General features: G+C 41.7%; 9 protein-coding genes and 5 long non-coding RNA genes across 76 annotated transcripts in view, besides 48 other annotated features; 8 read left to right on the plus strand and 6 right to left on the minus strand.

Moving 5' to 3' along the window:
- LINC02437 (long intergenic non-protein coding RNA 2437) overlaps positions 1-15,021 on the plus strand; it is a 16,433-nt gene extending 1,412 nt beyond the window's left edge. The window contains exon 2 of the long non-coding RNA XR_001741949.1: positions 13,742-15,021. This is a non-coding gene — a long non-coding RNA (long intergenic non-protein coding RNA 2437). The remainder of the gene's footprint in view (positions 1-13,741) is intronic.
- Positions 14,351-14,410: an enhancer, noted in NCBI's record as "active region_22245". NCBI's record gives its function as "activates an Ori minimal core promoter by ATAC-STARR-seq in GM12878 lymphoblastoid cells {active_cell/tissue: GM12878}" and the evidence as "EXISTENCE:reporter gene assay evidence [ECO:0000049][PMID:35858748]".
- Positions 26,982-27,562: an enhancer, noted in NCBI's record as "H3K4me1 hESC enhancer chr4:185938894-185939474 (GRCh37/hg19 assembly coordinates)". NCBI's record gives its function as "activates a minimal SCP1, AML or CMV promoter by ChIP-STARR-seq in naive H9 embryonic stem cells {active_cell/tissue: H9 hESC(naive)}" and the evidence as "EXISTENCE:reporter gene assay evidence [ECO:0000049][PMID:30033119]".
- Positions 27,563-28,141: an enhancer, noted in NCBI's record as "H3K4me1 hESC enhancer chr4:185939475-185940053 (GRCh37/hg19 assembly coordinates)". NCBI's record gives its function as "activates a minimal SCP1, AML or CMV promoter by ChIP-STARR-seq in naive and primed H9 embryonic stem cells {active_cell/tissue: H9 hESC(naive and primed)}" and the evidence as "EXISTENCE:reporter gene assay evidence [ECO:0000049][PMID:30033119]".
- On the plus strand, positions 27,732-30,195 carry HELT (helt bHLH transcription factor). 3 transcript variants are annotated; one of them, NM_001300781.2, is made up of 4 exons: positions 27,732-28,197; positions 28,629-28,733; positions 28,989-29,085; positions 29,515-30,195. In NM_001300781.2, exons 1-4 carry the CDS (start codon positions 28,171-28,173, stop codon positions 30,012-30,014), a joined length of 729 nt encoding a protein of 242 aa, NP_001287710.1. In that variant the 5' UTR covers positions 27,732-28,170; the 3' UTR covers positions 30,015-30,195. The 3 variants fall into 3 exon arrangements, with proteins under 3 accessions (NP_001287710.1, NP_001287711.1, XP_016863675.2); NM_001300782.2 differs by having other exon boundaries at positions 29,518-30,195; XM_017008186.2 differs by having other exon boundaries at positions 28,171-28,329; positions 28,593-28,733.
- Positions 28,142-28,721: an enhancer, noted in NCBI's record as "H3K4me1 hESC enhancer chr4:185940054-185940633 (GRCh37/hg19 assembly coordinates)". NCBI's record gives its function as "activates a minimal SCP1, AML or CMV promoter by ChIP-STARR-seq in primed H9 embryonic stem cells {active_cell/tissue: H9 hESC(primed)}" and the evidence as "EXISTENCE:reporter gene assay evidence [ECO:0000049][PMID:30033119]".
- Positions 29,436-30,363: an enhancer, noted in NCBI's record as "H3K27ac-H3K4me1 hESC enhancer chr4:185941348-185942275 (GRCh37/hg19 assembly coordinates)". NCBI's record gives its function as "activates a minimal SCP1, AML or CMV promoter by ChIP-STARR-seq in naive and primed H9 embryonic stem cells {active_cell/tissue: H9 hESC(naive and primed)}" and the evidence as "EXISTENCE:reporter gene assay evidence [ECO:0000049][PMID:30033119]".
- Positions 30,364-31,290: an enhancer, noted in NCBI's record as "H3K27ac-H3K4me1 hESC enhancer chr4:185942276-185943202 (GRCh37/hg19 assembly coordinates)". NCBI's record gives its function as "activates a minimal SCP1, AML or CMV promoter by ChIP-STARR-seq in primed H9 embryonic stem cells {active_cell/tissue: H9 hESC(primed)}" and the evidence as "EXISTENCE:reporter gene assay evidence [ECO:0000049][PMID:30033119]".
- On the plus strand, positions 61,119-116,490 carry LINC02436 (long intergenic non-protein coding RNA 2436). 10 transcript variants are annotated; one of them, NR_174104.1, is made up of 11 exons: positions 61,119-61,178; positions 71,699-72,058; positions 72,490-72,589; positions 73,688-73,806; positions 79,172-79,291; positions 80,810-80,962; positions 81,229-81,315; positions 95,026-95,235; positions 96,787-96,940; positions 105,724-105,863; positions 116,149-116,490. It is a non-coding gene; the product is annotated as a long intergenic non-protein coding RNA 2436 (long non-coding RNA). The 10 variants fall into 10 exon arrangements; NR_174107.1 differs by lacking the exons at positions 72,490-72,589; positions 73,688-73,806 and adding an exon at positions 64,221-64,583 and having other exon boundaries at positions 71,699-71,833; positions 79,172-79,272; NR_174106.1 differs by lacking the exons at positions 72,490-72,589; positions 73,688-73,806 and adding an exon at positions 64,221-64,479 and having other exon boundaries at positions 79,172-79,272.
- Positions 84,381-95,448, minus strand: LOC105377588 (uncharacterized). 2 transcript variants are annotated; one of them, XR_939565.3, is made up of 5 exons: positions 95,344-95,448; positions 92,497-92,668; positions 90,250-90,423; positions 87,245-88,415; positions 84,381-84,943 (listed from the first exon to the last, which is right to left on the minus strand). It is a non-coding gene; the product is annotated as an uncharacterized LOC105377588 (long non-coding RNA). The 2 variants fall into 2 exon arrangements; XR_002959837.1 differs by lacking the exons at positions 90,250-90,423; positions 92,497-92,668.
- Positions 118,722-119,360: an enhancer, noted in NCBI's record as "NANOG-H3K27ac-H3K4me1 hESC enhancer chr4:186030634-186031272 (GRCh37/hg19 assembly coordinates)". NCBI's record gives its function as "activates a minimal SCP1, AML or CMV promoter by ChIP-STARR-seq in naive and primed H9 embryonic stem cells {active_cell/tissue: H9 hESC(naive and primed)}" and the evidence as "EXISTENCE:reporter gene assay evidence [ECO:0000049][PMID:30033119]".
- Positions 125,217-125,511: an enhancer, noted in NCBI's record as "tiled region #4736; K562 Activating DNase matched - State 5:Enh". NCBI's record gives its function as "activates a minimal TATA promoter and a strong SV40 promoter by Sharpr-MPRA in K562 cells {active_cell/tissue: K562}" and the evidence as "EXISTENCE:reporter gene assay evidence [ECO:0000049][PMID:27701403]".
- Positions 132,159-132,218: an enhancer, noted in NCBI's record as "active region_22246". NCBI's record gives its function as "activates an Ori minimal core promoter by ATAC-STARR-seq in GM12878 lymphoblastoid cells {active_cell/tissue: GM12878}" and the evidence as "EXISTENCE:reporter gene assay evidence [ECO:0000049][PMID:35858748]".
- Positions 132,319-132,438: an enhancer, noted in NCBI's record as "active region_22247". NCBI's record gives its function as "activates an Ori minimal core promoter by ATAC-STARR-seq in GM12878 lymphoblastoid cells {active_cell/tissue: GM12878}" and the evidence as "EXISTENCE:reporter gene assay evidence [ECO:0000049][PMID:35858748]".
- Positions 137,878-137,977: a silencer, noted in NCBI's record as "silent region_15846". NCBI's record gives its function as "represses an Ori minimal core promoter by ATAC-STARR-seq in GM12878 lymphoblastoid cells {active_cell/tissue: GM12878}" and the evidence as "EXISTENCE:reporter gene assay evidence [ECO:0000049][PMID:35858748]".
- Positions 137,878-138,492: a biological region, named in NCBI's record as "H3K27ac-H3K4me1 hESC enhancer GRCh37_chr4:186049861-186050404".
- Positions 137,949-138,492: an enhancer, noted in NCBI's record as "H3K27ac-H3K4me1 hESC enhancer chr4:186049861-186050404 (GRCh37/hg19 assembly coordinates)". NCBI's record gives its function as "activates a minimal SCP1, AML or CMV promoter by ChIP-STARR-seq in naive H9 embryonic stem cells {active_cell/tissue: H9 hESC(naive)}" and the evidence as "EXISTENCE:reporter gene assay evidence [ECO:0000049][PMID:30033119]".
- Positions 152,280-152,579: a silencer, noted in NCBI's record as "silent region_15847". NCBI's record gives its function as "represses an Ori minimal core promoter by ATAC-STARR-seq in GM12878 lymphoblastoid cells {active_cell/tissue: GM12878}" and the evidence as "EXISTENCE:reporter gene assay evidence [ECO:0000049][PMID:35858748]".
- On the plus strand, positions 152,508-159,624 carry SLC25A4 (solute carrier family 25 member 4). The gene is made up of 4 exons (NM_001151.4): positions 152,508-152,725; positions 154,006-154,492; positions 155,001-155,141; positions 156,056-159,624. The coding sequence occupies exons 1-4, from the start codon at positions 152,615-152,617 to the stop codon at positions 156,211-156,213; spliced, it is 897 nt and encodes a 298-aa protein (NP_001142.2). The 5' UTR covers positions 152,508-152,614; the 3' UTR covers positions 156,214-159,624.
- On the minus strand, positions 168,907-219,490 carry CFAP97 (cilia and flagella associated protein 97). Of its 7 annotated transcripts, XM_047416016.1 has the most exons (7): positions 219,360-219,490; positions 218,567-218,631; positions 216,977-217,033; positions 199,385-200,454; positions 185,028-185,293; positions 173,271-173,421; positions 168,907-172,167 (listed from the first exon to the last, which is right to left on the minus strand). In XM_047416016.1, exons 4-7 carry the CDS (start codon positions 200,436-200,438, stop codon positions 172,040-172,042), a joined length of 1,599 nt encoding a protein of 532 aa, XP_047271972.1. In that variant the 5' UTR covers positions 200,439-200,454; positions 216,977-217,033; positions 218,567-218,631; positions 219,360-219,490; the 3' UTR covers positions 168,907-172,039. The 7 variants fall into 7 exon arrangements, with proteins under 7 accessions (XP_047271972.1, XP_047271971.1, NP_065878.1 ...); XM_047416015.1 differs by lacking the exon at positions 219,360-219,490 and having other exon boundaries at positions 216,977-218,626; NM_020827.3 differs by lacking the exons at positions 216,977-217,033; positions 218,567-218,631; positions 219,360-219,490 and adding an exon at positions 213,140-213,242.
- Positions 212,775-213,544: a silencer, noted in NCBI's record as "silent region_15848". NCBI's record gives its function as "represses an Ori minimal core promoter by ATAC-STARR-seq in GM12878 lymphoblastoid cells {active_cell/tissue: GM12878}" and the evidence as "EXISTENCE:reporter gene assay evidence [ECO:0000049][PMID:35858748]".
- Positions 213,154-213,325: a silencer, noted in NCBI's record as "fragment chr4:186125066-186125237 (GRCh37/hg19 assembly coordinates)". NCBI's record gives its function as "represses an EF-1alpha promoter that drives an FKBP-Casp9 reporter gene in an ReSE screen in K562 erythroleukemia cells {active_cell/tissue: K562}" and the evidence as "EXISTENCE:reporter gene assay evidence [ECO:0000049][PMID:32094911]".
- On the plus strand, positions 213,479-387,884 carry SNX25 (sorting nexin 25). Of its 11 annotated transcripts, NR_186775.1 has the most exons (22): positions 218,840-219,497; positions 256,536-256,620; positions 268,090-268,306; positions 273,680-273,740; positions 276,211-276,397; positions 297,254-297,324; positions 319,877-320,058; positions 329,975-330,106; positions 332,770-333,042; positions 341,837-341,955; positions 348,621-348,752; positions 351,218-351,358; positions 355,779-355,892; positions 360,687-360,851; positions 362,727-362,844; positions 366,913-366,979; positions 371,166-371,347; positions 371,853-371,953; positions 379,877-380,100; positions 380,200-380,307; positions 386,372-386,904; positions 387,081-387,884. NR_186775.1 is itself a non-coding variant. In NM_001378032.2 (20 exons), the coding sequence occupies exons 1-20, from the start codon at positions 219,069-219,071 to the stop codon at positions 372,705-372,707; spliced, it is 3,114 nt and encodes a 1,037-aa protein (NP_001364961.1). In that variant the 5' UTR covers positions 218,840-219,068; the 3' UTR covers positions 372,708-373,208. The 11 variants fall into 11 exon arrangements, 10 of the variants coding, with proteins under 10 accessions (NP_001304710.1, NP_001364961.1, NP_001410163.1 ...); NM_001378032.2 differs by lacking the exons at positions 379,877-380,100; positions 380,200-380,307; positions 386,372-386,904; positions 387,081-387,884 and adding exons at positions 292,046-292,144; positions 372,627-373,208 and having other exon boundaries at positions 273,680-273,852; positions 341,837-342,001; NM_001317781.2 differs by lacking the exons at positions 218,840-219,497; positions 379,877-380,100; positions 380,200-380,307; positions 386,372-386,904; positions 387,081-387,884 and adding exons at positions 213,479-213,709; positions 372,627-373,208 and having other exon boundaries at positions 273,680-273,852; positions 341,837-342,001.
- Positions 214,085-214,194: an enhancer, noted in NCBI's record as "active region_22248". NCBI's record gives its function as "activates an Ori minimal core promoter by ATAC-STARR-seq in GM12878 lymphoblastoid cells {active_cell/tissue: GM12878}" and the evidence as "EXISTENCE:reporter gene assay evidence [ECO:0000049][PMID:35858748]".
- Positions 214,305-214,394: an enhancer, noted in NCBI's record as "active region_22249". NCBI's record gives its function as "activates an Ori minimal core promoter by ATAC-STARR-seq in GM12878 lymphoblastoid cells {active_cell/tissue: GM12878}" and the evidence as "EXISTENCE:reporter gene assay evidence [ECO:0000049][PMID:35858748]".
- Positions 218,539-219,118: a silencer, noted in NCBI's record as "silent region_15849". NCBI's record gives its function as "represses an Ori minimal core promoter by ATAC-STARR-seq in GM12878 lymphoblastoid cells {active_cell/tissue: GM12878}" and the evidence as "EXISTENCE:reporter gene assay evidence [ECO:0000049][PMID:35858748]".
- Positions 219,229-219,388: a silencer, noted in NCBI's record as "silent region_15850". NCBI's record gives its function as "represses an Ori minimal core promoter by ATAC-STARR-seq in GM12878 lymphoblastoid cells {active_cell/tissue: GM12878}" and the evidence as "EXISTENCE:reporter gene assay evidence [ECO:0000049][PMID:35858748]".
- Positions 219,459-219,648: a silencer, noted in NCBI's record as "silent region_15851". NCBI's record gives its function as "represses an Ori minimal core promoter by ATAC-STARR-seq in GM12878 lymphoblastoid cells {active_cell/tissue: GM12878}" and the evidence as "EXISTENCE:reporter gene assay evidence [ECO:0000049][PMID:35858748]".
- Positions 223,122-223,441: an enhancer, noted in NCBI's record as "active region_22250". NCBI's record gives its function as "activates an Ori minimal core promoter by ATAC-STARR-seq in GM12878 lymphoblastoid cells {active_cell/tissue: GM12878}" and the evidence as "EXISTENCE:reporter gene assay evidence [ECO:0000049][PMID:35858748]".
- Positions 248,965-249,957: an enhancer, noted in NCBI's record as "NANOG-H3K27ac-H3K4me1 hESC enhancer chr4:186160877-186161869 (GRCh37/hg19 assembly coordinates)". NCBI's record gives its function as "activates a minimal SCP1, AML or CMV promoter by ChIP-STARR-seq in primed H9 embryonic stem cells {active_cell/tissue: H9 hESC(primed)}" and the evidence as "EXISTENCE:reporter gene assay evidence [ECO:0000049][PMID:30033119]".
- Positions 249,958-250,949: an enhancer, noted in NCBI's record as "H3K27ac-H3K4me1 hESC enhancer chr4:186161870-186162861 (GRCh37/hg19 assembly coordinates)". NCBI's record gives its function as "activates a minimal SCP1, AML or CMV promoter by ChIP-STARR-seq in primed H9 embryonic stem cells {active_cell/tissue: H9 hESC(primed)}" and the evidence as "EXISTENCE:reporter gene assay evidence [ECO:0000049][PMID:30033119]".
- Positions 275,120-275,621: an enhancer, noted in NCBI's record as "NANOG hESC enhancer chr4:186187032-186187533 (GRCh37/hg19 assembly coordinates)". NCBI's record gives its function as "activates a minimal SCP1, AML or CMV promoter by ChIP-STARR-seq in primed H9 embryonic stem cells {active_cell/tissue: H9 hESC(primed)}" and the evidence as "EXISTENCE:reporter gene assay evidence [ECO:0000049][PMID:30033119]".
- Positions 303,237-303,531: a silencer, noted in NCBI's record as "tiled region #940; K562 Repressive non-DNase unmatched - State 15:Elon". NCBI's record gives its function as "represses a minimal TATA promoter and a strong SV40 promoter by Sharpr-MPRA in K562 cells {active_cell/tissue: K562}" and the evidence as "EXISTENCE:reporter gene assay evidence [ECO:0000049][PMID:27701403]".
- Positions 311,370-311,870: an enhancer, noted in NCBI's record as "H3K27ac hESC enhancer chr4:186223282-186223782 (GRCh37/hg19 assembly coordinates)". NCBI's record gives its function as "activates a minimal SCP1, AML or CMV promoter by ChIP-STARR-seq in primed H9 embryonic stem cells {active_cell/tissue: H9 hESC(primed)}" and the evidence as "EXISTENCE:reporter gene assay evidence [ECO:0000049][PMID:30033119]".
- Positions 313,055-313,154: an enhancer, noted in NCBI's record as "active region_22251". NCBI's record gives its function as "activates an Ori minimal core promoter by ATAC-STARR-seq in GM12878 lymphoblastoid cells {active_cell/tissue: GM12878}" and the evidence as "EXISTENCE:reporter gene assay evidence [ECO:0000049][PMID:35858748]".
- Positions 314,043-314,232: an enhancer, noted in NCBI's record as "active region_22252". NCBI's record gives its function as "activates an Ori minimal core promoter by ATAC-STARR-seq in GM12878 lymphoblastoid cells {active_cell/tissue: GM12878}" and the evidence as "EXISTENCE:reporter gene assay evidence [ECO:0000049][PMID:35858748]".
- Positions 315,268-315,327: an enhancer, noted in NCBI's record as "active region_22253". NCBI's record gives its function as "activates an Ori minimal core promoter by ATAC-STARR-seq in GM12878 lymphoblastoid cells {active_cell/tissue: GM12878}" and the evidence as "EXISTENCE:reporter gene assay evidence [ECO:0000049][PMID:35858748]".
- Positions 315,413-315,913: an enhancer, noted in NCBI's record as "OCT4-NANOG-H3K27ac hESC enhancer chr4:186227325-186227825 (GRCh37/hg19 assembly coordinates)". NCBI's record gives its function as "activates a minimal SCP1, AML or CMV promoter by ChIP-STARR-seq in naive H9 embryonic stem cells {active_cell/tissue: H9 hESC(naive)}" and the evidence as "EXISTENCE:reporter gene assay evidence [ECO:0000049][PMID:30033119]".
- Positions 315,437-315,731: a silencer, noted in NCBI's record as "tiled region #683; K562 Repressive non-DNase unmatched - State 23:Low". NCBI's record gives its function as "represses a minimal TATA promoter and a strong SV40 promoter by Sharpr-MPRA in K562 cells {active_cell/tissue: K562}" and the evidence as "EXISTENCE:reporter gene assay evidence [ECO:0000049][PMID:27701403]".
- Positions 318,835-319,194: an enhancer, noted in NCBI's record as "active region_22254". NCBI's record gives its function as "activates an Ori minimal core promoter by ATAC-STARR-seq in GM12878 lymphoblastoid cells {active_cell/tissue: GM12878}" and the evidence as "EXISTENCE:reporter gene assay evidence [ECO:0000049][PMID:35858748]".
- Positions 319,784-319,833: an enhancer, noted in NCBI's record as "active region_22255". NCBI's record gives its function as "activates an Ori minimal core promoter by ATAC-STARR-seq in GM12878 lymphoblastoid cells {active_cell/tissue: GM12878}" and the evidence as "EXISTENCE:reporter gene assay evidence [ECO:0000049][PMID:35858748]".
- Positions 319,864-319,913: an enhancer, noted in NCBI's record as "active region_22256". NCBI's record gives its function as "activates an Ori minimal core promoter by ATAC-STARR-seq in GM12878 lymphoblastoid cells {active_cell/tissue: GM12878}" and the evidence as "EXISTENCE:reporter gene assay evidence [ECO:0000049][PMID:35858748]".
- Positions 327,836-328,501: an enhancer, noted in NCBI's record as "OCT4-NANOG-H3K27ac hESC enhancer chr4:186239748-186240413 (GRCh37/hg19 assembly coordinates)". NCBI's record gives its function as "activates a minimal SCP1, AML or CMV promoter by ChIP-STARR-seq in primed H9 embryonic stem cells {active_cell/tissue: H9 hESC(primed)}" and the evidence as "EXISTENCE:reporter gene assay evidence [ECO:0000049][PMID:30033119]".
- Positions 327,937-328,231: an enhancer, noted in NCBI's record as "tiled region #12245; K562 Activating DNase matched - State 5:Enh". NCBI's record gives its function as "activates a minimal TATA promoter and a strong SV40 promoter by Sharpr-MPRA in K562 cells {active_cell/tissue: K562}" and the evidence as "EXISTENCE:reporter gene assay evidence [ECO:0000049][PMID:27701403]".
- Positions 334,093-351,229, minus strand: LOC124900827 (uncharacterized). The gene is made up of 3 exons (XR_007058416.1): positions 351,153-351,229; positions 342,668-342,762; positions 334,093-334,181 (listed from the first exon to the last, which is right to left on the minus strand). It is a non-coding gene; the product is annotated as an uncharacterized LOC124900827 (long non-coding RNA).
- Positions 339,017-339,066: a silencer, noted in NCBI's record as "silent region_15852". NCBI's record gives its function as "represses an Ori minimal core promoter by ATAC-STARR-seq in GM12878 lymphoblastoid cells {active_cell/tissue: GM12878}" and the evidence as "EXISTENCE:reporter gene assay evidence [ECO:0000049][PMID:35858748]".
- Positions 339,077-339,276: a silencer, noted in NCBI's record as "silent region_15853". NCBI's record gives its function as "represses an Ori minimal core promoter by ATAC-STARR-seq in GM12878 lymphoblastoid cells {active_cell/tissue: GM12878}" and the evidence as "EXISTENCE:reporter gene assay evidence [ECO:0000049][PMID:35858748]".
- Positions 350,997-351,046: an enhancer, noted in NCBI's record as "active region_22257". NCBI's record gives its function as "activates an Ori minimal core promoter by ATAC-STARR-seq in GM12878 lymphoblastoid cells {active_cell/tissue: GM12878}" and the evidence as "EXISTENCE:reporter gene assay evidence [ECO:0000049][PMID:35858748]".
- Positions 351,427-351,546: an enhancer, noted in NCBI's record as "active region_22258". NCBI's record gives its function as "activates an Ori minimal core promoter by ATAC-STARR-seq in GM12878 lymphoblastoid cells {active_cell/tissue: GM12878}" and the evidence as "EXISTENCE:reporter gene assay evidence [ECO:0000049][PMID:35858748]".
- On the minus strand, positions 373,114-406,529 carry LRP2BP (LRP2 binding protein). 15 transcript variants are annotated; one of them, NM_001385602.1, is made up of 9 exons: positions 406,095-406,529; positions 387,323-387,449; positions 386,151-386,260; positions 384,855-384,968; positions 383,561-383,700; positions 383,377-383,482; positions 382,098-382,321; positions 379,882-380,056; positions 373,114-376,487 (listed from the first exon to the last, which is right to left on the minus strand). In NM_001385602.1, the coding sequence occupies exons 2-9, from the start codon at positions 387,426-387,428 to the stop codon at positions 376,422-376,424; spliced, it is 1,041 nt and encodes a 346-aa protein (NP_001372531.1). In that variant the 5' UTR covers positions 387,429-387,449; positions 406,095-406,529; the 3' UTR covers positions 373,114-376,421. The 15 variants fall into 15 exon arrangements, with proteins under 15 accessions (NP_001372531.1, NP_001372530.1, XP_024309903.1 ...); NM_001385601.1 differs by having other exon boundaries at positions 383,561-383,703; XM_024454135.2 differs by lacking the exon at positions 406,095-406,529 and adding an exon at positions 388,732-405,675 and having other exon boundaries at positions 383,561-383,703; positions 387,323-388,046.
- Positions 405,289-405,478: a silencer, noted in NCBI's record as "silent region_15854". NCBI's record gives its function as "represses an Ori minimal core promoter by ATAC-STARR-seq in GM12878 lymphoblastoid cells {active_cell/tissue: GM12878}" and the evidence as "EXISTENCE:reporter gene assay evidence [ECO:0000049][PMID:35858748]".
- Positions 405,599-405,668: an enhancer, noted in NCBI's record as "active region_22259". NCBI's record gives its function as "activates an Ori minimal core promoter by ATAC-STARR-seq in GM12878 lymphoblastoid cells {active_cell/tissue: GM12878}" and the evidence as "EXISTENCE:reporter gene assay evidence [ECO:0000049][PMID:35858748]".
- Positions 405,699-406,068: a silencer, noted in NCBI's record as "silent region_15855". NCBI's record gives its function as "represses an Ori minimal core promoter by ATAC-STARR-seq in GM12878 lymphoblastoid cells {active_cell/tissue: GM12878}" and the evidence as "EXISTENCE:reporter gene assay evidence [ECO:0000049][PMID:35858748]".
- On the plus strand, positions 406,083-409,965 carry ANKRD37 (ankyrin repeat domain 37). 2 transcript variants are annotated; one of them, NM_181726.4, is made up of 5 exons: positions 406,083-406,192; positions 406,392-406,544; positions 408,179-408,270; positions 408,812-409,015; positions 409,259-409,483. In NM_181726.4, coding segments are annotated over exons 1-5 (477 nt in total). In that variant the 5' UTR covers positions 406,083-406,165; the 3' UTR covers positions 409,260-409,483. The 2 variants fall into 2 exon arrangements, with proteins under 2 accessions (NP_859077.1, XP_016863665.1); XM_017008176.2 differs by having other exon boundaries at positions 408,812-409,965.
- UFSP2 (UFM1 specific peptidase 2) lies at positions 408,779-435,206 on the minus strand. Of its 3 annotated transcripts, none has more exons than NR_028085.2 (12): positions 435,108-435,206; positions 431,727-431,805; positions 427,854-428,012; positions 427,683-427,749; positions 424,952-425,109; positions 424,397-424,589; positions 422,968-423,114; positions 417,513-417,677; positions 417,178-417,302; positions 415,022-415,098; positions 412,736-412,860; positions 408,779-409,720 (listed from the first exon to the last, which is right to left on the minus strand). NR_028085.2 is itself a non-coding variant. In NM_018359.5 (12 exons), the coding sequence occupies exons 1-12, from the start codon at positions 435,108-435,110 to the stop codon at positions 409,634-409,636; spliced, it is 1,410 nt and encodes a 469-aa protein (NP_060829.2). In that variant the 5' UTR covers positions 435,111-435,206; the 3' UTR covers positions 408,779-409,633. The 3 variants fall into 3 exon arrangements, 1 of the variants encoding a protein (NP_060829.2); NR_144317.2 differs by having other exon boundaries at positions 415,022-415,201; positions 427,829-428,012; NM_018359.5 differs by having other exon boundaries at positions 427,829-428,012.
- CFAP96 (cilia and flagella associated protein 96) lies at positions 417,676-459,068 on the plus strand. Of its 11 annotated transcripts, none has more exons than XM_017008239.2 (8): positions 417,676-421,655; positions 438,573-438,753; positions 441,224-441,443; positions 445,288-445,425; positions 445,526-445,601; positions 449,782-449,961; positions 454,206-454,372; positions 458,838-459,068. In XM_017008239.2, exons 2-8 carry the CDS (start codon positions 438,654-438,656, stop codon positions 458,884-458,886), a joined length of 930 nt encoding a protein of 309 aa, XP_016863728.1. In that variant the 5' UTR covers positions 417,676-421,655; positions 438,573-438,653; the 3' UTR covers positions 458,887-459,068. The 11 variants fall into 11 exon arrangements, with proteins under 11 accessions (XP_016863728.1, XP_016863727.1, XP_016863729.1 ...); XM_017008238.2 differs by having other exon boundaries at positions 438,576-438,753; XM_017008240.2 differs by lacking the exon at positions 417,676-421,655 and adding an exon at positions 435,496-436,488.
- Positions 434,970-435,079: an enhancer, noted in NCBI's record as "active region_22260". NCBI's record gives its function as "activates an Ori minimal core promoter by ATAC-STARR-seq in GM12878 lymphoblastoid cells {active_cell/tissue: GM12878}" and the evidence as "EXISTENCE:reporter gene assay evidence [ECO:0000049][PMID:35858748]".
- Positions 435,150-435,509: an enhancer, noted in NCBI's record as "active region_22261". NCBI's record gives its function as "activates an Ori minimal core promoter by ATAC-STARR-seq in GM12878 lymphoblastoid cells {active_cell/tissue: GM12878}" and the evidence as "EXISTENCE:reporter gene assay evidence [ECO:0000049][PMID:35858748]".
- Positions 454,424-480,975, minus strand: CCDC110 (coiled-coil domain containing 110). Of its 8 annotated transcripts, XR_002959722.2 has the most exons (9): positions 480,916-480,975; positions 480,187-480,291; positions 472,236-472,291; positions 471,885-471,950; positions 470,291-470,401; positions 467,368-469,480; positions 465,561-465,642; positions 461,463-461,615; positions 454,424-454,784 (listed from the first exon to the last, which is right to left on the minus strand). XR_002959722.2 is itself a non-coding variant. In XM_006714172.3 (8 exons), the coding sequence occupies exons 1-7, from the start codon at positions 480,923-480,925 to the stop codon at positions 465,578-465,580; spliced, it is 2,526 nt and encodes an 841-aa protein (XP_006714235.1). In that variant the 5' UTR covers positions 480,926-480,975; the 3' UTR covers positions 454,424-454,784; positions 465,561-465,577. The 8 variants fall into 8 exon arrangements, 6 of the variants coding, with proteins under 6 accessions (XP_006714235.1, NP_689988.1, NP_001138883.1 ...); XR_427540.4 differs by lacking the exon at positions 465,561-465,642; XM_006714172.3 differs by lacking the exon at positions 461,463-461,615.
- Positions 466,397-466,691: a silencer, noted in NCBI's record as "tiled region #8879; HepG2 Repressive non-DNase unmatched - State 13:Ctcf". NCBI's record gives its function as "represses a minimal TATA promoter and a strong SV40 promoter by Sharpr-MPRA in HepG2 cells {active_cell/tissue: HepG2}" and the evidence as "EXISTENCE:reporter gene assay evidence [ECO:0000049][PMID:27701403]".
- Positions 480,560-481,189: a silencer, noted in NCBI's record as "silent region_15856". NCBI's record gives its function as "represses an Ori minimal core promoter by ATAC-STARR-seq in GM12878 lymphoblastoid cells {active_cell/tissue: GM12878}" and the evidence as "EXISTENCE:reporter gene assay evidence [ECO:0000049][PMID:35858748]".
- LOC105377590 (uncharacterized) lies at positions 480,673-481,505 on the plus strand. Its single transcript, NR_133944.1, has 2 exons — positions 480,673-481,002; positions 481,357-481,505. It is a non-coding gene; the product is annotated as an uncharacterized LOC105377590 (long non-coding RNA).
- The last annotated feature ends 6,082 nt before the right edge of the window (positions 481,506-487,587 follow it).

Below are 487,587 nucleotides of genomic sequence, written 5' to 3' on the forward strand. Positions count from 1 at the left end.
TGCATTTCTTTCTTCCAATGACATACTTGCAACTTAATCAATTGCCTTTTTATTTCCCCCAATCCACAGATTTGTTAAACTATTCTATCAGATGAATATTTTGCTTATGTTTTATGCAAAAGAGGACTCACAGAATCTGAAATGTGAAACACAGGAAACTGACGTTCAATGGGCAGGCTACACAGAGGCTGGTGCAAAGCCATCACCTCTAAATTAGAACTAAATTACTAAATTATAACTAAAACTATAAAATAGACTCAGGCTGTTGAAACCATTGAAAGCAGCACACGGCATTGTTAAAGTCATCAACTACTATATTTATTAAGTGTTTTTGGGTTTTGTTTTTCTTTTTGAGACAGGGTCTCACTCTGGCACAATCTTGGCTCACAGCAACCTCTGCCTCCCAGGTTCAAGTGACTCTCCCACCTCAGCCTCCTGAGTAGCTGGTACCACAGGCACACATCACCTGTGTGCCTGGCTAATTTTTGTATTTTTCCGTAGAGACAGGTTTCACCATGTTGGCCAGGCTGGTATCCAACTCCTGACCTCAAGTGATCTTGCCCACCTCAGCCTCCCAAAGTGCTGGGGTTACAGGTGTAAGCCACCACACCCAGACTATTAAGTGTTTTTATAAACGCTTAGATTTTAAGAAGTGCTCACATTTTGAACTCTAACAGAAAGCTTAGGGATAGACAGGCTTGGCGACAGTTTGGAGAAAGATTCAATGTGAACAGATAAAACCTTTCAAGGTGGCGATGACTGAAGGTATTACTACAAAAGACTGTAGGATGAGTGCCTCAAATGTAATATGCCTATACCATAATGACAAAAATGCGAAGAATAAAAGATAGTAAAATAGTGTTTTAAAAGTTAAAATAAGGATAGAGTAAGAAACAAACTAGGAAGTGACAGGAATGACTCTAACATGTACTAATATTTGGACTACTAATGGCTAGAAATCACCAGCGAAGGTTGATGGAGTATTTGAGAAGCTGGAAAAAGAATCTTATAACCACTATCCGAAGAAAAGTTTGTCAAGCAAACATTGATATTCTAACAGAAAAAGTTTTCATATGAAATCCTGAAACTGGGCTTTCTGATGGTAAAATATGCATTATTGGATTCTAAATATATTCATTCATAGAGGACTATATTACCCTCAACTGTTAGCCTTCAAGAAATCGAACCTTACTTAAATACTGCTAGATAACACCAACAAAACTGAAAACCAATTAACTCTTTCTAGAGCTCTGTTTGCTATTAAAGCGATTCAACATGAATGATAAATTTAGTAAGTCAGCAAATGCGGTAAATTCAATGAATTTATCATCAGGCAAATTTTATTTCTGCAACATTAAATCTTGGCAAATCGTTTCTTATTAAACTGACCTAACATCAACCAACATCCGCCACACCCTTTCACAAATGAAAGATACCTAATTATAGGGTAGTGTCGTTGGCAAAAGACAAATAAGTATATGTATGAATTGACCACAATTTATAAACAATGTGTCCCATTTCAGCGTGGAGCCATCCTGCATTAGTTTTCACTAGCGCTTCCTTAGTGTGGCAAGCCGAACTACCGGAGTGTTAACCCGGATGGTGCCGTGAACGAGGCCACACAGGAACTGGGTTTCACCCTTGGAAGAAACACACAGCCTTGGACATTCATCTCCTGCCTGTTAGTTTCTTAGGGCTGCTGTAGCATGTTACCACAAACTGGATCAGACTGCAGACATGTGTTCACTGACGGTGCTGGACACTGCAGGTCCAAAATGGAAGTGTGGCAGGGCCAGGCTCTCACCGCTCCCCGCCGTTCAGCTTCTGTGTGGCTGCAGCCCTTGGTGATCTCAGCTGGCGATGGCGAAACTCAGCCTCCGCCTTTGCTGTCACATGGTGTCCTCCATGTCCTCACGCCGTCTTCTTTGAGGACTCTGGTCATATCGGATGACGGGTCCACCCTGTTCCAGCATCACCTTGTCCTAACGAATCACATCTGCAGTGACTGTACTTTCAAGGTTAGTTCTTGGGGACAGGACGTCAACGTATCCTTCCGAAGGACACAATTCACCTATAACACATCCTTGCCTCGACTTCCCAGACACACACACTTAGTGACAGCACACAGGAATCCTCTCACGGACCTTGTCATTTCTCACTTTCTATTGTATTTGGAAACTATTTTTAAATGATAGATTGTACATGCCAACACTCTTGACTAATACAAAAGCAGTTTTGATTGAAGTCGGCTTTGGAATGTCTCTTACTGGAAAATATGGCTAAAATAGAGTATTTTATTTCTCTGCCCCTTTAAATCCTTTTTCTGCAGTGGTTTTACTTTCCTCAGCAAGCTTACAGTCCATATTCTCTAACAATTCCAATTTAGTATCATTTATGTCTTTTCAATAAAATTATTATAGATATCACCTAAATGCAACATAATTGTAAGGCTTATTAAGGCTTATTATGCAAACAAATTCGCAAAGAATAAAACCTCCTTTGTTGAGGGTCCCAGTTTGGAGATCAGAATATTTTTCTCTAGCCTGATTGAGATAAAAAGTAAGAGGCTGGGGAGAGTTAGGCAGGGGGTCTGTAGGAGGGCGTTGACCTCTGCAGAGAAGGCCAGTGTGACAGGGAAGCAAGAACGAGCTACAGCAGCATCCAGCCCTGTCCCTGTGGGTGCCACACCCCTGACACCAGGCACAGTGATTTTACAGTCATGGAGTTCTCTGAGAAAATATGTCCCTCCCACTTTTCTTCCTGGTAATTAAATGTCAGAAGAAGAAACTTGAAACCAAGACTAGAAAAGGAAATAGCCCAAGAGTTGGCACTGGGATACAAAAAGCCCACTAGCTGAGATGAACCCAGCAAGGGGGCACGCCAGGCCAGAGAGCTCCCATGACCCTGGTACCAGGCTCCCCCTCTGCCCCGCCACAGAGCTGGGCTGGGCTGGGGACTTCAGAGGACATTTTCACATAACAAGCCACGTGTCAAGAGGACATAGAAGGAAGAAAAATTCCAGATATGACACGAGAGAGAATTTTCTCCCCACAGAGAGACTGGAGAAGGGACACCTACATGGTGAAGAAAGGAGAAGGAAGAGAAAATATCTCTGAGAGGTGGGGCAGCCCCTCAGCAATCCTGACACGGAAGCTGTGTTTGCAACAGAGAAAGAGGCAACAACTAACAAGGAGTTTGGGAGGTCAAGATCATCCCAGCAAACATCTACTGGGCATTAGCAAGGTCCTGGGCACTGCTTTAGAAACTTGGGACATCCCTGTAGGAAGATGTGGCATCTGGTCCGCAGGGGCTGACTGTCAGACTTGAGAAAAGGTGACGGCACTGCAGGACGATTCCTGCCATGGAGTCGTGAAGGAAGGGCAGTGGGAGGCGCATGCCGAGCATCTCTGAGGTGCCTCCCCGAAGGCACATTGGAGCCACGTCCTTTGGAAGAGGAAGCATCTGCTAGAAGGACAAACGGAAGAGGGGTGCCCTCAGTAGAGAGTGTCGCAAGCAAGTCCGTGCTGTGGGAGCATAGATTGCAGGATTGAAGACACCACAGTGGGGACCTCAATGAAGGGCCGTGGCCCGAGGGGAAAGATACTAGGCTTTGTTCTACAGCCCACGGGGAGCTCAGGACAAGTTCTGCTGAAGAAAGCATGATCCGATCTGTGGGACGCAAAGTTCTGTTCGGATTTTTTTGAAGGCCAGCATAGATGGGGAGAGGATGGAAGCAGGAGGCTGGAAATTGGCCCACGGCCTCTCTGCATCTGAACCTAGGTTTTGGCAGCATGACTGGAGTGGGAAGAGGTGCTGCTTAGAGGGCAGGGGTGAATATATTTCAGAGAAAGTGTCAGCAGTGTTGGAAAGTGGGGGGCAGAAGGCCCCCGTGATAACGCTTTTCTCTCTGGGCAGTCGTCCGCAGTGCTGCAATCCACTGAGACGTGAAGCGCAGGACAGAAATCCTGGCGTGTCCTGAGGTGTGGAGAGGAAGAAGACGGATGCAGGCCCGAAATGCGGAGCATGACAGATCTGCCAAGGGCATAGCCAAGTGGGGGAGTGTGTCTGGAGGTCAGGAGGAAGCTCTCCAGAGAAAGAATGGGCGAGAGAACTTGGCACAAAGAGCAGGGGGATGACGGCTGAAAACCTGGTTGTGAGCAAAATCATTCAAGCTGAGTAGAAAGAGTAGACAAAGAACCTTGATAGCAAGGCCGGAATCCTGGGGATACAGCTTTAAAAGACGACAGAGGCAAAACCAAAAATTCACAAAAGAGGTTGAGAAGAGGCCAGAAATACCGTAAAGACCAGGGAAGTGGTGTCATGAAAACCAAGAGAGTAAGGAGTTCCAGCAAGGAGGGGCTCACCTGTACCAAGTGCCAAAAGAACTCAGAGGGCCACTGCATTTGACCACAAAGACGTACGGGACACTTCTACTGGTTTGGTGAAAATGGAAACCGAGGATTTCAGCAGGGGTTGTAAGCAGAAGAGAGGTGGACACAGTGAGTGGAGACAGAGAATGGAACCCTTCTTTTTTTTTTTTAAGACAGAGTCCTGCTGTGTTGCCAGGTTGGAGTGCAGTGGCACAATCTCGGCTCACTGCAACCTCCACCTCCCAGGTTCAAGTGATTCTCCTGCCTCAGACTCCTGAGTAGGTGAAACTACAGGCGCGCGCCACCATGCCTGGCTAATTTTTGTATTTTTAGTAGAGACGTGGTTTCACCATGTTGGCCAGTCTGGTCTCGAACTCCTGACCTCGTGATCCACCCATCTCGGCCTCCCAAAGTGCTGGGATTACAGGCGTGTGCCACCACGCCCGGCCTTTTTTTCCTTTTAATATTACTTTTAATTGACACATAATAATTATACATATTTATGGGGTACAGTGTGACAGTTTGATACATGTATATATGTGCAATGATCAAATAGCATAATTAGCAGATCCATCACCTCGAACACTTATCATTGTGTTGGGAACATTCAGAATCCATGGAGCTCATTCTTGCCAGGGGCTTGGCTAAGCAATCAGAGGGAAATAGAGCGCTAGAAAGAAAACCAGAGGCAAGAGAGGGAATTTTATTGTTGTCTGTTTCAGGACGTGAAAACGTTGAGTGTGTTTGTCTGCTAAGGGGAAGGGACCAATGAGGGATAGAGAAGATGACATGGAAAAAGACGCGTGACTAACGGAACCAATTCTTAGGAGCAGAAACTAAATGGGACCCAGAGCACAGGGGCAGGGCAGGAGGCAGTGGGAGGAGAAATTCACCTTAGAGACGGAAGGGGCCCTTATCAGAGCGATGGAAGAAGGTGAGAAGGAATATAACATAGACAGGTGAGTGGGTGGAGCAAGAGAGGAGAGTTCCTGACGGCGGTGATTATTTTCTTTGTGAAGTAAGTCACAAAGGCACCTTGTGAAAAGAGGGTGAGATCATCTGGAGACAGTACGGAGCAGTGTGGAGCGGCCGCTGTGGAGATGAAGAGTGTGTATGTGAACATTGCTAAGAAGTGGGCAGTGCAGGCCGGGCGCAGTGGCTCACACCTATAATCCCAGCACTTTGGGAGGCTGAGGTGGGTGGATCACCTGAGGTTGGGAGTTCGAGACCAGCCTGACCAATATGGTGAAACCCCGTCTCTACTAAAAATACAAAAATTAGCTGGGTGTGGTGACATGTATCTGTAATCCCAGCTACTCGAGAGGTTGTAGCAGGAGAATTGCTTGAACCTGAGAGGCAGAGGCTGCAGTGAGTGGAGATCACACCACAGCACTCTAGCCTGGGCAACAGAGTGAGACTCTGTCTCAAAAAAAAAAAAAAAAAAAAAAGGAGTGGGCAGTGCAGTTGGAGTCAAAGCACTGGGGCTCCCATTCACGCTGAAGTATGGTTCATCAGCATCATTCAGGTTCCTGGTATAAAGAAGGAAGATGTAAATCTGAATTTACTCCATGTTGCTGAGTAAGGTGGCTCACACCTGCAGTCCCAGCTACTTAGGAGGCCAAGGCAGGAGGACTGCTTGAACCCAGGAGTTCAAATCCAGCCTGGGCAACATAGTGAGATCCTATCTCAAAATACATAATAATAAATTAATTTACTCCATGCTTGGTGGTTTGCCAAAGAACAGAGGGCAATGGAGTGGAGGGAGCTGGTAAGAGAGTGTTGGAATTGCTGTTCTGTGGGGTCTGGGCTAGAAAGGACAAAAGTGAACATAGGAAGTGGTTCATCAGACTTGGAGGATGTGGGGGAGATGGGATGTGAAGTGGTGCTTTCTTCACAGCATTTGCCTTGGTTGTAACTAAGCCTTTAGTTAAGTCATCATTGGATCACTGTGCTCTGCCCCAGGTGCAGGTCTTTGTGAGAAGGGACCATGCCTGTGTGGTTCATCGCTGTATCGCAGTCCCTTGCACAGTCCCTCCTACACACCGGGTGCTCATTAATTTTTTGTTGAATATTTAATGAGAGAGCTGGAAGGTCTGGGAGAGACTGGATTATGGCAGAGAGGCATATGGACTCCCACAGGTGGAGTACTTCCAAGGGATGATAGATCCAAGCCATGGAGGGAAAGAGGCGAGATGCAGCAAGGTGACCTCAACAGAGCCATGTCGAGCTGGGGAGAGGAAGCACAGGCAGAAAGGAGAGAGGGAACAGCAGTCAAGGGGCTGGAGACCGTGGGGATGAGAGGCCAAAATTAACTGGCCTCAGGTTGCTAGCTAGAAATTTATCAAAAAAAGTATTAGTTTGGTGCAAAAGCAATTGTGTTTTTTTACATTATTATTATACTTTAAGTTCTAGGATACATATGCAGAAGGTGCAGGTTTGTTACATAGGTACACACGTGCCATGGTGGTTTGCTGCACCCATCAACCAGTCATCTACATTTGGTATTTATCCTAATGCTCTCCCTCCCCCAGCCTCCCACCTCTTGACAGGCCCCAGTGTGTGATGTTCCCCTCCCTGAGTCCATGTGTTCTCATTGTTCAACTCCCACTTATGAGTGAGAACATGCAGTGTTTGGTTTTCTCTTCCTGTGTTAGTTTGCTGAGAATGATGGTTTCTAGCTTCATCCATGTCCCTGCAAAGGACATGAACTCATCCTTTTTTATGGCTGCATAGTATTCCATGGTGTATATGTGCCACATTTTCTTTATCCAGTCTCTCATTGATGGGCATTTGGGTTGGTTCCAAGTTTTTGCTATTGTGAACAGTGCTGCAATAAACATATGTATGCATGTGTCTTTATAGTAGAATGATTTATAATCCCCAATGGCAAAAACCACAATTACTTTTGTACCAACCTAATACTTTAGTGCTGAAATTGAGGTACGCCATGGCTTGCAGGAGGCTGTACTTGCTACTTATATCTGGTTCTGGTAAGTAGAAGCAAGAACTAAGAGAGGTCATCCAGGCCAAAATAATAAGCAGAAAGAAAAATATTCTGCCCGTGGACACATCTCAATGTTAGGCAGAAATTAACTGAAAATCAGTTATGGTGCAACTGCTTCATTTTATCTTTTCAGAATTCCTTTTTCAAAATACTTTCCCTCCTGCATGAGTATTCTGAGTTGGGTCTGCCTTTGCTATTAACATCTGTATAATCAAGTTTATGGTCTAATTGGGCAATCACTGCAAACATTTCTGGGTAAAAAGCCATGCATTCTAGCATTATTTTAATAAGCCTCTGATCCAGTTAGTTCTAGTCATCCAGTGGTTTATTTTGTACTAAAGAACCAGCTTTTAGATTTGGCACTACCTTTTTCCATTTTCTAATTCAGTATTATCTGCTTTTATCTGTGTTTAATGTGTCCCCTCTTTTCTTGGTGTATTTTGTTGCACTCTTTTCTTTTCTTAATTTTTTGAGTTGGATACTAATTCACCTTTTTTCCATTATTCCTTTTTGGACTGATTTAAATACTTAAGACTAAAATCTCCCATGAGCTCTGCCTTATTTTTTACAGGTTTCATAATTGCTGTTTTCTAGAAATTTTACAATTTTTGATATCTATATCTTCTTTATATCAAGAGTATTTGGGCTGGGTGTGGTGGCTCACGCCTGTAATCCCAGCACTTTGGGAGGCCGAGGTGGGTGGATCACTGGAGGTCAGGAGTTCAAGACCAGCCTGGCCAACATGGCAAAACCCCCTCTCTACTAAAACCACAAAAATTAGCCGGGCGTGATGGCACGCCTGTAGTCCCAGCTACTTGGGAGGCTGAGACAGGAGAATCGCTTGAACCTGGGAGGTGGAGGTTGCAGTGAGCCAAGATCCCACCACTTCACTCCAGCCCCAGCATGGGTAACAGAGTGAGACTCCATCTAAAAAAAGAGAGTATTTGATAAAAATGGTTTTAAATTTTTTTAAATTGAAAATTCCAAACATAAACAAAAGTAGAGAAATAGGATATAGGATTTCCATATACCCATTACACAGCTCAATGATTATCAATATATGACAAATTTTGGTTCATCTTACTGCAAATCCCAGATATCTTATCATCTTATTACAAACATTTCAATATGAAAATAAAGATTTTTGAATTTCCTAGTGGAAGGGAGGTTTTTTTCTGGCGTTATTGTTAATGTCTGATGTTATTACGTGATCATCAGAAAATATTTCCTGTACTATTTATACTCTTGGAATATCTGTCATTCACAAATGTAACCTGGACATTTAAAAAGTTCATTTTCTGTTTCCAGGGTACAGTTTATTTAATATATATCAGTTAGATTTACCTTACTTAATGTTACAAACTAGAAGAAGTAGTCTACTAATGTAGTTTCTACCTTCTCCCTTTATCTCTTGTAATTTCTACTTTGTTAACCAAGTTGCTATGTTATTGATGCATAAACACCCATTACAATTATATATTCTTAATAATTACACCTATTTGCATTATAAAGTGCACTTATTTAATGTTTTTTTTGGCCTGAATTCCATCTTGTCTGATATTAACATTGAGACCTCTACTTTCTATTTGTATTTGCTTGTTATACTGTAGCTTGTATTTTGTTTCCAATTTTGATCATATCATTCTTCTGAACACTTTTATATATAAGCAATCGTATCAGTCAGGGTTTTTGGTTGCAAGCAACAGAATCCACTTTAGTGATTCTGTTAGAAATTTATTTAGAAAATAAGTTTACTAAAGGGTATTTGATAGCTCACAGTATTTCAAGGAGAGCCAAAGAATTTGTCCAGGGGGCTATGAAGCCAGGACAATATCCATTCACCCCACAGAACTTCTCTCAGGCATGGCCCATCACACCTGGGCACTGACCCTGCAGTTCACACCCCTAACACTGAGCAATGGAGGACTAGATGAGAACCTCTGCCACTGCTATTCTGAAAGCTGGATTTCTCTCCACCACAACACACCACTCCTTCCAGGAAGAGACTCCACACAGCTCTCCTTTCTTATACTGTCTTCTTCCAAATAAAAGTCTGACTGACAGAACCCAGGTCAATTCCTCTGCTCTAGCTTCTAGGGAGGCTGGACATTGAATTGTAGCTTCTAGGGAGGCTGGACATTGAATTGTAGCTTCTACCTTCAAGAGGAGAATTCATAATATGGGGATTTCTCCAAGACATAGAAGACCATGTTTGTCACGAATATGATAAATACCTCTACATTAGTCTTACTGTAGTTTCAGATATAGATACTTAGCTCCTAACTAAAAATAGTTCAAGAACCTATAACCAGATATTCCCCTGATATAATTTTGTAGGTAGTTGGGGTTTTTTAAAAAAATGTATTTGGATGCATGCAGGAGGTTGTCTAAAAATGTCCCTACCTTTACCAGAAAATAATCTGTGATCACAAGTTTTGCCTTTCTTGCTTCTTTTAGGATCATGTCTTCCTCCCCGTTTCTATGTCCTGAGCTCTCTTTTTTAAAATATTTTAATTTTTATGTTTTAGAAACAGGTCTTGCTATGTTGCCTGCTTGGTCTTGAGCTGCTGGCCTCAAGCAATACTCTGCCTTGTTCTCCCCACGTGCTGGGGTTACAGGTGTGAGCCAGAATGCCTGGCCCTATAGCCTAAACTCTTATTCTAAGCTTACAACTTCTTACCCAGGATACTAGAATCTTTTCCGATGGCTCCCACCTTTCTTCTCCTTTCTCCAAGCCATCCTACCGAACTCTCTGGCATTATGTTTTGTTTTTAGACAGAGTCTCACTCTGTCACCCAGCCTGGAGTGCAGTGGCATGATCTCGGCTCACTGAAACCTCCGCCTTCAGGGTTCAAACAATTCTCGTGCCTCAGCCTACTGAGTAGCTGGGATTATAGTCATGCACCACTGCACCTGGCTAATTATTGTATTTTTAGTAGAGTCAGGGTTTCACCATGTTGGCCAGGCTGGTCTCAAACTCCTGACTTCAGGTGATCCACCCGCCTCGGCCTCCCAAAGTGCTGGGATGACAGGTGTGAGCCACTGGACCCAGTCCTCTGGCATTATGTTTTTGCAGTCTGGGGTCAGAGTCCATGCTTTATGTAATCTTTTAGCTCTTCTTGATTTTGCAAAGGCATGCTGTGTGGCCATGTGATGCTGGGCAATGTTGGGTCAGGGAATGCAAATATGAGTAAGGCAAAGCCCAATATCAAGAGGCTCTCAATCTCGTGGAGAAGACAGACAACCAAATAGGAAAATACAACCTAATTTAAAGTGCTACAATTGTGGTACATAGAAAGGGTAGAAAGAGGCTGGGCACGGTGGCTCATGCCTGTCATCCCAGCACATTGGGAGGCTGAGGCCAGTGGATCACCTGAGATCAGGAGTTCGAGACCAGCCTGACCAACATGGAGAAACCCCATCTCTACTAAAAATACAAAATTAGCCGGGCATGGTGTGGCGCATGCCTGCAATCCCAGCTACTCGGGAGGCTGAGGCGGCAGAATCACTTGAACCCGGGAGGCAGAGGTTGCGGTGAGCCGAGATTGCACCATCACACTCCAGTCTGGGCAACAAGAGTGAAACACCATCTCAAAAAAAAATACCTAAGCCAGCCTGTTGGGCAGAGGTGGTCTAAGGGGACTCCTGGAAGAGGGCGCCTCTGAATAGGGTGTTGAAGGATGAATTGGATTTGCCCAGGAAAGAAGGGCATTATAAGCATGAGAAACTGCCTGTGCGGAGGCAGATAGGCACAGGGCGTTGAGTGCTTGGAGGGAAAACTACGAGTACTTTAACACTGCAGGCCGCCTGAAATAACACAGCAGGAGAGGACTGCTATCTCAGGGCAAGGCACGACACGAGAGGAGTCGGGATACTTTTCTTAAAGTCAATGGAAGCAACTGAAGGCTATTAAGCATTTTAGACAGATCACCCTAACACCAGTACGTAGTAGCTTTCTGGTGATGGGCAAAAAAATAAGGCGACTCTTGCAGAAACCCATGAGAAATTGTGGGGTGTCAGTGTGGTGTCTGCGGGGGTCGGAGTGAAGGGGTGTCAGGAAGGAATCAACAGAACTTAATGTCTATGGATTGTGGTCAGAGCAGAGCGGAAGTCAAGAACAACTCAAGCATTTCTGTCTGGAGTGTTTTGGTGAAGGAATTCTAAATCGAGGCTGTTGGAGAGGGAGTGCTGTTTAGGATGTCCCAAATTTGGGACATCCAGGTGGAATGGCCTGGCAGGAATCTGGATTTAGGAGACACAGGTGGAGGCTGAGGCTGTGGGGTGCTGCTTTTCAACCCTGGCTGCACACTGGAAACACCTGAAGCTCTGACAGCCTCTCATTCTGGGCCCCACCCCAGAGCGTCTAATGTCACGGGCCCGGGCCTAGAGGAAAGCTCCCCAGGGGACTGGAGTGGGCAGCCTGGGTTGAGACCCACTGGCATAAAGAGAGGGGTTTCAAGCCTGCGGGATGCCCCTCCCCACTCTAGGATTTACCAGCCAAGTGACCCTGGGGAGGTCATTAGCCTTATGGTCTTAGTTTCCTGCACTAAAAAATTAAGATTGTACCTCTTCAAAGAATTATGAATATTACGTAAGATAACGTGTGTGAAGTGCCTAAGCCCATTCCTGGCACATACTGCAAACCAGATATGTGTCGGGATTCACTCCCAGAGCAAGTCTGAGGAAGGACATACTCTCAGCCTGCAGTCCCAAAATGGAACCAGGCTTTCTGTTTAACAGAAAGGGAAATAAGGAATCTCCCAAACCTGTCATCCACAGGACACCTCTCTGTGTGCATACCGTCCGGCTGGCTCCGACCTTCACAGAGCAGCCTTTAGAATGTAGCACAGGACACGGAAGTGTCGCAATGCCTCAGCCCTGACAGCAATGATCCAACAGCCGTGGCTCGCACTGAGACACAATGCTGGGATGCAATGGAGCCATTCACTTGTGTAGCCCCTAAACCATGATTTAGAAAGCACCGTGTGTGCAAGGAAGGGCATCTATCAGTCCTTCCTTCATCCTTTCAACCAACATTGTTCGGTCCTCGCTCTCTGCCAGCCACCACACTAGGTTCTGAGGGGGACATAATAGGCAGGAAAGAAATGGTCTGTGCCTCCGATGGGGACAGACCCATGTCCTCGACACCTGTCTAGTCCATTCCCTTTTCAGCATCAAAGCAGCCCCCATTATTTCCACCTCCATCATTTCCCTCATGGGTTTTGGCAAGAGCCTCCTAATTCTTTCACCTGTCACCAGTAGCAAGCTCTTCCAATCCATTCTGGCATCAGATACAGATTACTTATCACGTAATCCCTCAAATAAATGTTAACTGTGACTATGTATGACAACAGAGGTACCTGATGCTATGGGACCATATCTTAGGGGGCTTCGATCAAATAGAGTGGCCAGAAAGGCTTCTCCGAAGAAGTGACAGAAAACTGAGAAGTCAGTGCAGACACAAGTGGAGACGGGTTGGGGAGACTCCTCAGGCCTCACAAGCCTCACCCGTCAGCTATTCCACGCTGCCAGGCCCTTCTTTGCACAGCTCCCTCCACTTGACGTACCTACAGCAAAAGCAAGTGGTGCTTAGAGCAGGTGCCCCTCCTCAGCCAAGACTCCCTTCAGCACCGTCCCTCTCGAGGTCACTTCTGACCACACCTGCTCCCCAGTCATCGCTCCCCCGTGTCTCCGCCGGGTCTATCACCAAACCTCTCACCCAGTGCAAGACCCCGAGGTGGCAGATTCACTCCCACTGGACGGCATGCTCCTCACAGGTGGGTCTGCTTACCCCTCTATCCAGTAGCGAATGCAACGCCAGACAGAGGTTTGTCTTCAGGGATGGACTTACACGATTGTGGAGGCTTGGCAAGCCCCAAATCTGCAGGGTAGGTGGGCAGGCCGGAGACCTAGGGCACGGCTGCTGTTGCAGCTTGAGTCCTAAGGAAGTGAGTGTGGAGGCAGAATACCCCTCCTCAGGGAACCTCAGTCTTTTTCTCTTCAAGCCCTCAACTGATTGGACAAGGCCCACCACATTCAGAGGATAACCTACTTAAAGTCTACTGATGTAAATGTTAATCTCATCTTAAAATACCTTCGCAGCAACACCTGTGCTGGTGTTCTACCAAACATCTGCGTACCATGGTGCAGCCAGGTTCACACAAAAAATTAAGCATCACCCCAAGTAAAAACAGCCTTTGGTGATGATGTGTGAAGTCTTGAGACCTGCTTATGATGTGTTTATCTTCTCCATTCTCTTCCTTTTCCTCCCTCCTTTGTCTGCTCTCTTTCATGCCTCTCCCTTTTCTTCCCATTTTCCCCCTTTCTTTCCTCCTGTGTGTGTCTCCCTCCCTGTGGTTTCTTCCAGGTGTGCCGGGGGTCCCGTCAGCTGCAGGACACGGGAGGGATGGAGTGAAGCAGAAAGGCCCCGCCGTGACCACACTCATCCCAGAAGAGCCTCTCTGTTGGCATGAAAGGAAATCACAAGGAAAGGGACTTTTCAAGGTCAGACTGCACCAGTGGAAAGTCAGCACCAGCCCCCAGGGCTCGAGGCAGCCTGTGCCCTTTCCACTAACTGTGCCAACTCTCACCAGGGGAAGGCTGACCAGGAACAAAGGCCCTTAGAGGAGAGCAGAACTCCTGCAGCCTGCACTTCCGAGAGATCCTGCTCCACGGAGCCCGGCTCTACTCCTGCAGGCAGAACCTGCCAGCCCGCAGATGCTGGGGGCTGAAGGATCCCGGCGACACCAAGCGTCAGGTCAGGCGTCAGAATCCAGCGCGTTTGCTCCTCGAGAACAGCGCGCCACCTGCTCCCAAGTGTGTGAGGGGCTGCAGTGCCGAGCTCCACTTCACAAGACTCACTCCTGCCCCGCCACCTCCTGAGCAGACGCAGTCAAGCCCGACCTACCTTTCAACAAACATGTATTAGCACTCCCTCCATGCCAGGCACTGTGCCAGGTGCGAGGGTACCATGACCAAGCCAAGGCCCCAGGCTCAGAGCACTCACACGCCAGTGGAGGGGGCAGCCCTGTGCGACCCAGCAGGGCACACCCCACCTCCAGCCTAGGCTCCACCCAGGCCTGATCTGGGTAGCCCGGCGGACGTACTGACTCCCTGTTCACCGATACCGTCATCCAACCTTCCTATTTATTTATACATTAAAACACTGCAGCCAGAGCGGCGAGGTGTCCCGCCAAGAAACGGCCAAATCCAGTTTCCTCCCCAGCCAGCCTCTCCTTAGAAGCGGCAGAACCGCTTCAACCACTAGAGGGCACCAGCCAACCCTCGATGGATCCAAATGTGCCCACGTCGTGAGGGAGCCTCAGCACCGGGTCGCGGCTCCCAGCTCCACCGTCATAGAACACGAATAGCTTTTGTCTTTTCTCAAAATGAGCCCTGCAGTTGAGGCAAGCTTTACATTGGCTGCACAGACTTTACTCTTTTTAAACATTTTTTGGGAGTCCATAGCAGATGTATATATTTATGGGGTATGAGATGTTTTGATATAAGCATACAACTCATAATAATCACGTCAGGGTAAATGGGGTATCCACCCCCTCAAGCATCTACTCTTTCTTCGTGTGACAAACAATCTAATTATACTCTTTCAGTTATTTTTAAGTGTACAATAAATTATCGTTGACTATAGTCACCCTGTCATGCTGTCAAATACTGCATCTTATTCATTCTAACTATACTTTCGTACCTATCAACCCTCCCCACCTCCCAACCCCCCATCCTACTGCCCTTCCCAGCCTCTGGTAACCGTCTATCTACTCTCTATGTCCACGAGATCTTTTTTTTTTTTTTTTTTGAGACAGAGTCTCCCTCTGTCACCCAGGCTGGAGTGCAGTGGCCCGATCTTGGCTCACTACAACCTCCGCCTCCCAGGTTCAAGCAGTTCTCCTGCCTCAGCCTCCTGAGTAGCTGGGATTACAGGCACCCGCCACCACGCATGGCTAATGTTTGTATTTTTAGTAGAGACGGGGTTTCACCATGTTGGGCAGGCTGGTCTCAACCTGCTAAGTTCAGGTGATCCGCCTGCCTCGGTCTCCCAAAGTGCTGGGATTACAGGCATGAGCCACCGCACCCATCCAATTGTTTTGATTTTTAGATCCCACAGAACATGCAAAGTTTGTCTTTCTGGGCCTGGCTTATTTCACTTAACGTAATGACATCCAGTTCCATCCATGTTGTTGCAAATGACAGGATCTCATTCTTTTTTTATGGCTGAATATTGCTCTATTGTGTATAAGAACCACATTTTCTTTCCTTTTTTCTTTTTTTGGACAGTCTCCCTCTGTTGCCTAGGCTGGAGTACAGTGGTGTGAACTCAGCTCACTGCAACCTCCACCTCCCAGGTTCAAGGGATTCTTGTGCCTCAGCCTCCCAAGTAGCTGGGATTACAGGCATGCACCACCAAGCCCAGCTAATTTTTGTATTTTTAGTAGAGACGGGGTTTCACCATGTTGACCAGGCTGGTCTCAAACTCCTGACCTCAGGTGATCCGCCCATCTCGGCCTCCCAAAGTGCTGGGATTACAGGTGTGAGCCACCACGCTCAGCCCAAGAACCACATTTTCTTTATCCATTCATGAACAGACTTTACACTTGAGCCTGTAAGTTAAGGGGTGAGGAAGTCAAGCTATCCTAATGCAGAGAAAAGAGACCAAAGATTGCCTTATTAATACGTTACCAGAAAAATGATATAAAAGATTTTTTAAAACCTTTGCTCATTATCCTAACTGCCAATGTCTAATGTCAATACACAACCACACATAACCTCACATTATTGACAAGCTGCTGTATAGCAATGGTATCAAATAAATGCAGGACCGTGGACCAGTGCATCCCAGTGTGCATCAGAATCACCTGAGGGGTTTTTCTTTCTTTTTTTTTTTTTTAAGAAACAGATTCACATCTACAGAGATTCTTTTTAAGTCTTAGGTCTGTGATGGGCTCTAGAAATGTGTGTTGTCAAAAGGCTTCTGGTGTGTAAAAGGGTATCAGAAATGGGGAGAACAGACTGAATTTGAATATTTGATGACTTTTTGGTGATTTGTACCTTTGGGCATGATAAGAAGGACAATAAATCTCCAAGGTCCCCAGGCATACTGAGACCATGCTCCCCTGCTTTACTACCCAGCAGCTACACTCGGTCTTTGGAAGGTGAGTGCAAGTCTCTTGGCTGAGAAGTCCTTCCTATGACTTCTAATCTCAGTGGGATTGAAGCGACAGCAAGGCCCAGCACACTGCTGGAAGGGACACTGGTTTTGGAGTCAGATCAGCCTCATCCGGTACCCTGCTCCACCACCTAACAGTTATGTGCCCTTGAGTCAAATGTCCTTGAGTTCCCCAAGCCTCAGTTTTCTTATGTAAAATAAACGAATTGCCCATCCCACCATTGGGAGGACTAAGTGAATGAGGAGCAGCTTAGTGCCCAGAGGAGTAAGAGCTGCGATCTGCACCTGACCATTGTCATGATTAACCTATGAGAAAGAAGAGCAGGATGGCACCACCACTGCCCCCTGCAGGGCACCAGTACCCTTGGCTGTCTCGGATCTATTACAACATATTCCACATTCAGCTCCAGCTGGCGGATGACCAGACGGAGTCTTGCTCTGTTGCCCAGGCTGGAGTGCAGTGGCCTGATCTTGGCTCACTGCAACCTCTGCCTGCCGGGTTCAAACAATTCTCCTGCCTCAGCCTCCCAAGTAGCTGGGACTACAGGTGCATGCCACCACGCCCGGCTAATTTTGTATTTTTAGTAGAGATGGGATTTCACCATGTTGGCCAGGCTGGTCTCAAACTCTTGACCTCAAGTGATCTGCCTGCCTCGGCCTCCCAAAGTTCTGGGATTAAGGTGTGAGCCACTGTTCCCGGCCAAAAGCATAGACTTTAATGATGACCTCCATGTTCAATCCAATGGGTCTTTAGAATCCTATAAACCTTTTCTGTACCTCTCCTTTCAGATGCTACTGACCATCTCCTCCTTCTTGAAGCCACCTGCACCTTTGCTCCTAGGCACCGTAGCAGCCTTCTGAGCTCTCCTTCTCTTTCCTTCCCTTTCCTTCCCATCCATCTTCCTGGTGGATGTCCTTCACCTACTCTCCTTGTCCATCAGGGTTCCCCAGGATTCTATCTTGGGCACCCTGACCTTCTCCTTTGAGCTCTTGCTTTTTGTTTTTGTTTTTATTGTTGTAGCTCTTATTGCTGTTGTTGTTTTGAGACAGGGTTCCACTCTGTTGCCCAGGCTGGAGTGCAGTGGTGCAGTCGCAGCTCACTGCAGCCTTGACCTTCCAGGCTCAAGTGATTCTTGCAATTCAGCCTTCAAGTGGCGGGACCACAGATGCACACTACCATGGCCAGTTAATTCTAAACTTTTTTGTAAAGATGGGATCTTGCTATGTTGCCCACGCTTGTCTCGAATGCCTGGGCTCAAGCGATCCTCCTGCCTTGGCCTCCCAAAGTGCTGGGATTACAGGCGTGAGCCACCACACCCCGCTCCTTTGAGCTCTTTTTAAGTGATTTCATCCACTATCATGCTCTGCCAGTCCTGCAGCTGACACTGTTATCCCTGACCTTCAGTTTTACATCTCAGCTGTCTTCCAGGCATCCATTAATGGGGTGTCCATTTGAACTTTAGAATCAATATATCCAAAATTAAATGAATCATCTTCTCCTACACTCCCTGTCCACATATACATACCCATCCCCTGAAAATGGCTTTGTCTTCCTCCTTATTGCCAATATTAGTCAACGGAGTCACCACCTAGTCCATTCCCAGACCGGAAATCCAGCAATCATCTTTCCTATTCTTCTCCCACCATGTTTAATCCTTCCCCCGGTTCTTCCGATTTTATCTCTCCAACATGCTCAGCCCATCCCTAACCCTGATTCAGAACCTCATGGTCTTTACCTGAACCACTGTGGCACAAAGAAGTTAAAATCCTTGGTGCCAAGTCCACCCCCCCAATCCCTGCCTGCTGACCTGACTCTTCATTCACTTTCTACCACACTCTCCCTCACGGTTCTAGTAAGACTGTGTGTGGTTTCCCAAGATCAAAGAGCTAATTCATGCCCCTGTGCCCTTCCTCATGCCAAACCCTGTCCTGAAATCACCCTTCCTGCCTGTCTTTGTGTGGTACCCTCTTACTGTAGGGGGTCGGATGGTTTCCCGCCTCCCCCCACTGCAAAGATGTGTCCACCTGGAACCTGAGAATGTGAGTTGATTTGGGAAAAGGGTCTTTACAGATGTAATTAAATTATGGATCTCAAGATGAGATCATCCTGGCTTCTCCAGGCAGTATAAATCCAATGGCAAGGACCTGATAGGAAAAGAGAACGCGGGCATGCAAAAGGGAGAAGGCAAGTGAGGATGGAGGTGGACTGGGAGTGATGCTGCTGCAAACTGGAGAGCCCCTGGAGCCCCAGAAGCTGGAGGAGACAAGGAGCAAAACCTCCCCTAAAGACCTCAGAGGAAGCATGGCTGTGCCACTGCCTCGATTTTTGACTTGTGGCCTCCAAAACTGTGAGGGGAAACACATCTGCATTGTTTTCAGTCTCCAGGTTTGTGGTGATTTGTTACAGCAGCTCTAGGAAACTAATACTTTAATTCTTCAGGCCTCAGTTCATGAAACATTTATGCCAGGAAGCCTTCACTGGATCTTTCCATCATCACCCACCTCTTGCCGGCTTGTACTAAGTTCCCTTCCTGTGTCTGTCTCACTCCATAAACTCCTGAAAAGCAGCGACTGCATTCTGCCCTCATGGTAATATGGGATCCAGCACTGTTCCAGGATTTAGCAGGTGCTCACCCAGATCAACGCATGAGCATCTCAGCCCCTGTGCCCCTCCTGGTCCAGGTGTGATGCCAGGTACTTCACAGACACCGCTGCACTGAGTCATCTCAGCAAGCCTAGGAGGTGGGTGCCATCATCGCTGCTTTACGGTTGCAGAAACAGGCTCAGCAACTTGCCTGAGACCATTCAGTGAGCAGAGTCAGGATGTATATCCAGATCTCTCCATCCCAGGTCCTGGCCAGCATGAGCACGACATGTTCAAAAGCCCAGCGGCAATTAGAAAAAGAGGAGATATGGGAGGAGGGTGGGGAAAGACTGGATCTGGATGAGCAGGCTAGCTGTGAGACAGAGTCATTGTGCATGCGTGTGTGCATGTGTGTGTGTGTGTGTGTGTGTGTAAACGGCAATGAGAGCCTTAGGTTAGTGCACTAAAGACAATCTAACTCATAATGCAGCATAAATATCTTACAGCAGCAGCAATTCTGAGACTGGGGAGCAAGGGTCTTGTGATGTAAGAGAGATGAGAAGGGACAAAGAAGGAGATGGGGAAGGGAGAAAGGAGAAGAGGAAGAGGAGAGGGAGAGCTCTGCTCAAGTTTTGAAACAAAACATGTTTTCCTTTCACCTCCCTCCTCCTCTTCCTCTTATCCATGCTCTGCCCTTTCTGGTGGCCTCAGTGTCTCAGGGCACAAATGCTGTCTCAGCTTCTACTATGGCACTTCCCCCAGCACAGGAGGCTAAATAAGGACCCCCCCATAAAGGCATCCAGGTCGTAATTCCTGAAACTGGTGAATGTCACCCTACATGGCAAAAAAAGGACTTTGTGGATATGAAGTTCAGGATCCTGAAATGGAGAGATTATCCTGGTGGGTCCTAAATGCAGACCGAAGCATTCTTCTAAGAGGGAGGTAGAAAGAGGTTTGAGGCACAGAAGACGAGAAGGCCGTGCCAGAGGCAGAGGATGGGGCGACACGGTCACAAGCCAATGCATGCCAACAGCCAGGACGCTGAAGACGCAAGAAATGAATTCTCCTCTCAGCCCCCAAAGGGAGGTGGCCCTGCTGACATCATGACTTCAGCCCAGGTCGCAGGTTCCAGACGCTTCAAACTTCCAGATGGCGAGGGAATACAGCTCTATTGTTTGAAGCCACCAAGTTTGGGGTCATCTGTTAGAGCAGCTGCAGGAAGCCAGATCTTCCAAACCTACCTTCATCCCAATCAAAACTTGTTTCCCAACGGCGTTCATCAGTTTGATGTCAGGGAGGACGCAATCTCATTATGTCAGTTCACCCTACTGGGCGCTCCTTCGTGCTCCCAGAGCCAACTCAGTTTTTAAAGGAGGGGATTTGTAACTCCTCAAATCTCAAATTGGTTAGATTCATGTAAAAAAATGAAGTGAACTGAAACTGTAAGCAGGGGGTGCAATCTGAGGCCGGTGGACAAACAAACGAGGCACATTGGCCTGCTTAGGTGTAGGGATCCCCCTCAAAGGCTATCTCCTTAGAATGGCTCTTCTGCCCACACGTGGGGATCTGTAAGTGCAGAAAGCTCCACGTTCGCTCCCAGTGACTCCAAGGCCACCCAGCCCAGTGCCTGGCGCACAGTAAACAGCGAATTCTGGAGGGGAATGAATGACAGCAGCAATCTCAGAGTGCCACAGAGGAGGGGCGGCATTCCCAGAGCAAGCAGTGGAGCAGCCCCCTGCTGGCACTGGCTGGTGGCGCGTCCAATGCCTGCAGCTTGACTCCTGCCCATAAAACAGAACCCCTTATTCATGTAACTGCAATCTACATTTCTCCTAAACTTGAACTTTGTCCCCAGATTCCCCACATCTGATGCAGTTTACAATAATTTATTTTCAGCAACATGTACCTCAGTTTTCTGTGAAAATGAGCCCCAGAAAGCAGATGAAATCTTTCTGTGAAGTGCTGACTTCACCTCCCTGAGAGCCATAAAAGAATGCCCCTTAACACAGTAAGCCAAAGCTCTGCAGGATGATGACTTCTGGATGGAAAATGCCCCTCAATACAGTAAGCCAAAGCTCTGCAGGGTGATGACTTCTGGATGGAAAATGCCCCTCAATACAGTAAGCCAAAGCTCTGCAGGGCGATGACTTCTGGATGGTTGCTCCAGTTAACATGGTGCAAGAAGCTGTAACTGTCAGCCCAAAGAAAAAGGCAATGGCCGAGAATAATCAGAGCCCATAATGAACACAGTTAATGGCACCCGCAACACGCTTTCTAAGTGATGTTAACATCAAAATATGGAAAGCAACACCTCCAGCTATCCTGCTGCCTTCCTCGAAGTATTCTTTCTCAATCCTTATATATATGCTCCCTCCACTTGCTGCTTTTCTTTTTTTAGAGACAGAGTCTCACTTTGTGCAGTGGTGCAATCACGGCTCATTGCAGCCTCTAATTCCTGGGCTCAACTGATCCCCTCACCTCAGCCTCCTGAGTAGCTAGGACTACAGGCATGCACCACCACCATGCCTGGCTAATTTTTAAATTTTTTATACAAACAGGGTCTCACTATGTTGCCCAGGCTGGTCTCAAGCTCCTGGGCTCAAGCCCTCCTCCTGCCTCAGCCTCCCAAAGAGCTAGGATTACAGGTGCAGGCCAATGTTTGGCCCTGAGTGCCTTTTAAAGTCCAAAAACAGGCCAGGCGTGGTGGCTCACACCTGTAATCCCAGCACTTTGGGAGGCTGAGTCGGGTGGATCACCTGAGGTCAGGAGTTTGAGACCAGCCTGGCCAACATGGTGAAACCCCGTCTCTACTAAAAATACAAAAATTAGCTAGGCATGATGGTTTGTGCCTGTAATCCCAGCTACTCAGGAAGCTGAGGCAGGAGAATCGCTTGAACTCAGGATGCAGAGGTTGCAGTGAGCCAAGATCATGCCAATGCACTCCAGCCTGGGCAACAATAATAAAACTCCGTCTCAAAAAAAAAAGTCCAAAAATAAATTGTAAAATATGACCAAGTGAAAGACTGCCTATAGAATTTGCTCCAAAATTGATGCCAAAATAATTTTTAAAGTCCCCATCCCAGTTTTTGTTCATTCAACAAAACTATATTGAGGCCAGGCAAGATGGTTCAGGACTATAATCCCAGCACTTTGAGAACCTGAGGTGGGAGGATTGCTTGAGGCCAGGAGTTTGAGATCAGACCCTCTCCATACAAAAAACAAAAAAAATAAAAATTAGCCAGCACAGTGGCATGCACTTATAGTCCTAGCTACTCAGGAGGCTGAGGCAGGAGGATTGCTTCAGCCCAAGGGTTCAAGACTGCAGTAAGCTATGATCTCACCACTGCACTCCAGCCTGGGCGATAGAGCAAGACCCCGTCTCTAAAACAAAAAACAACAAAACAACTATTCTGAGCATCTACTACTCTCAAAGTCTAGAGAGACATGAAAGAAATAGATTGTTGCATATAGGAGTAGGTGGAAGTCCTGGAAATATCCTATGGAAATATCACAGTTTGAACAAGGAGTGCTTCACAGGAAGACTTTTTCGTCCGTGCAGTTAATTGGTTCCAGTTAGGTCAACCTGAAAGTTCCCTTCACCTTTGCTCCCCACTGTCCTTCTGGGGCGGCCATTCCCACCTGGGATTTGCTCATCAGGTAGCCATGGTGCCTTCCAGCTTCAGCTACGGCAGTGCTTCTCAAACTCTGCGGTGCACACACCAACTGGGAGTGTCATTCAAATGCACGTTCTGATTCAGCGAGGTCAGGGGAGAGGCCTATGATTCTGCATTCCTAACGAGCTCCTGGGTGGTGAGATTCTGCTGTTCTGAGGACCACGTTTCCAGTAGCAAAGAATTAGAGCACTTAGTTTTTACTTAAAACAAACCCAACTTCTGGAGGCAGGAGATTCTAGTGGTGTGTGTGTATCGTTTCCAACACTTCTTCCAAAGGGTAGAGAAGGTGAAAGCGCATGAATCATTTGACAGGTTGTGGTGCTGACTGTGGCTTCCCTGCTGCTACGTCCACTGCCTGTTACTAAACCTAAAAAGAGCGCTGGAAAGCAGAGAACTAAGCTGCTTCAGAGACAAGAACGAAGGGGCTAAAAACGAAAGCCCTGGGAAATCACCTCGCATTGGATACAAGTTTCTCATGTCTCTGGGTTCCTTTCAGGTCTGGGGTTCAGATAGCAGCAGACATCTTCAATGTGTGTCCTTGTGGTTAGAGAGATTGAAGTGCTCCCCAGGACCCCTCTCACTGCCGCCTGACTGCACCAACAAGCATCTCCTGGCAGATTCTTCCTGGTGGCGTCACTATTGGGTTGAGAATACTACCGGTGACCAGAGAGAGCAGAGGAATTAGCGTGCTGAGCAAGGAAACTCCAGAGAAGCTGCCAGCCCAACAGGATAGCCAATGCCACCCATGGCTGCTGCGACGGACATTGGGAGTGACTGCTGTGTGGAGACTGCTGTACTGGGACCATCAGTATGAATACTTTCTTCTTTCTTCAAGCGCACATTTGTAATAGGCAGGACCAAGTCCCTTTCTACTTGGAATTGCCAGCTTGGGCTCATTGTGGGTGCTCAGCATGTGCCATTACCACTGGACTCATGAGAGGTAGAAAAAGGCGTAAAGGGGGCATAGACACGGCCAATGCCTCCTGACAATGATCATACAAGCCACGGGCAGCAGGTGTCCCACAGAAGGGCTGCCAGCCCTAATCACAGGAGTCTGACCAGATCCTCCTTGATAGTGACAGGAGGAAGCCAGCCCTCCTCCTCAGCCCTGGAGGAGTTCACACAGCAAATCAACAAATGCTAAATGGGAGACTTCCGGCAGCCGCTCACGCCTGCCATTGGGCATCCCAGTCTCCTCGTGGTTCCTCAGGGCCCTCGAGCGTGAAGTGGGGTGCTGGAGCCATGCTCTCATGGGCCTTTCCAGAAGGAGCAGCCTGAGATCCTGCTCACTTCATAACAGAGCCCAGGAGTTGGGCTCCCTCCAGGCCTCATCTTCCCAGCACCTCAGAAGTCAGTAGGGCCAGCCATGCTGGTGTTCTCCCGCTCTCAGCCAGGGCTCCTCACATTTGATGAAATCTCCAGTCCTGTTAATGTGTCTAGAAAGTCAACTTGTGTATTGGAGGCAGGGGTGGAGGGAGGGATTTGAAATTACCTGGAATTCTTTGTCTTAGTGCAATTTGTCTAAAGTTACTGTATTCTTTTCTTTCCATCCATCCCCTGCCCCCAAGCCCACAAATCCTCAATTTCTAAAAACTGGAAGCAAACACATAATAAGCCATCCTTCTGTGTTTGCAATCTGCTTGTCAAACTTATGGAGCCAAAGAAATAGTATTAAAAATAACGATAATAAACATGGTCGGCTTGTGATTGCTGTGTTCTCCAGTAGAGGTCTTTAGCTGCCAGGAGGCTGAACGCAGAGCAATATTTAATAAGCACTGTCTAATTTCCAGGCAGTCTTGCTTCCTAGCTTTCTTTTGATTTTGATGCTAATATTTGCGTCCCTTGAGAACGGCTATGATGCTGAGGGGTCCTGTGCTTAGAGTCCCTTTCAGCCTCACACACACACTGGGACTACACAGCTGGCCAGTAGCACTATGTGATGTCACCTGGGTGCCTGAAGGCCCCCATTCATTTGCCTGATTTTGGTCAATTAAACAAACTTCAGGAGGAATTACTGTGGCTTTTTCAGGGAGGCTAGAGCTTTCTCTGGGATGAGGGCAAAAAATGAAATGAGTGGAAAAATCATCTAACAGTGCAAACTCCACACTACCCTGTAAAACACAGAAGAGCCACCGTAGGAGAGATTTGCAGGCAAAGTAAAACCACTAACTGCACGATCCAGTCTTCTTTTAGGTGCCTCGTCTGTATTTACTTATTTCACTGGAGTGACCACCCGGTAACATAGTAGAAACATTATTTCCATTTTACAGATGAGGAAACTGAGGGACAGTAGATTCAGGACGATGCCTCGAGTCTCACCCAGCTGGTGGGCGGTAGGGCTGGGATCTGAACAGGCTGGCTGGCTCCGGCGAACCTCGGCTCTTCCCTACTCTGCTCTTATGTTGCGTGGAAACTAGGCCAGGATCAGGGAACTCCTGATCTTCACCCTGAGGAGAAGCAAAGAGAAGACAGCCCTGAGGCGCCCCACTCTGGGGCAGCGTGTGTGACCCAGGCCTTCGGACCGAGAAGGGAGAAAGGAAATACGTCCTTCCCTATCCTGAAGCGGAGGGCGTTCCAGGTTTCGCAGGTAGTGCTGCAGCCGCGCAAGGACCGGGCGAGGCTGCGCCCCTGAGCCCAAGTCTCCACTCACCGGCCTTCCCTTGCCCCCTCACCTGCACGCGGGTACTTTTAGCCCTGGGCAAGCCTTGAGCCAAGCGCCGAGACCAAACCCGGGAAATTAAACAGTGTGCATGGAATGAAATGTGGTCCGTGGAAGGTGCCTGCAGCTGGCGGTTAACACCGGCAGTAAGAGGATCAACGCCCGGGCCGCTGGCTTAAAAATGGGAGTGGGAGTGCGAAGTGTGCGCGCTCCTTTTTACCCATTCACGTTAGTTAATTTGGATGATAAGGGTTCGCGTTTAATCTCTTTGTGTGCGAGTGAATATCCTGAAATCGACAACCCCTGAGAGGGCACTCGCGGCTGGCAGAGCAACCTGGGAGGGTGCGGATCGTGTCCAATCTGGCGTGAAGCAGAAAGGAAACATCGTGAGGAGACTAGAGGCAGGACCGAGAGGGACACCCTAGGGGTGCGAGGTGCAGACCGAGCCCTCACATCTCCCAGGCCGCAGCAGGTGGGCCGATGGCTTCCCCGAGGCCTGGCACCCCAGGCCTGGCTCTGCGCCCTGAGGCTCCCAGGTCCCACCAGCTAGAAGAGCGCCGCCTACCCACCCCTGCCAAGGTCTAACGACCCCAAGGGGGGCGCTGGGCCCTGCCATCTCCCTGCAGAACAGAGAGAATTTAGGCAGGGTTAGGGGCAGGCAGAAAAGAAGAAAAATCTGAGAAGCGGTCTCAGCTGTTCCCAGATGGAAAAGATTAGAGAGGTGAGAGTTCGGTGGCTCTAGAAAGGGCCATAAAACAAAAATCATTTTTATCGTTTCAATCTGCAAGAAAGCTCACCCCCCACCCACACCCCACAAGCTCAGAGCCCCCAGAGTATAGGATCCGAGGCAGCAAGTGTGAGCGAGGCCCGTCCTGGGGGAGGTGGCCTCTGGCCGCGGGGCCAGGTTGCCCTCAGAGGCGCAGGCGGCCAAGAGAGTTCCCAGCCGCCGCCGCCCCCCTCCTTCCCCTTGGGCCCGTCCAGCAAATTTCCTCCCTCGTTTCTGTTCGTGCCTTCCCTCCCTCCTCCTCCCCCCGATATTTTCGCTTTCTAAAACCATAAAAAAGAGATCAACTTCCCAAACTTCACAGGGCCCTTTTCAGTGACAAATATTGATGCCCAAAGTGTCTGCGCTCTCCCGCCCCCAAACGTTAAGAAAAGACGCCAGCGAAAGGGAGACATAAAAAGTTAACAATGCTGTGAAAATATGTTTGCAGAAAATAGACAATCGTTGGATTAAACGTATTCAAGTATGAAATAATGCCTTTTTGTGTCAAAACTTGGGCGATGGGCGGGTACAAAAGTTCCCTGTGGCAGCTACTTGCTCCCTTTGTGAGCCGTGCGCTTTGGCGTCTCCACTTGGGCGCATTACTCAGAGCCCTCTAAGCGCGATTGTTTCTCCCTTTCTAATGACATTTACCGGATCAAAACATGCTGTTAATTCGATCAGAAGGCTTCACCCTCCCTGACAAAGCCACAATAATTTCTCCTGAAGTTTGTTAAATTGACCAAAATTAGGCAAATGAATAGGGGTCTGTAGGCGCCCCCTCTCGCAGGTGACGTTGCATAATGCTTGCCTGGGCCAGCTGCATTCCCCCTTTTCTTCTCGGCCCACTCTTCTCCGTGTTGCCCCCCAATCCTCCCACCCGCCCCTTCACACACAAACACACACACACGCCCGCCAGTCTCTCCTCCCCCACCCTCTGGCATTATTAAAATTTAGCCCAATGAAACTATTCATACTTTTCAATGGACATTTTCGTATAGGATAATAGGCTACAAATTGAGCCTCTTCCCCCCGCGAAGAGGGAGCAGGAGGGGTGGGGAGAAAAGAAAGCCAGCGACGTGGTCAGGGAGTAGGGGGGAGCGTCGCGTGCCAAACAGCGGCGGGAGGGGCGAGGCGAGGCGAGGCGGGAGCCTCGTGTGCCAGCCGCAGCCCCACACCTGCCGGGATGTCCGGACAAATAAAGCGGTGTAAACAAAAAGGGGGGAGAAGGACGTGTCACCAAGTCGTGTGAGAAAAGCCTGGGAACAAACGGGGCGCCTCCGTCTCCAAGAGCTCTCCCTTGAACCCGGCGGAACAGCCTATTAAAGGCTTACTTAATTACTTTAATGACTCTGGACAGGCTTTAAAACGCACTCGGCGCTGGGACGGCGGGCTTGCTGGGATTTGTAAACAGGCGATCATGTGAGACTCAGCGGTGGGACTAAAAGAGGCGACACTGTTTTGTGAGGGTCCTCGCCCCCCGGTGCCCGCGGCCGCTGCGCCCCTGCGCTCCGCGCCCGCGACTGCTGCAGGCGCTTGCTCGCCCGCCGGCCCCAGTTTACCGCCTCCTTTTCCCGCCCGAGCTGTTGCCATGCAAATGTTATTCCTGGGCCGATCACGTGTCCTTTGAAGGGCCACGTGGATTAACAAAGCTGATCTGCCCCCAGCTCGCCCCCCTCGGCTGCTAATTTTTTTTTTTTCTTAACTTCTTTAAAACTGATCTTGAATGCATACATCCTCCAAACGCAGCTCCCCTAATCCTATGGAATAATTCAACTCGTGAATGCATCTGGAGCCCTAGATGACCGCTTTATAAGGCAGCCCTCGGAGTTGGGAGGCTGCAGTCTACCTGGGACACTCGAGGAGGCACACGAGGCGGAAAAGTGGACGGGTGCCCCGCGCCACCGCCTCTCCCGAGGGCGCGTACTGACCAGGATGTCAGACAAGCTCAAGGAACGCAAAGTGAGTCGGCTGAGCCCAAATGGCACTTGCGCCCTGGTGGTGGAGGCATCTGACTCACCGACCCGCCACTTGGGTGGACCGATGGCAGGGAAGTGCCCGCACGGGACTTTGAGTGTGGAGGAATCTCGAGTGGTTTGGGAAGGGGGTGGGGTAGAGAGAGGAGGGTGCTCAACCAGGTAGAAGTCCTGCCTGGAGGCTGGCGGCCACCTCCCCAAAGGCCTGGGTAGGGTGGCTGGAAGGGGAGCGCGCCAGCGCGGGCGTCAGAAGGCAGAGCTCACCTGGCCCGAGCGTGGCGGGCCAGGAGTCCCTTCCTAGAGCGAATCTGAGCAGTGTGCGCGGCTGGAGAGGCGGCTTGCACCCAGCTGCTAGAGCCGCGCCTTTGACGACTTCCCGGGCAAAGCCATCCTAAACATACAACCCTCTCTTCGCAGAGAACCCCCGTTTCTCATAAAGTGATAGAAAAGCGGAGGAGGGACAGGATCAACCGCTGCTTGAACGAGCTGGGCAAGACAGTGCCCATGGCCTTGGCGAAGCAGGTAACGTTGGCGACCCGGAGCCGGGTGCCAGGCGTTGGGAGGCCTCTGCGGCCACTCTGCGGAGACGCCCGAGCCCGCGGACACAGAGGACCTCACTTGCGGGCCCCTCCCAGGCGGGGGGCCTGAGCGCAGGGCGAACCTCAGGAGGCTCTGGCGCAGATCCGCAGCCGCGTCCGCTCGCTGGTCCTCTCCAGCGCCACAGTGCCCGACCAGCAGGCGCTGGGCCGCTGCGAGGGGCCCTTCCTCCTTTTGCAGAGTTCCGGGAAGCTGGAGAAGGCGGAGATCCTCGAGATGACCGTTCAGTACCTGAGAGCACTGCACTCCGCTGATTTTCCCCGGGGAAGGGAAAAAGGTGGGCACAGGTTAGGGAATGGGACGCCTGGGCCAGGCGCCTGCGCCACCCAGAGACCCTGGGGCTGGGAGGGGAGTGACTGAGTGTTCCCGAGAGCTCTACTAGAGCTCCACTCTCCAGGAGGGCAGGGGTCCTGCGAAGGCGCCTCTCCCTGCTCGGCGACAGCAAGGCGGCGAGGGAGAACTGGTTCCCAGGGAGGCTGGTTCCACCTCCTTCTCCCGGGTGGGGTGGGTGGGGTCAGGCTCTCAGGGAAAGAGGGCGTTTGCGCGTGCCTCGCCAGTCTCTAAGACTGCGCAGAGGAGAGGGCGGGCCTCAAATGGGAACTTTGGCCAGAAAATGTGGTGGGAGGTGCCCTGCACCCGCTTTGGGCTCGCGTGGGGAAGGGGCACTCAGGGTGTGTCCGTCCTACGGGCTTTCTCGTTCCTCCAGCAGAACTTCTAGCGGAGTTTGCCAACTACTTCCACTATGGCTACCACGAGTGCATGAAGAACCTGGTGCATTACCTCACCACGGTGGAGCGGATGGAGACCAAGGACACGAAGTACGCGCGCATCCTCGCCTTCTTGCAGTCCAAGGCCCGCCTGGGCGCGGAGCCCGCCTTTCCGCCGCTGGGTTCGCTCCCGGAGCCGGATTTCTCCTATCAGCTGCACCCTGCGGGGCCCGAATTCGCTGGTCACAGCCCGGGCGAGGCCGCTGTGTTCCCGCAGGGCTCTGGTGCCGGGCCTTTCCCCTGGCCGCCTGGCGCGGCCCGCAGCCCCGCGCTGCCCTACCTGCCCAGCGCGCCAGTGCCGCTCGCTAGCCCAGCGCAGCAGCACAGCCCCTTCCTGACACCGGTGCAGGGCCTGGACCGGCATTACCTCAACCTGATCGGCCACGCGCACCCCAACGCCCTTAACCTGCACACGCCCCAGCACCCCCCGGTGCTCTGACGCCCACTCGCCCGCCAGATTTCTCCTCGCTTTGGGCGCTTTTAGGAGAAATGCTGTATATATTGTACACATAATGTGTAAATATTGTACCCCAAAAATCTGGGCTGGGGGAGGCAAAGAGCGAATGAGTCTTCTGAAGGATCTCCCCCTGGTAATAAACGTTTTCTGATAAAGACCCAAAGAGAGGGATTTATGTATTACCTTCTGCTCATCCACACCCGTCCCCTCCGCGGTGCCCAGGGCGCAAGGCTGACAGGGTTCAAGGTAACAGCCCTCAGTAACTTGGTGAGGGGCCCGCTGTGGAGTCTGAGGGAGGGGGACGTTAAATGGAGGTTCAGGCAGATATTCTAGGCATCGCTTAAGGGCGGGATTCGCGGCTTCCTGCACCCGCCCCATCTTGAGCATTAGCCTCAGAGAAACAGGGGAGGCGAAGAACACTGCCCTTGGCTCTCAGGAAAATGCAAATTGAAGGACCTGCCCCAAACTGACTTAGGCGGACCGTTGCCAGCTGCGACCCGGGCGCCCGTCCTACCCGGAGCCAAGTGCCCGACGCGCGCGCACCGCACGCCCGCGGGTCTGGAATGCGGCGAAACCCGGGCCAGCGGGGCGCGTGGCTGAGTTTACAGAATTAAAAATCCTCTAAAAAATACCGGAACCAAGTACAGTTCTGAGTTGCGGATTAGAAACAACATCGTTGATGACAACTGCTCAGCGCCAGAGGCTTCCGAGAAGCTGGCGTTGCCTTTTGCGCACAGAGCAGGCCAGCTTCGGGGGCGCTGGGCGTCTCGGCGAGAGGTCGGCACCTGCCGGGTTGGGAGACGCCCCTTCCCCACCCCTTAGGGGATTGTTCCCTACACGCCATCCTTTACCATTCGGACACTGGTGCAGGATGGAGACCCTGGGGTCTCCGTTTAAGTTCTCAGGCTTGGAGAGAAAAGTCCTCCTTATCCTTTCCCCAGTGAGATTTTTTTTTTTATCTCGCCCCACCCAGAACGTGGTGAGGAAAGTTTGGAATCCAGGAGAGACTTGGCTATTGGTCTTTTAAGGGATTGTGATTTTCACTTCCAGGACATCTGTGCCCTACCCACAGCGATGCATCTACAACGGCAAAAGCTAAAATCCTGTTTCTGTAAGACTCAAAGGGCAAAATAGGGCTCCCCGTTGTTTCATGTAAATAGGTAAAATAAACAATGTATCCAACTGGCTAAGTTTGTGTTTGTAGGTATTTAAATTTTTCTTTGAACTTTTGTGCCTCATTAACTTTAATGCCTTTTAAATAAATAATTCGAAATTAGGTAGCACGTTTTCCTCTTTGTTTCCAGAGGCCATTTCGCTGAACTGTGGTGATTTGTCTTCTCTCAGATCGGCTGGAGGACTGTAAATTAACTTATTCTATTTTCTCTGGACAGGGTTTAAGAAAGCTCTGACCTAGACTGTTTGCTGAGGTCATGGAATGGGATGACCTGCAATTTGTAAACCATCAAACTTCATTATGCAGAGACAGGCAAAAAAAAAAAAAAAAAAAAAAAAAAAAAAGCCCTCATTACATTGCCCGTAAAGTGAAACTTACACGTATATGTTTTGCCAGGAGAAAATCTTAAACTTTAGAAAAGGTCTTGCATGTGAGAGGTTCTTGAAATAACTTGTGTATAAAATGTGAGCTCTCTCCTTTCTATGAAGTGATGGAGCATGGAAGTGAGAGTGAGACCAGGCGGCCCTCCCGGATAACAAATATACATTGAGCAATATGGGATAAAAACAAATTATGCAGAAATGGGGAGAATGGGTGGTGCCTATTATGGGAACACATGTCTTACACCCATTTTCATCAGCGCTGGATACAGAATATGAAGAAGGCCTTTCAGAGTTTTCTTCTCTGAGCATTAAGCCAATCTGAATTCCCTTCGGCAGTGAAGCATTAAAGATATAATGTTACCCTGGAAATATAAATTATTAATATATTCAGCATTTTTGTCACTTCTCAACTGTTAACCAAATTAGACAAAACTTTCTTTTGCTAAGTAGATTTTCTCTTTGGGATTAGCTTTGGGAATGCACAGGGCCACCACAGTAAAAACTGCGGTCATTTACATATAATTTTGCAAACTTCCACTGGTCCATGACAGTCTTTGTACCTCAAATGTTGGTGTTCTTGATTTTTTTCTTTTCTCATTTAACTGTGGAGGATAAAACCCTGCTTTGGATTTACAGTGACTTTAGGATAAAAGTCTCCCTCCCCTTTCTCTCTTTGCCCCTTTCTCTCTCTCTCTCTCTCTCTCTCTCTCTCTCTCTCTCTCTCTCTCTCTCCCCCCCCCCTGTGTGTGTGTATGTGTGTATGTTTTGTGTCTTTTTCTGAAACCTTCACCCAAAGTCCCAATTCTCCAGGCTTGGCTAAAAGTCAATCTTGGAATAGTTTGACTTTGCAAAAGATTAAAAATGTCACTACAAAATGGAATGGATTCAAATCTGATTGTGACATGAATGTGTTCTTCTTGCACTGTCTCTGACAATACGTTACCTCCAGCTTCCCAGCTATAGCCCCCGCTCCTGTCTCCCTCTGTCTGAGTCTCTTATGCCCAATCCCTCCACTTTCTTTAAGTAAGTTGTATAGTAATGGTTTCCAAGAGAGGCCCAACCAAACCTAGAAATAACAAAAAACAGTGGGTTTGGCTGGAGGTAACCCATTGTGATGCCTCTGAAAGGGGCAACCTCTTGTTTCTTGGGCTTCATCCTTGAGTGGGCAAGAATAAAAATAATCATCCCCGTGAAATCAAAGGTTTTCTCCAGAAGCTCGAGGAACAAAGCTGATGGCTGGTGCTTGGGGTCGGTCCCTGTGGCCCAGCAGGGCTGGAACTAGTCGCTTCCAGGCACTCCAGCCGCCCTTGCCGAAAGGGCGGTAATACAGAGCTCACTTGTGCTTCCAAGCGTTGTTGAACAAAGACAGCCCCATGTGTCAGTGACAGCCCCTCCAGTCCGGGCTGCTGGATACCAGGAAAGGAAGGTGGAGGAGCTGCCATGGGAAGTGCCTGAGCCCATAGAGGCATGGACTTCTGGGAACCTGGTAGTGAGTGTCTGCATAGAGTAACAACAAGAAAAGAAAGGCCACATGGGCGTGAGGAAGAGTTCGATAAATACTTGGGGAATGGCTGAATGAACTGCCTAACAGTGCTGAGCTCTTGGAGTTCTGTATCAGGTCCTCCCTATCCTCAGTCGCCACCCTGTGTCATCAGAGACTAGCAAGTAATTGTACATCCACCCAGAAATCCATGGAGCACTCCACACACATTCTGAGGATTGTCAGAACGAGCAACGGTCTTGCCTTTGCCTGGACATTCTACCTTGTGGTCTGGCAGCAGCAGACCATGCCTGGCCTGCTTGGGTAAAGCAGCAAACTCTCCCTGCAGGTCCAGCTCAATGCAGAACACGATGTAGAATTTGGATTCGGAACTAGCTTGATGGATTTCTGCTCCTTTCACATAGAAAAGCTCCAGATTGGGCCAAGTCAGCTTCCACCCTCCTTTCTGCTCCATTTATTATGCAGAATGTAGCTTCTGGAGTCAGACAGCCTGGATTTGCACTCCAGCTCTGCTGTCTACTAGCTGTGTGTCTTTGGACAAGTTGTTCAGCCTCTCAGAGTCTCTTTCATCATCCATAACACAAAGCTATCAAAAGTGCATACTCCCTGGGGTTGCTATGAGGATTCAGTGAGTTGGGACATCAAAGCACTGCAGACAGTGCCTGGCCCATAGGGGATGCTCAGCATATGTTAGCTATTATAATAAGCTATTTTTAATCTACCTCTGCCTTCCAAAGAGTTAGATATTTAGGGCTAGTTCAAACTAAAAAACAAAATGCCCAGGCAAATCATGAAAAAAGTCTTTAATCCCAGGGCTTTTTAAACTCCCAAGGCGTGCTCTGGGACAGACAATTGTCTTCATTTAGGAGAAGTCAGGATAGGGGTTTCTAATTCATCCCATGATCAGCCTTGGACTTGTGCGCCCTGCTTCAAGCTGTGATTGGTCCTCAGAGCCCCTCTAGTAAATTTGGAAGGCTATCCCTTACAATCTTTTATATACAGAAATTTGGCCTCGTGTTGTTGTATGACAGCTCTTGCACCTGCAGCCACACACTCCCTACAGTGCAATGCTCTTCATCTACAAATCTTGGCCATTGCAAATTTTTTTTGGACCATGAGGGACACAAACTAATTCAATGTCCATTAAATGCAATTTTGGTAGCACCTCGATGTTCTTCTCAGCATCTCCCCCATTTTCTGTTTAAGTTTTCCATTCCATTTTTTCCTTTTCCTATCCTATTCATCACCTACTGCTCCACTCCTGAGTTCACAGTCAGCCTGAGGAGTCAGCCCCAGATGCAGGTTCCAGCCCTGCTGCAGCCCCCAGCTCCCTAGACTCTGTCCCCCAACTCCCCTCCCTTTCTTGCTCGGCCTTCAGTTCTCCTTCTCCCTGGTTTTCTGGGTGCTTGGCTCCTGAGGTCTGACTCCCCAACACCCACGGCCTGGTGAGAGAATTGATCCATGTACATGTGTGGCCGTGTATACTTACATGTGTGGTTGAGAGGGACTTTTATTTCCCACTGCTCCTGGCTCCATGTGGAGGGATATTACTAGAGTAACACTCAGCACCTCTCAGCATTCCTTTCATATTCCCCAGTGATCTGACTGGAGTGTTTGGAAGCAGGACCCAGGCATGCTCCACTCAGCCCCTTTGTCTTTGGTGTCAGCCTGCCCACAGAAAAAAAGCAAGCATGCCCAACTGGCTGGGTGGAAGATGTCTAGCTCTTCCTGTGCTTGTGATGGATAAGCTTAATTCTTTTATTTTCTTTTTTTTGTGGGGGGGACAGAGTCTCGCTCTGTTGCCCAGGCTGGAGTGCAGTGGCGTGATCTCGGCTCACTGCAAGCTCTGCCTCCCGGGTTCACACTATTCTCCTGCATCAGCCTCCCAAGTAGCTGGGATTACAGGTGCCCGCCACCATGCCCAGCTAATTTTTTATATTTTTTTAGTAGAGACAGGGTTTCACCGTGTTAGCCAGGATGGTCTCCATCTCCTAACCTCGTGATCCGCCCGACTCGGCCTCCTAAAGTGCTGGGATTAGAGGCGTGAGCCACCGTGCCCAGCCTGGATAAGCTTAATTCTAAGGTGAAATGTTGCAAGCCCACTGTCCCTGTAAACTGATGTCACATCCTCCTGTCAGTTGCAAAATAGACATTTTTATCTCCACCTGACACCTACATCTATATATCAAAGGGTTCTGGGAACAGTAGGAAGAAAAAACGGCTATTGGCTATCCTAAAAACCCAGAACCTGGGTGCTTATCAGTGTACAGCTAGGAATGGAGATATACATACATGCCTGTGTGCATGCGCGGTGCAGGCCCAGGAGTGCCACATACGTGTGTGCAGGGTGTATGCTTGTGTACACAAGGGTGTGCATGAAGGAAAAACTAGGGCCAGAGGAAAGAGCTCCCCAATGAATAGAATTGCTAGGTTAGAGCTCGATGGACCCAACTTACTTCTCACTCACATGGGAGATAAGAAACTATCATTATGAAAGTCTGGGTACTGGCACCAAAGCAGATATACAGACCAATGGAACAGAACAGAGACCTCAGAAATAACACCACACATCTACAACCATCTGATCTTCGACAAACCTGACAAAAACAAGCAATGGGGAAAGCATCTCCTATTCAATAAATGGTGCTGGGAAAACTGGCTAGCCATATGAAGAAAACAGAAACTGGATTCCTTCCTTACACCATATACAAAAATTATCTCAAGATGGATTAAAGACTTAACTGTAAAACCCAAAACCATAAAAACCCTAGAAGAAAACCTAGGCAATACCATTCAGGACATAGGCGTGGGCAAAGACTTCATGATGAAAGCACCAAAAGCAATGGCAACAAAAGCCAAAATTGACAAACAGGACCTAAATAAACTAAAGAGCTCAGGCACAGCAAAAGAAACTATCATCAGAGTGAACAGGCAACCTACAGAACGGCAGAAAATTTTTGCAATCTACCCATCTGACAAAGGTTTAATGTCCAGAATTTACAAGGAACTTGAACACATTTACATGAAAAAAAAAAACCCATCAAAAAGTGGGCAAGGGATATGAACAGACACTTCTCAAAAGAAGACATCTGTGCGGCCAACAGACATATGAAAAAAAATGCTCATGATCACTGATCATTACAGAAACGCAAATCAAAACCACAATGAGATACCATCTCATGCCAGTCAGAATGGCGATTATTAAAAAGTCAAGAAACAATAGATGCTGTGGAGAAATAGGAACACTTTTATACTGTTGCTGGGAATGTAAATTAGTTCAACCATTGTGGAAGACAGCGTGGCGATTCCTCAAGGATCTAGAACCAGAAATACCATTTTACCCAGCAATCCCATTATTGGGTATATACCCAAAGGAATAGAAGTCATTCAACTATGAAGACACATGCACACGTATGTTTATTGCAGCACTGTTTACAATAGCAAAGTCATGGAACCAACCCAAATACCCATCAATGACAACCTATGTAAAGAAAATGTGGTACATATACATCGTGGAATGCTATGTAGCCACAAAAAGGAATGAGATCATGTCCTTTGCAGGGACATGGATGAAGCTGGAAGCCATCACCCTCAGCAAAGTAACACAGGAACAGAAAACCAAACACTGCATGTTCTCACTCATAAGTGGGAGTTGAACAATAAGAACACATGGACACAGGGAGGGGAGCAACACATACCAGGGTCTGTTACGGGGTGGGGAACAAGGGGAGGGAACTGAAAGGATTGGTCAATAGGTGCAGCAAACCACCATGGCACACGTATACCTATGTAACAAACCTGCACATTCTGCACATGTATCCCAGAACTTAAAGTATAATAATAATAACAATAAAGAAAGTCTGCAAATCTGTGCGATTATGCTTTTTGACCATCTCCCTCTATAGTGAGTAGGACTGAAGCAAAACAGAAGAGTGGCAGCAAGCAGCGTTATGCTGAATAGGGGCATGGGAGATGGGAAGTTATTGAAATGCTAGTAAATGGGGATGGGAAATTGAATGGGGTAGGAACTCTGGGCTAGACTATAGAGAGAGTGAGAGGAAAAAGGACCCCATGAGAATTGGGAAAGTGAGCATTTTTGCTTCATTTACTATAATGTTTAGCTTAAAAGCAAGAGTCAATAAAATATATTAGTTAAAACTTTATAAATATAATGAAACTTTATCACTATGATATTTCTAGATGACCTGCAATGTTTGCAATGACACAAAAGCAAGACTTCCCTATAATGTTGTTAGTTATATTAGTAGAGGTTTTTCACAATAAAATTTTTGCATTTCCACCCGCTAGTACCAGGACTCCCTTTTTTACATAAACATGATTTTTGTTTTATATTTGTCAGAATATAAATTTGTGGTCTAGGCTGGGCGCAGTGGCTCATGCCTGTAATCCCAGCACTTTGGGAGGCTGAGGCAGGTGGATCACTTGAGGTCAGGAGTTTGAGACCAGCCTGGCCAAAATAGTGAAACCCCATCTCTACTAAAAGTACAAAAATTAGCCGGGCATGTTGGCATGCGCATGTAATTCCAGCTACTCGGGAGGCTGAGGCAGGAGAATCAATTGAACCCGGGAGGCAGAGGTTGCAGTGAGCCAAGATTGCACCACAGAACTCCAGCCTGGGAGACAGAGTGAGACTCCATCTCAAAAAAACAAAACAAAAAAAAAAAAACTGTGGTCTAGCCTTGTTGCTCTTTCTAAATACAACATAAAATGTGGTAAGTGAAGAAAAAATTCCTATAGAGGGTAGCCAGAAATAAACTGCCTGAGGTTTTAGGACTGGAAGTTGCACCCTGTCCCTGTACTTTTTGGATGTATTATATGCTCTATGCATAGCCATAACTGCAAACCAGATAGCCCTCGCAATACTGCGGGAGTATAGCAAAGCCAGTTCTGGGCACTTGGAGAAGCTGTTTTGGAAAAAAGTCAAATCGGAGAGTGTCATATGCAACCTTACATTCTGGCCACAAGCAATAAATCTGTGAAAGCTTGCAGAACCTGATTCCACAAACCCTTCCTACTCTGAGTTACAGTAAAGAGGTAGATGTGAATACAAGTGAATCCCATCTGAACTACATCACAGCTCGGTCAAAAAGACGAGAGCAGCGTGGATATTGTCGTATTAGAACCGAATGATAGTGACTCTGGCCTTGAACCCAGGCTGATGATGGCCCAAATATATGTGGTGAAGGAAGGCTACTGGGGAAGGCATTTCATTGCTCTGTCATTAATTTCAGAACAAAGAAATTGAATAAACAATTTCTCAGAATACAATTAAAAAATGAAAAGATAATTTCTAAAATGATGGAAACTAGGATCGTGTTATCTGTTTCCTTGATGTGAAAAGAACACTTATCAATGAGACAATACTTTCAAACCTTTTCATTTATGTATTAGAGAAAGAGACACCCAGAAAGGTGAACATGCTCACTGGATAAATGGAGTTTAGATAACAGTAATTTCCAAGAAGCATCAAATGATTTTTCTGTGAGAAGGACAGTCCTGTAGATAATAAGCAAGTGATGTGGGTAGAGAGAGCATTGATAAATGTACAGTACACTTGATGGTGGCTCTCTGGCATCAGGTGTTCACTGTGATTTGCAAGTTTCTTTCAAAAAAGATGTTTAATCAATTTTCCCATCTAACTTCTCGTCATGCTTTGACATGGTATGATAAACCTTGTCTTCACTAAGGAGGAAGTTGCAGAGCTTAAGAACTGATCTAATGCTTCTCAGAAGCTCTCTGTAGAGTCTTCCAGTCACCCTGGAGCTACAGAAGAGAAACTTATTGGACAAATAAACTCTTCCTCCCGAAATAAATATAAACATATCAAAATATAAATGTTTCTGCCCTTCTCGTCTCTCCTCTTTCTCTCTGCCTCCTACCCTGATTCCCAGCTTTTTTCCTGTTGGGCAGGATTCAGTTATCCTGAAGGTTTCTTTTGAGGCCCTTAATCTAGGCAAAATCATCCCATGTGATATAGGAAAATCACACGTTGGTCTCATTTCCTGATCTGCCTTCACCCCAGGGAGACTCACGCAACCTCTCTCCCTTGATCCACCTCATCCCAAGATCAGTCTCTCTCTCCTGAACTCCACGTCTTGTCAATTTTGCCACCTGCCTTGAATACTTTCGCTTCTCTCCATCCTCTCTGCCCTCACCACAGGCCAGGCTACCAATGTTCCTTTTCAGACCCCGTCCCCGCTTTCCACCAATTCTCCCAGCCTCCATTTTTGCTCCCTCTAATTCATTTTCAGCATAGCAGGAAGAGTGATTTTTTCCTGAAACTCACATCTTAAATTCCTCTGTCTAAAATTATTCGGTGGCTTCCTGTTGCTCTTAGGATGAAGTCCAAGTTCCTTGTGAGATCTTCCCGTGGAGGCCCCTGCATATTTATTTCTCAAGCCTTTTTGCTTGACATTACCCCAAATCAGCGTCCAGGCACACTGACTTCCTTCATTTCTCGGGTGGATGGAGCTCTCTTCCATGCCAGGCTCTTGGGAATGCTGTGTTTGAGAGGCAAAGAAAAGTCCCAAGTACCTTTTCCCTTAGGCGATTGGTCAGCACACCCAGCCCTGCTGACTCTTCTCCAGTGAAAGGTTGGTCCTTATCCTCACCAGGTGAAGGGAAAGGCGTAATTGTAGCGACATTGTCCCCATTCATATAAACCTGTTTCTGGAATGGCTTCAGAAACCCTAGGTATGAAATGCTGACAAAATTATATGGAATGCGTGTTCTATGTTTTCTCTGGACTTTCGTTAATTCTTGTAGTCAAACAATACCATTGCTAGAGGCATTAATTATATCATCACTGAGAGGCGTGGTGATTAAGAACATGGCCCTGGAGCTAGACTGCTGGGCTGGAGTCCAGGCTCAGCTGTTTTCTAGTTGTATGACCTCCAGTGCACGGCTTCACAGCTCTGGGCTTCAGTTTGCACCAGGTGAATGGGACAGTTGTGCCTATCCCACTGGTGGGTGGGAGGATTCAAGAAGTCAACAGAGCAGCGGCTGGATAATAGTTTCAACCCCATAGCTGTTAGCTATTAGAACTGAAATCTGGCCGAGTACCATGGCTCACGCCTGTAATCCCAGCAATTTGGGAGGCCGAGGTCGGCAGATCAACTGAGGTCAGGAGTTCGAGACCAGCCTGGCCAACACAACGAAACCCTGTCTCTACTAAAAATACAAAAATTAGCCATGCATGGTGGCGTGTGCCTGTAATCCCAGCTACTCAGGAGGCTGAGGCAGGGGAATCGCTTGAACCCAGGAGGTGGAGGTTGCAGTGACTCAAGATTGACCCAAAATTGTGCCACTGCACTCCAGCCTGGGTGACAGAGTGAAACTCTCCATCTCGGGGAAAAAAAAAAAAAAAGAACTGAAATCTGTGTGAGATTTTGATATGGATGAAAACTGTATCCTTTGAAACTGGTTACCTACTTCTACTTACAATATTGAATTTTTGAAAAAATTGTTTATGTTGTCAATTCACTGTCTTTTTTTTTTCCTTGAAGCAGTCTTAGTTTTAGCATTTCCCTCTTTTTTCTTTTGTTTTCCTGGGTCAGTGACTTTAAAGCATTTCCCTCTTTGCATCAGGGAAAATATTAAGAATGGAAGAAAGGAACCTGCATGGCAGTGTGCGCCTGTAATCCCAGCTGCTTGGGAGAACAAGGGGGGAGGATCACGCAAGCCCAGGAGTTCTAGACCAGCTTGGGCAATGTTCAGAGACCCCATCTCTAAAAAGTTTTTAAAAGGAAGGAAGACAGAGATCTTTTTTAGTGCTGGTATTACAGGCATGAGCCACCACGCCTGGCCCAGAGATCTTTGTTAGAACTTGCTAAGGATCAGGTACAAAGATGGCTCCAGAAGATCCCGGTATTAAGAGTGCAGAGCAGCCACTGGGGTGGAAAAGGGCAGAGGATTTGTCTTAAAGCTGCATTCACACAACAAACACACTGTTTGGAGTGGGCTTCGTGGAGCTGGTGGAAATCAAGAGGGGGCCACCTCACCCAAAAGAGCCTCTTTGACGCCTCCCAGTGCCTGTCACGGTGGTAGGTACTTTCACACGTAGTCACTCCATTCCATCCCCACAGTAACCTCTGCAGTAGGCATCATTACACACAGCCTGCAGCTGAGGGCCAACACAGCTTCTCCAAAGTCACATAACTATTCCATGGCAGCACCAGGATTGCAACTACAATATGTTTGCTTCCCAGTCTAGTGCGCTTTCTTCTATGCAGCAGCTGCGAAATCAACAACATTTTTATACTCTCTTAGAATAGCAAGGTCTAAGGCTAAGTTTAGAAATGCTCTTCTCTCCTGGTGTAAAGTTGTAGTCCTCCTTGACTTCAAAACTGAGCAGTTGAGTGTCCCAATGTAGTCTTTAAAATTCAGCTTAAAAAAAATCACATCCCTTTCCATTAACAAATTTCTTTTGTTGTTTTTTTTAGAGATTGGGGAGCACAGTGATGTAATCATAGCTCACTGCAGTCTCAACCTCTCGGGCTTAAGTGATCCTCCCAACTCAGTCTCCTGAATAGCTGGGACTCTGGGAACATGCCACCATGCCCAGCTAATTTTTTTGGTTTTGTAGAGATGGAGTCTTGCTCTGTGCCCCAGGCTGGTCTCAAACTCTTGGGCTCAAGAAATCCTCCTGCCTTGGCCTCCCAAAGTTCTGGGATTACAGGCATGAGCTACCACACCCAGCCAACATCCCTTTTAAACTGTTTACCAAAGCAACGCATGCTAACATAGAAAGGATAAAGCAGACACAAAAACACCTGTCCCACCATCCAGATATAAGCACTGTTAGCTTTTTTGACATGCTTCCTTACAGTTTTTTTATGCACACACTAATTTAAAAATACATCTTCAATAGCTAATACACTTATATGGGACAAAATGTTAAACATACAAAAGCGTATGTGGTGACAAATAAGTCTTCCTCTGGTGTCTGTCCCCAGCCATCCAGTGTCCATCCTAGGAAGCAGTCACTAGTATCAGTTTTTTGTGTATCCTTTAAAAGATAGTCCACACAGGCACATAAACTGAGTAATTTTTAAATTCTTGTTTTTTGAAAACAGTATATCATTTTATGAATAAATACAAACACATATCTAATTTTCCTTCTCCCCTGGATCTGACTCACCTTCCGTCTTACCGCTTTCCCGGCATTTCACACTCAGATTTGTCCAAGATGTTGACAGCCAGTCAAAATCACCTTGAGATAGTCCTTGCTGGTCAATCCAGCATGAGAGGAATCAAGTTGGTGAAGGCTTTTCCCCATAAACATCCCACCTGAGAGAGACAAGGGATCTGAAGTGACACAATGCTGCGTCTGTCCCCAGCAGGGCTGCACGTGTACCGGGGTGTGAGGTGTTGGATCACAGCTCTGTGTGCAGCATCCTTCCAGTAAACCAAGTCTTTCTACGTGGTAAGGGTCACTGGCCCATTCCACTCCCTGACAATTCTGTCGACTAGAATACCTGCAGTTGCCTGAACTTGCCGAGCTCTCCCCGGCCTTTGCGGAGACTCCTCCATCTCAAGTCATCCCACCACCACCCCAGCAGCCTCACCTCCCTTCTTTACCTGGCGAACTCCAGCTTCCTCTTTAGGGCGTAGTCTCCATCTCTTTTGGGAAGCTTCCTCTGATGCGCCACCTGCTCTCCTCCCGATCCCCATGAGACACTGCTATCTGTTTCTCTTCATAATCTGTGCACGACCCCTGCCATTCATTTAACAAATGCCTGTTAAGTGCCTGCGCGTGCCAGGACTGAGAGGACTGGAAGCAAGGCAAGCAATGTGCTGATAGCAGTTAGAGGCTATTCAGGAAGGCATTAAATACAGTAAGTAATTATTAAAGTGTGACAAGTCCAGAAGAGGAACTCTGGGGCATGGGCAGAGGGGATCCAGCTCAGAGGCTCTCAACTGGTTGAGGTGAGGCAGAGAAAGTTGCATTTCAGCTGATACCAGAAGAAAATGTAGGAATTAACCAGGTGAGATGGGAAAGAAAAGGAAGAAAGAGGTTTCAGGGAGACAGAACCTCTTTGTGAGGGCTCCAAGGCATGCAAGAAGCCCTTTTGAGGAGCTGGTGGTTGTCTAGTATGGCCTGTGAGTTGTTGGAAGACTGGATTAGATATGCCTTTCAATCTCTGGTTTCCATGTAGAGAAAGAACTAGAGAGGAGCAAGACTCGAGATAGGGACCAGTATTTGTAGCATTTACGTGGGATTCCTCTAGAAAGAGTTGAAGCCCAGTATGCACTTATTTCGGTTTCGTAATTCTGCACTATTTTTGACGGTTGACTCATCTCCGAGCTTTTTAATAGGGCACTAGATCATACTCATGTTTTCAACCCCAGAACTTAGCACAGAGTCTGGCACAGAATATGGGCTCAAGAACTGTCTATAAAAGACAAATGGAGCAATTCCTTATGGTAGCTTAAGCTCTAAGATGAGGCTCTTTTTTTTGTTGTTAAATTGAGTAGAGCAAGAATGCAACACAAAATGGAGTCTCTTACTATTTCTGATAAAATGTACATTTAAGGCCAGGCACAGTGGTTCACGCCTGTAATCCCAGCACTTTGGGAGGCCAAGGTGGGAGGATTGCTTGAGTCCAGGAGTTTGAGACCAGCCTGGGCAACATAGCAAGACTCTATCCTCAAAAAAGAAATATATATGTGTGTGTGTGTGTGTGTGTGTGTGTGTGTGTGTGTATAATTAAAGCAATAGCATCTTTATTACACAAACGCCAATTTCCAAACTTCAAAATAAATGACAAGTATTTTCCATAGTAGTGGCAGCAACTCAAAGATCCAACCACAGGTGAGGGGTTTCTGGTAGCCACTGAAATTGATCCTGAGGAAGAGTGTGCTTGACATGGAAATGATAACAATGACTTCAATAATAAAAATTATACATCTATAAGAATAGGGGCTGGGCGCGGTAGCTCACGCCTATAATCCCAGAACTTTGGGAGGCCGAGGTGGGCAGATCTCTTGAGGTCAGGAGTTCGAGACCAGCCTGGCCAACATGGTGAAATTCCATCTCTACTAAAAGTACAAAAATTAGCCAGGTGTGGTGGTGGCCATCTGGAATCCTAGCTACTCAGGAGGCTAAGGCAGGAGAATCACTTGAACCCAGGAGGTGGAAGTTGCAGTGAGCCAAGATTGTGCCACTGCACTCCAGCCTGGGCGACAGAGGGACTCTGTCTCAAAAAACAAAACAAAAACAAAAGAATAGGCCGGGCATGGTGGATCATGTCTGTAATCCCAACACTTTGGGAGGCTGACGTGGGAGGATCACTTGAAGACAGGAGTTCAAGACCAGCTTGGGCAACATAGCAAGATCCTGTCTCTATTTTTAAATGAATAAATAAATTAATAAAACAAAATAGGCCTGATGTAAACACGGCCAAATTGCACTGCTAAGTTATGGGGATAGGATTTTGAGTGTTAGAGAACAGAATAAAGAGAATGTAATGCTCATAAGAACTAAACACTTTAAAACATCTTTTTATTATAAAATAAAACAAAGATACAGGAAACCACACAAAGCAAATAGTGGCTTACTGATTTATCTTAAGGTGAACAGCCTTGTAACCACCACCCAGGTCAAGATAGAACTTTGCCCCTTCCCTGTGACCTCATCCCAACCACAACCTCTTTCTCCCCAGCTAGCTAACGATTATCCTGATTTTTATAGTAATCATTTCCATGGATGTTTTTAAAACATAGTTTTAACACCCAAATGCATCCCTGGAGAGTCCAGTTTTTGTCTCGCTCATTTGAAAGCATTTGGCATGTTTTTCAGATCTCTTCTAATCCACACATTTCCCTTCCATCTTCGTCATTTCCTTACAATCCATCTGTTGGATCAATATATTGGCTACTTGGCCTGGACAGTCACAGAGGGAGGATATTGCTGCTGGTGGAGCTGTAGTGAGCTCTGTATGTTCCTCCGTCTTCTCTATTCCTGCAGCTGGATCCAGAGGCTGGAGCAGACTCAGGTTCCATCCATTCGGCTAAACTAAGTGCTTTGTTTCTGAACAACTGGAATGAAGTATTAATAAGTCTTCCTTTCACTTTGGCCCCTTCAGAGTTGTTCCCAGCCTCACCTGTCTGCCTGCCTCCCGCGTTCCCGTTGCATCCTGTCCTGGGCCACCAGTCACAGACATGCTCTCCAGGCCCCCTCACACCCTTATTGGTTCTAACAGCTCGCAACGCTAATCGGTTCCTCTGACTTGGACAAGAGTGACTACCTCGTCTCACTTCCTTAGGCAGAGCTCTCTGGCTTATTGAGGTGGGAGTTTCCAGTCCAGTCTATTCACTCTGACACTTCACCTACAAAGTGAATAGACAGCGATTCTCTTTTTCACTCAAATACCTCAACCTCTTCCCCATTCGTTTCCCAAATATTACTTTCAGTCACATTGAAGGAAAAAAATTGACTTGAAAGTTTAAAACTGCTCCAATGACCTCATTTACAATTCTGACATGCAGCTTGAGATCACCTTTTAACTTCTGAATGCACTTTTGGCCCAGAGACATTTAAAATATCACAATTATTACCTATTACTGTCATTGTCGTATCCTATGATACAGCTGATCAGAAACGAAGTTTGATCCGGGTAGTGGATAGCTTTGAACTGCCATCCTAATAATTTAGATTTATGGAGCATTATTTTTGGAAGAATTAAAAGTGCCTTGTCAATACATTTTTCTGGAAGTGAAATAACAGATCCTAATTTTCAGACCAGACTGAGCCAGGCACTCAGTTCTGCCTACCATAGCACTGACACTCCATCGGCCTGGGCACCTCCCTCTCCTTCTCCCCCTTGCAGTCCATCACCAAAACCTTCAATCTTTCCACTTGTCTCCATATCCTGTGATACTCTCATAGTTCAAGCCACTATATCTCACCTTTGCCACAGCCACCTAACCGGACTCCCAGGCTACTTTTTTGGCTTCTCAGAATCTGTTTCCCACATAGCAGTCTGAGCGGCCTATTTAGGTGGAGTTTAGACAGTGTTTAACCTCTCATTGCTGCAGGTTAAACCCAAGCTCCTCCCCACAGCGACAGGACTGTGCTCCACTCTTGCCCTCCTCCCTACCCTCGTGGCTTTCTGCTTCCCACATTGCTGCCTCTGCACCTGCTACCTTGGTCTCCCCTGGTGCCTCAGAGCACTCCAGGCCTTATCAGCACAGGCCTTACAACTCCCGTCCCACTCCCCTCACCACGCTCACCAGCAGGTGTCAGCAAGGCTTTCCTGGACCACCTCCCCTTACCCACCCATCTATATCTGGCGGTAGAAACCTGTTGCTTTTTTCTCCTTCAAATTACTTACCATAATTAGTTTAAACTGTATCAAAACATGCATAATATAAAATCTGTCATTTTAATCACTTTCAAGTGAACTGTTCTGTGGCGTTACATTGCTGTGCAACTGAAACAGACCCAATAGTCCCATAAACAGTTTTTTTGTTTGTTTGTTTGGTTTGTTGGTCGGTTGTTTTTGATAAACATAGAAATAGACCCTTGTGGTCTTAAAGCTTAAAACTTACATTTGTTTTATCTGAGTTTTTTCCTCAGGAAAGGACTCCCAGGCCTCTCAAAAAGTATCAAAGAACTGAAACTCACCAGATCACTACATCCGGACAATGAGATCCAGGCCCCTCATTCACCATGATGGGTTCCTCACCCCTTCCAAGTTCCTGTTTTCCCATACATGGTTACATTTCTTCCCTGCTGTATAAAGCCCTAGTTTTAGCTGATCAGGGAGATGGATTTGAGACTGAGATCCCATCTCCTCAGCTGTAGCACCTAGTTAAAGCTTCCTCCTGGCAATACTCGCTGTCACAGTGGTTGGCTTTCTGTGCGGCGAGCAGCAGGACCTAGATCAAACCCCTGGCGTTTGGTAACACAACCATCACCTCCATTCATCTCCAGAACTTTTTCATCTTCTCTAACTGAAATTGTACCCATTAAACACTAACTCCCTATTCCTGCTTAGCCCAACCCCCTGGTAACCACCATTCTCTTCCTGTCTCCATGGATGAAACTACTCTAGGAACCTCATGTAAGAGGAAGCATATGGTAGCTGTTCATTTGAACTGGGTGCAGTGGCTCATGCCTGTAATCCCAGCACTTTGTGATGCCAAGACAGGTGGATCACTTGAGGTCAGGAGCTCGAGACCAGCCTGGCCAACATGGCGAAACCCCAGCTCTACAAAAAATACAATTACCTGAACATGATGGTGTGCACCTGTAGTCCTAGCTACTCAGGAGGTTGAAGTGGGAAGATTGCTTGAGCTTTGGAGGTGGAGGTTGCAGTGAGCCAAGATCATGCCACTGTACTCCAGCCTAGGCAACAGAGTGAGACTCTGTCTCAAAAACAAAACAAAACAAAAAAAGGTGCTCATTTGTAACTGGCTTATTTCATTTAGCATAATTTCTTTAAGATCATCCAGGTTGTAGTATCACAATTTCCTTCCTTTTCAAGGCTGAATAATATTCCATTGTATTTATATACCACATTTTATTTATCCATTTATCCATTAATGGACACTTAGGAGGTTTCCATCTTTTTGCTATTGTGAATAATGTTGTTATAAACATGGATATACAAATATCTGTTTTAATCTCTGCTTTTAATTCTTTTGTGTATATACCCAGAAGTGGAATTGCTGGGTCATACAATAATTCCATGTTTAATTTTTTGAGGAACCCCCATACTGTTTTCCGCAATGGCTGTGCCATTTTATATTCCCACCATCAATGCAGAGGGTTCCAGTTTCTCCATATCCTCACCAACACTTGTTATTTTCTGCTTTTTTTTTTTTTAAATAACAGCTATTCTAATGGGTGTGAAGTAGAGTCTCATTGTAGTTTTGACTTGTAGTTCTCTGAGGCAAATCAAACATTCCATTAATGTTAAACATCTTTTCATGTGCTTACAGGCCATTGGAATATTTTTGGAGAAATGTCTATTCAATTGACATTGAATTATTGTATGATCCAGCAATTCCACTTCTGGGTATATACACAAAATAATTAAAAGCAGAGATTCAAGTTCTTTGCCTATGCTTTTTTGTTGTTGGGTTGTAAGAGTTCTTCATATATTCTGAACATTAGCTCCTTATCAGATATATGATTTGCAAGTGTTGTCTTCTATTCCATGGGTTGGCTTTTCACTCTGTTGAGAGTGTACTTTGATGCATAAAAGTTTTTAATTTTGAAATCCAATTTATCTATTTTTTCTTCTATTGCTTGTTCTTTTGGTGTCATATTCAAAAGTAACTCATAATGTTAAGTTATATATTTATTTGAATGTTTTATTACATAAATGCCTGCCTTCATAGACTATAAGATACACAAAGACTGAAACCTCTGTTTTGGTCACCATCATAACCCCAGGACCTAGCCCGTGCCTGGTGACTAGTACGTGTTTCATCATATATATTCGTAATCTGATAAATGCATATCTTCTGATACTTTTAAATTGTGATGTTAAATGATACTTGATAACTTATACACTTATATGAAAAAATTTTGATTGACAAAGGTGATTTCTGTGTGATATTTAATTCTCACTGAAAATTCACACTAAATTAATTTAAATTAAGTTAATTTAAATCAAGCCATATATAAAGTTTCAAGAAGTGTTGGAGAAAAAATTTAAACACAACAGCAACTGTATCAATGGCATATTTTAAAAATATATTATTTTTTTCCAAATGTTTACAGACTAAAAAATGAAATGACTAGAAACACATCTTCCAGGTTTCAGTCATTTCATTTCAGATCTGATGTAACTTCATAATATGTTTCTTCATTCTTCTTTGGCAGGTATTCAAAAGTGGTATAGACCCGCTACTTAGATCAAACGAGGGGGACAGCTCCGGTGCCCTAAGTTAAGTGATAGCCCAGATCAAATGCTAACTCTCCCTTTCCTCTATGATTTCGTAAACCTTCAGGAGAAAGCTGACAAGTATTCATCTGCCTCGTAGATCAAACAAACCCACGAGGGATTCTCTTTCACTCTTCTGTGCTTCTGGGAATTAAAATAGAAGGGACTTGTATTGTCAGCTGCAAAACAGCAGGGGGAGCTCATGAGGTTTTTAAGGCAGCTATTACTCGCCACCCCACCACCTCCAAAAACATTGCATTAAGTATACACTTAACAGCACCAAGGAGAAATTCAAAGGGAAAAGGAAGTGCGAGTGAGCGCGTGCACACACACACAAACACACATGCACGCGCCTTCTAATGAGAGGTGAAAATGGACACAATCCATTTTATAATAAAGGACTGACAAACTAACACTTAATCCAGACCTCTGAAGCCACCTCTCAGACTATCCTTACTACCTTAACAGTCCAGCGTAGCCGTGGGTACCCAAGACCCCATCGCTGCTCTTGATTCTTGACCATCTTTCTCATGTGTCCAAACTAAATTCCTAGACAGCTGGCTTAAAACTATAGTGCTTAAGTTTTCCAAACGTGTTTTTAAATATTCAGTGAAATTCTTTTGGAGAACAACTTAAATAGTACTTTAAAAATTAGGTTATAAACCACAGAGTAGTTTTTAAAATACATGAACTATAGACCTTTGTCACTGAGGAGAAAGAATGAGGGGTCCAGGGTCTATATTGTGAGTTTTCGGGACAGGGTAAGAAGTCACTCCCTGTGAGGACAGAGTGGCCACAGAGGAACAGAAGAGTATTTCCTACTGGGGAGAAATCACAAGGGACACTGGTCTTGCTTGCCATGTTGTCCTTTGAGTCTTAACCCGGGACACAGGAATCAATGGTTAGCATTAATGAGTCATCAACAGCTCTCATTCTGAGGCCTAACAGAAAGCTAAGCTGTGAAGCCGTGGATAACCACACACAGGGACTCGGGCTGCTGATGGGCTTGCCAGGGCTAGGGTGGGATGTGAGGTCTTACCTTTGCTCCTCCTCTATCTACAAGTATGTCTGAATCACAGATGAGCGTCTGAGAACGCATCTTGAAACAGCTGTCACCTCTCCTAGAGGGGCTCATTTTTGGCATTGGGAAAACAGATTTTGGTGAGTGGCCGCAATGTCTTACAAATTCCCTGAAGTTCAGGGCCTTTTCTTGGTTTGTGATCAGTGTTTCCCAAAGAATACAGCTCTCTCCTCATGTCACTTCAGGATGACATGAGGATGACCTTTAAAATATTGTGAGTCCTACTTGTAATGGAACAATGAGACGTGGAATCGTGAAAGGAACTAGGATAAATATGTGACTATGTAGAAATAAGCTACTAGCTCTGTTTTATGCCATTGACTTTTCTATGTCTGAACACTTTTTCAAGGACTTTATAGAAAAGCAAATTGAAAAATAATAAAGTGTTTTCAATAAACTCCATCAAATGAATACATGCATAAATTATGCATAATTATAAATTATGATATTTAATTTTCCTTAAAAATTATCTATTTGTTCTCCCAAACTATATTATAATTTATTCGTTAGAAAAGCATATATTTTCAAAGAAAAACTGTAGTAAAGAAGGACAGTACAACATATTACCTTAAAAAAAACTCTTTAAACGATGTAAGCTTTCTTACCTCTTTAAAAGGAAGTACATATATTCCTGGAGGAGGCATCTGAAGTTCCTTTCATCTAGATCTTCAAATTCTTTTTTCTACTGCCTGATAGTGTTTGGAAACCAAATTTTTATTTATCTTAAGTAACTTTTGAAGAAAAAAAGAATAAAGGAAGCTTTACTTATTTTCTAAATACTGATTTAATTCAGTTTTAATAAGAGGAATCTGAGTATTAGGTTCCAATTTTTATGTGAATTACATAAAATATTAAAATTACCAGAAACTCCAAATTACAGTGATCTTGAAGAATTTAGAACAACCCAAGAAGTCAACATAGCTGTAGGATGTATTTCATATCAATATACTGGGCAAAAATTAGATATTATGTGTTCCTTTTTCTGTAATGTTGATCCAACTAAGTGTCACAATGAGTTAAGTAAAGCTAAGTCATGCCAGTTTGCTGGGACTTGATTTCCTCTTCAATAAAATGAGGGGTTTCAGTTAGATGATTCTTAGTTTTCTCCCAAGAGCTAACAATTAGAACTCTGGCCAGGTGCAGTGGCTCAAGCCTGTAATCCCAGCACTTTGGGAGGCAGAGGTGGGCAGATCACTTGAGCCCAGGAGTTCAAGACCAGCCTGGGCAACATGGAGAAACCCCATCTCTACAAAAACACAAAACTTAGCTGGGTGTGGTGGCTTGTGCCTGTAGTCCCAGCTATTTGGAAGGCTGAGGCAGGAGGGTCACTTGCGCCCAGGACGTTGAGCTGCAGTGAGCCATGATGGCACCACTGTGCTCCAGCCTGGGCGACAGAGTGAGATCTTGTCTCAAAAAAAGAAAGAAAGAAAGAAAGAAAAAGTACTCTGGCAACACAAGCATCCACCCCCAGTAGTTCTATTAAACTACATGAAACATAAAGGATCTACATGCTTAAGGGGCCTAGATTGCTCCCTAATTTTAGAACTAGATAGGTCATACCAGTATATAGCTAAGCCCTTCAAAGAATATGGTAGTGAGGGGAGAGCTGATGGAATTTGAAATGTCCCTTGGTGATAGAAACTCACTTGACAGCAACATAAACAAAGACTTAATAAAACAAGTAGTAAATTCACAGGAAGGAAGAGTAGCCCTAAAATTTACAAGTCTAGTAAGTCCCACACTTTCTGGGTTGATGGCTATCTCCTCCTGGCATATAGCTCAGTAACATATACAGTATCTGACAAAGATGGCCTCTGTTAGGCTCTTCTCATGTGCTAGAAGTCCTTATTATTGACCATACCAACCACCAGTAGAATAACAGACACAATGGTAATCCCAGCTATTCATTCCCGCACTGTTGGCTCTCGCCATACACAGGTAAGAGGGCTATGCAGAATGATTCTCCAGTGGTCAGGATTCGGATCCAAGGATGTGCTTGCCAAATTCCCTTGTCATTATGGAACTGAGGTTCAGAAAAGGACTCATAAGTTCAAAGTTGTTGTGGCCTCTGGAAGAGCACAGGGGTCTTTCCCCACTCACCCCCTCCCTTTGGGAGGGATAGGTCGGGACATTGCCTTTCACTCTGGCCCCCAAGGCATTTTATCATTCACTATAAGAGTGGATGAAATATTTATTCTGTTGAGTTAAAAGGTCTTGAAGTAAGTTATGTCTAACTGGGTGTTCACTGATGATGACAAATGTTGAGATGTTGGGTATGCTAAGAAATGATATGACAAATGGGAATACCCTAACCCTTTAGACCACCCGTTTTCAAGAGATTCTGAAGGACAGGTGGACAAGATGATGAAACACAGCAAGTAAACACTTCCAGCAAGAGGAAGGTTCAGCCCTAACTACAAAGCAGGGCTTGTGCAAGCCACACGGGGCTGATGGAATCTCCTTTCACCAAGTTCGGGCAGTGCGAACAGCGGAACCAAAGCGGGTCAGGAGAATGGTTCAGCCTGTTTTCCCCGAGCTCAGTCCCAGGCCTCAGGTCTATTCCAATGTAAGAGGCCAGAGCACAGGGGGCCATTTCTGAAGAACCAGAGAAAAGTGGGAACAGGACTGAAGAACCGTGACAGAGGCCGGACTGCAGAATTGCCGTGTGTGGTTGCCCACGCTGGCACCACACCAATGAACCAGGACTAAGGGATGCGTGGGGCTGGATGCTGCTGTTTATTATTAGATGCATATTTTGCTACTCCTGGTGTTTGCTGATATAATAATAGCTTTATAGAATGTCAAAGTCGATGGTAATCATCTTCTAAAAGTTCATTCGATATCCAATTGTTAGTTTATCTATGCCTGATTGTTTTCTTTCTGATTTTTGCCTTCTGGCTGAGGAAGCTACCAGGAGGTTAAGAGTAGGACCTCACTGATTGGTGCAGCATGATCCATCTAGGATCTACTATGATGGGAATTTGAAGAACCTTAGCATACTTTTTCACGCATGCCACATAACACTTACCTTTTGCAAATAGTAAAAGATGTTTTTATTTAACCACATTTTTGTCACTAATCTTTAGTTATTTGTTACTTTATCATTACTCATCATTACTTAAATATATGACCAGTGAGAATATGTAGAAAATACGTACAAGTGCAAAGAAAAAAGTCCTCAAATTTTGTCAAAATCAACCGTGAACCTTTTCATGTACCATTTTCACTCTGCCCTCTGTGTGTGTACACGTGTGCATGAATGTATAAAATGGATTGTATTTTCATCCTAGTAGGCCAACTATGGAGACAAGGAGAATGGAAATAAAGGTTTCTTAAGAACTATAGTGATCTTGGGAGTGACCTTGGGTGTGTGACCAGGCAGGATGCAAAGGGCTTCAGTAGCATCTGTAAAGTTTGATTTCTTAGGAAAAAAAGAGCTAGGCCAGGCGCAGTGGCTCGTGCCTGTAATTCCAGCACTTTGAGAGGCTGAGGTGGGCGGATCACTTGAGATCAGGAGTTCAAGACCATCCTGGCCAACATGGTGAAACCCCGTCTCTGCTAAAAATACAAAAATCATCCAGCTGTTTTGGTGCATGCCTGTAGCCCCAGCTACTCGGGAGGCTGAGGCAGGAGATTCGCTTGAACCTGGGAGGTGGAGGTTGCAGTGAGCTGAGATCATGCCACTGTACTCCAGCCTGGGGACAGAGCGAGACTCCATTTTAAAAAAAAAGAAAGAAAAGAGCTAAAGCAAATTTGGCAAAATGTTATCATCATGGAATCTAGGCAGAAGTGAATGAGCACCTGCTGTATCTTTCCATATATTTTCCTATGCATTTGAAATATTTTATAACTTCCAAAATAAGGAAAGACTAGGATTGCTGTTCTGACAGCACATGCTGCATTTATGGCACTTTGACCATTTCTGGGCTCTCTGTTTGCTGCATGCCGAGACCAGCTCGGTCTGGGAGACCATAAACCAGCAGCACTAGAGGAATTAAAGACACACACACAGAAATATAGAGGTGTGAAGTGGGAAATCAGAGGTCTCACAGCCTTCAGAGCTGAGAGACCTGAACAGAGATTTACCCACGTATTTATCAACAGCAAGACAGTCATTAGCATTGTTTCTATAGATATTCAATTAACTAAAAGTATCCCTTATGGGAAATGAAGGGATGGGCTGAATTAAAAGAATAGGTTGGGCTAGTTAACTGCAGCAGGAGCATGTCCTTAAGTTAGGCACAGATCGCTCATGCTATTGTTTGTGGCTTAAGAATGCCTTTAAGTGATTTTCCACCCTGGGCGGGCCAGGTGTTCCTTGCCCTCATTCCTGTAAACCCACAACCTTCCAGCTTGGGCATTAGGGGCCATTATGGACATGTTTCAGTGCTGCAGAGATTTTGTTTATGGCCAGTTTTGGGGCCAGTTTATGGCCAGATTTTGGGGGGCCCTGCTCCCAACATGTCCCGCTTCTCTGATTTGCAAATCAACAAAAGCAAAGGCAGCTTTGTCATGGTGAGCTACTTCTTGCAGGAGTCAGGATCCACATCTGCAGACTATACAAAGACAAACAACACAGATTAAAAGCACAATCATCATTGAAATCACAGAGCGTCCCAGTGTTTTTATCCATTTTCAGCTCCTTTAAGCACTCCAGGTCCTGGAATTAAGGTCAGGTGTGCCTGGGATGCTTTAAATATTTGTTCTTTTCATTTTAAATCCTTATGTTAAGCTCCTAGAGCGGCCCATATCATTTGAGGTTGAGGTGCCACTATACCACCATGCTTCCAGATAATAGGAACTTTTGCTGTACTTCTTATCATTTCTACCACCTGACCGTTTTGTTCAGATGATCTGAACATAGTGTGGCCGTGGCACGCAGACTGAGAGGTGCAATTCAAGCTAAACATCCCCTTAGGGGACCAATTAATAATGATTCCATAGGAATCTTGTGCAGCACCTCTGCCTGTTCTGCAATGCAATCTTCCTAAACAAGTACGTTCATTTTTTCTAACTGGGTCCAATCCTGTTTACAAATAGGTTTTCGAGGGCGGTATGCCTCAGTTACAGGATCAGATTTATTATGGTAAATACTGAGATCGGAAAGCATGTGTAACTGTGTCAGAGTGATTGCATCCAGGCATTATTGCCAGCCAAGATTGATACATATACCCAATAAGTATAATTGTTTGCTGTGTCAGCCCTTATTGAAGGAATACTCACGGCAGTGGTGATAACCGCTATCATGGCTACCATTACATTACTCATTGTGACTGGTTGTCCCGCTTTCCTCAGGTTTTCTTCCGCCATCTATGACAGCTTCTTGATCTGTCCCCAGGTGGGTGGCTGTGTTCAACGGGTGTTGCTCGTGACAGGTGGGGTCCTCCTCAGCATCGGTCTTGACATGGCTGCAACCAGGGGGTCCTCGGGATCCTCCTGGAGTCTCTTCCTTGGCATCTGGCTCATGACAAGGTTCCAGGTGTCTTGATGGTATCCAAATCAGCTGTTGATTTTGGCCTGGAGTAATACAAGCATAACCTCTACCCCAAGTTATCATTTTACCTATTTCCCAACTTTTTGTTATTGGCTCTCTCCACCAAATCAATTGTTCTGCTTCTGTCTTTGCAGCTGGTTTCTGTAGATGCTGTTCAGCTGCTGAGAACATCTGTCCTTTGGGCAGGCTCAAAAAATTAAAGTTAATAATGCTAGGTTCAGTTGCATCTGCGGTGTTCCATATTCTCTGTCTCCCCCCTTCTGCTTTTGCAACTGCTGTTTTAGGGAAAGATTCATTCTTTCCACTATGGCTTGTCCTTGAGAATTACATGGGATAAGAGTAATGTGTTTAATATTCCACATAGAGAAAAATGTACCTAGAGCTTGGCTAGCATAGCCTGGGGCATTATCTGTTTTAATAGAAGCTGGAATGCCCATCACCACAAAACACTGCAAAAGGTGACGTTTAACACAGGCGGAAGACTCTCCTGATTGGCATGTAGCCCAGACAAAGTGAGAAAAGGTGTCCACACATACATGTACATAAGCTAGTCTCCCAAACGAGGGAACATGTGTGACATCCATTTGCCAAAGAGAGTTAGGTTCCAGTCCTCGAGGGTTAACTCCTCCTGTAAAAGATGAAGAATGTACCATTTGGCAAGTTGGGCATCACTGGACAATAGCTTTAGCTTCTTTCCAGGTAATGCTGTATCTGCGTTTGAGACCAGAGGCTTTAACATGGGTTAAATTGTGGAAGTGTGAAAATTAGATATTGCATTAGCGCCTAGGCGATCAGCCATTTGATTCCCTTTAGTCAAAGGTCCTGGAAGAGGTGCATGAGCCCTAATGTGAGTGATGTAAAAAGGGTGCATTCTACTTCTAACTGCTGTTTGCAATTGGATAAATAAAGTCATCAGTTGTTCATCTGTATGAAATCGTAACTGAGCATTTTCAATTAACTGCGTGGAATGAACCACGTATGAAGAATCAGAAATCACATTAATAGGCATATCAAAAGCAGTCAATACCTCAATTACAGCTACAAGCTCTGCTTTTTGACCTGAAGTATAGGACGTCTAGAAAACTTTATTTTTTGATCCAAAATAAGAAGTTTTACCATTACTAGACCCATCTGTAAAAACATTCTCAGCACCTTCAATTGGCTTAAATTTAATTATTTTAGGGAGAATCCAATTAGTTAATTTCAAAAACTGAAACAGCTTCGTTTTAGGAAAATGATTATCGAGAACACCCACAAAGTCAGCTAAATGGGCTTACCAAGTAAGACTATTTATAAATTTTATAAAAGCTTGCTGTATTTGTGCCTTCGTGAGAGGGACAATAATTTTTCCAGGATCATATCCACGTAATTTAACAATCTCAGTTCTCCCAATTCCTATCATAGTAGCAATTTTATCTAAATAAGGAGTTAGAGTCCATGAATTAGCATGTGGAAGAGAAAGTCACTCTGCTAAGCCCCGTTCTTGGACAATAACACCAGTAGGTGAATGCTGATTTGAAAAAATTAGCAAATCTAGAGTCTTCTCTGGATCTATTCTATTTATTTGAGCCTCATGGACTTTCTTTTCAATCAGTTGTAACTCGACCTCAGTCTCCTTTGTTAATTGCCGAGGGCTAGTAAGACTAGGATTTCCTCTAAGGATAGAAAACAGATTACTCATGGCATAGGTAGGAATGCCTAGAGCAGGTCGTATCCAATTAATGTTCCCTAGTAATTTCTGAAAGTCATTTAATGTTTTTATTGATCCCTATGTATGGTTACTTTCTGTGGCACAATGGTAGTGTCATTTACTAAGGTCCCCAAATAGGATTAAGGAGTAGTAGTCTGAATTTTGTCAGAAGCTATAATTAAACCAGCATGAGAAATCGAATTTTGCAAGTGATCATAACATTGGAGTAATATTTCTCAAGTGGGAGCAGCACAAACTATATCATCCATATAGTGAAAAATGTAACACTGTGAAAACTTTTTACGAGTAGGTTCAATTGCTTGCCCCACATACATCTGGCAAATTGTGGGATTGTTTAACATGCCCTATGACAACACTTTCCAGTGATAACGCTTAGCAGGCTGCAGATTGTTTACTGCAGGAATTGTAAATGCAAACAGTTCACAGTCTTGCTCAGCTAAGAGGATAGTAAAGAAACAGTCTTTTAAATCTATGACTATTGAAGTCCAATTTTTTGGAATTATAGCAGGAGAAGGCAATCCTGGCTCTAATGCTCCCATAGGTTGGATAACTGAATTGATGGCTCTTAAGTCAATTAACATTCTCCGTTTACCTGATTTTTTCTTAATTATTGAAACTGGAGAATTCCAAGGGGAAAATGTTGGAGCTATGTGCCCATTTTCTTATTGTTCAGTAACTAATTTCTCTAAAGCCTCCAGTTTATCTTTCCTTAGTGGCCATTATTCTATCCAAATTGGCTTATCTGTTAACAATTTTCAAGGTATAGGTTCTGGAGGCTTAACAATGGCCGCCATCAAAAATTATTTTCTAATCTTTGGTGGGAACTTTGTCTTTCTGTTTAAAGTGGTTTTTTGAAAACTTGCAAATTTTTTTCTAGTCCTATACCAGGGACATACCCCATTTCATGCATCGTATGTTGATTATGAGGGCTATATAATTGTTCTGGAATTAGAACTTGTGCTCCCCATTGTTGTAATAAATCTCTTCCCCATAAATTTTTAGGTACAGAAGTTATAATTGGTTGAATAGTCCCAGGTTGTCCATCAGGCCCTTCACAATGCAAGATATAACTACTTTGATATACTTCAGCGGCTTTACCAACTCCAGCCACATTAAATTGAGCGGGTTGAATTGGCCACGCAGATGGCCAGTGCTGTAGAGAAATGATTGAAATGTCTGCTCCTGTATCTACCAAACCTTTAAATTTCTTTCCCTGAATAGTTATTTCACAGGTAGCACGTTTATCAGTAATTTGATTTACCCAATAAGCTGCTTTGCCTTGTTTATTTGTGCTTCCAAATCCTCCTGTTCGTTTAATTTCACTTTTTCTCATTCCCACATACGGCACAATCAGGAGCTGTGCTATACGCCCTCCTGGCTCTGCTTTCCAGGGAACAGAAGTAGATACAACAATTTGAATTTCCCCATTGGAATCTGAATCAATGACTCCTGTATGTATTTGTACCCCTTTTAAACCTATACTAGACCTTCCTAAAAGTAATTCTATCGTCCCCACTGGCAAGGGTTCGCAGACTCCTGTTGGGACCTTTTGCGGGGGTTCCCCAGGCAGAAGGCTCACAGCTTTTGTGCAGCATAAATCTACTGAAGCACTACTGGCTGTGGCGGGGGACAGACATTGTACGGGGGTGAGGGAATGGCCTGAGCTGGAAATGCCCGGTTTAGAACGGGGCCCGGGACGGGCCCCTCATGGCGTTTCCCGAAATAGGGTTCCCTTCTTTATCAAACTTAGAGTGACACTGATTAGCCCAATGTTTTCCTTTTTTTACATTTTGGACATATTTCAGGCTCAACAGTTTTCTTTTTTCCCCTATCTGGTGGCCTGACTCACTGATTTTTTCTACATTCTTTTTTAGTATGACCATGCTTCCCACAGTTAAAACAAGCTCCAGGAAATGGAGCATTTCCTTTATCTACTCTCAGTCCTGCCATTGCCTGTGCTAGCAGAGTAGCTTTATGCAGATTACCTCCGATGCCATCACAGGCATTGATATAATCAATTAAATGCACTTTCCCCCTGATAGGTCGCAGAGCAGCCTGGCAATCGGGATTAGCATTGTCGAAAGCTAATAACTGCAACACTATATCCTGAGCAGCCGAATCTGCAATCATCTTTTTAAGAGACTTCTGTAACCGAGCTATAAAATCAACGTATGGTTCTTTGGGTCGCTGTTTTATAGCACTAAAGGAAGGGTATTGTTCTCCACTTGAAGTGATTTTTTCCCAAGCTCTAATGCACACTCCTCTAAGCTGTTCTATGGCATCATCCCCCATGACCAGTTGTGCATGTAAACCAGCCCAGCCGCCAACCCCCAAAAGTTGGTGTGCAGTTATATTAATTTGAGGTTGGGCCTGGGCATTGCGAGCAGCCTGAATGGAAGCTTCATCTGCCCACCGAGTTTTAAACTGTAAGAACTGAGCAGGAGTTAGACAAGCTCGAGTAAGAGCGTCCCAGTCAGTAGGAATCATTCGACTGGAAACAGCAACATTCTTTAACAGTCCCATTACAAAAGGAGAACCTGGTCCATACTGATTTATAGCTTGTTTAAATTCTTTGAGTAATTTAAAAGGAAAAGGCTCAAAAGTAGCTATAATATTTCCCTGTTGATCTGGGGGGTGTATTCTAACAGGGAACTGCCAAGCCTCTAAATCACCCTCTTGTCTGGCTTGCTGAATTCCTGCCTGAATAGAACTAAGAGCGGTCGCTCGAGGCACTGCTCAAACTGTCACTGGGGCAACTACTTTTTGCCCAGCGTCCTCTGGAAAAGAAAGATCTGGAGGGTCTTTTTCTTCAAAATAATGAGGAGGGGGTGCAGAAGGGTAGGGATGAACCTTTCCTTCCTTTGCTGCTTTAGCTTTAGCTGGTAAATAAACACGCTCTGTAACCTCTTCTGTTACTTCGCTATATTCTGGTTCCTCCTCGTCCTCAGTGTGAAAAAGTTCCAAGGTGGAACGAACCAGACCCCATACCTGTCCCATTGTTACCCTGACACTTCCGAGCCCCCCTTCTTATTCACCATGGGGATTGCTTTAAGAGTACTCGGGTGTCCTCCAGCTACTTTTCCTTTCTAACCGTCGCTCTGGCAACCCTTCAACCTGGATTCGAGCCCCCAATGGATGGACACCACTTGCTGAGACCAGCTCGGTCAGGGAGGCCCTAACCCAGCGGCACTAGAGGAATTAAAGACACACACACATAAATATAGAGGTGTGAAGTGGGAAATCAGAGGTCTCACAGGCTTCAGAGCTGAGAGCCCCGAACAGAGATTTACCCACGTATTTATTAACAGCAAGACAGTCATTAGCATTCTTTCTATAGATATTAAATTAACTAAAAGTATCCCTTATGGGAAACAAAGGGATGGACCAAATTAAAGGAATAGGTTGGGCTAGTTATCTGCAGCAGGAGCAGGTCCTTAAGGCACAGATCACTCATGCTATTGTTTGTGGCTTACGAATGCCAGGTGTTCCTTGCCCTCATTCCCGTAAACCCACAACCTTCCAGTTTGGGCGTTAAGGCCATTATGAACATGTTACAGTGCTACAGAGATTTTGTTTATGGCCAGTTTTGGGGGCAATTTATGGCCAGAATTTGGGGGAGGGGGCTGCTGCCAACACTGCGGGCTCTCTCAGAATGCAGAGGCTTCTGCTTTTTCACGAAATTTCTCTTTGCAAGGCTCAAGAACATCCAATAGAGATTTCCCATCACAAAGACTGGGTAACCCTTTCCTGAAAAGAAAGGTAGAATCATTTCAACAACCCCTCTTCCTTCCTTAGTAACATAGAATGTTGATTGTCCTGAGTTCCAGAGCCTCAAAGAGCACCCAGCATAACTGTGGGAGAATAGTAAGCATTGGACACAAAATGGTAAGGAAAGTGCTTGAAGCGACATTTTCTTTTTCCCTTTACTATCCCGAGATGATTAATCTTTTGAAGGTTGAAAGTTTTTTGTGTTTGTTTGTTTGTTGTTGTTGTTGTTGTTGTTGACAGAGTCCTGCTCTGTCGCCAGGCTGGAGTGCAGTGGCGCAATCTCAGGTCACTGCAACCTCTGCCTCCCGGGTTGAAGCAATTCTCCTGTCTCAGCTCTCGAGTAGCTGGGATTACAGGTGCGTGCAACCAAGCCCAGCTAATTTTTGTATTTTTAGTAGAGACGGGGTTTCACCATGTTGGCCAGGCTGATCTTGAACTCCTGACCTCAGGTGATCCGCCCACCCCAGCCTCCCAAAGTGCGGGGATTACAGGTGTCAGCCACTGGGCCCAGCCTGAACATTTTTTTTAATGGTTTAGAGATGATGAGTGTAAATCCATGCCTTCTGGTGCCTGAAGGGCTTGTTTGAGCTGGAACGTCCTTGACTCGGGAAATATCACTGTGTTCAGAGCTCACCTCCCTGTGCATCACACAAAGCGTGCTCTTCCAGAGCTTCCTGAGCTGAGGTGCTTGTTAACAAGAGTATCTTGACTGAGGTCAAGACTAGTCACCTTTTTCAAATTCAGGTGATGGCACCAAATTCTTGGAGGGCTTTGGCAATTCGGCCTAGGTAATTTGTCCTTCGGGAAAATTGCTGAAATACACCAAAATATATAAAAATCCATTTTTTAAATTTCATCACATAAAAGGAAGTCTACAATGAGATTTTAAAATTAAATTGTGTAGTAGATTTCCATGTGGGTAGTGGAGCCCACTTTTTCAAACTTTCCTGTGGTACAATTTTCATTAACATCTTCCTTGGGTACTCAAGAGATTCACTGCTGCTAGAAAGTAACAACTGTAAGACTCCATGTAATATAGCAGGGTTTTATTTGATGGTCCAGAAGAAGAAAGGAAAAAAATTACAAACAAAATCTTCTTGAAATTCCAAAAGACTTGGCAGTCAGAAATGGAACATTCTATCAGAACTGTTGAAGGATACTGAACAGTTGATTCAAACAGTCTTTGTGAATTTTTCAATTAAAAACAGAAGTGAGGACTTGGGTTCCCATTAATTAAGTCTATTTATTAAGCCAGCACAAAGTGTCACTTCTTTTTCCATTCAAGGAAAAGCTGACCTTCTGGTACGGAAGAGCATGAGCAGTGAGTGAGCAGTGCCCATGCGTTGTGAGGCGGCCTCCATGGTATAAGGTGAGGCCCTGCCCCGACCTGGGGAGCACAGAGACTGGAGAATTAGACAGTGTTCCCATCCCTGGATCTATAGCATCAAGTGAGTGTGCAGCCTGAAAATGAGGGACAGGCAGCAACCTCCCAGCCAGTTTTTTTTTTTTTTTTTTTTTTTTTGAGACGGAGTCTCGCTCTGTCGCCCAGGCTGGAGTGCGGGGGCGCGATCTCGGCTCACTGCAAGCTCCGCCTCCCGGGTTCACGCCATTCTCCTGCCTCAGCCTCCCGAGTAGCTGGGACTACAGGCACCCGCCACCACGCCCAGCTAATTTTTTGTATTTTTCGTAGAGACGAGGTTTCACTGTGTTGGCGAGAATGGTCTCGATCTCTCGACCTCGTGATCCGCCCTCCTCGGCCTCCCAAAGTGCTGGGGTGACAGGCATGAGCCTGCGCGCCCGACCCCAGCCAGCTTTTAAAAGGAAGAAAAAAGCAACCCTCCTCCACTCCTCTCCAGCCCCCGTGAAGACCAGCATCTTTTCAGAAGACCAGGAAAAAACAGCCTCGGGCACTCAGTACGGATGGGCAGGTGCCGGGCCTGGTGCTGTCACTGAGGGGCAGCCCAGCAGGGTTAAAGGGGAGGTGGCCCAGCTCCTCCAGGACCCGGGAGACCTGACACAGGCACACTCAAGTGCGCCGGATAAAGAGGCTACAAAAACATGGCAGCCCCTAATGAGATATTTTTGCGCTTGGGCGAACGAAGGGCTGCTTCAGGAGGCTAGTGACGAAAAACCTGCCTGGCTTTTGTGCGGAGAAACGGCAGGCCCTTTCCATCCTTTTCTGGGGGGTAGGTTCTAAAAAGAAGGCCTTTCGGAGTCTTCACGAGAGATGTGGATTTTAAGGGCGACCTTAGGTCATACAGAACTAATCAAGCGAAAACAATAAGAAAATGAGCCTGACAGTCAGCAAGTATCTGAGGACTTTATCAAAAAGAATTAGAAATGGACAAATTCACTGGGAGCTGCAAAGGATCAAATCTGCAAGGTGGCATTGTGTGGCTGGGATTAGATTATTTATTCATTGTTAATTTATTTATTTATGTATGTGCAAATGACCTTGCTGCTGCAGATGCTAAGGCGCCTCTGAAAAGGCCGGGATTTTTAGATCCAGGCCTAGAATATGGGTCCATTTAACTCATTCTTTCCTTAAGGCGATCAGCACTGACTTTTATCTAAGGAGATAGAGGAGGAAAAACCATATGTGTTCAGGGAACGATGCAGGACTCAAGCAGTCCTAAGGACCCAAGTATTTCAGCTTCATTCGAGATTCTGGGGAAGACTCCATGCAGTTGAATGTCCAACAAATTAGCAAATGAATGCTTATGTCAATATGTGAAAAATCCTGGTTAGTTTAAACAGATAAAAAAGCCTCTGGGGAAACCCCAGAAAATGCAAGCTCTTTTTCTTTCTCTTTTTAGTTAATTTAATTTAATTTTTAAAAGAAGGTACAGCACTTCCGGAGTTCCATGGAAACCCACAAAAGTTACACAAAATAAAAAGGTCTAATGGATCCTTGATCTTGTACATGCTTGAAATCGTCTCAGTGCGACCACTGGAAGAAATAAGGAGATTGAATCAGCCATTCTCTGTATCGTGTTCACTATTGAATAGTGCCCTGCCCAAACTGAAAAGCAGAGAACCCATCTTCACCTCCTATACACGCCTAAGGAGTGAAAAACAAATAATTACTCTGTATGTATGACAACATAGTTTGTAGAGGGAACCTGAGGGTTAAATCAGTCATGATCTTATTTTCTCTAGGTTTAGGCAAATAATGATGAACAAAAATGGTCAGTCTGTGTTCCTGCTGACCCAGCACAGTGGGGACGCTGTGTAGGACATGACCTTTGGGGGAAAGGACACAAGAACTCAGCGTGGGGGATCCAGAAAAGAAGTCGCACGTATTGAAGCCAGTAACGCCAAGCCAGTGAATTCTCCTTGACGAGAAAGACCCACTTACTCTGCAGAAGAGATATATGACAGCTGACAATCCCTGGAGGAGAATCTTTCTACTAAATTGGTAAGGGATGCTAAGCAAATGATGTGGACTCAGGAAACAACGCATTTCATGATATACGGTTGCCTCTCAAGGTGAATTCGAGACCCCTCTTGAATTACAAAGAGGTAAGCTGTCTCCAAAAGGGGAGAAAATGAAAGAATGAAAAAAGAAAAAAAAAACAAGGGAAACTCCTTCAAATAGAACAGCAAGATCTCTCACATATTCAGTTGTTCTTGGTCCTTAAAATATTTAGCACCCAAGTGCTGATTAAGTTCTAAAGGTGAAAAGGGAAAACGTAGAGGACTTTTCTATACTGCTGAACATCATTCATTTATTCTCCACTATTTTGAAAGTGGGTATTTTGGCACTAAATACCAAACTACCTAAAGAGTAAAACCTTCAAAATAATTTATCTCCTCATAAATCAGCTTGGACTTACCTAAGAGTAAAGGGATAGTCAGTCTAAAATCAATAACAGTTATAAGCCAAACCTTCATAAAATTATGAATTCCTTAGGTGTGTTTTCAACTTTTAAATCCCATAATTAATTTTCCTGTGTTAGAGTTTTATTTTGTTTGTGGCACGTTGCAATGTAGTGATATATGCCTGCTTTGAATAGGAATTTTTAAATCACTTATTCCTAGTTAGGTTTTTATTTGTAATATGGATAGTGCTGCTTGAAGTAGTAACACTCCACGTTTAAGTTTTCCCCGTAATGGATAGATAAGCCTTCTTTCCCATGATTCCAAATAATGAGCATTTTATTTTAATACTGTGACAGAGTGAAGAAAAGGAGTAAACGTAAAGATCTACCCCAATGTATTTTACAAAAACATCTACTTGGAAATACCGTGGTTTATTATTCCTGGCGACACAACTTGGCATTTTTTTCCCCTTTCTGTTGTGCTTCATTTTATTGCGCTTCACAGATACTGAGTTTTTACTTTTTTTCTTTTCTAGTGTTTCTTTGTTATTTCTTCAGCCTTTATTTTAAGTTCCTACTCACTTGCAAATTTTTTTACAGAGTACGAATGAATGCCTGAAAGTCAAAGTATATGTACCCCGGAACAACTTGTCATTTAACAACAAAAACAAAACTTTGACATTCAGGCCTTCATTTGTACTCTGTAAAAAATCCGCAAATGAATATTTTCTGAAGGGAAGGAAAGAAGCACCTTTACCATTTTGTTATTCTCTTGTTATCTGTGAAGTTTGATTTATTGGAAACTACCAAGAAAGAAATTAGCAGAAATCATCACAGCAAGACTCTTTAAGGAATGGATGGAATTTAGAAAGGAATTAGCTGGAAAAAAATGCAAAATTTTTAAGTGCCAATTTTCCATTTAATTTTCACCAGCAATCCCCATTTCACGAATGCTGTTTCTGAGCTTGAAATGTCAAAATAATCAAAAATAAACATAGCTCACGTACTGAATTTTATCATTAAAATACTTTGTTTTCCATTGAGTGTTGGGACATCTTTTTGTTGATAACTGCTCATGCAGAACACGAGCAGATGTTCTGGTTTTGTGAGGGCATCATAGATAGGATGCTGCTCCTTAGTGGTGGGAGATTCAGAGCTGGCAAAGAAATTCAAAAGTTATCTTTTATAAGCCCGAACATCATACAAAGCAACTAAAGCAAAATGCATCCATATCTTACCATGCTCACCCTTTCCAAGTCATGCACAGGTGTTCATTCTCTCTTTTTATTATGATAGCAGTAAGCAACAGCAACATGTATTGATGCCTTAGAATATTCCAGGCATTGTGCAAAGCAATTATCATAGAATACTTCCTTTCAGACTCAGAATAACCTGTGAGATAGCTATGATTATTTCCATTTTCCACAAGAGGAAACTAGTCATCAACAAGGCTAAGTAACCCTTCCCAGGTCAGATAATAGTGAAGGGCAGAGCTGGGATTTGAACTTGTGCCAGTCTAATTGCAGAGCCCAAGCTCTTAGATACTATGTGCCTGCCTCTTTTAAGCACGGTTCACTTCTGCTTCTTGCTTTTAAATGCTTAAAAATGATTCGATTCTACATTGCACAATTTCTTCTAATGAATTCGACCTCAGCATTAACAGGCCATACAAGTGTACTTTCTGTAGGGTGGCTTGATTTGTCCCTGGAGATGTTGACAGGATTCTGTGAAGGTTTGGGTGGCTACTTCCTCCTTTCCTCTAGAAGCTCTGGCCCTTTCCTAATGGCAAGTCTGCTCACCAGCCCCCAGCTTCCTCTCTCATGGCTCCCATCATGCCCAGACCCACCATTTTCTTTTCTCTGCCTTTTTCTGCTTTATTAGATCTTCTCTCACCTAGTACTTAATACTGACTGCTAATAAGAATAACAAACATTTCTATATGTGCTCAGCACTGTTCTAAAGGATTTATATGTACTAAGTAGCTATAACCTCATAACAACCCTACTGCGGAGGTACAGTCATTGATCCTCATTTACACATATGGAACGGAGACACAGATTGAGTCACTTAACAAAGGTCACACAATTAGGAAATGGTACAGGTCATGATCTTAACCAATGTATTGTGTCGTGTGATGGCACCTTGAGTGATGTGCTTGTGTGCTTATTGTCTGCCTCCTATTTTTAGTGTGTAACAGGAGAGGAATTTCCATGTTGCTCACCAGTGGATCTACAGTCTTTAGAAGAATGCCTAGCATACAGTAGGTCCCAATAAATACATGTTGACTGACAGCTTCTCTCCCATCTTGGCTTATCAAGGGCATTTCCCTGATCCTTATTGAAACTGCGGTAACTCAATCCCATCTTTACATTCACAGGATGAAATGGTCATTCATAGAGTAGTGTAATCTTCAGGTCTTTTGCTCTCTTCAGGTTTGAAGTTTGGGGTGGTGAGGGAACTCAAAGGTCTCTGAGATGGAAGAAACCTTACAGATGTGCTTCTCCGCCCTGCTCAGTACCTTACAAAGGTCATCCCTCCCTGCAAACTTCATCCCCTGAGCTCCTGTGCCTCTGCGTTCGAGCTCGATTTGCCAGTGAGAGACAGCAGGAAATGGAGGCCGGGAAGTTCTAGCCCAGCTACTTCTTTGCCTTGGCACCACAATTCTGCCAGAGGCTGCTCCCTCTGGAACTACCAGTTCCTGCTGCGGGGGGGTCTCCCTTCCAGCTGTTGCTGACCACTCTCCTACAGCTCCCTTGGTCTCCTTGAACAGCACTGTTCCGCTTTGCTCCCTCAGGCCTGATGGTGGGGCCTTCCCACTGTTGCTTGTTCTTGGGTACTTCAGTATCCTTTGTAGGCTTCCTCAATCCTGCTCACATCTCTGTAAATAGCTCTTTCATTTGATACGCTTCAAAAATCCCAGCTGAAAATTCCTTCTTCCTGTTGGGTTGCTAATACAGAGACCACTTGGTCCAAATTCCCATCAAATGCAGCAATCTGCTCTGCAACATCCCCAGCCTCTATTTACCCACTTCCAGCATTCCAAGGCATCTATTCCATTCATAGACCGTCCTATTATTAGAATGTTATTCCTACTATTAAAATGTTATTCCTTTTTTGGAGGCAAAAATGTTATCCCTTTTTTGGAGGCAAAAAAGTTCTGCTTCCCATGAAATGCTATTTCTGTCATCTGAAGCACACAGAATAAGCCTCCTCTTTCCTCTACCTGACAGCCCTGTAAATATTGCAACACAGCTGTCATGACCTCCCCCAAATCTTCTCCTCTCCAGGCTCAATGCATTCCACTTATTTTCCACTTTACATTTCTCCATGCTCCCATTTAAGCACCTGAAAATGAGGGAGTAAAGAAATGGGAGAATGAATTTATAATAGTGGATAGGTGTGAGTGGTAGGATCAGGAAACCAGGAAGGAAGCGGAATCTCCAGATTTCTGGACTTATCCCTGAGGCTCACTTGTCAGCTTCCCACTATACCTCTTTTATTGTTATTACTGCTTAAACTCATATCACTTCATCATTCTCTTTTTTGCATTTTTTGTGTGAAAATAGAATAACATAAAAGTTACCATTTTAACCATTTTTACATGTACAGTTCAATGGTGTTAAATACATTCAAAATATTGTGCAACCATCACCATTATCCATTTCCAGACCTTTTACATCATCCCAAGCAGAAACTCTGTGCTCATTAAACAACAAATTTCCATCCGCTCCTCCCTCAGTCCCTGGTAATCTCTACTCTAGGTTCTGTCTCTAGGAGTTACCTATTCACATAAATAGAATCATGCAATATTTGTCCCTTTGTGTCTGGTTTATTTCATCTAGCATAATGAGTTCAGGGTTCATCCATGTTGCAGTATGTATCAGAATTTCTTTCATTTTTAAGGCTGAATAATATTCCGCTATAGTTATATACCACGTTTTGTTGATCTATTCATCTGTTGATACACACTTGGGTTGCTTTCATCTTTTTAACTATTGTGAATAATACTGCTATGAACAAATATCTGCTCAAGTCCTTGCTTTCAGTTCTTTTTGATATGTACCCAGAAGTGAAATTGCCAGATCATATGGTAATTCTATGTTTAACTTTTTTGAGAAACTGCCAATCTGTTTTCCACGGTGTCAGTACCATTTCTTATTCCTACCAGCAATGTGTGAGGGTTTCAGTCTTCTCATATCCTCAGCCAATACTTGTTTTTTTGTTTAGTTTTGCTTTTAATTGAGATAAGGTCTCACTCTCTCACCCAGGCTGGAGTGCACTGGTGCCATCCTGGCTCACTGCAGCCTCTACCTCCTGGGCTTAAGCGATTCTCCCACCTCAGCCTCCCAAATAGCTGGGATCACAGGTGCATGCATCCATGCCCAGCTAATTTTTTTAGTTTTGGTGGATACAGGGTTTCCCCATGTTTCCTAGGCTGGTCTCAAACTCCTGAGCTCAAGCGATCTGCCTACCTTGGCCTCCCAAAGTGCTGGAATTACAGGCGTGACCCACCAGGCCTGGCCCAACACTTGCTTTTTTTTAAAAAAATAGCCATCCTAACAGGTGTGACCATTCTCTTTAAAATTTTTTTAAAAAAGGTTTATTGGGGTAACTGACGTACAATGAAACAGCAATATTTAATGTGTATAATTTGATACGGTTTGACATATGTATATACCCATGAAACCGTCATCACAGTCAAGATTATTGCTACCATTTCTATTACCCCAGAAGTTTCCTCAAGCCCCTTCACAATCTCTCCCTCCTCCTCACCACTCCCTTTCCCAGGCAACTTCAACCAGTTATTAACCCCCTATGTACTTCAGTTCCCCTTACCTCACCTGCTCATTTCCTTCCATCTGTGAAGCTTGATCGCTTGGATCCAAGATGAGGGCAAAATGTATTAGCAGATACATTCAGTAACTTTTACACATACCAAGTTCCCTGCCCCCAGCAAGCCAGCCATAAGTACCAAGAACTTATGAAACTTAAGAGGAAGTTGAAAATTAAACTTGCAGTCACTGCTTATACCTCCCTCTTTTCCAGACACATACAAAGAAATCAGATTTAAATTACAGTTACCTTTGAGGTAAGAATTATTATTACGATTTCATAGACAAAGGAACTGAAGCTTGAAGAGGTTAGACAACTTGTTCAGAATCCTACAACTCAACACCAAAAGCACAAACCATAAAAGAAAACATTGATAAGCTGGACTAGATCAAAATTTAAAACTTTTGTGCTTAAAAGACACCAATGGGCTGGGTGCAGTGGCTCATGACTGTAATCGCCAACACTTTGGGAGGCCAAGACCGGTGGATCCCTCGAGCCCAGCAGTTCAAAACCAGCCTGGGCAACATGGTGAGATCCCCATCTCTACCCAAAATACAAAAATAGCTGGGTGTGGTGGTGCACACTTGTAGTCCCAGCTACTCCGGGGGCTGAGGTGGGAGAATTACCTGAGCCCAGAAGGTCAAGCCGTAGTGAGCTGTGATTGTGCCATTGCACTCCAGCCTGGTTGACACAGTGAGACCCTGTCTCAAAAAAAAAAAAGACACGATTGAGAACATAAAAAGACAAGTCACAGGCTGGGATAAGATGTGTGCAAATCATATATGTGATAAAAGACTTAAATCTAGAATATATAGAGAGCATTTACAATGACCAACACATAGAAAGTTCTTGCCAAATGACCAAATTTTTTATATGAGCAAAAGATTTGAATAGACATTTTCCCAAAGGTGAAATGTCAATGTCTAATATATGAAGAAAAGATGCTCAAAACTATTATTCATTAGGGAAATGCAAATTAAAACCAGAAGAAGATACCTCTAGACACCCACTAGGATGGCTATGATGAAAAAGACAGACAATAACAAGTGTTGTTAAGGAAACAGGGAAATTGAAACCCTTATGTATTGCTACTAGGATTGTAAAATGGTACAGACACTTTGGAATGCAGTTTGGCAGTTTCTTAAAAACTTAAACAAACGAATAATACAACCCAGCAATTCTATTTCTAAGAATCTATCAGAAAAATGAAAATCCATGTCCACACAAAGACATGTACACAAAAGTTTATAGCACTATTATTCATGCTAGTCAAAAACTGGAAACAGTCTAAATAGCTATCCACTGATGAATGAATATGCAAAATATGGTACATTCCTACAATGGAATACTATTCAGCAATGAAAAGGAATGGATTTCTTTACATGCTACAACATGGATGAACTTTAAAACCATTAAGCGCAAGAAGTTAGACACGAAATACATACTGCATAATTGATTCCATTTATAGGAAATATCTAGTAAAAACAAACTTACAGAAGCAGAAAGCAGATGGAAATGTTCTAAAACTGGTTTGTGGTGGCAGTTCCACAACTCAACAAATTTACTAAAATCACTTACAATGGGTGAATTTTATCATACGTAAATTATACTTCAATAAACCTCCTTGTAAAATCACACGACTATTAAACGGTAGCACAAGTTGTAAAGAAAGTTATCTTCAAAGACCTATGATTAGTAAACCTACTCAAAGACATAGGATGTAGAATATATAAGTTGGTGCTGGAGTTCCTCCACCTCCCTAAAAATTAACAAGAAGCTTATTTGGGGGATTGTATTAAACAATCATACTTTAGTTAATTCTTTCATTAAAGGCCATTAGTTATTTTATAGCCTTTTACTGTGTTTTAGATGTCTCACAGTTTTACGTCAGTCTATTATATTCCCTGAAGACTTTGTTAAATATATACAGTGGATGTATTTTTGTGATTTTAGTTTAAATTTGCTTTATATGAATTCTTACAGTTGAAAACATTCAAGTACGGAATAAACTATTACTGCGAATACGCTCATATGACACAAGAACAATCTCTGAGCTTCTTTGAGGATGTCCAGATGACTGCTGACTGCACTAATTGCATCAATCGTGTATCCATACAGGTTCTTTCTATAAAATAGTGGTCGCTAGTTATGAGGCGTTAAGCCTTCATGGATATAAACAGACTATTCCACCTAAGTGATCTGGCAGAAGCTTAGTTTTCTACCACAACATCCACCGTCCTCCCTCCCTCCCTTCCTAGCTGGTCAGAAAAGCTACTCAGAATAAAGACTACATTTCCCAGCCATCTTTGCAGCTAGGTTTATCCACCTGACTAAATTCCACCGGTAAGATAAAAGCAGAAGTGTTTTTTTGTTTGTTTGTTTGTTTGTTTGTGACGGAGTTTTGTTCTTATTGCCCAGGCTGGAGTGCGATGGCACAATCTCGGCTCACCGCAGCCCCTGCCTCCTGGGTTCAAGTGATTCTCCTGCCTCAGGCTCCCGAGTAGCTGAGTTTACAGGCGTGCGCCACCACGCCCAGCTAATTTTGTATTTTTAGTAGAGACGGGGTTTCTCCATGTGGGTCAGGCTGGTCTCGAACTCCCGACTTCAGGTGATCCGCCCGCCTCAGCCTCCCAAAGTGCTGGGATTACAGGCGTGAGCCACCGCGCCGAGCCTAAGCAGAAGTGTTTGCAAGTGCCCTGAGAATCGTGCTTAAAGGGAACAGACTCAGCTAGAAAGAAGCCCTTTCCACCATTCCACCTTTTCCCCTTCTTCAGGCCTGCCACAAGAATACGAAGGCCAGAGCTCCAGCAGCTGTTGGAGCCACGATGTGACCCTGAAGGCAGGAAACTCAGCTTTGGAAGGTAGAGAGCCTGGGTAATACCTGGAGCCGCCACATCAGCATGGGCTGCTGCCTCCATTCTTCTCTTATGGAACAGAAAAACATGCTTCTGTCCTGTTTAAGACATAGGGGCCAAGTTTCTTTTACTCACACAGAGCCTCATCCTAAGTGACACAAGGTCTAACAGAAAAAGATCCAATGGAATCCTTTCTCTAAGGAATGAGCGGAGAGAGGAGAGCAAGGCAATGAAGTTCTTTTTTTTTTTTTCCAGATGGAGTTTTCGCTCTTGTCGCCCAGGCTGGAGTGCAATGGCACAATCTCGGCTCACGGCAACCTCCATCTCCTGGGTTCAAGCAATTCTCCTGCCTCAGCCTTCCAGCCTCCCAAGTAGCTGGGATTACAGGCATGCACCACAACGTCTGGCTAATTTTTTTGTATTTAGTAGAGACAGGGTTTCACCATATTAGTCAGGCTGGTCTCGAACTCCTGATCTCAAGTGATCCACCCACCTTGGCCTCCCAAAGTGCTGGGATTATAGGCGTGAGCCACTGCACCTGGCCGGAAGTGAGGTTATACAGCAGCATGTCTGTGAGGCCTCAGCAGAGAGGTCCAGTCACACTCAGTAGCCATGGTTAACGACTACACCTGCTATGCTGGAAACCACCTCAATAACGAGATTCATAGAACTATACTTAATAACTGCTCCCTAGTGATACAGCAAAAGGTGAATACATACACATCAAATGTTCACGTCCCAAATCTGGTTTATTTCTTCCAACATAAAGATTGGAGAATTATTGTAAGGTGAAAGCTAAGTCCATCAAGGAGTCCCTGAAATGCTGATCTAATCAGAAGAAGCTTCTTAAAATTCTCAAACTCTGCAGTTTCTTAAAATTCTTAAAAATACAGTGCTTGTTGACCATATGTAAGATGAATATATTATCTAGATCCTCTGTCTTTTCTCTGAATTATGTACCACTCAGACTTAGACTCACCAAGACCTACATGTGCTAGGCCTCTCACGTGCTAGTTAATGAACATAATATAGTAGCTATCTTAATGCCATGTGCAGATAAATGTTTCATGATTTTTTTGTGTGAGAAAAATGTGAATTTTTTTTTTTTTTTTTTTAGGCAGGACCTTGCTCTGTCACCCAGGCTGTAGTGCAATGGTGTGATCTCAGCTTACTGCAGCCTCAACCTCCTGGGCTCAAGTGATCCTACCACAGCTTCCTGAGTAGCTGGGACTACAGGTGTGTGCCACCACACCTGGTTAATTTATTTTATTTTATTTTTGTAGAGATAGGGTCTCACTATGTTGCCCAGGCTGGTCTTCAACTCTTGGCCTCAAGTGATTCTCTTGCCTCAGCCTCCCAGAGGGCTGGGATTATAGGCATGAGCCACCACGTCCAGCCTAAATGTGATGAGTTTTAGACCTATGATAATGGTTTGCTGGTGGTAGTACAGGGCAGATAATGCATATGCCAGTATCTTCAGTGAGGAATTGCTGCAAAGCATAGGTGGGTTCACTGGTGGAATAGAGTGTGGATTGGTAGTTTGGGCTCTAGTGCAGATGTATTGCCAATTTTAGGCTTAGAGATCTAACAAACATACTTAGATTCACACAAACATTAATTCCTGCCCTCATATCATATGGCCGGCTCTCAAGATGATGCCGAAGAAAGACAAGAAGCATATGTGGTCAACATGGAAGTTTAATTTGGACCTTACTCATTCAATAGAAGATGGAACTTTTGATTCTGGAAATTTTGAACAGTTTCTAAAAGGTTAAAATCAATGGAAAAACTGAAAATCTCACAGATGTTGTTAACAGTGAATGCTTCAAAAATAAAATCACAGTTGTTTCTGAGAAACAATTTTCTAAAAGGTCCTTAAAATGCCTCACCAAGAAATACCTTAGGGAGAACAATCTTCGTGATTGGCCTTGAGTGGCTGCATCCTGCAAGGAGCCTCACTGACCTCACTGCCTCCCCATCAGTCACAGTGAAGATGGGTGAGCCTGAGGAGCAGGTAAAGCTTCCTTCCAGGGCTTTGCTTACCAATACAACAAATCGAGCATACACGAGAAAGAAACATCTAGAAATTGACTTTCAGTTTATTGGTGAATAAAAACATTGTACTCTTTAAAACATTAATTCCTGAAATTAATCTTCCTTAGAAGCCTCATCTTTCTTGAGTCTCAAATTTCTTCCCTGTTCCAGAAAGAAAGTGGACAATATGACCTCTGCGGTTCCCTTGCTGAGGATATGAATTCTCTTCTGGAAGTGACCAAAACATAAAAATATAAATTAAAATAGTGCATATACGGCTGGGCGCGGTGGCTCACGCCTGTAATCCCAGCACTTTGGGAGGCCGAGGTGGGCGGATCACGAGGTCGGGAGATCGAGACCATCCTGGCTAACACGGTGAAACCCCGTCTCTACTAAAAATACAAAAAATTAGCTGGGCGAGGTGGCGGGCACCTGTAATCCCAGCTACTCAAAAGGCTGAGGCAGGAGAATGGCGTGAACCCGGGAGGCGGAGCCTGCAGTGAGCCGAGATCGCGCCACTGTACTCCAACCTGGGCGACAGCGAGACTCCGTCTCAAAAAAAAAAAAAATAGTACATATACACTAAGTAAACACATTGTCTTCAGATTTGATGAAATGGAAATGTTCTGGGAAAAAACCGACATGCTTCAGGATGTACGTAGTAAGCAAACGATTTGGCTATTGAGACAAATGACCTTTCCCTTAAGATTTCAAGTCGCTAGTTATTTTAGACCTTGAAAGTTGAAAGTACTACGTTAAAACTAAAAATACATGTTACTGTGGAAATCAAAGGCGGACTTGGCATGTACGTAGTTGTCCAATCTTAATACTTTCAATAGACCTTCTTAGATACAGATACTTCGGCTATCTGCCCTGGCTGAGAGAGCCACACACCAAGCTTATCCTACTGGGTGGCTAAATGCAATCTGTGGGAAATAAAGTGGTTACAAAGTCCTTCTGCTTGTGGCTTGTCTAAACGTCCTCCCTACAGTTTAATGCACGGTATGTGGTCATCCTGGCTAGTAAGCCTAACCTGGCCAGATGGAAACAACCCAGTGTAGTTTAGAAATTAGAAAGTGTGACTGCAAGCCCCTGGGCTGATAGGCCGAAGGAGTGGTTTACTTTGAAATTCTGAGAGCCCAGAGTCCTCTCACAAGGTACATCGTAAGTTCCTAGACTCCTAAACCTCTCTGAAATCCATTTGGTTCATCAAGAACTAACTAGGCAGTCATGACAAAGGTTACATAGTAACAAGTGGAAAAGGCATACTGTGACTCACACCAAATAGGCTGTGATTTTCCTAGTAAGTAACATTGCTCCTTGCACACTAAATTATCCCATATGAATTTCTATGTCAATTTTTTTATTGCTGAAGTCATACAGGCAAATTCTGAAATGGGCGAATCTCTAGGAACAGAGACTAGATCACTGGTTGCCTGTGGCTGGGGTAGGAGATTGACTATAAAGTCTGGGGGAGGCGTTCTGGTTCTTGAGTTTGAAAGTGATGTACATTTATCAAATCCACATTCAACTGTGTACGTAAGAGGTGAATTTTATTGTATGTAAATTATACCTCCATACACCTGAGTTCAATTTTTTTTGAATCATACATCAAAAAACACAAACCAGATAATCATATTTGATCCAATTCTCTGGGTATTTTAAATACCCCACACGCATACAAAAACCCTGGCTAGAATCAGTATCTCAGCTGCTGACATAAGTATTAGACCAGAAGGACAGCAGACGAATGACACCTAACATTTGCAACCAGTGCTGCCATGAAGTCTCACTGAGATAAAACAACATTTTACCATCCACTGCATGGAATATGTTCAGCAGTGGGTAACATAAGAAATTAGGCCAGAACACTAGATCATAGTTATCTGGGACTCTAATGTGGAGTTAGTCCAGTCTCTAAAACTCTTAACATTTATTACCCTAAAATTCTGTCATGAGTTTCAGGATGCATTAATAAAATGCTTGTTTATTTCTTTAGGCACTTTGATGAATGCCTCAATAGCATTTTCTTAATTTTATTATGATCAATCACTAATAATTTTTTCTATGTATAATATTTCAAAACTTTTCAGTCTGCCTCAGTAGATTTTCCCCTAGGCTTTTCCATGCCAGCACTGCTAAACTTACACATCTGAACTTACTGACCAGCTAAATGTACTAACAGGTCTCAGTGTTCATGTGATATAACATGCTCTGAAAGAATTAGCGTAAGATTGTAGCATTTCATTCCTTACACTGAAAAGACAAATTTTATTGCAAAATCAAATATCTAAAATTATGTTCCTAGATAATATCTAAAATTCTTTTCCTACACTAAGAAATACATTTTACACCTTAACCCAGTATAGACACACACTCACACACACACACACACACAGAGAAAAAAGGTTTCATGAAAAAAATACCCTTACTATATGAGGTGCACTCCTACATTCTGTTCTATTTTGTTTTTTCTTAAATGCTGGTGATGACACATTAAATTGATTTTATGACCTACTAATGGATTCCATCCCACTATTCAATAAGCACTGTCTTAGGCCTTTGCATGTGTTAGTGTCTCTGCTTGGAATATCGTTTACTTTTTCTTCTCCTGGCCAACTCTTACCTGTCTGCCAAGATCCAGTTTAGGGTGTCTATCCGTCTCCTGCTCCCTGGATTAGTAGCCCTCTGTGTTCCAACAGCACCTCTTATACACCTGACACTCTATGTCAATCTCTTCACCAGTTTGTTGCCTCCTCTTAACTGTGAGACTCTAGGGGACAGTGATGGAGTTGCTCATCCATGTGCCCCCCTCTGCCTAGGAGAGAGTGCCCAACATAGAACAGACCTTCAAAGAATATCAGCTTAATGCGTAATTCATCTATTCCAGTTTTCATCTGGGTAGATTGAGATGTCCAAGATTACAAAGTTTGGCTATCTCCTGAGGGAACTCTTACACATTTCAGTAGCAGAGCCACCCAGAGGTGTCTAACTTTAAGTGCTTCTCTCCCCATTATGGTTTACAGCAGCAACTTTCAAATTTTTTAATCTAAGAATTCTTTTACACTCTTAAAATTAATCAGGACCCCAATCAGCATTGATTTATGTAGGAGATAATTATTTATATGTAATTATTTACTGAGAAATCCAGAGCACATACATTCATTCTAACTATCAATGTTTACCAATATAAAAACTGAGAAATATTTAAAACATAAGCAGTACGCAGCATACTTTTCAGTAGCCATCAGAGCAACGGTGTTATCACGCGTCACTTCTGCACACCCCACTCCATGCACATCAGAACGAGAGTGTGAATAACATCTTAGTAGTATTACAAATAGTTTTGACCCCACAGGCCCCTGAAAGGGTCTCAAGGACTCCAAAAAGTCCTCAGACCGTACTTTGAGAACCACTGATTCAGAGCATTTAAGTTATAGACACTGCTGCTCACGGGGGCTCGATAAAAAACCCTCTGCTTTTATCACCTGGGTCTGGAACTGAGAGAGAAGTATTATGTGGGTCAGCTTTATTATTGACAGAACTCTTGGATAATATGGCATGATTGTATGGTAACAATGATCTTCTGAATATTGTGCCCCAAATTTATCGCCTAGTCACAGTGCTAAAAACTGCAGCTCTCCCCCCAGAGGCAGGCTCCTGTAAAACTTTTGAGCCAGAAAGGCAGTCCAGAACGCAAGCGCCCTGTTGGCAGTGGCTCCCAGTGCAGAGAAAGGGGCTGGGCTATGCTCTCCCACAGTGCAAATCAGAAATGTCACTCTTCTACTCCTGGGAGGAAAAAATAAGGAGAGAGAAGAGAGAAGCCAAGAATGTTATGCTAGTGGGGCTCCCCTAACAAGGAAAAGAACATCAGGAATGGATAATACGAGCTAGGCACGATGGCTCACGCCTGTAATCCCAGCACTTTGGGAGAACGAGGTAGGGGGATCACTTGAGGTCAGGAGTTTGAGACCAGCCTGGCCAACGTGGTGAAACCCCATCTCTACTAGAAATACAAAAATTAGCTGGGCATGGTGGCGGGTGCCTTTAGTCCCAGCTACTCAAGAGGTTGTAGCAGGAGAATCACTTGAGCCCGGGAGGCAGAGGTTGCAGTGAGCCAAGATCATACCACTGCACTCCAGCCTGGGTGACAGAGTGAGACTCCACATCAAAAAAAAAAAAAAAAAAAAAAAAGAATGGCTAATCAGTATTATCCCATATGGCACTGAGCAGCAAGTTTGTTGTGTTACCTAAAATTACATATTTTAGCAGGGTACCAATTTTATGAAATTTTCCTATCACTAAAAAAACCTGTATAATTTGTGAACCTCTTTGTAAGAGTGAATACATGATACATTGAGGTATTATTTACACTCACAGAAATTGGTATCACATTTTAATATGCTAACATTCCCATATGTTAATGCCTGCTTGGACCACTGTTCACCTTTCTTCTCCTCGTTCATTCTTGCCTTCACCTGCAAGTGCTATGCCGACATGTTAAATAATTTTCTAAAAAATCTCAGATACTTGTCATCTATATTAGGAATAATGTGTCTTCTTAAAGTAACTCCAGGTTGAAGAACTTCTACTTATAGGCATCTATTCAACGAAGACGAATCCTGGAATGGGGATGGAAATGATGGCTCATGTCTTAGCAAACTACCAGTACGTCTACTAGAACCGGGTACTTCTTTCACCAATATGAGCACAGTCAGAACGAGGTTGTTTTTCCTAGTGAAGAGCACAAGAGCACATTCTCCCAAGTTTTCTGTTCCTCAAATACTACATACAAGATTAAGCAGCATTACATGTAAACAATATCCCTTGAGCATATACATTCATGACATAAAGAGACACTAAATTAAAGTGTCTGATGAGTATTGTCAAGTCTTTCTTGCCAAATAGAATGATTTTGTTGAATAGATACTCTTGGCCTAGAAATGTGTTAAACTATTCCTGAGTTTTCCCAGCTGTCTCACACTGACAGTGTTTCAGGTAGCAAGACTTATGTAATTTCCGTCCCAATAAATATATCTTAAAAGGAAGTGATGTCAGTGACATTAAATTACAGCACAGCTTGGGTGTCAATGCCACAGGAAAGAGGAGAGATGGGAAAATAAAGTGTTATCACTGAGCAAGGTTTTAAAACGTAAAATTTCCCATGTACTTTAGACAAACATAAATCTTTGGGCAACCAGAAAGAACTTAAAACATTCTGATCCAAAGGCCATAGTCCAAATCTTTTTATAGATTCCTCAGGAAAATAACTTAGGATAGATAAAAGTTGTCAGTGCTTTTTGTAAACAATAAAGTTACAGTGATTTTTAAATGAAGCGATGAGATGAAAATAAAAGACTAAAACTCTTTAGAATAATGATTTATGAGTAAACCAAGGCAAAGCTTCATTTCAATTTGGAATAAAAGTGATTATGAAGCTAAAATTCAAGAAACTGAACTCTAGGTTTCATATTACTTTTTAACATTTTCCTCTGCCAAATAAATAAAGGTCATTTCTTCCCTCTTCCCTTTCCTTTCCCCTTTTGAGGGGTGATCTTTATGAAATGAAATGTCCTCTAAAGCTTACATCCATTCTTTCCCGTCCTTTAACACAAAGAGTTTTACCAAATGTGGTTCACTCCGTTATTTTCTTCTGCCCAATCCCAATACCTGGGTGTGTTTGCTTAGATTTCAAGCTACTGCTAAATTTTTCAATTTCTGTCAGTGCTCCCACCCACTGGAAGTAGAAGTTTCTTAGCAGCAAAAATATTAATTAAATGAAGCAAAACCCCACTGTTTACTAACTGCATATATGATTTCCTACCCAAGTACAAATTTCAGAGTTAAGTGTCTTCACCAAATAAACTGAGAAACCCTAGACAGTGGGAAGACACAAGCATGCCTCATGTTGCCAAAGAAAATAAGAAAGACCTGACAAACTACTGGCTAAGCATTAGACAGACACATAGATAGAATCAATGTGCTTTTTCTCATGCAAAGAAAAAAATTAGATGCAAACTTTACATTTAAAACTGCATTGTTCCCCTTTAATCTGGCCACCATCCGAGTGGTGATCTGGATGTTAGAGAAGAGATGAATGGGAGACATTGGCAGGGATTGAAGCTTGGGGATGAATGTGGAAATGTAGAATGGATGTTTCTTTTTTTTGGCTTTGAGTTGACTGTTGTTTCTGTCTGTTTTTTAGAACTGATCCGAGAGGACAGGGAAGTCAGTGTGGGCGGCTCTAAGGAGCCTCCCTCTCTACAGCTGCGGCTCAGAGGATTACGGCGCTTCATCCACAAGGCAACATTGCACAAGTAGCTTTTGAACAAAAGTCATGGATACTATTAATGATATGGTAATCCTTAATCGAGCTACCTCCCAGTAGTGATTATACTGACATGGGAAGAATATCTAAGTCGTGGAGGCAGCCCACAACAACACTGTGTCATTGTTCACCCCGGGCTCGACCAGGACTAACTTTTACCAGCATCTCTAACGTCACCTTTCCCCTGATGCCTCCCCACAACCCCTGGCCCCAGCTCCCATTCCCGCCCCATCATAGCAAAAAAGTAGCAAAGAAAACCCTGATCCTAAATCTTTTTCTGGATTTTTTTTTGCAAGTTCCCACACACATTTAGTGTCGTCTCAAAATTCACGCTGTCAACTGTCTCTAGGAATCATTTCCATCTGAGAACAGACCACACAAAGGTTAGTTCGGTGGGTCTCAGTGAAGATGTTTTAATTGTCTGACAATAGATTCTTCCATCATTTGACTTGCAAATACTGTCCTCTTGCTCTCAGATAACATGTTCAGAATTAGACCATTTGTCAATAAATTTCCCAAAACTCCTTAATTATGATACTGAAATACAAGTGGTTTGCCATTTGACAAGACTCAATTACAATCCAGCAGGGAAAATCTTATGGCTCACTAAACTGTGGGACTCCCCGAAAGGCCAAACTTAATTTACTCATAGATGAGTCCCCTTAACATAAGGAAAGTGACCTTCATAAAGACAGAATATATCTATGATTTTTATGTAATTATATGTGTGGGATAAACATGTTCAAATGACTTGTGGTAAATGTACTAATGAAGCTAAAGAAACTATACCCTAACTACCACCCTGACCTAATTATTCTTTTTCCATAGCTCATTAATATTTTTAAATGATGCCATTTCTCTGCCATTCAAAACAAATCTAAACAAAACCAATAACTGATATAATTTTATGGATACCCTCCCATATTCATGAGACCACATAGATGATCTTTCTAAACCCTATAATACGCCATGCCAACACACAGTGAAATTGGGATGTGAAAAAAGTCTGCTTTTTCTAACAAATATCTCTGGAGGAGATCATTGTTCTAAATCAGCTTTTCATTATTCTTTGCTAAGAAAAAAAAACTGTTGGAAAATACACATATTTTTAGCAGAACTGCCATCTTTAACCAATGTGAGATGTATACATTTTATCCAATATATGACTATAAAGAACAAACAAAAAATTGTCTACATATAACATTATTAGAGGCCACAGCCATAAATAGGTTCATATTGAGCACTATGATAATTTATAAAATACTTTAGAGCCACAAAACTAATGTACTGACTTCTATGTTAAAATTAATAATTAATTGATTTTGTTTGAAGGCTGGATTTGGGCAAAATGATAAGGGCAGAAACTTTCCCTCTTCATTTTAGATACACTTTATATTTGGATATTTATGATAACCCATTATTGCTTTTCCAACTTAAAAGTAAGAGTAAGTGACAAAAACACATGAAGTGCTTGAAACGTCTGAATATCTTATCGTCTCTAAGTGGTTTTGTTTTCTGAATTTATTCATATGAAAGTGCCACTGTGGCAATTTCACAGTCCCAGCAAAGTACAGAGTAAAAGTTTTGAGATTCTGGTTTATGTAAAAATTGGCTACACAAATCAATACATCATGTCAAATAAAAGCATAGAAGCTTTAACCTCATCTCATTTATCTACATACATCTTCCACTGCCGAGGGGAAGCCCAGCTGATCATCACCTCACCTAAAAATTATTAAGCATAATTTTCTTTTTTTTTCTTTTTTTTTTTTTTTTTTTTTGACGGAGTCTCACTCTGTCTCCCAGGCTGGAGTGCAGTGGCGCCATCTCAGCTCACTGCAAGCTCCGCCTCCCGGGTTCACGCCGTTCTGCTGCCCTCAGCCTCCGGAGTAGCTGGAACTACAGGTGTGCGCCACCACGCCCGGCTAATTTTTTATATTTTTAGCATAATTTTCATAACCTGGAACGTATAATGAGAAAAGTATTGGCCTTAGAGCCAAGCAAGCCAGGCCTCGCCACAGAAATGTTTTGTCCTGGCCAAGCGCAGTGGCTCACGCTGTAATCCCAGCACTTTCGGAGGCCGAGGCAGGCAATCACCTGAGGTCAGCAGTTTGAGACCAGCCTGGCTAATACAAAAATTAGCCAGGCATGGTGGTGCGCGCCTGTAGTTCCAGTTACTCGGGAGGCTGAGGCAGGAGAATCACTTGAACCCAGGAGGCAGAGGTTGCAGTGAGCCGGGATCATGCCACTGCACTCCAGCCTGGGGAACAGAGCGAGACTCTGTCTCAAAAAAATAAAATAAAATAAAGAAATATTTCGTTCTGGATTCAATGTCTGTAGTTCAAAGATACACATCTATTTGCTTAAAGAAAGTAATAAATACTTAAAATTCATATTTAATCTAGATGAGCTATTTTATTATAATATTCTGGCTTTGGTGGATAATTGTCTAGCCTCCTGCAAACATTGGGCAAAATGATTCATAATCGACTTTCTTCAATTTACTAAACTTGTGAGGAAAATTCAAGTTTTCTATCACATTGTATAGACAGAGAAACTAAGGCACAGAGACCTTAGGAACTGATTTAGTTGGGATAAAAGACTGAATCAATTTCTTTCTTCCATCATGCTGCCTACTCTAATTTAAAAGATTTGCTGTCGAATTCAGGGCTGGCCCATAGGAATACACTGCAAACTACATTCGTAATTTTAAATTTGCTAACAGCACACTAAAAAAGATGCTTTTAAGTGGAATTAATTTTAATGACATATTTTATGTGGCCCAATATATCTAAAATATAATCACTTCAATATGTAATCAATATAAAAATCATTGAGAGGTTTTAATATATTTTTAATACCAAGTCTAAATTGAATTCAGACTTAAAAAAAAATAAGTAACCAGAAAACATGTGAGTTTCCTGTAAAATCTAAACCTTGCATTGCAAGCCACATTTCAAGTGTAACCTTACTTGTTGGCACAGTAATGGCTAGCAGAGGCACAATTGCTTGTCCTGACTGTCCAGAAGGCAAGGTGGTATTGAGTATGTGGGCTCTGGGCAGGTGCAGTCTGGGTTTGCACCCTGTCTCCGCCACTGCTAATTGGAGGACAATGGGCAAGTTACTTTCTGTGTCCCAGCTTTCTCATATGTGAAGCAGGGCTGTTGTAAGAATGAAATGAGTTAGTATTTAGTGCCTGACAAGTAGTAGGCATTAAATGTTAGCTATTGGTACTGCTATTGTCAGAGAATGCACAAGAGTACACAAGAGCTAATTATTATTTGTACCCTCCCCCCAGTGAAATTTGTAAGAAACTAGACATGCTAGGTCTATATAACAGGGTTTGTCATGTGTTAAATTGTGTCCCCAAATGACATGTCACAATCCTTATCCCCTGCACCTCAGAATATGCCTTCATTTGAAAATAGGGTAGTTGGAGATGTTACTAGTTAAGACAAGTCATACTGCAGTAAGTTGAGCCCTCAATCGGAGAAGACTGGTGTCTTTATGAGAGCAAGGAAATTTGGACACAGAGACAGAGACACGCAGTGTGCCATATGACAGCAGAGGCAAAGATGAGAGTGGAACAGCCGCAGAACAAGGCTCACAGGGATTACCAGTCACCCTGAGAAGCAAGGAAAGGGGAGGGAAGGATTCTTCGGAGCTCAGAGGGAGCGTGCCCCAGCTCACACCTTGATCTTGAACTTCCAGCCTCTGGAACTCTGAGAGAATACATTCCTGTCATTTTAAGCCACCCAGTTTGTGGTGCTTCATGATGGCAGCCCTAGGAAAGTAATACAGAGTTCTTCACCCAAAAGGAAGCACTCTGTCTCACCAACAGCCAAGGTCCTGGATGACTGACAACCTGAGATTGCAGACCTCCGAGAAATTGAAGTAGGCTCTATAAAGTCTGGGCAGCCCCGTCTTCCAAAGGCTGCTTCTCAAGTCCACACACACACTTTGGAAGGAGAATCCTGCTCTTGGACGTGGTATTCTTGGTGGGACAGCTACCTATAAAATGAATGAGGTAAGTCACAAACCCAGAGAAATAATTCCATTGGTTTCTTGGTGATTAAACTAATGCGAGCATGTCACAAAGTCTACCATTTGTTCTTAATGGACTTTATCATTTTTTGCCACAGTTTTTTCAAACATCTTATTATGGTCAAAAGATTAATTTTCGTTCAGTTTTTTATTTGTTTCTTTGTTTTAGAGACGGGGTCTCACTTGGTCACTCCAGCCAGAGTGCAGTAGCACCGTCATAGCTCACTGCAGCCTCAAACTGCTGGGCTCAAGTGATCCTCCTGCCTCAGCCTCCTGAGTTTAATTCAGATTTTTAAAAAGTTTTGGTATTTATGTGTATCCTTAAAAACTGGGGGACTAAAGGTGGGACTCACAAAGAAGTAAAATAAAAATAGTCTAAAGTGATATGTATTTTTATATTGTTAATACTCCTGGAACTGTTAACCATTCTATATACTGTTTTCTATAGTTCTTCATTCTCAATTTGACACTTATGTTTCTTTTCCATTTCCATTTATATATATATATATATATATATATATATATATATATATATATATATATGAAATGAAGTTCTCAATCATATATGCAGATTCTGTGACAAAATTACAAAAAAATTCTCTAAAAGAAACATTTATTTTCACAATTCAGGAATGCTTGACTGTAAACACAAGTACTCATAAATGTTTATTGTATTGATTTTAATTTGATGATTATAAAATAGACTCTAAAAATGAATTTATTACTTTAATGTTATGGCTTGTTAATTCTTCTTATTTACCAGGAAAACACATGCTTCTGTTACAGTATCTTCTTAGGTCATACTAAGTGGCTGCCTCAAATCTTCATTAATATTTATAAGAATATAAACTACTTCAAGCAGAACTTTTCACTTAGAGAGAACCTTGGAGATCTTTTGAGCTGAACTTTTCATTTTACAGATGAGAAAACTGGAGCAAGGGGATATTAAAGATTTGACGAAGGGCATGTCATTATTAAATGAGAAGCCAAGCTGTAACTCTTGTCATCCAAGTCTCCTAACACCCAGTTCAGGGGCCTTTACACCATACCACCAGGCAATAAATGCCATCCTTCTATCTGGCAGATACGATGGACAGTTAGCAATCCATCAGTGAACTCAAGCAGAATTGAGGAAGATGGTATTTACCATTAAATTAAATAACACATGTCAAGCCCTTAGCAGGACATGGGGCACATAATAAACGCTTGTTAAAGGGAACAATTATTTTTGTTGTTGTATGATTCAGAAATGCAATGTGAAATAGTGGAAACCCTTGTAGATTTTCAAATCAGATGGACCTAGGTTTAGCTGGCAGTGTACACTCACTGACTTATGTAACCTGCGCAACTCACTTAATCTTTCTATGTATCTGTTTTCTCACAGGCAAAAAAGGAATAATAATGAGATTGGGTATGTAAAATATCGATAAGTAGAGGCATTTGTTAATGTTAACAATGAAATTACAATCTGTCATTTTATGTGTTGAGTAAATAATATAAAGAATTCAAAGAGATGTGACCTGTCATTAACATTTATCTACCTGAAATTGAGGGGAATAGGCCAGGCTCATGTCACCTCTATGGTTAGTGCCCCGACCTCTCTCTTTCCACCCTGCCCCTTTCCTTTGGCACTGACACTTGGACCTCAGTGCCTCTACCCTGCTGCCTTCTGGAAGTTCAGGACACTCCCTTCATAACAACTTGCTTGTACTTCTCTTTGCCTACAGACCTCATATTTAAACAAACAAACAGGCCAAGTGCAGTGGCTCTTGCCTGTAATCCCAGCACTTTAGGAGGCCGAGGTGGGCAGATCACCTGAGGTCAGGAGTTCAAGACCAGACTGTGCAACACGGGGATACCCCGTCTCTACTAAAAATACAAAAAACTTAGCTGGGCGTCGTGGTGCATGCCTGTAATCCCAGCTACTCAGGAGGCTGAGGCAGGAGAATCGCTTGAACCTGAGAGGCAGAGGATGCAGTGAGCCGAGATCGTGCCACTGCACTCCAGCCTAGGGGACAGAGCAAGACTCTGTCTCAAAAAACAAACAAACAAAACCAAAGAAACAACCCCCGCCCCCCGCTTCATTTCATTCTCTCAGACACCTGATCTTCACCTCCTAAAATAAAGGCTAACACTTAGCTGAATAACTTATTCAACTAAGTTAGCATTCCCATGTTCTGTGGAATGCTAGCCTCTAAGATGCTCCATGAAAGAAGGTCAAATAAGCTTGGGAAATTATGGAATAATTGCACGGTAGGAGATGCCCACCTTTAGGTAAGGCCTACTGGTACCTCCTCAGCACTCCTGGTTCTCTTTCACTTCGAGGGCTTCCTACTGCCAGCACCTGCGACTCTGTCTGAGGGCATTCTCTGACTTGTAGCATGCTCTTACAATGCCCTTCAAGCCAAACCAGGTTGGTAACTTCCACCCTGCTATCAAGAACTAACAGAAAACATGGGTGGGTTTCATGGCTAAAGAGATAATCATGAGATCTGGAGGATGGTCCAGGAGGCATATGGGATGAAGATAGTTATATTCCGAAACTGCCATGGAAAAAAAAGTATCTTTAGGAAGAAGCAGCCCATCTTTCAGTGGCTTCAGCCCAAATCATCAGATGCCTGGGACTGCAACATGCCTTAAAGTACTCGAGGAATGAAATGGTCAATACTGATCAGAATTTTAAATACTTAAGCCTTGATCTACCCTATAAAATCCATGAAAAGATTTTAGAAAAGAGTAAAAACTTGGGTTCCCTGATAGAGAAATACAGATTGAGAGTATTTCAGAAGGCATTCTTGCTCTGCCTTTAACACAACCATTGGCAATAGGTGTGTATTGTACTGTCCAGGCAGAATCCTCTGGGAAGAAAGTAGAAAGATGTCTTGTAAATGGGAGTCCCTTGGGAGGCAAGTGAGGGGTAAAAGTCAGTGTGTGTGGGAGTGTTTAGTGCAATTGGGGACTAAACACCAGTCATCTCCAGGACTTGAATTTTGCCACTTAACTGCAATTTTCTTCCCAACTCTGCAAACACAGTTTACATGCCTCGTTTGTCACCTCAGTCACACATTACCCTCCCATGTCCACTATTCAGGTTCCGAGACATTAACTAGTTTCAAATGCATTGCCATAGTTCATCGTTTAAAAATTCTACCTTTTTGTTAACAATGTTTTTTCAAAAATCCTTTGTCACTTATAAAATATTAATAAGTGAGATACCAGCCAATAAAGAGAAAATTTAAATAATCCTAGCACTTTGAGGGGTACATTCTCTGTACTAAAAGCAAGAATAAAAAATGTACGAAGAAATGAGAAAATGTGGAAAAGAAGTGCTAAGAATCCAACGTGGCATGAATCGGGGGTCTCTGACATTTCCATCTTCATCAAGGGGATTCTGTCAAGTAGTAAGTCAAGCTCTTCATCAGTAATCTCCACACCAAACCTGAAACAAATAGCAGTTAGCATCAGTCACCTCCCAAGTTCACATTTGGGTCACCCATGCCCACAATACCCTAAGCATATGGCTGCCATTAAAGCTTTGTGACTGCTGCAGTCCTCAAGATCAAGAGCACCACGTGAATATCAGAGGTTAATCAGGGTTTTGATCGCTTCAGCTTTCTCAGAGAAAGATTCTACCACAGAATCCCTGCATTGGTGGAGCACAGAAATAGAAACACCGGCATGTTGAATTGTGTGTGATTGTCCTCTATAAAAAGTTATTCATTACACTAAAACACTGGTATTGCTTAAACAAGTTAACTCTGAAAAGCCTTTCAATTGGGCTGCTTAGCATGAAAGAAAAGGTAGAGAAAAAAATGCCTTTCGAAAAACAGCTTCCTAATACTCTTGCAAAGCATTTCATAATGGCTTTAAAGACATTTTGCATACAAATATTTTTAAAGTGGCAGTGTTTATTCATCAGCAAGAAAGTGTTTTCATCTCTCAAGAACAATCAAAACATAATCCGTGAATCACTGGCATAAATAAGAATGACTTAAGCAATAATAATGAACAAGGCGTTCATTCATCATTTTGCAAAGCTGATAAAACCCAGCTGACTTTTGGAAAAGAGGGGAATATATTTTCTTTTGACAACACAATGACAGAATAACATCAAAAAGTCTCTTTATCCATTTTCATTATTACTTCCTTAATAATTATAAAAAGGAAAAATATTTATATGATCTTCAGAGAAACCAGAGTATACTTTCTTAGTAATTATAAAACAACATATACACACCATCAACAACAATGCAACAAACAAAAATGGCTTTTTTTCCTAAGCTGCAAATAATTAAGTTATCATGTATTTGTATTTCAGAAGTACTTGAATTTAAATAGCATCTCAGGGACTTTGCAGTTGGGTATCCTTTTTTTCATTTGTATAAAATTAGAAAAAAAGGGTAATTTAATGTTATACCTGCACAGTGTTTATCTTACTCCCTTTTATTCTCTTTATCATTTCTTCACAATGAAGTTACCTGGACTAATGGAGAAATCCTTGGTATTTAGCATCAGAAATGAAAATTAATTCTCAGGTTTGATTTGGATTTAAACTCTTAAACTCAGTACTTTAAAAGGAAACAAACATTCTGTATAGGCATATTGGGGGAAAAAAGATGAAAAGTCAAGAAATCCGAATCTAGTTTATATCCACCATTCTACAGCTATGCAATCATGGAAAATCACTTAACTTTTACATTTCAGTTATAAAAGTGGTCTCAGTGGTCTGTGAGTGTTCTGTATCTTACTGAGTGGTTATGTGATAGTGAGATAATGATAACAAAAGTGCCTGGAAAAACATCACATAAATATTGTGTATTACTATTTTTGATGTCGAAAACAGGTTAAAAAAGGCCTCCCAAACATAATAGAAAAGACTGTTCAAACCTAACAGTAACACAAGCCCTTTTTCTCAAGAGCCCGTCTTGGTGAGTGGCATATGGTTTAGTGGAGATAGCATGGCCTTCGGGTTAACTGGACCAACGTTTGAATCCCAGCTCTGTCATTTAGTAGCTGTGTGTGGCCTTGGGCAATTTCCTTAATTCCCTGAGCCTCAATTTTCATTTGTATAACAAGAAAGGCTATTTTGAAAATCAATTAAGTAAATAAATATGCACATATTCTCTTTAATGTAAAATGTATTTTCTTAACAGTGAAACTACCTTCACTGTATTGGATAAAATGAGGCTTTCCCTAACCACCAAAATTAGTCTCCCACCTCAGTGTCCAATCTCTATCTTATCACACTGCTATTATTATCTTATCTCTCTTACCACTATCTGAAATTATTTTATTGGTTTACTGACTACTTGGTTATTGTCTGTCTTTTGTCTCCACTTCTCGTGTAAACTCCATGAAAACAGGTTTAGTGCAACTAGGGACTAAACACCAGTCATCTCCAGGACTTGACTTCATCATTTGCCTGTTCACCATTGTATCCCTAGAATCTGTAACAACAACCAGAAGGTACTCAATAAATATTTAATCAATGAACAAATGACTAACTCATTTCTACTGTAAGGGTATATGTACTTGAGAGAAGTTAAGTATATGTACTTGAGAGAAGAGGAATTTTTATTATGTGAAATAAGGCATATGTTAATTATCTTGATTAAGCCATTACACAATGTATACATATTTCAAAACATGTTGTATATGATAAATATATACAATTTTATGTCAACTTAAAAAAGAATAAAGAAATAATAATAACATCAAAAGGAGCTTTTATGTATTTATTTGTATATATTCCTGGGGTACAAGTGCAATTTTGCTACGTGGATATATTGCATTGTGGTGACGTCGGGGCCTTCAGTGCATCACTGGAACAACACACACTGTACCCACCAAGTAACCCCCCATCCTCCACCCTGCCTCCCACCCCCTCAGCCCCCACCCTCTGAGTCTCCACTGTCCATCATTCCACATGCTACATCCATGTGTACACATTTTTTTAGCTCCCACTTATTAGTGAAAACGTGTGGTATTTGTCTTTCTGTGTCTGAGTTGTTTCACTTAAGCTAATGGCCTCCAGGTTCATTCAGGTTGCTGCAAAAGACATGATTTCATTCTTTTTTTTAAGGCTGAATAATATTCCATTGTGTATATATACCATATTTTCTTTATCTAATCCTCTGTTGATGGACACTTAGGTTGATTTCATATCTTTATTATTGTGAATAGTGCTGCAATAAATATACCAGTAGAGAATGTGTGCTTTGAAGAGATTGAAAAAGGTTTGAAATAAGCACAGTAGAGAATGGAATACAGAGTTGACTAATAAAACATAGTGGGGATTGACAGGAAATACTAGGAATCCAGGTGAAGTTGGTGACAATGAATTTACAGTAATGTAAGTCTACTCAGTAGCATGATTTTCCCCAGCACCACTAAGCAGCCTGGGTGCAGGTGAAGACAAGATGAGCAGTTGCGCACATCTAGGTTTGAGAATTTGTCAGATAGATGTGAATAAAAGACAACAAAGCAAGGGAGTGTAGAATACTGACCAAAAAATGACTCATGGAAAAATAGAATCTAAACTGTGCTCCAGCTTAGAGAGGGAAGAGAGAACATGTGTGCAGGGATAGAACTGGGAAACAGCAGGAAGATCAGTGGACTAGAACAGATAGGAGATAATAGTCAGGAATGGCTCAATTCATGATTTCTTAGGTGTAGTTATTTTGGATATCACAGTTCATCTCAGACTTCCAAGAGAGTTTACATTCTTAGTATCCCCCAAAGACCTCCTTCACTTAGAAGGTGAATATAATAGCAAAAACTAAAATTTACTGAGAATTTCATATGTTCTTAGCACTATGCCAAGCATTTTACATGCATTGTCCCCATTTAACCCTACCAGTATCAATTATTATCATTCCTAACACTGTCCTAATAGTGTCACTGAGATCTCTGAGGTGACTGCGGGTGAAGAAAGTTAAAGGGAAATAGTCTGGAAATGGCACTAAAGAGCGAGGCAAATGAACAGCTTCCTCCTGAAAAAGGAAGTAATGTCCTGGGCAAAAAGCCAGTTTGTGATTAAACTGCATTTAGAAGGGTGGAGGATGGAGAAGAGTTTGTGCATCATGGGTTGGGCATTCTGGAGGGCACAGTTGGAGGATTTTACAAGGGGAAGCATCAGAGTTTGGAAGAGTGAACAAGAAACCCAGATGAACATTAGGGTAAGAGAATGCTGAAAGTGTATATAGGCTAGACAACTGGGGGGCGGAGGTTACATTACAGGTAGTATAACAAGGAAAATTAGTATGAGGCCAGATGGATTAAGATTCTAAAAGAAACCTCAAACATAATCATCTAGGCCATACTTTTAGCTCATTACTCACTGTCTCTCTAGGTATAGGTAGTTTAAGTTTTCAGCTGTAATGATAATAGCAAACATTTATTGACTGCCTACTACATGTCAGATACATTACCTGTATTTATATAATCCTTACAACAACACTATGAGGTGAATGTACTATATATTATCTCCGTTGTACAGTGAAACCTTATATAGTTATTACCTGGTAAAGCTTGAATTTGAACCTTGCCAACTGTCTCTGGAGCTCTCCAGATGACCATTTTATTATTCTCACTGCTCAAGCAGGGCTGCCATTTCTCTTCCTACAGTTCTCTTTACCATGTTGCACACTTTCTCTAGCAGAAAAAGGTCTCTCCACAATCCTTCCAGAGAAACTTAAATATTAATGTATAAGATTATGATGAAGTCAATACACTTAAAGCTAACCTTTAACACTATACTCTGTAAGTGGATTTTGAAATAAGGATAGTTCATCTCAGACTTTATCCAAGAGAGCTTACATTCTTAAGTATCCCAAAGACCTCCTTCACTTAGAAGGTCTTCTTAAGGCCTATATCTCAAAGACAGTATTGTAGGACAGATCCAGTGTGTTTAAGAAATTATCTGTCACACAATAAATTTTTTCTGCCCTCAGAGAGGAAACTAGCTTCTGATATTTCTCCCTAAGGACAAAAAAAATAAGTTACTGTCAGGCTTACTTTAAATTCCATAACAGAAAATATATGGGGTTTTTAAAATTAGTTCCATACATTTTTCTGTCTGTATATAGCAAATAAACAAGCAAAGTAGCTTTCATAGATATAAAATAAGTAGTAGGAATCCCATTATAGAAATCCCCCTTTTCTGTTATTTAAGTCTCAAAATATCAAAGCATAGTATTTGTGTATAGAATCCAAGAAGAAATAAAAAATAAATCATCTGGAAAAAAAAACCCACAGTTGGATTCTTTCTATCTTAATACTGATTTAGCAATCACACTTTGATTTTAGTAGGTGAAATTTCCAAGGAATCTAAAAGTCTAAAAGACTTAAGTAGAAAAGATGGGGCCTTACATGTAATAAAGCTCCTTTATTTACTCCTACAGGTAACTACAATGGAAAGGCTTACAATTGAAGTGCTTATGTATTAATGACTTTAGACCTCTTCACTAAAGACTTTGTAATTTTTACTAAATGACATATTCTTCAAAAACAAAAAATCTATATTGGCTAAATATATTTTTCTAATTATGTGTTTTAGAAATAATATTATGTCTACTGATATAAATCTGGGTTTGTTTCATTGCATTTTAGCATTGGTTCTTCAACCAAATCCCTAAACAGAATCATCTATTTTCCTCAGAAATCTGTGTTTAATTGGATACTTAAATTATTTTAGTATGCAATTAAATCATGTGTAATATTCAAAAAGTATTTCAGGATGATATTCTTATCCTCTTTTTAAAAAGTACAATGTTTAGAGCTTGTTTTTAAAGACTTTAATTTCTTACATCGACATCTTTTCCAGTAGATTACTTTATCTTTAAAATACAGAGCAGGATATATAGTGCAGGAAAAACAGTATTTTTCATCACTTCTGTTCTCTTTATTACTGTCAAAATCTTTAATACTATATTCCCTCAGAAAATATCTGGGTATTATTATAAAATAAGTTCTCAAGCTCTGGTAAAAATATCCTTAGCCTATACTTCAAAATGGAGAAATAATCCAGCCTTTAACTGATTTTCCAGGAATTTACTTTTCTAACATTAGACGTTAAAAGCACATTAAAAACAAACAAACAACAACAACAACAAAAACCTCTGATCAAACACAGGGTGATGATAAAAAACATTAATCCTGATCATATATGCCAGATCTCTTGGTATATGACATACTCATTACCCATCCTGAGTAATACATCTTGTCTTTTCTCCATCTTGTACTCCAAAGTCAGATCCATGGGCTTGAAAGGCTCCAGAAGGGCCAGGTGGGGCTGGGCCTGAGATATGAGAATTGCTAGTGTGATCCTGGTATTATGAACCACAAGTGGCCCACTGTCATCCCAAATCCCCAGAGGACCTCCCAACTGAGAGGTCTCTCTTTTGAACCATATCAGCTTGAGATCTCCCTTTCTCTTTTGCTCTCTTTCTCCTTCTTTCCCTACAACTGCCTTTCCTATATGGCACACTTATATTGTATCTCTCTCTTTCTCTCTCACTTTATATATAATATCTCTGTATCTACAGTATCTATCTCTCTATACATGGATGTGTTTTTTTTTATCAGACTATCCTCAAAGAAAAGGATATTTGTCATCATAGAACAGTCATTTATTTATATTAACCAAAATAAACATAAGTGAAGGGCTTTGAATAATAATTTCAATGACTTTTTTTAAAAAGAATTTCTTAACATGAGTAATAAAGTGAGAAGTCCTGGGTTTGAGTCCTTAGTTCTGCTACTTACTCGATGTGAGGCTTTAGAAAGTCTCGTAAGCTCTCACAGATTGTTTCTTCATTTTTAAAATGTGCAGGATAATCACAATTAGGTTACCAATCAACAAGATTATTTCTAGATTCAAGCTTGTTAATGAACACATAGACTACTCTATAAATTCTAAATTCTTAATGTCACACATTCATAGTATCAACAATACAATTGGGTAAAGTTTGCATTCACTTCGACGCTGCGACTGAAAAAGGTGAATGGTTCGTTTCCTCACACTCCCTTTGCATTCCTTGTTCCTCCAGACACAGTGAAACTCAGTTTCTGCAGAATTTGATTTCATTTGAGTTACTGGGGAACAAAGCAATTAGACAATGAATAATAGCTCAAGACAGGCTGAAGCTGAAGATTTCTGCAAAAGAATGAAGAGGAAACGTTTTGATCCTGAGCAGATGTTCTCCCTAGATTGCTTCACCTGAGGTTGATTGACTTTTGGAAACGAGATTTGTTCCCAGGTGGGTAAGCCTTGGGGCCATAGGTTTTTCAGGATTTTGAAGGTCACATGGAATGCGAGGGGGTTAGGGAAATTTCCCAAGCATTTATGGGACCTGGGGGAATCTCACGTTGAAGAAGGTGGTTACCACACGCAAGCAAGCCCTTTTCCTGTTGCAGGCGGTGGACAGCTCCCGTCTGAGCATGCAAGTCTGCAGGGAGCTGCAGATGGCGGAGGGGCGCCCCGAGGCCTCCGGGAGAGCAGCTTGGGGAGCGGCAGCAGGGCACGCCGGGAAAGGCGCGAGGCACTCTGGGAAGGCAACCTAGGAAGGGTGGGGCCCTGGGGCCTTTTGAGGAGCTAAGTGGCCAAGGAGAGGTGCGTTTAGTTATCTCAGAAGTCCGTTGCCCTCGTGGTGTCCATTCTGTAACTGTTCTCACAAGACAAGACAGCCTGAGTTGTTTACAGCCAGCAACTCTTCCTGTCTGAGAGCGGTGTCTCCCGTTGGGTTTCCCTAGTGCCTCACCTTGGTCCAGATGGCCGAAGGGGACCGTTTCCTGTGGCCTCTTCGCACTGTTCTAGGTGTTAACGATCCCCCCCGCCCCGCCCCTACTGACTTCCTCATCCTAGCCTTTTACTTCTTTTCTGCCTGGCCTCTGATTTTACAATATACTATGGGGAGAAATGTCTCTGAAGTTTTACTTCAGCCTGAAATGTATAAGACAAGCCCTCAAGAGTTTCCAAAATCATAAATACGTGTAAGTTTCTCCATCTTAAGCAATTCATCTTACGGTTGCATTAATTTGGGACAGGGCCCCAGCTCTGTGTGAGTGGATTGTTGATGACATCCTAGTAAATAGAATTCTATCTGACCTGACTGACATATGCAAACAAACTGGAACATAGCTTCTATGTGATTTTGTACACAACAAAAGATTTACATTTTTTTTTTTTTTTTTGAGACGGAGTTTCGCTCTTGTTGTCCAGGCTGGAGTGCAATGGTGTGATCTCTGCTCAACGAAACCTCGGCCTCCCGGGTTCAAGCAATTCTCCTGCCTCAGCCTCCTGAGTAGCTGGGATTGCAGGCATGCGCCACCACGCCCGGCTAATTTTGTATTTTTAGTAGAGACGGGGTTTCACCGTGTTGGTCAGGCTGGTCTCGAACTCCCGACCTCAGGTGATCTGCCCGCCTCGGCCTCCCAAAATTCTGGGATTACAGGCATGGGCCACCGTGCTCGGCCTACACTTTTTTTCTTTTTGGTATGGCTGCGACTGAGATCTTACAATGCCCTGGATAGCTTATTGGTCTGATTCCATATAACAGCTTTTCCTAAATGATAAGTGGAAGAATGTCCAAACTCCCAGGTGAAATTGTCATTACTATATGTTTCACATGTAACCTAGTCTAGTTACTTCAAACGTTACAGCAGTTGGGCCCATCTATGCAGGTTGACTATTGCAGTCCAGTTAGACAGCTTCCAAATTCCGCTGTTCTCTAAAGACCTGATTTAAAATATGCTGTTCATGTATTTCAATACGTATTTGTAAAATTTTATTGCTCTCCCTTTCCTCTTAGTGCTTTGTGAGTCTCTTGTTGGAAGGACTGTCTTTAAATTAAAGCAATTAGAGTTACTTTATAAGATTTACCCAAATATAAGAGCTGAAGAGAATAATTCAAATTGATCAGAAGAAAATACTCAATTACTGACAAATGTCAATTACATCAATAGGTAAGTTATGGATTATATCTAATATTCAGTTTTAGAGCTAATAAAGTATAATACACTTCTGTAATTATCACCTTTTAAAAATTCACCACTCATGTCAATTTAAGACAAACATTCTTTAAATGAAATTAAAACTCTTACTTTGGGATCACCATTTCACAGATACAGACATCCGGGTATAGATTACTTCAATGTTAAGTTTTACTCCAAATTATAAAATTTTCTTTTTTTAACCTATGTATTATGTTTCTTCTTTGCAATATGATTTATTTCTATACTTATTATTGATTTCTTTCTAATACACAATGGAAACAATATAATTTTTATTTTTAAAAGTTTCAAATAGGCCGGGTGCAGTGGCTCACGCCTGTAATCCTAGCACTTTGGGAGGCCAAGGCAGGCAGATCATGAGGTCAGGAGCTCGAGACCAGCCTGGCCAACATAGTGAAACCCTGTCTCTACTAAAAATACAAAAATTAGTTGGGCATGGTGGCGTGTGCCTGTAGTTCCAGCTACTTGGGAGGCTGAGGCAGGAGAATCGCTTGAACCCAGGAGGTGAAAGTTGCACTGAGCTGAGATCACACCACTGCACCCCAGCCTGGGCAACAGAGTGAGACTCCATCAAAAAAAAGAAAAAAAAGTTTCAAATAACACAAAAATGTGTAATATAAAACATAATCACCTTCCACAATAATTTCTCCTCCTTCTCCCACCAGAAATAACTACCTTTGACTGCTTGATGCTTTGCCCTCCATATTCTTTTCTACACATATACTAACCTATATTATAATTTTTAGAATAAAATTATATCTTAAAAATTACTCTGCCATTTTTTTTTTTTAGTAAATCATTCTTAGATATCTGTGCCAATATTTGTATACTTAAATCCTTTTAAAAGCCTACATGATATTCTATTGTATGGATGTACCATAATGTATTTGACCCACTCCCTACTAATGTATATATAGGTTGTGCCTACTCTTTTGTTACATGAGCTTCTTGAAGTGTGTGTGTGTGTGTGTGTGTGTATTTCCTTTACATTGGACCTCCTACCCTCTGGCAAAAGAAAAAAATTGGTGTTTTCTAGACCCAGGGCCACTTTCTTGCTTATTCTTTTTCATTTCGTCTGTTTTCTGTTTTCCAACTTCTAAGTCTTGTCCTTTCTTTCGGAATCTCCTCTTTTCATTCTCCTATTTTTTTCCCATTAAGCACAAAGGTCCCCTTCACACAATATCTCTGCCCTCTGGTACCAATATGCTCTCCCAATACTCTCCAACCCCAGTGGTGAAGAGAAAGAAGGACATAGTATTCAGTTTTTGATAAGAAACAAGAGGCCACTGCTGGCAGGGAGGCTTGTCAAGATCTCCCTCATTCCGAGCACTCCATTCCCACGTGAACAACAATGAACGGAGATTTCACCCGCCCACCCCACATTGTTCAAGTTGTCCTTTGCCCTTTTCGTCAAAACTTGGCACCCAGGAGACAGCAGAACATGTTCTGAATTCAACCCTGGGGAGCCACCAATCAATATCACTTGACTCTTCTTACCCATTAGTTGTTCTCTTTCTATGCCTGATGTCGAGTGATGCCTAAGCTATTCTTTGTCATGGCCCCTTCTTAGTTGGCCCAGCTAACCCCTATAGGGTGGGATGGCTATCTACATCCCCTAGGCAGAGCACCATGGATAGAGGAGAAAAGCGTGGACAAAGTACTCAGGTGTAGGCTCAAGGGATGTGGACAATTTAGCATGTTTTACCTCTTTATGATCTCTTTATGCATTATCTCTTTATGATCTGAGTTGCCAAATACCAAGAATATTAACTACCTACTTAACTCACAAAATACTATAAGAATATGGTAATTTGTAAAGCACTTTGAAAATAGGATTCCAAAGGAACAAAGTATATTATTTATATGTCTTTTCTCCCTTTTTAGTATACATATTTTATGACTTCCTTTTTTTATATTTACAACTCATTTGTGAAGCACAGACAATATATTCATAATTATTTCTAATGAGAAACTATTTTGGGGGAGTTTTTTCAGGGAATATGTTCAGAGAGGGAGAAAGACATGGCTATTGTCATTTTTTTCACCCTAGTTTTTAAAAATATTGCTTAAATTTCTTTTATATCTGAAACATTTATTGGAATGTTTTTATGATTATTGAGGCCTTAATTATAAGCAGCAACAATCAAATAAGCATAAAAACTTTATAAGAAGTCTAAATTCCTGTCTGATAGTAAGAAAATTAGATACTTAGATATCAGTGTATTAAAGATTTGATGCTAAGTGCCAATTACCTTTAATAATCAAATAGTGGATTGTGGGAGGATCAGAGCAGATACGAACGTGACAAACTTCTCAGGATAAAGGTGTTTTAATGTTTTTCAGGCTTAAAAATAAGAAACATTTTGGAAGCTTAAAGGAGACAAAATTTCAGAAAACTGTGGATTTCACTTCCTGTTATAGTTTATGATAAAAGAAAAGGCTGTAAAATTCTCTTTTAACTGTCATTTCTTAAAAGACTTGAAAGTCTTTTAACTACCTTTTAAATATTATTTTGCAATTAAAAAAAAAAAGAGCATTGACCTTTGTATAAGGGTTCCTTTTTCCCTTGGTTGAAAACAGCCCATTTCTAAGCACATATAACTATCACTTTCTTTCTAATTTACTCCTTCCTTCCGCAATGCAGTTGAATACCATATTAATGCATTCGAAAACTAAATTATTGTTTTGGTGCTTGATTTTTAAAGGAGGAGGAAAACACAGATTTGTCTTTTTATTAATAAGTGCATAACTTCTAATAGGTTATGCACAGTCTTTTAATTCGTCTCAGTCTGACTAGTCAAGATCATCTGGATTTTCAAATGCAACAATTAACTGTAAAAAGGAAAATCCAAAGAGTCAGAATTCAGTGTAATTATACACTAGTGGACACTATATTGCTGATTAAAGCAGTTATAACTTAATGATCTCTGAGCATTTGATGTTTGCTGTGCAAGTGACATCCACTCAGGGCATCAAGTAGAAGGAAGGGCCTTAGTGGAATGTGTGACTACTGATGTGAGACTGCCGAAGTCCCAAACTTGCAGCTTCAGTAAACTAAAGGAACTTCACATCTGCCAAGCTGGAAAATAACAATGCATTAAAGGTTTCAAAAGAGAGTTGGCATTAATTGTGTTAATCACTGGGATAAGATTCCAAATAATTACATGACTTTAATGAGGAGATCTGACATAAGTGGTAGCAAGATAAGTATTGATTACATGTGAAATGTTAGATCAAGCCTTAGCATAAAGTTTCAGGAAGTCACTCTCCAATATTCTTTAACAAAAGAAGGATCCCGTGAAACTCCAGCAGAGCATGTGATAAGCTGAATGTCCTGCTAACTGGTTAGATTATCTGAAGAAGTTCTGCTTCTGAATGTGTTTAAATTGGTTCAGTTTGGCTTGGCTACTCTGACCCTCATAAAGTTATCAAGCCTATCTAGGGGATGAGGAACTGGAGGCATGAACAGCCCCTGCCAAAATAAGTTCCAGACCTAATCTTTGTCCCCCATCCCCTCTCCTCAGCCCTCTACTCCCTCTACAACCTGCCAAAATCAACATTCGGTATATCTAAAATCAAATGTCTATGATTTGATTTGTACATGTCCTGAACAGATACAGAATACTAATGAAGAACACCAGCTTTGGAATTAGACCTACCTTGGAATCACAGCTTAGCCACCTCTTTGTGTGATATTCATCGAGGTATTTAATTTCTCTGAACTCACTGTCCTTATCTGAGTATCTGAATACGAAGACAAAAATATCTGCTTCACACAGTTTCCATGAGGATTAATTATTTTAGCACAGTGCCTGAAATGTAGCAGCCAAAGCAATGTAGTAGCCAATATTGTACTATTTGGTTGCTTTAATGGCTTAAAATTTTTTTTTTAATTTTATTATTATTATTATTTTGAGATGGAGTCTTACTCTTGTCGCCCAGGCTGGAGTGCAATGGTGCAATCTTGGCTCACTGCAACCTTCGCCTCCTGGGCTCAAGCTGTTCTCCTACCTCAGCCTCCCGAGTAGCTGGGACTACAGGCATGCGCCACCATGCCCAGCTAACTTTTGTGTTTTTAGTAGAGATAGGGTTTCACCATGTTGCCCAAGCTGGTCTTGAACTCCTGACCTCAGGTGATCCACCCACCTCAGCCTCTCAAAGTGCTGGGATTACATGCGTCAGCTACCACACCCAGCCAGCTTTAATGGTTTTTGTGTCTACTATGTAAAGAAAAAATAGAGTAGGAAGTAGAATTAATACCTATTTCTTGTAAAGCATCTGCCTTTCCCACCAAAGAAGGACTTGGTGGATGATCTGTGAGAAACTGTGTAATATTATTACTATTAACACCACTTAATTTTAGGAGAAAGGCTTTGTAAGTGGGCACTCCTCTAAAATTCATCAGTTTCCTGTTGGATAACGTTTGTAGAATTTTTGGATGGCAACGAAATAGCTGTAAATGTATTCGCAGTTCACAGCACCATTTTAAAATGTAGTTTTCTTCAGTTTCATCAAAATTAAATCTGCTTTTCAAAAGATACCACTAAGAGATTAAAAAAAGCAAGCTACAAACATACATATCTGGAAAAGGATATATCCAAAAAATATAAAGAACTCCTACAAATCAATGAGAAGAGAGACAACCCAGTTGAAAATAGACAAAGAATCTCATCAGATTCACAAAAGAAGATGTATGGTTGCCAGTAAACTCATAAAAAGTCACCAGGGAATGCAAATTAAAACCACAATAAGTAATTACTCTATACACCCATGAAAATGGCTAAAGTTAGAAAGCCTGAGGTGCTAGAGAGGCTGTGAAGCAATTGGATTCTCATACTTTACTGGCAGGAACGTAAAATGTTAGAACCACGATAGAAACAGTTTGGCAGTTTCTTATAAATTAAACACATGATTACCATCCAACCCAACAATTCCACTCCAAGCGAGTTACCCAAAATAAATGAAAACATGTCTACACAAACACATATATGGGAATGTTTATAGCAGTTTTGTCCAAAGTAGCCTAAAACTGTAAACAGCCCAAATGTTGAACAGATGAATATATAGACACATTGCGGCACATACATAGGAGATTAAATATTACCTAGCACTAACACACGGCTGGCACACTATGCATGAATCCCAAAAACATGCTGCCTGAAAGAAGCCAGACGGCAAATCATTCATATTGTATGATTCCATTTATACATGAAATTCTAAAAAGGGGAAATCTGCCAGGGGGCAGAGAGGAACTGACCACAAGGGAACAAGAGGGAACTTTCTGGGGTGCTGGAAATGTCCTTTTTCTTGATTGTGGTGGTGGTTACACAGATGTACACATTTTTTCAAAACTCATTAAACTGTACATTTTTTCTTTTCTTTCCTTTCCTTTCCTTTTTTTTTTTTTTTTTTTTTTTTTTTTGAGATAGAATCTCACTCTGTTGCCCAGGCTGGAGTGCAGGGGAGCAATCTTGGCTCACTGCAACCTTCACCTCTGGGTTCAAGCGATTCTCCCACCTCAGTCTCCCAAGTAGATGGGACTACAGCCACATGCCACCATGCCCAGCTACTTTTTGTATTTTTAGTAGAGAAGGGGTTTCACCATGTTGGCCAGGCTGGTCTCAAACTCCTGATATCAGGTAATCTGCCCACCTCATCCTCCCAAAGTCTGGGATTACAGGCATGAGCCACGGCGCCCAGCCTGAACTGTACACTTAAAATGGCTATATATAGATTGTATGTATATATGTGTAGTAAAGAATTTAAATTTACACCCAAAGAGTTCTGGCCTTTGCCCTCAGCTTCTGGGTGGTAACATCTAAGCCCTTGGATGTCATAGGAGATAGGAGCGTCTTTGTTTACCTGGGGGCCTTGGATTATGCTAGTAGTCTAACAATGTCATGTAAGGTGGGATCTAGCCATGCCAGATAGTATTTAGGGTGGGGATGATCCCATCAGAAAGATCAACAATGGGATGTAGGGTGGGGGTTTGAGTCACACAGTATCAGCTTGCCAGAGTCGGAGATCAGCCACACAGGCCATCAATCACACCTGCATAATGGAGGCCCATGAAAACATCCCTACTTGGCAATACTCCACGCATATTGTTACAGACACACACTGAGAAAATCACGTCTAAGACTCCATGGGGAGAGAACAACACAAGCTCTATGTTGGGTGTTTTTCCTGGATTCTGCTCTTTGTGCTTCTTCCCTTGGCTGATTTTAATCTGTAACCTTTCCCTGTAATAAACCATAACTGTGAGTATCACAGCTCTCAGTGAGCTCTGTGAGTCCCTCTAGTGAATAACTGAACTCAAGGGCGGTTTTGGGACCGGTCCCCCAAACCTGCGATTAGTGTCAGGAGAGCAGTGGGTCTTATAGAGGGCTGGGTTCCCTCTAACTTTGCGGTTACCTAAACCCCCAAGGAGATGTTTCTAAACTTTAGCAGTATGATATCTCAATAAAGATTATTTTTAACGTATGGTCATTTGTTTCTCATAGTACACAATAATATGTGTGTAGGTGTGTGTGTGCACGCATGTGTGTGTGAGTATACATATATACCCCCGATGGACCACTGTGCTTTTAATATTAGGAAAGAAAGAATCTCTCAAATAGGCAATTTTGAAGCCATCTTAATATTCTATACTCTAAAGTTTAAAGGTATAAATTGTTCTTTATAAACTTAGAAAAGGCTGGGCCTGGTGGCTCACACCTGTAATCCCAACACTTTGGGAGGCCAAGGCAGGTGGATCACTCCTGAGGTCAGGAGTTCGAGACCAGCCTGGTCAACATGGTAAAACCCTGTCTCTACTAAAAATACAACAAAATTAGCTGGGCATGGTGGCAGGCACCTATAATCCCAGCTACCCAGGAGGCTGAGGCAGGAGAATCGCTTGAATCTGGGAGGTGGAGGTTGCAGTGAGCCAAGATCGTGCCATTGCACTCCAGCCTGGGCAACAAGAGCGAAACTCCCATCAAAAGAAAAAAAAAAACTTTGAAAAAATTATGAAGGAATGGGCATCAACTAACTAGCAGATGTTATCTAGGCAAAGTGGGATGAGATAAGCAAAACAGGGCCTGCTATTTATCATTCTCTGTAGATATTTAAGTGGTACAATTAGGGGTCATTTTGGTCTTTTTTGTGTTTTTCAGGATTTCTCTAATTAATGAAAATATATACTGGGAAAATGTAGACGTTTTAAATGTTATTCCTCGAATTTCTCCTTTCGGATAAGAAAACTGTATAAACACAGAAGAGAAGGCAGTACTCTGAAGTTTTCAGCAAATTTAATTGCAAGAGTCCAGTCATCTTATTGTAGCTCCCTCTGCAGCCAATTGTGTGATTCCTTCCCTCCTTTTTGTTGTCTTTCCCTTTCTACAGACATTTATTGAGCACTTGCTAGGTTTCAGGCTCTCAGCTGTGTTGCTTTGGGAACAGAGTAGTTTAGCAGTAGCCCTGTTCTCTACCTAATAGATGCCAGCACCCTGCCCCCAGTGTGACAGCCAAAAATGTCTCCAAACATTGCCAAATGTGCCCTGTGGGCTAAATGTCCCCCAGGTGAGAACAACTGTTTTAAGAAAACAAATTTCTAGATCATCAGCTCATATACATATTCTTTCCTAAAATTAACCTGCGCCCATTATGTTAAAATTAACAAGATTTCATTAGGCTGGATCTCCTCTTCCTGTCTCTTCTTTTACAAGCAACCTTCTCCTACTTTACAAAAGGCCCCCTCTTTCCCATCCAGAATCTTACTGCAGTGCACTGCCTGGGAGTGTAAGAATCCTGGGCCCCAAACAGTGAAAACTTCTAACCCCCTAAGCTGACTCATTCAGGAATGCATTTCCAATTAATTTCACTTTTTGTTATAACTATTTATCAAAAGTAATACGTTTATGGTGTTGGATAACTGTATGTTAGTAAAATTTTGACGTTCAACACCTTTGGTCACGAGAAATAAAAAATAAAGTATCTATATACATACTCTTGTTGCAGAGAAGTACAATAGGGTGATCACAGCTTTTTGATTATGAAATATTTTATATTAGTATAAAATTCTGTAGAGGAGATAAAATGGAAAATGAGATTCAAGGAAAAAAGGAGTAATATAAAGCATCCAACTATGAAAGATGAGCTTGTTTCAGAATTTTTAAAAACAGATGATGGTGGTTATCGACCCCTATAATGTTTTGTATTCTATTAGATGTATGTAAAGATTGATATAACAATTTTATTTTAAAGTTTCTACAGTATGCCAAAAGTTACATCTCCTCGGTTATTTAAACTTTTGTTGAAATATATGTAAACTTAAAAGTTTGTGGGTGATGCACATGTTTTCAAAATGATTGTAGGGGTACATGAGTAAAAGGTTTAAAAGTTGCTCACAATAGCTGTAAACTATTAATTCATTTGGCAATCAGTGAAAAAAAAAAAAAAAAAAAATGCAATGCTCAATCTAAACCAAGGACACTCTGCCACCTGGTGGCTTAGAGATTTTCATAGTCACCCAGCAGGAATCAAAAGCTCTCTTACTCCAACCATGTATGATAATGATAATGAACTGATTAATAATATGTAGAATCAGAGATTATTTGATGATAAGAGATATTCATACAGAGAAGGAAATAAAATGATGAATTTTTAATATTATAATTTCAAATTCAGGAAATTACCATTTGTAGTTTTTTTACTGGCTGGGTTAATACCTAAAATCTCTCACCTAATTTCAGCCTAGGCTGCTCTTGAACTCCTGGGCTCAAACGATCCTCCCCTGTCGGCCTCCCAAAGTGCTGGGATTACAAGCTTGAACCACCATGCCCAGCCTCAGAAATTTTTTAAATGACAGCTCATACAGTTTTCTTTTATAAAGGTAAGTAAAACAAACAAAGAAAAATATTGATCATTTTGTAGTGAAGAGACAGAAAAAAATTTATTTCACTTAACGGCGCTGTAGAAAAGTGAAATGACCAAAGATTCCATTATTTATATAGTACTTCATTGAAAAATAACATATATGTAAATTCTTATTACCTGCTTTCAATAATTTACATGTATGTTATTTTTGAAATTCTATTGACCAATGATGTGTTATTTTAATTTGTTAATCTTTCTGTCAAACACACACACACACACACACACACACACACAAAAGAAAAGAAAAAGAAAAAGAAAAAGAAAAATGGACCTTGTCATGGTAAATCCAGGTGCTATAGTTCTAACTTCCTGAAAATTATTCAACAGTTCCCTCAAATTACACACACAAAAAATAGATTTTTTAAATGGTCCGATTTCTAGCATAAGTGAGTCAACTTATATGAGCATTTTTCTACTGTATTGTATAGACAAGTTGGCACAGGCAGAAGAAAAATATCTTCTCAAGATGCAGCTTCACAATCTTCAGAGTTATTGATAACATACAAACCAAACTACAGATGATTTCAGAACTCTCCATCACTTTAACAGAAGTGTCAACTAAAGTATATTTATATCATATCTCTATCAAAAATATTTCTAATTTAATAGACACTTAAATAATGATTGGTTTTGTAATTCCCTTGAGGAGGAAGTAACCAGTATAGAAACAAACAGAAAGTAGAACATTCACCTTCATCAAATACCTACTGGAAAGTGGTCAAGAATTAGAGAAAATTGTAATGAAACAAATTTGCCAATTTGACTTCAATTGTGGTTAAGGTAGAGATGGGGCTGATTCTTCTTTCATTACAAAACCTATTTTAAAATGTAACATTAAATAATATTACTTAATGTCTCTGGGTGAAGACAGCATGTTATAAAGTCAGGAATCCAGCCTCAGCTTTTTCCTCTTTTTTAATTGAAAACTTCACATTTTTAAATTCTTTGCTTTACCTTGATTAATTTTCCCATTCTTTGGACTTCTAAATGAAAACAAGAACTCTTCTAGAATTCGGAGGGTTTTTTGTTTATTTGCATTATTGGTGATACTTAAAAGAAAAAACTCAATATTTATTTAAATATCTTAATAAAGTGTGTGTGTGTGTGTGTGTGTGTGTGTGTGTGTGTGTGATAACTTTAGTCCAAAGCTGGGCTAATGTTGATATTAGCTGCTTTATGTTAATATCGGCATTAATGGCATTAAGAAAGTAAGTCCAACCAGGGAAGGTGTCATGTCTTTTTTTCTTTCTCCCTCCTTCTAAGTCCACTGCCATACTTTGAATTTAGTTGGTACTCAGTAAATAAATTAATTGAATAAAATGAATAAATAAGATTATGCCCAAACAAGCTGGGGAAATCATTAGATCTCAATTTGGTTCCCCTTGGTTAATATTAACATTATCCAACGTAACTTTACATACAGCTTCCTCTGAGTTGTTTTGGGTTTTTAGCTATTTTGATTAGTATTTGGTTTAGTCAGTTAAAAACGATAGTTTACAATTTAGCAAAAATAAAACTACTTTTTAGTGGTAGTAATATATAGGTCCAATTGAGAGCTTACATGCTAGTAGCCTATTGATGGCACCTGGCCTGCAGATGTGTTAAATATTAGCATTTTAAATAAGGAAATTTCATATAAAATCTGTATTTTTAGCTCTCTGTGAAAATCAGCAGATATGTGAATATCTGTAATCCCCAATAGCAGCCATTGGTAGGGCTGATGCCATTACTCTCTTCAGAAGAGGCAGAGTTGCCACAATCCCCACTACTCTTTATTATTTCCCCATAATTAAGGCCAAATGTTGGATGCAACTTACTAGTCACTTGGTAGTTGAGAAATATTTCCTAGTTACTATGTTTTTATCAAAAGAGATTAAATGAGACACATGGTTCTAGAAAAATGGAGGAAAGACTGTTTCTTTCAGGAAGCTAAGAATATTGCTGTGTGTTTAATCTTTGAACTACAGCCTGCTTCAATCATTTACATTACTTGCCTGGCTCATGCAGAAATTTGAAGTTGTGACCCTCTGGGATAGCTAACAAGAGGAGCTTGGTCATTTAATAGCACATAATTCCAGTTAAGCATGAATATGTGTGTGTAAACATGAGTATAACCAGGCCTTTAAGGCATAGTTCAGCTCTCAATGGGGGCTAACATTACAAAAACATACTTGCAAAAATATTTAAGCAAATTTTGAAGAGTAGTAAAGATGCCTAGCCCTGCCAGATTGTACAACACAAAGTGTCACACTGCACAGGACTAGACATTGCAGAAAGTCCAGAAATAGACTCCAGTGTATATAGAATTTAGTATATGATTAAGTTAGCATAGTCAAATGAAAAAAGTAAAATACAAAAAAGTACATATTACCATGTATCCATAGTGCATGTTGCCATATAGAGGAGATAATATTTTAAAGTTATTAGTGGATTCTTCTATTTACCTTTTCTGAGCACAAGCCTAGAGCACTTAAAGCATAGTCCTGTCCAGGGGAAAGAGCAGGGTCTGTTTCAGGCGGTAGATGCTGCTGTTTCTTACTCCACAGCCATCAACCTCCCACTTCCTCCAAGGCAGCAGATCCTGCTTCCCACAGCAGAGGCTGTGGAAACGCCTGGCACTCTCCTTCCCAGTGTTCCTTCCAACTCCGGGCATATGGCAAGGTTAGGGATGACATGAAATAGAGGAGTCTGCTGGGACAGCTTCTGGAAAGGTTTTCACTCTGATAAGAAGAGGAGAGACCTGAGGAGTTGTCTGTCCGCCCCGAAGGCGCCCCTTTCCCCTGCCTGCTGATGAGGCTGCCTGCTGAAGGGATGCCTGGAGCAGCTGCAGCTTCCCCCAGGCCTGGGGGCTGAGCCGGACCATGAGAAGCCAGCATGCTGAGGATGGTGGAGCACGGGGCAGCTGGAGGCTGGGTGCTTGGTGGCCTTTTGGAGTTGCCAAACCAACCCTGGAGCCTGGAGCCCCAGCACTGTTGTCATTTGAGATGATCAGTGTCTTCATTGTTTAAGACACTTTTAGTTGGATATTGTCACTTGCAGCCAAGAATCTTTAAACTTACACATTGTGGAAGGAATGCCTAAAGAAGGACTGAAGCAATTTTCTTTCAATCACCGATATCTGAAAATAGAGCTTTACTGAGAAAAAGGAAAAGATTCAGACTCCTTTATCTGCCCCTTGAGTATACAAGCACCTAAGCCTCGGGACTCATACATGTTGGATTCTCTCGCACAGTAAAGAAAATAACACTCTAGTCAGTGACAGGCCATGCTTTGTTTTGTTTTTAAATACATCCAGGAGGGATGGTGAAGAAAGTAAGTGCAAGCAACAGTAAGGGCAGAGAGAGAAGCTGCACCCTCCCAAAGCGCTCTGCCTGGGGCTCTGGGGAGGACAGCCTCGTGGGGCTCTGGGGAGGACAGCCTCGTGGGGCTCTGGGGAGGACTGCCTCGTGGGGCTCTGGGGAGGACTGCCTCGTGGGTGTCCCATTCCAACCCAGCACAGCCACGGTGAGACACGCTTTAGTTGTGCATTGTGATGAAGAGGAAGAAGCACCCACGCCTAGCTTTCCTGAGCTGCTCTTGGGTCCCTGTGCTGACTAGCCCTGGCTGGGAAGCTGACCAGGGGCAGTTGCTGTGGCCAGGGCAAACTGGCTCTGTGGAGGGCTGCAGAAAGACCACCTGAGTAGGGTTGAATGGAGGCTTCCCCAGACCCAGAAGGGTGGCAGGGCTGTCAGGAGTCTGGCTGAGGTCAGGGCAGCCAGGAAGACCCACCAGGAGCATTGTCCCCACACAAGACCCCGACCTCCACACTCAACTTCAGCACCAGGGGTCTTCAGGGTGTCCTTGATGGCTAGAGAGCATTGCCCAGGGGCCGGGGAAGCCAGGGAATAGCAGACAGACACCCAGTAGATGCGAGAATGTTGGCTTCCAGGCCATACAGCTGCACCGCGTCCCTGCCTCTCCTCATTGAGAGGAGCAGGGTGAAGGACAAGCTCTCTGGGAGATTGACCCTTTCCTCCAAGACAGGCCGAACCCCCCCTCCCCACTAAAGCACAGCTGAAACTACCAGGCAGACTGAGATTTAACCAAGATCAGACACTGAGTTGTTATTATTATTTATTTATTTATTTATTTATTTTTTGAGACGGAGTCTGGCTCTGTCTCCCAGGCTGGAGTGCAGTGGCTCGATCTTGGTTCACTGCAAGCTCCAACTCCTGGGTTCACGCCGTTCTCCTGCCTCAGCCTCCTGAGTAGCTGGGACTGCAGGCGCCCGCCCCCGTGCCTGGCTAATTTTTTGTATTTTTATAGAGACGGGGTTTCACCGTGTTAGCCAGACCCCGTGATCCGCCTGCCTCGGCCTCCCAAAGTGCTGGGATTACAGGTGTGAGCCACGAGTTATTATTATTTTTTAATTTTTTGCCGCTAGTCTGTGGGTGGGGGTGGCAGAGAGGTAAGGTGAGGATGGAGTTAGAAACAAGGCTAGATTAGTCACAGAAAAAGCATACATTTTATTACCACATTTAAGTTGTGAACAAAAGGTATACCTTTGTTCTACGTACTGTCCACTTTTTGCAATTGGCATAGCTTATCATGAGTGCATATTACTTTATCAATTAAAAAAAGCAGTAAAAGCATATGAAAGTAAATGTCATGAAAAGTACAAATAAATAGTGGGCAGATGACTAATAATTAAACTCTAAGAGAAATATTTTTAAAAACCCATGGGGGGCCAACCAAGAGATGTTGTAACTTGAAAACCACATCCAGCAGGTAAAATTAAATGAGGGGCAAAGAGAAGCACCATGATCCCATGAGGTCACTGAGGCGCAGGGAGGAACGCCTGGCTGCCAAGCAGTGCTCTGGACCATCGCCGTGGGTGTCAGTGAACCTCCCTGTAACATCTGGTTGAGGAGACAGGCAGTGGAGCCCCGGGGGCACACAGAAGGGCTCTGGCACCAGCCTGCTTTGGTTTGAATCTGCGCTGCCACTTACTAGCTCATGACTTTGTTAAGTTACTTAACCATTCTTTCACTCAATTTCGTCATATGTCACTTGAGAATAATAAAGTTAATTCATTCGTCATAGGGTTACCACAAGGATTAAATGTAAAGCCCTCAAAATTGCTCTTGGCCCACAAGAAGAATTTGGCTATTACCGTTACTTCTGGAATTGACTGAGAAAAGAAAAGATGCTGAGTTTCCCACCTTCTATGCTTAGAGAACCACCATCTCTTGTCTTGGGGCCAGCCATCTCCCCACAAAGGGGCCAGTCAGCAGAACGAGCATCAACACCTCCCCTCTCACCCAGTCTTATTGGGGTGGGGGTAGGGAGGGGCCAAGAAGATGGCCTGGGAAGCTGTGGCAGTCCAGCAGCAGGGCATCCAGACATCCCATTTCCTGGCTCCGCAGCAGCCTGGCCATGAGGCTCACTCGCAAGAGTAGGGAGAGGTCAGGGGGCATGGTTAGGGGAAGGAGGTGGCACCTGCAACTCCCGGCTCTGAGCAGTAGATGGTCTTGCGCATGCCTCCAGACCCCTCACCTGGGAGCTCCGGAAAGCAGAGAAAGTTGGGGGCACATAATCACCTTGTGCTGTAATGCATATGCTACATTACTGGAAAAACTCAAGTAAAATCTGTAAATGCGATATTAATACACCAGGCTGAAAATACACTCGGTCTTTGAGAGTTTACAGTTTAGAAACAATTATAATAGGGTATGGAGTGGGTGCTGTGAGAGAGTCAGGGAGGAGAGGAGGCATCTAGGTCAGATGGAAGAATGCAAGAAGGCTCTCTGAGGAGGCGACACTTAGACTGAACTTAAAGGATGAGTGTGAGTGAATGAGAAAAAAGGGAGGAGCATTTCAAGAACAGCACATGAAGGGAACTGGAGGCAAGAAACAGCACAGTGCATCTTAGAGCTTGTATGTGGTTTGGAGAGGCTGAGATGGAAGGTGGATGTGCGGGGGTGAAGGGAGACGAGGCTGGAGAGGAAGGCCATACCCAGAGAATGCAAGACCTGGCATGCATGCCAAAGGGTTCTAATCATATTTGCAGTTTCGAAGGGTCATACAGGCTGGGCACTGTGGCTCATGCCTGTAATCCCAGCACTTTGGGAGGCCGAGGCAGGTGGATCACCTGAGGTCAGGAGTTCAAGACCAGCCTGGCCAACATGGTGAAACCCGTCTCTACTAAAAATACAAAAATATCCAGCCTGGGCAACAGAGCGAGACTCTGTCTCAAAAAAAAAAAAACAAAAATAATTAGCTGGACCTGGTGGTGCACACCTGTAATCCCAGCTACTTGGGAGGCTGAGGCAGGAGAATCGCTTGAAGCCAGGAGATGGAGGATGCAGTGAGCCAAGATCACGCCACTGCACTCCAGCCTGGGTGACAGAGTGAGACTTTGTCTCAAAAAAATAAATAAATAGAAGGGTCATACATCCAGCAGTATTTGAGGGTCCAGCAATATGTAGGGGTGGGCAGACTGGAGGCAGAAAGGGCAGCTAAGAAGCTACTGCTGTAGTCCAGGCAAGACAAAACAGTGTCTGCTCAAGGTAGAGACGAGGGAGAAGACAGGAGAGATGATAAAGCAATAGATTCTGTACTACTTGGTGGCTTGTTAAGTGTGAGTTGAGGGAGAATGGGAGTCTAGGTTACTTTGTTTTCTGATTTGTACAGACACTAAGATACAGAAGGTAGAGGAAGTGGCACAGGTTTTGAATGTGGTGAATTTGAGATGAAGTTTATAGTAGATATATGTGGCTGAAACTCAAAAGAAATGTCTGAGGCTGGGCATGGTGGCTCACATCTGTAAACCTAGTGCTTTGGGAGGCCCAGGTGGGAGAATTGCTGGAGGCCAGGAGTTGGAGACCAGCCTGGGAAACATAGGGAGATCTCAACTCTACAAAAAACAAAAACATAAAAAATTAGCCAGGCATGGTGTGTGCACCTGTAGTTCCAGCTACTTGGGAGGCTGAGGTGGGAGGATTGCGTGATCGCAGGAGTTTGAGACTGCAGTGAGTTGTGTGATTGATTGTGCCACTGCACTGTAGCCTGGGTAACAGTGAGACCCTGTCTCAAAAAAAAAAAAAAAAAAAAAGGTGGGGGCGGGGAGAGATAGAGGGAGGTCTGAGCCAGATATGTGGGCATGAGAGTCATCCTCACAGAGGTGATGTTGGAGCCATGATGTGCCCGACAGCACGTCTAAGAACATATACATGAGAAGAGTAACTGGGCCATACAAGCATTTAAGATGTGAGAAACTAGACCCCATCAAGGAATCCGTGAAGGAGAAGCCAGAGAGAGAAGAAAACCAGGAGATTGTATCATAGAAGCCAAGAAGAAAAAAATGCGTGGTTTTAGGAAGGAGTGAGTGGACAGTAGAGTTTAATGTTGCAGAGAAGTCAAATAAACTAAGGACTGGAGGGTGGACATTGTCACTGGACACCTTGGAGAGAGCAAGTTCAAGGGCAAAGAAGCCAAGCCACTGGACTGAGCGGCAGTGAGAGAGTGGGAGGAGCAGCCTGCTCTTCAGAAAGAGCTTGCTAGGGGCTGGTGTGGTGGTTCACGCCTGTAATCCCAGCACTTTGGGAGGCAGAGGTGGGTGGATCACTTGAGGTCAGGAATTCGAGACCAGCCTGGCCAACATGGTCGAAACCCCGTCTCTACTAAAAATACAAAAATTAGCCAGGTGTGGTTGCGCACACTTGTAATATCAGCTACTAGGGAGGCTGAGGCAGGAGAATCATTTGAACCCACGAGACAGAGGTCTCAGCGAGCTGAGATCATGCCACTGCACTCCAGAAAGAGCTTGCCAGAAAGGTGGCATGTAGAAAGGAACCAGAAAAGGATGGACCCGTGAGGGTGAGCTGAGATGTAGAACTGAGAAAATGTTTATATGATGAAGTAAAAAGCCATGTTTGAGGAAAACAGATTTTAAGTGGAGAAGAGCAATGAACTGAGAATCAAGAAACTTGAGTTCTGGTCCAGGTTCTGCCAATAATTAACCATGAGATTTAGGAAAAAGTCACTTCGCCTCTCTGTGCCTCAGTTTCCTCCTCTGTCAAATGAAAGAGCTGACCTAGATCCAATTTTATTTAGCCAGAATGTTTTCTAATTCTGAGTCTCCTCAAAAGGAGGGAACTGAGTTATTTATTCTGAGAGGTAAAAGTATTAGCATTTTGTTGAAAACATCTTAAAGCTAAAAAGCTGTCACTTGAATTGGGCCATTCTTTTGCCTGCAGAACTCTGGCACATAAGTAAACACACATGATATAACTGCCAAAGTAAATTATGTTGAAATAACTTATAGTCTAAAATTGACAGATTGAAAGTAAATACTGGCAAAGTTTCCTTACTCCTTTGGGGGAGTCCATCAGAAATACTTGATAGTTAATTTGTCTCTGGGGAACACTTCTTAGTAGACCCTCAGTCATTCACCTCTGCCCTCTTGCTCATCCACTTTCACTTGGCTGGTTGACTTTTTACTGAATGTGCTTGAGCGGGTTTCCACTCTACATGTTGTGAGCAAGATTCACGTCAGCTTTTAGCTCTGGAAAGAGAGCAGTTGAGAAAACAGGGACCTGCTGTAGTATGAAATCCACCTGGTGACCACCACACTGAGAAACATGGAACCTCTGACCATCTACGTTACCAAAAGTTATACACAGAAAATAATTTCTGCCCAATGGAGAAGAACGTTTGGGTAATTTTGAAACTACAGCACCTGTTGAGGGACTGTGGAAAGCACTAGTCCTGTCTAACAGTGTCACTTTGCTGAGTATCCAATCAACAGCAATAGTTACAGGACAGTATTTAACAAATGTTACAATGTGCATTCCCTTAAACTAATTTACATAAATTTAAACATACTCCTCATTTGTGTGGATATTCTGCAACAAATTGAGATGCTTTTATAAATTGAGATACTTTTTGTTTGTTTTTGAGATGAGGTCTCACTCTGTTACCCAGGCTGGAGTCCAGTGGTGTGATCGTGGCTCACTGCAGCTTTGAACACCTGACTTCAAGTGATCTTCCCGTCTCAGCCTCCCGAGTAGCTTGGACTACAGGCACACCCCACCACACCTGGCTTGGGGTACTTTTTTGTCCAAAGGATATTATTTCTTTTCTTGCAACCCTACAGAACAAAGTGTCGTAATGATGTGATAATTTTTGCCTACATTTCAAAGAATTGCAATTATTTATTTGTACATATATTCACTAAGTTTCATATCAGTAACATAAGCTTATAAAGTCATACAGTAATATAAAATGTGAAGCAATCTATCATTTAATCAAAATTTCTAAAATTATTTTCACTGCATTTTAGAGTACTCTATGGGCAATGCACAATAAAACATTTGGGAGTCTATTCTCCTTCAAATCTTAACATACAAAATGTGTTTATGTTAGAAAAATTGCCAAAATGTGCTGCAACCTCACATTTAGATAGGAAAGGATTCCTATCTTCCAGTCATAAACAAAACCGAAAACATCAAGCAAAAGATCCTCCCCAAGCAGGTTTTAGCCATTATTTCACATAAACCAAGGTAAATACACTATATATCACGGGGCCTAGTCTCAGTTGAGGCTTGCAATTTCCTTTCCTCGTTCTATCTATTGGAAGAAAGAAAGATAATCCATCCATGTTGGACTATCCTGTCAAGCTAGCCTAAATCACTGCGGGCTGGAAATCTCCAGAGTTTTCTCCTCATGATTCAAAACCAGTACAGATACTAAGACAAGACTGAAAATCACCCTGACACGTAAATTAGAAAAGAAGAATAAAATTCTAAGAAAAGCAGCTGAGTGAGTTTTTGTCTCTCTTTTCACACTGAGCCTGCATACAATGAGGGGGCTGTCATGTCCTACTTGACCACTTAGGGCACTGCCTGGAGCCCTGGCCTGGGAGTCAGAAGCAGGAATCTCAAGGTCTAGCGCATAACTGACTAGCCATTTGCCCCTGGGTCCCTCTCTGGACTTCGGTTTCTCATATGCAATAAAATGAAGGGGTTTTATTCCATAACTGCTATGACCCTTAGCTCTCAATGGCACTGATTATCTCATTTTCTTTTTCACCAACTCAAGAAATAAGTGTCTTAAATTTGTCTCTAACTGACAACAGGGCCAGTGGTGGACTCGTAATCCATGTTTGTTGAGCTAACTAATTAGTTTGGGCCCTGAAAACAAGAGGGTCTTCTTTGGTAGCTATTTGACAAACTGTCACTTATGGGATCTTTCTCTTTCAGGAGGAGAAAATGTGTAATTGTAAGCAGCTGAACTAAAATATCTCTGTGACATTTTGCTGGTGACTCCAGCCCTGTGAGATCTGAGTGGCTCAGGAATCAAATTCTCCCACAAACCTGAGGAAGCCTTTTATTCTTAATGCCAACAGGATGCCCCATGCCCAGAATGTCAAATCTGAACACCAATGGAATGCATTTTATAAACAAATTGAAAAAGGACAATCTTTAACAGAATTGTTGTTCTCTAGGCAGATTAGTTGTGCTTCAAATACAAAATGAAATATTAGAGAACAAAATTATTTTTAAACAGCTAATACTAGTAGAAAATAAAAGGCTGAAAAGTGCTATAATGTGTAAAAGGACTAAAATTTACTTTTATTACTTATTTATATATGAGTTGGGCTCAATTTTACCATTAGTCAATCTTTATCCTTTGGCAAGTTTCTTTTCTGTCTTTGGGCTTCTCATCTAGTGTCAATGAAAAGAGTCACTCTGGGCTGGGCGCGGTGGCTCACGTCTGTAATCCCAGCACTTTGGGAGGACGAGGTGGGTGGATCACCTGAGGTCAGGAGTTCAAGACCTGCCTGACCAACATGGTGAAACCCTGTCTCTACTAAAGATACAAAATTTAGCTGGGCATGGTGGCAGGTGCCTGTAATCCCAGCTACTCAGGAGGCTGAGGCAGGAGAATAGCTTGAACCTGGGAGGCAGAGGTTGCAGTGAGCAGAGATCGCACCACTGCACTCCAGCCTGGGGGACAAGAGCGAGACTTTGTCTCAAAAAAAAAAAAAAAAAGAGTCACTCTGTAAACTATTTAAAGAGGTTTATTCTGAGCGAAATATGAGTGACCAAGGCCCAGGTGGTTGATTGACAGCTGGATTTTATACATGTTAGCGGGACAGAAATTACAGGCAGACATCAATCAATACATGTAAGATGTACATTGGTTTAGTCCAAATAGACGGCACAGCTCGAAGCAGGAGCTTCCAGGTCATAGGTGGATTCAAAGATTTTCTGATTGGCAATTGGTTAAAAAAAGTTAAATTATGATCTGAAGACCTGGAATCAATAGGAAGGAAGGTCTGGGTTAAGATAAGGTGTTATGGAGACAAAAGTTCTTATGCAGATGAAGCCTTCAGGTGGCAGGCTTCAGAGAGAATAGATGGTAAATGTTTCTCATCAGACTTAAAAAGGTGCCAGACTCAGTTCATCTCTCCTGGATCAGGAAAAGACCTGAAAAGGGAAGGGGATTCTTTACAGAATGCAGATTTTCCCTGTAAGAGACAGCTTTGCAGGGCCATTTAAAAATATGTCAATGAAATATATTTCAGAGTTAAATACTTCAGTGTGTTTGTGGGCTGCTATCTGTCCTGTGATGCTACACTAGAGTCAGGTTAGAATTTGGTATCTTTTTGCTACAGAGACTATTTTGTCAGTCTTAAGAGCTCTGTTTTAATGTTAATGCTGTCAGTTGTGCCCGGAATTCCAAAAGGAGGAGGGAACAATAAGGCAAGCATATCTAACCCCCCTTCCCATCATGACCGGAACTAGTTTTTCAGGTTGACTTTGGAATGCCCTTGGCTGAGAAGGGGACCCATTTAGTCAGTTGGGGAGCTTAGAATTTTATTTTTGGTTTACATCATCTAGAAAAAGTAAAGTATGAAGTTGGGGAAATAGGTCAAAATAAGTTCTAGAGTCACTTTTAGCTCCTACGATTCTATTAAAACTTATTTTCTAGTTATAGAGGTAACAGTTCATATCATAAAAAAGTATTTTAAGATAGACGACTCTCAAAGACATTATGCGAAGAGAAATAAGCCAGTCATAAATACTGCATGATTCCTTTCCTCTGAAGTATCTAAAGTAGTCAAAATTGTAGAAACAGAAAGTAGAAAGGAAGTTCCCAGAAAGGGGTGGGAGCAATTAGTGTTTAGTGGATGTAGTGTGTTGACAAAATACCAAACCCTGTAAAACATTTACAGAGGTTAATTCTGAGCCAGCACGAGTGGCCATGCCCAGGGAACAGTTTCAAGAGGTTCTGAGAAGGCATGCCCAAGATGGTCAGATTACAGCTTGGTTTTATACATTTTAGGGTGACGGAAGTTACAGACAAAGATACAAATTAATGCATGTAAGGTGTACATTGGTTCAACCTGGAAAGTGAGGACATCTCAAAGTGGAAGTGGAAGGTGGGTAAGGTGCTTACAGGTCATAGGCAGATTCAAAGATTTTCTGATTGGTAATTAGTTGAAAGAATTAAGCTTTGTCTAAAGACTTGAAGTCTAGAAAGAAATGCTTGAATTAAGATAAGGGGGATTGCAGAAGCCAAGGTTCTTATTACGTAGATGAAGCCTCCAGGTAGCAGCCTTCAGAGAGAATAGATGGCAAATGTGTCTTTTCAGACCGTAAAAGGTGTCAAGGCCAGGCCCCGTGGCTCATGCCTGTCATCCCAGCACTTGGTGAGGCTGAGGCAGGCAGATCACCTGAGGTCAGGAGTTTGAGACTAGCCTGGCCAACATGGTGAAACCCCATCCCTACTAAAAACGCACACATTAGCTGGGTGTGGTGGCACATGCCTGTAGTGCCAGCTACTTGGGAGGCTGAGGCAGGAGAATTGCTTGAACTCAGGAGGTGGAGGTTGCAGTGAGCCAAGATCATGCCACTGCACTCCAACCTGGGTGACAGGGCAAGAGTTTATCTCCAAAAAAAAAAAAAAAAAAAAACCACACACAAAAAAAACAGGTGTCAGACTCTTAGTTAATCTCTCCTAGATCCAGGAAAGGCCTGGCTGCATTGACAGAAATCCTCTACAGATGCAAATTTCCCCCACAGAAGACTTTGCAGGACCATTTCAAAATATGTCAAAGAAATATATTTTGGGGTAAAATAATTTTATTTTCCTCAAGGTCTACTGTCTGTCATATGATGCTATACCAGAGTCAGGTTGGAATTTTGTATCTTATTGCCACAAAGAGTCTGTTTTGTCAGGCTTAACATGTCTATTGTAATGTTAATGCTGGTCAGTTGTGCCAAAACTCCAAAGGGAAGGTGTAGGTGTGTCCTACCTCCCTTCCCATGATGGCTGGGAATTCAGTTTTTCAGGTTTTTCTGGAGTCCCATTTGCTCAGAGAGGGTCCATTCAATCACTTGGGGAAACTTAGAATTTTATTTTTGTTTTACAAAAGTTTCAGTTTTTCCAGATGAAAAAGTTCTGCAGATCTGTTGCACAACAGTGTGAATGCACCTAACACTGCTGAGCTGTACACTTAAAAAATGGTTAAGGTGGTAAAATTTATTTATTCTTTTATTTGTTTTTAGATGGAGTCTCAGGCTGGAGTGCAGTGGCACAGTCTCGGCTCACTGCAACCTCCGCCTCCCAGGTTCAAGCAATTCTCGTGTCTCAGCCTCCCGAGTAGCTGGGATTATAGGCACACACCACCATGCTAATTTTTTGTGTTTTTAGTAGAGACAGGTTTCTGCCATGTTGCCAGGATGGTCTTGAACTCCTGAGTTCAGGCAATCCGCCCACCTCGGCGTCCCAAAGTGCTAGGATTACAGGGGTGAGTCACCGCGCACAGGAAGGTGGTAAAATTTAATGTCAGAATTTTTTTACCACAATAAAAAAAAAACTTGTTGTAGTATGAGAATAAAGAAGAAATTTTAAACCACTCAAAAGTGAATACCTCAGAGAGAAAATCTCTATTAACCAATGGGAGCTTATCACTATTGATTTTTCAACAGTTAATGAGTGCCCTACCCTGTGGCGCTGTTTCCTGGCAGCAAATAATGAACGTGACAGGCATAGATCCAGCTTTCATTCGTAAGGAAATCAGCAGTTACTTTAAAAGGCAATAGGTTCGGCGGGCGCAGTGGCTCATGCCTGTACTCCCAGCACTTTGGGAGGCCAAGGTGAGTGGATCACAAGGTCAGGAGTTCGAGACCAGCCTGACCAACATGGTGAAACCCAATCTCTACTAAAAATACAAAAATTAGCCAGGCATGGTGGCACGTGCCTGTAATCCCAGCTACTCAGGCGGCTGAGACAGGAGAATTGCTTGAACCCGGGAGGCGGAGGTTGCAGTGCGCTGAGATCATGCCACTGCACTCCAGCCTGGGTGACAGAACAAGACTCTGTCCCCCCAAAAAAAAAAAAAAATAGGCAATAGGTTCTACTGTAAGGGGACACGCAGAGAGGAATAAAAGCATGGAGAAGGGGTGAGGAGATCCTGGTGGAGATGAGGAAAGCATTCCTGAGGAAATGAGGGCTAATCTGAGATTTGAAGGATGAGAAGAAGATGTCTTTTTTTTGTTTTTTTCGGCTAGTCAAGTGAAGCAGTGGGAGTGGAGAAGGAACAAAGAAATCCTTAACTGGTTGTGACTGCACTCGGACCACCTGAGAAGAAGATATGAAGACAAAAAGAAGGCACGGACTTTCTGTTCGGAACATGTGCAAAAGTCTAGGCAATATAAAGCACGCTGCTTAAGATGGGGGAATAGGACACCCACATATGCTGAGGCGGTGCCAGGACCAGGATAGCAGAGGGCTCTGGAACCCATGTCAGTGAGCCTGAACATCTTCCTGCGGGTAGGCTCCTTGACATGGGTTCCAGAGCCCTCTGCTACCCTGGAACCCATGTCAATGAGTCTGAACATCAGTAGGAGAGTCACTAGAGAGCCTGAGTGTAGAGTGGACAAGGTTAGATTCAATTTAAGAAGACCTCTCTGGCTTCAATGTGGAGGATGGATTGAAGGGGCTCACTGCTGGTTGAGGCTGTGACAGTGGGCTCGGTGAGACAAGCACGGGCATAGCCTGTTGTTAATAATGTTGTATTTATAGTTTTTGGCTTAAGACTTTTTACTTAATATTTCATATTTAGGGTTTTCCCATTTCATTAAAAATTCATTGTAATCATTTTTAATACCTGCTTGGCATTTCATTGTATGGATAATCCATGATTTATTTAACTACTCTTCTATTTTTAAAGGTTGTTTCTGTTTCTTAGTCTAGAATGAGTAGAATTAATATTTTGGTACAAGGATTCTTGTCCACATTTTATAAATATTTTCATAAATATTAAGATTATACTAATCTCTTGCATCAGATGGCAGAAGAGGTGGCGGCAATGTTACCAAAGGAGTGTGTGTGTGTGTGTGTGTGTGTGTGTGTGTGTGTATAAGCAGTATTGCTTTGTCCTACCTAAATTGCAGATCTGCCAAAGAAGGCATAATCTAATATATTCATCCCCTATGTTGCATGGGGCAGGGAAGGCTGTGGGTTTGCACTACATAGCACATTGTTCTATCCAGGCAAAAGGTCAAGCGCTGTAGAAGGCCAAAGCTAAAAATACAGTGTGGCACTGGGGAAAATGAAGGAGCTGTCCAGGGGAAATGAGTCATACTGAATCAGTACCTCTCCTCCTATACACAGCAGTAACCTCCTCAGCTAGGGAAAGCAGACTGGTTCTTACATGAAAGTGATTTCAGGTCAGGCCTGGTGGCTCATGCCTGTAATCCCAGCACTTTGAGAGGCTAAGGTGGGCAGATCACCTGAGGCCAGGAGTTCGAGACCAGCCTGGCCAGAATGGCAAAACCCCCATCTCTACTAAAAATACAAAAATTAGCCAGGTCTGGTGGCACACATCTGTAATCCTACCTACTCGGGAGGCTGAGGCAGGAGAATCGCTTGAATCTGGAAATTGGAGGTTTCAATGAGCTAACATTGCCACTGCACTGCAGCCTGGGTGACAAAGCCAGACTGTCTCAAAATTTTTTAAAAAAAGGAATTTTAACAATAATACCAATAATTTTGGTAACAACATGGAGTAATTTCATTCCTATAGCACTTTTGTTCCTAGAGGTCGACTGCTCATGGACCATCCGTGGACCAGGATACCCCTTGTCCGTTAGCATAGGGTCTCCGGGAAGACAGCACCACACACGGAAGGAATCGAAGGAGCTGAGCCTCCCTGAACATTTCTCACTGGGACTGGTAGGACTCAGTGGATTAGAAGAATGGCATTCCCAGTCTAGAGGGGCAGGCAGTAACCTGTGTGTGGGCATTGAGAGAATATGGTACATGATCCCTGTCATTGCTGTGACCCTGGAAGTTTCTCAGGAAATCCAAATAACTAATGCCAGTTGGACTGTTTATAAGGTTTCCTCTCTTCAGGAAATCATCAAAATATTCTTTCAGCTGCCAGGCCAACTTCTTCAGGACTGAAAGAAAATCTTTCTTTTCAACCACAGAGAGAGAGCAAACAGCCATTGCTAGTTGACAAAGTTTGGGGAGTGGGAGGTGGTTTTATTTTGTTTTTGTAAACAGGGTCTCCCTATGTCACCCAGGCTCGTCTCAAACACCTGGGCATTTGTGAGAGACCTCCCTTCCATGGTCTTCCCCAGCCCTATTTGTCAGGATTTTTAACACAAGTGACTCCAATTTTGAGTCCGTCAACTTTCACAGATAAAAATTATTAAGACTGATAAGCCCAAGTGTTGACAAGTGTGAGTGGGCTAAATTGTATTCCCTCAACATTCATATGTTGAAGTTCTAGCCCCCAGCACCTCAGAATGTAACTGTATTTGAATATAGAGTCTTTGAAGAGATAATTAAGGCCAGGCATGGTGACTCATGCCTGTAATCCCAGCACTTTGGGAGACTGAAGTAGGAGGATTGCTTGAGGCCAGGAGGTCAAGACCAGCCTGGGCAACATAGTGAGACCTTGTCTCTATAAATAAATACATTTGGATAGAGTTAATTAATGTGAAATAAAATATGGTTATTAGGGAGGGGTTCTAATCTAATCTGACTCGTGTTTTTTAAGAAGAAGAAATTAAGACACAATGCACACAGAAGGAAGACCATGTAAAGACACAAAAAGATGGACACCTGCAAGCCAAGGAGAGAGGCCGCAGAAGAAAACCAACTCCAGTGACACCTTGATCTTTGACTTGCAGCCACCAGAATTGTAGCAAATACATTTCTGCTGTTTAAGCTACCCAGCTAGTGATACTTCGTTTTGACAGCCCTAGCAAACTAATACAGCTAGAGATTTTATTAGTCCATTCTCATACTGCTATAAAGAAATACCTGAGACTGGGTGATTGACAAAGAAAAGAGGTTTAATTGGCTCACAGTTCCACAGGATGTACAGGAAGCGTGGCAGCTTCTGCTCGGCTTCTGGGAAGGCCTCAGGAAACTTACAATCATGGCAGAAGGCAGAGAGGCAGCAAGAGCATCTTACATGGCTGGATCAGGAGGAAGAGCGAGAGGAGGAAGAGGCTGCACACTTTTAAACAACCAAATCTCGTGAGAACTCACTATCGCGACAGCAGTTCCAAGGGGGATGGTACTAAACTGCCCCCATGATCCAATCACCTCCCACCGGGTCCTACCTCCAACATTGGGGATTACAATTTGACATGAGGTTTGGGCAGGGACACAGATCCAAACCATGTCAGAGACATACAATACGGGAATTTTTACACATTGCTGGTAAATAAATGGGCACATTCATTTTGGAGAGACACAAGCCCCAGTAGCCAAAAAATCCATTTGAGTTATCTATTCTAGAGAAAGTCATGCAAATGTGCCCCAAAAGACATACGGAAAGCTGTTCAGTGTAGCATTTTATCTCACTGTGAAAAAAATGAAACTAACCTCCCCTCAGTGGAAAATGGCTAAACTGTGGTTCATTCACACAATGGAATTCCACAAGACTGTTAAAATGACTAAATGTGCCTGCATCTATCAACACGGATAAATCTCAAAACCAACGCTCAGTGAAAAAAGAAAATTGCAAAAATATTTGTACAACGTGATATCATTTATATGTAGTTTTAAAACACAATTGTCTATATTGTTTATGCACATATACATATGTGTAAAAGCACAAATACACACATGAGCATAAGACGCATGTAAGATAATGGTTAAGAGCACAGACTGTGGAGCTCCCTCACCAGTTATATAACATTTGATAACTTTAATCCCGTGCCTCAGTTTCCTCATGTGTAAAATGGTTTTGATAATGAAAGTGCCTACCTTATTGGATCATGGGGAAGATTACATTAGAAAATGCATACAAAATGCTTAACTCAATACCTGGCTCATAGTAAATGTTCAATAAATATTATATTATACTATTGTTTAACAAACATCCACTCCAAAACTCATGGTGAAATTTGTCATTGTGATGGTATTGAGAAGTGGGAACTTTAAGAGGTAGTTAGGTTACTAAAGCTGTTATTGTGGGAATGGGTTCATTATCATGGGAATGGGTTTGCCAGCTCTTACAGTCTCTCTCTTTCTCTCTCTCTCTTTCTCTCACCCTTTCACCCTTCAGCCATGTTATGATGCTGCAAGAAGCCCATTGCCAGATGCTGGTGCCTTGACACTGGACTTCTCAGCCTCCAGAACTGTGAGCCAACAAATGTCTATTTGTTGTAAGAAATCTTACTAGATAAGGGCCGGGCGCGGTGGCTCACGCCTGTAATCCCAGCACTTTGGGAGGCCAAGGCGGGCGGATCACGAGGTCAGGAGATCGAGACCATCCTGGCTAACACGGTGAAACCCCGTCTCTACTAAAAATACAAAAAAATAGCCAGTCGTGGTGGCAGGCGCCTGTAGTCCCAGCTACTCGGGAGGCTGAGGCAGGAGAATGGGGTGAACCCGGGAGGCAGAGCTTGCAGTGAGCCGAGATCGCACCACTGCACTCCAGCCTGGGCAACAGAGCAAGACTCCGTCTCAAAAAAAAAACAAAAAACAAAACAAAACAAAAAACTTACTAGACAAATATTAGCTTATTAGTAAATAAATAATATGGTCAACTGTACAGGCAATCAAATATGAAAAAAGTAAAATAAAATTGAGTTACTACTTTTGGCAAAGCTTAATTTTGAAATAAGGGTACTTTGATAGGTAATATACTATGATAGGCAGCTTCTAAACGGCCGCAGTGATCCCATCTGTTGGTATTCATGCCCTTCCTTGTGTAATCCCCTTCCCTGGAATATGGGCCGGACGTAGTAACTTGCTCTGACAAATAGAATATGACAAATTGATGGAATATTACTTCCAAAATGAGGTTCTAAAAAGACTGGTGCTTCCTCCTCGGGCACTCTCTCTCATTCTGTTAATCTGAGGGAAGCCAGCTGCTATGCTGTGAGCTGCGCCGTGGAGAGGCCCACATGGCGAAGACCTGATAACATCTGGATGATAGCCAATGAGTGAGCTTGGAAGTAGATCCTCCCCCATGTGAACTGGGAGGTGATTACAGCCCTGGCAAGCAGCTGAACTTGCAGTCTCATGAGAGCTCCGGGCCAGAGACTCCCAGCCCAAATTCCTGACCTCCAGAAACCATGAGAAAATAAACGTTTATTGTTTTAGGCTGGCAAACTTCTAGGTAATTTTTTACGCAGCAATAGATAACCAATACACCCAACATAGGCCAGGGCGAAAGCTAACGCTGATGTGCATATGTACTGTTAGTAATAAGGTAAATTGGTGTAAGTTTCTGGAGAGCGGTTTTAAAAATATTCCTAAAGATAGTCACAATTATGTTTTGCCTGAAGGAAATAAATGAATAAATATTTAAGTATATCCATTAAAGTCTTAAACATAGTAAATATAATAGTGAATAACTGGTAATAATTTACCAGTTTGGGGGAATTGTTAAATTATAATATATCCATTTGATAAAATCTTAGGTGGATATTAAAATTCATGTCAAAAATCTAATTAATGATCTGTTGAAATGTTCATGACATAATGATAACAACATTAACAAAATAATAATAATTGAGGATGATCACAAATTTTGTTTTATTTATATTTAAAAATTTGTTAACCAACATAATAATAGTGTTGATCTGAGTGATGACATTATTAGGTGATTTACATTTTCTTGATTATATTTTTCTATAGGTTCCAATTTGTCTATAATAAATATATGTTTTTTAATCTGAAAAATCCTCAAATGTAAAACAATGGAATGTGGGCCAAGTATAATTCTTAAAATACATTTACTTTTTGCCTCTTTTTTTCTGGATCATGTTTTTCAAGTTCTCTCAAATTCCTAAATTCTTCTCTGAACTTTTCTTTCAGTCACTTCTTTACATCAAGTAGCTCTTCTTGTTCCTCTGTTCTTGGTTTTTTGTTTTGTTTTGTTTTGTTTTTTAGCATGGTCTATAGATAAAACTGAAGAGGGAAAAGACCAAATGTTTACTTACTTTAAAATCATATAAAAATCCCAAAAAGGTAATTTTTTGGCAAGAAGTAGGTTTGACCCTTTGCATAAAGTATTATTTTACTTTGGGAAATAAAGATTTAAATCACTTTGCATATAAATCTAAAATATACCTATGCATATCAGATTTTTTTAACCTGGAGTCCATGAACATCTAGGGGTTCACTTAATTTGAGGTATCCTCAAATTATGGTCTAGCTTTTTATTTCTTCTTTGTAATCCATCAGCCTTTGGTAAGGTCTTTTTGAACCCTCAGCTTTGTCTCAGCTGCGCCTTGGAGTCTCCCAGGAGGGCCCTTAGGCCACAGCTGGGGAAGCCTCCCATGGTGGGTGTGGAGGTAGCCGCAAGGGTCGATGAGAAGCCAAAGCTGAAGTGACTCTCAGGGGAACAGAGGGAGAACTTCTCAGCCTGGCTTCTCTGCCTCACCTGGGAGATTCTCTTTTTAGCGTTCACCTTGAAAATTCTGACTTTGTTTTATTAAGAAAGGTGATTTTTTTATGATGTACACATACTTTATAATGTCAAAGAATAAACATGTGTGGCTTGCCTCATCTGTTTAGTTTTTACCTGAAACCTCTGCATTTTTTGATGATTCATTGTGATCTTCTACTCCCAATTTTTTAAGAGTTGCATCTCTATTGAGAACACCTATTCCGTTCTCACCATACCATTAATGGAAATGATACATGTGGTTTCATATGTAATGTGGTTTAATATGTGTTTTATGACACTGACAAGTTCCTTGTCTAGCGATGGCAAATGTGAGCTATGTGGGCTGCCGATTTCTCCTCCTGGGTGCCTATCAGACAACACTATTCAACACAGCATTCTTCTTGTTGAGCCCAGATTCAGCCTCAGAAGTTTTCCCAAGTTCTACCAAACACTTGGCAATGGTATGCCGTATGAAATATATTTATTTATATATATGTATACAGATATATATACACACACATAATAGATTTGTCTGTTTTATTATGTTAAAAATGAAAAATTCTTTAGAACTCCTTTGTCAGACCATGTGTCCTGAGTTTGGATTTGAAAAAAATATTCTCATTGTATGCACACCACATATACTCTTGCATGCGTAATTATGGTGAAATACATCAACTGCTCATGCTTTGCTCTTAGTAGGAAATTACAGGGACAGGTCCTGGCCCTCTGGGCTGTGTGATTTCACAGGCTGATTCTCTGAGTCAGGCCCAGACAGAATATGTTTGGGCCTGACTTTGTCACCTTTGTAATTTTTGTTTTTTTTGTTTGTTTGTTTTGTTTTTTGAAACAGAGTCTCACTGTGTCACCAAGGCTGGAGTGCAGTGGCACGATCTCAGCTCACTGCAACCTCCGCTTCCTGGGTTTAAGCAATTCTCATGCCTCAGCCTCCCGAGTAGCTGGAATTATAGACATGTGCCACCACGCCTGGCTAATTTTTGTATTTTTGGTAGAGACAGGGTTTCACCATGTTGACCGAGCTGGTCTCACACTCTTGACCTCAGGTGACCTGCCTGCCTCAGCCTCCCAAAGTGCTGGGATTACAGGCGTGAGCCACCACGCCCGGCCTGTTATCCTTGTAATTAATAACTAATGTTCTTAGCTACTTTCCCCTTCCACTGAATCTCCCTCTTTCTTAATCAAGGCTTGGAGAGGTCTTTTTTAAAATTCTAGCCTCAATATCGTTCTTTCATCTACTGAGCTATTCCATGGTATGAGATCCAGGAACCTGTTTTCAATAAAAAGAACAATGGATTGGCTAAAATGTGAAATATGTTTCACTACAGATATATCTGTACTGTATATAGACTCCCATTGGCTTTTTCTTTTGCTAATAAAACATGTTCATTTTGATTGTTAGAATTTTATTATTTATCAGTGTGAAGGCAGAGGGGAAATAACCAATAAGTCACGCCTATAGCCGTGTCTGAGATAAAAGCCGTCTGTGAAAGACATTTAGCCCTATGAGTTCCAACAGAAGCTGCTGGACATTCAGAATCAGCCTGCAATTCCTTTTTTTGAAAAAGACATGCAGTGATTTACTCGTTAGGTCAAAAGCAGAAAGGTGTCTCCCTTGTTTGGGCTTCTCCGTTGAGGTTTATATGGATCTGCGAGGCTGCCATCAGTGTCCCCGCCTTCTGTTAAAAGGGTCAAACCCAGCAAGAATTCCGAGGGAACGGGTTCCTGTCCCCAAACTGCTGCATAGAACTCTTCAAACTTTATTGTGCTCTTGGCTTGGAGTTTCAGCCTATAAGAAATTAAGAATATAGGGAAAAGGAAAAGGGATTTGCAAACAGAACAGATTTGCAAATAGAACAGAGTTGTATTCCAGGAAACACAGTAACCAGATCCCTTCCCAAAACGTTTACCCTTTTTAGCTCAGATATTAAGTTTGTTGTTGTTGTTTTGTTTTTGCTTTTTTTTTGTTGTTTTTTGAAACAGGGTCCCACTCTGTCACCCAGGCTGGAGTACAGTGGCATGATCTCGGCTCACAGCAACCTTCACCTCCTGGGTTCAAGCGATTCTCCTACTTCAGCCTCTGGAGTAGCTGGAACTACGGCCCACACCAACACACCTGGCTAATTTTTGTATTTTTTTTTTTGTTTGTTTTTTTTTTTTTTTTGGTGGAGACAGGGTTTCACCATGTTGGCCAGGCTGGTCTCAAACTCCTGACCTCAAGTGATCCACCAGCCTCAGCCTCCGAAAGTGCTGGGATTATAGGCATGAGCCACCGCACCCAGCCAGATATTAAGTTTTAAAGTTTAAAAATGTGGTTTCGAATTTTACAGTTTTCTTCAAGTTGATGTGGAAGAAAATAAGGAATAAGTTAAAAAATAATAATGAAGACAGTGACTTTGAAACTAGGGCTATCAGTCTAAAAGTAACTTCTTCATAAACATACTCTGTGTTGTGGAAATTGGTCATACAAGCTGAGTCATTCTTATCCACCCAACCAAAATAGAGTGGAGGGCTGGGGGGAAAGAGCACTCAGGACATGTGACATTGCTCTTGAAATAAAATTCTCTGCAAGTCTAGTGGCTGAAACTGCCTATTGTAGCCTGAGACCAGTTTTATCTGTCGCCTCAGCAGCTACAACTCTAGGACTAATTTTGGCCACCACAGTCACCCACCAAATGGAGCTGGCCAGCCCCCAGAGCTTTGCTAAAACCAAAGAACTTTCTCCAGGACCACACAGAACATGCCCTTTTTTTTTTTCCATAAAATCCCCAACCTCCTTTACATTCTTTAGACATACCAAAAACCACTTAGTCTGCCTGTATGCCCTGAGTTGCAATTCTTTCTTCCCAAATAAAGCGTGAAATTTAGAGTTATCTCTAATTTTTTATTCTCACTTCCACAGTGTGTATGTGGGTGTATGTAGGGGCGGGGAAAAGGGAAAAAGGAAGGGAGAGAGAGACAGAAACAGATCATAATCTTGCTTGCCTGTATGGCAGGGCTGGATTTTGTGTTGTTTCATGGTAGAAATCAGATTGTAGCAATGAAAAGAAAGAACGACAGCAGGAAAGCATTCCTAATTCCTCAGGTACCTGTCCTGCCAGCTGAACCCTTCTTCAGAGATCTCCCAGCTTCACAGCCCTGACTCAGCGGGGCGTAAATGGCTTGTAGCAGCCACGGGGCCCCATGGAGATGATTGGCCTGAGCAGGAGTTGGGGATGCTGCTTGGGACTGATCTATCTTCTCAGGAATTTAGACAACACCGTGAAAAGCACATCTCTGCAAGAATTAAAGAGTCCGAAAATGAGATATGATGATTTAAAAAAAAAAGGAAAGGCCAGCACTGTCCACTTTGATGTGATTGTGTGTTGTTTCCCTCATATAAACAATATTACCAGCCAGGTGCAGTGGCTCACACCGTAATGCCAGCACTTTGGGAGGCCGAGGCCAGTGGATCACCTGAGGTCAGGATTTCAAGACCAGCCTGACCAACATGGTGAAACTCCATCTCTACTAAAAATACAAAAAAAAAAAAAAAAAATTAGCCTGGTGTGGTGGTGCATACCTATAATCCCAGCTACTCGGGAGACCGAGACAGGAGAATCACTTGAACCCAGGAAGCGGAGGTTGCAGTGAGCCGAGATTGCGCCACTGTACTTCAGACTGGGCAACAGAGCAAGACTCTGTCTCAAAACAAAAATAAAAATAAAAAACACAATATTGCCTTCACCCCTTTTCCATCTTCCCTTCATCCTCTCCTCCTGCCTCCAGTTTAATTACTTGGTAAGTTTGCTAAACATTTATTGAGAATAGAACACTCCCCAAACACTGGGGATTCACAGTCGATTAAGATATGGTCTGTGTGAGCAAGGCGTTTGGCCTAGCTGGAACAGCTAAGTACAGGATGATCAGTGCTTTGACGCAGGGTGTTGATACAGTTTGAATATGGCCCCCTCCAAATATCATGTTGAATTGTAATCCCCAGTGTTGGAGGTGGGGCCCGGTGGGAGATGATTGGGTCATGGGGGCGGATTTCTCTTGAGTGGTTTAGCAGATTCCCGTTGGCGCTGTGCTCGAGATGAGTGAGTTCTCATGAGATCTGGCCATTGAAAAGTGTGAGGCATCTCCCGGCACGCTCGCTGTCTCTTGGTCTCGTTCTCACCATGTGATGCGCCTGCTCCCCCTTTGCCTTCTGCCATGATTGGAAGTTTCCTGAGGCCTCCCTGGAAGCCTATATATATAATCTATATGTATAATATAGATTATACATGTATCATCATATCTGTCCTAATATCTTTTTATTCTCACTTAGCCTTTTTACAGTAACATTTTCTCATGTTATTACAAGCTTTTTTGGAAACAATATTTTCACTGGCTGTGTAATATTTGCTCATCTGAAAGTTTTACAATTTATTGTTTACTTAGCCATTGCCCTCATGTTGGCTATTAGGTTCTTTCCAATTTCTCTCAATGATGATCAACTCTCTCAGGAAGAATTTTATGCAATAAAATTTTCCCTGTATTTTGAACTATTTTCTTAAGATAACCTAGGCTGGGTGCAGTGGCTCACGCCTGTAATCCCAGAACTTTAGGAGGCCGAGGTGGGTGGATCATGAAGTCAAGTGGTCGAGACCATCCTGGTCAACATGGTGAAACCCCATCTCTACTAAAAATACAAAACTTAGCCAGGTGTGACAGCGCGCGCCTGTAGTCCCAGCTACTCCAGAGGCTGAGGCAGGAGAATTGCTTGAACCCAGGAAGTGGAGGCTGCAGTGAGCCGAGATCGCGCCACTGCACTCCAGCCTGGGCAACAGAGCAAGACTCCATCTCAAAACAAAACAAACAAACAAACAAAAAAACGATAACCTTACATTAGTGGAATAACCGGGACAAACAGAATGAATGAGGGTCTTGATAAAATTATCTTCCAAGTCATCTGCAAATTGTTACTCTCTCCAAAAAAAATTGCATTAAGAGTGCCAAGATATGAGTTTCTTATGGATGGAATGATTTGAGGCAAGTTACTTAACTTTCCTGAGCTTCAGCTTCCTCATCTGTAAAATGAAGATGCTGACCTCATCCAACTATGACCCTTTAAAGATGTAGCCTGTGGAATGTGGCACATGTTCTGGTAGACAGTCAGTGCTCAACCGAAATATAAGTGTCCTTCTCCCCTTCCCTTTCCTTCATCCACTGTTAAGTAAAAATGAAGCTCTGTTCAGCTTCAGGTTTCCTAGTAGCCACTCATCTAGATAATGATCAAAACATCTTAACCACAAGGCGTCTCAAGTGGTTACTGTACAAATATAGACAGAATCTCTTCTCTATAATTGGTTTATAGAACCCTACTAGATACTGTGTAATCACATTGAAAATACATGATTTGGTGCATCTGTTTACTGTGCTTCTGAACAGGGGTAATGTTTTATCTATTTTGTCCATTTTATCCTTGTGCAAGTTATTTACCATCTCTGTTCTCAGTTTCCTCATGACAAAAATAAGGTTACTACCAGTCCTACCTTCTTTTTATAGCTGAATATGAAAGTACTTCACTAACTACTGAGGTTTTGCTCGGAGACTAAATACATGCACGCTGAGCAGGTTATAGGTACCACTGGCCGCATGTCAGATACATATGAAAGAAAAAAGGAAAGACGGAATGAATCTTTACCCAGAGCCTGCATTTTACAGACATTAATTACACACAAGATCCTGAGAGGTACTTCATAGTTGCTCAGATTTTACATAGACTAGGAAACTGAAATTCAGCAAAGGGAAGTAGCTTCCTCAAGGTCTTAAGCGACTTAAGCTACCAAGCGGTAGAGGCATAATTGGCTAATGCTAAACAGTACCCTGAGGGACAGAAAGGATATTTATGTTTTATCAACTTCATCATTAGTAACACAATTGTGGGACTGAACAATGAAATGTTTTATGAACTTTCACTTTGCTGCTTAGAGAGAAAAATACAAGGTAAATGCGTCGGAGATGTACGCTATTAGTTCCACTCGAAGGATCACTTGAAAGGACCCTGCGTTGATCACTACCATATATCATCAGCAACTGGGGCAAACTATGATGCGTGTGTGGAGAGGGGATAGGGAGAGTGGGAGAGATCTCATCATCCTAAAGCCTTATTTGGTTTCAGGTTACAAAATATATAAACAAATTCCATTGGGAAGATAGCTTCATCGCTACAGTAAGCATGAGGTGTCATCTCTGCAGGCAGTAGGTGCCTGTAACCTTGTGTAGCTGCCATGGGCCTCCTACTAAGCGAGAGTCATGTCAGCTCTTGGGAAGGAGACACACAGAAGGAGAAGGATTCTTATATCACCCGGGGTATTGCTCCTGTCACAAAAGGATTCTTAGGACCACAGTGATAGCTCCACAAAGGTGCAGGCAAAAAAACTGGCTGAGACTGTAAACTCAAATAACTAATATTTCTATTATGTTTAACGAGATGAAAGTGTAGTTTTATAGGCCAAATTCAGTCAAGTATCATCATTTCCATATAGTTTAACGTGTGTGTGTTTGTGTGTGTGTGTGTGTGTGTGTGTGTAATTAAGACATACATCCAAAAGTTGTTTCTGGGAACTGATTCCAAAAGTGAGGCTTGGCAGGCTTTGGGTAAGCTATCACCTCTAAATTATCTTCATCACTTTTAAAATGGAACTATGACATACTGTGATGTATATTTAAAACTGTGCAAAAGAAAAATAATTCCAACAGAATCTCCTGTCTTCCAAGTCCTGCAGTCCTTTAAATTCTGCACCTAAAAATATGCCACGTATAACATGTAGAATAGCATTTGTGTATATTTTGATGGCTAAATGGATAATCCTTTATAGGACTATCTATATTACCCCAGGTATGGGAGGGGACATTAAATAAGGGACCAGGAGCCCTGTGCCTACTAGCTGTATGACCTTCTCTGGACTTCAGTTCACATCTGTGTAAAACAAAGATAACTTGCCTCATGGAGTAACTTGTGAGTATGACATGACACGTAATAAAGTAAGTGAGAGACCCTTACAATTATAAAGTGTTAAAAATGTGGATTACCACATTTTAATAAAGGGCAAGACTGCAGTTCACTGAAGAATCATATCTGTGGTTTGAAAGGAGCTGAAATAGTTGGCTTCCACTTCTTGCAAGGGTAGGAGAGCCATCCACAGACAGGCTTCTGTGTGGTGACAACGCAACACAAAGGACAACATGCCCGCGTGTGAAATCGGTTAATGTGGTCAGTGCAGACAGACCCATCTCAGCACTGCGGCCCTGGAAGATTATTTCACGGGTTTAAATCATTCCAATAGGCTTCATACAGGGATCAAATTGATTGGGTAATTATAAATGCCCATTTCATTATTCTGGTTGTGTAGAGAGATAATTTTGTTGTTATTGTTTTGGAGACAGGGTTTTGCTCTGTCGCCCAAGCTGGAGTGCCGTGGCACGAACACAGTTCATTGCAGTATCAAATTCCTGGCCTCCAGCAGTCCTCCCTCCTTGGCCTCCCAAAGGGCTGGAATTACAAGCGTCAGCCACTGCACCCAGCCTACAGAGGGAGTTTAAGCCCAGCTAGTTTGTATGGGTTTTGTCTCTTTGTATCTTCAGCACATTAAAGCAAAGTCACTTTGGTAAACAGCAAACACTCAGATGATCTGCTTGTGTACACTGCAGTGACTAAGATGTAGTTGCTGCCCTCCAAGGTCTAACACCTGGGTCTGAGTGGTGGTGTCCAAAAGACCATCAAGGTGGCTAAAGAGTAGAAAGGAGAGCTTTATTGGGATATCAGTTTGCAAAATGGGAAGAGATGGTCTCCAGCATGGACAGAAGGCGCTCTCTCTTTGAAGAGGGAAAGGGCAGGCTGGGTTTTATGCCTTACAGGGTCTGTATCACACAATAGAGTCAGAGATATTCAGCAAACTTGGGGTAAAAGCTATACATGTTTATAAGGGGTGCTGAGCACATACACAGTGCACATATGTTGGGAGCAGTCCCCCCAAAATCTGGCCATAAACTGGCCCCAAAACTGGCCATAAACAAAATCTCTGCAGCACTGTGGCATGTTCATGATGGCCATAAAGCCCAGGCTGGAAGGTTGTGGGTTTAGGGGAATGAGGGCAAGGAACACCTGGCCCGCCCAGGGCAGAAAACCGCTTAAAGGCATTCTTAAGCCACAAACAATAGCATGAGCGATCTCTGCCTTAAGGACATGCTCCTGCTACAGTTAATTAGCCCAACCTATTCCTTTAATTGGGCCCATCCCTTCTTTTCCCATAAGGGATACTTTTAGTTAATTTAATATCTATAGAAACAATGCTAATGACTGGCTTGCTGTTAATAAATACGTGGGTAAATCTCTGTTCGGGGCTCTCAGCTCTGAAGGCTGTGAGACCCCTGATTTCCCACTTCACACCTCTATATTTCTGTATGTGTGTCTTTAATTCCTCTAGCGCCGCTGGGTTAGGGTCTCCCCGACCGAGCTGGTCTTGGCAACATACATACATATAACATATATCGCATGTTCACTTTGTGGTGGTGTTTTACCATTAAAATGAGGTGGGGCCAGGCACGGTGGCTCACGCCTGTAATCCCAACACTTTGGGAGGCCGAGGTGGGCAGATCACCTGAGGTCAGGAGTTCGAGACCAGCCTGACCACCATGGCAAAGCCTCGTCTCTACTAAAAATACAAAAATTAGCTGGGCGTGGTGGCGGGTCCCTGTAATCCCAGCTACTCTGGAAGCTAAGGCAGGAGAATCGCTTGAACTCTGGAGGCGGAGGTTGCAGTGAGCCGAGATCGTGCCGCTGCACTCCAGCCTGGGCGACAGAGCAAGACTCCCTCTCAAAAAAAAAAAAAAATAATAATAAAATAAAAAATAGAATGTGAGCAGCAGGACGGAGGAAATAGGACACATTCTGTAGAAAATAGGGAGACACCCTACAGGCCTTCAAGCAGGAAAGTAACACTTCAAAGGAATGCAGACCGAGATGAAGGTCTATTTCCTCCCACCAGCACTGGTGCCAAGTCCAATGCCTGATTTTTTTTTTTTTTTTTTTTTTTTTTTTTTTTTTTTACAGAGTCTCACTCTGTCGCCCGGCTGGAGTGCAGGGGCACGATCTCGGCTCAGTGCAACCTTTACCTCCAGGATTCAAGCTATTCTCCTGCCTCAGCCTCCCAAGTAGCTGGGTCCACAGGCCCCCGCCACCACACCCGGCTAATTTTTTTTGTATTTTCAGTAGAGACAGGGTTTCACCATGTTGACCAGGCTGGTCTCGAACTCCTGACCTCGCAATTTGCAGTCTCCCAAAGTGCTGGAATTACAGGGGTGAACCACCGCGCCCAGCCGATTTTTTTTTTCTAATTTTAGATTCCGAGATACATGTGCAGGTTTGTTACCTGGGTATATCGCATGATGCTGAGGTTTGGGCTTTTATTGAACCCATTAACCAAATAGTGAACATGGTACCCGATAGGTCGTTTTTCAGCTGTTGGCCCCCTCCCCCGCTTGCCACTTTTGGCGCCCAAGTGCTCATTGTTCCCATCTGTGTGTCCACAGGTTCCCAATCTTCAGCTCAGACTTACAAGTGAGAACATGCAGGATCTGGTTTTCTGTTCCTGGTGCTAATTGGCTTAGGACATGGCCTCTAGCTGCATCCATGTTGCGGCTAAGGTCAAGATTTTGTTCCTTTTTATGGCTGAGTACCTGGTGATTTTTTAAAAGAAAAGTTTGCTGAACTGAACCAATTCACACTGAGGCCTGCACGGTGGGGCTTCTGGAAGCAGCACTCTTGCGGAGGCTGCGACCAGGACCCAGTTGGAGGCGCCTGGGTGTAGCGCCTAGGCAGGGAGAAGCCCCGGAGGACGAGGCCTCTGACCGGCCGCAGCACTCAGTTCCCGGCACCGCGGTGAGGACCGCGCCCGCGCCACGCGCGCCGAAAGGACTCCGCGAGCTCCTGCAGGTAACGGGCTCGGTGCAGTCCGGAGCCCAGACCAGGCAGTTGCTGAGTTATGTCCGGGCGAGATCGGTGTCCTTCAGGGTGGGAGGCTCAGAAACCCAGCGCGCGAGCCTCTGGGCAGTGGTAAGGGCGGGTTGGGAGTCGGGTTCGGCGAGTCCAAAGGAGGCTCCCGGGCTGCAGAGGCCCCGGCAGGCTGTCTCCGCCCCACGAGCCCCTTCTCCTGCGGTCTCCTGGACTGCGGCGACGAAGCGTCGGGGCTGGGGCTCCAGTCGCCTGGGGATGCGCTGCGCGCCCAGGGCGGCTTCGGGGCCCTGAGGCGGGACTGAGGGTGCGGGAGGGCGGAAGGGGGCGCGGACGCTCCGGAACTCACGGTCCGGGCTGAACCAGGGCTTGGAAGACCCTCGGGAAAGTACGGGCGTTCTGTGTCCGGGATGTGTGCTGCGGGTCGGACTGGGGGTTAGGTTGAGAAGGGGGCACTAAGATTTACTTTATTTTATTTTATTTTATTTTATTACTTATTTATTTATTGAGACAGAGTCTCTCTCTTGTCGCCCAGGCTGGAGTGCAGTGGCGCGATCTCCGCTCACTGCAAGCTCCGCCTCCCGGGTTCACGCCATTCTCCTGCCTCAGCCTCCTGAGTAGCTGGGACTACAGGCGCCCACCACCACGCCCGGCTAATTTTTTTGTATTTTTTGTAAAGATGGGGTCTCGCCATGTTGGCCAGGCTAGTCTCGAACTCCTGGGCTCAAGAGATCCTCCCGCCTCGGCCACCCAAAGTGCCAGGATTCCAGGCGTGAGCCCCGCGCCCTCCCCTTGCGGAGATTCGGCCTGGAAAGCTCCGCGGCTCTGGCCGGCACCGGTTTCCTTCCCGCCTCCCCGCACTCCCACCCCCGCTCCTAGTTCAGAGCGCTGGTGGCGTTACCCACAGCCGCGGAATCCCCTTTACTGTTCCCGGAGGAGCTGCGAGGTGGAACTGGCCGCGCGGTGGGGGCTTTCCCCGGCCCCGGGACGAGCACTCAGCGTCCCCTCCCCGCGACGCTCCCTCGGAATCCCGGGGAAGAGCGCAGCAGAGGCGGGGAGGAGGCGCGAGCGGAGGGGACCGACTTCCACCGCACCTGGGTGTCGCCAGCCCCGCCTGGCCCTCGGCGCCGGGACCCCGACGCACCCCGCGCATAGCGACTGGTGGCCTGGTGGGGGACTGCGCCTGCGAGGCCTTCTTCGCGCAGAGATATCGGGGTTCTCTGAACCCCAGAAATGGGCCTGGCAGGGGAAGGAAGCTGCAAGAAAGGAGTTAATCTGCAGGATGCTCAATTCTTTCTATGACAAATCGCTTCACTCCCCGCTCGGCAGGTCAGAGCTAGGGGTGACCGAGTTACGCCGCGGGCGCTGCCTGAGCAACGCTTTCTACCGCGGTCCTAGTGTCTCCGCTCCCTGGAAATAAATACTGAGCGCTGACTGCATACCTCTTTATGCGGCTCGCGGAGAACAGTTAAACAGGTCCCTGCACGAGGCCGTTCTAGTTAGTATGTCCCTATGACGCCTTTGTCTGCTACTCAGGTTGAATGTCCCGTTTGTATCTTAGTGGACTTGGCGGATGGTAGGCGCATGTTTAGCCTTAGTGGACACTACCAAATGGCTTTCCAAAGTACCATTTTATTTTTCTGCCAGCAATGTGGGAGAATTCCAGTTGTTCCGCGTTCTTACCAGCACTTGGCGTTCTGTCTGTTTTAATTTTAGCATTCTGGAGTGTGTAGTGGTATCTCACTGTTCTTGTTTAGGTTGATTCATGTGATATTGCTGTTAATGGGCCACTTTGGGGCTTATTGGCAATTCCTTCTCTCTCTCTCTCTCTTTCTCTCTTTTTTTCTTTCTTTCTTTCTTTTTTATTTATTTATTTTTTTGAGACGGTGTCTTGCTCTTTCGCCCAAGCTGGAGTGCAGTGGCGCGATCTCGGCTCACTGCAAGCTCCGCCTCTTGGGTTCGCGCCATTCTCCTGCCTCAGCCTCCCGAGTAGCTGGGACTACAGGCGCCCACCACCATGCCCGGCTAATTTTTTGTATTTTTAGTAGAGACGGGGTTTCACCGTGTTAGCCAGGATGGTCTCGATCTCCCGACCTCGTGATCCACCCGCCTCGGCCTTCCAAAGTGCTGGGATTACAGGCGTGAGCCACTGCGCCCCGCCCCTTTTCTTTCTTTTTTCACAGAGTCTCGCTGTGTCGCCGAGGATGGAGTGCAGTGGCGCGATCTCGGCTCACTGCAATCTCCGCCTCCTGGGTTCAAGTGATTCTCCTGCCTCCGCCTCCCGAGTAGCTGCGACTACAGGCGTCCACCACCACACCCAACTGATTTTTGTATTTTTAGTAGGAACAAGAGTTTCATCATGCTGGCCAGGTTGGTCGCGAACACCTGACCTCAGGTGATCCGCCTGCCTGGGCCTCCCAAAGTGCTGGGATTACAGGCGTGAGCCACTGCGCCTGTCCTTTATTGGCTATTTATTTATTTCTTTTATTTATTTTTGCGATGCAGTTTCGCTCTTTTTGCCCAGGCTGGAGTGCAATGACTCGATCTCGGCTCACTGCAACCTCCACCTCCCGGGCTCAAGCCATTCTTCTGCCTCAGCCTCCCGAGTAGCTGAGACTACAGGCCCACGCCACCATGCCCAGCTAATTTTGTATTTGTATTTTTAGTAGAGACGGAGTTTCACCATGTTGGCCAGGCTGGTCTCAAACTCCTGACCTCAGGTGATCCACCCACCTCGGCCTCCCAAGGTGCTGGGATTACAGGCATGAGCCACCGCGCCGGCCGGCAATTTCGTATGTTTCAACCTAATAATCTGCATTTGCCTGGTGAGTAATGATGGTGAACACCTTTCCAAATGCTTATTAACTATGGGTGTGATCTCTTTTGTGAAGCCTATGTTTCTGTTCAAGCCCGATCTATTTTTAGGTTAGGTTACTTGTGTTTTTCTTTTCTGATCATCTGTAGTGTAAACCAAAGAGTATCTGAGACAAGTCTCAATTTAGAAAGTTTATTTTGTCATGGTTAAGGCCACACCCAAGACACAGCCACAGGAGGTCCTGGCGACATGTACAAAGGTGGTCGAGGTACAGCTCGCTTTTATACATTTTAGGGAGACATAATACATCAACCAATACGTGTAAGGTTTATATTAGTTCTATCTGGAAGAGCAGGACAACTGGAAGGAGGAGAGCGGCTTCCAGGTCATAGGTAGATTTAAACATATTCTGATTGGTGACTGTTCATGGTGGCGGCTCATGCGTGTAATGCCAGCACATTGGGAGGCTGAGGCGGGTGGATCACTCGAGGCCAAGAGTGCCAGACCAGGCTAGCCAACATGGCGAAACCCTGCCTCTACTAAAAATACAAAAATTAGCTGGGTGTGGTGGCACACGCCTGTGGTCCCAGCTACTCGGGAGGCTGAAGCATGAGAATTGCTTAAACTGAGAGCCAGGGGCTGCAATGAGCAGAGATAGTGCCACTGCACTCCAGCCTGGGCTGCAGTACAGGCCCTGTCTCAAATAATAATAACAATAAATAAATAAACCTATTTTGATTGGCAATTGGTTGAAAGAGTTATTATCTATAGAAAGGAATGGTTATGATAAGGGGTTGTGGAGACCTAGGTTTTATCATGCAGATAAAGCCTCCAGGTAGCAGGCTTTAGAGGAAACAGACTAAATGTTTCTTATCAGACTTTAGGTTGATGTTAATGGTGGAGGGGTCGAAGCCCCACTTCTTGTCATGGCCTGAACCACTCTTTCAGGTTAAAAGTGCCCTGGCCAAAGAGGAAGGCCCCGAGGTTGGAGGAGGAGGGGTAGTTAAATTTTATTTTTGGTTTACAGTAGTTTGCCTTTTCACTCTGAATGGTGTATTATGAACTGAATTGTGTCCCCCTAAAATCCATCTATTGAAGCCCAAATCCCCAGTATCTCAGAAAATGACTATCTTTGGAGGCAATTAAGTTAAAATGGGTTGTTGGAGTGGGCCCTAATCCAATATGATTGGGGCCCTTATAAGAAGAGATTAGAACCCAGACACGCATGGAAGGCAGACCATGAAAATAGAGGGAAGGCAGCCATCTGCAAGTTAAGCAGAGAGGCCTCAGGGGAAACCAAATCTGCCAACATTTTGATCTTGGACTTCTAGCTTCCAGAACTGTGAGAAAATAAATATGGTGTTTAAGTCTCCCACTCTATGGTATTCTGTTATAATGGTCCCAGCCAACTGATGCGGAGTGTACTTGATAAATAAAAATTCAATGAAGTCGAATTCATCAATTTTTTCATGGTTAATTTTATAATTGTTTAAAAAAATTGTGTAAAATCCATTCTCAATTTAAAAAAAGGTTAAGAAAAGAGAATAAAAATCAATAGTTTTTAAAGGTATGGCCACACAAAGAAACAATGTATAGCTAAAAACTAATATCACATTTAATGAGGAAACATTAAAAATATTACAACTAAAGTGAGGACAAATACAGGCTATCAGTATCTCCACTACTATTTAAAATTATTCTGAGGATATTGGCTGATGCAATTACACAAAAGAAAAAACCAAGGAACACAAATTATAAAGAAGTAAAAATGGTCATTATTTACAGGTGATTTGATTTCTGAACTGGAAAACTCAAAGGAATCAATTGAAAAACTGTTGCAACAATAATGTCAGACTTCTTTAAGATGACTCAGTTCAAGTATTAAAAAAAAAGTCTTTCTGTATACAAACAACTCCTTTGGAGAAATAAATAGAAGAGGGTATACTATTTAAAATAGCACCATAAAAGAAAACATCTCTGAATAAAAGCAACAAGGATATCCGTTTTCTTTGGAAAGAAATATTGAATATTATAAAAATACAAATGCTCCTTAAATTAGTCTTGTAATTGAATGCAATCCCAATTAGAAATAATTTTTACATTAGACATGGTAGTACTGATATAACCACCATTTGACACCCATTAGGATGGCTACTATCAAAAAATAGAAAATAACGGGTTGGTAAAGATGGGGAGAAATTGGAATCCTTATGTGCTGTTGGTGAATGTGTAATGGTACAGCCACTATGGAACACAGTATGGGGGTTTCTCCAAAATTGAACATAGAATTATGTGATCCAGTAATTCCACTTCTGGGTATATAACCAAAAGAATTGAAAGCAAGATCTCGGCCGGGCGCGGTGGCTCACGCCTGTAATCCCAGCACTTTGGGAGGCCGAGGCAGGCAGATTACAATATCAGGAGATCGAGACCATCCTGGCTAACACGGTGAAATCCCGTCTCTACTAAAAATATTTTAAAAATTAGCCAGGTGTGGTGGCAGGCGCCCGTAGTCCCAGCTACTCGGGAGGCTGAGGCAGGAGAATGGCGTGAGCCCGGGAGGCGGAGCTTGCAGTGAGCAGAGATAGCGCCACTGCAGTCCGGCTTGGGCGAAAGAGCGAGACTCTTTGTCTCAAAAAAAAAAAAAAAAAAAAAAAAAATCTCAAAGAGATGTTCTTCACCCACGTGCATAGGCAGGATTATTCACAACAGCCAAAAGGTAGAAGCAACACTGTCAGTGGATGGATGTATGAATAAACAGAATGCAATACATACATACGATACTACATTCAACCTTAAAAGGGAAGGAAATTCCAACATATGCTGCAACATATAGAATGAACCTTAAGGACATTAGGCTAAGTGAAATATGCCAGGCCCCAAAATTACATACTGCATAATTCCTCTTATATGAGATACCTAGAGAAGTCAAATTCATGGAGACAGAAAATGGAATGGTGGTTGTCAGGGGTGGAGGGATAGGGGAATAAGGAATTATTTAATGGGTACAGAGTTTCAATTTTGCAAGATAAAAAGAGTTCTGAGGATTGTACAACAATCTGAATGTACTTAACACTGCTGTAATGTACACTTAAAAATTGTTAAAATGGGGCCAGGTGCGGTGGCTCATGCCTATAATCCCAGCACTTTGGAAGGCTGAGGTGGGCAGATCACTTGAGGTCAGGAATTCGAGATCAGCCTGGTCAACATAGTAAAGCCCTGTCTCTATTGAAAATACAAAAATTAGACAGGCATGATGGCACACACCTACAATCCCAGCTACTTGGGAGGCTGAGGCTGGAGAATTGCTTGAACCTGGGAGGCGGAGGTTGCAGTGAGCCGAGATCATGCCACTGCACTCCAACCTGGGCAACAGAGTGAGACTCCTTCTCAAAAAAAAAAAAAGTTAAAATGGTCAATTTCAGCCAGACATGGTTGCTCATCCCTGTAATCCCAGCACTTTGAGAGGCCAAGGCGGGAAGATTGTTGAGCCCAAGATTCAAAACCAGTCTAGGCAACATAGCAAGACCCCATCTCTACAAAAAATATAAATAAATAAAAATTAGCCAGGTATAGTGGAGCATGCCTGTGGTCCCAGCTACCGGAGAGGCTGAGGCTGGAGTATTGCTTGAGCCCAGTAGGTTGAGGCTGCAGTGAGCTGTGATCACACCACTGTACTCCAGCCTGGGCAGGAGTACAACAGCAAGGCCCTGTCTCAAAAAAAATTGAAAAAAAAAAAAAAAAAGGTCAGTTTAATATTATGTGTATTTTACCACAATTTTTAAAAGAAACACCCCCCCCTCCCCAAAAAGAGTTCATTCCTTTTTGTGTGTGTGTGTAGAGACAGGGGGCCTCACTGTGTTGCCCAGGCTGCTCTCCAACCCCTGGCCCCAAGCAATCCTCCTGTCTTGGCCTCTTAAAGGGCTGGGATTACAGGCATGAGCCACCCCACCCGGCCTATCTTTTTACTTTTGACCTATGTGTGTCTTCATAGTTCAAGTGCCTTTCTTGCAGCAGCATATACTTGGGTCTTGCTTCATTTTCCCCATTTGAAAATCTCTGCTTTGACTTAATTATTTCCCCTATTGTTTTAAGACTGCACTGTATGTCTTCTTAAGAGTAGAAAGGGTTTGGGTTTTTTTCCCTTAATTTTGTGTACTATTGACAGATCTTTGATAAAAATTAGAAACTTAGAATACTATTCTGAGAATAGCTATGTGTGACCTCCCTCTAGTGGCCACATTGAATAATGTTATGAAATGCAAGCATTTCTTCAGAGCTGAGCTTCTCCACGGCAAGCTATGCACATTGAACTATTAATTTGACTTCATTGTTGTCTGCAACTGTGTATAAACTGGTATCACAGTCCTGAGAGACACTCAGTGCCTAAATAAGCCAAGAGGGGGAAACTTGGCCTCCTTGGAACCTGGAAAAATAGTAGCCACCTAAAATAATTAATAACAATTACGGTGTCATTAGCCCTTTAACATGTAATTCAGAAACACATGTAGTAGTTGGCATATGATAGTTATGGTAAATAAGCAATGGAAACGATTAATTTCAAGGACATGTAGAAGGAGGACAAATAAAAAGTATAAAATAAAATGGCAGAAATAAAATTTTAAAATATGGGCAGTCATTCCTTTGCAACTTCTTTTGAATCTATTTCAAAATAAAAATTAAAGAATATCAGTGGTAATAATAAATGAAAAATGGATCCAAACTCTATAGTAAAATAATGAGAATTTTTCTGAGCACGTGACACATTCCTGTAATCCCAGCACTTTGAGAGGCTGAGGCGGGCAGATCACCTGAGGTCAGGGGTTCAAGACCAGCCTGGCCAACATGGTGAAACCCCATCTCTACTAAAACTACAAAAATTAGCCAGGTGTGGTCGCGGGTGCCTGTAATCCCAGCTACTCAGGAGGCTGAGGCTGAGGCAGGAGAATTGCTTGAATCTAGGAGGCAGAGGTTGAAGTGAGCCGAGATCACAGCACTGTACTACAGCCTGGGCGACAGAGCGAGACTCCATCTAAAAAAAAGGAAAAAGAAAACGTAGAGGTTTACAGGGGATATACTTATACAGAATGGTTGAAAGTAAAGAGTTAGAAAAATATAAACTAGGCAAATACAAACCGAAGGAAAACAAATAGCTCTATTAATTTGTGTGTGGGGTGGAAGACTTTAAGGCAAAAGGTATTACTACAGATAAAGAGGGCCACAACTTAATGATAAAAAGTTAAATTCACCAAAAAGATATAACAATTCAAATATTGTATGCTTTTATTTTTAATGAATTAATTAATTAATTTGAGATGGAATCTCACTCTGTAGCCCAGGTGGGAGTGCAGTGGCGCTATGTTGGCTCACTGCAACCTCCACCTCCCAGATGCAAGCAATTCTCCTGCCTCAGCCTCCCTGGTAGTTGGGACTACAGGCATGTACCACCACACCCAGCTGATTTTTGTATTTTTAGTAGAGACGAGGTTTTACCATGTTGGCCAGGCTGGTCTCGAACCCCTGACCTCAAGTGATCTGCCCGCCTTGGCCTCCCAAAGTGCTGGGATTACAGGAATGAGCCAATGTGCCTGGCCTATTTATTTATTTATTTTGAGACAAGGTCTCACTTTGTCACCCAGGCTGGAGTGCAGTGATGCGATCTTGGCTCACTGCAACCTCCGCCTCCTGGGTTCAAGCGATTCTCCTGCCTCAGCCTCCCGAGTAGCTGGGATTTAAAGGTGCCTGCCACCATGCCTGGCTAATTTTTGTATTTTTGGTAGAGATGGAGTTTCACCATGTTGGCCAGGCTGGTCTCAAACTGCTGACCTCAAGGGATCCACCTGCCACGGCCTCCCAAAGTGCTGGGATTACAGGCTCACCGCGCCTGGCCCTTGCATGCCTTTAAAAACAAAAGGCTTGAAATATATAAAGGAAAATTCAACAGACCTCAGGGAGAAATTGATAAATCTACCATTAAAATGACTATTGTTTTATATGGCAGGCAGACACATAACAGAAGATCACATTTCTGCTAGTATAACTGCTCTTCATTTATATGATGAAATTCCATATACCTACATTTCACAGTGCTGCACAAAAATGATGGCGGGTTCCAGGTGCTCCCTCATTGGAGAAATCTGAGAACCATTGACCTAGATATTAAAGTGCATTATTTTCCTATTCATTCCACAAGCGGTTACTGAAAGACTATTGTGTTGTGTTGAAGGCGTAAAGTTTACACATTAAAGGAGTCAGTTGCTGTACTTAGTTTAGCTATTTAATATAAATTCGTAGTTCATAAGCTTTTTTTTGTTGAGAGATGGGGTCTCCGTCTGTCACGCAGGAGTACAGTGGCGTGAACACGGCTCACTGCAGCCTCCATCTCCTGGGCTCAAGCGATTCTCCCGCCTCAGCCCCCACAAGTAGCCCAAGTAGCTGGGACTACAGGCGCACCATCATACCCGGATCATTTTTGTATTTTTGTTTTTAGAGATGGGGTTTTCCACACTGCCCAAGCCGGTCTCCAACTACTGAGCTCAGGCAATCCGCCCCCCTCAGCCTTCCAAAGTGCTGAGATTACAGGTGTGAGCCACCGCGCCCGGCTTCATAAGCCAATTTCACAAAGATTTATAGAGAAAACCACCCTGAAGTGCCCCCCCCAAATGCGCCTGGCGCACACACACACACACACACAGTTAAATCTCAGTCTCTTTCTTAAAGAAATGTGCTTGCTAGAACAAGGAACAGTAATGAGTTTCCAAAATTCTGATGTCTTCGGTTATATTGTTTTTCAAAAATAAGAAAAAAATACAGTAAGTACAAATATTGGTCCACAAACTCAGCTGGGCAAGGCAACTTAATTTCTATTCAGACTCCATTCTGTCAAGCGGTGGAAATAATCCGGGTCCCCGTTTCTCTCCACTGCTGTCCCATGGATGACTAAGAAGGCGAGGAGAGGGGCGCGTGGTCCGGGTCTTCATCTGGCCGTGCTGGCACCCGCGGCCTGGCCCGCATTCGCTTCCGGTCTTCAGTCTGTGCTCCATCAAGGGTGTTCTTTCAAGGTCACACTTTCCTTTCTTCCAACCCTGAGGCTCTTCAGGCCTGGCTTGCTGTCAGCGGACTGTGGTGGCCTTGAAAAGGAAACGTTATTCTGCTGCTCCTGCGCCACATTGGAGACATTAAGAGCAGGAAAAGCTGAACGGGGCTCTCTAGGGACCTTCACTCCAGCAGGCTGCCTTCATTTTGCGGACTATGGACACAAGCAAATCCCTCAGGTACCAGGGATCTGTTCTCCGTCTCCCTCATTGCACTTGGATCAACCCTGCAAGGCTGCCTCTGCCCTGTGTGCTGAAACACCGCCCGGCCGTTTCTTCCCCTGCATCTGTGCCTCCCTGGGCTGCGCAGAATACAGGCCCCTCCTTCCCAGGGATCCACACGAGCCTCACATTCTTTGCTTTCTCTCTAACTTTCTTCCTTTCTCTCCAGGTTTGGGAAAACTTCATATAATCTTTGTAAGAGTAGCTGAGCAGGAAGTTTTTTGTTTTTATGGAGATGGAGTTTTCGCTCTTGTTGCCCAGGCTGGAGTGCAGTGGCGTGATCTCCGCTCACCACAGCCTCCGCCTCCCGGGTTCAAGTGATTCTCCTGCCTCAGCCTCCCGAGTAGCTGGGATTACAGGCATGCGCCACCACGCCCGGCTAATTTTGTATTTTTAGTAGAGACGGGGTTGCTCCATGTTGGTCAGGCTGGTCTCGAACTCCTGACCTCAGGTGATCCGCCCGCCTCGGCCTCCCAAAATGCTGGGATTACAGGCGTGAGCCACCGTGCCCGGCTGTGTGCAGAAAGCTTTTTGTTTTCCCTCAAGTATTCTACGAAGTCCACTGGGCTTGAGTTTTTTCTCTTCCTTTGGAAATTCTAATGCCGAGAATAGACTCTTACTTCCTCTGCTTCCTGAATGTTTTCTTTTTCCTGTGGCAGTGACACAGAACGTCTAGCTGACTATGAGGAAAGGGTCATGAGGTAAAAGAACGCATATGGAAGAAAACCCTTATTCATTAAAATAGCAAAATATTGTTCTTCAGTAGTACAGATGATAAAAAATAGTCTCTGATAACATTTGTTGCCTACTGATTTTAATAATAGAAATAAAGCATGTTTTTAAAAATGATTGATAGGATATGTGAAACACAAAACACTAGTTCAAAATGTGTTTAGAAAATGGACCCAGTCAGCTCCAGGTGAGTAACGGTTTTATTCACAGAGGTTGCCCGTGGGCAAAACTGGAAGATGCCAGCCTGGAAGGTGTGTGGTTATGGTCGGAAGGCATTATTATGCAAGCATAAACATTAGCTTCGTTGTGTTGTATGATACTCAATGTGCTTGTTGGACTCTTCAACAAAGTAAAGAGAGGTGCTAAGATTGGAAGTGGGAAAAGAAAGGTTCTGAATCTGTCTGGGAAGTGCACGGGGTCCGCCTGTGTCTATCAGGGGTGTGCTACGGGGGTCCCCCAGGCCTCCCTGCCTCCAGCAACCAAGAGGCCAACCTGAATCAGTTTCCCCCGGAAGCAGAGTGCCTTCTAGGAGAAGTCCCTCTGTCTTTTCTATGATTCAAGGGCTCCTCTGCCCCCTCAAATCACCTCCTTTAAATAATAAGGCGCCAAATCCTTCTAACAAAACTTTTTGTTTCACGAACATTCATAAAACGTAAAAAGTACAAGTTCCGGTGGAGGCAACACACTGAAAGTCACTCTGCTGGAAGTACAACCAGAACCCCCTCTTGGGTCCTTGTCCTTGCCAGGCTGCGTTGGAATTGCCTGTAGGCACCACAGCTATGTCTGTTCCTGGCATGTAAGCTTCTCCACATAGCCTGGGCAACATAGCAAAACCAGGAGACCACAGCAAAACCTGCAAATTAAAAAATATATATATCCGGGCATGATGGTATGTGCCTGTAGCCTCAGCTACTCAGGAGGCTGAAGCAGGAGGATCCCTTGTGCCTAGGAGTGCATGGTTTCAGTGATCTGTGATTGTGCCACCGTGCTCCAGCCAGGGTGACAAAGCAAGATGCTGTCTCTAAAATAAATAAATAAATAAATGCACATATAAATATCTTGATCCTCTTCGCTTAATGCTGAAACTTACCATGTGAACAAACACTAGTAGTGTGTTCTAATTCCTAATACTTTAAATGTACACTTGCACACAGGCATTATGTTATCACCACCATTAGCACATCCTTTATTGTTTTTCTTTATTCCTTGTCACTCTTACTCTTTAGCAACTTCCATTCTCTATTCCCAGTTTGGTAAGAGACTAAGTCTATAAGAGCTTCCACTAAAATTCCAAAAGGCTAACTTTCCACCCTGCTCTCATTTCTACATGGCCCTGTTCCCACCAGCATCTAAGATCCCATCCACGATTGAAAGTAGAGTTTCTTCTCATCTCCTAGATGCCTTGTCCATTCTCCTGCTGGAAGAAAGCCACTAAGTACTGGGTTGGGCGGGTGGACACATGTTCTGCCGAGCGCCATTCTCTCCCCTGCCTGTGTAAGTGATACCAGGATCTTGTGACCACAGGCAGCTCATGCTCCCGAGGGCATGTAAGGCCTCTCTTTTCTGAGAAAGTCCGTGGAAGCAGAGGACAGTGTATGAGTTTCCATGGAAAACCTCTTGTCAAGGATTCCAGCTATGACTCCTTCTATAGAACAGGATAACTGGAGAGTAGCCAAGGAGAAATATATCTCCCATTTAGAAAATATCCAAAACTCTGATTGGTAAAATTAAGTGTAACAAAGATGATACTACTTCCTGAATTCATATATTAATTAATATTTAATTTAGTTTAAATGTCTATTTAAAATCTTCTGGTGATGTTTAAACAATTGAACAACTTGATAGTAAAAATAAATCCAGACACATAAGCAGATAAAACTTTATTTTTTAAGTGATTGTAGAATCATATATCAGCCTATTTTTAAAAAATGAAGATCAAATAAATATGTCATAGTGTGGATATTTCATAAATTAAAGCTATTATGAGAACTTAATATATGACAAACTAGACTTAGTAATATAAGACAAATAATGGAGAGAAGAAAATATCTACTTAAGAATTAGTATTGGGATACCCAAGCATGATATGGAGAAAAGTGAAATTAGACCCATACCTCCATACAATATAAAACGTAGTGTTAGACATTTTAAAAATAGCTACTCAAAGTAGAAGAAAAAAACTGATATATGTACTAGAGTAAATAGACTGCTATATCTATAAAAGAGATACATTTACATCAGAACATGAAATAGATCATCATCATACCATAGATCTGTTCATAACACTAATAGAATGATATAATAAATATCAAAAGGAAAACAACAAAATGAAAAACATTCAACACATATTTATTGTCCCAAATATATAAAGAATTGTTGTTAATATAAATACTCTGCTTTCACTCCAGCAGTAGTCAAGGAAGATTAAAAGTTTATACAAAAGGGAAACCTTGTCAAACTGTCAAATTAAATTGAATCATATGGAATATATACAGCTTCATAGTAATTAAGTAAATACAAACTAAAACTCATAAATAACTCACAAATAACCAACTCTCTATTTTTTTAAAGCCAGTGTTGGAGAAGAGTGTGAGAGAAAGCCCATCTATATAACTGGTGGGTTGGTATTTCTGAAGAGCAATTTGTCAATATGTAGCAAAAGCTACAAAACTTTAAAAATCTTAAATCTATCCATTCCATTTGGGAAATATATGAGAAGAAAAAACTTAGAGGAGAAAATGAAGTTTGTGTAAGTTTCAATGTAGCAGTATTAGTTTTCCTTCCTTCCTTCCTTCCTTCCTTCCTTCCTTCCTTTCTTTCTTTCTTTCTTTCTTTTTTTTTTTTTGAGTCAGAGTCTTTCTCTGTTGCCCAGGCTGAAGTGCAGTGGAGTGATCTCAGATCACCATGACCTCTGCCTCTCGGGGGTCTCGTGCCTGAGCCTCCTGAGCTGCTGGGATTCCAGGCATGAGCCATCACGCCAGGCTAATTTTTGTATTTTTAGTAGAGATGGGGTTTTGCCATGTTGGCCAGGCTGGTCTCGAACTCCTGACCTAGGTAATCTGCCAGCCTCAGCCTCCCAAAGGTATGAGCCACCACACCCGGCCTATTTTTCATCATAAAAATAAGACACAATTCTAATGCACAATTAAAAGGAAAATGGAGGTATAAAAGCAAGTGCTCTATATTACAGGATGGGATACAGTACACTATTATAATTAAAAAGGTTTACTGTGTGGATTATGCTGATCCATGGAAATCAGTAAGTGAAGTTTTGATAAAGTGGAGCAAGTGACGAATACACTGAACTGTAAGGTCTTTGGAGATGGGCCACGTCTACTTATATTCAATCCACAGGGCTACACCTAGTTCTTGGTACACAGTACATGCTCAGCAAGAGTCTGTTGAATGAACACATACATGGTTTATCTGTTTGTCTCTTCCGAGTTCTTGACTTCTGTCTGCTCTGACCTCTGGCAGCTTTCCACTAGTTTCTAGCTTTCATTCTGCTTACCTGGATTTCGGAACTCTAGCCTGCCCCACTCTTAGATAAACGCATGCCCTCTGTGGCCCTGGAACCTTAGTGACTTCTGCTATACCAAAGTCTCCACGCCCAGGGTGACACGCAGCTGCAGCTCCGTAAACCTCTAACATGATGTCAGCAAATATTAAAAAAAAAAAGTTTATAAAACAATGAATAAACTTTGTTAAAGGTACAAATGAAAATTAGCAAACATGGGAAGATAATTGAGTGAAGAGTTTAAAGTTAAAAACGAATTGCAGTCATTCTAGGGGAAGGAACAGTTGTATTTGAAAACCTGTATGGTTACATGAACTGCCTAAAAAACAAGCTAAGGAAAATTAAAGCTCAGATTTATATATTTTAAGAAATTAATTGCAATTAATTTCCTGGGATTAAATAGCATTTCCTCAACCCCAGCTGTCATTAAAAAGAGGCAAATACAGCCAAGGACTGGATCTCCGGAAGGCTGACAGCACTGACCCTCAAGAAGGCACCGGCTGACAGACAGAACATTCTGCCCTAATATGTGCTGAAATTCCGCTGAGAGCAGAGTGGTACATTGAACCCTTTAGGGGCTTACAAAAGAAGTGTCCTGTGTTTTAGAGTCACAGAGTTTTGCAGAAACAAGTATGAATTCACCTAGTGGCCCCCTGCACCAGGTCTTTCCTGTGGGCACTGAGTGCCAGACACATCAATATGTAATAGCAGAATGAATGACTGAACGAACGATTGAATGAAAAGAAATGAGAGGCAGCAGGTTGTCAGATTCTATGAGGCAATCACAGCATCAGGTGACCTTAGTATCTATTTGAGAGGACTGCCATTTATTCTCGGGAGCGCACGGCTCTAAAGAGGCCCATATCCAGGCAGTGAGCTCTGGTGGGGGGCGCCTTTAGATGCAAGAAGGAGGAAACAGCTCGAAATCCCTGGGCCTGAGCGCGGCCCGTGCAGGCCGGAGGGTCAAGAACTCTCCACCGGCGGCAGCGGCCCGGTGTCTGCCCCGGCTTCGCCCCGGCCTAAGGCTGCCTGTGCTATAAATACGCGGCCCACATGCCGCGGTGACACGGTGTTCCCTGGGCTCGGCGGGACAGATAACATGAATGTGCCCTTTAAACGTCCCAAGTTGCAGGGACAGCCCCCGGCCCAGCCTCGCTCCCGGAAGCGCCTTCGCCCCCGATGCCCTCTGCAGCTGGGAGGAGGGGGCGCCCCGCACCTGCCCAGCCAATGCGCGGCGCGAGCGCCGGCCGCGACCCGCCTCCTCTCGCGAGAGCCCGGCGGGGATATAAGGGGGAGCTGCGGGCCAGGCGGCGGCCCCCTAGCGTCGCGCAGGGTCGGGGACTGCGCGGCGGTGCCAGGCCGGGCGTGGGCGAGAGCACGAACGGGCTGCCTGCGGGCTGAGAGCGTCGAGCTGTCACCATGGGTGATCACGCTTGGAGCTTCCTAAAGGACTTCCTGGCCGGGGGCGTCGCCGCTGCCGTCTCCAAGACCGCGGTCGCCCCCATCGAGAGGGTCAAACTGCTGCTGCAGGTGAGGACCGCGCGGTGCAAGAGGCGGGCGCGGGCGCGGCGGGCCGGGCGGGGCGCGCGATGCGGCGCGAGCTGCAGGGCGCGGGGCGCCGCGGAAAATCTGCGCCAGGCCACAGGCCCGGGCGCCCGCCCGCCCGCCCGCCCGCCCGCGGGGGAAGAAGGTGCCCTCTGCGTAGAGACAGGTCCAGCGTCAGTCGCAGATTCCTGGTGTCGGGTGGCGCCCGGCGTTCGGGTGTCTATATATGGAAACCCACCCGGAGCCGGTTTACGTGTGCCAGATCCTGCGCCCGTGACAGCACGGGCGTGCACTCAGGCCCGGAGGCACCTAGTGATTGCCAGTATTTTTGGCACCGTCTTATGCGCACGCACCTTTACAATAAAAACATCAAAATAATCATCACCCAAGAATTCCCTTATCGTATCTCATGCACAATGCTGTATGTAGGCTGACGCCTTCATCTTTATGTAACCTCTGTGAGAGAGTTATTCTTCTCCATTTTACAGATGAAGCTGAGGTTTTGAAATATTAAGAAACAATTTTCGGAATAAACTCAGATCATCCTGTCTCCAAATCTTTTCCTCCCCTACCTGGTCGCTGAATGGTTTATCATCCTCTCGTGTTTTCCTCCACCTGCCCAAAAGGTCAGGGCCCCTCAATGAGGAAGAGCCCAATTTGGGAGTCAGAATTACTAACAACAAAACCCCCACAAATTGCTCACAACGGCAGCAAACCCTTAATAATTGATTACTTGGATTATCTGCTTGAAAACTTTGGAGGCCTAATGTTTAGTGGATTTATTCTCCTTCCTCTATTAGAGCATCTAGTAGAGATCCTCATCTCCAGGGTGATCAGAGTGACACTGAGAAATTGTCATTTTTTGGCCATCATGTCTATTAAATCCAAAGCCCTTTGAAGCAGGGAGTGTTACTCATTTCTGTCCCCCAGTAAGCCCCTCATACAGTTCTCAAACCTAGGGAAAGTGAAATAAATAAATGGCTATAGCTTTATATAATTCAATCACCTTTTCAGTTTATTTGGGGCAATACCTTTTCCCTCAAATACCCTAATAATTGAAGCAACATTGGATTATTTTGGCTTGTTATCCAGTAACTAACATGGATAACAGTATCCATTTACACGTCCTCAGTATCCATTTGATTTCCTCATCCTTTTTTTCTTCAAAAAAAAAATCTAGGAAGTGCAAACCTTTTTTTTTCTCCTGTCCTCTTCCCTTCTCTCTACCCTGCCTGTCCTCTGTCACCCACCCTCCCCTCCACCAGGTCCAGCATGCCAGCAAACAGATCAGTGCTGAGAAGCAGTACAAAGGGATCATTGATTGTGTGGTGAGAATCCCTAAGGAGCAGGGCTTCCTCTCCTTCTGGAGGGGTAACCTGGCCAACGTGATCCGTTACTTCCCCACCCAAGCTCTCAACTTCGCCTTCAAGGACAAGTACAAGCAGCTCTTCTTAGGGGGTGTGGATCGGCATAAGCAGTTCTGGCGCTACTTTGCTGGTAACCTGGCGTCCGGTGGGGCCGCTGGGGCCACCTCCCTTTGCTTTGTCTACCCGCTGGACTTTGCTAGGACCAGGTTGGCTGCTGATGTGGGCAAGGGCGCCGCCCAGCGTGAGTTCCATGGTCTGGGCGACTGTATCATCAAGATCTTCAAGTCTGATGGCCTGAGGGGGCTCTACCAGGGTTTCAACGTCTCTGTCCAAGGCATCATTATCTATAGAGCTGCCTACTTCGGAGTCTATGATACTGCCAAGGGTGAGAGAGGGGCATCGGGGAGAAGGAGGGTGGTGTGGAAAGAGGATCCTATGGGATCTATAACTCACAAAGGACCTGATATATATTGATCTTGTTTTTTCTAGTCTCTGGGATAATTGAGGCTTCTGAATGAGGAGGTGATGTGCATAAGTTAATAGCTGAAGCGTTCCTTGTGTCCTCTACTGAAATAAACTCTGGCCTTTAGTTATTCAGAGAGGAGGAGGGGGGAGCCTGTCTCCCTCTAGACACAGCCATAGCAGTTACTGAGTTTAACTTGAAGCCACTTCCAATGCCCTGTATACAAGCTGAGCACTGCCCCTCCGGGGTCCGGAGAGGGCAGCAGCCACCTTTGCTGTCTGCCTGGTCATATGTGAAGCACCTGCACAGGGGCAGGTTCCCCGCAAGGTCAGAGCATGGAGCTGGAGGTGCAGTGGCCTCTCTCCCTCCACCTGCTTTCTGCTGAGAACAGGCACTTCATAGCCGTTCGGCTTCTGGGCTCTGTCCACAGGGATGCTGCCTGACCCCAAGAACGTGCACATTTTTGTGAGCTGGATGATTGCCCAGAGTGTGACGGCAGTCGCAGGGCTGGTGTCCTACCCCTTTGACACTGTTCGTCGTAGAATGATGATGCAGTCCGGCCGGAAAGGGGGTAAGCTTGTGCTCTACTCATCTAAACTTGTTTGGTTTTGCCCGAGGAGAACATTTTACAGGGCTCCTTTCAGTCTTCCTTACTGGAAATTAATTTTCAAAATTATTTGATAAGGACTTAGGGAAGAAAGATGGTATTAATTCCCCCTAACGTTCTCAACTATCCTATTAGGGAAAAGTATTTTCCATTTTATTAGAGATGATAAGAACATGAATAGTAAGACATTTAGATGTGAATTTAACTAGGTATCCAGCATTATAGAGACCCTAGGCCCTCTTCCCTTAGAGCCTGGGTGCAAAAGCTAGGGAAAAGAAGTAGTTAGCTACTTCTTACAAAGAACTCTTGCTTCCCTCCTAGTTACAGGTGTTAGTGGGATGGGGTGTTTAGCTGGGTAGAGATGGCCTGAAGCAATCTGTTGTGCCAGAGAAAGTTTTGGCTTCTATAGGTTGAACCATACGAAATTGCCACTTTAAAAGTCAAAAACAGTCCAATGTTAGCAGTTTCGTATGTTTCAACGAATAGTTACAGCCTTTTATTTAGACTGCATAACCTCGTGCAGGATCATCTGAGGCTCGGCCTCAGTTCGGTCCTCCATAAAAAAAGGTAACCGCGTAGCATAATACTCCTGCTCCACTGCGCCCTTCTTGTTTCGCAGTTGGGCAGTCCATGAATTACTTGGTTAATTGCCCCAGTTCTTCACTGACCTTGAACTAATGGAGTAGGAATGACAGGAGACCCAGCCTGCCAGTGAAGCAAGGAAGGAGATGTCCAGTGGGATGTTGCATGGAGCTGGGACTCCATGCCCAGATGACCCTGATTTTATAAAACTGGTAACAGTGTGTACAGATATGTTTCAGGGGAAAAGTCTCTTTCCTCCAGCGTTACGGAGCCCTCACCAGCATTTGTTTCCACAGCCGATATTATGTACACGGGGACAGTTGACTGCTGGAGGAAGATTGCAAAAGACGAAGGAGCCAAGGCCTTCTTCAAAGGTGCCTGGTCCAATGTGCTGAGAGGCATGGGCGGTGCTTTTGTATTGGTGTTGTATGATGAGATCAAAAAATATGTCTAATGTAATTAAAACACAAGTTCACAGATTTACAGTGAACTTGATCTACAAGTTCACAGATCCATTGTGTGGTTTAATAGACTATTCCTAGGGGAAGTAAAAAGATCTGGGATAAAACCAGACTGAAAGGAATACCTCAGAAGAGATGCTTCATTGAGTGTTCATTAAACCACACATGTATTTTGTATTTATTTTACATTTAAATTCCCACAGCAAATAGAAAATAATTTATCATACTTGTACAATTAACTGAAGAATTGATAATAACTGAATGTGAAACATCAATAAAGACCACTTAATGCACGCTTTCTATTTTATTGAACTCTTATTAACTGTAAAATGCATTTTTAAAAGATCAAAAATGCATATTTTCTAGCATGATTCATGTATCAGTCAGCAGCCAAGCTTCTAAATGCCAGATATTATATTGAGAATGTATTATATGAGAACGTACAATGCTTAAAGTTCCGGTTTTCAAACTTAGGCAGGTCATATTCTATCTATCTTATCCAGCATTACTGTAGGCTAGAAAGTGATAATGGCTTTCATAATCCTGCCTTGTCTTAGGCACTTTCCTGCAGTCTTTAGAAATTCTAAGATTCTGCTAAAAGTTTTAAATCACAATCTGGAGAATTTTCTATGATTAGGAAGTGCTCTGTTTTCATCCCTTTAGATAACTGTGACACCTAGAATTTTATGTTAAGTAGAGAGTATTCATTGAAAATCAAGGCCAGGTGCAGTGGCTCACACCTGTCACCCCAGCACTTTGGGAGGCAGAGGTGGGCGTATCACTTCAGGCCAGGAGTTTGAGACCAGCCTGGCCAACCGAGCGAAACCCCATCTCTAATAAAAATACAAAAAATTAGCTGGGTGTGGTGGCGCACACCTGTAATCCCAACTACTCAGGAGGCTGAGGCATCAGAATCACTTGAACCCGAGAGGCAGAGGTTGCAGTGAGCTGAGATGGCATGCCACCACATCCATCCTAAGCGACAGGGCAAGACTCTGTCTCAAAAAAAAAAAAAAGAAAGAAAATCAGTTGTCTTAGTTTAAGCTACTATAACAAGGTACTGTAGACTGATGGCTTATAAGCAACAGAAACTTATTTCTCAGTTCTGTAGTCTGGAGGTCCAAGATCAAGGTGACACTGTGGTCAGGTTCTGATGAGGGCCCTCTTCTGGGTTATAAACTACGGACTTCTTGTATCCTTACATGGCAGAAAGAGCGACAGAGCTCTCTGTAGTCCCTTTTATAAGCTCACTAATCCCATTCATGAGGGCCCTACCCTCATGACCCAATTACCTCCCAAATGCCCCTCCTCCAAACACCACCACTTTGGGGGTTAAGATTTCAACAGATGAATTTTGAAGGGACACAAACATTCAGTCCATAGCATCACTTATCAAGCTAGTATTTAATACCTCTTAGGCCCCGTGGAAGGGAAAATAGATAGGAACCTGCCCTGAAAGATGCTTCAGTTGGGGAGAAAAGGTGAAATTCCATTGTTAGACAATTTGTTTAAGACAATACATCTTGCTTGAGAAGGAATAGAAGGGAAATGAAATGGGGGGAGGGAGTGGTAGGAGATGGAGGCTTTGAAAGAAAATAACCAGATTTAGAAACATGGGTATAGAAAGCATCCTCCAGTACTTCTGTAACAATTTATCAAGACCTACAGGAAGTCAGTTTTGGATTTGCTCCTCCGAGATTTGCGAGCCAGAGGAAAATACTTAGACTATCAGGTTGGAAAGTTCACACTTGGACCAGGAAAAGACCAAGCAGTTGCTATAGTCTCCTGGATTGTGACTAATCTGGAGGAAGCAAGTCCCTGTATCCTTGGCAAAGCTTGAAAGGCAGGCAAATGTCTTCTCTGTGTTTTCTGACAGGTGGTTGGGTGGTGGGGGTTGGTCTCTGTACCTCCTGTTCTTTACCTTGCTTACCAAGCCCTTCCACCGACTCACTCCTGCCTCCCCAGCTAAAAATTGGCTGTGTTGCTTTTACCACAGTTACCAAGGTCTGAGTTTTATAAAATCCAGGATCACATCTGACCTCACCTGGTAGATATCTAGGCCAATAAAGTCTAAAGGGCTAAAAAGAAGGTACCTCTCCATCCTGTCTCCTCGAGGCCAGGCAGCACATGTGCAGTTAAGAGGCCTCCTGGATCCATTGTCCTCCTGTTGCTTTTCGTTCTAAGTGATCCAAACTCTATTGCTGATAGGGAATAAAAGCAGGGCAGGCTAGTAGTGGGCAAGTGCTTTGATGGAGCGTATCTCCAAGCAGGGCCCAAGTTTAGGAGGAGGAAGACCTGATACAATGAATGAACAGTGCGTCCTCCCAACCCAACCAAGAAGTGTAATTGTGTTCCGTCTTTAACCCTGGCATGGAATGGGGAGGGAAGAGGCATGGACATTTATTACATAGTGCACATTATCTACATTCTCTGCATGTGACCCAGATGTCAGCCCTTCCGCTTCCTGCGAAGGTTACCTCTAATGCACGTTGCCCCAGGCCCTGCTGAGCTAGTTCCTCACCGCAGCTACTTAACTCACCATGAATTCCTAGAACCCTCAGCCTCTGAGAGTGCTGGGATCTGGCGGGAGAACAGGCAGTACTTCCCTCACTAACCTACCCGCACGCCATACCATCATTGTGCAAAGCTGCCTCATGCTGGAAGGTCTGGTTTACGTAAAAGTGACAAGTTGGAATTGAGCGTCCGACTCTCGGGTACCTGCCCCAGGCATTTCTCATCAGCCCCATTTCCCACACAGCTCTCTCCTAGGCGCAGCCCTCCTTCACCACCACCACCCCCACCCCAATCACCTTTAGGTATTTTCTCCCCTAAAGCCTCACCTGTTGGCATTTTACATCTTTTTAAGACCTTATTTTGTATTTTAAATGTATGAGAAAAATTATGGAGGATGATGCAAGATGAGTGAGTCCATAATGGTAATAATTGGACACTAAAAACAATGAAAACTTGTCTCAAGTATTTGTGTTGAAATCTCAATTAACTGGGCGACTGCTCCCGTTCCATTTTATTCTGTAAAATATGTGGCATCCTTTGTGTTGAGGCGGCATTTACTAAACACCCCCAAGGTGCAAGGCTGCAAGAGAATCGAGCGCCGCAAGGCGAGCTTATCTTCCACACCTGGTACAGTGCCCAGGACAGAGAAGGTGTTTAGCAAGTTTCTGCTGAATGGAAGAGTGAGCGAGAAGGGAAAGTGCATCTAAAAAGCACAGGGAACCTACAAAATATTTGGGAAAGGGTTTCATCAGTTCGGGTGAAATCTTGAACGTGCAAAGCACCATGGGGGTGGCTGGACAGGCTTGTTGGAGTCGTATAATGCAATGAATAAAAACTTACGGCTGCCTTAAATGCAAATGTCAAGCCCTTAAATAAAATTTAACAAAGTCTACCGTGTCACAAATTCTTTGCTTTTCTGCTCCTCCTCAATATCAGAGATTTTATCAATCCACAATAAAGTACAGTTGATCTCATTCACAGATTACATATCTGTAAACTGGCTTCACTGCCAAACTTCATTTGTAACCACTTTAAGGTCCTTGGACACACAGAATGATGACAAACTCAAGTTGCCTGACACACATCCCTAGCTGCAGTGGAACAAGGTGACACTTACCCCGCCTTTTCATTTCAGCCTCATCCTGTAAACAAGCATCCTGTTCACATGTTTACTTCGTGCTACAGAAATTCTGCTGTTTAAAAAGGCCCTCAAGCTTTGTGCAGTGGCCAAAATGCAGTTTATCCAAGGCACAATCATTGCCAATTAACATGGCCCCCAAGCAGAATGCTGTTCCTCAGCACAGGAGGGCTAAGACATGCCTTGTGGAAAACACATGTGTCAGATCAGCTGTCTTCAGGCCTGGGCCATGAGCTCAGTGTTAATGATCAGCAATATATATTAAATAAGGTGTCTTTAAGTATAAACACATAAAACAAGGTTATGTATGATTTTTGTGACCAGCAGCTCATGGGAACCTAACCTTGTATTTCCCCTTGGCAAAATGTTTCAGTGTTTGCCTCAACTTTGTAGTATATAACCTCCATGAATAATGGGAATCAGCTGTCTTACCATTTTTGAAGTCATAAACATTATAGAAAGACCAGCCTGGGCAACATAAGGAGACCTTGTCTCTACAAAAAATAAGAAATTAGGTGGGTGTGGTGATACACGCCTGTGGTCTTAGCTACTCAGGAGGCTGAGGAGGGAGGCTGCAGTGAGCTATGATCGTACCACTGATTTCCAGCCTGGGTTACAGGGTGAGATCTATCCCTAAACAACAACAACAAAATACCTATAACGTGTCTCACATAAAACATCTTGTGTGTAATTTTTGTGTGTTCTACATAGTCATGTTAATTTTCATAGCCCTTTGAAGATTAGATGAGTTTAGTTTTGCCATTTTTGCAGTCACTGATGAATCACACATATTGAATGACACCCATGTATGGCTTCCCATCAGCCTGAATGCCATAACCAATGCAAAAGCTTCATATGGTCCTTGCTCTCAGGGGCATTCTTTTATTAGGGAAGTAAAACAGACTAAAAATATGTGAGACGTGACTTAAGTAACAAACCACATAACATATAATCTTAAGTCAGTGTTTCATCAGCTTTTTCTAGCTAAAAGCTTATTTTAGTAATGCAAATGTGATGTGATGAAGGCATGGATTAGAATGATGGCAGTGAAAATAAGTAATGTGTTTTGAAGAACAGACAGGACATGATACAGACATGGAAGAAAAATGTTAATCAGGCCGGGTGCGATGGCTCACACCTGTAATCCCAGCACTTTGGGAGGCCGAGGCGGGTGGATCACAAGGTCAGGAGATCGAGACCATCCTGGCCAACATGGTGAAACCCCATCTCTACTAAAAATACAAAAATTAGCTGGGCATGGTGGCGGGCGCCTGCAGTCGCAGCAACTCAGGAGGCTGAGGCAGGAGAATCGCTTGAACCTGGGAGGCGGAGGTTGCAGTGAGCTGAGATCGCACCACTGCACTCCGGCCTGGAGACAGAACAAGACTCCATCTAAAGCAAAAAAAAAGTGTTAATCAGTGAGAATGCCAAGGTTTTATGCCTTCGTGTTTGAGGGAAAAATAACAATACGTTCACTGCAACTGAAGTCAAGAGGCAGCACTTGGGAAAAACAATTTTCATTCTTGATCCCTAATCCAAAAATCTGAAAACCAAAATGGTCTAAAATCCAAAACTTTTTGAGCATTGACATAGTGCCACAGGTAGAAAATTCCACATTTGACCTTGTGATGGGTCACAGTCAAAACTTTATTTCATGCACGCAATTATTAAAAATACTGTATTAATTACCTTCAGGCTATGTGTATACTGAGTATATGAAACATAAATTAATTCCATGTTTAGACTTGGGTCCCATCCCCAAGGCATCTCATTATGTATATGCACATATTCCAAAATCTGAAAATATTGAAAATCCACAACACTTCTGTCTCAAAAAAAAAAAAAAGAGGAAAGTTTATAGTGCTAAATGCCTTCATCGAGAAGTTAGATCTCAAATTAACAATCTAACTTTGCATCTAAAGGATCTAGGGGGAAAAAAAGAAAACAATCCCAAAGCTAGCAGAAGAAAATAATAACTAAAATTAGAGAAGCACTAAATAATAACTAAAATTAGAGAATGAAATTGAGACAAAAATCCATACAAAAGCCGGGTACAGTGGCTCCCACCTGTAATACCAGCACTTTGGGAGGCCAACACTGCAGATCACTTGAGGCCAGAAGTTTGAGACTAGCCTGGCCAACATGGCAAAACCCCATCTCTACTAAAATACAAAAACCATCCTGGCATGGTGGCGTGCACCTGTAGTCCCAGCTACTTGGGAGGCTGAGGAGGGAGGATTGCTTGAGCCTGGGAGGCAGAAGTTGCAGTGAGACGAGATCGCGCCATTGCACTCCAGCCTGGGGAACAGAGTGAGACCCTGTCTCAAAAAACAAAACAAAACCCATACAAAAGATCAGTGAAACCAAGAGTTCTTTGAAAAAAATAAACAAGATTAATAGACTGCTAGCTAGATTAACAAAGAAGAAAGATCCAAATAAGTATAATCAGAAATGACAAAGATGTTGTTACAACTCATCCCACGGAAATACAAAAGATCCTCAGAGAATACTATGAGTAACTATGCACACAAAATTTAAAATCTAGAGGAAATGGATAAATTCTTGGAAACATACAATCTCCCAAGATTGAATCAGGAAGAGGCTAAAACCTTGAATAGACCAATATCAAGCTCTGAAATAGAATCCGTTACCAAAAATAAAAATTCAAAAAAAGCCCTGCAAAAGATGGATTCACAGCCAAATTCTACCAGACATACAAAAAAGAACTAGTACTAATCCTGCTGAAACTATTCCAAAAAAAAAAAAAATCAAGGAGGAAGGGATCCTCCCCAACTCATTCTATGAAGCCAGCATCAGCCTGATACCAAAATCTGGCAGAGATACAACCGAAAAAGGAATCTTCAGGCCAATATCCCTGATAAGCACAGATGCAAACATTCTCAACAAAATACTAGCAAACTGAATCCAATAGCACGTCAAAAAGTTAATTCACCAGGATCAAGCAGGCTTTATTCCTAGGATGCAAGGCTGGTTCACCATATGTAAATCAATAAATGTGATTTACCACATAAACAGAATTAAAAGGAAAAACCACATGATCATCTCAATAGACACAGGAGAAGCTTTTGGTAAAATCCAACATCCCTTCGTGATTGAAAAAACCCTCAATAGACTAGGCATGGAAGGAACATACATCAAAATAATAAGAGCCCTCAATGATGAACCCACAGCTGACATCATACTGAACAAGCAAAAGCTGGAAGCATTCCCCTTGAGAACTGAAAGAAGACAAGGAGTGCCCTCACCACTCCTATTCAACAGAATATTAGAAGTCCTGGCCAGAGCAATAAAAGGCATCCAACAGGAAAATCAAACTATCTCTCTCTCTCTATTTTATTTTTATTTTATTTTTTAGACGTAGTCTTGCTCTGTTGCCCAGGCTGCTGGAGTGCAGTAGTGCTATCTTGGTTCATTGAAACCTCTGCCTCCCAGGTTCAACTGATTCTCCTGCCTCAGCCTCCCAAGTAGCTGGGACTACAGGCGCGTGCCACCATGCCCGGCTAATTTTTTGTATTTTTAGTAGAGACAGGGTTTCACTGTGTTAGCCAGGATGGTCTTGATCTCCTGAACTCGGGATCTGCCTGCCTCAGCCTCCCAAAGTGCTTGGATTACAGGCATGAGCCACCATGCCTGGCCAAACTATCTCTCTTTACTGACAATATGATTCTATACCTAGAAAACCCTAATGACTTTGCCAAAAGGCTACTAGAACTGATGAACAATTTTAATAAGATTTCAAGATACAAAATCAACGTACAAATATAAAAATCAGTAACATTTCTATACACCAGTAACATCCAGGCTGACAGGCAAATCAAGAACACAATCCCATTTATTATAGCCACAAAGAAAATGAAATACTTAGGAATACAGCTAACCAAAGAGGTGAAAGATCTCTAGAAGGAGAACTATGAAACACTGCTGAAGGAAATCAGACATGACAAAATTAAATGAAAAATGTTCCATGCTCATGGATTGAAAGATGTTAAAATGGCCATGCTGCCCAAAGGAACTTACAGACCCAACACTATTTCTATCAAACTACCAACATCATTCTTCATGGAATTAGAAAAGGAAACCGTTCTAAAATTCATATGGAACCAAAAAAGAGCGAATATTAATAGCCAAAGCAATTCTAAGTAAAAAGAACAAAGCTGGAGGCATCACACTGGCTATAGTAGCCAAAATAGTATGGTACTGGTACAAAAACAGAGTAGAATAGAATGGAACAGAAGAGAAAACTCAGAAATAAAGCTTCACACCTACAACCATCTCATCTTCGACAAGGCCATCACCAACAAGCAGTGGGAAAAGGATTCCCTATTAAGTAAATGGTGCTGGGATGACTGGCTGGCCATATGCAGAAGATTGAAACCAGACCCATACCTTTCACCATGTACAAAAATTAACTCAAGATGGATTCGATATTTAAATGTATGACCTCAAACTATAAAAATCCCAGAAGAGGCCAGGCGCAGTGGCTCACACCTGTAATCCCAGCACTTTGGAAGGCTGAGGCGGGTGGATCACTTGAGGTCAGGAATTCAAGACCAGCCTGGCCAACATGGAGAAACTCTACTGAAAATATAAAAATCAGCTGGGTGTGGTGGCTCCCTACTCAGGAGGCTGAGGCAGGAGAATCGCTTGAACCAGGGAGGCGGAGGTTGCAGTGAGCCACTGCACTCTAGCCTAGGTGACAGAGCCAGACCCTGTCTCAAGGGGGAAAAAAAAATCCTAGAGAAAAATCTAGCAAATACCCCTCTAAACATCAGCTTTGGCAATGAATTTTTGGCTAAGTCCTCAACAGCAACCGCAACAAAACAAAAATTGACATGTGTGACCTTACTATACTAAACAGCTTCTGCACAGCACAAGCAACTATCAACAGAGTAAACTTACAGAATGGGAGAAAATATTCACAAACTATGCTTCTGACAAAGGACTAATATCCAGAATCTATAAGAAGCTTAAATCAACAAGCAAAAAATAATCCCATTAAAAAATAGGCAAAATCAGCCGGGAGTGGTGGCTCAAGCCTGTAATACCAGCACTTTGGGAGGCCGAGGCGGGCAGATCATGAGGCCAGGAGATCGAGACCATCCTGGCCAACATGGTGAAACCCCACCTCTACTAAAAATATAAAAATTAGCTGGGAGTGGTGGCACACGCCTGTAGTCCCAGCTACTCAGGAGGCTGAGGCAGGAGAATCGCTTGAACCCGGAAGCGGAGGCTGCAGTGAGCCGAGATCACACCATTGCACTCCAGACTGGGCAACAGAGCAAAACTCTGTCTCAAAAAAAAAAAAAAGGCAAAATGGTCAGACACAGTGGCTCATACCTGTAATCCCATCACTTTGGGAGGCCAAGGCAGGCAGATCACTTGAGGTCAGGAGTTTGAGACCAGCCTGGCCAACATGGTGAAACCTCATCTCTAATAAAAATACAAAAATTAGCTGGGCATGGTGGTGCAGACCTGTATTCCCAGCTACTTGGGAGGCTGAGGCAGGTGAATCGCTTGAACCCGAGAGGCGGAGCTTGCAGTGAGCTGAGATCGCACCACGGCACTCCAGTGCAGAGCACTGGGCCACAGAGCAAGACTCTGTCTTAAAAAAAAAAATGGGCAAAGGAGATGAACAGACACTTCTCAAAAGACACATAAGTGGCCAAGAAACATGAAAAAATGTTCATTGTCACTATTAGAGAAATGCAAATCAAAACCACAATGAGATACTATCTCACAGCAGTCAGAATGGCTATTATAAAAAGTCAAGAAACAACAGATGCTGAAGAGGCTGTGGAGAAAAGGGAATGCTTATACCTGTTGACGGGAATGTAAATTAGTTCAGCCACTGCGGAAAGCAGTTTGGAGATTCCTCAAAAAACTTAGGACAGAGCTACCATTTGACCCAGCAATCCCATTACTGGGTATATACCCAACGGAAAATAGAGCCTTATTCCAAAAAGACACATGCAATTGTATGTTCATCTCCATGCTATTCACAATAGCAAAGACATGGAATCAACCTAGGTGCCCTTCAGTGGTGGACTGGATAAAGAAAATGTGGTACATGTGCACCAAGAAATATGACACAGCCATAAAAAGAATGAAATCATGTCCTTTGCAGCAACATGGATGGAGTTGGAGGCCATAATCCTAAGCAAATTAACACAGAGACGGAAAATAAAATACTGCATATTCTCATTTATAAGTAGAAGCTAAACACTGAGCATGCATGGACACGAACATGGGAACAGACACTGTGGACTACTAGATAGGGAAGAGAAGGAATGGGACGTGGCTGAAAAACTACCTGTTGGTACTATGCTCATTGCCTGGGTACAATATACCCATGTAACAAACCTGCATATGTACCCTCTATATCTAAAATAAAAGTTGAAAATTTTTTAAAAAGTGTTCTAATTATTACTCAAAATAATAAAATTAAAATCACAATGAGATATATTAAATATCCACTTGAATAGTTAAAACTTTGAAAAAAATGACTGAAAGTCCAGTTGCAGTGGCTCACATATGGAATCCCTTTGGGATCCCAAGTACTTTGGGAGGCCTCGGCGGGAGGATTGGTTGAGCCCCGGCGTTCGAGACCAGCCTGGGCAACACGGTGAAACCCCATCTCTACAAAAAAATACAATAATTAGCTGGACATGGTGGCGCATGCCTGTTGTCCCAGCTACTTGGGAGGCTGACATGGGAGGATCGCTTGAGCCAGGGAGGTCAAGGCTGCAGTGAGCCATGATCGTGCCACTGCACTTCAGCCTGGGTGACAGAGCAAGACCCAGGCTCAAAAAAAAAAAAAAAAAAGAAAAAGAAAAAGAAAAAAAGACTGACAATAATAAATATTAATGAGTCTCTAGAGCAACAGAAACTTACACACTTTCGTGGAAGAATGAGCTGTTACACTCACTGTGGACAACTCTGGCATTATCTGTTAAACACAAGCACACCTCTGAGCCAGCAACTCCACTGCTAGGTGCATGCCCAGCTAAAAAGTACACACAGATCAACCAAGGCACATTTACAAAAATCCTCACATTAGCATTATTTGTAATAGTCAAAACCTGGAAACCACCCACAATATCCATCAACCACATAATAGATAAAATAAATCATGGTATAGTCAAGTACCAGAATACTACATAAAAATCAACACGAACCAATTCTAGCTACATGCAACAATATCAAAGAATCTCACAAACATAAAGATGTTGAGCTAAAAAGTCATACACGAGAACATACTCCCATTTATATGAAACTCAAAAACAGGCAAAACTACACTCAAATGTTAAAAGAGAAGACCGTAGTTAATGGTAGAATTAGATTTTTCTAGTTTGTATAGGTAACTATGTGGGAAGCAGATATATTTGCTTAATGCTGCATATGTTCTTCATAAAACAGATTCTCAGAATCAAATCAAGAACAAAGCACCCTCCAAACTTTGGAGACTAGCTATAATTCCAAAATGTATGAAATAAATGTGATGTGTGGTTTTTTGGTGAAGACTCTCATTGTAATATATATCCTGTAAGAATTTAGCACCATAGTTTTTAATCATTTTTTGGTGACTCTTCAAATTCTTTTTTTTTGAGACAGAGTCTCGCTCTGTCACCCAAGCTGGAGTGCAGTGGTGTGATCTCAGCTCACTACAACCTCTGCCTCCTGGGTTCAAGCAATTCTGCTGCCTCAGCCTCCCAAGTAGCTGGGACTACAGGCACGCACCACCATGTGTGGCTAATTTCTATATTTTTAGTAGAGACAGGGTTTTACCATATTGGCCAGGCTGGTCTCGAACTGCTGACCTCGTGATCTGCCCGCCTCGGCCTCCCAAAGTGCTAGGATTACAGGAGTGAGCCACCGTACCCGGCCTCAAATTCTTTTACTATCTTATAATTGTGGATTAGAGCCATGTGAAAAAACCCTGTCTCATTATAGTAAAATAATGATGTTACCTCCTAAGTTTTATTTTGTAAAACAGTTAAACCTCACAAATGTCATCTAGGGCAAATAGTGCAACTTACCTGGATTTACCAACTAAATTTTGAAATGGAAGCACAGAATCTTAAGAGTCTATTATGGTGGCTCCAGAGATATCTGTAAATGAATTAAAAATCCATCACCAGAACTGAAAAATCAAATAAAATTTTCTGCCATAACACAATCCTATTTGCTCTAGCATTCTTGCTCTTTGCTGTTGAGAGCTCAGATACGCTACTGCAGGGGCTACTCGGGAATTTATTCCAATGGCGCTAGTTTTATTAAACCCTCATAAAAAATTCCTAAACTGATGTTTTGCAGCAAGCTTTAGTGTGTTTATTATATAGAATACATATGAAATGTTGACGTACATTTCATGTACATCAATGTACATGACATACATGACTCCTTTTAAAAAATATTTCCTGGCCGGGCGCGGTGGCTCACACCTGTAATCCCAACACTTTGGGAGGCTGAGGCGGGCGGATCACTTGAGGTCAGGAGTTCGAGACCAGCCTGGCCAACATGGCGAAACCCCATCGCTACTAGAAATACAAAAAATTAGCCGGGCATGATGGTGTGTGCCTGTAGTCCCAGCTACTCAGGAGGCTGAGGCAGGAGAATCGCTTGAACCTGGGAAGCGGAGGTTGCAGTGAGCCAAGATCGTGCCACTGCACTCCAGCCTGGGGGACAGAGCCAGACTCCATCTCAAAAATACAAACAACAACAACAACAACAAGCCCATTTCTTTAAGCTGTAAGAGTGTCCACTGTATTGTAGTACCATAATAATTTTACAGAAGCAATTAGATGATGTAGTTTAAAGAAATTCTGATTAAGAATATAATTTTAAGCAAACTCTTTTCCATGTAAATACTTTCAAAGACAGAAATAACTGACATCATCCTTCCAACTTTATTCCTACTAATTCTTGGTCTTGTAAGGCACGTAAAAATTATTCTAATTTTGAAAATTGGAACAAGACAGCCCATTTTAGAGATAAACATAGGATCAAAACTCAGTTATCTTTAATTCTTTTATTTCTTTCTTCATTATGCCAGGCTAGTTCTAAATGCCTAAAATACATTAAAATGGAACAGAAAATCTTAAAAGGATGTTAATTTTAAGTTTCTTACTAATCTTTCCTCATAGAAATAAAGAAGCCATAACTGTTAAGCACATTTTCTAAGATTGTATATAATCATTTATAGGTTAAGACTTTTTTGGCATTGAAGATAGTAAACTTTTTATGAATGTAATTATTAAAGTATAATCAACTCACATCTTTGGGTTTATATTGGTCTTAACATGTTTCATAGTTTGCAGTATTTGAAGAATCTGAAGATGACAGGCACAGCCGTCACTTACCCATGACCGTCACCTTCCTAAAGCTGTCTCGATATCTACTGTGGACACTCAGGTTAGCGGAGAGAAAACAACTGCATTACACTACATTTTTAAGCAAACCAAAGAACTTTATTTGGAGTAATAGCTAAGAAAACAGCTTTTTATGGAAACTGAAAAAGAGAGCAGAGGAAGTATAAGAGCTACCCCTTAAGAAATAACTTTAATAGTTAAAAAACTTTCGTAGAATCTTACTAAAAAGGAGGCAACATTAGTTTAAAAAATAACTGAACAAGAATCTGGCCTAATAACCAGACCTCGGATTAGCATACTTTCTAGTTATAGATGTAAATCTTCAAAGTACATATATTCAGTACAAGTCAAAAAAAAAATAAAATAAAATAGTGCCAGACCATCCTTTACTTTTTCATGTCCTTGAAATGAGAAGAGTAATGTACTTAAGTAATTCCTTCTTAAGAATGTCCCTTAAACTATAACAACTTCATAGCATCTTGACTTAGAATATACCACATTTTCCAAGTCCTATTTGTCTATTTATATTCATTATATATAAGTAACCATGACAACAGAATTGAAGTTCCGCTTAAAAGACTCTTGCCCTTTCCAACTTTTACTTTAAGTTGGATCCCTGTTATCAGTAATACTTAGATGAACCTCCCCTTTCAAAGTAGTAAAAACTAAAGCATTAAATTAGTACCTAAAATCAAAGTACAGTTGTTATTTATAAAACTATTGTGTTGTATCCTGACATGTGGCAACAAAGATAATATAAAATGTACTCAGAGACTAATGCCATTATGAACAGAAAAGACTATATATAAATATATAATCTTTATATATATATAAAAATCTTTTTTAAAAGATTTTTAAAATAAAATTTATAAAAAAGATTTTTTATATATATAAAAAGATTATATATATAAAACATATATATATATTTTTTTCTGGAACAACTTAAAAATCAATTTTAAAAAAACTGATTAATTCACTATTGGACAGATGTTCAAATGCTAAATTTAAAATTCAGCATTATCTTCTCTCTCTTGAAATATAGGTTATATAAACAGTAAAAGTACAGTAAGTTAAAAAACAAAAGAAAATAAAGCCTTGGTTTAGTATAGCTCAAGCTTATATACACAGCAGGTATAGTAACTTGTTCACCAGAACAGAGCATCGAATAACATTGAATGAAAATTATGGCCCCCAAAAGCAGAACCTCAAAGCCAGGTTGTGGCCAGGTGAATTATTTAACCTCACTGTGCCCATGTTCACAGGCCTGATCCTTAACAAAATCTATGAATACAAACTAAATCCAAGACATGTTGAATTGATGTTTTGTAAAATGCAGTAACACCTTACTGTTAAAGGTGCTAAGGAAAAAAGCATTCAGCATACATGCTACAGAGCCTGAGCACTGAAAAATGAAAATCTTATTGTGGCTACAGATCAAAAATTCATACTGAAAAAGATATTTGTCATTTAACATGGAACCTTTCCAATACATTTTAAGGGCATACTGAAAAGGCTAGTAGTGAAAAACGGCGGTAACAATGAGATAACATACTTTGTTATATAAAAGCCTAAGTTTCATAGAAAAAAAATTCTAATTTGAAAAGTCAACAACATTAAACCCTATCTGCCATTACCAATTCCATCAAGATTACTAGGTCTTTAAATGTGGGACTGGTAAAAATAATACTTCCAGGGTTCAATCAAATAAATCAAAGTAAACCAAAACAAGAAAATTAGCTAATACTTAAAGCAGCAGCCTCAACAAATGTGTGATTTATTTCCCTTTTTGTTCAAATTTTAGTTTTTTCAGGCCTTATAAATACTTGCTGGAATTTCTAAAGCATTTCTTTCTTACGCTAAGTCTTCTCTAATAACATAATAAATACTGAATTACCTAAAACACTGTCCGACACACCTCAGGATCTGCTTCTCGGCTCTTCATGCTGATAGTGCCATTTTACTGATTCAACAAATACTTGGTTTGCAACTGATGTGGTCCTTAAACTATTCACGAGTTAGAAGACTAGCTCTAAAACCTACCTCATTTCTAAGAGTCATAAATAGGACTTTACCTGAATGCATGAAAACACAAAAGGGAAGCTTCTAAGTTGAACTTTCTAATATTCATATTTGAAATGGTTTGGAATGATTGATCAAACTTTTAAGATCTAACTCAGTGCACTTATACAACAACTAGATACCTCTGGTGAATTACAAGAATTGCTCCAATAGAAGCGTCTCTCAATCTGCTCATCAAATCTAGATCAGCTCTACCAGTGAAAACAAATTTCAAGATTTGTTTCATAATAAGTGTTAAATCTCATACAATCGAGCTATGTCATGCCACATAAGTTCTAAAGCAAATGAAAAACAAAGCCAGCCAAATTTAGGAGCTGAGCTCATGGTATAACACTTATAAAGAAATGAAAATAACACAAATTGAAAACTATAGTGACCATCTTGGGTACGACATGCAATGATACTATCACTACTATTTTGACAGCATGACAACTGAATAATTAGAAGATACACATGCATACCACTATTTCTCTATTAAGAACACATACATCTCATATAAATACATCCTCAGGAAACACTTTTTACATTAAATCGTTTTTTGACAATAATTTTGCACTGAATAACAATACATTACAACTCACTGTTGTACACCTTCAATTGCTAAAACGGTATTCTAGATGTTTACACAGAGAATTATAGGAATATGCACGAGCACTTCAAGAAAAGTTGTGTGAACAATGTTTAAAGTAAAAAAGTGTTTTATAACCAAGCTGTACGGACATTAGGGGGTTTAGGTCTTCTTCGAGGGTGGCCACTGGAGGGGTCAACCGCTGATCGCTCACTCCTACAACTGAGACCACTCGTAGCACTGGATGTCCTGGAAGCTCCTGAAAATATAAAAAGAAGAAATATCTGAGAAACTTCTCCTCACTTGAAGTCCAGACTAGTTTTTCTTCCACATTCTATGTGTGTCTAATAGTCTAATGCTATGATTCTCGACTAGGATGCACTTCAGAATTCCCTGTGGAAGTTAAAAAATATAATAACAAACATATCCAGATGCCACACCAGGGGATTTTGATTCACTGGATTGGCGTGGAAAACAAACATTTTTAAAAGCTTCTCAAATAATTCACGTGAAAAAAATGACTTTGTATAACCATTTATATATCTAATCAACAAATAACTTACTACATTTAGGGACAATGCTAAGTATGAGTTACTAAAATAAGACCCTTTCTTAGTCACTATACCACGGAAGCAAGGTTTGGAGAAGGAATAAATGGAACTACTAGTCTTGAGAGTTGAAGACTCACGAGGGCGGGCGCTGGGAAGTTGTGGCATCGGGCGGTTTGGTATTCCCTTCTATTTATTATATGGTTTAGAATGCATACATGAAGTACAGCAGAGACTTCTGTAAAGGACACTGGCCTTTCTAGATGTTGCACACTCCAGCACTAAATGGTCACTCCATTCCTGTACTCTCTGGGGCACACAGCTGGCTAGGTCTGTAACTGATCACACAACAAGCCTTACTGCTTACTGTAAAGCGGTAAGGCTTGTTGTGTGATCAGCTTGCTAATTTTTGTTTTAGTTATCCAGTAAGTAAGAAAAAGCACATATAAGGGCTGGAGGCTATTAGCAATGATTCTTAACTACCTAAGGAGAATGTTTTAGCAGCTTTTAAACAGCACACCTATGTATTTCTTCCTTCAATAAACTTTGAAATTAACAGTCCTTCCTCAATTACCTAAGAACCTACTGATATTTTTGATTGTTTTATCTCCTGGTTTCCTTCCTGTCATTATATGCTGTAAATGAAACCTGAAATTAAGTGAACTAATACAAATAAAACAAAACATGACAGTGGGAAATAACAGAACGCATTCCAGAGTTGGCATTTAAAACTCTATCATAATAACATGTTACGTTTTTTTAAAAAAAGGATACAAGATACAAATAAGTATAAAATAATTTCCAAAATGCTTACTTAATGGGCTATATTGGCCAAGAGTGGATCTGGCCCGTCTTGACAATGGTGATGAGTTGAGATAGCCCATATTGCGATGATAGTCCATCAGTTGTTCTGAACGTTTCATACCAACTGTTGGTTTCACGGCCTCAAGCCTTTTCAATAAAGCCTTCAATAAAGACAATTAATTTGAAAGGCAAGGTTAAACAGCAATCATTTTTAACAAGGCAATACATTCTAGAGCCTGACATTCACTTTCTTTCTTTTTTTTTTTAAGAGACAAGATCTTACTCTGTCACTCAGGCTGGCCTGGAACTCCTGGGCTTAAAGGATCCTCCCATCTCAGCCTCTCAAGTAGCTGGTATTACAGGTGCCACCCACCACATCCCGCCAAAAGATCTTAAATCATTCTCGACATACCATGTGAAAAACATTTCAAATAATATAATTTCATAAAAATCCAAGGGTTTTTGCCTATCCCACAGCTAACCAAACCACTGTGATATAACAATTCATCCAGAGGTGTCCAATGGAGAGAATACAGTCATGGGTTCTTAGTTTCTGTTTCTGGTTGGGCCAGTAAAGCCCCTTCCTCATCTCTCTTTTCTGCATATCACTAGAGACAGAAACTAAAAACCATGGCTTCAGGCTGCTAAAAGCCTAAAACAGAACAACAACAACAAACAACAAAATAAGGTAGGTTAGACAAGCTTGCTAGAGGCCTAATTCTTTTGTGCCAGGTTAGTCTTAGGAAAGGTGCTGTAAGTTGAAATAAAATACACTAAACCTGATTTTCTCATAGACATGATGTAATAGGAGTTATAATGCTAAGAACCTAGTGTTAGACCCTAGGAATGAGCACACACATATGGAAGCTACTACAGATTCTCCACATGTACATTGCAGAGCAGTGCCTTTCACCCTGTTCCTTTGCAGTAGTGCCTCAAGGGCTTGTAGGCCACTGGGGAAAGGCCAGCAGGGAGGGCCCTCGGGTCTTCCACTGCTAGTTTCTACTAGCCCAGCTATGCTTTCTGTATTGTCTGTTTTATATACTAAAGATTCTGCATAACATTTAATTTGGAGAAAAAAGCTTTTGCTGTTAAGAAGTCTGAAAACCAATTAGTATAGAATATAAAGTTTTTAAAAAGATATGTAGCCTGGGCACAGTGGCTCACACCTGTAGTCCCAGCACTTTGGGGAGCCCGGGGCGGGTGGATGACCTGCTTGAGTTCAGGAGTTCCAGACCAGCCTGGACAACATGGCGAAACGCTATCTCCATTTTAATAATATTTTAATAAATTTTAAAAAAGGATATATATACCAATTGGCCAAGGCAACACAGTATCCAATAACATGGTAATTTTTTTTACAATTCAGTAACAGAGACTCATGCAGAATGTTATAAATTTTGTTTATAACTATTTCTTAAAAGGTGAAAGAGTTTATCCTGTTGGCTTTTCGTAGGCATTGTTGAGAAAGAAATACCGAGGTAGACCAAACAGCTTGGGGAATTGATCCATGATTGTGTTTTATTCTTTTCTTTACTCATTCAAACTTTCTCTGAAGGAAGCTGATCTTATTTGCAAAGGGAGTACTGACCTGCACTAAGTTTCACACTAAAAAATCAGACTCATGAATTCAGTCATAGGACAAGTTTTCTCTGTACAATCTTTTCTTCTTTCTTCCTTTTACTGTGGTAAAATGAAACCACATTTTAACCACTTCTAAGCATACAGTTCTGTGGCATTTTGTACACCCACACTGTTGTGAAACATCACCACCGACTCCCATAACTTTTCTTCCACTTGGTGTTTTATCAGTTTCACCCCCTGCCCTTCCATGCTGAGTTCCTGAGCAATTCCAAAGAAGGAACAGATGGTGGAAGAATAAGCCAAGATATCCAGGGGAAGGGCCACTTAGAAAAGGGAGAGGAGGAGGTTGTTATAGAAACAAAAGGAGGCTTGGAGGCAAACAGCAGAGGTGCAAAACACATGAAGAACCGGACAGAACCACTGAGAACATCTTTACTGCCTCCCTGCATGCTATTCCTTCTGCGTGAAGTGCCCCTTCCTAATTTTTGGCCTTCAAAAGCTAGAAAAGAGTCACCTACTCAAATTACCCAACTAGTATTAGTGGTTCCCTTTGCTGAGCTGAGTTTTTATTTCAACATGATTCCACCTGACTGTAAAGTCCACGGTCTTCCCATCATATCCTCTTTCTTGCATTGTGGACAGAGAAGCAGTGTGATGTAGGTGTCCAAACCTCCTGAAATCATATCTTCTCTACCTGCAGTTTGTAACTGTGCAGGAACTTCCTGGGGCCACATCTCCAGTGTATTCTACCAGCAGAGTGCATTTGCTGTTTTGTCTGATTATCCTATTAACTACACACTGAGCTGTGCAGGGTGGAAAGGACAAGACAGAAGACCTGGCATTTTCAGTTATCTTTCATTTTTGCTTTTTTGCTGGTAGACGTCTCAATGTCTATTAAACTCCTAGTGTCCTAAGTTTATTTATTTGGTTGGATGAGTATTTTTCTTTTACAAATTTTAAGAAAATTACAATACTTATTCATCACATATAAAACATACAGATGTGATCAAAATCAACAATAATGCAAAAAGTAAACCCATTCTGGAGTCTGATACATCAATTATCAAGTTTACATGCAGAAACTTAGGGAAATAAGAGAGAAATGATTCGGCTCATGTACCCAAATCACATGGAACAACACCATGTGTCCATCTGAGTGTTACATGAATATAACAAGCTAAACAAAAGCTAAAGGATTTGAGAAATAACTCTTGCCTATAGAAATAATATCAAAATACAAAGTGTTGATTACCCTAAATTTTAAGGTGTAAACCAACCTTGTCCAACCTGTGGCTTGCAGGCTGCATGCAGCTCAGGATGGCTTTGAATGCGGCCCAGCGCAAATTCATTAACTTTCTTAAAACATTATGAGATTTTTTTTTGGTGATTTTTTTTTTTAGCTCATCAGCTATGGTTAGCATATTTTATGTATGGCCCCAGACAATTTTTTTCCTTCCAGTGTGGCTGAGGGAAGCCAAAAGAATGGACACCCCTGGTGTAAGCCCCAAAATCAAAAGTGTATGCATTTTAATTTAGTCATCAATTTAGAACTCTTATGCAAAAGTTAAAAAACAACAGTTCAGGCTGGGTGCAGTGGCTTACATCTGTAGTCCCAGCACTTTGGGAGGCCAAGGCAGGAGGATCGTGTGAGCCCAGGAGTTCAAGACCACCCTAGGCAACATGGCGAGACCCCGTCTCTTACAAAAAATACAAAAATTAGCCGGGCGTGGTTGCATGTGCCTGTGGTCCCAGCTACCCAAGAGGCAGAGGAGAATGGCTTGAGTCCAGGAGGTCGAGGCTGCAAGTGAGTCATGATCACACCACTAGACTCCAGCCTGGGTGACAGAGGAAGACCTTATCTCAAACAAACAAACAAACAAAAAATTTCAAAATGCTGTAACGATTGTAATACAGTGATAATAAATATAAGCTATATGGTCAGAAAGATTTGGGCTTAACACTTGGCTCTGCCACTGATTGTGTCCTTGATCAAATTCCACGATAAGGATATTAATAACGAAATAACCTCAGAGTCAGTTTTTAGTAATTAAGTGATAGAATGCATCTAAAGTGCTTAAAATAGTGCCTAGTATCTAGCAAGAACTTATTCAGGCTGGGCGTGGTGGCTCACCCCATAATCCCAGCACTTTGCGAGGCTGAGGCAGGCAGATTACTTGAGGTAAGGAGTTCGAGACCAGCCTGGCCAACATGGTGAAACCCCATCTCTACTAAAAATACAAAAAAAAATTAGCCCAGTGTGGTGGCAGACGTCTGCAGTTCCAGCTACTCCGGAGGCTGAGGCATGAGAATCACTTGAACCTGGAAGGCGGAGGTTGCAGTGAACCGAGACTGTGCCACTGCACTCTAGCCTGGGTGACAGTGTAAGACTCCTTCTCAAAAAAAAAAAAAAAAAAAAAGAACTTATTAAAATTAGTGGTATTGTTAATATTGCTGTATTTTCTAGTTGTTTGACATGCAACAGTATTATCTTCCCAGCTAAGTTTTAAAGTACATGACAGTTAAGGGAGTATTTCATATGTATTTTATATTCCTTCCTTACATTGCTCATAACAAATACTAAACAAATATTTAATGGATTAAAAAACAATAAGAATGGTAATGTACGGTTTACAAAATCTTAGAACTGCCACTCAAATCAGATTCTAATAATGAATCCCAAAAGAGTTTGCCCACTTTTTTTTTTTCAGAAATTGCATTTTTTGGCTGGGTGCGGTGGCTCACACCTGCGATCCCAGCACTTCGGGAGGCTGAGGCAGGCAGATCACCTGAGGTCAGGAGTTTGAGACCAGCCTGGCCAACATGGTAAAACTCCATCTCTACTAAAAATACAAAAATTAGCTAGGCATGGTGACACACACCAGTAATCCCAGCTACTTGGGAGGCTGAGGCAGGGGAATCACTTGAACCTGGGAGGCAGAGGCAGAGTGCTGCATCACTGCACTCCAGCCTGGGAGACAGAAAGACTCTGTCTCAAAAAATAACAATAAAAGACCAGGCACGGTGGCTCACGCCTGTAATCCCAGCACTTTGGGAGGCTGAGGCGGGCAGATCACGAGGTCAGGAGTTCGAGACCAGCCTGGCCAACATGGCGAAACCCCATCTCTACTAAAAATACAAAAATTAGCTGGGCATTGTACAAAAATACAAAAATTAGTGGGCAACTGTAATCCCAGCTACTTGGGAGGCTGAGGCAGGAGAGTTGCTTGAACCCAGGAGCTGGAGGTTGTTGGAGCAAGCCGAGATCGTGCCACTGCACTCCAGCCTGGGCAACAAGAGCAAGACTCCGTTTCAAAAAAAAAAAAAAGGTGCAATTTTGGGTAATTATGTATATTAACGTAAACAACTTGAAGTTTTAATATAGGTATACATGCTGAAATAACACTTGAGCTACTTACACATCCATCATCTCACAGAGTTACCATTTTTATTTATGTGTGTGGTGAGAACACCTAAGATCTAGTCTCTTAGCAAATGTCAAGTACCCAAGGTACAAAGTTCCAGTCATGCAAGATGAGTAAGTTCTGGAGATCTAATGTACAGCATGTTGACTATAGTTAACAATACTGTGTTATATACCTATTGATACGGTCTGACTCTGTGTCCCCACCCAAATCTCATCTCGAATTGTAATCCCCACGTATGGAGGGAGGGACTTGGTGGAAGGTGATTGGATCATGGGGGTGGTTCCCCCATGCTGTTCTCGTGATAGTGAGGGAGTTCTCATGAGATCTGAGTTACTTAAAAGTGGCAGTTTCCCCTGTGTTCTCTCTCTATCCTGCCACCATGTAAGACATGCCTTGCTTCTGCTTCGCCTTCCAGCATGATTCTAAGTTTCCTGAGGCTTCTCCAGCCTTGCAGAACTGTAAGTCAATTAAAACTCTTTTGTTTATAAATTACCCAGTCTCAGGTAGTATCTTTACAGCAGTATGAAAATGGACTAATACACTTGTCCAAACATTTATTTTATATCCAGGAATTATTCTCTTTGGAAAAAAAATTAACCTAGCCCATCTTTTGATGTTTAAACAAATGTAAACAAATAAATGTCTTAATGATTTCTGCAGCCGTTAGCAGAGGAGAGTTGCTTTAGTGTTTCTAGAGCGATGAAGCAAAGACCTTGTAAGGACACTAAAAAGTAACAACTGTCCCCCACACAGGCAGAATCAAGACGACTGCTCTCTACATTTCAACAGTGGGAGTCACACTGAGTTATCATTAGCTTGCTTTCTTCAACGGAAGGAGATAACAGACCTTAACCAGACAAGAAGGAAACCCCAATGAAGTAAAGTATACATTATTTCAAGATCTTAGAACAAAAGTACTGTTAATCAACAGATTAATATTCATAGTAGGTATGAGACTTGCTATAAATCATTTTTGTGACAATTTATCACAATCTCCCTTTAATTATTCCACATAAGAGTTCTGAAGTTACTCCTACAGGCCAGGCACAGTGGCTCACACCTGTAATCCTTGCTCTTTGGGAAGCTGAGGCAGATGGATCACTTGAGGTCAGGAGTTTGAGACCAGCCTGGCTAACATGGCAATACCATCTCCACTAAAAATACAAAAATTAGCTGGGTGTGGTGGTGTAAGCCTGTAGTTCCAGTTACTTGGGAGGCCGAGGCAGGAGAATCACTTGAACCCAGGAGATGGAGGCTGCAAGGAGCCAAGATCACGTCACTGCACTCCAGCCTGGGTGACAGAGCGAGATAGTCTAAATAAATAAATAAAATAAAGTTACTCCTGTATACTAGCAGACAAAGCACAGAAGAGGATAATTTTATTTTTTACTTATTTATTGAGACGGAGTTTTGCTCTTGTTGCCCAGGCGAGTATCTTGCCTCACTGCAACCTCTGCTTCCCGGGTTCAAGTGAGTCTCCTGCCTCAGCCTCCTGAGTAGCTGGGATTACAGGAGCCCTGGGATTATAGGTGCCCACTACCACACCTGGCTAATTTTTTGTATTTTTAGTAGAGATGGGTTTCGCCATGTTAGCCAGGGTGGTCTCCAACTCCTGACCTCAGGTGATCCACCACGCCAGCCTATTTTTCATTGAATGTTTTTATGAACTGCCTTAGGCCAGGTGTGGTGGCTCTCGCCTGTAATCCTAGTACTTTGAGACGCCGAGGCTGGTGGATCACCTGAGGTCAGGAGTTTGAGACCAGCCTGGCCAACATGGTGAAACCCTGTCTCTACTAAAAATACAAAAATTAGCCAGGTGTGGTGGCACAGGCCTGTGATCCCAGCTACTCAGGGGGCTGAGGCAGGAGAATAGCTTGAACTCAGGAGGCAGAGGTTGCAGTGAGCCAAGACTGAGCCACTTACTCCAGCCTGGGCGACAAAGCAAGACTTTGTCTCAAAAAAAAAAAAAAAAAAAAAAAAAAAAAAGAACTGCCTTAAGTTTCTAAATTCATACATGCCTTTTATTTTTAAAACAAAATTCTAACACGAGAACTCCTAACTGGAAAAATTATGCTAACAGGTACAGAAATCATCATTACATTATTTATTTGTTTGTTTCAATTTTTCTACATGAAAAGATGGGCTATTGTCTATTTATTTTCATTTCTCTGAATTTAAAATTTGCTAATGAGCTAGGCGGGGTGTCACACGCTTGTAGTCCCAGCTACTCGGGAGGCTGAGCTGGGAGGATCACTTCAGCCCAGGAGTTCAGCCTGGGTAACACAGCAAGACCTCATCTCCAAAAGCCAACAAAAAAATCCCCCCAAAACAAGAACAACGAAATAACTAAGGACTATTTTATTTACACACATAATCTTAGAAAGTAAAAAAAGGAAAATAAGTTAACTCCATTTAGTTAACTTTAGGCTCCAACCCTGATACTACATTCCTCTAGGAATCTTACTTCCTCCATAACTTTGCTTGAATTACTTCTCTCCCCCAACATTCTTTCACACCTGAGGACACTGACACACATTTAAAAGAATGAAATAATCTCACTTCTTCTTAGAGGGTAAAGTGAAACCATCAACCAAGTATCTTTAACCACCTCTCCTTCTGCTAAGATTGTTCTTATGCTCATTCGGAAAAAAGTTCAAGTGAAAAGAAAGAGATATGGTTTAACAAGAATATTTCTTTCTTTTTTTGAGATAGGGTCTTGCTCTGTCACCCAGGCTGAACTGATCACTTGAACCCAGGAGGCAGAGGTGGAGTGATCACGGCTCTCTGCAGCCTTGACCTCCCAGGCCCATGCAATCCTCCTGCCTCAGCTTCCTGAGCAGCTGGGATTACAGCCATGCATCACCACACCTGGCTAATTTTTTATTTTTTGTAGAGATGGAATCTCACCATGTTGCTTGCCCATGCTTGTCTTGAACTTCTGGGCTCAGGCAACCCTCCTGCCCTGGCCTCCCAAAATGCTGGGATTACAGGCATAAGCCACTGTACCTGGCTAAAAATAATATTTCAGAATTCATGAGTTAAAAAATTACTCCCCTTTTTACAAGTAATAAAATTCTAATTTTATTTAAATTATAATGATAATTGAGGCTGTCTACTGATAAAGTTATCTACTGGATAAAAACACTCTATTGGATAAAATTTTCATTTCTCTGAATTTAAAATTTGCTAATAAGCTAGGCTAATAAGCTAGAATAATTTTTATTCCCTTAATTTTTGTTTGGATGCAATGTTTAATGAGAGGAAGGATAATATCTACCTATTGAAACAAATAATGATGATCTTGAACCTCATCAGGACAGATGAACAGTATGCTTTTAACTCTAGAGCACAGAAGTCAGTTTTATACAATCGTTGCCTTCCTTCTCTACCTTTTCTGCACAACACTACTTCTTTGTCTGGGATTATTTCCATCTAAATAGCCTCTGAATTGCTAACACACTGATGTAAGAGTTCTGGAACAGAAATGCTTTAGTTATCATGTCTGTTAGCCAGCTGAATTGTTCTCTGTCACTGGAGAGAGAGCAAATGAAAGGATATAAATCATCAAAAATATAAAGGAATGAATTCTGTTTTGCAGTATATCTGACACTGAAATAACTACAAAAGTGTGTCTCTGTGTGCTGAACATATGCATGTGTACTTTGAATATTAACAGTCTAGCAAACAGATTAAAAAGTCTATCAGCCTGGGTGCAGTGGCTCACACCTGTAATCCCAGCACTTTAGGAGGCTAAGGCAGAAGGATTGCCTGAGGTCAGGAGTCTGAGACCAGCCTGGGCAACAAAGTGAGATCCCATCTCTACAAAAAAAAAAAAAAAAAAAAAGCATTGGCTCACACTCAAAGAGCAAATGTGGCTCTTTTTAAGGTTGAGTATGAGAAGGCTTGCAGTATGGTTAAGACCATACTTCTGGTCAGGAAGGTAGTATTTAAGACTGTCAAACAGGCTCCAATATAAATAATTAGATTTATATTACAGGCATGAGTCACCAGGCCTGGACTAATAGGATTTTTTAAATAGAAAAATAATCAAAGTCAACGGGCACAGTGGCTCACGCCTGTAATCCCAGCACTTTGGGAGGCAGAGGAGGGAGGATCATGTGGTCAGGAGATCGAGACCATCCTGGCTAACACGGTGAAACCCCATCTCTACTAAAAATACAAAAAATTAGCCAGGCATGGTAGCAGGCGCCTGCAGTCCCAGCTACTCAGGAGGCTGAGGCAGGAGAATCGCTTGAACCTGGGAGGCAGAGGTTACAGTGAGCCGAGATCACGTCACTGCACTCCAGCCTGGTGACGAGCCAGACTCCGTCTCTTAAAAAAAAAAAAAAAAAAAAGTAAACCCAGGTTCCTTAAAAAGCTAAACACAAAATTACCATATGACCCAGGAATTCTACTCTATGTGGCCTTAAGGAACTAAAAGCAGGGACATGAACAGATAGTTGCCAATATTCACTTCAGTATTATTCACTATAGCTTAGGTCTACACCTACAATGGAATAGTATTCAGCCATAAAAAGGAATTAGGTTCTGATACATGCTACAACATAGATGAAACATGAAAACATTTTAAGTGAAATAAACCAGATACAAAAGGACAAATATTGTACAGTTCTACTCATATGAAATATTTAGAATAGCCGAATTCATAGAGACAGAAAGCAGACTAGATGCCCTTAGAGGATAGGGGTGGGGAAAGGAGAGTTGTTTAATAAGCACAGCATCTGTATGAAGTGATGAAAACGTTTTAGAAATAGATGGTAGTGACAGTTGTACAACACTGTGGATATGCTTAATGCCACTGAATTAGACACTTAAAAACTGTTAAAATGGCAAATTTTAAGTTATATATACATTACTACAACTTAATAATATACCAAAACCATTGAATGTGTACACGTTAAATGGGTAATGGTATGTGAATTATATCTCAATAAAGCTGGTTAAAAAAAAAGGTAACCCCAAAGCTAGGCAACCTGGATTTGCACCTGGGCTCTGACACCTGCTAGCCGTGTGACCTTGAGTAAGTCCCTGTGCCCCACTCAGTGTCTCTTTTACTCTTCTGTAACTACAATAACTATAAGATTGCTATCAGGACTTAATGCCTAACACTTGTAAAATAGTATGCACAATGTAATTTCTTATTAAATGCGATCGGCCCAGAGCCAGGTGTGAGAGTGAAAACAAAGGAAGTAATCCCATATGTTTTTGACATACGGGAATTTCAAATTTCCACGAAACATGAACAAATCTTGAATACTGCGAAGGTGATGTGTGGAAAGCTATCATCTATCTCAGCTCCCACCGACCTCATTTCACCTAGCTTAGTTATCTGTTCCTTGCCACATGCAGGGTAATCCTCTTGAAGGGTTCAAGACTACTATTTTTTATAAATAGTAATCCTAGCTTCCCAACTCTTGGGGTTAGTATGATAATAAAGAAATGTACAAAAGAGTTGTTACAAGTTTAGGTAAGTATATGGTTACACAGGAAAACACTGGTAATGACACATAAGGAGGGTTAATTTTGAAAATGGTCTTAATAATTTTAATAGCTTTCTAAATTATTTTAGCTCTGAGTTTACGTGTTCATTAAGGGTCTAATTCTAGTTTAAGAGACTACCCAGGTTTAAAATCTTGGCTCAGCAGCATACTCAGTAGCTCTGTGCTAAATATTTAACCTGTCTAACCCTCAGTTTTTTCATCGTGAGATGTGGATAAAAATAGTTATCTACTTCAGAGAATTGTTGTCAGGATTCAATAAGTTAATATTTGGAAGATACTCAGAACAATGCCTAGTGTTTAGTAAAAGCTCAGTAAATATCAGCAATTATTATGAACTAAATCTTATGAAGAAAATATGCTATAATAGTTTTAAATGTGAAGATTTTCAACAGTTCCCATATTTATTTTCTTATAATATCAAACTATATGATTTGTAACAATCAATGTTTCATACATTTAAGTAGCAGATTAGCAATTTGGCCTATTCGAGATATACTGATCCTTTAAAATAAGTGATGTACAATTTATTTTAGCTTTCCAGGACACAATAAAGTAAAAGAGATTTCACTAGTGACTGAATACTTCACAGAAGAAACACTTGGATACCATTTCCTGTTCTACTGTAGTGATTTAACTGATCTAGGCAAATAAATAATGGAGCTTTCAGTATTTTCCTTTAATGGTCTCCTTCTCTCTCTCTCTCTCTCTCTCTTTTTTCTTCTCTTTTCTTTTTTTGAGGTGGAGTCTGGTTCTGTTGCCCAGGCTGGAGTCCAGTGGTAGAATCTCGGCTCCCTGTAACCTCCGCCTCCCGGGTTCAGATGCTCCTCCCACCTCAGCTTTCCAAGTATCTGGGACCACGGGTGTGTGCCACCATGCCCACCATGCCCAGTTAATTTCTGCATTTTTGGTAGAGCTGGGGTTTTGCCAGATTGTGCAATCTGGTCTCAAACTCCTTGCCTCAAGCGATCTGCCCACCTCGGCCTCCCAGAGTGCTAGAATTATATGCGTGACCCACTGCATCTGGCCAGTGGTCTCTTAATATATAGTTTCCTGGATAAAAATACATATCGTATCCTCCGGACTTACAGCACATCATATGTTTCATACCACACATACCGCACCTGCTTTTATGTAATGAAGTTTGAATATTTGGCTGTATTTAGGTTTCCTGTAAGCTGGACATACAAATCAGTGCAAACACATTTTCTTTGATGACTAATTATTTCAGTTACTTACCAAGTTTTCTCTCTCAATCCTTTGTTGTTCCTTCTGTCTGTTGAGAGCACTGTGATATAACTTTGGGGGATGATCAGCCGATCTAGGAATTGTACTTTTGCTTCCCGGCTTTTCCGCCTGTCTTGACAGTTCTTTCAAAAGCCTCTGATTTTCCCGATCGATCTGTCTCACCTCTTCTCTTGTGAAAGAGTAGTTTTTCCCGGGTGCTACTGAAGGCTGATCAAAGTGATGTTTTTGTGGTCCTTTTTTATCTAATTGCAGAAAAGCTACAGAAAAGAACAAAAAAAAAAGAGAAAATGGCCAAAGTAAGTATGTGGTACATGCTTTTTTTTTTTTTCTCTTTTTAGACGGAGTTTCACTCTTGTTACCCAGACTGGAGTGCAATGGGACAATCTTAGCTCACTGCAACCTCCGCCTCCTGGGTTCAAGCGATTCTCCTGCCTCAGCCTCCAGACTAGCTGGGATTACAGGCATCCACCACCATGCCTGGCTAATTTTTGTATTTTTAGTAGGGACAGGGTTTCACCATGTTGCCCAGGCTGGTCTCGAACTCCTGACCTCAGGTGATCCACCCACCTCAGCCTCCCAAAGTGCTGGGATTGCAGGTGTGAGCCACTGTGCCTGGCCCGGTGGTACATGCTTTAACCCTTAAAAATATGTATTAAATTCAAGAAAAAGTATGTATGAAATAATACTAATGACATCTAGATTACAACTTTGTAGAAAAAAATTGGACGTAGCTTAGTATTTTATGCTCACCGGGTTCCTTGGGCATAAAAGCTACACACGAAACAATGAAAGTATCTTTAAAAATGTATATAGTACTGGTCTTTAGGCTAGTATAATTTACAGACAATGCCTTTGTTATATCAATTTTATCCTTCCCGACTGCAGTTTAATAGCTGGAAAGGTTAGAAACCTCAGAGTTGAGGGCACTAATACAATACTTAATTTAGGTACAGCTTTTCTTAGTTGGAGGGCATACTTCCAAAAAAATGTCCTCAGCAATGACTGAGGGAAACAATGGCAAAAAGTAACTCCGAATATTCCAAAACTCTCAACTTAACCAGAAAAGATGCTGGATTTATAAATCTTAATATTGCCATTAAAGCAAATACTTCTACTGTAAAAGTCAAACATTTTATTCCTGATTAAACAGAAAGGTGTTTTTAGCTAGCAACAATATTTTGCATACTATAATTTTTATCAACATGCTTATTTCTTAAATTTCCATATTATAATTATCAATAAGTGCAATTACTACTAAACATTTGTAGAAAACATCCAAAAGTATTAAACTTGCTGAATGTTTCAGGTTAAGTATGTACTAAAAAGGGACACACTGAGGCCAGGCGCGGTGGCTCAGCCTGTAATCCCAGCACTTTGGGAGGCTGAGGCAGGTGGATTGCCTGAGGTCAGGAGTTCGAGATCAGCCTGGACAACATGGTGAAACCCTATCCCTACTAAAATACAAAAAATTGGCCTGGCTTGGCGGTGTGCACCTGTAATCTCGGCTACTCAGCAGGCTGAGGCAGGAGAATTGCTTGAACCCAGGAGGCAGAGGTTGCAGTGAGCCGAGATTGCGCCATTGCACTCCAGCCTGAGCAACAGAGTAAGACTCTGTCTCCAAAAAAAAAAAAGGAATACACGATATCAGATTAAGTAACCATTATTTGTTTTTGTTTGACTATCCTTATGTTAATTTTTTAAACATGTTTAGCATTTTATGCTGGGACATTTTTAATCCCCTATTTAAAAATAAGTATGGGCCAGGCACAGTGGCTCACAGCTGTAATCCCAGCACTCTGGAAGGCAGGGATGGGTAGATCACCTGAGGTCAGGAGTTCAAGACCAGCCTGGCCAACATGGCAAAACCCCGTCTCTACTAAAAATACAAAAATTAGCTGGGCGTGGTGGCACACACCTGTAATTCCAGCTACTCAGGAGGCTGAGGCAGGAGAATCGCTTGAACCCAGCAGGCAGAGGTTGCAGTGAGCGGAGATCATGCCAGTGCACTCCAGCCTGGGCGACAGAGCAAGACTCCCATCTCAAAAATAAAACAAAATAAATAAATAAAAAATAAATAAAGTAAGTATGGTATAGAAAAGTTACATCACTTGGGCAAGGTCACAAAAATTGTAACTCTACTTCCCTACATTTAAACCAAAGACTATTAAAGGTTACAGAAAATTTTAAAAAATAATTAACAGTGGCTTCCTGGTAGGAAAATGAAGAAATTAATGATTGGTAATTTGCTGAAAAGTATGCCAAGTTAGTGACAAAACCTGAATGAGAAACATTTAGAGAAACAGACTTAGATGCATAAAACATGTGAAATTATCTTGCCTCCAAGAAATACGCATTTTGTAGAACAAGGCTTCTAGATTATAAGCCCTTTAAAATTCAATTCTAAAGGAAATTAATAGTAAGCTATTTTCCCCTAACGGTTTTTGTCTTTTTTTTTTTTTTTTTTTTTTTTTGAGACAGGGTCTTGCTCTGTCGCCCAGACTGGAGTGCAGTGGCGTGATCTTGGTTCACTGCAACCTCTGCCTCCCCAGTTCAAGCGATTGTCCTGCCTCAGCCTCCTGAGTAGCTGGGATTACAGGCGCCCACTACCACGCCCGGCTAATTTTTGTATTTTTCGTCGAGATGGGGGCTTCATCATGTTGGCCAGGTCTTGAACCCCTGACCTCAGGTGATCCACCTGCCTCGGCCTCCCAAAGTGCTGGGATTACAGACATGAGCCACTGCACCAGGCTGAAGGGTGGGTTTTGATCAAAGGGCAGCATGAAGCAAATTTTCTAGGATGATGGAAATGTTCTCTATTTTATATTAGTTACTACTGCTCTGCTAACACATCACCACAAGACTTAGTTGTGTGAAGCAGCAACCTGCAAAGACTCAAAGAGCAGGATCAAAGTGCCTAACCATGGCACAGGAAATGAGGTGCTCCTGGAACAGACTTAGCACAGGTGGACCAGCTTTGGGACCTGGTGGCCGGCAGAGCTGCAAGGGCCTGGAGAAGGCTGTTGATGAAGTCTGAGGGGATGAAATGGCAAAATGTCCAGCGACCCTGTGCTTGCGGTGTTAAGGGAAATAGAGAAACTAACGACCACACTGGTAGATCTGGCCCAGCAGACCCCCAAGCAGAACGCTCAGAGCACCAGTGGTTTATTTTACCCACAGTAAGAACGGACAAAGAGAGGGGCGCTAAAAAAATCATAAAAAGAACTGGCCAGTTTTCAAGCAAAATTTAGAAAGAATATAAAAGAGCCAAGACTTAACGGGGTTTAAAAGTAAAACTGCTCCTCATCCCTAGTCTTTCCCAGGAGATTCTCAAAGTACTCAAAGAGCCATGGCTGAGAAACCAACACCTGAGGAATCTCAGCTGCAGCTGGACCCGACTGACATCCTGGATCTCAAGTTAGGGGCATCTGTGGAAAGAGCGAATGCATTCTTGCATATGGGAAGAATGTTAATAAATCTGTGGCCGGAAGTTGGACTGAAGAGATTTTAAGATATAAAATCTTTAAATTAAAGATTATTATAATTTACATTATTTGACACTCCTCCCATTAAGAAGTAGAGGTTTATGCCCTTTTGCGTTAAATCTGGGAGGGTTTATGACCATTTCAACCAATAGAGCATGAAAGAAATGATGCTATGTGACTTTTGAGGCTAGGTCATAAAAGGCAATGAGGTTTCTGCCTTGTTTCCTGGAACACACGTGCTTAGAATCCTGAGCCACCATGTAAGAAGTCCAACTACCCTATGGCTGAGACGTGAGGAAGCCAGGCCACATGGAGAACCCCACATGGGCCCTTGGGTTCTGGCCTTCAGGCTGTACCAAGCCCAGGCACCTGATGTGAAAACACAGCACTGGGTTGACTGTAGTCCCGGCCACTGAGTCACCTCTACCTTTGGGTCTCTCTATTCCCTAAGTGTTGGGGTAATCTGTCATGCAGTAGTAGCTGATTAGTTCATCACTTTTAAAAAAGCATTGTGTGACAAAATACCTGTGGCCAAGAGCATCCCACAAGCAGATGCTAGTTTTTGTTGTTATTTGGTTTAAATTGATTATCAATGCTTCCATGGTGATGTGGCTTCCCAAATGTTATTTTCCAGTTCTATTTTGCCTTTATCATACATTTCAAATCAATGAATTTTATCTTTTTAGTGTATTTGACCCATTTACTAATGTGAAACACCCTTCTCTATCTCTTTTAGTGATGTTCACATCTTGAGTTCTATGTTGTATATTAATAGGATTGATAAGTTTTACTTTCTCCTTGTTAAAGGAGATATTGGCATGTATTTTTCTAGCCCTTATTTTCATTCTTCCTATACTATTTTAAATATCTTTTTAGGCTGAATGTTGTTTATTTTTTTCCCAATTCTGTTGGCATATACTGAGCACTCATATTTAGCATAACAGAAACCCTATCAGACAGGGCTAGTGTTTTATTTTTTTATTGTGGCAAAATACACGGAACACAAAATTTACCACGTTAACCATTTTTAAGTATACAGTTCAGTGGTACCGAATACATTCATATTGTGTAACCATCACCACCACCAGTTTCCAAAACTCCTTCCATTGTGTAAAACAAATTCTGTATCCATTAAACTCTGACTCCCCATTGCTCCCTTCCCTTCGCCTCTGGAAGCTTTGTCTCTATAATTTCGACCACTCCAAGCATCTCATATAATCATACAGCACTTATTTGTCTTTTTGAGATTGCCTTATTTCACTTAGCATAATGTCCTCACGGTTCACCCATGTAGCATTATGTCAGAATTTCCTTCATTTTTAAGCCTAAGTAATACTTCTGTATTTTTTTTAATATGCTCTGATAGTATCTTCTGGTAAGTTAAAACTACCCAACCACCCACTTGCATTCTTTGTACTTTTTTCCTGTAATCTTTAACTGAAGTTTTGTTACTGTTTTTTCTCATTCTTTTCTATTTTGGGAGATTGACTAAGTTAAAAACTTTTTTCTCTAAGATTTTCTCCAAAAGTTTGTAGCATTATGAATAGTCTAATCACCTATTCTAGTTCCATTCTCCTAAACCTCAGGACCCCTTAACACCCCCCCTAAAGACTGAGGACCCCAAAGAATGTGTATGTGGGTTACATCTACCAATAGTTACCATGCTAGAAATTGTTTTAAAGATATTAATTCCTCTAAAAATAATAAACCAATTATATGTGAACATAACATTTTTATTTTAAAAAGTCAGCGAGTGGCAGAGTTTGTTTTGCAAGTCGTTTAATGCCTGGCTTAAAACCTTGTCTCTGCAGACTTTTGTCTGCAGACAAAATACTCTAAAAATACAAAAATTAGCCAGGCATGGTGGCACACACCTGTAATCCCAGCTACTGGGGAGGCTGAGGCACGAGAATTGCTTGAACCAGGAAGGCGGAGGTTGCACTACTGCACTCCAGCATGGGCAACAGAGCGAGACTCCGTCTCAAAAAAAATAAAAATAAAAAAAAATTAATTAAATAAAAAGCAAATCAAGGCATAATCATACTTTTTTTTTTTTTTTTTTTTTTGAGACGGAGTTTTGCTCTTGTTGCCCAGGCTGGAATGCAATGGCGCGATCTTGGCTCACTGCAATCTCCGCTTCCCAGGTTCAAGCCATTCTCCTGCCTCAGCCTCCCGAGTAGCTGGGATTACAGGCATGTGCCACCACGCACGGCTAATTTTGTATTTTTAGTAGAGACAGGGTTTCTCCATGTTGGTCAGGCTGGTCTCGAACACCCGACCTCAGGTGATCCGCCCGCCTCGGCCTCCCAAAGTGCTGGGATTATAGGCATGAGCCACCACACCCAGCCGGCATAGTCTTAGTGAAAACAGTTTTGTCCTCAAAGATCCTAAAATCATCAAGCTTGCTCTTTTAAGAGTTTGAAGTATTACATTCTTCAGCTATGAGTCTGGTGCCTCTCTGTTGGTTTTTGCTTTTCTTAAATGTTTGGCAATACTTGGTAGTGTGTTGAGGGCATTGAGATTTCCTGCAGTTTGCCAGGAAGAAAGGATAAAATGTGCTGCCAGGCAGGACGTGCTGGTAGCTAATCTCAGTATGGGCATCTCCTTTCTTATGGAGCATAACAGGGTCTGTATCTTCCCTTGAACAAGGCACTTCACTTCAATCCCTCACACGTTGGTATCACTTTAGCAAAAAATTTAACCAGTTTCTTTGCTCATCAATGCTTCTTCAATCCCATTTCTTGTATTTATTTTTCTTCTCAAAATACATCCTGTAGTGATTATTTCATAGTTTATATAGTAGATTTTGAGGCCATGTATTTCTAAAATATTTTAAATTTTTGCTGTTTCAGATTCTTTTTAAAGTGACCTAATTTTACCTATACAAAATATGAAACATACCTTTAAATCTAGTGTGGTCAACGTCTTCAATGCTCTCCAAATCGGTGAGATTCATACCATAACTTGATGTCTAAACTTCTGTTTACTACTCCATTTTTTTAATGCCCTCTCTGCCTATTCAGGGATTTACAGGTCAAGATGAAGGATCTAATTCCAACCATTTTTTGACATTTACATAGCAAAGGCAGCTTTGCATGGAGGTGGAAAATTCCCCAAGTCAGCCACCCTTGAGCTAAAAGAGGTTGAATATTCAGAAATTCGACTAATCTTTCAAGATCCACTTCAAAGTCCTGTATCTAATACTGCCACTATGCAATGGTCTTCCCTTCTTCCACTATTTCTCACAGAACCCGAAGAACTCTGAAGTTAGAATGGACCCTAGCAACCTATATCAACAATCTCCTCCTACAAATAGAGTGCCTGAAGCTCAGAACAGTTGCTGTCTTGTTTGTGATCATGTCGGTAACACCCAGAAGCCTAAGTTTTATTCCACTTTCAAAACTGTCTTTACCTTGGTTCAACACTGTCTCGTCATTCCATGCCCTATACTGGTAGATTCAATTTTACATTCTTTTATCAATCTTTGTTTCATAGGCTTAATATTTTATAGTTCAAATTTCTATTTCATAAACAACAAACGGGCTGGGCGTGGTGGCTCATGCCTGTAATCCCAGCACTTTGGGAGGCTGACACGGGCGGATCATCTGAGGTCAGGAGTTCACGACCAGCCTGGCCAACATGGTGAAACCCCGTCTCTACTAAAAATACAAAAATTAGCTGGGCGTGGTGGTGCCCGCCTGTAATCCCAGCTACTCGGGAGGCTGAGGCAGGAGAGTCACTTGAACCCGGGAGGTGGAGGCTGCAGTAAGCTGAGATTGCGCCACTGCATTCTAGCCTGGGTGACAGAGCAAGACTCCGTCTCAAAAAAAAAAAAAGGTTCTTTTAAACCAATAAAATGTTGATGTGGTTGGCTATACAGGTATCCCTCATTATCTGAACTCTCACCTAATATGGCTGTTAACTTGCAAAATTTTTTACTTAGTATTCACTACCTTAAGCAGTAAACTGGTTTACCGAACCTCTGTACTGAAGTCCGTGAAAATGTTTAAACTGAAAGGATGCAGAGAGTATGCTGCATTCCTGCCTCAGCTGTGCTCTGATGGGCTCACATGTTGTCTTCACCATCATCCTCCCCATACTAAGTGGATTTATGTTCCAGGAAGTAGAAAAGGCAGTGAAGAAATTAGGTAAGCCAAAGCAGCCTAGAAAAGCTTATTTAGTGTAAGTTAGAAGTGATAAAGTGTATTGAGAGATGAATGCAGAAAAGGCACAAGCCTGGCTCTGCATTCATATCCACCTACCATGACCACAGTTGCAGTTATATGGTGGAAAATAAAGAAAACATAGGAAAATAATTTTGGATCTGAAATGCTTCACTGTGTAAATCGAGCATGAATGATAATTTTGAAAAATGATTGCAATACCTTATATAATAGACTGACAGTCCTAATTAGTGTTTAAAATGCTTTATTATTATGAAGAATCCTTGGTGGATTGTTATATTATGGACTCCAATAACAGATGTACCAACTGGCAAAATGCCATGTTTGTTCCTGCGCCTTAAAAAGCCCTGAGCGCCACCTACTGGCAAATCTCTTCTATCAGGGGTTCTTTACTATGCAGTACTATGAATAAAGCTTCCCTTCTACATTTTAGCTCAGCATCTGTGTTAAATGCTTTTTAACAGTATTTCAATTTAATTATAATTGGGGAACTGTTCAGGAGTTTGGGGTAGGATTATTTTTCTTATTTAAAAGTTAAAAATATTTAGGTTCTCTATATCTAATTAAGTTTCAGAAATGGGTTAGACAGGAAGAGTGAAGAATGCTTTATTTTCAATGGAACCAAATAGTTTACTCAGTGTCTTGATATTCAGACCATGGTCCCTAGATCTGCAGCACGGGTATCACCAGTAGGGGCTGATTAGAAATGCCGATTTAGCTCTTACCTTAGTTTTACTGAACCCAAATCTGCATTTTAACAGTATCCCTGGGTTAACCGTATGCATACTGAAGTTTGAGAAGCTCTCTTGGACAAAGTTGGCTGCCCAATTACTGTATATCTATTTTCCTCCTACTTCACAGATCCCTGACTTCCAGGGTGAGCCTGCTTGGCCCAGGATAATCCCATTTCCCCTACCAACGACTGGTTCGGGAATGGGAGCGTAACCAGTTCTGGGCAAGGAGACCTATGTGGATGTTGACTGGGCCAAATTTCTTTAAGAAGTTTCCTCCATTCCAAGAGTCAGAGAAGAGACACTGTCTCTTCCTCTGGACACTGTTGTGTCTGAAGGTGAACACTGAAAACGGCTGCAGACATCTCCTAGCAGCCTAAGAACGAAGCCAACACCAGGGCTGGAGGAACACAGTGCTAGAAAGTAGGTCCCTGATGAAGTTTTGAGCCACTCAATCAACCCTGAAGTCTAGCGTGTCTTTGGGTGACCTGTTATATGAGAAATATTGTTTCATTCGGAATTCCCTTCTTGTATTCAAAATCCTGGATAATCACTGATGACTCTGAACAAAAAGCCCAGAAATCAGACTATTTTCTATTAGATGGTTTTTAAAAACTTGACAATTCTAAGAGTTGAGTGTTTTCTTCCTGTAAGAAGCTTTTTATTGGCTGAAACAATACCTTCCTTTTGTATGCTCGTTTTTTAATCCTCTTTCCTAGGATACAGTGGGGTTTATAATTTGTGGGAACAAATAGTACTTACAAGATTTTAAAAAACGGAAGTGTCCCCTTAAAAATAAAAATTATGATTTAGTCAAACAAGCCCATATTTAAAAAATAAAGCCCACTAGACATATTGAACATTTTAATTTATCTTCTAGAACATTTCTCTTTTCAACCCATTTTTAACCTAATTTTATAAGAACAATACTTTTTAATGCCAAACAATAGGCTGCAACTTTTTAACACGTTTCCCATTTGCCCCAAGAAATGAGTGCTGGCAGTGAGCTGTACTTTTTTTTTTCTGAACAGGAAATGGGTTCAACACATACAAATCACAGTAAGAATTATGAACGAAGAGCAATGCAGCAATAGAAATTTGATGCACAAGAAAAAAGGCAAATATATCAAGATATATGTTATTACACAATATTAGTGAGCAATCTGCATTATCTCATGATATTTTATGATTTAATTTCAACCACCATCCAATTTTTGCATTACAAATATAATTTTAAAGAACAATTCTGTCACTTCAAGGAAAACAGTTGACAGTATTTATTACCAATAATAAAATTTGAGCTTTTTAGCAAAAAATAGTATTTTAGGTAAACTTGTATCTGCCACCATGAGTTTGACAGCTTCTCAAGAGCTTTCTGATGAGGCTGGTAGTGATATTAACAACTATGATTTCTATATAATGTATTCTGAAATTTGCCAACCTTTTTTTTTTTTTTTTTTTTTGAGACAGGGTCTTACTCTGTCTCCTAGGTTGGAATGGAGTGGCGTGATCTCAGTTCACTGCAACCTCCAACTCCCTGGCTCAAGAGATCCTCCTATCTCAACCTCCCCCCGCAGCTGGGACTACAGTAGCACACACCACCATGCCTAGCTAATTTTTGTATTTTTTGTAGAGACAGGGTTTCACCATGTTGCCCAGGCTGGTCTCAAACTCCTGGGCTCAAGTGATCTGCCTACGTCTGCCTCCCAAAGTGCTGGGATGACAGGCGTAGCCACTGTACCTGGCCTGCCAACATTTGTAAGCTCAGTGAAACAATATTTTCCAAATACCCAATATGTCACATTCCAAAACCAGGCATAGGTAAAATATACATTAAAAATCAATCAAGAAAGATCAATATGTTTTAACATAACAGACTTGAAATTCACGATTAAAAGTTAACTGAGATTAATTTCAGATTTCACATTGCAACTAACATCTAAGAAACTATTACTTGTGGGCCAGGCGAGGTGGTACACACCTGTAATCCCAGCACTTTGAGAGGCCGAAGCAGGTGGATCACCTGAGGTCAGGAGTTCCAGACCAGCCTGACCAACATGGTGAAACCCCGTCTCTACTAAAAATACAAAAATTAGCCAGGCGTGGTGGAGGGCGCCTGTAATCCCAGCTACTCAGGAGGCTGAGGTGGGAGAATTGCTTGAACCCGGGAGGCAGAGGTTGCAGTGAGCCAAGCTCGCGCCACTGCACTGCAGCCTGGGCAACAGAGTGAGACTCTGTCTCAAAAAACAACAACAACAGAAAAGAAAATACGACTTGTGGTATAAAAAAATCCACAAGTAACTGAAAAGGTTATTAAAATACTCCTTCATTTTTGAACATTTTGCATATGGCATATTTTCTATACATCCTTTAGCCAATGATATATAGATTATAATAGATTATAAGCAGAAGCTGATTTGAGAATCCAGCTACATTCTATTAAACCAGATGCTAGTGATTAGCAAAAATCACTAATTTTTTTGGATATACACCTTTTTCATGACATACATTACTTACATTATATGGCAACTACATAATGAGTTTATTACTACTATTAAACAAATCAATATTTTAAAAATGTGTAATTTCTAATATGGTAAATATTTACAGATATAAGCTATAACCTATATAAACAAAAGCTCTTCAGAATCCTCAATAACTTTTATGAATGTAAAAGTGTCCTAAGACCAAAATGTTTAAAAATCGTTGTGTTAGAGCACTTGAGGTTGGTGCTGGAAATCCAGAAGAGCAGGAGAGAGCTGCAGCCTGCTGTCTGTCAACCCAATAAATCATCCACCTAGCGAATCGTATGCTCTAGCTTAACTAATGAACACACAGACTGGAAAGTGGCCATAAGAATTATAAGAAAAAAGAATTACAAGAAAATTGTTACCCCAGATGGCTTGATTAAAAATTGGAGATTTTACCCAGGGGAGAATATTAATCAAATGTCTTAAAGATTATAATGCAGAAGGATGCACAGACTTATTCTATGTATTTCAGATGGCAAGTTTTAACAGGAATGGGCAACTGTTATAAAATGAAATTTCCATGAACATATGAAATATGTTTCCTAACCAGCACAGCTGTGCAACAGAAGCAGTTTCCTGACAGTCCCTTCAGTCTACAAATACTGTCTATTATGTGCCTGTATTTGGAAATTCCAACAAGAAATAAGATCCTGCCTTCATTCACTGCAATGGGACACACAAGCAAACTAACTAATTTCAGAGTCTAGTAAGTATCCCGATGGAGAGAAACAAGCTTTTGCGACACAGAGAGGCATGGGGAGTGTAAAGCTCCCAAAGATAGATGTCTAGAAAAAGGCTCTCCCTGGCAGAGACTTGAGAAACAGGGAGAAGCAGAGCCCTCTGCAAAGAAAAAGGGCCACAGCAATGCAAGTGCCTCACCAACGGGAAAAAACCCGGAGTGTCCTTACAACAGGAGCGGCAACAACAACAAAGTGTGACTGGAACTCAGTAATTCAACATCAGGTCGAAAAGGCCAGCAATATCCATACAACGTACAGCAATGGTTGTCACCAATCTCAACAGCATACTAGACCAAATGCATCAGAATCCCTGTGTGCAGAGCCTAGGCATCAGTATTTGTTTTAAGAGTTCTCTAGGTGATATTAATGCACTGCCTGGGATGAGAATTACTGATCTGGAGTCTGTTAGGCAATAACAAGGAATTCAGATATTATTACTATTATCATTTTTTTGAGACGGAGTCTCGCTCTGTCGCCAGGCTGGAGTGCAGTGGCGTGATCTCGGCTAACTGCAACCTCCACCTCCTGGGTTCAAGCAATTCTCCTGCCTCAGCCTCCTGAGTAGCTGGGACTATAGGCGCCTGCCACCACGCCCAGCTAATTTTTGTATTTTTAGTAGAGATGGGGTTTCACCACATTGGCCAGGATGGTTTTGATCTCTTGAGCTCGTGATCCGCCTGCCTCAGCCTCCCAAAGTGCTGGGACTACAGGCGTGAGCACCGTGCTCGGCCGCTATTATTATTATTTTAATAATAACATCCAGGGTTTCACTATGTTGCCTAGGTGGGACTCAAGGGACCCTCTAGCCTCAGCCTTCAAAGTAGCTGGGATTATAGGTATGTGCCACCACACCTGGCTTCATATATATATATACACATATATACATTTTTTTTTTTTGAGATGGGAGTCTCGCTCTGTCATCCAGGCTGGAGTGCAGTGGCACAATCTCAGCTCACTGCAAACTCCGCCTCCCAGGCTCAAGCAATTCTCATGCCTCAGCCTCCCGAGTACCTGAGAATACAGGCGTGTGCCACTACGCTCGGCTCATTTTTTGTATTATTTGCGGAGACGGGGTTTTGCCATGTTGGCCAGGCTGCTCTCAAACTCCTGACCTCAAGCGATCTGCCCACCTTGGCCTCCAAAGGTGCTAGGATTACAGGTGTGAGCCACTGCTCCTGGCCAGGTATTATTTTAATATAAGAGTAAGTCACTGAAGAGTGGAAACTAATAGGATTGATTTACTTTTTTTTTACTTTGCAAAAGATCACTTTAGTTCTTATGGGAGGAATTGAGGGCATGAATAGAAAACTCTTTAATGCTGAAAGTTCTGAGAGTCTGAATGAGCATTTATTAGGAAAGATTTATGGGGTGAAGACTTAGCCAATAAGAGTGTGATTTTTCAGAGACTCTAAACAATCAATAGGTACAATCAGAGAAAGGGAGAAAAATCAATAGGTACAATCAGAGAAAGGGGGAAAAAATACCTACAAAAGGGCCAGATGCAGTGGCGTGCACCCATAATCCCAGCCCTTCGGGACGCTGAGGTAGGAGGTTTGCTTGAGGCCAGGAGTTCGACGCAGCCCGCGCAGCATAGTGAAACCTCATCTCTACAAAAATAAAAAATATTAGCCAGGTGTGGTGGGGCATGACTGTGGTCCTAGGTACTCAGGAGGCTGAGGCAGGAGGATTACTTAAGCCCAGGAGGTCAAGGCTGCAGTGAGCTGTGGTCACGCCACTTCACTCCAGCCTGGATGACAGAGAAAGACCTTATCTCAAAAACAAAAAACAAAACCTACAAAAGTGGCAACATCAAGTGTGAACTGCTCCTAAATACACTGTCAATTTGACCATTTTCTACTAACAAGGTGTTTATGCCCTTACATTGCTACCATATGCAATTTATCTAGTTAAAGACTAACATTTCAAACAGGAAGACAGAGAATTCTATTTACAATTTAAAAACTTTATCATCAACGGACCTAAAACCCACCCAGTATTATTAGTTCTATTAACTAATCCAAAGATAAACTTTGAAGTTGCTTTTATTTGAACTGGAAAATTGTTACTTTCAAACTAAATATAAATAATAATAAACTGATAAGAAACAAAGCAAAAAGACTACTCTAATTCAAAAATACCTTATTATCTTAAAGCAACTTAATGTTTTTCATCAATTTGGTAATTATTTTTAAGTAATGCTCTTTAGCCTTTAACTTAAAAGTCTGAAGAGTCCTCTTTAGTTTACTCTGAGTTCTCTCATTTGCCAGCATTCTTGCCACTGTCCCTGATATGAGGACGCCACATCAGGTGTTAACCTGAGCACTGCTGCCTTTCTTAAAGAAGAAAGTGAAATATGTCCGTGTCTCTATCAAAAGTGGAAAAACATCTGGCTACCCTTCTCTCATTTATCTTATCCATCTGTTTCCTCTAGACATTCTGAGTTTTTAAGGCACTAAAATAAAATTTGTATTATACAAACACAAATTACTATACAAAATAATACAAACGATATTCTAGATATTTTTATGGTAAAATAGAGTATTTGGTAAAGTTACTAATAATATCAATCATTCCCAACAATAAAAAATATCTACTAGATCAATGCAAATTCATAGCATTTAATATTTATGCCCAATATATAATATTTAAACACACATTTTTAAGAAGAAAAGAAAATTACCTTTCAAGAGATGATTCAGATCCATTGTGTCATGTAAGACTTTCTGTTTATGTCTGTGGTCTAAACTGGAGTCTAACACTGAAGACGACTTTGAGGAGACATCAGGCTCATGTTTTTCTTTCCCTTTTTTGGCTGCTTTCAAATATTTTGAATTATTTTTCAAATCCTCAACATCTTCATATATTTCTTGGCTCACATTTTCTTGCTTTTTAATTTTCACTTTTTGATCATTTGCTATGCCCAGTTCAAAAGACTGAAGAGGGCTAATGTCTGGAGTTGATAAGGGACTTACGTCAGTCACAGTATCTTCAGACTCCTCAGGGTAGTGGCCACATTTTGGTGTAGTACTTGAAGGCTGTGTTTCTGTCGATTTTATTCCTGATTTATACTTGTGTTTTGGTGACAGGAGGGTTATACCAGATACATGTTTCTTAGATGACTTAGATGACGGAGACGAATCAGATAGATGGCTATCAGACCCTGCATCTAAACAATCTGTACCTGAACCTGAAGATGAGGAAGATAAAGAGGAGGAGGAAGAGGAGCTAACTTTGCAATACTTTTTCCTTATGCTTTTTTTAACGTTAGTAGATGGTTTAGCGGACTTGGACTTCACATGGTATTTCTTCCCATCATCACTGCTTTCCTCTCCATCTGTGTAGTAATCATCTTCACCTTCTTTTACAATTTTGGGAATTCTATTTGGAATGGACACGTGTATTTTAAGTCCTGTTGTAACATCACACAATTTTTTTGATCTTGAAGAGGCTGGCAATGAGAAAGAACTTACAGTTTGTGTAACATCATTCTCTACGGGGTGTTCTGGGGGAAATTTCACGTTTCTTTCATTTCCCTTCTCAGTAAGATAATTTTCTGTTGTTTGCATTCCAGTGTTCGAATTTACATTTTTTGTATCTTTATCTATTCTTTCCTTTGGGTCATCATTTTGCTTGTCAAAAACTGAGTTAGTTTCACATTTCTTTCCTTCTTCAAAGTCACTGTCAAAGAAAGAATGGTCCACTTCACCTTCTAATATATCTCCAAACTGATCCATGATGGCAAAAATATATCTGAAAAAAAAATGTAAACATCAGACTAAAGAGTGATTTCCAAATACTTTCCATTTGTATACAATAATTAAATAATTTTCCCAAACTGACAAGTGTGTTTAATATATAAAAAGAAACATTATAAAAACAACAACAAAAAAGGTAACTCAGTGAAGTGATGATGGGGTTCTATGAGTAACAAGTTCTACCAATTATCTGAAAAATAAAAAAGTCCCATAGTTAAGTTCACAAGAAAATAACAGATCATCAAGGTAGGGATGTCACAAACATGGATACCTAAGTGAACCTTAAGGATAATCTGCCTTCTATAAATTAAGTACAACAAAACAAAGAAAAAGGCCGGGCGCGGTGGCTCATGCCTGTAATCCCAGCACTTTGGGAGGCCGAGGCGAGTGGACCACGAGGTCAAGAGATCGAGACCATCCTGGCCAACATGGTGAAACCCCGTCTCTACTAAAAATACAAAAATTAGCTGGGCGTGATGGCACGTGCCTGTAGTCCCAGCTACTTGGGAAGCTGAAGCAGGAGAATTGCTTGAACCCAGGAGGTGGAGGTTACAGTGAGCCGAGATCACACCACCGCACTCCAGCCTGGCGACAGAGCAAGACTCCATCTCAACAACAACAAACAAAAACAAAAACAAAAACCCCAAAGATATACAAATTAAGTACAATTAGAGTTTAGAGTAAGAAAGGATAGAGTTAAAAAAAAACTCATAGTCACTTCCCTTGAGAATAATAGTCAAAAAATAAAAGAAAGGAAAACAAGAAACATCTCATAGGACCAGCTAAACCATCCAAACACACAATTCTAGTGGAAGTCATGCAGTGAGGATTGACTGACATTTCAGGACTTGCTGTCTTTGTCCCCTTTCTGCCCCTTTACTGCAGTTAGGAAGGAAGAAGCAGAGACAAGGAGATGATTCCTGTTAAGGTTCCCCATCCCTTCTTTAAGAGGAACAAAACTTCTAAGTCACACATACAGGCTGCACAGGTATGTCGAACTTCTGAATATGTAATCACAAACTGTGCCAAAACCACATATAGAAAATGAAAGGGGAAGAGTATATATGTCTCACTGTGTTAAAGGGGGTCTGATATATGAGAAATTCACAGCATACAGCCAATGGCTCTAAAATGGAAAAACCAAGGTATATTATTCAGACACATGGAGTTAAGTATTACAAAAAATGGATTAAAATGTTCAAAGTAGTTGCCTTTATCAGGGGGCAGGGGCCACTGATTTTTGTTTTTTTCCCTAGAGACCACGTTTTTGTTATAGACCTTAAATTACTAGTTGACCTGTAAATTTATGTATTACTATGATAAAAAATTGATTTAAAATATTTTAATACTCCATACAGTTAAATTAGAAACATCACTATAAAGTCATAGTCTTTAAAAAATGGTTTTTTTTATCTGTTTATTACAGTGGTCAAAGCAGCTGTGTTACATTATCTATTACTGATAAGCTTAAGATCAGACTTGACCTTTGACCTTCTTAAGATCAGAATTGACCTTCTTTTTTTTTTTTTTTTTTTTTTTTTGAGACGGAGTCTCGCTCTGTCACCCAGGCTGGAGTGCAGTGGTGCAATCTCGGCTCAGTGCAAGCTCCGCCTCCCGGGTTCACGCCATTCTCCTGCCTCAGCCTCCCGAGTAGCTGGGACTACAGGCGCCCGCCACCACGCCCGGCTAATTTTTTGTAGTTTTAGTAGAGACGGGGTTTCACCGTGTTATCCAGGATGGCCTGGATCTCCTGACCTTGTGATCCGCCCACCTCGGCCTCCCAAAGTGCTCAAATTACAGGCGTGAGCCACCGCGCCCCACCCAGAATTGACCTTCTAATACTATTCTCCACTAAAAAACCCCAGGACTCCTTCGCAGGCAGGGGACTGCATTTCTGGAGGCAAAGAGCCTGGATCAGCTTATTGTTGCCAGAAAGCACAATATTCACAAATATGCCTGGGGTGGCAGGAATGAAACAGAGGATCAGTTTAAAGGGGCTTCCACTGTCCAAGTTGGACAATTCAGCATTGAAAAAGAAAAAAGACAAACATACATAAAAATGAAAAAATAATTTCTATGAGAAGCCATGAGTACACATTGATAGTCAAAAGTGACAATAAAATAATTTCCAATAATAAAACAGCAAAAGGCCAGGCACGGTGGCTCATGCTGTAATCCCAGCACTTCGGGAGGCAAAGGCGGGTGGATCACAAGGTCAGGAGTTCGAGACTACTCTGGCCAATATAGTGAAACCCCATCTCTACTAGAAATACAAAAAATTAGCCAGGTGTGGTAGTGTGCGCCTGTAATCCCAGCTACTCAGGAGGCTGAGGCAGGAGAATGGCGTGAACCCAGGAGGTGGAGGCTGCAGTGCGCCGCGATCACGCCATTGTACCACTCCAGCCCAGACGACAATATGAGACTGTGTCTTAAAAACAAAACAAAAATAGCAAAAAATGCAATTATGTGCTCACTATATTCATATTATAATTAATTCTATTTTACATCAAATCAGGGAGTAAAAGATTATGTAATCTGTATCCTAAACCAGCCACAACACTCTGCAGCCTTTAGGCAGGAGAATTGCTGAAACCCAGGAGACAGAGGCTGCAGTGAGCTGAGATCGCACCACTGCACTCCAGCCTGGGCGACAGAGAGAGACTCCATCTGATAAATAAATAAATAAATAAATAAGGGAATTCTAACATTACTTGGAACATGGAAAAGCTTCTGTAGATAAATATTACGATTCTGTTAACATCATCACTTAGATCACGAGTCAGCAAACTACCTGTCCGTAAACGAAATCTTGTCTGCCATCTGTTTTTGTAAATAAAGTTTTATTGGAACACAGCCCCACTGATGGGTATATGTATTGTCTCCCCCAGCTTTCACACTACGACTGCAGAGCTAAGTAGCTGTGATTGAGACCCTATGGCCCACAGAGACTAAAATACTTAGCATCTGATCCCTTACTGAAAAGTTTGTAGGCCAGGCGCAGTGGCTCACGCCTGTAATCCCAACACTTTGGGAAGCCGAGGCGGGTGGATCACCTGAGGTCAGGAGTTCGAGACCAGCCCGGTCCACATGGCGAAACTCCTTCTCTACTAAAAATACAAAAATTAGCCGGGTGTGGCAGTGCGTGCCTGTAATCCCAGCCACTAGGGAGGCTGAGGCAGGAGGATCACTTGAATGCAGGAGGCAGAAGTTGCAGTGAGCTGAGATTGCACCATTGCACTCCAGCCTGGGCGACAAGAGTGAGACTCCATCTCAAAAAAAAGAAAAGTTTGTAGATCCTTGGTTGATAGATTTATTTAAATTTTTTAAAGAAACAGGTCCTCACTCCATCGCCCAGGCTGGAGTACAGTGACAGGATTCTAGCTCACTGCAGCCTCCAACTCCTGGGCTCAAGTGATCCTCCCACCTCAGCCTCCAGAGCAGCTGGGACTACAGGTGCATACCACTGTGCCCAGCTTGTAGACCCTTGATTTAGATGATGTATGAACATGAAAAATACAGAATACAAAACTTTTCTATACTGAATTAATAATACAATTTACAGTTAAAGCAAAACTAGGGGAGAGGAGGCCATAAGTTAAGAATTGACCTTTAAAAGAAAAATGACATACAACCCCATTATAGTTCCATTACTGTTACCATAATAGTGTTTGTGTAATAAATTAGGCACATAAGTGATGAGTGGGAGTCTGCTCAGTGGTTGAAACGAATCAATGGAGTCAGACACACCCAGACTCAAAATATGATTCTGCTACTTCCCAGTTGTGCGATCCTGGGCATGTACACAGGATGTTCACGACAGCACAGCATCTACTACTGTTTGCAGTAGCAATGCATGAGGAACAACTTTACTGTCTATTAAGAGGAAAATGAATAAATAAAATGTCGTGTAAGCACATATCTGCCAAAAAGGATACACTGAGATCTACAAAAATAACACTGAATAAAAAAGCAGAATTTAAAAAGCAACGAGGCTGGCACCATGGCTCATGACTGTAATCTCAGCAGTTAGGGAGGCCAAGGTGGGAGGACTGCTTGAGCCCAGGAGTTCCAGACCACATAATGAGACCCCGTTGCTACAAGAAATTAAAAAATAAAAATTAGCTGGGCATAGTGGTGTGCCTGGAGTCCCAGCTACTGAGGAGGCTGAGGTAGAAGGATCACCTGTGCACAGGAGGTTGATAATGCAATGAGTCATCATCACACCACTGCACTCCAGCCTGGGCTACAGGGCAAGACCTTGTCTCAAAATAAACAAATAAATAAGCAAGCAATGATACAATTACATAAAACTTAAAACATATACAAAACAATGCTATATTCTTCATGAGCACAAACATACAAGCCAAGTTATAGAACATGGATTGGAAGGATACACATTAAACATGAGTATAACTCATGAGGGGAGGGGAGAGGAGTAGTGTGCTCAGGGGAAGGAGAAATATAAAAACTCGGATAGAGGCCTGCGATCTTGAGTCATCACAAACGTAAAGACTATGGCTGATCATAATCTAATTTTGCCCACTTGAATGTAAAAGGAAAAACAAACTAAAATAGCCACTGAATGGTGAATAGGTCTTATAACACTGTCATTAAACTCCCAAAAATGTCACCTTTTTTTGTGAGATAATTCACCTTTGAAAACAAAATGTCAAGGAGTGGAATAAAAAGAACTGTGGATACCCCACAGTGTAATGGTGAGCACTCTGGACTCTAAAAAGAACTGTGGTTGTTGTTTTTTCCTTTCTTACTTTGTTGTGTGGTTAAGAATATCTTTGCAATTAAAAATTTTAAATTGTTTCTTCAAATTTCAAAAGTAAACGGTTTAATAGCATAGCCCAGAGCAATATTTTATAAACTACAGGTCACAATCCAGTTTAAAATCAATTCAGTAGCTCATGTCCATCATTAAACTGACGAAGTAGAACACAGTGTAATAATCAAGAGTGCATTATAGGCCAGGTGCAGTGGCTCACGCCTGTAATCCCAGCACTTTGGGAGGCCGAGGTGGGCAGATCACTTGAGGTAGGAGTTCAAGACCAGCCTGGCCAACATGATGAAACCCTGTCTCTACCAAAAATATAAAAAATTAGCTGGGTGTGGTGGCACGTGCCTATAATCCCAGCTACTCGGGAGGCTGAGGCAGGAGAATCACTTGAACCTGGCAGGCGGAGGTTGCAGTGAGCTGAGATCATGCTTCCAGCCTGGGGGACAGAAGGATAGTCCGTCTCAAAAAAAAAAAAAAAAGAGTGCATTACATATTATAAGAGTAAGTTTCATGAAACCATCATTTCTATTACTTAAATGCATTGAGTGTACTAGGCCTTGATGTAAAACCAGCTTCACATTCCTGAGAGTCTCAGGCAAGGGTTGGAAATGCCACTGATCTATGGAGATAAAAAGCTTTCATCAAAAGGTAATGTACTATGATACATAAAGATGGAATGAAAGGTTAAACTTTGGGTGGTATTAGACAGTGTCAAGTGTCATAGGTAATATGACAGAGTCTAGGAAAACTCTGCTAATAGATTAAGGCCTCACTACAATAAATCAGGAACCAGAGTTGAAGAAATGTAGTTTAAGGCCAAGCGCAGTGGGTTGCGCCTGTAATCCCAGCATTTTGGGAAGCTGAGGTGAATGGATTATTTGAGGTCAGGAGTTCAAAACCAGCCTGGCCAACGTGGTGAAACCTTATCTTTACAAAAATACAAAGATTAGCTGGGTGTGGTGGCAGGCGCCTGTAATCCCAGCTACTCAAGAAGCTGAGGCAGGAGAATTGCTTGAATCCAGGAGGCAGAGGTTGCAGTGAGCTGATATTTTGCCACTGCACTCCATCCTGGGCAATAGAGCGAGACTCCCTCTTAATTAAAAAAAAAAAAAAAAAAAAAGACATGTAGCTTAAATTACAAATATAAAAAATAAACATTTTCTTGAAATTTGAAGAAACTGAAATCACAAAATTATTTAGCTATAAGAGATGGATGATTACACTGAAGAAATGAAGAGATCTTAAACATAACAAAAGAGTAATTTTACTAACTCACAATCAAGTAATAAGTTTCTATTAATTCTTGGCCCAGAATTAATATTACACATATGTATATAAACTTATTAACAGCCACGTGACTATTACACTGAATGTCTCTGCTGGATTTTACTGGCGAATATATTAAAAGAAAAGTTGTTTTTGAATTTTTTTTTTTTTTTTGAGACAGAGTCTCTCTGAGTCTCCCAGGCTGGAGCGCAGTGGCGCGTGATCTCGGCTCACCGCAACCTCAGACTCCCTGCTTCAAGGGATTCTCCTGCCTCAGCCTCCCGAGTAGCTGGAATTACAGGCACGTGCCACCACACCCGGCTAATTTTTGTATTTTTAGTAGAGATGGGGTTTCACCGTGTTAGCCAGGATGGTCTTGATCTCCTGACCTCGGGATCCGCCCGCCTTGGCCTCCCAAAGTGCTGGGATTACAGGTGTGAGCCACCGCGAAAAGTTTAAATTTTCCTAGTCCACTTAACATCCAAATTATTCCAACTCCCATCCCTTAGAAAATTTTAAATCAAAAGCTAGAAATGATTAAGCTTAGTGAGGAAGGTATGCTGAAAGTCCAGGAGACAGGCCAAAAGCTAGGCCTCTTGCACCAGTTAGCCAAGTTGTGAAAGCAAAGGAAAAATTCTTGAAGGAAATTAAGACTGCTACTTCAGCGAACATGGGAATAAGAAAGCGAAAGAGCCTTACTGCTGATATGGAGAAAGTCTGAATGGTCTGGATACACCAAGCCAGCCACCACATTCCCCTAAGCCAAAGCCTAGTCCAAAGCAAGGCCCTCACTCACTTTCAATTCTATGAAGGCCGAGAGAGGTAAAGACGATGTAGAAATCTCAAGCTACCTGAGGCTGTCTCATAAGGTTTAAGAAAAGAAGCCTGCTCAGCCGGGTGTGGTGGCTCACGCCTATAATCCCAACACTTCCGGAGGCTGAAGTGGGCAGATCACTTGAAGTCAGGAGTTCAAGACCAGCCTGGCCAACACGGTGAAACCCTATCTCTACTAAAAATACAAAAACCAGCCAGGTGTGGTGGCAGGAGCCTGAAGTCCCAGCTACTTGGGAGGCTGAGGCACAAGAATCCTTTGAACTGGGAAGGCAGAAGCTGCAGTGAGCCAAGATTGCATCACTACACTCCAGCCTGGGTGACAGAGTGAGACTCTGTCTTAAAAAAAAAAAAAAGAAAGAAAGGAAGAAAAAGAAGCCTACTCTATCACATAAAAGTACAAGGTAAGCCAGGCATGGTGGCTCACGCCTGTAATCCCAGAACTTTGGGAGGCCGAGATGGGCAGATCACCTCAGGTCAGGAGTTCAAGACCAGCCTGACCAAAATGGTGAAACCCCATCTCTACTAAAAATACAAAATTAGCCGGGTGTGGTGGCGCATGCCTGTAATCCCAGCTACAGAGGAGGCTGAGGCAGGAGAATCACTTGAAGCCAGGAGATGGAGGTTGCAGTAAGCCGAGATCGCGTCATTGCACTCCAGCCTGGGCAACAAGAGCGAAACTCCATCTCAAAAAAAAGACAAAACAGTACAAGGTAAAACAGCAAGTGCTGATGGAGAAGCTGCAGAAGATCTAGCTAAGAGAATTGCTGAATGTGACTACAATAAACATCAGATTTCCAGTGCAGACGAAACAGCCTTCCATTGGAAAAGGATGCTAACCATCTAGGATTTTCATAGCTAGAGGGAGAAGTCAATACCTGGTCTCAACACTTCAAAGAACAGGCTGACTCTTATTAAGAGCTAATGGAGCTGGTGACTTTAAAATGAAGCCCGTGCTCATTTACCATTTCAAAAATATTAGGGCCCTTAGGCTGGGTACAGTGGCTCCCACCTGTAATTCCAGCACTTTGGGAGGCTGAGACGGGCGGATCACTTGAGGCCAGGAGATGGAGACCAGCCTGAGCAACAGGGCGAAACCCCATCTCTACAAAAAGAGAAAAATTAGCCAGGAGTAGTGGCATGTACCTGTTAATTCCAGCTACTGGGGAAGCTGAGGCTGGAGAATAGGTTGAACCCAGGAGGCAGGTTGCAGTGAGCCGCGATCCGGCCACTGCACTACAGCCTGGGTGACAGAGCAAGACTCCGTCTCAAAAAAGAAAAGAAAAATCTGGGTGCGGTGCCTCCCACCTATAATCCAAGCACTTTCGGAGGCCAAGGCAGGTGGATCACCTGAGGTCAGGAGTTCCAGACCAGCCTGGCCAACATGGTGAAACCCTGTCTCCACTAAAAATAACAAAAGTTAGCCAGGGGCTAATTTTTATATTAATAGTCTCAGCTACTCGGGAGGCTGAGGCATGAGAATCACTTGAACCCAGGAGGTGGAGGTTGCAGTGAGCCAAGATTGTGCCAGTGCATTTCAGCCTGGGTGAGGCAGCAAGACTCTGTCCAAAAAAAACAAAAAAGAAAAAATCTTAAGGGCCTTAAGAATTATGCTAAATCTACTCTGCCTGTGGTCTATATATAAAACAAAAAGCCCAAATGACAGCACACCTATTTACAGCCATAATTCACTTTATGTTTTAAGCCCACTGTTGAGATCGACTGCTCAGACAAAAAATTCAAAATATTACTGCTCATTGACAATGTACCTGGTCACCCAATAGCTCTAATGAAGATGTGCAAGATTAATGTTTTCACGCCTGCTAACAACATCCACTCTGCAGCCCATGGTTCAAGGAGTAAGTCAAATTTCAAGTCTTACTTTTCAAGAAATACATTTTGTAAGGCCATATTTGTCACAGATAATAATTCCTCTGACGGATCTGAGCAAAATAAATTGAAAACCTTCCCCATTAAGAACACTTATGATTCATAGGAGGAGGTCAAAATATCAACATCAACAAGAGTTTGGAAGAAGCTGATTCTAACCCTTATGGATAACTTTAAGGGATTTAAGACTTAACTGGGGAAGGAACTGCAGCTGTGGTAGAAATGGCACGGGAACTAGAATTAGAAGTGGAGCCTGGTATTTTAGAAGGCCAAGGCAGGAGGACCAGTTGAGCCCAGAAGTTTTAGACCAGCCTGGACAACATAGTGAGATCCCGTCTCTTAAAAGAAAAAACTAAACTACAAAATTAGCTGGGCACGGTGGCTCACGCCTATAATCCCAGCACTTTGGGAGGCTGTGGCAGGCAAATGACTTGAGGACAGTAGTTCGAGACCAGCCTGGCCAACAGGGTGAATCTCCGTCTCTACTAAAAATACAAAAATTAGCTAGGTGTGGTAGCACATGTCTGTAATCCCAGCTACTCGGGAGGCTGAGGCATGGGAATCACTTGAACCTGGGAGGTAGAGGTTGCAGCAGTGAACCGAGCTTGCGTCACGGCACTCCAGCGGGTGACAGAGTGAGATTCTGTCTCAAAAAAAAAAAAGCTGGGTTGCAGTGGCACGTGCCTGTAGAGGCTGTGAGGCAGGAGGATCACTTGGGCTGGGGAGGTTGAGGCTGCAATGACCTGGGATCATGCCAAAGCACTGCAGCCTGGGTGACAGAACAAGACCCTGTCAAAAAAAAGAAAAAATAAGTGGTGCCTCAAGATGTAACTGAATTGCTGCAATCTCACAATAAAACTTGAACAGATGAGGACTTGCTTCTTATGGATGAGCAAAGAAAGTAGTTTCTTGAGATGGAATTTACTCCTGAAGAAGCTGTAAATGTAGTTGAAATGACAACAAATGATTTAGAATATTCTGTATACTTAGCTAATAAAGCAGCGGCAGGGTTTGAGAAGACTGACTATGTTTTAAAGAAGTTCTACTGTGAGGCTCGGTGCTGTGGCTCACGCCTGTAATCCCAACACTTTGGGAGGCCGAGGTGGGTGGATCACTTCAGGTCAGAAGTTGAAGACCAGTCTGACCAACATGGTGAAACCTCATCTCTACTACAAATAAAAAAAAATTAGCTGGGCGTGGTGGCCCATGTCTGTAATCCCAGCTACTTGGGAGGCTGAGGCAGGAGAATCTCTTGAACCCAGGAAGCGGAGGTTGCAGTGAGCCCAGATCACACCACTGCACTCCAGCCCAGGCGACAGAGCAAGACTCCGCCTCAAAAAAAAAAAAAAAAAAGTTCTACTCTGGATAAAATGCTGTCAAGCAGCATCACAAGCTACAGAAATCTTTTGTGAAAAGAAGTCAATCAATAAAGCAAAGTTAATCATTGTCTTATTTTAAGAAATTGCCACAGCCATCCCAACCTTCAGCACTCAGCACCCTGATCAGTCAGCCGCCATCAACAGTGAGGCAAGACCCTCCACCAGCAAAAAAAAATTACAACTCCCTGAAGGCTCAGATGATTGACAGCATTTTTTAGCCATAAATTATTTTTTAGATAACGTATGTACATTTCTTAAGCATAATACCATTGTACCCTTAACAGACCACGGTATAGTGTAAACATAACTTTTATATGCACTGGGAAACCAAAAAATTCATGTGACTCGCTTTATTCCAAGATTTAATTTATTGTGGTGGTCTGCAAGCAACCAAAATATCTCCAAGGTATGCCTGTATTTACCGTCCCATAGTTTCAATCCCTAGAGGTCTAACCCTCCACCTGGTTTTATGATCTCTTCATGTCGTATCTCCACAGTTTATCATCTTTTAAACACCGTATAGAAACTTTCTGGCCTATCCACTTCTTTTCTAGGAAAGCCCTGTGTCATTGTAAAAATTAACATAAAATACGTATGCCTTTTCTCCTGTTAATCTGCCTTACAGCCCCAGCTGCAGACCCAGCTAAAGGAAAAAGGATTTTTGTTTTTCCCCCCATCCCCTACACTTGTCTCCTTGCCAGACTGGGAGCTCCTCGTCACTTCCTCATCTTTATAACCCCAGTACCCAAAGGAGAACCTGATGAATTTAGTCATTCAAAGAATGTTTATCCCACAAAGGAGTTTGGAGTTAGGAGATTTAAGATTGAGCCATGCTCTTTGCTACCCACGAGGGTAGAAAAATCGCCTTGTATGTGTGTGGCTGGGCATGGAGGCTCATGTGCGGTGGCTCATGTTACAGTCTCATGCCTGTAACTTTGGGAGGCCCAGGCAGGCAGACCACTTGAGCCCAGGAGCTTGAGACCAGCCTGGCCAACATGGCCAAACCCCACCTCTACAAAAAATACAAAAATTAGCCGGGCGTTGTAGCTCTCGCCTGTAGTCCCAGCTACTCCGGAGGCTGAGGTGGGAGAATCGCTGGAACCTGGGAGCTGAGGCTGCAGTGAGCCGAGATCAGGCCACTGCACTCCAGCCTAGGCAACAGAGTGAGATCCTATCTCAAAAAACAAACAAACAAAAAAAATCACCGGGTTTCAACCCAGTTTCCTTGATAGTTTCCTGCCATCTTCCCCCACCCCTCCGGAAGCACAAACCACAACTATGCCTTTATCTGCATTTCCATGATAAGGTCATGCAGTCCCCAAGAGCTGGAAGCCAGCTGCCTCCCTAAGTGGTCACAGTTCATGCGCCCTGGTGCATAGTCCGGTGCCTGTGAGACTTTTCAGGTTTAAATTTTAGTTAATAATATCCAACAGAGTTACTGTAAAGATTTCGACACTCATGTGACTTAATTTACAGGAAAATTTACCCAACAATCCCATCCACTGAGCAATTCTTTTGATAACATTTACTACGAGGTAAGTGATTCAATTTACCAGAGAATAAGAAAAATGACTTAATAAAGTAGTTAAGATTCTCTTTACAACAGACTAGGAAAGGATAAAATTAAAGGATAGTTCATCAGACCATAACAACCCTTTGGTGCTCAATCAAGACAGAGTTTTGCCAGGAGGGGCATGGCTCACGCCTGTAATCCCCGGACTTTGGGAGGCCAAGACAGGAGGATCGCTTGAGCCCAGGAGTTGGGAGGCTGCAGTGAGACATGATCGTGCCACTGCACTCCACCCTGGGCCACAGAGCGAGACCCTGTCTCAAAAAATAAAAATAAAAAAAAGAGACAGGTAAGTTTTTATCAAAGCTGCCTGAGAGTCACTGGGCACGCCCCACTTGCCAGGTCCTACAGACCAGCAATAACAAGACTAATGCTTTCACCAAACATCAGGAAAATACACAGAAAAGCACCGGGCACTTTTTAAACTGTCATCTTGTTACTGTGACAATACATTTCTGTAGTTAAACAGCACAGTAGGCCTCCAACAAGATGCCCAATTGGGTACATGAAAATCCCGGCCCAAATTAAACACCTGTTTCCAGGAACGCTAGGCTCTTGTCTACATCCCCTACCGTCCCCGGAAGGCAGATAACCCCTCGGGCCTCGTGGGTTAGGTTCGAGTCCCTACAAGTAGGAAGAAGTCGTCAGGGCCCGGCATGTGGTCGCGGCCCAATCTCAATTTAGGGCTGATCCTGACCCTCAAAGCCACCCGGAACGCGCGAGAGGGCGGGACCCGCCATTCTCACAGGGGACCGGGGTGGAACGGCGCCGCGACCCGCCGCCGCGGGCGCCCCTGTCGTGGGGGCGCGGTCTCCCACCGTCCGCGCAGGCTTCGTTAAACCCACCCCGAGTACTCGCCGCCGCCTGGGCTCCGGAGCGGGGAGACGGATGCGAACGGAAAGGAGCGTGGCGGGCGCCCCGCGAGCAGGGAGCCAGGAGCCGCTCGCGCGCCCCTCACCTGAGAGCCGCGGCCACCACAGCCCCACGCGCGGCGCTGGCGCACTCCCGCGGCCCTGAACGGGCTCCCGGCGCCGCGCGCCCGCGCTTCCGGAGGCGGAGAGAGCGGAAAGGGAAAGGAGGGGCGGCGTGGGGCCCGGCGCTTCGGGAGAGGCGGGGGCGCACGCCGGGCCTCGTGCGGCCCTCGCGGCGGGCGTCACAGAGCGCGGCGGGCAGGCGGCCAGGCCGGGGCTCCACGCGGGCGGAGTGGAGGCCGGGCCAGGGACGCGCACACTAGAAGAGCCGCGGAAGAAGGCGGTCCAGCCCGCGTGGTTGCCATGGCGCCCTAGAGGCGTTACTGCTGCTCCCGGCTGCCTAGGGCGGCGCGGGTAGGCCCCGTTGTTCTCGTGCGTTAATAGGGAAAGCTGCCTTGATTATCTTGTAATTCTCTACCAAACCAAGAATAAAAAAGAACGGCGGCTGTGTGTTTGTGATATTTTCTATCAGCAAATTTCAGTTCATACCACTAGTTAGTTCTGTGGACCAGAGGCTGGTTTCAGAATGGAAAGACCTTTGCCGAGTGGTAAACGAGGTGGGTAGTTAAAACAATCTAAGGTAAAAATGATCTCTGCAGAATATATTGAATACAATAACTTCTCGTTGAACTCTCAGGTATGGTAGGATGATGGCACCCCAAAAATGTGCACCTCCTAGTCCCCACAACACGTGAATATGTCACCTTATGTGGCAGACAGGATTTAGCTGATGTGATTAAGGATCAAAATGGGAAGATTAACCAGGATTATCCAGTGAACCCCATGGAATCACAAAGGTCCTTATAAGATGGAGACAAGAAGTTCAAAGTCAGTAGTGGGAGCTGTGAGCACAGAAGCTAGAGGTTGGAGTGATGTCAGAGGCAATGAGCCAAGGAGTGCAGGTAGAAGCTGCAAAAGGAGGAAACGGATTCTCTCCTGAAACCTCAGGAAGGAACTAGAGCCTGCAAATTTTGATTTTAGACTTAATACCTTAAGCACTGTAAGACAATACACCTGTGTTGTTTTAACTACTGAATTTGTAGTAATTTGTTATAGCAGCAATGGTATACAATCCAGTAGTTAATAAATATTGTTCACATCTAAGTGCAAAGAAGGGTAGGAAATATGGGTCTTACCCTGCCTGTCCCGGGGAGTTCCAGTAAGGATTGTCTATTTTCGTCCTTCACAATGCATTTTGTACTTGTTGGTCTTAATTACCAAAAGTATAATCAATTCTCTTTTTGTTGCCTAAAAGACAGCATTGGCTGGGCGCAGTGGCTCACCCCTGTAATCCCAGCACTTCGGGAGGCCGAGGCGGGTGGGGCCCCCTGAGAGGAGTTCAAGACCAGCCTGACTAATATGGTGAAACACTGTCTCTACTAAAAATACAAAAATTAGCTGGGCGTGGTGACGTGAGCCTGTAGTCCCAGCTACTCGGAAGGCTGAGACAGGAGAATCGCTTGAACTCCGGAGGTGGAGGTTGCAGCGAGCCGAGATCGTGCCACTGCACTCCAACCTAGGCAACAGAGTAAGACTGTGTCTCAAAAAAAAAAAAAGCAAGAATTTCACTTTCTTTTAAAGTGCTTAATAAAACTGTGTTGGCACCACTTTCCAGGGATAGTTGTTAAACTGTGGTTGGCCCGGCGCGGTGGCTCACGTTTGTAATTCCGCACTTTGAGAGGCTGAGGTGGGCGGATCACCTGAGGTCAGGAGTTCCAGACCAGCCTGGCCAACATGGTGAAACTCCGTCTCTACTAAAAATACAAAAATTAGCCAGGTGTGGTGGTGCACATCTGTAATCCCAGCTACTCAGGAGGCTGACGCAGAAGAATCGCTTGAACCCAGGAGGGAAATGTTGCAGTAAGCTGAGATCACGCCATTGTACTCCAGCCTGGGCGACAGAGCAAGCCCCTGTCTCTAAATAAATAAACAAACTGTGGTCAAAAGTTTATCTTACAAAGGACTTGAGTAGATATTTCTCCAAAGAAAATATACCAATGGCCAATAAACACATGAAAAGATACTCAACACCACTAATTAGGGAAATGCAAGTCAAAAACACAATGAGATACCGATGGCTTTAGTCAAAAAAATAGAAAATAAGGATTGGCAAGAATGTGGAAAGATCGAAACCCTTATGCATTGCTTGTGAGAATGTAGCATACTCAGCCACTGTGGAAAATAGTATGGCATGTTCTGAAAAACTTGAACATAGAATTATATGACCCAGCAATTTCCCTTCTGGACATACACTAAAAGGAAGTGAAAGCAGGGTCTCAAACAGATACTTATGCACCCATGTTCATAGCAGAATAGCCAAAAGGCGGAAAAAACTCAAGTGTTTGTTTATCAACAGACAGATGAAGCAGAATGTAGTAGATACATAAAATGGAATATTATTCAGCCCATGACTTGTGCGCCTCTGGTCCACATAACAACATTAAGATGGTCTGCAGGACAGACAGAATGGAAGATGTATGCCGGGCATGGTGGCTCACTCCTGTAATCCCAGCACTTTGGGAGGCCAAGGTGGACAGATCCTGAGGTCGGGGGGTTGAGACCAGCCCGATGAACCCCATCTCACTAAAAATACAAAAAATTAGCCAGGCATGCTGATGCATGCCTGTAATCCCAGCTACTCGGGAGGCTGAGGTAGGAGAATCTCTTGAACCGGGGAGGCGGAGGTTGCAGTGAGCCGAGATTGCGCCATTGCACTCCAGCCTGGGTAACAAGAGCGAAACTCTTGTCTCAAAAAAAAAAAAAAAAAAAAAAGAATGGAAGATGTACTAATCTTGGTTCAGAAAGACAGAACCAAAAGGATATAGATAGATATATGAGCAGGAATTTATTAGAGGAATTGGCTTACATGATTATGGAGGCTGAGAACTCTGATGATACACCCTTCGCCGGCTGGAGAGCCTGGAAAGCTGGTGGTGTGGCTCAGTCCAACTCTGAAGGCCTCAGAACCAGGGAATAGGATGGCATAACTCTGAGGCAGTAGGCCTGAGAACCCAGGAGGCTGCTAGTGTAACCTGGAGTCTCAACGCCAGAGCCTGGAGTTCTGATGTCCAAGGATGGGAGAAGAGTGTATCCCAGCTTCAGGGCACAGAGGAAACCACCTTTTTGTTCTTTCTGGGCCACAGCTGATTGGACGGTTGCCCACATCAAGGGTGGATCTTCCCTACTCAATCCACTGACCCAGGGGCAATCTTCTTGGGAAACACCCAGAAATAATCCTTTGTCAGTTTTCCAGGTAATCCCAATCCAGTCAAATTGACACCTAAATTTAACCAGTCACACTTTTTTTTTTTTTTTTTTTTTTTTTTGAGACGGAGTCTCGCTGTCGCCCAGGCTGGAGTGCAGTGGTGCGATCTCGGCTCACTGCAAGCTCTGCCTCCCAGGTTCACACCGTTCTCCTGCCTCAGCCTCCCGAGTAGCTGGGACTACAGGCGCACACCACCACACCTGGTTAATTTTTTGTATTTTTAGTAGAGACGGGGTTTTGCCATGTTGACCAGGCTGGTCTCAAACTCCTGAGCTCAGGTAATCCAGCCACCTCGGCTTCCCAAAGTGCTGGGATTACAAGCTTGAGCCACCACGCCTGGCCAACTATCCACTTTTAAGCATGGAATGCAGATCAGGATCAAGAATTTAACCTTTTTTTTTCTCTTCTGTAATATGAGATGAGTAAATCAGAGAATTCTTAGGAAGCATCATGGCATAGCGATTCAATGCACAAGCTCTGAAGCTGGACCACATGGAGTAACAACTAAATCCTAGTTCTGTTATTGATTAGCTTTGCAATGTTGAGCATGTCATCTTACCTCCTGTGCTTCAGTTCCCCGCTGTGTAGATGGAGATAATGGTATCCATCGGGGTTGCTGGGAAGATTAAATGAAGTATGTTTGGTCCTTAGAATAGTATCTGGCACACAGTAAGTGCTGTTAGTTACTATTATGGTGAGCTAGGGCTAAAATTGAAAAATTAATTTAAATTTATCATAAAGAATTCAGAATACAGTCCTCGGCATGTAAATGATCAAAAAACATAGATTTGGTTGTTGTTGATAACAAGCCACTGTGCTTTATTTGAATAATTTGGGTTGGTAGGGTACACTTTGAGGGGCTCCAATTGGGTGAAAATTAACAACTATTTTAGAGGCAAAAGGGCTTCTTCAAAATTAATCATACTGCTTTATTTATTTTATTTTATTTTTGAGACGAAGTCTCACTCTGTTGCCCAAGCTGGAGTGCAATGGCGCGATGTCGGCTCACTGCGACCTCCACCTCCGGGGTTCAAGTTTCACTATGTTGGCCAGGCTAGTCTTGAACTCCTAACTTCATGATCTGCCCGCCTCAGCCTCCGAAAGTGTAGGGATTACAGGCGTGAGCCACCGTGCCCGCCCCTATTTTCTTAAAAAAGGAGGAGAAAGGAAACTGGTAACTTATTTTGATCATCCCCTTGGCATGGCAAAGTCACATCTAGCATGAGGCACTCTTCATTTCTGACTTAGAAGGTTTAAGAAAGAATGAAATGAGGCCGGGCGCGGTGGCTTACACCTATAATCCCAGCACTTTGGGAGGCTGAGGCAGGCGGATCACGAGGTCAGGAGATTGAGACCATCCTGGCTAATATGGTGAAACCCCGTCTCTACTAAAAATACAAAAATTTGCTAGGTGTGGTGGTGCGTGCCTGTAATCCCAGCTACTCGGGAGGCTGAGCCAGGAGAATGGCTTGAACCCAGGAAGCAGAGATTGCAGTGAGCCGAGATCGCCCCACTGCACTCCAGCCTGGGCAACAGAGACTCCGTCTCAAAAAAAAAGAAAAAAAGAAAGAAAGAAAGAATGAAATGCCCATGAATACCAATTGATACTAAAAGCAAAAGCTACATCTGCTTCTTTATTAGTCTTAGCAGTAATTGCCAGTGTTTAAGTAGCATATTGGCATCTACTTAGCAAGCGTTATCTGTATATTACTGGCTGGGACTATGACAGAAGAAAAGGCAAATATATACTCTAAAAATTATTTGGACCACGTTCCTTTGCGTGGCTGATAGCATTTGAACTGAATAGTTGGTAAAAAACAAAAAACAAAACAAAACAAAACAAAAACCAGAAGTGGAGCCAAAGTGATTATGGGCAGCTGCGTGCACCCTGTTGCACCAGGCCGACTTCTTTGGACCTTTCCATAGCTAGGAATTGCAGGCTTCACTTACTCCACCGCACGTGTCTGATTCCTTCCCTAAGGCGGCAGGGTGGGAAAGGGAAGGTCGTTAGAAACTGTGACAGGGAGTCTCGGGAACGGTTGCCTATTTAAATAGCGAGTGAAAACCAGGCAGAAATGTTTGCCGGCTGTAAGCAAAGCGAAGAGGTTACTCGTCAGTGATGAGCGGAGAGGGAGAATTACGGGATCACCTGAGCTCAGGAATTACCAGCGCCGCTGACACCTGCAGCAAAATTTTCCATGAACAGACGGCATCCTGTAGAGGAGGAGGGGAGCGTGGGAAAGAGAGGTGTGCACCGCGCTGGGTCGCGCCCTCTCCCCGTGGGGCCCCGGCCCGGACCCCGCCCCCGCGCTGTGGGTGGGCGCCTCCCGGCTGTCACTCAGCGGCCGCGGTGGCTCCGGGCCCCGCCCGACACGCACTTCAGGGCGGCCCCGCCCCGCCCGCGTCAGGCTGGCCAGGCTTCAGTCACAACACGGTGGGGCTCCCTGGCTGCGCCCGGCCCGGCAGCTACGGGCCCAGCGCCTGGTGGCGGCGCTGAGGGGTCGCCGAGAGGGGCCCGGCGGCGTCTGCGGGGGCCGCTCCCTCGGTGGGCCGCGGGCGAGGCATGAGCGCGGGCTCCCCCTGCCTCCGGAGCGCCGGCGGGGGACCGGGGGGCAGGAGATGTGCCTGTCCTTAGCGGCCCAGGAAGCAGCATGCACCCCGATGCGACCGACAGTGGCGGCGCCGGCCCCAGCCCCGCGCGGGCCGCAGGCGCCGGCGGCCGTCCTGTCTCGGGCTTCAGGGGCGAGCGGCGGCCGGAGTCCCCGGGGGACGCGGAGGCAGCAGCAGCGGCGGCGCCGGGGGCCCCGGGCGGCCGGAGCTGGTGGAAGCCCGTGGCGGTGGCCGCACTCGCCGCCGTGGCCCTCTCCTTCCTGGGGCCCGGCAGCGGGGAGGCGGCGGGGGCCGCGGGGCTGAGCTCCGTCCTGTTCAGGCTCAGCCTGTACCTGAGCTGCGCGGCGGCCGCCTTCCTGCTGGGGATCCTGTTTGCCCTCGTCTGCCGGAGCCCGCGCGCCCAGCCGCCCGACTTCGCCGCCGCCTGGAGCCGGCTGGCCGCGACCTCAGCCGCCCGCCGCCCGCCGGGGGTAAGTACCCGACTCCTGGCCGCCCAGCTCCGCCGGCCCTCCCCGCTTCCGGTGCCAGCTCCCGCGCCCCGAGCTCCGGGGGGCCGCGGCATGCCCTTGTCGAAGCGGGAAGCCGGGAGCCAGGGGGCTGGGCTGCGGGCCCGGCCGTGGACGCGAGCGTTCCCCGGCGCCCGCGCGCGGCGGGCTCCGGGCTCCGGGCTCCGCGCTCCGCGGTGCTGGAGGAGATGCGCGTTATTTACTGGGCTCTGTAGTCACTCGACAACCATCCTCAGTCACAACCCTAAGGGTGTCCCCAGACCTTCGGTGTCGCTTGCCGTGGGAGGGGAAGAAGGGAATCACAGCGTTCGCTACGTGCAGGCTCTGCGCACGGTCCTGGCGATCCGCTTGGTTCTTCTGGCCGTTCTCGGTGGGAGGCAACTTTATGACCGTTTGCCGATGAGGAAACTTGCTTCGGTCCCTGGCCCAGCGCCTCACCCCCAAGCCCGCGTACCCTTCCCACCACCCTATCCTGCCTTCCACCATGCGGATACGTATTATAGTTGTGCAGTCCCCGCTGGCTTCTGTGATTTGGAAGGGGGATGCCAGAAATCACTGGTTTGCAACAAAAGGAAAGCCATCCTCAGCGCGCTGTGGGACACTAGGGCGGGGGTTAGGGAATGTAGGAAAGAACAGTGTTTTAAATGAGCGCTTCTCTTCTTCAGTGCCAAACCCACTGCCCCATCTTTCTTCCACATTCCTTCTCATAATCCTTTAAAGGGAACTTTATTCTATCCCAGCTTAACACTCACTGCTTGACTGAGTGATACCATCATTCTAATGAAATTGCCCAAGCGCTTTGGGGTAAGATAAATGGCAGTGGCTCAACTTCATAAGAATATTTGTTAATGATCATTTGTCCCCAGGGTTTGTATTTGCTTATCACATGACCTGCTCACTCCTTTATTTTAAAAGAAAGCACCACACTTCACCAAACTACTCTGAGTGTGTTAGTTCAGAATGCAGCGCTGAGATAATGGCGGAAGGCATTAGTAGGTAACAGACATTTCGCTCAGTAGGCTGATAAACAAGGCAGTATATTAAGGAGCAGGCAACTCCTGTTTTTAGAAGTGGTCTCAAAAATTAGTAAAGTTGGTTTCTCTTACAAAATCTCCACTTAGCCATCCGTTTTTCATATCTCATTTAGCAGGAGTTGCGGAGCAGATATGTCTCTCCTCTTTTTTTCTACCATGGCAAGTAAGGACCCTGAGATTTTACTAGTTTGTTTGTTGATCAATAAAATATGTCTTAGTTCTTGAGTACTGTAAGATGTTATAATTCATTCGGTAAATATTTATTGAGCATCTTGTGTGAGCCAGGTACTGTTTTGGAAGCTGAGTTTGAATCAACAGGACACATAAATATCCTGCTCTCTGGAGATCTTATGGGGGAGCAGGCAATAAATAAATACTGTGGGATAGTGATAAATGCTTTTGAAACAGTGATTAAGAGGTAAGAGATGAAGAGGGACTAGTAGGTGAGGGAAGGAAGTTTAGAGGGTTAGGTCAAGATCAAAGTCCTGGTATTGCAGACCATCTCCCAGGGCATTGAAAGCCTCCTGTTGTGGGTTAGCACTCTGTTTCCTGGAAAATGCATTCCCGCAAATCTCCCAGCTCACTGGCACCTCTGGGTAGGTAAAACGTGGATTATCATCTAGAAAGATTGTTTAGTAGAGGAGTTGGAGAAAATAGTATTTTAAAGGTGACAGAGAAAATGAAGCAGCATGTATAAATCTCTCATGAATACTACCCGAAGATTTCAGGTAATAGAAGAGGGGAAGTATAATCTAAGGAAAATGAATATTGGTAATTATTTTTGTCCTTGAATTCCTAAAATAGCCTTAAATAAGAAATTAAGTGCATTAGGGGCTGGGCACAGGTTTCACCATGTTGCCTAGGCTGGTCTTGAACTCCTGAGCTCAAATGATCCGCCCTCCTCAGCCTCGGAAAGTGTTAGGATTACAGGCGTGAGCCACTGTGCCTGGCCTAACCCTGCCTCTTAAAAAAAAAAAAATTTTTTTTTAAATTTTTTAAGTGCATTAGGAAATTACATTCTAAGTTATATATTGCTTAGAACTGAAATACATGTCATTCACATAAAATTCTATTTTCTTTGTAGTACTGGTACTGTTTACTCAAGCCTCTAGTGCTGTATTTCCAATAATTTGTGTGATGTGTGTGTGTGTGTGTGTGTGTGTGTGTTTTTTTTTTTTTTTGCTTTGAGACAGGGTCTGCTCTGTCGTGCAAGCCACCACGCCTGGCTAAGTTTTTGTAGAGACAGGGTCCTCAAGTGATCCTCCTGCCTCAGCCTCCCAAAGGGCTAGAATTATCGGCGTGAGCCACCGTGCCTGGCTGTGTGTGCTTTTTAAATGTTCTCTTCTTTATGAATGGAAGAGTGGGAAGCAGAAGCATGTGGTGTAGTATAAAATATCTACAGTCAGTGCTGTGGGAGCTGGACCACACAGGTCAGCTAACATATGTGGAGGGGGAGGCTGTTTAGCAGTGAACCAAATGGAGCTCCTTAGAATAACAGTGACTGCTACACAAATTTGGATTCAGCGTGAAGAAGAGAATCCTCATTTATCCTTATATATTTTGAGTTCTCCTAGTGTGAGCTAGACATGTCAGACACTGGGATCAGTCCTTCTAGCTGTATATCCTTCCTTCCCTTGTTTTTTCTTCTTGACTTCTTTTGGTAGAGGAAAAAAATGCATACACTGTTAAACATAGGCAACTAGAGAAACCTCACTGAAAAGGGAAAGGGTGTTTTTATGTCTAGAGGTTTTCAAATGCTTCTGAATACTTCATAGTGTAATAGTTATCAAGTGTAAACTGCCTGTGGTTAGGACCTATAATTGACACCTTTTGTTATCACTTACACCTAGCAGGAGCTCAAGAAGTGTTCGCTGATGATGGTGAAGAACGTTATGTCCATTTATGGTCACTAACTTAGTGCTTTTCCCTTCCAATTGAGCTTGTACCTGTTGAGCATCTCCTATGTACATGGATTTTGATTTACTTGGATGAGAATCACTGTTGATTAAAGTTGTAAAAATAATTTTCATCTCAGATAGAAACTTCATCCCAGACTTCCGTGGTATCTTCAGATAGCACAGAAGGTTTTGTGAAGGTCAGGAAGGTTGTTGCTGAAGTCTTGACAGATGATATCTGGATCCCAGTTTAGAAAAACTTGGACTCTTGTTACAGGTGAGCAGAGCGGAGCGGAACTGTGATGCTCTAGGGCCAGCCTGCTGTTGGGGTTGACAGTTGTGAGTCCAGCTTTGTTGTGTGGGTTGTCAGAGTGTGGTGTCCCGTGTCCAAGGTTGTCTTTCTATCTTCTGCCAGGCCAGTTAACTCACCTGGGTCTGAGCCTCAGATTTACTAGCCACAGTTACTTGACCCCAGCACTTGATCCAATCAAAACAACAGCAAGAGAAATAGGGCAAGAATGAATCCATAGTTTAGAAAAACTTACTATCATCATAAGATCAGCAATTCAAAGTACATCTTCTCACAGTGGAAAAGAGGACACCATTTCTTACGTTTTGATGGTAAGAAGGTAAAAGAGAATAACTTTGTCAGTTTTTCTGTTGTGTAGTCTAATACAGATTTTTCTCTTTTCTTTTTACCCTGTGGTTTACTAGATCCTTTTTTTTTTTTTTAGACAAGGTCTCGCTCTGTTGCTCAGACTGCAGTGCAGTGGCCTGACCGTGATGTAACCGAGTACCCCTACTTTCCTAAGAGATGGTTTAATTATTTCTCTCTCTCTTCTTTTTCCCCCAGTTCCCCACTTCCCCTTTAGAAATGCAAATATAGCCTGTTATCTCCCCTTTAGCAGACTCTCCCTGTAGGGCAAGTTCATCTACCCGCTAACATGCCCAGCCCTTAGAGACTTCTTATTTATGTCTCCTAAGTTAAAAAATAAATAGGCAGTTGCCAATGAGGATTGGAGGGCTGATACAAGAAGTCCACAGAAGTTGGGTGTCCTGGGCATGGTGACATACACCTTTAATCCCAGTGCCTTGGGAGACCAAAATGGGAGGATTATTTGAGGCCAGGAGTTGCAGATCAGCCTGGTCAACATAGAGAAACTCCATCTCTACCAAAAAAAAAAAAAAAAAAGAAAAAAAATATTAGCTGGGAGTGGTGGTGCACATCTGCAGTCCCAGCTACTTGGGAGGCTGAGGCAGGAGGATCGCTTGAGCCCAGGAGTCTGAGGCTGCAGTGAGCCATGATCACACCGCCATATTCCAGCCTGGGTTATAGAGTGAGACCCTGTACCTTAAAAAAATAAAAATAAAAAGTTGGGTGCTTAGTAGAATATCGGAAACTAAAGGCCACTGCCATGTGAAGAAAGCATTAATGAAAGACTTCAAAGTTTAGCCGGAAAGTAGTTTAACAAGTTCATCAAATTGGATTAATAAGCATTTACTGAATGTCTGCTACCTACCTCATATTTCTGACCTTGTGAGATAATTTTGTTGTCTAGTTAGTTGCTGAGTGCTAGTGTCAGACACAAAGCATGTGCTCAACAGATGGATTTTTATAAGAACAATTTTAAGTATCCAACTGATATTTTTAGGTCTGAAATTTCAAGCACAGTTTCCTAGAGAAGGGTCAGAGCTTTGCAATAGGTGGCATTAAGAACTAGAATAATGGGCCTGGCGCGGTGTCTCACGCCTGTAATCCCAGCACTTTGGGAGGCTGAGGCGGGTGGATCACGAGGTCAGGAGATCGAGACCATCCTGGCTAACACAGTGAAACCCCGTCTCTACTGAAAATACAAAAAATTAGCCGGGCGTGGTGCGGGCGCCTGTAGTCCCAGCTACTCGGGAGGCTGAGGCAGGAGAATGGCGTGAACCCGGGAGGCGGAGCTTGCAGTGAGCCGAGATCGTGCCACTGCACTCCAGCCTGGGCGACAGAGCGAGACTCCGTCTCAAAAAAAAAAAAATCTGGAATAAAGCTTTCTGTAAGCACATGGCACTGTTTTGGGTGTTGGGTAGGATTCCAAGATGCACAAGAGTACTCCCTTCCCTGCCCTCTCCGGCCCAGTAGATTAGACCCACAGGGAGGACTGGATGGCAGAGATGTTTTTAGAGACAGACAGTAAACACATTCACACAGCAATCTACTGCTCCAGTTCGCTTGGATCAGATGGCTAGGATTCCTAAATGAATTCTTTTACTAATACAAATGTTCTTTGAGTAAAACAAACTCATTTAGTTACTCAAGGGGAAAAGGAAAAGAAACAGGAATTAGGGAGACTATTTACAGCCTCTTTGTGGCTTTTTCCTTTATTATGCTAATGTGATAAACTAATCCTCAGTCATTTGATAATGGATAATGGCATATAATATATTTACTGTCTTTAGAATATTCTTTTGCGTTTTAACTGGGGGATTTCAGTCATGGTGGCCACTGAGAAAAATACTTTTGAGGAAGGTGGCATTTTGAAAACCTTAAATCCTATCTGTGGTATAAGCGTTGTTTTACTTTAAATTCTTTTTTTTTTTTTTTGATACAGGATCTGGCTCTTTCGCCCAGATTGGAGGGCAGTGGTGCCATCTTGGCTCACTGCAACCTTCTCCTCCTGGGCTCAAGCCATCCTCCCACCTCCCACCTCACCCTCCCGAGTAGCTGGGACTACAGGTGTGCACCACTACACCCAGCTAATTTTTGTATTTTTGGTAGAGACGGGGTTTTGCTATGTTGCCCAGGCTGGTCTCAGATTTCTGAGCTCAAGTGATCCACCCGTCTTGGCCTCCCAAAGTGCTGGGATTACAGGTGTGAGTCATCTTGCCTGACTTAAATTCATTATTTTTTAATTTAGTTTTTTCCATAGGTTGCACAATCATATGATTTTAAAAAAAGTGTACAGAAAGGTATACAGTGAAAAAACATCTTCCCTCTAGGCAGCCACTATTAACAGTTTCTGTTTATTCCAGATATATTTGACATACATATAGGCACATACACACATGTATTCAAAAGGAGAAGTTTTTGATACATATAATATTGGTATGTGAACAGTGATTACACATAAAGGAAAGTTTTTCTCTGTATAATCTGTCGTGATGGAACTATTAAGATCAGTCAGCATAAGATGAAGTTGTATATGAATAGTGATAACTTCAAAGTGTGAAGGTACAATGCATGATTAAACCTGGGACAAAAAACAATGCTAATCAAGTGTACCCAGGAAATGACAAAAGTGTGTATTTGGTTTTTTTTTTTTTTTTTTTTTTTGAGATGGAGTGTTGCTCTTGTTGCCCAGGCTGGAGTGCAGTGGCACAATCTCAGCTCACTGTAACTTCTGTTTCCTGGGTTCAAGCGATTCTCCTGCCTCAGCCTCCCGAGTCACTGGGATGATAGGCGCCCGCCACCACGCCCGGCTACTTTTTGTAATTTTTAGTAGAGATGGGGTTTCGCCATGTTAGCCAGGCTGATCTTGAACTCCTGACCTCAGATGATCCACCCGCCTTGGCCTCCCAAAGTGCTGGGATTACAGCTGTGAGCCACCTCGCCCGGCCGACAAAAGTGTGTATTTGAATTTAGCAAAATCATCTAAAGGAAGCAATATGTGTTCTTCTAAGTTTTAAAAACCAACAAAATGGGTCCAGAGTACATGTACCGTTTGAGATTTGACTTACCAGTGAGTATATGAGATGACTCATAGGAGCTAGGATTAGAAAGGTAGTGTTGGCCAGGTTGTGGAAATGCCGTGGAGTAGAACTGAATTTTAGTCTTCAGGCATGGTCACTGTTGGCATTTTCTGAGCCCAGGAGTGATAGCATCAGAGCTGGGCTTTGAAACGTTGAATGGATATGTGATTGGGGTGGACTTAAAAGGAGAAATACTGGCCGAGTGCAGTGGCTCACGCCTGTAATCCCAGCACTTTGGGAGGCCGAGCCAAGGTCGCACCACTGCACTCCAGCCTGGGTGATAGAGTGAGACTGTGTCTTGGGAAAAAAAAAAGAGAAATACTGTGTAGCTGCAATGATAAAAAGTGAGAGTTAATGAAGCTGTGTGAATGGAGACAACAGACAGTACATTCAAAAGTGAGTGAGACTTTTCTTTGATACAATTCTCATTATTTATCATTACAATAGGTTCAAGAATATTCTCAGGAGGGTCCTAACATTCCTTTTAAACAATAAATTCAACCCCAAACCAAAGGATCCCACAATATATAGCAGCAGATGTATCCTAGGAAAGTCTTCCAAGTTGAATGTTCTACTTGGCACCTTCTTAATTCTGGTCATTCCCAGGGGATTTATTTCTCACTCTTGAATCTTCAGCTGCTTTTGTTTTTGAAGCATACGATGTCACATTGGTAATGGTAATTGACTGTTGCCTTCCTAAAAATATCTTAGGCTTCGTTTCCCAACCATATCATTTTGGGGATAGGAAGTGCCCTAGATTCCTTAAAATGTAGGATTCTTTATAGTCAGAATGGTACACGTGGTTGTGCTAAAAAGGTGACGCAGCAAGTTTGGTGCCGAGCGTTCAGGACACAGAAAATGCACAGTGTCTGTGGAAGGCTGTTAGGACTGAAATAATTGCATACCACCTTGCCAGCATTTTTAACATTGCAACTGTACTTTTGAAGGAAAAAGATTGCAAACTCAGAACCTGTATTTTTATCCTTCACTGCTGTAGGTCACCTATGCCACCTAGGTTGCTTGGTTGAATGGGGATGACAGGTAGGTAGGCAGCCCTTCGCAGGGGCACTCCTGGATACCCTAAGGGCCGGGATTTAGGTCTAAGTCACACCCTGCTTTAGTCTAGGAGTGTGTGCTTCTATAGTTTTTTGAGGCGGAGTCTGGCTCTGTCACCCAGGCTGGAGTGCAGTGGCACAATCCTGGCTCACTGCAACCTCTGCCTCCCGGGTTCAAGTGATTCTCCTGCCTCAGCCTCCCAAGTAGCTGGGATTACAGGCGCCCGCCATCAAGCCTGGCTAATTTTTGTATTTTTAGTAGAGACGGGGTTTTGCCATGTTGGCCAGGCTGGTCTCGAACTCCTGACCTCAGGCGATCCGTGCCCCTTGGCCCCAGAAAGTTCTGGGATTACAGGCATGAGCCACCACTCCTGGCCTGCTTCTGTAGTTTTTGTAAGTATGGTGGAGCTTTCCAGAAATCCCAGCAGGTTTGCATGTATGTTGGTGGGCCTCTCAGCCCAGGTGCTGCTTTGGGAGAAGGCAGCTAGGTGTGTGAGGTATGCCTGCTTTGCCCCTGCAGCTAGCCAGCACTCAGCAGCCACTCTAGGCACTTGCCAGTCCTGGTATGTTTGTCAGCCCAGGGTTTCTAGGTATGAGTAGCCACAAGCTGGATGTAAAGAAAAATGAATATGGTAACTCCAAGTAAAATGCTTCTGAAGCAAAGAGGGGAGCAAGGAATTGTGCATCCTTAGGATAAGACACATAACTTGTTTATTAGGCTACTAGGATCTATTCAATAGACTTCCTATTTTAGTGTAGAATATACCTCTTGGAAAATTAGATAAATATTTTACAAATACTCATTGCTACAGTAACCTGAATTTCTGTAGTTCTCACCCACCTGTATATACGGGTGAGTTTACATAAATTAAACTAATTTTAAAGTTTTTTTTAATGAGGTTCTGATCTCATACAGAACCTCATCCTCTTGCAGTACTCCTACCTTCTTGCTCTGCCACCCCATCAGCATTTCTGGGAGCCCACAGACAGTGTCCCATGTATTTGGGGATAATCTCAACTTACATTCTTCCATTCCTGGTGCTTGCAAAGCACTGGAGAGAGGTCCCTGTGCTATGCCGCCACTGCCAGTCTGTGAGAAAGACGTTCCCTGTTGGGGTACTCCTGTCTCAGTCCTCCAGAGCTGAATGTCTGGAGGGCCTTGGTCCGTCTTTCGGGGTTTATCTAAGCCAAGGCCACATGTATGCTTTATAGAAGCTGGCAGGCTAGCCCTGTTTCTCTCACTTAGGCATGTTTTTAAAAAATGTTTTTGGGCTGGGTGCAGTGGCTCACACCTGTAATCTCAGAACTTTGGGAGGCTGAGGCAGGCGGATCACAAGGTCAGGAGATCAAGACCATCCTGACTAACATGGTGAAACCCTGTCTCTACTAAAAATACAAAAAATTAGCCAGGTGTGGTGGTGGGCGCCTGTAGTCCCAGCTACTCAGGAGGCTGAGGCAGGAGAATCGCTTGAACCCTGGAGGCGGAGGTTGCAGTGAGCCAAGATTGTGCCACTGCACTCCAGGCTGGGACGACAGAGCAAGACTCCATCTCAAAAAAACAAAAAAAGAAAAAAGAAAAAATGTTTTCTTCTTATGGAAGCTAAGGAACTTATGCCCCTCCTTGCATCTCCTGTGAAGGCAGCATCTTCTTTTTTCTTGTGGCTTCTCTCCATCTGGCTCAGACTGGCTGCTGGGATCAAGCCAGGACTTTCTCTAGTCCCCAACCTTGAGCTGCTACACATAAGCCACCTCCCACAAGGCCTCTTCCTCTTATGTAAATCAACTCATAAAAATATATACCCGAGGGCTGCTTGCAGGCTGCCAATTTGTTATACATGAAATTAACATCTTAACTGTTCCAGATATTTCCATGTGTTTTTCCTGAAGCAGAGTTGTTAATCTTTTTTTTTTTTTTCTGATTTTTTTCCATTTCACTGAACCTTTCTTTTTTTCTGAAACTGCAACCGCTAGATAGCTCAGAAAGTTGGATGTTTCCCAGATTTGCATTTGGGTCATTCTTGAGGTCTCATTCTTCATTCTGTTACTTTAGGGCAGTCTCAACTTTGGCCTCCTACAATAATCATCCCTGTCTATATTGAGGACTTAAGAGATTTATTCCTGAGGTTCAGATCTAGTTTTGGGCCTCAGACTTATTTATTCAACTGCTTAACTTGACATTTCCACCTGGCAGTCCCAGTGGTACCCGAAGCTTGAGTCTGTGACATCTTATGACCAGTGTCTGTCTCTGTTCCTCTTGTTTCTTTTTTTTTCTTTAAATTTTATTAGTATTATACTTTAAGTTTTAGGGTACTTGTGCACAATGTGCAGGTTTGTTACATATGTATACATGTGCCATGTTGGTGTGCTGCACCCATTAACTCGTCATTTAGCATTAGGTATATCTCCTAATGCTTGTTCCTCTTGTTTCTGTGTCAGTGAATAGCACCTCTGAAAGTCAGGTCCCACAACTGAGTCCCTTTTTTTTTTTTTTTTGAGATGGAGTCTCGCTCTGTCACCCAGGCTGGGGTGCAGTGTGCGATCGCGGCTTACTACAACCTCTGCCTGCCAGGTTCAAGCAATTCTCCTGCCTCAGCCTCCCAAGTAGCTGGGATAAGGGTGCCCACCACCACGCCTGGCTAAATTTTTGTATTTTTAGTAGAGACGGGGTTTCACCATGTTAGCCAGGATGGTCTCGATCTCCTGACCTTGTGATCCGCCCACCTCGGCCTCCCAAAGTGCTGGGATTACAGGCGTGAGCCACTGCGCCCGGCCTAACTGAGTCCTTCTTGACATCTTCTCCTTATACCCCATAGGCACTCCATCAAGTCCTGTCCTTTTACCTCTTTTGTTAATTTTATTTATTTATTTATTTTTGAGACAGGGTGTCACTCTGTTGCCTAGGCTGAAGTGCAGTGGCACAATCATGGCTCACCGCAGCATCAGCCTCCTGGGCTCTTGTGATCCTCCATGCCTCACTCCCCCGCCAATGGCTGGGACTACAGGTGGGTGCCACCACACCCAGCTAATTTTTTTTTTTTTTTCTGAGACAGGATCTGGCTCTGTTGCCCGGGCTGGAGTGCAGTGGCATGATCTTGGCTCACCGCAACCTCCACTTCCTGGGCTCAAGCCTTCCTCCCACTTCAGCCTCCCAAGTAGCTGGGTCTAAGGATGCATGCCACCGCACTCAACTAATTTTTGTATTTTTTGTAGAGACAGGGTTTCACCATGTTGCCCAGCCTGGTCTTGAACTCCTGAGCTCAAGCCATTAATCTGCTTTGGCCTCCCAAAGTGCTGGAATTACAGGTGTGAGCCACTGTGCCTGACCCGGGCTAATTAAAAAAGTTTTTTCTAGAGATGGAGTCTCTCTGTGTTGCCCACGCAGGTCTCAAACTCCTGGACTCAAGCCATCCTCCCACCGTGGCCTCCCAGAATGTTGGATTACAGGGGTGCCTGCCCTTATTTCTTGAGTATCTTGCATTCATCTACTTCTTTCAGTCTTTCCTGCTTGGTCTTAGCTACCGTCATGTCCCACCTAGATGACTGTAACAACCTTTCAATTGGTCTCTGCCTCCATGTTGGCTCCCTCTTCCATTGATTCTTTTGAAAATGCAAGCCTAATCAAATTCCTCTTCAGCAGCATGTTTGTTTAAAATCTTTCAGTAACTTCCTGCTCTTCCTAGCTCTCTAGCCTAATCTCCAGTCATAATTACCCTCACTCCTCATGCTCCACCCTCAGTCCTCATAGTGCCGGGCTTTTTCTGTCTGTAGGGACTTTATATATTGTTCTCCTGCCTTGAGCATGCTGCTGCCCCCTTTATCTAGTTAACTTCTCTTTCTTTATACCACAGTCATCAGTTTTGCAGGGAAGCTTTTCCTATCTTTCAACTTACATATTCTTATAGCACCATATACTTCTCCTTCACTGTAGATATATAGCACCATATACCCCTCCTTCACGGTAGGAATATAGCGCCATATACCCCTCCTTCATGGTAGATATATAGCACCATATATCCCTCGTTCACTGTAGGTATACAGCACCATATACCCCTCCTTCATGGTAGGTATATAGCGCCATATACCCCTCCTTCACGGTAGATATATAGCAGATATATAGCACCATATACCCCCCATTCACTGTAGGTATACAGCACCATATACCCCTCCTTCATGGTAGGTATTCAGCTCCATATAACCCTCCTTCATGGCAGGTATTCAGAGCCATATACCCCTCCTTCGCGGTAGGTATACAGCACCATATACCCCTCCTTCGCGGTAGGTATACAGCACCATATACTCCTCGTTCACTGTAGGTATACAGCACCATATAACCCTCCTTCATGGCAGGTATTCAGTGCCATATACCCCTCCCTCACGGTAGGTATACAGCGCCCTATACCCCTCCCTCTCGGTAGGTATTCAGCGCCCTATACCCCTCCCTCGCGGTAGGTATTCAGCACCCTATACCCCTCCCTCTCGGTAGGTTTACAGCGCCGTATACCCCTCCCTCGCGGTAGGTATACAGCGCCCTATATCCCCTTCGTGGTAGCTATACAGCGGCATATACCGCTCCTTCACTGTAGTTGTCACAGTTGTAATTTTATACTCATTTGGATGGCTCCTGGTGTTTCCTTTTCATTAGTTATTGAACTCCATATGAAGGCAGAAACTTCCCTCTGTGTCTTTAAGGCCTAGTTGGATGATTTAGTAGGTAAGAAGTACATATTTAAAAGAATGAATAACTGGGAATGAGTAAAGCATAGGCATGAAGAGAATGGATTTGGAGTTAGTCATTGGTCTGAATGTGAATCTTGGCTCTCCCCTAATAACTGTGACAGTGGGCAGCTTGCTTAAGGGAGAAGTCTCTTCATCTGAAAAAAGGATATAATAAATACTTTCAAAGGTTCTTTGGAACAATGTGATAGCATATGTAAAATAAATAATATAATGCTTTGGATATGGAAGATGTTAAGTGGTAGCTTTTACACTTACTTTTTACAAACCTTTTTATTATACAATAAAGAATGCAGATTCAGAAAATCCAACCAAATAGATGTATAGATGGATGAATGATTATGGAGAGAAAACCCTGTAACTTCCAGAAACCCCATACACCCCTTTGTATCTCCACCCCAATATCAGCACCTTCTCTCCCACCTTAGCAACCTCATCTTGACTTTATAGGAATCACTTCCTTGCATGTCATTATAGTTTTATCGCTCAAATGTGCATTAGTGAACATAATAGTTTAGTCTTGTCTCTTTAAAAAAAAAAGTTTCCCTTCTATCCTTTTATTTTCTTCAGCTTATCTACTGAAAAACTTAGAGGATTTGTCCTGTAGAGTGTCCTGTAGTCTGGATTTTGCTGATTGCACATCAGTGGTGCAGTTCAACATGCTCCTCTGTGTGCTCTGTGTCCTGCAAATTGACAGTGGGTCCAGAGGCCTGCTCAAACTCCTGTTTGATTCCTTTGGCAAAACTTTGGCTAGTGGTGTGCTCTTAGAAGTCACGGTGGCCGGGGGCGGCGGCTCACGCCTGTGATCCCAGCACTTTGGGAGGCCGAGAAGGGTAGGACCATCCTGCCTAACACGGTGAAACCCTGTCTCTACTAAAAAATACAAAAAATTAGCCGGGCGTGGTGGCGGGCACCTGTAGTCCCAGGTACTCAGGAGGCTGAGGCAGGAGAATGGCATGAACCTGGGAGGCAGAGCTTGCAGTGAGCCGAGATCGTGCCGAAAAAAAAAAAAAAGTCATGTTGTACCTGGTTCTCTTTCCTTTTGTGATATTAGTAGCTGTTGACACTCAATACCTAGATCCATTAATTTATTAGGAGTGACAAGATGGAGATATTTTGTCATTTTTCAGTTATTGACTTAAATACTTTTAGAAGAGTATTGTCTCTTGTCCCTCCTGTACTCTTCGGTTACATAAAGGTACAGTTCGGTAGAAAAGCTGGATGAAACCTTGATTCTTCACTTTACCAGTTTCCACAATGAGTTGGTTCCTTATCCTCTGAAGGTGACCAATTCCCCCATTGTGTGTTTTTAAAAAATATTATTATGAATTCTGGGCACAGTGGCTCACGCCTGTAATCCCAGCACTTTGGGAGGCTAGGCGGGTGGGTCACCTGAGGTTAGGAGTTCAAGACCAGCCTGGACAACATGGTGAAACCTGTCTCTACTAGAAATACAAAAAATTAGCTGGGCATGGTGGCGTATGCCTGTAATCCCAGCTACTCGGGAGGCGAGGCAGGAGAATTGCTTGAACCCAGGAAGCAGAGGTTGTAGTGAGCCGAGATTGCGCCATTGCACTCCAGCCTGGGCAACAAGAGCAAAACTCCATCTCAAAATATATATATATAAAAATATATAGATATAAATATATAAATATATAAAAATATATAGATATATAAAAATATATAAAAATATATAGATATATAAATATATATATAGATATATAAATATATAAATATATAGATATATAAATAGATATATAAATATATAGATATATAAATATATATACATATATATAAATATATATACATATATATAAATATATATAAGTGTATATAAATATATATAAATATATAAATATGTAAATATATAGATATATAAATTTATATAAGTATATATAGATATAAAAATATATATAAGTATATATAAAAATATATAAATAATTATGAATTCATGGGTTTGAACATATTTGATGGGTTTCAATAAGTTGTGATTAATATTTTTTTTGAAGCCTGTGTTATCCCATCTTTGGCCAGTGGGAGCCCTTTTTAGTTGACTCTTGCATCCTTTGGACATAACCCTTGTGGTCTTTGAGTGTTTTCTTGCTATGTGGTATAACAAAATGTTTCAGGCTCATTTTGAATGTCTTCTGCTTATATCTGGAATTAACCATTTCTCCAAGAGGAGCCCTGTTTGTTTTTTTAAAGTGGGAAATGGCATTTCAAGAAGTCATTCAGAGTGTCAGGGAGGCTTGTTGCTATTGGACTGGTCATTGTTTCTTGACTTCCTCTATGGAAGGATCTGAAAAAAATACATATGAGATCTATGTATTGCAAAACACAATCACCCAGTAGTTAGATTTTTATATTCTATGTCTTCTTTTTTTTTTTTTTTTTTGAGATGGAGTCTCGCTTTGTTGCCCAGGCTGGAGTGCAGTGGCGCCATCTCGGCTCACTGCAAGCTCCACCTCCCAGGTTCACACCATTCTCCTGCCTTAGCCTTCTGAGTAGCTGGAACTATAGGCGCCCACTACTCGGGCTAACGCCCAGCTAATTTTTGTATTTTTAGTAGAGATGGGGTTTCACCGTGTTAGCCAGTATGGTCTCGATCTCCTGACCTCGTGATCCGCCCACCTCGGCCTCCCAAAGTGCTGGGATTACAGGCGTGAGCCACCGCACCCGGCCAGTATATTCTCTCTTCTTAAAGGCCAGTGACACTTCCTTTGAACACTGCTTTGTAATCCTCTATGTCATTTGCTTAGCATGGCATATGTTGGCATTGTTAATGGGTTCAGGGAAATCATTCCTGTGGCCCCAGTTTGATTGATTTCACTGTAATCTATGGCTATGAATACAGTGGACAAATAGGTGTATTACAGGAGTTATGTAATGTGAACGTCGTGAAGTGAATCCCTTAGTAATGGGTAGAGCTAAACTTAACATTTCTTGCACCTGCTGTTTGCAGGTGTATTAACTGCATTACGTTACCCAGTTTAATTCTTACATCAATCATGGGAGGTAGGGACTGTTATTCTCATGTTGTGGATGGGAAAACTGAGGTTTAGTGAGGTTAAACCATGTGCTCAGGCTATAAAATCAGTGAAAAAACTAAGAATTAAACCCACGTCTCTCTTAATTAACTCTGGAGTCTACACACTTAAACACTTTATTACCCTTTTAATTATTAAAAATTAGTCTGGCCTGATTCAGATTTAAAACAACTTGGGAAGCTTTGGGATGATTCTAGGATCTGCTTAGGACTTAATGTCACTTCAGAGGTCTCAGAATGAACTTGAATGATGTCACAGCTGTCCCTTCTGTGCTCAGGAGGATCTTTACTAATCAAGTAAGGCACCTGGTTGTGACTGCAGACTCTCTCTCAATACAGCATTCCAGGCAGCCGCTGAAAATTCACCGAGTTGGCACATAGCGTGAAACCCATCAGGCATTTTGAGTGAGAACCTAGTAGAATGGCGGTGGTGCCTTTTGGATTCTGCGATCACTTTTTCTGCGGCTGTATTACTCTGTCATCACTGCATTATAACAGCCAGGCATATACTTTTTTAGTCTCTCTGGTAAAAATCAGTGTTTCCCAAACTGTGATTCATTAACACTTAGTTCTGGGAGATGCTTTTAGGTACACTGCAAAAACAAAGAAGAGGAAGCTTGGGAGGCTAGTTTGGTGGTCACATAAGTCTGAAAAAACTAAATTTTTTGTTGTTGTTTGTTTGAGACAGGGTCTCACTGTGTTGCCCAGGCTGGGGTGCAGTGGCACAATTATAGCTCACTGTAGCCTTGACCTCCTGGACTAAAGCAGTCCTCCCACCTCAACCTCCTGAGTAGATAGGATTACAGGCATGTGCCACCACGCCCTGCTAATTTTTAAACTTTTTGTAGAGACAAGGTCTCACTATGTTGCCCGGGCTGGTCTTGAACTCCTGGGCTCAAGTGATCCTCCTACCTTGGCCTCCCAAAGTGCTGGGATTACAGGCATGAGCCACCACACTGTGCCTTGGAAAAACTAATTCTTAAAGCTTTACAACATGTGTTATTAAATTAACATTGTAAGAAATCCTACTGTAAAGAAATCTGCTTAGCTTTTTAATCCAATGTTTTGTAAACATGACTGATTCCTGTATCCCCTTCCTTTTATTTTTAACAATAAGGAGATGTATTCTCTTAAGAAAGAATACACAGTCCAGAGAGAGGACAAGCTCAGGGCTAGGGCAGGCTCCATGTGGAGACCATTGAGCCTCCAGGACCATTTCTCTGTGTTTTTTAGCCCCGTGAGTCGGAAGAGCTTGCGGGCTGTTGACCAGGTGACTGTATCAGTTTTAGGCACCACAGCCACGCAGGATGATACCCAGAAGAAGAAAGTCCCTTTTTGGAGCAAGGAAAATGTGCTCAGAAATGCTTCTGGCAGTGTTCCCCTCACATCTTACTGGCCAGGTTTGGGCAGGTGCCCGTTTGTTACCCGTTGTTGGCATGGGGGACAGGATTTCTGTCATTGGCCTAGGCCAGTCATTTATCTTTCTTGTTTTGTTTCCCTTACCTCATTGTGTGGAGAACTAGGCCAGTCACTTAGAGAGGAGGGAGGTTGTGGGTTCACAACACTTGGCCTGTGTCAAGGTCTTCAAGACAGGGCTGCCTTACCTTTTTAGCCTTCACTTGTATTCCTCTTCTTCAAGCTGAACTACTTGCTGTTCCCGAGTTTACCATTGGGTGGGTGTGCATTCACCCGGGAAGGACTTTGCCTGCATTTTTGTATGTTCAGCTCTACTTGTTAAAGGTCCAGCTCAATTGCCCTTCCATCCAGGCAGCTTCATTATGTTCTTCGTTTCTGCTCAGTAAGCATGCATTTATTGTGGGCAGGAGAGGGAGAGATCTAGGTAATTCCAGGTTTCTGGCTTGGGGGTTAAATGTGTACAGGTGCCCTTTGTGCAGGTTTGGGACGGTGGGATTTAAGGATGTGGTACATGTTGGCCATGTAGATTTTGAGATGCCTGTGGATCTGTCCAGCTGGCGGCTAGGTCTGCAGGCGTGCAGTTTGCAGGAGAGATCAGGGTTAAGCAGGTCAATTTGTTGGTGGTCAGTGTACACGTGACAGTTAAGGCTACAGGGGAATGAGACTGCCGAGAGCAGTAGGATGGCTGAGAAGCAGCGAGTCCAAGCGCAGGCAAGGGAGGAGCAGCCCACCAAGGAGAGAAAGAGCATTTAGAGGCCGTGAGATGAAGAGAGAAGCTCAGAGAGTAAGAGGGAGCAGATGGCCAACAGTATCCAGTGGGGCAGAGAGGTGCAGAGGGAGGACCGAGGGTGTGCCCCGGACTTGGCAACTGGGAGGCCTTTGGAGGTCCATGCCAGTGTGGTTTGGGGGTGGGACTGGAGAGGTTTACAGTGTGTGGCCTGTGCTCTGTAGAAGCCTGGCTGAGAAGGCCAGAAGAGAAAGTGGTACCTAGAGGGGAGTGTGTGTTATGGGATTTTTGTTGTTGTCAGGGAGAGATATTTAAGCACATTTTTAGGTTAAGGGAAAGATGGAAAAGTAGAGAGGAAGGGCCTGAACATCTCAGAGATAGATTGTAATTGATGGAGACATGCCTGGGGGGCAGGATCAGAGCATAGGTGGGGGCATTCGACTTTAGTAGGAGATAAAAATGGGGGCACATGGAGAGAACTTCGTGGAGGTTGGCAGGGAATTAAGGTATTTCAAGCTGGATAGTCTCAAATATTTTGGTAAGCGGGAGACGAAATTAATTACTGATAGTGAGAACTATGATAACGTGTAGAGGATAATTTTTTTATTTTTATTTTATTTTTTTTAGACAGCATCTTGCTCTATAGCCCAGGCTAGAGTGCAGAGGAGGATTGTGGCTCATTGCAGCCTTTACCTCTTGACCTCAAGCAGTCCTCCTGCCTCAGCCTCCCAGAGTGCCAGGATTACAGGTGTGAGCCACTGTGCTGTGCCTGTACAGGGTAATTTTAAGAGAGGCGATAAAAGGTTTGGAAAAAACATCATTGGAGAGAATAAGAGCAGAACCGTTTATTGGGCCCTCATTGTGAACCAAGCATTTCACTAGGCACTTTACATTCTCATTGAACCTTCACAGTTATCCTATGAGAAAGCTACTGTTATCCCCATTGTATGGATCAGGAAGCAGGTTTAGAGAGATGGGGTGACTAGCTAAAGGTGACAGAGCTAGCTGGGATGGTGCCAGGCTTTCTTTGACAGGAGAGCCAGCCCTCTTGATCTCTGTGCTCTGCTGTCTCATAAGGGAGAAGCAGCATCGCAAAGGTACGTGGGCTGAGTGCTGAGGAGTTAAGGGCCAAGATGTGAAGTTGGAGGCCATGAAAGACTAGCAACGCCCGCGGTGTGGTTGTGGAATTTTTGTAGGTGGAACACTAACACTCCTGGAGTGAAGCAGTGGAGATCTCATCTGTGGGCGTGGTACGACAGAGGGCCAGGGCACAAGAATGTTTAATGAGAGCTGCCCACACCTCATCAAGCCAAGGGAGGAGCCGAGGCCGGGAGGAAGCTGAGAGCTTGGAGAGAAGGGAAGGGTCAGAGGCCTGCGAGGCCTCCTATCTGCTGGCATGCAAAAGCCTTCCATGTGGCCGTGAGAATGGGCGAGCGCCGTGGAGTGGAGATGAGGGTTGCTGGAGGTGAGGAGGTCCAGTTGCGGTGTGGGTGGAATCTGCCCCATGTTCTATGTCTGTTGTCTTTTTTCTCATTGACTGAAGGAATTGCCCCCAGAAGTTCTCTGGTAAAATGTTAAAGGAAGATTGCATTATCCATTATTAAATCAGAGGGAGTTGAGGAGGCTGAGGGTGGGTAGAATGGGTGTTGCCATCTGTTGATTTGCCCACGGCTGTCTCTGGGTGTGCCAGCGTCATTCAGGCCATTCTCTTGTGGCTGTGCTCAGGCACAGTTTTGCTGACTAAACGCTACAGAAGTCAGGTATTGGGAAGGAGAATTGTTTCTTCTTTAGAGGAGTAGGTTTTAACCATGTTAAATTTCCAAGAATGGGTTTATTTATCGCCTCTACATAGTGTAGACCATTCCAGGAAAATAAATGATTTTTGATTCAAGTACTATATTTATTTATTTATTTAGAGACAGGGTCTCACTCCTGTCACCCAGGCTGGAGTGCAGTGATGCAATCATGGCTCTCTGCAGCCTCGACTACCTGGGCTCAGGTGATCCTCCCACCTCAGCCTCCTGAGTAGCTGGGACTACAGGGACGTGCCACCATGCCTGGCCAATTTTTAAAATTTTTAGTAGAGATGAGGTTTCGCCATGTTGCCCAGGCTGGGCTTTGAATTCCTGGCTCAAGTCAAGGGCCCACCTTAGCCTCCCAAAATGCTGGGATTATTGGCATGAGCCACTGTGCCTGGCCTAAGCACTGTATTTAAAACTACCTCTCATACATTTAACTGATTTTCCTTGCCTTTTAAAGTGATTAATGGCTTGTTAATACCATTGTGGAATAAAATTCTGTAGAGAAAGAGTTCATACTGCCTCTTGTCTTTATGAACATACAAATGAAATATTATAATTATCATTTTAGTTAATCTAAAGTCCAAGAATGACTCTACATTCAAACAAACCTTTCTGATTTTCCTAATAATAACACACTTCTGTTTTTTTCAGGAATCATAATTTTTTTTTTTTTTTTCCTCAACAGAGTTTTGCTCTTGTTGCCCAGGCTGGAGTGCAATGGCACAATATCAGCTCACGCAACATCCGCCTCCCAGGTTCAAGCAATTCTCCTGCCTCAGCCTCCCGAGTAGCTGGGATTACAGGCATGAGCCAACACACCTGGCTAATTTTGTATTTTTTTTTTTTAATAGAGACAGGGTTTCTCCATGTTGGTCAGGCTGGTCTCGAACTCCCGACCTCAGGTGATCCACCTGCCTCGGCCTCCCAAAGTGCTGGGATTACAGGCGTGAGCCACTGCGCCTGGCCCAGGGATCATAATCTTTATCATCAGGACCAGTTCGCAGTGTTTCCTAAAGTGTAGTCTGAGGGTTCACAGAAATAATTTAGGAAATGTTGTTAAAAATACAATACTTACTCTAAAGACATATCCTAAATTTTGTGAATTAAGAATATAAGGGAATAGTGTCTAAAAATCTGCATTTGAACAAATTCCCCAAGTGATTCTTGAAGAAAACTGATTTAGAATGTTTTCAAGTTACAGATAGGGGCTTCCTGATGTCAACAAGGCCCAAGGAAACTAAGTCATGTCTAATATTAACATGTATATATCCACGTGCACCAGGCTGCATTGCTCAGTCCTCTCTACTTAGTGGAATGGCTGTCGCACAAAGGCCTGTCTTAATAACATGTTTCTTTTTTCCTTTTTTTTGTTTTTTTTTTTTTTGAGACAGTGTTTCGCTCTGTCGCCCAGGCTGGAGTGCAGTGGCATGATCTCGGCTCACTGCAAGCTCTGCTTCCTGGGTTCACGCCATTCTCCTGCCTCAGCCTCCCGAGTAGCCGGGACTACAGGCTCCCGCCACCACGCCCGGCTAATTTTTTTGTATTTTTAGTAGAGACGGGGTTTCACTGTGTTAGCCAGGATGGTCTTGATCTCCTGACATCGTGATCCACCCGCCTCGGCCTCCCAAAGTGCTGGGATTACAGGCATGAGCCACCATGCCTGGCCAATAACTTGTTTCTTTTAAGAGCAAAATTGGCCGGACGCGGTGGCTCACACCTGTAATCCCAGCACTTTGGGAGGGCGAAGCAGGCAGATCACTTGAAGTCAGGAGTTCAAGACCAGCCTGGCCAACACTGCGAAACCCCGTCTCTACTAAAAATACAAAAAATTAGCTGGGCTTGATGGTGGGCGCCTGTAGTCCCAGCTACTCGGGAGGCTGAGGCAGGAGAATGGCGTGAACCCAGGAGGTGGAGGTTGCAGTGAGCTAAGATGGCGCCACTGCACTCCAGCCTGGGCGACAGAGTGGGACTCCATCTTCAAAAAAAAAAAAAAAGCAGGATTTATTCTTTGAATGTCAACACATTTATTTTAGAATTTTAGATAGAAACAGAAGAAGCAATTTGTATGATCTAGATCTGGGCTGGAGTAAATAACTTTTACTCATCAATTAAAAGGGATATAAAAGTCTGTCTCTTTGAGTAGATTTAATTGCATTGTATTTTTGTCTTTATGCAGCTAGTCTTTTATGGCAGTAATTCATTCCATATCTTAATATGACACATTTATGCTATCTGGGCTGCTAGGTGTGGGGCCCAGCTTTTCACTTCAAAGGAATTATGGAAGTCGAGGTCCCAGTAAATCAAATTACCAATGTAATTTTTTTCTAAGTATTTTATCACCAGTTTTTATTTAAAAGCTAGTTAATGTGAAAAACACACTCACCCGTCTAAACCCAAAGAATGGACTCAGAGACATGAAGAACAGCAGAAGAGAGACTTTTAATGGTGGTCTTGCAAGATGGGGTGTCTGGTAGGCAGGCACACCTGGGACAGTTACAGCAGGTAATTTATCTCCTAGCACACAAGTCCCCTTGCCCAGTTCCTCATTGGTCTAGTACTACGGGGTTACAATCTTCCCGGACATCGCCTAAGTTTTATTATCCCCCTTATAAGGTTATACCCCATCCATCCCCTTCCCCGCTTAAGTTTCAATTTCCCAATAATGCAATTTTCTTCCCTTTTATGGGCCGACCCCTCCTCTGCATCCTGTTTGCTTATCATGACTTTCTAGGTGCATGAGCCGTGCAGTTTGTCATGTCCACAGGCCGGATACCAGTACTTAGATTTATCATGCTTCAAAAATGGACCATTTAAAATGTTTCCTCACAGTTAACAAATTAACTAAGATAATGGCATTATGGTATTCCAGGACAGTAATGGAGTACAAAACAGTGATTGATTTCATGACTAAAGATCTCTGTGAAAAAAGCAATTCAACGTGACTCATCCAGTTGTTGAGTTACAGGACAGCTTTAAAGCAGGGGCAGCTCTTCTGGTTCCTTCAGCATTTATGTTCAGTGCTATCAGCGAGAACTATTATGACATGAGAATTCTTTTTCCAATATACTTTAATATGTATGAACTTCAAAATTCTCTTAGATTGGTTGTATACTTGAGTAATTTATCTTCTGTGACCTGGGCTAGAAAGTGAAATGTAGAGAGCATGCCAGAATAGGAAGAATATTAGAATTCCTAAGCCCAGCCTTCCATGGTGGTATGGCTCATTAGCTACCCGATTATGAGTTTCCATCAAAAATAAATGAAGCCAAGGCTGGGTGTGGTAGCTCACACCTGTTATGCTAGCACTTTGGGAGGCTGAGGCGGGTGGATCACCTGAGGTCAGGAGTTCGAGACCTGCCTGGCCAACATGGTGAAACCCCGTCTCTACTAAAAATATAAAAATTAGCTGGGCATGGTGGCACATGCCTGTAGTCCCAGCTATTTGGGAGGCTGAGGCAGGAGAATCACTTGAAACCTGGAAGGCAGAGGTTGCAGTGAGCCAAGATGGCACCACTGCACTCCAGCCTGGGTGACAGAGTGAGACTTAGTCTAAAAAAAAAAAAAGAATAAATGAAGCCCTGTGAGTACAGAGAACATAATTTATTTACCGTTCCCTCTCCAGTACCCAGCTAAGTGCCAGGCACCCAGAGTGAGTCCTCAGTAAATGTTAGATGATTGAATAAACTGATGGAAACATGATTCATATCATAGAAACCTATGATTTCCCTTATGAACTCAAAATTACAATAGAAGCCAGTGATAAAATAGTTACAGAATTTTTTTATCATATAAACTTTTTTAGAAATGCAAAAATTATTGTCAGGGTTTTCAGTTACCTTTTTCTAAGCCAGTTTGCTTTTCTTCATTCTTTTTTTCTAGCTTCTATTCGTTCTCTACTTGCCAATTTAGTCAAACTGCTATCTGCCTGTGTATTTTCAAGTACATGTTCTGATTTCAATTTTCAAGTGTTTGTCTGATTTGAAATATACTTAAATTTCTCTTGTAATCAAATGGAGTGTGTTTTGTAAAGATCTTCAGATTTGAATCTTAGAAATTAGAGATAAAGCTCTTTTTTCTCCCCATGAATCTAATTCTTCCAATTGAATGGAAAAACAACTTAAGTGTTATTATTATTATTATTTTTAGATGGAGTGTGGCTCTGTTGCCCAGGCTGGAGTGCAGTGGCGCGATCTTGGCTCACTGTAAACTCTGCCTCCCGGGTTCACACCATTCTCCTGCCTCAGCCTCCCGAGTAGCTGGGACTACAGGCACCTGCCACCATGCCCTGCTGATTTGTTTGTATTTTTAGTAGAGACGGGGTTTCACCGTGTTAGCCAGGATGGTCTCGATCTCCTGACCTCGTGATCTGCCCGCCTCAGCTTCCCAAGGTGCTGGGTTTACAGGTGTGAGCCACCATGCCCAAAAACAACCTAAGTATTATTAACCGACCTCAAAATCTACTTCTATTGATCACTTAATGAAGATTTTGCCTTTGTGTTAATACTTATTTTTCTTTTAGAAAGCAGGTTATTCACCAGGAAACATTACGAAAGGAACCTGCTATGAAAGTAAAATATGACGGCATGAGAGGTCATAACATCAATCCCATGTAATATAACTATAATCATTTTTCGGAAAGGAAATTAACGTTGTTAAAAAGTTTAGGCTGGCCGGGCGCGGTGGCTCACGCCTGTAATCCCAGCACTTTGGGAGGCCGAGGCGGGCGGATCACGAGGTCAGGAGATCGAGACCATCCTGGCTAACACGGTGAAACCCCGTCTCTACTAAAAATACAAAAAATTAGCCGGGCGTGGTGGCGGGCGCCTGTAGTCCCAGCTACTCGGGAGGCTGAGGCAGGAGAATGGCGTGAACCCAGGAGGCGGAGCTTGCAGTGAGCCGAGATCGCGCCACTGCACTCCAGCCTGGGCGACAGAGCGAGACTCTGTCTCAAAAAAAAAAAAAAAAAAAAAGTTTAGGCTATGACTTTTGGAACCATAATAGTAACCTGTATCTCTGAACTGCTTTATAATTGTTAAAGCACTTTTATGTGCATATTATCCTTCTTCAAATGCATAATAATTCATTAATTTAAATAGTGCAGACATTATTATTTTACATTGACGTGACTCTCAGAGAGGTGGACATGTTCATCATAGCCCAGCAAGTTAATGGGGAATAATCAACTGCAGCTTCATTTATTCTGGGTTTTAACTGAATGCTTTTGCCACTCTAATGTGATGTAATATGCTTTTGTCATGGTAATAATAAGGGGATTATGCCCCAGCATGAAGCACATTTTAATTTCGTATTTGTTCAGAGAAAAGATCTAATGGTTTCATATCCCTTCATAGGATGTAGTCTCTCGGTCTATCTTAATAGAGAATTGTCTTTCATTATGGAAGTAGCAACAGAACCAGAATCATACATTTGATGCATGTAGGCATGGTTGGCCTTTGGCCTGGACACAAAACATACTTTGATACATGGTGTAATAAGCTACAGAAGCTTCTGATCTAATCTGCCATTCATCTTTCTCTATGTTCATGTGAGGTAAAATCAGGATACAGATGTAGGCTTTTGGAAGCTGTGTTGGTCTTACTAAGTACCCCTCGGGAATAGAAGGCCCTGACCTGTGCCTTCACACTGCCTCTCTTGTTCATTACTCAGTTCTTCTTCTGGAGGTGCCCTGCTCAGAGGACCTGGGCTTTCAAGGGACATGGTTTAGGGTTGGCCAAAGAGGCTGAAAAGGGATTTTTCCAGTTCACCTATGCATAATTCGTGCTTCAAGGCCAGAAAAGCTGAGAGTACCTCACCTCCCACCCCATTCTCTCCTTTGTTCCTTCGGTTTCTTCTCAGCCGATAGAAGACTCGCCTTTTGGCCAGTTGCAGTGGCTCACAACTATCATCCCAACATTTTGTGAAACCAAGGTGGGAGGATTGCTTGAGGACATGAGTTCAAGACCAGCCTGGGCAACATAGTGAGACCCCTGTGTCTACAAACAAAATAAAAATAAAAAATTAGCTGGGATTGGTGTACACACCCGTAGTCACAGCTGTTTGGGAGGCTGAGGTGGGAGGATTGCTTGAGCCCTGCGGAGACTGTCCTGCAGACCCTGGCTGAGCAAGGGATGAAAGGAATATGCAGATGCAGGTATTCTGCATGAGTGTGGCTAGGGGCCGAAGAGAGAGTGCAGTCCTGATAAACCAGAGCCGCTTGTCTATGTTCAGTACAGATGTACTGACAGAGGCCTGGAGTCAACACAATCTGTGGTAATTAACATTGTTGTCCCCCCTTGCAGGGAGCAGTCTGGTGTGCGGATGATCTAAGGTCGGTTTCCGGGCAACATAAGTAAATAAACTTATCTAGATAAACTCCTCTACATTCCCTTGCACCTACTTCTCACCCTCTGCCTCAGGGTAAGAGAATTAGCTGCCTTCAGCTTTATTCTCTCCCGAAGTTTTGCAAAACCTCCTGGCCTTCCAAGAAGGTTTGCATCTTTCCCTATAACTTTTTATAACTTTTCCCACCACCCTGACCAATCTCCTATAGTACCCAGGAGTTTGAGGCTGTAGTGAGCCATGACTGTGCCACTGCACTCCATCCAGCCTGGGCAACAGAGTGAGACCCTGACTGAAGAAAAAAAAGACTCCCCTGTGAAGCAAAAGAAAATTCTTGAGGCATTTAATCTTTTGAATCAAGTCAGAGTCCAAATCCACCTATATATTTTATAGACGCTTTTAGTATGATTTAGAACATTTTTGGTGGTACCAGTAGCATAACAGTGGCCACATTTTTTATTTAAATAGAAAAAAAAGATGGAGACAAACTAAATATAGAATAAGAGAATAAATTATGATATAAGCTATTCAAAACATTGTCTGAGTCTTTTATTATTATAAAAGATATTCATGATAAAATACTGAGTGTAAACAGCCAGATGCAAAGTTGTATGTATACCATGATCCCAATTTCTTTTAAAAAGTATACAGATGAAAAAGTTACCAATAATTTATTGTTGTCAGACATTGTTACAGTACTTGGTGTGTGTTAATTAATGCTCATATCAATTTTGTGAGGTAGGTACTATTGTTATCTATTTTACGTATGAGGAAAGTGAGGTATGGAAAAGTAACTTGCCCAAGGTTACATAGTAAGTGTTGGAATCACTGACAAGAAGGAAATGTACCAAAATGTTATTAGTGATCATCTGGATCATCATTATGAGTCAGTTTAATTCCTTACATCTATAATAGAGAATGTATTTCTGCTGTTTATGTAATTGGAAATAACAGTTTAAAAAGAAATTATAGCATTTTTGAAATTTAGGAAAACAGTAATATGAGAAAACTTGTAGGTTGAATTTTAAAGAATAGCTGCTCCTTCCTGTATCTAAAGTAGAAATTGTGCTTGACTAAGAGGGAAAAAAAGGCACAAATCCACTATTTTCTATTAATACACTCTCCCTAAATGATAACCTCTCAGTATCATGTTAACAATTTTCTGTTTTTTTTGATAAGGAAAGTAAGATATTCTTTAGTTCATGGTTCAGCACAATAAAAGCACAACTCAGGAAACTGTCAAACCAGGTTTTGTTTGGATACTTAAATGCTTTACGTCACAGCAAAACATCTCCAGGGAATGTGCGCTTTCCTCTCTGTAAAGCACATCCTCAAAGGCAAAAATACTTCAAGAATTATGTGCTCTGTTATGCTGTGTCTTACTGGTTGCTTAACTTTTCAACCCCTCCGTGCTTTTATTTCTGCCATTCCTGTGCCTTTAGAAAACCCCTCAATCAACCCACTTTGGATTTGTTGGAAGTTGGTAAACATTTTGAGTTGTATTTGTGATACTGTCTGGTGGGCGCTCTAAGAGCTTTGTGAGAGCAGCCATTACAGACTAGACGCCCACGGCTTGAACATGGCTCAAAGTTTAGCCCAAACAGTGGCAGCCTGCAGAGTTTGTAATAACGTTGAATTAGTTGGAGATATCGTCCAAAATTCATGACTTTTTTTTTTGGTGTTGTTGTTGGAAAAAAAAAAATCAGGCCGGGTATGGTTGGTTGCTCGTGCCTGTAATCCCAGCACTTTGGGAGGCCGAGGTGGGCGGATCACCTGAGGTCAGGAGTTCGAGACCAGCCTGGCCAACATGGAGAAACCCCGTCTCTACTATAAATACAAAAATTAGCCGGGCGTGGTGGCACGTACCTGTAGTCCCAGCTACCCAGGAGGCTGAGGCAGGAGAATCACTTGAACTCAGGAGGCGGAGGTTGCAGTGAGCCGAGATCACACCACTGCACTCCAGTCTGGGCTACAGAGCGAGACTCCATCTCAAAAAAAAAAAAAAAAAAAAAAATTTAGAGCACCTCTCAGCACAGTAGTTGCAATCCCCTTCACACATTTAGAGTCCTTGTCAGGCCCCTATCATCTTTTTTTAGATCCCTGATATTATTTATTTGATCCTCCTGAGGCATATTAGCCCACATAATAAGCAAGCTAGAGAGGGGAGTGGCTGGGTCAAGGACCTACCATTAGTAAATGGCAGAGTGGAGCCCGCCTGCCATGGGAGCCTGTGTTCTTTCTCTTAACACGGCTGCTTGGCTTCCAGGTGGGGAGTGACACTGTTGCTCATGTCATGATCTTTTGTCAGAATCTTAATCATATTAGGTGTAGGTGGCCTTTGAAGTTTCTTAGTCCCTTCTCATCCTTCTGAGGAGGGATATGCATATTTTCTTCATTTCTTTGGTTTTGAATAAATTAGTCTTTGAGGCTGAGGCAGAATATCGTTGTTTCGAAAGAGGTCCTGGTTTTGAGACTATCATAGTTTAAGAATGAGAGTATTAGTCATGAGATCCCAGTAGATTGTCAGATGCTGCATATACTTGGAGAGACTCAGCCATGGGACGGCTCCATGTGGTTAATGATGATTTTTGGGGAGTTTGTGTTTGCTTTTGTAAGATGAACCATTTCAGTAGCTTTATAGGATATTACACCTGTCACCCCTTGAACTCTGTACAACTGTTTTCCTTTTCAAAATAGCACCAAAAATACATCAAACTTTTAAATGTATGTAATGGAGGTGAGAGACACTTGTTTATTTGAGAAGACCAGGTAATAGGCATGAAGAAAATTGCACGTTACAGGTTGGCTGCCCTGGCTCCCAGTGAGCAGTGTCCTACTTAAAAACAGTGGACAATGAGGTGTGTATGTTGGCTGGATTCCAGGGAGTTCCTGATTGTTCAGTTGCTTCTGGTGTGAGTACTCAGGTTTCTCTGCCTGGCTTCTCTCTAGATGTTGTTTCCTCATAAGAGGGTCTGTAGTAGCCTTGACACAAAGACAGTTTGAGCGCATTACGGCTGGTACTCTGGAGTAAACAGAAAGCTGATATATATTCAGAAAAGGGTTTATTGATAAAACGTACATGCTTTTTCATGCTGAGGATCTGTCACATATATTAGAGAAAAGTTTTCTGCCAGGCGCGGTGGCTCACACCTGTAATCCCAGCACTTTGGGAGGCCAAGGCGGGCAGATCACTTGAGGTCAGGAGATCGAGACCATCCTGGCCAACACGGTGAAACTCCGTCTCTACTAAAAATGCAAAAAATTAGCCGGGCGTGGTGGTGGGCACCTGTAGTCCCAGCTACTCGGGAGGCTGAGGCAGGAGAATGGCTTGAACCCAGGACGCGGAGCTTGCAGTGAGCTGAGATCGCACCGCTGCACTCCAGCCTGGCAACAGAGTGAGACTCCGTCTCAAAAAGAAAAAAAATAAAAGCTTTCAAGTTTTGCTCTGTCTTTAGAAAAATACTCTGAAAATGTTCTTAAAATTTTCTCTCTCTGCAGAAAAACTCACTGGGTGATTAAAAATGATCTTGATACGTTGTTTTCAAATAGGTTTAAATCTTAAAATGAAGACAAAACTTTATTTTATTTTTGTTGTTGTTTTTTAAATCTTTTTTATGCTTTGCTTTCTTTTTTTTTGTTTCGGTTTTTTTTTGTGTGTGTTTTTCACTTATTTAAATAGAAAATAAGGTGTATTTTTTTTTTCTTTTTTTTTTTTTTTATTGATCATTCTTGGGTGTTTCTCGCAGAGGGGGATTTGGCAGGGTCACAGGACAATAGTGGAGGGAAGGTCAGCAGATAAGTGAACAAAGGTCTCTGGTTTTCCTAGGCAGAGGACCCTGCGGCCTTCCGCAGTGTTTGTGTCCCTGGGTACTTGAGATTAGGGAGTGGTGATGACTCTTAACGAGCATGCTTCCTTCAAGCATCTGTTTAACAAAGCACATCTTGCACCACCCTTAATCCATTCAACCCTGAGTGGACACAGCACATGTTTCAGAGAGCACAGGGTTGGGGGTAAGGTCATAGATCAACAGGATCCCAAGGCAGAAGAATTTTTCTTAGTACAGAACAAAATGAAAAGTCTCCCATGTCTACCTCTTTCTACACAGACATGGCAACCATCCGATTTCTCAGTCTTTTCCCCACCTTTCCCCCCTTTCTATTCCACAAAACCGCCATTGTCATCATGGCCCGTTCTCAATGAGCTGTTGAGTACACCTCCCAGATGGGGTGGTGGCCGGGCAGAGGGGCTCCTCACTTCCCAGTAGGGGCGGCCGGGCAGAGGCGCCTCTCACCTCCCGGACGGGGCGGCTGGCCGGGCGGGGGGCTGACCCCCCCACCTCCCTCCCGGATGGGGCGGCTGGCCGGGCAGAGGGGCTCCTCTCTTCCCAGTAGGGGCGGCCGGGCAGAGGCGCCCCTCACCTCCCGGATGGGGCGGCTGGCTGGGCGGGGGGCTGACCCCCCCACCTCCCTCCTGGACAGGGCGGCTGGCCGGGCAGAGGGGCTCCTCACTTCCCAGTAGGGGCGGCCGGGCAGAGGCGCCCCTCACCTCCCGGACGGAGCGGCTGGCTGGGCGGGGGGCTAACCCCCCCACCTCCCTTCCGGACGGGGCGGCTGCCGGGCGGGGGGCTGACCCCCACCTCCCTCCCAGACGGGGTGGCTGCCGGGCGGAGACGCTCCTCACTTCCCAGACGGAGTGGCTGCCGAGCGGAGGGGCTCCTCACTTCTCAGACGGGGCGGTTGCCAGGCAGAGGGTCTCCTCACTTCTCAGACGGGGCGGCCGGGCAGAGACGCTCCTCACATCCCAGACGGGGCGGCAGGGCAGAGGCGCTCCCCACATCTCAGACGATGGGCGGCCTGGCAGAGATGCTTCTCACTTCCTAGATGGGATGGCGGCCGGGCAGAGACGCTCCTCACTTTCCAGACTGGGCAGCCAGGCAGAGAGGCTCCTCACATCCCAGACGATGGGCGGCCAGGCAGAGACGCTCCTCACTTCCCAGACGGGGTGGCGGCCGGGCAGAGGCTGCAATCTCGGCACTTTGCGGGGCCAAGGCAGGCAGCTGGGAGGTGGAGGTTGTAGCGAGCCGAGATCACGCCACTGCACTCCAGCCTGGGCACCATTGAGCACTGAGTGAACGCGACTCCGTCTGCCATCCCAGCACCTCAGGAGGCCGAGGCTGGCGGATCACTCGCGGTTAGGAGCTGGAGACCAGCCCGGCCAACACAGCGAAACCCCGTCTCCACCAAAAAAATATGAAAACCAGTCAGGCGTGGCGGCGCGCGCCTGCAATCGCAGGCACTCGGCAGGCTGAGGCAGGAGAATCAGGCAGGGAGGTTGCAGTGAGCTGAGATGGCAGCAGTACAGTCCAGCTTTGGCTCGGCATCGGGGAGACCGTGGAAAGAGAGGGAGAGGGAGACTGTGGGGAGAGGGAGACCGTGGGGAGAGGGAGAGGGAGAGGAGGGAGAGGGAGAGGAGGGAGAGGGAGAGGAGGGAGAGGGAGAGGAGGGAGAGGGAGAGGAGGACAGGTGTATTTTTTTTTTTACAGGATAGCGGTCTGGTTCACCAAGAGCTTTTATGAGTTAATATTGTGATACGCATACTGAAAACTTAAAGCAAGAGTAGAGTACCCTGTCCTCGTTTCTGGACCAGGATACTGAAGATTATCAGTTATCCTTTGTGACAGTGGGCAAAGTACACGTATTTTTCTTTCATCTTTCCTAAAACAGGCATTTTAGGAAGATGATTGTCAGGAAGAGGTTGTCTTTACCTGAAGCCTATGCTAGCATAATAGAGTAAGTCTTTGGGGAAATCTGCCTTGTGAAGTTTCTTTTTTTCAAACCTATAAATAGGAGAATGAAGACAATTATTGTTTGGTTATCCTCAGAGCCACAGGAATTTATTCATGTTTTAAATTTGTTGAATTTTCATTAGCTTCTTTCTCTTTTTTTCTGAAATTTCATCTTGGGGAAAATGATTAGTGGATTCTACCCTTTTGACCTGAAAGAAATAAGAGTATGTAGTGGCTGCTCATTCAGACATGAGGAGATTCTGGCTTCAGAAATATTAAATCCGTAAAAAGGAATTTCCATGCAGAATGTGTACAGAAAACTTTTTCCTCTACTTTCATACCACAACAAACATAAACATAGAAGATTTTTGTGACCAAATGTGTGGGGTTTTTTTCCCCACACACCAAGCAAGCGGACACCAGCTGGGTGTCCTCTAATTGTTCCAGCATCGTCTACCTGGAGACAGTGTCAGAGCCCATAGATTAAGTGAAGCTCAGTCCCCAAGAGCCCTCAACCCCCCACCCCCAACGTCAGTCTGTAAGTCTGGGCTGCTGGAATTTCTTACCAACCAGCTTCAATTTGAGGTGCCCATGAGCCCCCTTTGGGTTCAGTTAATTTGCTGGAGCAGCTCACAGAACTCAGGGAAACGCTTACTTACATTTACTGGTTTATTGTAGAAGATATTGCAAAGGATGCAGATGAAGAAATGCTACGGTGAGGTATGGGGGAGGGGTGCGGAGCTTTCATGCCCTCCCTGGGCACCACCCTCCAGGAACCTCACATGTTCAGCTGTCCCGAAGCTCACTGAGCCCTGTCCTCTGGAGCTTTCCTTCCTCTAGAGTATAGGGTGGGATCTCTGATGGGAGGGTCCTAAGACCCACAGTCAGAGAGGCAGGGGCCCCTGAGAGTAGAAGGAGGGCAGAAAAAGGTCAGAGACTTGCCCCCGAGGCCCGACACACCCAACATTATAACAAAAGACTGTAACAAGGGCTGTGGGAGTTAGGAGCCAGGAACCCTGGATGAAAACCAATATATATCATAACACTGCACATAGTAACCCAGTTATTTTTGGCCCATGAGGTGTTTTTTTCTCTTTCCTGTTCTCCTGGCTTACAGATTCTCCATCAGGCTATGGGGATGGGATAGGAAAAAAGAACTGTTTTCTTTCTAGTAAGGGCCAGTGATTCCTAGCGGGTGGGATGTGGGAACTTCAGAACCAGATTGGAAAATCAGATTGAAAGAATAATAGGTAGGGGTTTTGCTTAAATAGAGCTAAAATAGAAAACATTATTCTCATAAACCCATCTCCCTTGCAATTTGATTTTTATTATGGTAAAATACTTATAAAATTTGCTGTCTGAACCATTTTTGAGTATACAGTTCAGTGATACTAAATGCATTTATAATGTTGTGCAACCATTGCCACCATCTATCTCCATAACTCTTTTCATCTTGTAAAGCTGAAACTCTGCTAGGCATGGTGACTCATGCTTGTAATCCCAGCACTTTGGGAGGCCTAGGTGGGAGGATCGCTTGAGGCCAGGAGTTCAAGACCAACCTGGGCAACATGGGGAAACTCCCATCTTTACAAAAAACTTAAAACATAGCGGGACACACACTTGTAGTTCTAGCTACTCAGGAGGCTGAGGGGGAAGGATTGCTTGAGCCGGGAGATTGAGGCTACAGTGAGCCAAGATTGCACCACTGTACTCCAGCCTGGGTGGCACAGTGAGACCCTATCAAAAAACAAAAAAACCCCCAAACTGAAACTCTATACCCATTAAACATTAACTCACCATTCTCCCCTTCCCCTAGCTCTTAGAGAAACCACCATTTTATCATTAAATAAATGAAAGGCCTTATTCAGATGTAGTCAGTAGTGACAAACATATGTTTGCATGTTACATGTAAGTATGAAGTAGTGAGATAAAAGAAATATACAGACACAGGGCAAGAGGTAGTAGATCTGTAACTAGGAAGATAAAAAATAAGAATAAAAAATTAAAAGTTTTGAAGGAAGTTATAAAGATAGACACATATCCAAAGAATATGCTTCAGATATGCATGTACTGTCAGTCATATTCATACCCAGCCCTTACAGGCAGTTTCCATTTTAAGAACTCAAATTCAGGAACAACTCCTTTCTTTCTTTTTTTTGAGACAGTGTCTTGCTATGTTGCCCAGGCTGGAGTGCAGTGGTGCAGTCCTGGGTCACCGCAGCCTGCATCTCCTGGGCTCAGTCAGACCTCCTTCCTCACCCTCCTGAGTAGCTGGGACTACAGGTGCCTGCCACCAAGCCCAGCTAATTTTTTAAATTTTAGATGGGGTTTCACCATGTTAGCCAGGCTGGCCTCAAACTCCTGACCCCAGGTGATCCACCCGCCTCTGCCTCCCGAAGTGCTGGGATTATAGGCGTGAGCCACCGCACCCGGCCAGGAACTTCTTCAATAAGTTTTTTGGCTTTGGTTTTATCATTTGATCAGTATTGTTCATTTAACTATTTGCCAAAGCATTGAGAAGTTGTGATTAAAATTATTTAGCAGTGTAGACCTCTGAAAGCATTTAACTCCATTAAATATTACCCCCAAAATTCGTAAGTTGTTTAAATATCTGCCTGATGTTTTAAAAGCAGTAGAATTTGAAAATTCCTCATTTCCTCAATTTTTTTTTCTGTGAACTAAATGAAAAATGTTAAATTTCAATAAAATCTAGACCATTTATTTAATTTCATAGAGAGCTACCCAGAAACTAGAAAATAGTTTTAAAAGGTCACATGATTTTCTTTTATGCATTAAATGTCTTTGTCTATATATGATTATGATTAAGATTTTTAAAAAATTCCTTTGGAAAATGTTGAATGCTATATATTAATTTGAGCATAAAGGAATATCTTTTCTTTCTTGGGTGCAACATGTACATCTTAAGGTTTTAAAAAAAAATTCCACTAAGAAATCTTGAATCTATGGCTTTTTTCCTCTTTTTTTATAAGGTCACCAGGAGACTTTTGTTTGTTTTTAATAACAGTAAGCACGAACAGGGATGACATCCTTGGCACTTGATCATAGATACCATGAGACTAATCAAGGACTGGAAATTCTCCACTCCCAGTTGGGTGGCCTGGGGCTGTGGGATTGATTGCATCTGTGCTGGTCTGGCCTCTGCTTGAGAACGAAGTGGTTCTCCACACTTGTTTGTAGGATGAGGGCAACCGTAACATTAGCCTTTTAGCTCTCCAAGTCATGTGGCAGTGCTGGTCAAGAACTTGTAATATTTCTCACGTGAAAAAAAAATGTTCTGCAATTTTTTTTGTTTCTTTTTTTCGTTCCAAACCAGTAAGTAGACCCCAATTACATTGTATATGCTTTTGATTACGGTGATATGTGATCAAGTAAAAAAAAATCCTCTTTTTAATGTAGTCTCACTAGCAAGATAGTGGGGTTTTCATTCTATAGTCTCTCCTTTAAGAAAAAAAATGCCAAGCAGTATCTTTTTTTTTTCTCCCAGACAGAGTCTTGCTCTCTCAGGCTGGAGTGCAGTGGCGAGATCTCAACTCACTGCAACCTACATCTCCTGGGTTCAAGCTATTCTCATGCCTCAGCCTGCCGAGTAGCTGGGATTACAGGTGCCCGCCACCACGCCCAGCTAATTTTTGTATTTTTAGTAGAGACGGGGGTCTCACTGTGATGGCCAGGCTGGACTCAAACTCCTGACCTCAAGTGATCCACCAGCCTCGGCCTCCCAAAGTGCTAGGATTATAAGCGTAAGCCACTGCACCCAGCCCAAAGCAGTATCTTTATACAGTTATTTTTAACATCACTTGCTGGTATACAGACACACATAGACTTAAAATTCTATACCTCCGCCTAGAGGAAACCACTTTTAAAAGTGTCTGTGCTTGCAAACATTTTCCCATCATAGAAAACTTTCCATGAAGGTATATATGTATCCCTAAAGCATTCTTTTTAATGGTATACCAATAATTTATTTAACTCTTTGACTATTGACGTATATATAAAAACTTGCGTTACTTCCAATTTTTTTTGCCCCTATAATTAATATAGCAGTAAAATTCCTTATACATGTACTTTTTTGGATTTCCATTGGGCAGAGTCCTAGGAGTGGCATTGCAGAATAGAAAGTCCTTTAGGCCGGGTGCGGTGGCTCACGCCTGTAATCCCAGCACTTTGGGAGGCCGAGGCAGGTGATCACATGAGGTCAGGAGTTCGAGACCAGCCTGGCCAACATGGGAAAAACCCATCTCTACTAGAAATAAAAAATTAGCTGGGTGTGGTGTCGTGGGCCTGAAGTCCCAGCTACTCTGGAGGCTGAGGCAGGAGAATCACTTGAACCTGGGAGGCGGAGGTTGCAGTGAGCTGAGTGGTTGCAGTGAGCACCACAGCACTCCAGCCTGGGCAACATGTGAGACTCAAAAAAGTCCTTTAAAATTTTGATATATGTGGCTCAGTTGCCTTCTTAAAAGCTTGTAGAAATAGATATTTCCCCCAACAATATATGAAAACAACCATTTCCCTGTGTCCTGGTGAACATTAGATAGGTATGTCCTTTCTGCTGCTTTGGCAGTCTGATGGTATCTCATTGCTCTAATTTGCATTCCTCTAATAAAAAAGGGGATTGCATTTTTTTGTCATACATTTATTGGTCATTTGTTTATCTTTTATGATTTCCCTTTCAACTTCTTTGGTTTTCTTTTGAGTTATTTTCTTATTTTTGGAGTCTCTGTATATTTAATGATAGTTCTTTGTTACATTGTTACAGATACTGTCTCCTAGTCTATCATTTACATTTCGATTGCATCATCTTTTGTGAAACAAGAATTTTGTATTTTAGGTAGTCAGATTTGTCATTTTTTCCCCCTTCATACCATTTGGATTTTGTGTTTTATTTTAGAGAAGCCTTTTCCATTCCAAGATTATAAAAAGCTGCTCCCTTATTTCTTCTTAATTCTTTTTTAGCTTAAAACATGTTTAGCTGTTTAATCTTTTTGGAGTTATTTATATACAGAATGTAAGACCGTAACCTTTTATTCCCATGTGAATATCAAATTATTCCAACATCATTTGCTGAGTAGTGTGTGGTTTTTATCATTAATTTCAAATTCTTCTTAAGAAAATTATGTTCTTAATTTGCACATATATAGCTACATCGGTTTGTTTACTCCCTACCATTGTGTTGATTTATTTATTCCTATACAGTCATTATACTGTTTTGATATCTGGTAGGGAAAATCCTTCCTTAATTTTTTTTCCAAAAAATTTTAACCTTAAGCATTTATTTACTTTTGTGGAAAAACTTCTGTTATTCGTTAAGCCTTATCTTAATGCTTGTTTAGATGGCATTTCATACCTTTGATTTTTTTTTTTTATGTGATTTATTCATTCAGTAATCTGCTTTGTATTTTTTTCCTTTCATTTCAGAGTCCTGTGTATGGAAACTCACATGAGTCAGCTCAGTCTAGAAGGGTAGTAATTTCTCATAATATGGATAAAGCTCTGAAAGAAGGTAAGGATTAAATGAGAGTATATAATTACCATGTAAAGCAATTCATTATGTTCTAAGAGGAAAATAATAATCTCCAGCAAATTTATTCTTCTTGTCTGCATGTAGTGTTAGGAATTTTTTCTTCATGAGTTTGTATTTGATGACTAAATACATCCATGTTTTGTTTGCATGTAAGGGATTTACACGTTTGTTGAGTAGGAATTTCCAGATCATGTGAAACTAGCCAGCCATGTAGAGCTAGTTCCATCATATGAAGCACAGATCTGTTCTCTCTTTTCTAAAATGGGTTTTAGGAATTTTTTTTTTCTTCTAACTATAACCTAGAGAAGCTATGTTGGGATAAATAGACTCAGGCTCACTCATAGATAAACCAGTTAAACCCAACTAAGTGATAGTAGTCTTTCAGAGGAGTGAGTTTACAATGAAGCTTGTCTTGAAGAAGGCAGAAGCAGGGTGGTGGAAGGTAAAATATGGCTATGTCTGGAAGTGGGAATAAATAAGTGTACTTTTAAATATTAAAATTTTAAAAAATATATTTTGAACATCAAATTAAGGTTTAAGAAAGATTTTAAATATCAAATTTCTAAAAACATTGACAGTTTCAGTTAATTTTCAGAAAACAAGTCATGAGTTTATCAGGTGAATATATGATGTTAGACGTGAAGTTAAGAGAGCTGAACAAGTGATATGTACATATATGTGTTTTACTCATCATAGTTCACAAAAATCACCATATCAAAATCTGAAAATGAGAGTACTGTATCAGTACAGAAACAGTTTGAAATTGTGTGGATTCACAGAATTTTAGACCTTTGGGGACATAATTAAATTTTAAAAAATACTTCTATTAGTAGTTAAGGTACAACTTATAAAACTTACTGGATTTAAAATTTGGCAATTATTCATAATCTTTAAAGTATGACTTATAAAACTTACTGGATTTAAAATTTGGCAATTATTCATAATCTCATAATCATGATTTTTAGAGTACAGGATTGGCTGGATGTGGTGGCTCATGCCTGTAATCCTAGCATTTTGGGAGACCGAGGTGGGTGAATTGCTTGAGCCCAGGAGTCCAGCCTGGGCAACATGGTGAAACTCTGTCTCTGCAAAAAATACAAAAATTAACTGGGAGTGGTGGCACATGCCTGTAGTCCTAGCTCCTTGGGAGGCTGAAGTGGGAGAATTGCTTGAGCCCGAGAGGCAGAGATTTGCAGTGAGCCTAGATTGCACCACCGCACTCCAGCCTGGGCAACACAATGAGACTCTGTCTCAAAAAAAATGTACAGGATTTATTCTTAATTGCTTTTATTGAGGTAAAATTTACATACTTTGAAATGTACAAATCTTAATTATACAATTCAGTAATTTTCATAAATGTGCATAACTGTATAACCACCTCATTCAAAATAGAGAACATTTCCATCATTCTAGAAAATCTGCCTCATGCTCCCCTTTGATCAACACCCACCCTTCATGGTATCACTTCATTTTGTCTCTTCTAAAACTTTATGGAAATGGAACCATACAGTGTGTATTCTTTTATGCCTGGCCTCTTTCACTCAGCATAATGTTTTTAGATTCATCCATATTGTGTATATCAGTTTATTCTTTGTTACTTTTGGGTGGGTGGTATTCCATTACAGTGATACAGCTATGACAATATGTTTACCCTTTCTCCTGTGGGACATCTGGGTTATTTCTAAGTTTTGGAAAGTTAGTCAATACAGTTGCTATCAACAGATATTTCAGTGGACATATGTTTTTCTCTTGGATAAATAGGAGTAGAATTGCTGAGCCATAGGATAGTTGTATTTTTAACTTTGTAATAAATTACCAAACGGTATTCCAAAATGATTGTCTCTTTTTAGACTCTCACCAGCAGTTTATGAGAGTTCCGGTTGTCTCATATTACCACCAACATTTGCTGTTGTTTTGTTCCTCTTTTAGCCATTCTGATGGGTGTATCTTACTGTGGCCTTAAATTGCATACCCCTACTGACTATGATATTAAACACCTTTTCATGTGTTATTGACAATTTTCAGATTTTTATTTGTGATGTGTCTATGCAAGTCTTTTTTAAACTTATAATTTATTTATAGTTTTTAAAATATCTGGATTCATGTCTTTTGTTAGATGTAGATACAGAAGATTTTTCTCCTAGTTTGTGAGTTGCCTTTTGTTTTCTTAATGCTATCTTTGAGTGGATGTTTTCAAGTTTGATAAAGTCCAATTTACCAATCTTTTTTTCCTCTCTGTTCTTTAGATAGATAGGATGATGATGATTTTTTTCAAGTTCACCAATTTTTTTTCTGTCTCATCTCCATTCTGTAGTTAAGTGCATCCAGTGAAATTTTTATTGCACACTTTGTGCTTTTCATGTGTAGAATTTCCATTTGGTTCTTTTTTTCTTGTTGTTTCTGCAATGTTTGCTTTTCTGCTGAGATTCTCTCGTCTGTCAATTATTATGACATTTTTATTTTTAATTTCTTGAACATATTTTGTAGTAGCTGCTTTAAAGTTCTTTTATGCTAATTCCAACATCCGGGCTATCTTGATGTTGGTTTCTGTTAATGGCTTTTTCTCTTGACTAGATGTCACTTTTTGGGGGTTTCTTCTGATGTCCAGTTGTTTTTGATTGTATACTGGACAATGTGGATGCTGCTTTTTAGACATTCTAGATTCTTTTATCTTCCTCTGAAGAGGTTTTTAGTATGCAGTTTAATTAATGGCTGATCACCTTGAAGATACTTGGTTTTATACATTTTCTGAGGATGGATGTGTTTGGATTTTGTTCTTCACCTAAAGTGAGTCCCTCAGTCCGAGGACATAGACTTAACTCCTCTGGTTCATGGCCTTTCCACAATTGCAATGGAAAGCCCAACACCGTTAGTGGAATTCTAGCTCCAAACTCTGTCTCCCTGGTGGACAGTAGTTGGAGTATCTGCTCAGCTCTTTGAGTCTTCCAGCTGTTGCTTTCCACTGGTCTCCTGTAGTCTTACCCCTATACATGTGTAGTTCACAGTTGGCAATGAATTTGAGAATCTGTACCCAGATTTCATGGTGTTTATTTCTTGCCTTTATTTTCAGCAGCCCTGGCAACTCTTAAATCTGTTTCCTGATATATTAAAATAAAAAACACACAAAAGACATTCTCTTCCAGTTTACTGCCTGTACCTCTAAGACTGCAGTTGCCTTTAGGGAAAAGCTGTGTGTAAACATGGATCTTACCTAGTGCCATTCCTTTCTTTCAATAATAGATTCCCTTCTAATTGCTAAGTTTGGTTGCTCTCAGTGCTTTTCAATACAGATGGTTCCTGATTTATGATAGTTCAGTTTATGGTTTTTTTTTTTTTTACTTTTGTGGGGTGGGATGGGGGTGTTATTAGGATGCAACTCCATCATAAGCTGAGGAACATCTGTAGTTTTTAAATTTTTTTTTCCAGATTTCCAAATTATTTTCTATAGGAAGGTTAGTCTGATATAAGCTATTCTACCACCCCTGGAATTAGAACTCTGTCCTTAATATTAAAAAAATTTTAATTGTGTTAAAATAGACATAACATAAAATTTATCATTATAACCATTTTAAGTATATAGTTCAATAATGTTTTGTTGTGTGTGTGTGTGTGTGACACGGAGTCTTGCTCCGTCGCCCAGGCTGGAGTGCAGTGGCATGATCTTGGCTCACTGCAACCTCTGCCTCCTGGGTTCAAGCAGTTCTTGTGCCTCAGCCTCCCAAGTAGCTGAGATTACAGGCACACACCACCATGCCCAGCTAATTTTTGTATTTTTAGTAGAGACAGTGTTTCACCATGTTGGCCAGGCTGGTCTCTAACTCCTGACCTCAAGTGATCCGCTTGCCTCGGCCTCTCAAAGTGCTGGGATTATAGGCATGAGCCCCCGCACCCGGCCTTAGTTCAGTAATGTTAAGTACATCCACATTATCATGCAACCAATCTCTAGAACTGTTTTCATCTTGCAAAACTGAAACTCTTTACTTATTAAGTGACAACCCCTTTCTCTTCCTCCAGCCTCTGGTAACCACTGTTCTACTTTTTGTCCCTATGAATTTGACTAAGTATCTTACCTAAGTGGAATCATATAGTATTTGTCTTTTTGTGTTTGGCTTATTTTACTTAATGTCCTCAGGTTTCATCCATATTGTAGCATGTGACAGGATTTCCTTCCGTTTTCAGGCTGAATGATATTCCATTGCGTGTGTGTGTGTGTGTGTGTGTGTGTGTGTGTGTGTGTGCCACATTTTGTTTATCCATTCACTCATCAGTGGACACTCGGGTTGCTTTCCACCTTTTGGCTATTGTAATTGATGCTGCTATGAACATGAGTGTCTCTTTAATTTTTGAAGACTTAGAAATTTCTCTGTACTTAGACGTGACCTTTATTTTAGACCAGTTTGTTTCAGAAGTACTTGTGGGGAAAAAAAAAAGACAGGATAAGGGTTGAGGCTTACTTGGCAAAAACATTATCCTGAAGCTAATTTCTATTCAGTGATTTCTTCTGAAAGGAAAATGTTTTCCAAAGCCTTTGGGTAAGCGTTTCAGTTTATTATACTTTGCTTTTTTTTTTCTTTTTTTTTAACCACATTCTTAATGTTCACAATTTTTTTTACCTGTCCTTTGCTTTAAAGTGGTTTTCAGGGAAAAGCTGCTGAAGTTCAGCATTATATAAGCTAAACAAAAGGAGAGCTAGTAGCTGCTAGAAAGTTAGTTATTGGGAGTAAAATTCATGCATTTGGCAGTAGTTCTTCAACAGCAATAACAACAACAAACAAAACTAGAATCACCTTCCAAGAAAAATTTGACCAGTTAATTTTATGGAGAATTAGAATCTAGAAATGTATATTGAGAAGGCTAAGAGGTTTCATCAGCATGTAGAAAATCTTTAGTGGTTATAATTTGCATCTCTGGAGTGGTTTGATTTACATTTCTAAACCCGGCACCAATATATTTAATTGGAATTCAGAATGTTATTAACTAGCTATAATAGATTTAATATTAATCAAATTGAGGGTCTCTGTACATTTGCAAAACATTAAACAATATACTTGTTAAGGCTGTAGTAATTTGAGTTCGGTTATACTAAATGCTTATGAAATACTTACCTAAAAATCTCCTCCTTGGAAGCTAATTTAAACTAGAGAACATTATGGTACCATTTTATCTTTATATATCTATTTTATTGGTTTTAGAGTGTGTAATTTAAAAACATTTAAAGAGTTAAGTACCACATAAGGCATGTGTGTGTGTCTGCATGTATACATGTTCTACATGTTTGTGTGTAGATATTTTTGTCACTAAATTTGTGCTTGTGTTGTAGCTCAGTATAAGTTAGGATTTAAGTCTTTACAGATTGAATTACAAAGAAGAAAGAAGTAATAGTCAAAAATGCAGAGCAAAATAATATACTCCAGCTTTCTGTGGAACAATATGAAATACTAGAGCTACAAATGCTGGAAGTTAAATGGCACACTTGAGGAAAGTGATCAAAGCATATGACTGCTCTGTTTTGTTAGCCAGTTTAAAATGTAAAACTATATTTTAGGGGTTCAGATCTAATATGAATGAACTCTTCTTTTTGAGAAGGCAGAACAGTTACCCTTCTGTACCAGATAGCTTCAGAAGATTCTCCAAAAGCTACATTTACCAGAAAACTGACAGAAGATAGGAAAAAGACGACTTCTAAAAATCTTTTTGACTTACTATTAAATCTCAATAGATCTATTGCCTAATTTTCACTAGCCTGCCCTAAACCATCTCTAATGTGAACCAGATAATTTAATTGTATAATTATTGAGTACATGCTATTTGTTCAGTGGTGTGTTCAATGTTAAATTGAAAGTTCTTGAATTGAAAATATAATTCTTTTTCAAGACCTTGGGGATGCTGACCTCAGAGTGTCTTATAAAAGACCCTGTCTGCCACACAGAAAACTCCGAAAAACAACAAAACCCCAGACGTTGCACACAAAAAAACCCACTGTCTGAATATCTTAGAATTAAATACCGTTACCCTCATTTTTTGCAATTAATGTTACATGTACATTTCAGACTTTTTTTTCTTTTCTTTTCTTCTTTTTTTTTTTTGAGACCGAGTCTTACTCTGTTGCCCAGGCTGGAGTGCAGTGGCATGATCTCAGCTCACTGTAACCTCCGCCTCCTGGGTTCAAGTGATTCTCGTGCCTCAGCCTCCCGAGTTGCTTGAGACTACAGGCATGAGCTACCACGCCCGGCTAATTTTTGTATTTTTAGTAGAGATGGGGTTTCACCATGTTGGCCAGGCTTTTCTTGAATTCCTGAGCTCAGGTGATCCACCGGCCTTGGCCTCCCAAAGTGCTGGGATTACAGGCGTGAGCCACCATGCCCAGCCTACATATACATTTCAAAGTGAGCACATTTCAGCTAGTTTTAATTGGCTCTTAATGCTTTTCTGAATTTCAGTGGTAAATATGCCCATAAGTAATTGTTACATACACAGGGTCATAACTTGAAAACAATCATGACAGCGGAAGATACTGCAAGGTCATTGTCAAAGTATAACAGAAATTTTATGGAGAACAGAACTTTTATGTAGAACTTTTAACAGCTTTGCAACAGGTCCTAGGTAAGGCAAACTTTATGTGGTAGTCTTTTTTCCAAGGCCCACCGTATGGCTGTTCCAGATGTCTGGCTGCCTGGGAATTAGATGGTGGCACAGAGGAAGCAAGGCTCGCATGACTTTTCCCACCCTTTAGAAAGCTCAACTCATCGAGTTCTAGTTCATGCTTTTCTCCCAGTGACATGCAATATGTATACTTTTTTTTTTGTTGGATAAATACATAGCTCTATCAATCACATAAACTAATAACCCCAAATCTTTCCAGAAGATAACTTTGCATTGCATTTTAAAACTTTACAAACCATAAAAGACCATCTAAATGAACAATAGAATTGTTGCTGTTGTTGTTTATCATTGTCATTAGACAAGTTTCTGGTTGAATGAGGACTGTCTCTTTGTTCTAAGAGACCCAGGCGTGGACTTTCATGATCATGGGGCTGTACCTCATGGGCAGGACATGTATCTCTGAATCGCATTTCTAAATCGCTCAGGGGAAAAGACAAGGGTGGGAAAATGGCCCTCTTGAAGCTCTCTTTCTTATACTGTTTACTTAGCTCATTCCTTGTTCTGAAAATTTGTGGGTAGCGATTACCTAACATCCTGTTGTCTAGACTAACGCGGGAGCCTTTTAACTTGTGTCCTCATCTATAGTTTTTCTCTACTTTGTTACCCTAAATCCTGTTTTCAGGTTAACCTAACTAAAACTAAAGTTCCAATCATGTTACTTCATTCTCTCTCATCTCCAGTGGCCTCCTTTTTACCTACTCATTTCTTTGAGAGCAGTTCTAAAACTAGATATACTTGAATGATAATAGCACCTGAATTTGTGGTGGGTGTTATCATGCCTTTAGAAGAAAGATTTTTTTGCCTGGTAGTGAGGATAAGTGTTCTTTCATTTCTCATTGTGATTAATTGTATTGTTTCTGTATATTTCTTTTTTTTTTCTTTAGTTGGCGTCTTGACCTTGAATGTTTATTTCTTAATAAAAGCCATGAAATAATTTTATGGTTACGAATTTCTCTGTCTCCTTAAGTTGACCCGTAGGGTATGTTTTAAAGTATTTTGTTGATATGTGTACTTGTGTAAATTAGTTTATATGGTTATATAATGTATATTTAGAATCATGGCTTTGTTTTCTTCTTTATTTTTTTTTTTGAGACAGAGTCTCGCTCTGTCGCCCAGGCTGGAGTGCAGTGGCACAATCTCGGCTCACTGCAACCTACGCCTCCTGGGTTCAAGTGATTCTCCTGTCTCAGCCTCTGGAGTACCTGGGATTACAGGCGCCTGCCACCACGCACGGCTAATTTTTGTATTTTTAGTAAAGACAGGGTTTCACCACGTTGGCCAGGCTGGTCTGGAACTCCTGACCTCAGGTGATCTGCCTGCCTCAGCCTCCCAAAGTGCTGGGATTACAGATGTAAGCCACCACACCCAGCCCGTACTTTTTATATTTAAGTTATGTATAGTTTTTTGATACTTAGCTTGAAGAGAGGTGTCGTTGCTGGGATTACAAGTGTGAGCCACCGCACCTGGCCTCACTCGTTGGTTCTGTTTGTGTCTTGTACAGCAGTTTTACAAAGTACAGCCTTTTACATATATTTTTTCATGTAAATGTGTTTTAAACAAACTGGATATCTAGTGGACGAGGATGCTATTTTAGGTTTTGCCTATCTTTTACTCATGCAGCTTATCTTGTTCACCTATGTGCAGGACTACAGTGTGCTGAGTAGAAAGAGTGATTGGCAGGTAGGAGTCTTGACTTTGCTACCTCTTTGAGCAAGTTACTTCACTTCTTTGAGCCTCAATTTCCTGAAGGGACGAAACTCACTTACTATGTAGGAACTGTGGTCTATTTGTTTGTTGCCAATAAATGAGATTATAGGATCAACCCATTCCTGTTTTTGCAGTTTCATCTGGGTCAGAAACCATTTCCGCTGTTTTTCCTTAATGGAATAGTACCATTAGGGATGAGATGTAGCTACTTTTTGCAAAATCTAGAAAACATAACAACCATAGGTTCAAATTAATATCTGAAAATGAGCAGAACGTGACTGAGAGTTTCATGTGCCTTGTTTTCTGGTTTTGCTTTTGTTTTACCTTCCTTTTTGTGTCCAGTGCTTAGTGATACGGATATTGATTCCACCTTACAGACTAGAAGCCCTCTATACATTTTATTTGCTGAGTAGTAAAAGATTGAGATAGATCTTTTTTCTGTCTTTGGCAATTAATTGTTCTCAGCTGGAAGGCACAGTTATCTTATCCCTACAACTGAGGCTGCTGGAATCACTCTGAAAATTTATCTAAACCTTTGTGTCATTGTTTGTGAACAAAAATCCTAATGCTGTTGCATGTTTTTGAGTTATGAAATTTAAAATGCTGTTTTATAAATTGCTATAAAGCTGAATTGCAAAAATACTGGAAATGTGAAAAAACATTGAATATACTTCCATGGTTGATATTTCAACCATGAAAAAAGCCATCATAGAATATTAATACCAAAATTGTGCTTCCTTTGACCTGTGGGCACTTGCAAATATGTGATTCCATTGCCATTCAGTTTTCTAAGAAAAATGACTCTCCCTCTCCCCACCCTCCAATCCCTCCCCCCAGAGAGCTCACCTAAATTTCTTTTTTTTTTTTTTTTTTTGAGTCAGGGTTTTGCTTGCTCACCCAGGCTGGAATGCAGTGGCGCTGTCTTGACTCACTGCAACCTCCACCTCCCAGGCTCAAATGATCCTCCCACCTCAGCCCCAAGTAGCTGGGAATATAGGCGTCCACCACCACACCCGGCTAATTTTTGTATTTTTTGTAGAGATGGGGTTTTGCCATGCTGCCCAGGCTGGTCTCAAGCTCCTGGGCTCAAGTGTTCCTCCCACCTCGGCCTCCCAAAGTTCTGGGATTACAGGAATGAGCCACTGTGCCCAGCCAATTTATTATCCTGAAGCTTCTAATTTGGTGTGTAGTGGCCAAGATGTATAAAATGAACCCCAAATTCTAGGCTAAAAAATTATTTGACACGTATAGGTTAGTTGTTCGTAGGGAATTGTGAAGTAGATCTGGTTCACGTAGGATTCCCAGGGATAAAGTAGTGTGCAGACAAGCAAAGAAAAGCAGGAGGATAAATTATTTATCTGAAATGACATCTGCAATTAAGCCAAATCAAACAGTGTTTGAAAAGTGAAAAAAAAAAAAAAAAAAACCTCTGAGAAACAAGAAGTGATAAAAAATAACCTTGGTACCCTCGAGTTGGAGCAGGAGTGTGTAGCTAAATGTTTTTCTCCCTTGGGGCCCTGTGGGGAGTCACCACCAAGCCCACTAATATTTTATTTTTCAAAAGACCTAGCTTCTTGCAAACATCACACTGGCTTCACCTTCTTTCTAAATAGGCTTTAGAAACTGTGCTGTCCAACACGGTAACCACTAGACAGCGGCTATAGAGCACCCCAAATGTGGCTAGTCCAAATTGAGATTACTGAAAGAATAAAATATAAACCAGATTACAGAGCTTAGTACGAAAAAAAGCAAAGTATTTTATTTCAAAAACGTGAGTTTTAAATATTGATTACATTTTGAAATAATGTTTTACATAATTTTGTTAAATGGATATATTATTAAAGTGAATTTTACCTGTTTCTTTTTACTTTTTTATTTTTATTGTTTATCTTATTTTTTATGAGCTTTTTGTTGTGGTATCTTTTTACTTTTTTAATGTGTCTTCTAGAAAACTTAAAACTTACATATGTGGCTCTCATATTCAAATTAGATAGCACTGGTCTATGGCTAGGCTTTCCTAATTCCAAGGTGCAGAATTAAGAACATAGGCACTAGAAATCTTCCAAAGAAGGCGACTGGCCACAGGGGCTGAGCCTAGTGTGATATCTAAGACTGATTTATGGGATTCTTCCTAGGTTAGTTGAGGTCTTGTTAGGAGACAGAAACCACACTGTAATTGAACAGAGAAAGTTAAATATAAATAATTATTAATGTACAATATGGGATTAAGTACTAAGGAGTAAAGAGAACACTAAAGAATAAGGAAGGGCAGATATAGGGAGCAGCCATTCCCACTAGGACTGAGGCAGAGGACCTTAGGACAGAAAAAATTTGGCAGAAGTTTCCTTCTTTACCCTTGGGTTGAGATCCAGGCCTTGGAGAAGGCACAACCTTGGCCCAGTTGATGGTGAAGAAGCTTGAGCAGATACCACCGGTGAGGGAGAGCCACCCATAGGATGCCAGCAGAATTCTGTGGGAAGCTGCCCTGTGGATGGCATTGGAACTTGCTGTTGGGGTGAACACCATCGGGTGCCATGCCTGCTGCTAAATGTGGCAGGAACAGTCAGAGAAGAACACACGGGAACTGGGGAGAGCAGCCCCTTCCTCCTCCAGTTGCCCTCCAGCATGTGCTACTGACAGACTTAATGTTATGCCAGCGGGCAAAGAAACTGACGGTGTTTGCAGGGCCCAGCTCCAGTATCATAAAGCAGGGCAAAAAAGCTGAACTCGGAGCAAAGAGGCAATAGACTGATATCAGGTACACTTCATAAGTGTATTGCCACTACATAAGATGCTCTGATTTTTTAATAAATTTAGGTAGTTTGGCACCAAGATAGAATATTTTAAAATAGGGCTCTGTAGGAAAATTTAGGACATGGTCACCATACCTAAACGTTCTAGTTAGATGAGAATCTTTCGTTTTAAAAGACTTAGGAATTCTCATGAGTTCTGTTTTCTCCTCTCTTTAATTTTAAACAGTGAATATTAAATAGTAGGTGGCCAGTTTCCAGTAGAAATGCAGTCTTGGTGTTTGCTTCTTTCATTTGTTTTACTCATTGCTTTGTTTATTCCTGGTAGTGTTCGACTACAGTTATAGAGATTACATTCTGTCCTGGTATGGAAACCTCAGCAGAGATGAGGGACAACTTTACCATCTGCTCTTGGAAGACTTTTGGGAAATTGCCAGACAGCTGCACCACAGACTGAGTCACGTGGATGTGGTTAAAGTTGTCTGCAATGATGTTGTGAGGACTTTACTCACTCATTTCTGTGACCTGAAAGCTGCCAATGCCAGGTAACTGTTCTAAGCAACTTACCCCCTTTTTTGCATTAATTTTTTTTAATTGAGTAAAAGGTCAAAGTCAAGATAAAACTCTAGAATATTCTGCCTATTGCTGGCACTTGCTTGAAAATGTAGATTTATTAAGGGGGAATAATTATGTTCTGGTAGAGTATTTTTTTTTTTTACTTTATGCTGGAAAACCACTTTATAAATACAATTAATTCTATAAATAAACAGTAAAATGAATTTTACTGAACCAGCACTGTGATGATCTTATAGTATTATGAGTACTAGAAATAAAAAATTTAAATGTAGTGTTTTCTAATATGAACAGTGTGAATGAGTTTACAGTATTTAGACACGTTTAAATATGGTTCATGTTTCTTTTTGTGAGTCCTATGTTGAGCTCTGTTGCATCACAATATCCTGAAAACTGATTTTCAAAGGTACTCAATATTGGAGCTTCTGGGCTTTAACTAGAGAAATTTCATTATGAAAGTAGCTAGTATTTAGGCTTGTTAGGCCTTTGTATTGTTACATACGTGACAGTTGTACATATTGGAGCTTGTGGGCTTTGACTAGAGAAATTTCATTATGAAAGTAGCTAATATTTAGGCTTGTTAGCCCTTCGTATTGTTATGTACATAACAATTTACATAAAAAGCTGTCTAACTGCAATGAGTAGCCTTCTGCCTGTGTGGATATGGACACGGTTGGAACAGGAATGGGAACAGTTAATGTGGCCTATTCTCACTCTCAGGGAAGAGATAAAGTATTTAGATGGTGTCCCCCTTCTGCCCTGTGATGCTGTTCGTGTAGGGGACCTTGCTGCTGAATGCGGCTGCACAGCAGGTCTCCATTCCCAGCTGTATTGCCCCTTCCTGGGACTCTTCTTCCCTCCCTCAGGTTTACGAGGCCAAAATCCACAGAGCCGTGACATGCCCACGGTTTTCCAGCTTGCTGCCCCAGTGTTTTGCGAACTTTTTTAAAAACTATGGCCCGCTGTGAGAAATTCACTTGATATTATGACCCAGTTTCATGAAACAGTACTTTTGTTACCTCTGATAACTTTGACACTTTTTTTAACGTTTTTTTAAAAATAATGTTTAAGACCAACTCAATTTTATTTTCTTACTTAAAAGAAAGTAAAACATTGGTTTTATTTTCTTACTTAAAAGAAAGTAAAACAATGGTTTGAAAACATTATGGTAAAGCAGTGGTTCTCCGACTTTTTGTTCCCAGGATTTCTCTACATTCTTAAAAGTTTCTGAGAATTTCAAAGAGCTCATTTCTATGGGTTCTATCTAGTGGCGAGCTGGAGCTGGCTTGTACTGGCATGCAGGAGTGAACTGTGCACAGGTCTTCCCAACCATTAGTTCAGTTATACCAGATTGGAGCTTGAAATGGGCCATGGTGAGAGTGTTTACACCATGGAATGGGCAAATGATCGAAATCAGAGCTTTTTTTTCCTCAGGAGAGCCAACATTTGCCAGTTCACTACTCATCGTATCTATTGGTATTTACCATATTTGATATTTAAAAACTAAGAATTTTTAAAAGTGCAAGAGTACACAGGACACTTTTCCTTAGCCACGGGAGTGATGATGCCATTTCACATCATGTAGCTTGAGGAAACTACTATGCTTGGAAGAATGAGACAAATGACCTTTTTATTTTACTATAGTTTTAACATCCCAGATGCCCTACAAGGATCTTGGGGACACCCAGGAGTCTCTGGACCACCCTTTGAAAACTGCTGCCTATAGAGAAAGTAACTTCCAGTAAGCAGGGAGGGGTGTGAATTAATAAGGAAAATGAGAGAAATAGGGCTCCTGAGTTACCTCCTAGAATCTCAAAAACTTCAGCCTCTCCTTTCGAAGTGTTCACCAACCTCTGCAAGCACCTGCTAATTTGCTGTGCTATCCGTTATTTCAAGTGTTCCATAGTTCCACCTGACAAATACTGTGAAAGACTTGTTTGAATTCAGGGAAAGCTCATTTGAAAGTATGTAAATGATGGTCCAGTAAGAGGACAGTATTCTGTCTGTCTGTCTGTCTGTCTCTGTGTGTGTGTGTGTGTGTGTGTGTGTGTGTGTGTGTGTGTGTATGTATGTATATATAATTTTTTATTTTTATTTTTATTTTTTCAGACAGCCTCACTCTTTACCCAGGCTGGAGTGCAGTGGTGCGATCTTGGCTCACTGCAACCTCCGCTTCTCTGGTTCAAGAATTCTTGTGCCTTAGCCCCCTGAGTAGCTGGGATTATAGGCATGTGCCACCACACCCAGCTACATTTTGTATTTTTAGTAGAGATGGGGTTTCACCATGTTGGCCAGGCTGGTCTCGAACTCCTGACCTCAAGTGATCCACCTGCCTCAGCCTGCCAAGGTGCTGGGATTACAGTGAGCCACTGTGCCCGGCTTGAGGACAGTATTTTAAATCAATGTTTATTCCAGTTAGAAAACTGATGGGTTTAGATTTGGGAGAAGAGCAAGTGGTTAGAAAAATTCAGTGGTTTTATGATTATCTAATTTCAACATGAGAATATATTTTTCATCCAGACATTTACTAGCTTTTGAAATTACTGCTTTTGTGGATAATATAAAGATATGGATAAAGCATCAGAATAATAGAAACAGAAAGTGATTTAATATTAGAAGCTCCTTCTCTTTGGGCTTCTAATTTTCTTATGCCAAGGGTAGATTTATTTTACTGGCATCTGGGCTATGCCTAGAACCTGTAGTTGATGATAAAAAATAAAGAACAAAATAAAGAAAAAAAATCCTGCCACATTTCTCCTGGATTATGGATATTTGAAAAAGTACCAGTAGGTCACTGGCATTTTTCATATAGATGATTGTGTCCTGGAGAACTAATATTGTCTAATATTGTCTGTGTAGCATCTTATACAAACCATACAATGAGACCGGCAGACAGTGAGTCCAGGTTTAATGGCAAATATCTGTATCTGCCTGCCCCAGGTAAACAGTGCTTTGTCCTAGAAATCTCCAGTAGTGTGCAGATCTCTAGTGGCTGCAGAATGACTTTGGTAGCCTGGGTAGCACCCAGTTGAATTGGCCACTATCAGACAAAGAATAATAAATTGCCTTAATAAAACAACACGTCCTTTAGTTGACTGTTGGGCAATTGTTTGTGGAGGCAGCTTTCCGGTCAGCCTGTGTTTATTTCTAGGCCATCATTCTATTGCTGCTTTAAGCCAATCCAGATCACATTTAATTCTTGCCTCTGCTTCCTCTTCCTTTGTCCCATCTGTCTCGCTCCAGCATGTTTTGGGAAAATCTAAAAATGATTGCTTTTATACTATTATTTCAATAGCATCTTTAATTTCATAGTTTTCTTTGCTGGTCGAGTACTGGCATACAGTTTGAGGGAAAAAAAGAATGTTTTTATTCGTGTGTTTTCCTTCTTTGTCTCTGAAATGTTCTTTTTCATCTTTGTAATTTCTGATTGTGGTGTAATTTAAAGAGTTGGGACTTGAGATTGAAACAGAACAGGACTTGAGAGAGTTACTTCTACCTTTTATTACCTCTGTGACTTTGACAGTTCACATAATCATTCAGATCTTAATTTTCTCATCTATAGAATACACGTGATGATGTCTACTTTTTGGTGTAGGTGGGAGGATTAAGTCATTGTACATTTGAAACTTTTTAAATAAAAGATTAATGTCCTTTTGCTCACTCAAGGAATGAGAACCCAGAGGTACGTAGTAGGAATCACAGCAAACAAATGATTGATCCACACGGAACACAGTAAGGATGCTGCAAAGACTGATGCTACAACCCACCAGAAGGCTAGTAGATGCCTCCTGCCACAGAAGCAGCCCCACCCCTCGTGGTGCTTTCTTGGCTTTAAAGCAATACTTGATGTCCACTTTCTAGAGGACATCATAGGAATATCCTGCTTGGAGTTAGTGGAAGGATTCCAGGGAGAGATCTGCCATTCCTTCTTCCATAGATCAAGCTGCTTTGGCCAGCCCTCTGGCCTTTGGCTCAGTCAGAAGTATTTTCCCTAACTTAGCTGTAGGAGGGAGAGGAACTTGTGGCAGTCTGAGTACCAGGCTCCTTTATTATCTGCCTTCCACTGTTAACGGAGAAGGGACTGTGTACCGTTTGAGAGAGATTTTGATATTGTTTAAATAAGCTTCTCTTGTAAAAGTGGTTTTTTTTTCCAACTTCCTCCAGTGCTTATTAGCTAAATATATATTTAAAAAAAGAATTACCTTTAAAAGTGCTTGACATGATAAAGGAGTAGCATCTTAATCTTACTATATTGAAATATCAACCTAGCTGGCAGCAAAGCTAGAGTTTAAAATAATTGAAGATGCCATTTTTAAAAAGTCAGCGTATCAGTATATGCATAAAGGCTTATTCTAAAAATTTCCTTTCATGTTGCTGGCTTTACACATTAGGATAGAATTCCTTCAGGTTGTACAAGACAGAGGAAACCTTTCTTTTCTAGCGTTATACACTCTAGAAACTAGTTTCAGTCTCCAGTGCAAAATAAATTTCAGTTAACACCTGAGAGGCATGGGTCCTAAAGGTACTAATATGCACTAGTTTCATTTCCTGTGCAGTACCTAGTATGTTTCTCTCCCTCTGCTTCATGTTTTTTCTCATTGTTAGCTACTAGTTACTGTAAAAATCTCTTATACTTTGCCTCCTCATCTAGAACATATTAGAAAACGCAGCATCCCAGGCTTTCTTGAATCACTATCAAGATACTATGGGAAGGGAAGTATAGAAAGTTCTGTTTTCCAGTCCTCTTCACTCAGATCCTCCAAATTAATGTTCCTGGGATGGAGTCAGTACAGGGAAGTGCACAACCAAGGTTGTCAAGACTGGTTGAAAAATACTTTGGAGCCTCACAGAAGGCAATTTGCCATCAAATTAGATAACGTCGAGTTTATAGACCCTCTAGCTCACTAGAAATACCTGTAGACTTTTTATCCTATTATCTCCCAGTCAGAAAGCAGGCTGGCAACCCTGGTTTATGCTTTGTTAGGTTTTTTTGAAAAATGAAGCTGCAGGTCATATTTAAGAAAACATCTAGAAGACTTAAAAATTACTAAATAAATACTCGTACCTTTTTAGATTGTTGCTGTGATTTTGGAGTTATATAGACCCTTTGATGCTACTGAAGTTCGTTGTTATGATTTCATTTGAAATCCAAAAAAGGCCATGCATTTGCATTTATTCTAGCAAAAGTTTTCCAGATGAGTTGATGGTTGAGGAAATTTGATTATTTAGGAGATGGCAGTTACTATAACCAATGTGTTTCTCATTTGAAATATTTTTTACCTAATAGTACATAATTGAATTGTTTCTAGAAACTTCTTTCCTTCTTTTTCACTCTCTTTATTTAGACATGAAGAACAGCCAAGACCTTTTGTGTTGCACGCATGCTTGAGGAACTCAGATGATGAAGTAAGATTTCTACAAACGTGTTCTCGGGTTCTGGTGTTTTGTCTCCTCCCCTCAAAGGATGTGCAGTCTCTCAGCTTACGTATAATGCTTGCAGAAATTCTCACAACAAAAGGTAGACTTATACAGTTGATTTCACTAATTCAATAAGTGTGCAAACTAATGTGCTACATGCAGACCTTGTTTACTGTTGAACATATGGGATTTGAAGTATTTTCAAAATCTTGTTTATATGTCTCTAAAACTATTTGGCCATTCAGGATAAACTTAAATTTTTAATATGACATATCGCCAAATGCACAGTCCATTAAGTTGCATGTTTTGACATAGAAAACAAGTTTTTATGCTCTTCACAGGGAAGCATTCATTTGGGATAGCTTTTGAGTTATCTAGGCCAATAATATATACATTAATGAAAGTATGTGTATGTGTGTATAATATCTATATAATATCCATAGTATGTATGTTTATATATTACGTGTGTGTGTGTGTTCAAATTCTTTTTTTTTTCTTTAAATAGAGATGGGGGTCTTACTATGTTGCCCAGGCAAGTCTTGAACTCCTGGGTTCAAGTGATCCTCCCACTTAGGCCTCCCAAAGTGCTGAGATTACAGGTGTGAGCAACCATCCCTGACCACAGTCAAATTCTGATTAGCATATTTACTTAAAATATCTTTGCTATATGATTTGTTGATAATGCGTATACAGTAATGCATTGCTTAACAACAGGGATGTGTCCGAAGAAATGTGTCATTAGACAATGTCATTGTGCAAATATCATAGAGTGTACTTACACACCTACATGGGATAGCCCACTACACATGTGGGCAATATGGTGTAACCTATTGCTCCTAGACTATAAACCTTATACCATATTACTGTACTGAATACTGTAGGCAATAGTAACACAATGATATTTGTGTATCTAAGTATAGAAAAGGTACAGTAAAAATATGGTATAAAAGATAAACAACAGTACACCTATATAGGACACTTACCATGAATGGAGCTTGCAGGACTGGATGTTGCTCTGAGTGAGTGGGGAGTGACTGTGAAGGCCTAGGACATGACTGTGCACCACTGCAGACTTCATAAACAGTGTACGCTTAGGCTACACTACATTTATTTAAAATTTTATTTTCTTCAATAAATTAACCTTAGCTTACTATAACTTTTTTTACTTTATGAACTTTTAATTTTTTTAAACTTTTTGACTCTTTTGTAATAACATTTATCATCATTATCAAGTATGCACTGTACATAATTGTATGTGCTGTATTTTTATACTATTGACAGTGCAATAGGTTTCTTTACACTAGCTTGACCTCATTAAATGGTAGAAAATTTTCAGCTTCATTATAATCTTATGGGGGCCACTGTCATATAGTCAGTCTGTTGTTGACCAAAATGTCATTATGTGGCGCATGACTGTACATAATTTTGTGAACTTGGAATATGTAAAAAGGAACTGTACCACAATATAATGTGATTACTAGAAAAAAGTTAACTATATCCAGGGAAATGCTTAGTCAGGATAAGAGAAACTTTCCCTATCTCAGTCTCAGACAAATAGCATTGCATTTGAGATGCAGTGATTATCTCATTTACTATCTCAGGATAAGCCAGCTGTGCCCATCAGCTATTATAACCAACCACAGAGAAGAGAGGAAGTTTCTAATCTCAAGTTACAAGGATGGCTTTGTAATAGTGTCATTGACTTTTTAACTTCCTCTCTGAGGTCTGTTTTAACCAGTTGGGGAGAATGTTGACTTTCATCCTTTGGCAGACTAAGCTTGTCAAAACGTATTGAGCCTTATAAAATAAGTAAAAGAAAAAAATCAGTGTTTTTTTGGTTGTTGTAATTTTGTGGTTTTTTGTTTTTTGAGATGGAGTCTCACTCTGTCGCCAAGGCTGGAGTGCAGTGGCGAGATCTCGGCTCACTGCAACCTCTGCCTCCCGGGTTCAAGCAATTCTCCTGCCTCAGTCTCCCGAGTAGCTAGGATTACAGACATGTGCCACCATGCATGGCTAATTTTTGTGTTTTTGGTAGAGATTGGGGTTTCACCATGTTAGCCAGGCTGGTCTCAAACTCCTGACCTCAAGTGATCCACCTGTCTCAGCCTCCCAAAGTGCTGGGATTACAGGTGTGAGCCACCACGCCCGGCCTTAATTTTGATAGATTTGTTAGCAACTTGAGTTCCAAATGACTTCCCTTCATGATTCTTTTACATTTCACTTATTTATTAAAATGACAACTTGATTATAGCCATGGATGATAACATATTTGGAGGGATAGGCAGCTGTATGTGTGCATGTGTGTACATTTTTGAATTGTTTATTGTATTATATAGATATTCCCCTGTTTGACTACTTGAAAAATGTTTCCCAAATGTAGTCTCAGTTATGTGATACATAAACAGTTCCCTTAAAGAAGAATACCTTTCTCAGTGGCTATTTCTTCTTCTTCCTGTAGTCTTGAAGCCGGTAGTGGAGTTACTGAGTAATCCAGATTACATTAACCAAATGCTGCTTGCCCAGCTGGCGTACAGAGAGCAAATGAATGAGCATCACAAGAGAGCCTACACCTATGCCCCCTCTTACGAGGACTTCATCAAGCTCATTAACAGCAACTCTGATGTGGAGTTCTTGAAGCAACTAAGGTATTTGGTCTTCAATTATAGCACAGCAACAGCTACTGATTATCATCCCCTGCCTAGTTAGGTTAAAAAAAAAAAAAAGTAGTTGTCAGGGAAGCAGAAATAAAACAAGTCTATAAATCTTACTATTTAGTGACAGCTAAATTTATCCAGCGTCTCCTTAGCAGTGTAATTAGAATGAATTTTTTTAAAGTATTAGGTTTTTCAAATACAGTTGACTCGAACAATTTGGGGCACCCACGCTCCCCACCGCCCCCACCCCCAGTCAAAAATCACATATAACATTTGACTTGGGCCAAGCACAGTGGCTCAAAAGTGCTGTAATCCCAGCACTTTGGGAGGCTGAGGTGGGCGGATCACTTGAGGTCAGGAGTTCAAGACCAGCGCGGCCAACATGGTGAAACCGCATCTCTACTAAAAATACAAAAATCAGCTGGGTGTGGTGGCACATGCCTGTAGTCCCAGCTACTCAGGAGGCTGAGGTATGAGAATCACTTGAACCTGGGAGGTGGAGGTTGCAGTGAGCTGAGATCACACCACTGCACTCCAGCCTGGGTGACAGAGTGAGACTCCTTCTAAAAAAAAAAAAAAAATTGACTCTCCAAATACTTAACTACTAAATACCTTACTGTTGACCAAAGCCTTACTAATAACATAAACAGTTGATTAGCACGTATCTTGTGTGTTATATGTGTTATATACTGTATTCTTACAATAAAGTAAGCTGGAGAAAAGAAAATATTATGAAAACCAGAAAGAGAAAATATATTTACTATGCAGTAAGTGGAAGTAGATCATCATAAAGGTCTTCATCCTCATCTCTTCACATGGAAGTATGCTGAGGAGGAAGAGAATGAGGAGGGGTTTGTCTTACTGTCTCAGGTGGCAGAGGCAGAACAAAATCCTGTGTAAGTGGACTCATGCAGTTCAAACCTATGTTTTTCAAGAGTCAGCTGTAATGAGGCTATAATAGACTGAAAGCTCTTCAGATGTCGGGAGTACCTGCTTAGCTGCTCAGATGACTACCTTAGAAAAGCACTGGAAGGACATCAGAAGGAGAAGATGTGTTTCAAATTACAGAGTAGAACATTGTGTTGGTTTTTGTTTGTCTTGGACAGTACAGAGGCTTGGGTTTGGGAATAAGAGGTTCTAGATTAATTATTTTGAGAAAACACATTTGAAAATACCATAGGAGTATCTTTTATAGGGGAGCACAGTGTCCCTTGTTATACCTGAGATATTTTAGGGGGTGTGTATTTTTGTGTATTTTTAATAGTATATACACATTTAGTATGATTATATAGTATTATCTAGTTTGTAAATTTTCTAGGCTTCTGTTTCTCTACCCTTCTTTTTAATGTTCCCAAATGATAATATAGGGGAAAGAAAGAAAACTCTTATATGTTCATTTTGCTTTTCATTAATAATTTTGGTAAAACCCTGATGGAAAAGTAAAATATTGGTTGAAATTGGGTGTTTGAATTAGTCGAGGTTTTTAAACTTGTGACATTTGCTTTTGAACTAGGGTTAACATTAAGATGACTCATGCTGTTTAATTTTCTGATTCGAATAAAGCACCATCTAAGGAGGCATAGACGTAGATGGCACTGTGTTCTTATACATGGTGTCATGTGTTAATCTAGGTGTCACAAATACATAATGACAGCTTCAATTTACAAATACATACCTCAAATACATAATGACGGGTTCAATTTACAAATATATACTCAAATATATAATGATGAGTTCAATGTAAATGGATTTGTTTACAAGGAATTTAATTTTGGGTATAATATATATCTGATGTAATATCTGGAGATTTAATGTTTCTCTTGCCATGCATAATTTTGAATAGACTACATGATATTCTTTATAGATTTGTTTTTATTTCTGTCTGAGTCTAGACATTTCTTTTTCGTAAGTGTGATGCTTGAGCTAGAACCCAAGAGCCAGTATTCCAGGTTTGTTATGTGAGGCTCACAGGTTACATCCACTCAAGTCATCCTTATCATAGTGTCCTTCGATTCCTTTTAAAGCATCATTCTATAAAAGTGAAAGAGCTCAGTGGTAGAACACCCTTGTTGCCTCTCCTCTCCCTAAAACTGTACGTACACACACACACCCCAAACTCTAGTTGTAGGGATGCTATTCAAACCTATACTCGAATACTCATCTACCTGGTGTTTTCGTGCCTGCTGTTCCTGGATTTGCTGTGCATGGTGTGACAAGGTGACATGATGACTATGCCCCACAACGTTATAAATTCTTCCTAAGTCATTGTTTATGAACAGATAACTCATGTTGATAATTTGTGGCTTCATTGAATTCCTGAGCATTTTTCTTTGACCAAATAGTCGTTCCACAGTAAAGGCAGGTGTGGACTATTTGGTAACCCCAAGTGAGTTTAAGATAACAATCTAGAGTCAATAGTGGCAGATTAAGAGAATCAGTATTCCTTGTTCTTACAGACTTGTGGATGAGTGTTCTATTTTGTGTGCCAAACTGAAGATTCCAGCACTGCACATAGGGATGTATTTAATAGTTAATGGAGGAAACAGAAAGGCATCAGAGTTTTGTTGTTGTTTTGTTGTTGTTGTTGTTTTTTAAGAGACAAGGTCCTGTGGTGTTGCCCACACTGGAAACAAACTCTAAGGCTCAAACAGTCCTCTCCCTCAGCCTTCCAAGTAGCTGGGACTACAGGCGAGCTCCTGATTTTTTAAAAATCAGAACTAGTTATTTTGAATGATCTACCACTGGTTCTCTAGCACCATCTGTTATTTTGTATCTTAACACAGTTCCTGTATTGTAAGATGAATGAATCTTGATAAGAATTAATGGTTTATCTTCTTCAAAATGTACCAGCCAAAGATTCAGAACTATTTAAATACTATATACAGTTCATCATCTGGTAGACAAAGAAGTAGCTCAAAAAAAAAAAAAAAAAATCCCAGCACTTTTGGAGGCTGAGGAGGGCAGATTGCTTGAGCCTGGCAGTTCAAGACCAGCCCGGGGAACATGGCGAAACCCCGTCTCTACAATAAAAAACAATAAAACTATGGTGTACACTGCCCCAGGATGATTGAACAGCTTACTTTTATTGCAGTAGGCACATCATGGATTGCCTTAACTTGATTGACCAAAGATTACACTGAAGTTCTGATTTTATGTTTTTCCTTTCCCTGCTACTATGTGATGAAACAAAAATAGTGTGAGCCCTTAATCTTTCTCAAAGATCGCTTCCTCTTGACGTCATAAATAGGGCAAGATTAAAGGGATAGCACCTGGGTGCCCTGGGAAGCAGGCCCTTTGGTCTTGAGCACTGAGGGACTTAAGAGGCAGTAGAAGTGCTAAACTGAAGAATACCTTTTGAAAATGAGATATAATTCACGTACCATAGAATTCACCACCTTTAAGTGTACAATTCCGTGGTTTTAGTGTATTCAGAGACTCTGATTGTCACTACTATGTAATTTCAGAATATTTTCATCACCCCAAAAAGAAACCCTGTGCCCACTAGCAGTCACTCCCCATTCCTTCCCTCCCTCCAGCCCTTGGCAACCGCCAGTCTGCTTTCTGTCTCTATGGATTTGCCTAGTCTGGACATTTCATGTAAATGGAATCATGTAGTATGTGGCCTTTTGTGTCTGGTTGCTTTCACTCATTATGTTTCCAAGGTTCATTTGCATTGTATAATGTATCAGTGCCCCATTCCTTTTTTTGGCTGAATAATATTCCATGGTATGAATATAGCACATTTTATCCTTTCACCGGTCCATGGGCAAGTTGGATTGTCTGCCATTTAAAGGATGCCTTTTGAGTGACCGTTGAGCATCTTCAGTGACGTTGTCAGTGACTGTTTACAAGTGAGAGTAAAATAAAATGTTGCAGTTCCTAACCTCTTCCTAGTATGGCCTCCTGCCACAGCGTACCCACCGCTGCCAAGGAGTGATGGGACACAGGCACCAGGAAGGTGCATTCCTTTTGTGCACTATTCCTGTTCTGTATGTTGTATATTCCTCTGTCTTCCTTCTTACTACTAGGCTTTGTGTTTCCAGCAGAGTTTGCAGAGTCAGTGGGAAGGGCACTTGGAGGTATTTGGATTAGATAATCGAGCTTGACAGGTGACTAGTCTATTAGAGGCAAAAGGGATACATTCTCAGACTTAATTAGGTTGCATCCTTTTATAAGCAATCTCAGCTCACTGCAACCTCTGCCTCCGGGTTTAAGCGATCCTCCCACCTCAGTCTCCCAAGTAGCTGGGACTACAGGCACACGCCAGCACGCCTAATTTTTGCCATGTTGGCCAGGCTGGTCTTGAACTCCTGGCCTCAAGTGATCCACTCGCCTCGGTCTCTCAAAGTGCTGGAATTACAGGTGTGAGCCACCGTGCCCGGCCTGGAACTGTTTTCTTAATTCATAGACTGAGCTATTCTGTTGTTTTTCTGGTACAATTATAGTACTCTGCTATCTGACTTTATTGGTGTTTTACATTACTATCTTCAAATTGCTCTCAATACAATTTTGGGATAGGCTGCCTGAGGCAGGTAATGTGTTTTATTTAGACTAAGCAGTTGATGTACCTATCCACTTTTATTTTTTACATATTTGAGAGATGCGTATTTTCTAAAGGAAATGAAGTCATTCAACTCTGTTAGGGCGGAATGCGCTAAAAACAAACACAAAAAACCTTGAAGGTGATATTTGTAGTTCTGGAATAGTTTGGTTATTTTCTGAATCAGCATGAAGTGCTTTCACAGTAGAACTAGAAATGCATCCTTCAAATATACTAAATTAGTGGTTTTAACCTAGGCTGTATGTCAGAACCACTGAGACCTTTTAAAAAAGTAAGTTGTATATTCCACTAGCTTTTGTAGCTTTTCCTTTGTCTTCTTTTCTGGATGCAGGATGTTGAAGTGAAGATGTGGTGGCTATACTGGTGTGATATTTTGAATTTTCCATGGTTTTCTGGTAGGAGCAGTGACTGACTCTGCTAATAGCACAAGAGCCAAAAATGTGAATGCCACCTTGGTTCCGGATATTAAAGGGCAGCTGGATGGGTTTCCCACAGTTGGTGTAGGTGGTGAGGGATGCCACAATCAAGGAAGGCAAACCAGAGCTCAGAATGAAGGTGCATCTGTTAGTGAAACTCACAATTGCCATTAAACTAGAGAATAGACTGAGTGTTCCCTTGTTTTCAAGATAAAGTGGGGTCAAAGCAAACATTACAGTAGAAATGAAAGGTTTGCCCTTTCAGAACCTCTTATAAATGCGCGGACAGCTTGTGGCCCAGGAAAACATCCATTGCTGCCTGCATTGTGTAATCCTGCAGTGCATTTGTAAACTGTGTGCTAATGAAAATGGTTTGTTCTTCCACAAATAGGTGCCTCGGCTTCACCCCTAGGAATTTTTATGTAATTGGTCTGGAGGGGAATCCGGGCATCAGGATTTTTAAAAAGCTCCCCTGGTGATCGTAACGTGCAACTAATATTGAGATTCTCTTGTAAATGGAGTATTCTTCCACCTGCTTCCCATCTGAAGTCTTGACTAGACATCCTGTTGTATAATTCATTGCACCCTAATTATTTGAAAACTGGTTGTACTATTTGAGATATATGGAAACTCTGTTGAGGAGAATATTGACTGATCGGGATACCTCATTCTTTTACCACGTTTATTGCAATGAACAAAGGGTGTTTTCTCACTGACCTTCCTGAGAGACATTTTTAACCTAAGGTTTCTCAACCTTGGTAAAATTGACACTTGGGGCTAGATAATTCTTTATTGTGGGAGGTTGTTCTGTTTACTGTAGAATTTTTAGCAGTATGCCTTGCCCCTACCCACTGAATGCCAGTGGTATTCTGCTGTACCCTTACAGTTGCGACAAACAAAATGCTTCCGGACATTGCCAAGTGTCTTAGGGGGAAAAGCTGCACCTGGTTGAGAGCCACTGGCTTAAACCCATGAATAGATTGGAGGTACTTAAATTAGTTAGGATCCAGTTCAGCTGAAGGTTACCAAAAACCTCCCAAATAATGATGGCATCCAAAGTATAGCAGTTTTTTCCCCAGATTGATTGAGATACACGTGACCAATAAAAATTCTGTATATTTAAGGTGTACAGTGTCATTTATTTATTTAGAGACAGGGTCTCACTCTGTCACCCAGGCTGGAGCGCAGTGGTGCAATCACAGCTCACTGCAGCCTTGACCTTCTGGGCTCAAGGGATCCTCCCTCCTGCCTCAGCCTCCCAAAGTGCTGGGATTCCAGGGGTCAGCCACCATGCCTGGCTGATATTTGATGTATGTACACATTGTGGAGTGATTACCACAAGCAAGCTAATTAACATATCAATTACCTTACATAGTTACCATTTTTTGTGTGTGGTGAGAACACCTAGGATCAACTCTTAGCAAATTTCGAGTGTATCATACCCAGTATTACCAGCTGTAGTCACCATGCTGTGTGTTAGCTCTCCAGAAGTTACTCACCTTTGTACGCTTTAACCAGCATCTTCCAATCTCCCTCCCACCTTCAGCCCCTGGTAACCACCATTCTACTCTCTGCTTTTAGGAGTTGGGCTGTTTTAGATTCCACATGTACGTGAGATGATGCAGTGTTTGGCTTATTTTATTTAGCACAGTGTCCTCCAGGTTCATCCACATTGTTGCCAATGGCAGGATTTCCTTCTTTGTTAAGGCTGAATAGTAAAGCAGGCAGTCCGGGACTTGTGGTGTGGGGGCTCCATCCTTCTCAAGGAGCCAGACTCCTTCCAGCTCACTGCTCTGCCATCCTGAGAGTATAGTCCAGAGTCTTCATGGTCCAGGGTGGATTCTAGAATTTCACCCATCATATCCTAATTCCAGCAAGCAGGTTGAAGGCAAGGAAAAAAGATGACAAGGTTATACACGGGCTTTTTTTTTTTTTTTGAGATGGAGTCTCACTCTGTCACCCAGGCAGGGATGCAGTGGCGCAATCTCAGCTCACTGCAACCTCCACCTCCCGGGTTCAAACGATTCTTCTGCCTCAGCCTCCTGAGTAGCTGGGACTACAGGTGCGCCCCACCACGCCTGGCTAATTTTTGTATCTTTAGTAGAGACAGGATTTCACCATATTGGCCAGGCTGGTCTCGAACTCCTGACCTCATGATCCACCCGCTTCTGCCTCCCAAAGTGCTGGGATTACAGGCGTGAGCCACCATGCCCAGCCAACACTGGCTGTCTTTTAAGGACCTTTCTGGAAACTACTGCATGGTATTTCTGCTTTTATTTTATTGGTCAGAACATTTGAGATATGATGGGTAATTTTATTCTGGGCAGCCTTAGACCTAGTTAAAAAATAGAGGATTCTATTACTTAGAAAGCAGGAAGAATGGATATGGGATATGCAAGCAGCCATTTTTGCTGCCATAGCACATGGATAGTTTAGTGAGGCAGAATAGCTCTACTTCCCACACAAGCATGAGAAACATGCAGCTTTCCTGGACTCGAACTCTTTGCCAAAGTTAAAGAGATGCCAAGCAAATACTCAAGAGGAGAAAACTTTGTTTTCTAAGCTACCATGTGCTGAATATCTATTATGTATTAAGCACAGTGTTGGATTCTTAATAATTATCATCTTTCTTGATCATTATAACAAGCATATGAATTAGGTAGTATTTTTTCCCTTCTTAGGGTTGTAGAAAGTAAACTGACTTGCCCAGGATCCCATAGATAATAAACAACAGAGCTGGGATTTGAACTGAGGTCGGCCTGACTTCAAATCCCATATTTAAGGCTGGGTGACTTGCTAGCCAGGTGGGCAGAAAACAGCAGTGACACAGGGCTCTAACTTTTGGGGGTTTTCTTCAAGTGTGGAGATAACCCTTTACTGTTTGTGAGTCTCGGCTGGCACTAAACCTTTGCACAGAGGACAAATAATAACATCAGAAGTGTTGACAGCTATTATTAGGACAGTGATAGACTGCCAGAGAGGCAGGTAGTGATAAAGAAAATCAGAGCAGCCTATTACTGCCATAATTTTATTTACCACCGATCTAGTCTTTATTCGATGTTTCAGTTCTGGATTTGTTTATTTCTGACCCCTCATTTGAAGATCAACATGGAGAATCTGAAAATAGTAGAGAGGGAATTTTAGTAATGGCTGAAAGGTTTAAAATTCAAACGATTAAGGATTATTTAGCTTGGAGAAGAAAAGAAGATTTTTTATCTAATACATAGATAATACATGAGATTAAGGTGGTGGTTTCTGTTTTACTAGGATAAAGCAAGAGGAAAGGGGCATAATTAATTAATTAATGTAAAAGATTGCAATTAACAATAAAGTGGGTTACTGATGGAGCTTTCTATTTTGCTTATTTTCTCTTTAGCTATTAAAGGAATGGATTTTTTTCTTTGAATTAGTTCAGGTCTGCTTGCACATGAAGATAATGTATTAAAACATGAAAATTCTTAAAATAGCATGCTTCTTTGAAGAACTTAAATTATTTGAATGTTCAGTGTTTTGAACAGTGATTCTGAAAATACATTGTGACTCATGAGCAGTAAAATAGGATTATGTTGTAAAGGAACATGAAATAAGAAATCAAGTGTACCTCCATACAAACTAATACATCATGTCAGCAATCAGTGAGCACATATAAACTGCCAAGGAAAAGGTTAGTTGTGGGTGGACAAGGAGATGAAAAATCATAATATATAAAACAAAAAGAATCCTGGCAGATTTTTATGAAAAGAATGAATGAATATAAATTTAGTTCCAAAAAAACTCAAAATGTGAGGCTGTTTATGAAAAATACTCTAAAAGATCTTTCAGTTTTATGAGAAAAGTTCATTGACTTCAGAATATACCTCCTTCAGTTGGTGTCTGAGAAATAGCAGAGGGCACATATCAGAGAACACACATTATTTTCATTTAGCAAGAAGGATAATTATGTATTGGCAGCAATATAAAATTTGATGTAAGAAGGGGAAATGTTGGTATAAAGAAGTTTATGATCTCTGAATTTATTATGTTCTTGTAGTTGGAGCAACACTGCACTGAGGTATGCATATCTGCTTTATGAATGAGTAAGGGTGAGTCAGTTTATATAAAGTACTTAACTCAAGATATGGCACATTTCCCTCTATTAGCCACCACTGTAGTTGTTGTTATGATCATTAGACCAAGGATAGCAAATAGATTTAATCTTACTGTGAACAGTGATCAATTTCTAGTGGTCAACTGGAGTGCAATATTTATTTTTGGGGTTTGAGAAGCTCCAATAAATAACAACACTCTTCCTCCCATCCCGAGGTCGGAACCGTTTTAAAGCCAAAGAATAAAACAAACAAGACCAAAATGTCACTTACATTACTAATAGATAATGGAGAACGTGGCCTATATGTGCAAGCAAGCAGCATGCTTTCTAAAACAACCTCAGAGCCAGGTGTCATGGCACACTTGGGAGGCTGGGGCGGGAGGATGGCTTGAGCCCAGGAGTTTGAGCAACAGCCTGGGCAACATAGTGAGACCTTGTCTCTTAAAAAAACTTAAAGGTAAAATAAATAGTCTCAGGATTAAACCATCTTTCCCATCTAGCAATGCTGGACCAGAATAAGCCTCCTTGACCATGCTTTCCCCGCCGCCCTGTCTCCCTGGCAGGTCCAGGATCCACCTGCTGGCTGCCCTTGGAGGCAGAGAACACACACCCTTAAGAGGAAGGAAAAAAGAAAGGCTGTGCTTCTCCACATGCTCATTTGTCTTTCTGTGATCAGATAAAAAGCCTCCTCTTGCCCTAAGGAGGAGTAGGCGAAGGGTTGAGAAGGGCCAGAGATGAGGCTTCTTATGTATGGAATGAAGCATCAAGAGTTGGGGGTGGGTAATGCTCTTCCCCTTTTTTATTTTTATTTTTCAAGAAGGAGTCTCGCTCTGTCACCCAGGCTGGAGTGCAGTGGCACAATCTCAGCTCAGTGCAACCTCTGCCTCTCGGGTTCAAGTGATTCTTGTGCCTCAGCCTCCCGAGTAGCTGGGATTACAGGCGTGTGCTACCACATCTAGCTAATTTTTATATTTTCAGTAGAAACTGGGTTTCACCATGTTGGCCAGGCTGGTCTGGAAGTCCTGACCTTGTAACCCACCCACCTTGGTCTCCCAAAGTGCTGGGATTACAGATATGAACCACTGAACCTGGGCCATCTTCTCCTTTAAAAAAGAAAAAAAGTGGTGCTAAGTCCCTACTGAAAAGAATTTTGTGACTCCCAAGGTCTGTTGAAGGAACGGTGGAGAAGAGTGGTAGAAGATGTGTGCTGGTCGTTTTCAACAACTGGCTTTTGGGCAAGGTGAGAAACCCTGACTGTGGCATTTGCTGATCTCTGTGGTGTTAATACTCCCGCCATGGCCGATTTAAAGCCACCAGCATGACGTCACTGAACGTGGACTTGGGGAGAGATTTGCAATAGCACACCATTACAGTATATAGAGTATTTCCAAAATACTGACATAAAAGATGTAAATAACCTCACAAGCATATGTAATAATAAAACTAATGAATAAAGTTATTAGGAAATGATGAGTTTTGAGTACTTATTACCTTTTTTTTTTTTTTTTTTTTTTTTTTTTTTGAGACGGAGTCTCGCTCTGTCGCCCAGGCTGGAGTGCAGTGGCGGGATCTCGGCTCACTGCAAGCTCCGCCTCCCGGGTTCACGCCATTCTCCTGCCTCAGCCTCCCAAGTAGCTGGGACTACAGGCGCCCGCCACTACGCCCGGCTAATTTTTTGTATTTTTAGTAGAGACGGGGTTTCACCGTTTTAGCCGGGATGGTCTCGATCTCCTGACCTCGTGATCCGCCCGCCTCGGCCTCCCAAAGTGCTGGGATTACAGGCGTGAGCCACCGCGCCCGGCCTTATTACCTTTTAAAAAATAAAATTTATTTAATTGTAAGTTTGTATAATTTAATTTTTAGTAATGATGTGTTTAATTTCTAAATATTTAGCAGCCAGGTCTCATGAGGTGGCACAAGCCTCAGGGCTGGCTCCTGCACATCACTAAGCGGTAGCCACATGTTCTGTCTTTCAATGACCCTGTACTGTAGAGAAATGCAGTTCTTCCAAAGGTGGAGGACGGTTAACAATGCAAGTCAACTTATGGCAATCAGTCAAGCACCTCAGGTAGACCCTGGCCAAGAGCTTGGGCTCAAGAGTCAGACAGACCTGGACTTAACAGACCTGGTTTGCATTTTTGCTTTGCTTTTTGAAGCTGCATGACCTTGGGAAAGTCATTTAAACTTCGAGCCTCAGTTTTAACTGTGAAATGGAGAAAATACTTCCTACTTCCTAGGATTGTTGTGATAATTAAATGAAATGACGCATGGAATGAATGAATGAATGAATGAATGTAGTTCTCGGATCATAGTAGTCTTTCAGTGAGAGCTAAAAAATAGCAGTTGCCGGGAGAAGGTAAATACACTTTCAGATCCTGACTTTAATAGGATTAATGGATGAGATGAAGCTACAAGATAATGTCTTATTTCAGAAAAAGTTCACTCAAAATGTAGGAGAAAGCCATTAGGACATTTTCAATATAGAACATAAAACTAGTCAACTAAAGGTGATATTCAGTAAACATTCTGAATAAAAAAGCTTAATGTAAGAATTGAGAATGAAACATATACGAATGGTGCTATACGTATGAGTATAAATAAACATTATAGTCATACTAACAGCTGACATAAAACTATGAGGAACAGTAGTAGAAAATAGATATGGATAGCACAGCAAAAATGTTTGGCGTTTTTGAGGTTATCTAAAAGGCACCAGCTAGCCAGTAGTGACATAGATTTGATTGTTTCTGTAACATGTAATTTCTGTAGGCTCTGGGAACTAGGAAATGAATATATGGTAACATTTTTGTTTATTTTAGGAAGATAAAAATATAGATAAGATTAAGAAATGTATAAATACCATTTATACTTAATATATTTCCAAATTGTATATATATTTTTATAATTATATACATATTATATATGTCTATTTTTATAACTTTATATGGGGAGAGGGAGACAGGTGTGCATGTGTATTTCCTAAGTTCAGGACACCTCACCCTGGGCTGCTCCGGTCCAGAACCTCCTACCTGATGTGACTCAAATAGTGTTGTAGGTACGTGGAGATGGTTTCCTCAACCCTTGGGGTGGCCTTGTGATGGCTGGTTACCTCAGTGTTCTGTTCAAATATAATTTTCTACATGTGCTATGAATAGAAAAAGACTGGGAAGCATGCCTTAGTCTTTCTGTGGAATTAACTGCCTTCTGCAACACTAAAAAGATGGGAAAACAGTTTTAAAAGCCCTTTAGTGGAAAGAGCCTTTCATAACTCTAAGTCCTAACTTAAAATACTATTTTACTCCTGACACTCCCTGCTTAATGCCATTGGACATACCTCATGAAAATATAGCGCAAAACCTTGTACTTATCCTCAGTAGTACTCAGAGACATAAACCCTAAAATGAGATATTTTTTCTTTGCTCATAATATTGGTGAAGATTAAAAATTTGTTAACTAGCATTGGCAAGGGTGTAGGAAAATAGAACCTTGTGTTCTGTTGGGAGGAGTATAAATTATTACCTTTTTGTGACACAATTTTGTAGTGTGGAAATGGGCATTCTTTTTGATGTACTTATGACTCATAATAATTTATTTTTAAGGAAATAATCATGTATGGACAGATTTCTCCAAGAATGTTGCTTGTAGTTTTTGTTGTTGTTGTTTTGTTGTTTTTTTTGTTTGCTTGTTTCTGTGCTTTGTTTTGTGTTTTTAAGACAGGGTCTCACTCTGTCACCCAGGCTGGAGTGCAGTGGCGCGATCACAGCTCACTGCAACCTTGACCTCCCATGCTCCGTCAATCCTCCCACCTCAGCCTCAGCCCAGTCCCAAGTAGCTGGGACTACAGGAGCATGCCACCACGCCAGGATAATTTTTGTATTTTCTGTAGAGACGAGGTCTCATTATGTTGCCCAGGCTGGTCTCAAACTATCCACCGACCTTGGCCTCCCAAAGTATTGGAATTACAGACGTGAGCCACCACACCATGCTGCAGTTTTATTTAAGTAGAGAAAAGCTTGTAATAACCAAAATGCCTAACAAAAAGGGTTTGGTTAAAAAGATTTTTGGTGTATCTATACAGTGGAATACCATATATTGGTAATGGTGTAGCATTAGCATATTTAATTGTGCTGGAAAATATTAATTATAAATTAATAAAAAACACTCTAAGGCAATATGTATAGCATAAACCCAGTTTTATAAAACAAAAAAATTATGTTTGCATAGAAAAAGGTTATAAAGATAGTCCAAATGTTAATAGTGGTTAACTTTGAATGTTGTGCTTTGTATATTTTCTCATTTTCTTCAATGAACATATGCTACTTTAGAGAAAGTAAAAACTGGTGCAGACTGAGAAAGTAAAATCTGCCCAGCCATTTATCAGGCTGGTATAACAGACACTAAAGCCACCTACAAAGTAAACAGGAAACAATATTTCTCCTAAGTACCTGCCATGGCAGTAAAATGTCATAATGATACCCTTCTTTGTGCTTTCGTGTTCACTGAGAAACTTTGTTTTCAAAAATCTTCAACTGCCAGTTCCTGTTTGGAATTATGTCAGTAAGAATGACAGATTCTACTTTTGCCTGGGTGATCTAAGTCAGCTTGACACAAAGAAGCAGCTTTGATTTACGACCCAGATGCAGAGCCGCAGTTATGGGGTTTCTGGACTCAGTATATCTATCTTGCAGCTTTCAGGAAACGAGACCCTGGATCCACCCAACATTGACCGCTTTACACAGCCCTGTCTTGGGCCTATCAAAATGCTGCTTCATTTAAATTTCACCTTCACTCCACTGTTCCCTAGAATCCCATAGTAATGTTACCTTTTCCCTCGTTTGGAGAGACGCCCCACAGCTTCCACTGCTACACTGTCTCTTGCTCTTTATGTGGGTCAGTTGACCTGATTTTGTTGGACTAGAGTGATCTTGGTGGTCTCAGGTTGATTGGGCTAAAATGCTCTGTAATCAGGAAAAAATAAGGCTGCTTCAAATTTATACATATTTAACAAACATGTATACGTACCATTTCCCTAGATAGTACATATCTAAAGACTCAGTAACTGTGTTAAGGAAGAATAATAATGAACATTTATTGAACTCTCACTGCGGGGCAGACTGTGTTTTAAGATTTTTAAGGGTATTATCTAATTTAATGTGTATAACAACCCTATAAAGAAAAATTACTCTTATTACTCTTTTCTATAAATGATGATGCTTTAGTTTTAGAAAGCTTAAATCATTTTCCCAGGATGACATAGTGTGTGTTAGAAACAGGATTTGAACACAGGCCATCCACTGTGAGAGCTCACATTCTTTACTACTCTGATACACTTTCTCATTTATCCAGCAGTCCCTTTTAGTAGTGCCATGGATGGGAAAAAACTTCAGCTTAGCTGGCTAAAAGCATCATGGCTTTATTTCTTCACAAATTCTATAACTGAAGTCCCTCTAACAAAAACATTCCTAGCCTGTGGCAACTCTGAAAACATTCTTATAAAATTCTTTAAGCTGGGTGCGGTGGTTCATGCCTGAAATCCCAGCACTTTGGGAGGCTGAGGCGGGCAGATCACTTGAGGTCAGGAGTTCAAGACCAGCCTGGACAACATGGTGAAACGTCATCTCTACGAAAAATACAAAAATTAGCCGGGTATGGTCGTGCGCACCTGTAATCCCAGCTATTCCAGAGGCTGAGACATGAGAATCGCTTGAACCTGGGAGGTGGAAGTTGCAGTGAGTCGAGATTGCACCATTGCACTCCAGTCTGGGCAACAGAGCGAGACTCCATCTCAAAATAAATAAATAAAAATAAAAATTCTTTGGTTTTTCATAAGCACTCGTAATGTGTATGGTATTCTCCATAATCTTGCTAATTTTTATAAAACAGTGTTTTAAACCATTTATCACATCGCATACCTGAGACTAAGGTTTGGCCAGCCTTTGACTCTGCCATGAAATTACAGCATGTGCATGTCCGGACAGGCTGGAGTGCAACGGCGGAATCTCAGCTCACTGCAACCTCCACCTCCCGAGTTCAAGCGATTCCCCTGCCTCAGCCTCCCGAGTAGCTGGGATTGCAGGCACCCGCCACCATGTCCAGCTTATTTATTTATTTAGTATTTTTAGTAAAGACAGAGTTTCACCATGTTGGCCAGGCTGGTCTTGAACTCCTGACCTCAAGTGATCTACCCACCTCAGCCTCCCAAAGTGCTGGGATTACAGGCATGAGCCACCCTGCCTGGCCTCAAATCTGTAACTATCTAAGGTGATGACTTTGAAGTGCTGCGTAGCATTTCAGTGAGTTTGAGATTGTTGGGACGTGTTCAGAAACACAAACTTGCTCTTTTTATTTAGCCACTTGTAAAATACCAAAGAGAGATGAGGTGGCCACTCTGAGGAGCAGATGGCAGTTATCTTTGTGTGGCTTTTCCTTGTCACTGGGACAAAGGATACTGTAGGTAGGATCTTGCCAGAGTTGGAAAGCAGCTGAATTCTTGTTATGCCCCTCCTCCCTAATACTTGACTTTACATTATCATTTTGCAAAACATATACCAACAATCTGTGCACTTTTGATCAAGGGAAAGCGTACAAACATCAGCCCTCCTGATTCTTGAACCGAACTCAGCACTTGCAAAGTCGTATCCTCCTCTGGAGAAAGAAAACCGAGTGAGTGCCAGGTAACTCTGGAAGCCCGTGTCCCCGTGTCCTCATGGATAGCCAGCATTTGGATGTGTTTGGATGTATATATTGTATAGTTTTGTTGAGAAAAAAACAAGAATGAGAAAGTCAATCATTTCCTCTCGGTATCCAGTAACAGTGAATTAAACAAATTCAGTAATCATCTTCAGATGCCCACTATGTGCAAAGTGCTGTGTCAGAAGGTCTGGTGAGTACTAAGATGAACTGGTTACACTCCTTGGATTCCACCCCCTGCTGTCAAGTGTTTGCAGTTCCTCACAGGAGACCCATGTGACTATAAGTAGCTAAGTAGGAAGCAAGATCCTAAGGCTGGAAGTGGAGTGTAAAGCACCAAGGAAGTGGGTAGGAGCAAATATTTTATTCTATAGCAGAGAACTCTTAAGAAAGCTTCAGAGAGGAATGGCCATGCATGGAGTGTTTAATAAGAGTTAACAGGATTTCAGCAGATAAGGGGAAGTGATGGTGTGCAGGAAGAAACAGGAGTACTGTTAAGGAGAAGGAGAAATATTACTGAGAAGGGAGTCAGGAAAGACCTGGAGTGTGTTCATGGTATCACGTATGGTCTGGTTTGGCAGAAACAGTATGCAGGAGGGATATAGAAGGCAGTAAAGCTGGAAAGATGATCTGGCATTGGCCATACTTACGTACTTAGAAAAACCCTAGAGAAGATAAGTATTAACCTATATTGTATTTTAGAGTAGCAGAAAAATGGTTAGAGCATGAGCTTTAGAAGACAGGCAGCCCTAGATTGTCATTCTGTCTCTAGGACTTAAAAGCAATGAGACCTTGTATAGATCTCATAATCATCTGAATTCTAATTTCCTTCTCTGTAATGTGGACATAATTCTGGCACCTTATTATGAGGATTAAGTGAGATAATGTAAATTAAAATATCTAAACAGGTACCCAGTACAATCTATGAATGTTTGCTGGTATTACATTATAATTTTATGGTTTCATTAAAAAAATCTTTAACTCTTTAGTCAGATGGTGTGTATTTTCTTTGGTACCCTTGATGACTCATTTGTTCCAAAGCATGAATCACAAAGAATATCAAAAGAATAAATTGTTCAGAATATTATTTTTACCTGTTAAGTGTTAGAAATGTTGACTCTTGTTAATTTAGCTCATTAATATCTATTGAGTGCCTACCATATGTTTAGTGCCAAGCTAGGTACTATAGGAGAATATAAGACAGAACTCCTGTGTTTAAGAGACTCTTGATCTAGTTGGGGTGAAAAAAGTAGCATATCTTTATTATACACAGAACTATGGTTTTGTAGTTTTCAGTCTACATTCTTAGGCTCGAAAATGTGTCAACATTCTTTGAAGGTGTATTAGGCCTTGAAATGACTGGGCACACCATTTTCTTTGTTCACAGCATTCTTTGTGGAAGTGTGACTCTTTAAAACAGCAATATGAAAGAGTAAATAGATACTATTATAGAGCAGAAGTCATTCAGGATTTCAGAGAAGACAGATATTGGTGTGCATTATAGGGATGGGGAAGACTTGAGGGAAGAAGTAATATATGTAAGATCTAGGTAGGTGGACAAGTAGGAAGACTGCCTTCCAGCAGGAAACAAAGCATGAGACTGTAGTTTTGAGAGGGCAATATAGAAACCAGCCTGGCTTAATTAGGTTCACATTCATAGGGAGAAAAAAAACGAAGTTGTTGGATAGTAGAGCCAGTGCCAAGTTGTGAAGGGAACGTAGGCAGGAATGTGGGGTTATTCATTTGGGGAGGTGCAGGAGGTAAACAAGGGAGAGATGAGGTGAGTGTTCCCATAGGAGGGTGTGTTGACAGGTGCTCAGGATGGTTTGGATGGGAGAGAGGATTGAAGTCAGGGAGACAGGCCATTTAGCCATTGCAGTGACCTACTCAGGAAAGAAGGCAGCCTGAAACAATGGTAGCTGAAGGTAGTGTAAGCAAGAAGCTTATTTAGAGGCATTCAAAGGACCATCCGTGGGGCTTTGAAACTGATGTTTATTAGTAGTATATATACCTAAGATGATTTTGAGAAGGATGATGGTACTAGTAGAGAAACGGAAAGGTAAGGAAACCTTACTATGGAAGAAAGAAGGTTAGTTTAGCTTGAATAGGCTTAGATACATAGGTACATAGATAAAACAGCTTAGAAAAAGTTAAAAATGACTCATAAGTCTACCATTTTAACACAACTGCCATTCATTTCATCTCTATTTTGCCTTGTAGCCCTGGCTCATATATACACATAGATACATATCTGCAATCATAAATGTATGTGCCATTTTTCATTTTAAAAATTAGTCTGTCATAAACATCTATTTTCATGTAATCTTTATTATTATAAATATTACTGGCTGGATGCTTTCTGTTTAATCTGATATGTCCTGAAAGCAAGGACCATATTGGTGGTGTTCATTTCTGTGTGTCTGGAACGTAAGAAAAGATTAAGAAATGTTTGTTTAATGAAAGCATCATTGGCCATACTCATTATTGACCATGAGTATTTTCGTGCGTTTCTTTGTAGAACTTGCTACAACAAACATGTATGTGATAGTTTGGGCTTTGGGTTTTCATTTTGATTTTTTTCTTTTGTTAAACTGTTACCTTATGATAAATACTTGAGATTGGAATTGCTGTGTGGAAGCACGTCAAGTCTTCCTCAGAAAGCTCTCTATCAGTTGGAGTGGCATTTGGCCACAAGACAGCTTGACATACAGCAACTTAAATGAGGCAGGTGTTTATTTTCCCCATGTCACCACATGTCCTGAGATTGGTAGTTAGGGGCTGTTTTGATGGTTCATGATGTAATTGGAACCCTGAACTCCTCCCGTCTTCTTACTGCATCATCCTTAGCTTGTAGTTTTGTTTTTGTGTTTTTGAGACGGGGTCTTGCTCTGTTGCCCAGGCTGGAGTGCAGTAACACAATCATAGCTCACTGCAACCTCAACCACCCAGGCTCAAGTGATCCTCCTGCCTCAGGCTCCCAAGTAGCTGGTACTACAGGTGTGCGCCACCATGCCCAGCTAATTTTTTTTTTTTATTTTTAGTAGAGACAGGGTCTCCCTTTGTTTCCCAGGCTGGTCTCAAACTCCTGGGCTCAAGCAATCCTCCCACCTCAGCCTCCCTAAGTATTGGGATTATAGGCATGAGCCACCACACCTGGCCTTTTTCTGTTTTGGGGTTTGTTTTGTTTTGTTTTGTTTTGTTATGTGTTTTTTAAAGAAACAGGGTCTTGCTCTGTCATCCAGGCTGGAGGGCAGTGGCGCAATCATAGCTCACTGAGACTTTGAACTCCTGGGTTCAATTGATCCTTCTGCCTCAGCCTCCATAGTAGCTAGGACTACCGGCATGCATCACCACTCCCAGCCAACTTTTTAATTTTTTGTAGAGATGAGATCTCACTATACTGCCTAGGCTCTTGAACTCCTGGCCTCAAAGCAATCCTCCCTCGGCTTCCTAAAATGTTGGGATTACAAGTGTGAGCCACTGTGCCCGGCCTGGCCTGTGGCTTTTACCCTCATGATTGTAAGGTACTGTTGTGCCTTTATCCAGTTGCATCCTTGTTTTACACAGAAAAATGAGGGAAGGGTGAGGACTAAAGTTGGAAAGGGCTTTTCTGCGGAGGCTGCTTTTAGCCTGCTTTCCTGGAATCCCTACCCGGTGACTCCTGCCTGTCTCCAAGGCTAGAATGGTATCACCTGGCCATCTCTGACTGCTGGGAAGAAAGCTAGTCTTTTTAGCTGGGTATGTCACTTTCCCTGATAAAACTGTAGGTCACTTAACAAGGAAGGAAGGGAGACTGGACGTTGGGCAGGCAGCCGGCAGTGTCTGCCACCATCTCTGACTGGCATGCCAACACTGCTCCTGACAGCCTGCTCTGAGGTCCTGAGAGTCAGCCACTGATGTTTATATTATCCAAATGAAAAAATAAGGTGCAAATTTGTGAGGAGTCCATGAGTAGCTATGACTAAGATAAATTTGTCTCTCCTCTGGGTTTTAGTTGAAAAGCAAAAGAATGTATGTAATTGTGTGCTCTAAAAGCCAGCAGATGTAACATTAAATCTTAGAACACTGCACGGTTTTTGTTCAAAGTAAGAATTAATGTTAAAGAACTTTATTACCAGCAGATGAAATTAATTAATTCATATAATTAAGGGCTAAGAAACACTCAGGATAAACCACTTTGATTAGGGCAATACTTAGTAACCATTAAAGGACTCTTAAGAATTTGGATTTGTAAAGCCCAATTGAATTTATGCTCAAAATAGCTACAACTCCAGGGTTGTACTCAGCACTTAAAATGTAGAATTATGTTTATTTTTCCTGACTTGGAGGTCTTCTTAGGCACACATATATATAGCTGGTGCTCTAATCTCATGCTTCTCAGCTCTCCGTGTGCCTTAGAATTGCCAGGAGAGCTTTAAAAATACTGATGCGAGTCCTGGTGCAGATATTTTGATTCTGTTGGGTTGGGACCGTGTTCTAAATGAGAAGCAATGAGGCGCTGCACTCAGGCAGGGCAGTGGGGCTGCAGGGGAGAGGGCAGTTCTGAGAACTATTTAAGACGGCACCATCCAGTAGAACTTTCTACAGTGAAGAAAATGTTCTACTTGGCACCGCCCGGTGTGGTCCACAAGCCCACAGGTACCGTGGAGCATTTGAAATGTGGCTAGTGTGATTGAGGAACTAAACGTTTATTAATTTAATTGGATAGCCACATGTAGCTCATGATCACCTTATTAGACAGTGCCAATGTAAGAAGTAGAATCAGCTAGCTCTGCTCACCTAGGATTGTGGAGGAGAGGGAGGCTGAGCATAACCTCAGAGTTTCTACAGGTAGTTATGCTTCTGGTATAGGGAACAGAGTGGAAGTGAGGAGGCTCCTGATGTTTACGTGAGGGCCTCAGAATGACTAGCGCGTGGCATGGGGCCCGGCCTATTGTAGATGCTCGGTCTATGTCGGATTATTTTATGGAGCCTTGGGCAGGATTCACAGCTCCTGTGTTACATTTGTTTAGTATAAATACAGTCTAAAGTTATTTCTGAAAATAGTATTTTCTTCCTCTTAAATCTTTTTCTTTTCTCTTTTTAAAAATCAGGTATCAAATTGTAGTGGAAATAATCCAGGCGACTACAATTAGCAGCTTTCCCCAACTGAAGAGGCACAAAGGTAAGAGCCAGGTTGTTTTCTTCAGTTCCACATCTGAAAGGTCAGCTTGATCCCCGGCCTTCTCCCACCTGTCAGATCTTTGGCAAATAGGAGCTTTTCTGGCTTACATTTAAATATTTCAATTTATTAAAAACAATACTATTACAGTATTAGAGAAGTAAATATAATTTCATCCTAACAACAACCTTTGTCTGTATTTCTGTATTCCCGTATAAACTTTATTCAGCTGCAGTCATAATTTTTAGAAGGCTAAAATCATTCAGTATATGTTTCTGTTCTGTTTTTAAACTAAACATGATTACATACTTTTTTTCACATATTGAAATTTAATATTTCTATCTTGAAACATAATCTTGATGGTCATTTAAATGACTCCAATAAGTTGAGATTTCATAATTAATCTTTTCCTTATTTTCCTTTTTTAAGCTTTTTTTTAAGGAATTATAAAATCTTTTTCCTTTATTTAAGCATTGGATTGCTAATAGCTTTTTCTCTCTTTTCACTCTTGTGTTGTAGGTTTTGTTGGGGGGTGGGGGGGTGGTGTATATATATATTGCTCTATCTTTTTCTTCCTGTTTGTTTCTCTTCCAGTGAAGTAAGATTCTTTCCCAGGCATGATACCAAAGAATAATTAAGGTGTGAGGATGGCTCTCAACTCCCTTGTAGTTTGCCTGATGCTAGAATATTCCCCTTTGCATGTACAAAGGTAGAGAACGTGTTAAAATCTAGAGTGCAGAGCAGGTCTGGCTTTGCAGCTCAGAGGCAGCAAACACTGCTTTCACCTTGGAGAACAGACATTCCACAAAAACCTCCAGGCCTGCTCAAGTCTCCGCCAAGGAGAGGGAGTAGAGTGCTAAAAGAACGGGGAAGAGTTGGGCCAAAGACATTAAAGCATGCTTTCAGGTTTCTCATGAGCACACAGAGGCAAAGGAAGCTTGGGCTGGGGACTTGGACCTGGACTTGCCTCCCTGAGCCTGACAGAAGGTAGGAGCAAGTACAAAGCAAATATAGGTATAGATTATGAAGAGGCACTGATTCCTCAGCTCAGCCTGTAAGGAAGCCTGTGCAAATATGTCCATTCAGCAGTGTTTACTGAGCACCTACTGAGTGATAATGATACAGTAGTAAACAAAACCTCTGCATTCCGATTCCCTAAACTAGGCTGGGAGGCAGTCAGACAATCAACAAAAAAATATGTGTTATTTCAGGTGGTCACATGTTCCTTGGAGAAAAACAAAGTTGTGATGCGGGGAGCCCTGGTAGGGAGTGCTGGTTCTGCTGCAGGGGAGGCTAATTCTGCATTCAGTTAGTTGGGGAAGACCTCACTCAGATGGTGGGCTTTGAGCAGTCATCTGGAAGCCTGGGGGTATCTGGAGAAGGGCAGGTGCCAAATCCTGATGCAGAAACTTGATGGGGCTGAAGAAAGGGAGAGAAGCCAAACACGAGCTCAGAGAGGCGGCAGGGAACCCAGTCACAAAGGCCCAACTGGTACTGCAAGGACTTGGGATTTTACTCTGAATGAGGACGTCTTTAAATGGGCTTTTGAGCTAAGGAGACTTGATCTGATGAATTCCTGCAAGAGTGTGGACTCTGTTCCTCTCCTTTTTATCACTGTTCTTGCAGAGAAGATGCTTCACTTCCAGACAGATGGATAATTGTTTGAAAGAGAACACTGGAGAGGTGTGCTGCCTTGCCACTGTAATCTTTTTTAGTGCCCCTCTTTGAGTTCAGTCAGCAAAATACCTTTCTTATTTTGTTATTCCATTAGTTTGCTAGGGCTACCATTAAAAAGTGCAAGCTGGGTGGTTTAAACAACAGGAATTAATTTTCTCACAGTTCTGGAGGCTGGAAACCCAAGAGCAAGGTGTCAGCAAGGTAGTTCCTTCTGAGAGCGGTGAGGAAGGACCTGCCTCAGGCCTCTCCCTGTCTGCAGATGGCCATCTTCTCCATGTGTCTTCACATTGTCCTTCTTTTGTACCTGTCTTTCCTTCATGTCTGTGTTTTCTATTCTTACAAGGATGCCAGTCATACTGCACTGGGGCCCATCTAATGACTTCATTTTAACTTGATTGACTCTGCAAAGGCCCTGTCTCCAAATAAGGCCACATCCTAAGGTACTTGGCGTTAGGACTTCAGCATCTGAATTTGTTTTGGGAGTGCGGGAAGGACACGATTCAGCCCATAACAGTTATGTTACAGACATTCTCAGTGACCCTTGATTCTTGAGTGTCTGTGTTTTCCGTCTAAGCTGTCCTTGCAACTCTTTTGGGTATCCTGGCTTCCTTCTGTTGTTTAAGCACTGAGGAAAAGACAAACAAACTAAGCACTCTTGGGGCCTTGGAGCCGTTTTGCCTGGGACAGGAAACACTGGACACTGGTCTCATTGCTTCTCTGAGGTTACTGGTTAGCAGTGATTGTCACCTCCAGCCTCTATGTCTGCATAGTATAATGCTCCAGTGGATTTTAATCTTCCTGCTTTTTGCAAAGTTAAACTGCTTAGATAAACTCTTACGTGCTTTGTGCTTAATACGAAATTTTAGCATGAGAATGTGTGTACATGTTTATATATAAGGACAAAGTAACTGTCAAGAATTTACTCTTAATACGGTGTATTCTGGTTGAATTTTAATTATAACTGAAGTGTTTGGTTTATTTTAAGTATTAGTTTCTCTCTGCCTAAAATGATCAAAAAGGTCAGAATCTAGTTTAAAGAGAATTTATTCAAGTGCGGAAGTTGAGGACTATAGCCAGGGACACACTGCCAGGTTGCCTTGAGTGCTGCAGAGAACAAAAAGAGAGGCTCAAGTTTTTAAAGAAAAAAAGACAAATCAGGAAAGGGGGCAGTTACGAACGTGGTCAGGAATTCTCATGGGTTTACAGAAAGAACAATGGTTAGTGCTTGGCTGTACACAGTTAAACAGTGATGTGGATGACATTTTATGGCTACCTGGCGTTAGTCTAGAGCCTGAAGAGAAGTGGCTTCAAGAAGTAATTATTTAGCTCATGGGGAAGTGTGACATGACCTCTGTTACGTTCTAAATGCCTTTCTGGCCCTGATCATTTAAAGGAGCTCACATTCCTTAGAAAAAAAGATTTTTCTTTTGGGGAGAAGAGGGTTAATTGTGGTGAAATATACGTAACAAAATTTACCATTTTTAAGTGTACAGTTCTGTGGCATTAATTACATTCATACTGTTCTGTAGCCATCATTACCACCCATCTCCGGAACTTTTCATCTTCCCAAACTGAAACTTCGTATCCGTTAAACAATAGCTCCACTCTCCCCACTCCCCTCAGCCCGTGACAACCACCATTCTACTTTCTGTCTCTCTGAGTTTGACAAGTCTATGTACCTCATATAAGTAGAATCATACAATATTTAAAAGGTTCTTCTGTCTCAATTCCTAGAGCTGCCATAGCAAAGTACCACAAACTGTCTGGCACAAACAACAAAAATGTATTTTCTCACAGTTTTGGAGGCAAGAAGTCTAAAATCAAGGCTTTGGCAGGGCCACGCTGCTTCTGAATGCGCTGGGGGAGCCTCTTCCATGTCTGTGCCTTAGCTTTCCATGTTGCTGGCAATCCTTGGTGTTCCCTGGCCTGGAGATATGTCACTCCAATCCCTGCCTCAGTTGTCACGTGATATTCTTCTCTGGTTTTGCGTCTCTGTTTTCTCAACAGGGGCACTAGTCATATTGGATTGGGGCCCACCCTGATTAAGCATGACTTTATCTTAACTTGATCACGTCGGCAAAGACCCCATTTCCGAATAAGATCGCTTTAGTAGGTATGGGGGGCAGATTAGGACTTCAACATATCTTTTTGGGAACACAATTCAACCCACTGCATTATAACTGGTAAGTTCAAGTATAGCATTTAGTTCCCTTTTTTGTGTGTGTGAAAATGCTAGAAATATCTCTTTTCAGCAAGCTTTCTGACCACATTAAGATTTTCTGCCTTTTCTCCTTTTGGGTTAATTCTGGTATCACTATTTAGCTTTTTCTACATTAGTCTCTTTTAAGACTATAATAGGGTTCAAAGTTAGAAAAAAACACTTTGGCAAAAAGTAGACTAGCTGGAACTGTATAGGTAGTTCCAGCCAGCACATGCCTTCATGTCCAGAAAAAGACAGGTTCCATGGAATCAGTGCTCTCGGGTCTAGTAAGAATGAAGGGAAGCAGTGACGAGGGGAAAAAAGTAAATTGGACTTCATTAAAAATGAAAAACTTGGCTGAGTGTAGTGACTCTTCCTATAATCCCAGCACTTTGCGGGGACCAAGGAGGGAGGATTACTTGAGGACAGGAGTTTATTTGTTTGTTTGTTTGTTTGTTTCAGACAGAGTTTCGCTCTTGTCACCCGGGCTGGAGGGCAATGACACAATCTCGGCTCACTGCAACTTCCGCCTCCCAAATTCAAGCGATTCTCCTGCCTCAGCCTCCCAAGTAGCTTGGATTACAGGCACCCACCACCATACCCAGCTAATTTTTTTTTGTATTTTTAGTAGAGGTTGGGTTTCACCATGTTGGCCAGGCTGGTCTTGAACTCCTGACCTCAGGTGATCTGCCTGCCTCAGCCTCCCAAAGTGCTGGGATTACAGGCATGAGCCACCGCACCCGGCCATGGACAGGAGTTTTGAGGCCAGCCTGGGCAACATAGCAAGACCTTGTCTCTACAAAAAAATTTTTAAAAATTATCCAGGTGTGGTGGTGCACACCTGTAGTCCTGGGAGGCTGAGCTGGGAGGATTGCTTGAGCCCAGGAGGTCAAGGCTGCAATGAGCTGTGATCATACCACTGTACTCCAGCCTGGGTGACACAGCCAGACCCCATCTCAAAAATAAGAAATAAATGAAACTTATGTTTGTCAAGGGACATTATCAAGAAAATGAAAAGACAACTCACAGAGTGGAGGAAAAATACTTGCAAATCATGTATCTGATAAAAAGGTTGTATCCATAACATATAAAGAACTCTTATAACTCGATAATCAAAAGAGCAATAACCCAGTTGAAACTAACACAGGACATCACTTCATGCCTTCTAGGGTGGCTAAAGTGAAAGAGATAAGAACTGTTGGTGAGGATACGGAGAAACTGGAAACCTTATACATTGCTGTTGGAAATGGAAAATAGAAGACAATTTGGCAGTTCCTCGAAATTTTAAACATAGAATTACCATGTGACCTAGCATTTCTACTCCTAGGTGTATACCCAAGGGAAATGAATTTGTATCTCCACAAAAAACTTGAATGTTTATAGTAGCATAATTTATAACAGGCAAAAATTGGAAACAACCAAATCACCATCAACAATGGGTAAACAAAATGTGGTATATCCAGACAAGGGAGTATTATTCAACAATAAAAAGGAATAAACCTTGAAAACCATATGCTAAGTGAAAGAAGCCAGATGCAATAGGGCACATATTGCATGATTTCATTTATATGAAATGTCCAGAATAGGCAAACCTATAGACAGAAAGCAGGTCACTTTCCAGTGTATGTTGCTAAGATGTTTTGATGTAGTATTTACATTATATTTTTTATTGAATAATTCTAAAAAGGTATTCAGTATTTTTATGTCATTTATTAGATGTTTAAAATTTTACAGAAAATTTTTGACAAAAGGTGATTTTTAATTTTTTCTGTTTTTATTTACATTATGGTTATGGTCTGGTTATGATTCAGGCATATTCATATTCATAATTTTGTAGTAATGAAAACATTTCAAAATAGTACCATGAGGGATTGCAGCACTAACAGAGTTAGAGAAACAATGTAAAACACGATCGTTTATAAACAGAAAATGAAAAAATAGATAAATGATGAAAACTTTAAAAAATATCTTTGGAGTATTCCAACTAGGAGGCCGATGCACCAAGTAGGAATAAGGTATTGCAATCTAGGACCTGGATAATGCTAGTGAAAAGGAAGGGATTGATAAGGAAGATCGTGAAGGACAACAGCCTGCTTAGCGACTCGCGGAAGATGGGAACAAAGGATCCAAGAGAATGATAGTGCTGGTGCGATCCGCTGACTTTACAGAGGAGGGAACAGCTGTCAGTTAGTGTAAATCACCTTGATCAAAAGGAGTAAGTATCAAGCACGCATAAATGCAGCTCAAAACACTTTGCTCAGCGAGGTCATCCCTTCCAGTCTACTGCTGTGTCCCATTGCTGCAGGCTGGTGAGATCAAGTTTAGGGTGTAAAAGAAAAAGCCCTAGCACAGGGACTTGGGGGCCTTGGTTCAAGTTCTCTTGTGCTGCTAGCTTCCTGATGGAATCCGCACAAGTCATTTTATTTCTCTAGGACTCAGTTGTTTTCATCTTTAGATTGAGTGCTCTAGATAATCATAAAGGGTTCTCAATGAAGATACTGAAGGAGTCAGGGGTTATGTAGGAGTTTGGTCTTGGACATCCTGGATTTGGGGCAAGAGGGGCATAGGAAACTCCTTGTTTGGCATTTCTAAGCTGGGATTCATGCTGTGGAGAGAGAATAACCTGAAGAGAAATATTTGGAAGTTACCATTATAGAGACAGTAGTTAATAGTCTTCTGTTTCTGCTATTTCCAAGTCAAATATCAGTAAAGCTGATGCTGCCGCATTATTAGAGCAGAACAATGTATTAACAATCTGAAGTGACTTCCGCTAACTCATTATACCCTCTGCTGTCTCCCCATTAAAGTTCATATGTAGGTGCTTTCAATTTTAAATAATTAAGTTATAATTTAAGTACGGATACTTTTTTTTTTTAAGAAAAAATAAGAACAAATTTAGCATTCCTCGTTGTCCTTACTTTTTCTTTTAACTCAGTATGTAGTAACTTATTGGATGTTACAGGAAGTCGCTCTTGTATTTCTGTGGTCTTTGGAGTTTTGATGTATGGCTGGCAAATAAAAGGCTAATTTATAGAATGGTTCTAGATAGCTGCATTAAAAATACCTATGTCATTGTTTCTCAGATTGACCTTCCCTTTAATTTATTTCAATAAGAATGTGTTTCCCCCTCCCATAAAAGTCATTAAAGAAAGCCAAATTTTTAGCGTTAAAAAATCTCCCCAAAATATAATTGTTGAGTTGTTTTTGGAGATCTTTGCATTTTGGAGGTAGTGTGATCTAGTGAAAATCAGACAAAGAACCAGAGAAAAGTAAGTTGTAAGTAATTTTGTTTCCAATGTTCTTTCTCCTTATTGCTGCATTCTTTTTTATAAGTGGGAAACTGAAGAAGTTTAAAAGAAGAATGAACAGATGGACGATCCTAGGAACGTTTAGTATTCAACCTAGAGATAGGAACTGTATTTGTGAATGTAGTATACATTAATACACACAATATAAATATAGTTTTGTTCCATATAAAGATGTTTCTGGTGAGTCTTTTTTTTTTTTTTTTGAGACAGGGTCTGGCTTTGTCACCCACGCTGAAGTGCAGTGGTGCAGTCACGGCTCACTGCAGTCTTGACCTCCCGGGTTCAAGTGATCCTCCCACCTCAGCTTCCCGAGTAGCTGGGATGACAGGTGCACACCACTGCATCCAGCTAGTTTTTGTATTTTTTGTAGAAATGGGGTTTCACCACGTTGCTCAGGCTGGTCTCAAACTCCTGGGCTCAATCGATCCGCCCTCCTCGGCCTCTCAAAGTGCTGTGATTAATCTGAGCCACCACACCTGGCCTGGCAAGTGTTTTTGAATCATAATTGATGTTGTGATGCAAGAGATGATATGCAATTGTGAAAATACTTTGAGGGTTTAAAGAAAAAATGCCATGTAGCAGATTGGGAGAAATTACCTGATTGTTAACTCTCTGAAACCTTAAGGGGTTAACCGCTGTCTCGCTCCATTCCTGCTGCTATGACAAAATACCACAAACTGGGTATTTACTATAAAGAAGAGAAATTTATTTCTTACTTATCTGGAGTTTGGGAATCCAGGATCAAGCCTGCGGCATTCAGTGGCTGGTGAGGGCTGCTCTCCGCTTCCAGAATGGCACCTTCTTATTACATCTCCTGGAGGGGACAAATGCTTGCTGTGTCTTGCATGATAGAAGGACATAAGGGCCTAGCTAGTTCTCTCCAGCCCTTCTATAAGGCACCAATTTCATTTCATCCTGGCCTTGTCGTCTCCTACAGGCCCCACCTGATAATACTGTAGGGAGTAAGTTTCAACATGAATTTTGGAGGGGACACAAACATTCAAACCACAGCAGCAGCTAACCGTATTGCCTTTGTTCAGGATGACATAAGACAACCCGTAGAGCTCTTTACTTTGTATATTTAGGACAGTTCAAAATAAGGCTTTTGAGGCTTCAACACACTCCAGAAAATCCACCCAAAACTGCACGTTTTAGGTTCACAGTAGATTAGTTTGTCTTAGAGAGAGAAACATTACTCTCCTTAACAAGGTGGAAATTTTTATTTGATTTTTTTCTTGATGGCCTTTTTCTTTTGGAATTTTGGTCTTTTAAAGAAATTAAGTATGATTTTAAAAATCTTTGGTGCCTCAGCTAGTTTAATTTTAATACAATTAATTCTGGGGAAAATAATTGAAATCATAGAACTAAAAAAAAAATTTTTTTTGAGACCAGCTAAGTCAGGTCTTTGTCCTATGGGCAACAAAATTACATTAGGTATAATTAGAGGGAAAGCTTTTACAGAAAACTTAACAAGTACGAAACAGTTTGAAACAATTAGTCTCTGAAGTTTTAGTTTGCTCGCAAAATTTTCTTTTCCCTGCCCCTATTTTATCATTCAAACCTGGCCACATGTTTTGACTGAGGCCTAAAATTTACCCACTGATTACATCAGCTGCCTGTTGGTCATAGAATTTGGGGAGCTTAGTGAGTCTAACTGGCTAATTTCAATGGGCTTTTTTCAGTGTTCATCTTCTTTGACCTTTCTGCGGCATTTGATATTGTTGACTGCTCAGTCTTCTTGAAATTCCACTGCCTGGGCTAACGCTCCCTGTCTTATTCTAGTTTTTTGTTGATTTTTCTGCTTATTTTCTTTACTCTATTCAGCTTTTAAATGTTGGAGTTCTTCAGGGTTTGTTCCTAACTCTTTTATACCTAATTATTTTATACCCGTGCTGCCTAATATAATTGCCATTGGCTACATGTTACTATTTAAATTTAAATGAATTAAAAGTAAGTACAAATTCAGTTCCCCAGTTACATCAGCCACATTTCAAGTACTCAGTAACCACACGTGGCTGCCATATTGGATAGTGCATTATGAATATTTCCATCATTACAGAGGTTATGTTGGGTAGCACTGCCCTACTCTAATCCTTTCCCTTATCTGTATGCTGAAGACTCCAAATTTCTGTCTGCAGAGATCCTGTACCTTTCTACTTAATCTCTGCCATCTCAACAGTTTTGTTTGGATATCTCAAAAGTGGCTCCAAATGAAAATGTCCACATAAAGTCTCACATAGCTGGGCATCTTCTGTAATTTCTTGCCTCAGTGAATGGCATCATCATCTGTCTCAGTCAATTCAGGCTGCTGTCACAAAATGCCACAGACTGGGTGGCTTAAACAACGTTTATTTCTCACAGTCTAGAGGCTGGGAGGTCCAAGATCAAGGTACTGGCAGATTTGGTGTCTGATGAGGGCCCTCTTGCTGGTTTGCAGATGGCGTCCTTGCTATATCCTCACGTGGTAGGGTGGAGTGGGGAGAAGGAGAATTCTAGTCTTTCTCTTTGAATAAGGGCTCTAACTCCATCATGGGGCTTCTACCTTCATCATCTCATCTAAATGTTTCAAAGTGCCTACCTCCTAATACTGTCTTATTGGAAGTTAACATTTCAGCAGATGAATTTTAGAGGGACACATTCAGTCCATAACACCATCTGTTCATACAAGCCACAAACCTAAGTCAACCTTGTTGATTCCTTCTCCCTTGTATACTTTATCCAGTCCATTATTATGCAGATGGACCACCTACATGTAGCTTAACTCTGTTCCCTGTCTGTACACCACTATCCTTTACCACCAGTCGCCCTCTTAACTATTATAGTAACTTCTTTTTTTTTTTTTGAGATGGAGTCTCACTCTGTCACCCAGACTGCAGTGCAATGGCACAATCTTGGCTCACTGCAACCTCTGACTCCCGGGTTCAAGCAATTCTCCTGCCTCAGCCTCCTGACTAGCTGGGATTACAGGCATGCACCACCACACCGGGCTAATTTTTGTATTTTTAGTAGAGATGAGGTTTTGCCATGTTGGCCAGGCTGGTCTCGAACTCCTAACCTCAGGTGACTCACCCGCCTCGGCCTCCCAAAGTGTTCGGATTACAGGCATGAGCCACCACACCTGACCTATAGTAACTTCTTAATTGGCCTCCTAGCATACATTTCTTTCTGTCTATGAAAAAATAATATATTTTTCATACTGAAGTCATGTGATTTTTTTTAAAAAAATACATAGCTTATGTCACCTTTGTATTTAAAACTCATCATTGTCTTCCCATTTTTCTTATAATGAAGACGCTTGACATGATCTACAAGGTCTTGCTTCCTCTGGTCACTGGCTGTATTTTCAGCTTCATCTCCTGCCCTTCCACCCTGTCTCTCTGCATTCCAGCCACATTAACTTTTCTATTTCCTGAACTCACCCTGATTCCTTGTGCCTTGTATTCTTTGCACATTCTGTTTCTTCTTCTTGAAGTGCTACCCTACTCTCGATATCACTCTGTCTAGATAACTCCTCCTTATTCATTATAGTTTATATCTACTGTCTCTTTCTTCATTGTTCACAGCCCTCCCTCCCTGGATCCTGGATAAACAAGAGCTCTTGAGTGCTGTTAGATCCGTCATGGCAGTAGAGAATGTACTCTGGAGGAAATCTTATCCACCAGAAGTGGGTTTTCAGTTACTCAACCTTTCTTGAGTACCATTGTGTATTAGGTACAGCAGTACCCTCAGATCATGGTCAACACACATGCAAAACGACAGTGCAACTTGATAAATGCAGTGAGAATTGTGTGTTCAGGATTTAGCAGTGGCACAGATGTGTGGGGTGGTCAGCCCTACCTGGAGCAGAGGTCAAGAAAGACTTCTTTTTCAGAGTAACGCTGAGTTGAGTCATAAAGGCGAGAGGCTCTCATTCATTCCCTCTGGGCTTGTCAGGGGATATGGGTGGATGGCGGCACATGCGCATAGAAAAAGAGAATCGTGAAGCAGCCTTGTGCACGTAGGTAGGTCAGATGAGATCATGTGCTCGTGCTTGATATGCAGTGGAGAGATGAGATTAATAGACAAGGCCTAAAGGGCCTGGGAGTTATCCTAGAAAGCCTGGACGTAATGCTGTAGAGCAGTGGTTCTCAAGCTATGGTGCACGTCAGCCTCACTGGAGAGCTTGTTAAAACGCAGATTGCTCACCCCCAACCCCTACCAAAAGCTTCTGGTTCTGTAGATCTCGAGTGCGCCCCAGAGTTTGCATTACCGACTGGTTCCCTGATGATGCTTGTGCTGCCTGTCCAGGAATCACACTGAGAACCACTGCTGCAGATGATACAGAGCCACTGATATATTCATATTTGCCTTTTAGTACCCAACTACCTAGCTTTTTATTTAGAACTAGACAGAACAGCTAGAGTAGTTGAGAAATGGTCTATTAAAATAAGCTGGCCAAGTGTAGGAATTCTAGTAGCTATGGGACATAAACCAGGTTTCCCCTGCAGTTTGATGTGAATGAGCCCAGCATATCTCCCTTTAAAGCTTTCTTTTTTGCTGTTCTGAATCCTGACATGTTATCAAGCATATTTAAGGTGATTCAAGAGTCATGTTCATTCAGCTTACTACAGCAAAGAACATGAGGTTGATTTGAGTACATTGGAAACTGCTGTGTATAAATAGTACACACTTGGGAGTGATACACTCAGGGTACAGATGAGGAGGTTTCGCCTTTTTATTCATTTTTAAAAATTGTATATCTTACCCAAGTGTAATTAGAGTTTTTAAAGTGTTGTAACTAAGTAGTTTTAGAATTTGTCAATTAGAACTGTAGAATATGTTGAATATGTATGTGTACATACACAAACACATAGACACTGTTACTTGCTGATAAGAATCATAACAATGTCCACTAGGAAATTTTTTTTTTTTTTGAGGTGGAGCCTCGCTCTGTCGCCCAGGCCGGAGTGCGATGGCACGATCTCAGCTCACTGGACCTCTGCCTCCAGGGTTCCAGCGATTCTCCTGCCTCATTCTTCCAAGTAGCTGGGATTACAGGCGCCTGCCCCCACACCCAGCTATTTTTTTTTTTTTTTTGTATTTTTAGTAGAGATGGGGTTTCATCATGCTGGCCAAACTGGTCTTGAATTCCTGACCTCAAGTGATCCACCCGCCTCAGCCTCCCAAATGCTGGGATTACAGGTGTGAGCCACCGCGCCTGGCCACGAATTCTTTTTTTAATGATGTTATGTAGCTTCTTTGTCCATTCTAGAATTTAAAGGTGTCCCTGCCTGAAAAAAGAGAGCTAGCTAATTATGGACTCTTGTGGACTTCTCCGGGTCTTTTCTAAAGTTTTGATGTGATCTGATTTTCTAACATTGCAGTGAAGTGATACAAACAATTCCACATTTATGAATGACCTAAACTCATAGAATGTCCTGCTATGGTTTGAATATTTATGTCCCCCCAAATTCATATGTTGAAACCTAATCACCAAGGTGATGGTATTACAAAGTGGAACCTTTGGGAGGTGATTAGGTCATGAGGGTTTCACCTTCATGCATGGGATTAATGCCTGTGGTATTATGATTATTATGACACACACACACACACACACACACACACACACACAGGTTTTCTTCCATGGTTCCTGGCTCGTAACTCACATAGCCCTTGTTACAGTGTTTTATTATACTGTTGGGGCACTTTAGGCCTCAGAAGCAGACCTCAGGAAACAGAATCTCCCTCTCTGACCTTTTCCTACCCTCCTTTCACCTGCCCAAGGCAGGACTGTCATCTGACTATGGGTCATAAGACCCTCATTCCAAAGAGGGTCCTGCCCCATACCCCAAAAGAAGAAATGCTACACAGAAGAGGCCAAGAAGAATCTAAACAGGCGGGCCTTGCTGGGTGTCCTCCTCAGTCTCTTAGTATTAGATCACACCCCTTTTGTCCAATCACATTTCAACACAGTTGTCTTCGGTCATGCCTATCCATTGAAGCCTCCATAAAAGGCCTAATGACAGTATTCAAGGAGGTTCCTGGAGGGTGACACACCCAGGGAGGGCATGGAAGCTCCGCACCCCTTCCCCCGTACCTTGCCTTGTGCATCTCTTCATCTGTATCGTTAGTCAGACTTTTTTTTTATTACCTTTGTTTTGTTTTGGAGACGGAGTCTCACTCTGTCACCCAGGCTGGAGTGCAGTGGTGCAATCTTGACTCACTGCAACCTCTGCCACCCGGGTTCCAGTGATTCTCCTGCCCCATTCTTCTGAGTAGCTGGGATTACAGGCGCCTGCACTGTGTATCTCTTCATCTGTATCCTAGTCAGACTTTTTTATTACTTTTTATTTTCTTTTTTGAGACAGAGTCTCACTCTGTTGCCCAGGCTGGAGTGCAGTGGCACAATCTAGGCTCACTGCAACCTCTGCCTCCTGGGTTCAAGCGATTCTTGTGCCTCAGACTCCTAAGTAGCTGGGACCACAGGCATGCGCCAGCACGCTCGGCTAATTTTTGTATTTTTCATAGAGACAGGGTTTCACCATGTTGCCCAGACTGGTCTCGAACTCCTGACCTCAAGTGATTGGCCCGCCTTGGCCTTCCAAAGTGCTGGGATTACAGGCGTGACCCACCATGCCTGGCCCTTAGTCACACGTTTTTTCTTCTTTTTTTTTGAGATGGAGTCTTGCTCTGTCACCCAGGCTGGAGTGCAATGGTGTGATCTCAGCTCACTGCAACCTCTGCCTCCTGGGTTCCAGTGATTCTCCTGCCTCAGCCTCCTGAGTAGCTGGGATTACAGGTGCCCGTCACCACATGCAGCTAATTTTTGTATATTTTGTGTGTGTGTGTTTTTTTTGTTTTTTTTTTTTTTTAGTAGAGACAGGGTTTCACTATGTTGGTTAGGCTGGTCTCGAACTCCGGACCTCAAGTGATCCACCCGCCTTGGCCTCCCAAAGTGCTGGGATTACATCATCAGACTTTTTATAATAAACTGGTAAATGCAAGTAAGAGTTTCCCTGAGTTCTGTGAGCTGTGGTAGTGAATTAATCAAACTCAAAGAGGGGGCTGTGGGAACCCTGACTTGAAGCTGGTTGGTCAGAAGTTCTGGAGGCCTAGACTTGCAACTAGTGTCTTGTAGGGGGGCAGTCTTGGGGACTGAACCCTCCCCCTGTGGGATCTGGCACTGTCTTTAAGTGGAGAGCACCAGAATTGAATTAGAGGACACCCAGCACTAGCTTGGTGTTTGGGGAAAAAACCTCCACACATTTGGTCACAGAAGTCTTTGGTATTGATTGTTGTGGTGTGAAAGCAAAGGAAAAATGCAGTTGGAGTTGGGTTTTCCTTGCAGTGCCCTTATAAAAGAGGCCTCAGAGACTGCCTTGCACCTTCTGCCATGTGAGGATGTGGTGCGGAGACGCCGACTCTGCCAGCACCTTGCTTGTGGACTTCCAGCCTCCAGAGCTGTGCGGAGTAAATGTCTGTTGTTCGAAAGCCATGCAGTCTGTGGTGTTCTGTTAGAGCCAACCACCTCTCAGGCTGTTTCCCTGCCATTGCCCCAAGGGCTCTTGCGAGGGTTCCTCCCTGCCCAGTCCTTGAACCTCCAGCACTACCTCCAGTGCCTGCTGTCCCTTCCCCACTGTCACCACCTGGCCCCCACTCATTCCCTGCCTGAAGGTCTGTGGGCTCGGGCACTTCCATTGCACTCACTATAGTCTCATGAGTTTATAACCAACTCTACTCACCCTCTCTCCCCAAGAAGAACTTTAGTCCTCGTAGACTCTAACACCTGCATTTTATAACAAATAAAGCTCATGTCCAGAGATGTTAAACAACTGACCTGGTTTGAATAGAGCTAGTTAGTCACACACAAATCCGAAACTTGAGCCCAAGTCTCCTGAGTTTCGTCCTGGGCTCCTGCTCACAACAAGCATTGTATGGGTCAGATCTGAGTTCCGGGTGTATATCTCAAATCTGCTCAGCTCACAGTGCTGATTTGGGAACGGGGTTCTGCTTGTAATTTTATATGTGGATTTAATTGCTATATTATTCCTTTAAAAACATATTGCAAGCCTGTTGGAGGGCCTTAAACCAAGGGGAGTGCTAGGAGTTCCAGCACCAAGACATTAAACGAAGGTGCAGGGCGTGGTGGCTCACGCCTGTAATCCCAGCACTTTGGGAGGCCGAGGTGGGTGGATCACGAGGTCAGGAGATCGAGACCATCCTGGCTTACGCAGTGAAACCCCGTCTCTACTAAAAATACAAAAAATTAGCCGGGCGTGGTGGTGGGCACCTGTAGTCCCAGCTACTTGGAAGGCTGAGGCAGGAGAATGGCATGAACCTGGGAGGCGGAGCTTGCAGTAATCTGAGATTGCACCACTGCACTTCAGCCTGGGCGACAGAGCGAGACTCTGTCTCAAAAAAAAAAAAAAAAAAAAAAAGCAAGGCAGGGCACACAGTGGGCACACCCTGGCCGGGCTGCACAAAGTCCATGTGTCTCTGTACTCTTCTCCATCATAAAGTGAGTGATTCCGCCATCAACTCCTGTACGATTTCTGCTATTCCTCAAATATACTCTCCACTGAAGTGGAGTGACACGTTAGACTATGAAATCTCAGGTGTTTAGAGTGGTAAGAGAAGCCCATTTGTTCTTTTCAAAAAAGGACATACCAGCCTCAGGTTGAAAAGTAAGGCAAATATTTTTTTGAGTTCCTTAGCAACTGTTGAGGTGATTTCTAGATAATTTTGAAGAAGTCTGTGATGATTGGTAACTACTGAGAATTGCTGCCAGCTTTGTGTTAAGAGGTCAAGTACCATTTCTCACTTCAAATCTTGACTAGTCCCTAAGTAAATATATACCTGTTTCTTGAACCCTTCCATCAAGAGGATTTAGTAAAACTTCTGTTTACTTATTTATATTTTAGAGACATGTTCTCACTCTGTCACCCAGGCTGGAACATAGAGACGTGATCATAGCTCACTGTAACCTCAAACTCCTGGCTTTAGTGATCACGGCTCACTGCAGCCTCGACCTGCTGGGCTCAAGTGATCCTTCTGCCTCAGCCTCCTGAGTAGCTAGGACTACAGGTGCATGCCACCACGCCTGGCTAATTTTTAAACTTATTTTGTTTTTTTGAGATGGAGTTTTGCTCTTGTTGCCCAGACTGGAGTGAAATGGCGCATCTCGGCTCACCTCAACCTCCACCTCCTGGGTTCAAGCAATTCCCCTGGCTCAGCCTCTCGAGTAGCTGGGATTACAGGCATGCGCCACCATGCCCGGCTAATTTAGTGTTTTTAGTAGAGAAGGGGTTTCTCCATGTTGATCAGACTGGTCTCCAACTCCCAGCCTCATGTGATCTGCCTGCCCCAGCCTCCCAAAGTGCTGGAATTACAGGCGTGAGCCACCACACCGGGCCTAAATTTTTTTTTATAGAGACAGAGTCTTGCTGTGTTGCCCAAGCTGGTTTTAAACTCCTGGCCTCAAGCCATCCTCCCACTTCAGCCCTGCACAGTGCTGGTATTACAGGCATGAGCCACCACATCCAGCCTAAAACTTTTATTTGAATATACAAGAAAGATTCAACAGCTGGTTAGTCTGTCAGTGCACATACAGTTGATTGGAGAACCAGCATTTTCTAGGGAGGAAGTCTCTATTCCATATGTCGATTGCCTGCATTTCACGAGAAGACCTGAGCATCCTGGGCAGAGGAGAGAAGAGAGCCCATGTTGAGGAGTGAGGGAAGGGGAAGGAGGGTGCGGCCTTGTCCTCTGTTTGCTCTAACCTTCTTGTTAGAGGAGCAGGTTGTACCTCTGTATCAGCACTGCTAAGTGGGGCCAGGTGGAGGGTAGGAGGTGGCAGTTTTGCTCCCCAGGGGACATGTGACAATAGTCTGGAGACATTTTTGGTTGTCGTCTTTGGGGGAAGGGATGCTACTGGCATCTAGTGGTAGAGGCTAGGCATGCTGCTAAACATCCTGCAGTACACAGGACAGCCCCCCACAGCTGAGAACTACCCTGTCCAAAATGTCAGTAGTGCTGAGGTTGAGAAACCCTGCCCTGTATTATCCATTAAATCCCTCAGTGAGTCTGCTGAGGATGCTGCCATTATGATATGCCCTGGAACATGATAGCATGTTATGAGGGAAGGAAAATATTCTACTGTTGGTGTTTTTCTTTTTTTATACCTGAAAAGCACAGTGGTGCCATTTTAATCCAGTTGTACTATTTCTGGAGTCATGAGTTTGCACTTTAAGTTACTTTGCTCTCTGCTGCCTCATTAGAAATAGCATCTAACAGTTGTCGTTAGATGTTGCTGTTTTTGTTTTACTGCAAGCCACTTCACTTGCTTAAGGAAGAATTATATCATGGGCAGGGGATTTATAGCGAAAAGCATTTCTGTGATGTTATTCGTAAGTCTGTTGTAATGTCTTTGTAGCCAAAAGGGTTTACCTAATGTCTAATATAAATGTCTTTTTCACCAAATGAACCCAAATTCACCCATTTCCTTTTGCTCTGATCTCAGTAGAACCTAGACTATCTAGACGGAAAAACAGTAAATATTTGAACTAATTGCTTTGGAATATTATAGGTTAGTGCGAAAGTAATCACTTTTTTTGCCATTAAAAGTAATGGCGAAACCCGTGATTACTTTTGCACTAACCTAACATCATGTGTGTGTTCATCTTGGCACCAGTTTAAAGACACACTGCCATCCGGTGTTTCACTGGCCACTTCTTTTTAAAGCTAGATTAAATGTTGTGTGATTAACCCAGTTTCTAACAATGCACAGTGTTACTACTTAACACTCTATAGAGAAACAGCCACATAACTCTGGCATGAGCTGGGTCACGGGGTGTTGTCACACACCCACTCGCCTATACTTTTCTTGATGTGAATATTTCTTGGATGAATGGGTTTTAAGGCCACAAAGAAATGTATTCATCTGCATCACTGGATTTACAAGGATTTTTGCATGCCAGCAGCATGGGATGCATGAGCTCCACGTTAGTCATTTAGCTCTGAATGTGGCATTCGCTTTCTGAGGCAAAAATAAACAGAACCATCTAAGCAACAAGCTGCTGTTGCATTTGTTAGCAACAAGCTTTGTGATCAGACAATGGCATTGTATGGCCCATTATCAAACAGAACGCATTCACGTGAGCAAGCCACATTTAAGCGGAGCACCAAAACATTCTTCCCAGCCTTGCAGCTGGGTTTTAGGGAAGGGTTATTCTCTTTCTTACTTCTCTTTGGAATTTTCTTCTAGGTTTTGTCCTTTTAGAAAGGCGTTTTAAGCTCTCTTTGGGTAAAAAGAATGTAATGGTTGGTAAATGGGTGTCAGTTTTCTCCTATATTTCTCTCTCTTTATTAACATGTTTTAACCCCAAATTAAAATTGAGGTCTAGGTTTGTTTTATAAATAAGAGGCAACTTTAGTCCCAGAATTTTTAGATTAACTTAAACATTATACACAAACTATGAAGTTTAAGGATATATATTTTAAAAGTAAAAGTTTTCTTGAAAAATTAGGTCTTCCAAGCTTGCATTTCCTTAGGTACACTCACAAAACATCTTAGTTTGCAATAGACTAATTTTGGGGCAAACTACATTTACCTTCATCCTCCCACAAAGGAGTCTCTGAAATACTATTTTTTTCCTGTTGAGATAAATGCTAAATTAGTGAGTTCTTTAGGCAGGTCCTGACTGTTGGCCAAGTATAACACAAGTTCAGAAACCATTATTGAAGTAAATGAAAATGGGATGAAAAGATGTCTGATAATACCTGACAGATCATCTTGAACAAGTCCATGTATTGACCTGAGGCCTGCCTGTGGCCCTTTGTGTTAAGTACCGGAAAAGCTGCTTCTGATAAAAACGTATTATGGTGCTGTGTCTAAGTTTTTTCAGCTAATTTTGCAGCCTCCCTGAGTGCTATGTTATACATTTGACTAATTGGGACCTGAGATGGGTAATGACCATCCTAGGGAACCGGATGGAGGTCTCCAGCTGGGAGGATGTGCAAACCATTACTTAGACTGCACTCGTGGGAACCAAGAGACAAAACACAAATGCTCTTTTATCATTGGTAGTTTCATATCTAAGCGAGGTATGTGCTGACTCACCTCCAGAGAGTGTGCTCTCACCTGTCCAGATATGTAGTTCCCATGCCTAGGGAGGAGCATTCTGTTTCTCTAGCGGTCCTCTGGGCCCTGAGCATTCCTGGCAGTCCTGCTGAGCTCTCTTTGCATGAGAGATTCCACACTTGCCCCTTTACCTCAGGCCTCTGATCACTCAGTCTTTTACCCCCTCACTCCACACAGACGACTTTGCTCTCTACTTGGACAAAACTGAATCCATATAAAGGGAACTACTCTGGCATCCAGCTATGTCTGCAAACTTCCTCATATCCAATGTCCACCTGCTCTGCCTTCCATGTTACTACAGTGGAGGAGGTAGCCTTTCTCCAAAGCTGATCTCTGATCTCTTCACCTGTCTTCTGGATTCCATTCCTTGTCTGTCACCTTTCTCAACTTTTATTTATTTATTTATTTTGCTCTGCTGCTCAAGCTGGAGTACAGGATCATCACTCACTGCAACCTCAAATTCCTGGACTCAAGTGAACCTCCCTCCTCAGCCTCCTGAGTATCTGGAACTATAGGCATGCACTGCCACACCTAGCTAAGTTTTTAAAAAACTTCTTGTAGAGATGGGGTTTAGTTATATTGCCCAGGCTGGTCTCAAGCACCTACCCTCAAGTGACCCTGCTGCCTCAGCCTCCCAAAGTGCTGGCATTACAGGTGGGGGCCACCACGCCGGGCCCACACCTCTCTTTACTTTTAACTGATTTCTTCTCCTCAGCATTAAAACCAGTTCAGTTCTCTCTCACTTAAAACAAAAACATGCCTTCCCTCACCCCAACCCTTGCCTTCAGGTATATATACACAGCCAGCCCATTCTCCACAAGCTGTAATACTCAAATGTTTAGTCATTTTTAAAAATTAATTTTTATGAGTTTTTTGCTTTTGCTTTAAATGATATGTCAACTTGAGAAAACATTGTTACTGGTTTTAAATTTGAAAAAATATTTGCTTGACGTGGCATAACTTGTAAGTAACAGAGCCGGGATTCTAACCTAACTCTGATTGCAGACTCTTCTGAAAACTCTCCACTGGATTTGACCTGGGGGTCCCTAGTGATCTTGGCAACAGCAGATTTGGTGGAGGGAGCGTTAGAAGCCAGATAGGAGTCCTTGAAGAGTAGGAGTTGAGGATGCTCACCCTCTTTCTTTCTTCCTCAGCCCCAAATTCTAGAAAGAACACAATACCTGATACATATTAGCAAAATGTACCATTTGAGAGTTCATTGATCCATTCAACTCCTGTTTAATGAGCGTCTCCTTTGCTGCCAGGCACTGTTGTAGGTGCTGGGGATATAGCAGTGTATACATAGATAAACACCTACTTTTATGAGGATATATTTACGATCTCCCTTGTCAGCTTCTCTTCCCCCTTACTCTTAAGAGTAAGGTTTATCTCAGTTGTGTCTAGGATTATTTGTTTCCTCCTGGGTTGTCTCACACACTCCCATGATGTCATTTACTATCCCAGAGCTGAATGTTTCCGAACTCTAGACCTTCTCTCTCCACCTAGGTAGCTCAGAAGCCCGCAGACTCATTTTGCCTGTTTGGTTGTCTTTTACTGTGTAACAAACTACCCTAAAACATAGTGTCTTTAACAACAGCCATTTATTTTGCTCATGAAGCTGCAATCTGGGCAGGGTTTGGAAGTAATGACTCTTCTCTGTGTCACGTGACGTCAGCTGGAGTGGCTTGACTGGGGTGGGACGGTTTACTTTCAGGATGGTGTACTCACACGGTGCCTCATTGGTGCTGAATATGAGCTTGAGATCTCAGCCAGAGCTGTGGTTCGGGGAGCCTCGGTTCCTCTCCATATAGATCTCTCCAAGGACTGATGGCTTAGGCTTCCTCAAAGCATGGAAGCCTCGGGGCAGGTGAGCCACTTACATAGTGACCCAGAGCTCCAAGCCCTTGGTCTTTTATGATCTAGCCTTGGAAGTCATAGCATCACTTTCGTCATATTCGTAACCCCAACCAGATTCAAGAAAAGGAAACATATTCTACTTTGCAGAGGCAGATTGTCAGAGGGACATCGTAAAAAGAGCATGTGAGATGGAAGACATTGCAGCCGTTTTTGGAAAATATCACCTGCCATATTGTCCAGAGTTGAGTTAGCATCTTCCACAAACCTGCTTTTTCTCCAGTGTTTCTAGCTTAGTAATTGGCCCCACCATCCCTCTGGCTTCTCATGTTGGAAACCTAGGAGCCATATTTGATACCTTTTAATTCCTCGGCAACCTACCCTCTACCCTGCCCAGCCAGTCACTGGGTCCAGACATCCTCTTGTCCTCTCTACTGGCCTGCCATAACCCTGGTGTAGGCCATCACTATCTCCCTCCTCAGTTGTACTGCAATGGTCTTCTAGCTGGTCCTCCTCCTAGCAGCCTTCCTTCTTCCAACCTATCTTTTATCCTGCTTCCTATGTAATCATGAAAGATACAAATACATTTATGGCACATTCCTGCTTAAAATCCATTAAAGCTTCTCAGTACTTTTGGGCTAGAGCCTTTCTCTGGCCTGAAAGGCTGTGCACCTCATGGCTTCTGCCAGCATCAGAGTTATTTTGGATCTTCTGGCTCCTTTTGCACCTGCTCTAACGGCCTTCTTTCAGTTCCTCGAAAGCTCTGTTCTCTTTCCTGCCTGTTTCTCACTTTGACACTCGCTATTCTTTCTGTCTGCCATACTCTACTCATTATTCATGTTTGTTTAAAATAATTTCCTCAAAGAAGCCTGAGTTAGAATCTTCTGTTAAACAGTTCAGTGGTATCTGCATGTTTTCTTTATAGCCCGTGTTATAGGTGCTTGGATTCCTCTCTTTGGATTTCTTACTTGCTAGACTCTTAAAAGTCCATGAGAGCCAACAATTGGTCTTCAATCTCAAAAGCCTAGCTGGTGTCTTGACACATAACTAGCACCCAGTACATGCTTATGAATGAGTATTTGTACGTACACATTCATATAAAGATGTTAAAGAATACACACACAGATTTGTGAGTGCATTTGTACAGAGGTTTTTTTAAAAAAATGTTTTACCTTTGGGTAAGATTTGTCAGTGGTATATTTAGAAATTATATTTAGAAATGATTGGCATTTTTATTTGGGAGTATGTATATGTATTTATCATGGATTCTGTTCTGTTATTTTGTTTAGTATCCACTTGGTTCAGAATGCCCACAGCAGACACTGATCTGGTTCTGAATTGCTGTGTCCTTTCATGCCTTGTCCTCTGACCAGGTACTGTTTCTCACTCCTATTCAAGGTAAAGAAACTGCGGCAATGAAAGCTGATCTCCTGAGGGCCAGGAACATGAAGAGGTACATCAACCAACTGACTGTGGCAAAGAAGCAGTGTGAGAAGAGAATCCGAATCCTGGGAGGCCCTGCCTATGACCAGCAAGAGGATGGGGCCCTGGATGAGGGGGAAGGGCCTCAAAGCCAGAAGGTAGAACTTTATAGTTTCTTGTTTTGACCCTACCAAGTTTATTATAAATGCTGATAGAACTACATATAAAGACTTTCAACTTTTTAGTATTGAACTTAGACATGTGTGCCATAACTACACACTGACATTTGCTCTATGAGTCAAGGAGCTACATTCCTTGGTGTCCTTGACCTGTATGGGTGGTAATAGGTATAGATAGGCCTTGGGTGTGTGCATGTGTGTGTGCGTGTGTGGATATTTTTCCATCTTCCCTTTGTCCTCCCCAGAGGACCCAGAAGAGCATATTTATATTTACAAGACTCCAATCAAGTTTCCCATTATCAATTGAATAGAAATAACCACCTATGAAGTAGGAGGCATCTTCTAAATTATTTTTACTTAACTCTTGCCACAATATTATGAAATTTCTACTTGATATCTTCATTGATGAAATGGTGGGTTTAAGTATCTTGCCTAATACCACATAGATAGGAAAAGCTAGAACAAGATAAAAACCCAGATCTGACTGGTTTGCAAATGTGAGTGCTTTCTCACTGAACCATAACATCTCTCTGACTGTTTTTGTACTGTAAAACTTCAGACTGTCTGTCAATACCAACCAAATCACGGAGCTTAGGGAAGTGTTTTAGCCCTACCTCAGTACCTGTCCTAACTCTGAAGGACCAAACTTGTCTTCCAAGACCTGGAGCATACTAAGATAGAAGGAAGCAGCCACGTGACCCACTCAGGAGCTTAGCTGTGCCGTGGAAGGAACAGGACCTCAAAGCAGATGCCAGACTCCTCTCTGTAATGTGTCCTTTAGCTACAAAGAGGCCAACACTGGTATAATGTAACTCAAGCTACAGCCTCTAACCTCACTTGTTCTGATTTTCAGTCTCTTGATTCTTTCCTGTTTAGCTCTCGGTTCTACTTCAGCTACTCATCTGTGATGTTCCCCTGCCTCCCTATTCCAGTGATCAGCCTTGACTTTCTTAGTTTCTGGCTAGTCTCTGTTAGAGCCTCTGCAGGAAGGGCCAGCCCCAGCATACGCCAGGGTTCTACAGCATCTTACACAAGTGGTGCAAATGCAGCTCCAAGGAACTCTTGTTTTTATAATCCTCTAACCACAGGAAGTCTGTTGATGTTGCTATTAGCAAAATAAAATAAAATAAAATAAAATTTTTGAGATACTGGCATTGTGTTCCAGATGGAAATGTAGCATTTTGGTGAATCAGAGAGATGGTAGATTTGACAGGTTGAATATTGCCCCCTTCCTCCTCCTCATTAGCTTTTTGGTTTTGGCCTCTTAGATTAATTTCTAGCCACATTTATTGTAGATGAGGTCTTTGTCTTATGTCCCATTCATTCATTCATTCATTCAACAGACATTTATTGAGGGCCCACAACATCTCAGTTACAGTGCTAGGTACTAGGATTAAAAATAAATAAGATAGAATCCCTGCTCTCAAAGAGTCCCATATAATTATAAAATAAAAAGGTAAGTGATCCAGTAGAGATATGAGATAAATACCTAGGAGAAGCACATAATGGCTTGCTACCTAGTCAAAAGATGATATGCTTTTAGATGTTGTGGTACAGGAAGATCTCAAGAAAGATAATGGAAACTCATTTTGGGAGAATTAAATGTGATTTCAGTACAGGTTGTCTATCTGGCAGTGTCTACTAGAAGTAGACTTAACCCAGAGTGCCAGATCATTTTTGATTTGTTCTTTTTTTTTTTTTTTGAGATGGAGTCTCACTCTGTCGCCCAGGCTGGCATGCATTGGCGCGATATCGGCTCACTGCAACCTCCACCTCCCGGGTTCAGGCCATTCTCCTGCCTCAGCCTCCCGAGCAGCTGGGACTACAGACGCCCGCCACCACACCCAGCTAAATTTTTTTTGTATCTTTAGTAGAGACGCGGTTTCACTGTGTTAGGCAGGATGGTCTCGATATCCTGACCTCATGATCTGCCCACCTCAGCATTCCAGTGTGTTGGGATTACAGGCGTGAGCCACTGCGCCTGGCCTTGATTTGTTCTTTTCAGACATTCAGGAAAAGAGAAACTCATTTCTGTTGCAATAATTCATCCTCAGAGTAAAACCATTTCCTCTAATCTTCAGGATGGAAGGCTAAGATAAGACAGAATTCCAATAGTTATGGTCATTTGCTATTTGAAAGGTAAGACTTTGGTTAGTTTGGGGCCATTCTGATGTCTTCATGAGTGGGAAGAAAACTTTTGCTATGACCTAATCATATGTGATCCAGAAGAATTACCATTAACTTTATTTCAGAATTTAGACTTCCAAATCAGGTTAATCCTCCAATTAAAAGAAAGATTCAGAGTGAATTTTTTAAAAGGCAAGGCAGTTATATGTTGCTTACAAGAAACTAAACATAAAGGCACAGATAAGTTGGAAGTAAGAGGGAAAAAGACATGCGAATACTAAGTATAAGAGATCTAGAGCAGCTACTGTGAATATCAGACAAAATAGACTTCGGAACAGGAAGTAGAACCAGAGATGAAGAACCTTTCATTATGATAAAGGAGTCAGTTCGTCAGGAAGATAGAATAATCAAATGTTCTCAATCAATAAAGAGACCTTTAGAGTGTACATGAAGCGAAACCTGACAGAAATGAGAAAAAATGTCACAAGTAGAGTTGGAAATGTTAACAGTCCCCCTCAGTAATATCAGTAATAGGAAAATCTGGAAAATTCCCAAATATTTGGTAGCATATCTAAATAAGGCTTCCATCAAAGAAGAAATTATAAGGAAAATTAGGAACTATTTTCAATGGAGTGAATATGCAATATATCCCACAATTATTTGTGGGATACATTATGATATGTATATTGTGGGATATATTGTGCAGTTAAAGCACCACTTACAGGAATTATGTACAGTTGGCCCTTGAACAATGTGGGGGTTAGGAGTGCTGACTCTCCCCTGAGCAAAAATTCACATATAACTATGGAGTCTCCAAAAGCTTAACTGCCCATATCCTACTATTAACTGGAAGCCTTACCAATAATAGTCAGTTAACACAGATCTTGTATGTTATGTGTATTATATACTGTACTGTTAGAATAAAGTAGGCTATAAAGACAAATGAAAATGTTACTAAGAAAATCATAAGGAAGAGAAAATATTTTTACTACTCACTAAGTGGAAGTGGATCATCACAAGGGTTTTCATCCGCATCATCTTCCTGTTGTCTAGGCAGAGCAGGAGGAAGAGGGGTCAGTCTTGCTGTGTCAGGGGCGGCAGATGTGGAAGAAAACCCTGTACGAGTGGGCCTGTGCAGCTCAAACTCATGTTGCTCAAGGGTCAACTGTACTTTTTAATGCTTATAGCAGAAGCGAAGAAAGGTATGAAATCAGTGATCTAATCTTTTAAGAAGCTATAAATTGGCCCAGTGAGGGGGCTCATGCTGGTAATTCCAGCACTTGGCGGGCAAAGACAGGAGGATCGCTTGAGGCCAGGAGTTAGAGACCAGCCTGGGAACATACAAGACTCCCCTCTCTACAAAAAAAAAAAAAAAAAAAATTAAAAGAAGCTGTAAATAAAAACTAAAATAACTAGAAGGAAGGAAAGAAAAAAGATACAAATTGCCAGTATTAGGAATGAAATAGGACATCACTAACAGATGCTACATACATTCAAAGGAGGCTAAGGGAATAATGTGGACAACTTCAAGCCAATAAATTTGACAATTTAAATGGAAGAGACAAATTCCCTGGAAGACACAAATTACCAAAACTGATTCAAAAAGAAATGGAGGCTGGGCGCAGTGGCTCACGCCTGTAATCCCAACACTTTAGGAGGCTGAGGCAGGCGGATCACGAGGTCAAGAGATCGAGACCATCCTGGCCAACTTGGTGACACCCCATCTCTACTAAAAATACAAAAATTAGCTGGGAGTGGTGGTGGGCACCTATAATCCCAGGTACTCGGGAGGCTGCGGCAGAAGAATCACTTGAACCCGGGAGGCGGAAGTTGCAGTGAGCCGAGATCACGCCACTGCACTCAAGCCTGGCGACAAAGTGAGACTCTGTCTCAAAAAAAAAAAAAAAAAAGACAAAAAGAAATAGAAACTCTGAATAACCCACAATTTATTGAAGAATATAATAATAATCTAAAACCTTCCCGGCTGGGCGCGGTGGCTCACGCCTGTAGTCCCAGCACTTTGGGAGGCCGAGGCGGGCGGATCACGAGGTCAGGAGATCGAGACCATCCTGGCTAACACAGTGAAACCCCGTCTCTACTAAAAATACAAAAAATTAGCCGGGCGCGGTGGTGGGCGCCTGTAGTCCCAGCTACTCAGGAGGCTGAGGCAGGAGAAGGGCGTGAACCTGGGAGGCGGAGCTTGCAGTGAGCCGAGATTGTGCCACTGCACTCCAGCCTCAGAGACAGAGCAAGACTCCATCTCAAAAAAAAAGAAAAGAAAAGAAAACCTTCCCACAGAACTCCAGACTCAGATCATTTCACTGGTGATTTTTTTTTTTTTTTTTTTGAGGTGGAGTCTTCCTCTGTTGTTCAGGCTGGAGTGCAGTGGTGCCATCTCAGCTCACTGCACCCTCCGCCTCCCAGATTCAAGCAATTCTCCTCCCTCAGCCTCCCGAGTACCTGGAATTACAGGCGTGCACCACCACGCCCAGCTAATGTTTGTATTTTTAGTAGAGACAGGGCTTCACCATGTTGGCCAGGCTGGTCTCAACCTGCTAAGTTCAGGTGATCCGCCTGCCTCTGTCTCCCAAAGTGCTGGGATTACAGGCATGAGCCACTGTGTCTGGCCTCACTGGTAAATTCTATAAAACATGTAAGGAAGAGATAATACCAATCTTAACCATACTCTTTCAAAAAACGGAGAAGGGAACACTTCAACTCATCCTAGGAGGAGACTAGCACAATTCTAATACCAAACCAGAGGAAAAAAAAACTTCAAAATGGTGTCTCTCATGACCCTGGACAGAAAAGTCCTTAACAAAAATACTGGTAAATCAGATTCAACAATCTGTAATTCACAAAGATAACATCAGTATATGTTCTCCTGACAGTGGGTCCTTAGTATAATCATTGTCTACTTCATTTCTTTGCAATGCTATTATTAAGGCTTGATGGAATATTTATTTTTTAAACAGCTTAATTAAGGTATAATGACATGCAATATACTGCTCATATTTAAAGTGTACAATATGATAAGTTTTGACATACACATATATTCAATGAAACCATTGCCACAATCAAGATAATAAACAGATCCATCACCCACAAAAGTTTTTTATGTCCTTTGTAATTTCTCTTTGGAGCCCAGTTGAGAATCACTGCTAATCCTTTTATCCATATTTATGTAACTAGAAAGTGACTTCTTAACTATCCTGATTTTTGGCACTTATCAGTGCCTTCTCTTTCTCCTGGTTCAGGCTCTTCCTGATTAGTTTTTGTTGTTGTCTTTCGTGATTCAGAACAGTTATTATTAACAAGTCTCCGAACAACCTGGAAAGTAGATGGTATTATTCACATTTTATGGGTGAAAAAACTGAGGCGCAGAGAGATAGAGTAACATAGAGCTCACAGAACTGGAAAGTCGCAGAGTCAGGATTGAAACCTACATGTATCTACCTCCAAAGCCTGAGCAACTCTAACTGCACAGTGTTGCCTTCCTATCTTGCTTTGTTTTGAAAACAAAAAGTCTGTGTTGCCTTATCTTTTTGCAAGGTAGCACCCCCCACACCAGTGGCCCCAAAATGGAAAGATGGAAGGAAGAATTAAAATAAGGGTTGAAGAGGAAATGGAAATAGGAGTACATGGAGTTTGGAAATCAGTGGCAATAAATGGCAGATCTTTTCTTTAAGGCCAATTTACATATCAGTTTACTTATTTGACCCAGGGTCAAGCCAAAATGAACACTGCCAAATGCAGCCAGGACTCGACTTGAGTGTGAAAGGGTTTCCTGGCTCTTTCTGTTGATACTGGAGTTGTTGGCCCATCTTCCCTAGCCAAATTGATATGGGTTCCTTTAAACCTCTTTGGAGCATGTACAGTTAGGATTTTGTGCTTCAAAATGCTTCACTGGTAGAGTTTACATAAAGTCAAATGTTATAGTGTTCCACAGCTAGTAAACTAACTAAATATTATTGGTCTGAAATATTTATAGAAACGAATTATTAATGGTCTGTAGCAAGGGATATCCAAGTCCTTAGTTACTAGGAGCTGATAGAAAATGCCTTCCCTGGCAGCCTATAGAATGGGAGAAAGTTTTTGCAATCTACACATCTGACAAAGGTCTAATATCCAGAATCTACAAGGAACTTAAACAAATTTACAAGAAAAAAACAACCCCATCAAAAAGTGGGCAAAGGATATGAACAGACATTTCTCAAAAGAAGACATTTATGTGGCCAACAAACATATGAAAAAAAAGCTCATCATCACTGGTCATTAGAGAAATGCAAATCAAAACCACAATGAGCTACCGTCTCACACCAGTTAGAATGGCGATTATTAAAAAGTCGGGAAACAACAGATGCTGACGAGGCTGTGGAGAAATAGTAATGCTTTTACACTGTTGGTAGGAGTGTAAATTAGTTCAACCGTTGTGGAAGACAGTGTGGTGATTCCTCAAGGATCTAGAACCAGAAATACCCTGTGACCCAGCAATACTGTTACTGGGTTTATACCCAAAGGATTATAAATCATTCTGCTGTAAAGACACATGCACTTGTATGTTTATTACAGCACTATTTACAATAGCAAAGTCATGGAACCAACCCAAATGCCCATCAATGATAGACTGGAAGAAGAAAATGTGGCACATATACACCATGGAGTACTATGCAGCCATAAAAAAGAATGAGTTCATGTCCTTGCAGGGACATGGATGAAGCTAGAAAACGAAACACCACATGTTTTCACTCATAAGTGGTAGTAGAACAATGAGAACACATGGACACAGGGAGGGGAACATCACACACTGGGGCCTGTCGGGGGGTGAGGGTTAAGGGGAGGGAGAGCATTAGAACAAATACCTAATGCATGTGGGGCTTAAAACCTAGATGACGGGTAGATAAGTGCAGCAAACCACCATGGCACATGTATACCAGAAACTTCACATTCTGTTCATGTATCCCAGAATTTAAAGTAAAATTTAAAAAAAGAAACGTACTGGAAAATCTGAATAGACCCTCTGCTGGAAGCATTATGAAAAGTAAATAAATGGATATACTGCATCATCCTCAGAAAAAATAAAAAAGAAAGAAAATGCCTGCCCCCTTCTGCCCACAAAACAGATTAAGCAGGGGCTCATTGTTGGTGTCAGAAGAGTTGAGTGTAATACACTGATGGTATGCACTTGATTTTAGAAATATCTTACTGGTGACATTTCTGAAAATTTGCCAACTCATAATTTTAAGAATTTCAAAATGTAAGTTTTTATTTAATTGCATTTGAATTCTACTAATTGCATGTAATTTTTTATTACTAATTCAGAACTAAGAATATAGGCCTTAAATTCCTCCTAAATTAATGTGAGGCATTTTTCCTAATTCATTGTCACGAATTATTATGAAGGTCATCTGCTGTATTACAGCAGTCCATACTCGATTGTTCCTTCTGTGTCTTCAGATAGGTTCTTTTTCTTTTCCTGTGAGTATGTAAAACAGCAAACAAGTAGATGGGCTTATTTTGGTACATCCATACGGAGGAATTTTATGGGCTTATTAAAAGGATGCTTACAGGAGATTTTTTTAATGAATATGGTTGATACTGTAAACAAAAAGGCAGGGTATAACATTATTTGTAGATCCCTCCAATAGATAAAAATAAGATGGAAAACAAAAACGTGAAACTATTAGATCCCAGTGTCCTTGTCTTTTATACATTTCTCTTCAATTTTTCCATTATTGGCACTTACTATTTTTAGCATAGAATGTGCATCCCATAGGGTAGGGATTTTTATCTGTTTCATTCCTAGAACTGTACCTGATACCAAGTAAATGCTGTGAAAGGAAGATAAAAACTTAACACCCTAATTCACGATGCCAAATGAAAAAAGTTAAGCTGAAAGCTGAGTCATGCAGGAAGCTGTCTTTCCTTTTGTTCCTCAGCAGAAGCTACAGATAGAAGGTTCAATATCTCCACAGGTAGCTACTCTGTGTTTGCCTTATCTTATGTAAAGTACAGAGGATTACATAATTGACTGTTGCCCTGCCTGCTCCTTTTTGTTTGGAACACGTGGATTACCATACTCTCCTCCTTTCCCCTCCAGCCCACTTTTCCCCTTTATTTTATTTTATTTTTTTTATTTTTTTTTTTTTAAAGGACATATCATATTTATTCATACACATGCTGGAATTATTGGTGCAGACATTTAAATACATTTTCTTTGAGAAAGTCCTTTTTTTTTTTTTTTTTTTTTTTGATGGAGTTTCCCTCTTGTTGCCCAGGCTGGAGTGCAATGGTGCAATCTCAGTTCACAACAACCTCTGCCTCCTGGGTTCAAGCAATTCTCCTGCCTCAGCCTCCCAAGTAGCTGGGATTACAGGCATGCACCACCACGCCCAGCTAATTTTTTTTATTTTTAGTAGAGACGGGGTTTCTCCGTGTTGGTCAGGCTGGTCTTGAACTCCTGATCTCAGGTGATCTGCCCGCCTTGGCCTGCCACAGTGCTGGGATTACAGTCGTGAGCCACCACAGCTGGCCTGGGAAAGTCCATTCTTTTTTTTTTTTTTATCACTTTTCCCCTTTAAATATTGAAGCACTCAAAGTCATCTTTGGAGAAAGGCACAGACCACAGACTGTTTCTGTGACTCCTTGTTTATTTCTTCCAGGCATGTCCTTAATCTTGGCAAAATAAACTTCTAAACTGATTGAGACCTGTCTCAGATACTTTCTGGTTTACAATGCCAAATAAATCTTTGTCCAGTGAGTGAATGGTTAATAGGAAATTGGTATTTTTTCAGTATGTGCATTTTAAATATTCAGTAAGCTTTATTCTATTTAAAATGTAGTAAGAGGTATTTCAGTTTACCAGGAGTACTATATTACATCAACTCTGACCTTAAAAAATGCATGTTTTCAGCTCAGCATCACTGATCATTAGAGAAATGTAAATCAAGACCACGATGAGATACCATCTCATGCCAGTCAGAATGGCAATTATTAAAAAGTCAAGAAACAATGGATGCTGGCAAGGCTGTGGAGAAATAGGAACGCTTTTACACTGTTGGTGGGAATGTAAATTACTTTAACCATTGTGGAAGACAGTATGACGATTCCTTGAGAATCTAAAACCAGAAACACCATTTGACTCAGCAATCCCATTACTGCATCTATACCCAAGGGAATATAAACCATTCTGCTATACAGACACTTGCATGTGTATGTTTATTGCAGCACTGTTTACAATAGCAAAGTCATGGAAGCAGCCCAAATGCCCATCAGTGATAGACTAGATAAAGAAAATGTGGTACATATACATCATGGAATACTATGCAGCCACAAAAAGGAATGAGATCATGTCCTTTGCAGAGACATGGATGAAGCTAGAGGCCATCATCCTCAGCAAACTAACACAGGAACAGAAAACCAAACACCACATGTTCTCACTCGTAAGTGGGAGCTGAACAATGAGAACACATGGACACAGGGAGGGGAACAACACACACCAGGGCCTATTGGGGGTGGGGGCAAGGGGAGAGAACTTAGAGGACTGGTCAATAGGTACAGCAAACCACCACAGCACATATATACCTATGTAACAAACCTGTACATTTACTTAAATAAATAAATAGTAAATTACTACAATAAAATTTTACTTTATTCCTTTAAAAAATGCATTTTTACCCTAAATGTAGAAATCAGTCCATTGGAAGTTAAAGCAAACTGACATTTAAAATTCGATTTTAAAAAAAGTTTTCTTAAATTCTCTTAATAGATTCTTCAGTTTGAAGATATCTTGGCCAATACGTTCTACCGAGAGCACTTTGGAATGTACATGGAAAGGATGGACAAAAGAGCTCTGATTAGTTTTTGGGAATCTGTGGAACATTTAAAGAATGCTAACAAGGTAGTATATGTAGGCTGAAAGGAATATTAATCACTAGCTGATGTAAACTTGGCATGTGAGGCAGCATGTCTGTTTTTCTCAAGATAAGTATACATTAAAAATATTTTAAACCAAATATAATACTGACATTATGTTCTAGCCCATAATGGCAAATAAAATTACATTATATTTTTACAGAAGATTCTTTTGAATGTGTAGTCAAGGGAAAAAAGGTTTTATAAATGTACCAAGAGATTGAATTTAGTTTTGGGTATTTTTTTTACACATTGTAAAAAGACATATACATATCCACATTACTATTATAATGAATTTGGCCCCCTCACCTACACTTCAGTCTCATAATCTTGCCATTTATAATATCATAATGTGCATGTTTTATACTTTGCCTTTCATTTCAATTTTTTTTTTTTTTTTTTGAGACGGAGCCTTACTCTTTTACCCAGGCTGGAGTGCAGTGGGGCGATCTCGGCTCACTGCAACCTCAGCCTCCCAGGTTCAAGCGGTTCTCCTCCCTCACACTCCCGAGTAGCTGGGATTACAGGTGTGTGCTACCACACCCAGCTAATTTTTGTATTTTTAGTAGAGACGGGGTTTTACCGTGTTGGCCAGACTGGTCGCGAACTCCTGACCTCAGGTGATCTGTCCACGTGGGCCTCCCAAAGTACTGGGATTACAGTCATGAGCCACCGCAGCCAGCTTTTATTTCAATTTAAATATGAATAAAGGAAAATAAAATTATTTTGGGGTACACATACATCTTACAGTGAAGATCCCAATAATCAGCATCATGCTTTGCATTTGGCAATAAATATTTAAGAATTAAGTGTACACAGTCTTTATGTATACAGTCAGCCTTCCTTATCTGTGGGTTCTATATCTGTAGATTCAACCAACCATGGACTGAAAATATTTGGGGGGAAAAAAACTGCATCTGTACTGAACATGTACAGACCTTTTTCCTTGTCATTATTTCCTAAAAATACAAAATCAGCCATTTACGGAGCATTTACGTTGTATTAGGTATAAGTAATCTAGAGAGGATTTAAAATATATGAGAGAATGTACATAGTTACACGCAAAAACGCTGCACCATTTTATATCAGGGACTTGAATGTCCTCGGATTTTGGTATCTTCAGGAGATCTTAGAACCAATCTTCCATAGATCCCGAGGGGCAACCGTATATGTATGTATATGTCTGTAAATGTACACAATAATATCTATAACATGTGACATATGTGATCAGTATATACTATTGTAAGAGGTTTATTAAAATAAGTACCAAGAGGCTGGATGCGGTGGCTCACGCCTGTAATCCCAGCACTTTGGGAGGCCAAGGTGGACAGTTCACAAGGTCAGGAGTTCAAGACCAGCCTGGCCGACATGGTGAAACCCTGTCTCTACTAAAAATACAAAAATTAGCCAGGCGTGGTGATGTGGGCCTGTAATCCCAGCTACTTGGGAGGCTGAGGCAAGAGAATTGCTTGAACCTGGGAAGGTGGAGGTTGCAGTAAGCCGAGATCACGCCACTACACTCCAGCCTGGGCGACAGCAAGATTTGGTCTTGGGGAAGGTGGGGGGGAAGCACCAAGAGCATATTGTACACTGAATTACTCATTTTCATATGAATGTTGCCAGAATAGACTGCCAAATATATTGTAAGTCACAAACTATATTTGTTAAGGAACTAAATCCAGTCCTATAGTGTCTTTAAATCTTTTATTGTTAATTTACAAGCCCCAAATTACCTAATTTTATCCAATATTGTAGTTGCTAACTCTATTACTCATTTTATTCACCAGTTTTGACTCCACATAACTTCTGGTTGTTCTCAAAGGAATATTGTAAAGAGCAATCTAAAAAGGTTTTCCTAAACTATGGAAGAGAATTTGAAATATTTCAATGGAGTAAGAGCAGCTAGCTTCCTCGAAATAGCCTTATTTTGATCTAGCAACATTGATTTGGATGTTAACATTCTGGGATGTATGTTAAATTAGTTATGTTCATTAAGTTGTATGCCTTTGCTCTTTACTATTGTTGAAAACTGCGTAACATTTCTAGAGTTAATGTAATGCCTCTAGAGGAACTGTAAAGATTATGTTAATCCAAAGAGATGTTTTGCATTTCTGAAGTAGGCTGGTGATGACACAGGCTCATTGCTGAAGACAAAGCTGTCTAATATAAGCTTGACTAGGACATAATCATTCTGAAGTAGTCATTCTGAAGAGTGTTTTTCTCGTTTTTCTGAGTTACACAATTATTATATTGACTTCTTTCTGGGATGAGAAATGGCACTTCTAGTTACTTATATTAGGTAAAAAGTTAAATTGACATTAGCTAATACATTTTCTTCTTGTGGAATTGAGATTTATGAAAAGGAATCTATTGCAGGAAGAGAACTGTTCTTATTCTGTTTTTGCCCCCTCCAGTGTTTAAAATAAATTGCAGGTGTTAACTGTTCAACATGTTCATTTAAAGAATTAGTTTTTTTTTTTTTAGGATCTGACATTTGCTCCTTGACCCTGAATATGGACACAAAATTCTACATACCAGGGTGCATCTTAAATGTCTTTCTTCTGACTTTCAAATGCAAATAATTCAGAGAAAAATAATTTCTCTCAGAGATGATATGTCTTACTTTTCCTTATCTTCCTGTCTTTTCAGAATGAAATTCCACAATTAGTTGGTGAAATTTATCAGAATTTCTTTGTGGAGAGCAAAGAAATATCTGTGGAAAAATCACTTTACAAAGAAATTCAGCAGTGTCTTGTAGGAAATAAAGGTATTGAAGTATTCTACAAAATCCAGGAAGATGTTTATGAGACCCTAAAGGATAGGTATTACCCTTCATTTATTGTCAGTGACCTGTATGAGAAATTGTTGATAAAAGAGGAAGAAAAACATGCCTCACAGATGATTTCCAACAAGGATGAGATGGTGAGTCACATTTAACTTTCTGCTCCTTTTTATTGGATAAGCTTTTAAATATGTTTAAGTGGGTGCATATTGTGTGAGCCAAATTTGATGCACATCTTCATCTTTTAATATACAGGACCTTAAATAGAATAAAAGTAGCATCGTTTAATATACAAGACCTTAAATAGAATAAAAAGTAAGCATCAATAACCTTGTCTCTGGTTGTATGTATTTCTTTCTTCCCCTTTTATCCTCTGACATACATCTTCCCTCATGCTGGCATTGAGTCAGAGACCTCCTGCCCTCTGTCTGTTTTAGATACACCTCTGGTCTGACTCCTGAAAAGTGAGGGCAGAAAGTCTGTAGGGTGGGACATTTATGGGTTAGACCAGCTAAGAAAATCAGTAGAACTATATAGCCCTGGAAGAGAGAAGGGATGGGGAAAAAATGAGGAGAGGTAGGGAATGTGGGAGAAGTTAAAGGAAATATTTTGGAGTTTAAAGAAGGCAGAAGAAATTAAAATGCTCCAAAAGAAAACTTCCTAATGTAAGAGTTAAATAAAGAGGAAAGAAACACGAAAGACAGGTTTATTTTGGAGAATAAACCTGAGAGGGGCTTCTGGCCGATTTCAGTCAGGAGCACTCTCTCTTACAGACTAAAGAGTATTTATTGGTTTTAGGGTGAGAGAGCTTATCACAGGCTTGGAATGTTTCTGTGTGGAGGAGAAGTTTATTGCAAGGTTGGAATGTCTCCGATCAGAGGGGAGGTTATCTTGGGGCTCACATCTCTCTGGCTGGAGGGGAGGTTATCTCGGGGCTGGCTTGTCTCTGGTCGGGGAGGGATTTATCTTAGGGTTGGAACGTTTCTAGTTGGAGATGTCATTTGTGGTTTATGGTCTTACTGACTTCAGCTATTAGGCTGATGCCCTTTGGATTTAGGTGGTTTTTGATCAAGGGGATCTTTAGAATGGCGGTGCTTGTCCAGGATGGCGATGCTCCTGCTCTGTCAATCCAGACCCTTAAAAAGGACAAGGGGCAGCGTGTTCCTTCTGGCTACTTCCTACTGATGAGGGGACGGAGAGTTTTCTGGTCTTGGATTGACTGTAAGAGTAATGCCGTCTGTAGATGTTTTTGGGTAGTTGCTGTGAAATAGCTGTAATCCTGTCATTTAAAAATTTTTGAAAAAGGTTAATTAGGCAGGGTAAGAACATTAGTCCTAGGCATATTATTAGGAGAGAGCCCAGGAATGGGATCACCAATGCTATGATTTTGTTTCCAAACCAAGAATCTGTTTGGTTATTTTGGTATTCCCTTAGCTTTTTAGCCCTTTCTTTAAGTTTTTCAGCAGTGTCTCTTACTAGGCCCAATTGATTGAGATAGAAACAACATTCCTCACCCAATGAGAGGCAGAGGCACATGTTTGGAAAGGTCCATGTGTAATTTTCTGTTAGTAACCATTATTAAAAGACAAATCGCCAGGTGCAGTGGCTCACGCCTGTAATCCCAGCACTTTAGGAGGCTGAGGTGGGTGGATCATGAGGTCAGGAGTTTGAGACCAGCCTGGCCAACACAGTGAAACCCCGTCTCTACTAAAAATACAAAAAATTAGCTGGGTGTGATAGCATGCGCCTGTAGTCCCAGCTACTTGGGAGGCTGAGGCAGGAGAATCACTTGAACCCGCGAGGCAGAGGTTGCAGTGAGCCAAGATCGTGCCACTGCACTCCAGCCTGGGCGACAATGTGAGACTCCGTCTCAAAAAAAAAAAAAAAAAAAGACAAATCATGGTAGGACTGATTTGCTGTATTATATTGGTTTAATTATTTGCATACAGCGCAGTAAGAAGAATTATTTATTAAATAGACCTTTTAAATTGGCTTTGATGAAACTTTGTTCTGCAGAAGGAATCTGAGATAAGACCTTTTTAAAGCCAAGCCCAGCCATGGATTTGTACTGTCAGATAACTATGAGTTGGGTGATTTTTCTCCTCTTGAGATTCCAAGATAACTTGGGGTTCCTGGCCTGTCAAAAAGTGACATTCTTTACTCATCACAGATCAGAAACCCTGTACAGGGACTGTGTACACAAAATATGGGGCCAGTTTTCCAAGGGCTTTATTGGCTTCATAAGTCAAGTTTGATTCCTTAAAGGAAGGCACACCATTCCAGTCGAAGCATGGGTAAAAATAACCAGTTTTTCCAGTTGTGTCCTGTTACAAAAGAAAACAGATTCTTATTGCACTTATGCAAATAACTATATTGCCATAACTTAAGAATACTCAGAGATGGTTTCCAAATTCTGGAGAAAGTCAGGTAGAGAGAAACAAGTATGCTCCAAATTTTGTTCATGGGAGTATACTAAATTGTTGAAAACTGTCAGTAGCCCAAAAGAAAAGTTACTTTGACTTTGAAAAGCAAAACAAAGGATTAGCAATATTTTAAGCAAAACGTCAGAAAGGTCACTCCAGTCTCCTGTTAGTTCAGTTCGTGCAGTTAATTCCTGTCCTGCTTGACATTAATGAACATTTTAGCTATTCAAGAGTCCTGAACATGTTTCCTCTATTCTGATGTCACAATCTCCAAAGTTATCAGAAACCTGCATTTGAGAGCACCTGTTAGAGCTTTATAGCTGATTATAAAACCACCTTCTAAAGAGGACCAAAACAAGACAACAATTGTTTATGGATGACCAAAAGTTTTAGGGTAGCCATAGTTAAAGACACAATTGACAAGGAAATCTGTTACCTGTGTGGCACAAAATAATTTTAACATAACAATTATAATTACTACTGATAACATACATTAAGATATATCAGAATTATAGGCGTCTCCCAAAACGTTGGAACACATACCAGTAACTTATTTATACAAACATAGCCCAAAGAGAGCCGAACACCATTTTATATTTGACAATTCTTCCTATATGATTTTATACCAAATAAGCCAAATTTTACTTTTATATTAGTGTGCTATTAATGTTAAACTCAATTTTTAATAAACCTGTAGACACATTTACCCTATTTTAATGTTTGACCACAAGTTAAGATTTTTATAGACCCTTTTTAACCCTTTATAATTTTTGTTAAAGAGCAGGTTAGTGCTTTAAGAAAAACCTGTTGTGCTTTTATTTTAATGCTCAATTTACAGAAAAACTGGATGATACCCCTTCAACTTTAGCCAATATGTTTACACATGGAATTTCCTTTACAATTAACCTTCCAAAACTTGCTTAAACCTTCATTTTTATTTTATTCAACTTAAAACAATTCTTTAACCTTTTAATCTAGGTAAAAATCCACATTCTTATGCCTCCTTATAATCTTTTTACCAAAAGTATACGTAAAATGTTTTTTCAATAGTCTTAAATACATGTTACACTGTTAACTTTTAGCAACCTTTACTTTTGTTGGTAAGTTTGGGATTTTAATTATGTACTAGGTGGAGAGCCTAGGACCTAGACAGAAATGCAGATAAGGTCTGACTTACTCCAGCATTTAACTCCATGTCTCCTGGGCCTTCCCTAGCTGCAAAGCAGGCAGGTTGTACAGCTAAGAGTTATAGTAGCATTTTATAAAGCATTCAGGAGGCTTAATCACTTTTAAATTGTACAACATTTGTTGTATGAATTCCCTTTTATAAAATTTTTCATGACTTACACAGACAATCTCTGACATGCCTCAACTTTCTCATTTGTTGTAAACATCCCTCTCTTTAAACAACCAGTTAATTTACTTTAGGACAAGAATTTACCATATAAGATAATTTTTTATATAAATTATCTTTTCTTTAATATCTTTTGCATAGCTAGGGGGTATGGCTAATTTCACATGTCCCCAGGCCTTATCTGTTTTTGTTTATTAACTTGGTTTACAGTTTAGCTTTGAAACAAAGATGGTAACAGTCCTTTCACAAAACAAACTTCCTTCATGTCTGTGGACTAGACTGCCTAAGGCCACCAGATTAGAAGTTAGGGTATTTCATTAAATAGTTCAAGATGTAGTTAACTTTATTAAACCAATATTAATGTTTCATTTATTAAAAAATTACACAAGCAAAGATTATTCTGTCTGGGCTGAGTTATAATTTTGTAGCCTCTATGCCAAATTTTGACACTTTATAGTATTCGGCAGAGATAAGTATGAAATTGCTTGATCGATAAATGCAAACAAAAATGTATGCTGGCAGTTCTTAAGACATTTCTGATCTTACTGTACCAGTAAGTTTTAGTCTCGTGAACTGAAAGATCCCATAGCTTTTACTTTTCCCTTAAAAATATTTGATTTAAGCACTTATTTTTCTTAGGCCAATTAATTAGAGTTCTTTTAATAGACATTGCACACAACACATGTATAGCCACACAGGCAACCAGAAGAAGATCCAGTAGTTATAAGATTTTTTTTTTCTAATTTCCCAATTGGATTATTGGCCTTTGGGTGAGGCCCTTTAAGAACAGGGCTAGGAAAACAATTTCCAGGGCCTAATAAACAAGTATAGCTGGAAGACAAAGACAGATTTTGAGAGGTACTTATTCACCTCTAATTCCAGGGGTTCCATAAGGAAAACAGATTTTTTCCCAAAACGGGATTTGTGGCACTTTTTCTGTTTTCCCAAGGAGCCCCAGGCCACCAGGTGTCATTTTAGGGTCTTTCATACGTGCACCAAGAGTGGCAAGACAGAGTGGAAAAAAGTAATTCAGTTGACTAGGAAAAAACCTTTTTCAGGAAAACAAGATTTATGAAGAGGAAAACATAAAGGCCTTTTGAATATACTCGTAGCTTGGATATCCATTTTAATTAAGCTGAGCGCTTTCTTATCAGGGGTGAGGGTGGAGGTTAGAATTATATAAATGTCATGCCAAGTTAAATTAAAGGATTGGGTTATGTGTAGGAATTCCCTGTGATAATGAGAGGGATTTTCAGAAAAAGATCCCAGATGCTATTTGATCTGCGACAAATCAAACATGGAGAAAGGGACATGAACGCGAGCAGTGCCTTTAGCCCCAGGCGCTTCCTGGAGAGGGAGAATGGCGGATTGACTGGTTGGAGTAGTTTTTGAACAGGTAACAGGTAGAGAAGGAGGAGGAGCAGGATTTGGGACTGAAGGCTTGGGGGCAGGAGGGGCCACCAGATTGGAGGTTTGAACAGGCGAGGAGCAGATGCAGGGAAATGAGAATACGGAGGGGGTTCATCTGCAGGCTCAAAAGGGGTTTCCAAGGAAGGGGTTTCAAAGGAAGGAGTTTCAGAGGAAGGAGAGACCCGGGGAGGGTTTTCATTAAGAAGAAGGATTTCATGAGGGGTGCAAGCTTGACATAGGGAGGGTTGGGATCTAAGGTAGAAAAGAATATAGACAACTTCTTGCCATTTGCTATTCGTGGTTATAAAGTTGTCAAGGTCCCTGAGAATTTGAAAGTCAAAGGTGCCGTTTTCAGGCCATCGGTTGTCATTATCTAATTTATATTGGGGCCAGGCTGTGTTGCAATGAAAAACCAAACGCTTTGGCTTTATGCTTCTTATAAGCCAAATTTGGTTAGGTTGTGAAGGAGACAGCTCAGTGGAGAGGATGTGGGAATGTGGGATTGTTTGGCATCCATGTGGACTGGTGAGAAGAGGCCGAGGGTGTCTGTTTTTGTTCCAGGCATCCCCAGACAAAAGACAGAGACCCAGCGTCCTCTTTCCTAAAGAGGACGGTTAAGCTAAGAAGAAACTGGGCATCCCCAAGATTTCTTCTAGCTTAGTCCTACTGGTCCTCTGAGGATCAGGACAGCAGACCTGACTTTCGTGGGTACCGCTTGAAAGCCTGGGGAAGGCAGATTTTACGAATCGGCTGGATTAGTGTCCGATGTTGGATGTTCCAGTTGGAATCAGCAAAGGGCCTCTTGGATTGGAGCCGCATGAGGAAGACAGACACAGAGAGAGAGAGAGAGAGAGAAGAGAGGATGAGGGAGGAGGAGGGGACAAAGGTTAGAGAGCTAAATACCCATTGTGGGCGGTCAGAGGTGGATTCCTGAGACCTGAGGGTTTTAAGAACCCACCTGTGAGTAGCCCCAGCCTGAGCCTCACAGTCCCCTTCAGGTTAGTTGTCTTCCTCACGCAAATCACTCGAAAAGTGAAGTGAGAGACAAGACTGGGTGGGTGGCCAGAGACTCTCAGGATCTAGTGGGATGGGCTGCTGCTGCCCACTGCTTCCTGGGTTGTGAGAGAGCCTCTATCCCCAACACCCATCCTGGGTATCAGCATCAAATGTAAGAGTTAATGAAAGGAAAGAAGCACAAAAAGTGGCTCAATAGTCAAAGACAGGTTTATTTTGGAGAATAAACCTGAGAGGGGCTTCTGGCTGATTTCAGTCAGGAAAACTCTCTCTCTTGCAGACTAAGAGTATTTATTGGTTTTAGGGTGAGAGAGCTTATCACAGGCTTGGAATGTTTCTGTGTGGAGGAGAAGTTTATTGCAGGGTTGGAATGTCTCTGGTCAGAGGGGAGGTTATCTTGGGGCTGACATCTCCCTGGCTGGAGGGGAGGTTGTCTTGGGACTGGCATGTCTCTGGTCAGGGAGGGATTTATCTTAGGGTTGGAATGTTTCTGGTTGGAGATGGCATTTGTGGTTTATGATCTTGCTGACCTTAGCCATTAGGCTGATGCCCTTTGGATTTAGGCAGTTTTTGGTCAAGGGAAACTTTAAAATGGCGGTGCTTGTCCAAGATGGCGATGCTCCTGCTCTGTTAGCTAAGCCACACATTAAGTCTAGTTTTCTTATAGCATATGCAATCATTTTGGATAGCTCCAGTTACCACCTCTTATTTACTGTTAGTGACCCCTATGAGTTTTAAGGTTTGTACGAAGAGAAACAAATTGTTTTATAGTCATCTTACATAGAAAGATTATGATTTATCGTGGATTTTTTCTTTCTGCCCAGTTCACTATCTCCAGCCCTGAGGACTCAAGTGCTTGCTCTTGATGGTATTAGAAGTCATCTAATTGAGGTCTCTGAACTGTTGGTTGTCTGAACTTCATATACATTCTTTTTTTTTTAAGTTTTGTTACTTGGTTCTTTACATATAAAATCACTGAACTGATTAGTCCAAAACTATTTATTGCATTTTATTTTTGATAGGTCACAGTTTGTTGTATCTATGTTATCTCTGTACTTCAGAAATTAAGATAGTTAATTTTACAGCAAATGCCGTAAAAGAGGTTATTCAAATTAATTAAAATATCTATACTCAGCAGATAAATTGAATAAGGATGTGAACTGACATTTGATGTGAGGTAACAATAAACAAATAGGAAGAAATGTCTACCTTCACCTCGGATTCAAAGAGGGCTGATACATAACTGACCTTTCCAGAGCTCCTACTCTTTGTTCCAATAATCTCTAGAAGTGGGAACTTTTGGAAATTTATCCTAGGAAAATAATTAAAATGTAGAAAAACGTTTATGCATGATAGTATTTGTTTTTGTACATATGGGATAGCAATGAAGCAGAATCAACCTATTACAGGAGCATCATTAGGAATGCGCCTCATAAATTCTCAATGCCATTGTTATTCTAATTATTCTCATACAATGCTGACGTAAAAATGATACTTTTGAAGATGATAATACCCTCAATGCCCAGCATTGTACGTTATATGAAGAAGGCAGAATACCCATTCAAATGAATACAAAGTATGAAATTATATATCATTTTATATAACTATTTATAGACAACCAGTTAAAAGAACATATGGGCCGGGCACAGTGGCTCACATCTGTAATTCCAGCACTTTGGGAGGACGAGGCAGGTGGATCACTTGAGGTCAGGAGTTCGAGACCAGCCTGGCCAACATGGTGAAACCCTGTCTCTACTAAAAATACAAAAATTAGCTGGACGTAGTGGTGGGCTCCTGTAGTACCAGCTACTCGGGAGGCTGAGGCAGGAGAATGGCTTTGACCCGGGAGGCAGAGGTTGCAGTGAGCTGAGATCACGCCACTGCACTCCAGCCTGAGCAACAGAGTAAGACTCTGTCTCAAAAAAACAAACAAAAAAACCCATGACAACAGCCTATTTTTCTATGACCATTGGTACTTTATTTTTCCTTGAAAACATTTTAATTTACTGTTTGTTACAATTACGAAAAGCTGGAACAAGAAAACCTGGAAGAAAGTTAAGGATAAACCAGAAGCTAGATCTCAGCAATTCTCTGCAGTGCCCTGCATTGCTGTTGCTGCTCTTGAATCTAATTCATGTGCTGTTGGGTAATCTAGCAAGACTTTTCCAAGTTACAGAGTTCTTATGAATATTAAGTCACTTTCAAATGCTATTTTACTTGTAAAATAATATACCTATTGATTTGTAGAATATATCAGGAGAAGGACTGAACAAAGTATATACTGAAAATACTTTCACTCATGGGAATATGGTAATTTTCTTTTAGAGGGGCTTGCATGAGTTTTTAATAATAGGAGACTGGAAAGAACCCAAATGTCAGTCTTGGTTGAACATTAGGTACAGAATATTCAGGTTGAGTTGGGAAGATAACTGAGTTGCCGTCCCTTGTTCTATGCAGATTTCCTTAGAGGTACCACTTGGGAAATAATGGCATGGGATTTCCCCTCCTTTCTTTAAGCTATAAAATGTTTCCGTTTTGCAATTCTGAACGCCATTTACTTTGGTTCCAAAGACTTTGATTTTTCTCTTTGCTGAGAAAAAGCAGTCTAAATTTTCTACTTTAGTATTCTTTCCTTACTGGAATGTAGTATTTTGCAACAGGGTATCGTGACCGATAATAATTACTGAATTTTCTATCATTATAAGATATGGTGGTATGTGACTCTCCCCCTAGGGCCCAAGAGATGAGGCTGGTGAGGAAGCCGTGGATGATGGTACCAATCAGATCAATGAACAAGCCAGTTTTGCTGTAAACAAACTGCGAGAACTAAATGAGAAACTTGAATATAAAAGGCAAGCTCTAAATTCTATTCAAAATGCACCAAAACCTGACAAGAAGGTAACTCTTTGCTTTCAAGGTTGTCTTTGAAAGTTAACATTTGTCTAATTTGGTAGTTTTCAGTTGAGGTTGAGAAGTGTCAGTTTCTTTTAAAATAATTTTAACCATGAACAAGTTCCATTGTTATTTTTTTGCTTCTAGGATAGAATTAGAAAAGCATTTGTTTTTAATCTCTTATGGTTTGGAGTTCTTTCTCAGTTTCAACTGTGAGCAACTCTGTTCTTTACATCTGCTTTGCCTACAGGGCCTTTGGAGAAGGGGCAAAGCTTTCTCTTGTGCCAGGGTCATTTCTGGAATTTAATTAAATACTCAAGGACAATCTTTTGAATAAAAAAAGATGTTTTCTTTCAACTGCTGCAGGTGCAATTTAGGGAACCTTACAGTATTGTTCAGGAAATACATTGTTTTGCTAGAAAGCAGCAATTTGAAAGTTTAAAAATGTAAACAGCATTTCACTAATTGGCCTTTCTCAAACCCAAGCTGTGGTGTGGCTTTTTGCTTTGTGTTTTGCTCTTTAGAATTCAACAAGGAGGTTTCTCTCATATAGATATGGCTGATGCTCTTTGATCTGCCAGATTGGTCTCTGGCACTTTCTGAATGTGTGTTTGAGGATTTCAAGCGGTCAACATGAAAGCAACTTAGAATAAAGCAATTTCAGTGACTCACATTGGGTTTTCTGTGAGCAGGTGCCCAATCCTATTGAGTCTTCTTTAGTATTCTTTTTGTGGACATTCAAATGCTTTTATAGTAGGAGAATATTCCTGAAACAAGATGTAAGAAAAACTGGTATCATGAGCCTATCAGCAATTTACAATTAAAATATCTATTCATCTATAATCCAGTTACTGTCTAGTTAAACAGTGAGTTTTCTTTAACAAAGAAAAAGCAAAAAAGAAGAAGGAAGAAAGTCCTGCAAAGGTGTGTTGTCTTGGTTAGTAGTAATGTTTTTACAAAATTGTGTAGGAAGAAGTTTAATGTGAGCATCACTTTAATAATTGTTAGTGATGGGCTGGCTGCACAATGGCTCATGCCTGTAATCTTTGGGAAGCCGAGATGGGTGGATCGCTTGAGCCCAGGAGTTTGAGACCAGCCTGGGCAACATAGGGAGACCCCATTTCTAGTAAAAATAAAAAAAAAAATCAGCCCAGCATGGTAGTGGATGCTGGTAGTCCCCAGCTACTAGGTAGGCTGAGAAAGGAAGATCTCTTGAATCTGGAAAGTCAAGGCTGCAGTGAGCCGTGATCATGTTACTGCACTCCAGACTGGGCAATAGTCTCAAAAAAAAAAAAAAAAAAGTGGCTAGGCGCGGTGGCTCACACCTGTAATCCCAGCACTTTAGGAGGCCGAGGCGGGTGGATCACTTGAGGTCAGGAGCTCGAGGCCAGCCTGGCCAACATGATGAAACCCTGTGTCTACTAAAAATACAAAAATTAGCCAGGCATGGTGGCATGCATGGTAATCCCAGCTACTCAGGAGGGTGAGGCAGGAGAATCTCTTGAACCCGGGAGGCAGAAGTTGCGTGAGCCAAGATCATGCCACTGCACTTCCAGCCTGGGTGACACAGCAAGACTCCATCGATCAATCAATCAATAAAAAATAAGAGAGCGTTAATGGTATTCTGAAAAGGAAACAAATGGCCAGGTTTCCTGGATTGTCATCAGAAATAGTTCATTCTCCCCCTTATGTGGAGTCACTCCCATTTACTACATACAGAACTCGAAAGCCTGATAGTCTTCCCAGTGACAAGAACATGTCTGAGATGATAAACAGAATTCGCTGGCATGGCAGATAATCAGTATCTGCAATATGGCATGTTCTTTAAGAACAGTTGTCTTATTTATTCTGGATTCATCTCATTATAAATTAAAATGCATCTATGGGTAACAGTATGAAAGATGAGTTAGAGAATATTCATTGAATTATTTTCTGCTTGGTTTGTTTGAAAGACATTATTCAGCCTTTCTTAAAATAACTTCTGATAACCATGGAATAAACATTCTTAGCTACAATTATATGAAAGAATTCTCAAGAAACTTGGAGCGATTCACTGGTACTGTGGCTTAACTTGAACTCTACTCTCTGATCTACATTTGCTGTGTAATCAGATTGTCCACAGGCTGCTCACGGAGCACTCTGCTTCTGGCAGTTGTGCACAGGGCTGAAAGGGCTCTGAGGATGGAAGGCAGCTGATCCTTCTCTCCAGAAGAAGACATAGTCCTCCTTTTGTCGTTTACTTATGTTGGTAAAAAATTAATAATTTTTTTAAAAACTTAAGATTGGCCAGGAGTGGTGGCTCATGCCTGTAATCCCAGCACTTTGGGAGGCCAAGGCAGGCAGATGACCTGAGGTCAGAAGTTTGAGACCAGCCTGGCCAATGTGGTAAAACCCCGCCTCTACTAAAAATATAACAATTAGCCTGTCGTGGTGGCGGGTGCCTATAATCCCAGCTACTCGGGAGGCTGAGACACGAGAATCACTTGAACCCGTGAAGTGGAGGTTGCAGTCAGCCGAGATCACGCCATTGCACTCCAGCCTGGGCAATAGAGTGAAAAAGTCTCACACACACACACACACACACACACACACACACACACACACAACAAAAACAAAAAACCTTAAGATTGATGTTGAAAAAGGTTTTGACAATCTAGCAATTAACATATCCCACCCCCAAAATCTTGTAATAGTAAGACTTTTCTGGATTAAATATCTAATTATTAATCAGATCATTTTCCTGTGAGACATAGTGGTGCAGACTTCTCCTCAACACAGAATGCCAGTGGTTTGCTTAACCCTTCTTCTCTCACAGATCTCTGTACCAGCAGTGTAATTAGCTACTGGGTGGTAAAATTAGCCTTTTAGTTTGATTCCTGAAATTTACTGCCTAGGTTTTTTTGTTTTTTGTTTTTTGCCTCCACAGAGATTTTGTGAGTCTGGAGCAAACTGTCCAATTCTAGGGTAATATTGGGAGTAAACCATTAACCATGAAGAATCTAAGTAACACAAGTGATGAGTAAATGCATGGTGCTGTGCGAGTCACTGTGAAGAATCAGTGTAACATAGAGTGACACCTGCCCTCAAGGAGCAAATATGCTGGTTATGGAATTAAAACAGACATGAAAATAAAATGATCACAGTACTTATTGATGTTAAAATGCAGGACAATGGCATAGGCAAGGAGTGCTTCCTGTAGGCTTTCTGAGGAAGGAAAGAGCCCTTGCACACTGCATATTCAGGAGAGTTTTGGAGCAAAGCTGCTGTCCTCAAACTACAGAGTTACATAACCCTATAGGCTTTCTCATAAAAGAGATCTGAAGAGATGGCGAGCATAGCATTTAAAAGATATTATTTATTTTTGTAAATTCTGGTAAAGTATATATAACAACATTTACCATTTTAGCTACTTCTAAAAATTTATTTTTTATTTCAATACGTTTTTAGGGAGCAGGTGGTGTTTGGTTACATGAATAAATTTTTTAGTGGTGCTTTCTGAGATTTTGGTATACCTATCACCCAAGCAGTGTACATTGTACCCAGTGTGTAGTCTTTTATCCCTCATCCCCCGCCAACCCTTTCCCAAGTCCCCAAAGTCCAGTGTATCATTCTCATGCCTTTGTGTCCTCATAGCTTAGCTCCCACTTATGAGTGAGAACATACGATGTTTGGTTTTCCATTCCTGAGTTACTCCACTTAGAATAATAGTCTCAAATTCCATCCAGGTTGCTGTGAAGGCCATTATTTCATTCCTTTTTATGGCTGAGTAGTATTCTGTGCTCTATACAGACTACATTTTCCACTTGTTGATTAATGGGCATTTGGGCTGGTTCCATATTTTTGCAATTGCAAATTGTGATGCTGTAAACATGGCTGTGCAAGTATCTTTTTTGTATAATGACTTCTTTTCCTCTGAGTAGATCCCTAGTAGTGGGATTGCTGGATCAAACGGTAGATCTTTTAGCTCTTTAAGGAATCTCCATACTTTTTTCCATAGTGGTTGTACTAGTTTACGTTCCCACCAACGGTGTAAAAATGTTCCCTTTTTACCACATCTACTCCTACATCTACTATCTTTTTATTTTTTTATCATGGCCATTCTTGCAGGAGTAAGGTGGTATCGCATTGTGGTTTTGATTTGCATTTCCCTGATGATTAGTGATGTTGAGCATTTTTTCATATGCTTGTTGGCCATTTGTGTATCTTCTTTTCAGAATTGTCTATTCGTGTCCTTAGCCCACTTTTTGATGGGATTGTTTATTTTTTTCTTGCTAATTTGTTTGAGTTTTCTGTAGATTCTGGATATTAGTCCTTTGTTGGATGTATAGATCATGAAGATTTTTTTCCCACTCTGTGGGTTGTCTGTTATTTCTGCTGATTATTTCTTTTGCTGTGCAGTAGCATTTTAGTGTTTTGCAACTGTCACCACCATCCATCACCAGAACTTTTCTCATCATGAAAAACTGAAACTATTAAACAATACCTCCCCATTTTCCCCTCCCTCATGCTCTGGAAAAACCATCATTCTATTTTTTATCTCTATGAATTTAACTACTCCAAGTACCTGATGTTAGTGGAATCACACAACATTTGTCCTTCTGTGACTGGCTTTTTTCACTTAGAATAATGTCTTCAGGGTTCATCCATGTGGTAGCGTGTGTTAGAATTTCATTGCTTTTTAAGGCTGATCATATTTCATTACATGTTTATACCACATTTTGTTTTGCTAACTATTTATCCAGCAATAGACACTTGATTTACTTCCACTTCTTGGCTATTGTTAGTAATGTTACAATGAATGTGGGTATGCAAATACCTCTTAAAAAGATCTTGCTTCCAATTCTTTTTGGTATATACCTAGTAGTAGAATTGCTGGGTTCTATGCTAATTCTGTTTTTAATTTTTTGAGGAATCATTAAACTCTCTACCACAACATCTATACCATTTTACATTCCAACTAGCAGTGCACAAGGGTTCCAATCTCTCCATGTCCTCCCTGCCAACACTCGTTATTTTCTTATTTCATAACCATTAGGATATTTCTTATTTCATAACCAATTCATCTTATATTTCTTATTTCATAACCATTAGGATAGTAGTCATCCTACTACTATCTTATTAAGGTGGTATCTTATTTTGGTTCTGATTTGCATTTCTTTAATGATTAGTGGTGGTGAGCATCCTTTCATGTCCTTATTGGCCATTTGTGTATCCTCTTTGGAGAAATGTCTATTCAAATCCTTTGTGCATTTTTAAATTGGGTTGTTTATGGTTTTGTTGAGTTTTAGGAGTTTTCTATAATCTGGAGATGAAACCTCTGTCAGAGAGGTGATTTGCAGATTTTTTAAATATTTCGTGGTTTGCATTTTTACTATATCAATAGTGTTCTTTGATGCACAGAGTTTTTAATTTTGATGAATTCCAGTTTGTCTATTTCTTCTTTTGTTGCCTGTGCTTTTTGTGTCATAACCAAGAAATCATAGCTAAATCCAATGTGATGAAACTTTCCCTCTATATTCTGTGTGTTTTTTTTTTTTTTTGAGACGGAGTCTCACTCTGTTGCCCAGGCTGGAGTGAAGTGGCACGATCTCGGCTCCCTGCAACCTCCAACCCCTGAGTTCAAGCGATTCTCCTGCCTTAGCCTCCTGAGTAACTGGGATTATAGGCGCCGCCCCCAACCCCCTCCACCACACCTGGCTAATTTTTATATTTTTAGTAGTGACAGGGTTTTGCCATGTTGGCCAGGTTGGTCTCCAACTCCTGACCTCAGGTGATCCACCTGCCTTAGCCTCCCAAAGTGCTAGGATTACAGTTGTGAGCCACCATGCACGGCACCCTATATTCTGTAAGTTTTATAATTTTTAGCTATTTTGTTTCGATCTTTGATCTACTTTAATTGTTATATATAGGGTTAGGTGGCAAGGATCCAGCTTCATTCTTCTGCCTGTGAATGTCCAATTTTCCCAACATGATTTGTTGAAAACACTGTTCTTTCCCTATTGAATGGTCTCGACACCCTTGTTGAAAATCACTTTACCATATATTATTTCTGGGCTATATTCCCTTGTTCTATATGTCTGTCTTTAAGCCAGTACCACACTGTTTTGATTATTGTAGCTTTGTAGTAAGTTTAGAAGTCAAGAAGTCTGAGTCCTCCAACTTCGTTCTCTTCAAAATTGTTTCAGCCATTCAGGATCTCTTGAGATTCTATATGGATTTTAGAATGAATTTTTTTTTTATTTCTGCAAAAAAAAGTTATTGAAATTTTGTTGGGGATTGCATTGAACCTGTAGATTGCTTTTGGTAGTACTGACAGCAATATTAATTCTTCCAATCCATGAATATGGGATGTCTTTCCAGATATTTGTCTTCTTTAGTCTCTTTCATCAGTGTTTTGTAGTTTTCATTGTAGAATTATTTCGCTTCCTTGTTTACATTAATCCCTAAGAATTTTTTTAATGCTATTGTAAGTGGAATTTTTTTCTTAATTTTGTTTTTGGATTATTCACTGTTAGTGTATCGAAACACAGCTGATTATTGTGTGTTGACTTTGAATCCTGCTACTTTGCTGAATTGCATAGTTTTAAGTGTTTTCATAACTCCCAGGATATTTTCCCTGTGGCAGATTGTTTCCAAGTTGAAGGATGAAATAATCCTAATAGAGAAAGAACGCACAGACCTTCAGCTGCACATGGCAAGAACGGATTGGTGGTGTGAAAACCTTGGCATGTGGAAAGCCTCCATCACCAGTGGAGAGGTAGTTTTGACTGCTTTTCCTCTTAATTTATTTTAAAAGTTTGACTTTATTAAAAAAGATTTTATCCTGAAGAATGAAGATTGAGGGTAGAAAACTTACACTCATTCTTTTAGACCATATTTGTCCTACCTTCCTTCCCCCACAATTTTCACTCCGGTTCACTCATGACTGGGAACTATACAAGGCTGCTTGGTATAGATCTGATCTCACTCCACTTCAAACAGCAAGTTCTTCCTGTTCACTGGAATTGAAAGCAGCTTTAATGTCCTTGAATTACCAATTTATTTTTCCATTAAGAGTTGAAATGAAAGCACTTTTTGAATCTTGGAGATGAAAAACTAAAAATGTAAGTGCATCTGATAGTTTCATCCTGCCAACTTCAATTGCTTAAATTTCAGTATCTCTAAAATCTTCAATGAATATGTTTTTTGAATTATTTTGCTGTTTTTTTTGAGGGATATGAGATAAGAGTTTGTAGAATATACTGTATCCCTTTTCATTTGTCTATAAAAATAATTTCATTTAGGAGGAAAGACGCTTATAGGCGTTTATGTCATTACTGTTGACAACTTCCTTCTCCCCTGCCCTACTGTCTGTCAAGTGGAAACCTGGAGATGAAAGTCATATAATGTCATTTGCATAACCACATTATAAGCAAATATCAAGGTCCTGAGCAAGAGAGTGCTTTTTTTTGTCCTCATTGGTATTTAATATGGCTTATCTTTGTTCTTCCCTGCCTTTCCCTCAAGCCAGTGGCTTGACACTCTTACAGGGGTTGGGAGAGGGTCAAAATTCACGACCTTAAATTTATCTCTAGGTTGGATAGCAAAACAAAGCATGTTCTCCAAGACCTACCCTGAAGGGACACACAGTACATGAGGGCCTAACCAGGTGCCTTCTGTATGTCTTTGGCACTTGCTGGTGCTCCCATTAAGCTAAGCTGCTGAACAATACACATTTCTCCATGGAAGGCAGAGAGCAGTGGATCAGGGAAGGTCATGCCCAGCCTCAGACTCCCACATAGAAACCCTCAGTAACTGCAGATAGTTACTGTTTGGGTGGAACTGTAGGAAGGTAATGGACTCAGGGGAATGTAATGGCAAAAGCTGCTACAAGAGGCTGCTGGAGGACAGAATACAAATTCTGTTACCTCCTCAGTTTTGCTTAGAGCTGGCCCTGACACTTCACAGTGTATTAAAATCATCTTCCAAAGGCAGATATTAGGGGGAGCAGAAAGGGAAGGAAGGAGTGGAAACCATCACAAGGGTCTGTGCCCTGGCCGTCAGTTGCTGCTTGCTGAAGCACTCTGGCTGGTGAAAAGATAGTGGAAATGGGAAAGGGGCACCTGACGTCTAGAGCTCACGAAGCAGTCCCAGAAAGGTGCGGAGGATGCATTTTCATCAAGCTGGACGTGCCTGTATTCTGTGCTAGCTGACTCATCAGAGGTGTGGTCCTAGGAAAGTCAGGGACCCTGTCTGTGCCTCTACTTCCCTATCCTTACAGTGGGGTGGTAATCCTGCCTCACAGAGTGGGTGCTCAGTAAACCTCTCATCTCTTTCCCTGGCCTTTCTTATTGACTCCTTCTCTCTCATTCAATTTATGATGCTAATTCAAGCTCAAATTCAATGTATTTTCTATTGTTTTCTCTTAGCTTCTTATGTTAAGTATAGTAGTGGCCTATTCTGGATTAGTGTGTGTGTATGTGCACGTGTGCACGCATGCACACATACAATATCTCAGTTGGGAGGTAAAGGAAATTATATCTCCCAATGTAAAATTTAATGAGAATAGAAATCAGGGCTTGTTGGATCCTGAAATTAAACTGGAGGTGCCCCCATCCTTCTCTGAGAGAGTTTCTGATGTATTTGATGGCTGTTTGCTTGCTGTTAATTTCTTTTCAAAGTAACACAGGATGAGCCTGCTGTATAGTTTTCTTTTGCTGTGTAACACATTTCATGCTTAAAGCAACACCCATTTATTGGTCACACCTCTGTAGGTCTGGAGTCCAGCACAGGATGCATTGGCTCCCTGCTGATTGTATCACAGGCCGAAGTCAGTATGTTTCCCAGACTAAAGTCTTGTCTGAAGACTCAGTAAAACCCACTTCCAAGCTTATTCAGATTGTTGGCAGAATTCAGTTCCTTTGGTCATAGAACTGAGATATCTGTTTTCTTGCTGGTTTCCTTCTTGGGATTTGAATCTTTCTGACTTCCTTTCGTATCACTGGCTAGCAAAAACTCTTTGCTTTTAGGTTAGGCCCACCCAGGAAATCCCCCTATTTTAGTCTACTATGCCATATAATGTATCTTAGTTACTAGAATAAAATCTATAATATTCACAGTTCCAGGGATCCTGCAAGGTACATCACGGGGAGGGAAATCTCCTTAGGGGGACACTTACAGATCTTCCTTCTGCATCCATTCACCATGCTTTTTGTAAGTATCGATTTTGATGTTTTCCCCAAGGTTACAGAAGAGAATGGTGAGCAATTGCCATGTTACTTTGTCATGGTAAGCCTACAAGAAGTTGGAGGAGTTGAAACTAAGAACTGGACGGTCCCCAGAAGGCTCAGCGAGTTTCAGAATTTACACCGGAAACTCAGTGAGGTATGAATACTCATGAACGCAGTATTCTAGAATTACTGCACAAGAGCTCATTTCAATTTTACACATAAGAAAGCTGATTAATCTTCTTCCTTTGCTGTTGATACTGGCACAGTGGCATTTTCATCCTGACATTTGGAAATTTACTCATAGATCAAACCATCTAGTCTAGCCTAAGTCCATCAGGACAGATAACGGTCTGATTTTCATTGTAAATTGCCAGAGAACCCTAGAGCTGGAAGAGACCTAAGGATCACCTAGGTATCTCACAACTGGCAGCTGCCGATTGTGATATCTTGATGGTAGTGAAATCAGTTGTGAGTTGCAGCAGTAGAAAGAATGAGCTGCATTGGATTCTATCACATATACAAGGGAGGCAGTAAGGTGCGGTGCTTGGAGGATTCTATCACATATACAAGGGAGGCAGTAAGGTGCGGTGCTTGGAGGATTCTGTCACATACACAAGAGAGGCAGTAAGGCGCGGTGCTTGGAGGATTCTATCACATATACAAGGGAGGCATTAAGGCGCGGTGCTTGGAGGATTCTGTCACATACACAAGGGAGGCATTAAGGCGCGGTGCTTGGAGGATTCTATCACATACACAAGGGAGGCAGTAAGGTGCGGTGCTTGGAGGATTCTATCACATATACAAGGGAGGCAGTAAGGTGCGGTGCTTGGAGCACAGCCTCTAGAACCAGACTGCTCAGCTCTGACTCTCAGCTCTACTCTTCATGGCTGTGTGACCTGGAATTTATTTATTTATTTATCTATTTATTTTTATATATATATTTTTTGAGACGGAGTCCTGCTCTGTCGCCCAGGCTGGAGTCCAGTGGCGTGATGTCAGCTCACTGCAACCTCCGCCTCCCAGGTTCAAGCGATTCTCCTGCCTCAGCCTCCCGAGTAGCTGGGATTACAGGCATGTGCCACCACACCCGGCTAATTTTTGTATTTTTAGCAGAGACGGGGTTTCACCATGTTGGCCAGGCTGGTCTCGAACTCCTGACCTCGGGTGATCCACCCACCTCGGCCTTACAAAGAGCTAGGATTATAGATGTGAGCCACCTTGCCCAGCTGACCTGGGATTTATCACTCACTTGCTTTTTGTCTCTTTTTCATCAGTGAAAACGAATACTAATAGTGCCTACCTTATGGGGTTGTTATGAGAATTAAGGGAATATATGTATATAAAGCATTTATAAGAATGTGTGGCACATAGTAAACATCATTGTGTTTTTTGGTAGTAGCAGTAGTAATGAGCATTGTTTCATAGACCTTTGGTTTCAGTTTTATTTATGTATATGTATATATGTATGTGCATTATGGATTGCAATGTAGCATGCATTTCCTACTGTGAGTTTCAGTTAAAATGTTTGAAAGCCACTAATCTAGGTTAATTCTTTTATTTGAGAGAGGAGGGAAACCGATCCCAGAGCTTAACTGACTTGTCATAGGACATGTACATAGTGGCTAAATCAAGATTATTAATGGAATCTTACTTTTAGATTATTCTTCCTACTTTTCCTCAGGAATTGCCATCTTCTCTAATTCTCCTTCTACTATGGGTCATTGCCTTTTTTCCCCAGCAGTGAACAGTTCTTCAATTATTTCTACTTGAATTTAGGTCCATTTTTCTCTTGCTTAGCGTGAACTGATACTGGTGAAACTATAACTGTCAAAGGGTCCAGCTGCTTGCTGCTTGTAGAAAGAAGCCATCATAATAATAACAAGAGTGAGGCGTGACAAAAAGAGAGTGAGATTTTACTATCCATGCTAGCAAGGGGAGGAGTGGGCAAAATTCTTTCTAAAACTTTCCACCCTCAGCCAGGCATGTTGGCTCACGCCTGTAATCCCAGCACTTTGGAAGGCCGAAGTGGGCGGGTCCCTTGAGGTCAGGAGTTCGAGACCAGCCAGGCCAACATGGTGAAACCCCCATCTCTACTAAAAATACAAAAAATTAGTTGGGTGTGGTGGTGCACGCTTGTAGTCTCAGTTTCTCAAGAGGCTGAGGCAAAAGAATCACTTGAACCTGGGAGGCGGAGGTTGCAGTGAGTCAGGATCATATCACTCCACTCCAGCCTTGGCAACAGAGCAGGATTCCATTCCAAAAAATAAAAATAAAAATTTCCAGCCTTCAACTGTGGAGGGAACCCAGGGGATTTTAAAGAGAGGGTTTGGAATGCAGAAGAGGCAGCAGGTCTAGGGAGTGTCAGATGGTGTGATCTGCCCTGATGGCTCGTCTTGAATTATTGTTCCATCTGGTGAAGCATCCGGCGCCACTGTGGCCAGAGGTGTCTGGTCCGTATCAGGATCTGGCCCTTGAAGCTTCTAAGGAAATAGATGACCAGATAAGGAGCGTGGTGTGCGCTTAACAAGCATGTGGGTAAATCAGTGTGCATAAAGCATGGGAGCACGGGATGGGGAAAGAAAGGGAGTGGAGGTTCACAGCAGATGCCCAGGCTGTATTTCAGAATGAAAGGAAACACATACGCAGCCTGTCTCAAAGTTACATCTTGAGATTAAGGAGGAAGGAGGAAGGAAAACAAAGTTTGAAAACACGGTTTGAAGCCACGCTGCTCCTTTACAAAACCTCATGGGCACCTCTCAGACTCCTCTTCTATGAATGAAATGTGTCTCTTTTCTTTAACCTTGTCTCCAGAGTGATTTTTTAACCTGTTTTCATCACTACATACTATAATTTCTTCAACTGCTTTTTAAGGATAGTGACCCAAACTGAATGTCATGCATGCTACATTTCTCAGATGGCCTTTGGTCACCTTAGCACTGTGGAAAGCAAAAATTTGTCTCAGTATAACAATGAATTTTCCCCAGAGTTGTTGAGTAAAATTGATACTACAGAAAAATGTGTTGTTTTCTCTGTGGAAAAACTATTGTGAAACCAAAGTTTGTATCAAAACAGGAGGAAAAAGAGTTGAGGGAAAATTTTGAAATGAAATGTCTTTGGAAGGTAGAATTTACTTAGACAATCAAAACAATTAGATGGAAGCATTAAAAGAAACAAACATGAAAGTCCATGCCCGTCCTCTTTGTCATCTTTCCTCGTCTGTGGACTGATGGCTGGGCTATTCTCTTACCCCTGCCCTTTCCTACGGTGTGAGTTTTCCTGTTGTGAGAACCCTTCCTGTCGACAGCTGTGACAGGAAGTACCTTTTTGGGTACTTAGTGATTTTAGTCTTCCCTTCCAACTCTCACTGCCTGTTTCATTTCTCTGAAATTTCACAGAGCTGTTGTAAGCATGAAATAACACATGCTATGCTTCTAGCACAGTGTCTGGTAGAAGGGAGGACTTAATCCACAAAGGGTGCGCTCTTCGTACTATGAATATATTTTGTTAATATACTTACAATCTACAGTTTGCCACTGAGAGGCAGTAATAAGGCCAGGAGTGGTGACTCATGCCTGTAATTCCAGCACTTTGGGAGGCTGAGGCAGGAGGATCGCTTGTATCCAGGAGTTTGAGACTGGCCTGGACAACATAGACTTCGCCTCTACAAAAAATTTAAAAATTAGCCAGGCATGGTGGTGCATGCTTGTAGTCCCAGCTACTTGGGAGGCTGAAGTGGGAGAATCGCTTGAGCCTGGGAGATCAAGGCTGCCATGAGCCATGATCACGCCACTGCACTCAGCCTGGGTGGCAGACTGAGACCCTGTTTCAAAAAAAAAAAGGAAAGAAATGCAGTAATAGAGCTACAACCCAAGTTTTCTTTGTTCCCATTGTTTTCTTTTCTTTTTATTTTTTTTTGACTGGGTCTCACTCTGTCTCCCAGGCCCAAGTGCAGTGGTGCAACATCAGCTCACTGCAGCCTCCACCTCCTGGGTTCAAACGATTCTCCTGCCTCAGCCTCCCCAGTAGCTGGGATTACAAGCATGTGCCATCACGCCAGGCTAATTTTTTGTATTTTTAGTAGAGGCAGGGTTTCACCATGTTGATCAGGCTGGTCTTGAACTCCTGACCTCATGTGATCCAGCTTCCTTGGCCTCCCAAAGTGTTGGGATTACAGGCGTGAGCCACCACGCCCGGCCATTTTCTATTGTTAACTTTAGCTTTTTACAGAGATGTTAAAAACACAACACCTTCTAGTTGAAAAACTTTCTGTGAGCCAGGTTTCCATTTGTCACATCATGTGCCACCCTGCGTGGTGTGCAGATCCCTCGTACCAGCCTGGCCTTGTGACTTCCCAGCTCCCGGGGATCTGTAGGTTTGGGGATGTGCTTTAGTTTTTTCCATCAAAGTTTCCGTTCCTCCCAATTCTTCGAGCCTCATTAAGATGGGTAGGTTTTCACCTCAGAGGAACAAGTACAGGAGGAGGATATTTGTTTTGTTCTAATTGTTATTCTAAATCTTTTTTAAGATTAAAATGTAATTTCAAAATACTAACATTTCATTTTTTCCCCCCACAGTGCGTCCCTTCTTTAAAAAAAGTCCAGTTGCCTTCTCTTAGCAAGCTGCCTTTCAAATCTATAGATCAAAAGTTTATGGAAAAGTCGAAGAATCAATTAAATAAGTTTTTACAGGTAAGCAAGTGAAAAATGTGGGATATGAGAGAAAAAATTAGTTATTTAGGGTTAAACTGTCATCATTCTACGAGCTTGGTAGTTTGCTTTTTGTTCTCACAAGCCATGCTAGATGCTAAAAAAATATCTTGGGTGTTTTTTTTAATTAAAGGAAAATACACATATAAAAATACACGTAAGTGTATAACTGTCTCCGTTTCACAAACTGAACACACCCATGTAACCAGCACCCAGTCCAATGCACTGGTTATCACCAGCAGCCCCCAGCTTCCTCCCATCGCTGCAGCCCCTCTAAAGGCAACTGCTGTCCCGACTTCCAGCACCATAGATCAGTTACAGTTGTCTTTCAACTTTATATAAATGGAACCGTATAGTGTGAATTCCTTCGTTTCTGACTTCTTTCACTCATTATGTTCATAGGACTCATCCATCCTGTCATCTTAGTTGTAGATGATTCATTTTCGTTGCTGTGAGAGGTTTTCATCGTGTGAATACACTGCATTCCAAATTCATTCCGTTGTTGATGAGCCTTTGGCTCCTTTCCACTCTGAGGCTTTTACAAAGGGTGCTTATATAAACGTCTAGTACTTGTCTTTTGACAAATATCTGTCGGCTGATGCCCAGAGATTAGGATTTCTCCATTTTTCTTCATGGTCACAGCAGTTTTATACTCTCCCCAGCAGTGTGTAAGGGTTCTGATTGCTCCACATCCTCACCAACACTTATCTTTTGCGTTTTTATTCTTAGCCATTTTGGGTGTAGTAGTATCTCATTGTGTTTGGGGGGTTTGGTGTTTTTTTTTGTTTTCTTTTGTTTTGTTTTGTTTTGTTTTGTTTTGAGACGGAGTTTCGCTCTTGTTGCCCAGGCTGGAGTGCAATGGCGCGATCTTGGCTCACCGTAACCTCTGCCTCCCGGGTTCAAGTGATTCTCCTGCCTAAGCCTCCCAAGTAGCTGGGATTACAGGCGCCTGCCACCACGCCTGGCTAATTTTTGTATTTTTAGTAGAGACGGGGTTTCTCCGTGTTGGTCAGGTTGGTCTCAAACTCCCAACCTCAGATGATCTGCCCACCTCGACCTCCCAAAGTGCTGGGACTACAGGCGTGAGCCACTGTGCCCGGCCATTTGTTGTGTCTCCTTTTCTATTGTGCTGCTGCTCATCCTTTCCATAATGTTTTATGGGTTTGTCCATGTTCTGGATCTGAGTTCCTTGTCAGATCTTACGTGCTACAAATATTGTCCCCCTTTCTATGGATTGCCTTTTACTTAATGATTGCTTTTAATGAACAGATGTTCTCAATTTTAATTTAGCCCACTTTATCATTTTTTTTATCTTATGGTTAATGCCTTTTGCACCTATTAAGAAATCTTGGCCTACTCCAAGGCCCTGAAGATATTTTCTTAATTTCCTTTAAACACTTTATTATTTTCTATCAGTCTGTTTTTAAATAATAAGGCCAAAGGTGTACTGTCCTCAATAACAACCACTTTTTTTTCCTTTGCTGCACCATCTATATTCAGAGTATAATTGTTAATCACACTTTGGATCTTAAAGCCCTGAAGTTCTCAGAGGCATGGAACTTTGCCTCATAAAACATGTTTTGCCTCTGCAGTAGAAGCTAGACATTCTGAGACTGAAAAAAAATGTTCTGAATATTTGTATCCTTTAAAGAATTCTTTAAATTGACATTGCACTTGTACATATTTATGAGGTACAGTTTGGCATTTTGATACATGTATATCATTTCTTTATTTTTTTTTTTGAGACAGACTCTTGCTCTCTTGTCCAGGCTGGAGTGCAGTGGTGCAATCTCAGCTCACTGCAACCTCCGCCACCTGGGTTCAAGCAGTTCTCCTGCCTCAGCCCCCCAAGTAGCTGGGATTACAGACAGGCTCATGCCACCACACCTGGTTAATTTTTGTATCTTTAGTAGAGACGGGGTTTCATCATGTTGGACAGGCAGGTCTCGAACTCCTGACCTCAGGTGACCAATCTGCCTCGGCCTCCCAGAGTGCTGGGATTACAGGTGTGCGCCACTGTGCCCAGCCACATTTATCATTTCTTCGTGGTGAGAACATTAAAAAACCTTTCTTCTAGCTCCTTTTTGATATATAATACTTTACTGTTAGCCATAGTCACCCTACTGAGCAACAGAACACCAGAACTTTTTCCTCCTGTTAAATTGTAACTTTCTAGCCACTGACCAATCTCTCCCATCCTTTCCTCCCCAGTCTCTGGTAACCACCTCTCTGTACCTCTAATATATCAATTTTTTTTCAGATTATACAGATGAGTGGGATCATGCAGTATTTGTCTTTCTGTACCTAGTCTGTTTCACTCAACTTATGTCCTCCAGGTTCATTCATGTTGTTGCAATTGACAGGATTTCATTCTTCTTTATGGCTGAATAATATTCCATCATGTATATCGGGGGGTTCGATCTTTTGGCTTCCCTGGTCCACAATGGAAGAAGAAGGATTGTCTTGGGCCACACATAAAATACACTAACCCTAACGACAGCTGATGAGCTTAAAAAAAATCACAAAAAATTCTCATAATGTTTTAAGAAAGTTCACAAATTTGCATTGGGCTGCATGTAGCCCGCGGGCTGTGGGTTGGACAAGCTTGATGTATGTATACCACGTTTTCTCTATCCAGTCATCTGTTGGACGCCTAAGTTGATGCCATGTCTTGCCTCTTTATTATAAATAGTGCTGCTTTAAATGGGAATGCAGATATATCTTTGACATACTGATTTCATTTCCTTTGGATGTATATCCAGTACTGACATTGCTGGATCTTATGGTAGCTCTATTTTTAATTTTTTGAGGAGCCTCCATACCCTTTTTCATAATGACTGTACTAATTTACAATCCCACCAACAGTGTACAAGGGTTCCCTTTTCTTTCATATCCTTGCCAACACTTCTTTTCTTTTGTCTGGTGTGAGATGGTATCTCCTGGCTTTGACTTATATTTCCCTATTCATGAGGTTGATCATTTTTTCATATACCTGTTTTCCATTTTTATGTTTTCATTTGTGTCTATTCAAGTCCTTTGCCCACTTTTTAATGGGATTATTGTGTGTGTGTGTGTTTTGCTGTTGAATTGTTTGAGTTGTTTTCCTTCATTTGAATATAATTTAAGGCCAAAGATTTACATCTGTAATGATTTCCCTATTAATATGCTGATTGTATTAAGTTTGGGACTTAACCATTAGTATATCCTGCTATTTTGTAAAATGTTAGAGAGTAGATGAGTGAAGGACATCAAGATGGGGGAGAACATCTCACTACTCCTGATCCATCCTCACATACAGGTTGAACTGACCATTTAATTCTGAAAAACGAATGAAGACTGTCTGCAGGGTTCAGGGACAGGGAGGGCAGTAGGGGCACTGCCCATCCCCCTTAATCTCCTTCTCAATGGCCATGGCAGGGCCTGCCCACCTCCAGGCCAGTCTCCTGCAGGGTACGTGAATGCTGATGGTGTTCCGTGGACCCCTTGTCCCCAGCGGGGCAGTATTGGGCCCTCTCAGAGGTGATTTTTCTAGGGAGGGTCATAGCGTTCGTCAGGTCATTAGCCATCTAAACAAATAGGATGTTGCCATCATGGACCAACCCCTCTGGAACTAGACCTGAACTTCCACCTCCCCCACACTCTGTCATCAGAGGCATAGCTGGCTTCTGAGTGTTCCATCTCCCTATGTGGCTGACAGTTCTTATAGGTTTACATATTCCTAAGCCCAGTGTCTTATAATACTAGATGTGTAAATATTCTGTGGTCACATTGTTAATTCTGCTGTCTTACCATAGCACTTGTACATAGACAAGCTCGATTTATGTTCTTCTTTACTCTCTCCTAAGGTCAGGTAAGTACATACAGAACTTTGGGAACTTTCCAGTTTGAGGGCTGGTAGAAACTGTTATATATGGCCAGGCACGGTGGCTCACGCCTGTAATCCCAGCACTTTGGGAGGCTGAGGCGGGCAGATCACGAGGTCAGGAGCTCGAGATCAGCCTGGCCAATATGGTGAAACCCCATCTCTACCAAAAAATGCGAAAATTAGCCAGTCATGATGGTGTGCACCTGTAGTCCCAGCTACTTGGGAGGCTGAGGCAGGAGAATTGCTGGAACCCAGGAGGCAGAAGTTGCGGTGAGCCAAGATGGCGCCACTGCACGACATCCTGGATGACCGAGTGAGACTCCGTCTCAAAAAAAAAGAAAAGAAAAGAAATTGTTACATAATTATGTAAATGCGCACTGCCTGGAAAGTGGCAGCACTGGGAAATGAAACTATTGCCTGGCAGGTAGTGCCACCATGTGAAAACTCAAAGTTCTTTTTTTCAGCTGATGTACAAAGTCTGAATATAACCATAAAAGGGCAATTTAGAGGTATCCATGTGTAATTTGCAAAAATTTAAGTTGGTCAAACACAGATGACTGAAAGTTGTATTTCAAAAGTGGTAGCGCCTGGGATCTGTGAGCTGTAAAGTAAGAATTTTCTGTTGCACCAAGCAGTGCAAAGCGGAGTGAGTTCTGCCTTTTGCATAGTTATCTCCCATGAGCAGAGTGATTTGGGCACTACTAGTTAACCTGGAGGGGATTGTTTGCCATTAAGATCATTAAGAATTGATCTTATATAGTTTGTTTCAGGGGGAAAGGGAAGTGGTTTTCGGTTCAGAAGTCTGATGAAAGTAAATTCGTGACAGCTCTGCCTCGCTCACCTTTACTTGTAGCTCCCAGCCACACAGATAGTTTCCCACACTGGAGCAGTTAATCCTCTTTCTTCCATAGAATCTGCTTTCAGATGAAAGACTGTGTCAGAGTGAAGCACTTTATGCCTTCTTGAGCCCTTCTCCTGACTACCTCAAGGTTATCGACGTGCAGGGGAAAAAAAATTCTTTTTCATTATCCTCATTTTTGGAAAGACTTCCTCGCGACTTCTTCTCCCACCAGGAGGTGAGCCGTTGAAAGAGTGAACCACTTTTGTAGTGTATTTCAGCAGATACTAAGCTCATGCTCCTCATGGGGGGAAGCAAATCCCTCTATTTTCAGTCATTAGCACTGTCACATTTTGAGGCACCTGCTTGTATTTCTGTATCTTAATTCTTCCAAGTGACTTGCAGGGGAGGACAGAGTGGTTTTACCACTTCGGAGTTGGTAAGTGAAATGCGAGTAGGAAGTTCTGCAGGAGCCCCGCTACACACGGGGCGCCAGTCCCCAGGTCGGGGGAGGCCAAGTGCGGGCCGTCATTGCGGGGTGGGGGGGTTCATGCTGAAGGTTCACAGTAGAGGAGGTTGTGTTTATGGAACAGGCCGGAGGTCGTTGGCCTGGACTGGAGGGTTGGTGCCGTGCTCTAATGGAAGATTAAGTACAGCATAGAAGTGGGGAGGGGCAAGGTTCACGCCAGGCTGAGAGTTTAGGCTGTATTCTCAGGCATGAAGAAGCATGGGATATTCTGAAGCAGGATGATCTGGCAATGGTATGTGGATAAGGGAAAGTATAGAGCCTGCAGAGCTTTCGATCTCATCTTCTGAACCCCAGACTTCTCCCCCAGAGTAGGCTGTGCACTCCTGTTCACACCACGGAGGCGCCTTGCCTGGCCCTCTAGCAAATTGCACAGGACCAGCTCTGAAATGTGGCTTCCCCTCAGTCCATTGCCAAATGCTACTGCCTCTTCACCAGAGGTGGCTTCGAGTTTGGACAGAGGAACTGATGGTGAAAAGCAGCATGCTGCTCTTCTGCATTCTCAGCTGGGGCGGAAGTCAGCACGTCCCACAGAGCACACCCACACCTGCTCCAGTCCACACATCTACCCACGGCCCCCCAAGCATCTCCCACCTCTTTCCTTCATGTGTCCGTCTGTACTTGGCTGCTTACCTGTCTCACCTCCCTTTTATTCCTGAACCCCTGGAGTTAATATATGACTCAGTCACTCTATGAAGTGACTCTGAAGCTGCCAGTGGCTTCCTCTCAGTCTTTACCTTTCTCAGCCTCTTTTGAGGCGTTTGCTGTTGCTGGATTTCTGTGATGCTGTTTTTAGGGAACTCCTCCAGCCTCTATGACTTCCCTGTCCCTTCCTCTGCTCGCCTGATGTAAGTAAGTATCTCCCAAAGACCTGCCTGGGCTCGCACTTCAGCTCCTACCTCTACACAGACACTGCAGTGCCCATCCTCAGCTGCCCTCCAGCACCTAATGTTTGCAGCTCTGGGACAGCACTGTCTCCTGCCCTATCATAACACCTGCCTGTGTGTCTGTCAGTCTCCCCAGAAGGCAGTGGGCCACAGAAGTCTAGATCCCCCTCACACTCATTTGCATTATCCTGTTGCCTGGTATGTCATGAGTTTTTAACTGAAACCTGCTGATGCGCAGATCAAGAAATGGGACTAGCTGAAGGACAGAATAAAAGCTTAAGTCACAGCTTTAAAAATAACTAAATTACTTTAAAATGCATGTTTGAAAAAAAGCAGTGAATTTAAAATTATTTACTTCCTGCTGTTTTAAGGGAGTGAAAAATAAAAAATAAGTTAAAAGCCTTAGTTTTGAAATTCAAAATGGTTAGAAAACTATTTTATTGTCTATTAATTCACTGATTATAATACAGCGACAGATTTTTTTTTAAATTAGCTTATTTTAAGCCTTGAATAAGGCTCGAGAATCAAGCTTTTCTGAATCTGTCCTCTGTGTTGAAAATGGTAGTTTCTGCATGAAAACTAAAGAATTAAGGCTAAAATACGAGCAGATAGTTTGGAATTTACACTTGAAGAGGGAGAACAACTCTACCAATTTTCTTGGATAAGTTATCTGCTTCCTATGACTTTGCTGTATTCCCAGGAGGAGACAGAGGAGGACAGTGACCTGTCAGATTATGGTGATGATGTGGATGGGAGGAAAGACGCCTTGGCTGAACCATGTTTCATGTTGATTGGGGAGATTTTTGAACTTCGAGGAAGTAAGCTTCTTTGTTATTATTTAGTGGTATTTGCTAGTTAAGTGGTATATATAATCGTACATTCACATGCATTTAATATCCCTTTATTGCTGAAATGCATCAGACATGTATTTATATTCATGCATCCATTCATTCAACATAGCCTTTTAAGAGCCAACCCAGGCCGGGCACGGTGGCTCACGCCTGTAATCCCAGCACTTTGGGAGGCCAAGGCGGGTGGATCATGAAGTCAAGAGATCAAGACCATCCTGACCAACATGGTGAAACCCCGTTTCTACTAAAAATACAAAAATTAGCCGGGCATGGTGGCGCATGCCTGTAATCCCAGCTACTTGGGAAGCTGAGGTGGGAGAATTGCTTGAACCCAGGAGGTGGAGGTTGCAGTGAGCCAAGATCGCACCACTGCACTCCAGCCTGGGTAACAGCGAGACTCCGTCTCAAAAAAAAAAAAAAAAAGAGCCAACCAGATACTATGCTATATATACAACCCCAAGACAGATATCATCTCTGTCCTAACGTAACATAGCGTCCTGATTTACTCTGCCCCATGTTCCTCTGACTACAGAAGGTTAGAATCCTTCACGTTGCTTTTTATGTGACTTGGCATAGCTTCCATTGCCTTGTCACTAAAAGTTATACAGAAAACTGTTTTGCTTAGCACAGAAGAATCCTGTTGTTAAAGGTGAGTGTTGGTGTTAGGATAATTCCATGGCCAAGGACGTGGGAATGCCTCCACCCTATTTTTCAGCTACCTTTTTTCCTCTTGAGCAGTAGTTCTTCATGGAGGGAAGGAGGGACATATGGTGATGTCTGAAAATGTTTTTGATTGTCTTAACTTGGAGTGAGGGGTGCTACTGGCATCTAGCAGGTAGAGTCTGGGATACTGCTAAACATTCTACTGTGCTCAGGACAGCCCCGCGGCAGAGTTGTCCTGCCCCCAATGACAGTAATGCTGGAGTTGAGAAATCCTACCCTAGTGAATCCTCAAGGAGAGATGTACGTAGAAGAAACCATTGTAAAATGGGGATCAAAGTTCCATTTCCTTAAGAGCTATACAAGTGCCTCTCCCTGAAAGCATCACCTTGGTGAAAGGTAAACTGGACTCCATGGCTTAGTGTTGAGCGTTGAATAGGACTTAATGCTACTCTCCGTCCACACATTCACAGCTCCCAACACTCTAAATCTTGACACCAGTAGACTTTGTCATACCTAGAGCCTCAGTACCAGCTAGAGATATGGCAGGTGCCCACGGGCACACCTGACCACCTCGAAGAGGAAGCAAATGAGAAGAGCAAGGGTTAGTAAGACTCAGTAGTGGCACCAGCCAGCCAAATAGTGCAGCGTCCATGTCCTGGGCTCTGTCCGTTCACATCAGCACCTTTTCCCTTGAGACAAAGGAGTAGGCTACCAGTTGGTCTTACATAGGAAATGGGGCTGTGGATCCCTTCTCATTTATAAATCCCTTAACATGTCACTTAAAGAATTATTAACAGATGAAAAAATTTCAAGTGCAACTTGAATTTGTCTTCTGTGTCTTAATCCTCAGTATCTACTACAATGCCTGACCCATGGTAGGGGATCAGTAAAATGCCTGGATGGATGCACTGATGAGTGAATAGGCAAGAAAAATGTTAAGTGCCAGAATGAATTACCTTTGCTCATTGACCTTTTTCTCCTTCTGAGCCAAAGCTAAGAGAATATATAATGTCAATCATCAAAGACTTTGAGAGCTTCTGAGCCAAAGCTAAGAGAATATAAAATGTCAGTCATCAAACACTTTGAGAGCATATGTTTTAGATACAGATCTGTAGGGAAACAAAACCATATCAGATACAGATTCTGCCATCAGTGAATTTACAGATTAAGGGTCCAAAAATGTAATTCACATTAAGCAATAGACAAAGTTAAATTCTAAAGTGCAGGCAGAGATTTACACATAAGGATATTTTAGCATAATTACAATAATGAAAAGTTGGAACTAAGATAAATTTTAGAAATGGAAGATAACTTATTTAAGAAATATCTATATGATGGAATATCATCCACATATGAAAAATCCTTTCAGATAAAAAACCTAATAGCTTTTTAATATTTGAGACACTTTAAGACATATACAGTGATGTTTAACTTGATTCAATATAGACAAATAGTAATCCACCCAAAGTCTGACTCTTGTTTGGTGAAATGTGGCCCATTAAATCATGAGTCTCCCCAGTTTCCTACAGAGTTGATAAGAATGAGGACACTGTCCTAGGCTTCATCATTGTTTTTGTCTTTGCTATTGGTACAGAGCTTAAGAGATACAGTAGGCATGTCAGAGCCAGTATCAGCTGGAGCAGGGCTCCTCACCATGCCTGCGGCATGCACTTCCTCCATCTCTGCCTGCTCGGAACATATTCGGTTTTGCTAGTGGCATTTCAGAGAGAATAAATAGAACCTCATATATAATGAGATGTGATCTATTCGTCGTCAGCAGAATCCTAGTGCTGCTGCAGCTGCCTCTGTGGCTTTGAGCAAACAAGCCTTTGGAGTAATGGGGCTCGCGTGTGTGTGTGTGTGTATCGGGGGGTTACTGGGGACTAGGGAAGGTGAGGGAAAAGTAATAGAGTAAGGGGCTATCAGTGATAGAAAATTTGTAGCAAAATGAGTTTTGGTTTCTGCTCTAGTTTACAAAAAGGGACCAGTAATACCCCTGGCCCCCTTTTTAAAAATAACCCCTTGGTCGTCAGGCACTCTTCCTAGAGTTGCACTTGTCCTCAGACCCTCTAGGTATGAGCCACCTCTTTCCTGCCCTAGAAAGACAAAGTGAAGTTATCATCACTGATAGACATGCTCATCCCAGCCTCAATGCCAACCTAAAATGAACATGCTTGGCAGCATTCCAGCAAATTCCATCAAAAAGTTTAAGACATTTTTGACGTTTGATTCCGACTCCAAGACTTGACTTTACGTGAAGAATTCATACTACTTTAACTGGATATTTTGATCCATTAAAAAAATTAGAAATGGCTTTAGAGTATATTAATGTCTAGTGCCAAGTCTGTGTTTTCTATGATTTCTATTTGTGTGGTTGCCCTTGTACAGAGACTTCTGTGAATTTGCCATTGTTAGCTTTTCTTAGTGGGTACAAGAGCCCCGAACTCTTGGCTCCATTATGACTGAGTCTGAATTTCTTATTTCCTCGTATGTCAGTAGCCAAACACTTCAATAGATGGAGGTGAATATATAAATGAAAATTTTGGTTTAGGTTCCAATTTGTGGACCTAAAATATCCTCATAGCATTTCTTTGCCTTCTGTTGGTTTATGTTCAGTTTCTATACCTATAAAAATGTGTCTCTATGTTAACAATAAAAGTTTAGGTCTGTAGAACCCTTCACAGTCTTTCTCACACACGGGGAAAGACCTTCAGAGCAAAGAAAGGCACATGTTAATACCTTCCTTTCCAGATGAGGAAATTGGGGTTCAGAGAAGGTGACTTGTGCCCTCCTGCTATGGGGGTGGCACTGGAGACGGCCAAATTCATTTCTCATTCAGGGTCCTGCCTCTTCACCATTCACTTATCCTCTCCCAAATGCGTAGTATATATAAAGTACACAGTGATCTGCAAACCGCTTCAAACAGGAACAGTTAGACCCATCCGTTCATTAATATTTCAAAATATTTGACTACAGATGTTTCTCATTCAGCAGTGTGTTCAAAAAGTGGGTTCAGCAAGCCAGACAGAAATCTAAAATAGGAATTACACTGTGTGGTGGTGGAAAACAGACACGTTGTCAATAGCCCAGGGACAGATGAAGCACTCTTTCCGCTTGCGAGCTCAGCTGTTGGGAGGCACTGAAACACTGTAAAAACTCTGCTTTCATCTCATCAGTTGCTTGGTAGAAAATGAAAGCCTAGTCAGAAGAGTTTTCCTGACCTAAACCCAAATTCTGCAGATGTCATAGCCATGACTTGATGGCAGGACTGAAATCATCTTAAGTGGTAAGATTTATGCTTTGTACAGCTATGAAAATGTCCCAAATTGTGATGCCCTGTGATAAAAAGTTTTCCTCTGGTTTCTGTTTCAGTGTTTAAATGGGTGAGAAGAACATTAATTGCCCTCGTTCAGGTCACTTTTGGAAGAACCATCAACAAGTGAGTTGTATGAAATTAATATTTGGATCCATGCCCTACTCTTTTGCCTTGACAGTCAAATTACCTTATGATCTAGCAGCCAGTCATTTAACTGAAAGTCTTTAATTTTCTCTCACTTTTCGTTTCTGATATGATTCTAAGATTGGATAGGAGAGTCGATTTCTAAAAGAATTTCTCCCACAGAATGCATATGGCAAGTTAGATAAGAAAAGCTTGAGCTACTTCCACACTCTGACTGGCGAGGGTCAGGAGGTTGTACTCTGTAGAGCTCCCCTTTAATCATGACGACGAGTTTGAGTATCTTGAGTAGAATGTTTTTATGTCAAATAATGAGAATCAGTTTAAGGTTCAGACTCTAAGCCAGAAGGCAAGTAGGATGAGCATCACATGGCAGGCGTTTACTTAGAGGAAAATACAGACCATGTATTAAGGTTTTCACAGTTGTGTAGCACTGAAGTGCTAACTCTTCTTGTTAGTTAATATCTGCGTATCCACTGGGGTGTGTGTGTGGCCCTGTCATCTAGCACTGTTACAAGCCATATGTCTATTCTAAACTATATTATATTATCCATATACATAAAGGCATTATATATGTATCCCAGTCTTTCACTGAGTGTTCTAATGTTGCTCATAAAAAGTGATCCACATTTTGATCATGCATTTATGAAAGCCCTGGGTTTGTTATTGAGAACTCAATTAATATAGTCAATTATTATTAGTTTCTAAGAAATTATTGGAATTTTTCATAACTGCAAAGTCATGTAGCCAATAGAAGTTGAATAGAATTATTTAGATCGGTTTAGGCCTGAAAGGGTGTCCTAGCGATTAGTCTCACTTCTCATTTTGTTGGTGAAGAAGTGGAACCAAAGAGATCAACTGCTTGTCTGAAGTCACCAGACCCGTTAGCTGACCTAACCTGGCCCCCTGGTCTGGTGCCTGCTTCATCTCTGTGCCTGGAATTTGGAAGTACTGTTATCAAGATCTTTTATATGGTAACTCTATACCCAGAATTGTTCACAAGATAAACATTATGATTTCCTGCAGAATAGGAATATGAGTCAACGTCTAGAAATTTAAAAAAAAATCACTTTTTTATATAACAAAATAAGTTTTAAGATGAAATTATCAGATTTTCCCAAGTGAAAGATTTAGTGGTCAGACATTTGTACAAGATTAGTATAATAGTTTTACCATATAAAGCTTATAAATTTTAATAGGAAACACTGTAAAGAACATTTGCTATTTTTTTATTGATTTGCCAATGAATATATTTTCCTTGTGGTCAGAAACAAAGTTTACTTCTACTTAAGATTTTAAAAAAAGAGTTTTAGTTGGCTGGGCACAGTGGCTCATGCCTATAATCCCAGCATTTTGGAAGGCTGAGACGGGCATATTGCTTCAGCCCAGAAGTTTACGACCAGCCTGGGCAACATGGTGAGACCCTGTCTCTACAGAAAATAAAAAAATTAGGTGTGGTAGTACACGCATGCCTGTGATTCCAGCTCCTCAGGAGGCTCAGGCGGGAGAACTGCTTGAGTCCAGGAGGTCAAGGCTGCCATGAGCCACTGCATTCCAGCCTGAATGAAACAGCAAGACCCTTTCTCAAAAAAAAAAAAAGTTTTAGTTGCCCGTCAGAGGCTTGTTTAGTTGACCTAAGTATCATAGGCTTTTGTTTTACTCAGAAAAAATGGCCTGTTTAATTTTTTGTTTTAGTCTAAGGCAAACAAATCTCTTTTGTATTGACAAGCCTTAGATAAAGAAATTCCCAAAAAAAGGCCAGGCGCGGTGGCTCACGTCTGTAATCCCAGCACTTTGGGAGGCCGGAGCAGGTGGATCACTTGATGTCAGGAGTTCGAGATCAGCCTGGCCAACATGACAAAACCCCATCTCTACTAAAAATACAAAAATTAGCTGGGCATGGTGGGTGCATGCACCTGTAATTAAAAGAAATTCCCAAAATGGCCTTCTTTTTCTCAGGACTCAGGACTTGCTAATCTATTTTCCTTTTCAGTGTCAGCAAATCATGCATGCTTTCATTGCTCCTATTTATGATATTGGCTGTTAATTATAAAATGAGCGGCTGCATGTTGTGAGTGGTGCATACATCGGGCAGTAATTTTCACAGGGATGGAGAAGAGGCACATGTAGAGGATTTCCAGGCTGTCCATTTCAGTGGGCTTTTTATCAAGTAGCGATCATGGCGCACATGGTTCTTTGCTGTTTTTGCCTTCAGCAGATGATGACTCATGACAGAATTCAGCAGCAGCACAGTGCGTGTCTCTTGCCTTGCAGTAACTACAATTTCACATGCTAGAATTGCTTCAAAAGCATCAGACAGGTTTCAGCTGATAGAAAGTCAGATCTAAATCAGTAGAAAATAACTTAGATGATGACCTTTATTAAGAGTCGCTTCCTAATCTCAAGTTGTAAACTGAAATTTTAGGAAGCTAGGCAGGCAGGTCAGCAGATTCTCTCTTAAACCACAAGTTCTGTTAAATCAATAAACTTATTTTATATGGTCTAGATTTGAATTGCACAGTTCCAAGAAAGAGAAGAGTCTAGGAGATACGCAGTTATAGATGGAGATAACAGTGTAGTTTGACTCATAGCAGTGACCGACTACTATGTGCAAAGTACTGGACTTGAAACATCTACTGCAGATGTTATTTCTGAAACCTTGTGTTGTCCATTTAAAATTCTGGTTGGAAGTCAGATTCTTAAAAGGCTTTTTAATATATTATTATTCATGAATTGAATTTGAAATTTGAGGTCTTTCTGGCACAAATAGTCTAAGATGATTCTTTTCCCCTTTTCAATGGAGAGGCTTTTCTCCTCCCAACCTCACAACTACTCTTGGGCTCTTTGAACTGTGTGTAGTAGTCTCTTGACAGCAGAGGACCTGTAACTGGTTAGAATGTGACCAATGACTGGCCGGGTGCGGTGGCTCACGCCTGTAATCCCAGCACTTTGGGAGGCCGAGGTGGGCCAATCCTGACACAGTGAAACCCCAGCTCTACTAAAAATACAAAAAATTAGCTGGGCATGGTGGCACACGCCTGTAGTCCCAGATACTCGGGAGGCTGAGGCAGGAGAATCGCTTGAACCCAGGAGGCAGAGGTTGCAGTGAGCCGAGATTGTGCCACTGCACTCCAGCCTGGGCAACAGAGCGAGACTCCGTCTCAAAAAAAAAATAATATATATATATATATATATATAGAATCTGTCTAATGACTAACGAAATGGGGTTGTGTAGAAGACCTGGGTAACCAAATAAAATGCATAACTGTGCAAGTCAAATGGCTGCCACCCAGTCTTCATTCTTGGGGAATTTTGAAATTGGCCACATAGCAGTGTATTTTTGAAAGGGACTATCTTTTTCCTTGCCTCATGGGCATATGAAGTGCTTCATCTGGATCCGAGTATCCTGCCCAGCATTCTCTGCCATAGCAACACTAAAAGACAGCTACGGAAAGCCTGCTCCTCCTGCGGAACTTCAGGACCTCAGGGAGGTTTTCCAGACCACTTCCAACAGTCTTTAAATGGATTTATGTTTTCACCTTATACCACTTCATGGAAATGCTGCAGTCTGCAGACAAATCAGTCTCTCAGTTCTTGTCTTTATAGATTGAACACAGCCAACATTTGGAGAAGTTAGTGCCAATGACAAAATTATCTCCAGGAATAACTGCTCATGCAGTATTACCAAAATAAAAAAATGGGCCAGGCACGGTAGCTCATGCCTCTAATCCCAGCACCTTGGGAGGCTGAGGCGGGTGGATCACCTGAGTTCAGGAGTTTGAGACCAGCCTGGCCAACATGGCGAAACCCCGTCTCTACTAAAAATACAAAAATCAGCCAGGCATGGTGGCACGTGCCTGTAGTCCCAGCTGCTCGGGAAGCTGAGGCAGGAGAATCACTTGAACCTGGGAGGCAGAGGTTCCAGTGAGCCGAGATCACACCACTGCACCCCAGCCTGTGTGAAAAAGCAAGACTCCATCTCAAAAAATAATAATAATTAAAAATATATATAACTTTCAGAGCCAGAGTTTAAAAAATCCAATTCCTAGTTTATTCATCAAACACTTAGATCAGGCTGTATCTTAACCTTCGTATTGATAAGTGCCTTTTGAGAATAGAGTACACAATTTTTAAAAACCTCATCCAAGAAATCTTTTTCTCTTAAAAGACAAATCCGGGACACAGTCAGCTGGATTTTCAGTGAGCAAATGTTGGTTTACTACATCAATATTTTCCGGGATGCTTTTTGGCCAAATGGGAAGTTGGCACCACCGACCACAATCAGAAGCAAAGAGCAAAGTCAGGAAACAAAACAGAGAGCACAGCAAAAGCTGCTTGAAAACATTCCAGGTGAGGCCTGGGCTATTAGCCTGAAAAGCATAGAGATCTGAGGGAATGTGAACCCCACTGAGGTGATTTTCATTTATGTCTTGCAGGAAACATTCTTTACAATGAAAAAAAAAAGGATCATACTCTTTTAAGCCATTTTTTGTCACTTGCTAAGAAGTTATACTGAGAATGTTAAGAACTTGAAAAATGTTTTAGAACAGATAATAAACTTTGTGTTTTGGAAATCCTGCTAAAGTATCGTGTTTTGAGAGCTTAATTTTTAGCAAAATATTAACATTTTAATTATTAAAATTCGTAGTTGAAAAATATTAAAATTGTAATTTGTATAAGTGCCTTATGTTGAAACATTCTTTCCTGAAGCATTTGAGAGAACTGACCATTCATGTTTCTCATGCCTCCATGTGTTTATTGACTGAAGGTGTATAATGTTGTATTCCTTTCACTGCAAAGCTATGCACTGAGCACTTTATCAATAGCAGCATAGAATCTACACTTAATTTTTCAGATATGCTTCAGAGCCTTGTTGGACAGCAAAATGCCCGCCACGGTATAATAAAAATATTCAATGCACTGCAAGAAACAAGAGCCAACAAGCATCTGTTATATGTGAGTAAATTAAAGCCCAGGGGGTTTCCTGCTTTATTTTTGTCTGTTTCTTCGTTTGGTCAGAAAAAACATGTGCCCCAGTGGCTGCAGCACTCTCATTCTCACATACTAGTCATCTCCCTTGACTTTTTTTTTTTTTTTTTTTTTTGAGACAGAGTTTCGCTCTTGTCCCCCAGGCTGGAGTGCAATGGCACGATCTTGGCTCACTGCAACCTCTGCCTGCTGGGTTCAAGTGATTCTCCTGCCTCAGCCTCCCGAGTAGCTGGGATTACAGGCATGCACTACCATGCCCAGCTAACTTTTGTATTTTTAGTAGAGATGGGGTTTCGCCATGTTGGCTGGGATGGTCTCTAACTCCTGACCTCAGGTGATCTGTCTGCCTCAGCCTCCCAAAGTGCTGGGATTACAGGCGGGAGCCACCTCGCCCATCCTCCCTTGACTTTTGATATCACATTGCCGCATAACTGGTTGGTTTTCTTATTTCAGCAAAGCCAACTGTTTCCCAGTCATCTCTGATTATAGTTACCAATATTAAATACTGTTTGAGAGTTACTTGTTTACTGAGATAATTTCAGACCTAAAATTAGACTTTTCTCTTAGATGCAGATATTTATTTTGAATAAACCCTTGGAGAAAAACATTTTTCCACTTTTTTCCTTCTTTGTTGGTTCAGGCGCTGATGGAACTGCTGCTAATTGAACTGTGTCCTGAGCTGAGAGTTCATTTAGATCAACTTAAAGCTGGCCAAGTTTGAGACTACACAAATAAACCACCAGAAAAATGTCTGTGTAATAATAGACATGAAACATTTTCCTCTTTTCCACAGAGGGCTTAACTGAGAACCGTATTGATTTTTATTTTAGTTACCTCCCTCTAGTTTTATGTGAAATTAGTAGAATCAGGGAGGACGGGACTTATGCTGTGGTAGGCAACAGAAAAAAACTTCTATTGATTTTAATTTAATATGAATACTTTAAAGATCAACATACCGATTGAAATACAAATGTTAATATGTGAGAACCTAGGAAGTATTTTAAATATTTATGAAAATATTTTGTTTTAAAATGAACTATGAATATTGTACAGTTAATTTCCTCACTGAGGACTGTGAACATTCTTATATTATTTCATGTATATTGAAGAACATTGTTATGCAATGCTTTGTGTAAAGTTATTGTGAAGATTTTATTGTCTTTATTTTTACCAAAGATTTCCCATAGTTTGAGCATTCAAAGCAATAAAATATAAAAATGAATCACAGTGCTCTATGATATTTAAGATACTTATATCTCAAAGAGGTTGAAACTCTACAGGCTGTTCAAATATTTATCAAATGCCTTTTTAGAGAAAACACTATGTACTTAACTACTTCTGCAGGGAAGTAAAAGTTTGCTGCCTTCTCCAGAAACAAAATAAATCTGTAAAATATATGATTTTTAGTGAGCAGAAAGAGCCAAATTAGTGCTTGAAGTGAGGCATTAGGGAGGAGAGATGGGAGCTGACCCTTGGAGTATGGGCAGGGCCGAGATGGGGGAGCGGAAAGAGGAGGGCAGCTACTTCAGGGGCTCGGTTGTATTATCAAGCCGTTTAGACCACAGGGACATTAGGGGAGATCCAGAGTACAGACTTTGTGTTATTGATAGTGGGGCCATGCACAAGTACTTAATTTTCCTGGGTTTCACCATCTATTATGCAGTAATAAAATACCTTCCCCTGTCTAATCCCCAAGAATATTGAAAACAAAACAATTAAACAAGTAACAGGTAAAAATTCCATTTGAATCCCTGAAAGATACTCCCCTCATGCCCTAGGATGTAACCTATGCCAGTTTATATACGTATGATATACATATCATACCTGCTAACTTCTTGATAAGAAACAAGTTCTGAAAGATAAATGATTAAAAATTAGTAAACCAAATGTTATCCTTAAGATTTTTTTAGTTATAGCTTTTTTATCCTTTTTTCAAACCATGATGATATTTGACACTTAAAAAAATACCCAAAGTTGGCTATTGATAAAAATTATCCTTCAAAAGACTATATAGAAAAGACCAGATAAAATACATTCAAGGAAGAGAGGCAATGTGAAGTTGTCAAGCCTGAAGAACTTATCACAATACAATTATGGGAAATGTCTATTTTAGGCATAATTCTATGCTATCATTTAAACTGTAGCTGTTAAGTTTACATTGCGAATGAGAAAGATCACTATTATTTTGTCTCTATATTTATTTATGATAAAATGTCATTTTTCCATGAGATATCAGCTACAAGGAATCTTAGAGAAGGAGTGTGTGTGTGTGTATGTGTGTGTGTGTGTGTGTGTGTAAGAGTAATGATCTGGAAGTCTCAATGCACTCGAGTTACAGACTCACCGCAGTCTCAGGTCAAGGGGTTTACTACTGTCCTCAGCAGTGGTAGTTTGCAGGGACTCGCTTGTGCCAGAGCATTAGCTTTATGGTAACTAGAGTAAACTGAAATTTTAAATTCTGCATTGGATTTATAGAAGACATATAAGCATAGCATGTTACCATGTATGGCACACGTCAAAGTTTATGATTTCTGAAACCCATCTTTAATGGCAGTTTAAAAAGTGCTCTTTACTTAGGGCCGATCTTTTATTATGTTCCTATTTTAAGATTCTTTTTATTTTTTTTTGAGATGGAGTCTCGCTCTTGTCACCGAGGCTGGAGTGCAATTTGCGCGATCTCAGCTCACTGCAACCTCTGCCTCCTGGTTTCAAGCAGTTCTTCTGTCTCAGCCTCCCGAGTAGCTGGGACTACAGGCGTCCGCCATCACGCCCGGCTAATTTTTGTATTTTTAGTAGAGACGGGGTTTCACCACGTTGGCCAGCCTGGTCTCAAACTCCTGACCTCATGATCTGCCCGCCTCAGCCTCCCAAAGTGCTGGGATTACAGACGTGAGCCACTGCGCCGGGCTAAGATTAGGTCAGGAGACTCCGTCTCAAAAAAAAAAAAATAATAATAATAATAATAATAATAATCTTTAGGAACTGGATTAAGTGTGGAGAAGAGAATACTAGTTGGGAATTTGGATCTTCAAGTGGTTGAAGGAATGTTACATGGGTGGTATTAAGAGATTTGAGACAGAAATACATGACCATTTGAGGATATCTCAAACCCGAGTCTGTTGAAATTTCTTCCCTTACACAAAGACAAAATGAAGTTCAGGCAATACAGACAAGCCAGAACATAAAACGAGAGCAAATACTTTTCTGCCATTCAACAGTTCTTAGTGACTATCACCTCCATATTAATTGCATTTTCCCATTACTAAAAAGAAATCTTGTTTAAATCCACTGTTGGGATGGTTGTGATTTATAAAATAAAGCCACATCCTTTAATATGTTTATAAAAAAAGGAATAGTTAAGGTATCTCTGAGACCTGTCTTCGATATGTATATTTGTTTCACAAATGAATAGCCTTGTACAATCTTATGCATATGGATCTTACTGTTTTTACTGTCACCTTTTGCCTTCATAGATGTCATCTATATACGGAAAGCCTTTTGCTAATTTTAACAATATTTAATTGTAGTTCTTGTAAATGATTTCATTGAGGCTTTTACCACAGGGTTTTAAAAATATGGAAAATGAGCTGAAGCACAAAGAAACAATTTGCTTTACTTTTCTTACGAATATTTTCATATAGCAATTGCTTTTTGTTTTATTACACATTCTGCATATGTATGTAGCAGTTGTTTTACTCATTAAGATCTTTGAGGGAAGATTTGGAGGGGCAAGATTCTAAAGCAATGTCTTATAACCCACTTTTTTGAAGTTTATATGTAATAAGCCAATTATTTATGAGCTTTTTAAGAATAAAGGATGTCTCAAAAGGCTTAGTGCAGTTTTAGCTTTAATAACTTCAGAAGTAGAAATGCTGCACACACTTATTTAAGTTTAATTCTTTAAATGTCTTTTACCCTTAGTTTTGTGAAATTTTAAATTTTTAAAATTTTAAATGACTGAAAATTTAAATTTTAAATGACTGAAACAAAATTTAAACATTATTATTCAAAATTCACAAAACTAAGAGACAAATTTAAAGAATTAAACTTTCAAATGATGGTTTTAAATAAGTTTGTTTCTACTTCTGAACTTACTAAACTAAAGCTAAACTAAGTATTTTTGGAGACTCGGTGTTTAAGAAAGGATAAACGATACTTGCTGTATAGAATGGTTTTAATACTTGATATGGTCTCGGCCAGTCTGTAGGGTAAGAGGTGGACCTCTGAGGACTCTTCCAGCAATTTGACCTTGTGTCTAGGTTTCAAGTTGCAAAACTTAACAGCGTACGAATTCAAGAACGAAGTAACATGTCACCTGTAAAATACCCAGGATAGTGTAATTTGTGATGTGCAAAATAACCAAACATAGCTACTGTAAAAATACACACATTGTGAGGTGTTAGCATTGATGATCTTTGTTGAAATACATTGTGGTCTAAATTCTTTGACGAATAAGTAAGGAGTGAAGTTCATCTGCCAATGCGGGATTCAGACGACAAGCCTTAAAATCAAAAAGAGTCAGATATTTAGATACATTCTAATTGTTTGGGTCTTTCTTCTTTTTTTTTTTTTCTTTTTTGATTCATTTTTAAGAATAGTAAAGTACAGTGAATTTCAAGAAAATTTGTTAAGATACTTTCTATTCTGATGTCCTACTTTAACCTATGCAGAATAGATCAATACTCAAAATAACCATGTTATTCTCATTTGAAAGAGATATTTTATCAATGCCAAGAATAAAGGGAACTTAAGCACCAATGATAGCATTGTATGTTATGAATTATTAAAATAAGTAAAATGGAGAGCATTAACATTTGGCCTCAAAGTTGTTATGATCTCATTATGTGAATAACAGCATCTGTAAAATTTTATTTTAAAATATACAGCTAAAATAATTTTATTATGTCTAAATAGTGACAAGGTGCATAATTTCTAGAATGTCAACAATTTGGGATATAGAGCTCTCATCCAAACCCCATTCTATGCAGTAATTGTCCCTTCAGTACCCACGACAGTTGGTCACTAGGTATTTGCTTGGTTGCTTCCAGTAGCAGGAAGTTACACATTCTACATATGTAGAAGTTTTCACCTTCAGAGAAAACTTGTGTTTTTCTTTGTTTCCTGAACTGTTGTGTTAGAAAACTCTCCCTTATGGCCGGGCGCGGTAGCTCACACCTGTAATCCCAGCACTTTGGGAGGCCGAGGTGGATGGATCACGAGGTCAGGAGATCGAGACCATCCCGGCTAACACAGTGAAACTCCGTCTCTACTAAAAATACAAAAATTAGCCAGGCGTGGTGGTGGGCGCCTGTGGTGCCAGCTACTCGGGAGGCTGAGCCAGGAGAATGGCGTGAACCTGGGAGGCGGAGCTTGCAGAGAGCCGAGATTGCGCCACTGCACTCCAGCCTGGGCAACAGAGCCAGACTCCGTCTCAAAAAAAAGAAAACTTTCCCTTATTTTAGGCTGGTGTTTCTCTCCATGTACTCCAGAATCCTCGAAGGGTCCTAACAGAATACATAATGCTGGTTTCACAGAAACCTAACACTCTAGGAAGTGGGAGTCACCCTGCCTGACGGTGGCAGAGCCGAGAGCAGGCCTGGGTCTGTCGCCTCCAGGTCCCAGTTACCATCTTACTGCCTCACCTTCTGCCATAACACACTGCCTGCCATGGGCACTGATTCTGCTCCCTCCCAACCTGTTCCCTTCCTGCGGGACACTGCCTCTCCCTCCCAACCCGTTCCCTTCCTGCGGGACACTGCCGGTCCAGTGAACACCGCTGTCGGGACACCTTGTGTCCTTTTGCTCTGAGGGAGACCATTTCTGTTCCTCATATCATGCGTCATATGATATCATTCCAGACCCTTCACTGGTTTACTGCCTCTAAATGATCTCCATTTTATCAGTATCCCCATAATGTACAATGGCCTAAACTGAGTACAGTATTCTAGATGTGTATCCTAGAGTCCTAGAGTACAGTATCCTAGTTGCAGAGTAATGGGGCTATTTTCTCCCATCGTATGGAAAATCGTTCTCAGATTGGAATCTGTTTTGTTTTTTTTTTTTTTTTGAGATGGAGTCTCACTGTGTTGCCCAGGCTGGAGTGCAGCGGCACAGCCTCGGCTCACTGCAGCCTCCTCCTTGCAGGTTCAAGCGATTCTCATGCCTCAGCCTCCCGAGTAGCTGGGACTATGGACATGCGTTACCATGATGGGCTAATTTTTGTATTTCTAGTAGAGATGGGATTTTGCCATATTGGACAGGTTGGTCTCACACTCTTGGCCTCAGGTAATCCTCCCACCTCGGCCTCCCAAAGTGCTGGGATTACAGGCATGAGCCACGGTACCTGGACTTTTTTTGTTGTTCTAGTCAGGATGACTATATAGTATATTTCAAAATATATTTGACTAGAGTTTTCTAAGGATATTAAGGATAGGATAGAACCTGAAATCGGCTTGGTTTGGAAATTGATGTAATACAGAGAGCTTTTTTTTTTTTTTTTTTTTTGAGACAGAGTCCCAGGCTGGAGTGCAGTGGTGTGATCTCGGCTCACTGCAACCTCTGCTCCCAGGTTGAAGCAATTCTCCTGCCTCAGCCTCGCGAGTAGCTGGGTTTACAGGCACACATTGCCATGCCTGGCTAATTTTATTTTTCAGTAGAGACAGGATTATTTAGTATTTTTAGTAGAGACCCAGTTTCACCATGTTGGCCAGGCTGGTCTCGAACTCCTGACCTCAAGTGATCTGCCTGCCTCAGCCTCCCGAAGTGCTGGGATTACAGGCATGAACCACTGTGCCTGGCCAGTACAGAGAACATTTAAATGAAAAAAGTTAGACAACTGTTATTCATGCTAAGAATGGTGTAGAGGTAAATATCTTAAAGATCAGTTGCATTTGGCTGTGTGCTATGTGTCTATGTTTATGTTTTAATATGGCTTTGATGCTCTGGAAGTTTTAATTTTAAAGTAATTTAGGGTTCCCAAACTTACCTGACATTGGAATCCCACAGGGAACTTCAACAAATACGCTTCTGTCTCCTAGAGACCATGATTGAAATTTTCTGAAATAAGGCCTGAACTTTGGAATTTGTAAAAGATCCTCGGGTGATTTTAACATGCAGAGAAGCTTGGGAACCACTGCTGTAATATCAGAGTCAGCCAAGGGACTCAGAAGACTCCCCCACTCAGGCTGAACAATCTGTGTTCCACAAACACTGCTCTACCAAGTCTGCTATGATGTAATTCTGACTCGTGGATGTGATGGACCTAAGATGTGCACAGCTTTTTGGTTTTTCTTTTTTTAAAAAAAATCTAAACTTAAGAGTTAGTACTCATAATGATCTCCCTTACACCCCCTCCACTACCACACCCCTTGCTTTTTAGTATTTACTTTGAGATGTGAAACGCATTTGGGATCTAAATAAATTGATCACATGGATTAAAATATGAAAGACTTATTTTAACTGATTACCTCAAACTCAAAAATATCCCGCCTAAGTGGGGTAGATGTCACGCTCAAAAAAACTTTAAACTCTGTACTAGAATAAAAAACTTCATTACTGTACTAGAATGAACGTATACATTCACACTTGTTCTAGATGAAAGAAAAACTGTTCAGCTTTAAGGTCTTGGTGCTGGGCCTTAGGCTGCAGATAGTAGCAGAATGAAAGAGTAATTTGCATCAAAATAGGACTTTTAATCATTGGAGCTAAATTATGCTAATAAGATTCTGACAGAATTGTCTGCAAACAATCTGCATGTCTGACAGCTTCTCTGTAGACAGAGGTTATCTGCACAGTAATTGAGTAGAAAAAACACTAATCCGTAAAACTATTCAAGTTGCAGCTAAAAGCCTGGCAGTTTCTCTTTGGGTGAATTTATATTTTGTTCTAAAGCTTACTTTAGAATAATAGTGTTTAGCGGTTGTTTCATCCCTGGTGATGCCCAAGCCAAGCTGAAGACACCTTGCGTGGTAGAAGGATGCCATTGCCATGCCTCTGCCGATGAACTCCGGGAGACAGTCTGTGACCTGGGCGATCATGGGGATGTCGTGAACCTCATCATAGTCAGCGATCCTGAGAGGATGTAGAGTTGTGAAATGGAAAAGACATCAGTTATGGTAAGTGTTTGTAAAACGATGCGCCTAGAGACTGTCCTTGTGCCTGAAGTGATTTCTCTCTACTGCTTTGAGAACTAAGTTGTTTGCTGTGTGGGGAAGGGTCCATGTAGGCACCTCATACCAGGAGAAGATGAGCTTCCCAGAGTGGTGACTTCACATGTCTCTGTAATTATGCTCAGCAGGCTCAATAACCACTGGAAAACAAAGGTATGTTTCTTTTTTCTTCTAATATTACTACTGGAAGTTTAATGTCACTTTGTGGATTTAAACTGAACGGAGAAGAAAGCATTTTCTATTTCTTTGGATCACGTATGGAAACATCAACCTTCAGTTTGGACGTTAGCCACATAGGACCAGAAAACCCTTTCACTAGCACATCTTCTTTAAAAATAGACAATTGGCTGGGCGCGGTGGCTCACGCCTGTAATCCCAGCACTTTGGGAGGCCAAGGCAGGCGGATCACGAGGTTAGGAGATTGAGACCATCCTGGCTAACATGGTGAAACCCCGTCTCTACTAAAAAAGATACAAAAAATTAGCTGGGCATGGTAGCGGGTGCCTGTAGTCCCAGCTACTCGGGAGGCTGAGGCAGGAGAATGGCGTGAACCCGGAAGGCAGAGCTTGCAGTGAGCCGAGATCGCACCACTGCACTCCAGCCTGGGCAACAGAGCGAGACTCCGTCTAAAAAAAAAAAAAAAAAAAAAAAGGATAATGGAAAGAAGTCATCCTTTATACCCAGACACAAATATGTACAATTGTGTGAGAATGTGATCCAGTCAACTCCATGTTAACCTCAATGTCATAGGGAGTAGGGATGTGGAAAATAAGGGAAAGCGCCGAAGATTTTAAAGAATGATTTAAAGTCTTAGTTCTAACTAAGATGGGCACTTGCTTTGAGACACTGGCAATCACTCCTGTAAGTGGTCTGCTGCCTGGAGCCCGAGACGCTGGGGAAGCGGGGTAGAAGCAGCCCCTCCTTCCCTTCATCCTCTCTTGTAGATGACTGCCCTGAGCTAGGGCTCGGAGAGGGGGGAGACCTGGCGCTGTGGGAAGGGTGTGATTGGGAAACACCAGCACACGCAGAGTCTGATGGCCACTCTAGAGTACACCCAGGTCTGTCTCCCCGACCCACTGCTTTTATACACTGTGGGTAAATACGTGTAGGAAAGTACATGGAGCCTTACGGACTCCGAGAAAAGACGTCTTTTATATTTTATTAGATATAGTGTCAGTCTTTTAACCATATTCTCATGTTACAGTTGTTATGAAGCTGTATTTCAGTGGTGCAGTTATAGAACTGCATGACCGAGGAGTGCAGGAAGAAATGAAGACGTAATAAATGTGTGACATGCCAAGCTGTGTTAAGTACATGATTATAATCCTGCTATAAAGGTATTCTCTTCTTACAGATAAGGCAATTGCTGCTTAAAAAACTTGCTTCAGCTAGTAGCACTGAAATCCTGAAGGCTAATGGCATAGAATTGTGCTATCCAGTATGGTAACCACCAGCCATATGAATATTTACATTAAGTAAAATTTAAAAGTTTAGTGCTAAGTTGCATTAGACACATTTCAAGTGCTCAATAGCTATCATTTCTAATACTGCAGAAAGCTCTGTGAAGGATTTGGCATAGAACATGTAGTAGGCATTCTTATCAATACTTTCATCCAGTTTATTCAAACATTACTGCTATGGTTTGACTAGTAAGTTCCCTTGGAAATCCCAGTGTTGCTAGTGTGATCGTATCAAGAGGTGGGGCTCTTAAGAGGCGACGAGGCCATGAGAGCACCTCCCTCATGAATAGGACTAAAGCCCTTTTTATAAAAGAGGTTTCCTGTAGCTTTCTGCTGTCACGTGAGGACATGATGGTCCTCCCCTCTGGAGGTTGCAGCCCTCTCCTGGCCTCTGGAACTGTGAGAAATAAATTTCTGTTTCTCATAAATTACCTAGTGTGTGATATTCTGTTACAGCAGCACAGAACAGACAAAGACATTCACCTTTTGGAAAATGCAACACACTTTGTAAAAAATTTCATCTTATAGTAATACTCCACGAGATTCCCTTGAGCATAGACGTTTCCGCGTTCTGCTGCTTCTCTTAAGCACTGCAGGGCAGCTTCCGTATCCTGCCGGATGCCTTGTCCATACAAGTACATGAGCCCAAGTGCACCCTGGGACTCCAGATTCCCATTGCCACATGCTTCGGAATGCCAGTAAAATGCCTAAGAAAAGCACAGTTTCATCATTGTATTTGTGATCCACTAGATGAAATTATAAGGGAATACTAGACAGAAAAGAACTCTGTGTTTCCTAGATAGCACTATTAATCATCTCTAGGAAAGAGCGGTAGGCCTTTGGACGCATTTCACACTAGCACACATGCCTAACACAGTGTGGAGGCGAGTTCCTCCGCTGTCTGTCCACAGTGCAGGTGAGATCACAGTCCAGGCAGCTTATGGCAGAGGAAGACCAGCTGTCCTAGGTTTCAGGATTTGGGGATCTTCAGAGTAAGGATCAGGAAGATGCCAAATAGGAACTCAGTGTCTGAAAGGCGTGAGGCACAGCAGAGGAGGGGAAACCACTGATGCTAAGGGAGAGTTCGAGCTCCCGGTGGATTCTAGAGATAGCAGCTGCTGCGATCAAAGACAACCCAGGATAAACGCTGTATGTAGGCTCAAGCACATTTGCCTCATACTCTGCTACAGTGAATTTGAATTCATTTAAAAAATTCCAGATGGCTGCTTATCTATCCAAAGATGGCCTTAGTTGTTATGTGTCTCTTGCAAATTTGCCATTAACTCCTCTCTCACAAGTAGGACTCAGCCCCCATTTCCTTCTCCTTATAGGATTTTTTGGAAACTGTTTCAACCATTGATGAAAGAGATTATATTTCTGTGAAAATCTTAGATGGATTTTATTTGTAACTAATTCTTGGTATATTTTACTTATTAGTATCAATTTCTCAAGTCAACGGTAATATTCATCTGTTCATGCTTAGAAGGATTTTGGCTGTAATTTCAGGACTGTTTCTCTTCTTTTAGCTTTGATACTATAGTATACAAAATACTCTCACATTCATGGTTTCCTTCGGTAGAGGTAGGGAAGGGGACATTTATAAATAAAAGGGCTTTGAGATCCTAAAATGTATGCTTTCTTTACATTTAAAGGAACTATAAGAGATATTTAAAACGACATTCCCCACCATTTTCTCAAAAAAAGCAGTGAAACAAATATTAATCTAAATATAACACTAGCATTAAAAAAGAGGGAACGTTACCTTTTCTAACTCCTTGGGCTCCTTGGTTGAGTAATACAGCCCGAGCATACTTTGAGCCTTCACACTAGCTTTGGGATTTCCATTGTCTGCTGCGATAAGCCACAGTCTACAAGAGAAAGTGAGGCATGTTATTCTCGGTTTCAGCATTTCCTTCAAACCTAATCTTGTTCTCAGGTAGGATTACCTTTCAGCTTCCTCATTTGATCGTTTAACACCTTTTCCTTCATAATAAGCTCTTCCGAGGTTGTAAGCAGCTGCAAATTTTAAGTGTCTTGCTTTGGGACATGGAGAATCAAGAATTTTCTTCATATAGTCCACCCCTTTCTCCTTCGACAAAAGAAAGAGCAAAAAAACCCTAGTTTTTAGTTTTACCCAAACTGAATTTCTTTCTCCCAATAAGGCTGTGAAGTGTCCGCCCTCTGACACGATGTATAATACTATGAATCTGTGCCCAAGGGGTACAATTGTCCTGGATTCTGCAGGGCAAGCGATAAGGAGGAAAAGAATCTCTAAAAGTACATCTCCTACTCAGGCACTCCCAGGAGCTCTGGGATATAAGAAATTTCCTTCCTTTTACAGCTGCCTGAGTTGATTTAAGTCTCGATATGGGCTTCCTTTTTTCTCTCCTCCCTCCCATCTAATAACCCTTATCCTGAATCAGCACAGTTCTTAGAACTGGCTAAAGTGGAAGAATGGCCAGGAACAGCTTTCACATTTATAATTCTTACGATACACTTGCGAGCCCCTAACAAACACCGTCTTCCATTCAAGCATACTTTTACTGTGTGCTCATAGTTTGTATCTAATATACAAATCTTATGCACTAATACGACATCTGCTACGTGGTCACAAGGAAAGCATAGAAGATATTCTAACCACTAGCAAGAACAGATCTGTACCCTCCACCCCCAAATCCATCAGACACAAACCTTCAAACATCACCCAAAAGAAGAAAATAATATTGGACAATCAAATATATTTTGGTTTTTGTTTGTTTGAGACAGAGTCTTGCTCTGTCACCCAGGCTGGAGTGCAGTGGCATGATCTTGGCTCACTGCAGCCTCCCAGGTAGCTGGGAATACAAGCATGCACCACCATGCCTGGCTAATTTTTGTATTTTTAGTAGAGCCTGGCCAACATGGTGAAATCCTGTCTCTACTAAAACTACAAAAATTAGCCAGGCGTGGTGGCAGTGCCTGTAATCCCAGCTACTGTGAAGGCTGAGGCAGAAGAATCACTCGAACCCGGGAAGCAGAGGTTGCAGTGAGCCGAGGTCGCGCCATTGCACTCCAGCCTGGGCGACAGAGCGAGACTCCGTCTCAAAAAAAAAAAAAAAAAAAAAAAAAAAAAAAAATATATATATATATATATATATATATATGTATATATATATGTATTAAAATATAAATAATTTTAATTGTGTCCAATAATCCACTGACAATGAAATCTTAACCACTGTGACCAAGACATTAACTTACAGCGTCTAGAGTGGTCCCCAGCCCATCATAGTACATCACTCCTAGCTGGTAAGTTGCTTGATGGTCTTTCTCCTTGATTTCTTCAAACTGTTCTAATGCTTCTTCATACCATCCCTAGAAGCACCCAGAAGATATTTAATTATTTTTATTATGATCTTAAAGTAATCCCAAAGGCACCAAGTGGTCAAGTGTTTGTGCCCAAGTTAAACACACAGTTAACAAGCAATGCAGCCATATCTGAACCCATGCCCCACGCTGAGGAAGCATGCTCTCAGCCATGGTGCTCTGCCATCCTCAGAGTAACAGGCGCACGATGAGCCCTCAGCAAACATTTGTTGCCAGGATAGACGAAGGTGCCATCGAAAAGTGAGAGAGTAAGTGGGATATAGGTGAACAGCTGCCCAAATAGTCAACAAATGGTGAAAGACAGTCAGTCCCTTTTCAAGTCTTCCCGGGGAAGTCAATGAAAAACCGAAACTACATTACTGAAGTTGAGGGGACAGCTGGCATAGCCATTCCTCAGTCTACTTCCCAGGCCACCCCAACAAGATGTGGAGAAAGAGGGCGATTTCCTCCTATGCTATCCAGGAACAACTAAAGCTTCCCCTAAGTACTAGATAAAAATCAAGGCTTCAATTATTATTAATATGAAGATACCTGGTAATACAAACATACTTTTTTTTGAGAGGGAGTCTCGCTCTGTGGCCCAGGCTGGAGTGCAGTGGCACGATCTCAGCTCACTGCAACCTCTGCCTCCTGGGTTCAAGCGATTCTCTGCCTCAGCCTCCCAAGTAGCTGGGATTACAGATGTGTGCCACCATGCCCAGCTACTTTTTTTTTTTTTTTTTTTTTTGTATTTTTAGTACAGATGGGGTGTAGCCATGTTGGCCAGGCTGGTCTACAACTCCTGACCTCAGGTGATCCACCTGCCTCGGCCTCCCGAAGTACTGGGATTACAGGCGTGAGCCACCGCACCCGGCCTGATAATATAATTTGTATTATTAAATATTTTGAGCAAAAATATAAAAATTTGATTTTTAATCTATAGTGTGAAATGGATTTTATACTAAAACGACTCCCATAAATGGCTTTCATGACATGGATTTTATGAAGAAAAGTCAGGTAGCTCCTCAAGCTGGCAGCACTGTATCCTACTGTTAAAGCCACAGCCATAGTCGATGTAATTGGACAGAATTTCCCTAGTATAACACAGTAAGAAACTCTACATGAAATTTTTGTCTGAGGATCTAACAACAGAATTACAGGAAATGAAAACGAATAAACAAAAAATGATACCTCTTCAAAATATAGTTGACCTCGTAGGAAATATGCCAGAGTGTCTCCTTTCAGTATTCTTTCCTTCAAGAGCTGCAATGCCTTATCCACCAAATTAGCATGGGTGTAATCTGATTTTAAAAAGGTAAGGAATTCCATCAACCACACAATATGAATTTTCTCTCTTGAAGTAATGAATCATATAAAATCCATCTAACACTGTTGACATTCTTGCTTTCTAGTGCTCATTCCTACAACTGGCCTCCTTAGCTCAAGGAAGAAATATTACCTGAAAAAACGTCATGGTCACAGGCCCTAACACTGTGCCTTGTGTAATAAAGCAATACTGGCCGGGCGCGGTGGCTCACGCCTGTAAATCTCAGCACTCTGGGAGGCCGAGGCGGGTGGATCACCTGAGTTTGGGAGTTCAAGACTAGCCTGACCAACATGGAGAAACCCCGTCTCTACTAAAAATGCAAAATTAGCAGGGCGTGGTGGTGCATGCCTATAATCCCAGCTACTCGGGAGACTCAGGCAGGAGAATAGCTTGACCCCAGGAGGCGGAGGCTGCGGTGAGCCAAGATTGCATCACTGCACTCAAGCCTGGGCAACAAGAGCGAAACTCCATCTCAAAACAACAACAACAACAACAAACAATACTTGTTGATTGGTTTCACACTAACCCTGCTCATGGCCAAGTAGAGCCCTAACAGTGCAGGGCTGGGTATAAGTCTATGCATTGGTTTGTCTTCAATGGGCAAAGCTCTCTGGAGAGGTGAGTTAAATTCTTAATTTGAGCCTTAATGAGAGTTCCTCTAACCAAATGAGCAACCCATCCCTAATATAACATTTTTAAGACTTTAGGGAAGATAAGGTATTTAAATAATAATTGCAAGTCAAGCCTGGCATTGTTCTCTTTAACAAACGTGACATCTGCTTTCTGTTTTCTAGAAGCATGTCCTTAAGTCCTGAGAGTAAAATCAAGACCTAACTATCTGTGAGACCTCACTGACGATTTGCTACCAGATAAATGAGCAATTTCACAGATTCTTGCGGGAAAACTCAAAAGGACTAATGATTAACCACTTCCTTGAAATCAATAAAACACATTATTTCTTGTCTCGTTTGCTCTAGCATGCAAAATGAACTGTTAAAGTGTTTTCCAAGGGAAGCTTAAATATCAGGATTTGTACCAGTCTTTTCCTTTTTCCACTGGAAAAATTTTTGGTTTTTAGCAGCATACTGAGATACAGAGGCATAAAAGGGGTTCTTGGGCAACTTTTCACTGGTCAACTTCATCCTTTTTCTGCAATGTGTATTCTATAAGCAAGAAGAAAAAATAAGTGGTAGAAATTTCTTCCTCCAGCGAAGTGCAAAGAGAGACTCTATTCCCACCAGGTGCTCATTAGGAAAAGCATCCTTCTCTCATCGCCTAGATAGAACACCAACCACCAACTCCAGGACGTGAACATTCTTTACTAGGACACCAAGACCCTCCTCCCTAGCTGAGAGACAGCCATTCTCCATGTCATTTTCCACAGCATCGCATTCACCATGAGACCTGTTTGCACGTCCTGTCTGGCTATGGGTTTATACATCAAGATGGGTCAAGTCACCCAGCACAAGTGTTGCCACTTAGTGGGACCTGGTGACACTGCCCACAGTCAGAGCTCTTCTGCACTGGTACCTTCTCTGCCCTTGTAACTGACACTCATCGGACGAATCCATTTCAAATTAAAGCACTTGTCTATTTTACCTGGGAATACACTTTATTTTAGCTGTTGTTGAGTTTTATCTTCCTGTCTGTATTGGATTGCCATGTTATAAGATGGATCACAGTTGAATGGTAAATCAGTGTCTTCATATAAAATGTAGCGGTCACCTCATTTGGGGTGAAGGAGTCCAGGTTGGCCTAGGCTGAGGGTAGTGAGACAGCAAACTCAGTTGTTGCTACACTTTTGTATTTACTCCTTGGCATTCCACTGTTATGGCTTACTTTCACCAATCAGAAACAAGCTTCCAGCAAAGGTTCCTGATTGGTGGTCAAGAGAAGAAATAGAGAGACCCTTAGTGTGATTGGAAAGCTGCATTTTTATATCATTCCATGATGCTATTTTAGACAATAAATTGCTTAAGTGAGAATGAAGTGCAGAAAAAAGGAACATTTAGTAGGGGAAAAAAATCACTGAATTATCTTTGTGATTTTGGAAGAGTCATTTAATCTTTTTAAGAGTCAATTTCCTCATCTTTAAGTTGGACTATAAGTGGTCTGCATTAAAGGATTTTATAATGTTCCTTTTTAGATATATACAATTCTTGATTATATGATTCCCCAAATCTTATGGTTGCCTTTAGTGAATATGAAATTTCCCAATGAGCTTTACTTAGGGTGAAGCAATATTAGGTAAGGTATTAAGAAGAAAAACAATCCCTATCGGATGGTGCAGATAGCACTCATTTATGACTGAAAGATTGGATGTGGAAGTTTTATTTTCATTGAAGACATTAACTCAATATGCTACTTATCCAAAAAGGCTAAGAAAAAACTGGCATATTCAGGAAGGGCATCAGAAATGAAACAAATCAGAAAACAATACCTTACTTTGTTTAAAACTCATGTTGCCTTTTGTGGTTAGAAGACTGCACATGGTTTTTGCTGCTGTAGCTTAAAAGAAGTTTTGGAGATGTTTGGAAAACTAAATCAAAGATTTACTGAGCTCTTATTAAATGCCAAGTATTGACCTTTGTTGTAAGGCTTTCTAGGCAGCGCCGACAAAACTTTACGAAATAAGGTTCATTATGAGGCTCGTTTAACGTATGGGGAAACCAAGGGACAGTGGGGAAGTTAAGTAACTTGCCCAAGGCCACAGGGCTAGTTAAGGACAGGTAAGCAGAACAGCTGGCGTGTCCCAGCACCTGCGCACTTCTCTCTCTCTCTCTCTCTCTCTGAGACAGCGTCTCACTCTGTCATCCAGGCTAGAAGAGTGCATTGGTACAATCATAGCTCTCAACTGCAGCCTCAACCTCTTGGGCTCAGGTGATCCACCCACCTCAGCCTCCCAAGTACTTGGGACTACAGGCATATGCCATGACATCCAGCTAATTCCTTAAAATTTTTGTAGAGATGGGGTCTCCATGTTATGCAGGCTGGTCTCAAGTTCCTGGGCTCCAGCAATCCTCCTGTCTCAGCTTCCCAGTGTGCTGCGGTTACCGCAGTGAGTCACCGTGTCCAGGCAATACAATAAATATTGCCTTTTTGATGGATTTACTGGGTATTTATTGGATTGACTAGATATTTATTATGTTTTGGGAATTTTTAGCTTCCTGTCTTGGATTGGCGTCTTTTATTAGCTCCCAAACATTCTCAGGGATAATTTATTTGTGTTTGTTAGTTTCCTGGGGCCGCTAAAACAAAATATCAAAAACTTTGTGGCTTAAAAGAACAGAAATTTCCTCTCTCACAGTTCCGGAGCCTAGAAGTCCAAAATCAAGGTGTTGGCAGGGCCATGCTTCCTCTGGCCCTAGGGAAAAATCATCCTAAGCATTCCCCACCAGCTTCTGGTGGTTTCTGGTGATGTCTGGTGTTCCTAGGCTTGTAGTTGCACAACTCAACCTCTGCCTCTGTGTTTACATGGCCTTCCCTTCATGTCTCCTCTATCTCTGTGTGTCCTCTCCTCCCTCTTATGAGGACACCAGTCATTGGAGTTGGCACCCACCCTAATCCAACATGACTTCCTCTTAACTTGATTACATGTAAAATATCCTATTTCCAAAGAGGTTCACATTCACAGGTTTCAGGAGTTAGCACTCAGATATATCTTTGGTTGGAAACACAAGTCAACCCACCATGCTCTTCAGAGGCCCCAATCTATTTCATTTTTCTCTCCAGCATTTTGATAAGACCTTCTCCTCATGTCTCTTAAATTTGCCTTTCAGATTTTCCATCGTTTTTTTTCTCTCTGACACACTCTGGGTAATCTCTTCAGTAATCTCTCCCTTTTTATTAATTCTCTCTTTAGCCACATCTAGTCTGCCATTAAAGCAATCCATTTAAAAACTGTTTACTGAAGTAAATGAAAGATACAGAAATGTATATGTAAGTTTACAGCTTGATAGATTTTCACAAGCCAAACACATCCATGTAACTAGCTCTCAGATCAAGAAAGAGATCCTTACCAGCACTTTGGAAGTCCTGTTGTATTCCCTTCTAGTCACTACATGAACTCAAGTGTAAATCCTATATGCACCTGTAATGGCACAAGTTACTTTTTCTTGTTTTTTACACTATATAAATGGAATCATACAGTGTGTAATATTTTGTGTCTAGCTTCTTTCCCTTGACATTGATTCATCCATTTTGTTGTGTTAGTTGTAATTTTTTTCCTTCATATTGTTGTATTACATTGTGTGAATATATCACAATTTATCTTTTCTACTTGATGGACTTTGGGTAGCTTCTGTTTTGGACGATTAGGAACATTCTTGGGCCTGCTTTTTCCTGAAAATTTATACATGTTTTTGTTGCGGATAAACATAGTAGTAGTAGTTACTGGGTCAATGACTATGCATAGTCAGCTTTTGTAGATACTGCCAAATAGTTTCCAAGTGATTGGGCACAAAATCCCTTTTTAAATTAATTGCTGATTTAGATTTCTGGTAGTTTGAGTAATTTATGGGAAGACTGCTTGGTTCATTTGAGTTCTGAATATAAATCACCCATTCAATTAGGCTGACTTTTCAGGAGTCCTAGTAAAAAGTTTTTAGTTGTCCTGACTATGACAAGTATGAGACAGCCTCTAATTCAGGCTGAAGAGTCCTGGCTATTTCCAAAGAGGGACAGGAAACTACAGCTGTTTTGGGGGGCTTCAGTCTGTTCCTCAGAAGAATGTGAGGAAATTATTGTATGGCTCATCCTGCATCTTTATACTTCTGATTTCCTGAATTAACATTTATGTTAATCCATTTGTTACACTTTTTACAAATTGATATATAATTCACATACCATAAAATTCACCCTTTTAAAGTGTACAATTCAGAGGTTTTTAATATAATTACAAAGTTGTGCAATAATTACCGCTATGGAATTCCAAAACCTTTTCATCATCCAGAAGAAACACTGTAGCATCGGCAGCCACTCCCCATTCTCCTCCCTTCAGTTCCTGGCAAACACTAATCTACTTTCTGTCTCTATGGATTTGCCTATTTTGGATATTCTATATAAATGGAATCATAGAATATGTGGCCTTTTATGTCTGGCTTCTTTCACTTAGCATAATGTTTACAACATTCATGTACTTTGTTGCATGTATCAATATTTCATTCCTTTTTATGGATGATTAACATTTCATTATATGGATTTTTAAAAAATCTGTTCATCAGTTGATAAGCACTTGGATTGTTTCCAGCTTTGGCCTATTATGAATAGTGCTGCAACAAACGTCTGCGTACTAGTTTTTGTGAGGATACATGTTTTCAATTCTCTTGGGTATGTACCTAGGAGTGGAATTGCTGGGTCATATGGTAATTCTATGTTTGACATTTTGGGAAATTGCCAATCTGTATTTCAAAGTGGTTGTACCATTTCACATCCCTACCAATAGTGTATAAGGTTCTACATCCTCACCAACACCTGTTGTTGCCTATCTTTATTATCACCATCCTAGTGGATGTGAAGCGCTATCTCATTGTTGTTTTGATTTGCATTTCTCTAATGAAAAATCATGTTGAGCATCTTTTCCTGTGCTTCTTACCCATTTTGCATTTGTATTTGTAAATGTCTATTCAAAGCTTTTGCCCATTTTCCAGTTGGGTTATAATAGTTCTTTATATATCCTACATACTAGTCTCATACCAGTGTATAATTTGCAATTTTTTCCCAATGTGTGGATGTTTTTCTTTAACAGTTTCTTTTGATCCCAAAACCTTTTATTTTTAATGAAGTCCAGTTTTTCTATTTTTTCTTTTCTTGCCTGTGCTTTAGGTGTCACATCTAAAAGAAACCATTGCCTAATCCAAGGTCACAAAAGTTTACCCCTGTGCCTTCTTCTAAGAGTTTTATATTTACTCTTACATTTAGGTCTTTGATCCATTGAGTTCATTCTGTGTATGAGGGAAAGGTCCAAATCAGTTCTTTTGCATGTGGATATCCATTTGCCCAGTACCTGTTTGTTGAAAAGATCATTCTTCCCTCATCATTTGTTATACTTTCACCTCAGTAGTTGTGTTTTGAAGTATGTATATTAAATCTTTTATAGGCAACCTTGCATTTAAACTTTGTGCTCTGAACCATCTAACTGTATTCAGGCTGGGTGTGGTGGTTCATTCCTGTAATCCCAGAACTTTGGGAGATCAAGGTGGGAGGATCACTTGAGGCCACAAGTTCAAGACCAGACAGGGCAACGTAGTGAGGCCCTGTCCTTCCAAAAAAATTAAAAATAAAAAAATTAGCCAGGTGTGGTGGTGCACACCTATAGTCCTAGCTACTCAGGAGGCTGAGGGGGGAAGATCCCTTGAGCCCTGGAGTTTGAGGCTGCAATGAGCTATGACTGTGCCATTGCACTCCAACCTGGGTGACAGAGTGAGACCCCATCTCCAAAAACACACTGCTGCTGCAAAATGTGTCTTAAGTATGTTAGTGTCGTTTGTGGGTTGTGTGCCTGTGCAGAAAACAGTTACCACGGCAGGCCCGAGGCTGCCATCTTTACAAGGGCATACTGGCAAGGCTGGCATTTGGCTGACATCAGGAACTTGGCACTTCCATCCCCTAACTGGTAAGACTGGTTTTGCTGTGTTTAAACTGTTGCATAAACAATGTGATTTGTGGTGACTATCTGCTTTCCTTGTGGAATTCTGTCATTTTGGTAGCTGCTAGGCAGAGGATGCCTACATGACTTGCCCCCAACAAAAACATCCCTCCGGGCTTCCTTTGGGACAAACACTGTGCCCATGTCCCTGCATTCTTCACTACTGGAGACAGGCAGGTGCGCCGTGTTTTTCCTCATGGAAGGGAGAGAACATAAGCCTGGGCGTGGATTTCTTCAGATTCCACCTGTGCCTTTGTTGTTGTTGCTAATCTTGTTGTGTATTCCTTTGCTGTAATAACTGTTGCCCATGAGTACAACTATATGCTGAGTCCTAGTCCTGACACAGTACCTGCTATGCTTAGAGTGTGTGTCCCTCCAAAGTTCACATGTTGAAACTTAACCCCCTAAGGTGATGGTATTAAGAGGTGGAGCCCTGGGGAGTGACGGGAGGGTTCTGCTCTTAAGGATGGGATTTGTGCCCTTAGGAAAGGGTTAGATGCAGAGAGCTCACTCTTTTGCCATTCTGCCTTCTGCCATGTGAGGACACAACAAGGCACTGTCCTGAAAGCTCTCACCAGACACTGAATCTGCCAGTGCCTTGATTTTGGACTTCCCAACCTCCAGAACTATGAGAAATCAATTTCGATTGTTTATAAATTACCCAACTAAGGAATTTTGTTATAGAAGGAGGAACAGACTAAAACACCACCCTAGACTATGTCATATAAATAGGAGCCTAGACATTCCATTTAACTTTCAATGGGCCAAGTGTTTAAAGTTTCTGGGTTTTTAAAATTAATTACATTTGCTGATGCTTCTGACTGGCTCTTTTGACACTTAATAGTTGGCCTAATCCAATGTTGAAATGAAATAATGAATAGCTGTATTTAAAGTTCTTTTAAAATTGAGGTTCAACACTGAAGTTCCTTTCATACTAGATAATGTTCCTAGTGCCCAAGAAAACAGAGATAAATAAGCCTCCCCGGCAAACCCTCAAACCCGTGTTTATTGTTATTTTTCCTTTCATTACTATTGCCTAACAGTAGTTTTTTAAAAACCCCATAGTGTTCATATAGTAATTGGAAACACCATCTACACATATATGATGAAAAATTAGAAGAGAATAACTTACTGAGATCTCAAAAGACAATACTGATTCAGGCAGTAGCTTTCTGTTCTTCCCACTCCGCCCTGCATCCCCCTCCCCGCCCCCCGTCCCCCGCCGCCCCTTTCAGCTAGGTCCGTTTGTGTGTTTAAAACAAAAGTGCTTTTTTCCCACCCCTTCCTTTTGGGTGTGGCAGATTTACACCATCAGGCCCTGAAGAGAGGAAAAGTGTGGGGAAAGACAGGATGTGTTTTATGACCAGATAAGCTGTGGCAAGCACGGGATGAAAGAGTCCAGTAGCTTTTGATTTTATTTTTCTCTGATTTACCATGTATTCTGTGATCAAATAAAACAGGCTAAGAAACACTGATACGTTCAAAATCTTCCCGCCGTTTGTGTGGGCCCACACGTCTATTTGTTCTGTTCCCAATGGGGAAACCTTGTTGGCAGTTACAGCTGCCGGGTCTTCTCTGGAGCCGATACTGTTACAGTTATAAATACACTCCGGGATGATTTACCCCCGGAGGTCAGCTAGTAAAATACATGAGTAGAATTCCTTAAAGTATGTGATAATTGCTCATCACTATCCAAGTGTGACATAAATCATAAAAAGAATTGACAAAATCAGGGTCGCAAAGAGAATTGAAAAAAATCTGTCACAACCAAAATTTAAATTGACCTCTGTCCTAGAGTATGAGAGCCACACTGAACAGAAAAACCAGATAAATCTTTTATAAAATATTCATTTGCAGCCCCATTAACGTTGCTTGTCACCCCACCTCCCCATGTCCTTGGACAAACTGAATGTATAGTAACATCATCCCAGGCCAGGCGCGGTGGCTCATGCCTGTAATCCCAGCACTTTGTGAGGCTAAGGCAGGCAGATCAGGAGGTCAGGAGTTCAGGACCAGCCTGGCCAAAAAGGTGAAACTCCGTCTCTACTAACAATACAAAAATTAGCTGGGTGCGGTAGTAGGCGCCTGTAATCCCAGCTACTCGGGAGGCTGAGGCAGGAGAATTGCTCAAACCCGGAAGGTGGAGGTTGCAGTGAGCTGAGATCGTGCCACTGCACTCCAGCCTGGGTGACAGAGCAAGACTCTGTCTCGGGGAGGGGGGGGGGGAGATAAAGAAATAACATCATCTTATACTGTCAAGCTCAAGGTGTCTGCAGCCTTATCTTCAGGGGAAGTTGTGTCTTTCTCAGGGAAGATACAGATTTCAATTTAGAGCAAGACAGAGAGAAGTTACATTCAGAGAGGAAAATGCAGTAGTCTAACTGAAATGAAAAACAAAACAAAGAGTCGTGGTATCACCATTATTATGCAGTCACATTTGAGAAGTTCTGGACAAAAAATAAAACACAAAACAAGCAAGATATATTTTAAAAAGAAGCATAATTATCTTTCTTGTACATGATGATTGGATCTCTGGGAATCCAAAGGGATCAGCTTAAAGGCTGCCTGATATGATTAGCTCAGGAGAGTGGCAGGGTATGAAATAAATGAACAAAAATGAAAAGCATATCTTTCATAGCCAGTGAGAAAGTACACTGGGCAAGGAATGCTCATTTGTAATAACACAAAAATATAAACTATGTGGGAATAACCTCAGATAAGTGTCTATGACCTATATGCAAAAAACTATTAACATTTTAAATACTAATTTTAAAAATCCAGGCATCAGTCAGAGGCCCAGAAAGTGGTGGGCAGAGAGGACAAGAGAAAAGGCTGGGCTCCAGCCTACCTCAGTGCTCTTAAGGGCATGGGGCAGGTGGATTCCAGCCATTTCTGTGCTTTGGAAAAGCTGCCTGATGGTGTTTTAGTCTTTGCACAAGCTGCATCCTCACTAGTCCTGGCCCAAACTTTTGGCTATAGGAGACAGGTACACCCCAACGTGACCCCTGGACCTTAAGAGACTACACCCTCCAGCAGTGCCTGGGACTCTTGTAAACGGAGGAGTCAGTAGAAATGTAGTTGCTTTGGACTTACTGAAAGGACTAGCTAGTGGTGACAAGCTGAGGCACCAGCACTACGAAGGCCACTGAGCTGAGGACAGAGGCAAGTGGATGCCGTGGAGACATGTACGTACATGATGTTTACTATTATATAAAAGTAAAGAAGCAAGGGGAGAAAAGACCCTATGTGTAAACACATCAAAACCATTGTGTTGGCAGGGTGCAGTGGCTCATGCCTGTAATCCCAGCACTTTGGGAGGCCAAGGTGGGCAGATCACCTGAGGTTAGGAGTTCGAGACCAGCCTGGCCAACATGGTGAAACCCCGTGTCTACTAAAAATACAAAAATTAGCTGGGCTAGTGGTGGGTGCCTGTCATCCCAGCTACTCGGGAGCCTGAGGCATGAGACGAGGGGCAGAGACTGCAGTGAGCCGAGATTGCGCCCCCGCACTGCAGCCTGGGTGACAGAGCGAGACTCAGTCTCAAACAAACCAACAAAAAACCACCGTGTGAACTGTGGATTATGTGCAGGTATATAAGGCCGTATCCGAAACCTTGGGAACAGAAATGTTTTAGAATTAAGACGTGTTTGGATTTTGGAAATGCCACACAATGTACAAATAACATATAACACATGTACACCCTACTGCAGAACCGCCTGGGCATGGTCTAGAATTGCACCCTTTTGCCATAGTTGTGTTTCTGCAGTAAAATATAACACTGTTCACACAAAATGGAATAAACACTAAATACAGTCTCAGGCGTGTGCAGCTAAGATGATCTTGCTGCCTTAAGAATTATAAACATACTGTGTTTCAGACCCTCATGTCTTTTTGAATTGCAAGTAAGAGACTGTGGACCTGCATGTTTCTCTTCTCTATTTCTCAAATTTTCTGTAATAATATTGTGGTGAGGTTACAAACATACTGCCATTGGCCACAGATGGACAGCCATAAGGCTATCTGTCCTTGCCTACAGCAGCTCCATATTCCCCACAAGGTCCCCACCCCGCTGGATAACGGGTTCTTGCAGAGGTGGGCAGCGTCTTCACACCAGAGCTCGAGAAGCCAGCCCCCAGCCCCGGGCCTTCTCCCACGTCTCCGTGCCTTGAAAGCTCTCTCCCAACTTGGGTTCTGAGGCAGGGGTGGAATGAAGGCCTCTGGATATGATTCCTCCCTCTCTAACTCCTTTTCCCCACTGTCCCGTGGAAGTGGAAAGGCTGTGTGACGAGCCCTCGACAGGAAAAGCGACGCAGTAGGCCGAGGACAGGCCGGCCCTAGGGGATGCCCCCGTGGTGTGTAGACTGCCCCTTAAGTTCACTGAATTTAAACCTAAGCTAATATTTTCAGGCCTGTGGCACAGCTAGAAACCCAGATGATGGAGGAGTTCCACGGCGTGTAAGGCAGAGATTCGGACTCAGAAATTAGGGAGGTGGCTTCTCACATCCCACATGGTAGGAGATGAAGTCTGAGGTGAGAGCAGCGCAGTGGTCTTCTGATCTGATGAGAACGTGTTAGGCTGGTTTCCTGAGGGACAAGTCCATCAAGTCTGCTGTACAAGCAACATCTCATCCTTATTCCCAATATTAATTAAACCTTTGATATAGCCATGTCCCGGGGTCTTATTTCTGCCTACCTACTAACTCAAGATCTTGGGCTCCCAGATTTCCTTTTCCTTTTACTATCTATCTACCTATCTGCCTACCTACCTACCTAACCTGCCTAACCTACCTAGCCTGCCTACCTATCAGGCCTACCTAGGCTATCTATCTACCTACCTATCTATCTATCTAGGACTTCTAGTAAACACAGGTTCGGTAAGAATAAACCTTAAGCTTTTTCTTCTTCTACCTGACAGTGTTCTCACAGCAGTTGAAAGAAAATGTTTCAAATGATAAATTATACAGAAAAATAATATTTCAATTATATATGTACATGCTGTTTCTGAAGGTATGCTATGTATTCATCTACTGTCTTTATATTGTTTAAATGAAGAAAATAGGTTGCACAACAAACATTTCCTTACAATAACTCAAATTTCTCAAAATGTGTTAACATCCTACTCAAATTAATCTTTGTTCCTAAGAGGAGAAAAAGTATAAAATGCTAATCTTACTAATAAAATAATAATAATTATTATTTTTTTTGAGACAGAGTCTTGCTCTGTCGCCAGGCTGGAGTACAGTGGTGCGATCTCGGCTCACTGCAACCTCCGCCTCCTGGATTCAAGCAATTCTCCTGCTTGAATCAGCCTCCCAAGTAGCTGGGATTACAAGTGCCTGCCACCACACCCAGCTAATTTTTGTATTTTTAGTAGAGACAGGGTTTCACCATGTTGGCCAGGATGGTCTGGATCTCCTGACCTTGTGATCCACCCCACCTTGGCCTCCCAAAGTGCTGAGATTACAGATGTGAGCCACTACACCTGGCCTTTTTTAATTTTTATTTATTTTTATTTTTATTTTATTTATTTATTTTGAGAACGGAGTCTCACACTGTTGCCCAGGCTGGAGTGCAATGGCGCAATCTTGGTTCACTGCAACCTCCACCTCCCAGGTTCACGTGATTCTCCCACCTCAGCCTCCCAAGTAGCTGGGATTGCAGGCGCACACCACCACACCCGGCTAATTTTTTTGTATTTTTTAATAGAGACGGGGTTTCACTATGTTGGCCAGACTCGTCTTGAACTCCTGACCTTGTGATCCGCCCACCTCAGCCTCCCAAAGTGCTGGGATTACAGGCGTGAGCCACCGTGCCCAGCCTAAAATAATAATTAAAACAAGTGAATAACAATGTAATATATGATGCTAAGTTCTATTCAGAGTATATATCTAGTATTCTACATTTTCCAGGCACTTTAAATGACCTTCACTAAAAAAAAACAACTGAGTTTCAAACTTTTGAGTGTCTCAAATCATCCAGTAAATCATTTTTAGTTATCCAATTTTATGCAGGTGCAGTTGGTAATACAAACCTTCGTATCTGTTCATCTGCAGTCCTTACCTTCTTTAAGTGAAAGAAACACTGTACAGTAAACACATTTGGACCCCTCTGACCTGGCATTCTTGGGAGTGGCAGGTGGTCAAACAAGAATGACAGTGGAGATTAATAAAAGAGTGTTCAAAAATACCATGTGCACTTTATACCCAAAACGTGTAAAAAAAAGTTATTTCCCAATCTTCTCATTTAGGGCCAGAAGTGATTTAACTAGTGTTCAACCGTGAGAATTTAGAGTTTTCTTGCATAAACTATGGGCATAAGAATTCCAGATTAGGTTTCTTTAAAATGGAGTTTAAATTTTAAAATGCCCATAAACAATCCAAGTACAGAATTCTTTCCCCCATATTTTACAGTTGACTTAATATTCTCATCTACTTCGAAACAAGTTTTCGTAGTGACTTGACTTTGAAAGCATTCATTTTCTTAAAAACAAGCTCTCATGTCTCACTCATATCTCATCAGTTACATAATATTTAATTGAGGCCGGGCAGGGTGGCTCACGCCTGTAATCCCAGTACTTTGAGAGGCCAAGGCAGGTGGATCATTTGAGGTCAGGAGTTCAAGACCAGCCTGACCAACATGGTGAAATCCTGTTTATACTAAAAATACAGAAAAAAATAAAATAGCTGGGCGTAGTAGCCCATGCCTGTAGTCCCAGCTACTAGGGAGGCTGAGGCAGGAGAATCGCTTGAACCTAGGAGGCAGAGGTTACAGTGAGCTGAGATGGTGCCACTGCACTCCAGCCTGGGTGACAGAGCAAGATTCCGTCTCAAAAAAAAAAAAAAGAAAAAAGAAAAAATATTTAATTGAATTACATTTTATAATAATCCTTACAGGTGTAGAAAAACTGACTCTTGGTAGGCATACAGTTCAACTGGTGTGAGCCCAAGTGACTGACATTCTAGAGAATGCCTACGGTCTTCCAACGGTCAGTGCAATGGGCAGTCGGCACGTCTTACGAGGAAATGAAGCGTGTTGGATAAGCAGACCAAACAGCTGTGAGAACGCTGCCACTGTGAGAGCTTTAAGTGGCCTCAATTCCTCTTTTTTGAAGTACACTTTATGTTTTACAATAATTTGAGATGTACAGAAAAGCTGCAAGGATACCACAGAGTGTCCCTCAGTGTCCCCCACTGTTAACATCACATTATAATAGTATGTTTGCCACAACTAGGAAACCAACATTGGTTCGTGAAAATTACCTAAAACTCTATTAGGATTTTACTCATCTTTCCACTGACGTTCTTTTGCTGTGCCAGGATCCCATCCAAGTGAACACACTAGAGTCAGTCACCATGCCTCCTGAGCCTCTTCTGGTCTGCGGCAGTTTCTCAAACTTCCCTTGTTTTTCATAACCTTCACAGTTTTGAGGAATACTAGCCGTGTATCCTAAAGAATGTCCCCAATCAACATTCATCTGTTTTACTCATGATTAGACTGGGCTATGGGTTTTAGGGAAGAATACCGAAGAGGTGAAGTGGCCTTCTCATCACATCGTGTCAACAATCACATCATCAACAGGACTTTCCACTGAGGATGTGAACAATTACTGGCCATGGCAGCATCCAACAGGCTTCTCCACTGTAAAGTCGCTTCGTTTTCCCCTTCCCATACTCTACTTTTTGGAAGCAAGTCATTATGTGTAGCCCACATTCAAGAAGGCGTTGGAGGCGGAATCGTCTTCACCAGGGAATATCTACATTAAACATTTGAAATTCTTCTGTAAAGAAGCATTGTCTTCTGTCTCCCATCTCCCATTTATTTATTTATTCATTCAGTTGTTTATATCAGTATAGACTCATGGATAACTATGTACTGAGTTATAATCCAACAGTACCTGAGTTAGTTCCAGTTTTGGCCATTGGGAGCTCTTTCAGGTTAGCTCCTGGGTCCCTTTCACATGTCCTATCCTTCCACTTACTGGAACAAGTACCAGTACCTTGTTCTGGTACTACACGATGCTCTAGGCTCATCTTGTATTTTCCCTGCCCCAGCCCCAGAATCAGCAATGTCTGCAAGGAGCCCTGGTTTCTTTCACTAGAGAATGGTATTAGAAACCCGGATCTGGGTACTGGGTGTGTTCATTGTTACTGCGGTGTCACTGCTTTAGGCCCTCTCACAGCAGGCAGAGCTAGGACATATGTATATGCATAACCCATGTATACACACACACCTATAATTATTTCTGCTTCTATCCATCTGAATCTATATTAAGCTAACTATGAATTCTTATTGACATCTTGGACAAATCCATTACTACCTGGCTCATTTTAGCCTTTTCTACTAATCTGTAACTTCCCTCTCCAACAATAAGAAACTTGGCTCCCTCCATCAATTGGTTTAATATTAAGGACTAACTTTCTACCTTTTTCTCTACTTCATCTAATTTTACAAATTTATCATCTGTAATTTCCACATTTCATTGAAAGGAATATATAACCAGGAGGAGAAATAACAAAAATATGAAATACCTTTCAAGTTCTCCAAGTTCTTATCACAACAGTGAAGAAGTGAACATTTAAATCTAGTCACCATTGAGACCACTGGACCCTTCTGATTACAGGCTCTCAGGAAAGTAAACATCATCAAAAGAGGATAACTATACTTTGCCTTTTCTTTTTGCCACAATATCCTGTTGCAGCAGTTGTTTAGAATAACTATCCAATTTATCATCTTCCCCAAGAAGTTTGAGTTATCAAGGCTGGAAGAATTTATGTTAAAGAGAAAGAATTTCTTTGTAAGAAATTCTTCCGTTTTTACAATTATTAGGGTAATGGGTTTCTTGACAGTGGCATTGCAATGAAGCCCAGAATTATATTTGATTAATTCAAGTCATCTTAAATCTGTAGATGTTTAAAAAAAAAAACTTAAAAAAAATCTATGGAAATTCCAGATCTGGTTATAACCTTCTGTCTTTGAAAAGTTGTCATATTTGGAATATTATCACCTTCAGTGTATGAACGATAGAAGTATTATTGCCATAATATCATTATTAATTAAAATATCGTTACTTCTAAGGCTCAGTGGACTCTGGTCAGCATTGATATACCATGGGTGCCTGGCTGGCAATAAACAAGACATCATATTCAGAAATGCTTGATGCGTTTGACTTCAATGCTTTGGCGTTATGATATTCTCAAGGGATTTAAAAAATACATGTGAAACCAGGCCAGCTACTGGGATTTTTAGTTTTCAGTATTTTTGGAGATGAGGCCTCACTCGGTCACCCAGGCTGGAGTGCAGTGGCACGATCTCGGCTCACTGCAACCTCTGCTTCCTGGGTTCAAGTGATTCTCCCACCTCAGCCTCTCAAGTAGCTGGCATTACAGGCACGCACCACACACCTGGCTAATTTTTGTATTTTTAGTAGAGACGGTTCCGCCATGTTGGCCAGGCTGATCTCGAACTCCTGGCCACAAGTGATCTGCCTGCCTCAGCCTCCCAAAGTGTTGGGATTACAGGCGTGAGCCACTGCATCTGGTGAGATTTTTAGTTTTACATTATTTCACTTGCTTTAGAGCTGAAGTTTTCTATGGCATTACTAAACATATACAATCCAATTAATGTTTTAAAGTAGGAATGAGTAGGTATTCTCAATTACTCCTCCTTTCAATACTGTGCCTTTTGGTAATGCTTTCCAGTGTTTTCTTGGTCAATAAGAAACAGGAAAACCACAGCAAGCAAGAAATAGATAAAATTAGCTTATCGGTTCCACCAACTACTTTTAATAATTTTCACCTGGCACAATTCACTGATGCAAGAGTAATTACTTTTTCTTTTCCTTTTTTTTTTTTTGAGACGGAATCTTGCTCTTGTCACCCAGGCTGGAGTGCAGTGGCGCAATCTCGGCTCACTGCAACCTCCGCCTCTCAGGTTCAGGCGATTCTCCTGCCTCAGCCTCCGGAGTAACTGGGATTACAGGCACCTGCCACCACGCCCGGCCAATTTTTCTATTTTTAGTAGAGACGGGGTTTCACCATGTTGGCCATTCTGGTCTCAAACTGCTGACCTCAGGCGATCGGCCTGCCTCAGCCTCCCAAAGTGCTGGGATTACAGACGTGAGCCACCACCGCGCCTGACCCTCAAGAGTAATTACTTGAATAAGAAGTACTAGGTTTAGTATTGCGGGAGATTCAATTCCAGGAACAAGGCTACACTGACAGTCATTATTAAATAAAACAGTTGTTTTTTCTATGGATTACAATAATTTTCTCTGAAGACTCTTTTGCGGCCAGGCATGGTGGCTCATGCCTGTAATCCCAACATTTTGGAAGGCCAAGGCAGGTGGATCACTGGAGGTCAGGCGTTTGAGACCAGCCTGGGCAACACAGTGAAACCCATCTCTACTGAAAATACAAAAATTAGCTGGGTGTGGTGGCGTATAGCTGTAAGCCCAGCTACTTGGGTGGCTGACGCACGAGAATCACTTGAACCCGGGAAGACGGAGGTTGCAGTGAGCTGAGATCACGCCACTGCATTCCAATCTGGGCAAGACAGCGAGATTGTGTTTCAGAGTTAAAAAAAAAAAAAAAAAAAAAGGCCTTTGGTTTGCATTAAAGAAACCAATCTTAGCCTGAATTGACCAGAGGTGACCAAAATTATTTAAAACACATAGGTATAAGAATGTGGGCTCTGGAGTCAAACTGACTTCAAATTCCTGATTTACCTGCTAATAATTACATGACAAGTTAATGGATCTCCCTAAGCCTCAATTTCCTCTTCTGTAAAATGCAGATAATACCTATGAGCGTTAGTCTTGAGGCACAAGTGCTCAATTAATGTCAATTTGTAATATAATAAACTGGAATAGACGTTAGTGGTTAATACTTTCTCATTTGTCGGCCTTTCTCTATTTCACATCACAGCTGCATGTGTATCACACACTGCCCCCAGACTGAACTACATATAGTGCTCTCAATACTGGAAGATATTTTACACTTCTTAGAAATACTCTTCCCTTCCTGGACTCCTTAGCAAACTCTTACTACTCAAGATTCAGCCCACACATCTCTCATCTATTCGGTCACTTACTCATCATCCAACGTTTTTTTTAACACTCGCTGTAAATGGCATCCTCGTTCTGGAAACGCATCTACCAGCAATTAAAACATGTAGAATTAGCACTGCTTAGGAGAACGCCTATAAAATATGCATCTTAGATCATCTTCCGTTTTAGAAAATTGATCCCACCTGCTACACGCCTGGTGAAACTCCAGTTACTTGCCAGTAAGATATTGTCCCCCAAATGTACTTATCCTGTTTTTGTGCATTATAAGCTTTGTTCAGTTTATAGTTTCTAGGCCCATTACTAAAGTCAAGTCAGATATCCAGCTGAGATACAACTTTTTTTTCTGAAAACAATGTGAGCAATGGACAGGTACGCTGTGATTAAAGGGAGAAAAGCTGTAACGACTCCCCAAATTTCCTTTCCTTATGAAATTTACGTATGTAACAGGAAGTTAAAAAATAACTACCACTTAATGCATACTGAACAGAATCTTGTTTCAAAGAAAAGATATGAAATATGGAGGCACTTTCACCACACAAATATCCCACTACATATGCTAACTGCAGTATTTATGTTCAAAACTGTAAGAACGTGTCTGATACCCTTTATTAGTTAGGAATTCCTGAAAATGAACTTCTGTGCAAACCTGAAGCTTCAACACGTGTTTTAAAAAGCAGTGCTTATTGAATTGATAAACAAAAGCGAAACTGGCAATATCAACGTGTGCTCACCTCACAAATCTGACAACAGTATCTCTACACTGCCGTTCTTTAAACATCATTAAAAGATATTGTGAATAGTTTAAATATTAAAAATGTGGAATATAAGAACGATTCTATATATTTGAACACACATTTATATTCAAATATTCATATGAATAAAAATGCTTAAAACTACCCCTTGGGTAACTAAGTATAACAACATAAACTTGCGATTGCAAATTTTATGGCTCTTACTACAAAACAAAAAGTAGAATGAAAAGACCACTTATCTTTAGAGGACAAGCATGAACTTGTTTTCTAACAGCATAACAATAAACGTATTTATTTCTCCGAGCTTTCAAAGGCATCAACAGAAGGGAATCACTAAAAATGTAGGGGAAAAGAAACACTCGGCTGGAGCTTTGGTTTCTAAGCAGATCCTTCTGGAAAGACGCTTAGGGAGAGTCTAGGGAGCAGCTCTGACGTCAGTAGCTGCCATCGGAAGTCAGGTCATGTTCTACAAAAAGCAGTGACGCACGCCCGACAGCACCCGCGGGGCCGGACAGCGGCTTCACCAGCCCCGCGGGTCCGAATCGCACGCGGCCGGGTCCGCTCTCCCGGGAGGAGAGCCCGGCGTGGACCAGCGTGACGACCCCAGCGTGCTGCGGCCTCTCCCCGAGGGCCCCTCCACAAGGGTCCCTGCGCGGGCCGGGCTCGGCCGTTGCCACTCGGGACAGCCATCCCCTCGAGTTCGCGCTCGCCGTCCCCGCCTTCACCTCCCGGGTTGGGAGGCGGGCGACTGCGCGCGAGGTAAAGGAACTTGCGTTCCCCGGCGCCGAGGCGGCAGCAGCGCAGTGCACAGCGGCTTCTGAAGGCGGCGTCGACGGGGAGCTGCGCGTGGCTCCCAGTTTCCTGGTTACGTGCGCGCCGGCAGAGCCAAAACCTGCAGCCGAAACTCCCGCTTCTCCGTAAGGATTAAAGGGCGGGCGCACTACCGGGAGACGTGTCAAACTCAGCGCGCCTCATGGCGGCCGCGGAGCCCCACCCGCTCCTACTCCAGTCCTCTCACGCCCACTGACTTACCCTGCGCACGCGCGCTGAGGCTCCGTGGGGCCGCCGCGGGCCCCGCCCCGAGGTGGGAGGGCCTGACGCATCCACAGCTGGCCAATCGGCGGATGGCCTCGCGCGCCCGCCCCCTCCCCCTGCCCCCGGCGCCGGGCTCCACGTGCCAGTGTTTGTGTACGTGCGGCCGTGGCGGGGCTGGACAGGGTCCGGGTCGTTGAGGATTAGGCTGCTCGGGCGTAACCGGAGCTGGGGCGCGGCTGCCAAGGGCCGGCCCGGAAGTCCCAGCGGTCTTTAAATTCTCCCGTGCTAGGGCCAGCCTGCGCATTCTTACCTGTCGGGGTGCGGCGAGTGTCTCACCTCTCTGCACTTCCAAGGACTCTTGTCATCTGCCTTAGGCGGGAAATGCTGTTGCTGGATTGCAACCCCGAGGTGAGATTCGGGCTCACAGAGCCCGAGCTTTTGTCCTGCAGGCTCAAGCTTCTAGATTCGTCTTCTCGTTAATGCGGGGACGGACCACTGGGCGCTGCCTGGTCAGAGCTGGTTGTGAAGGGCGGGGAGGTTTCCAGCCCGGAGGGGCGCGGGACTGGACAAAGGTGGGAAGGGTGCTGGATCTGTTCTCTTCCTGCAGGTGGATGGTCTGAAGCATTTGCTGGAGACAGGGGCCTCGGTCAACGCACCCCCGGATCCCTGCAAGCAGTCGCCTGTCCACTTAGCCGCAGGAAGCGGCCTTGCTTGCTTTCTTCTCTGGCAGCTGCAAACGGGCGCTGACCTCAACCAGCAGGTAACTAGGTAACTGTTGCTGTGTACAGCCGTCCCCTCCAACCCAGACACACACAAACATTTCTCAGACGCCAAGAGTTGTTTCAGCTGTTAAAAACATGTCTATAGCAGCGATGTCCAACAGAAATATAATGCAAGACACAGATGTAATTTAAGAGTTTTTTTCCAGTCTTGATGTGAGGACATGAGAAATTTGAAGTTTTTAAGTAGCCACATTAATAAACGAAACATGAAATTTTAGTATTTGACCCAATTTGTCCAAAATGTTATCAGTTCAATATGTAATCAAAGCAATTGCTGATTAGATATTTTACACTTTCTTTTATTCTGTCTTCACAATCTGGTGTGACAGCGTATCTCAAATCAGACTAGCCACATTTCAAATACTCTAGCCTTAAGTGGCTGTTGACTATCATATTGAACAGCACAGATCTAGTTTATTTCAAAAGAAGTAATTGCTACATTACCAAAAGTCTCCCTGCAGCAATTGAAATACTTAGGAGCTATGTCCACAAGCATTCTAATTTCCTAAAGAGTTTTCTTACTGTAGTTTGCATCTTCCACTGAATATTAAAGCATGGTGAATTTTAAATTGTAAACTTTTCTGGAAGAACTCTTTTTATTTGCTTACATTTTAATGTATGTGCATATGGCTACACGTTTTTATTTATTTGAGACGGAGTTTTGCTTTTGTCGCCCAGACTGGAGTGCAATGGCGCGATCTCGGCTCACTGCAACCTCTGCTTCTTGGGTTCAAGAGATTCTCCTGCCTCAGCCTCCCTAGTAGGTGGGATTACAGGCACGCGCCACCGTGCCCGGCTAATTTGTGTATTTTTAGTAGAGACAGGGTTTCACCATGTTGGCCAGGCTGGTCTCGAACTCCTGACCTTAGGTGATCCGCCTGCCTCAGCCTTCCAAAGTGGTGGGATTACAGGCGTGAGCCACCGCGCCCAGCCACACATTTTTATTAATGAAAACGGTATGAAAAAGCAAACTAAAAGAACTAATCAAAAATAAAAAGCTTTTGCAGCTTACCGAGGAAAAAAACAAAAATAAAAAGCTTGAATTTAAAAATTCAGTCCAAAGGAGGAGATTTTTAGAAGGTTCCATACTGAAATGAATATGCAAGCATAGTACATTTCTATGTTTCAAATTAGCCCATGGAGTTGGCTATCCCTAATGTAATCACTAAAAGTATCTAGAAGATCTAAATAAAGGAATGATCATTTCAGAGCGTATGCTAGAATGCTGAAGTTATAATAGTCCACTAGTTACTTAATTCTGCATTTCTGAAGTGTTGCACTTGCAAACGATTATCAGTAGTGTTTTTAATTAGAAGAGATGTTGATGCAGGTTTATATGTATCAAAAACACATGACTTCTTAGTCTTAAAAGTGACTAAGACTTCTTATTTCTGAAAACAAACCCAAAACCGGAACTGAGAATGAATATTAACAAAATAAACCCACGAAAAGTTTTTGGTGTTCTCTGCCAAAAAAAAAAAAAAAAAAAATTCCCTGTCCAGTACAATGCAGTTCTAACTAGCTTCCTTAAATAGCTAATATTAAATGTCACTCATCAACTTTCACAAAAAGTGTTTTTGGGAGACTCTAAAATGCACCATCTTACCTTAAGGATGTTTTAGGAGAAGCTCCACTACACAAGGCAGCAAAAGTTGGAAGCCTGGAGTGCCTAAGCCTGCTTGTAGCCAGTGATGCCCAAATTGAGTGAGTATGAAAACAGTGGCTTCACATTTTATGTTTTCTTGGATTAAACTAATCAGACTCCTGAAGCTTAGTTACATGTGCTTTTAAAAATAATGCTTGCGTAATTGATAATTTAGTGTTAATCATTTAAATGTTAACTTAGGTTGTTGGTGCTATCGAATAATACTCAGTTCGAGTAAGTAAAAAGTCAGATCCTGAGCAATCAGAGGTGCAATTTTGTTCATTATGACTGTATTCTACTTCAGTTTCGGTTCAGGAAAACCCATTCTATAGTTCCCATTGACTACCTTTGGGTACTCATACACTGTATTAAACATCAGATAATTCTAACATTCATTCAGAACTGGAATGCCCGCTCTATGCTGGATTCTGTTAGTTGCTGAGGATACAATAGTGACCAAAAATGCAATTTCCTTATGCATCCTTTACCTCTTCTGTTCTGCAACCAACATTTGTATGAGCCCAAAATTCCCTTGTAAGATATAAAAAAAAAGACTTAAGTTCAATGTTTCATTTCACTCCGTTTTTATCCTGTTTTCAGTTTATGTAATAAGAACGGGCAAACAGCTGAAGATCTCGCTTGGTCATGTGGATTTCCAGACTGTGCCAAGTTTCTTACAACAATTAAATGTATGCAGACAATAAAAGCAAGTGAACACCCTGACAGGAATGATTGTGTTGCCGTGCTCAGACAGAAACGGAGTCTCGGAAGTGTAGAAAATACCAGTGGGAAAAGGAAGTGCTGGTAAGTAACTCAGAGCTGCTGCTTTTTTCCTCCCGCAGTGATCTCTTGTTTGCATAGCATTTATTATTCCATTTAATACTGACACTCGTATTTCTAGTAGTATTGTTTCATTCTCATTAACATTTTAGTACTGGTTATACTTACCAGAGTCTAGAGACCAAAAATGGGACTGCATGGTGGAAGTTTGGGGATAAAACTCTTTTTAAAAAAAAGTTTTTAATGTTAACGTGTTTTTAAAAACAGATGTCACGTGGGTTATGAAGAAGTCTGAAGAACGCCTTCATTTCATGCAAATCTATAAGCTCCTGCTTTTGGCTTTACCATATGTTGTGTCTAATCTCCTTCTGAGAAGGACGAAAAACTTTCTTCCAAGTGAAGATCCATTTAAGAACACATGTATTTACATGCCTATAATATGCTGGTTGTGTATGCTTTGTCTTTTAAGTTATTAAAGGAACGTCTAAAAAATACATTCTCCGTGCAGTATTTACAACCTTTGAAAAAGGTCATAATTTAAATCGTCAAACTAGAACCAGGATTTAATGTGAAAAATTAAACTGATTCTTTATTCACAAATTTATAATACCACTCTACTGCAGTCTTTGACTCCAAGATATTTTAAATCATATTTGGTCGCTGAGGAAGACATAAGTTATAGTATGCATCCTTGTTCCAAAAATCTGGGCCCTTCCATCCGCACCAGCCCTGGATAGAGAAGACGGGAAAGGAAAGCCTTTTACAAAGTTACAAGATTATGTCATGGAAATCGTGACATCAGGCTCTGTCAGCAGGACCTTGGAATAAGACTCTAAATGGCTTTATCATTCAAGGATTTGAATTCCTACTAGCATAGAAAAGTAACGTATCTTACCCTTTAAGGTAGGTTTTTGAACTTTTAATTCTATGTATGTAATTCATCATAAAAATCATTAAAAAAAATTTACCTGTAACTGTTATTCCAGATACCACACTTTACTGATTCTGAGATGTATAGTTTTACCACTTGCAACTGATAGCATGTGACAATTGAACTAGCAATCTGTTTTTCTTAATAGTCCATAAAGGACTGTAAGAGACCATTCAGTGGCATCTTAGGATTGAAGTACTGTAGTGAGAAACCTCAGCTTGCCCCCTGCCTGGCACTCTGTGCCCTTTCATTTTCAAATTCCAGGTGTTACTCAATTCTACTTCCCATGTTTCATGTCAGTATTAATCCTTTTTGCCAGCAGAGAAAATTACTTTCAAGCAAAATCTCATTTAGAGTATGAAAATTTCTCAGATTTCTCCTAGGGCCACTGAGTTATTTTATTAAAGAAGAAAACTTAAAAGCCAATAACTGGTCTGTATTATATGATTCTTAAATGCTTTGAGAAATCCTTGCAAGGAGGCTGAGACTCTGAAAATACCATGAAGTGAGTGACAAGCAGCGGTCTGACTCCCTCCTAATAAGATACACGTTGTCAAAAAACAAGATAAAAGTAAAAAATCCTCTACCAGTCCTAGGTAATCCCCCACTCTCCCTAGGTAACCAGCATTCTATTAATCATCTCATTTTTTCAGCAAAACTTTCTCTATTAATTTAATGTCCTAAAATCTGTTCTCTTAACAGACAGAGAAAAAAGGCTCATTCTGTTTTAACCTTTTTTTGATCCTTTTACACATGAAGGCCTTGTCCAGGTAACCAGATCCAGATTTTTTAAAGGAGAAATTGGTAGAGAGGGTGTCAGAATGGGATTGCATAGGGACATAGTGCATAGGACATGCTTCTTTCCTGTGAGATGACCAGCATGGGAACTTCAAACAGGAAAGCACCACAAGAAGGCAAAGAGGTCAGGCAGAGATGGAACTCTCCTCTGGCCTCCTGGGTTCCTGGAGTCAAGTGAATCAATAGTTTTAATGGCAGGACCTTGGCTGCACAGTTTCTTGTGTATACAAATAGAGCAAGGAGGTTTCTGCTGTTGAAAAGTTCTATAGAAATAGAACTAGCAAAGATGGAGATTGCAATTCTCAGAGAAAGAAATCAGGGACAATCCCTTACTCTAATTGTTCAGAAACCTTACCTAGATAATGCCATGTAGTGCAGAGCCCCTTGAGTCAACCAGAAAAGAGAAATTTGATGATGAAAATAATTAAGGCTTCTCCCTGCCTTTAAGAAAAAATCGAAATGCCTGGTTCACAAAGACCACCCTTTCTGACTGAGCTTGGTGTGTCCTTCCAGCCTCACCTCTTCGCCTAGCTCTGGACGCACTGATCTACCTGCAGTGCGGCTTTCACTGTTTCTACAAGGCAGGGGCCACCACAGCACCAGCCTCGTAGAAGCACCTGAGATACCATTTTTTTTTTCTCGAGAGTCCTTTTTGCACTCTCCTTCTCTGTCCTACCCTAAAGGTTTTAGCTCCCGAAAAACCTCGTGTAATACTAGTGCTTAGGACAGTGCCTGGCACTTGTTAGGTACTTTAATAAATACTGAATGGAATGAACACCTTGCTACAGAACAAGAATATTGCTACTATATTCAGTAAGATACATGCACCAGTCAAAAAACCTTTTATAGACTTCAAATTCCAAATGCTGTGAAAGAGAAAAGGAAAAAAAAACACTTAAAACTGTAACAACACATTTCTATCCTATTAGTGTTTATACCCTTATCATAAACAAAAGACTTCAGTAAACTGAGGATATAACAGAGTTGGACTACACACATTAAAAACTTTTTTTTGAGCTGGAATTTCACTCCTGTTGCCCAGGCTGGGGTGCAATGGCGCCATCTCAGCTCACTGCAACCTCTGCCTCCCGGGTTCAAGTGATTCCCCTGCCTCAGCCTCCCAAATAGCCAAGATTATAGGCGCCCACCACCACACCTGGCTTATTTTTGCATTTTTAGTAGAGATGGGGTTTCACCATGTTGGCCAGGCTGGTCTCGAATTCCTGATCTCAGGTGATCTGCCCACCTCAGCCTCCCAAAGTGCTGGGATTACAGGTGTGAGCCACCACGCCTGGCTTAAAACTCTTTAACATATTAAAACATTTTATCTTTAGTTTATAGTTTAAAAGGTGGTTATGTATTCTCTGCAATTTCAATGTATTTGGCAGCGAATATAAATGTTACTTAAAATTCAAGTTAATTATGTTTTACAATACTTTCTCCTAAAGACTTGGTACTGAGTTTTCATATGTGAGAATTAGTTGCCTATGAATTAACAAATTTTTACCTCCTTTATCTGCTATTGTAAGTAAGAATACTCTTAAATATGTATCAACTTCAAACCCTTTATAGAATGAGATTAGGTTATATGTAAATGAATTAAAATTAGTCAAGCCTCCATAATGTCTAGCATACTGCTTAGCTATCTTTTGGTTAATTCTAAAATTTTAAAAGTTTATATATTCTGCTCATCTATTTTAAGACATTGATAAACTTTGATACATTTGTTTATGAAAGCTCTAAAATCTCCAAAGGAATATATTTATGAGTGTGTGTCCTATTATTAATTTTAATAGCTGAGAAAGTTTCTATAAACCTAAATTTTGTCTTTTGCAATGTGCTTTGTTCTTGCACATTCCCTATACAGAGACGGCTACTTACAACAGCCTCAGAAGGCCTCCACACAGGGAGATCTCTGCCCTCAGCTTATTGTCTTTCTGTTACCAGCCAGTTTGTGATCCTTCATTTCTAGCTTCTTTGCCTTTTGTCTCAATTTGTGTTAAATGGATACTTACCTTTTCCAAAATAACTTGCAGGTCTTCAGCACCGGTATAATGTGGATCTAGAATCAGAAACTTTATCTGCCCTGTAATCTCATTCCATGCAACTCCTAGTATTGTGTGGGCCAAAACTCCTCCCCCTATAGAAGAAAAAATAGGAAATACGAATGAAGGCATAAACAAATGTCAAATGCCTATTCAATTTAAATAGACAGATTACGGCCGGGCGTGGTGGCTCACACCTGTAATCCCAGCACTTTGGGAGGTGGGTGGATCACGAGGTCAGGAGATGGAGACCATCCTGGCTAATGCAGTGAAACCCTGTCTCTACTAAAAAAATACAAAAAAAATAGCTGGGCTTGGTGGCAGGCGCCTGTAGTCCCAGCTCCTGCTGAGGCAGGAGAATGGCATGAACCTGGGAGACGGAGCTTGCACTGAGCCGAGATCATGCCACCGCACTCCAGCCTGGGCGACACAGCAAGACTCTCAAAAAAAAAAACAAAAAAAAACAACATTACTTTGCTTATTAACTGATCTAAAATAGCATTAAAATGGACTACCCTACACTATAAAAGACACAATGTCAGATATACTCTGAAAGGATAAAATTACATCTTTAACACAAAAGATACAATCATATCTATAATCACATACAATTTATATTCTACATTCACATCCATATAATTACCTAAAATGGATTTAGAAAGGGCCATAAACTCCTCCCAACAGAGTAACAATCTGCTGTAGTGCCTCTCTCAGCAGATGGTCCTGCTGCCTCTGAGTACCTCCAGTGATATAGCACTCCATTCATTAAGTTTTTTTTTTTTTTTTTTTTTTTGAGCTAGAGTCTCACGTCACCCAGGCTGGAGTGCGATAGCGTGACCTCGGCTCACTGCAACCTCTGCCTTCCAGGTTCAAGCAATTCTCCTGCCTCAGCCTCCTGAGTAGCTGAGACTACAGGCGCACACCAGCACACCCAGCGAATTTTTTGTATTTTTTTTTAGTAGAGACGGGGTTTCACTGTTAGCCAGGATGGTCTCGATCTCCTGACCTCGTGATCGACCCACCTTGGCCTCCCAAAGTGCTGGGATTACAGGCGTGAGCCACTGTGCCCAGTCTTTTTTTTTGAGACAGAGTCTTGCTCTGCTACCCAGGCTGGAGTACAGTGGGCAATCCCGGCTCACTGCAACCTCCACCTCACAGCTCAAGCGATTCTCCTGTTTCAGCATCCCAAGTAGTTGGGATTACAGGTGTGTGCCACCACACCCAGCTAAATTTTGTATTTTTAGTAGAGACAGTGTTTTGCCATGTTGGCCAGGCTGGTCTCGAACTCTTGGCCTCAAGTGATCCGCCCGCCTCAGCCTCCCAAAGTGCTGGATTACAGGCATGAGCCACTGTGCCTGGCTAGAAAATGTATTTTAAAACATAAGCTCATACAATCAGGAGTCAGGCGTGAGCTACTGGGCCCGGCCTACTCATTAAGTTCTTTCTGATATTTTGCTGACATCAGCCTACCTCCATTTCTTTTTTTTTTTTTTTTCTTTTGAGACAGTGTCTCACTTTTGTAACCCAGGCTGGAGAGCAGTGGATCTCTTGGCTCACTGCAGCCTCCTGGGCTCAAGCAATCCTCCCACCTCAGTCTCCTGAATAGCTGGCACTATAGGCTCACACTACCATGCCAGCTAATTTGTGTGTTTTTTTTTTTTTGGTAGAGACGCGGTCTGGCCCATGCTGGTCTTGAATTCCTGGATGCAAGCTATCCTCCTGCCTCAGCCTCCCGAAGTGCTAGGATTACAGGTGTGAGCCACTATGCCCAGCTTCTACCTCCATTTCTTACACACTAGTCTCACCTTGCCTTCTGTCATCACAGGACAGGTCTTGTTCTTCAAAGAATTAAGCATCTTTAGATCAGCTAATCCAATCTTCTTATTTTACAAATAAAATCCACAGAGGTAAGTAATTGCAAAATCTCACAAAGCCAGCCCAGTTATGACAGAGTCATGACTTACGAAGCTCAGCTGAGTGACCGTTTCCTCTTTTTAATACTGTTCTCAGCTCTTTAAATGTTTGAACATAGCTACCATTTCTCAGCCTTTACTTCTTCTGGTTATTATAATCTTTTTTGTAACCTTTAAGCCACCTTAGAAATTTTTTTCAATATCCAGAGATCCATACATATGGTGTAAAAGTTAATTTCAAAATTTTTTAAATGACTGATTTTATGCAACATTAAATATTTATATCAATGATAAGTTTTGCATATTACTCACTCTACCAAAAACAGTGTCTGAAACAGCTTACCGATCATAACTGGAGTTCCTTCACTTTGGAAATGATTAGCCAGTTCCCGTCCTTGAGAGGCAATTTCTGAACCTTGGCTAGAAAGAAACCATTTTCTATCAGATGAACTACTTCCAACACTACGGTCAAATAATGAGCTAGGAGACAATGTTTCCTACTTTCTTGTTTTTTCGGGTGTTACTGAAAAAATATATAAATGTAAAAAAATTAAGTGTTAGGGAACTGAGAGCAATTAAACTGTGCAATTTAAAGCAACATAAACTCAAAATACTTAAGGCCACCAAGTGTGCTAGATAAGACGCTAAAAGACCTTGATTTTCTGCTTCTTGAACTGTATAAAGGAGGCCTGGGTTTTTAACATGAAGTTAAAACATCACCTTGGTGCTCAGGGAGTTCTTATGGATGGATTAATCAGAAGAATGAGTGTTAAGTCCTGGGTTCTTGCCTTCTTGCTGGTAGACTTCTTAGTCTGTATTTCCTCATCTTTAAATTGGGACCCAAAACGCTGACCTGTCTACATAACAGAGGAGAGTCTAGGCCTAAAATACATGTCTGTGAAATCAATGTGAAAACTGCAAAATGTTTTCAAGTGCAACATACTATTTTTAGGGAATCTCAGAATTTTTACTTTTGAAAAGAGAAAGATAGATGGGATAATGAAGGGAGGTATTTTTTGGGGGAAGGTGCCCGGTGGTGCTAAACCTTAGCTCTTGCTTAATGAGGAACGTATGTTTTAATGTACCAAAACTGTAACTTTTAAAAAAAGTTCTTCACTACTTAAGTCTGTCATTGTTTTATATTATTATTATTTTTTGAGATGGAGGCTCGCTCTGTTGCCCAGGCTGGAGTGGAGTGGCGCGATCTCAGCTCACTGCAACCTCCGCCTCTCAGGTTCAAGCGATTCTCCTTCCTCAGCCTCCTGAGTAGCTGGGATTACAGACGTGTGCCACCATGCCCGGCTCATTTTTATATTTTTAGTAGAGACAGGGTTTCACCATGTTGGCCAGGCTGGTGTCAAACTGCCAACCTCAGGTGATCCACCCACCTTGGCCTCCCAAAGTGCTGGGATTACAGGCGTGAGCCACTGTGCCCAGCCAGTCTGTCATTTTTTTACCACTGATTTCCATAACCACTGAGGAAAGGATAAAATTACATCTTTAACACATAAAAGATACAATGAGGACGATGTTACTGTAATTAACAATAGAAAATGTATTTTATTTGTTTTTTGGCTTTTCTTTTTTTTTTTTTTTTTTTTTAGAAAATGTATTTTTCTGTTTTTTTTTTTTGAAAGGGAGTCTCGCTTTGTTGCCTGTGCTGGAGTGCAGTGGCATGATCTTGGCTCACTGCAACCTCCACCTCCTGGGTTCAAGCGATTCTCCTGCCTCAGCCTCCCAAGTAGCTGGGATTACAGGCATGCGCCACCATACCCAGCTAATTTTTTTTGTATTTTTAGTAGAGACAGGGTTTTGCTCTGCTGGCCAGGCTGGTCTCAAACTCCTGACCTCAGGGGATCCACCCACCTCGGCCTCCCAAAGTGCTACGATTACAGGCGTGAGCCACTGCACCTGGCTAGAAAATGTATTTTAAAACATAAGCTCATACAATCAGGAGTCAGCTAGTTATGGTCATAGAAAATAATTAATTTATATTTTCTCATTTTAATATTAGAATTATGGTTAAGATCATTGGAAAAGACAAAATGAATACATTATTTGAACACATTACTAGATTATTAACGTTTTAGAAAGAAAAAGAGCAGGAGGTAAACAAAAAGGTCAGTCATAGTTCAACATTTGAGTTTTGCCTTTTAAGACTTTTTAAAAGATTGGAGCATAAAGAAACTGTTAATATAATTTTTATGACTTTACTCAACGTTAATATATTTTTAAGTTTTCCTCTTCTAGGCTAAAATTAGGCCTAAATAATACAAGTATACATTACATCACAAAGTTTATTCATAAAATCAGAGCCTTCCAAAAAAAAATGAAAAAAAATTAAGATTAAAAAATGAGATTTATAAAGCAATGAGTAATAAGGAAGAAGGAAAAGGAATAAAAAGAAATAAGGGAAGATACCATTTTTTCTATTATTTTAATTAAAATGACAGACTGTCACTTTGAAATGATTTATCTAATTTCTTAAAGTGTGCTTACCTGACAAACAGGATTTTTGACGTTATACCGATCAATTGGTTTAGTACCAGCTGCACCTCAATAGATCCAATCCATTGCCGCGATCCGACAAATGTTGCTGGTTTGTCCCCGGCATCGACTAGAGCCTTGATGTATTTAAAAATATAAAACATCCATACACAAGACAGCTATTAAAAACGATGTTTAGGGCATTTTCCCTGATTACCAGTACAAGAATTTTTTTTTCTTCAAAACAGAAATAAGTCTGCACCATGAGGTAACAAAAATTATCAATGGTATATTAAGGGCTAATGAAACATACAGTTGATTATAATTTAAAACGGTATGTTCTGTACCTGCTGAATTTCTCTGTGTGTTGGAATGGACCTCTCTGTGTATCCCTGATGTTTGAACCAAGAGCAGATAGTCTGCAGAGATCGATAAGCACAGCCCCAGCCATTGTCATCTATGCGATCCTGCATATAATGATGATAGCCATATATGCCCTGGACCACATAAATCTATATACAGAGAAGAAACACAGTAAAATATTAACTTAGGATAGAAGTACATATTCTATATATGCTCCCGAATTATGTTTAATGTTCTTAGAGTTAGACTGTTACTTTAGTTCCTTATAAAAATGCCTTCACAGATCTATGGTTTAACATTATACCTTCTTGGCTTTTTATTTGAGGTTCAAAGTCCTTACCACAGGGCCCAGCAGGACCTACCTTCTGGCCTCCTCTCCAATTTCATCTCCTAAACTTTTCCCTATTGCTCCCTCTACTTTCGGTTCCCATATACCAGGGGCAATATGACCTTGGAGCCTCATGGTTCTCTTGGCCTGGAACTCTCTTTTCCCAAATTAATTGTACAGCTTGCACTCTTACTTCACTCAGGTTTCCATTTAGATGTCAAAGGTCTTCCTTGACCATCCAGTCTACAAACGGCCCACTCATTCTCTCACTACCCCACCCCCTGCCTCACCTGTCATCTCTGTCCTCTTTATGTTTTTATTTTTCAAAGTATATCATGACTTGATATACTTTAAATGATACATTACTTATCATTTAAAAAATATCTGCCTACTTACACTAATATGTGAGCTCAGTGAGTACATACACTGTGTCTTATCCATTTTTGGGCCCAAGCTTCTACAACACGCCTGGCACACGGTTAATATAAATGCTGCTGAATAAATGCTGAATGAATGAAGGAAGGAATAAAGGAATGAACAAACAAATGAAGGGTCCATATCATGGGACACAGGAAGAATGTGTCTAAATTTATAAACCTGCTATGATTACAGCCCAAGTATGTTATTTGATGACGCTAAGTTAAGGGTCAAAAAATAAAGATAAATAAATTACTAATATCATATAAATTCTTACTTATAGTGCTAAGAATGTATATGTCTTTTTTTATTAAAGAACTGGGTTTTTGTTTTTATTTTTTTGAGATTGGGTCACACTATGTTGCTCAGGTTGGTCTTGAACTTCTAGGCTCAAGTGATCCTCCTGCCTCAGCCTCCTGAGTAGCTGGGATTACAGTTGCACACCACCATGCCTGGCTCCAAACTGATGATATTTTTAAAAAATTAAGTGAGAGGAGATAGGGACAAGATAGAACCAACCCTCACCCAACAATTAGAGAATATATATTCTGCCCAAGCACAGATAGAAAAATTTATAACTTGACCATTGTGACAGGCTGAAAAGTGGCTCCCAAAAGGTATGTATGTCCTAATCCCTGGAACTTGTGAATGCACCCTCTGTGCCAAAAAGTAAAAGAAAAAAGGAAAGCAAAGGTATTCATAGACGTGATTAAGGATCTTAAGATGGGGAGGTTATCCTGGATCCTAGTGTGCCCTAAATGCAATCACATATATTCTTAAAAGAGAGGGGCATAGGAGGAGAAGGTAATGTGACTGAGGAGGCAGAGATCGGAATGATGGGGCCACAAACCAAAGGATGCTGGCAGCCATCAGATTAAGGAATGGATTCTCCCCAAGAGCCTATGGAGGGAAGGTGGTCCTGCTGACATTGTGATGTCAGCCCAGTGATACTACTTTCAGAACTCCAGAACTGAGACAATACATTTTTGTAGTTTTAAGCCATCAAATATGTTATTATTTTTTAGGGAACAAATACAAGTTTCAATAAATTTCAGAGTTAGTTTCACTTAGAATTCTTTCTGACCAGGAGGCAAGAGTCAGAAACCAGTTAAAACAAGAAGAAAAAAAAAGCAAAAAAGAAAAATAAATTCTGACATATTTGGACATTAACAAACACTTCTAAATAATACATGGACAAAAGAAAAACCATAATAGAAAAATATAAAAATACTTAGAAGTGAACAAAACTAAAATCCTTCAAATTAAACCTATAAGATACACTAAAAGCAGTGCTTTGCTTGAAATTTAAAAGCTTACATTAGAAAATAAGAAAGCTGTCCAGGCACGGTGGCTCATGCCTGTAATCCCAGCACTTTGGGAGGCCGAGTGGGTAGATCACCTAAAGTCAGGAGTTCGAGACCAGCCTGGCCAGCATGATGAAACCCTGTCTCTACTAAAAATACAAAAATTAGCCAGGCGTATGGCTATTGCCAGTAATCCTAGCTACTGGGGAGGCTGAGGCAGGAGAATTGCCTGAACCAGGGAGGCAGAGGTTGCAGTGAGCTGAGATCATGCCACTGCACTCTAGCCTGGGCAACCGAGCAAGACTCCATCTCAAAAAAAAGAAAGATTAGGCCGGGCGCAGTGGCTCACGCCTGTAATCCCAGCACTTTGGGAGGCTGAGGCAGGCAGATCACGAGGTCAGGAGTTTGAGACCAGCCTGGCCAATACGGTGAAACCCCATCTCTACTAAAAAATACAAAAATGAGCTAGGCGTGGTAGCACCCTCCTGTAATCCCAGCTACTTGGGAGGCTGAGGGAGGATAATCGCTGGAACCCAGGAGGCGGAGGTTGCAGTGAGCCAAGATTGTGCCACTGCACTCCAGCCTGGGCAACAGAGCAAGACTCCATCTCAAAAAAAAAAAAAAAGAAAGAAAGAAATATTAGCAATAAGCTAACATGTCCAACTTAAGAAGTTAGAAGAAAGACAATAAATCAAAGAAAGAGCAAAAAAAAAGAAAGTAAAGAGCAAAAATTAATAAAATCAAATACAGAAGTTATAATAGAGGGGGCCAACAAAGCCAAAAGTTTTTTTTTTTTTAAAAGACACAAGGCATAAAAATGATATGAAGAATGAAAAAGAAAATATTATGACTACAAGATATATTAAAACCTAGGTAAATAACTTATAAAAATCAAAAAGTCCTAAAGCTGTTACCAAAACTAAATTGGTTACTAAAAATCTTCTCACAAAGAAAATGCTACGCCAAAATTGTTTTACAGGCAAGTTTTACCAAATGACCAAGGAAAGATCATACCACTCTTATATAAACTTCTCTAAAAAACTAAAAAAGGAACATTAACCTAACTAATTTAGTAAACCAGTATATCACTAATAAAAAAACAAAATAAGAACAGTATGAGAGAAGAAAATTATAAGCCAGTATCATTCACGAACATAGATGCAAAAATCGTAAAATATTAGCAAATGGAATCCAGAGGGGAATAAAAAATAATGAGTCATAACCAAACCGAGTTTATTTCATGAATGCACATCTATATTGTTGAGAGATTTGTGCCAAAGTATTTAAGGGTAAATAATATATCTATAATTTTCCTTGAAATGGTTCAGAGGGGGAAAAAAGAGGGAGAAATGAAGCAGATATAGCAAAATGTTAACAACTGTTGCACATATGTATCGAGAGGTATAGGAATGTTCATTGTCTAAACAGCAAAAAAACTTGGAAAAAATCATAAAGATAATTAACTATGGTTAGACAAAATACCAGAGATGTTTGATATGTAATATTGAGTGAAAAAGCAAGCTGCAGAGACTACGTACAGAATGATACCATATTTATAAAACTCAGAACTATGCAATACTAAAAGCGACATTGCTGAGATTGATATGTAACATATACGCTGAAACTACTTTTTAAAAAGGAAGGAAATGATGAACACAAAACCCATAATAGTTCCTCCTGGAACTGTGTCGAGGAGGCAGAGGAGTGGGTAGGGAAAGAGCACAGACTGGTAAAGTTTTGCTTCTTAAATTAGGGAGGAGCTCCCTGGTATTCATTTCCCCACTGTGCTTTACAATTTGCATATGTTATATGTACATATCAAATATTACATGATAAATATGTAAAGTATATATTTTTCTTACGACCTTGTAATACAGATATAATGAACCTATTTTATTGTCAAAAAGCAATCAGTACTCATTCAATACCTTCTGTGTGTCCAGGTTCTTCTAAGGAACTATTCTTTTTGTGAGGAACTTTCTATGGAAGCTGGTTGGCCCACAGCTTTTGCAGATGATCTGCTGCCCTGAGTACACTCTAATGACCAAGACCACAAGTGGGCCCCTAACTCATCTAGGGTACGTACTGTATCGTATATGCATTTTTTTAATTCTTAAGATTTCCTCAAAAGTCCTGGACGCTCAGAAGGTATTAATAAATGCCACCATACGATAGCCAAGTTTTCTTTCTCTTGGGAATCTGAACTGAGAGGTGCAGAGTTAGCCAGGCAGCCAGGAGCAGGAAATGCAGTTGGAATGAGGCATACACTGGGCAGCTGAGGAAGAACAGGAAAAAGTGACACACAAGCTGAAACAGTGAGGATACAGAGGGTATGAGGTGGAGCAGACAGAGTAAAAGTTAAGAACAGGCCAGTTAGGATCACAAGCATACACAGAAAGCAATAGCAATGCCACCAAGGTATCCACGGAGTCCTTGAGAGAGACTGAAGACACCTGCTAGTCACAGGGCTGCTGTTTCTAAGAGGCCCAGCTCTATTGGTATTCCTAATCTTGGATGCCTTATAAGGTCCTTTCTCACTGGCCTCCATGTATCCTTAAAGTAACCCTTCCACCACCCTCCGCCAATTCACTCTTATTTGAGCTACCTTTAGGGAGGATCTATCCCTGGCAACCGGGTATATGTTACATGGAAAATAAGTCTAGTTCCTCATTAGACTTATCCTACAGTGGCTGGGCATGGTGAATCATGCCTGTAATCCCAGCACTTTGGGAGGCCTACATGGCGGATCACTTGAGGTCAGGAGTTCACGACCAGCCTGGCCAACATGGTGAAATCCTGTCTCTACTAAAAATACAAAAACTAGCCAGGTGTGGTGGCAGGTGCCTGTAACCCTAGCTACTGGCCAACATGGTGAAACCCTGTCTCTACTAAAAATACAAAAATTAGCCAGGTGTGGTGGCAGGTGCCTGTAACCCCAGCTGCTCAGGAGACTGAGGCAGGAGAATTGCTTGAACCCAGGAGGCGGAGGTTGCAGTGAGCTGAGATCACACCATTGCACTACAGCCTGAGTGACAGAGCGAGACTCTGTCTCAAAAAAACAAAAAAAGATTTATCCTACAGTGTGGTTTGGGTAGACTATGCCCTTAATTAGCATGATTTCTCAGGTTCAGAATGAAAAAAAATGGGACAAGCCTTTAAAGAAATAAGAGAATTTTAGTAAGATAAATGTGGTATATCTACCTATTACTAACTTTTCTAGACCATTTTTAATTACTGCTATCTTAAGCAATGTCTGTTAACAGAGATGGGTGATAAATCATGTTTTAGGAATGAATACATAATGAATCAAGTCTCCTACTGGGTACCAACAAAAAACAACTAATAACATTACTGATCCAGTGACTCCCATAAATAATTAGTTAAACTCACCATACCAGTCTCCATGTTAGGTGGATTAAGGTAAGTATGTGGATTTCTAATGTAACCATCTTTGTATGGCTCATCTGGAAAGTGATAAGCATTAGACCTTTTGAAATAGGGTCTGTCGTGAGGCAGATTGAAAAGATCATGTAACTCCTAAAATAAATCAGAATCAACAGAAAAAGAAAAAATGTTGGTGATTTAGATTCCTAGTCAATAAATAAAGATGTTATTAAACATGGAAAATTATATATAGGTTATAAAAGTTTCCAAACACTTATGGTTTAATTCACTAACATCAAAGATGGTGAAAACTGAACTAAAACCAAGTAAGATTTATTTTCGTTTACGTCTGTATCTGGGTAGAAACTGGAAGGGAACAGAGAAAAATGAATATAAATTGTTAGAGTAAGAGAACTAATTTTTAAATAATTATTTATTACAACATAGTCTGTTAAAATACATCCAGGCTAAAGACTGGTTTTGAAATAGCCTTGTAAATGAGTAAATTATAATTAACAATAATTATATCAAAGTATTTTGCAAAATTGTGTCGAGTGCCTTACAAATATTTTATATTGTAAGTGGTAGTGATTAAACTACAGAGTAGAAGTTAGTGGTCTAAAGCCAACCAATATGGCAGGAAAACAAATACACATATATGTTTAAAATGTGTTATTTTCCCAACTATATAAAAACATGTAATAGGTATTTTAAAAAGTTTGACATGTTCTTTATCATATCTTGTACTCCAGTGGTTTTAAAAGATCAGCTCCTGTAGCTATTGCTTCTACAAACCAAGTCACCTCCACATACAGAGGGTCAGGGTATTCTCGCTCTCCCTAAGGACAGAAATTAGGAAGATGCTCCACGGTCTAATTTGATAGGTTCTAAGCGAGTCCACATATCAAAAAGATGCACTCCAAAACCAGTCATGAGTAAATCTCATTACTTTGAATGCTGGTCATGTTTTCTCCAAAATTCCTCTAATAAAGCCCAAATAACCTTACTTGTGGAGTATTACCATAAATCCTATTCAGAATTAGCATAAGTTATCATTTTCCTTCCCTAACTGTAATCTTGTCTCTTTCACAAATCGGAAAGTTATAGAAATCTGTTAATACCAGCAACTTTAGGCATGTAAGCACCATTTCTATATTTCATTATGGAAAAATATTAAAATTTCACAGAATATATGAACCACACCGAGCATTTAAAATTAAAATGTTACATATAGGTTCAACATAACATTTTGTCATTAATACTACTTAAAGTTTCATGAGAACAGAAATTAAATAATGTGTAAAATGAATAGTCTAAATTCCACACTTTTAAGTTAAATCACAAAATACCTTCCATTTAGTGGAAATATATAATTAAATACAAAATGAATGATAGTCATTATTGTTTTTTCTAAGAATAGATGAACTGGTTTTACCTTCCTATAGGCCTGCAGCTGGCCATCTGGTATTCCTGAAGGATATGAAATTGTTACAAGATTTTTTTTCCCTGGTAATAAAAAGTGCAGTGGTTCAGGGACCACAATAGATGTTCCTTTCATATATTTCAAAATACATTTTTCCATGTCAGTTAGTTGATTATGAATTGCATCAACCAGGAGTTTACGAACTCTGTGGGGGGAAATATATAAGTGTATTAACAAAAGTTATAGTGACTACAATAAAGAAAAGTACAGAGCTAATATATCCTTAGTATAGTAAAAAACTTGATTGGACCAGGTTTGCTAAAGGAAGTCTGAATTATACATTATAAAAGAAACTGTGTATTTGCTCTTTGTGGATAAAGGGAAATCCTCCAGGTTTTAGCATGCTACCCTACTTCCTCCAAATAACCATTTAATTAATAGATGGCTCTTAGGTTAATAATAAACAAGGAGAAAATCACACCTTAGGTATACCTACAGGATATACAAACATGGGTTTGGGGAAGGGCCCTCATTCAAATGTGGCAGTGGTACTATAAAAATACTTACTTTCCCCATGTTTCTTCTGGAGCAACAGATATAACTGCATCGACAGGTAAAGTCATATTAACATAATGGTGTCCTCCGCTTTCCCTTTCAATGATGGGCGTTACAGCTGCCAGGGAGGTTGACATTTCCAGCATAAGATCTATATTTACTATTTGATGCTATATAGATAAACAGTAATAGTCAACTTGTAGTGCATTAAACACTAAATATAAAGAGTAAGTAAAAAGACTTTTCAAAAATGTATTTATTATTAAGAAAAAAATTTAAGACTAGCCAAGTACAGTAGTGAAAAGGGGGAAAGAGTAGAGAACAAGGAGTTCAATCTGTAACTGGCTGTGAATGATCAACTGAGATAACTCACTACCCTCAGACCAGCCAGTAGAAGGACTTTTAAAGGACAGAATATAAAGCTGTACTACAGTAAAAAGATTAAAAGCACAAATATTATTTTAAAAAGAAATTATTTTCTGCTTCAAAATAACATGGGGAGAGGGATTAAGAAGTAAAGATGAAATCAGACTGGCCATGAATAAACGTTAAAGCCACGCATAGGTTCACTGGGGTTCGTTACATGATTCTCTCCACTTTTGTACTGATTTAAAATGTTTAGAAAATCAAATTAACATAAAATAACCACACACCAAAGGAACTTTTAAACATATAACTATATACCCCTGGTCTAATACATAAATAACTATAATCAAATACTGAACTCTACTTTGTAGGTTTGATTTTTACAGGGGTATGAACAATTGTGAAATTTACACTAAACTTATTTCGCAAAATACTGAGGATCCTGGGAGTCAGACTTCTCACTGGGAAAAGGTCAAGCACTCTAGGGTTGAAGTGGAACTGGAGGTATCAATGTGATTTACACAGATAAAAATGAACGTGTTATGTGTGTGTGTGGATAGTATAAAAGTATAAAAGTGTGTGCCCATGGAAAAATGACTGATTCTCCAGCTAGAACAGAGAAAGCACATGTTGCACCTGGAACATCTGATGGGTAGGAAGTGCCCAAAATTACAATGTTAGAAAGGCACTGGAGCCAGCTTGAAGAAACTTCTATTGGCCAAATCTTGGAAAATGTGAGCATCAAAATAACTAATGATAGTACCAGATTATAAACCACTGCATAAAATAAGCATCTATGGCAGATAATACAAAAGGAAATGACAGATTTAGAAAAATCACCACTTTGTAATCACCAGATTAATATTGGATTCTGGCAGAAATTATCAATGGATGCTAAAAGTGGTGGGTCAAAATCTGATGAGGACTAAAGTAAGATACATATGTAGTTTCTTCCCACAAGATACTAATTATAAGGGAAAAAATAGTACCTTTACCATGGAGAAAACTGGTGGATACCATCTTAAGTAAGTGAAGTTAACCTCACCAATAATAGCAACAGACTGATAACTGTCTCTTTCATACCATGTGCTGAGGACACAACATCACTTCTGTGGTATTCCTGCCAATAGTGCATGACCTAACTCTAATAACAAGGAAGCATAAAACAAATCCAAAAGGAGGGACAGTCTTAAAAAGAACTCACCTGTACCCCTCAAAATGTCAAGCTCCAATTACTGGTAATTTTCAAATCATTGTATCCAGCCCACAATTATTTTATGCATTCTACATCTGTAAATCTAACAGCTCATCTGTACATCTTACTGAGGTCTTAAACATGGCCCAAACCAACTTCATGTCCTCCTCACCTTCCATCTTTACCCACACAAGAAACTGATCTTGCCAGTTAGTTTCCAAGCAGAATCCATTGTATCCCTAAATATCTCTTGTATGCAATCCCTCTTCTCTATTTCCATAGCTAGTGGTTTAGTTAGGCCTCTTCTAAAGAGGCCCACGCCCACCTCTCCAGCCTTATGTCCACCCATTCTTCCTCTACCAGCCTGGAAACACTGTCGTCACATTAACTTCATACAACTTCGTGCCTTGAAGACGCATCTCCATTTTCTATCTTCAATATCTGTTAAAGTTTGTGGCACATGGCAGGTACTCAGTAATATCAGTTCAAAAATCAACAGAACCAGCCGGGCGCGGTGGCTCACACCTGTAATCCCAGCACTTTGGGAGCCTGAGGCAGGTGGATCGCCCGAGGTCAGGAGTTTGAGACCAGCGTGGCCAACCTGGTAAAATCCCATCTCTACTAAAAATACAAAAATTAGCTGGGCATGGTGGCAGGTGCCTGTAATCCCAGCTACTCAGGAGGCCGAGGCAGGAGAATCACTTGAACCCGGGAGGCGGAAGTTGCAGTGAGCCGAGATCGTGCCACTGCACTCCAGCCTGGGTAAAAAGAGTGAAACTCCATCTCAAAACACACACACACACACACACAAACAACAGAACCAAGAGTAGTGTGAAGAAAAATAAATCATTTACTATTTGTCTTATGTGGCACAATGTGTCACTTTGTCATGATTCAGAATGCGATTTAATTTAAGTAATTTATAAATGTATTTAGGCTGTTTTATTTTTGTGGGAGCAAAGAAAGCATTATAAAAAAACCCTTTTGAGATTATGTATTATAATCAGACAAAAACTTAGATAAGTAAGACAAACATATAACTTTTGGCAAGTCATTTAATCTTTTTGGACATCAATATTCTGACCTATGATAAGAGGGTTAAATTATTTCTAAGATTGCACTCAGTTCCAAATCCAAAGATTTAACATTTTTATCAGTACAGAAGACAGATAGTTTGCTTACCATGTCTGATAACTTTTTGTCCTTCTTTCTCATGAATTTTCTTTTTATATCTTCTTCTGGCTCAAATCTAAATTTTTAATACACAGACATTTATAATATGAAATGATGTTTTGAAAACATTTCTAGAAATCTTCAAACATACTCACTGAATAAAGCGCAGTATGTTCTTACAAGCAGAAGCATCAGTCAGTTCTCCAGGAATGGTGTTTATGTCACTGCTAGGCCATATATACACTGAACTGTGGCAAATTCTGAACACAAGGGCGTTTGAAGACAGCTTAGTTGACAGGTCACTCAACACATGTTTCAGTGCCTTCTTGAGAAAAATTTCTAAATTAAAAGAATATAAATAGAAGTTAAGAAAAACAAATTTTTCAACATGAATGGTTCCAAACATACACAAAAGTAGAGCATAGTAAAACTCTCAATACCTATTCCCCATATTCAATAATAATTTCAAAATTTTTTGCCTATCTTTTTAAAAAAGTCTGTGAGACAAAATTCACAGACCATCAAATTCATTCTTTTAAAGCAAACAATTTAGGGCTTTTAGTATATTCATAAGGTTTCATAATGATCACTAATTCTAGAACATTTTCATCACTCCAAAAAGAAACCCTGTACCTACCAGCAGTCGTTTCTCATTCCCCCTACTTTTCTCTAATTGAAAATTTTCTGATTTACCTCCTACATCTTTTCTTTTTTTTTTGAGATGGAGTCTCGCTCTGTCGCCCAGGCTGGAGTGCAGTGGCGCGATCTGGGCTCACTGCAAGCTCCGCCTCCCGGGTTCACGCCATTCTCCTGCCTCAGCCTCCCGAGTAGCTGGGACTACAGGTGCCCGCCACCACACCTGGCTAATTTTTGTATTTTTAGTAGAGACGGGGTTTCACCACGTTAGCCAGGATGGTCTCGATCTCCTGACCTCGTGATCCACCCGCCTCGGCCTCCCAAAGTGCTGGGATTACAGGCATGAGCCACCGCGCCTGGCCCTCCTACATCTTTTCTAATTTGCACATGGTACCCCATGGCCTGGTGGGGGTGCTGGAACACAATATCCAAGTTTAAATCCCATTCAATCCACTTACTAACTATATGATCTCACAGTTTTTATCTCTCATCCAGCTTCCTTTGCAAAATGAAAAGAATTTCAGCATACTACCCATGGCAATTATTAACCTACTTTTTTCTTTATGGATTTGCCTGCTGTGGACATTTCACATAAGTGGAATCACACATTACATGGCTTTTTGTGTCTGGCTTCTTTCACTTAGCTTAATGTTTCTTCTGTATTGTAGCATGAATCAGTACTTCATTCCTTTTTATGGCAGGATAATATTCCATTGTGTGGATACACCAATTTTGTTATTCATTCATAAATTGATGCACATTTGTTTCCACTTTTTGGCTATCATATATATGCTGCCATGAACATCTGTGCATAAGTTCAGTTTCTGTGTGGATGTGTTTTCAATTCTCTTGGGTGATCACCTAGAATAGAATTTCTGAATCACATGGCAACTCTCTATTTCACACTTTCAGGAACTGCCAAGCTGTTTTCAGCAGCCGCACCATTTTATATTCCCATCAGTAATCTATAAGGATTCCAATTACTATTAAAATAATGTATTACTTATAGCAATAAAACTATTGAGTGAAATTTAAACCTCTTAGTTCTTTTTCTCTTTGGACTATATCCCACTAGGCCTATATAATCAAAGCTCTGTGTTCTAAAGTCACGGTTGGTTTTTTTTTCCTCTGTATGGTTATGTCACCAACATATTTGCTTTAGTTTGTTTTTGTTTTCAAGGATTTCCTTTTAATAGACTTTTTAAAAAATATGTTTGAATATTCAAAAAATTAGAGTATTTTAATATTTTTGAATATTTGACACATTCAATTTGGAAACATTTTTACGTTTCCAAAGTCAAAACAATATAAGAAGATATAGTCAAAGAAGACAATCTTTCAATACTCATCTTAGCCTTACATTCCTAAATCCTAAGCCTATTTAACCTTGTAAATATTTATTCAATGACCTGATTCTGCTGAAAGAGTATTTAAAAAATAAATAAATAAACAACGACCATACTGGTATCTTGATAAATAAATACTTTGGAGCTATTGTAGAGATTACTCATAACAAATCAGATATTAAAATATTTTGATATGTTTCAGAAAGCAGAATTTAAAGATTTTCAGTTGCACTACAAAAGACAAACATAATTCTTAAATTAGCTTCTGTTTATCCCTAAAGGACTATTTGGTAAAGTTACCTAAAAAAAACTGTGAAGCCTTTAAAGTTAAGCATGTCCATTCTCTATATTTTCTGATTAATGAGAAGCCCTTTGTTGAGTGTTGACAGAGTTTGATAAAGGAGAAGGAATACAATCAAGTCAGAAGACAAGTTCAAATATATTAATTACTAGGTAAAAAGTATCTGTAGTCCTTGTTTACATTTGATTATTGGATTATCTACTGATTAATGGATTAATTCTACTTTGGAATAAGATTATAGTAAAGTATGTTTTCAGTTTATATCAAGTTGTGAAATGTAAGGTTTTATCCATAAAGTAACATTTTAGGAACAGCTACACTCTACTAATAACATAGGCCTGAAAATGAGTGATTTAGTCCTAGTAAAATGGTTCTCATCTTAATGGCACATTAGAATTACCTAGAAAGCTGACTGATGCCTGGGTCTCTGTCCCAGAAATGTAGTTTAATGTAGTCTGGTGGCAGGGATTCAAATGTGGACCAAAACTGAGAACAATTTATTAGTTGAAGGGATGGGTGGAAAAGAATATTCTGCACCCTCTCCCTCCCTTCCACGGGGCTAGTAAAGGATGGCCAGCTGCAATCTCCTTCAAGGAATGCTGGTATCTGATATAGTTTTGATGTCTGTCCCCTCCAAATTTCATGTTGAAATGTGATCTCCAATGTTTGAAGTGGGGCCTGGTGGGAGGTGTTTGAATCATGATCCCTCATGAATGGCTTGGTGCCATCCTCACAGTAATAAGAGTGAGTTCTCACTCCTATCAGTTCACAAAAGAGCTGATTCTTTAAAAGAGCCTGGCACCTCCTCCTCTCTTTTGCTCCTTCTTTTGCCATGTGATACACTGCCCCCTCCTTTGCCTTCCACCATGATTGAAAGTTTCCTGAGCCTCACCAGCAGCAGATGCTGGCACCATGCTTTTTGTACAGTCTGCAGAACTGTGAGCCAAATCAACCTCTTCTTTATAAATGACCCAGTCTCAGGTATTCCTTTAGAAAGATGCAAAACAGACTAATACAGTACTTTTAATTCCTGATCTTTCTGAACGGCTCTGTGGCTTCTGGCACCACTACTCGTACTTTTCATGAGTGATTTCATTTATAATGAGGGTGTTAACTATCACCCTTCAGAGACATTACATTCTCTAGCTCCAACTCTGACCACACTCTTCTAAATTTCTGACTCAGCCAAATGCCTGTTGGGAATTTGTACTTGACCTTCCACTGGCATCAAATGAAACAAATCTCAAACACAGCTCATCCCATTCCTCCTCTGATGTTCTTTATCTCAGTTTGTGGCTGTAGTTCAAGTCAGCAACAGGAAGACATCCTAGAATCTGCTTCATATAAACCCTGTTGATTTTTCTTCCATAGAGTTCTTGTACTCATCCCCATATAATGTAGTATTTAAGAGAGTAGGTTCTGGAGACTCAGGATTGTACATACACTTGCAAGTCTGTCATGTACAATTCTCGACGCACATTTACAACGTGCTCATTGTGGATATTTACATTTATTGTAACAATTAATGAAGAGGGGAGTAAAGTCTCTTAAGAAAGGGAACATCTTTTTCTAATTTGCACAGAGGTGCGCCATGGGCTGGTGGGTGTGCTGGAACACAGTGTCTAAGTGTAAGTCCCATTTAATGTACTTACTAACAATATAATCTTAGTTCATCCTATCTCTCTCTCAGTTTCATTTGCAAAGTGGAAATAATCTCAGTATATTTCACTATCAATTTTCTAATAAAAAAGAATTTTTCAGAAGACCTACCATTAGGAGTAGCTAGCTGAAAAGCCAAATCAAGGCCTCCTCTTATTCTGAAGAGTATATCCATACTTTCTGAAATCACCTAGAACAAATAAAGATAAAGACAAACTCCCTTGTAAAACAAAACAAACTCATATTCATATAAATTAGAATCTAAGTTTAGTGTTAAGACATTAATTAACCTTGATTCTTCAAATTATTTCATGAGTTAATTCCTTGTTTTATAGAAAAAACAAAAACAAAAGCAACCCCAAAATTTTAAATCAGGGGTTCTCAACCTTTGTTCTATACTGAAATCACCTGGGGAGCTTGAAATACTGAGGCCTGGGCTGTACCCCCAGAGATTCTGATTAACTGGTCTAAGGCCTAGGCACAGGGATTTTGGTTTTTTGTTTGGAGACAGGGTCTCACTCTGTCACACAGCTGGAGTGCAGTGGCACAATCTCAGCTCACTGCAACCTCCGCCTCCTGGGTGTAAGAGATTCTCCTGCCTCAGCCTCCCATGTAGCTGAGATTACAGGCATACACCACCACGCCTGGCTAATTTTTGTATTTTTAGTAAGGACGGGATCTCAGAATATTGGCCAGGCTGGTCTTGAACTCCTGGCCTCAAGTGATCCGCCTGTCTCGGCCTCCCAAAGTGCTGGGATTGCAGGCGTGAGCCACCGCGCCCAGCTGGCACAGGGATATTTAAAAGTATCCTATGCCCCCATGCCAGTGATTCTAATGTGAATGGTTGAGAACTACTGCTTTAAGACAATCTTTCCAAATTATAATCTTGACAGGTTTAACAATGACAATAAAACATCAACAGTAAAGAACTAGTTTAAGAATGTGACAAGGCACTGAACCTAATATAATACCAGGGAGTCAAGACAATGAGAGGAAACTCATACTGAGGGTGGGATATCAACTGGTGGAATCCTTCAGAGAATATGGCAGTAAGAATCAAAGGTTTATATTCATAGGCTTGATCTAGTGATATGCATTTAGAATCTCAGACTTAGTCTAAGAAAAATCTGAAAAACACACAAAGATTCGGGTACATGGATATTAACCTAACTGCCAACAATAGATTGGTTAAAAAAAATAGGAATATCATATAGCCATAAAAAAATCATGTTTTTGCTGAAAATTAAAAGGCACAGGACAATGCTTACAACTTATAAAGGGAAAAGAGCACTTGCAAAATGGAACTAATCAGTTCTTTACTTGGATCCATATACTGTTTCAGGTAGTTGATGATATATCACAAATGACATGTATCATTGTTTGTGTACACATATATACACACACAGATACACATATTCATACATATATACATACATATATACACACACACACACACGAGAGAAAGAGACAGGAAGGGAGAAAGAGAGCGGGAGATTTCTTTTGGGAAGAGGTTTCAAAAATTTCATGAGACTCTCAAAACATATCTCTCAAACAGGCTGAAGAACCATAGTACACACTAAGACCCCTATTTTGAAATAAATGAATAAGTACTAACATTTACTGAGCTCTTCAAATGTAAAACACAGGCAGGGTGCAGTGGCTCACGCCTGTAATCCCAACACTTTGGGAGGCAGAGGCAGGAGGATCACTTTGAGCCCAGGAGTTAGAGACCAGACTGGGCAACATAGGAAGACCCCCATCTCTACCAAAAAAAAAAAAAAAAATTAGCTGAGTGTGGTGGTCTGCACCTGTAGTCCAGCTACTCGGGAGGTTAAGGTGGGAGGACTGCTTGGGCCGGGGAGGTCAATGCTACAGTGAGCCATGATCACACCACTGCACTCCAGCCTAAGCAACAGAGCAAGATCTTGTCTCCAAAAAACAAAATAAAATAAAACAAAAACATGTAAAAGGCACTATGCTAAACATACATACTTACTCCAATCCTCAGAACAGTATTAAATAGGTACCAATACAGTTTTTCTCATTTTACAAATCCTTTGTCACATTTCTATAAGGGTCACTGTTTTTATTTATTCTAAAATTGTAATCTTTTGAAAGATCATATACCCTTTGTCCCAATTCTACTTCTGAGAATTTATTCTAAGGAAACAATCAAGAAAGTTCAGGACAAATTTAGCTTCATGTTGTCCATTTATTCTACCGTTGTTCATCACAGAAAAATAAATGGAAACCACTTAAATAGCTATTAATAAGAAATCAGTTAAATAAAGAATACTACCAAACAAACTAGTATGTACCCATTTAAATAAAAAATATTTAAAGATACTGAAGATAAAAGTTAGACAGGAAAGAACAAATTTTAACTCTGCTACTTACTGTACAATTTTACACAATTTAACTTATCACTTAAGTCTGTTTCTCTTCTGTAAAACTGGAAAAATACACAACTTCCCAGGGTTGTTATGAAGATTCCACAAGACATCATTCATAAAAGCACTAGTCTTCCTAGACTTCCGAATTAGCTGAGATACTCTCTGAAGAAATAATACTGAGGCTGAGATCTGAAGGGTGAGTGAAGGTGCAATAGCCCATTCCAGGCAGGGCCATCGATGAGTGAAGATCTGCTTAAAAGACCACTTAGGTGACTACCCCAGATGGATAGATCTCAAGGCCAAGGATGGTAAGAGTGGCGACAGTGACAACAGACAGACATTTAGAAGTAGCATCTATAGGACTTGATTATTGACTGCATGTCGGGGAGTTGAGAAGAGGGAGATGTCAAGGATGATTTCCAGGTTTTGGGCAGGCACAACAGGATGTATGGTGGTGCCATCTACAGAGTTGGGGGTTCCTGGAGGAAGAGCAGGTGTGGGCTGTGGGGAAGTGGAAATGCTCAGTTTGGAACTTGCTGAGCTTGAAATACATATGAGCTATCCAAGTGGAGGCACGGTTAGCAGATTTGTGGGTCTGGAGCTCAGAAGAAAGGTCTAACTTAGAGATAAAATTTTAGGAGAACGCATAGGGTGTAAAGCGTCCCTGAAGAGCACCACCATTTAGGATAGGGATTGGAGAACCTTGCTGAGCAATGAGACAGGAGAGAAACCAGGGGAGGGAAATACCACGGGAACTAGGGGAATATAATATCCGAAGAAAGTTGCGCCTGTCCCAGGTTAAGCCCTTCTTGCAAGGCTTCAAAAACGCCGAAGTCTCTCAAAATACTTTCACACAGAGAAGTAGCAGGGGGTGCGTGTCCAAGGTGGCCGAGGCGGGGTGCACACTTGTGTAGGGCACTTTCCCCCCGGCCCAGCGCGGAGACAGGCGAACTGGAGAGCCGCCCTGCCCACGCAGCTCGCAGCTGCCATCTTGGACCCCGGCAGGACCAGCTCCTTTCAGGCGCTGTGAAGCCCGCTCGTGGCGGCTGCCAAAGTCCGGGGAAAAACACAGGGGTCGGTGACGAGCAGAGATACTCACCATGTCCGCGACGTGGCGGTGACACGGGCGCTGACGCCTGCCCAAAAGTTCCGGGGGCCGGCCCTGAAGTGGTGTCACCGCACGGCCCAGGGGCGGGGCCCGGGCGGACCAACTACAACTCCCGACATGCTCGGCGGCATGACGTCACGGAGCGTACCACACCGCAGTCCCTCGCGGACGGCGAGGCGGGGCGGGTAGCCGAAGACTTATGTTTGGTAAATTCTATTAGTTAAGTCTTTTCTGTCCTACAGAAGCTCACACATCCTTCTGTGTGTTCTTCGATGCGGATTCGAATCTCCTCGTATCCTCCCACAGCGTGCTTGGAATGGATTCTCCCGTACCCGGGGCAACACATCACACAATAAACGCCAGCTGTGGTGGAACGTGCAGAGGCGCTGCGCAGCCCAGGCGTGTCGCGCGCTTGGGAACCCTCGCCGCTCCCGCAGCGCAGTTAACGTGGACAAGCTGGGGCAACCTGGACGAGCTGGGGCAACCTGATCTCGGCTGTCGGAGTGGGTGTCCTCAAGAAAGGTGACTTGGTCCTCGCGGACGCCAGGTGTTGCCCCTTAGATACCTGCCACCTCCCAGCCTCCGTTTCCTCTCTGGGAAACAGACTCCTCATCACCTCCTCCAGTTTTCTGCCCCTTCTTCACCTCTCCTGACGCTCCATCCGTACCTTTTGCAAGGGAACGTGCCATAATTCGGCTATGCTCTATTTTCTTGTCTAATAGATTGTAAGCTCCTTGCGGGCAGCATCTATGCCTTCTTAAATCTGTTTCTAGTTTCTACCAGCAAGCTTGCCCCGAAGGGGATTGCAGAATATCTGTTAAATAAGTGAATGAATAATTTTGTAAATGTTGCTCAATAAGAGTTAAGTAGTGGCGGGCCGGGCGCGGTGGCTGACGCCTGTAATCCCAGCACTTTGGGAGGCCAAGGCAGACGCATCACCTGCGCTCACGAGTTCGAGGCCAGCCTGGGCAAAATGGTGAAACCCCTGTCTCTACTAAAAATACCAAAAAAAAAAAAAAAAAAAAAAAAAAAAAAAAAAAATAGCCGGGCATGGTGGCGGGTGCTTGTAGTCCCAGCTACTCGGGAGGCTGAGACAGGAGAATCGCTTGAACCCGGGAGGCGGAGGCTGCAGAGAGCCAAGACAGCTCCACTGCACTCCTAGCCTGGGCAACAGAGAGAGACTCCGTCTCAAAAAAAAAAAAAAATTAATAAGAAAAAAGTTAAGTGATGGGAAAGTTCTAGGCAAGAATTTCTTCCCTCCCTCCTCCCTGGCTCGCTTGTGTGCCGGGAGCTGCGCAGATGCGGGGATACCGTGAGAGGGAGGAACCTGTCTCAGCTCCTGCCCTTGTGCCGTGGAGCTTTGAAATATAAGGTAAATGAAAGTACTAAATCTTGACTGAAGTTTGGTTTTAAAGCATCTCTGATTAATGGAAGAGGTAGGATGTGGGGAAGGGCGTTGTATTTAGTTATGTTTCAGTTTAAAATGAATCTTCACTTGCCCCTTTGGTGTTACGTATTAGCAATGATTCATGCTCAGGTGAGCCAGTTTCAGGCAGGCTTGCAGAGAGGCACTCAAACAGCTTGCTTTAAATTTAAGGTAAAAGGCCGGGCGCGGTGGCTCACGCCTGAAATCCCAGCACTTTAGGAGGCCGAGGCAGGTGAATCACTTGAGGTCAGGAGTTTGAGACCAGCCTGACCAACATGGTGAAACCCCGTTTCTACTAAAAATACAAAAATCAGCCGGGCGTGGTGGCAGGTGCCCGTAGTCCCAGCTACCTGGGAGGCTGCGGCAGGAGAATTCCTTGAACCCAGGAGGCGGAGGTTGCAGTGAGCTGAGATAGCGCCTCTGCATTCCAGCCTGGGCGACAGAGCGAGACTCCATCTTAATAAGCAAAGAAATAAATAAATTTAAGGTAAAAGGTTCTTACCAGCCGGGCGCGGTGGCCCACTCCTGTAATCCCAGCACTTTGGGAAGCCGAGGCAGGTGGATCACCTGAGGTCAGGAGTTCAAGACCAGCCTGGCCAACATGGTGAAACCCCGTCTCTACTAAAAAATACAAAGTTAGCTGGGCGTGGTGGCAGACGCCTGTAATCCCAGCTACTTGGGAGGCTGAGGCAGAAGAATCGCTTGAACCTGGGAAGCGGAGGTTGCAGTGAGCCGAGATCGCGCTATTGCACTCCATCCTGGGCTACAAGAGCGAAACTCTGTCTCAAAAAAAAAAAAAAAATGGTTCTTACTTTGGATTACAAACTGTGAGGACTAACCCAATGTTTGTTTTCTTCACTTATGTATGCCCAGTGCTTAGCTCATAATTGGTGCTTTAAAAACTTTAGAATGGGATAGAGGTAAGTATTCTTAGCTCCTTGGGCCTCTTCCTTTTTAAAAATAACATGTCTACTATTAGAAATTAATTTCTGGCCGGGCGCGGTGGCTCATGCCTGTAATCCCAGCGCTTTGGGAGGCCGAGGTGGGTGGATCACTTGAGGCCAGGAGTTCGAGACCAGCCTGGCCAACATAGTTAAACCCTGTCTCTACTAAAAATACAAAAACAGCTGGGCATGGTGGCGCGTGTCTGTAATCCAGCTACTCAGGTGGCTGAGGCAGGAGAATCGCTTGAACCTGGGAGGCGGAGGTTATAGTGAGCCAAGAACATGCCACTGCACTCCAGCCTGGGACTGTCTAAAAAAAAAAAAAACAACAACAACAACAAAAAAAAAAGAGACTCTGTCTTAAAACAATTAATTTCTAAATAAAGAGTTGCATGTTTAATATTTCACCTTTGTTTGAAGTGGTCATTTCCAAAGAAAGCTCAGAGTTGAAGTATACCTGTTAACAAATACTCAGAATTCATTGTAGAATTTTTGTTTTTGTTCTCGTTTTTATCTTGCCTAAATAATTGTTCTCTTCCCCATTCCCTTTATAATTTTGCCAGTGACACACTTATTATGTTTATTTAAACTTGAAAAAAACCTCAAGAGTTGTAGGGTAATACCTCAATGTGTTGTACATCCTGAAAAGCTGTTATATTTTCAACATAAGGGACAATGCAGGATGCTGAAATCATTGTATTTAAACTGTAAAAATGTCTGCCTTATATAATTATGATTTTAAAATCTACCCTGAACTTCTCAAAAGAAGGATTTGTTTATAATACACCGTACAGTAATAATTTTATCATTTCCAACAGATAAATGGCAGTGTAATCGATGAGATCTTGTACATTCCTTTGTAATTTGTGAGCACTTCATACGGAGAGTCAAGGGGGAGGGCTCATCTGGAGAATTTTGAATCCCAGTATTCTCCCCCACCCCGCAGAGTAGGTTCTTTCCCCATGGAGTATGAGGCTATTGTTTTGTAGTAAACCTTAAACTCTCAGACTGAAAGTAATTAGAACTGGAAATTAGTAACCACTTTTTTCTAAACTTTTCCCCTTTATTTTTATTTTCAATGTAAAGTAGGACTTTGCTATAAAACACGTGACCCTAGGGAAACTTTTGAAGTTAGCGGTATAGAGAGTACCACCACCAGACGCCACCATGCCTGCGGAAGGAGGAAAAACGGACATGGAAAGGATTGGCCTCTTTAGTGAGATGGAATATATTACTGTGGGTGATAAATATGTGTCACAATTTAATCGTAAGTATATTTGCTTTTCTCTATGGACGAATAGTGGGTATTTTCTATATAAAATTTAGAATTTAATATTTAAGTCAAATGATTTTTTAATGGTTTATATTTTAAAGCATTTAGTTCTAAAGTTTGTTAACGTGTAAAATTTCAATGAAGTTAAGCGATATCATTTATTTATTTATTTAGAAACAGGATCTTTGTTACCCAGGCTGGAGTGCCAGTGGCCTGATTATAGCTCACTGCAGTCTCAAACTCCTGGGCTCAAGGGTTCCTCCCATCTTCAGCCTCCTGAGTCTACAGGCACACACTACCATGCCCAGCTAATTTTTAAATACTTTGTGGAGTAGGGCGGGGGAGCTCTCACTATGTTGCCCAGGCTGGTCTTGAACTCTTGACCTCAAGAGACCCTCCCCACTCAGCGTGCCGTAGTGCTGGGGTTAAGAGGCATGAGCCACAGCACCCAGCAAGAAGGTGATTTTATGAGAATAGGAATCTCGTTTTATTAGGGTATTCTATCCTAATTTATTGTCCTCATAGGTAATTTGATTTCTTTTCAAAGGTGCCTGGCAGTTTTCTCCCAGAATATTTTGGTTAGATGGGACACTCCCCTATGCAAACAGCATTTACATTTGCGTCCAAGAAGGCCATCCATTGTTACCTTCCTGAGAAATGAAATGCTAAGTGAATGGCTGAGGGATTTTTACAAAAGTCATAAATAATAAAAAGAGCTAATATACATAAATATTTAAATGTCTCAGTTCAATTTTTGGATATCCAATTACTTCTACATAATAATACAAAATAAAACACTGATTTGGAGATATCTCGAAGATACATTGTTAAATAAAAAAAGCAAGGTGCAGAATAGTCTATATAGTGTGCTCAGCATGAACAATGTGATTCTTCTGAGACAGCATTTAAAAAAATGAAAAAGGATATCTATGAAAATATTCACTTGAACATACCTGAACATTCTTTGGGAAACAAAATGATTATCTCTTTGCCTGTGGAAGAAGAATTGGGTGGCCAAGTATAGGAGAAGACTTCTTGTGAAAATGTTTATACTTTTGAATTTGGAACTATTTGAATGTATTACCTTTTCAAAAATTTAAGTTGGCCAGGTGTGGTGGCTCACAGCTGTAATCCCAGCACTTTGGGAGGTGGTGGCAGGAGGATTGCTTGATGCCAGGAGTTCAAGACAAGCCTGGACAACATAGTGAGACCCTGTCTCTACAAAAAATACAAAAATTAGCTGGGCATGGTGTCCTGCCCGTATAGTCTCAGCTACTTGGGAGGCTGCGGCAGGAAGTTAAGCCCAGGAGGTTGAGGCTGCAGTGAGCCATGGTCTCACCACTGCATTCCAGTCTGGGTGCCAGAAGGAGACCTTGTCAAAAAAAAAAAAGTTTAAAAAACTCAGTGATACTGGCCAGGCGTGGTGGCTCTCGCCTGTAATCCCAGCACTTTGGGAGGCTGAGGTGGGTGGATCACAAGGTCAGGAGTTCAAGACCAGCCTGAGAAATATGGTGAAACCCCGTCTCTACTAAAAATACAAAAATTAACCAGCCATGGTGGTGCACACCTGTAGTCCCAGCTACTTGGGAGGCTGAGGCAGGAGAATCGCTTGAACCTGGGAGGTGGAGGTTGCAGTGAGCTGAGATCGTGCCACTGCACTCCAGCCTGGGCAACAGAGTGAGACTCCGTCTCAAAAAAAAAAAAAAAAAAAAAGTCAGTGATACAGATTCACATTTAGTAGCCAGGTGAATTAAGGATTGTGTGCACTTCAAAAACTTCTCCATGTTTCCAAAGCTCTCCTCAAATAGAGCTCTCCTAGATCTAAATTATGAAAGAAGTTCTAAATACTTATTAAAACAGCCTTTAAAAAATTACTGGGCTACTAGTATTTCACTGTATAAATTCCACAGCTTAAAAATCTGTTCTCCTGTTGATGGACATTTGGGCTATTTTATGTTTTTGATTATTATGAATAAAACTGCTATGAACATTCTTGTTAATGTCTTTTAGTGGCCATAGACACTCACGCATCTTGAATATATGCCCCAGAGAGGAATTGCTTCAATTTGAGTGTGAAACACCCTTCTCTTCGACCTGCGCACACACTCTCACTGACATCTCACACATGACCTACGCGCACACCCTTACTGACATCTCACACAGTGCTTTCTAGTCTGTAGTTGGAGAAACATTGAATTAGATCATTTTAAGGTCTCTACCAGCTCTAAAACTCAGAGTGTATAAGCAAGACCTTACATATTAACATGTTTTGATGAAAACCACTTAGGTCTTATTGTCAAGATAGCCATTCACACAGAGCTTTCAGGGAATGTTTTGAAACAGTGCTTTAGAGCTCAAAATTCATAATTGGCCCAAATCATATTTGGAAATTGTTATCTTATTTTTCATGTCCTTTAATTGCTAGTCAGCTCAAAATTATAATATGCCTAATTTATCTTTAAAGGACCCTTTAATGAGGCTGCAAGCAAAAATAAACAGATGCTACCTGGAGGGTCCAAAGAAATGTCAGATCTTCAGGCAGGTTATTTTGATCCCCATTTTGTAAGGATTTTTGAAGGTGAAGGCTACATAAATCTGAATCAAGTGAGGAGACGGGATATGGTGGAAGCAGCCAAAAAAAATCTAGGCAAAGCATTCCTCCCTAGTAATGGAGAGAAAAAGCCGTAAGTGTTTTTTGGGAAAAGTCTTAAATATACCTCCTGTACCTTTATCCCTAAATTAAATATTTGTTTTTCTGTAGGACTTACTTATGTAAGATGAATTTTTAAGTATTATTCTTAGTTTGTCTTAGGTGGAGATAGTTGTATTGGATGATTTAGATTGACAAGTAATCTTGATTAAATATATTCTCATTATCATATTAAATTTTGGATTATCTATATCACTATGCTCTATTTGTTGATATAATAAAAACAACCTAAATAATAAAATTTGTTCAAAAACCTTGCAAAGTCAGATTGGCGGAAAAAATTGCCTTGAATTATCATGTCTATGCCCCTGACTGTTTTTTCTGCTGTTAAAGAAGTATAGATAAAAATATGAGGCTGGGTGCAGTGGCTCATGCCTATAATCCCAGCACTTTTGGAGGCCGAGCTAGGAGGAATGCTTGAGGCCAGGAGTTTGAGACCAGCCTGGGCAATATAGAGAGACCCCATCTCTACAAAAGTTAAAAAATTAGCTAGGTGTGGTAGCAATGTGCCTGTAGTCCCAGCTACTCAGGAGGCTGAGGTGAGAGAATCCCTTGAGCCCAGGAGTTTGAGGTTACAGTGAGCTATGATTGAGCCACTGCACTCCAGCCTGGATGTCAGAGCAAGATCTTGTCTAAAAAAAAAAAATGTGGAATTAGGATACATTTTTTTTGTTGTTTTTTGAGACAGAGTCTTGCTCTGTTGCTCAGGCTGGAGTGCAGTGGCATGATCTCAGCTCAGTGCAACCTCTGCCTCCTGGGTTCAAGTGGAGGAGGGTTCTGGGCCACGCCTGGCCAGAAATTCTTTTTTGATGAAGAAAATAATTGATCAAAAATTCATTATTTTTAAATTATTATGAAGATATACTCATGAGGTTTAACAGTATCTTAGTTGTGACAACTGTCAATGTTCCCTTTAAGTTAGTTTAACATTAGACCATGAAGTCAATGTAATGTTATATAACTGAGACTTAAAACGTAATGTTCAGTGAAACCCCATCCCTACTAAAAATACAAAAAATTAGCCAGGCATGGTGGCATGCACCTGTAGTCCCAGCTACTCAGGAGGCTGAGGCAGGAGAATCTCGCTTTAACTCCGGAGCCTGAGGTTGCAGTGAGCCAAGATCACACCACTGCACTCCAGCCTGGGTGACAGACTGAGACTCCATCTCAAAAAAAAAAAAAAAAAGAAAAGAAAAGTAATGTTCATTCACACTCAAAGCTTTGAGTCTCTCAGTTTATTAATTTGATAGATGATAACCGAAGTCTAATTTTGTGCTTATTTACTGTGTTTTTTGATACTAGTAAAACTACTTTGTATAACTTATACTTCCTTCTAATTCTAGTAGGCAACGTCAGCCAAAATTATTGTCTCTATTAAGAGTGAGGATTTTTGGCCGGGCACGGTGGCTCACACCTGTAATCCCAGCACTTTGGGAGGCCGAGGCGGGCGGATCACCTGAGGTCAGGAGTTTGAGACCAGCCTGGCCAACATGGCGAAACCCCGTCTCTACTAAAAATATAAAAATTAGCCGGGCGTGGTGGTGGGCGCCTGTAATCCCAGCTACTCGGGAGGCTGAGGCAGGAGAATCACTTGAACCCAGGAGGCGGAGGCTGCAGTGAGCCAAGATTGTGCCACTGCACTCCAGCCTGGGCGACAGAGACTCTGTCTCAAAAACAAAACAACAAAACAAAAAAAGACTGAGGATTTTCGGTGGGTGCAGTGGCTCATGCCTGTGATCCCAGCACCTTGGGAGGCTGAGGCGGATGTATTGCTTGAGTCTAGGAGTTTGTGACCAGTCTGGACAACATGACAAAAACCCATCTCTACAAAATATACAAAAATTAAGCCAGCGTGGCGATGCATGCCTTTAGTCCCAGCTACTCGGGAGGCGGAGGTTGCAGGGAACACTTGAGCCGGGAGTTTGAGGCTGCGGTGAGCTGAGACTGCACCACTGCACTGCACTGCAGCCTGGGCAACAGAGTGAGACCCTGTCTGAAAAAAAACAAAAAAATAAAAAAGAGTGAGGGTTTTCTTCTTTAATTTCATCTTTTTCTACCTTTTGACACTTTGGATAGATTTGAATTATTTATTCTTATTATTACTACTGTTTCTTGAAATCTTTCATTTTCTTGGATATAAATTTAAAAATGTGATTTTTTTCCTTTTGTCACTACTTTCTTTTTCATGGAATATGTGAAATAACTTTTTCCTAGTTTTCAGTCTTTTCTCCTGCCTGTGATAAACTTTGACTCATGTGGTAATAATTGGAAATTGCTACCTTGATACATTAGTTTATAATAGGCTTATATTCATCTGTCAGCCAAGAAATAATAACAGTTTTATAATTAGACTAGCTTTCCTTTTTTAAAATAATTCATAGATATGTGAAAAACATCTATAATTTAGTGGATACAGAAAGTGTTTCCAAAAAGAGAGACTAGTGTTTTAAGTAAGAAACCCTATAAGACACTTATTGAACACCAAATTATGGAACCGTAGGCATTTATTATATATATATTTATTTTTGTGAGATGGAGTCTGGCTCTGTCATCCAAGCTGGAGTGCAGTGGCGCGATCTCAGCTCACTGCAATCTCCGCCTCCCAGGTTCAAGCGAGATTCTCCTGCCTCAGCCTCCCAAGTAGCTGGGATGACAGGCACAGGCCACCACGCCCGGCTAGTTTTTTGTGTTTTTAGTAGAGATGGGTTTCGCCATGTTGGCCAGGCTGGTCTCAAACTCCTGACCTCAGGTGATCTGCCCACCTCAGCCTCCCAAAGTGCTGGGATTACATACGTGAGCCACCACACCCACCCCCGGAACCGTAGGCATTTAATACATTCTAAATAGAATGACTTTTAGTGCTTGCGTTAAATCACATTTTGGGTAAATTATGCCTGTCTGTGAATAGTTCTCCTTTATCTGCATTATCCCTGCTCTATTTCCTTGTTGTATTTTAGAATTTCATTATATAGGTTCATAAAGAGGGATTAATTAAAATATGCTTTCCTACCATTTGTAGACTGAAGGTATTGACAATAAGCAATCGGTGTTGATGTCTTTCTAGTTTTTGAAATTTTTAACTCAGATGTATGAACAGTGTCAAGTTTTGATAGTAATAAGGTTTCATGTGTCTTGTAGACCTTTTTCTGATTATTAAAATTTGTTTACTTCAATGGTAACTTAAGAATTAGAGACTATGACTGTTGCTGACAATAGTTACCCTTATTGTGGAAGTTTTAAGAAAAATTTGTTAAAGTGCTGGATAGTAAATACTTTGATGATTTTACATAGATACTGTGTGCCCAGAAAATTTAACATTAAAATGGAAGAAAAGAAAATATTTGGTTAATTTTTTCTACAGCAAACAGAAGAAAATTAGCACCCAAATTCCATGAGTCACTTTCTGTCAGTAGTGGAAACAGCAGTCTTAAATATTTGTTTTGCAAGTGTAGTTTCTTGTGGGTGGATAGTCAGAAGTAATTAGCCATTTATTAGCTAACTTGCCATAAAGCATCCATAAATTAATCTAAAAACACAAAAGACTCTGTTTATTGTTACAGTTAACTGAATTAATGAGAATGATTCTAACTTCCTAAGGATTATGCAGTTCTATTTTTTGTAGAATGTTTATAATAATAAAAATATTAAAAACATATCTTATGTCAAAATCTGTGACTGAAGAATGAGGAAAATGAAATTAGATTAAAACTAGCATTTTTTTCTCTTTTTTTCAATCTGTTTAAAAATTATGATAAAATAGACTTAAACTTTGCCATTTTAACCTCCTTCTTTTAAAACATCAAAAAATTGTATTTAAGATGTGGCTTAGGAAGCTACTATGGAACAATAGGTGGTCCAGTCCCATTTTTCAGCGCACAGTCAAAACCTCGAGAAAAATACAAGGCACCTGGAAAGAATTTATACACAAACCCGGGAAAGAAAGGAACTGGATATGGGTAAGATATTTTTAATACTTTGTCATATCGTTTGTTTTGAAATTTAAAAAAATTAAATTTCTGAATTCTGAAGTCACCATTACTTACTTTGCTTTCTTAGCTATGCAAATATTACCATAGGTAAACAGTTTTCACACTCTGCCGACTTCTATGATGCAGCAAAACTAAAGTATAAGGTAAAAAATCTGTTTTGAATGTTTCAACCTTTCTTTTATTTAGCTAACTCGATATTAATAATTCACTTGAGGCCGGGCACGGTGGCTCACATCTGTAATCCCAGCACTTGGGGTGGCCGAGATGGGCGGATCACGAGGTCAGGAGTTCGAGACCAGCCTGACCAACATGGTGAAACCCCATCTCTACTAATCTTACAAAAATTAGCCAGGTGTGGTGGCGGGCACCTGTAATCCCAGCTACTCAGGAGGCTGAGGCAGGAGAACCGCTTGAACCCAGGATACGGAGGTTGCAGTGAGCCAAGGTCGCGCCACTGCACTCCAGCCTCGGTGACAGAACGAGACTCCGTCTCAAAAATAATAATAATAATAATAATAATAATAATAATTCACTTGAGATCTAATTTTGTTTTGTTCTATCTATTTGTATCACTGGGGCAGTGGCAAACTCATGTTTATGAATTGTGATAATTTTACCCTTTTATTAGATTTTCATGTCTTGCTGTATATCCTCTCAGCTCCTTCCAGGATGAATTTTATCTCTTGCTATGGTTTACCACATCTATTTTACATCTCTGTAAACTAGCTGTGAAACTTCTATTAGCCTGGCCTGATGAACTATGTTCTATTTTAAATAAAGAGTCATATCCTGACCCTTAGCCATATTCCCACCATACCCTACTATCTGTGCCTGCAAAAGGAATTGTAATACTTTTGGGCTGATCAAGAAGCCATTATGATGAGCAGATGGGATGGAGGAGTGGAGGCGTGATGGGAAAAGGTGGAGGTGAGAGAATGGATGAATCCTGTGAGTAGACAGAGTGAAAGGATAGGAGAAAACTGCTCACTTTATTAAATGGCAGAGATAAAAACTAAAATGTGCTAGCATATGCCTCTTACACTCACTGTGTACCATATTTGACTTGTAATGAGACCTGTTCACTTATATGCGGAATGTCTATTTGTAAATAAATAAAGGAACCCTTATAAATCTTAGAACCATATGAACATAATTTCACAATATCAGCATAACATAAAGAAAGCAGGTAGTAATGAAAAGTCAACTTAATTTGGACATTAAGCATTAAATGGCAATCACTTTGTAGTTTTTTGTTTTTGTTATTAGAGGCATGCAGGCTTTAGCAGTTTTGCTATGGTAAAAAATTTTAAATACCAGTGGAATGTGAGAGAATAAGGACCATTATGCTGATGGGCATGTCCAAACTCAGGAACAGTTTTCTATTAAATTGGGCAGAAACCTTGGTTCTTATAAAATTGTATATAAGCTAGTTTTCATCTGTAGGGATAATATTGCATACATACTACATAACTACATACAGTGGAGTTTTATAGTGGCTCTGTAATTAATCTTTTACCCTATACTTATTGGGTATAACATACTTTTCTCTCTTAACAGAAAAAGCTCTTTTATCCTCATTTTTAGAACTTATACATAAGTCAGAAATTTTATGTTCCTAGATTTCCTAATATTCTAAAAGTAATTTTGAAAAATTTATCTTGCTTTTTCTTTTAGTATTTAAAAAAGGTTACTCCACTGTCTTCCTGCTTGACTTGTCTCTGATGAGAAACCTGTTGTCATGCTCATTTTTGTTCTTCTGCATGCACTATGTCCTTTCCTCTGGCCACTTTTTTTTTCTTTTTATGACTCATTTAAGCAGTTTGATTATGATGTGACTTTGTGTTGTTTTCTTTCATCCTTCTTGTGCTTGAGGTTTATTGAGCTTCTTGGATCTATGGGTTTATAGTTTTTCAAATCAAATTTGGAATATTTCCAGTTATTATTTCTTCAGATATTTTTATCTGTCTTTCTCTTCCCCTTCAGAAATTCCAGTTACATGTGCATTAGGTCTCTTGAAATTGTCCTACAATTTACCAACACCCTATTAACTTAAAAAAAAGTCCTTTTTTCCTTCTATGTATTTCATTTTGGTTAGTTTTTATTGCTGCATCTTCAAACTCACCAATCTATTTTTCTGTAATGTCCAATCTGCTGTTAATGTCAACCAGTATATTTTTAATTTCATACATTGTGGTTTTGCTCTCTAGAAGTTTGAGTATTTTTAATGTCTTACCTGTCTCTACTTAATTTTTTGAGCATTCAGGATATAGTTACTGTCTTAATGCCCTTTTCTGTTAATGCTAACATCTATATTAGTTCTTGGTTGATTTTAAATAATTGATTTTTCTTCTCAGTATGGGGGTCATATTTTGCTACTTTGAGTTACTGGCAATTTTTTTATTGGATGTCAAATACTAGGAATTTTACTTCGTTGAGTGCTGTATATTTTTGTATTCTTATAAATATTCTCGGGCTTTTTCTGGAGTGCTGTCACATTACTTAGAAATGGTTTTTACCTTTTCAGTTCTTGCATTTAAGATTTGTTAGGTGTGATAGGAGCTATGCTCAATCTAGGGCTGTTTATTCCCCACTACTGGGGCAAGACCTGTCTAGGTACTCCGTCCGATGCCCTGTGAATTAGGACATTTTCTTGCACAGCTGATGGCAACCACCACAATTCCCAGCTCTGTGTGAGAGCCAGACACTGTTACCTCACATTCTTTCAGGTGGTTCTTTTCTTGGCTTTGAATAGTTTTCTCATACGTCTGCTGACCAGTACTCAACTGAACATTCTAGGGCAGGGGTTGGTAAGACAAATAGAGTATTCTTCTGGTAAAAGGTGACCATGCTGTAGCAAAAAGTGATCCTAAAACATTACATTATAATCACATGCATGAGAATCACTGTTAAAACTGCAGATTAATAGGCCATACAGCAGACCAATGCAATCAGAAATCTTTGAGGGAAGGGCTTGGTGATTTGTAATTTAAATAAATTATCAAGTGATTCCCATGACAAGTAAATTTTGTGGGAACACTGTCCAAAAAGATCAATAGAATAAATTTTCAGTACCATTGTTGTGATATGGAAGGGTGGAGAGCAGATCACCAAGAATGAATGAATGTCCTACAAGCTGGAGAAAGGAAGAGGACAAGCAAGGGCAAGAGAAAAATCCCAAAAGAAGAAAGGATTCTGAAAGTGCTACAGCAGGTTCCTAGTAGCGAAAGTTAGTCTTTTCTCAAGTAACTATTTTAGATTTCATTTATCAAGTGTTTTCAGTTCAGTTTGTTGAATGATGAAATATCAGATTTTATATTTGCAAAAGTGAAAAAAGTATCAATGTTCACTGTATAGTTTTTTGAATCTATATTTCATAATTTGATTTTTTGCTACTTTATTAATAGCCAGTGATTTTTATACTTAATATTGTCTAATAGAAAAGATTACAACATAAGAGGAAAACATGACTGCTGCTTTGCTTTGAATACTAGATAGCAAAAAAATTATAGACATGTAATATATAATATATACATATCTCATATATACATATATGTATCTATATCTCATATATATGTATATGTAAGATATATACATATACTCATATATGTATATACATAATCTCATATATACATATAAAATGTTTTTTTAAATTATAAAAATGTTATATATACATATCTCACATATACACATATATATCTCATATATATGATATATATACATATATGTATCATATATATGATATATACATATATGTATATGTGTATATGTGAGATATATACACATATGAGATATAGATAATCTCATATATACATATAATTTTTTTAATTATAAAAATGTTATATACGTATCTCATATATACATATAAAATCATATATATACATAATCTCATGTAATCTTTACAACAGCATTAAGTGGGGAATAATAATGTCCTCATTTACAGTTGAAGAAGATGTGACACTGAAATGTAACTTTCCCAGAGTCTCTGAGAAATGCTAAAAGCAGGAAGGGCTTGAACTAGCGACAAGTCTTGTTATGCTGCATCATACTGCACAGATAGTTAATATAGATTCGTTCAGGTGATAAGGTCTCAGTATCGCAAATAAATTTGTATCCAAAATGAATAAGCATAGTTCTGTTTGTCTGTAAGTAGGCATATCTTTTGTATCATAAAAATAGAACATAGTAAATTAATGTTTTAAAAAAGTACACCCAGCAGGATAGATTTAAGAATCATATTTATATTAAAATGTAAAAGATTTAACTCTGGGTTATTTTCAATTTGTGAAATTTGTGCTATGTAATTTCAAACTCTTTAATTCACAGAAAGCGAATGAAGAGCACCATCGTTTACTTAAAGGAGCACCATTTAAGTTAAATCTTCACCCAAGGGACTATTTTGACGCTAATCCTTATTTTTCTGAGGAATCTTTACCACCAATTAAAAAAGAAGAGAAGAAGAAAACAATTTCAAATACTTTTAAACCGTCTTCTCCTGGTAAAAAGGTAAGTTTACAATTTTAGGATGAAAAAATTAAGTATTATAAAGAAATACTGTCTCTTGCTATCAAATGATTTTTTTTCCCATGTAAATAATAAACTTTTGTTTGTATGGATACCAAGAATCATTGGACCCATTTTTACAAAATTACATGAAATCACCAAGTATGAATAGTGTAGGGGATAATGAAGCCCTTGTCATGAAGTAATTATTAGTCTCTTCAAATGTATTTGAATTTATAATTTTTTTTTTTTGAGATGGAGTCTCACTCTTTGCCCGGGCTGGCAGTGCAGTGGCATGATCTAGGCTCACTGCAAGCTCCGCCTCTTGAGTTCAAGCAATACTCCTGCATCAGCCTCCAGAGTAGCTGAGATTACAGGCATGTGCTACCATGCCTGGTGAATTCATAATGAATTTTTGAAGTGCTTCTCTAGACCCTAGGTCTAGTTTTTCTTAAAACCATAAAAAGCCAAACCATCTTTTAGTTTTTGAAATGGTAATTAAAATTAACTATCTTCCTACTGCAGAAGTTAATAAGTGAGAATAAAAATTAAAATGCTCCAGCAGTTTATAAACCTTAGTCAATACTTTTTTTTTCTGTAAATTGCCTCTTCATTTTTCTTGCGGACTTTGTATTTCAAAGTTTATGTTTTTAATATTGTAAGATATCTTATAAGATCTCTTCATATATTAAGGGTACTAGTCTTGTTTTGTTATTTGTGTTGAAAATAATTTTTTTAATCTGTTGGATCTTTGGTTATGATGTTTTGTGCTGTTCAGGAACTTAATGATTGGATGTAGTCAGATTTATCAGTCCATTGTTGGTAAGGTTTATGTCATTTTCGGAGTGGCTCTCTTTACCACCAATATTAGAATAATGTGGCTTCTTAATTTCTTCTATTAAAAGAAATTAAATTAAAATTTCTACTAAAAATTTAATTTCTTTTAATTAATTTTTAATTAAAAGAAATTAATAATTTTAATATTAAAATATCCTTTTGCATTTAAATATTTATCTAAAACACATTTTGATGTAAAGAGTGAGGTAAGAATCCAGCTTTTATTTAGTTTGGGGGCATGAGAACACTTTGGGCAGGGGGTGAAATGTTCCGTATCTTAATTGTGGTAGTCATTTCAAGGGTTGTAGACATCTGTCAAAACTCATAGCATTGTACACTTTAAATGGGTATAGTTTATTGTAGGTGAATTACACTTTAATAAAACTGATTTTTAAAAAATCAAGCTGTTCCCAATATGACTGATGGAATAATTCATTTTTAACACCATTACTTTGAAATGCCATGTTTATCAAACCAAAATTCTTATTTTTGAAGTTATGTTTCTGAGTTTTCATTCCATTTGACTCATCTATTTGTTTATTTCTGCCCAAAAAACCCTTTTAAGTTCTATTATATTTAATAGTAAGTGGTCAAGTCTCTTCTTACTCTTTAAAAAAGTTATGCTGGTTATTCTGTCATATTCTCCAGAACTTCAGAATTATTTTCTAAAGTTCCAAAAAGGGAAAGAACTTTGATATTTTGTTATAAAATTTACTCTTTTTTTGGATATATTAACATATTTATAATTTGAATCTTCAGATCTAGGAATAAGCTCCTTAACCTTCTATCTCCCTTGTAGAGTTTTGTATTTTATATTGCATAGGTTATATTATATCTTATATTTATTCCTAGTTATTTTAAGGTTCTGGTCAATAAGTATTTTTCCCCATCATATTTTCCTTCATATTATTTGTCATTATAAAAACATTTGATTTTTACAAAATAACTGGCCACTTCATTAAACTTTGTGTCCTAATGGTTATTTTCTTGACTTTCTTTTGCTTTGCAGCTCTATATTATCTGCAAATAATTTTGCTCCCCCTGCTTCTCATATATATGTATTTTTTTATGTCATGCTCATGCCCAATTCCTTAAGCCAGCAGTAGTGGCCATCCTTGCCTTAATCTTGACTTTAATAGGATACCTTTAGTTTTTCATTTTTATAGATGCCAAAAATAGGAATACATCAGGAACGTATGCTGAATTTTATTGAATATACGCTGAATTTTATCAAATGGTGTAATCTATTTAGACTATCCCTTCACTCCCCACTTTTTACTTGTCATAAGCTGAATAACAATATTTCCTGAAATGAATCTCACTTGGCTGTGTTGTATTAATCTTAAAATATAATACTGTGTTTTATTTGCTAATATTTTATTAAGTATTTTTGCAGGAATAATTTGAAGTGTGATTGGTCTGTATTTTTAAGACTATGTATATGCCTTGTTCTATTTTGGTACAAGTGGATGCAGGCATCTTAAAGCAATGGGGGTAATTTCTTTGTGTTTCTATGTTCTATAGCAGTTTAATAGCATTAGAAATATCAGCTTTTTGAAGACTTGAAAGAATTCACAGTGAAGCGTTCTGAGCTTAGCCGTATTACAGGGTGGCTCTGCTAATTTTCTCAATTCTTACATTTCTTTCTCCATCTGTTTTGTGTAGGTTTTCTATCTCTTTTTGGTCAATGTAGATTATTTATATTTTCTTAGAAAATCAGTCATTTCATTCAGGTTTTTGGGGTTTACAGAAATATTATTTTTTATGTATATATATATATATATATATATTTTTTTTTTTTTTTTTTTGAGATGGAGTCTTGCTCTGTTGCCCAGGCTGGAGTGCAGTGGCACGATCTTGGCTCACTGCAACCTCTGCCTCCCAGGTTCAATTCAAGCGATTCCTTTGCCTCAGCCTCCCTAAGAGCTGGGATTACAGGAGTGTGCCACCACGCCTGGCTAATTTTTGTATTTTTAGTAGAGACAGGGTTTCGCCATGTTGCCCAGGCTGGTCTTGAACTCCTGACCTCAGGTGATCCACCTGATTCGGCCTCCCAAAGTGCTGGGATTACAGGCGTGAGCCACAGTGCCTGGCCTATTTTATATTTTTGATATTAAATATAGGTATAGACTTTCCTCACTTCTTTTTCATTCTTAATTCTATTACAGATTTAGCTATGAACTTATTTTTTAAAGCATCACTTGGGTTTATTTAACTTATGTATTTCTATTTTTAATTCATTCATTTTGCTTTTATACTTGTAAATTAATTTATTTAAACTTTCTTAAGTTTTCTTGTTATTGTAAGCTTTAAAATAATCCATGTGTCTTCAATCTGGAAAACCTGAAAACTTATAACTATATCTTTCTTTTTTTTTTTTTTTTTTTTTTTTTTTTTTTTTTTTTTTTTTTGAGACGGAGTCTCGCTCTGTTGCCCAGGCCGGACTGCGGACTGCAGTGGCGCAATCTCGGCTCACTGCAAGCTCCGCTTCCCGGGTTCACGCCATTCTCCTGCCTCAGCCTCCCGAGTAGCTGGGACTACAGGCGCCCGCCACCGCGCCCGGCTAATTTTTTGTATTTTTAGTAGAGACGGGGTTTCACCTTGTTAGCCAGGATGGTCTCGATCTCCTGACCTCATGATCCACCCGCCTCGGCCTCCCAAAGTGCTGGGATTACAGGCGTGAGCCACCGCGCCCGGCCTGTATCTTTCAAATGAATTAAATCTTCATGTATATTTGGCATAGATACTACAAGAAAAGGTGCCTAATTAAATGGGTTATTATGATTCTATAGAATTTTCCTGTGATTATATAGAATATAAAGCTTAAAATTCTGTCAAATCAGTTTAAGAAGTCAAAGCAAATATTTCTGTCTTGTGTACAGGTTGAAAAATATTTTGATTGACTTCTCTTGATAGACTACAAGAAAAGTAAAGTAGATCGAATTTTCCTCTCAACTTTCTATTTCTTTGTGCTATTGCTTATTACTTTTTTTTTAAAGTATCTTCTCCATCATTGACTGGCATTTAGTAAACTCATGTTGTGCCATACTCCTTGTTCCCCATTCTCTATCAAAATACATCTGACCTAGGATTTCCCTTACTAATAGACTCACTTTCTAACTAAGTGATAGCCTAGTCTGATAAACTCTAAAATATTAATGCTTGGCAATAGTTTAGACTGTTACCTTACTATAAACATTGTCATTTTTATAGAGAGATTTTGGATTATGATGTTTTGACCCTATAAAGTTGGTGGTAGGGAGACCTTTTGGTGGTATTTGAATTAAACAGTATCATTTTCTTTAAAACCAACTCCACAGACTACAAAAATATGTATGAACTTCTTCACAAGCTAATTTTGTAGAGGCATTTTACAAAATCACATTAAGTTGTCTCGTTTTTCTTCGCAGCCTGGTGGAATGAAGGCAGGAACATTTGATCCTTACCCATCACATTCTGCTGACCCTTATGTGGCTAAATTGGCAAATATTTCTGGCAAAGATGATAAGATTTTCCACCCACCAAGTGGACCAAAAAGCAGACCAGTTGAAAGTATAATGACTTTGAATGTCAGAAGGTGGGAATATCTTACACTTAGCTTACAAACTAAGAAAAAATTGTTTCCAACTTTTATACTTCTTCAAAATAGTATCTTTTATTTATATATACTTTTTTAAATGACAAATGTGGGTGACTTTAGACATCTCAGCTCCTTCCATGTACAGGTACCTGCCCTCCCTTGTAGAAGTTCTCCCCCATCTTCTGAAATTCCCAGCTGAGAAAGCTTAAGTTATCTGCACCAAACCATTCTGTGCATAATTTTTAAAGCAAATATATAGCGCCTCATTATGAGTCATTTGAGATGAGTTAGATATGCATAGTTCAGTTAGCAGTACAATTAACATTGGCTATTTCTCGAAGGGAGTTTCTTAGCAATCTTGAGGAATCCTAATGATGCTTGAGAGTTCTGTCTTTAACTTTGAAATAACCTATGAAAATAGAAAATATTCTGGTTAATTAAAAATGCCAACATAACTATAATGCTTTGAGAAAAAGTATATTATCAAGGTATCTTAAAACTTCAATTTTATCCAGGTTTTGCATACTCTCAAAACTGAAAAAGTTCTTTGGAGTAAAAACAATCAGTTATTCTGTGTCTAAAGGACACTAAATTTACATTCTTTTATAAAAACAGTAGTACATCTTTAACACTTGGGGACAGCAATTATAATACTAACATTAGTATTATTTCACAAAAATAAAACTGCCCTTTATTACAAAGGTGTATTTCTTTTTTATTTTTTTGAGACGGAGTTTCGCTCTTATTGCCCAGGCTGGGGTACAATGGCGTGATCTCGGCCCACCATAACCTCCACCTCCCAGGTTCAAGCGATTCTCCTGCCTCAGCCTCCCGAGTAGCTGGGATTACAGGCATGCAACACCACACCCGGCTAATTTTGTATTTTTAGTAGAGACGGAGTTTCTCCATGTTGGTAAGGCTGGTCTCGAACTCCCGACCTCAGGTGATCCACCCACCTCAGCCTCCCAAAGTGCTGGGATTACAGGTGTGAGCCACTGCGCCCAGCACAAAGGTGTATTTCTGATTGACTACTTGTTAAGTTCTTTAGAACAATGTATTTATCAGCAGAACTAATCAGCTAAAGACAAATTACTTAACATTTTTATGAATTAAAAATACCAGTGCTATGTGTTAACTTTTACCTAATCAAAATATGATTTTGAATACATGAATTCTTTTGGGAAAGAAGACTTCATAGTAAGTTGATACTGTCTTAAAACTTTGATAATTTGGGGTGCTCTAACTTAGATGGTGTTCATACTTGTACTACTCTTCTTGCTCATGAGACTACTGAGAAGATTCTGTGGTCCCTGGATACCTAACAATGGCCTTTTTTCACTTTATTCTCTCACTCAACATCCATTTAGAGCTTCAATATGTATCCAATTTTCTGACTGAATTATTTTGATCTAGTCAGTTGCTTAAGTTGAAAAAAAATTTCTGGGCATCTTAAGCTTTATATCAATCAGGGACTACCTAGTACTAAATTTTATGTTGAGAGTTTGCAAGATTAGCAAAAAATGATTTTACATAAGGAAAATTTTAAATGTTATATAGTTTGTTACTTCAGACATAGTATCTATAGCCCACAACATTTTTTGTGATGTACATGATTTTACTGTATTTTATGTACTTTAAGATGTGTTTTCTATAAAAAAAATTGAAGTTATCTTCTGGTTTCATGGGGACTAATTAGCTTGAGATGCCATCTAGTTTCAAACATTTGCTTAAAAACCTGAAGTTCCTTTGTAAGGTGGCTATAACCTGCTTTCCTGTTGTCTTTCTTGTTATTTTCATGCATCTTTTTTTTGAGCCTCATGAAATACATGTACTTTCTTTTAACCTACTCTACTACATTGCTGGTAAGGTTGTTCATTCTGCCTTCTATCTTCTATCATCTCTTCTCTAAAGTCTGCTAATATCCTCACATGGAGCTTCTACTGAACTTCTATCTCAAACCTGTCTTTTATGTGTTATAGTCATTCCATATATGTTATACCTTGTATGATAGTTATTTTGTTACATATAGCTATGTTTGATTTTATATTTTTTCTTTTTTTTTTTTTGAGACGGAGTCTCACTCTGTCGCCCAGGCTGGAATGCAGTGGCACGATCTCGGCTCACTGCAAGCTCCACCTGCCGGGTTCACGCCATTCTCCTGCCTCAGCCTCCCGAGTAGCTGGGACTACAGGCGCCCGCCACCACGCCCGGCTAATTTTTGTATTTTTAGTAGAGACGGGGTTTCACTGTGTTAGCCAGGATGGACTTGATCTCCTGACCTCGTGATCCACCCACCTTGGCCTCCCAAAGTGCTGGGATTACAGGCTTGATCCACCACGCCCGGCCGATTTTATATTTTTTCAAAACATTTATCTCAATATGTCCCAAATGGCAAGTGCATAAAGCGTTTGTCAAGTGAAGTTTTTTCTTGAGCACTTGTATGTGTCACTAGCGTTAACTACAGAATGCTGTGTGTATTTCAGTGGCCTCCAATACTATGACATCTGTATTAAGCCATGTATGCATCTCATTAGGAGTATTAGAACCAGTGTCTTTCCTATGAATTCAATTTCAGTAATATAGTATCACTGCAATTAACTGGAAGGATAGTACATTCACATTTTATGTAAAATAAAATAACCACCCCCCAAACTCTAATACTACTTTGACAGAAGCTCTAAATTGCTATGATACCAAATAGAAGCTAAACTATGCAATTAATACAAAATCACTAATGTATGAGATGCTATTATAAGTGAGGTAATGTAGGTGAAATGAATAGTCCTTCTTAGCTGCAATAATTAGCCAATTTAAGTTTTCCAAGCCTACTATGTCTTGCTGATACTATATATAGGTTTGAAAGAACAGGTTTTGGAAATACGTTTTGTCTTTTTTTCCTTTTTTGAGATGGAGTTTCACTCTTGTCACCCAGGCTGGAGTGCAAAGGTGTGATCTCGGCTCACTGCAACCTCTGCCTCCCAGGTTCAAGCAACTCTCCTGTCTCAGCCTCCCAAGTAGCTGGTATTACAGGCGCCCACCACCACGCCCAGCTAATTTTTGTATTTTTAGTAGAGAAGGGGTTTTGCCGTGTTGGTCAGGCTGGTCTCGAACTCCTGACCTCAGGTGATCCGCCCGCCTCAGCCTCCCAAAGTGCTGGGATTAAGTGCTGGGATTACAGGCGTGAGCCACTGCGCCCGGTCAGAAATACATTTTGAATGGTAGCTTAACTCATATGGGTTTTATTATAATAAGCTAATATAGATGACGATGGTGACCGTTTTTTGCATATTTTATCTACTCTTTGTAGCACTTTGGTGACAATTTTGTGGCATAAGTAAGGAAAATTGATTCTGACCTAGCAAAATTCACATTTTCTGAATTAACAAAAACTGATCTATGTCACTGAACCACGATTCCCCTAGATATTAGGGTAAATGTATGTAATTTAAACTGTTGTCTACAGGAATACTATTCTCTGTGGGCTAGTTGGTAAAGTTGGTAAAGATATGGAGCTTTTTTCTATCCTTTTAACCTTTAACCTCTGGCAAGCCACCTATCGCTACTCTGCCCAACTCATCTAATAAACAGACAGTAAAATTAGAATTTTCCTCACCACACCCACCCTCTGATAGATGGAACTTTGTGTGTGGGAAGGGGGCAGTATTTCAGGTTTTCTATGTGTCCTCTTCTATCCAGAGAATAAACCTGAGAAAGTTCTATGATGCTGTTAGAACTTTGGAACAGGGAGAAAGAGAAGAATAAGTGATTATTCTTTTGAAAAATCTGAATTTTATCTTCCGTTTAGTAATTTTGAATTTATTGAAATCTCTTTCTTTTTATAATACATTATCAAAACATTATCCTGAATCAAGTTCTAGCTTCTTTTACCCTAATTTTAAAACCAGTAAACCTTTGGACACCAGAATTTAAAATTGATTCCGTAATTGTTTTCCTTCTTAAATTGTATCTTCTAAGTATATATGGCTTTAATAAAATGAAGTGTTTTAAGTTGATGAGAAAATTTTGATTTTGGATTGTTAATATGTTACAAAGTATATTTGTTTTAAATTTTTTAATGAAAATAGTTTTTATAAGAATGTACAGATAGGCTGGGCGTGTTGGCTCGTGTGTAATCTCAGCACTTTGGAAAGCCAAGGTAGGCAGATCGCTTGAGCCCAGGATTTTAAGACCATCCTGGGCAACATGGCAAAACTCTGTCTCTACAAAAAATATAAAAATTAGCCAGGCATGATGGCACATGCCTGTAGTTTCAGCTACTTGGGCGGCCGAGGCAGGAGGATTGCCTAAAAGCCTAGGAGGTTGAGGTTGCAGTGAACTGTGATTGCACCACTGCACTCCAGCCTGGGCAACAGAGCGAGACCCGGTCTTAAAAAAAAAAAAGAATGTACAGGTATTTGACTTGCACCTATAAAATTAATGTGTGTTTATTTTCCAATTTTAGGGCACTAAATTCAAAGAACTACAAGACTTCTTCAGTACCATCCTATTAGCAACTGGAAGACAAGTAGCTTTCTAGATCTTAACTATGAGTAATTCACTATCAAGAGCTAATTATTTGAAAAAATATAAGATGTTATGGAGCAGATAGCTCAAGCAGTTAAAAGAAATTCTGCAACTCTAATTCTCTTCCTTATTTTAATACTACTAGTTAATAAATAGTATTTGCTAATAACACGTGGTTGTTGATTTATGTTTTTAGATCTATGCTTCTGAGCAGAATATGTTTACACATTTTATAAAATCCCGGAGTGCAATCTGTCATTTGCTTTTACTGCTAATGTTAAAAAATTGCAGCGTTGGAGGGGAGGAGCGGAAGAGACTGCTGGAAGGGTAGAAAGTATACAATAAATTCTTGCTGTTTCTTCTCAGAAGTATTGAAAATTGGATTGATAGCTATCCAAGTGTCATAGCCTACTAAAGCATTCTTAACATCAAAGATAAATGTTAGATCCATTTATATTATTACGTAGATACAATATATACACATGATATAGTGAGGCAAATGCTTCAGCTTATATGATAACATGCCCTGTATTTGTGACTTATGTAAAGCATCAGGTTATTTAGCCAATGGCAGCCCCAAGATGAGTTTGAGGGGTTGAGGGGAATGTACTTGTTAGTTGAGTATCTTATAAAAATTCTGAAGTTGGAAGATGGATAGATGGATGAAGTCAGTCTTTCGTGTCCTCCCATGTTCCTCTCTAGCTGTCAAGCTGCTTCTCCTGGGGCATCCCACCTAGGCCTTACCCGCTAGTCCCCAAGTTATCTCTTCTCCTTCACCTGCCCTATCTCTTTTAAAAATATCTGCTCTAAGCCAGGCACGGTGGCTCACGCCTGAAATCCCAGCACTTTGGGAGGCTGAGTCGGGTGGATCACAAGGTTAGGAGTTCGAGACCAGCCTGCCCAACATAGTGAAACCCTGTCTCTACTAACAATACAAAAATTATCTGGGCATGGTGGCGTGTGCCTGTCATCCCAGCTCGGGAGGCTGAGGAAAGAGAATCGCTTGAACCTGGAAGGCAGAGGTTGCAGTGAGCTGAGATCATGCCACTGCACTCCAGCCTGGGCGACAGAGTGAGACTCTGTCTAAAAAAAAAAAAAAAAATCTGCTCTTAAAAGACATGATTTAAATATCTTACTGTAATTCATAGTGAGGTATTGATAGCCCTCATTCACCAGGGGCAGGGGCTGGTGGGGTTTGTATTTTAAAAGGGAAATGTAAAATATCTAAATATCAAATAATACATTGGAAGTTATTTTTGATAATGGTGTGATATGGTTTTGCTGTGTCCCCACCCAAATCTCATCTTGAGTTGTAGCTCCCATAATTCCCACATATTGTGGGAGGGACCTGGTAGGAGTTAATTCAATCATGGAGGCAGCTTCCCCCATACTGTTCTCGTGGTAGTGAATAAGTCTCCCGAGATCTGATGATTTTATAAGGGGTTTCCCTCTCGCTTGATTCTGATTCTCTCTTTTCTGCCACCATGCAAGATGTGCCTTTCACCTTCCATGATGATTGTGAGGCCTCCACAGCCACGTGGAACTGTGAGTCCATTAAACCTCTTTTTCTTTATAAATTATCCAGTCTTGGGTATGTCTTTATCAGCATTGTGAAAATGGACAAATACGTGGTGCTTTGCTAGAACTTGTCCTTCTGCCGGTCCAGGCTGCCTAGAGCTGGAAATGAGTTTGTAGAAGGCTACAGGACTCTTCTTTTGGGCCTCCCCACTTTTTTTAAGTGGAGGGAACTATGTCAAGCCAGACATATAGCTGGCTTTTGAAGGAGGAGTGCAGATGGTACAGATAATTTTTACAATTAAGGTTTTAAAGGAATTTTTCATGCCTGCTTCATAACTAACACTGTGCAATTAATATTGTAAACACATTACCAAGGGTATAATGTGAATCAAAGAGTAATATTGAATACATTTGTCTTCAGAATAGGAATGGCCTTACCAAGTACACATAGGTGAATAAAATCTACGGTTATATATCAATAATGTTACCAAAAAAGCCTTATAAATATTCTTAGGCTGGGCGTGGTGGCTCATGCCTGTAATCCCAATTCTTTTGAGATAAGAGTTTTATATTTTCAGAGTTTATCAAAATTTATTTTAGATTTCAAAATCATAATTGTTCATTTTAATCTGTCTTTATAGTTAATTTTTATTAATGTGCCTTTTTAAGACAACACACTTCATATCATATTCATAGATGGGAACACTAACCTAATGCCTTCCTGAAGGGTTTAAGCAGTAGTGTGACAATTGACAGACCTTATCTGGATTTTATATAAATGTATTGTGTCGGTTTACAGAAAACCAAATATGGAAACCAGTAATGGGAATAGTGAAATATGTAAAACAATTAAGATTTTTCTAAGTGTCAGTAGAGGAAATCATACACACACATTCGATCTGACAGGTGCAAACTAGTTATGATGCCCATGGATTGTTTTCTTACAATTGTTGTCTCTTCTTTTAACTTTGAAAATGTAACAATACAAAACAGTTTTATTCCTCAGACTCAGCCATGACACTGGCGTCCTCTATTGACAACTTACACATCTAGTTATCTACTCTCCTGTTATGATGCCTGTATGACTTGGGTAGTTTTCTGCATCCATCGTCAATGAGTAATGGAAGAAATAAGCTTGCTCAGCCAGACATCAGTCTCTGCTACAAACTGTCTGCTTACATCTGTTCAAGGCTCAAATCTGAAACAATGATTGTGGATGTTGACATAACATGGAAGAAAGGCTTAACTTTAAGGGAAACTTAGATCAATAAGAAGCTCTGATAAGAACTGGAGAGAAAGTTAAGCAGTAGCACCTCAAGAAAGTTAAGCAGTAGTACAATCATAGTTTTTGAAATCTTATCCTGCTTCTTCAGAGACTGCCTGCTCCTTTTGTATATAAATGTGGAACATGCATTAAGAATAATAAGCCAAGTTCAAGGCCGGGCTCGGTGGCTCATGCCTGTAATCCCAACACTTTGGGAGGCCAAGATGGGTGAATTACTTGAGGTCAGGAGTTCGAGACCAGCTTGATCAACATGGTGAAATACTGTCTTTACCAAAAATACAAAAATTAACCAGGCATGGTGGTGGGCAACTGTAATCGCAGCTACTGGGGAAGCTGAGGCAGGAGAATTGCTTGAGCCTGTGAGGCGGAGGTTGCAGTGAGCCAAGACTGCACCACTGTACTCCAGCCTGGACGGCAGAGTGAGACTCAAAAAAAAAAAAAAAAAAAAAAAGCCAGGTTCAACCTATTACTATTATAGCTGTCTATACTAGAGCAAAATTAATTTCTTAAGACTCTTTCATTATCTGTCATTTGTATTATCTACCTGGAAGAATTATTATGAACACCAAATTTAAAATATTTTATAAGCTGTAAAATAAATAAAAAATATATATCGGTCTATTAAGGCTGGGTACAGTGGCCCATGCCTGTAGTACCAGCATTTTGGGAAGCCAAGGCAGGAGGATCACCAGGACCCAGGAGTTTGAGGCCAGACTGGGCCACATGGTGAGACCCTGTCTCTAAAAACAAACAAACTAAAACAAAACAAAACAAAACAAAAACAACCACTAGATCATTATCCATCAAATAATTTGTTGTAAATAAGTTGTAAGGTAATTTGTTAATTTGAATTTTCATCAGTTATAACTTAATTTTCCAAAAGTGAGTTAGTAGCATTATAGTAGCATTACATAACACTTATATAATGCGATGTGCCAGATACCATTCCATGTGCATTCCATATTAATATGTTTTCAATTATGAATCACTTAATCTACATCTAACAATGAAATGGAGTTAGAGAAAGATTAACTAATTTGTCCAAGTTAGCACAACTAGCAGTGGCAAAGCACACAGTCTTGCTTTTTTTTTTTTTTTTTTTCCCGAGACAGGGTCTTGCTCTGTCGCCTAGGCTGGAGTGCAGTGGTGCGATCATGGCTCACTGCAGCCTCAACCTCCCAGGCTCAAGCAATCCTGCCACAGCCTCCTAAGTAGCTGGGACCAGAGGCATATGCCACCACACCTGGCTAATTTTTCAAATTTTCTGTGGAGACAAGGTCTCCCTATGCTGCCCACACTCATCTCCAACTCCTAGGCTCAAACGATCCTCCCACCTCAGCCTTCTCGTTGCTATTTTTTTTTTTTTTTTTGAGACGGAGTTTCGCTCTTGTTGCACAGGCTGGAGTGCAATGGTGTGATCTCGGCTCACTGCAACCTCTGCCTCCTGGGTTCACGCGATTATCCTGCCTCAGTCTCCTGAGTAGCTGGGATTACAGGCGCCTGCCAACCAAGCCCAGCTAATTAATTTTGTATTTTTAGTAGAGATGGGGTTTCACCATGTTGGTCAGGCTGGTCTTGAACTCCTGACATCAGGTAATCCACCCGCCTCGGCCTCCCAAAGTGCTGGGATTACAGGCATGAGCCACCACGGCCAGCCTCTGGCTGCATTTAACAGTTACATTAGTCACTCTACAGCCTTTACCAAAATTAGAGAGCAGGGTAAGGTGGAGGTTAGTTACTTGTAGGAAATCAACTGTAGAACGCACGTTACTTTACAAGAAAAAAGACTTGAGAAGACCTGTTTCCAGTTTATTCCTCCTCACACCTTATCAAGGGGGCAGGCTATAAGCCTATGGGAGATAGCTAGAAAAACATATATTATCCTCCCTCCCCCAATATTATATATATTTCCAAAAATCTTCATAAAGCAATTTGAAATCATTACACTACTGTTAGAAAGTGACCTAAAATTGTCGGGCGTGGTGGCTCACGCCTGTAATCCCAGCACTTTGGGAGGCTGAGGCGGGAGGATCACTTAAGGTCAGGAGTTCGAGATCAGCCTGGCCAACATAGTGAAACCTCATCTCTACTAAAAATACAGAAATAAGCTGGGCATGGTGGCACATGCCTGTAGTCCCAGCTACTCAGGAGGCTGAAGCAGGAGAATCACTTGAACCTGGGAGGCGGAGGTTGCAGTGAGCTGAGATCAGGCCACTGCACTCCAGCCTGGGCCACAGAGCAAGACTCCATCTCAAAAAAATAAAAAAGAAAGAAAGTGACCTAAAATGTCATCTTGTCTAAGCTTTGCTGTTGTTGTTAACAGATGGGGTCTCATTCTGTCACCCAGGCTGGAGTGCAGTGGCACAATTATAGCTCACTGCAGCCTCAAACTCCTGGGGTCAAGCGATCCTCCTACCTCAGCCTCCTGAGTAGCTGGGACTACAGGTATGTACCACCCCACCCAGCTAATTTTGTCTAAACTTCTTGATACTTAAAACTCTTTATAATGTTCGTACAAGGTGAATGCCCAGCCTCTGCCTAATATTCTAGTGTAATGGCAGCCTGTTCATTCATCATTCACTTAACAGATGTTGAGTGTCTGCTATATTCCAGGCATGGTTCTGGACACTGGGATTCAGCAGTAAACAAAATAGACAAAGGTAGGTTAAAAGTAAAAGGATGCACCTAACTTTTTAGTTATATTGTTTGTTTTATATTGTCAATGTTTTTTTAACACTAACACTCTATTTTGTAACCATAATTCAAACAGTTCTTTAATCTTAATTTTGTATTTAAATGGATATAGTGCTCACCATTAGTTATTTTCTTAATACTTTAGTTCTTTGATTTATATTTGATTTTCAGGATTTAGTAATCCATTTTCATGGTATATATTTATTATTTAACTATTCAGAGTTTCTCCTACTGATTCATCATTACAAAATAAATATAAAAGGATGCAAAAAGATATACTATGCAAATACCAATCTAAAGACAACTAGAGGGGCTATATCAATATCAGAGACTTTAGAACAAGGAATACCCCTAGGGATAATGAAGGTTATTTCATAATAATAAAGGTATCAGTTTACCAACTGGACATAATAGTGCTAAATGTGTATGCATACATAAAAGAGCTTTGGCCAGGCGCGGTGGCTTATGCCTGTAATCCCAGCACTTTGGGAGGCCGAGGCAGGTGGATCACCTGAGGTCAGGAGTTTGACTGAGTCTGGCCAACATGGTGAAACCCCGTCTTTACTAAAAATACAAAAATTAGCCGGGCATGGTAGTAGGCGCCTGTAATCTCAGCTACTCGGGAGGCTGAGGCAGGAGAATTGCTGGAACCCAGGAGGTGGAGGTTGCAGTGAGCTGAGATTGTTCCATTGCACTCCAGCCCGGGCTGACAACAGTGAGACTCCATCTCAAAAAAAAAATATTAATAATAAAAATTAAAAGAGCTTTAAAACACACTAAACAAATTTATAGAATGAACAAATCAACTTCTCTGTTCCTCTATCAGTAACTGTTAGAACAAGCAGACACAAGATCAGTACAGATATAGATTTGCTCAAACCTGTCAACCACGTTTACTCAGTTGACATTTATAGAACACTCCAGTTCACCTGAAACATCAACCAAGACAGACCTTATTCTGGGCAATAAAACAAGTCTCAATAAATTAAAAAAGATTATGTTCTCTGATCAAAACAGAATTAAATTAGAAATCAATAAAAGAAAAATAACTGAAAATCTCCAAACATTTAGAAATCAAGCAACTCACTTCCAATCCATTGGGTCAAAGAATAAATCACAAGTGAAAAAGAAAGTATTTTGAACTGAATGAAAATGAAAACATACCAGACTCTGTGATGCTATTAATGCAGGTACGAAACTAGGGAAGGAGCCAAGTAGCACCAGACGACCCAAAGGAATGAAATTACTAAATAGGAACAGAAATCAATGGAAGAAAAAAACAAAGCAGCAAGAAAAATCAATGAAATAATAAGCTGATTTTTTGAAAAGAAAAATAAAATTGGTAAAACTCTAGCAAGAATAATAAAGAAAAAAGAATCCCCAAATTACCAATGTCAGAAATTAAAGAGGGGACATCGCTACAAGTCCTTTGAACGTTAAAATGCTAATAAGGAATATTATGAACAACTTTGTGACAATACATTTGAGAACTTACATGAAATGTACAAATTCCTCAGAACATACAAAATTGTCAACTCTAACTCAAGAAATAGAAAATCTGAGTAGTTCTATATTAATAGAAATCATTTAGCAATGTAAAACCTTCCCATTTAGAAAAATCCAGGCCCTCTGGTGAATATTTACATATTATATATTTTACAAATATGTATGAGTATTACATATTTAAATATTTAAGGAAGGAATAATATTAATAATACCAATCCTACACAAATTCAGAAAATAGAGGAGGGGAAACACTTCCCAACAGGATTTTCCTGATGCCAAAGCCAGACAAAGACATTACAAGAAAATAATACAGACCAACATCCTTCTGAATACAGAAGCAGAAATCCTTAACAAAATATTACCAAATTGAATCCAGGAATGTATATTAAAAGAATAATACAACATCACCCAGTGGAGTTTATCCCAGGAATTCAAGGTTAGTGTTTCAAAATTAACATAATTTACCATATTAACAGATTAAAGGAGAAAAACCAGGATCACCTCCAATAAATGTAGAAAAAGCTTTGGACAGAATTCAACAAGGAATATTTGAATAGCAGTCTTGGAAGACAGAGTGTCTCTGGAGCACAGAACAGGTGTGCTTGCAACCTTGGAAGCTAGAGATTGTGTTTCCTCTGGAGCCAGGGCAGGCATGTGTATTGTTTCCACCTACAGGAAAGGGCAGGCATCTTACTATCCGTTATAATACTCGGGTTTCTAAGCTCACTCTCTCCTGTAATGCAATCCACTGTGTGATCCTCTTTACACTGCCTGTAGAAACTGGGGCTTGGACAACCAATGCAAACATGCTGATTCCCTGGCTCCTGCTATTGTAACAAACTCTCCTTAATCTCTCGCTCAGGAGTCTTGTGACTTCCACTAGAACCCACAAAACTGTGGCAGGCTAAAATATGAGCTTACTAGTTGGGTAAAATCTCAGATTCGCCACCGTTCTTGACAGTATAAAATATATACTTAATTCCAATTTCTAATTTTAAAAACTAGTCTAATCAATTACCAGGTTAATGTAATCACATAATTTAAAATTATTTTGTGGGGGGAAAAAGTACTTGGACAAAGGTTTTGAAACATTGATTTTAGCAGTTTATTTATATATCTTGGATGGAAGCAAATGATACAGTTTACTTGGAATTCCTAGGGAAAAAAAAAAGAATTCTTTTAAGGTGGGAGTGCTACTTATACTTTAAAATAATAATTAACTCCCTCTTGCTCACTGCCAAACTTGGTTTGTACACATACAATGCACATAATATAAACAAAATAATATATATTTTATCTAGAAAAAATTCCTAAATAATTTCACTGTATAATAAATTGGATACAAATTTTACAAAACAAAATTGTATTCATTTTAAAGTTTCCTCCTTATTTCTGTACTCTGTAGTGCCCAATAGGCTAAAAGAATCTTAAACACATCTCTACTAATCTACCAGGACTTGCGTACCTTTCAAATCCGAAGCCAAAGGCCTACTCTGAGGACTAGAAGTATCTTCGTGAGTATAGTTGTCAAAATGGAATTTCTCTCTTCTTGAAATGTAAGTTGTTTTTGAAGGGTCATTATGCTGATTACAAATTTTATCACTTAAACTTAAATATTCTCGTTGAAGATGCCGCATCTCAAATTCCAAGGTATCCCTTTCATTTTCTATGCTTCTTACGTAATTTTCTAAAAGTATTTTGTCTTCAGTAAGTCTACTGATGCTGTTTTCAAATTTTATATTTTCTTGACTATGTTTCTTTAGTTCTTCTTTTAGAATCTGATTATCTGTTTTGGTTTCCATTACCATTTTTGATAACATTTCACATTCCTTGCCAATTTCTGACAAGCTATTCTTATAAATACTTGCTTCTGATTTTGCATTTTTTATTTCTTGCAGAAAATTCTCTTCGGCAGTAGATTGGTAGGTTTGAATATTCTCAATTTCTCTTTCCATAATTTGTCTGGCAGCAGTAGATTCTTGTAATGTTGTTTCAAGGTTGAGTTTTTCATCTTTAACTGTTTCTATTATTTGAAGAAGTGTCTCTTGTTCCGTTTTTGCCAATCTTTCTTTCTCTTTTAGCTGGATTATCTCTAGCTGGCTTTCTTTTAGTTCATTTCCAAGTGAGCTTTTTTCTTTTAGAAGCTGGTGTGTTTTTTTCTCTAACATTTCTTTTTCATCTTGTATCAACAGAATATTGGTTTTCATTGCTTCCATTTCTATACTCATTCGATTATTTTCATTATTTACAATGGCCATATCACTTTGAGTTTTGTGTTCCTTACTTTTTAGTTGATCTAATGCTTCCATCATTTGTTGCTTCTCTAAAGAAAGTTGTATATTTTTTTCCTCTAGAGTTTTATTTTGGCCTTGCAGAACATTATATTTACTAATTATTTTTTTAAATTCTTTAAGACACTCTTTGCTGTATTCTTCTGTTTTACTTAACTTAGACTGAATAGTACTCTTTTCTTCAACCAGATTCTTAAGTTGCTTTTCATATGTTTCAACTTTCTGTATGAGAGATTGTGTGGTAAAGATAAGAGGTTTCATTTTGGACTTAAGGTTTAGATTTTCACTCTCCAGTTCCATTACTTTTTTCTGTATCTGCACAGATTCTTTTAGGTAATTCTGTAAGTACTGAATTTTTGCAACACACTGCTCAGTAACGGAATTAACTTTGGAAGTTTTCTCATTTTCAGATATTATTGATCCTTGTTTTACTAGAAATGGTTGTCTTTCTTTGTCTTTCATTTCATGTTTTGTTTGGTCGAGGAAGGACAGTGTGTATCTTGGAACTCTGGAATGGAATTTTAAATCTGTAATATTTTTGCCAGTGATGGGAATTTCTTTATTGTTTTTCTCATTTTTCTTTCCCCTGTGCATTTCACTCTTAGATAACTTTTTACATTTTCTACAAAAATGCACATGGAATTTTGACACAGTTTCCCTGAAGGGGAGTAATTTCTTCACTAATGCCTCTAATTCTGAAATTCTCTTTGATTTTATATCTTCATTTAAGTTACCGTCCAAGTTTTCTTCCTTAATAAAGTTCATTTTATCCTGGTGAATAGGGGACATGTCATATTTACCATTCCTGTGAACATCTGGATCAGTTTGTAAAGTCTGAAGTTCATTTGTAAGTGCCACTTCCCCATCATGTGACTTTTGAAGCTCTTCTTTCATTTGTTTGATAGAATGGCAAATGTCATCTAAATTTTCACAAAATCCATGCTTGAGAAAAGGCACAGTAATTTTGGATTTATCCAGAATTACTGTATCAGCTTGAGACATCACATTTGGAGGTGCAGTAGGTAGAAAACGATAAAAGTTATTATAATTCTTCAAGATGTCAGAATTTTCTGAAGGGTGTATAATTATGTTTGAAGATAAATTGTCTGTTGAAGTTCTCAGAGTTAATGTGTCCTCGGAATGTATCTGGGATGGAACATTTACACTTTGAGGGAGACTGTTCACACTATCACCACTTAATTTTTCTTCCACTGAATGAAGTGTCTTGGAATCCTCAAAATGATGACTTTTCTCCATAGAAAGGTTTTCTTCTTGATTCTCTGTAGGCTGTAACAATAAGAAGTACACTATAAATGTATTGTCATTTGCCACATGATAAAGCAGTACAGATAATATTTTGTGGAGGGTTTATTTATGTACCCTAAACAAGCATTTTATCCATTTCTACAGCAAAGGAGCATAACAAGTATGATTTATTTTCTCCAACAGTTATTTTGAGATCTGTAACTCTGGTCCTCACAATTTGCTTAGAACTTGCTCTTATTTCCTTTGGGGTGAGATACATGGGCCAACCCCTCAATTTCAGAAATATAGAAATTTAGCGTCCTTCAAGAGGCTGTCATAGGTAGGTGGGAAAGATGGAACCGATAGGTCAAATGGGAGTTTCAGGCAAATGAATGTTTCCAATTCTGGGCTATTTGTTAACCTTAGCTTGCACTCATTTCAGATGATTTTAGGACTGTGACTATCCTGGAAGTGTGAGTTCGAGTCAGTGTGGACACAGTGATGGTAACTTTGGTTTGGAGCTTTTCTAGGGAATTTACCCCAGACCTAGGTCAATCCTAAGTGAATAGATTGGCTATAAAAACTGCCTTGCATTTGAATTTACTCGGGAATCTTTCACGATCTGGACTAAGTCAAATGTCCCTCACAGACTCTTAAGAGAAATGGGAAAACTGCAAAAGTACAGAGGTAAATACACATCTTTTAAGGTTTTCAGGACCGGAGTTTCCTTATTTTCATCTCTGATGGTCCATTTTTCCTGTAACAAAGAGGACCATGTAAAGTGAAATGAACTGATGGTAGTCACGTTTTGAAGTACCTACATATAGAAATGATTTCTGTAGAATAACATACCAAATCCTTTTCAATGCGCGTGCCAAACACCAGATTTTTTTCTGAGCTAAATTGTGGGTTTTCTACTTCAATAATACTTTTGTTCAATATTTCACTGATTTCCGACTGTACCTTTAAAAGATAAATTGAGAAAAATTTGATTTCAGATTTGTAAACTTATGAATGTACAGGAATAATAGACATTATAATTAAAAGGTGTGTTTAAATTTCCTGCCCATAAACAGTCTTTCCCATCTTATAGAATATAAATGAAAGCTACTTAATTTATTGTAATCTCTATCGTTAATCTTTAAGAAAATTATGCCTTGTTATAATCAGAAGCAATTTAGTAAAACAAAGTTTTATGAACTATATTCAAATGATTTTAGGTGTCTGATTTTTACATTGTTGAATAAGAGACCTTTGGAATCTATTCTGTCCCCCTTAGGAGGAGTTATCTTCCCTTCCTATTTCCCTGCAGGTGCTTTTAGTATAAGAATATTGGGATGAAGTTTACACTGGGTCTTTAGTGAATATGTGTGTGTTACATACCCCCAATATCTATACTCTAGACTTCTGTTTATACTTCTCCTTATTTCTTCTGGATGAAGCGTGGTTATGGTAGTATTGATTCTGCCTCTAACTCCCAGGGGCACCTGACTGAGTGCTAACTAGTCAGGGAACAGCGGCCACCTGACAGTGATTGGTTCAAGCATTGCATGTGACCCAGTCGGGATCCATCTGAATCAGGCCAAGAGCCTCAGTCTAAACTATTGTGAGCAAAGTGTAGCCGGGTGCGGTGGCTCACGCCTGTAATCCCAGCATTTTGGGAGACTGAGGTGGGCAGATCACCTAAGGTCGGGAGTTTAAGACCAGCCTGGCTAATGTGGCGAAACCTGGTCTCTACTAAAAATACAAAAATTAACCAGGCATGGTGGTGGGCACCTGTAATCCCAGCTACTCAGGAGGCTGAGGCAGGAGAATTGCTTGAACCCAGGAGGCAGAAGTCGCAGGGAGCCAAGATCATGCCACCACACTCCAGCCTGGGTGACAAAAATGAAACTCCTTCTCAAAGCAAAGTGTACTCTCTTCTCTGACTTGAATTTGGAAGGAGAAAGAACTGGACCTTCTAGCAGATCTTCTGCCACCACAGGGAGTCTGAGAATCCCCTACTGTGGAAAGCAGAATCAGGATACAGAGTGAGACCTATTTTGACGACACAAGACCTGATCATGTGGACTCAGCCATCCTGAAGTGAGCTCTCTCCAGGACTTTCATTTACTTGAGCTATTAAAGTGTATTTTTTCCCTAAGCCAGTTTGAATTAGACTTCATGTCACCTATAATGAGGGTCCCTATTTGTAGTCTATATATAGACTTTAAACGTGTATTGAAAAAATCAGCGAGTGCTATCTCTTTGGGCTTGTTTCCAAATACAAGTATAACAGAGAGAAGAATGTAGTTTCTTTAAAATAAATTTTGAGCCTAGAATATGCTGTGGCCTCTATTATATTAAATTCTGTGTCAGCTAATCCATTGGCTAGTGACCATCAGCTTAGAAGATGGGATGATACTTCAAGGTGAGATATTTCATATATAGATCAAAAGAAACATACCATGCTGACATTCTGCAAAGTCTGCATTCGCAAAGCCTGAAATGATTCCAACTGCTGCTGAAGGACCTATGACAAAAGTAAAGTATGAAATTGAGTATTTTTAGGTAGGTAAACGTATTCTTGAATTGTTATGATTTTATGTCTCCCAAAGTTGCCTATTACTTGAAAAGATCCCGTGAGGGTCAGGTGGTTCACATTCTTAGGCATTTTGCTAACTCCCCAATGTGCTTTCATGGAGATCCTTGTGAGGATAAAGTGAGAGAACCCGTTTGCATTTAGGGAGTATTTATTCTGAAAAAGATCAGCCTTTACCCAGAATTTTGGAGATGATAAAATGGAATATAGACTCACTTTCAATGCTGATTGTGGTTGGATTTGATTTTCTGATTCTGCTATGCAGCCATATTCTAAGAAGCAAAATTGAAAAACCATGTGACTTAATTCTTAAATTTTATTTTTTAAAACCTGTAATAGAAAGCAGTCTCCTAACTTGCTTGGATAGTGAGGCAGAGATAATGAGAACTTCTGATATTCACACTATGCTAGTCACATAAGCTTAAGTGATAATTCTCGCTTGACTTAATATATCCACTTGAGGTTGTAATAGTGTCTTCACTTTTAGAGTACACCGTTAATTTGCAACACCACACTTAGAACTCTCAAAAACTCAAATATCAAATATCTTTGTTTCTGGGATATAAACTGCATTCAAAAAAAACCTAATAATGCTCATATTATGGGAGACCCTTGGCAAAGTAGTATACAGGCCTCAATTTCTGTGAAATTTCCATGTGACATTTTTCCCCTTATGGAAACCAAGTTGGATCAACAGCATAATTTTTGTCCTGGCTTAAGCACAGTACGCACTTGTGGCTTCCCTTGGGAAGGGCAGTTTCACATTCACAGTCTTTAGATCCCCTCTTGGCCATGTATGAATGGGCCTGGGCCTGGAACACTTCTTTACCAAGGGGACTCTTTTTAAAGTCCTCGTTCACAGCCTGTGCTGGACTTGCTACCATGTGTGGGGATAGCACTCCCCGCTTCAGACTCAGTGTGTACTCCTTTGTTCTGCTTAAGTGTGTGTGTCATATGATACCTGGCCAACCCTGCTACTCTGTCCCCTGCTAGATTATAGATGGGCCAGAAGGGGCCCTCTGGCCATGGGGAACCAACACCCACTACTGAGGCTGATCTTGCTCCGTCTCTTCATTCTGTGAGTAAAGGGTTGTTGCATCCGGTGCTTGACTGTTGTGTTTTGCTTGGCGACTCCGATACTAAGATACAGTAGACAGAAGTACTCCAGCTTCTTTTGATAATAGGCAGAATGTCACTTGCTTGATACCGTCCTGGATAGATTATAGATCTGCAACAGGGGGAGACTCTATCATGTTTGCAAATGCCCTTATATCCCTCTTTGTCTGCATGTTAGGCTGCTTGCTTTGTAAACTTTTTATTAAAGAGTGTATTCATAAAAGCTTTCAGTGTCCTAAGTAAAATGAGAGCTATGATGGAACGTTCCCCTAGGCTGATAATTTCTGCCCTAAGTTTTAAAAGAGGTCAGCGAATCTCCTTTGGATTGGCAGGCTGTCAGATGTTAGAGAAGCCGCTTGCAAAGTACAGGCACCCCTTCTGCTCTCTGACCCTCACCACCAAAGGGGCAACGCTGGTTTGGAGCCTGGAGCTGCCTGGCTATTGAAGAATCCCACCTTCAGTCAGAGGGTGGGGAGGGAGAGCGAGTCTGTCTGGATCTTGCTTAGCTTTGCCTCCACCTTCAGTCAGAGGGCGGATCTTGCTGTCTGGATCTTGCTTAGCTTTGCCTCTTCTTGGGAATAAAATGGCAGCTAAACTCCTGGTATCCTGAACTGTTCATCTAAAAAATAAGGAACTGAAGGAAGGCCCAGACCAGCATAGGAAGGAAACACAACGTTTTTCAGACTCTAAAGTAACCTCTTCTAATGAACTTAACTAGACCAAAGTGCAAATCGGGAAGAATATACCACCTAGAATCCTGCCACCCACAACGAACTGTTGTTAATTTTAGGTGCCATCTTTCGGTCAGCTCTCTATGCACATAAGTGGATGAAGTGGAATCATTTTATACATAAATGGTATTTTACATAAATATTGCCTATATTTACTTGAATTTAAGAGAATTTTTAAAACTGCAAGTAGTGGAAATTATTTCTAGTATTTGGATTTTTTTTTACTACATGAGAGATATTATTTCCTAAGAGATCCCTGTAAACTAATGAAAATTAACATGAAAAGAATTAAAGATTGAAACCTTTATTGTTTCAATAACATACAGTTCTATTGTATTCATTGTTGACTTACTCCCTGCCAAGAGAGATGAGAAAATTAGCATTCTATTTCCTTCCATGCCTACTTCCCTCTTTTCATGGTATTTGCTAGTTATGTGATTTATACACTGTGAAGGTTTATGTTTACATTCTGTTCTGTAACTGTAATTTCCACACAGCTCTTTATTTAAACACGAAGATAGGATATCATTCTCATAAATGTATTCAGCCTTCAACTCTATTCTGAGTGATGTAACTGTTCAAAATTCTATCTCCTTCCCATACCTACAGGAATAGCTTCCTTTTTCTGTACAGATTTCCTTTCATTAGGAGGATTTGCAAGTTCAAAGCTAAATATAAGATTCCTTTAGCTAAAACCAAATAAGAAATATGAGACCAAAAGAAATGTACAGACTTAATAAAGGGATACAGTAAATCAAAGATTTCAAAGAAAGCAATGGGATTTATACATGTTGTCTACATATATTTTCCATCTTCCATCTCTTCTTCCTTTTTTGGCCTCACCGTGATTGCACTGTTACTAAGCAGCTTAGTGGACCCATGGGAGCACAAGATGAGGACACGTCGGAGCAGGAGACAGGGGCTAGGTTATGCAGAGCCTCCAGGCCAAGCTGAGCGGGTTGGCTTTTCCTTCAAGTGAAACGGGGAACTTTGGAAGGTTTCCATCATGAGAATGATTTGATCTGACTGAAAAGTTTACAGGTCACTCTGCTACATGATAATAGAGTATGGGGTGGGGTGAGAAGGCAATTGCAGGGCTACCGCAATAATCTAAGTGGAGATGAAGATATCTTGGACTAGAATGGTGGTGGGGGAGGTGGGGAAAGCAGGTAGATTCAGAATATACTTTGGAGATGAAGCCAGCAGCATTGCTGGAGGATTCGTTGGGGCCAGGAGAGATGAATGAATGATGGCTCCTTGTTTTTTGGTGAGAGCAGATGGATGAGGGATGATGTCATTTACTGGGGGAAAACAGTAGAGTAGGAACATACTTTAGGAGAAAAACATTTTTAGATATGTTAAGGCTAGGTTGTCTGTTAAACATCAAAGAAGAGATATCCAATAGTCAGGTGGGTCTACCAGTGTATGATTCATGGGAGCAGCAATGAACACATCATTCAACATGGATGGGCCGGGTGCAGTGGCTCGCACCTGTAATCCCAGCACTTTGGGAGGCCTAGGCGGGCAGATCACGAGGTCAGGAGATCGAGACCATCCTGGCTAACATGGTGAAACCCTGTCTCTACTAAAAATACAAAAAATTTGCTGGGTGTGGTGGCATGTGCCTGTAATCCCAGCTACTCGGGAGGCTGAGGCAGGAGAATCGTTTGAACGTGGGAGGTGGAGGTTGCAGTGAGCCGAGATTGTGCCACTGCACTCCAGCCTGGGAGACAAGAGCGAAACTCCATCTAAAATAAATAAATAAACAAACAAACATAGATGTCACTGCTGGCCATGCAGAAGGACATGCATAGAAGCCCGAACGAAGTGCTTGAGGAGAGAATGGAATGTGGAGATTGGTGGGCATGGAGGATAGGTCACTGTTTCTAGTTTCACTGTGGAAGGGAAGACAGTGCATCCTGGAAGAGATGTGAAAGTCAAGAGGGATTTTTTTTCTTTTTTTGAGATGGAGTCTCACTCTGTTGCCCAGGCTGGAGTGCAGTGGCATGATCTTGGCTCACTGCAGCCTCCACCTCCAAGGCTCAAGCGATCCTCCCATGTCAGCCTCCGGAGTAGCTGGGACCACAGGTGTGTGCCACCACATCTGGCTAAGAGAAGGAATTTTTTTTTTTTTAAACCACAGGACATTCTAACATGCTTGTTTGCTGCTGGAATCACATAGTAGAAAGGGAGAAAAGCAATAATTCCGGACAATGAGGGAGGCTAATTGCAGAAGCTGGGACTTGAGAATTCCACAAGAGATGAGATCCAGAGGAAATCACTTTTGATTGATCAAGGACAATTCTTCCGTTGAAATGGGAGAAGACCTAGAATATGGGTTTCACAAATGTGAAGGGTGAGAATGAAGGAGTTTGGGTCTGAGTGCTTCTACTTTTTTCATATAGAGTGGGACCATGTTATGAGTGGAGCGGCCAGGGAGAAACGTGTTCAAGATTTGAGAACAGGAGGAGTGAAATAGCTTTTTTGCAGAGGATTTGAAGAAGAATTTTCTGTGGAAATAAAGTAAGTTTTCCCAATAGCATTGAGAGTGCATTTTAGATTCATGGTATGACTCAAAAGTGAGTGTTTTTCTCCAGCAAAGTTCAGATGATTCTGCACAGGCAGAGAGTAGGCAGGGAGTCGGATTCATCTATTTTTAAAAGCTATTAACATAACTTTCTGTTTTTCTTATGAGTTTCAGAGACATCGGCTGCTACTTATTCCCAAAGGAAAGGTAATTTAAAAACTAGGCAATACTTAGTCACACAGAATTACGTGATTCTAGAATTGGAAGGGAAATTATCAAAGAACCCAGGAGATAAAACACAATCACACTTCACCATTTACCAAGTCCCTGCTAAACATACAATATCGGGAGGCACATAAACAAAGCGGAAGGCATGGTCCCACCCACCAAGATGAGAGTTTATTGGGAATGTAAGAATATTACTCATCTCATATTCAACTTAAATTTTCCAGCTGCTTCATATTTCTGTCAAAAGTGAAAAACAAGGTAGTTATCAATGGGATGACTTTTGAGGTAATTTTTATTCTGAGCCTGCAAAAAATATTGTATTCAATGTATACAAAAAGTACCAACTGCATACCTGTAGCAAACAGACCAAGAGGAACCAATACATTCTGAAAATGCAACAGGGTAACGATTCTATATAAGATGTCAGGCTCTCTGCAAGCTTTGTAATTCTTAGTTTCTTCTCATTGCAACCTCTGCCTCCCGGGTTCAAGTGATTCTCCTGCCTCAGCTTCCTGAGTAGCTGGGACTACAGGCATGTGCCAGCACACCCGGCTAATTTTTGTATTTTTAGTAGAGACGGGGTTTCACCATGTTGGCCAGGCTGGTCTCAAACTCCTGACCTCAGGTGATCCTCCTGCCTCGGTCTCCCAAAATGCTGGGATTACAGGCGTGAGCCACCATGCCTGGCCGCAGGTTCTAATACTGAGTTCTGCTGTGACAATTCAAGTTCATTCCTAGATGTCCCTGTCTTACAAAGCTTTGTGAGGTGTGGCACCCTCTGCATGAGGCTTTGTCACAGTCATTATGCAAGGAGCTATGCAACAGGTTGCCTGCCGCCCAGATTTGAATTCTAGCTTTGCCACACACTCGCAGTGAGGGGATAACTCTAGGCGAGTGTCCAGTTTGTAGATAAAGCCCTTACTGAGGTGTACGAGGTGTACGGCACATAGTGAATGCTCAAGAGACACTAACTCATTACTGCAGAGGCAATATGATGATAATTTGGTAAATTCAAAATTTCTAGTCAAGACGGAGGGGAGAGAAGCCTTCTCAAAATTCTCCAGTGCTTCTCAATTTTCTCAGAATAAATCCCAAATTCATCCATGGAACTACAAAGCCCTGTCCTGGTTCCTCCCGCCTACCCTTCCCTACTTGTTCTGCTCCATTTACAAGAGCAACCGTTCCTCAATCACACCAGCCACGCTCCCACCACAGGGTCTTTGCAGTTGCCATTCTCTCTGCCTGCGGTGCTCTTTCCCTAGAAATCTGCACAGATTGCTTCTTTACTTCCTTCTGGTCTTGGCTCAGACGTGACCTGCTGAGTGAGCCCTTCTCCTACCACCCTGTTTAAAATGACACACTTCCCACCCACCTCTGCCACTCCAAATATTCCTCCCCCCCTTCTCAGCCTTATGTTCTCCATAGAATTTATTCCCCGCTTACACACAATAGCCTTTGTCTGTCTGTTCCCTCACTAGAAGGTAAGCTCCATGTGGGCAGGGAATCTTGCAAGTCTTGTTCACTGTTGGATCCCCAGCACCTAGAACAGCACTTGAAACTTAGCAGGTGCTCAAAAGAATATGCTCCACAAACGAATGAATGAATGAAAGCTCGGGTACAACAGGGTGCTGGGAACAACACCCTGGACACCCTCAAATTCAAAAGTCTCTCACAAACCCATTCCAATAAGGGTTAATTAGGTTAACCACTAGTTCTGAAATCAGAGACACCTTGGGAACATTCTATAACTCTTTGTAACCTGGCAGTAGTTATGCAAATCAGGTCATTATTTTCTCAGTACACGGGGAATGGATCACTTGGTGACAATGAAAGCATCAGTAGGAGAGTAGAGAGAAGGGCGCCAGCCATACCTCCTAGTTTTGCCTATAGTTGCAGGCAGGAAATTCCTGGGTGGCCCCTGACTCAAGATAACTGGTGTTTATTAAGAACCTGTCCTGTGTCAACCCCAGACCTGTAAACACTGTGTTCTGGCAAGAAAGACTGTAACTCTTAAACATGTACATGTGCTATTTTGCATGTAACTATTTTCTATAAATGTTGGCATCTTTCTCCAGAACCCTAAGCCTCATTCATGTCAAAAAACATGTGATCTTGCCAAATTAAGGTACTTCTATTTCTTCTGACCTTACATGCTCTCTTTGAGGTAAATACGGAGCTACCTCAATGTCTCAACTCTCTGTGAGGACTCTTTCTCCTTCGTTCAGGGGGCCCCTTTGCCCCTCCTGGTTGCCCAGGGAAACCTGCATATCTCAAGGGTGGAGGCAGGAGGGCGGAGAGGGGACTGGCCAGTGCCTGTCCTGCTGGCCTCCACTGGGGTGTTGCTCATCCTGGTAGTGCCTGGGCACCCGGGTGTCTTCTGTCTACTGAGGTGTGGCTGCTCTAGTCTCTTCTTTCCGGGCCCTGACAAGGCTTTTTGTGAAGATCTTGCATGGTGGAGGTGCAGAAATCCTGTCCCAACCTCAGTCCTCTTGTGGTTCAGCACTTTGGCATCAGGATTGCCCATATCCTACAGAGGGGCAACTGGGGGTCCGGGCATGGCACATCAGTCTAGACCCTTCTCCTGCCCCGTGCTCTGCTCCTTCCCCGGCATGTCCCCTCACAGCAGGCTCCTCTGAGAGGCGTGTAGTCAGTCGCCTGGGACTCCACCTTCAATGTCCTCAGATTCCCCTAGCTGGGTACCCCCATCTTATTCATAATTTATGTGGTGCTTGAAAGCTTTAGCTATGTGGCTATTTCAAACATCCTCCCCATATAATATCCTGTAGTCCGTAAATATTTACTATAAAAAGTAGTTTTCTTTAGAAAAGGTATACACCCCTCCCTGGATATCCACAGGGGATTGGTTCCAGAGCCTCTGCGGATAGCAAAATCTGCAGATGCCCAAGTCCCTAATACAAAATGGGGTAGTATTTGCATAGCTTCTATGTGTATCCTGCTGTATACTTTAAATCATCTCTCGATTACTTGTAATACCTTATACAATGTAAATGCTATGTAAATGGCTGTTATACTGTTCAAAATTTGCATTTAAAAATTGTGGTACTGTTATTTTTAAAAATTTTCCCCCCTGAATATTTTCCATCTGTGGTTGGTTGAATCCAAGGATGCGGAACTCCCAGATACCGAGGGCTGACTGCATATCGTTTTAGTGTGTGTCCAAAAAACTCAACAATTCTTACTTAGCATTCAGAGAAGCAACGGAGCGTAGCGTGGTGGTGAAGACAGGCAGTCCGGAGCCGCCCTGCTGAATGCCCGCTCCATTCCTCGCTGCCTGTGTGACCTTAGGGAGTTAACCTCTCTGTGCCCGTTTCCTTATCTGCAAAATGGGGATCGTGGTAGCACCCACCTCGTAAAAGTGTTGTGAGAATTAAACAGTTGATCCATTACGTGCTTAGAACAGCACTGGCACAAAGCGCGAGTGCCGTGGTGGCTGCTGTCCGTGTCATCACGGCCGTGGGAAGCACGCCAGGTGAGCAGGTGGCACAGGCCAGATGCTGCCGCCTGTGTATAGTTAAAGGAGCCTTTTACGGTCTGGCGATTTTACCTGTGTCACTGCAGCCACTTTCCTTCACCCCCTCCGAAGAATTTAGGATCTTGGACGCTGAAAGGAGAACGGAGTCAACTTCATCCTCTTCCCGGTGCTGCTTTTCTGTAACAGAACCGTCCGGGGCTGTTCTGTCGCGGGTCGTGGCGTGGCGGGGCTGAAGGTGGGGGCGGGGCAGAGGGATGGGGCGGGGCAGGGCTAACGGCTGGGGCGGGGCGGAGGGAATTAGGAGGGGGCGGGGCTGAAGGCTGGGGCGGGGGGGCGGGGAGGGCGGGGAGGGCGGGGCGGAGGGAATTAGGAGGGGGCGGGTTTGAAGGCTGGGGCGGGGCGCAGGGATGGGATGGGGCGGAGAGACTGGGCGGGACCTGTGGGGGCAGAGGAATGGGGCGGGGTCAAGGCTGAAGGCTGGGGCGGGGCGGAGGGATGGGGCGGAGGGACGGCATCAGGCCGGGCCTGGGGCGGGGCGCGGCGCTTTCCGCAAGCGGCCACCCGAGGGCGCGCTGGGCGGGCGGCGGCGGCAGACCACGTAGCCAGCCTGTAAGCCACAGCGGACGCAGGGGGCCGCAGCGGGTGCTCAGCCCTAGGGCCGAGCGGGAGATGTGCGGCGAGTGCAGAAGGGCGGACCCGGGATGTCCCGGGTTTTCGAGCGGGGAGCCGCCTGCTGAATGCCCTTCTGCTGCCCTCCGTTCCCGCGGCTCCCCTAGGAGCCCCGCCCCGTCCAACTCTTACCCGGGCTCATCGCCGCGGCTCATCTCTCTCGCAACCGCCGCCGCACGCACCCGCTCCGCCGCCCCGCGCAGGGCATCCTGTCGCCAGGTAACCGGGTGGCCGGGGCGCCGGCCCCACCCCCACCCTCGGCGGCGCGCGCTCGGCTGGGGTCCCTGGTGGGGTCCCGGTGGGTCCCTCCTCACTCCGGACGCTTCCCCGAGAGCTTCCCTGGGAACCTGGCCTGGGACAGCCCACCTGGGCGCCTCCCCGCACACGCGCGCGGCTGTCCGGGACGGGCTTGCTCACACTCGGACTCGCTGCGGTACCCGCCGGACCAAAGCGGTGCGGAGAAAGGGACCGCCCGGGGACGGACACACGCCTGAGAGCTTTCCCTTTGCCTTTCCACATCTCCACTTCATCGCTGTTGTTTTTTTTTTTTAATTCTTAGTCCTCTCATTTCAGCGCATCCCTCAGAGGAGTTTCAGCATTTGGGGATTTGAACGGCCCATGACCAATATTGTGAAAGGACTTTTGTTTGCTGCAATGAAAAGAAGACTCCTATTTTTCAATAATGAATTAACCTAAACATGTATTAAAATATGCTCATGAAAGCTGTGGGAAGCGACGGTGGGCTTCCTTTGTCTAAGCATGTTAATTTTTACGCACCTGGTGTATCACGTGCAGGATTGATGTTGCGTTCACGGGAAACCTGACCTCCTTTAACCAAGGACTGGGTGCGTGCCCCCAGCTAATCCTCCTGCCCATCAGAAAATGGTGCTCTTTAAAGTTTTAAACGAGTATATATTATTTATTTTGTAGTAAACCATCACACATAGAAAATTAAAATTCAAAATCACAATCACCAGGATATCATAATTTGCTATATAATAACATATAATATATAATAAGTAATACATGATGGCTTGCTTTCATTGAAATGAAACTTCTTATGATAGTTTCAGTGCTTACTTCCTCTAATTTGTTTCTTATAGAAATGGGCTCTAGTGCACGCGCCTGTAATCTCAGCTACTCAGGAGGCTGAGGCAGGAGAATCGCTTGAACCCAGGAGGCGGAGGTTGCAGTGAGCCGAGATGGCGCCACTGTGCTCCAGCCTGGGCAACAGAGCCAGACTCCGTCTCAAAAAAACAAAAAAAAACAAACAAAAAAAAAAAAAAGAAAAGAAATGGGCTCTAGGTCCGGCATGATGGCTCACACCTGTAATCCCAGCACTTTGGGAGGCCGAGGCGGGTGGATCACCTGAGGTCAGGAGTCCGAGACCAGCCTGACCAACATGGTGAAACCTTGTCTCTACTAAAAATACCAAAATTAGCCAGGTATGGTGGAGTACATTCGTAATCCCAGCTACTCGGGAGGCTGAGGCAGGAGAATCACTTGAACCCAGGAGGCAGAGGCTGCAGTGAGTCGACATAGTGCAACTGCACTCCAGCCTGGGCCACAGAGCGACACTCTGTCTCAAAAAAAAAAAAAAAAAAAAGAAAGAAAGAAAGAAAAAAATGGGCTCTAGAAGATTTGACTTTCTTGTGGCATTGTAGACAATTTTAATAAATTATAATTTTGAGAATTTATGGTCTGCATTGCTGATTGATATTGATGATTCAGGAGATAGAAATTATTTAGGCAGATAGGGCAAAAGAGTCTTCAGCAGAACTTCTAACAAAAAACAGCTCAAGAAATCATTTTTTTTTCTAACAAAGAGCAGCCTGAAAGCCTGCAAACCTTGCAAAGATAGATCAGGAAGCTGGAAGCGTGCACACCAGGGCGCAGGGGGTTGGGGGGCAGCGTGCGGGTGGATGCCAGCAGCTGCGCTGATAGAAAAGGGCTACCTGGGGGCCAGGCATGTCCACCATGGAATCTCCATCTCCCCTTTTTTGTTAGCACGTGTACAGTAAGAAAGAGATGGGCGATATGGAAAAGCTCAGTCAGAGAACCCACCTGCGTAGTAAAAGATTGGGGTGGGGGCTGCCAGAGATTCATGCCCTATGCAGATGGCACACCTGGTCCTAACTGGTTTTTCACGCCCTATGTAGATCAGACTGCCTCCCCATTAGCTCATCTATAAAATTCTATAAAAAATATTTCACAGCGAATTGGCAACCCGGGGACCCCTTTCTGTAGCGGAGAGCTTATTCCCTTTCTTGTCGCCTATTACATTTCGGCTCTTAACCTCACTCTTTGTGTGTCTGCATCCTTGATCTCCCTGTGAGACAGCAAACCTTGGTGTCAGCCCACACAATGAGGCTGCTTCATTGATAAAGTTAATTTTTTTCCTGAGAGCTACACAAGTTTTCAGCAATATGTTTGTGAAATTACTACTGTAAATAAATTGCATTCCTTCAAAGGGTGAATGACAAAAAGCCACTACATTTTAGCAAGTCTGTTTTTATACTACTGAAGTTTCCACAATTAATTACTATATTGTATTTTATGTAATGCTAATTATTAATATCTAATCATTTGATAATTTATGTAATAATGTGTAATAACTCTAATTTGTCTATGTAATATTTGTGGACTATGATGACAAATTAATATCGGTTATTACATAGAAATTACTTGTGGATTTTTGTGGGAGCACTCAGTCATACCATTTAGTGTAGAATATAAAAAGCAGGTGATAGATGCTACAACATCAAACTCAGATTTAGCCAGTGCACTAATCTCAATAGAGAGTTACTTCCATTTTAAGCTACTTCCTAATCCATTCATCAGTCAGAAAAGCAGCTCTTTAGTTAGAAGGACACTTTATTTTAGATGTCCTATAAGGCCTTTTGATTATCACACTCATTTCTCTTTTGTAAAGCACATCACATATATATTCTCAGTTAAAACAAAAATTTTGTCAGAAAATTATTGCAATTAATATGTAAAAAGGCTGTCTTTGGAGCCAACAGTTATAATATTTTAAAAACTGTTTTCAATAATAAAGATGCCTATGATTTGAATATCACCCTCTCAGATGAACCCCCTCGTGAAGGGCCTCACATGAACATTGCGTGCGCCAACCCTGGTATTCGAGGTGGGAGAATCTGGAAGTGGTAATTAGAGCATTGACATGTCTCTAAAAAAATGGGGGTGGGAGGTGGTCACAGCCCTTTAGGGACATTCACTGCAGTGTGAAATGTATGTTGAGGGAGAAATCTTATTTGATCACCCATGGCCACTTAAAACCATTTTCACCTGCGCTTGAAACTACCTGCATTTTGAACTCCGTGGCTGACCGAATGATGGGCCTCTCTGAAAAGGAGTTTCCTTATCTGTACAACTGTGAGCCAGTAGTGAGGATGAGTGAAATCCCAGGTGAAGGGCCTACTCCAGGAGAAAGCAGAGTGGTCACATACGGGGCTGACAGTGAATGGCAGGTCTAGAGCCCCGTCTAGGGTGGGATTCCATAAACACTTTTGAAATTTTTTTTTCCTGTGGTTCTTCTTTGAAAAAACTTGACACTTCAGTGGAAAAAGATTCAATTATTGTAGCTCAAATATTAGAAAAAATGTATATTTTAAAGAGATAGTAGAATGTGTTGTCTAGTTTATATTGTGTGTGAACTTTGATGAACTTGCCAAGCTTCTAAAAATAAAAAAATTGTTTGGGCATCTCAGTGAGTGCGTGTTTAGATGGCCTATAAAATGAAAATTTCTCGGCCGGGCACGGTAGCTCACGCCTGTGATCCCAGCACTTTGGGAGGCTGAGGCAGGTGGATCACCTGAGGTGCGGAGTTTGAGACCAGCCTGTCCAACATGGAGAAACCCCATCTCTACTACAAATACAAAAAATTAGCTGGGCATGCTGGTGGGTGCCTCTAATCCCAGCTACTCACTCGGGAGGCTGAGGCAGGAGAATTGCTTGAATCCGGGAGGTGGAGGTTGCTGTGAGCCAAGATCGTGCCACTGCACTTGAGCCTGGGCGACAGAGCAAAACTCCGTCTCAAAAAAAAAAAAAAAAAAAAAAAAGGCTGGGCGCAGTGGCTCACACCTATAATCCCAGCACTATGGTTTGGGAGGCCGAGGCAGGCGGATCAAGAGGTCAGGAGATCAAGACCATCCTGGCTGGCTAACACGGTGAAACCCCGTCTCTACTAAAAATACAAAAAATGAGCCAGGCGTGGTGGCGGACGCCTGTAGTCCCAGCTACTTGGGCTTGGGAGGCTGAGGCAGGAGAATGGCATGAACCCGGGAGGCAGAGCTTGCAGTGAGCCGAAATCGCGCCACTGCACTCCAGCCTGGGTGACAGAGTGAGACTCCATCTCAAAAAAAAAAAAAAAAAAAGTAAAGTTCTCACTGTGTGTTACTTATTAAATTACTTTTTTTGAGTAATTTAAAAATAATGAAAAGTACAGAGTGATGTAACTAACGCCTAAAAATAATGAAAAGTACAGAGTGATGTAACTAACCCCCTGCTTCAATCTTCCAGAATTAACAATGACATCTGTTGGCATATTTGATTTTTAATTATTATTTTTTTAAAATTACGTAGAGTTGAACTCCCCAGCATTTCATATCCTGCTCCTCCTTCCTCACGTCCTTCCCTCAAGAAACCATTATTATGAATTTAGGGTGCAACCTTCCAGTCCATTCTTATATTTTTATGGTTATTATATATATTTGTGAATAATATATAATAGTTGTTCTTGTCTAAAACATTTTCATAAATAATATAATTTATGTTTTATTCTACAGCTTGCTCTTTTTTCTCAACTTTTTTTTTAGGTCTATCTGTATTTTTAAAAATAGATCTTTAATTCAATTGTAAAAATGGGCTTGATCAATCTTTCTGTTCTTCCAGTGTATTTGTCTTTTTGGCCTCCATTTTTTTTTTTTTTTTTTTAGAGATGGAGTCTCACTCTGTTGCCCAGGCTGCAGTGCAGTGGTGCGATCTCGGCTCACTGCAACATCCACCTCCCGGGTTCAAGTGATTCTCCTGCCTCAGCCTCCCGAGTGGCTGGGATTACAGGCACCCGCCACCACGCCCAGCTAATTTTTGCATTTTTAGTAGAGATGGGTTTCACCATGTTGGTCAGGCTGGTCTTGAACTCCTGACCTCAGGTGATCCACCTGCCTTGGCCTCCCAAAGTGCTGGGATTACAGGGTGAGCCACCATGCTGGGCTCCTGCTCTCCATTATTTTTAAACTTTGACATGCTCACCAAGTTGTAGTAAAATCAGGAGCACAGTATGACACACATTTATTTTTCTCCTGAAACATTAAGAGTGAGTTGCTGACATGACATTCCATCACTGTTGAATACTTTGGTGTGCATCTTACGAGAAATCGCTCCAGCTCTCCAACAGGAGAACAATACAGCCATCAAAATCTAGAAATTAACACTGAGACATTACTACCATCTAATCTTCAGGCCCCATTCATGTTTCACCAATTCTTCCACTAATGTCCTTCGTGGCAAAAGGATCTAGTCGAAGATCTTGCCTTGCATTTCATTATCATGACATGTCTCTATTTTCATCTGAACAGTGCCTCAGTCTCTTTGACTTCCAAGACTTTGACACTTTTGAAGATTCTAGGCCAGTTATTTTGTAGACTATTCCTTCTTGCGGCTTTTTCTGATGTTTTCTGGGGATTAGATTCAGATCCTGCATGTTTGTCAGGACTATCAGAGGTGACGCTGGTTCCTTGTCATTGCATCCCATCAGGTGGCACGTGATTTAGATTTGTCCCATCAGAGATGATGTTCATTTGATGACTTGACTAAGGTGATGTCTCCCAGGCTTCTCTATGGTGAAGTTATTTTTTTTGCCTCATATGTAATAAGTATTTTGTGGAGAGGTACTTTGTAAATATTCCATTCCTCATCAAACTTTCAGTTTGTTCATTTATTTATAATTATCTGTGTGGACACAGAGTTTCTTGTACTTGATGGGTTACAATGGGTTTTCTGTCGCTAACAATATTGATATCATTGCTCAGTTTCCCAATTTTGTCAGTGGCCTTTTCTGTAGCTGGCTTCGGCATACTTTGACTCATCCCCCCTTCGTTACTGGAGCACTTTGTTTTCTTGACACAAGCAGATATTCCTGGCTCATCTTATATTTTCCCTGCCCTGACTCTGAAATCAGCCATTTCTCCAAGGAGGCTTAGTTTTCTTTTAACGGTATTTCACATTCATTTATGAGGGGGCCAAGTGTACACGTTGCTATAGGAGCGTAACTGTTCCCAGGCCATCTTGGTGGATAGAGCTAGGGAATGTCTGAATGCATATGCATGAGTATATGTGTGTATGTATGTGTATGTATTATGTATATGTACATACATGCATATACAAACATATGTACACAAACACACATGCACTATTACATCCTTATTTATTTCTATATCTATCTACATATATTGAGAACTATACATTCATGATACCTCCAATTCCAGTTCAATATCATAGCACTCTTTCTAATTTTCTTACTTTTCATATATATAATTTCCTTTACCAAAAAATGAGAAAGGTGGCTCCCATTATCCTTTATAGATTTACGTATTTGGGCAAACCTCTTGCAGGCATCCACTCTCTCAGTGCCAGGCTTGCATCCCAGTCCCCATTTGGTACCCTTGTCATCCCACTTAGGTTCCAGTGCCCTGCACTGTCCCTCCTTCCTATCCTACTAGCACCCTGAGCCTTATATTGGGCCTGTCGTCTGTACAGACCCTGTTCTCACCTGGCTTGGGC

This window comes from Homo sapiens, chromosome 4 (genome assembly GCF_000001405.40).
Source record: "Homo sapiens chromosome 4, GRCh38.p14 Primary Assembly".
Classification (NCBI taxonomy): domain Eukaryota; kingdom Metazoa; phylum Chordata; class Mammalia; order Primates; family Hominidae; genus Homo; species Homo sapiens.

Coding starts and splice junctions, on each gene's coding strand:
- CFAP96 (XM_017008239.2), top strand. CDS start 438,654: ATGCCTGCGGAAGGAGGAAAAACGGACATGGAAAGGATTGGCCTCTTT. Junction 445,426..445,525: donor AAGAAAGGAACTGGATATGG/GTAAGATATTTT, acceptor TTGCTTTCTTAG/CTATGCAAATATTACCATAG. Junction 449,962..454,205: donor CGTCTTCTCCTGGTAAAAAG/GTAAGTTTACAA, acceptor TTTTCTTCGCAG/CCTGGTGGAATGAAGGCAGG.
- LRP2BP (NM_001385601.1), bottom strand. CDS start 387,428: ATGAAGTTGACCAGTGAAAAGTTGCCCAAGAACCCCTTTTATGCCTCT. Junction 384,969..386,150: donor GTCAACTATATTTTGAAGAG/GTATCATTTTTT, acceptor GGGTGCTTCTAG/GGATGGTATGAAGAAGCATT. Junction 383,483..383,560: donor TCAAATGAGGAAGCTGAAAG/GTAATCCTACCT, acceptor TTTCTCTTGTAG/ACTGTGGCTTATCGCAGCAG.
- CCDC110 (XM_011531827.3), bottom strand. Junction 470,402..471,884: donor CTTTGCAGAATGTCAGCATG/GTATGTTTCTTT, acceptor TATCTTTTAAAG/GTACAGTCGGAAATCAGTGA. Junction 466,572..467,367: donor TTTGGCTTCGGATTTGAAAG/GTACGCAAGTCC, acceptor CCTTTCCTGTAG/GTGGAAACAATACACATGCC.
- CFAP97 (XM_047416016.1), bottom strand. CDS start 200,438: ATGGATCAGTTTGGAGATATATTAGAAGGTGAAGTGGACCATTCTTTC. Junction 185,294..199,384: donor TCTGAATCATCTCTTGAAAG/GTAATTTTCTTT, acceptor TCTTTTCTGTAG/CTTTTCTGCAATTAGATAAA. Junction 172,168..173,270: donor TGGCCAATATAGCCCATTAA/GTAAGCATTTTG, acceptor TTATATTTTCAG/GAGCTTCCAGGACATCCAGT.
- UFSP2 (NM_018359.5), bottom strand. Junction 427,750..427,828: donor AACATACTGCGCTTTATTCA/GTGAGTATGTTT, acceptor TTAAAAATTTAG/ATTTGAGCCAGAAGAAGATA. Junction 417,303..417,512: donor CACACAGAGAAATTCAGCAG/GTACAGAACATA, acceptor AAATACATCAAG/GCTCTAGTCGATGCCGGGGA.
- HELT (XM_017008186.2), top strand. CDS start 28,171: ATGTCAGACAAGCTCAAGGAACGCAAAGTGAGTCGGCTGAGCCCAAAT. Junction 28,734..28,988: donor CCATGGCCTTGGCGAAGCAG/GTAACGTTGGCG, acceptor CTCCTTTTGCAG/AGTTCCGGGAAGCTGGAGAA. Junction 29,086..29,514: donor TCCCCGGGGAAGGGAAAAAG/GTGGGCACAGGT, acceptor TCGTTCCTCCAG/CAGAACTTCTAGCGGAGTTT.
- SNX25 (NM_001378032.2), top strand. CDS start 219,069: ATGCACCCCGATGCGACCGACAGTGGCGGCGCCGGCCCCAGCCCCGCG. Junction 268,307..273,679: donor CTGAAAGCTGCCAATGCCAG/GTAACTGTTCTA, acceptor CTCTTTATTTAG/ACATGAAGAACAGCCAAGAC. Junction 355,893..360,686: donor AATTAAATAAGTTTTTACAG/GTAAGCAAGTGA, acceptor TTTCTTCCATAG/AATCTGCTTTCAGATGAAAG.
- ANKRD37 (XM_017008176.2), top strand. CDS start 406,166: ATGCTGTTGCTGGATTGCAACCCCGAG. Junction 406,193..406,391: donor TGCTGGATTGCAACCCCGAG/GTGAGATTCGGG, acceptor CTCTTCCTGCAG/GTGGATGGTCTGAAGCATTT. Junction 406,545..408,178: donor GCGCTGACCTCAACCAGCAG/GTAACTAGGTAA, acceptor TCTTACCTTAAG/GATGTTTTAGGAGAAGCTCC.
- SLC25A4 (NM_001151.4), top strand. CDS start 152,615: ATGGGTGATCACGCTTGGAGCTTCCTAAAGGACTTCCTGGCCGGGGGC. Junction 154,493..155,000: donor AGTCTATGATACTGCCAAGG/GTGAGAGAGGGG, acceptor CTCTGTCCACAG/GGATGCTGCCTGACCCCAAG. Junction 155,142..156,055: donor GCAGTCCGGCCGGAAAGGGG/GTAAGCTTGTGC, acceptor TTGTTTCCACAG/CCGATATTATGTACACGGGG.